The sequence below is a fragment of the Lepidochelys olivacea genome (assembly GCF_965140295.1).
Source record: "Lepidochelys olivacea isolate rLepOli2 genome assembly, chromosome: 4".
NCBI classification, from domain to species: domain Eukaryota; kingdom Metazoa; phylum Chordata; order Testudines; family Cheloniidae; genus Lepidochelys; species Lepidochelys olivacea.
Window position 1 is genome coordinate 129717502 of NC_140414.1, and position 576716 is coordinate 130294217.

Genomic DNA, 576716 nt, shown 5'->3' on the forward strand with positions numbered 1-576716 from the left:
AGCAGAGTCTACACAATAGCATAATTTGCCCATCCCAAAGCGAGCACACATACACCACGGGAGCCCCAAAATGGTGAGTAAGCACAGAGTCAAGTGTGATTGATTCTTTTATGGCTGTACTGTCCTCTGGGTTTCTGTGCCTTGGGGAGAGCCAACAGCTGCAGGGGGCCCCTATACTGAACACTGTCCCCACATATTCCACAGGAGTTTGTCCTGGAAGATATCTCACTCCTGAGGGTGACCTGGGAAGCAAGGGGGCGTCTTCTGCTGCAATGCGGCTTCCGCCCTGGCCCATGTACAGCTTGCCTGTGTGCAGCAGTGGTCCCCCCGCCCCTCATGGCGCAGTGGCGTGGACATGTTAGTCTGACTGGGACAAGGACCACAGTGGCTCTCCCGAGAAACCTGCGCAAGTGCATTGCCCGGGTTCTGGCTGAGACCTTTGAAGAGATCACTGAGACTGATTACTGCGATGTGAGAGAGCACATCAATGCCCTATTCCGCATCTAGGCATGCATGCAGCCCTAACCCTCCTCACCCCAAGAGCCTGCACTGAATAACTTCCTTCCCAAAATAGAAGTCGCTTACTGGGAACCTCCTCTGGTGTTTGTCCTTCCTCAAGCACCGGCCACCGTGACTGGCTACTTTCCTCCTGGCTTGAAAATAACCCTGGCATCCCTGCAGCCAGGAGCATCTTCCTCCTCCTCAGCACCCTGGCTCCCGCTTTGCTCCTCCTCCTGCCTTGTTGCACTGGCCTCTGTGGTGTCCATGGTGGTACTCAGAGTGGAGGTGGGGTCGCCCCCAAGTATCGCGTCCAGCTCTCTGTAGAAACAGCAGGTCGCGGGGCCAGCACCGGAGCAGCTGTTTGCCTTGCAGGCTTTGCGGTAGGCATTCTGCAGCTCCTTCACTTTAACCCTGCACTGCAGAGCATCCCGGTCATGGCCCCTTTCCAGCATGGCCCTTGATATCTGCCCGAAGGTATCGTAGTTCCTGTGGCTGGAACACAGCTGGGACTGGACAGCTTCCTCCCCACAAACACTGATGAGGTCCAGCACTTCACCATTGCTCCATACTGGGGATCGCCTGGCGCGTGGAGGCATGGTCACCTGGAAGGATTCGCTGAGAGCACTCCACGCCTGGCTGAGCAAACAGGAAGGGGATTTTCAAAATTCCCAGAGAATTTAAAGGGCGGGTCTGACGGTTGTTCACCTGAGGGCAGGGCAGTAGAGTTCAAAGTGATGACCAGAGTGTCTAGAACAGGCATTGTGGGATACTTCTGGAGGCCAATCAGAGTGCCTAACAGACACTAACAGACCAGGGCATCCACACTGGCGTCGCGGCACTCCAGCGGGTGCGCATCAAATGTAATTCCACTCAAGAGGTGGAGTACCAGGAGCGCTCTAGCCACGGAATCAGTGCACTCTACATGCCTTGCCAGTGTGGATGCGCTGAGAGTTAGAGCACACTGGGCTGCTTTAATGTGTTTTAATTCACAAGTGTAGCCATTGCCCTTTGCCTCTATGTGCCTCAGTTTCCCCTGTAATCGTTATAATGCCAGTTCCCTAACTCACAAGGGTGTTGTCAGAATAAATATATTACAGATTATGAGTTACTCAGATACTACAGAAATGAAGCTAGATAGGTATGCCAGCAAAACTGCTTCAGCTGAAGTCAGCCATCACATACCCCTGAGGGAGATAAAAAACAACACCTTTGAAGTCAATGGAATTAAATGGTCTAACACCAGCATGAGTGAGGTCAAAACAGCCTAAAAAAGGGATACAGTATTAGCAACACCTTGAAGTTTCACCCAGAAATGCTGCACACCTCAGACTTCAAGGACTGTCATAGTAAGAAGCACACTCCGCTGTCCTCCTGATACATGCGTCAGCACTTCCCAACTGCTTTCAGTACAGCAACTTGTCCCCTCAGTTGTACCTTCAATTTTACACTCTTGTCAAAGTAGTAGGACAGCTCCTGTAGAACATCCTAGGGACCAGGTAAAATAACCATGATCCCTTGGTTTTGTAGCAAGATGTACATAACAAGTACAACTACAACCTACACCATACATTTCTTTCCCATCCCCATTTTCCCTCCTTGGCTGCCATCTTAAATGACCCAGGGATAGCCATAAAGCTGTAGAGTTACTGAAACAGGCAGATAGGGTGTTGCACATGAGAAGGGGGATGGACAGTAAGATGGGGCCTGCTTGGAGAAACATGTAATTAAAATAAAAAGATGGAAAGAAGATCATCCTAATTTTATTCCACCATTCTGTAAGTCTCCAGAGACTAATGCTTTCTCCCTGCTTTAGCAATTGACAAGTAAACCTATTGCATAAAAAGCTGAGTGTATGCATTGCTGACTTGTTCATTAAGACTATGTCTACCATTGCAATTAAACACCTGCAGCTGGTCCATGTCAGCTGACTCAGGCTCACAGGGCTCTGGCACCAGGGCTGTTTAATTACAGTGTAGACATTTGGGCTCAGGCTGGAGCCCGGTTCTCAGGCATCAGTCTCCCTCGCATGATCCCAGAGTCCAGGCTCCAGTCCAAGCCTGAATGTCTACACTACAATTCAACAGCCCTGTAGCCCGAGCCCCACAAGCCCAACAGGTGTTTCATTGCAATATAAACATACCCTAATAGTTTTAGATTTTCAGGCAAAGAAACAATCCCATTTGCATTGTCACCATTCAGTGTATGACATAATTTACTTTACCTTGATGAAATTCTGCCTGCCTTACAAGTGTGAGTGGCATTACAACAGCGAAGGACACTTTACATGATGCATAAGATCATTACTGAGCCTCTTCCTCTTAATAAAAAAGGCTCACTAAAGGATTATGTATTGTACACAGGGTATTACACAGGCACCATTCATTGTTGTTAACAGGAGCTTTGAACCAGCTCATCCAAGCAGCATGCTGAGAAATTACCCCAGATGCTGTGATATTGTGTGTACAAATAAAGCTTCTCCCAATCTGCCTTAAACTGACAGGCCTGCAACTATACAATCAAGGTTGAACACACACAGACACTGTCCACACCCATATGTATATGTTTACTGTAGACCTCATGGAACTATCAAGACAAGCATTTAACAAACCTAAGAAGCCCCATTACCTTAGTAATTTTCTGAATCTCTTTCCTTAATCCTTCCTCCTTTCCCATTGGTTTATTGCTGTCAGTTGAGTCATGACTAAAAGTAGGCCCTGCTCCTGCAGCTAGTTGTGTGTGAAGGGAAACCCTGCTGCACAGAACCCTGATGGTCTGCCTGCATAGAGCTGTTTGCAGGATCTGGGTGTTAGACTGATCTGTGTCGGGGTGGGATTGGATCTTTTTCATTTGTCTGCAAAGCATGTAGCACACCCTGGGGTGCTATATAAATAACTTAATAAAGCAGCTATGCCATTTCTGTGCAGTGATATTTGTAGTTCAAACATTCTGTTGTGGCTAGAAGCAGCTATAGATGTGAGATGCCCTTGGCTCGTCACCTGGTTCTGTTACAAAGGAGATGTACAAAGGGAGTTACAAAGGGAGTGAGCAAGATCAATTTGTTTTAGAAAAAGAGATTAAAAGACTGGTAAGGAAAAGATAAATTAGTGCATTTTTTCATGAGATAATGAATGCAGGTAAAGGTATGGCTGCTGGGAGTAAGTGCTGTAATGAATACCTAGGAGGAAAGTGTTACATGAGCATTCAATGATTAAATTGTTGTTTATAATTTACAAGTGTTTGTCATGCTTAGGTGAATTTTGGTTACATGTAGAGAATGGGGGCTTAAAGGTATTTCACTCCACAAATCACACTCAATATTTTATTTTCTGAATTAGCTTGACAATATATATATACACACACACACAGAGGCCCCAATGGGACCTCACATTGGCCTAGGACTGGGGCTTTAGGGTGCAATTAGGGCCACTAGAAATCTGTAAGAAATGTTACCAAACTTTTAACGTTTTGTGGGTTTTTTTTCCTCTCAGATTCTGCAGATTTTTAAGCAGGTTTATTTACAGCCTGATTCCAAGCCCCTCGGAGTCTCAGGGAATCTTTCCATTGACTTCCATGGGCTTTGGATTGGATCTTCAATACTAACATGTTGTTCCATAAATTGTCAGTTTGGATTTAAAAAAAAAGAAAAAAAAAAAGATACATTTCACTAAATGTCATCTCTCAAAAAAATTCCTCCCCTATTTCTCCAAGGCTTTTCTTCCCCCTGAGATCTTCCAATCATTCTAGCATGAACATCTCTCTACCTTTCCCTTTTAGAGTCCTCTATTACACATATTTAAAATGTTCTTAACATTTTAAAGAGAGAAGATCCATCCCTGTGGAATTTAATTGAGAATGACTAATTCCACTGAGTAAAGCACATTAGGTGGGTGTTACTACTAAAATAATAGGACCTTGGGAATTGTCAGATGAGATCAAACCAGTGGTGCTTCTAGTCCAGTAGTCCTTCCTTGATAGAGCCCAATACCAGATGCTTCTGAGGAAGATGCAAGAGTTACATCTTCACAAGGCAGTTAGGAGATAACCTGCTACCAGAGAAGTTTCCTCCTGGCCCATATAGTTAGAATTTGGTTTAAGCCTTGAAACATAAAAAGCGGTGAGTTAATAGGGACATTTGAGTTGTTGTCATTAGGCTTCAGAGATCACATTCTGAGAGGCTTTTCATTCATTTCAATAGATGTACTCCAAAGCCTTTTATGATTCATGGCAAGCTGAGTGCAAATTTGACTGAAAGATTCCAGGGATTCTGTGGCACTCTGATTTAGTAGACAACCTTCTGTGGCTAATTTATATAATTAAAAATGGTAGGGTTTAGTCATCTGAATATGAAAATGAATATTACATTTTCTGCAGTCGTCTTCGTCATGTTCCTATTACACCTCTGGCGTTTAGGGCAGTGACAAAGTTCCTCCACTCCTGTCTGTTTCTGGCAAGTCTTTCGATGGGTCCCCAGTTGTGCCCCAGATTTTTCAGCTCAGCTTCCATACCTCTTTGCCATATTATAGCTCCTGCTATTTATTTTGACTATTAAAGTACAATTGTTGAGACGACATTTACATTGTTGCCGTTAGCTGAATGGGGCAGCTCACATGTCTGAGCACCACTATTTTAGAACGTAGCTTCAGGATTAGAAGACAGCACTGCAAACATTTACACTCAGCTCTTATTTGTAGAGTTGTCTTTGCTACCAAAAGGGCCACAAAGATTTGGTGTTTTTCCATGTAAGATTCTGAAGCAAGGAGTGGATTCCAGGGCAAATTTCACCATGTTGGATTTGCAGAACACACGAGATATTATGGCACTATGGACAAATGTTAACAACATAGTTGTGAGCTTTCTGTCTGCAGACTCAGCAAGACAGCACTACCTTAGGTCACATTCAGCAAGGTATCTGCAGCCAGAGAGGTTAGAAATAAAAGTAATATTTAATGAAAATGTACATTCTGTGGAAAACAATGAAACCCATTTGAAGAATCTAAATGTACATTAAAGCATGGAATTTACACAGTATATATTTCCAACAGCTGTAGTAATAAGTGGGTGTTTTAGTCATCTGGCTATATGAAGATGCTGTGTTTATTGATTTGACATAGATGGCTCCCAAGAATACTATTCAGTCCAAAGCACATCATAAGTATCTCAATAATGGTACCAGTGTTATTTCTGCAACATGTTGCTTATGGAATAATCACCAGACTATATTATTTTTTGTTATTCATTAGTTCAAGTATTGCAGAGAGCTCAAAACAAACTGTTTTGCAATAAATCTCTTTGGATGCTTATATCTACTCTTGAAATCTTAATATGCCCCTCGCAGACTGAACTCATACTACATACTCATTTGTATTTGTTTATAATTTTTTTAAGGTAATTCAGAGCTCATGAAAAGTATCAGGTGGATAGTGATGAAAGCAATTGAAGTCCAGTGTTTGTCCACAGGAAAGGTACAGCACAGCCAGCCAGAGGCCACACCACAAGGCTACAGTCCTTGCCTAAAGATACCAGCTTAGGGCATGTCTACACTGCAGACGGGAGCATGTTTCCAAGCTGGGTAGACAGACACATGCTATCTCTGCTTGAGCTAGCTCCCTGAAAAGAGCAATGTGGCCATAGTGGCAGCTCAGGCTAGTCACTTGAGTACAAACCTGCTTCACCCTCCTAGCATGTATTTGGGCAACTAGCCTGAGCCACTGCAGCCACACTGCTTGGGCAAAGCCAGCAACCATCCGTCCACCTGCACTGGGAAGCACCCTCCCAGCTGCTGCATAGAGACTTTCTAAGAGTGAAAGGGAAGTTATGTCTCTACACCCATTCAGTTAGTGGTGCTTCTGCTGAGGCTACCAGTTTTTATAGTGAGTTTTGTGATGTGGACACCATGCCACTAGGAACCAGATTTAAACTCCAAACAGCTGTCAGACTGTAATGACTTTTGGCCACGGCCAGCCCAGGCTGGATTTGAACCAATGACTTCCCAATCAATCCCTTCATCCATCCAGTTCTCTCAACAGACTGATATTTTAGTTTGTTGTTGCTGCTGCTGCTGGGCATATAGGCTCCACATTATAGGCTTTGTCACTGCACTGCTCTCCTGGGATGGCAAATTATTTTCTCCTATTGAACTCTACTGTGTACTTCACTTGTGTTTTTATTGTAGAACAATTAAACGTAAGTGTAAGCAATTAGTTGGCATGCAGTTAAAAATACAGGTGTTGTTTTTAGGGAGAATGCCCTTGAGAGTTCTGGGGTAGCGGAAGGAAAGGGAGACAAATCTGTAGACTCCCTGGAAGTCTGTAAGATCAAAGTGCTTTTCCATTGTTATTACTAAATCTCTTCTCCTTCTGGTACAACCCTAACGTGCCTCAGTGTCAAGCTGAGTTATACATACACTCTGGTGAAAGGGCATGTCTCACACACAATGGCTCTCATATTTAGGCTTGGAAGGATTAGATTTTTAATCAGTAAATTTCACCGTACACACAAACAACAACAAAAATATTTCCATCACTAGTAATCAAAATTTACACATAGGCAAAGAAAAAAATGCTGCTTGAGAACATATTAGTATTCCACCTTAATTTATATAAAACGTGGTGCAATGCCTGCATTAGAGGAGATGGTTAAGGATTTTACTTTGTATATTTTGACATGTGACATTGACAGTTTGTGTTTATGGTTTATAAAGCTTTAACTTTTTAAATCTCAATGTCTGCTGTCATTAATTATTGTCTGATCCCCTCTCCCCTCCCCCAAAATTTCCTGCAACCGGAAATTTAAATAGATAAAAACAGAAAAAACGACCAAGAAACAAAAACACACAACCAAGAAAATTTAAAACAAATAAGAATCTAAAAAAATGCTTAACAATAAACATTGATATCTGCCAAAATTAGAACCAAAAAATTGATTTCTGTGAAGCCTAATCCTATCTGACCACATTAATTAATTTTACCTCATGGAGCAATCTCTCTCTGTGTTGTTCTTGTGGTGGTTATGCTGCGAACTCTTCACGCCAGGAAATTAGGTGGTAACCAGTTTGGAAGGGCTAGAGAAATATTGATGAATTAATTCTAATATGTCAGCACATTTGGAGACAAATTATACATATTAAAAAGGGAATGTTTGTTACTTTAGGTGAAACAGAGTTTGGCAAGAAGATTAATAAGGCAGTAGGTGATTTAAAAAACTCTGTTTAGTATTGGGATGCTGTTTGAGAAGTGGTGGGTCTGTTAAAAGGAGAAAGTAGAACTGGCTAAAAACAAGGCACAGCACAAACACCACTATGGGACATGAACATGGGACAATATTCCATTTTCATTTATGTTAATGTCTAACAATGCATTGTTACCAACTGGCTCATTGCATGGGAACCACTGCCCTCTACTGGATGGAATTAAAGCTGACCATTATGTGTCAAATTAATAGTTTGAATGGGAGAGGCATGAATTTTTCGAGCAGGGGGATCAAAGTTCTCCTTCACTGTCTGAGGAGTAGTTCCTAGGCTTCCAAGATATACAACACAGATCAGAATTTTCCAAAGATGTTATCACCCACATTCAGGGACAAATTTTCACCACAGCTCATTAGGTGCATGTTGGGAGTGCTGAATTCTACTTAAAAACTGGCCCCCATTATGGGTATTGAGCACTTGAAAATCTGTCCCATAATGGTGGTAACCCTGAAATTTTTAGATTGCTGCAAATTTGTTACAAGACATATGCTGGTGGGGTAAGAAAGGATTTAAGAGTCAGAGTAAGAAATGTTACTCTCTGGAGTACAGTTGTTTCAGTGAAGATGCAAGAGATAATAGTATCAGTTGCTTCCCTGAATATTTATGTACAGTGTGCATTGGAGCAATGGCTATTGACCACACTGTGATATTACTATTGCCACAGAAATTGCAGTATACCCTAGGCATAGAAGGGACAATATCTCAGTCAACTTCAGGCATGATCTACAAGGAGCAGGACAAGATACAGAAACAGATCAATGAGAGCTATGGGGTAATGATTGCCATTAACATTTTTGTTTTTTCTTACCTCCATTCTCTACTCATCCCTCCTGACCTTGCCCTTAAATCATTCACCCCTGCATATCTCACCTATCTACAGCCCCCCTCCCCCCCACCACCATGGAATCATAGAATCGTAAGACTGGAAGAAGCCTCAAGAGGTCATGTAGTCCAGTCCCCTGCACTGAAGGCAGGACTAAATATTGTCTAGACCATCCCTAACAGGTGTTTGTCTAACCTGTTCTTTAAAATCTCCAATGATGGAGATTCCACAACCAACTTGGGCAATTTGTTACAGTGCTTAACCACTGACAGGACGTTTTCCCTAATGTCCAACCTAAATCTCCCTTGCTGCAATTTAAACCCATTGCTTCTTGTCCTATCCTCAGAGGTTAAGGAGAACAGTTTTTCTCCTCCTCCTTGTAACAACCTTTTACGCTCTTGAAAACTGTTATGTCCCACCTCAATCTTCTCTTCTCCAGACTAAACAAACCCAATTTTTTTCAATCTTCACTCATAAGTCATGTTTACTAGACCTTTAATCATTTTTGTTCCTCTTCTCTGAGCTTTCTCCAGTATGTCCCCATCTTTCCCGAAATGTGGCACCCAGAATTGGACACAATACTCCAGTTGAGGCCTAATCAGCACAGAGTAGAGTGGAAGAGTTTCTTCTCATGTCTTGCTTACAAGACTCCTGCTAATACATCCCAGAATTAAGTTTGCTTTTTTTTTGCAATAATGTTACACTGTTGACTCATATTTAGGTTGTGATCCACTATGACCCCCAGATCCCTTTCTACAGTACTCCTTCCTAGGCAGTCATTTCCCATTTTGTATGTGCCCAACTGATTGTTCCTTCCTAAGTGGAGTATGTTGCCTTCTCTGTCCCCATATCTAGCGACACCATCATTGGACCCAACCGCACGAGCCACACCATCAGAGGCTCGTTCACCTGCACATCTACTAATGCGATATAGGCCATCATGTATCAGCAGTGCCCCTCTGCCATGTACATTTGCCAAACCAGAAAGTCTCTATGTAAAAGGATAAATGGACACAAATCAGACATCAGGAATGGTAACATAAAAAAGCCAGTAGGAGAACACTTCCATCTCCCTGGACATTCGGTAACAGATTTAAAAGTAGCCATCCTTCAACAACAAAAACTTCAAACACAGACTTCAAAGAGAAACTGCTGAGCTACAATTCATTTGCAATCTTAACACCATCAATTTGGGCTTGAATAGGGACTGGGCATGGCTGGCTGGCTGACTGACTACAAAAGCAATTTTCCCCGTCTTGGTATTGACACCTCCTCATCAATTATTGGGAGTGGACCACACCAACTCTGACTGAATTGGCCTTCAACATTGGTTCTCCACTTGTAAGGTAACTCCCTTCTCTTCATGTGCCAATATATATTTATGCCTGTATCTGTAATTTTCACTCCATGCATCTGAAAAAGTGGGTTTTTTACCCACGAAATCTTATGCCCAAATAAATCTGTTAGTCTTTAAGGTGCCACCGGACTCCTCATTATTTTGGTGGATACAGACTAACATGGCTACCCCTCTGATACTTTGCATTTGTCCTTTTTGAATTTCATCCTATTTAATTCAGACCCTTTCTCCTGTTTATCCAGAACATTTTGAATTTTAATTCTAGCCTCCAAAGCACTTTCAACCCCTCCCAGCTTGGTATTGTCAGCAAACTTTATAAATGTATGCTCTGTGCCATCATCTAAACAATTGATGAAGATATTGAACAGAACCGGACTCAGAACTGATCTCTATGGAACCCCACTCACTATGCCCTTTCAGCTTGACTGTGAACCACTGACAATGGTGACAAGCTGCATCAGGCTCTTGTCTGGAACTAGGTTTCCCTCATCCAAAAGTAGCAGAACTCTGTTCTCCTTCCTGGTCAGCCCTTAGCTGGAGTAGGTTTCTCCTTTTAACTCCCCTCTCCACACACGACCTTGGTTGCAGGTGTAGTGGGATGGGGACAACTGGGTCCACAGGCTCTCTTTCATCCCGTTCCTGCCAGTGTGGGACCCACCACTGTTCCTATTCAAGTGAACTATGAAATGAGTTCCCAGGTCAGGATTCTGCCTGACCTTCAGGGATTAGCACAGAATGTAAAACAGGGCAGAATATATCCCTCTGTAACAGGGTAGCTGTGAAGATGAGCACAATGGAAATTAAACAGGAACAACCTTACATTTTATATCTTTTTCACTGATTCGTGCACACACACCTTTTCATCCTGAAGGATCCTAAAGCATTTTAAAAACCTTACATTGTTCAATTCACCAATCACTTTGCAGTCACCACTGGGGTGAGATCCAGCAACTATTGATCAGTGCAGAGCAACACTGTACATCAGTTCAGGACAAGATGAATGCTGTATCCAGCTGAAATTGCAGGAGGAATTTAGGTCAACAATCTAATTACCTGGACAGCTTCAGTTATTTTCTGTACGTAACTTAAACTGACCCTGCCAACTTAAAAATTATATTTCAAAAAGGTTTGTTACATATGTTACTAATATCACTTGAGATTATTAAAGCAGTGATATTTACAAATACAATTTACTTTTCACTATTAGTGCTGTCCTGTTTGTTTACCCTCTTCAGATTTCTCAGTTTACACAATGAAAATAGACTAGTCAGTTTCACATTTCTTTCTTCTCAGGTTTTATTTGCAGGTTTTCCTGCACTAATTCAGTGTTACTAAATAAATAAAATGAAAATCTGTGAGAATAAAAAGTGAATCATGAAAATCTGTTTACTGTTTCATAAAAAGCTTTAAAAAACAAAAAAAACAACCACCCCTACCCCCACAAAAACCTTAATTTTGGTTCAAAAATTCAACTTAACCATGCCCTTAAAATGAAATGACCACACCTGAAAACTGCAAGATCAGCTCTGGCATGCATACCTATATTGCTTTTCTTGGACATATTTACTACGCCTATAATCATCATATATTACATATATTGAGCATATATTACAAAAAGTAAAAAAACAGTTGGCACAAATAAAATGCACTCTGTATCTGTCCCCTCCCACTGAAAAGATAAGTACTTTTGCCAAATAAGGTCCAAATATAAATCTGTAGTACACAAATACACTCAGCACTGTGTCCTAAAAGTCATCAAAAAGTTACACTGATATTAAGCTGAACTTATTTCAACGTATATGTATTATCTGTATAAGGTGATGCTTGTTTTGTTAACATTGTTACTCTCTTGCATGAGTAGGGCCCTTTGTTTTCAGTTTTTATTTAACTTTTCCCTGGGAATTTATCAGTGTTTATTACCACACCAAAACAGGTGAAAAATCAGTGCAAAAAACATTGGATTTTTCTGGGTAAATATCAGGGTTTATTTTGATGGATGGAAAGACAGGGGAAAAAGTATTACGTAGATTAATGCTTTGAATTCCGTTCATCAGTGTGGTTTGCTGCAGAACTAAAACAGAACTCAAAATACAATGCCACCTCTGAGTTTAAGAAAACAATACATCTCTAAATCCCCATATAAAACTTTTCATTTGAATAAACAGTTTACTGTTAAAAGGAGTACTTGTGGCACCTTAGAGACTAACAAATTTATTTGAGCATAAGCTTTCATGAGCTACAGCTCACCTCATCGGATGCATGCAGTGGAAAATACAGTGGGGAGATTTTATATACACAAAGAACATGAAACAATGGGTGTTACCATACACACTGTAATGAGAGTGATCAGGTAAGGTGAGCTATTACCAGCAGGAGAGAAAAAAACCCTTTTGTAGTGATAATCAAGCTGGGCCATTTCCGGCAGTTGACAAGTGTGAGGAACAGGGGGTGGGGGAGAATAAATATAGGGAAATAGTTTTACTTTGTGTAATGATCCATCCACTCCCAGTCTCTATTCAAGCCTAATTGTATCCAATTTGCAAATTAATTCCAATTCAGCAGTCTCTCCTTGGAGTCTGTTTTTGAAGTTGTTTTGTTGAAGAATTGCCACTTTTAAGTCTGTAATCGAGTGACCAGAGAGATTGAAGTGTTCTCTGACTGGTTTTTGAATGTTATAATTCTTGACATCGGATTTGTGTCCATTTATTCTTTTACATAGAGACTGTCCGGTTTGGCCAATGTACATAGCAGAAGGGCACTGCTGGCACATGATGGCATATATCACATTGGTAGATGTGCAGGTGAACGAGCCTCTGATAGTGTGGCTGATGTGATTAGGCCCTATGATGGTGTCCCCTGAATAGATATGTGGACACGGTTGGCAACAGGCTTTGTTGCAAGGATAGGTTCCTGGGTTAGTGTTTTTGTTGTGTGGTTGCTGGTGAATATTTGCTTCAGGTTGGGGGGCTGTCTGTAGGCAAGGACTGGCCTGTCTCCCAAGATTTGTGAGAGTGATGGGTCGTCCTTCAGGATGGGTTGTAGATCCTTGATGATGCGCTGGAGAGGTTTTAGTTGGGGACTAAAGGTGATGGCTAGTGGCATTCTGTTATTTTCTTTGTTGGGCCTGTCCTGGAGTAGGTAACTTCTGGGTACTCTTCTAGCTCTATCAATCTGTTTCTTCACTTCAGCAGGTGGGGTATTGTAGTTGTAAGAATGCTTGATAGAGATCTTGTGGGTGTTTGTCTCTGTCTGAGGGGTTGGAGCAAATGTGGTTGTATCGTAGAGCTTGGCTGTAGACAATGGATTGTGTGGTGTGGTCTGGATGAAAGCTGGAGGCATGTAGGTAGGCATAGTGGTCAGTAGGTTTCCGGATAGGGTGGTGTTTATGTCGCTTATTAGCGCCGTAGTGTCCAGGAAGTGGATCTCTTGTGTGGACTGGTCCAGGCTGAGGTTGATGGTGGGATGGAAATTGTTGAAATCATGGTGGAATTCCTCAAGGGCTTCTTTTCCAGGGGTCCAGATGATGAAGATGTCATCAATGTAGCGCAAGTAGAGTAGGGGCGTTAGGGGACGAGAGCTGAGGAAGTGTTGTTCTAAGTCAGCCATAAAAAAGTTGGCATACTGTGGGGCCACGCAGGTACCCATAGCAGTGCCGCTGATTTGAAGGTATACATTTTGTCCCCAAATGTGAAATAGTTATGGGTAAGGACAAAGTCGAAGTTCAGCCACCAGGTTTGCCGTGACATTATCGGGGATACTGTTCCTGACGACTTGTAGTCCACCTTTGTGTGGAATGTTGGTGTTGAGGACTTCTACATCCATAGTGGCTGGGATGAATCTTGCAGTCCCCTCTGGGAAAGCACAGGAGGTTCATCAGTGGGAAAAGCTTCTGCCCACATAGGCCTCTTATCTCTTCTCCAGAGTTATATGGTGGTAAAAGGCTCTCCCTGGCTCCACCATAATCAGGATTGGGAGAGGAAGAGACTTACAGATGAAGATGCCTCAGGAGTAGTTCTGCTTCTGAGGCAAGTTCTCCCACAGGCAAGCCTCCTGTCCACCAGAACAAGTTGGGCCAAGATGACCACTGTGGAGAATGAAGGTCTCTCAGAGACATGGGTGACTCACCACGCCTCAATCCATCTTGAGCCTCGCCTCTGGCTCCCCACACAGTGGTGCATGGTGGGCTGGTGGAAGTGAGACAAAAGTAGCATTGGGATCCTTGACTTGGCTCTCTGTTGTACCGGACAGGTACAGTATAGGCAGTCCAGTCGCTGTAGGACTATACCTTGTCAGGTATTTTAGGCTCTCCCAGCAGCCAACACAGACCCATTCCCTCCCTGGTACTTCATCCCAATGGACACTTTTGCTCCTTAAGAAGGCCCCTACATGTACCCCTCCACAACCTGGCACGCACAAGGCCTCATTGCTGAACACAGGTATGCTGGTATACAACTATGTTAGGGTTTTGTACTGCCACCCATTACGGCAGGATAAGTGCAAGTGTCATTTTTACGGTGGAAAAGCCTTTTCAAAGAGGAAGGGTCTGCAGCATTTCCTAAAGATGGGCAGACTTCACCTAATCTCTTCTGGAAATCTGTTCCAGAGTAAGTTTCCTTGACTGAGAACATTTTGTCCACCGCTCTTGGAGGATTCATCTTCATTTTTATGATTTGTAATGTCCTACGAGAGATTCACAGAGCAAAATTCAGTCTCTGACGTTGCTGGTGCTTGATCTGTTAGGTGCTTTGAAAATTAGGGGCAAAAAGACAAATTGTTACCAGAAGCTGTCTGGGAGCCACTGGAGGGATTTAAGCATGGGGCTGATATGCTCATGTCCAAAGCCATGGAGAATAGGCAGCTACACCCTATACTACCTGGAATTTGTGAATTGTCTTCACAGCATCAGAGAATAAAAGTAAATTACAGAAAATTGAAGATATATGAAGAGTACATGTTAAATATAGGAACTAAATCCAAACATTAAAATACTAAAGTTCCTCTATTTTGCACTTTAAACACAAATCCTACTATTGATCTGGAATGTACCTCTATATTTCAGATCAGAACCAAGTTAATGGGGAGTAAATCTGAATGAGTACTGCTGAGATACTTTTACTCCACACTGTCCAATACTTTCAAGTTACAGCTATCTGGGTTCTGGTATTAACCCTATGAACATGTTAATTTCTGAGTTCCCCCAAAAGTCAACCCGCGGCCACCGCTCATCCTCTCTTACTAGTAAGATCCAAGATTAAAATAGAATAGATGAGTAAGGCACAATTGTCACATGTTTATGGGTAAGAAGATAATAGTACATGTTGCCCATTGTCCAGAAGACCTCTTACCTGAGCCTATGAATAGTAAAGAGTTGGGTTTTGCATTTTATTTTGGAGATTGAGGTTAAACAGTCCTTGTTTCATCTGAGAGGATGACTTGGTTGGGCTTCCGTGGAGGTTCAATCTTCCCTACTCATGACTATCCCTCGATTGGTTGACAGTTTCACCGCGCTAGTGCACTGAAGATGTTGAGAGAAGGCCGAGTCAGAAAGAGTAGTCGTCTCATATAGATAGGATCCCATTCAAATAAGCATTTTGACAGTCAAGAGACCTTGAACTAGGCTGTGTTCATTACACAGCCAGCATAGAGTAGTGAAGAGGCCTGTGGTAGAAAGTAGCCAAGCTAGGGTGTCCTGAATCAGCTGGATGTTTGTCAAGAAATTAAAATTCATTCCCTGACAGAGAATTGTTGTAGTTAAGCCCTGATGTTAGAAATGGATAGATCACCACAGGAAAAGCTCACACCTGGTCAGATGGAAATGGACATACCTTCCCCCCTAGTAGCTAGATGGGTACTGCAATGGAGGCTAATAAGAACCCTAAGATTGTGGGCCCATTTAACAATATGAGGGCAAATGTCTCAATAATTTCAGCAGTTATGGAGGAGAGAGTTTCTTAGTACTTCTTAGCTTCATCATCTCAGTGTTGCTCTTCCCATTCAAGATAGGAGGCAGCACAGGCTAAGCATCACATAAATGAGATCTAGAGCTGAGTGTTAAACACCTATGGTGGCACTTCCAGTCCAGACCATCACAAGCTCTCCCAGGTCCCTGATTTGTTCGGGGCTGAAGAAAACCAACCACCCCTTAGAAGATGGGCAATTATATAATCAATTGAATTTGAAAGATTAAAAGCAAAGTAATTTTATGGTATACCATTTATTTTAAGAATTAATAAGAGTACAAGTAATCCTCCGGTGTAGTGCATGTGCACATGGGCACCATGCTGATGCACATGCTCTGTCAATTGCTAGAGTATGTACACATGTCTAATTTGCACTGAAAAGTTGCAAAATTGGAGAAAATAGCTTTAACAAGATTTCAGTTTTAAGGTGACCAGAGTAACAAAATCAAATAAAAAAAGATTTGAGAACAACACTTGTGTCTTTGCAGTACCGTGCTCCTTTACGTTGTAAGTTTAGGCAAGAGGATGTGCTTTTGTAGCTAAAAATTCAACCCCCTCACGCATGCCTCGTCCTTCCCTTTCTTATCCTCCTCATTCCCTTCAGCTTGACAGTTCGTATTTAAAAATTTACATTGCAAGGTATACATTTCATTATGTATTGAACAGATAATATCAGCACTGAATTGTTATCAGTACTAGGCAGGCTAAGAGAAATGTTGACCAAAAAGTAAAAATTGAAACCTTTGGGATTTAGGAATATGCAATCAATTTGTTTTTTTCCACCCAAACTGAATTGGAATATAAGATGACTAAAATAAATGGACTACTTCTGATTGGTCAAATTAATAGTTTTATTTCCATCTGTTAAAGAATTGTCTACCAGTAGAGTCCAAAGTAGATCTGACATACAGACATGAATACAATTAAATACAGGAAAATTTGAACTATATACAATGACAAGTGAAAAACATACATTTACATAATCAAAAAAATCTTTATATTATCTATCAGTTCTTGCAAATGTCATGAGCTATACTGAGCCACTGCCTTTACTGGAAATTAAAATATATCTATTTCAAGTTTTTTAAAATTATAATGCAACTTTAACATTTGCCATTTTGATATTGAAAGTTTAAAATTTGTTTTCAAGTACACAAAACGTGGCACTTAATAGGGATCACAAAAGTTAAAAACTTTTGTTGTTGAATATTCTACAGTTTGTGGTATCTAAAGTCCAAGTAGGTTTATATATTGATATGCAAGCTGTAAAGAGATATTTACATGGTGGAAACTGTGCAAAAACACAATTCAAGCTAGGGCTAGTACTCAAAGATCTAGGGACATGCTACTCAACCACGACCCCAGACTTAATCCCTTACATTTATATGCTCTTATTGCCTTCCCTGTACATAGTAGTTTAGGTATGATGGCTCATATCTGAGAACCATTTACCTTAATTTATTTAGAAACTATTCGGAGGTTTTAATAGTCGAGTGTATGTGGTCCTAACTTACTAGACAGCGTCATGGTGGTCTGCTTTTTCTGCATGTGACAGATGCTTCCGAACAATCTGAAGAGAATAAAGCTCTTGCTCAGTTTGTCTTCCAAGACATGGAAGAAAAAAAAATCCCACAGGTTCTTCTATAAACAAGATACAGAAATTAATTGCACTGTCCTGAAAATATTTTAGGAAAGTCTTCCTTCAGCACTAGGTTTAAATAATTCAGTGTAAGTGAAAGCAATTACTGGCGATTATATCCTTTTAATATGTAGAGAGTATTGCCGGTGCATAGGTTACAGTACAGCAGGCTTTTCCATGTAAAAAACTCTGATTATATAAGGATCAGAGGAGCGCAAGTATTACATTTCTCCTGGGTCAGTAACATACAGGCCATATTCTGCACACTGAAGATTCTACAAAACATTGTGTAGTCTTGGCTAGACACCTCTTCAAAGTTTAATTGGCTAACTAGAGCAGGTTCTTTCATTTAAAACAATCCATTCTCCCAATGATGGAGTAATAAGATACTACTACTTATTATCTGTGTTAATTACATACCTCTTGAAATTCTCTTTTCGGAAGTTGGGGGGGGGGGAAGAAGGGGTAAAAAGAAAGTCTGAAAAATGTATTCTAACAGTCTTCAAAGTAGCTGGCAGTTTATTTTTTTTCATGTTTCACAGACTAACCTCCAGTTTTAAAGATGCCTTGGTAGATATTGTTATAATATTATATTGTGGAACGAAACATCGGCCCAAGTGTCAGGTATGTACAGAGATCATAGAAAACTGATGTTAACATCTTGCCTACATATAGAACTATTACAGTTAAATGCATCAACTCACCGAGGCACCATATCTCCTTGTAATTTTGTGCTGAAATAAAAATTCTATTTTATAGCATTCAGCACTGAACAGTATTAAAGCAAGAAATCATCTCACCACAGATTAGGAAACATTTCAATACTGCGATTCAAATCAAGTAATTCTTGGGCAGTTAAGGTACACCAGAAATGAAATATTTTCACATTCATATTATGAAAGTTGTAATTTGGCTATGTACTCTAAACCTCATGGAGCCCATAAATATAGGTCTGCATATTCAAGACTTCTAGTTACAGAACGGTTAGTTGCTGGCTAATGGCATATTAGTTCAATGCATTACCCTGGTATACAATTTAATATTGCATTCAGTTTTTGCCTATCACAAAACTCATTCTAGTTGGACTAACTGCACTTCAGGTAAGACTACATGCTTTAGCAGCAGGGTGCTCTCCAGTAACTTGCTGCCTGCCACCTACATCATGATAAAGATTCAAATGAAAGCATTTATTCATACTTGTAGGCAATGTAACTTCTTTATCTGGGCGGAAGGGGGCAGGTGAGGAGGAGCAAGTAAAAGCATTTAAGAAATAGAAAAAAAATATATATATATATATCCAGAACTCAATTTCAAGCACTTGAAAAGAAGCAAAGGGAAACAGAACATCAGCTGCTTCATTGGTGACACATACCGACCTGTGTTTGCAGACCTTCAAGAACTTTTAACACGAACAAGTGACAAAACAAGAAGCTATTTTGGACAGTATGACTGGACCATATGAAAGCTGTTTAGATATGCACAAGTTAATTCTCAAAAAATCCATTTTACTACAATTGGGTGGGCATACAACCTGTTGCTCCTTTAATCTTCAAGGCATCACAAATGCATGACATTTTCACCAAGATCCAGTTGAGGCTGTCCTGAGAAGAATTCAAAGTGCTTATATATAAATTGGATGGTACTGTTTGTGATTGAGTTTTTTCCTACAAGTTGGGCAAGAGTTAGCATTTCTAAGGGAGTCACGGAGGCACTGACTACAGAAGACATGGCCACATTTGGTTGACACGATAAGTCGTCCACTTTGTACAATCTGAAAGAGAAGAAACTATAAAGCTGAAGTCCATGGGAAAGAAACTCAGCTTTGCACAAGAGCAATATTGATTACATAACACAACCGTGTAAGAGCAAATCTTTGCAATCCATAATATTTCGGTGACTTTAGCGCTGTTTATTCAAGACTTAACATGGAAACATGTATTGTCATCAGCTGGCTCTCAAGAGCAAGCTTCCCTTAACAAATATACTGCCAGATATGATGTTTTTATGACATATGGCTCAACATATCAGATTTCAATACTTGCAAAATTTAGCAATTCAGAGTCTTAGTCACTAGGAGCAGTCAGTGAGGTACTGTTGTTTAGTAGCATGTTTGTCGCAACTTAAGAATGGAAAGGTCTACTAACGCAGGTAGTAAAGGAATATTAGAAATTGAAATACGCTACATCATCATAATTACATTAGTCTTCTATTAAGGAAACTGAATATCCTACAGAAGCTCCTGGAGAAGATGTTATCACCCTTATGCACTGACTTAAAAACTAAGATTTTCTCTAATGTGTACAATAGTTTGACTCTCCAAATACAACTAGCTAACAAGTATAGTGATTCTGTACCTCACATTTTAATTCTTCTTTCAGTGGAACAAAAAATATTGTAGACAAGGTGTAGATTCTTACCTCTGAGTATCCATCCATGCAAATTGGACAACTAACGGTACCTGAAGGCCTAAAAAACCCCCAAAACAATATGTTAGTTCCATTATGCACTGGAAACTTCAGACAATAATATCTGGTTATTTTGTGTCCTAGAGTTTGCCTCAGGCAAGAACCTCTCCTCTTCCTCACACTCAAGAAACTTCGCTTTAGGCCAACTTCTATTATACTGAATCAAAGGCTCACATGGGGTGTGCTCATATTAGGCTCTCAATTTGTTACATTAATGAGATTAGGCACTCCTACACCTCACAGGAGAAGGCCCTTATTTTCATTCATCCTCTTCATGTTTACCATTTCTTCTCCCTCATCCCCACTGTAACTGTCCTAATAACAAAGAAGTAACTTTTGAAAATAGTGGTAACTTACAGCACTGTACAGGATACACATAGCATATAGAAGGGTACGGCAGTCTCCAGAAGATTTTTGGAACAGAGTTCACAATTCTAAGAACTCTAAGTTCCTTGCAGAAGCATATTGTAAAAGGTTAACTGAATTACTCCAAGTTCTTTCACTGTAGAACAGCATGCAAACATTTCAACTCCAAATCCCTCTGCTGGCTGAGGCTCACCACATCATCTCACATACCAAGCAACAAAACCACATAAGCTATTATTAAATAAGAAATAAATAAGCAAAAAGAAGGGGGAGGGAGGGTGCTCATGAACTTCCTGAGTATGAATTGAGTTATCACGGAGAACACAATAAAGCCTGCTTGACATTTTTATTTATTTATTTTTTTAACATCTGTTGAGTTTCCACTGTAGATATTTTCACCAGTGGCTGTACTGCTGAAATTGATGGCAGGTTAGACTTTATCGTGACTAGTGATAACATGTTAGAGTACAGGCACATATTGGAGTGTAACACCACTTAGGGTGGATAAAAATTGATTAAAATTTTTTTAAAAAAATTTAAAACACTGGTGTATTTTTAAAAACAAACCTATTTAAAATAAATTTGAAATTAATACAACCTATGTTAAGGCCTAAACTTCTTAGAATCATTTATATTAAATGCAAAATTAATATTAAGCAGTACATTTCCTGCCAAGTTTTAAAGGAAGTTAACCACTGAACTGGTGGAAGCCACTGGCAAAACATCTGAAATTAGTGTTTGTTGAAGTGCTAAGCTCTTGACAGCACTTAGTCTCGCTGCACTTGCAGAAGAGGTTGTTTTTGTCATTTCAGTTTATTCAACTAGCTCACTTTAGTGACTAGTTCGTTCAAAGTTAAGAAACCAATCAGGGGTGGTAAAAGCAGGAAATCTTGTTTTCTTCTTCCAATCTTTGAATAAAAAGTAGGTGTGAGAGGAGGCGTCTACTAGTTCTAAAAAATCTTCCAGGAAATGGTGACCAGAAACAATCAATCAGTTCACTTCATCAACTACAGACACATACTTCCCCTTTGTTTAATATATCAGTTAAATTTTAAATGCAAAACAAGTCGATAAATATGTTGAATAAGCTTTTTTTTTTATGTAAGGTAATTTAATAAACATTTGAAATGCTGTTTTTGTGCATTCTGAATTGAGTTTAAATTTCCATCCAGAGATGGACACAAATCACAAGTTAAAAAGAAATCACCTAGTAAATAAGACATCATTCACCATTTTCTAACAATAAAAAAATATAAAAATAGAGAATCTGTATAGAAGTAGAGTTAAGCTATAATTACTTAAACAAACATGCATAGAGTATTTCCTCCGAGTAAGCAAAAGGAAACACCAAATTTAGTGTCAAGGCTATATTTCATTTCAAATAATAATTTAATGATTACCAACTAATGAGAAAAACAAGCATAAAGTAAAAGTGCAAAACACAATTACAATAGATTTAAAATGAAATCTTCCTATTTGCTGATATGAATCATGATTAAAATCAGTGATTTATATCAATTCATCCTGACCAGGACAAGTTATGTCACTAGTACCCAGCTTCATAGAAGGTTGATAGCTCTGGGGATGGCAGAACACAGAAGCATTTAGATGTGTGCTCTTCTTGTCCATTATATTTAGCAATTTCAGATCTACACTTAGCCCTCGTCTACACTACGAAAATTTAGGTCGAATTTAGCACAGTTAGATTGATTTAAACATGTACCCGCCCATACGACAAAGCCATTTCTGTCGACTTAAAGGGTTCTTAAAATCGATTTCTGTACTCCTCCCCAACGAGGGGAATTTACGCTGAAATAGACATCGCTGGGTCGAATTTGGGGTAGTGTGGATGCAATTCGACGGTATTGGCCTCCGGGAGCTATCCCAGAGTGCACCATTGTGACCGCTCTGGACAGTGCTTTCAACTCAGATGCACTGGCCAGGTACACAGGAAAAGTCCTGGGAACTTTTGAATTTCATTTCTTGTTTGGTCAGCGTGGCGAGCTCATCAGCAGAGGTGACCATGCAGTCCCAGAATCACGAGAGCTCCAGCATAGACCGAATGGGAGGTACTGGATCTGATCACTGTATGGGGAGAAGAATCCTTGCTATCAGAACTCCATTCCAAAAGATGAAATGCCAAAATATTTGAAAAAAGCCTCCAAGGGCATGATGGACAGAAACTATAGCAGGGACCTGCAGCAATGCCGCATGAAAATTAAGGAGCTCAGGCAAGCCTACCAAAACGGCAAATGGCCACTCCGGGTCAAAGCCCCAAACATGCCGCTTCTATGATGAGCTGCATGCAATTCTAGGGAATGCCCCTACCACTACCCCACCCCTGTCCGTGGACACCTACAGAGGGGGAGTCTCACACAACAGGGATGAAGATTTGGGGGATAAGGAAGATGAGGAGAACGCACAACAGGCAAGCAGAGAAACCGTTCTCCCCGACAGCCAGGAACTGTTTATCACCTTGGAGCCAATACACTCCCATGGTGGGCTCCCGGACCATGAAGCCAGAGAAGGCACCTCTGGTGAGTGTACCTTTGTAAATATAATACGTGGTTTAAAAGCAAGCGTGTTTAATTATTAATTTGCTCTGAAGACTTGGGATGCATTCATGGCCAGTACAGTACAGCTACTGGAAAAGTCTGTTAACGTGTCTGGGGATGGAGTGGGAATCCTCCAGGGACATTATTAAGGGGACATTCAGAGGTGGCCGTTCCTGCTGGGCTGTTTGCCTGTGGCTGAAAAGAAATCATCCCCGCTTTTAGCCACGTGGTTGGGGCGGGGCCTATTCACTCTGAGCTGTTTGCGTTTGGCTGGCGGTAGGAGGAGGGGTGAATGGATCATCCCAGAGAATTGGGGGAACGGGTTAGTTGGGTTTGTGCTGCACGTTAACCCGAAAACTGCAGCCACTCCTTTTAAATGGCCAACCCACCAGGTGCTTGGTATGGGAAAGGAGGGCGCTGCTATTTGAAACCATTCCCACATGTTATGAAGGTTGAAGAAGCCGAAAGACTGTGGCTTACCATGGCTGCCTACAAGCTGAATTCTGTTGCCCGGCCCTGTGTGTATGATCTCTCACACCAAACCGTCAGGCCCTCAATATAAGAGGAAAGATGCGACCTTGTACTGAAAGCACATGTGCTGTGTAATGTTAACAGCTTGGTTCACCGTGAAAGAGTCTACCCTTTGTTCTCTAAAAATGTGTCTCTTTAAATACTACTCTCCCTTTTTTTCCCCTCCTACAGCTGCAAATGTTTCAACGCTCCCCCTATCATCTCCGTCCCAGAGGCTAGCGCAGATCAGAATGTGAAAAAAAAACGCTCTCACAATGAAATGTTCTCTGATCTCATGCAGTCCTCCTGCACTGAAAGAGCTCAGCAGAATGCGTGGAGGCAAACAATGGCAGAGTCCAGGAAAGCAGAAAATGAACACGAGGACAGAAAGGACAAGCAAGATGAGAGGTTGCGGGAGCAAGAGTAGAGATGGCGGCAGCGTGACGACAGGAGGCAGGATGCAATGCTGAGGCTACTGGGGGATCAAACTGATATGCTCCAGCATCTGGTGGAGCTGCAGAAAAGGCATCAGGAGCACAGACCACCGCTACAGCCCATGTAACTGCCTGTCCTCCTTCCCAAGTTCCATAACCTCCTCACCCAGACGCCCAAGAACGTGTGTGTGTGTGTGTCCGGGCACCCAATCACTCCACCCAGAGGGCTGCAACAGAAGGCTGGCATTCAATAAGTTTTGAAGTGCAGTGTGGCTTTGTCCTTTCCTCCTCCTCTCATCCACCACCCCACCCAGCGCTTCCCTCCTCCCCCACCCCTCCCGGGCTACCTTGGCAGTTATCCCCCTATTTGTGTGATGAATTAATAAAGAATGCAGGATTTTGAAACAATGACTTTATTGCCTCTGCAAGCAGTGATCAAAGGGGGGAGGGCGGTTGGATTACAGGGAAGTAGAGTGAACCAAGGGGGCGGGTTTTCATCAAGGAGAAACAAACAGAATTGCAACACCGTAGCCTGGCCAGTCATGAAACTGGTTTTCAAAGCTTCTCTGATGTGCAGTGCGCCTTGCTGTGCCCTTCTAATCACCCTGGTGTCTGGCTGCATATAATCAGCGGCCTGGTGATTTGCCTCAACCTCCCACCCCGCCATAAACGTCTCCCCCTTACTCTCACAGATATTGTGAAAAGCACACAGCAAGCAGCAATAACAATGGGAATATTGGTTTTGCTGAGATCTGAGTCCGTAAACTGCACCAGAGCGCTTTTAAATGTCCAAACGCACATTCTACCGCCATTCTGCACTTGCTCAACCTAGAGTTGAACAGCTCCTGATTACTGTCCAGGCTGCCTGTGTATGGCTTCATGAGCCATGGCCTTAAGGGGTAGGCTGGGTCCCCAAGGATAACTATAGGCATTTCAACATCCCCCAACAGTAATTTTCTGGTCTGGGAAGTAAGTCCCTTCCTGCAGCTGTTCAAACAAATCAGAGTTCCTGAAGATGCGACCATCATGTCCCTTTCCTGGCCATCCCACGTTGATGTCGGTGAAACGTCCCTTGTGATCCACTGTGCTTGTAGCACTATTGAAAAGTACCCCTTGTGGTTTACGTACTGGCTGCCAAGGTGGTCCGGTCCCAAGATAGGAATATGCATTCCGTCTATCACTCCACCACAGTTAGGGAATCTCATTGCACCAAAGCCATCCACTATGACCTGCACATTTCCCAGAGTCACTATCCTTGATAGCAGCAGCTCAGTGATTGCGTTGGCTACTTGGATCACAACAGCCCCCACAGTAGATTTGCCCACTCCAAATTGATTTCCAACTGACCGGTAGCTGTCTGGCATTGCAAGCTTCCACAGGGCTATCGCCACTTGCTTGTGAACTGTGAGGGCTGCTCTCATCTTGGTATTCTTGCGCTTCAGGGCAGGGGAAAGCAAGTCACAAAGTTCCATGAAAGTGCCCTTATGCATGCAAAAGTTTCGCAGCCACTGGGAATCGTCCCAGACCTGCAACACTATATGATCCCACCAGTCTGTGCTTGTTTCCTGGGCCCAGAATCAGCATTCCATGGCATGAGCCTGCCCCATTGTCACCAGGATGTCCAAATTGCCGGGGATCGTACTTTGAGAGATGTCTGTGTCCATGTCCTCATCACTCTCGTCACCACGCTGCCGTCACCTCCTCACCTGCTTTTGCAGGTTCTGCACATACTGCAGGATAATGTATGAGGTGTTTACAATGCTCATAACTGCTGCGGTGATCTGAGCGGGCTCCAGGCCTGCCGTGGTATGGGCGTCTGCAGGAGAGCAGAGTTGCAGTGGAAGCGGTGGCTGACGACAGATGCCACGAGAATAGATATTTATAGAGAACGAAGAGAGGACCTCAGAGGCGGAATCATGAGAGCAGGAGAGCAGAGTTGCAGCGGAAGTAGTGGATGACGACGGTTAGCACCATGCACATTTCCCGAGGAAGAACACATGTACTTCGGAGCCCATGACAGACAACATGGAGAAATTCGCTATTGAGACAATAGCAGCAGAGCAGAGTTGCAGTGGAAGAGGTGGATGACGACGGTTAGCAATCCTACTGCACCGTCTGCTGAAAGCAGTATGGCGTCTGCATGGAAAAAAGGCGCAAAATGATTGCTTTCATGGAGGGAGGGGCGACTGACGACATGTACCCAAAACCACCCGTGACAATGTTTTTGCCCCATCAGGCACTGGCAGCTTAACCCAGAATTCCAATGGGCGGTGGAGACTGCGGGAACTGTGGGACAGCTATCCACAGTGCACCGTTCCATAAGTCGATGCTAGCCACGGTAGTGAGGATGCACTCCACCAACTTAATGCGCTTAGTGTGGACATACGCAATTGACTGTAGAAAGTCGATTTCTAAAAATCGACTTCTATAATATTGACCTTATTTTGTAGTGTAGACATACCCTTAGACACAAGATGGTCAGTTCTCAAGTAAGCCATATTATTGTCTTGCATAGGAGATTTTTAAAAAGTGATCCAAAATAAACTGGGAAAACAACTTAAAATAAAAGATGGACAATTTCTGATTAACACCAACATTCTGTCCTAGGAAAGGATTCCCCACTATGCTACTGACCCCTGTACATTGCTACAGCAGTTCACAGGGCTTTAAAAGTGCCATAACTGTCTTGGGATGGGAGGGAATTGTCCAGGCACAGGCACTACCTACAACAGCCACAGGCTGCCCTATTCAGCCTCCCAGCAAGTCCCAGAAAAGGGGCTATGGCAGGGGCAGAAAGAGGAATGGCCAGGATGGGGTGATGGAGTTCCCAGGGCAAAAGAAGTACGCTGCACCTTTTGTGAGTTCTTCTCATCACAATTCATCTTGCTTTATATATGGAAGTCCTCAGCCACCGAAGTGTATATGGCTATAAACTACTTGAGAGGTAGGTAGAATAGCGGATTTGTACATTAGCATTTAAACTCGACTCAAGACAAAGGTAGTTTCATGGTCTTATTCCATTAAACAATGCTCAAGCTATCTACTATCCCAAATAATGTAAACTCGTGCAGTTGTCTGGTGACCAACTGATTCCAGTAGTTGGGGGAGCCAGATTTGTAGGTCAGAAGTGATATTTTGGCATTTTTATAAGTTTGCCCAATGGTTACTTGCAGCCATTGTAGTTTCCCCCATGATTTAGTGAGCACTGAATTCACATCACACGCAAAGCTACATGCTGATCCTCAAAGTTTGAATCACTTCATTGGCAGTGTTCAGACATATCTAACACTATCATTCTCTTCAGCATTAATTTGAGGGGGCTGCCCAATCAGTTTCCTGCCTAAAAATTGTACCACTTCAGGAGCTCAGACCTGTTATGTCTTGCCTGATCTATTGCCTTCAAACAGAGTTTTTAGACCTCAAGATATTTTATGCCGCTTTTCAGCCCCTGACCTACAGCTTCCACCTGCTGATCTCTGTGCCAGAGAAGAAATGTTAAAAGCAGTAATATGCAGATTTATATAGGTGAGGGGAAAGAAAAATGTGTAATACAGAATTAAAGACTGCACTATCCTACCTGGCAGGTTTAGTGAAGGGTGCTCTCAGAGAAAAAAGTTGAAATGTTTTCCCAAAAAAGTAGTTTTCAAAGTCAGAGCACTAATAAGGGATCCCTAAAAAGAGAGGTCACATGGAGATGGCTAGCTAGCTCACTTATAAAAAAAACAAATATTAAATGCATCTCTATAGGTTTTAAATCTAAAACTATCAGGGGAAGACAAGAGAGGGCTGCTTAATCTTGAAGTCATCAGCACCCTCATTCTCCTCTCATCCCCTTCTTTTGGGAATCAGTGGGCATTAGTTCTTGAAGGGCCCAAAAATTAAAAAGCTCTGCAGGATGAAGGATCCTTTTTGCATTTGTGGACATTGAAAGAAAGATTTATTTTCAAATAATATGGAAAGCCTGTGATACTGTAATTATATTTCTATGATACACTGAAGTTTTTATTATAATCTTGGCATATTCTAATCAAAGAAAGGAGGAAAATGAGAACAGCTAAAGTGTATTTTATTAATTATTGCACATTAGCTTAATTCAGCAATTCAAATTGGGATTCTGATGGTAGACAGATGACTAGATTCAGTCTCAGGGCTGTAATGACATTAAATGATTCTAGTGATAAACTCTATGTGTACCCTTTAAGCACATATTCCTTGTTTTACCCCAAGGTAAATGTATATGAATTATGCTTGTACCTGGGTATTTAAAGAACTAGCTGAAGCAATCTCATGGAGGATGGGTGAGGTCCCAGAAGGTGGGGGAGGGAGGGAAGAAAAAAATATATAAATTCTAAGATAGATACTATAAGAGGACCTGCAGAGTTATAGCCCAGTCAGCCTAACCTCGATATCTGGAAAGATACTGGAACAAATTAAACAATCAATTTATAAACACCCGACGGATAACAGGGTTATAAGAATTAGCCAGCATGGATTTGTCAAGAACAAATCATACCAAACCAACCTATTTTCCTTCTTTGGCAGGTCTAGTGGATATGAGGAAGCAGTTTAAGTGATACATCTTGAGTTTAGTAAGGCTTTTGATACAGTCCCAACATGACATTCTCATAATCAAACTAGAGAAATGTGACCTAGATGAAATTATGGTGGGTGCATAACTGGTTGAAAGACCATACTCAGAGTAGTTATCTATGGTTTGCTTTTAGCAATGTCAGACTAGGTGTGTGTATCTACTGGGGTTCTGGAGGGGTCAGTCCCGAGTTCAGTACTATTCAATATTTTCATTAATGACTTGGATAATGGAGTAGAGAGTATACTTATAACATTGCGGATGATGCCAAGCTGGGAGGGGTTGCAAACGCTTGGGAGAATAGGATTAGCAGGAAAAGTGACCATGACAAATTGGACAATTAGTCTGAAATCAACATAATGAAATTCAATAAAGATAAGTAACAAATACAACAATTAAGAAGGAAAAATCAAATGCACAGCTACAAAATGGAGAATAACTGGCTACACAGTAGTACTACAGAAAAGATCTGGGGGTTATAGTGGATTACAAATTGAATGAGCCAACAATGTGATGCAGTTGAAAAAAGGCTAATATTTTGGGTTGTATTAACAGAACTGTTCTATGTAAGACATGGGAGGCAACTGTCCCACTCTACTTAGCACAGCTGAGGCCTAAAATGGGAGTACTGTATCTAGTTTTGGCTGCCACACTTGACAAAGATGAGCAGAAATTGGAAAGAGTTCAGAGGAGAGCTGTAAAAGGCATAAAAGGTTTAGAAGAAAAATCGTGGTGGGTATTTTTACTTCCCGTAGGACATCAGTGAAAATAGTTACCTACCTCACTGTGGTCCTTGAGCTTTGTATGAAAGAACAATGCTGTAAGTTACAATTTGTGGCTTTTGATTAGCATTTCCTCTTGCCACTTCTCTAAATTGTGTCTTCAGTTGACTTGTAATCCAAAAAAATAAGCCAGGTATCATTGTCTCCATATTTAAATATATTATTCCATTTTTCCCCTATTTCAATAGCAGCTTTAATATTCCCATTCTCTCATAAATGAGAAGATATGAAACTTTAGAATAGGTTAACAGTGTCAAAAAGGAGACTAAGCCACATACAGGATGCCACCACACTACTCTTTTTCAGTATGACAAGTTTTTTGATTTTTTTACATATTACATTTTATGTCCACAGGAAGTTGCATAGGGTACATACCTTGAACTTGCAGTTTCATCCTCCAGTGTTTCTAAATCTCCAGACACCTTGTTTGTTACGTATACATCATTATCTCTTGATTCATCTTCATCATCACTACTTAATACACAGCTGTCAGATTGCCGTTGGCTTCTTAACCCTAGATTTCTCCGTTGACGTTGATTCTCTACAATTTAATTTTGTTAAATTAGGTGTATTTCCAGGATTTATAACATTATTTCTCCAATGCATTAAATATGCACTGTTATAGGACTATTTAAATGGACAAATCTGTATTTAGTTTAACTATTTAAAAACAAGTTTACTTGTGAAACTTAATACTTCCAGCTACCCCAAAAAATACAGAATTGTATACTAAAACAGAATTTAGTCTGCTAATTTGCTCTTATTCCCAGAAGAACAGATATGGATCTTAGGCCTTTTCTACATGGGTAGATTTACCTTCACAATTATGCTATCACTGTAGTTATATTAATGTATTATGCAGCTAAATTTCCCCATATAGACAAGTCCTTAGATTTGGCATCCTGTCACACATCTGAGAAGGAGGCTGCATTAAGCAGTTATTGTAAATAAATTAAAGTCTTCTTGGGGAAGAGGCAGGGGCTAACTTTACAACTAGCACAGCAAAAGTAAGGGATAAGCAATAAGAGAGCTTGGATAGCAGCATGCAGGTGGCTTTTTTAAAAACAGCATAACAAATTAGGAGTGGATGATAACCTTGCGGATTATATAAACTGCCTAAATCCAGGCTATTGGCTCCAATATTAAGTTGCAGCTCTTAAGGATTATCCATATGCACCACAGAGCCTTATTCATGTTACAGGGTTTTTAAGATATATTACAGATTTTGCTGGTAGCACTGTTACCTAATGCTTTCCTTTATAGATCTTATTTTCAGTTGTTTATATTGCCAAACTAATCATTTGGGCTGAATTTTCCCATTCCATGCGTCTGATTCTGGACGAATATTTTAGAAAATTTCAGCAAAACAGTTTGACTATTTCTGAAAACAGGTTAGGGAACACAACCTTGAAGATTAAAAAAAACTGTACACAGCTTCACTGAGAAACTCTATTGCCTTCATGCTTTGGAGTAGAGTATTGACATTTCACTGTGGGAGGGCGTGTGTGTGCGCGCGCGCGCGTTTGGTCACTGGTGTCACCAGTTTGGCTTTTGCCAGCTCAATGAAAAATACACCCAAGTTTGTCCAATTTATAAATTTCTGAAAAAAAGTCTGTTTTCATGACTAAGGCTATGAGTTTGTCACGAATTCCATGACCTCCGTGACTTCTGCAGCGGCAGGTGCAGCTGGCCCAGGGACCACCTGAGCAGCTCAGGCAGCCCCTGGGCCAGCCACACCAGCTGCTACTGGGGCAGTCTCAGGCCACCATGCCCTCCACCCCTAGCAGCAGCAGGAGTTCGGATGTGTGAGGGGGCTCAGGAGTGGGGGTTGGGGCATGGGAAGGGGTGAGGGCTCTGGGCAGCACTTACCTTGGACGGCTCCCCGGAAGTGGCGACATGTCGCTCCCTCAGCTCCTAGCTCCGCACGCTGCCTCCACCCACAGGCACCGCCCCCGTGGTTCCCGGCCAATGGGAGCTGCAGAGCCGACACTTGGGGAAGGGGCAGTGCGCAGAGCTGAGGGAGGGACATGCTGCTGCTTCTGGGGAGCTGTGAGGAGCCACGTAGGGAGTCTGCAAGCCCCATCAATCCCCATAAACTCCAAGCAGGGGGTCCTGCCCACTCCCCAATAAACACCCGCAGCACTCCCTGGGTCCCCCCACCCCGAGCACCCATACAACACCCTAGACCACCCCTCTTCCCCCAATATTTATTCAGGAGTATATAGTACAAGTCATGGACAGGTCACGGGCCATGAATTTTTGTTTACTGCCCATGACCTCTCCATGACTTTTACTAAAGATACCCGTGACTAAAAATAACCTTCTTCATGACCACACAGCTCCAATGTGCTGACTGAACTTCCCATAAGCCATCGGCAGTTATCTCAAATTGCAGAATTCTGTACTGTGGATCTAAAGGGTCCTATCCTGTTAATGATGCAGTTAGGGACCATAATGGTCCCCAAAAAATGGAATTTTCTTGTTTGCCTTTTTTAAAATGTAGAAAATGACATAAAAACACATCAAAAGAATGACAATGTTACAAAGTCAAGTGCTCAATAGTTCGGAAATGCCAGAATAAAGGTATAACCTTAATTCTGTCCCCTTCTGTACTCACATTATGATACAGTCTTTATTATGATTCCATGCTTTTTCCATAGGATGTCTGCCTCAATCAGTGCACAGGAAAGACTGTGCTCACTGAATAAGCAGCTATTCAATATTTATTTTTACATGCATCATAACATCTTATTTATGACACCCCCTTTATATCTTGCCCTACATACAAAATGCTAAGTTTCATCATGGTCTTTTTCCATGACGCTCATCACAGTAGTATTGGTGTATGTCTCAAATGTTAATGAATTTGTCTTCACCAAATCCTGGTGAGATAAGATGGTATTATTGGCCTTATTTACCAGGAACTAAGGCAAACAGAAATTAAAGTCAAGAGCATCCACTAATTTTGGATAAGAACAGCCATACTGGGTCAGACAAAAGGTCCATCTAGCCCAGTACCCTGTCTTCCGACAGTGGCCAATGCCAGGGTCCCCAGAGAGAATGAAAAGAACAGGTATTCAAGTGATCCTTCCCCTGTTGCCCATTCTCAGCTTCTGGCAAACAGAGGCTAGGGAAATTATCCCTGCCAATCCTGGCTAATAGCCATTGATGGATCTATCCTCCAAGAATGTATCTAGTTCTTTTTTGAACCCTGTTACAGTCTTGGCTTTAACAATGTCCTCTGGAAAGGAGTTCCACAGGTTGACTGTGTGTTGTGTGAAAAAAATACTTCCTTTTGTTTGTTTTAAACCTGCTGCCTATTAATTTCATGTGGTAACCCCTAGTTCTTGTGTTAGGAGAAGGAGTAAATAACACTTCCTTATTTACTTTCTCTATACCAGTCATATTTTTATAGATCTCTATCATATCCCCCCTTAGTCGTCTCTTTTCCAAGTAGAAAAGTCCCAGTCTTATTAATCTCTCCTTCATATGACAGCAGTTCCATTCCCCTAATAATTTTTGTTGCTCTTTTCTGAACCTTTTCCAATTTATCTTTTTTGAGATGGGGCGACCACATTGGCACGGAGTATTCAAGATGTGGGCGTACTATGGATTTATATAGAGGCAATATGATACTTTGTCTTATTATCTATCCCTTTCTTAATGATTCCCAACATTCCGTTCAGTTTTTTGAATGCCACTGCACATTGAGTGGATGTTTTCAGAGAACTATCCACAATGACTCCAAGATCTCTTTCTTGAGTGGTAACAGCTAATTTAGACCCCATCATTTTATATGTATAGTTGGGATTATGTTTTCCAATGTGCACTACTTTGCATTTATCAACATTGAATTTCATCTGTCATTTGGTTGCCCAGTCACCCAGTTCTGAGAGATTCTTTTGTAGCTCTTTGCAGTCTGCCCGGGACTTAACTATCTTGAGTAGTTTTGTATCATGTGCAAATTTTGCCACCTCACTGTTTACCCCTTTTTCCAAATCATTTAGGAATATGTTGAAAAGGACTGGGCCCAGTACAAACCCCTGAGGGACACCACTATTTACCTCTCTCCAGTCTGAAAACTGACCATTTATTCCTACCCTTTGTTTCTTATCTTTTAACCAGTTACCAATCCATGAAAGGACCTTCCCTCTTATCCCATGACTGCTTACTTTGCTTCAGAGCCTTGGAAAGGCTTTCTGAAAATCCAACTACACTATATCCACTGGATCCCCCTTGTCCACCTTGTTGACCCCCTCAAAGAATTCTAGTAGATTGGTGAGGCATGATTTCCCTTTACAAAAACCATGTTGACTCTTCGCCAACAAATTATGTTCATCTAACAATACTGTTCTTTACTATAGTTTCAACCAGTTTGCCTGGTACTGAAGTCAGGTTTACCATCCTGTAATTGCCAGGATCACCTCTAGAGCTCTTTTTAAAAATTGGCATCACATTAGCTATTCTCCAGTCATTTGGTACAGAAGCTGATTTAAATGACATGCTACAGACTATAGTTAGGAGTCCTGCAATTTCACATTTGAGTTCCTTCAGAACCCTATGGTGAATACCATCTGGTCCTAGTGACTTATTACTGTTTAATTGATCAATTTGTTCTAAAACTTTCTCTAATGACATCTCAATCTGGGATAGGTCCTCAGATTTGTCACCTAAAAAGAATGGCTCAGGTTTGGGAATCTCCCTCACCTCCTCAACTGTGAAGACCAAAGCAAAGAATTCATTTAGTTTCTCCACAATGGCCCTATCATCCTTGAGTGATCCTTTAGCATGTCGATCGTCAAGTGGCCCCACTGGCTGTTTAGCAGGCTTCCTGTTCTTATGTACTTAAAATTTTTTTTGAGATTACTTTTTGAGTCTTTGGTTAGCTATTCTTCTAACTGTTTTTTGGCCTTCCTAATTATATTTTTACACTTCATTTGCCAAAGTTTACATGCCTTTCTATTTTCCTCACTAGCTCTTAAATTCCACTTTTTAAAAGGATGTCTTTTTGCCTCTCACTGCTTCTCTTACTTTGTTGATTAGCAATGGTGGCTCTTTTTTGGTTCTCTTACTATGTTTTTTAATTTGGGGCATACATTTAAGTGGAGCCTCTATTATGGTGTCTTTAAAAAGTTTCCATGCAGCTTGCAGGGATATTACTTTTGATGCTGTACCTTTTAATTTCTGTTTCACTAATCTCATTGGTAGGATGCCCAACTTGAGACCCAAGGACCTGATTTTTCACACTATTCAGCATTTTATAGCACTGGGTATATTCAGAATAGAGGTTCCACTGACTTCAGTTGCAGCTGAGAGTGTTCAGCACATCCAGGAGTCAGGCCTCAACTATCACAGGTTGGGCACTTAGAAAATGAGCACACTATTAATGGCCACCTTTGTAAAATTTGGTTTAAGTAAATTCCACAGAATCAGATAAAGGTGGAATAGAATCAAATACTCCAGGGCAGCATTCAGTGCCATAGATCACGAGATTATCCTCTCTCCCTGGAGTCTTCTGCCTCATTCACTACATACATTTCAATTTCTGAAAGGCAAGAGGCAAAGGTCCAACAGACAACAGCATAATTTACCACTTAACCTTGATTCATTCCTGTGCATCATCATTCAGTGCACTGAATGAGACAGAGGTTCTGTGGAAAATGTATAATCTGATCAGGTAACTGAAAACTATCATACCTATGAACAAGGGGAGTGAAGAAAGATTGCACGGACAACTGTACTTTTGGCATTTCCTGACTTTGCAAACTTAATGTTCTTTTAAGTTTTGTGTCTGTAATATATGGAGTATTGAAATGAGCATTTCTCTATAAAGACTTTAGTAGAAAGCCGTAGTAGTGTCCCACCACATGTACATATGCCAGGGGACTGTGAAGTCCAATTGGAGGGAGCATTTGAGATTTTGGCCAAGTTATTGCAGACCAACGAATTATTATATCTTCAAGTTTATTCTATTTTCCCAAACTATATCCACTACCATGTGTGGTAAAAGTGTTGAGAATTGTATCAAGGGACAATAACAACATTGGGATTATTTCGTGAGATAAGTGCTGATACAGCACATTAAATCTTCAGGCTTTGTATTAAACTAGTAGTATAAACCCTGGGAGTGTTTCCTTAGCATGAGTACGTTGATTACCAGTAATTAAAAACAATACATTTGATTTGGTTTCACTGACTAGTTTAGTTTGACAATATAAGCAATATATGCCTGAAGACAAACAAGTGAGACAATTTTAAAGGGAGGCTGGTGGAAAGCGTATTCTAGGTAGCAAGGTGTGCACATACCATACAGCATTACAAAATGGTCACAATTCTGTTATCAGTTGGGAATACATGAAACATGACTACTCACCTTCAACAATCTTGTATTAACAAGAGGGAGAGAAGAGAATAAAAAAAACACAATTAGACTTTGTTGTGCACATATATGCATTATAGACAAACATCTCAAAAGACCATAGCTATGTTCATTCTTATTTGTTTGTAGCTGTATAAGCAGAGCCAGGAGGCATGAGGTAGAGCAATAATCATGTGAATTGCTGGAAACATGTCACCAGCTCTGGAAGTCAAGCTAATGGTGTTGGCCATGCACCCTCATGGAAGATAACGTAAAATCTTGTTGTGACTTAACAGTTCATCACCCGTACTACGGTAACAGATGCAAGCCATCAGTACTGTAGTTTGTTTTAAGTTGCAATTCTCAGTCAATATTAGGATTGAAAGCTCAACAAATTTAGAAGCCCTTCAAAAAGGGATTAATTTTCCTCAGACAACTTGTGTGGGATTTTCAGAACTACTTCATTGACCTCACTTTACCACTTACATCAACAGGAGCAGAAATAGGCCAATGCTGAGTACTTTTGAAAATCCCACCCTTGTATCTCGTTCATCCGATAGCATTTTTTTCCTGTGCAGTTTGACTGCATCTACAGTGTACTATAACAAGTTTCTCAGTTTTCCATTAAACCTGAGTGCTGTATCATGAAACATGGTTTCTGTGCAATTGATATTGAATTTTGGGCTTTAAGACTTTTGTTGTAGTAAACTCTTTTTCCATATCTATATAGGTGAGCTTTTGTCTGTCGCATCATACTACAAAAAATATGGTCAATTTAAAAAAAAACAACAAAAAAAAACCCCACATAAAGTTCAGCTCATTAGTCCATATTCTGACACCTCAAAAATGGCATATTTTCAAAAGTGATGAGCACCTAGTCAATGCATGTTCACAAGGCAGGACACTTAGGAAGGTGTCAAACTAAGGACCAATGAGCTGAACTTTAGGAATCCATTTTAAAGTTTTGGTCTACCATCTCTTTTCATTATGTCCCCAATTCTTGTCAGACTGACATTCAATATATCCATTTTGTTTGATGCACATATCTTGAAACAATGATAGTAGAAAATCCATTTCAATAAAATATTATTCAACATCTTAAACCCACAATCTTCCACATTTCTTTACTTCAAGCAGGTTACCAATATGCCCTTTCAGAAAGTCCTGACTATCCTCCACAAGTGCCTGACACAGTAGCGAAGCAAGTTTCCTCAAAGCGTTCGATTTAAAGTAACACTGACAGTACTCCATTATCGTTTAGGAACATGCACTGAGGGCGGTCATCATGTACACTATTCAGAACTGTGTGTTCAAGAACAAGAAATGGGCAGTTTTCAGTTATTTAGAACTTTTATTTTTTAATAAAAAGCCTGATATGTTATCATTTAAACACAGATGAAATTTGTGCTTAAAGAGGGACATTACTGACTCTAGTTTGCATTTTTATATGACATTTCACGAAGATACTTTTCAAGGAGTGCACTGGTATAATCCCTGTAAGATGTTCTAGTGTCCAAGGCTGTGGGAGATGCATTATACAAATAATGGCTGCTGGGTTTACCTACACCATCAATGCATTACCTTTATCAGACCATTTTGATAACATAGTCTGGGATATCTAATTGTGGCTTTAGTTGCCTTCCAAGTTCTAACCTCTAAGAAGCACAGCATTAACCTAATTTGACCAGAGTATTTCGGTAAGTGCACCGACAGTTACTTACCACAACAGAATCATTGTGAGTTAGATCAACTACTACAGGTTCAGAAGATTCACATGTGAGATCTACTACTTCTTCACCAGCTTAAAAATACAATGATAAGAGTCAAGATCATGCATGTAGAGCTGTATAGCACCTGCCACTCCACAACAAGAGTCAGGCATGAACCGACAGAATGCTACCATTTACTAAATGCTGATAGTTTGTGTTCCCTCCCCACCCTTCTCCTTTAAGACAGACATTGAACACTTCTCTCAGGCTCTCGACCCTCATTAAAATGCTTGGAGAGTTAATACTACTTTTGCGTGTCTTGATTTGCAGCAACAGAGAAACTGCAGCGGTTGTTCTCCCCCGCCCCCCACGCCGTGCACACACTTCATTTTCTTAAACTTTTTTTGTGTGATAACTTGTGTGAGGCAAGTATCAATAAAACTGGATGTATTACTTTAATACTGTGAAGAGAGGAACACTGTTTCTACAGAAATTTATTTGGTAATACCCAGGAATTTCCCCATCATCATGCTTTAAATGTTCTGACTTCAGGTATTCCCTTTTATGAAGGCCTGCATGAACCTTCAAATGCACTGTCAAATAAGAGAAGGTGCAATTCTATCACTTTCTAGACACTGCTGCTTACTTTGCCTCAAAAGATCTAACAACGAATCTCTTCCCCCAACATCTCGATTGTCCAGTGGCACTACTGGGTGTTTAGCAGGATTCCTGCTTCTGATGTACTTAAACCTTTTTTTGCTATTACTTTTTGAGTCCTTGGCTAGCTGTTCCTCAAATTCTTTTTTGGCCTTCCTAATTATATTTTTACACTTCATTTGCCAGAGTTTATGCTCCTTTCTATTTTCCTCACTAGATTTTAACTTCCACTTTTTAAAGGATGCCTTTTTGCCTCTCACGGCTTCTCTTACTTTGGTGTTTAGCTGTAGTGGCTCTTTTTTGGTTCTCTTATGCTTTTTTATTTTTGGGTATACATTTAAGTTGAGCCTCTATTATGGTGTCTAAAAAGTTTCCACACAGCTTGCGGAGATTTCACTTCTGGCGCTGTACCTTTTAATTTCTGTTTAACTAACCTCCTCATTTTTATGTAGTTTCCTTTTTTTAAATTAAATGTGACAGTGTTGGGCTGCTGTGGTGTTTTTCCTGCCACAGGGATGTTAAATTATATTATGGTCAATAATACCAAGCGGTCCAGCAGTATTCACCTCTTCGACCAGATCCTGTGCTCTACTTAGGACTAAATCAAGAATTGCCTCTCCTCTTGTGGGTTCCAGGACCAGCTGCTCCAAAAAGCAATCATTTAAGGTGTCAAGAAACTTTCTCTCTGCATCCTGTCCTGTGGTGACATGCACTCAATCAATGCAGGGATAGTTGAAATCCCCCATTATTATTGAGTTTTTTATCTTAATAGCCTCTCTAATCTCCCTGAGCATTTCATAGTCACTATCATGATCCTGGTCAGTTGGCCAGTAATATGTCCCTACTGCTATATTCTTATTATTAGAGCATGGAATTACTATCCATAGAGATTCTATGGTACAGTTTGGTTCATTTAAGATTTGTACTTCATTTGATTCTACACTTTCACATGAAGTGCCACTCCCCCACCAGCACGACTTGTTCTGTCCTTCCGATATATTTTGTACCCCTGGTATTACTGTGTCCCAGTGATTATCCTCATGCCACCAAATTTCTGTGATGCCTATTATATCAATATCCTCATTTAATATGAGGCACTCTAGTTTACCCATCTTATTATTTAGACTTCTAGGATTGGTACATAAGCACTTTAAAAACTTGTCACCTTTTAGCTGTCTGCCATTACATGATGTAATTGAATGGGACTTTTTTTTATTTGACTGTTTCTCATTGACCTACTTGTATTTTATCATTTTCCATCCTTTCCTCCTTACTAGAACATAGAGAATCTCCATTAATAGATCCTCCCCTTAGGGATGTCTCTGTCTGAACCATGTGCTCTTCCGCACATGTTGGTTTTCCGCCAACCCTTAGTTTAAAAACTGCTCTATGACCTTTAGAATTTTAAGTGCCAGCAATCTGGTTCCATTTTGGTTTAGGTGGAGCCCATCTTTCCTGTATAGGCTCCCCCTTTCCCAAAAGTGTCCCCAGTTCCTAATAAGTCTAAACCCCTCCTCCCTACACCATTGTCTCATCTATGCATTGAGAGCCTGCAATTCTGCGTAACTGGCCCTGTGCATGGAACTGGAAGCATCTCAGAGCATGTTACCAAGGAGGCCCTAGACTTCAATCTCTTACCTAGCAGCCTAAATTTGGCCACCAGGACCTCTCTTTGCTATCCTTCCCTATGTCGTGGGTACATTCAGAAGGCTAAGAAAAAGCCTCTACATTTCTAACGCTGTTGTGCTACTTTTTTGAGAAACAAGTTGTCTGAAGGCCTCTATCTTGAAGAGTCCGAGCCTGAATAATAGTAGACCAAATTTCTACCCATCCTCTAAACTGTTTAGGATTAGGAAGTTCGATGGACACCAATATTCTGTACTGGCTATCCTTCAATGAGCATTTCTCCCCCTGCCCCCCTTTAAGAATTGGATTTGGAAGCTTTACTTTGATAAAAGTACATCTGAACAGTGGGAGGCAGGAGCCTGGGGGGGTGGGGAGACAGGGGGGACTGCAGGCAGAAGAGGTGGGGAGGGACCACCCCCAAACCCATAATCTGCCTCTGCATGTGAACTGGGCTCCCAACACTCCAGAAGCAAAAAATTTTTTTTTAAATGGAAAAAATAAGGCTTACCGCTTTCTTCAAGTTCTATTGGCTCTGCTTCTGAAGCCATTTCTGTCGCTGAAGCTACCAGTCTGTTTCGTTTCTGAGTTTGCCTAGAATTGATGGCTCCTCCACGACGTTTTCTTTGAGTCTAAGAGAAAAAAGAATATTTGTTTGTTTTTTAAAAGCTAGTATTAATGCAGACCTGATCTTGATAGAATGTTTTTAATTGCTGCTAACTGCATACATGGTTTTGTACAGATTCATTCCAATATCTGAATTGGAAATGCCAAAGTAAAGGCATCACCACAATGCTTCTTACCAGTTGGGCCAGGCAGGAAAGGTGCTTTCTGTGATCACTGGTGATCAAGAGGGCTATTTCATGATTACATCAACTGTTAGATTCAAACTGACTTCTTCAGTTAGTTTGGACAAAAACAGGACTATTCCCCAACATTAAGGGTGTTTATTTATTTGAGTAATACTAACAATAGCTAGAGATATTAAATTTAATCAGGATAGAATATGGGATTACATTGCATCTTAATTTACTTTTATTACAATCTGTTTTCTTCAGGTTGTTCAGACCACACATTATGTTTTGAAATGGCACAAGTGGCTACAAGTCTAAAAATGATAAAGAACTAGATAATCAGTTATGCATTTACTTCATTAAGAAAATACTTACTGTGCTCATGCTGTTTCTTGAATATAAAATACAGAAAAAAGTAAGAGGCACAAATACCATAAAATAAACTGCAAGGAGGCTACAATTTTCAACGCTTTATATTTCTTTAGGAAGTATATAACTAAAAGTCCAGATTTTTCAGTATCTTAGAATGTTGCTCTTCCAAACCTATAAAGAAAAGGAGAGAGAAGATTACCTACCTGTAATTCTTGCTCTCCTAAGTACAGCCATCTCTACGGATTCCCATTTTTGAGTCAACGCTTCTTGCATGAGACCAGTCAGGAACTCCCATAGTTGAAGATTTGAGCCTCTGAGGCATCCAAAGGTATGTCTCAAAAACTTGCTATGCTCTCCTACTCCCAACACCTACAATCCAATGTCAGTTTATTATTGTATTGGGAAAGTACCTAAAAGCCCAAATGAGGTTTCCTTTGAAACAAGAAGTGGTAATTCTAAGGCCTGGTCTACAGTATGCGGTTATTTCGGAATTAGCTGAGTTACTTTGAAATAAAACTGATTCCGTCCACACGACCAAACCAGTTTTTTCGATTTAAAGGGCTCTTTAATCCGATTTTTGTACTCCACCTCAGCAAGTGGAGTAGCGCTAAAATTGAGATTGCAGTTCCGGGTTACAGGTACTATGGACACAATTCGACGTTATCAGCCTCTGGGAGCTATCCCAGAATGCTCCCTTGTGACCACTCTGGACAACACTCAACTCCAATGCACTAGCTATGTAGACAGTAAAAGCCCCGGGGACTTTTGAATTTCCTCTTTGGTCACCATCAGCACAGTCCACCATCACAGGCAATTGCAGAGTCCACCATCACAAGAGACCATGCAGTCCCGGATTCGCAGATGAGCTCCAGCATGGTCTGAACAGGAGGTACTGGATCTCATCACATGCTGGGGAGACGAATCTGTTATGGCAGAACTACGTTCCAAAAAAAAGAAATGCAAATACGTACGCTAAAGACTCCAGGGCCATGACAGAAAGAGGCTACTCCAGGGACACACAGCAGTGTTGTACAAAAATCAAGACGCTCAGGCAAGCGTACCAAAAAGCCAAGGAGGCGAACGGGTGCTCTGGGTCACAGCCCCATACATGCTGCTTCTACCGTCAGCTGCATGCAATTATGGGGGGTGACGCCACCACTACCCCATCACTGTCCGTGGACACCTGCAAGAGGGAAGTAGCACGGAGCGAGGAGGATGAATTTTTGGAGGACTAAGAGGAGGACGACGGTGCACAGGCAGCAAGTGGGGAATCAGTTTTTCCCTCGAGCCAGGAACTATTCTTAACGCTGGAGCCAATAGCCTCCCCCCACTCCCAAGGCATGCTCCCGGACCATGACCCTGGAGAAGGCACTTCTGGTGAGTGAGAGCTTGATCGGAACCATGCGGTGGGGGGAAACCCAGCTGCACCGGGCTGTTCGCATTTAGGTTAAAGGGCTTGTCCCTGCTCAGAGCCTCATCGGAGCCCCGCAGTAGGTGAGTGTGTGGGGGAGAGGGTGTTGTGTGAAGCGATCATCCTAAAGAGACCACAGGCCCTCCTTTTATATGGCAAACCCACCAGGCATTGCTTGCTATGGGAAAGGGGGACCGGCAGTTTGAAAGCATTGAAATCAATGCAAAAGAAGCAGAATCCTGCATGCCCCTAGGGCTTGCCCGGCCGCATGTGGCAGCTTACTCACACCAAAGTGGCAGGCACTTCAGTAGAAGAGGCAAAATGTGACCTTGTACAGAAAGAACATGTGCTGTGTACAATGAATTGCCTGTTTCATTGAGAAACAGTGTCCCCTTTGCTCTCTAAAAATGTATCTTTTAAAATACTACCCTCCCTTTTTCTCCTCCTGCAGCAGGTGCAAATGTTTCAATTTGGTCCCTATCTACTCCATCCCAGAGGTTGGCCGGCCTAGATTAGAAGGCGGAAAAAAACAACTCGGGACAACGTATTTGCCGAGCTCATGCAGTCCTCCTGCACTGATAGGGCCCAGCTGAATGCGTGCAGGCATACAATTGTGGAGTCATGTAAAGCGTTACATGAATACGAAGAGAGGAGGGATGTGCACAATGAGAGCAGGCAGGATGCTACAGTCAAGCTCATGGGGGAAGCAAACTGACATGCTCCACTATATGGTGGATCTAATGTGGGAAAGGCAGCAAGACCACAGACTGCCGCTGCAGCCCCTATATAACTGCCCTCCCTCCTCTCCAAGTTCCATAGCCTCCTCACCCAGATGCCCAAGAACAGGGTGGGGGGGGTTGGAGGGAGGTGGGCTACGGGGACCCACACAGTCAACCCCAGAGAATTGCACAAGCAGCAGAAAGCTGACATATCCTAATTTTTTATTTGGTTTCTGGACTTATCCTTTCCTCCTCCTCCACCCGCCCAACCCAGTACCTCCCCTCCCCCGTCTTGCTTCTGATTTCTCTCAATGTTTTGTGCAACAAATAATAAAGAACGGTTTTTAAACAATTGTGACTTTATTTCCTTTCATTATATATATATATATATATAAAAATGTATGGTGGGTAACTTTAAGAGAAACAAACAACTGTCACACTGTACCCTGGCCAGTCATGAAACTGGCTTTCAAAGCTTCTCTGAGAGCCCTGCTGCGCTCTTCTAATCACCCTGTTATCTGGCTGTGTGAAACTGGCCACCAGGCGAGTTGCTTCTACCTCCCACCCCACCATAAAGGTTTCCCCCTAACTCTCGCAGATATTGGGGCGCACACAACAAGCAGCAATTACAATTGGAATACTGGTTGTGCTGAGATCTAACCGAGTCAGTAAACTGCACCAGCGCACTTTCAAACATCCAAAAGCGCATTCTAGCACCATTTTGCACTTGCTCAGCCTAGAGTTGAACTGCTCCTTACTACTGTCCAGAGTGCCTGTGTACGGCTTCATGAGCCATGGCATTAAGGGGTAAGCTGGGTCCCAGAGGGTAACTATAGGCATTTCAACATGCCCAACAGTAATTTTCTGGTCTGGGAAGTAAGTCCCTTCCTGCAGCTGTTCAAACAGACCAGAGCTCCTGAAGATGCAAGCTTCATGCACCTTTCCTGGCCATCTCACATTGATGTCGGTGAAATGTCCCTTGTGATCCACCAGTGCTTGCAGCACCACGGAAAAGTACCCCTTGAGGTTTATGTACTGGCCGCCCCGGTGTTCCGGGGCCAAGATAGGGATATGTGTTCCGTCTGTCGCCCCGCCGCAGTTAGGGAACCCCAGCGCATTAAAGCCATCCACAATGGTCTGTACATTTCCCAAAGTCAATACCCTTGATAGCAGCCAGTCAATGATTGCATTGGCTACTTGCAGCACAGCAGCCCCGACAGTCGATTTCCCCACTCCAAACTGATTCCCAACTGACCGGCAGCTGATGGGCACTGCAAACTTCCACAGGGCTATGGCCACTCGCTTCTCATCTGTGAGGGCTGCTCTCATTTTGGTGTCTTTGTGCTTCAGGGCAGGGGACAGCAAGTCCAAGTTCCATGAAAGTGGCCCTACGCATACAAAAGTTTCTCAGCCACTGGGAACCATCCCATACCTGCAACATTGTGTGGTCCCACCAATCTGTGCTTGTTTCCCGGGCCCCAAATCAGCATTGCACAGCATGAACCTGGCCCAATACCACCATGATCTCACAATCGCCACATGCTGTGCTTCTAGGAACATCCGGTCCATGTCCTCATCACTATCGTAATCGCGCTGTCGTCGCTTCCTCACCCGGTTTCGCAGGTACTGCACATACTGCTGGATAATGCGCGAGGTATTTCCAATGGTCAAAACTGCAGTGGAGATCTGAGCTGGCTCCATGGCTATGGCGCCTGCACGGGTAATCCTGGAAAAAGGGCATGAAACATAGGAGAGCAGAGTGGCAGCGGAAGAGGTGCTGTTCAGTTCACGACAGCCAAAAAAAGGCAGGAAATGGTTGTCTTCTGTAGCTTTCACGGAGGAAGGAGCCCAGGACAGACAACGTGGAGAAGCTCCATAGCACAGCAAGAGCGGGAAAGCAGAGTTGGCAGCGGAAGCGTTCAATAAGGAAGAGAAAGTAGATACTAGAGATTACATAGGAAGATGAGAGGAAGTGCTAGGTAGATTCATAGCAGCAGGAGAGCAGCGGTGCACCATCTGCTGAAAGCAGTATGGCATCTGCACGCCAAAAAGGTGCGAAAGGATTGTCTGCTGTAGCTTTCACGAAGGGAGGAGCGACTGACAACACACACCCAGAAACACCCATGAGAATGTTTTTGCCCCATCATGCACTGGGAGCTTAACCCAGAATTCCAATGGGCAGCAGGGACTGCAGGAACTGTGCGATAGCTACCCACAGTGCACCACTCCGACATTCGATGCTAGCATTGGTACTGTGGATGCACTCCGCCAAATTCACGTGCTTTAGTGGGGACACAGAAGACCAAATGTATAAAATTGCTTCCGAAAATTCGAATAGAATAATTTTGAATAATTTTGTACTGTAGACGTACCCTTAGAAGGAGCAAATTATGTGTGCATACAAATTACAGAACCACCAAATTTGAGGGCAGAGTCAGGGTTGGGGACTGTTAATCCAAAACTGACCATCTTCAGCAAGCAAGTATTACAGACAAGTAATTATCTTTTCTCCAGGAGATACCCATCTCCAGATTCAAATATATGGAAACTGAATAGCTACATGTGGGTGTCTCCAAAATAAAACAAATGGAACCCAGAAGTTGCAGCTTACAGAAGGAAAGAGAATGAATAGCCTGGCTTCAAACATGAAAACAGCAGCATTTCTTTTTTAGTGGGAAGGATAAGATATTTCTTCCCATGTTTTAAAACCACCACCCAAGTAGTAAGCAGAATGGCTAAACCTCCTGGTTAAAAAAAAAAAAGGTGGACAGAGATGTTTAATAGACTGCTGGCTAAGACATTTGGGCATCCCTAGAAGGATTCCGTAACAGAACCTATTCCCTTAAAATTATCTGAATTTAGATGTGTGTCTTGATGTCAGAACAAAGCAACGGTTTGTCCATAAAGATAATGACATGGCTGCTCTGCCTGTCTCTGGCATTAAGGGGTTGAATTTAGCTGCCAAGGTTGTTCTGCCCCAAAATGTCATTATAGCTTGGCAGCAGTTCAGCTATTGTTCTTGTAGTAATAAGTGAATCTACTGCATTACCGTCAAATGAAATGAGCTAAACTGACACTAATCTGCACCAGATTAAGCTCAGCGACCTTGATTCTGGTCCTTCAAGGCCCTAGTTGTTTCAGACTGCCTTGAAGGCTACATGATGAGCGTAGAGGAGCTCAGGAGTGCTTTTAGGCATGCTGCAGGACATGATGGTGAATTGCATCTGGACCAGATGGCACATCCTATGTAATTCAACTATATATAATTACAGGGTATCATCCAGCTACAGACTGACTACTTCTTCAGGCCATTAGGTTATCTTTCATCAGACCTGCAAATGACCAAAAAAAGGTGGCAGGGGAGGAGAGAAGGGGAAAAAAAAAAACCCAACAAAAAACACATGCTTGCAGCATCAATGATCCATCAAGAAAGACTCACACAACCTCTCCAGACCAGAATGTTCATTAGACAAGATGCAATTTCAATGCAAAATTCCTAAGAGTAGTTGCGAGGAACCCAGTGTGTCATGGCCATACTTCTATATCTAGTTGAGATGAGTGCATCTTATGTGCTGAAAAAGCATCTTCTACACTGCTTAAAGATAAGGGATAAGCAAAGCAACTGGGATGACATCAGAGAGGTGAACAGCAAAAGCTATCTAGAGTCTTTATTGGCTCCCATAACTATAGTAGCTGAGCTCCAGACCAAAAGCAGAACTAGGGGAAAAAAACAAAACAAAACAAACCAACAAACAAACGAAAAAAACACCCCGATTTCAATTGAGCGGGACTGGGAGCTATCACAGGATGGTTGCCGGGAGTATTGTCCCGAATACAGCAATCCCTGTCTTGGAGTCTGATGATGGAATACTGGTGACCGGTGGCTTCAATCCCCCAATATTCCCAGGATCTCTACTGAGCTCTTGGTGGCGTGAAGGGTTGGTCTAGGCGTTCCTGCCAGGGAGGCTGGTGCACTGGTGGGTCTGTGCCAGACTACCGGTGAGGTATGCCTTGAATCCTGCTGTTAGTGTCCAATGCCCGGGGACCGAAAAGGGTTCTGCTGAACTTGCCTCTCTGGCACTGAGGCGTGACGACTTTGGGCAGCAGGCAGTGGCGGGACATCCCTCATGATGGGGAGCGGTGCCAAGTTGGACCTCTGCTCCAGTGCCGGAGTGAGTGCCGACTCCATGCGAAGTGCTCTAAGGTGGTTGTCATACTCCTTTTTTAGTCCTGGGTTTGAAGGACTTGCAAATATGACACTTGTCGCTTATATACCTTTCGCCCAAGTATCTAAGACAGCTATTATGGGGCTTGCTGACAGGTATGGACTGTCTGCAGCAATCACAGGGTTTAAAGCATGCCCCGTCCCCAGGCTGAGTGCCGTTCGGGACTAACAAAGGCTTTAAGAACTACTATTAAGGGTAACTAATTCAACTACTAACTATATACAGCTAAATTACAGGTTCTGCAAAGTTCACAAGAATGGAGAAGAATTAATGTTAGCCGAAGCAGAGGACGTTCCAGCACTGTGATTGGCAGGAAGAAGGAACTGAGAGTGGGGGAGCTGGTGGCGCCCCTTATATTGCACCATGTGAGTGCCACTCCAGAGGGCACCAGAGCTGATCCCCTATGGATACTGCGAAGGGAAAAATTTCTGGCAGTGGTGCATTGGGTGAGTGCACACACCTAATACGGAATGGACATGAGCAAGCACACAAAAGAAGAAGAATAGGTATTGGAGAGTGGTGTACCTGAGGCACATCTGCAGTTGCCATAGGATCAAATCTGATTACCTTTGGGAATTCCTGCCAGATCTCTCAATGGAAGCAGAGTTGACAATCTGTATCTATAGAGATGGCTATATTTGGACAACTATTGAGAAACTGTCACCATATCACAGTGGGTCAGCACCAACACAAGCCATTCAAGATAGTTGAACTCAAAAGGAAACAAGTTCCAAAACCCTATCGTGCCTATATTTTTAAAGTCCACATTACACTAACTTTTAAACTGACATGCAGAAGATACCAATTCATGCCAGCAGAATTGTAAAGCTTGCATCTGTAAAACTGTAGGCAAGCTTAATTAGGAGACATTTAAAGATTAAGCTAAAACATAATTTAAAGAATCTTCCTTAGTTTCTGTTACACCTGCAAAGTTCAGATTGGAGTCCAGTTGCTCACTTTCTTCTGAAGTCTACTCTTTGCAATTATTTGGACTTCTAAGTGTCTTTCAATTTAGGACTAATTGTTTGAAAGTAACTATTTGAGTAGATACACTGACATTAGCGAAGACTTCCAAATATGCACTCAAAAGCAATTTAAATACAGTTTATTCTGAAACACTCTTCAGGAAAACTAGAAAAAAATATCTACCTATTAACTCATACAATAGCACTCTTAGTAGTAATATAGGTTTCCCTCTGCAAATTTGTGGTTAACAGAATGATAAATAAAAATTCAGTTGCATAAGATTATAGTTTCCTGTTACGTTTAATGATAGCTTCTTCACATTGGGTAAGATCTTTTTCCCTCCCCTCTATACAACCTTGACTCAAACAGCAAAGTACCAGAACCTTACAAACCAAGGATAAAAATGCAGCATTATGATTCATCTTTAGTACTTCACCAGTGCTATGCAAGTTTTCATAACTACAAAGTGGAGAAGCATTGCTACAACAGCCAAAGGTTAATTTTTTGGTAAGCGTCTTATTTGATAAAGTTCTCTGAACACAGATTAACAGTATACAGATTTTCCATTTACAGAAGCAAACCCTACAGTTAAGGTTACATATGGAATCTCATATGACTACAACCCCATTTTTTCTCAGAATGTTGTAAAAAAATTGTTCTTTGGGGGCTATAACTTTTCTTGCTTGGTTTTAACCCCAAAAAGAAGAGCTGGTTTGTGCAGTTTTGCCCCTTGATACTGAATATTAGAAATTCAGGCCTTGTCTGCCCTGGAAGACTAATGGATTACCAGAGAATAATTCATGACACCAGCAAATCCATGAAAATTAAACCTGACTAACTGAAGAGTGGCGGTTTTTAAAATATTATTTAAAAGTCTGTTTTATTTAACAAATATTTTTACACGAACACCTAAAACAAACAGTTGAAAGAAAAACTGAACAGTACGCCTTCAACTAAGGGCCAAGAAAGTAATAGTCCATATGCATAGAGTCCTCCATGTCAAAATTCCAGCAAGACCAGACAACTGCTATTTCTAAGGTTAAATAAGCAGAAAAATACCTTTAAAACCCCACTTTTTGTCTGTTTATATATCAGAAAGAAACAAGTGTACAACCCCAAATTCTCTTTTGTGGGTCATCTTCAGCATCAGAACAAGGTAAAACTGTGGGTATAAACAAGTTCAGACTGGAGATTTTAGGATCTTGGAAATCTTTGCTCCATTCAGCAAATTCTAACTTCTTGTTTAAAAATATCTATCTAAATCTTCTGCAAACAGTCTCTGAATCATGTATAAGATTCTTAGCTGCCCAGTTTATCCAGATATGCAGAAAGACATCTACCTCTAAGCATTAGATGGTTGCATGAACTCACTCTAGTCCTTAAAGCAAACAATCTCAAAAGGATCAAGTTAGTGAAAAGAATAAGCAGTAACATGATTTTATAAAATAATATATGGCACAGGGAAGATTGATTGGGTGCATCTATTGTAGGAAAACCAAGGCCAAGATTTAAAGCAGTGGGTCCCTGAAGTTAAGGTCTTGAGCAAGTAGCCAGATTTTCAATAACTTCAATGGGAGCTGCTAGGTACTCAGCACTTTTTAAAATCAGGCAAGTGACTAAAAATTTTTTTTTTTTTTAAAAGCCTACACTTTTAAGCTGCTGTTATTAAGTTTTGAACATAAGAACGGCCATACTGGGTCACACCAAAGGTCCATCTAGGCTAGTATTCTGTCTTCTGACAGTGGCCAATGCCAGGTGCCCCAGAGGGAATGAACAGAACAGGTAATCATCAAGTGATCCATCCCCTGTTGCCCATTCCCAACTTCTGACTTTTGGCATAAGGGAAAACTGAGAAAACTAAAGTTTAAGAGACTGCATATGTAACCCACAGAGTTAATTGCCAAGAGATGTCATAGCAAAGAACTTAAAAAGCAAGATTAGACATTTATTCTAATATCCAATACTAGATAGGATGAAAATGGATATTAATATTCACGGTGCATGACAGACTATCAGTTTTCCCCATAGGTCTCTTATTGCCAAACTGACCATTATGCTATATTATTTTAGGTCCATAAGGATTTTTTTATCCATAAGTGTTAATTTCATTGTACACACACAAACTGATGGAAAAAAAAAAACTTCTACCAATAGTTGAAACTTATAAATAGGCAAAATAAGAAAAATGCTGCTTGAGAACTTACTGGAGTTTTATTTAAGGCTATTTACTTTGTATATTTCGACATATGTTGACAATTTGTGTTTCAAAGGTTATAAAGTTTTAACTTTGAGTCTCAACATCAACTATTATTTAATATTAGAGAGACAAGGTAGGTGAAGTAACAGATCTCTCTCTTCCTTAGATCCAGGAAAGGTACACAGCATCTCAGCTAAATACAAGGTGGAACAGATTGTTTAGCATTACTAGTTAACACACATTTCAAGGGAACATTTAGAGTGAAGTGGCCTGTTAACACCCCTCCAGTCACAGGGAGGGAAAGGAAGAGGGGGAGCTAGCTGTGGGGAGGGTTGGGTTAGTGAGTTATAGCTTGTTGTAATAAGCCATAAACCCAATGTCTTTATCCACTAGAGAAGTAAGCTGCATCATAGAACAGACCACCCAAATACACAGAGAAAACCTGCTTATTACAGAAATAAAAAGCTCTCCTACCCCTAGTTGTCGCCTAACACCCCACACTAGAACCCAAATAGCTACAACCCATACTTAATGGGGACCCCATCCTGAAAGAAATCTTTCCTGAACCACCTCTTCTGGCCTTCAAACAACTCCTCAGCCTCTCCAAGCTCATCATCAGAAGCAAACTCCTCACAAACCAGGACACACAAACTCCAAGCAGCATCAGATCTTGCCAGAACAACAGATGCAAAACCTGCAGACATATCTCTACTGCTACAATGATCAACACCTCCCACAACACTTTTTCAAGATTCATGGGTCCTACACATGCATATCACATGTGGTGTACCTCATCCAGTGCATTAATTGCCCTGATAACAACTGTGAGCCATGATGATTAGAGAGGTGTTAACAGGCCAGGCCTTATGACTAGACAGGTGTTAATGGGCCACTTCACCTCAGATGGTCCCTTACATATGCGTCAGCTAGTTATGCTAGCTTTCAGAGTAACAGACGTGTTAGTCTGTATTCGCAAAATGAAAAGGAGTACTTGTGGCACCTTAGAGACTAACCAATTTATTTGAGCATAAGCTTTTGTGAGCTACAGCTCACTTCATCAGATGTTATGCTAAACAATCTGTTCCGTCTTTTACTTAGCTGTGACACTGAGTACGTTTTCCTGACTTGAAGAAGAGCTCTGTGTAAGCTTGACTCTCACCAACAGAAGTTGGTCCAATAAAAGTTATTACCTCACCCAGCTTGTGTCTCATATCCTGGGACCAACACAGCTACAACACCACCGCATACAACAATGGAAGTTATTAAATATTGTCTGACCTTTAGTATTTTCTGCACCTGTGAAAATAAATTGATAAAAATAAAAAAATGCTTAAAAAACAAACATGAAAAATAAAATTCTGCCAAGCGTAGTTATTTTCTTAAAAACATAAAAAGACCTTCCCACTGAAGCATCTGCAACTGTCCAGCAGAAGAGATGGACCATTGGTCAACAGACAACTATTACATTCTCAATTGTACTGCCTTCATGAGCACTTTCAATGACAACTTTAAACTCAGTTTCTTCCTTTCACAACAAGGAAGAGAGAGGTAGAGGGGAAGTTAAATGTGAAAAATTATGACCCCAGTCCTGCAAAGACATATGCACCCACTAATAGGGAACTGCTCATAGCGTGGGATTACTTGGTATGTAAGATTTACGCACATGCATAACTTTTGAAGGATTGTTGCCTAGGTTAATAACTAAGAAGAGAACATCTTCAAGTGGAGTTTTACCAGAATTTTATAGTGGTCTGGTTTGTAACTTGTGGGGGCCCTAAGGATTTCATTATTTCTTCTCTGTGGGAACTGCTTTCCTAGATATTTTAATACTGAACAGTTGCTCTCCGTTCTTTTCTACCAGCAATGTTTTCTTGGGTCCACTCAAGAAGCTATTGCATCAGGGCCAGGATTAGGTTAAAGTAAGCAGATAAAAGTAGGCTACAGCTAAAAACACTAGTTTGTAACTGAAGGTAATGCTTTTGATGTATGTTAGGCATCAGTTTTAGGTTGAAATGGTTTGCATTGAAACATAGTTGGAACTGCAGTTAAAGGTCACTTTGGTGGCTACATTGTATTATTGGGTCCATTGAATAATGTGTATGTTTTATTCTGCAGTTGAAGCTACTCTACAGATATACTGATGGGGCTAAATAAATTTTCCTTAGAAAATAAATGAATTTTCCTTAGAAATATTTGGGAAGGCAGGGAGTAGGTTGCATGATGTCTTTGTACTTTCACAGGGGGCAGGGACTACTGCTCACATAATAGGGTACCTTCATGAAGCAACACTTTAGAAAAAGTCATTTGAGATCCCTGTGCCTCCAGTTGGGGAAAATACTCTGAAGGGGAAGCATGAGTGTGTGTACACACCCGGGTCGAGGAGGAAGATTACATGCAGTCTCCAGCAACATACCTGTCAAAAGAATTCAGGACACTAGTCCCCTTTACAAAGCTACAGCACTTCAAATAAAAATGCAGACCTAAAACAAAAAAGAAAAGAAAGACACTGAATTTTAACTTTGTCCCAGGTCAAAGAGTTACAGAAATTAACTGATGCAGAAGATGCGGATATCTGTGGATATAAATTGGTATCCATGGAACCACAGGGCAGCAGTGAAAGGAGCCAAATGTGGAGCGGCTGCTGCTCCAGGAGCCAGTGCCCTGCGCCTGCAGCTCCTTTGGTGCAGCTGTACCACCCGCAGCCCCGCCCCAAGCCCTTCCACGCAGCTATCTGCATCTCCCCTCTGGGGGCATGCGCACCGCATGAACACAAGAGCAAGACCAGGGACAGCTGCTGGTGAACCTGGGGCCCACCTCAGTGGGTGAGGCGGGAGGCAGTACTGCTGTGCTGGAGGAGCTGTCAGCGTGGGGTGCTAGCTCCTGGGAGTGGCGGCCCCCACCTTCTGCTCCTTTCGCCGCTGCAGTTCCCAGAAGTGCCCTGTGGTTCCGCTCATACCGATTAATATTGACTGATATAAATTTGTATCTGTGCAAGGCTCTGAAAATGTGAGCAGTCCACCTCTGCCCATGTTGTATTAAATACTAAAATAACCTTGTACTCCAGTTCTCTAGTTTCACAAGGAGCCCTGGTTAAAAGAACTGGTGGGGCAGGGCGGGGGGAGAGGGGCTAGAATCTTAAAAAAGACATGAAACCTTTTTTATATGTGAACATGCGGAACACTCCTTTTCCAGGTCATCTAACAACCAGACGCATAATAGAATATTGGTCTGGAACCCAAAACAAAAAAGTAGTTTCAAATTAATCAAATTGTTGGTGCATGAAAGGAATGTCTAGTTACATAAAATGCCTGGCTGTTTCTGATACAGCCTTGGTAGTTGTAAGTTCCTAAAATTGGCTTTAAAGAGAACTTGGAGAAGCTGAAGTTTCACTTCTGGTGGTGGGGTTTTTTGGTTTTTTTTTCTTCATTTGGGAGAACTTTCTATAGGGATATGAATGTAACTGAATACTTTTGATTTTGGCCCAGAAATATACTATTAGTCTCAGTAAAAAAGTGGCATGTAGACAACGCTCAGTTTCTAATTTATGAAGCTTAAATGATTCTGAGTTTTTGATAAACCTTGACCTAGAAAGAAAAGCAGCTGTTTAACAGACTACTGAATATCTTTAACCTTTCATTGCATCTCATAGCAAAATCTGTATTAAATTGTAGGATGAGGTAGTACAAGGAAAGCCACACCACATTCCTCCCTCAAATTCAAGAGTTCGCCACACATTGCTACTATTGTTGTCTTACAATCCTTCTGTAGTGACTTTGTTACAGCTGCGTCATGAATACGCTACAATTAAAACACTATTCTGACTGACACAGAGCACAGTTCCTGCTAGCCAAGTGCTATTTCCCTGACAGTAGGCCTTGTTTACACTAGAGAAGGTTTTACAGACTATTTCTTCTATTAACACCACCAGTTCAGTTCCACCAGCATTTACAACACTGGGATGCATACTAACATTTTAGGCACCTTGTCAATCAGCCTTGCTCTGAGTGGTTAGATGACATTGCTTAAAATGCTGATGGCTCATCTATGCTAGGGACTTGTCTACACTAGGAATAAAGGTGTATTAACACAAGCATTGAAACCCAAAGTAGACTAGGCAAATTTTAACATGTTAGCTGGTCAGGTTTCAATGTTCAGTTAAAATGTTCAATCTGTACAGGAAGAAAAGGAGTACTAGTGGCACCTTAGAGACTAACCAATTTATGTACAGGGTTTAGTAAGACAATGTACAAAAACAACATACCTGACAATCAGGAAAACATGAAATGCTAATGCCTCAGCCTTGGAGATTTCACCACCTCCTTTCTTGATCACTTTGACCACCACCACGACCAACCTGCCCATCACTCAGGCCCATAGCCTGACTTGAATCTCTCTCTAGGTCCTCATATCCAAGATATATCTAAATATTGTCAATTCTTTCTCTGTAACATCTCTAAGATATGGCCTTTCCTATCCATCCACACAGCTAAAACTCTCATCCAATCTCATCTCGATACTGCAACGTTCTTCTAACCAGCTTTGAAAAATGCAATCTTCCCCCACTCATACCCATTCAGAATGCTGCTGCAAAGATAATTTTCCTAGCTCATTGCTATAACCATGTCACCCTTATCTCTGAATCCCTCCACTGGCTCCCCCTTCTCTGTTGCATTTCCCAAACCTGAAGATGAGCTCTGTGTTAGCTCGAAAGCTTGTTTCTCTCACCAACAGAAGTTGGTCCAATAAAAGATATTACCTCACCCTCCTTGTCACTCTGATATGATACACAGTCAGTTCAGGAGTTGATCAGGAAGGAGCAATAACCACACCCACTTTCCGTATGGCATGTGAGGGAGCAGAAACAGGACTGAAGGGGTGGGGCAGTGATCCCTACAAGCCCAATTCCCTCCGGGCCATCAGGGAGGGAGAAAACAAGATAAGGTTAATGGGGGCAATGGCCTGACAGACCCCTCTCCCTCTATGACAATGGGATGATCAGCAAGACTTTGGGGGAGGGGAGCAGCATTCAGAGGTCGTTCTTGCCCTGAGAAAGGACACAATGGGAAGAGCAGATCTCAAAGACCTGCCTCCTTCTAAGACGGGCTGGAAAGAAGTGGAGGTAACAGCACGTACATCTGGAGACAGGGATGGGGCGGGGGAGACGCACATCTGGAGACAGGGATGGACGGGGTGCGGCAGGGGTGCGGCAGGGACAGAGGAATTGGAGGCTGGCTAGGGCCCAGGTCCGTCTCCCGGAGGGGGGAAGCTAGTGAGAAGAGAAGGGAAGCCACAGGCCCGTCTCCCGCGGGGGAGGGAGGGGGGAAGCGAGGGAGAAGCGAAGGGAGGCCACAGGCCCGTCTCCCACGGGGGGGAGGGGGGGGGAAGCGAGGGAGAAGCGAAGGGAGGCTACAGGCCAGTCTCCCGCGGAGGGGGGGGGGGGAGAGAAGGGAAGGGAGGCCACAGGCCAGTCTCCTGCGGGGGAGGGGGGGAAGCGAGGGAGAAGCGAAGGGAGGCTACAGGCCAGTCTCCTGCGGGGGGGGGGGGGAAGCGAAGGGAGGCTACAGGCCAGTCTCCCGCGTGGGGGGGGGGGGGGGGGAGAAGGGAAGGGAGGCCACAGGCCAGTCTCCTGCGGGGGAGGGGGGGGAAGCGAAGGGAGGCTACAGGCCAGTCTCCCGCGTGGGGGGGGGGGGGGGAGAAGGGAAGGGAGGCCACAGGCCAGTCTCCTGCGGGGGAGGGGGGGGAAGCGAAGGGAGGCTACAGGCCAGTCTCCCGCGGGGGGGGGGGGGGAAAGGAAGGGAGGCTACAGGCCAGTCTCCCGCGGGGGGCGGGGGGGGAGAAAGCGAGGGAGAAGGGAAGGGAGGCCACAGGCCAGTCTCCCGCGGGGGGGGGGGGGGGGAGAAAGCGAGGGAGAAGGGAAGGGAGGCCACAGGCCAGTCTCCTGCGGGGGGGAGGGGGGGGGGAAGGGAAGGGAGGCCACAGGCCAGTCTCCGTCGAGGGGCCCAGGATATTGGGCGGAGGTCGGACCCTGCTTCCCGTGTGGCAGGGGTGGGTGGGGGCGGGGCAGGCTCCCGTGGGGGCTCTGCGACGCTGGGGGGCCGGGCCCGGCTCTCAGGGGGCTGGGGGAGCTCCGCCCGGGCTCCAAGCCCCCGCGCCCCGCAGGGAGCCGGCTTCCCAGGGTTCGGGCCCCTTGTCACCTGCCGCCCCGGCTCCGCTGTACGTTGCTGGGGGCTCGGCTCAGCGCAGGGCGGGCGGGCGGCCGGGGTCCCAGCAACCCCTGCCCACCATACTCACCCTCCTTAGGGGCCGATCTGGAAACTCCACACAGAGCCGGCGCGGCCCACCCCTGCCACCCAGTCATTGGCGAGATCACGGCCCTTCCGGCTCGCTGATTGGACGACATGAATATCAATTAGCAGGCCGTTTGACTTCGCCCTCACCTTCCGTCCGGCCCCGGTGCACGGTGGGAGTTGTAGTTCTCAGGGCGTGATGCTCAGGCCTCAGTAAAAAGAAAAGGAGGACTTGTGGCACCTTAGAGACTAACCAATTTATTTGAGCATGAGCTTTCATCTGGGGGGGGGGGGTAGGAAAAAACAAGAGGAAACAGGCTACCTTGCATAATGACTTAGCCACTCCCAGTCTCTATTTAAGCCTAAATTAATAGTATCCAATTTGCAAATGAATTCCAATTCAGCAGTTTCTCGCTGAAGGCTGGATTTGAAGTTTTTTTGTTTTAAGATAGCGACCTTCATGTCTGTGATTGCGTGACCAGAGAGATTGAAGTGTTCTCCGACTGGTTTATGAATGTTATAATTCTTGACATCTGATTTGTGTCCATTTATTCTTTTACGTAGAGACTGTCCAGTTTGACCAATGTACATGGCAGAGGGGCATTGCTGGCACATGATGGCATATATCACATTGGTGGATGTGCAGGTGAACAAGCCTCTGATAGTGTGGCTGATGTTATTAGGCCCTGTGATGGTGTCCCCTGAATAGATATGTGGGCACAATTGGCAACGGGCTTTGTTTCAAAGATAAGTTCCTGGGTTAGTGGTTCTGTTGTGTGGTATGTGGTTGTTGGTGAGTATTTGGTTCAGGTTGCGGGGCTGTCTGTAGGCAAGGATTGGCCTGTCTCCCAAGATTTGTGAGTGTTGGGTCATCCTTTAGGATAGGTTGTAGATCGATGATCACTTTAGATAAGCTATTACCAGCAGGACAGTGGGGTGGGAGGAGGTATTGTTTCATATTCTCTGTGTATATATAAAGTCTGCTGCAGTTTCCACGGTATGCATCCGATGAAGTGAGCTGTAGCTCACGAAAGCTCATGCGCAAATAAATTGGTTAGTCTCTAAGGTGCCACAAGTACTCCTTTTCTTTTAACCCATTAGATTTCCTTTGATAGAGAGGAGGAATTGTAATGCTGTATGAGCATTAAGAGCAGCTCCCTGTATTTAACGTCAGATACAATCTGATTCAATTTCAATATTTGCAATGGCAATAATTAAATATCTTGTAACTGGCACAAATTTAAGATAGAAATACATTACATATTCTTACTGCTGCACAGATTTTAATTGAGATTTACTTCCCCTCTGGCATTATGCTGACATAGTCTTATGACTCGAAAGTTCATTTATGGAAACAGCATAGAAATTATCATAGATGTCAAATTAATTCTAGGTGACTAACAGCGTTTTGATTTTTTCTGAAAACTGCTCTCTAAAGAGAATAAGGAATCATACTTTCTCTTATCATCACTTTGAGATGAGGGGAATTTGCTTCTTGAGCAACTTCACTTGAGTGGGACTAATATGTGCGTAAAGTTAGACCCATCCTTAAGTACCATACTGAATTGGGGCCTAAGTTGTTATAATCATCTCAGTTTTACAAGGGAGACAGAGAACCTGACTGCACTTGGAAAGTTCCTGTATTGGACCCTGGGACACAACCTGGTTTCCTCCCTAGCTCCTCCACAACCAGTGTTGAAACTGGTTGACCTGCTGATATGGGCAGGTAACCACATTCTGTACTTATTGTAAGATCATGGATCCCTATTCTAAACTTGGGTTGATCACATCCTGTGAAAAGCTAAATTGAGAAGTAAAAATTCTGTTTGTTTCACATATTTTTACTTTTTATTTCAGAAAATGAACATAGCAAACAACTGGCATAGCATATAACAATGGCAGGGTATACATTCAAAGTCCTCTCTATAACATTCTTACCTGTTAGTTTGTCACCATAAACAAATTGCAAGGTAAATATTTAATCTATTACATGTTTTAATTCTAAATGGAAAAATGTCCCAACACAGATTTAAAATACAAGTTACCAAATTCTGCTTCAGTTATGCCGGTGCCAACCGTAATTTGACTCTGCAGCCTACACATATTAGAAAAAGGTCTAAATTCAACCCTGGCATTAGCAGTCACAATAGGAAGTGCTCCCATCTCCACCAGGTCTGGATTTCTTCCAGAGTCATTTCATTTTACGTATTATCTCAATATACAAGAAGTGGCTCCAATTCTTGCGGCCTGATATGCAGCCATTTTCTGAGCTGTTTCTCTGGACATTAAGCCATTCTGAAGCATCTTGAACTGTTGTTCCCGACTCTCTTCCATCTCTTTCCAGTGGGGCTCTTGTAGAGAGTTCTGCAGAAATGAAAGACAGATTATCATAGACAAACATGAGTGACTAATCAGATTATGGAATGAATATTCACACAACAATCTGGATGGCTGGCAGACAAATATTCCATTTGATACCATGACTGGGGCAAGCACAGCAACTTCATAACGGCCGTGATGAAGAGAAACAAACTTAAGTTGGGTGCCCAATTTGTTTAATCTACAAGGGGTTCTCACAAGAATTTTTTTGGTGGCCCTTGAGTGTGGCCACCAGCTCTTGCTGGTGGCTACGCTGAAACTTTTTCCTAAAATACTTAATTAACTTTAGGAAAAACAAATAAATATGCACATATCCATGCCCAAATCATTGTAATTTATTTATGTAGGGGTTTTTTCAGACTCAGAAATAATGTACAGTTGTCTCTATTCTTTACTGGACCTAAACGGAATAGAAACAAAATAAGCTGCTTTGCACATTCTTCTCTTTTTTGTTGTTGTTTCTTTTGTTTTCTTGGTTCCTTTTTTTTTTTTAACACTTGCTATCTAGTAAGTCTGCTCCTGTGAAAACTGATATTTGTAGGTTTGTTAATATCGCTTTTCACAGCAGACTTACTCAGCCCTGGCAAGCCGGGGAAATATTAAGCTCTGAATGGAGAGGTGGGTAGGGAGGCAGCAGGGGCCAGGAGCAGGGGAGGGTTGGGGAAGGCAGCGGGGACCATGGGCGATTGGGGGAAGGGGGTGCGCTCGGGGCCGGAGCCCAAAGCCCCGCGGCCAAGGTATGGAGCCCAAAGCCCTGCGTCTGGAACCCCAAATACCATGGCTGAAGCCTGCCGCCCAACGTTCAAGAGCTGAAGCCAGAAGCCCGAGCCCCACTGCCCCTTCCCTTGGAAAGGGGGGAACTCACACTGGCTGCTTGCTACTCTGGTTTTTCTGGCTCCTGATGGGGGCAGGGCACAACCCCTAGTGTTGGCCCCAGGGAAGGGGGCGAATGCTTTGCCTCCCCCTCCAGTCACTGCCCAGGAGGCTGTGGCCACAAAAAAAAAAAAAAAAAATCCTGGTGGCCACATTTGAGAAACGCTGACTAGATTGAGCACAGATATAACACTGTACAAAATCTTAGGCCAAGACAAAACCAAACTACATTTGAATTGTTATGCTCCTTTGTCTCTTTCTTATGTTACCTCCCTCTCAGAACTTTATCCTGGTAGTCCTATTTCAACACTCAGATGCATACATCTATCTCCTATATCAAACTTTACAGTGTTCTGATTCAACAGTTAGATTCACAAAGACAGTATTCCAGGAAAGCCCAGCACAGACAGACAAAGTGACGTTATCATCTAATTGCCACCAACAATGCTAGAACAACTTCTCTCTTTTACAACACATTTGTCTTCAATTTTCTAAATTGTAATATACATTCTATTTTGTTATTAATTTAAAAGTGTTAAAAATGTGTGTGGAGCAAATTCTGCCCTCATTCACACGTGCACAAACCCACTGAGTTCAAAGTGCTTACATAGGTGTAAGTGAGGCCAAAATTTGGTCCTGGCACTTCAACACCAAGAGGGGATCTTCTACTTTCAGTGTATTCAGGAACAGAGAGGTAAGGCACCAAAAAGGTGGGCAGTACAAATGGCATTCAGGGTGGACTATGTTGGAGTTATGGCACAGAAAGAGGGCTTACTATCCTGTGGCGGACATACTGGACCACTTTCTGCTCTAAATTAAATGCATACAACACAATTGGACTAAATAGGGGCGGGATGTAAGAATTTGCTTTGTTCTCTGAAATAAAACTTGGCCAGAGCTATGTAGACCCAAGCAGCAATGATGGGGACTAGAGCAAACCTAATATCTTCTGCTAACCTGTGTTTTATTTATACTTTATATTGAATTAAAAAGTAATTTTTACAGCTATGTGCCTTAGGACTTGAGTGGAGGGAAGAGGAAGAGAACTAGCATCTTGTGATATTTAAAGTGTAAAGTTAAACAAAACAAAAGAGTAGAACTTCACAACAGTTATGGAACTCTTATGCTTCAAATGATAGCTGCATTTACAGTCATATTCTACCATTATACTGTCAAGGATCCTATCTATAGGTTTCTATTTCTTTTCTATTTATTTCAAAATGTGTCTTACTCTTTGTAGTGATTTGAATATTTTTATTACACTGCAGTTTTCCTTTGAGGCCTCTAATTATTGCATCTGCACTTCTGTAGGCCTGGATTCAGCAAAGGATTGAAGCATGTGTTTAAGGCCTCTATTCGGGAAAGCACCCCTATTTAGGGCACACTTAAATACTCTCCTGAATAAAGCCCCAAATACTTTTCTTTGCTGAAAAGGGATGGACTTAAGTATGTGCTTAAAGTTAAGCAAATGCTTAAGTGTTTTACAGGATTTGTCCCTTAAATGGAGATTCTGAAGCTGCAGTAAGCAATCCTGTGAAAGGCTTATATCAGCGGTTCTCAAACTGTGGGTCGGGACCCCAAAGTGGGTTGCAACCCCATTTTAATGGGGGTCATCAGGGCTGGCGTTAGACTTGCTTGGGTGTGGAGCCAAAGCCCGAGCCCCACCACCCGGGGTTGTGTAGTAATTTTCGTTGTCAGAAGGGGGTCACAGTGCAATGAAGTTTGAGAACCCCTGGTTTACATTATTGCACACCTCTACCCCAATATAACGCAACCTGATATAACGCGGGTTCACATACAACGTGGTAAAGCGGCCGGGCCGGGGCCGAGGGGTTGGCAGGGCCGGCTCTACTGTTTTTGCCGCCCCAAGCAGGACAACTGAAGACAGAAGCTGCCACTGAATTGCCGCTGCCGCGGAAAGACGAATGCCGCCCTGATGGCAAACGGACCGCCTCCCCTTTCACAGTGCTGCCCCAAGCACCTGCTTGGAATGCTGGTGCCTGGAGCCGGCCCTGGGGGTTGTATAAGGGGCAGAGCGTCTCGGGGGCGGTCAGGGGTTCCCCTCCCTAGGGTCTGGGAGGCAGGAGCTATGGGGGGCACTTTTGGGGGCCCCAGTCCCAGAGTGGCACAGGGGATTAGCGGAGGGCTGGGAGCAGCCTGCTCTGCTTCCCTCGCCCCGGCCCCAGCCATGTCGCTCGGGGGAGGGGGTTTGGGGGAAGGGATCCCCCCGCAGCAGCGGCAGCAGTGGAAGCAGAGCAGCCCAGCCCCAGACCGCTCCACTCCGCCAGCTCCCAGCCACACAGAATCATAGAATATCAGGGTTGGAAGGGACCTCTGGAGGTCATCTAGTCCAACCCCCTGCTCAAAGCAGGACCGATCCCCAACTAAATCATCCCAGCCAGGGCTTTGTCAAGCCTGACCTTAAAAATATCTAAGGAAGGAGATTCTACCACCTCCCTAGGTAACGCATTCCAGTGCTTCACCACCCTCCCAGTGAAAAAGTTTTTCCTAATATCCAACCTAAACCTCCCCCACTGCAACTTGAGACCATTACTCCTTGTTCTGTCATCAACTACCACTGAGAACAGTCTAGAGCCATCCTCTTTGGAACCCCCTTTCAGGTAGTTGAAAGCAGCTATCAAATCCCCCCTCATTCTCCTCTTCCGCAGACTAAACAATCCCAGTTCCCTCAGCCTCTCCTCATAAATCATGTGTTCCAGCCCCCTGATCATTTTTGTTGCCCTCTGCTGGACGTTTTCCAGTTTTTCCACATCCTTCTTGTAGTGTGGGGCCCAAAACTGGACACAGTACTCCAGATGAGGCCTCACCAATGTCGAATAGAGGGGAACGATCACGTCCCTCGATCTGCTGGCAATGCCCCCACATATACATCCCAAAATGCCATTGGCCTTCTTGGCAACAAAGGCACACTGTTGACTCATATCCAGCTTCTTGTCCAATGTAACCCCTAGGTCCTTTTCTGCTGAACTGTTGCCGAGCCATTCGGTCCCTAGTCTGTAGCGGTGCATGGGATTCTTCCATCCTAAGTGCAGGACTCTGCACTTGTCCTTGTTGAACCTCATCAGATTTCTTTTGGCCCAATCCTCCAATTTGTCTAGGGCCTTCTGTATCCTATCCCTACCCTCCAGCGTATCTACCTCTCCTCCCAGTTTAGTGTCCTCTGCAAACTTGCTGAGGGTGCAATGCACACCATCCTCCAGATCATTTATGAAGATATTGAACAAAACCGGCCCGAGGACCGACCCTTGGGGCACTCCACTTGATACCGGCTGCCAATTAGACATGGAGCCATTGATCACTACCTGTTGAGCCCGACAATCTAGCCAACTTTCTATCCACCTTATAGTCCATTCATCCAGCCCAGCGCTCCACTTCCCGCTGCAGGTGAGTGCGGGACCTTTCCCCAACTTCCCCCCGCCCACCAGTGACACGGCTGGGGCTGGGGCAAGGAAAGCGGAGTGGGCTGGGACCACGTTGCTCCGCTTCCTGCTGTCAGTGAGTGTGGAGGGCGTCCTTTCCCCAACCTCCCCGCACTCACCGGCGGTGGGAAGCGGAGCGCTGCGGCTGGGAGGTGGCGGAGTGGAGCGGGCTGGGGCCACGTTGCTCCACTTCCCGCTGCTGCCGGTGAATGCCTGTCAGGGGGTGGAGGCTGTGGATAGGGGTCAGAGCAGTCAGGGGACAGGGAGCAGGGGGGTTGGGTAGGGTGTGGGGGCCGGGGGGTGATTAGGGATGGGGATCTCTGGAGGAGGCAGTCAGGGAACAAGGAACAAGGGGGCCAAAGCAAGTTCAATATAACGCGGTCTCACCTATAATGCGGTGAGATTTTTTGACTCCTGAGGACTGCATTATATTGAGATAGAGGTTTACTATTTATATCTGAAAAATACAGCTTTCCCTTAGGTTGTGAATTCAGCTCTGCCAAGTCTCCTAACAAAATAGGCTATAGTTATTATTTCAACAGATAGGAAGATTAGAGATAAATGGGCCAATCACAAGTTCACGGCAACTGCACCTGTATTTCCCCTTTGTGGTCCCTCAAGGGTACCCCTCTAGGTTCCCGGCTCCCCAGCTATCACCTTTGTTGGGTAGACGCTCACATCTCTATCCTGCCAAACCAAGATTTTTCCAGGCTGCACAGTTCCCTGTCTACACGAAGTGATATTCCCCACAAGCCAGACTGTCTAAATAGGCCAGCATCTACCCTTTGGTTTCTCTCCAGAGGCTATGAACAAGGTAATGGACTGCAGTTATAAGTTAGCACACAGCTCTTTAGAAGCAAGCACATTTATTTTTAAGGGGAAAGCATTACAGAGAAAACATATTCACAACAATAAAAGAACCTATGTGCAAGCTAAAAAGTGGACCTGAAGTTACCCCAACTCCAACCTCGGGGTCTGGTAGGTGTCAGTCCTACAAAACCCACAATTGGTTTCCCCCCATGATTACAAGTTCATAACTGTCTCAGTGTCAAAATCAGAATAACCATGAATAGTTCAGTCTTTCCTTATTCTGCATGGACCTTTGATCTTGGCCTCATGTAACAGGTGATCAACAGACAATGCCCCCTCCTCAGGGTGCAGCTTCAAAAGTCTGAGTTTGTGCATAACTGAAGCTGGGGAATTTGCATTCACCTCCCCCTAGGTATTCCCCAGGAAAACCACTTACCACTATTTGTTCCTAAAGTCCATTCTTGTCTGGCACATGGTTCAAAATAGTCCTTTGTAACCCCAAGTCTCACATCCGTTACATCTCTCCCCTTGAGAAGTTACATACAATTCTGGCCCACAACAAGAAATAAACCATTCATTTAATACAGTGGACCCCAAAGATACTTAACTTAATTCAATAAGGTCTCCCAAGAATATTGCAAGAAATTGCCATATCTGTCACACTTCCATTGAGCTAACTGAAACTTAAAAAAAAAGATCCCATTATGACTATTTATTGTAAGACTTATTTACTTACTTCATATGACTCCCAAGATCTCCCTGGCCCTGCACCATCTTTCTGGGGTGTAATCTTTAAGATTTCAGCTTGTTTTTTACGCTCCATAGTTTTCTCTATAATCTTTTTCTGCAGATCTAAAACACGTTCATCTTTCATAGGTCCTTCAGTTAACCGGGACTTTATTTTCTTCTCTTCCTGCCTGAAAGGTCAAAAATAAAGAAAAAAAAGGGGGGAAAATAGGTGGACAAGATCTACAAAATAAATCCAATCCATATTATTTAGAATCAAAATATATTACTTTGCAAATCATGAGTTAATGCACCAGCCTTTTACCTCTGGTGACCAGTTAGATTCAAATCAGGTTTACATTATATGAGGAAATGAATGTGGTGTTCTCAGCTTGATTCTTGTTGTTCACATAATACCACTAACCAGTATGAAACAATTCAGCATAATCTGAAGTCCCTTCTCAGTGGATGCAAGGACTATAATATAATATGTTGTCAAGGTTCCTCCCCCACTCTGAACTCTAGGGTACAGATGTGGGGACCTGCATGAAAACCTCCTAAGCTTACTTTTACCAGCTTAGGTTAAAACTTCCCCAAGGTACAAATTAATTTTATCCTTTGTCCTTGGAATATCCACTGCCACCACCAAACTCTAACTGGGTTTACTGGGAAACGTAGTTTGGACACGTCTTTCCCCCCAAAATCCTCCCAACCCTTGCACCCCACTTCCTGGGAAAGGTTTGGTAAAAATCCTGACCAATTTGCATAGGTGACCACAGACCCAAACCCTTGGATCTGAGAACAATGAAAAAGCATTCAGTTTTCTTATAAGAAGACTTTTAATAGAAATAGAAGTAAATAGAAGTAAAGGAATCATCTCTGTAAAATCAGGATGGTAGATACCTTACAGGGTAATTAGATTCAAAACATAGAGAATCCCTCTAGGCAAAACCTTAAGTTACAAAAAAGACACACAGACAGAAATAGTCATTCTATTCAGCACAGTTCTTTTCTCAGCCATTTAAAGAAATTATAATCTAACACATACCTACCTAGATTACTTACTAAAAGTTCTAAGACTCCATTCCTGTTCTATCCCCGGCAAAAGCAGCATACGGACAGACACAGACCCTTTGTTTCTCTCCCTCCTCCCAGCTTTTGAAAGTATCTTGTCTCTTCATTGGTCATTTTGGTCAGGTGCCAGCGAGGTTACCTTTAGCTTCTTAACCCTTTACAGGTGAGAGGATTTTTCCTCTGGCCAGGAGGGATTTTAAAGGGGTTTACCCTTCCCTTTATATTTATGACATATGTCTATATTGCAGCTGGGGTGTGTGAATGGCAGCTTGTGTAGACGTACCCATGCTAGCTGTACAGTAGCTAGCTTGCTAAAAATAGAAGTGAGGACACCGTAGTACAGTCTTCAGTACATGGTACATACTCACGTGTACAGCCAGTACTGAAGCCTGAGCCACAGGGTCCTCACTTCTATTTTTAGTGCACTAGCTAGAGTATGGCTGGTGTGGATACATCTACACAAGTTTCCATTCACACCCTCACTGTAATGTAGATGCACCTAGGGCAGTGGTCCACAAACTTTTTATTTCAGCCCCCCCATCCCCTTTCCACGCTCCACCCCTGGCCCGCTGGAGCTGGGGTTGGGAGCATGGCTGTGGCTCTGAAAGGGGGGAACATGGACAGGGGTAAGGGGGCCGAGACTGGGGCCATAGTTTGGGGCAGGGCTGGGAGCAGAGCCTTGTCCTGGGAGTCGGGCCCTGGCATGGGGCTGAGAGCAGAGTCCTGGGCGCAGGGCCAGCAACTGGGGCCGGGGCCAGGAGCAGAGCTGGATGGCGCTCCTTCCCTGCCCCCCATGGGGGCTAGCCAAGGCCCCAACTGCACCCCCTGCAAACATTCCTCTGTGTCCCCCTGGGGAGGGGTGCACCCCACAGTTTGGGGACCTCTGAGATAGGGTGACCAGATAGCAAGTGTGAAAAATCGGGACAGAGGGTGGGGGTAAAAGGCACTTATATAAGACAAATATCAGGATTGTCTTTATAAAATCGGGACATCTGGTCACCCTAGATGTACCCTAATGGTGTAGAAGAGACAATGTAGCACTAAAGTAACAAACAAGAGAGTGGAAGAAATGCTGGGGTACCTACTTTATTTTACACTCTCCTGCTGTTCCCCCCCCCCTCCGCTACCTCTACTCTGCTACCCCCTTGTTGTAAGTTGTATCAGTTTATGCTCACTTAGGGCTTGTCTATATAAACACGTAGTTCACAGTGAGCAGAAGTGTAAATCTATCTTGCCCTAGCTTGCTGCATACTGAAGCTACATCTACACTTACTGGTAGATTGGTATTGCTGTGATCAATGCAGCGGTGTTGATTTAGCGGCTCTAGTGAAGACCCGCTAAATCGATCTCAGAGTGCTTCCGGTCAACTCTGGTACTCCAGCTTCCTGAGAAGCATAAGGGAAGTCATCTCCCATCACCACAGCATGGTACAGGCACCGCGGTAAGTTGACCTAAGCTATGTCAACTTCAGTTACGTTATTCACATAACTGGAGTAGCATACCAGGTCGACTTACCCCAATAGTATAGACAAGGCCTAACTGTCCATCTGAACTGCTGCTGGGAACTAAACGTTTCCTGGTGCACTTTAATCTACTCTTGTTTCAAAACTAAATGTTTATATAGACAAGTCCTTACTTCCTATAACCTCACTTATTAACACCCCTTGTTGGATATCTACGCCAACTTACATTCATGTACCCACTTACTGACATGTAACTTGCACGTGTATTTACATCACCTTTGAATTTGGCTTAGTGACTAGCTTCATATCACAGTATTAAGATCACATTCTGGACAGTTATACCTTTCAGGTAAAATTCAAACCTAAAGTAAGAAGTTGGAACTCTACTGAAGTTAATGGCATCACAACTGCTTATACTAGGTTTGATCTGGACCTTTCTCTCACTTGATAGGGCTAATGGAACTTGTTTGTGATGATCACAGGTACATTTAATTGTTGAGCACTGAGTTTTGTAAAAGGATTTATGTGGTACAGTATTTCTCAAATGGTTTTTCTGAAAATTTGAACAAAATTCCTATTTACCTGTCTAAGGCAGGGTGTGGGTTGGTGCTCTGCTTGGCTAATAGCAATTGTACCTGTTACTCCGAGTGTGGCAGGCCAAATTTCAAAAAAGGGCCACACCTGTGGAGAAGTTTAATACAATATAAAAAATATCCCCCCCATGGTTCTTATTCTTCAGTCTTTTTAGTGTAACCCAGACTCTTTCAAGAGCTAGGGTCATTAAGAACATAAGAATGGCCATACTGGGTCAGACCAAAGGTCCATCCAGCCCAGTATCCTGTCTACCAACAATGGCCAATGCCAGGTGCCCCAAAGGGAGTGAACCTAACAGGTAATGATCAAGTAATCTCTCTCCTACCATCCATCTCCACCCTCTGACAGACAGAGGCTAGGGACACCATTCCTTACCCATCCTGGCTAATAGCCATTAATGGACTTAACCTCCATGAATTTATCCAGTTCTCTTTTAAACCCTGTTATAGGCCTAGCCTTCACAACCTCCTCAGGCAAGAAGTTCCACAGGTTGACTGTGCGCTGTGTGAAAAAGAACTTCCTTTTATTTGTTTTAAACCTGCTGCCCATTAATTTCATTTGGTGGCCCCTAGTTCTTATATTATGGGAACAAGTAAATAACTTTTCCTTATTCACTTTCTCCACACCACTCACGATTTTATATACCTCTATCATATCCCCCTTTAGTCTCCTCTTTTCCAAGCTGAAAAGTCCTAGCCTCTTTAATCTCTCCTCATATGGGACCCATTCCATACCCCTAATCATTTTAGTTGCACTTTTCTGAACCTTTTCTAATGCCAGTAGATCTTTTTTGAGATGAGGGGACCAAAGCTGTACGCAGTATTCAAGATGTGGGTGTACCGTGGATTTATATAAGGGCAATAAGATACTCTCCGTCTTATTCGCTATCCCTTTTTTAATGATTCCTAACATCCAGTTTGCTTTTTTGACTGCTGCTGCACACTGCATGGACGTCTTCAGAGAACTATCCACGATGACTTCAAGATCTTTCTCCTGATTAGCTGAAGCTAAATTAGTCCCCATCATATTGTATGTATAGTTTGGGTTATTTTTTCCAATGTGCATTACTTTACATTTATCCACATTAAATTTCATTTGCCATTTTGTTGCCCAATCACTTAGTTTTGTGAGATCTTTTTGAAGTTCTTCACAGTCTGCTTTGATCTTAATTATCTTGAGCAGTTTAGTATCATCTGCAAAGTTTGCCACCTCACTGTTTACCCCTTTCTCCAGATCATTTATGAATAAGTTGAATAAGATTGGTCCTAGGACTGACCCTTGGGGAACACCACTAGTTACCCCTCTCCATTCTGAAAATTTACCATTTATTCCTACCCTTTGTTCCCTGTCTTTTAAGCAGTTTTCAATCCATGAAAGGATCTTCCCTCTTATCCCATGACAACTTAATTTACATAAGAGCCTTTGGTCAAATTAAGTTGTCAAATAAAGATAAGTTCTCCTTCTCAGGGGTGCTTTTCCCCCAGGCTCTGAGATCACTTCATCACCACAGAAGGTCTATGTCAAAGCCCTTAGAGATTCAGACACTCTCCATCCCTCAGAGAGGCTGTTTTTGGCCATCCTGTTCTCTTCAAGTCTCTTGTTATTCAAAGGGCAGGAAGCACCTTGTAAAGCCAGTCCCTTTTATAGCAGGTATTCCTGGGGATCGGGACTACAGGCTCAGCAGTCCTCAAGAACTGAATGAAAAGGAGCTTTGACCCAACCAAAGCTTTGAAATTCAATCTTGGCCATAAATAAGGGCAGCCATTTAGATGTGCTTCCTACACTTGTAGCGGCCTTCCGGAGACTCTCCCTGAACTGCCATATTTCTTGCTCTAAAAACTATACCTGGTCTTGGGGTAAGGAATGAAGTAATGACCACACCTCTACCACCAAGATGGCCCAGTGCTTGGATGAGATCAGCTTATGAATGAAGAATAGCTTGCTGAAGCGGAACCTGAGCAAAACAGAGGTAACACTGGTGGGCAGAGGAAAGTATTTTTAAGAGCTTGCAGCCATGGTGCATCCTTCTTTGGTTGAAGATTCACATTCATAATTGGTCAATTCAATCTGTAGTCTCTTGGATTCCTTGCTGATGCAGAGCTCTTGCATAGCAACAGCTGTGAGTAAAAAAGGACAGAGTCTTTCTGCCATCTCCAGCTGGCTAGAAGACTCTGTCCCATCTTGGTGGATGAAGACCTGGACTGAGTTATTCATACCTTTGTCACCTCTCAGCTGGACTACAGCAACATGATATAACTGGGCATAAAACCTTCTGCACTTATGAAACACCCAGTAGTTCAGAACACTGCAGTGCATTTCCTCAGCAACACAGGCTACCACGAGCACATCACACATGTCTTCTACTCTTTACACTGGCTTTCCATAGAATGTCTAATCATAGAATCATAGAATATCAGGGTTGGAAGGGACCTCAGTAGGTAATCTAGTCCAACCCTCTGCTCAAAAGCAGGACCCATCCCCAATTAAATCATCCCAGCCAGGGCTTTGTCAAGCCTGACCTTAAAAACTTCTAAGGAAGGAGATTCCACCACCTCCCTAGGCAACGCATTCCAGTGTTTCACCACCCTCATAGTGAAAAAGTTTTTCCTAATATCCAACCTAAACCTCCCCCACTGCAACTTGAAACCATTACTCCTTGTCCTGTCCTCTTCCACCACTAAGAATAGTCTAGAACCATCCTCTCTGGAACCACCTCTCAGGTAGTTGAAAGCAGCTATCAAATCCCACCTCATTCTTCTCTTCCGCAGACTAAACAATCCCAGTTCCCTCAGCCTCTCCTCATAAGTCATGTGTTCCAGACCCCTAATCATTTTTGTTGCCCTTCGCTGGACTCTCTCCAATTTATCTACATCCTTCCTGTAGTGTGGGGCCCAAAACTGGACACAGTACTCCAGATGAGGCCTCACCAATGTCGAATAGAGGGGGACGATCACATCCCTCGATCTGCTCGCTATGCCCCTACTTATACATCCCAAAATGCCATTGGCCTTCTTGGCAACATGGGCACACTGCTGACTCATATCCAGCTTCTCGTCCACTGTCACCCCTAGGTCCTTTTCCGCAGAACTGCTGCCTAGCCATTCAGTCCCTAGTCTGTAGCTGTGCATTGGGTTCTTCCGTCCTAAGTGCAGGACCCTGCACTTATCCTTATTGAACCTCATCAGATTTCTTTTGGCCCAATCCTCCAATTTGTCTAGGTCCCTCTGTATCCTATCCCTGCCCTCCAGCATATCTACCACTCCTCCCAGTTTAGTATCATCCGCAAATTTGCTGAGAGTGCAATCCACACCATCCTCCAGATCATTTATGAAGATATTGAACAAAACTGGCCCCAGGACCGACCCCTGGGGCACTCCACTTGACACCGGCTGCCAACTGGACATGGAGCCATTGATCACTACCCGTTGAGCCCGACAATCTAGCCAACTTTCTACCCACCTTATAGTGCATTCATCCAGCCCATACTTCTTTAACTTGCTGACAAGAATACTGTGGGAGACCGTGTCAAAAGATTTGTTAAAGTCAAGATACAATACATCCACTGCTTTCCCTTCATCCACAGAACCAGTAATCTCATCATAGAAGGCGATTAGATTAGTCAGGCATGACCTTCCCTTGGTGAATCCATGCTGACTGTTCCTGATCACTTTCCTCTCATGTAAGTGCTTCAGGATTGATTCTTTGAGGACCTGCTCCATGATTTTTCCGGGGACTGAAGTGAGGCTGACTGGCCTGTAGTTCCCAGGATCCTCCTTCTTCCCTTTTTTAAAGATTGGCACTACATTAGCCTTTTTCCAGTCATCCGGGACTTCCCCCGTTCGCCACGAGTGTTCAAAGATAATGGCCAATGGCTCTGCAATCACACCCCCCAGTTCCTTTAGCACTCTCGGATGCAACTCGTCAGGCCCCATGGACTTGTGCACGTCCAGCTTTTCTAAATAGTCCCTAACCACCTCTTTCTCCACAGAGGGCTGGCCATCTATTCCCCATGTTGTGATGCCCAGCGCAGCAGTCTGGGAGCTGACCTTGTTCGTGAAGACAGAGGCAAAAAAAGCATTGAGTACATTAGCTTTTTCCACATCCTCTGTCACTAGGTTGCCTCCCTCATTCATTAAGGGGCCCACACTTTCCTTGGCTTTCTTCTTGTTGCCAACATACCTGAAGAAACCCTTCTTGTTACTCTTAACATCTCTCGCTAGCTGCAGCTCCAGGTGCGATTTGGCCCTCCTAATTTCATTCCTACATGCCCGAGCAATATTTTTATACTCTTCCCTGGTCATATGTCCAACCTTCCACTTCTTGTAAGCTTCTTTTTTATGCTTAAGATCCGCTAGGATTTCACCGTTAAGCCAAGCTGGTCGCCTGCCATATTTACTATTCTTTCGACACATCGGGATGGTTTGTCCCTGTAACCTCAACAGGGATTTCTTGAAATATAGCCAGCTCTCCTGGACTCCTTTCCCCTTCATGTTAGTCCCCCAGGGGATGCTACCCATCCGTTCCCTGAGGGAGTTGAAGTCTGCTTTCCTGAAGTCCAGGATCCGTATCCTGCTGCTTACCTTTCTTCCCTGTGTCAGGATCCTGAACTCAACCAACTCATGGTCACTGCCTCCCAGATTCCCATCCACTTTTGCTTCCCCTACTAATTCTTCCCGGTTTGTGAGCAGCAGGTCAAGAAAAGCTCCCCCCTAGTTGGCTCCTCTAGCACTTGCACCAGGAAATTGTCCCCTACGCTTTCCAAAAACTTCCTGGATTGTCTATGCACCACTGTATTGCTCTCCCAGCAGATATCAGGAAAATTAAAGTCACCCATGAGAACCAGGGCATGCGATCTAGTAGCTTCCACGAGCTGCCGGAAGAAAGCCTCATCCACCTCATCCCCCTGGTCCGGTGGTCTATAGCAGACTCCCACCACTACATCACTCCTGTTGCTCACACTTCTAAACTTAATCCAGAGACACTCAGGTTTTTCTGCAGTTTCGTACCGGAGCTCTGAGCAGTCATACTGCTCCCTTACATACAGTGCTACTCCCCCACCTTTTCTGCCCTGCCTGTCCTTCCTGAACAGTTTATAACCATCCATGACAGTACTCCAGTCATGTGAGTTATCCCACCAAGTCTCTGTTATTCCAATCACGTCATAATTCCTTGCATAATTCCTTTATGCAAAATGTTTATTTTATTTCTGTTTCTGTTTCTGTTTATTTTATGCAAAATGTTTATTTATGCATAATGTTTTTCCTGTTTTGCTCAGGAATTGTTGCTCCGAGGGCTTGATGAGTCTCGGCAGTCTCTCCGTCACATCGCAAATCTTAGCCCCGGCAAGCAGCAGACTTCTCGGTTTTCCCGGGCAGGGTGGCAGATAAGATGACTCAGTCCCCCGGAGTAGAGAGTCCCCGACCACCACCACCCACCTCCTTAATCAAGTTCAAGATCTTGGTCCTTATCTTCACAGTGCTCCATGGCCTGGACCCCGGGTATTTAAAAGACCTTGTAAAGCTCCAGATCAAAGACCATGGTCAATGACTCTGCCTCTCTGGCACAATGGAACTCTCTACAATAAGAGTAAAGCTCACATGTTTGGCATGCAGAACTTTCTCCATGGACGGTCCAAGACTGTGGAATGAACTCCCCCAAGAATTAAGAACCATCACAGTCTGCACCACTTTCCATTTCAAGTACAAGGCACATTTCTTAGATCTTGCCTTCTTTAACATGAACACAGAGCAATAGGTATATTTATTAAAAAACCCATAATAATAAAATGAGAAACCCTATGAAAACAAGACACTCCACTGTACATGCCTTTCCCTCTGGAGAGAGGATGAGAGAACAAACAACTCATGGCAGATGTATCGTCATGTTGCTTAATGCACCATTGGAAAGTGCTCAGACATGACGGTGATAAGCATGGTATAAAAACCTAAACAGAATAGAATAATGCTTCTTCTGAAAGACTTAAAGGGCTGATACATCCCTGTTACTATGGGTTAAATGTCTGATATGATTCTAAAACTTATGCTCTAACATTTAACTTACATGAAAATGGGTTATTTCTATTTTCATGGTAATGAGGCACTCTTTCCCAAAATGTGCTGAAAACATGCTAATTAGTTTTTAGTTAAACACTTGATGATCAAACAGTCAGTGGGATTGAGCAACAAACCTTTCATTATATGCAAATCAATGTTCTTGTAAACACAGACACAGGAGAAGCAGCAAAAATCTAGCGTTATGGAGTTCTGGTAGCTACTTCACAGTTAAAGTTAAAAACAGTTGCCCATTACAAGCCCCATATTCAATTCCTCCCCACTATCCCATCATGCCCCAAAAAAGCCAGTCCCTGGAAATGTTTTATGTCACACCTCATGCTAAGGTAGACTATTTCTGGAAGGCTTGGGGAAAAAATCATAAAAGGAGGTTTAAAGTGTGGGAGTTTGTCATGGGGGGTACAGACCTTCTGGGACCCAGAGGAAGAGAGCCCAAATGGTCATGGTTCTCCCAGACCATAGTGTGATGTTGCACTCTATATGTTTTATGGAAATATGATTATGAGTGTAAATATGATGTAACTGGAATATGCTTTATGCAAAAGGTCTCTTGTAAGGTATCATTACAAAGCTTATAATCTAGTGTTCATCCTATTTGTATGTATGTATCATTCTTGTATCTGAAGCTAGAAATATGAAGCATAACTCTGAAGTCCTATTGTAATTATGCAAAGTGTGGGTCATTAATGGTGGTTTGGAAGTTTGATGGCTCCCATTGACTGGGACAATTGCTTGTAAATGGCTCTGTTTACTTGCAAACCTCCCTGGATACCTGGGGGCCAGCCTTGGAAGAATGAAGAATGAGGTCTCACAGGACATGTGACCATGTCACATGATGCTGAAATCCATCTTAAACCTGGCACTTTTCCATTTAGAAGGAGGGGTGGGGATCCATAGAGACAAAGGATTTCCGCCTTGTGCCAAAGCTATAAAAGCGGGTGGAAGAGAATAAAGGAGGGTCCCAGTCATGAGAAAGCCCCTGCTTTTCACCTAAGATGCCTGCTGGAACTAACAAGGACAGTACCAGGAAAGGATTGGGCCCAGACTAGGAAGGAGTCTAGTCTGAAAGAAGCTTATTGGAATATCTCTGAGGATGAGATTTACCTGTATTCAGTTTCTTAATGTATTAGGCTTAGATTTGTGTATTTTGCTTTGTTTTGCTTGGTGACTTACTTTGTTCTGTCTATTATTACTTAAAACCACTTAAATCCTACTTTTTATACTTAATAAAATCACTTGTGTTTATTAATTAACCCAGAATAAGTGATTAATACCTGGGGGAGCAAACAGCTCTGCATATCTCTCTATTAGTGTTATAGAGGGAGGACAATTTATGAGTTTACCCTGTATATGCTTTATAGAGAGTAAAACGGATTTATTTGGGGTTTGTATCCCATTGGGAACTGGGTGCTGGAGATAGGTAACCTACTGAGTGGTTTTCAGTTAAAGCTTGCAGCTTTGGGGGTGTGGTTCAGACCTGGGTCTGTGTTGCAGCAGGCTCAACAAGCTGGCAGGGAAAACAGGCTCAGAGGTAATTTCAGCACATCAGGTGACAGTCCCAAGGCAGTCTCTGTCACTGGACCTGTCACACATAGTTTTTCTAATGAAGTGAGGTGACATCTGCCTGGAATGGGAAAGTGTAGACCGAGATGAATCCTTTCAGGAGCTCAAAATGAGAGTGTAGTGTAAGTGCCCCTGGAGTATATTTAGGGTATGTCTACACTGTACCTGAGAGAGAGCCTTACAGCCCGGGTAGACAGATGTGCTCGTTCTGCTCAAGCTAGCGTACTACAGATATCAGTATGGGTGTTGTGGCGCAGGCAGTGGCATGGACTAGCCACCCAAGCTCAGACCCTGGGGGTTGGGTGAGTTGGTACTCTGGCGGCTAGCTTTTGACACCTCCCATTCCACAATGTCCACACTGCTATTTTTAGCATGTTAGCTCAAGCAGAGCTAGTGTATGTTTGTTCACTCGAGATGTAAGACACACTCCCAGGTGCCTTTTAGACATATCTATACAGGCCATTCTGCTTTTAGGGCTGCTGCTATATGCTCAACATTCCTTAAAGGGGAACTTCAAATGTATGTACTGTTGTTAGTTTATTTTATGATATACACTTTGTTACATAGCAGCCAAAGGAATTGAAGGCTTGAAGGAAGGTGCTTTGCTTTTGTACTGGTTTCTAAAATAGAACATCAGACCTCTAGTCCATAAGAAGTTTGGGGTTTCTCCCCTTTTTTGGTATAAAAAAGGAGCTTTCTGTCCTTTTATGGATAAGATGTTGTGTCTCTGATCTGCTGGAGTCTCTAAATTATTTCCATACCATAGACTTTTTAAGTTTTCCGAACTTTTGGGGGGACCCCATACAAAATACAGGCAGGAAACAGTTAAGAACCCACCCTGCCTGCACACAGCCAAACTACCCCTATCCCAGATCAGCTGTTTGGGGGACAAGATAGGTGAGATAATATCTTTTACTGGACCAACTTCTGTTGGTGGAAGACACAAGCTTTCAAGCTTCACAGAGCTTTTCTTCCTGTCTGGGGAAGGTAACTAGTGTCTGACCTAAACACAAATTGGGACATATTGTTAAGCTTAAATGGTTCACACATGCTGTCGGAGACCACTTAAAACAAGGTGGGCAATTAAGGGTTAGCAAGCCATGGGCTGCGTTACAAATTGTTGTAATGAGTCATAAAACCAGTGTCTCTGTGGAGTCCATGGTTTTTAGTGTCTAGCAGAGTTATGAAGTTTAGCTCCCAGGCTTGTCTCTTGAAGGTGTTGCACAGGTTTCCTTTGAGGATGGGGCCTGTTAGGTCAGATATAGAGTGATCTCTTTGTGAAAAGCGTTCACCCACAGGTGATATGATGTTTTTTTCTTTCATCATTTTTCTATGTGAGTTCATTTGAGAGCATAGTGATAGTCTGGTTTCATGCACATAGTTGCTGTTGGGGCATTTGATGCACTGGATGAGGTACACTATTTATTGTGATCGGCATGTGGAGGACCTATGAATCTTGAAAAGTATGTCATGAGGGGTATGATTGTCACAGCAGTGGAAGTATGTCTGCAGGTTTTGCATCTGTTGTTCTGCCAGGGGCTGGTGGTACTTTGAGGTGGTATGTATTGGTGTGTACTAAAACATGCCAATTTATAGTTAGATGCCTGCATTTGAAAATGTGCTTTTTATTTGTGTTATTAAACAATCAAAAACAAATTTAGTTCATAAAATTCAAGGAAACGTTCATGGTTGAGATTGTTCTATATTACAATCAGAATGGAGTGTCTCTTTGGATTTGCTAGCAATTACAGTCTCAGTGACCTGGTGCAATCTGGGACTCTGTATTCACAGAATCTTTTTCTGTCTTTTGCCATGTTATTCCACTTACTTATTTCAGCAGGGAAAATGAATGTATGAATTGTTAGCAGCAATCACTTTAATCTGTAGCAGGGGTCAACACTGACATTTAAGCACACTACATTGTCATGTTGACTGACACTGTGTGATGATGCAAGACATGTAAATGACCAAATTCTGGCTCCCCGCTAAAATAATTAAAGTAATACACATCTAACTGTAGTGGGAAAATTACTGCCATTCATAACAGCAGTTTGCTCATCTGCAATAAATGCTGTGAAACTGTATGATCAAAAAGAAAAGGAGGACTGGTGGCACCTTAGAGACTAACATATTTAGTCTCTAAGGTACCACCAGTCCTCCTTTTCTTTTTGCGGATACAGACTAACACGGCTGCTACTCTGAAACCTGTATAATCAAAGTTCATTGTTGATGGATTTCCTCCTGCTGTTTGTATGTCTACTGAAGACTTGAACAGTAGGAATTCAGCAGCTAGATCCTACTTACTACAAACACATACTGAAGAATATATATTTATACATCAAAAAACACTTTCCCAGACAATATTTTGAAGAACCAAAACTTTGCCCCTTCTATGACCAATTGTTTAGCTTTTCTTACTGAGTCTTGGCACAGTCTTCAGTAAAGACAAAGCAAGCAGCTTAGCAGCCACCCATACCATAAATCAAGAAATTCCTGCAAAGAAAATTTCCTGGTGGAACAACAAGGTCATTAATGACTGTGTAAAATCCTTTTACATTGTAATATATCTGTGACCTTAGAAGATACACCAGCCTAACCTTGTCAAAACTTGTCTAACATTTTTATGAGCCTTAGCCTTCTTTTTGACTACAAGGAGATTTTGTGACATTCACAAAATATTTTTGGATGTATTAGGCAGAATTCAACTGAATGTATAAAACAGCTGAAACTCCTTTGTTTCCACAAACATGGCTGTGAATTGAAAGGTGATTCCAGGTGATTGTACGCTAATAAGCACATTTTTAGCAGCTGTCTAGCTTTGCTATTGAAATCCCATTTACAGTTTACCTGTACTTGTTCTACCTAAACAAAGAGCTTGTTAAACTGGTAAAAGTTACATACCCAGGCCAGAAGCTTGGTTCAGTTACCATAAAAAAATGTTATGGTGCCCAGGCAGGGTTAAAACCTGCCACCTGAGAATGCCCCTACACAGAGGGCTCCCTACTACGTGGAGCTGGCACAGACAGATGCATGCTGGAGATGAATGCCTGCCTGTGAGGATGGTGTTGCCAAGAGGGCTTCAGCTTTCTTAACCACAGGATGCTGTTCCAGGAAGGAGGACTGCTAAGCAGAGATGGGGTCCACCTATCGAGGAAGGGGAAGAGCATATTTGGATACAGACTGCCTAACCTAGTGAGGAGGGCTTTAAACTAGGTTAGAAGGGGGCAGGTGACCAAAGCCCACAGGTAAGTCAAAAACATGCAGACCTGGGAGAAGGATTGGAATTTGGGGGAGCATGGGCTATTGTAGCAGGGAAAAGGGAGAGAAACGACAGAACTGCGGGGGGAAGGGAAATCAAATCAGTATCTTAGATGTCTGTATACTTGGTGGTGATGGAGGACTTTAACTACTCAGACATCTGTTGGGAAAATAACACAGCAGGGCACAGATTATCCAACAAGTTCTTGGAATGTATTGGAAACAATTTTTTATTTCAGAAGCTGGAGAAAGCTACTGGGGAGAGGCTGGTCTAGATTTGATTTTGACAAATAGGGAGGAACTGGTTGAGAATTTGAAAGTAGAAGGCAGCTTGGGTGAAAGTGATCATGAAATGATAAGAGTTCATGATTCTAAGGAATGGTAGGACGGAGAACAGCAAAATTAAGACAATAGATTTCAAGAAGGCACACTTTAGCAAACTCTGGGAGTTGATAGGTAAGATCCCATGGGCGGCAAATCTAATGGGAAAAACAACTGAAGACAGTTGGCACTTTTTCAAAGAGACATTATTAAGGGCACAAGAGCAAACTATCCCACTGCATAGGAAAGATAGGAAGTATAGCAAGAGAACATCCTGGCTTAAGCAGGAGATCTTTGATGACCTAAAAATCAAAAAAGAGTCCTACAAAAAGTGGAAACTAGGTCAAATGACAAAGGATGAATATAAACAAAACTATGTAGGCACAAAATTAGAAAGGCCAAGGCACAAAATGGGATCAAACTAGCTAGAGACATAAAGGGTAACAAGAAAACACTCTACAAATACATTAGAAGCAAGAGGAAGACCAAGGAGAGGGTAGGCCCTTTACTCAATGAGGGGGGGAAAAACAGTAACACAATATGTGGAAAAGACAGAGATGCTTAATGACTTCTTTGTTTTGGTTTTCACCAAGAAGGTTGGTAGTGATTGGACGTCTAACATAGTGAATGCCAGTTAAAATGAGATAGGATCAGAAGCTAAAATTGGGAAGAAAAAAGTTAAAAATTACTTAGACAAGTTAGATGTCTTCAAGTCACCAGGGCCTGATGAAATGCATCCTAGAATACACAAGGAGCTGCCTGAGGAGATATCTATCTGAGACATTAGCGATTATCTTTGAAAAGTCATGGAAGACAGGAGAGATTCCAGAAGACAGGAAAAAGGCAAATAAGTGCCCATGTATAAAAAGGGAAATAACAACAACCTGGGAAATTACAGACCAGTCAGCTTAACTTCTGCACCTGGAAAGATAATGGAGCAAATAATTAAGCAATGAATTTGCAAACATCTAGAAGATAACAAGGTGATAAGTAACAGCATGGATTTGTCAAGAACAAATCTTGTCAAACCAACCTGATAGCTTCTTTGACAGGGTAACAACAAGCCTTGTGGATAGGGGAGAAACAGAAGACTTGGTATATCTTGACTTTAGTAAAGCTTTCGATACTGTCTCACATGACCTTCTCATAAACAAACTAGGGAAATGCAACCTAAAATGGAGCTACTATAAGGTAGGTGCATAACTGGTTGGAAAACCATTCCCAGAGTGTAGTTATCAGTGGTTCACAGTCATGCTGGAAGGGCATAACAAATGGGGTCCTGCAAGGATCAGTTCTGGGTCCGAATCTGTTCGATATCTTCATCAATGATTTAGATAATGGCATAGAGAGTACACTTATAAAGTTTGCGGACGATACCAAACGGGGAGGGGTTGCAAGTGCTTTGGAGGATAGGATTATAATTCAAAATGATCTGGACAAACTGGAGAAATGGTCTGAAGTAAATAGGTTGAAATTCAATAAGGACAAATGCAAAGTATTCAACTTAGGAAGGAACAATCAGTTGCACCCATACAAAATGGGAAATGACTGCCTAGGAAGGACTACTGTGGAAAGGGATTTGGGGGTCATAGTGGACCATAAGCTAAATACGAATCAACAATGTAATACTGCTGCAAAAAAAGCAAACACCATTCTGAGATGTATTAGCAGGAGTGTTGTAAGCAAGACACGAGAAGTAATTCTTCTGCTCTACTCCACTCTGATTAGGCCTCAGTTGGAGTATTGGGTCCAGTTCTGGGTGCCACATTTCAGGAAAGATGTGGACAAGTTGGAGAAAGTCCAAAGAAGAGCAACAAAAATGATTAAAGGTCTAGAAAACATGACCTACGAAGGAAAAATGAAAAAATTGGGTTTGTTTAGTCTGGAAAAGAGAAGACTGAGGGGGGACATGATAACAGTTTTCAAGTACATAAAAAGTTGTTACAAGGAGGAGGGAGAAAAAATGTTCTTAACCTCTGAGGATAGGACAAGAAGCAATGGTCTTAAATTGTAGCAAGGGAGGTTTAGGTTGGACATTAGGAAAAACTTACTAACTGTCAGGGTGGTTAAGCACTGGAATAAATTGCCAAGGGAGGTTTTGCAATCTCCATCATTGGGAATTTTTAAGAGTAGGTTAGACAAACACCGGACGGGGATGTTCTAGATAATATTTAGTCCTGCCATGAATGCAGGGGACTGTACTAGATTACCTCTCGAGGTCCCCTCCAGTTCTGTGATATCACCAAGCCTTCTCCCATACCCCTGGGATAGAGAATATGGAAAGCGTAGTGGACTATGACTGTTCTCTGCTTATCACTCATATAGAGGCTCTTTAGAAGGAGAGCCATAAGGCTGCTCTAACTTACACCTGGGGCTAGATTGACTCATGCACACCCAAGAGTATGGGGAGCACACAGGTAGCTTAAAGCCACTTTTGTTTTACCTCTCCCTCCTTGCCCTAAATGCAGGAAGGGAATAAATGAGAATCAGGCCTCAGCTGTGCAACCTTGTACATGTGTTTTTCCTCTTCAGGGCTTGTCAGCATGGCAACCTGGTTTTGTGTGATACCACCAAATGCAGTAGAACATTCAGAAGGGTATGGACTGTTGGTGTACTCATTTGCATGCCAATAATTGGAACATTCTTCCACTTCACATATCATTGCTGATTTCTGAACTGTGCCAACAATACCAGTGGTTAAAGGAACATAGAATGTGCACCTAGTTAATTTCTCAAGTGTTTGTAAGCGTTCATATGGTTGCCTTTGTAATGGATGCCATAGTTTCCAGTCTAGTAAAGCTAAAGGCTGATACCCTAATAATTTATCAGGCTTCACTTTCTGTTTTGTTTGATATAATCAATTATATGCTGGCTTGATATGCTATTTTGTGGTGGTGCCTATCTATCTGAAAATTACATTAAAAGTAACCTGCATGTTCAGGACCCAGTTAGACTGAGTGATACAAACGAAGAGCACATTTTTAAGCAAAGTTTAGTCATCACACCTTAGCTGATTTGTACTAGCTTTTAATATAAGGTGACTTGAGACTAAATGTGCTAAGGACATGTAAGTTCATATTGTACACAGCAGTATCTCATGAATATCAGCTATCTTACTCATTCTTCAATCCCCATAATTAATTAATTCTCTAGAAGCAATCCCCTTTGGTGGGATCCGTACAACCTGAGCAATGAATCACACTGACTTGAGATAATGCAGGATTTAGGCTCTGTACAGCAGGATTAACATACAAAGTCAGTAGTTTATTCAGATGAAATGCAAGCTGCAGGAAATGGCCCATCATCTGCAAATAGGTTAGCAGTCATACTATAGTAACAGAAATGCCATCACAGACTTGCACACTATCTGATAACGCTGCTAAGTACATGCCTGGAGAACAATATTCTTGGGACACTTTACCGACACTTGTTGATTGTGTATGTAGATTCTCCAATCATAGCTCCCTGGCAAAGTCATGTCACATCTAATTTCCTACAAAACTATTTAAACTTTAAATATTTTTGAGTGTAAGATAAGGTCTCCTTCAAATTAAAGCATCTTTTAATACTGTTATCATGAGCCTGAATAAAACCACTGCCAGCAAACAAATGTTGTTTCATTGGGGTTCTGTCATCTTTGGCATGATAGTCTGTTCTAAATAACTTTCCAAACATAGCAGCTAAGAAAACTAATTGAACTTGGTCTTACCTATGGTATTAGAACCATTCTGATCTAAAATAACACAAAGATTGCATTTTAAAGGAATCCTTCATCAACCAAAATGCAGAGGCTACTTATCTATCACAGTAAACGCTTCTTGAGTAGACAGCATGGAACAACATTCTTGGTAGTAGATGAGCTCTGGAAAGTAGTAACCCTGGGGATTCCTTGCATGCTCCCTCAGAGCACTGAAAATTCAGAGCCAGTAATTTATAAGGAGCAGTGGCCCCAACTCTATTTCAGTTCCATTATTCTTAATCAGAATACACTCTAGAGATACCAGACAGTTGGGCAGGGCAGACCTATGCTGTCAATTGACTTGAACTACAGTTACTAAATAATAGCCTTTCTTTCTCCTTTGAGTAGTGACAGCATAGAGTCCCACTCTTTGGGGATTAACTTGCAGTAACAAAGCCAATCAGAGCTGGGACTACAGAGAACTAGTTAAATAATGATTGCAGGGCTGCTCTATGGAACTGAGCATGAGAACTGGAAGCTAAATCAATAAAATGAATTGAACTTCAAGTAGCAGCCTTCTGTACCTCAATGATAGAAACTTCTAAGGCCTTGTCTACACTAAAGGGAAAATCGATCTAAGCTATGCAATCTGAGTTACGTGAACAGCGTAACTCAAATTGACATAGCTTAGATCTACTTTCTGCAGGGTCCACACTATGCAACGTCGATGGGAGACGCACTCCTGTCAACTCCCCTTACTCTTCTCGATCAAGTGGAGTATAGGAGTCGACAGGAGAGCCATTGGCGGTCAATTTAGCGGGTCTTCACTAGACCCACTAAATCTACTGCTGATGCATCAATTGCCACACCATGGATCCTCCGGTAAGTGTAGACAAGCCCTAGGATATGCAGAAGCAGCTGCTTTGGGCCTGACTGAATCTATATATACACATACAAAATGATGGGGTTTAAATTAGCTGTTACTACTCAAGAAAGATCTTGGAGTCATTGTGGATAGTTCTCTGAAAACATCCACTCAATGTGCAGCAGCAGGCAAAAAAGTTAAACAGAATGTTGGAAGTCATCAGGAAAGGGATAGATAAAAAGACAGAAATTATCATATTGCCTCTGTATAAATCCATGGTACACCCACATCTTGAATACTACATGCAGATCTGGTCGCCCCATCTCAAAAAAAGATATATTGGAATTGGTAAAGGTACTGAAAAAGGCAACAAAATGATTAGGGGTATGGAATGGCTTCCATATGAGGAGTGATTAATAAGACTGGGACTTTTCAGCTTGGAAAAGAGACGACTAACATGGGATACAATAGAGGTCTGTAAAATCATGACTGGTGTTGAGAAAGTAAATAATGAAGTGTTATTTACTCCTTCTCATAACATAAGAACTAGGGGTCACCAAATGAAATTAATAGGCAGCAGGTTTAAAACAAGTGAAAGGAAGTATTTCTTCACACAACCCACAGTCAACCTGTGAAACTCTTTGCCAGAGGATGTTGTGACAGCCAAGACTATACCAGGGTTCAAAAAAGAACTAGATAAATTAATGGAGGACAGGTCCATCAATGGCTATTAGCCAGGATGGACAGGGATGGTGTCTCTAGCCTCCGTTTGCCAGAAGCTGGGAATAGGTGACAGGGGATGGATCACTTGATGATTACCTGTTCTGTTCATTCCCTCTGAAGCACCTGGCATTGGCCACCGTTGGAAGACAGGTTACTGGGCTACATGGACCTTTGGTCTGACTCAGTATGGCCATACTTATGTTCTTATATCTTAAGACTCTGAGCCACTGACACATGACAAGCTGATACACAAATTAAATATAAGAAGAACTAAAACACCAAACAAAACCCAAAAGGAAAAGATTAAAGTTAATCAGCAATAAAATAATAGCAACTAGCCACAAGGTCAGGATACAATAAAAAGAAGGAACAAGACACCCATGTGTGTTTGTGTGTGCACACATGCACATGTCATGTCTTGCATTGCCTTCCTTTATTTGTAAACCCTTTTAGTTTAGACTTTAAGCTCTCTGGGGCAGGGACCTGCCTTCTGCATGTATGAAGCACCTTCCAGAACTCTGGGCACTATACAATAGTGAATAATAACAAATACAATTTAGACAATCTTTAAGATATTTCTTCTTGATCTATCCCCATGCTATTAGTAACTGAGGTGGATTATGAAAAGATATAGTTCCCTAACATGTCTTTAACTAAGGCCTTGTCCACACTACAGGGGAAATTTGATCTAAGCTATGCAATTTGAGTTACGTGAATAGTGTAACTCAAATCAACATAGCTTAGATCTACTTACCATGGGGTCCACTCTACACAATGTCGACAGGAGATGCTCTTATGTCAATTCCCCCTACTCTTCTCGAACTGGTGGAGTACAGGAGTTGACACGAGAGTAATCTGAGACTCGCTAAATCAACCGCAGATGCATCGATCGCTGCTCATTGATCCCCCGGTAAGCGTAGACAAGCTCCAAGATACACAGTCTAGCCTCTCCACATAGAGAATGAGATTTAAGGAAGGGTATTGTGAAGTTAGTGTATTGGTTAGGTGGAAATGAGAAATCACTTTAGTTGGCTATCTAGGATCATTTTAATGATATGGAATTGTTTCTGATTAACTAGAAAGTGAGTATTATGGAGGTAAAGTTGCTGTTCCAGATACATTTCAGAGTAGCAGCCGTGTTAGTCTGTATTTGCAAAAAGAAAAGGAAAACTAGTGGCACCTTAGAGATTAACCAATTTATTTGAGCATAAGCTTTCGTGAGCTACAGCTCACTTCATCGGATGAATTCAGTGGAAAATACAGTGAGGAGATTTATATACACACAGAACATGAAAAAATGGGTGTTATCATACACACTGTAAGGAGAGTGATCACTTCAGATGAGCTATTACCAGCAGGAGAGCGGGGGGGGGGGGGAACCTTTTGTAGTGATAATCACGATGGGCCATTTCCAGCAGTTAACAGGAACATCCGAGGAGCAGTGGGAGGTGGGGGATGGGGAAATAAACATGGGGAAATAGTTTTACTTTATGTAATGACACATCCACTCCCAGTCTCTATTCAAGCCTAAGTTAATTGTATCCAGTTTGAAAATTAATTCCAATTCAGCAGTCTCTCGTTGGAGTCTATTTTTGAAGTCTTTTTGTTGTAATATTGCGACCTTTAGGTCTGAAATCGAGTGACCAGAGAGACTGAAGTGTTTTCCGACTGGTTTATGAATGTTATAATTCTTGACATCTGATTTGTGTCCATTTATTCTTTTACGTAGAGACTGTCCAGTTTGACCAATGTACATGGCAGAGGGGCATTGCTGGCACATGATGGCATATATCACATTGGTAGATGTACAGGTGAACGAGCCTCTGATAGTGTGGCTGATGTGATTAGGCCCTATGATGGTGTCTCTGAATAGATATGTGGACACAGTTGGCAACGGGCTTTGTTGCAAGGATAGGTTCCTGCGTTAGTGGTTCTGTTGCGTGGTTGCTGGTGAGTATTTGCTTCAGGTTGGGGGGCTGTCTGTAGGCAAGGACTGGCCTGTCTCCCAAGATTTGTGAGAGTGATGGGTCGTCCTTCAGGATAGGTTGTAGATCTTTGATGATGTGTTGGAGGGGTTTTAGTTGGGGGCTGAAGGTGATGGCTAGTGGCGTTCTGTTATTATCTTTGTTGGGCCTGTCCTGTAGTAGGTGACTTCTGGGTACTCTTCTGGCTCTGTCAATTTGTTTCTTCACTTCAGCAGGTGGGTATTGTAGTTGTAAGAATGCTTGATAGAGATCTTGTAGGTGTTTGTCTCTGTCTGAGGGGTTGGAGCAAATGCAGTTGTATCATAGAGCTTGGCTGTAGACGATGGATCGTGTGGTGTGGTCTGGGTGAAAGCTGGAGGCATGTAGGTAGGAATAGCGGTCAGTAGGTTTCCGGTATAGGGTGGTGTTTATGTGACCATCGCTTATTAGCACTGTAGTGTCCAGGAAGTGGATCTCTTGTGTGGACTGGTCCAGGCTGAGGTTGATGTTGGGATGGAAATTGTTGAAATCATGGTGGAATTCCTCAAGAGCTTCTTTTCCATGGGTCCAGAAGATGAAGATGTCATCAATGTAGCGCAAGTAGAGTAGGGGCATTAGGGGACGAGAGCTGAGGAAGTGTTGTTCTAAGTCAGCCATAAAAAAGTTGGCATATTGTGGGGCCATGCGGGTACCCATAGCAGTGCCGCTGATTTGAAGGTACATATTGTCCCCAAATGTGAAATAGTTATGGGTGAGGACAAAGTCACAAAGTTCAGCCACCAGGTGTGCCGTGACATTATCGGGGATACTGTTCCTGACGGCTTGTTCCTTACAGTGTGTATGGTAACACCCCTTTTTTCATGTTCTGTGTGTATATAAATCTCCTCACTGTATTTTCCACTGAATGCATCCGATGAAGTGAGCTGTAGCTCACGAAAGCTTATGCTCAAATAAATGGGTTAGTCTCTAAGGTGCCACTAGTACTCCTTTTCTTGTTCCAGATACATGATTTTGTGTCTGAATATTTGGTACTCAGAATCTAGTCACAACAAAGAGCCTGTACCAATATGCTAAGGATACTTTACATCTTTAAATTCAAATTTAGTAGATTTGTATGATATATATTAGGTAGGGCTGTCAAGTGATTAAAAAAATTGCGATTAATTATGATTAATCGTGTGATTAACTGCACTGTTAATAATAGAAAACCATTTATTTAAATATTTTTGGATGTTTTCTACATTTTCAGATATACTGATTTCAATTACAACACAGAATACAAAGTGTACATTCTCCACACCTCATCCCTCTCAGATTTTGGAAGGCATTTCAATTCTTAAATCTTGGGTAGAGTGCTATATCTTTACTAAGAAATCTCACATTGGTATCTTTGCATTTTGGCAAATCTGCTGTGAAAGTGTTCTTAAAATGAACATGTGCTGGGTCATCATCTGAGACTGCTATAACATGAAATATATGGCAGAATGCAGGTAAAACGGAACAGAAGACATACAATTCTCCCCCAAGGAGTTCAGTCACAAATGTAATTAACGCATTATTTTTTTAACGAGCGTCATCAGCATGGAAGCATGTCCTCTGGAATGGTGACCGAAGCATGAAGGGGCGTATGAATGTTTAGCATAACGGCACATAAATACCTTGCAATGCCGGCTACAAAAGTGCCATGCAAATGCCTGTTCTCACTTTCAGGTGACACTGTAAATAAGAAGCAGGCAGCAGAATCTCCCATAAATGTAAATAAAGTTGTTTGTCCTAGAGATTGGCTGAACAAGAAGTAGGACCGAGTGGGCTTATAGGCGCTGAAGTTTTACATTGTTTTGATTTTGAGTGCGGCTATGTAACAAAAAAAATCTACATTTGTAAATTACACTTTCACGATAAAGAGATTGCACTACAGTACTTATATGAGGTGAATTGAAAAATACTATTTCTTTTATTTATCATTTTTACAGTGCAAATATTTGTAATAAAAAAATATAAAGTGAGCACTGTACACTTTGTATTCTATATTGTAATAGAAATCAATATATTTGAAAATGTAGAAAAACATCCAAAATATTCAATACATTTCAATTGGTATTCTATTGTAATTTAATGAATTGCAATTAATTTTTTTAATCGCAGTTAATTTTTTTGAGTTAATCACGTGACTTAATTGCAAGTAATCAAGAGCCCTAATTTGAACAGCAAGATTGAAATCATGCCCATATTGAAGACAATCGCAGAACTCCTAATAAATGGAGTCAGGATTTCACCCCAAATCTTTCATTCCTGCAAACAACAAGATATTAGCAACAATGTAATATTCTAAACATCTCTATGGTATTTTAAACTAACTTTAATGCAGCTGCTCTTCCAAGTGCTGCTCTGAACAGGGAAATCTGCTCCAGTTTGTCTAGAAGTTGTTGTTCCTTGGCTTGTTTTTCATGTATTATCTGGTCTCTCTTCTCCTCCTCTGCCTTCTTCTGTGCTTCTTTCAGTAAAGCTAGGCGTTCACGCAGTTCCACTATTGACATTTCACCACTAAAGCCATAGCCAGCAGTCTACAGAAATACAAATCAGTGAGTGGAAAAAGACTATATTGATCATGTTTCAGCTCACATTGACGTCACTGGGAGTTTTGACTTCAATTAAGCAGGATTTGGCCTTAACTTATTTTCAAGCTACTTTCTGTGGCATAGAAATAATTTTCAGAGATGTATCTTAGTACATGAGTCTAAGATGTGACAATACAACTTTTCACAGAAGAAATCTCATCTAGGAAACAAACTGAACTAACCACAAATATAAAAGTCCAGTTTTATCTGACCAGAAATGATTCTAGATAACACAAAATCCAGTTTTAATAGGAAGTTTAAAAGTTAACAGCATCATTTTAAATTTGGAAAACTGTGAAATCTGTGAAACCAGAAGGGAATATACATTCAAAAATAAATACTGAGATCATTTGTTTGCTAGTATCTGTTTTTCCACTTGGGTGGAAGAGTAATCTAGCTGCAGATTATGGGCCAGATCCTGTGAAATATTGAGCACCTGCATTTAACAGCTGAGGTTAATAGGAGTTAACTGTTCTGCACCTGGCAAGATCAGACCCTTAATGTCCAAGGCCAACATTTTAAAATCTGAGTGCCTAAAGTTTGGCATTGAATTCTGGATTTAGGAGCCCAAAGAGAAGCAGCCAGAGTTTCAAGGGTGCTGAGAAACCACAACCCTCATTGAAGTAAATTTTCTGTAGTATTTGGCTGGTGAATCTTGCCCATATGCTCAGGGTTTACCTGATCGCCATATTTGGGGTTGGGAAGGAATTTTCCTCCAGGGCAGATTGGAAGAGGCCCTGGAGGTTTTTCGCCTTCCTCTGTAGCATGGGGCACAGGTCACTTGCTGGAGGATTCTCTGCTCCTCGAAGTCTTTAAACCACGATCTGAGGACTTCAATAGCTCAGACATAGGTGAGAGGTTTTTCATAGGAGTGGTGGGTGAAATTCTGTGGCCTGCGTTGTGCAGGAAGTCAGACTAGATGTTCATAATGGTCCCTTCTGACCTAAATATCTATGAATCTATGAAAATGGGAGCTGCAGGTAGTCAGCATCTCAGAAAATCAGGACACTTCTAAACAGAAGTTTAGGGGCTTGACATTTTTAGCCCACTACCAAAGCCATATATAAGCAGTAAAATTATCTGCTGTGAAGGAATAGGACCCCTTCCACATATTTACAGGATCACCCCAGTTATTGTACCTCACAGACCTCTGAAATACAAACATCAAAATTACGTAATCATCACACTGAGCTTCTAAGCAATCTCTCTTCCAAAAGGACATTGCTGGGTCTCAACACCATGTGCATCAGTACCTCCACCCTGTACCAATGCAATGCATGCTGATGGGTGCATATATAGACACAAATACTGGGCTTCTGAGTAGTTTCCTTTCCAAAACTGCATCAGTTTCACACCAAAAAACGACTATTTTTGTCTATCCTGATGCATTTTAATTTTCACATTTCAAGATGCATATCCTTGAACTATCCCCTCATCTACTGTTTGACCCAGTCAGTACATTGTTGCAGAGCTGTAATACATGAAGTGAAAGGGAAATGCATTAGTACAGGATGGAGATTCTGGTGGTGGTGTGTGAAAACTTAGTAGGGAGACTGTGCAATGTCCTTTTTTGGAAGCGGATTTGCTTAGAAGCCCAACGTGGTGACTGAGTTTCAGAAATCTTTGTGGGATGGTCCTGGGAATATATGAAGGGGCTCCTTTTCCTGCACAGTAGATAACACTGCTGTTCATGTTTCAGAGTAGCAGCCGTGTTAGTCTGTATTCGCAAAAAGAAAAGGAGGACTTGTGGCACCTTAGAGACTAACCAATTTATTAGAGCATAAGCTTTCGTGAGCTACAGCTGCTGCTACTCTGAAACCTGTCATTATGCAAGGCACTGCATTTAGCCGTATGGAGTGGAAATCTATCAACTGCTGTTCATGTAACTGGAGTGCCACCAGGTGGATAGCTGGGGACATTAAAGATTATGAAAGTAAGTGAGAATTTCATGGACTCAAATTCTATTTCATCTAGTTTGAAAGTGTATTTTTACAAAAGAGAAATGCAGGCTAAGCAAGTAAAATGTACTAACTGAAATCGGAGTCACATCTTAAGCACTACTAGGAAATTATAATGTAAACCTGAGAGTTCTCATTCCTTTCTTTATCTGGTTGTAATTTGAATGACCAGCTCACTTTTACCAAATTTACATTTAGCAAGGGCTTCCCTTTGGCTTGATTTGGAATGAGTATTTCAAATATGACTTCAAATGTGTTGTGTTCACTTGCTATTTGAATCTCCTCTCAGGAATGAGTTAGATAGGAAACCATATTTAAAGCCAAATACTGCCCTTGGATACAAATGGGAACAATGGGAGCTGTATGTGAGGAGCTGACTGCAAAATTTTGCCCACTGTCAATGGCAATGAAATGAACTAGGCCTATAAATGAGAAAGTACCGGAATTCCCATCCCTTTCGTTTTAATGAACCAGACAATGAGTGCTGCTCCACAGCAGCATGTGATTGAGAGAGCTCTGTAATTCCAAGCCCTGACTACATTAAAGAACTGTGCCATTGCACCACTGCTGCTCAGACTGGTTCAGTCATAAAAGTGCAAGTTGCAATGTGAACAGACAAGAGAGCCTGTTCAGGGTCCACAAAGTGCATTGCGTGCATTCACAGCACTCCCTGTGAGCACTGCAGAGCTTGTGGATTGTTGACTCTTTCCCACATCCCCAGGGAATAGGTATATAACCTCTGAGACATAATGTCTATTTGTAGTTGTTCACATTTTTGGCTTGCTCCATTGTCTGCTTTAAATAGCTTCATCCCATGTGAAGGTCTGTATATGCACTGTCAAGAGCAGGGTCTATGCTCTAGGTGGATACCGCCTTTGGTTGATAGTGCTCCAAGGGAGAAGGAAGTTGACTTTATTCTTTTTTTCTTCAGTTATTCATTTTTTTTTCAGATAAATTGGGTTTCTCTATTGTTTTTTTCTGTTCTTATTTTGTTAGGTTTATACTTTGCTTTGTAGCTGATCCCAGTTTCATTCTCTTGTGTTTCCCTTTAAGGTCCCAAGTGACACTGTCCAGCCAGTCCTCCCTTCTTCTCACTACTAATGCAGTGTCCCCCACAGGGAATTAATAGCTTCTTTGGGAAACAGGGGGTAGGGAAATGGGATGGGGCAGAAGGGACAAAAGTGGATTTTGGAGAAGTATGGCGAGGTAACATGGTGGATTTGTTTGGGGATCTGAGGAGATGGTGAGGGGTAAGTAGGTTGCTAATGACTCAGGTCTGTTTTCTGCTTTTAGATATCAAGAGTTTGGAAGATACTGCCAAAGGAGCATATGGACTGCTGCACCAGCAACGCCCTCTCATGGAAGGAACAGCATCTCTCTGTTGGTTTCTGCTAACTAACCATTAAGGATTTTTTTCTTTTTCTTTTTCAGCTGAATTCCCATGGAAGAAAGGAAAAACTAAAAGAGAGCAGTTCTGATTGTTTACAAGTGTTATTCAACTTTTATTTTGCTTTATCTTTTTGTTTTGTTATGCTGCTCTGGGTATATGGGGAAGGGGCAAGGGAGGAAGACGAGATCCTGGGCAGAGCTGAGACCAGTCAAGTTTTGCATCAGGTGCTTTTGGGCCTGTATGCAGCCAGTAGGTGGCTGGCTTGAGAGGTGGCAGAGCCAATTGCTAATGTTGTCACTGAAGGGTGGGTGGGAGCATTGTGGGATTGTGCTAGGAGGACTAATTGCACCAATGCAATTGCCACGCTTGTGTTTCCTGTCCAGAGACACAGTATAGGAGGCATAGCTTTACTCAGAGTCAGTGTAGTCACTGCAGTGATATGAACACCTCTACATCATTCCAAGCTCTATGTGTGGACATGAGAGCTCCAAGTATTGACAAAACAGTTACTGTGAAGGTAGAGCAATCTAGGGGCTCTACTTGGAAATGTCTTAAGAGACATGTTATAGGATGAAATCCTGGCACTACTGGACTTAATGGCAAAATTCCCATTGACTTCAATGGGGTTTAGGATTTGATCTGTGCTCGTGATGTTTTCTCTTATAAAGTGTTCATTTTATAAACTCTGGGAAAATTCAGGTTCAGATTTAATTTTTCAATCAAAGCTGCATGTCTTGGGCTCATCTCTAATTGCATGTATCCAACATGCAATATTTTTGTATGCAGTATAATTCACGTCTGTGTGAAAGGTAAACATACCTCTAAAACAGTTATTTTTTTCCTTATGAACCTACCTGGGTTAAGTCAACAAACTTGTTCCTAAAGAATGGCAGAGATTCTATAGCTCTTATCTGTTGAATCAATTCATATCTTTTCCTAATCTTCTCTTCTTCTTCTTCCAGAGCTTGACGAAGAAGTTCTCGGCTCTCCTCAGACACTTCCTGAACTGAGAGAAAACAAATAACCCATGTTAGCTGCATGTCGGATGCTGCAATACATCTGGAGATGAATTCTTGTACATGTGTGAATAATGACTAATACTGATCTGAATATACTTCAGGTTGTTACCCTGCCCTGGTAGGAAGGATGATGAGAGAGACTAATAATTACTTTCCATCTCTAATATCTGTGATTCTATGAGACTTACAGACACAGAACTGAAATATAAAGCAGTTTATACTTACAGTTGACACAATTAGTATGTAGTAATTTATTTTCTAGTTTAGACTCGAGACCAAAAAAAATAGGAAAATGCGTAGTTTCATTTACTTAAAGTACAGACTCTGTCTAGCATCAAATATTCATAGCTTTCCAAGCTGTATGTACTCTGGAAAGCTATGGATTCTAGCTCACTGCCAGGCTCACCTATCTAGGAGAAAGACTGGCTTACTCAGTGTAACCCAGGAACCTCTTGGTGCCAACTGGCAGAGGGCACAGGGGCCGCATAGAGTTTTACAGGGATCTCCTGGGTCAGATATACGCAAATTAAGTTGACCAAAGGGTGGCATGTGAAGCCTTTACCAAGAGCCAAATAATCATTGCAAAATGTATGTACAGATAATGTTTAAGAAATTATGTTGTTAAGGTATGTGAGTTAAGGCAGGTCACCAGAAAGTGATAAACATGCTGCTGTCAGGTAGGAGGGAAGAGATGCTTCTCTCTTTCTCTGGCTGGTCATGTGTGTATTGTCACTTTCACAATGGAGGCCTATCTACAATCTGAGCTCAATGGTAATCAAGAGATTGTGAAATTGACAAGAAAGAGGCACACAGGAGACTGTCCTATTTATGAGTAAAGACAAAGATGACTGGGGGTACAGGGGGACACTCTCGGATCTTTTCCACCGAGGAGGCAAGCTGACAGCACGACTTGTCTCATGAAGGGAAGACCGCAGCCAAGACTGGCTGTAATATGCTGGAAGGATTTTGGGTGAGCTTTGACCTATAAGACATGACAGTAACTAGTTAAGTAAGTCTAGGTTCTAAAATGTGTTTTTATTTTATATGAAACCATTTGTCTCCAATATTTATACTTGCTATCACTTGAATCTTTGTTAAACAGACTTTAACTATAAACTTCCCTACGTGCTGAGTGTTAAAGTAGAACAGTAATGTGAGGTGTATCTGGTAAGCTGGGGCATGGTGTTGCTTTGGGAGCAGTGAATCTGTGAATACTGTGGGTGTCCAAAAGACTAGAGGCTGGACACTCCAGGGGGACAATCCAAGGGCTTATGGTTGGAGTGTGTCTATTGCTAACCTACAGAAGGACAGCAGGGCCTGTGTAGGCTGAGAGGGGAATGCTTATGTTGCCCTTGGCCAGTGGAGCTCATCTTCTGCACTCTATATTTCTCAAGGCTAGAGACTGCCTATTCCTTCACTAGGTATTAGTGCAGTCCTATAATGGAGTAAGTACCATGCATATCTTTGGATGGAGGAAGAGACCAGCTTCATGACCACCACTAAGTCATCTGAGCTAAAATATAAACTGGAACGTCCCCTTGGAGAATTGTGGAAAGCCAGCAACATCCACTCTCCACTCCAATCACTGCTCTCCTTTTTCACGCCCAGTGATTTATTTTGGTTTAGAGAAGAAACTCTCTCTTATCTCAGTGGCTGCTTTCTTCTCCTCCTCCTCAGCTTGGAAGAGGTCAATAATGAGTTATGTCTCCTTTAAAATTTTCAGTTGGCCCAACAAGTCTTCTCTTTAGGACATTGGGGATTCAGTATTAGTCACATGAATCTGATCACCATATACTGGTATGGCAATCAGAACAGGCAGTCACATGTACCACTTCTGGCAGGAGTGTAGACTGGTAGCTTCAGAATGCCTGATTCTGCATCTTCCCCTTTAAACACAGGGAATAACTTCTCTGGGCCAGTAGCATAGCTTAGATGCTCATTTCAGCTAGAGTGGGCTCAAAGATTCACTTATTACATTGGTCCACTTGTTTACGGGAACATATATTCTGAATTTTCTCCCCCTCTTCTTTTTCAACAAAATTTAGATGAGTTGCCCACTAAAATAAAGATAAAATGACTTGGAAATTTGCCATCATATCCTAGGGGTTTGGCAACACAAATACCTATTTGTCGTTTGTACTTCTGGAGCTTCATTCGTGCTTGCTTCACATTTTTATGTCCTTCCACTACTTGCTCCACCAACTCTCTCATTTCCTTCGCTTCCTGAAGACGTTTCTCTGCATATTGGTGCATCAATTCTGCTGTCTAAACCCCAAACAAACAACAGGCCAGTAAAGAAAATGATAAAAACAACTCTTCTCTCTTTGCTGCAAGCTGTTAAAAACGGGTAAGAACAACTGGATTAGCAGGATTGCAGCCTCTACAAAAGTAACAAGTGTGTAAGGAGGGAGACAGGAGGGAAACCCCAGTTCGAGGATCCTGGTTCTGCCTTATTGTTCGATAGCAGTTCTGCAGGGTTTGTTGTAACTCTACAGCTGCAGTAACCTCTGTGCCCCCTTTACAGGAAAACCAACATGACAGGATGTTCAGAAGGCCACACAGACAGCCAAGGGGAGGGAAAGTTCATTTGCACCATCTCCATAGATTTGCTCCCAACTGTTTTTCAGAGCACATAAGGAGTTACCTTCTGCCCCGGTCATGACTAACTGACGCCTTGTCTACACAGGGACACTCAGGAAAGCTAAGGTGACTCAGCTGAAGGTGTGGAGTCAATGCACATTTGTTAAAGCGTGTATGGATGCTCTCATTCAGAAGTAAACTGGCCTGAATTTGTTGTAATTTAATCCTCTCCAAAGAGGAGGCCAATTTCCTCCTGAATGGAAGCATCCATACCTGCTTTAACTTATGCGCGTTGCCTTCACACCGTTAGTTGATTCTCCTTAACTTTCCTGAGTGTCCCATGTAGACATGTTTTATTCTCAGGCAACCCTGATACAGGGCTAACTTGAACTATGGTCCCGTAATGAGCCTGCATTATCTTTCTATAATACAGAGAAAGCATGTTTTCAGCTACCGTCTGTATTGGCTTGTGAGATGAATTAGCTCAAAGATTGTGCATTTGGAAGTGTATTTCATGAAACAATTGTTCAGCATAAAATATGCATGCACATCTATAAAGTGGTCTCCTGCGCTTCCCCACCATTGAGGTTCTGTATATCCTAAATAGCACAGAGCAGTGGTTCTCAAACCATCGTCGGGGTCCGCGACGATACTCCAGGGGGTCCGCGAGTCACATCCAGGACCACCGGCCCTGCTGATCAACTCCTCTCCCTCCCTCCAGTGTCTCTTGCATGCTGCAGAACAGCTGTTCAGCAGCGTGCAGGAGGCGCTGGGAGGGAGGGGAAGGAGCGGGGATGGGGTGTGCTCGGGGGAAGGGATGGAAAGAGGTAGGGAAGAGGAGGGGCAGGGGTGGAGCAGAGGTGGGAAGAGGTGAAGCAGGAGTGGGGCCTTGTGGGAAGGGGCGGAGTGGGGGTGGGGCCCAGGGGTTGAACACCCCCAGGGAAAATTAGAAACCTGGCTTGTGGGTCTGCGAAAAAATTTAAATCAAAATGGGGGTCCTCGGGCTGCTAAAGTTAGAACCGCTGGCACAGAACACATCAGGTGAGCCCAGACATCTGACAGACTTTTTGTTGCTTTGATCCTATTCAAACACCATAACATAGTTATTCTTCTACTAATGAGTCCACTGAAAATAACTGCCTTTAATCTCTTGATGTCCGCACTTCTTAGTTACAAAGAATGGGAAATCCAAGACAACAAGGGATTCAGAGGTAAATATTTCTTCTGCTTTTACTCACTTTAATAAGCACATATTAACTATCAAACCAAATACTAGTAAACCTTTTCTTTCCCAACATACTAGAACTTCTGTGGATGTAAACTAAAGCACAAGATTTTTGCACTAGTTGCAGACTCCAGTTAAATACACAGACCTACTTTGAATGAACTTCTGTACATTGTTATAACAAGCTGTTTATTGATATAAAGCTCAAATAAAGTCTGAGTAATTCTGTAATGCTTTACCTCTTCTCTTTTTAGTTCAGCTTTCTTCTTGTTTTCCTGAATTACATTCTGACGTGCTAGAACTGCCTCCTCGTGACTCAGTTTCCCTTGTAGCCTCCTACATTCTATTTCAGCCAGCTGTTGTTCCAAATCTTTTTCACGCATCTGTTTTTGCCATTCCAGGAATTCAGATGGGTCATGGGCACCTCGTAGCAAACTTTCAATTCTGGAAAGGAGAAGAAAACCTTTAACACTAGGTTCCTGTATTTGAACATTTTGGCTATGAGCAAATTCTGCTTTTCAGCTGAAACATTTCTTAAAAAACTTTGAGCAAAACCCATTTACCTGTTTGAGTTACCCCTTCAAACATGGTTGACAGGGCCAGCCTTATGGGTGAGTGACATGGGTGACCACCGTGGGTGCCGTGGTCGGGGGGGGGGGGGCGCCATGGTCAAGAGGGTGCCAGCGTCCGGGCACAGTAAGAGGCAAGTGCCCACCAGCCAGGCTCCACTCCCCACTTTTGGGTGGTTTCGTTGGCCTGTGCGGTGTCCTGGCTTGGCAGAGGAGGCAGGACAGGTCAGGCCGGCTCCCAGCTGGGGGAGGGGCGGAAGTTGCAGGGGTGTTGTTGCAATTTGTGGCTGAGGAGGGTCTGCTCTCGGGGTGAGCTGCAGAATCCCTGGCAGGCCCAGGGAAGTGCCTTGCAGGGCAGGCTGGGCTTGCCCCGGACTGTGCCATGCGCTGGTTTGCACTGGGCTGGGGGCGAGGACAGTGCCAGTGGGAGAACTGCTTCTACCCAGTGTCTCCTGTGCTCACCCCAGGCTGCCAGCTCTTGCCAAGGCTCTAGGCGTCAGCTGAGCACTGACAAATTCATAGCTGGAAACCAGACCAGCTCACATATGTGTTAGTATTTTTCAAGATAGGCATTAGACTTACAAAAATGTGTTAAGTTTCTATGGAATATTTGTATGTTGCTGCATGAATTAATTTCACTTGTAATATCCATATCCCATGCTATACAGTGATATGCAAGTTTTGCTTTATAATTGTAAAAATGCTTGCTCTGAACCTGTGAACCAAGTCAGAAGAAATGGTCCCACGCCCATCAAGAAGGGCTGTCAAAACTAAATGGGCCATTGGGGAACCTCATAATACAAACACTTGGTTAATTTCCCTCTCACACCCATGAAGGTGCTATATGCAAATAAGCTCATCCCATCAGCTTGAATGCTGGAAGGAAGACATAAAGATCACTGACATGAATATTTTTCTTTTTGCTGTTTGGACTCTCACAGGGCTGGAGCTCTGAAACAGAAGCTGAGATCCTCAGGGTCAACCTAAAAGACACACAGTACTGACCGATTACTATAACTCGGTCACCTTTTGGAACCACAGAGTGTAACTTATTTGTGTATGTGTTTGCTTGCTTTAACCTATAAATAACTCATTTCTTAGTTAACAAAGCCTTAGTTAATTTACTGTAGGATGGGCTAAAAGTGTTGTCTTTGGTGTGATAACTTAGGTACAAATTGACTTGGGGTAAGTGACTGGTTTCTTGGGACCGGGAGCAACCTGAATATTTTGTGATCTTTGGCATATAGCAACCAACTATCACAAAGTCCAGCTTGCCTGGGTGGCAAGATAGGCTGGAATGCCCAAAGGGACTGTCTATGACTCAATGGTAACACTGTTACAGTGCTTCATGAGTTCATAGTTTTTACTGGGTTGGTGAAATCTAATTATAGAACATGCCACCTGTTTGAGATCTCTGCTCTACCTTTTTGACAGTGTGCCCAGAAGTTGGCACTCAGGGTCATGAACCACTCCACACAGCGTGACAGAGGGACACCAAAAAAAAGAAAAAAAATAGGAAAAAAAAATCCATGCAGGCATCTCAATGCTGTGCAATTCATGCTTTAGCATAGCATAGAAGTTTCATTCTCTATTTTGATGTAAATTATTCTCAACAATAATAGTGATGGAATGCCAAATGTATGTGGAATATAGGTAACCTTGGCCAAGATTCTCAAAGGTATTTAGTTGCCTAATTCCAGTTGAAATCAGTGGGAATTAGATACCTAAATACCTTTGAGGATGTGGGGTCTTGCAACTCAAATGAGTGACATCTCTCATTTTGAAGGGGTCACTCATTTTAGTCAGATTTGACAGGTCTGAATTTAATCCTTAGCCTCATTATGTTCACTTCTAAAAGCTTTTGTGGAAGGCTGGAGTCTTCTAAAGAGGTTAATAATGTTTTGCACTAAGCCTGCTAACTCAGGTGGAACATTTATAATATTAACCCAAGATGACAATATTCTAGATTTTGTCTCAGTCGAAATTACTAGTTGTAATGTTATTTATTTCTAGTGAAAGAACACAACCTGCACTGTCCATTCACTCTCTCTTCCCTCACCCCCAATGATTAACAGGTGAACTGAAAACCTAGACTAATGACTACTATGTCCTGTATGGTCATGGAAGCCAGTGAGTATTATTACATAAATAGTAACCAGTTTGAGTATAAAACTCTGAGTACAATAGCCCACATTCAGCTCAGATGTAACTCCACTGAAGGTAACAGAGTTACACCAAAAATTATTTGACTTATTTGTGTTCCTTAACAAATACACTATAAGTACTTGAATGGGTACGAACATAATCTGTTTGTATGTATAACTACGTACATGCATGGATGTGTGTGTGTGTAATTACTTACCCAGAATGATGTACTTATGTGTATCTAAAACATGATTATTCATGGCACTTAACAAGTGGGCATTAGCTAGAATGCTCAGTTAGAACAGAGTCACATTGTACTCTACCTACAATAAAACAAAAAAGTCTTCATTGCCATTCTAATGTAGTCTTTAATTTCAGTCCTATCTGCTCATTATTAATCATGCAAATTTTCATATGCCTTTAACAGATTAATTAAACTGCAGTTAAACTAATATAATGAGTCTCCCTTAATGTGCTCTCTATATCAAAGGATGTATAAAAAGGAGCTGGGAAATATTATGTACAGAAAGTACCTGCTGAGTTCTTGTTCCATTTTTCGCTGGTAGTGAGCACCTTCTCTTAAGATCGCTGTTGCATTTAATTTAATAGGTACGTTGTTAATCTATCAGGAAAAGGAATGCATATACTATATTTAGCAATGTGAATCATAAATGGACTACAGAAACAATTCAAAGGGTTAAATAAATCAATCCACGGTAATTCAATCACTTTAGATCACCTTCAAGATGAAGTATAAATTTTGCTCAAAGCATTAATCTCACATTCACAATAGATTTGCATGCTCTTCATAAACCACTCAAGCTGTTTAAGCAGTCAGCCAGGTCCCTGAAGTGGATTATAAATTTGTAATCACTCTTGGGCCATGTCAAATCATATAAGGTGTTCACTTCTTTTAATTTTTTTAAACTCTTATATACTCATGTACATGGAAACATTCCAATAGGAAAAAAAAAGATTCCAGTTGATTTGGACAAAGATATGATTGCCAACTGCTTCCAACAGAAAACATCTTGTGTGTTCACCTCTGGGAGAGTTGAAAGGAAGGAAGATCACACACATATTCCAGTAACACGTAGAACTTTTCATCTGAGGATCTCAAGTGGCTTGCAAACATTAATTTATTAACTTTAACATATTTCTAGGAGGCAGTATCATTATATCCATTTTATAGATGGAGAAACTGAAGTACAGACTTCATCGACCTTCAAAGTCACAGAGAGAGTTACCAGTACAACTGGGACTACTAGATCCAGGGCTGCTTCAGCATCTCTCTTCAGAGTAAGTATTGCCTTAGGAGTGACGGACAGATAATCCCTAAAGCCTGAGAGAGGCAGTGGAGTAGAGCCACTACGCAGCTTCTTTGCCAGCCAAGGATTCCCCTTACACAAGGGGAATCCTTAGAGGGCCAGATCCAGCTTTACAGTGGCACACAATGGGTCCAGTTCTGATCTGACCAGCATACTAGAGAGGCAACACCTTTGAAGTCAATGCAATAGTGTCAGTGTAAAACTGGTGTGAGATCAGAATTGAGCCCACTCCATATAGAAAACAAAAATCATTCATGACACCAGCCAGTTAAATTAAGTCCATTCACAATGTGGATATGGAAGCAAATCATATTAAAATGTATTTTAACTACAAGATAACTGTATTGCTCTGCCAGTCCCTAAAGAGGTGCAGAATCACTCAAGACATCCTATACCAACCTTCTGCACAAGCAACTGAAATACATAAGCAAAACTGAAAAACATGGTTGTTTCATATTTGAGGTTGATTATGTAGGTTCAAATGTCAAATGTTGTAATCAGGAAATTCAATAAATGGAGGTGAACAGTGTTTTCCTACAGCATGGGACACATTTTAATAGCCCACCTGTGAAATGTAGTTACCCATCTATTTCTCAGTGCAAAAAAGGTGGGTGCCAAAGTTTGGGGGAGGAGACAGCAACGAGAGTCCTTTCTTTCCTTATACTGGTCTTGCCATCTCTACAGGTGGGTGAGGTAATATCTTTTATTGGGCCAACTTCTGTTGGTGAGAGAGACAAGCTTTCGAGCTTACACAGAGCTCTTCTTCAGGGGTGGGAAATGTACTCAAGAGCGCAGAATTCAAAGATAGTCTATATTTTTTATATTGTATTGGTTTTAAATTGAAAACATTCACTAAAATATGTGGAAGTTATTATGCTTTTGGAAACTGCTTGTTTATTCCCCCTTCATGTAGTATATGGAGTTCCTGTAGATTAGACAGAAAAGTGGTCAATATCCTGAACTGAACCTGATTATGGGGACAATATTTTACCTAGAAATGTTCCATCTCCAGTTTAATAAATAAAATTATGATTGAATAAAATGCACTCTAAACAGCCAGAATACACAAGGATTAGAAGATTTGTGCAGGTATGTACAAAAAAGTATCCAAATAGATTTTTCTATTGCATATATTATCAGTGAATACCTGATTTCACATTACCCCTTTTCTATCATGTCATTCCTTCCCCCTTATCAAGTAGGAAGAAGGGGCTGCATACTTGAGTAATTCTTGTGGAAAAAATCATATTCAATATTTTCACCTAATGAACACACTATTTTTCACCCCAAACCAATAAATATGTAGAGAACCGGATCTCCTGTGAGCACAAGGCAGACTGAGCCAGAGTAATGAGCCATTTGTACAGTCTCACTGCTTGCAGTGGAAAGAAAGAATAAAGATTTTGTAACAGCAGTGGTTAATCATTTTTGTCTGCATGGCAGTTTCAATGTGCCTGACTGAGACTAGAAAATGTGTTTATTGTACAATCGATGTTCTCACAAGAAGGTAAATGAACTATGGTAAATTGCATACTGACCCTAATCTATTTAAATATTATACAATTTGATTATTTTGAGATGGACTTTGTGACCTGATTTCTAACATATTGTACACACATTCCTCCTAAATCTTCTCAGTTGTCTACTGGGAGGTGAAGGATGAATGGGAGTGGGTGTGGGAAGTAGAATTTATTTTAAGACTCAAACAATATGCTTATCTCAGCTATGAAAGTTTTATAGCAGCTCCCTGAAAGCCACCTAATCAACCTTCAAGGCAAATGCATTTGGGTGAGATAAATACGACTATGCCACTGGAAAAGATACGAACAACTATTAAAAATGTCCCTAATCAATTTAATAAGACACTGGATCCATATTTTTCTTTTATCCAGCTTAACCAATGGGTTTAATTCCCACAGGCCAACACTCTAGCTGATAAGTTTCAATATTTTAGATTGTCTGAGAGGGAAGTGTAACAGACACAGACTTCAACAGAGTCCAAATTACAGCTGGTCCTGTGAGTGTGTTAACCGAGGAAGGAGTAGGGGTCTTAATATTATACAGCACTTTAAAAACAAATTGGACATATCATAACGGACCGCACTTTTAAACAGACTTATTAATGTAATGTCAGTAAGTATAGTGGTGGTATTACTGTTATTGCTGAACACTGTAAGTCATCAGTGTCTGATGTGGTTTACAAATATTTTCCAGAAGCCAGATTTTCAAAGGGGGAAACTGGAATCTAGATGACCTCACAAATAAAATATGTAAGCCTGCTGTAACTGACTATCCATTTGTGATTAGTTAGCAGATTTGCACATGCAGGTGATCTGAGGGAACCATAAGTGCATGAACCTCTGTTGTATGTGCAACGCCACCCGACTGGCCAGCTTCTGAAGTCAGTGGAGTTATTTGAAATTTGTACTGGTGCAACTGGGATCAGAATTTGGCCCCATGTACTGCTAAAACATCAGTATCAAAAATTGTTCAATAAAGGTGAGCAAACATCTATTTCCTTAGACTATGGGACAAATTTCCCATTTACACTAACAGTGAATCTGATCCTGAGACACTCTGTTATTTTGATTCAGCTGTTTTGGTATGATCTTGATGATTATGAAAGATGCCAGATAGAAAATCCTGGGGACTGAAGTCTTTTGTTATCCACAGGACAATCACAGCTCAGGCAGAGGCAATGCAGGCTGCCCAATGCTGTCTTACTATCTCTAAGGGTGTGTCTACACTTCAAGTTGGGGTGGTGATTTTCATTGAGCTAGCAAGCTAAAAATAAGAGTGTAGCCACAGCAGCACAAGGGGCTAGCCACCCCAAGCCTGAGCTCATCTGAGACCCTAGACACATACTCAAGGTGGATAGCACATCCTGCTACTTGCACTACTGAAGTCTCAGCAAAGAGGCAATCAGTGTTGTGGGTTTTATGCTTTAGATACCTGTTTAATGGAAACTACACAACAGACCAAACTCATTTCACACCAAATAGTCATTTCCATTGCTCATTCTTTAGGACCTGGATTTGAACCAGTGACCTAGAGGTGAAAGGCTCTATTGCCCAGCCTCTGCTAATTCCCTGAACTATCCCATTCCCATGGCCATAGGCCTTGGTGTAATACCCTTGATTACAGAGGAGTTGTATCAATTTGCACCAGTTCCAAATCTGGTCATGACTTTCAGTCCACACTTTTCAAACACTTGTAACATCTGTATATTCTAAATGTTACTCACCTTGCCCTGGATCTTTTGAGCTTGGAACTTCGTTTTATTCTTCATAATGCCGGATATATACTGCAAGTCATCCAAAAATTAATTTTCATTTCAGAAATAGATATTCAAATACTCAGGAAAAATCTTATTAAATTGTATCTTGAATATTATTCCCTTTGGAAGAGCAGATGTGATTATTGAGGACTAGATACTGCAATCATAGCATCCTTAAATCTTGTTGTGCATGCCAAACTCATTGAGAGTTCTGCGTAACAAATAATTGCAGAACAGGTCCCCAGAAAAATTATTGCTGATTACTATGAAATGTATTTAGATGGCTAACATAACAAAATAATAAAGTAATATTGTTTGCTACAGAAATATTGAATATGGAATACTACCAAAGGCCACTAATATAGTCAGTTCTTAAGATGTGAGTTTTGTGAAGATAAAGCAGGATATCAAAGGACATTTCATGAGATTATTAAGTGTATGTGGAATTCTGACAATGACAGGGAACTTCATTCTATGCTGCTAGCTACAGATGCTCAAATGAAGGTGTTTGGTGATGGGCATGGTATAAATGATACACAGATATGATACTGCAGTGATCACATTACATGAATGGGCATGATCCTACAGCTGTAAATCAGGAGTCACCTAATCAAACAGAGCTGCTTTCACTATGCTGCTGTGTACCCTTTCAATGTAATGGAAAACTGTTCTGTTGGATGAGAGAACTGCTTGAGTGGCAAGGGAAGTTGCTGGAGCAGTGTTAAAGTAGGCAGGTAAGAGGGGAGGGGCAGCAGCAGGAGTACTGGGGTGAGGAAAAGGGAGCCAGTGGAGAACTTTCACAGTGAATGAAGCACAGTCCAGGATCTGTGCATTATATAAAATAAAAACATCCACATTTCAAATTGCAGGGCTTTAATTCTACCTGGGGAATCTGGTGTCAAGCTAGACAGGCCTTGGTTCTTGTAGTTTAGAAGGTCACCAGAACCCCTTGATGGAATGATAGTATCATACTTCCTAACTCCAAATACAGAGAGATCCTTTGAGTACTTTGATAAAAAGTAATTAATGTGTAAAAAAACACACGATAGTTGTTTTTTAATTTACCAATTTTGTTTAACTTACACCTCTCGGGGCTTTTTTCTCAGGCTTTACGGTTGCACACCTGAACTGGCTAACATTTGCTTCCAGCAGCAGTTCCTAAAATCAAAACAATTATTTTTTTAAGTATGGTAAATTTTAAATTCTCCACTGAGAAATTTAAAAACACCTTTTTTCGATGTAGCAAATTGAGGCAACCATTAAAACACAGAACTCTGAATATTTAAATACCAAGTGAAAATATAAATGATTGGAGCACAAAGCAAATGGTGTACAAGAACTATTCTTATATGGTCAAACATAATTTGCAACAAGCCACAACAAATTCCCAAAAGGGATCATAGACAAATAAACTTCGTGGGTTAGACAGTGATTACAGAAAAGAAAAAACCTCTGAAGGCAGAGGCTTAATCAGGACATGCAGGTGAATGAAGAAAGACACAAGGATGGATTGGAGCAGCAACTTTTATAAACGTAGCATGGGGGAGCGGAGCTGTCTGCCTTATTGTCCCGGTCTCTCCAATACCAGCCTTTTAAGTGGGTCTACTGTGGGGGCTACAGAGCTCCATCCACATAATCCCTAATTCGGGGTAGACTCCCCTTAGCCTACCTGTAGGATTCAGTGACCGCACTCTTCTGAATCCTCTCACACACATACCACTCATGTGGGGAAACAGAGGGTACAAGAATGGGAGAATCTCAGTCTGTGAAGACTTCAGGTCTTCTCGTTTCCAATAGAAATAAGGCCCAACAGTGAAATGTCAGGTCTCCTTTACTTCTGGGAGCCAACCCTTTTGAGCTGCACGTTGCAAAGAACTAAACATTCCTACTGAATTTCTATGCTCTACTCCTATTTGGGTTATCTGTGCCTCCATGATGCTGTGAGGAAGGCAAAACGCTCCCCACCAACCCCCTGCTAATCTGGCCTGAATGGGAACAATTCCTTCTTGATCCCAAAACAGGGTAACTGGTCAGACCCACAGCATCCTAAAAGCACAGTTCCTATACTACAACTACACAGAAGGAGGGTGGGGCAGTCAAAGGGACAAAGGGATCCAAAACACTCAGGCCAAGGTTTAAAAAAAATGTGGGGGGTGGAAGAAGTTAGGCTCCAATCAGCTCCCATCTTCCTTTGGTTGGCCAATGGGCAATGGAGAGCTCCTGGAGGAGAGTGGGCCCAGGGGGGCTGTCATAAATATAAAGGGAAGGGTAACCACCTTTAAATCCCTCCTGGCCAGAGGAAAAAACCCTTTCACCTGTAAAGGGTTAAGAAGCTAAGATAACCTCGCTGGCACCTGACCAAAATGACCAATGAGGAGACAAGATACTTTCAAAAGCTGGAGGGGGGAAAACAAAGGGTTCTTTCTGTCTGAGTGTTGTTTTTGCCCAGACCAGAGCAGGAATGCAGGTTAGAATTCCTGTAAAGGGCTAATTTTACAGAGGTGATTCTTTTACTTTTTCTTCAAGTAAAATTCTTTTAAGAACCTGATTGCTTTTTCATTCTTCTGAAAATTCAAGGGTTTGGGTCTGTGTTCACCTACACAAATTGGTCAGGATATTTATCAAGCCTTCCCCAGGAAAGGGGGTGTAGCGTTTGGGAGGATTTTTTTGTGGGGGAAAGACGTTTCCAAGCAGGCTCTTTCCCTGTTATATATTTGTTAGACGCTTGGTGGTGGCAGCAATAAAGTCCAAGGGCAAAAGGTAAAATAGTTTGTACCTTGGGGAAGTTTTAAGCTGGTAAAAATAAGCTTAGGGGGGTCTTTCATGCAAGTCCCCACATCTGCCCTAGAGTTCAGAGTAGGGATGGTACCTTGACAGGGGCCCACCCCTGCATTCCCTTGCGTGTGCTCCCCCTCCTTTTGGGGCTGTCTTCTTTACTGTAGTCAGGGGCATGCACAAAGGGGGGCAAGCAGGGGCACGGGCTGCCCAACAATCATCTCCACCACTGCCCCCAGCTTCTGCTCTGGCCCCCCGCCCTGGAATTCCATCTCTAAAGCCCATTCTCCCCCTTTCTGCCACGGTGGGAGTCAGGCTGAGCGCGGCTGAAGGGATGTGCCTGGGAAAAGCACTGTAGCTAGCACTCCCGCTGAGCCCTGTCCCTTCCTTGCTGCAGCATCCAGCAAGTGTTTGGAGCCTGCCTGGGGTATGTAGACGGGAGCTCAGGACAATGCGGGTGGGGCAGGCAGCCAGGCTGGGGACACTGGGAGGATGGGTGGGGAGCCCAGGGAATGCAGTGGGGGCCCGGTGGTTTGGGGAGACAGCGGGGCCCAGAGGAACTGGGTGGGTGGGGGGGCAGTGTTTAAAGTGCCCCTCCAAAAGTAGTCACATTGAAATCCCTGCACACGCCCCTGATTCTGGTCCAGTCAAGGCTCCTGCCCATTGAGACAAATGGGTGGCATTTTTAGAAACCCATTGGGAAAGAATGCACCTACTGTACTGCACCATGACCTAGCCCTGGATATGTTTCCCTCACAATCCCTAAGGAGATGGAGCCAAATGTTAAAAAATTTAGCTCCATTTCTGTGTGCATGGGCAAGTGCATTAATCAGCTTTCAATGCATGAAGTCAACACGAATTTTCATCCTTGATGAAAAACTTGTGTTAGGGCCCTTATTCTGCAACCATCTCTCCTGGGTGGATGCCTGAATGGAGCCCCAGTGACTTCGAAGTTCATTGAAGGATTGGAGCCTTAGTTGAAAGCCCCATCACTGCATATAACACACAATTACCAGTGTTTGTTTCCACATTGTAAGCAAGATAACATTCCTTTTCCTGCACTGGTGGAGTGGGGTAGTTGAAGAGAAGCCTTGGTGCCAGGGGCTGCTCCAAGAGGCACAAGTGTCTGAGTAGCTCCAGCTGAACCCATTTAAAGGGGACAGCACATATAATGATGCAGCCCCAGAAGTGAAAGGAGCACTCCGGCTTTTCCACTGGCTCTGAGTGATGATGCTAAGCTGGACATGTAGCATCAGCCCTGAGATAAAATGCACAGGGAGAGGCTCCTAGTGTTTTCACTCTTTTCTAGAGTTGCTCTGATACATCAGTCACATGTGCAATTCTATGACCGTGACATTTCCATATGCATCTTTCTTTTCAGGAGCCACAATTTCAGCTTCATTTAGTGAACAGTCTGAGGAACTGACCTTTGTGAATGCTTTAAATGCCTTTTATGCCATTTCAGAGTGACAAAAATGGCTGCTACAACAACTTCACTTTCTGCTGTGGCTTTCCGTTGTGTTGCTTGCATTCATGCATCTGCTCCCCTGGAGACTGTGGCTGTTAGTTAAGTGATTCTACACTTATCTCAGACTCTTGGTAATCCAGATAATGTGCTTTGTTTCTTTCCCCTTTCAATCTTTCCATATAATGTGTACTAAGCATGTACATTCTGCACAACACAGACATAATGAAAGGATACAAAATAAAGTAATACTGCTGGAAAGTGAAGAACCTAAAAGTAACAGATGCTTATAATGAGATGGGGCAACAAAAGGGCAAAAGGAAAGCTTGACCCTAACAAAATATGTAGGCAGTTCAGCATATTCTACATACAGGAACTGAACCAAATGCAACTTGCACAAGGACATGGAGAGGCTAGTACAGTGATAAATTGTCTGGTATCAGTCAGTGAAAACTAGAACAAGGCATTTGTGGAATGCAGGTGGGAGAGTATAGATAAAAAGATGTAAAAAAACCAGACCTTTTATCAAGCTTCTAAAGCACCTCTATATGGGGATTGCATTGTGGGAGGTCTGATGGGAGAGGGAGCTACCATGTAATTTCCTTCCAAGGAGAGGAAGAGGAAGACAGAAATCTGCCTTAAATCTAATCAGAGCTGACTTATTTAATAGGATTCATTTCAAAATCAGGATCAGTTCAAATAACCAGAGCAGATCAAGTGTCAGGGCCCTTTCCAGGCCTTCCCTCCCACTTCTCTCTTAACACACAGCGCCTTGAATTCTGCTGCTTTCCTAGTCATGATGATCTCCTACTCTCAGAGCCTGGTCTGGGGAGGAGCTCTCAGGTATGTGCAGCACCAAATACTACAGATCAGTCAGGAGCTACTGAGATTTTTCTGTAACTGGATGATGCTATGAAATTATTTCTCAGGTAAGAAACAGAAATTATGTCAAATTTTTAAATGCCTTAATGGTTAATTGCACACATTGACTATCTGTGTGTCCTATGCAAGCAAAGGAGTAGCTTCTCCTGGATCTCTGTAGGGTTCCACAGAGCTGGTTAAGTTCCCCAGTGCCCCCCTCCACATGGCCAGAGGGAACAAGCAGGGCTTGGAGGAATACCCCAGCCATGCACCCTGACTTCTTATCCCTGGAGTCAGGGGAAGCAGTAGATGCAATGGGGTGTCGGAAAGGCCACTAATACCTCATTATAGTAGGGCAGAGCAGAAGCAGTGGGGTGCAAGTTCCTTCATGTCCTCTCCTTGGAGAGTAGTGGAGAAGCAGTGGGGAATGCCCCTCAAACTACTCAACACAGTAGGAGAGAAACTTTCCCCTCAATCCCTCTGTGCAGCAGGAGCCAGGTATGGGGGAGGCAAGAGCCTTCACTGGGCTATCTGCAGTCCGTAAACACCTTCACAGGGTCAGTGCAGATGGAGGGGGGAAACAACATGGCACTGGGCACTGATGTAAGAACAAGTATGTAAATGGATTTCAATGTGGTAGCCGTGTTAGTCTGTAAAACAAACAATAAGGAGTCCTTGTGGCACCTTAGAAATGAACAAATTTATTTGGAGCAATCTTGATTGGCTACATTAGGACAACATCACGTGGCTGCTTCCACAAGCACTACCCTTTGTAACCGTACTGCTATTATTTGTGTTGCAACAAACATTGAGTAGAAGATGGTCTCTGCCCTGAAGAACTTTCAATAAAATAGACAAGACAGACAAAGCGTGGGGGAAAGGGATAGAAGAAGCAGCCTTCATTGCTCCAAGACAGGGGATGGCCCAGCAGCTGCAGAAGCATTTTTGCATTGGATAGAGCCCTAAAGCTCTGAAAACTGTAACTTACATCAAAGAATAAACAGATGCTGGAGAGGGGCAATTAAAAATAAAATCATGCTACACTTACCTCTGCTCTTCTGCGATTTCTATACTTGATTTCCTGCAGGTGCTGTTTTTCCTTTGGAGGTTTGTAGGTGCTCTGAGGAACCTATATTAAAAAGGCAGAAATTTCTGTAATACAGGTATGAAAGACTGAATGTTTCAAACAATAAATCTGTGTGTGTGTGTGGGGGGGGGCATTTATCCCTAATGAAAAACTACAGCCATTATTTAAAAAGTAGTGATTTCTTTTCTATTAGTGCCATAAAATGAATAGTAAAGTTTTAGGGGTGAATGCATAAAAGGGATAGATAGCCACCAACCATCACTATTTGGCTGGGGCTGTCCAGGCCTTGTCAACCCTGTTCCAGGTGCTTTCAGCCAAAGGAGCTGTTAACACAGTTTAAAAAAAAAAGTCCATCTTTGCCAGGCGAAAGCCAAAGGAGAAAGAAATCCTATGCTTGCTCCCCCGTGCCTCCCACAAAGTGAAAAGGGGAAGATCAACCTGAAGTTGCCTTTAAGGAGAATCAGGCCAGCTGTCCTCTCCTACATACTTCTTGCTCCACTATACTTCTAGATAGGGTTTGCCAGTTGTGGGTATAGAATTGCTTGGGGGTGGAGGATTGAGAGGGTCCTCACAGCAGCATTCACAGGTTTAGAGAGGTAGTCAGATCTTGGAATGTGGGACAGTAAAACATCCAGGAAAGGGTTAAGGTCTACCTGTCTGCCACATGACCCAACAAAGGGTCTAAGGAAAGGGCATGTCTGGTATGGGTTGGCCTCTGAGGACTGCTGTGGGAGAGGTGGAAGAGACTGGGTCATGCCCCCTCTCCGCTCTGGCCAGAATAGGTGACCAAATGGATGAAGGCAGAAGGGAGCAGCATGATGTAACCTTCTAATGGATTATGTAATAGGTGTGCTCCTGGAGGCACAATCTCTCCTAAAGCTCCCCTAGTGATTGTGAAATTCTGTACTACCTACAACACAGACCAGTGCCTTAAAGGCACAGTATGGCCCTAAATATTAAGGGACAACTGGACAAATGGTTTGTAAGGTATCAACTTAATTTTATTTAACCACTCAGAATTATACACACAAGTAGTAATGTTTTATACTGGATGGAAATGAGGCAATTTCAGTGCCTTGAGAACATAAACTAGGAGCGGGGGAGCAAGATGGGAAGGGAATACAAACTATACCTAGTGATCAGTAAACTCTTCTCAGCTTTGGCAGTGACCATTCATGTATTTCCTTAAAAATTAAGGTTGTGAGATGGACAAGGATAGGGGTAGTGTTATGTGTATTGTATTAAGAGCTTCTGTTTTGACACAAGATTCTAGAGTTTATGTATTACATCATCAATATATTTCCAGACAGAATCTTGCATGTTAGCCAGGTGGATTTGTTTATTTTGTTATTATTTTTAAGAAAAAATAGACAGTTAAAGGGACAAGGTCAAGGAAATATATAAAGAGTGGGCTAAATATGGCCCTGGTCCTAATATGTACAACTCCAATGGAATTACAAGAACTTTTATCTGGGCTGAATGGGGCCTAATGCATTTCAATGTATACATTTTAATTCTAGACAAACCTAAAAAATGTTGTGTAATAATTTCACCATAAATAGTACTAATATTAAAGGAATGGATTAGATTACACTATAAATCATGGCTGGGATTTTCAAAGAAGCCTTGGGGATTTAGGTATCCAAATACCATTGCATATTAATGGAAGTTGAGCCCCTAGCTCCCTTCTGTGCCTGTGAAAATCCCAACTGAAACCGCTTTCTTTGTGGAAAGCCATATCTGCAATGGCTGGGGGTGTGTAAATGAGGAGGGAGACAAGCAATTATAAACCTTTGGCCATGAGGTCACTTTTTTATTTGCAGCAGTATACAGAGTGAAACAAGAGGCGGCCTATTTCTCTCTGGGCCATCCTTTGATGCACAGCCACCCATCACACACTAGCCAATTCCAAGGGTGTGGGCCCATAATCCAATATAATCCTTGCACCTCACATGATCTTCAATACATGTGAGTTAATGCAAAATTACTCTCAGGGAGACTGTACAATATAAAGGTGACAACAACAGGATTCATTCCTACACTGAGTAAGTGATTAATAAAATGCAATTTTTCAGAACCTGGTATTTGTAGAATTAATGGGATTTCACACTGAAACCACCAATGTGCTACCATGAAATTGCACTATTACCCAAAGATGCAAAATGATTTTTGTAAGCATTCAACATTTGTATTATTAAGAACCTAACGTGCTAATAAAAGGCTATAGATACTGCCCAGAGCTATAGCCCTAAACTCAGTTGCCTACAAAACTAAATGTAAACCATGGAGTCTTTATTCAGTGAATCATAGCAACCTTAGCCCAAATCCTGTTTACTTTAACCAAACACCACTACTGAATGTGTGTCACTCCAGAATTACACCAGTGTGACTGAAATTAGAATATTACCCAATGTGACTGCTTAAGTTAGAAAAGCAAACAGTCAGGCCTTCAAGAGAACCTCTACACTCATTAACATATTAAATGCTAACCATTAACATTAAGGCAGGTTTCAGAGTAACAGCCGTGTTAGTCTGTATTCGCAAAAAGAAAAGGAGTACTTGTGGCACCTTAGAGACTAACCAATTTATTTGAGCATGAGCTTTCGTGAGCTACAGCTCACTTCATCGGATGCATCCGATGAAGTGAGCTGTAGCTCACGAAAGCTCATGCTCAAATAAATTGGTTAGTCTCTAAGGTGCCACAAGTACTCCTTTTCATTAACATTAAGGTACACCACAAACCCACATAACAGGCAATGAAATTCCATCCTCATGGATGATCTGCAAATCTAGAGTTGGTTATGCCTATGTTGCAATTGCTGGGAGCTTTGCCATTTACTTTGATGGGGAGCAGGATCACACCCATATATTTTTTATAAAAAAATTACAGTTTGAGGGTTTATTTCCAATATGCACTTGTAGATCCCCCAAGGCAGAATAATCTACACATTAAATGGGCTGGCAGCAACCTGTTAAGTTACACATTCAAGGGGCAAGGAATAAACTGTTGCTTCATAGAAAAATCCCAATTTTCCCAACAATTCTAGGAGCCACCTTTTTGCTACCCTTTCCTTGCCTTGCTATAGAAGAGTATCTATGACATGCTTAGAAAATACCAATTACATCGATTAAAAACAGTATGAATTATTTTCTACAAATTTAGCCTTCAATTCAGAACACCAAAGTGTTTCCTGTTATTCCATCAGTGTTGGTAGGTTTTCTTCAATTATTTTAGATTCAGATAACTTCAGGGAAGAGACTGTTAACCATATACTATGGTTGAGTACAAAACACATACAACTTAACATTTTCCAAGGAATAAAAACCACTCACAGGTCGATGCTTCTCCTGTAACGGTATTGGCTCAGGTATCGTTATGGCTCGTGGCTTAGGGGTGGTCAAATCAAATTCCTTTGGCTTTGTGACCGTCGAAGTCTTTACAGTGGTAACACGATTCGCTAATTTGTCAGCAAGTTGCTTGATCAGTTGTTCTATTTTTGGCTGCCATCTTTAAAAAAATACTTTTAAATCTTATTTTCACTTTTTCTCTTATACAAATTCATAATAATGCAGTATCTGAAATTGTCCGTGACGCAAATTTGATAAGACTTTGGCTCTGTTTATTCCCTATTAACTGAATTGATCAATTGATTTGATTAATGATTAGTGGCACAGACTGTGGCACTCAAAATGTTACTTCACTTCTTGAACAAAAGTTAGTCTATTTCTAATAAACTGTTTATCTGTGTGAAACAAGTGTAATCCATGCTGACTAAACCAGCACATTGCAAGTTCATTTTATAGCAGTGTCAGACAGCGAGTCAGGGAGGCAGTTATGGTAAACAAAGTAGGTACCGATGAAAGAACAAAGACAGACAATGGTCTAAGTAACATTGTTCATATTATCTGACAGAGCGAGTGTATCGCTAGCACAATCTCATTTAATCAAAAATTGGAAGGACAGGAATAATTTGCTTGAGTAAATAAATCCCTCAAACAAAAAAGTGGAGCTGGCGGGACATCCAACATGGTTTGGGTTTTTTGTTTTGCATTATTTGTGTATATCAGAATTAAAACGTTCACAGCTTAAAGCCAAATTCTCCTCTCAGTTTCACTACTGCAAACCCCACCAAAGACAATGGGGAATACATTAATGTAATTTGAACCTATACTTAAAACAGACATATTAGTATCCTATACATAAACACTCAGGTCTTGAATATTGAAGGTTTGCATTACTTTGGGAGTCTCATGCAATGAAAGAACAACATTGCTTAACTGGGACGTTGCCTTCTTGGTATCACAAATTCTTCAGAAGCCAATACTTTTCTGTGATCTTCACCTCTTTCTCTCTGGTTTTAGAGCCCCTTTGTAATAAGAGCACATAGGCTTCTGACGTGTCTATAGCCACTCACATCAAAACAAAGGGTGGGAGTAACTGAATAACAGATTTTCATATTAGAGAGGGGTAGTGTAATGAGGTTCCACGCCTTATTACGTAGTTCAGCTCTCACTGAGAACGGAAAAGGAGCTTCAGAATCTTAGTTTGTACTATCACTCTGATGTAATGCCAATGGGTAACTTCTGCGAGTCAGGGTTAGATCCACAAAAGGTCTTAGACACCTAAACGCAACATTTAAGCATCACTGAGATCCTCAAACGCCCATTCCACTGATGCCTAATTCTGTAGGTGCCTAAACTTCCACCATTAAAGTCCTTTAGTTGTTAAATTTCTGCCAATGAGCATATGCACAGCCATCTCAGTCTAGGCACTCAGGCATCTATCTCGTGCCAAAGACACAGTAGGATCCTCAAACTACACATTCCCCCACATGGCCTAATCTGGTAGGCATGCTCTGAGCATGCCTAAACCCACACAAAACAGCTCCAAGAGAAGTCTCCCCACCCCAACTTTTAACCCATGGTTAGGGCACTAACCAAGGATGTATTGGAAAAGTACATAGACAGGCAACAAAAATTATTAGGAGTACGGAACAGCTTCCATATGAGGGGAGATTAAAAAGACGGGGACTATTCAGTTTAAAAAAAGAGAAGACTAAGGAGGGGATATGATAGAGGTCTCTAAAATCATGAATGGTGTGCAGAAAATGAATAGGGAAGTGTTATTTACCCCTTCACATAACAGAACTAGGGGTCACCCAATGAAATGAATAAGCAGGTTTAAAACACACACAAGGAAGTACTTCTTCACACAATGCACAGTCAACTTGTGGAACTTGTTGCCAGTGGATGCTGTGAAGGCCACAAGTATAACTGGGTTCAAAAAAGAATTAGGCAAGTTCCTGGAGGATAGGTCCATCAATGGCTATTAGCCAAGATGATCAGGGACATAACCCCATAGGGAAGGGCCTTGCGGGGAAGGGGAGGTGTGGGGGGTGGGGCCACGGTTCAGGTGCCAGTGGCCCTTCCATTTTTAAGAAGCTTCTGCCACCCCTGGAGAGCAGAGCCATCAGTATTCATTGCTGTGTAATATCTACTAGATATTTCTAGTTTATGGGCCTAGTCCTGCACTCCTTATTATGGCCAAGTGCCTGTTGAGAATTTTGCCTCAGCGGAAGATAGGAGCTCAGGATCTACAGTACGAAAAGAGGGATCAACACTTGGAACAGATGATACAGAGACTAATGAAAACAATGCCTCTGAATCTCATAAAACTCAAGTCTTTTACAGCACTCTAACAGTGTATGAAGCACCCTCAAAGAGGATGTAAATTTAATTTATGTCCATTTTAAGGGCCCTTTACACTGAGTGTAAATGACAATCAGGCTCAGTGGTCTTACATCTAATGAAATACTAATCCCAGATTTAAAAATATTTATAAAAATCACTGGAAGCAGCCATTGTGTTTTGAATTACTGTACTGGGGATGGAATGGGCCAAATTCTGCCAGCACACACACACATCTGCAACTCATACTGACTTTACTGGAATTGTGTGTGTATTTCAAGACAGAATTTATACCAGTGTGTTTACTACTTTGCCTCCACCTAAACAGTGTTTTTTTAAATTGTACTGAATATAACAACTGAGTTAGATGATGGTTTATACTCTGTATCAGTGGAACCAGCTGGTATATGCTTAGCCTAACAGAGTTTGGCCCTGTGTCTACATGTTAGAACCGTTGTTGAACTTGGACAGCCCTAGAGTCCTGACCCAGCAAAGCACTTAAACATGTATGCAATCTCAATCATGAGAGTTGTATCACTGAAGTCAGTGGGATTAATCATGTGCTAAAAGTTTTGCTGGATCAAAGCCTAACTTTAGAAGATAGTTGTTTGACTCTGATTTCAATATTATATGTTCCAGTTTCATTTTCTGGGTTGGGGAAACTAGCGTGTAACATCTATGAGAGAACTTTTCTTGGAGCTAAGTAACTCACTTATGGATAAATTAAAGGGTCTGCCCTGCTCCCATTGAGGCCAATAAGAGTTTTGACATTGACTACAATAGGAGCAGGATTGGACCATATGGTTTTATAAACATAGCAAATTGCAAAGAAATATATTTTAAAGCAAACTGAATTTTCAGGAGGACCTTTTTCCATGATGTCACCTTTAAACTTTCAAATATATTGAATATTTAGTACTTACCCTAGCAATGGATCAATCCAGTTCTCTTTTACGTAAAGAGAATCATATATCTGACTCCATTCATCTTTTATCCATGTACTCAAATTCAAGACACTGAAGAAGAATCTAAGAAACTAACAAGAGATTACTTCTTTCAAATTTGATGAACTGAAGAATTGAGTTACATGCAATATTTACATGGAGATTACACAGATTTTCTTAGAAACACTGCTGCAGACTTCGCTTGTGTATTACACTACAATTGTAATTAATACACACCCCAGTATTTGTAGGTGCATTTCAGTTTTGTTGCAACAACCTTATGTCCTGAAGCCATACCTTGTGCGATATCAGTAAGTCCTAAAATCTTTTTATGGACCTGAAAAACACCCCCATGTTCATAGTATGATGATGTTTTGATGCAGTGTGACCTTGTTTTCAAATTATTGCTTGTTAAAACATCACTATACTGGGACACAAGTTTGTGTCTGGAAAAAAACTGGGTACTGTAAAGAAATGATTCTAGTCTAGTAAATCTAGCTATACAATAAAGATGACTAACACAATTAATTTTCTGTTCCCATTGAACTAGAAGATTGAAATTTGGCACACACACACATTGTGGGCCTCCGAATACTGGAAAAAACAAGATCTAACATTTGAACTTCCACTTTTCTATTGGAGTTCACCAAAAGGTCATCAGCCTTTCTATAGAATTTTAACTATTTAAATGGCCTTTTGAACTAGAATCTTGAAATATGGTACTCTCATTCATTATGGGCCACTGATTTCAGGATAAATTCCAAATCTGAACTTTGACCTTTCCATTACAATTCTTAGAAATGAAAGGATTTGCCTGACAGTGAGTGTGGAAAAATCTTGTGAGACCTTCACTTTGCTAACTATAGGCCTGACAGGACCATTTCCAAGGAAGTACCTAAGGATTAGGTTTCATTTTTAACTATTGCACATCTTAGCCTGTACACTACCACATCATCCAAATACCCTAGAGCATATTGGCTGGGAGGCTGAAGAACCTAGTCCATCAAGCTCTGGAAAACCACAGGCACTCCATTCAGCCCAAAAAGGCCTGGTATGAAAATGAAACCCTAGGGCAGAGGTAGGCAACCTATGACATGCAAGCTGATTTTCAGTGGCACTCACACTGCCCGGGTCCTGGCTACCGGTCTGGGGCGCTCTGCGGCGCTCTGCATTTTAATTTAATTTTAAATGAAGCTTCTTAAATATTTTAAAAATCTTATTTACTTTAAATACAACAATAGTTTAGTTATATATTATAGACTTATAGAAAGAGACCTTTTAAAAACATTAAAATGTATTACTGGCATGCAAAAACCTTAAATTAGAGTGAGTAAATGAAGACTTGGCACACCACTTCTGAAAGGTTGCCAACCCCTGCCCTAGGGTATGGATAATGTTGTTTTATTTGTGATTCTCATTTTGGTGGAATACTTTTTGTTAGCTCTACAGCAATGAGATATGTTTCCTCCTAGCCAGTCTAGCAAATCATTCTCCCTTGTGGCAAAATATCTTGTTCATCTCAGTCCTTTTTAGCCTTGGAGACTCAGGATTGGGGCAAGGCAAATCCTTATTGGTGGCACAGGGTCCTGCTACTCCTCTCCTCTGTCACTCCCTTGTGCTTGTTTTCCTTCCCTTCTGGGGAGCAAGTGCAGCCTCCTTACTGGGAAGATTTGGTGTCGTCTCACAAACAGCCTACAGGCAGCTTCCCTACTCCCCTCACTCTCCCCCTCCTACCACTCAGGGGAGGGTTTAAAAAGGTCCCAAGTAGTTGGAGTCAGCTGAACCTAATTGGTTCCCTAGCGACCCCTTTTCCAGCTGAACCTTATTGCCCCATAGTTCTCTCTCCTTAGTGGATAGGGAGGGGCCTTTTAAACCCCTGGGACTAATTACTACCCCCCTTTTGTAGCTGTTTGTCCTGGGTTTACCACACCCTGCATATGGGGAAATGTAGGATCCTCCCCTGTGGAATCAATAGGTCTGATTCGCTACTACTTTGTATCTTATATTGTCATTACATCTGTGCAAACTGGATGTAAAACAGTACCATCTTAGCACAGTAACATTTTTCACCCATTTTGCACAGGTGTAAATGTCACCACATAGGGCAAGCGTGGGGAATCTATGTTCCGTGGGCCAGATTCCGCCCGTTGCTTAATTTCATCCAGCCCTGCCCCACTCCGCCCACCCTGTGCTCCAACCGGGAAGCAGGGTCCGGGGCTCGCCCCACTCAGCCTGGCTCTCCAGCTGTGGAGAGGGGTTGGGAGCTCACCCCACTCCACCTGCCTGGCACTCCAGCCAAGAAGCGGAGTTGAGGGGCTCGCCCTGCTCTGCCCACTGAGAGCTCCAGCCAGGGAGCGGGGGCTTGCCCCACTCTGACCATCTGGTGCTCCGGCTGGGGAGTGGGGTCGGGGGCTCGCCCTGCTCTGCCCGCCGGGTGCTCCAGCTAGGGAGTGGGGTTGGGGGCTCATCCCGCACTGTCTGTCTGGCACTCCAGCCGGGAAGTAGGGTCAGAGCACGGGGGTGTGCCCGCCCGCAAGCCCCCATGCCCTGACCCCGATCCCTGACTGGAGCACCAGGCGGGCGGAGCGGGGCAAGCCCCTGCACCCTGACACTGTTCCCCAGCAGGCGCGCTGGGCAGGGAGTCAGAATGGGTGGGGGTGCAGGGGCTCCCATTTTTTCAGGGCCCCACAATTGGCGGGGGCTCCTGGGCACACCCCCTTGGCATAGGGGCTAATCCGCCGCTTGGTGTAGGATGGGTGAGCAAGCGGGCAGCCCAGCGATGGCAGAGGAATGCTAAAAAAAAATAGGCCTGCTGCTTGGGGAGCCAGGCCTGGCGTGGGGCGGTGGGACGGAAGCCGTTGCTGCTGGAGAGAGGCGTCTCCCCTCAGAGCTGGGTGCGTGCCTGGGTCCATCACCCCTGCAACGCCAGCTGGAGGAGGCAGGGGAGACGCAGCCCCATTCCATCCTCTCCCCCACCCCTGCCCCCTGCCATTGCCCACCCACCAAAAGTCGGGGCCCATCCAAGTGTTCCATCCTGGCTAGCCACTGGGACATCCACCCCGGAGCAGGGGGAGGACAGCTCCTCTCCGTCCAGTTCTGGGGAGGAGCCCCCCCACGCTCCTGGGATTCCTGCACTTGGCTCTGGGCCCCCCAGAAATATACTGACAAACCAGGGGGAATTCAGAGAAGAGCCACACGACAGCAGCAGGGGATGGTAGGGCTGATTTACGGCAAGAACAACATCACAGCATCTGATCCAAAGACCGGGGTAGTCAACGGCATGGGCTTTGGATCAGACCTTTGCTTTTTATTTGTGTGTGGCCTGTGATTGATTTTTTTCTGTGGGTCTATGGCCCCTGATAGAAAAAGGGTTCCCCACCCCTGACATAGGGCACAAGGCAGAAGAGAATCAGGTCCAATGTCACAGTATTCTTCCATAGTGGTGATGTACTGAAGGCCTTATCTACATACTGAGTTGCACCAGTTAATCCAAAGGGGTGTTTTTAAACTGATTTAGTTAAACCAAAGCTGGTGTCAAGGACTGCTGCTCTTTGGCAGACCCTTCTTTCCATATGGACTCTTTTCTTCCTTCCCTTCCTGCGTCCTTGATATTCCTCTCACTCAGCCCACCCTATCAGGCAGCAATCAATTGTGCATTGCGCTACCACCTGCCGCTGTGCCTCTGATTCACTGCTCTTTCTCAGCTCCCTCTGACTGCAGGGCCTAGACCCCCTGGATCTTTGCTTAATCATCATCTGCATGGTGCTTGCAGCTACCATTTCAAGGCAGATGAAACAATAATATATACTGATAAAAGATAATGAATCAGTTCTTATCCAAAGCAGACAAAGTTTATAAGAAAAATAAGTTCAGATCAATTGACTTTTAACAACTCTTGTTCTTGGGTTGGCAGCACCGACTCGTACATAATTTTCTAACTGCTATCTTTAGCAGAAAGAATGAGGAGTACTTGTGGCACCTTGGAGACTAACAAATTTATTTGAGCATAAGCTTTCGTGGGCTAAAGCCCACTTCATTGGATGCATGCCATGGAACATACAATAGGAAGATATATATATACACAGAGAACTACGGTATTTTCCACGGCATGCATCTGATGAAGTGGGTTTTAGCCCACGAAATCTTATGCTCAAATTAATTTGTTAGTCTCTAAGGTGCCACAAGTACTCCTTTTCTTTTTGCTGATACAGACTAACACGGCTACCACTCTGAAACCTATCATTAGCAGGTGGGACAAGATGGGTGAACTAATATATTTTATTGTACCAACTCCTGTTGGTGAGTGAGAGACAAGTTTGCCTCCCTCACCAACAGAAATTAGTCCAGTAAAACATATTACATCACTCCCCGCTCCCCCGGTCTTGCTAATATCCTGGGACCCACATGGCTTCAAGACTACATATATCTTTGACAGGTGGCTATTGTCCCTGGAGGCTTCCTGCTGCTAGTCCAATTACATAGTAGCCATGAAGATTTCACACTCTATTAGGGAAAAATGGGTAATTAAGTAATCAAACACTATGAGTTGTCTAAAATATACACAAAAAGAAAAGGAGTACTTGTGGCACCTTAGAGACTAACCAATTTATTTGAGCATGAGCTTTCGTGCCACAAGTACTCCTTTTCTTTTTGCGAATACAGACTAACACGGCTGTTACTCTAAAATATACAGAGAGTTGTGAAAGGTATAATTAAGATATTTGCTACGATGATGTATATTTTAGTGACCAGTGTGTTCTTGCATGAGTCTTCAAGGACAGACAAAACAGAAAGAATCAGGGGTTTGTGCATAAGCCCTGTAGAGGCTCTTTATGTGCCATGCCAGAGAAGGCTTTGAATGCCACTCTTGGACACACATTCCAGGGTATGCCAACTTCCAGCTCTGACTAGGAGGTTGTTTGAGCCAAAGTCCACAAATCTGGCCTTAATGATCCACATGATAGGGTTGCACAGAGTGCAAGTGTGGGTAGAGTCCAGCCCCATGAACCTACAGTGCATTTTTCATTCCTTAACAATGGGAACTTTTGTGTTTTGTTGACCAATTATTTAATGAGCCATGAGAAAAATTCCATTGCTTTTCAGTCCTCCTTTTTGTCATGTGTAAATAAGTAGCATCCTCATTAGTGATTATTTGTGTCTTTGCTATCTTGTGATGTTATTGGTATCAAATGTGTAAGGGAAGTCACAGAGCTATCATTTTGGTAATGACCTTACTTTGCTTATTCATCTTGAAATACACACTGCCTGGTAAAAAGATAATTTCTTCAGTGTAGGCACTGATAGCCTGTCCTCAAGTGCTCCAAGTTTCACTACTCATAGAATACAATGAGCCAGATTCATCCCTCATGTAATTCCACTGAAACCAATGGAATTACACCAGGGATTAATTTTGCCCACTGTAGTGCTTTAATATATTACTGAAGTAATAAAATAGTATGTGATCATGTAATTAAAGATATTATTGTAATGTACAAAGGCCAGGGGGCAGGTGGTGGTGGGGTGGTGAATTAAAGTTGGTTATGTACTTCACTTTGCAACCATAACAATCTTTAATGTAATTTTTTGTAGAGTATTTCCTAAGTTTTTAAAAAAGCAAACTGAAAAAAATGAAATTCTATCACATGGAATCATACTGACACTGACTTGGGTCATCAGTAGGGTAGGAACCTTTATATCCACAGCACAGACCTCAGCCATGTAAGCTAACAGAGTAACTGATAATGGTAGTAGGTTGTCATGCTCCCTGTGGACCTGCCACGACTGCTTTTTATAATGGGAAGTGTTAGGAAATCTTAACTTCGGCATTATTACATGCATAACCCATAATACAGTAATAATAATTGAAAATACCTAGTGCTTTTCATCCGTAGATCTCAAAGCACATTACAAACAAAGTCATTATTATTAGCAGTTGTCAAGGTTGAAGGGATTCAGAATGTGAGACAGAACAAAACAGATTCCCGAAGGCTAAAAATAAACAAAACACTAAGTCAGTATGTATTTTTGTGCTGATCAGTTATTGCTGCACAGCACTATAGTCAACAAAGTGCTAAAATGACATAAAAATAAAGAGGTGTAAGGCTAATGGCACAGTACATTTCAAAGTTATTTTCTTCATTTTTGTCTCTCTTTTGTCCTTGTCTTTAAGATACAAACCCTTCAGCTTCCTCACATACATATAAGAATAATACAGATTAATAAAAACAGTAAGTCCTGATCCTGCAACCAATAGGCAAGTCATCTTTTCTCATAAGAGGAATCCCACTGAGATTGCAGGATTGGAACCTGTTCCTGTAAAATATTTTTATAGGTATAGGGCCTTAAAGAGCTCTTGTATGTTCTCTTATTACATGCACAGATTCCATGTTTAGATTCCTAATGCACAGATTCCTAATTTTCCATTCAGACTGAAATGTGTCTAGTATTCCTAATTATTTTGCTTTAATCAAAATACCCAGCCATATTCTGGTATGGAGGAAGGGTTTTTCCTCTATTTTATCAGCATTTACAAATACGAATCCCATCTTGCAATTCTTACTCACACAAGTAGAGCTCACTCAAATAGTCCCCTAGACTTCAGAAAGATTACTGATATGAGTAAGGACTACTTGCATAATTAAGAGTCACACAGTTGGGCCCATGATCTGGAGAAACATCTCCTTTTATGTTCATTAGATAAAGTAAATCTGTTTAAGTAATATACATGAAACATTAGTTTGCATCTCAACTAAAACGCAAGATGAACTCAGGACAGGAGGATCTTAGCATGTTGTAATAGGTCAACATCCCCAAAGGGTATCCCAGAATTCTGTCTGCCACCCTCATGCTGTTGCTACGGCTGCAAATCTGCCTTCTGTTGTTTTTGTCCCTGTTGCTGGGGGACCAACTGCTGCTTCTAAATCCTCTGCTGCAGGTGCATTCATCTAATCTAGCATCACTCTAGAGACAAAAAAGCTTCTCTGATGCAAGAGGAAAAAAGTGTACCAGAAGAAACAGTGTGGAAGGTCACTTGGTACTACACCTTCCTTTATGGAATAGGTATATTGTACGCAAGGAAGGAGAAAATAAATGTGTGTGGAGCAAAATAGTGTCAGGGACACTGGCACTCCAGCCACCTAAGGTTAAGAGAATGGAATCATTGAGCGGTGACCAGTATGGATTAGAAATCAGATGTTTTGCAAAGTAAAATATCATTGATAGCCACACGAGCTCCAGAAGTGTCCAAACCACTTGTTTTTCCCCAGAAATCTTTACAAAGAGTCCTGGGGGTTGGGAGAACTTTTTAAAGAAAGTGTCATTTGCCCATCAGATTTTGATAATCTTCCTAGCCACATCTCCTGTATTCTTATCCCTAACAATTAATGAACTACATCATTACTGTTTGAACTGACTTTATGGAAACACTCCATGCCAATGCCTTCAGATGCATAACACAGCCAGACTAGCCTGCTCTCTTCTCTTATACTACATGACAACTATGCTCACTGGAAAGGCAATGCAGTCACAATGAGCAGGATAATAAGTATAAAGACTGTATAGATAAATCCCAGTTATCTGAAATTTGCCTTTCCCCTGAACACAAATGTATTTATGAACTGAAATGCCAATTACCCAAAACCTCAGTGTTTTGGATGTCTCCTCAGACATCTAGACAATTAGAGCTTACCCATGGTACATCCATGTAATATAATTTTTATTGCTTTACATGGAAATAAATCATGAACAAGTAGTATAAACTGAGTATGACTTCGGAAGTGCGGCAGTTTTGTGCTAGCAGAATATTGATTTCCCATCATTTAACCAAAAGACATTCATCCAGTCTTATTTAAATTAACTCAGAAGCTGAAAAGTTCAGAGTGTAAGTGAAGGAAGAACAGTACCCACAGTTTTTAAAATCACAGCAAAGACCTCTCGACTCAAAAAATAATTAATCAAACAATATGAAAACATGGTGTGATGTTAGTTTAAAATTTTTGCTAAAGTGAAATTACTTTCATTACCTTATGCATTTTAGCAATGTCCAGAGATTTGACAATTCTGCTGAATTGCTGAAGACCAAGCTCCTCCAGTTGAAAAGTGGCCAAATAGCAAATAACTATCAAAAGACACATATAAAAACTATTTATATTCATTACACTTTTGGATTTTGACCATGGGGCTATGGCTGAAACCAAATCATGTGACTCACTTTTGGCACTTTCATTATTAATAATTTTGAAATATTTTTTTCCTTTCGTCTGTATAACGGGGCTATATAAGGATTGCCATTAAAAAGACATCCCTGTTTGTCTTATCATAGCCGACTCTCAGATACTATAGTTATTTCCAATTTTGTGCCAGATTCTCAGCTGGTGTAAATCAATATAGCTCCACTGGAATTACACAAGCTGAAGATCTGAAGCTTTTAACTACAGAAAAATACAAAACAAACCACAGTTATCTGAAGGCAGTGGAGTAGCCTTCAGACAATTGAGAGTTTGCATATCTGGAAGATCAACTCCTGCAAAGTTTAGAAGCTCTGTAGGGCTAAAGCTAAACTCCTAAAGGTGTTCTATGCCTTGCAGGAACAGAACTTAAGGCAGTGTAAGCTGCTGGAGAGGAAAGGGACCAAATGCGTCCTGAGTACCACTGGTCAAAGTTTCTGTGACAGAAAGTTTTTCTGTTGGAAATGCTGTTTCTTTGGAACTGAAACTTTTTGTGGGAATATGTTGCTTCAATGAAGTTTTGCTCCTAAAAAGGGGAAGAAAAGCATTTTGATAAGCTCAAAACATTCCATTTTGACTTTTTCCAAATGGGACATTTCATCTTTTCATTTCAATACAATTTTTCATCTTGAAAATTATTTTTTTACTTAAAAAAAATTAAAAGTTGAAATCTAAATGTCACATTTCAATTGATCCAAAGCATTTTTTTTTTCAAAAAAATGTTGTTTCGTGTGCAATTGCAGTTCCCACACAGCTCTAGTCTTGAGCAAATAGGGGCCAATGAAGGAAAAGGCAGAGAAGCGTAGAGTTGTCCCCAGAACTGGCAGAAGCGTCTATGGTGTTTCTCTGATCCTGTGAAGCTAAGGAACCCTTGTAGCACAGTGGTAGCCCTGAGGAACATACCAGGCTTTAGTTGATTTGCCTATAGCGCAGTATTTCAGATACCACAGCATGGTAACTATTAGCAAATCTTGACCAATGTGCAGGAGGCAAGTCAGTGTATGGTAACAGAGTATCAATCTTCTGTTTCAGCATAGCAACACATTTAAGTGGTCTTAGTGGTATACAGATGTATCTTATAAGAGCATTATTAAATTCAAATCTGCTCACATATAGTAACAGCCATGATAAACAACTTTGATAATCTAAGTGTCAATGAAGCTTGGCAAGGACCGTCACAAGCAGCTTAGAAAAATCTAAGCCAATGACCTTTGGACTCTCAACTTGTTCATATGGGAAAATATTCAGGGACACCCCCCGACTTCCACCTGATTAATGGAGGTCTTTAACAGGACCAATCCTGCCAATCCAGGAACAGCAATAGTCAGCTTAATGGTCACATTTATGTGCTTCTGACACTGAAAAACATAAGCTCTTTGTTTATGATGGAGAACTGTGGATAATTAGGTATCATTTAAAATTTTCTTGGATGTACGATGAATCTGAATCATGATAGCTGAGGTTCACATTTAGCTATTAATTTCCTGAACTTGAAGGTTTTCATAAATTTGCTTAAGATTCTGAGGTCCAGGATGGGTCTCAGACTGTATCTCTTTTGGGCACTAGGAAATATTTGGAGTAAAATGCCTGCTCTTGGTGCAATGGAGGAACCGCTTCTATAGCCTCCTTTATGGAAGGGACCTTATTTTCTCCCACAGAAGTTTTTCATGAGAGGGAGAGGGATGTGAGAAAGCCTGGTGTAAAATGTGATTGAGTAACCACCACTGATGATATCTAGTACCCAGCAATATGAAGTGAACTTGCACCAGGCATCATAGAAGGTCAAGAGATGTGGTCCAAATTGCATAGATAGAAGTGTGTGACTCTCAGCCATCTTGCCCACAATGTTGCGTAGCCACCACCAGCAGGACAATATGCAGTCTGTATTGTGGACTTTTCGCAGGAGCAATCCTGGAAAAGGTAGAAGATTGGTATCTTCTCTGGGATTGAGTGCTCTGCTGCTGCTGAACAGAAGGGGATTGCCTGTGGAACTGAAACAACATATAAGGTATTTTCTTTTCTGAAGAGATGAGGACTGGAAAAGCCCTAGAGATTGGGCTTTAACTCTCTTGGTTTTAATTTCTGCAGAATCGTATCCATTTTATCACTAAAATGAGCTGATGCCTCAAAGTGAAGTTCTATCAGTTTTTGGGACTCTGCAGCAAGGCCTGATGACCTACCCCATTAATATCTCCTTAGAGCAATGCCAGTGGGCACAGGTCTGGTAATAGAGTCTGAAGTGTCATAAACTGCCCTCTGGGTATGTCTATCTTCAGTGACCAAACTTTGTTGCTTCCCTTTGTTCATCCAGTAAGGAGTACTGAATAGGGTTAATGGAGTCCCATAACACATAATTATATCTGAACATGAGAGTTGGCAGTTTGCCACTTGGCAACCCAGAAGTGGAAAAGATAACTTTTCTTCCAATGGGATCCGGTCCTCCATCCTTCTCTATGTAAAGGGAGCAGTCACAGATGCTCTGTAACTTTTAGATAATTCCTGAGCTGTCAAGATCAGCATGGAATCGGCCAGTGGATGTTGTAACAATAATTGGCCCTCTGAAGGTATAGGATACATACAATCAGCCCTTTTTGATACTGGTGGCAAGGACACAGAAAAGAGCCAAATGTCTTCTGCTGGCTTGAATAGTCCTTGGAGATTAGGAAAGGTGACTTTGTCTTTTGTATGCAATTCCATGATGTCAAAAAGGGTATCAGATGGTGCAGACCCCTCAGTCTGTAACAAAAGGGTATTAGTAATTCTCCTTGTCAGCTCCTGAAATTGCTTCTGTTCATTATGAAGAGAGACGAAGTCCCAGTTTGATCATCAGGGGACATACCATTGGTATAATACTTGATGGCTGACTGCTCCACTTCCTCTGAAGAAGTCTCCTCACAGTTATCATACCCATAGCACTCTTTTTGGGGAGGCAATGTTGCCAGGGCCAACAGCGCTAGTCTTATCTGCGCTGATTGAAACATGGGTATCCTTGAAGGTGGTGGGGCCTGGGAGAAGGTTCATACCAGGAAAGTTCTCAGTGCCAAAGAAGGTTCCTCTAGTGCTGGGAGAAGATCGGTATTGATGTTTTTGCTGATGCTGAAGTCGGTGCCGTAGTGGTTTTGATAGAATAAAGACTTAAACCCCTGAAAGGTCCAGAAAACTGTGCATTGGGACACTACAAAAACCTTTCATTGACTTAGGAGCCTAAGTCTCATTTTCAAAAGTGACTTAAGCCATAGTGGAGCCTAAGTCAGTTAAGCATTACAGTGCTGAATGGAGCAATGCCTAGTAAATACCTTTAAAAATCTGGGCCTAACTAATAATAAACTAGGCTAACTAGCTCACGGAAAAGAAAGAATTCTGTTTAGCTGTCTGTGTCAGTGGCAAAGGAACTCTGGTGGTCATCCTAGCATGACAGTACTGCTGTCACACCCCTCTCTCAGCAGACACGGCTTTGCTATACAATTCTGCAGTGCGATGATAGAAGTGCTAGATCCCATAAGTGGGACAGCACAGAGGCTGTTGCAGAAAATTTTTAAGTGAAATCTGCACCACCTGGATACTTTATTTTCTTCTAGTGATGGATATGATCATGTATCTGAACTGTACCATCAGTCTAACTTTCAGCCAAATTCTGCAGTACTTACTCAAGCAAAACTCCCATCAGTGGGAGTTTGGACTGAGAAAGGATTCCAGGATTTGGCCTTTAGGTTGTAAGATCACTGGTGAATGACCAAGTCTTTATATTTTGTACAGCACTGACCAAATGATAATGCTTAACATGGAATCTAATCGTAACACCTGAACAACTGAAATAATGTATCTTTCTTATGTTCCATAGTTATACTACGTTATGTAGCTTAAAAGAATACCTACCCACATAGAGATTGCGCTCAGAAAACAGGCAATGCTTCCCATCCCGAACAAAAAATGCATTGACTACTATGTCCAATAAAGGTTTATATTCAATACATCCAGCTAAAGTCTCCAACTCAAATGCTCCATCTGTCACATTAAGGGTCTAGAGGGATACAAAAAATAAGTAATGATGAATGAATTCAGGGAACAAAATATTAAATCAAACAGCACTGACTGAGGTGGAGGAGGCACAATTTTAAAACTATTTTAAAAATGAATACAACTTTAAGAAGTTAATGGCCTTTGTAAAGCAAAATTAAAAGAAAAAAATCTTTGACTTTCAGTTAACCTGCTGACATGCATTTAGCAAAAAACCTCAAATGATGTGTGAAAGTCAACAGTTAATGCAAAGAAAATGTATATGTAAAGTAATGTATTGTCCTTGAGCTATGATCAATGACTAACTCACCCAATAGAATGGGGAACCTCCAATGAGATTTTGCTCTTGCACGGGGAAATTCTCTTTACCTACATAATGCCAAGTAATGTGGTTGTATGTAGGAGAAGTGTCTGTAGTTTGGGGAGGTGAAATGAAGCCCAGAATCAGGGCAGGGGCCAGGGGAAGTACCCCTCTGAGGTTGCTACTTTAACTTATCGGATGGAGAAAGTGGCCACAGGCCATCCATACAATTAATACATTCTGCATGTGCAAGTCTCAGGATCCTTGTTAATGTAGATTCTGTGCATATTACCTTATTGGTCTCCATTGTCACTGTGACGTGATGCTCCATATTCTTTATAGAAATAAGCTTATGATATGAATATGGAATAACTAAGATATATTTTATGCAAGATGACTCATGTAAGATATCATTGGAAAGATTATGATTTACTGAATGTGATTATCCAATTTGTATGCATGTATCATTTCTGTATCTGGAGTTAGGAATATTGACTATGTTACAATTACAACTGTGGTTATACTTGGAGACACCCACCAGATAGTAAGCAATCAGCCTTAATGGTCTATTAGGAAAAAAACAACAAGTCTCTGAAGAAGTGGATCCCCCATCTTCCAAGAGTTCCTTCCTGTGAACATTGTAAATAAACCTGGTCTGATGGTTGCTTTGACACTGCAAGGTCAGGTGATAATGTCACCTAGTAAAAAGTACCACCTTGGACACTGCTGGTTCTTTTCCCGTGGAAACAAAGGCTTCCCGCCTTATGTAAATTCTATTTAAGGCTGGGGAGTAAGGCAAACAGGACTCTTCTCCATTGCCTTCCTGCCCAAGAAGAAAGACAGATGAAAGTACCTGAAGAGACAAAGGAACTGAGCTGAGGGAAAGGCAAGGGCTGAGTCCAGACTAAGACAGAAGTCTAGTCTATAAAGAGAAATAACTGGAACTCTAAGCTACAGAAACTCTGCAACTCGCCTAAAACAACATTTAGGGTCACATATTACATTTTGTAATCTGTTTCTTGAGCGTATTAAGCCTAGTGTGCGTGTTTTGTTTATTTTGCTCAGTAATCTGCCTTGTTCTGTTTGCTATCCTTTATAATCATGTAAATATCTTTTATAGTTAATAAACTTGTTTTTAATTTATTTCAAAACCCAGTTTGTGCAATTCATATCTGGGGGGGCAAAATCTCTCTCCACGTTGAGGGAGAGGGTGAATTTTTATGAGCTTGCGCTGCGCAGATCTTTCTATACAGCGCACAACAATATTATTTTGGGTTTGCTTCACAAAGGCCGTGTGCACTTGAGTGCTAGGAAATTTCCTAGCTGAATCTTCCCATAGAGAGCTACTTGCAGACTCTGTGTGATTCTACAGCTGGTGCGTCCCTACCTGTGTGTGTGTGCTGCCAGAGGCTGGAGAGCCTGATTCAACAAAACAGGGAGAGGGAGCCCAGGCTAGTGGAGCAGGCAGGCTCAGTGAAACCCCAGTACATCAGGTGGCATCCTGGATGGGCAGTCCAACCCATCACAGTCACCTGCTGAAAACCCTTTGTGAAATATACAGAAGGTTCAGAGGCCCCCTTGCAAGGACACTCTACCTGTGACACCCCCTCACAAACCCAGTGCAAGATTTAAGTGGCATGGAAGAATCTGTGGTGGTGAATTGCATAGATGAATCTCATGCTGAACAATCTTTCAAATGCATTTTATTATATTGAAAATATTTCCATTCTAAATCACCTTTAGAATATTGTAATAGGGTCTAATGCCCGGTACAATTTTCTATTAAACAAATTTACAAGGAGGGCAACTGATTTTGGGAAGAGTGGCAGGAAAATAATGCTTCCTTGATTTAGAGATGCTAGCAAGAAGTAAACAAAGCTCAATGCATCTTCTGAAAAGATATAGTCCACATTTTGATTTCTCCTTCTCAGTGGCAATGCTCCTTGTTTATGGTGATAATTTGTCATTTTAAAGTGTCAATATGACTCTATATACAAAATAATGGATGCAAGTCCAATTACTATTAGGACATGGGCTCATACCCAGAGCTGGCACTGCAGAGCATTAGGAGCTATTGGAACTGTGGTTGCAGACTGCCTTTCAATGAGATGTTAAATCCTGCCTGTTTTTCAAAGATCTGTTTGTAGAAATTAAAGATTTTATGGTACTTTTTAAAAAGAGAAAGGGATAATCTTATTGAGAGAGGGCCAATGTGCTCTCTTTCAATAAGCATGTTCTAATATCTAAGGCTCTCTGAGCTATTCTGCAAAATGACTTCTCTGTCAGTTCTTCACTTGTAAGCAAGGCTGGTGCAAGGATATTTTGCGCCCTCGGTGAAATTTCCACCTTGTGCCCCCCCCCCTTGCACATCAGTTCATTGAGGGGCAAATCCCAACAAGCCTTTCTAGCTCTAACTGCACCTGTTACCTCTTGATTATTAAAAAGATATTTCTTCATGATCAGTAATGAATACAATCATACAATACAAGGGCATAGGGGATATTTTATTATTGGGTTATAAATCTTTTTCTCTTATAATATAAATCATACATGCTGCTAAGAAGGAAGGTCTTGTGTGTGAGTCACATGCCTGGGAGTGAGCAGATCCATGTTCTATTCCCAGCTTTTCCTCAGAATTCCTGCAACACACAAATTCTTCTCCCTTGCAAGGCAACTTGGAGGAACATCTAGAAGAGCTAGCTCTTAAATAGACATATCCTTGGGCCAACATGACACCCATATGCCTCATTTTCAATTGAATAGACACATTGCCTCCCAACAACTCCAGAGAGCAGGGATAGGGTGTGTGCATGGCACACCATCTCTAGAGGACATGCTACCATATTTGCAACCAAAGTGGAGAAAGGTGTAAGGGGAACATGACCAAGCCTTGCAGCCCAACACCATTTGAGGGAATTTGTGCACAAAGGGCACCTAGAGTGAATCCCTGAAGCAGGACTACTTGCAACCATATACTGTGTGTCCCAGGGTGCAGGACAATACTAATCTGTCAGTTTATGGTTAAAGAGCACTTCAAATGCCATTGCATCTACTAACTGATGATTAGACAATACAGCACTGAAGTACTTGCATAACTTCAACCTTGTGAGTAGTTCCACTATGTTTAAAGTTACTCACATGCTTCAGTGCGTGTAGCATGGGGGCTGGAGAAATGCTGCTACTCTGGATGGAGTTATGTATTACAATTCCAATGGCACTGTGTTTTAAAAATATTAATATTAAAGATTTATATTGCCAGAGGCATCAACCAAGTTGGGGCCCCATTGTGCTAGGAACTAAATTGATACATAGTAAATGAGAGTCCCCAGGTGTTTACAGTCTAAAGACATGATCTAACAGGTGCATAGGCAAACACTGGGCAGGTTGTCAGTGGTGCATATGGCTGTGGGATGTTTCTTTTAGAATGAAATCCAAATTAATAAATAAAGTCACGTGACATAGCCTATCAAGAATCAACTTTGCCGTTGACAAATCCCACTCAGTTAGTTGCTCATCTAACTTTCAGAAACTTTCATGAAAATCTAGGCTCTTTATCTCTTAGATAAAAAATGTATTTCTCTCTCCCCATCCTCTGGAAACCTAACTACTTGGTGGCTTAGTTGATATGAGTTCATTGTTTTTCATTTGACTTTCAAAATATGCTGTGCAAATATTTGAGTAACAGTACCTCAAAAGGCAGAAAAGGGCAAAAAAATAAAAGGTTGTTTTTCCATATTCAACTTTCAAAATCATTTTCTTTCTTTGTGAATTTTTAACAATATTAAAGTTAGTAAAACAAGACTTTTTTAAAGATGTGATGGTCCAAGTGTAAACAAACGCACTTTGTATAAAAATATTAAAATACTTTATATTTACTCCTCAACCATGTAATTGGTCTTTTTTTATCTGAAATCTGAAGAATATTCCCATCTTGCATGATAAGCTATAATTGAGAGCTTCTTCTGAATTCTGTACCATTGTTCTGGAATTTAACCAAGATTTTCAATGGTGAACACAGAATCTGCTTTTCAAACACAAAAGACCAAAAATGCAATGTGATGAGATATCAAGTTATTGAAGAACCCTAAATATGCATTTATGTGCCAGCCCCCGTGCACCTCCTGGCTAACCTCACTGCGCTCAGGCTCTGTGGCTCTGGGCCATGTGAGCCACCATCACTAGGGCTCGGGGCCCTGAGCCTACTCCGGGAGGAGCAGCGGCGGCTCACACTCCCGGGAGCCGCAGAGCTGAGCACGGCGATTGGGACGCTGGGGGGTGCACGGGGGCTGCCGCCCACAGGCATCTGCTGCAGGAGCCCCCGGGGGGGAGCTGGGCTGTGCCGACGCCCCCCCCCGGTGGCTCCTACAGCGGATGCATGTGGGCGGCGGCCCCCGTGCGCCCCCTGGCTCCCACCTAACCGCGCTCGGGCTCTGTGGCTCCGGACCATGTGAGCTGCCACCACTGGGGCGCGGGGCCCTGAGCCTGCTCCGGGAGGGGCAGCAGCGGCTCACACTCCCAGGAGCCACAAAGCCCGAGCATGGCAAGGGGAGAGCCAGGGGGTGCACGGGGGCCGCTGCCTGCATGCATCTGCTGCAGCCTGCAGCAGCCCTCCCCCGGGCGGGGCACCGGGCCACAGCCTGGACAGGCGGGGCGGGGGGCGCAGCTGCTTCCCGCTAGCTGTGCCACTACCTTTGCAGGGCTGCTGCCCCCTCCCCCACCCGCTCCTACATGGCTGGGGCTCGCCGCCCCCGCAAGCCGACACTCTGGCTCTCCAGTGCCTCTGGAAGGCGGCTTCTCCCTGCTGAGCCAGGAACCGCTTTTTGGCGCCCCCAACCACTTGGTGCCCTTGGAAACCGCCTAGTTTGCCTAGTGGTTGCACCAGCCTTGCTTGTAAGCAGCATTGTCAATGCCTGCCCTGAGGGGTGGGAACAGGGGAATTGCTATGCTGCATTAGACTAGTAGTCCAACTCACCCCGTACCCTGTCCCTGGCAGCGGAGTGAAGGCTGCTATTCTTCTGCAATGACTCCCATCCAGTTCAAGAGTGGTGTTATTGGGATTTGGAAAAGAGCCATGCCAAACACCTCCTGAAACATAATCATGCTCATCACAATACAGAGCCTTGAAAGTGAGGACAAATAAATGGTAGGGCTTTAAAGTATAGTTCTAATCTGAAAAGTCAGTTTATAAAAATGGTGCTGTGAAGTTCCAGGTTTATTTTCTTTCACTGTCTTTCAGATTAAATATATTGAGTGAACACATAAAAAATGTTATTTTCTACCTGCCATCCCTGCAAACTCAGCCTAGGTTTGGAGAGTGAAGCTGGGTACTTTTCTTCTTGTGGATTATCACTCATACTAAGTCCGCAGGCCAATCAGTTATACTCCTGCAGTCTCATTACCCTCACTGAGGTTGCACAAGTGATTAACTGATTAGCTCGGGGGTTGGAATTTAGCAAATAATCTGTCAATAGTGAACAAGTAGAAATAGAATCCTGCTCAGTTCTTCTTAGCATTATTGACTTTGCAGGGCTAATAGGAGTTAAAAAAATAGTAAAAAATTATTTTTGTCAATGAAGTCAGCAAATATGATTCTAAATACACATTGGGAAAAGATCTGTTGGGTAAGAAGGTGCAGAGTAGAACCACACTTGAAATTTGCTGCATGACCATAGGGATCATGTAACTTTAAAAAGTCCTACCGGCATCTAGGGACTGGAGTCAGCATAAGTAGGACCTCAGCTGTACCCTTAACCAAGGCTCTGCCCAAAGAGCAGCTAAAAGAGGAGAGAAGGGCAGAGGACACACTTGGGAAAGAAGGCAATGAGGGGACATACAAAAGTCAGTGGGGAAAAGACTAGAGAAGTGGAAGGAAAATAAAAAAAATGAAAATATATGAGGAAATTAATATTAGTAATGTGGGTTCCATCCTGCAAGGTGCTGAGAACTCCTATGAAGAATTTAGCAACTTCTACTGACACCTTCCAGGACCAAGATCTATGCACGTTTCTTTCAGCTACTGGTCTATTAACTTAATTGTTTAACAGGATTGATAGGAAAAACTCAGAAATCTAACCTCCTACTGAAGATCTGTGAAGCCATTATCCCCAGATTATAATCCATCATTTGAAAGAGTGTATTTGAAGGGAATTCTCCCAAACAGGTGAAATTAACACCCCAAAGTTAAAAAATGAGAAGCCATCAGTAAGGCTCCAATAATAAGCACTCTCCAGTCTCCCCCAATCCTTGTGAACAAAAAATATTGGAATCTTCATTTGTCTAAAATCATGGCATTCAACTTATTAGTGCATGAAACACTCTGAGATGCCCTGAGTACAAAAGGTAGTATATTAAACCAATTTTACTCTATTTAGTTTTGAAGGAGGAAGAGCAGTAGGAAGAATGATGAAACAAGAAGAGATCCACTAACAGCAGAAAACAGAAGTGCCTAAAGTGTGACTTGGAGGCCATATAAAATCTGACACATACAGAACACCAGGGAATGATCACATGCTGTGCTCTGACCAGCAGTTATTCTACAGTGACCAGCAGGGAGGAGTGTACGTGTGCAATCACTTGCCTCCATTTACTGTACTTCTTCTGTTGCCCTGAATTAACAGGGGCAGAGACAGAAGATAGTCCCAGTACAGAAAGAGGAATGATGCTCTTATTGCATCATAACAATAGGCAAAAAAGCAAAGAATCAGTACATGGCTTGAGGCTAAGCAATGTGTTGACAAGAGGAGCAGTTCAGGGTCAGCTGTGCCTCAGAACTTTAATGTCTAAAGGCTATATGGGCCACATACCAAAAATGTCCTCTCTCCTGGACAGAAAATCTACTGAGTTGGTTTTTAATTTAATAGGCTACTTACTACAGGTATGTTTCAGAATAGCAGCCATGTTAGTCTGTATCCGCAAAAAGAAAAGGAGTACTTGGTCTCTAAGGTGCCACAAGTACTCCTTTTCTTTTTACTACAGGTATGTGTTTGATGTCAAGATATAAAGTCCAGGGTCAGAACTGGGTTGCCTGAAATGAGGCAAGGCCGGGTCCAAGGCAGAAGCAGGGCTGGGAACAACCAGGCACAGGAGCTATTGTAGCCTTATTGGGATCCAGGAAGTGCTAAAGGATCCCCCCAGCCTAAGGGGGGGGTCCACAGGACCTGGAAAACCAAATAATTACGGGGGAACAACTAATGAACAACAGGGACAGGAGAGCGGTCAAAGGGTCAAACGAAGGGAACCGGACGGGGACACCGAGCAGAGAACCCCGGACAGCGCCCACTGCTCCTCAAAGGCGTCAAAGGAGTCAGTGGATGCCACCCAGAGGAACTCTGCCCGGAGACATGAACGGACAGAGGATCGGAAATAGGCCGCACAGTCACAGGAGACTCCATCGGCCAACCTCCTCACCCTGGTTTTATAGATGGCCACTTTAGCCAGGGCCAGGAGGAGGTTGACCAGGAGGTCCTGCAGACAGGGAGTGCATAGATAAGGAGGTGAGGGGAAAAGTGCAACCAAAATCTTAACAAAATATTCATGAGGAGAAGCTATTGTAGCCATAGGCAAATGCTTGAAACAGACACTAAACTGCTGCTGAGCTGAAAAGCAGTTCTGAGTACTCTTCCAGCCAATCAGGCAGCCTACTATAGGCCAGCTGCAGGCATTAGGTCACCTGGAGAGTGGCTCTGCTGCAGGTTTTACTTCCAGACCGGCTCTACTTGGGAATCTGATTCCTGACACTCAGCTTTCCCTCTATCTATCTGAGATTGGAGCTCTGATTAGAGCTAGTTGGCTAAGGGTCCTTCTAGATAAGGCAGAGGTTAGAAGTTGTTTGCCTAGGGATATTTCCATAGAAACTGTAATTGATTATATCTATTTTCTCAATTGCAATCACTTTTGTTACCGAAGCTGGCAACTTAGGTCCTACTGGATTTTCAATTGCTTTTGAATATCCAGGCAGCAGAAATAACCAAAAGATTTCCCCTCCCCCGTCTTTGATTGGCAGAGAGGCTAACTATTCCTTTCGGATATGGATTGACCACATACATCCACAGTTTTGCCTCTTCCAGATTGCATGTTTGATGACTATGTGCTTTACTTGAGACTACACTTTAAGACCACTTGGAACCTTCAGCAAGTGCATAATATGGTTTCCTATTTAATTACAAGTGTTTAATTCAAGGAGCTTTTTATCCCCGAGCTCCACAGATTGCACTGGCTTCTAAATTGTTTATGGGTACAAAGTCTCTCCATTATGGCCTTGAATTTTGAAAGTTCAGTATTTGCTAATTCTCAAGTGTTTAATACCTTGCAAGTGACCAGTTCCTAAAGGCATGGAGACAGCCTTTGGGTGTTCTGTGCTGGGAAGAAGATGAAGCAGGTTGACTCTTGCTTGAAATATATACTTACTGGCATTGCCTCCTTCTGTGTAGGAATCCCCCACCTCTCCAAGCCTGTCTTCCTAACGTGCCCCTTCCCATTATTGATTCCTGACTTTTTGCTCTACTAGGAACCAGCAGAGGAGAACTGGGACCAAGCAGGCTGGGGCAGGGAGGAATGAGCACAATACTTTCAACATAGGAGAGTAGAATAAGTAGTGTTACGTAAGATAGACAGGTAGTGGGGTGGAGCTTTGCCAATGAGGGGGGAAGGAGATGGGAAGGGCTAGCAATGTGTCTTTTTCAAGAGATTAATAAAGAGAAAAAGGATGGGAAAGGTGAGGAAAAGAAGGTTTCTGTTTGGGTGAAGAGAGAGAAAGAGAAGGTCCAACTTTTATCCCTGGATGGAAATCCTTATTCTAAGTTTAAACTAACATTCAAGAGGGGAGATAATATTTTATGTACAGATAAAGCTTTTTTTTACCTCCTGAGATTTGAATAGTAGTTTACACTGAACTCAGCTGCTTCTAGTCGGAATACACTCATTTTATATGTGATCTCATTAGTTTATATCACTTCAGGCTTTAATGTTACTCCTCTCTAAGGGCCTAATCAAAAGTCCATTGAAGTCACAGGAAAGGTTTATACTACTGTATTTATTATTAAATCAATATTGATTATGTGCTCTGCACTATACAAGCACCATTGAAGACATGGGTTTTATTCAGGGAGCTCACAATCTACATGTAAAAATCAGTCACAAACGATACACATCAGACATCTATAAATAAGGTTTTGTAACATCTATCACAGGAATCATACATCAAGTGATTTTCATGTTTAAAAATAAATCTGTGATTTTTGACATTTTTGGATTTTGCTCAGAGTGAGTGGGTGGCTCTGACATACACAACTGAACCAGATTAATGGAGAACATTGAGCCCTCTTCCCAAATTAAACCATGTACTGCATGAGATGCCAATAGACAGGCTGAACTTGGTATCAACACTGTGGGAATAAAGGACCAGTGAACTCCCAATGAGAGCAGTGAGCTTTTTAATTATGCTGGATTTACAAAAGTCAAAACTATGGGTCTGATCCTGCAACCCTAATTTAGGCAAGTAATTATATTATGGTAAAAAGAACAGGAGTACTTGTGACACCTTAGAGACTAACAAATTTATTAGAGCATAAGCTTTCGCGGGCTACAGTGCCCTTCCTCTGTCTCCTCAGCAGGAGGTTGACAGGGTTGGTGCTGTGGGAGCCAGAGCTGCGGCTGGTCCTGTCGGCGTACGCTGATGACGTGTTCCTCAGATGGGGGCTCATCGGATGCATAGAATGGAATATATAGTAAGAAGAAACATATAGACTGTGACAGGGTCGGGCCAGATGGCTATAGGAGAATAATTTTTTCTTTGAAGCAAAAGATATTTTTATTTGCATAACACACTTACAAAATAAAAACAGCAGCATATGCAATGTGTAACACAGCAACCAATCACAATTGTTTTCTCATTAGTTTCAGGGGAGGGAACTGTTCAAGCTTGCCTGGGCCCAGAGCGGGGGGCTTCCTCGACTCTCAAGGTCTGCCACCCCCTCGAGTTACCTGGTGCCACGCCCAGTGTCACCAACAATTCTCTCCTCTGAAAGCACCCAACAAGAGGGGCAGGCTGTGGGGTGGACAATCTGGGGGAGGGGCACACGCACCCACGTGTGAAAGGACCCCTCTAAGGTGGTGGTGTCTGCAGCAGCAATGGCTGGGGCTGGGGTTCCTTACTCTCTCCCCCAGTCAACGGGTCAGACAAAGGGACCCGGATGGGGACACCGAGCAGAGAACCCCAGACAGCGCCCACCGCTCCTCAAAAGCATCAAGGGAGTCGGTGGATGCCGCCCAGAGGAACTCCGCCCGGATACATGAACAGACTGAGGATCGGAAAACGGCCCCACAGTCTTAGGAAACTCTATCGGCCAACCTTCTCTCTCTGGTTTTATAGATGGCTGTTTTAGCCAGGGCCAGGAGGAGGTTAACTAGGAGATCCCGCAACTTTGTGAGGCAATGGATGGGGAGTGCATAAATCAAAAGGTGAGGAGAAAAATGCAACCAAAAACGTAATAGGAGATTTGTGAGGAGCTGGAACAGGGGTTGCAGTCTGGCACACTCCAAATATACGTGCACCAGGGTTTCCCTCACACCACAAAAGGGACAAGTATCTGGGATGGGGGTGAACTGCGCCAAGTACGTGCCTGTGCTCACAGCTCCATGAAGGAGCCGCCAACTGATGGCCCCGACGGGCCTCGGAACCAAGGTGGAATATAGGCTGGCACACCAGGGCTGCTCACCCTCCAAAGGTGGCAGAAGGTCTCGCCACTTTGTGTCAGGGCGGGACACTAGGGTGAGGGCGTGAAGGGTGTGGAGCATGAGTGTGTATAGATGTTTCCTTGGCGTGGTTTGGAAGCGTACTGGCTGCAGTTCATGCAGCCAGCTCGCAGTAAAGGGGTGAGGGGGTTGATTGGATCTGCGGGGCAGGGGTCCAATTATAAGGTCCGGCGGGCCTGGGGTAGAGGGTGGGCGGGGTGTGCCCTCGAGTAGGACGCTGTAGAGGTAAGCTCGAGCAGTGGGCAGCAAAGCGGCCTTCGCCTCCTGAAGTATGCACCGGGGGGTACGAGGTCTGGAGAGCCCCATGCGCCAGGTGAGCGTCAGGGGATCCAGCCAGTCTCCCTGGTCGTAGTCCAGGAGGTCTCCGACTCTCGTGACTTCTGCCAGGATCAAGCTCTGGCACACCGAGCGGGACTCCGCCACCTGCACACGGAGCTGGGGGTTGTGTAGACCTGGTCATTAAAAACAGTTTCCAAGTCCGGAGGAGGTCCTGGTAGAAGACTGGCAGCCCGGAGAGGTCTCGCGGAAGACCTCCCGGATGGAGATAAAAGAGCTGCCTTTCATATTGGAGCCCTCGGATGCGGCACAGGATGGAGTGCGCCAGTGCGCTCCACGCCGAACTGCCTGCACCATAGAGGAGCCTCTGTAGGGCCCGGAGGCGGAAGACACAGACCCGAGTGTGTAGACACTTCAGGCCCTGTCCTCCTTCCTTCAGGGGTAGATGAAGAACCCCTACAGGGGCCCAGTGCATTCCTGACCAAAAGAACCCCAGAATCGATGTCTGGAGGTTGGTCAGGAAACCCGGGGCCGGGACCAGGGTGTTGAGTCAGTACCAGAGCATGGACAGGACTAGTTGATTAAGCACCAGTGCTCTCCCTCGGAAGGAGAGACATCGGAGTAGTCCCGTCCATTTCCGGAGCTGCTCTATCACCCCGCCCTCTACATTTTCCCAGTTCTCCGGCGGAGAGGGATGCGTGGCAGAAAGGTAAACGCCGAGGTAGAGCAGCGGACCCGCGCTCCACCGGATGGTCTGAATTGCGGGTGGGAGGGAGCTCACCTGCCGCCAGTCTCCTACCGCCAAGCCAGAGCTCTTGACCCGGGCAGAGGAGGCTGCCGAAGAGATGGCCTGGCAAGCCTCCACCTGTGTCAAGTCGCCGGGGTCCTGGATCACAAGGAGCACGTCAGCCTACGCCGACAGGACCAGCCGCAGCTCCAGCTCCCGCAGCACCAACCCTGTCAGCCTCCTGTGGAGGAGACAGAGGAAGGGCTTGATCACCAGAGCGTACAGCTGGCCCGAGAGGGGCACCCCTTCCGTACTCCTCGCCTGAAGCTGACCGGTTCGGTCAGGGTCCAATTGAGCTTAACCAGACACTCTACGGAAGCGTACAGCACCCGGAGAAAACCCACAAACTGGGGTCCGAAGCCGAACGCCTGCAGAGTGCTCAGGAGGTACCCGTGGTCCACCCTATTGAATGCCTTCTCCTGATCTAGGGACAGGAGGGCGAACGACAGACCGTCTCTACACCCGAGTTCCAAAAGGTCCCGAACCAGAAATAGGTTATCTAAGATACTGCGGTCCGGGACTGTGTAGGTCTGGTCTGGGTGGATCACGTCCGCCAGCACAGACCCTAGCCACAGTGAGATTGCTTTCGCTACGATTTTGTAGTCCATGCTGAGGAGTGAGACGGGACGCCAATTTCGTAAATCGCGGAGGTCCCCCTTCTTCGGCAATAAGGCGAGCACAGCTCGCCTGCACGAAAGAGGGAGGACTCCGCTCTGCAGAGACTCGGCCCAGACGGTGACTAAATCTGGGACGAGGACGTCCCAGAACACGCGGTAGAACTCCACGGTCAGCCCGTCCGTGCCTGGAGACTTATTAGTGGGCATACGATGGAGGGCTTCTGAGAACTCAGCCAGAGTGAGAGGCAACTCTAGCCGGTCTTGGTCATTCACGCTGACCGTAGGGAGCTCCTCCCAAAGCACTCTGCAAGCGCTAGGGTTGGTCAGATCTGGGGAGAAAAGACTTGCGTAGAAGGCTCGGGCCCTCCCGCACATCTCCGCCGGTTCCGTGAGGGGGGGTGCCGTCTTCTGCCAGGAGGCAGGTGACGTGTTTCTTGGCCCCCCTCGTTTTCTCCAGGGCATAGAAGAAGCGGGAGCCGCGATCCATCTCCCGAAGGAGGCGGATGAGATTGCGAACAAAGGCGCCCCAGGCCCAATGGTCCTCAAAGGCCCGGAGCTCCTCCTGCTTCTCCCGGCACGCTCCGCAGAGGAGCGGGTCCTCGGGGCTGGCGGCCAGACGCCTCTCCAGCTCTAAGACCTCCTGTTCCAACTGCTCTATCGCCGCATTTCTCCGTTGGCTGGTGCCCCGGGTGTAGTCGCGGCAGAAAAGCCGGGCGCGCACATTCCCCAGGTCCCACCATCGCCGTGCCGAGGGAAAGGCACGCCGCTGCCCTCGCCAGGCCAGCCAGAATTCCCGGAAGGATGTCACGAAGCCCTCATCCTCCAACTGTTGTTAAAATGTTAAAATGCCAAAAGGCCCGCCCCGGCCTCTCCACACAGAGGGAGGCTGTCATGGTGGCTAGGTGATGGTCAGAAAATGGGGCCAGCCGAATGCTGGAGGAGTGGGCTCGTGAGAGATGGAAGCGTGATAAATAAATGCGGTCCAACCGGGAGTGGCTCGACCGATGGGCTTCCACCCAGACAAAGGTGAACGTGGAAGTGTCATCCGGGTGGTGGCCATGCCAGATGTCCACTAGGGAGTGATGTTCAACTATCTCCCGAAGGGTGTCTGCGGCGGCCGGGCTCTGCTCGGTCCCCGAGCAGTCTCGCTCCTCGAGGGTGGTATTAAAATCCCCTCCTAGGACCAGGCACTCATGAGAATCTAAGGTGCTGAGGAAGGTGGACGCCCGCTGATAGAATTGCAGCTGCTCTGGGCCCTATGTCGGGGCATAGACGTTAACAAGGTTAACCACAAGCCCCTCTATACAGGCCCAGAGATGCAGCAGATGACCCGGCACGGTCTCGGTGACCCCTAGCACCTCGGGCCATAGGTCGGGGGAGAACAGGGTCGCCACTCCAGCCTGCCGAACCGTGGAATGGCTAAAGTAGACCCTGTCCCCCCACTCCAGCTGCCAACTGTCTTCGGCGGTCAGATCCATATGGGTCTCCTGAAGGAAAATCACAGAGTACCCTCCCTCCCGAAGGAAGGAGAGCACCTGGAACCTGCGGAGAGCCATCCTACAACCCCGGGTGTTCAACGTTGCGACGGTGAGAGGTGTCATGGGGAGGGCCAGGGGGATCCTCACTGACAGGGACACTCGCATCCCACAGTGGGCTGCGCAACAGTCCTTGACCCATCCCGTAGGTGACTAATTGGTCACGGAAGACGCGGACCCGCCAGTAGGCCACGGCATCCTGCTTCCCCGTCCCTTTACCTTCCCCCATGAAGGCCCCTGTGGCCCGGAGGATTTGAAAAAAGTCCCCCCATTGCTGGAGAGCAAGCTGTACCTTGTTGCGGGAGCCATGGACATCCTCTAAAAACTTCTGCAGCTCTCCTCGCAGCTCATGGGGGGGTGGGGTTATGGTTTCCCGGTTGTTCCCCGGCGGGGCCCTTGGTGCAGCCCCGTGGCTCACTAAAATGGGCAAACAGGGTGTGGACCCCTGACAGGGTGCCTGATTGGCTGGAGCTTCTAGGTCCGCCTCAAGCCCTAGGGCGATAGGGGGTGGTGGAGGGAAAATAGCAGCCCCTAATGGGTTGGGGCAGGAGAATGCAAAGGCCGCTCCCTGGGGGTCATCAGTTGGAAAAGGGAAGAAGACAGCCCCGGGGGCAGCAATAACATCGCAGGAGGTAGACTGGATGGGGTAGGGGCAGGGGCAGAGGTGAGCTTCTGGGTTTCGGGAGGCAAACAGCTGGATGGTGGCACCTCCCGATTAGGCTCGAGGGTTAAGGGGGTGGGGAGGGAGCTCTCAGTGATACCGGGCGCAGGCTCTATGGTGGATTTAGCGGCCACAGCATCAGGAGTGGATTATCTTCTGTTGGGCCCCCGCCCGGGAAGGAAGTCAATTGCTCCGCACCAATGGGGGGTGCCCCTGGAGACTCGTGTCCCGACCGCGTGGCGCTGGCTGTCACCTGAGCAGGCTCGGTGGTCATCAGTGGGGTGCTTTCAGTGGCCGGGTCGATGAAGGAGTCCAGGGGCTCCTCGGAGGTGGGATCGGGAGCAGCAGTTAAAGGGAGGGAGCATGGGGAAAAGAGGGGTGGAGTGAGGTCGCCCAAATCGAGGTTTGCTGGCAAAAGGTCGTCCTCCCCCTGGGCGACCGGGGTCAGATATAGGGCCTCGATCTCCTCGAACATGGAGGAGAGGACACTTTCCGTCGCCCCGGGGTTCTCCCCACTGGCACCCTCCATGACCGTTGCCTCGGGGTTCACGGGGGCTTCGGGTAGTGTCAGGACAGAAGGGGCTTCCTCGAGGGTCTCAGAGGGGAGGATCTCTCGTGGAGGGGAGACACTACCCTCCAGTGCTACCACGTCTTTCCCGGCTGACACCGGTGGATGTGACGCACTCGTGGGCAAAGTGGAAGGTTCGGTATCGGTGCCCCCCTTCCTGGTCTTCCGGGGGGCCTCCGCCTCGGGTAGATGAGGCGGAGCTTGAGCCTTCCGCTTGCCTCGCTTCCCCTGAACTAGGGCCCAGCCCTCCATGGCATCATCTGGGGCCTGGTGTCAGGGGGTAAAGGCAATGGCTCAGGGACTTGACGGGGGGACAGTGGGGAGGCATAAGGGAAGGAGGATTCTCCCTGGGGCAGGCTCTCTCCTAGGCCTTGTGGTATCTCTGCCACACCCTCCTCCATAGGCCCCGCCAGATTGTCAGCAGTGAGGGCGGGGCTCTCCCACTCATCTGGGCATTGTAGGGGAGGTGCCCCTTGGGCCTGAGCGGGAGAAGTGGTAGTCCAAAGAGGAGGGGCGGCGGGTTTGGGTACCGGGCGGCCAGGGGCTTCGGCAATGACGGGGCCGATGTCCTGCCGGGTCTCGGGGATCCCAGGTGCCCCTCCTTGCCGGGCTAAGGGGCAGTCCCTCCGGACATGCCCTGATGCCCAGCAGAGGTAGCACTGGGCTTCCCCCATGGAGAAATACACCCGGTAATGGGCCCCCTGGTGGGGGACTAGGAAGGATCCCTCGAGTGCCTCTCCATCATGCGCCACCGACGGCAGTAGAAGCTGCACTTGCCAGTGGAAGGAAAAGATGTGATGGAGGGTGGGGTCCTTGCAGCCCAACGGGAGAGGGCTGATGACAAAAACAGGTTTCCCCAGGGTGGAAAGGGCGGGTAACAGGGCAGCATTGGGGAGAAAAGGAGGGACAGAGGTCAGGACCAGGTGGACGCCCAGGTTCTCTAGCGGCTCAAGGGGGACAAACACGCCCGCCACACACCGCCAGGCCCCTCTCCACCGCTTCCTGGGCGGCAGCCTCCTATGCTAAGAAGAAGACGATCTTCCCATACATTTTGGAGGCCGCCACAATGGCCGAGGGCCCCACCACCCTCGCCAACGCCCGCATGTAGGTCTCCACGTGGGGTGAGGCGGGTACCAGGAGGCATCGGAGACCGTGCTTCCTTGTCATGGTGGGGAAAGGGCCCTGGTCGCTGTTGATGGTGGCGGAGGCAGTGGCCGGGAGAGATGACGAGGCAGCAGGCGGGGGGCTGCCGCTGCCCGGACATATGTCCTGGGGGGTGAGGGAGGGACACCCGCAGAGCTGGTGGGGGGGGTAGTGGGGAAGGACGCTGTGGTCAGTGGCGGGGCCACAGCAGTGGGGGTGGCCCCTGCCACGGAGGGCCTAGTGGTTTTAGTGGGGCCCTTCCCCTTCTTCTTGTCCTGGCCTTTCCCGCCAGCTGGGGTGGCTCCCCTAGAATCTGGGGAGGTGGTGGGCATGGCAGCGGCGGAGGTCACCCCGGTGCCCTCCATTGCCGATGCCCCAGCAGGGGCGGAGGCAGGTGGTTAACAGGATTTGGGGTCAGGTAAAAAGGGACAGGCTGTGGGATGGGCAGTTCGGGGGGGGGCACATGAACTACCGTATGCTTGTCCAGAGAGTCCTGTTTGGTTGGCTGGTGCTTCTGGCACACAAGTTGGAATCAGGGCGAGCAGCTAAGTCCAGAGGCAGATGTTAAACAGCCAGCAATGATGATGGAGGGGGTAGTGAGGAAGATTGTAGTGTGGGGGTTGGGAGGACACAGATGGATCGGGGGGCAGCTCCGTGCCACACCCCCTGTGTCCCTACAAACACAGTCAAGACACAGTCAAGGCCTCCCCCCACACGAGAGCACAGTTCAAAAATTACTCAGTCTTGGACCCCCTCCACGGCGATTTGTAAATTCCCTGGATGGTGTTCCTCTGGTAGATGGCTGTTTCTTTCTCTCTATTCCGGGCTTTCTCCATAGCTGCAACATTCCAGGGATGCCAGAGCAGATGATAAAAGTTTCTCTCAGCCGAATACGGGTCCACAAACAAACAGCAAGTGGCTGGGTCTGGGGGCTGGGTCCCTCCACTCCCCACCTCTGGGGAGCGGGTCAGCAGGCCCCCCCTCTCTCGGGGGGGGGTTCAGCTGGAGCGGCAGCAGCATCCGAGGGCAGGCGGGGGGGGAGGGGGGGGGGCTAACAGCCGACCGACAGCCGGCCAGCACTCTAGCAACAGCAGCGAAAGAAAAAAAAAACAACAAAAAGAAAGGAAAGGGGGGAGAGCGTCTGGCCCGGTCGGGGGGAAGCCGAAAGCAGGGGCAAAAAGCAAGGAAAGCCCAGGCCAGAGGGCAGCAACTGGAGAGCAGGCTAAGTATGTCCCTTTTCCCTGGGTAAGAACAATCAGGAACCTTCTGGAGACAATTAAGACAGGCTGATTAGAACACCTGCAGCCAATCAAGAAGCTGCTAGAATCAATTAAGGCAGGCTAATCAGGGCACCTGGGTTTTAAAAAGGAGTTCACTTCAGTTTGTGGTGTGCGTGTGAGAAGCTGGGAGCAAGAGGCACTAGGAGCTGAGAGTAAGAATGTGGATGGTTGGAGGACTGAGGTGTACAAGCATTATCAGACACCAGGAGAAAGGTCCTATGGTGAGGATAAAGAAGGTGTTGGGAGGAGGCCATGGGGAAGTAGCCCAGGGAGTTGTAGTTATCGCCCAGCTGTTCCACGAGGCACTCTAGACAGCTGCATTCCACAGGGCCCTGGGCTGGAACCCGGAGTAGAGTGTGGGCCCCGGTTCCCCCCAAATCCTCCCAACACCTGGTCAGACACAGGAGGAGTCGACCTGGACTGTGGGTTCAGAAAAATGGCCAAGCTGAGGGCTGCCGTGAAGCTCCAAGGAGAGTAAATCCGCCAATAAGCGCAAGACCCACCAAGGTAGAGCAGGAACTTTGTCACAATACATACAGATAAGTTGGAAGTTGCCATACAAACTGTGAAAGGCTAATTAGTTAAGTTGAGCTATTATCAGCAGGAGGAAAAACTTTTGTAGTGATAATCAAGATGGCACATTTAGACAGTTGACAAGAAGGTGTGAGGATACTTAACTTTAGGGAAATAGATTCAATATGTATAATGATCCAGCCACTCCCAGTCTCTATTCAAACCCAAGTTAATGGTATCTAGTTTGCATATTAATTCAAGCTCAGCAGTTTCTCGTTGGAGAAATGGACCGCTTGTGTGGATTGGTCTAGGCTGAGCTTGATGGTGGGATGGAAATTGTTGAAATCATGGTGGAATTCCTCAAGGACTTCTTTTCCATGGGTCCAGATGATGAAGATGTCATCAATGTAGCGCAAGTAGAGTAGGTGTGTTAGGGGACGAGCGCTAAGGAAGCGTTGTTCTAAGTCAGCCTTAGTGGTCCATTTCCTGGACAGTACTGTACTAATAAGCGATGGTCACATAAACACCACCCTATTCCGGAAACCTACTAACCGCTATACTTACCTACATGCCTCCAGCTTCCATCCAGGACACACCACATGATCCATTGTCTACAGCCAAGCTCTAAGATACAACTGCATTTGCTCCAATCCCTCAGACAGAGACAAACACCCACAAGATCTCTATCAAGTCTCTAAGGTGCCACAAGTACTCCTGTTCTTTTTGCGGATACAGACTAACATGGCTGCTACTCTGAAACCTGTTATTATGGTAAAGGTACTCTTCACATGGGTAACTGCATGAGGGTTTGCCAGATTGAGTTCTATATTAAAATGTCATCTGTTACCATAGCAAAAGCTAATGGTTCTAATAGTTTCAACAGGAAAATGAGGACTATTTTGGGTCCACAACAGTACCTGTGCCACTTCACGTTCTTATTATGTTTCCATGACTTTAGCCGTATTCATAATAATCAGAATATGACTTTTCCTAAAAACACTCTGGATAAGACAGAATTATTTTTGGCAGATTGTCTTTGCTAGACTTTATGGAATAAGTGTTTGAATGAAGAGAGGGAGGTTAGTTAGGACACATGGTCAACGTGTGGTATGAAGAAGCCATAAAGAGAAAAGTGAGAAGGATATCAAAGGATTGTTTAAGAAGGCATATTAGGAGGAGTGTTAGCATTGACAGGAGAATAGTACAAAATGTCAGCAGGGATGTGGCCTTCAAGGTGAGTACAAGATATTAAACTGCTTTATACTTATTAACTAAAAGAATCGAGATATATTTTAAAAAATCCAGTGTGAAGTGTTAACTGGGCTATTCAGACTGAATAGCACTTTGATGCCAAACAGGTCACACATATAAACACAAGCCTTTGCTTGCAGTTAACATTTGGTTTTATGAACTTTGATGCCCACAGTCTGATGCCTGGTCTACACTACGGGGTTAGGTCGAATTTAGCCACTTTAGGATGATTTTAAAATGAATGCGTCCACACAACCAACCCCGTTCCGTCGACCTAAAGGGCTCTTAAAATAGACTTCTGTACTCCTCCCCGATGAGGGGAGTAGTGCTAAAATTGACCTTGCTGGGTCGAATTTTGGGGTAGTGAGGACGCAAATCGACGGTATTGGCCTCCAGGAGCTACCCCAGAGTGCTCCATTGTGACTGCTCTGGACAGCACTTTGAACTCCGATGTACTAGCCAGGTACACAGGAAAAGCCCTGGGAACTTTTGAATTTCATTTCCTGTTTGGTCAGCATGGCGAACTCAGCAGCACAGGTGACCATGCAGTCCCCACAGAATTGTAGAGCGTAGAATGTCTCTACGCTCCCCCTATCATCTCCGTCCCTGAGGTTATCGCAGATTAGAAGGCGAAAAAAAAGCACTCGCGATGACATGTTTTCCGAGATCATGCAGTCCTCCCGATAGGGCACAGCCTAATGCGTGGAGGGATGCAGTGGCAGAGGCCAGGAAAGAATTAAGTGAGCGCGAAAAGCGGAGGCAGGACATGATGCTGATGCTAATGGACATGATGAAGCATCTGTTGGGGGAGCAAACGGATATGATGAAACATCTGTTGGAGCTGCAGGAAAGCCAACAAGAGCATAGACCCCCACTGCATCCACTGTATAACCACCTACTCTCCTCCCCATGTTCCATAGCCTCCTCACCCAGATGCCCAAGAACGTGTGGGGGAGGCTCCAGGCACCTAGCCACTCCGCTCCAGAGGATGGCCCAAGCAACAGAAGGCTGTCATTCAAACAGTTTGATTTTTAGTGTGGCTACAATAAGCAATGTGGCCTTGTCCTTCCCTCCTCCCCCACCCCACCCGTACTACCTTGTCCGTTCTCTTTTTTTTAATTAATAAAGAAAGAATGCATGGTTTCAAAACAATAGTTACTTTATTTCAAAGGGGGGAGCATGGTTGGCTTACAGGGAATTAAAATCAACAAAGGGGGTGGGTTTGCATCAAGGAGAAACACACACAAGTGTCACACTGAAGCCTGGCCAGTCATGAAACTGGTTTTCAAAGCCTCTCTGATGCGCAGCGCATCTTGCTGTGCTCTTCTAATCACCCTGGTGTCTGGCTGCTCAAAAATCGGACGCCAGATGATTTGACTCAACCTCCCACCCCGCCATAAACGTCTCCCCCTTACTCTCACAGATATTATGGAGCACACAGCAAGCAGCAATAACAATGGGAATGTTGGTTACGCTGAGGTCTGACCTAGTCAGCAAATAGCGCCAGCGAGCTTTTAAACATTCAAAGGCACATTCTACCACCATTCTGCACTTGCTCAGCCTATAGTTGAACTGCTCCTTAGTACGGTCCAGGCTTCATGAGCCATGGGAGCAAGGGGTAGGCTGGGGTAGGTGCAACCACACAGTGCTGCCAGCTGGGAGACCGGCCTGAGGCAGAAGCCTCCAGGATATTCCAGGCAGGACTGAATCTCCATGAGACAAAACTTAAAGAAGAGAATGACCTGGAGTCTCTGGCTCCCATTTGGTGCTCTAAGAGGAGGATAGCCATGTCTGTCCAGGTGCCCCTGATCGACCTCACCGAGGTCTGCCAGGAGCACCCAGGAGACGTACGATGGCTATCAGTCCTACTGCACCGTCTGCCACGAAGGTAAGGAGCTGCTGCTGTGTAGCAATGCAGTACCGTGTCTGCCAGCAGCACCCAGGAGACATACGGTGATGGTGAGCTGAGTGGGCTCCATGCTTGCTGTGGTATGGCGTTTGCACGGGTAACCCAGGAAAAAAGGCGTGAAATGATTGTCTGTCGTTGCTTTCACAGAAGGAGGGAGAAAGGGAGGCCTGACGACATGTACCCAAAACCACCCGTGACAATGTTTTTGCCCCATCAGGCATTGGGAGCTAAACCCAGAATTCCAATGGGCAGCGGAGACTGTGGGAACTGTGGAATAGCTACCCACAGTGCACTGCTCTGTAAGTCGATGCTAGCCACGGTAGTGAGGACGCACTCCGCCGACTTAATGTGCTTAGTGTGGACATATGCAATCGACTGTATAAAATCGGTTTCTAAAAATTGACTTCTATAAAATCGACCTAATTTCATAGTGTAGACATACCCTATGTCCAAGATCAAAGTTTAAAAACTTAACAGCACGTCTGCTGTCACTACAAACTGTATATTATACTATTTAACCTTTGTTCTCACTGAAAATATTCCAGCCAATTTAATTAAGTTAATTTAAAATATAATAAATCTTTAGGTTGCAACTAATTTAATTATAACAAATCAAAATGTAGATTTCTTCTTAAGAGTTGATTAAGTCTGATAATTCAAAGGGACCTGTGATGGGATATCTATCCCACATAGGTGGTGAAAGGGTTAATGTGGCCTGGAGAGGCTAGTTAATCCACCTGGTTGTACCTGGTGGGTGGGCCAGGCTTAATAAAAGATGAAGCACAGCCGGAAAGGAGATGTGTGGTTTGTATAAAGAGAGGAAGACTAGAGTAAAAGGGAGGATGTAAAGGGACAAACTCTGCCAGTTCCCCTCAGCAGTACAGCGTAGAACCTGGAGAGACCCAGAGCAGCTACCAGGGTGGAGTAACTTCTGGTGGTGAGCCCTGACAAAACGGTAGGACCTGGATCTCCAGAGAAGAAACTCAGGCGGATGTTTAATTGAAGAGGGGCTTCGGGAGTGATTTTACACCCTTAGAGAGGCCCTGATGGAAGAGGGCAGCAGAGGTGAAGGAGACTCCTGCAGTGGGGCTAAGAGAATGCCAATTGACAGGCAGATGGCCTTGAGCGGAAGACAGATGTGGAGGATCCAGAGTAAAGCCTAGACTCCAGGGAGGTAGCTCTTGAGGGAACTCTTCCTCCTTTTCAGAGGAATGGAGAGCTAAAGAAGACACAGGATGGATTAAAGTTTAAGCTTGAGCGAGGGGGCAGAAGTTGCTTTCATTGTGTTTTGGTTTTGAGTTAGGTTAAAAGATTCCAGGCAGAATCCCTGGGGCCATTCTCTGACAGAGGAGTGGAAGGGAAGAGGAGCCCTGGAGGGTGGCAGATGGTGTACAGATGACCAATGTTGTATGGGACACTGTTTGTTTGAGATGTTGGTACCCCACAAGGAGAGAGCCTTTAAAGTGACCTGTTTGGAGGGTCAAACTATGAGAAGAGGTGAACCACTGTGGGACTGCAGCAATTGTCAGTAGGTGGTGTTAGCTAGGAGAGAGCTGCTACACTACACCCTGCCAGGAGGAGGTGCTCTAGCAGTGAGTTCACCCTTCTACAGTACCAATGCATGGAAAAAATCCCTTTTAGAACATGACATACACAGCATGGGGATATTAAGTATTCCACAAAAGAGATCTAGTGTGGTTAAGGATGCTGAATTAATTATAGACTAATTTTGATCACTGATTTCTAATCATGTCAAACAATGTTTATCTGATGCTATCCAAAAATAGAAATCTTTAACCACATTTCATTTAGAATGATCATAACACAAGGAGTAGGAGTTTTCTCTTATTTATAAAAAATTGTGTCCACAAGGCTGGCACATCTTCACTGCACTTGTGTCCCTTTGCATTTGACTCCTCATTCTTTTTTTGCCACTTTACTCTCCTTCATTTTTAACATGTATTTGTCTGCCCGTCTCTTCTTGTTTTCCTTCAATTCACTACACAATCCCTTCTTACCATCTAACTGAAAAATATAGTAGGCAAGAGGTCTCCCCAGGGCTGACCCTATGTTGACCTATATTGATGGACGGGGATACAACCTGGCTTGCTCAAAGTAGCTCCCTGACTCTCTCCCTGAACACCAAACTCAACCTTCTCTTCAGAGCATATTCACAATCATCATCTTTGTGAGTAAGAATCCTGAATTAGAATCTAAAACCTTGGCTTGTCTTTCTGACATTTTGTGGATGCCTAATGGTCAGCTCAATTTCAACATGGCTAAAATAATACTCATAATCTTCCCTGACCAACACCTCCCTGCTATCTACTTTCTTGATCACTGTGGTCACCACCACCCTGCCAGTCACTCAGGCTTGTTATATGGTGTCATCTTTGGCTCTCACCTGCCTTAGCTCCTCACATCCTACGTCTAAATCTTGCTGATTGTTTCTGAAAAACATCTCTAAGTTCACACAGCTAAAACTCTGATCCAGATTCTCATCCTATTGTGTCTTGATTACTGAAACATCCACTTCTCTGGTCTGGATAAAAGTAGGGTTGCCAGCTTTCTAATTGTAGAAAACTGAAAACCCTTGCCCTGCCCCTTCCCAGAGGCCCCACCCCTTCTCTAAGGCCCCACCCCTTGCTCACTTCATCCCCCCTCCCTCCGTTCCTCGGTTTCCCCCACCCTTGCTCACTTGCTCATTTTCACTGGGCTGGGGCAGGAGGCTGGGGTGCGGGAGGGGCTGAGGGCTCCAGCTGGGGGTGTGGGCTCTGGGGTAGGGCCAGGGATGAGGTGTTTGGGGTGCAGGAAGGGGTTCTGGGCTGCGGCTGAGGGATTCAGCGTGTGGGAGGGGGCTCAGGGCTGGCGCAGGGGGTTGGGAGGGGGTGCAGGCTCTGGGAGGGAGTTTGGGTGCGGGAGGGGATTCTGACCTGGGGTTGGGACACAGAAGGGGGTTCGTGGTGTGGGTTCCATATGGTGCTGACCTCAGGCAGCTCCCAGGAAGTGGCCAGCATGTCCTTCCAGCTCCAAGATGGCTAGCAGGCTTTGCGTGCTGCCCCCGTCCACAGGTGTTGCCCTCGCAGCTCCCAGCAGCCAATGGAAGCTGTGAAGCCAGGGCTCGGGGTGGTGCCTGAGGGTGGAGGCAGCACGTGGAGCCCCCCTGATCGCCCCTCCGCCTAGGAGCCAGAGGGACATGCCAGCTGCTTCCTGAGAGCCAAGCATGGAACCTGCCTGCCCTGCTAGTGCTGTGGCCAACTGGACTTGTAGCGGCGTGGACAGCTGTGCTGACCGGAGCCACCAGGGACTGTTTTTGACCAGGCGTTCCGGTCAAAAACTGGATGCCTGGCAACCCTAGATATTGCTGAAAAGATCATTCTTCTAGCCTATCACTTTGACCATTTCATCTTCTTTTTTTTTGTCCCTCTTCACAACGTAGCCTATAAAAGTGAGGTTTTTGTTAAATAGAACTGTAATAGAAATGTGCTCAAATGTAGGTAGAAAATAGGGTTTGGGGGCCTAAATTTAGTCTTGATAATAATGAGGCCTGGTAAATGATGAAGTGACAGCTCAGAGATAAATTGGGACATCACCCCTGGTCATATTGTAAACATTTTTGGTTCTAAATGGTTTTAACAAAATTTTTAGATGAAATGTGAATGTTTTGGAAGGATGCTATCTCTCTATCTTGATAGTTGTAGGAAAGGCATTTATGCAGGGGTTTAATATTAAATAGCCAATGAGGGAGTAGAAGGTATTTTTATAATGTTAGTGGAAATATAAATATGGTAAAAGGCAAGCTTAATGTTAATGAAGGAGTGTTATAATTATACAAAGGGTAGTATGCTAATTTAAAATTAGCACACTCATGCACCATCAGGGTATCATTAGAGAAATGATTATATATCCATTCTTCTCATCCAGGGACTTATCACCCCTGGATATACCATTTCAGCTTGGAATGTGAGTATAAAATGCAGTGTATAGTTATTTTGTAATGCCTGTTTGCTTTAACTAATTTTATTTTAAATAGAATTAAAAACGTTATCACTTGTTTCATTCTCAGTGCTCCACTAAATTAAATGTATCTGTAACTATGCTGGAGGCTCAAACCTAAAGAATTTAATTTGGTTATTGGTATTATTTATTTTTTAAAATAATTAGAAATATTTAAATCAAAGCGTATAGCTGGCTCCCCCTTGCATCAAACTACTTATCCTTACTTTCAAGGCCCTTCAGGACCTACCCCTACCCTACTTATTTCTTATGCACTGTTGATATGTCGACTCCCATGTCCATTTGGTCAATGATTCCAACTTCCATTCTCCATTTGTTACATTTGCTCATAAGCATCTTTGTGCTTTCTCCCATGCTGCCGCTCGTGCTTGGGAGAAGGAGCTCTCTGCAAACATCCACAATGTTACCTCATTATTCTCCTTCACATCTCTCCTTAAAACTCTTATTTGCTGTCATGTGTACAAAAAACTTAATAGTTAGGTTGCTGGTGTGCAGTGACCACTCTGTATCATGGGGATGATTGTCTGTCCCCATTTGTCTGTCTGTATCCATCTACTGTTTCTTGTCTTATATTTAGACTGCAAGCTCTTTGGGGCAGAGTCCATCTTTTTGTTTATTTATACAGACCCCAGCACCATGGGGTCCTACCCATGACTAGGGGTTCTAGGTGACATAGTAATGCAAATAATAAATAACTCCGAAGAGAGTTTTCCAAATGTGACTGCAAGGCTCTGCTGATGCATTATCAAAGCAAACTGTGTAAATGAGACCTATCCCAGAATGTACTGTAGATGGCATCAAATCTAATCAAAAGTACACTGTTAGAGCTACCTTCGTTCTTTGCATCTCAGGGCACCTTGCAAGATAATAAAATTAAATTTTAAATAGCAGCTCACAATTATGACTAACCCAGTCAGATGATATTTGGATTGATAGTGTTTTATAGTTTATAAATATGGAGCCAAATTCTGCTCTTAGACACACCAATATAAATCCAGAATAACTCCACTCCATCTATGACTGAAGAACATTGTAGCCACACAAATATCCATAGATGCTAGGAAATTAATAACACAGTTTAAATAAGGACTTCTGGAGATCAAGCAGAAAAAGAATTTGCTATCAGAAGTGTAAAGTATTGACTTACAAGAAGAATCTATTTATAATGAAAGTCCTTGTACAACACCAATTTTGGATTTAACGGATAATAAAGCAGAAAATATTTTAATTCTGACTTTCAAGAATTTGTGACACTGATAAAATGCAAATGACAGGTGACAAAAGAGAGGAGAGAAGTCATATACGAAGGTGCTAAAGTCTATTTTTTCCCCCAGATAACAACCCATTATGCAAAATAAGAGGAAAGAATAAATCACAATCAAAGCTTTCCTTGAAGAATGAATAATAACTGGCATGGTTTCTACAGTGACTTTTATACAAAAAGGGATCTTGTTTTCAGGGATAAAATGACAGCAAAAATACTCGGGGGAGAAGAGTAAAGAAAAAGGAGGATTTAGACAGTGCAAGTATCAGAGTGACTTGCCATATCCCTAGATTCAGCTGTTCTCCCTGTTCCTCCTTTTTTAAAAAGGATGTGTAAGAAAGTTTTATTCATTTGTCCGTAATGGAGGCAGGTGCTTCTTTTGTCTTTGTACCTCCCACTCTAGAGCGGCAAGTACAATCTAACTGTTCAATAAATGTGAAGAGATGTCAACACCTCTGTATATAACACTTTCCCTCCTTTCCGCCAATCTTCCGCCAAAATTGTGAATGAACAATTTAAACTTCCTTATTCTTTGCTTACGAAGAGAAAAGTCAACATTACTCAAATGAAATTTCCTATCAAAATTATTCTGAGTCAATATATTTCAGGTGTGAAATAAATGCAATAAAAAGTGTTCATTATACAATTTTCATGCCAAAATCTGCTCTATTACACTGGTACAACTCCACTGCAGTGACTTAAAAGGGACTGCCCAAGTGTAAATAAAAGCATTGTGTGGCCCATGATATCTACCGCCAAGAGGTTGTCTTGATGAAATAACCCATCCGAGCATTGTAATGGACATTTCAGCTCCAGACCCTGTAGAACAACTAAGAAAACAGTAGTAGGAAACAAGACCCTTTTTAAAAAAAAGTGTTGATGGTAAACAAAACATTACCATTTAAACAAAACACAAACAGGGTTAACTTTGAACCTTAGCCTGAAGTCCTTGGGCCTGATTTCCACTGCTTAGCACTCTGTAGCTATTTACACCTGTACAAAGAGGGTTTAAAAGACTATCAGGTTAAAATGGTAGCATTTGATACCTGCTTTGTACAGATGGAAATGACTACATAAGGTGCAAGGCTGTGGAGAATCAGCCCCATGTACTGATCCCAGTTGAAGTACTGACCAGTTAAGGACTGTTGTGGTATTGCTCGGGTGACCATACATTTTGGTTCTGGACCATAAATACAACTTTTTGCATTGTTCCAGTTGGTTTAAACTACATTGGCCAGAAGGATGTCTAGCTTCTCTCCAACCTCTCTTCTTTCCTTTTCACTGAAGTCAGACACACCACCCTCCCTATTTCTAAGCTTCCTTTGCTCCCTCTTTGATTCTGTGGCCCTCTTTGATTCTGTGGCACTGCCTGCAGCATATAGACAATCTGAGGCAGAATAAAAGAAAAGCAGGAGGCTGCCTGGCAAGTGCCACACTGAGCCCAACATAGAGGCAGCTTCTGGGCTTGATTTCAGTAGAAGTGAAAAGGGGAAGCAGCACTGGAATGGGAGCCAGGGACCAGCAAAAGGAGGTTGAATGAAAGTAAATAGGATGATGGTAATATGCACCCATCAATTGCACGTCCTCACCACTAACCAATCCCATGTCACTTACTCCTGCCCATCTAACTACAGTATCTGTCTAAGGAGGTTATGGTGCCCGTTACTGGAGTATCTGAGCACCTCTCAACTTCTTGTAAGGTAGGGAAGTGCTATTTATTCCCATTTTTACAGATTGGGAACTGAGGACAGAGGCTAAGGGACTTACCCAAGGTCACACACAATCTGTAGAGGATCATGGACTTGAATCTACATCTCCTGAGTGCTAGTACCCTGGACCTTCATTCCTCTCTCATCCTCTAGTCCCCCATGACAAACACTGTCAGTTATCAACCTCTCTCCCATCCTTGCTCACACAAACAATCCCCCTTTTCATCCACCCTTTCCTATTTCCAGTACCTGCCACCACTGAACCTCCAGGCCACTGTATCTCAACCAAAGCCTCTCACACCAGTTCCCTGGCTCCTGGTGATCACTATAAGAAAGTTGCCCTGGTTTGGGGTTTGAAAATTTGGTCACCCTAGCTATAGGTTAACATTATAAAATATGTAAGAAAATGCAGTGAAATTCAAAATATCACATTAAAGAAAGGACATCTTTATATTTAAAAAAACTCCCATTAAAACTGTGAAATCCACCTAGGATAAACTGGCACTTACTGTACCTGTAAAACTTTAGCTGACTCATCCAAGAGATGCTCTACGCTCTCATTTTCAGGATTAAATTTGTTGAGCTGCTGGACCACTATTTCAATATGTTTTCCAGGGCTAGCCATCTTCACCATGCAAAGTCCTATAAATAAAGTAAATCATTAAATTTGTATGGCTCCTTCAATTGCAGCATAATGTATGTTGATAGGCTTGCAGAGACACGCATACTGCAGTAACGTAAATAGGAACATTCAGGTCAAGCGTTCAAAATCCCAATTGCCCAACCAGAAAGGCTAACAGAAGGAATGAACAGACAATATAAGCATCAATAAAATAAATAAGTGACAAATTATGAGGCCTCTTTTATTCTGACAATGTCTCTTTAATGATCATTAGGATAACATTTTCAACTAATTTCAATAGCAGATTATTGGGTGAAGTATATCTAAAACTTGTATTGGAGAGAAACAGTAACTCTAGCATGCATACTTTATGGGCCAATTTCTGCGCTAATTTAACTCACAGAACTTTCCTATTGAGATGTAACTGAAGACAGAACTTTAGTCTTAAATCCAATCTTAGGGAAAATACTCTCAAGATTGCACACTACCCCCTTACTCTGTTCCCTTTCCCACCTGATCCCTAGACTTAAAAGAAGTCTCTGTCCTGAGAACGTTTGTCTGTATATCACCATGCCTGTTTACATTGCCAGGTAAACATAATAATGTTCAGTGAGTAAAGTAATTATCTTGGTCCAGCCATGCGAACCAAAATTATCACAAATTTAATTTTTTCATAGTGAAAATAAAATGTTAAAAAAACCTCCCAAATCTTGTATTTAACATATATCATACACTTCTGTTAAAAAAGAATGCTTGATCAAGATTCTAAAAGGCTGTTAGAATACTTCCTAATACAAAGTTTCTGTACCTCACCTTCCAGCACTACTGCATTTCACTATAATTTTCATAACATGTTTAAATACTAATCTCAAACTGTTGAAAGGAAAATGAGTTTGTGTGTGATTATGTTTAATATGGGCATATAGCTAACAGATCTGATCAAAACACAACTGCTAACTAGTAAGACAGTTTCTGAGCAGTTTTATTATTATATAAATTTTATAAAGCAATTATATAAAGCTACATCATGTCTTTAAGGGACAGCCTAGAAGTGAGTAGTGCTGCAGAATCATACTGCCACAGAAAAAGCATTAGGAAGAATTCTGCTTCAGGGAAAACGCCTCCCAGAACCATCCAGTGTGCAAGAGGGGAATATTCACTTCTATATCCTTTTATGTGGTATAGTTTGCTCCACCCGGAATGACAAAATTCTTTCAGGCTCTAAAGATTTAGATAAGGGTGCCAGGTGGAATAGGTATCTATGTGGTTATTCAGACTGACCCAAGGCTTCCAATCCAACTACCATTGAAGTCAAAGGGAGTCTTTCCATCTGCTGTAATGGGAATTGGTTGGGGCCCTCCCCCTCTGAAAATCCTGAGCTTCACACATCCCCAGTAAAAATTAAAAAAATTGAAAATAGTTAAATGAAAACCAAGGTATTTTAAGCTCCATAATTAACTGTCAGACCCCCTGATACAGGTACTATGTAAAAGAAAAAATTTCTTAACAGTAGCAGTTTGGTGAGTTTGACTATATTTAAACAGATTGAGGTTTTATTTTAAAAAAAGATCATCAGATTGTTTATTCTTGATGCTGGCTTCAGTCAAATAAAACAGAACCAAATTCACAATAAGGTGGAATGGTATTAAAAATTAGGAGTAAAAACCACAAGCTGGTGCCTTGTTATCCTTCTGTTTGCAAAGTATAATAGGAGATTATATTTTCTAATCCTGAGCTATTAAAAAGTTTTCTGTATCAACAGACATTTTACCCTTCACTACCATATCCAGAATTTCAATTAATAGCCTTAAAAGGTTGCAACCCCATTTACTTCAGTGGAACTACTACACTTTCTTAAATCAGGACCAAATAAGGTTTTTGTGAAATTCAATAAGATTGAGTAGGTGCTGCTCAAAATGACCCAGATGCTTTTTTCATCTATGTGGCAGAGAAGGAAACAAAACCATGGAAATTGCAAAGAATATAGGGTAAAAAGCTCCACAGAAGGGAAATATGGGTACACCAGAGCACCCCACTTACCATATAACTTTCTGCACCCCTAACATTTAATCACACCACTTTATGACCATAATCAACTGGAGTTGGGGTACAACTCCTCTTTGCAGCATGCTTTTGTCTTAAGGCAGCATAACTTTAGATGAAAAAGGCTTTTTTTTAAACATACAAGTGGTATGGATGTACAATAACAGTTATTATAATGGAAGCTTTGTGTGCTGACTGGTTAAAGGACCAGACCCTACATTTGATATTTTCCTACATATCCTACCATGAATATATTTTAATGTGTGTAGTTGCATGCTCTGTAACATGCTTAGTAAAAATACTATGCCCTTGTATAGCATTTTTTTATCTGATGATCTCACAGTGCATTCTCACAGCTATTAATCCTTACACAAGAACCCTCAGGCAAGTCAATTTTATTATCCTCATTTTACAGATAGGTAAACAAAGGGACAGAGTGATTAGGAGTGGTTATCCAGGGTCACCACAATCAGGGATAAAGGTCAGCAGTCCTACTTCTCAATATTCTGCTCTAAAAAAAAGACACACACTGTCAAAATATTGTAGTCTGTTCTTTTTTTTTTCTATTATATTTATAGACATCTAGTCAGCCACTAGAATTCTGGTTAAACTATACAGTGAACTTGATTTTTTTCCCTTCAGTGATGCACATGATCATAAATCTTACCCATTTTTGTCTTATCTCTGTTTTGTCTGTCAAAAGTATACATTTATGGTCATGTATGTAACAGATGCTGTTTGTCTGTGTAAGCCATGTCTACTCGGTGTGGCTAGGCCAACACAATTGATGAACCTGCTACAGCCTTGGTGAAGAGAGTTGAATTAGCTTAGGTGGCAAAGATTAAACTATTAAGATCCAGAGGTCCCAGCTCTGATCCCTGTTGCCAATGACCCATCTAGGGGCATTGGCATTACAACTGGTGGCCTCTATAGTGAACTGAACTGGTAAGCCTCTGAACTGCATAACATGCTTGCCTGGCCAGGGACAGTATGTAAGCTATTATGCCTACTTGGTGTGGCACTTTGTGCCCATCTGGTGGTGGCTAGGCCAACTAGACATCTGAGCTTGGTACAGCCACATCTAAGAGAATAGGCTCTTTTAGATCAGGCAGCAGAGGATCATTTATTAAGCTCCAGATGTCCCAAGTTTGATCCCTACTGCTGACTACCCACCCTGGGGTGTAAGTAATTATAACTTCTTTGCCCGGTGATGCCCATTATAGCAGTGGTTCTCAACCTGAGGTCTGCGGACCTGGTGGGGGGGTCTGCAGATCCTGGGGGGTCTGCAGACTATGTATAAGAGATCCGTGAAAGGTTGTTGTTACCATAAAATAGTGGCTTTTAACCCTTGGGACTCTGCATAGTATTTTTCCAAATGGGTCTACACCTCCATACAAAAAGTTTTAGGGGTCTGCAAATGTAAAAAGGTTGAGAACCACTGCACTATAGAATGCTTACATGCTAAACAACCCCAGACAATAATAATGTTTCATGTATTTTATAGTGTTGTAGCTATGTTGGTCCCAGGATCTGAGAGACAAGATAGGTGAGGTAATATCTTTTACTGTTGGTGGAAGGAAGAAGAGCTCTGTGTAGCTCAAAAGCTTGTGCTGCCCATCAACAGAAGTTGGTCCAATAAAAGATCTCATGTATTTTTAGTACTTTTCATCTTGAAGGATCCCAAAGTGCTTCAGAAACATGCCTGTGGATATCACCCTGTCTGTCAATGTTATGCTTGTGGAGTAATTTAAGTACAATTTACTTGTCCTATTTTAGTAATTGTATATTGACAAATTAGTTTAAGTAACTGCATGTATACAACATCCCTTCTCTACCCTCTGTTTATTTGTTTGTCTCTCAGCTCCCATGATAGGGACCATGTCTGGAAATTGCCCAGTACATGGTGAGTGTGACCAGGCAGAAATAAGGATGAAAAGCAGCGACCTCTAAAATGGTAGGGGAGGCCAACAGCAAGTCTAATAAGTTCCACAACAGTGTGGGAGAGGGAAAATTTTAGCAAAGGATACTGAGGCAATGCTCTGTTCTTCTAACCAAACAAATAAAGTAAATCAGCCTTCAATTTCTGCACAGGGAGGGTGGACACAACTTGCCTTTTAAGGTTTCATCAGTGCTTAATTTGCAATGAAAGAGGTGCCAGGGCTCTAGCAATGTTGTGTGTGGGTTTTTTTTTGCTAACACTCAGAACTGATGCAGAAAACCCAGAGGTGCCGGGGCTCAGTCCTGGCAAGCCCTGGCACAAAATAAGCACTGGGTTTCATCCTGAAGACTCTCACACAGTGAACTAAATAGCAGCGAGCCTCAAACAGGGGAATGGCTGGGGCGAGCCCTAAACCGGGGTCCCTCTCGGGCGGGCGAAGGGCTGTGGCGGGACATTTGTATTTGAAGTTGAAGGCTTTGAATCCCTGGGCCAGTAGTAAGGGTCCTAGCGAGGCCCAGCCCCCCACTCACCGCTATGGGAGCCGCAGCAGAATCAGCACAGTCCATCTGGAGCGGAGACTACTTGGTTCTCCAGGTAGTGCCCTCAGTGTGCAGGCGCGGAGGCCTCTGGGATTTGTAGTCCACTCAGCCGTCCTCATTCGTGTATTCGAATAGTCCAGGGAGGAGTAAAAAACTACAAGACTAAAAGCAAGATGGCGGCAAATGTTTACATACTGTTGCCTAGTAACTGGTGGTCAGCGGGACCCCAGCTGGTGAATTTTTTTAGCCCCAGAAACTGCCTGAAACCTAATTAACCGGGTTGACTATAATAATTATTTACTTAATATTATTAAGTGGAAGCGTTAATTATTGCCCTGCGACAAGACTACAAGTCCCAGCATACAACTCGCCACCCTTATTTTCAGCGGCCCCTTGAGCTATGGCGGCGTGGCATGCTGGGAGTTGTAGCCCTCCCCTTCTGAGCTTGCTTAGGGAGAGGGATCCATGTTAAGCAAATGAGCAGCCGAGTGGGCGGGGTCAGCGGGGAGGGGGCCCCTCGCGGCCGCCTTCCAATTGGTCCAAGAGCAGAGAGCGCTGGTGAGGGGGTCCGCCCGTGCGCAGGCGCACGGATGAGCGCTGCTGCTGGGAGCTGCTGGTGGCGGCGGCGGTGGAATGTTTTGGGGGCTCTCAATGAAGAGAGGCGCCGCCGTTGCTGGCCGGTGCCTGGGCAGGTCAGCCTGAGGGACACTCCTCCACAGCAGGGCAGAGCCTCCCTCGCGGCTCCTAGCCTGACCGGGGCTTGCCAGCCCCTCAGAGCAGCCTGAGGAGGGGACGGAGTTTCGGCAGGTCCCCCCAGCCGCCTGCGGTGCCGGGGGAGAGGGATCCGCAAACCCCCCCCCCCCCCCCCGCCACCAGCAGCCGGGGGCGGGAAGCGGCCTGAGAGGCTGAGGCGGCCGCGGGGGCGATGATGAACAGGTTCAGAAAGTGGCTCTACAAGCCCAAGGTAAGTTGCGAGCCTGCTGCATCTCCGGCGCGCCGGCTCTGGTTTGGGGGTGTCCATTGTGGGTCAGCCCTTCCTGCGCGCCGGAGGGCGAGGGAGCCCCCCGGTGCCTGTGTGCGCGGCGACGGGCGCGGGAAGCGCCGGCCGGCCGAGGTGCCCTGTCGGATCCCGCGTGTGAGCGGAGTCCTTGGAGGGAGCCTGCCGGGCGTACCTGCCGCGCTGTGCCCAGCCCGTGCACCTACGAGCTGCTGTGGGCAGAGGAGGGAGCATGTTATTGTCTAGGTCTTGCCGGGCAGCGTCAGGGAAGGGGTCCGAGGAGGGGGTCTGGCAGAGCCTCACTTTGTGGGGCTCACCTGGACGGTGTGTGGCGCTCGAAAGGGATTTCGGCAGCCCGCCGCCCTCCCAACCTTGCTTGTCTCTCACGGGCATCCCGTGATTCGCTGTATCTTTAACTTGCAGCCGATTAGATCCTTGGCAGTTGACGAACATGCGGTTTTTTTTTTTTTTTTAATTATCAGGTAGACCCAGTTTTAAAAGGGAGGCAGTAGAGATCTATAGAGAAATAGGATTTTGTTTTATTTGTGCTGCTGATAATGATCCACTGTGTTTTCAGAGACAGCAAAAGAGTGCTAGGATTTGCAAGGCACCCGCATTCGAGTGAGCGGTTTCTCTGCGCGTCGGGAAAGCCCTTCAGGCAGCTTATCTGTTCAGGGAGGCGAGATGACAAAGCAGAGCATGTGCTTTATTGTTATTTGGACCTGACAACAAAAGAAGAGGAGGGGGAGGCTTTCGGATGCTGTTCTTGGGGGATAGTTGTCTCATTGGAGGTTCCTTACTGTGTTTGTCTTCCTGTGCTGATGTAGAGCTGCTGCTGGTTTAGCTGTGTGAGACTACTACTCTGCCAGTGTAATCTTCACTTTTCACAGTTACTAGGCAGTCCTTTATTCCCTTTGGACTTTTAGTTTCAATTAAACCCATGTAACAGCTGTTTACTGTGTTGCATACAATTCACTCCCAATTTGGAGAGCGAGTAAAACCTTCACATTTGTCAAATGTTGCTAATTCTATATTTTAATGGAATACTACTAAATATATAGGTTTCAGGGTAACAGCCATGTTAGTCTGTATTCGCAAAAAGAAAAGGAGTACTTGTGGCACCTTAGAGACTAACCAATTTATTTGAGCATAAGCTTTCGTGAGCTTCAGCTCACTTCATTGGATGCATCTGTAGCTCACGAAAGCTTATGCTCAAATAAATTGGTTAGTCTCTAAGGTGCCACAAGTCCTCCTTTTCTTTTTACTAAATATATATAAAGTGAGAACTTCTAAGTAAAGATTTTGTTACATTGTGGTTGGATGTCTTCTTGTTTTGCCTCCCAACATTAATTAATTAAAACGTCATAAAGCAAGATTTGTAAAACAGTTTACACCAGAATTATCAGAAGCTTCTGGGATAGGTAAAGTAATGGTAGGAGAGCAGTATTCTCTTTTGTATGACACTCTTGTCATAAACGAAAGGATGTTAATATTTTTGAACAGCTTACTGATGTCTAGGTGATGAATGGAATGCCCTGATACTGTAGTTGTGTTTATGTTCTCAAGTACCTAATTTAACTCTTGTAAATGTCACTATTTTTCTTTAAGTTTTAATTTTAATATGGTGTAAAGTCTCATTAAATCTTTCAGACATGGTTGCTACTTTCATCCAAATAGTAAGAACCAGTCCTTTTGTCATTTTATTGTATATTGGGATGATGCTATAAATAATAGTTTATTTGTTTGCTGGTTTTGTAGAATTTCATATATAATTTAATCCTGATTAACACTTTTCGAAAAAGGGATTTTTTTTAACCTAGTGAAATTGGAGACAGGTGGAATCTTCTTTCAGTTGTTTACTTTATAAACTTGATAGCACTTTGTATTTAGTCACCTTCATAGTTTCTCCCCTTCATAGACAGCTTGTTTTTTGTGCACACCTTTTATTTAGCAGCGGGGGAGAGAGAAGCCATTTTAAAAAAACAGGAAAACATCTTTGCAAAGCCACAAATTTAGTAGGAGAACTCACTGGTAAATGCAGTAACTGATGCTACTTTAACTTCCTTTTTGAAACTGATTAGATTTTAAAGTGATAGTGTTCCTTCTAATAGAGAATTCTAGATATGGTGAAACTGATTTACTGTTATAAGTAGTATATGTTTGCATACTACTGTTTCACTTCATTTGAGAGCAAAGGAAATTCTCAAACCTGTGGTGGAAGAGTATTGAGCCTCATAAAATCGGTATTGACATTTCAAATAGAACCATTCCCATTATGTTTTTAAAAGAGCAATACCTCCCTTTAATAAAAAAAAAAAGAGAAAAACAAAGTTACTTTCATCAGAAGGGGTATCACTTTTGTTCATACATGGTTTGCTTGCAAGGATGAAAGTAAGTTTTTGTTTCAAACAATTTTGTTCTTTTCACACTAGTGTAATTATATTCAGAATCAGTATTGTTCACTGTAATTGGTAATTGTGAATTCCTCCAGAAACAGCCACTCCTGCAGTAAGTATCTGTTAAAACATTTGTTACTGTAGAATATTTCTTAGAGTAACACAATAGAACTAAATACACACAGACTTAAATAACAAGTTTGAGTTAGAAATTAAGATGGGAATTTAGGATTAGGGATGCCTGGCACTTTGTCCATCACTTCCCGGGTTATGCTAGCTGCTTTCCCCTTCTATCAATTGGTCTAGAGTGTCCCCTTAGTAGGTTGGTCTGTCCCACAGTTCATTTTTATATAATTTAGCATGGTGATCTTTGGGGGGTGGGATAGACAGTGCTGGATTTGCACTCTATACATTTCCATCTGTGTGTCAGAGATATGAGGCATTCTTACACTTCTCAACTCCAGCCTGCTGCCACCAGCTCCCTCTTCAGTCCTAAAGCTCCTAAAATCTTAAACTTGGATCTTTGCAATAGCAATAAATTTTGCTGACACTACTCTTTTTGACAATTCTGTTGTTAGCCTTTTAGAGTTAATTAACTTAAGTGTTCAATTTTCTCCCCCCCCCCGTTGTTGTTTTTTTAGTGGGGTAGTGGTAGAATGCATGGTACTGAGTTTAGACAATCTCTCATCTTTCAAACCTGGGTTCCTAATACTATTCATACATGTTCCATAATGAATATGGCTTAGAATAAATACCAGTAGACATTTGTCCATCTCATAAAACTAATACACAACTTACTTTAAATCAGCACCAATTCTGTAAGAGAAGCCAGGGAATAGGGTAGCACAAGTATTGCACGTCACAAATGAGGTGAATAGATAAAACTATATGGACAAATTAAGTGTAGAACCAGCCTTTACTATACTTACCTCTGTGACGAAGTGGGACTGTTCTTAATGTTTCCTCTGAATAGTGTGGGGTGCCTCAGTTTTCCCTGTGCCGTTCTTAAGAATCTAGGTGGTGGGATAAGGGTGTATGATCCTTGCAGAGCTTTAGAGGGCAGGTATGTGCAGGGGTCTGGACACAGACAATGGCCGACACCCTGTTTCCTGGCAACTGGTAGCCTGGGCCCTTCTTCCCTGCAAGGTGAGAGCTAAAGAGTTGGAGAACAAAGGAATCAGTGACCTCCTGGCCCGGGAAAGGGACAAAGCCCAGAGGAGGAGGGGCTGGAAAGAGTTTCAGTTTGGGGCTGGCTGGGGATGTGAAGTGCAGACGTGGTTGTCCAGCTCACTGCCCCCCAAAATGGACCCAGCTGAGGGGTCCTGTTCTCTGTACCTACAAGCTCTGTTCTAGACCGTGTTCCTGTCATCTAATAAGCCTTCTGTTTTATTGGCTGGCTGAGAGTCATGTCTGACTGCGAAGTTGTGGGGCAGGACCTTCTGGCTTCCCCAGGACCCCGTCTGGGCGCACTTGCTGTGGGAAGCGCATGGAGGGGCAGAGGATGCTCAATGCTCCGAGGTCAGACCCAGGAAGGTGGAAGCCAGGTGAACTGTGTGTCCTGCAGACAGGCTGCTCCCCGAGAGGAGACTTCCCCAGAGTCCTCCCTGGCTTCGTAGGGAGCAGTTCCAGAGCATCGCCCAGGGACTCTGTGACAACCTCTGACTAGTGCTATCATACAGATGTAAACTTTACTCAATTGACTATAAGAACGTTTTTTATAAAAGAGATGCAGAAAAAAGTAAGTACATACAAACTAAATTAAAAATAAATTTCAGTTAGATGGTGAAAATATCTTTGGAAACATCCAACTATTGTGTGCTGTAGATTTAAGGAGTATTTAAGTAGTTTAAACAATTATATTTGAACTGCATACAGTATTTGCCAACTTTCAGATCACTTTGATTTCAACCTTGTGAGAAATTGAGCATATTATATTAAGAGACCCAGGCAACTAAATGTGGTGGTGGTAGATTTTCACCTATTACACTCACCTGAGATAGACTCATCGCTCCCTCACAAAGGGGGACCAAACTTGGAGAATCTGGGTGGCATAAAAGTAGGAAGGGCTGCTTCCTTATTGTTCACCTCCCTCATCTGGACCCTGTAGAAATAGGTCTGTGAGGGGACAAAGCAATGGGTTAGCTGCTCTCATCTATGTGGAGATTCCCTAACTGAGCTGATGCTAAGTGGATTAGAAAGATGCAGCATCTTTGGGGAACTGTCTCTTGGCGGTTTCAAAGAGCAAGTGTTCCCTGGCAGAGTAATGGGGTTGAAGTGTTTAACGTTTCCTTGACACTGTACAAGATAGGGTCTCAGTCAACTATGTAGAACAATCTAAATAGAAAATATAAATTGGATGTAAAGAGGAGGAAGAAAAGCTAGCATCTTTTTTTGGTCAAGTTTTTTTTTTCTGGTTGGTAGTTTAAGTTTCTAGGTTTGAGACAGCATTTTTAGTGATGGGTTAGTACTTGTGGGTATTAGGGAAGAACTCAATTTTCAGCAGGGAACTGATCGAGAAGGTAGGCATCTGACATGTCTCAAAATCCCTATCAGCATAGAGGGCACTGAAAGAGAGGGAAGAAAAGTAGGAGAAAAACATGAAAGGAGGGGTAGTACTGCTGACTTCAGGAATTTAAAATTATGAAATGGGCTCCAAAAATTGTGAGATTTAAAAAAAAAAAGTCTGCATTTTTATTCTGGTTTTGGAGCTTTTACGGTTCATGTTTTAAAGCTTTTTTTTAACAACCATGAATGCTAGAAACTTAAAAACAAAAAAGAAAGCTGAGGTTCTTGCATAATTGACTTTCTTAAAGATCTAGTATCCGTAATCAAGCAGTCAGTATTGTAAGAATTGCAAACTTGGGAAGCATTAGGCAGAATTCATTGCGGTAGTGGAGAGGGGAGGGGCAGTAGGAAGAAAAGGACACAGATATAGGTGAGACAGAAAATGGTTGCTGTTGTTTGTATTACAGTAGTCCCCAGTGGCTGCAACCAAGATTTGGGCCCCCACTGTATAGACACATAGTAAGAGAGAGTCCCATCCCCCAAGACATTACAAGAGGCAAGATAGACAAAGAGTGGGAGGAGAAACAGAGACATAGAAAAATGAAGTGAGTTGCCCAAGGTCACAAGCAAGTCAGTGGCAGAATCCAGAATAAGACCTGGACCCTCAAGCAGTGTCCTAGTCACTAGACCACACTGTCTCCAATCATGCTGGTTATGGAAGGGGAAGCTAAGAGAGCTGTATTTGCTGCAAGTGGGAGGAGAAGGAGTCAAAAAGCATAGTGAAATGGTTTGAGTAGCTAGTGAGGAAGATGATTTTTAGCTGCTGTAGTAAATGGACTGGAGGGGCGTGAGATGGGATACAGTAACCATTGTTTTGAATACCATAAATTGTTTCCTAGTTGCTAGTTTCCTGTAAGTCTTATTTTCTCTTTCTGGGACTCCAGATTTGATATGTCAAGGCAGATTTTGTTTTGAGTGTTTTCCCTTCTTTTGGAAGCAAATGCAGACAGGGATTTCAAGCAATTGTATTCTTGAATTGCTGCATGTTGATAGGACAATAGTTATCCTGTTTGCTCTCTTATGTGTTGCAGGCTTCCAGCCTTTGCTGCTGCCTTTTTAAAAAAGTGATGGCTTCTTCTTTTAGATAAGAGGGTTTCTCACCTGTGACTGAAATGTGTGTATACACGTAATGGAAAAAAATCTTATCAGTTCAGTTGACTTCTTATCTTGTACTGACAGAACATTCCACATGTGTTAGGTCAGAGGCTATTTCACAAGTGGTATCAAGAGGTTAGTGGAAAGTTGGGCCTTTAAAGAGTTTTTTGTAGTTTCAAAACTAGCTTTAAATCAGTGATGATATCGAAAGCATTCAGAAAAAATTAAGTTAAAGGTGAACTGGAAATGAATCACTTATTCTTTTGTATGGCTGTTGTTTTAGACTTGTGAAAGTGAAATACAGGTTTGCTGATGCTAAACCTGCAAATAGGAGCAGATAAGATAATTATAAATATATTAAAGGAGTACTTGTGGCACCTTAGAGACTAACCAATTTATTAGAGCATAAGCTTTCGTGAGCTACAGCTCACTTCATCAGATGCATATCGTGGAAACTGCAGCAGACTTTATATATACACAGAGAATATGAAACAATACCTCCTCCCACCCCACTGTCCTGCTGGTAATAGCTTATCTAAAGTGATCATCAGGTGGGCCATTTCCAGCACAAATCCAGGTTTTCTCACCCTCCACCCCCCCCCCCCCCCACAAATTCACTCTCCTGCTGGTAATAGCTCATCCAAACTGACCACTCTTCAAGTTTAAATCCAAGTTAAACCAGAACATCTGGCAGGGAGGGGGGGTAGGAAAAAACAAGAGGAAACAGGCTACCTTGCATAATGACTTAGCCACTCCCAGTCTCTATTTAAGCCTAAATTAATAGTATCCAATTTGCAAATGAATTCTTATATGAAACAATACCTCCTTCCACCCCACTGTCCTGCTGGTAATAGCTGTCATTATATAAATATATTAATAATCTTGTATTGTTAGATTTAAAATAGGGCATTAAGTTAATTTATTCAGTAGATAAATATTTAGAAATTGGTGTAAGCAAAAAGGACCATATGAGAAATGTGTGTTAGAGATGTACTCAAAGTAACACCCATAAACAAAAAAATGCAGGAGTATAGACTCAGATGGTTTGGTCATGTAAAGGGCAGTCCTGACAACTCTGTGGGTAAGAGTCCAACAGAACAAGATTAAAGGCAAAAAGACGGAGGCTGAAGTGTTGGGATGTCATAAAGGAAGATATGTTAGCATGTAGTGTGTTTGAGGACATTGGATTGACCAGATCATTTTGGAGGGAGACATCTTATAGAGCAAACTCCATTTGATGGGCTTAATGCCAGGAGGAATAAAAACGGAATTTCTAAACATTTCTTCTTCCTGTGAAAACAGAATTTTCTAGCTTGTCACAGGTGGAATTTTTCACGCAAAACCTGTCTGTGCCAAAAATAAAAATAAAAATGCAGATTTGGGTTCAACTGAAACAATTAGTAAATTTGGGTAAATTTTTGGCAAATTTTGATTAAAAAAAAGTTTCTGGAATACAAAATATGTTTCAGTATTTTCCAAAACACAATATTTTGACTTTTTTCTTCTTCAGGAAAATGTTTTATTTTGGTATTTCCCTCAATCTTATTTAAACAAACATTAAAGAGACACTGAAAGTGAAACAAAACATTTAGTTTGAGTCAAACCAAACAGTTTGACTCCATAATGATTTTTCTTGTGCTCTTTCAGTTCAGCTTGTGAACAGAAAAATCAGTTGCATAGCTCTAATGACAAATTATGGCAAGTTCAGAGTTGAAAGCTTGGAATATTCAGCTAGGGTGCAATCTGATTGAAAAAGAGGTAAAAAGTATAATACAAATTTACGTGGACCCTTAAGTAATCTTTCTCTTTTTTTTAATGGTGTCACCTGAACAGTTTGTTTTTTCTAGGCCATAGGATGAGTAAATAAAACCTTTGTAATTAATTTTGGTCATGAAAAATCATGAGAAGAAAGTTTGTGATCATGAAGAAATTTGTTTTATATAACTGTGAAGTTGGCGAAATAAAATAAATAAATGAAACTTTTCAAAGAATATCTTTCACTGAGAATAGTACAACCAATTTACATAATTACTTGTGAAGCAGAAAGCATCCTATTGTAACCTTTCTGCCCATCAGAGTTGGCAGCAACAAGGGCTGGGTTCAGTATCTAGGGGTTCCATTCCAATAACACAATGCAAAACCGGCTTGAGCCCCCACCCAGTGACCTGGGACAAATGTATACCACCCCCGCTGGGTGCTTCTAAGAGGCAATACTTCCCGATTTGCAAGCACAGAGTCTGAGTGTCGCAAAAGCCTTTTAATAACGGAGAGAAACAATGCGGCATTATATTGGGGAAACACCAACAGGATTCATAACACAACCTGTGATCAAAAAACCCACCCTAAGCAAATTGGGGCATGTCCTTTCCCTTTCCTTTCCCAAAAGTCACCCAAAGTCCCAAAAGTCTCTGTCCCTGGTCATAGAATCATAGAATATCAGGGTTGGAAGGGACCTCAGGAGGTCATCTAGTCCAACCCCCTGCTCAAAAGCAGGACCAATCCCCAATTAAATCATCCCAGCCAGGGCTTTGTCAAGCCTGACCTTAAAAACTTCTAAGGAAGGAGATTCTACCGCCTCCCTAGGTAACGCATTCCAGTGTTTCACCACCCTCCTAGTGAAAAAGTTTTTCCTAATATCCAACCTAAACCTCCCCCACTGCAACTTGAGACCATTACTCCTTGTTCTGTCCTCTTCTACCACTGAGAATAGTCTAGAACCATCCTCTCTGGAACCACCTCTCAGGTAGTTGAAAGCAGCTATCAAATCCCCCCTCATTCTTCTCTTCTGCAGACTAAACAATCCCAGCTCCCTCAGCCTCTCCTCATAAGTCATGTGTTCCAGACCCCTAATCATTTTTGTTACCCTTCGCTGGACACTCTCCAATTTATCCACATCCTTCTTGTAGTGTGGGGCCCAAAACTGGACACAGTACTCCAGATGAGGCCTCACCAATGTCGAATAGAGGGGGACGATCACGTCCCTCGATCTGCTGGCTATGCCCCTACTTATACATCCCAAAATGCCATTGGCCTTCTTGGCAACAAGGGCACACTGCTGACTCGTATCCAGCTTCTCGTCCACTGTCACCCCTAGGTCCTTTTCTGCAGAACTGCTGCCGAGCCATTCGGTCCCTAGTCTGTAGCTGTGCATTGGGTTCTTCCGTCCTAAGTGCAGGACCCTGCACTTATCCTTATTGAACCTCATCAGATTTCTTTTGGCCCAATCCTCCAATTTGTCTAGGTCCCTTTGTATCCTATCCCTGTCCTCCCACGTATCTACCGCTCCTCCCAGTTTAGTATCATCCACAAATTTGCTGAGAGTGCAATCCACACCATCCTCCAGATCATTTATGAAGATATTGAACAAAACCGGCCCCAGGACCGACCCCTGGGGCACTCCACTTGAGTCAGTGCAGCGTCAGAGTTCGAAAGTTTATCTGCAGAGTTTTACCTCCCAATGTGGGTGGAGATGGGCGGTTACTGGGCACCTTACATGGTCCAAAGCCGATTGTCCCACCTCTCCATGGGGCTCCGCTCCTTTCCACTCCACCAGTGATCCCACGAACAGCTCTGCTCTGCCAGCTGCCCCCATGAGCTGCTGCAGCCGTCCCACAAACTGCTTCGCTCCACCAGCCGCTCTGCTCTGCCAGCCGTCCCATTAGCCACTCCAGCCATCCCACGAACTGCTCCACAATATATCTTCAGGCCCCTCCATTACTTAACACAACACTCAGTGATTTCAGCTTGTAGTAGGGGAGCCTCAGAGCTAGTACACCATGGACCCAAAGTGAATTCAGCTTAGCAGCCTTTAACTAGACTCCTAATAGAATCAAAATTAGCTCTGATATTCCACAGAGGAGAAAGGAGGAAGTGCAATTAGCATGTAAGGCCCTCACCAGGGGGCCCATACCACCAGGTATGACTTAAATTTTTTTTCCAGTCCCCAGCCTCTCTTAATTCACTAAATTTTGGAACCCATGTCCCTTGCCTAGTGAGTGCTAGTTAGTTAATGGCGAGTCCCTCCATCATAACAAAAGGCCAAGTGTAGTTCCACTGTCCCTGATTCACATAATCAGGATAATAACAGTTTATTCTTCCTGCCCCAATAACAGAGAAACTAGGGATTCCACAGCAGCCAAAGTGACCATTTGGGCAACTATGGGCTCATGCTAGGCGGGGTGGGTGTGCCTATGCAAATGAGATCAGCCCCTGAAGTTCTTTTCCACAACTTGCCACAGCTCACCACCAGATGTCAGGGTGGAGCTCATCCTGACTCTGCTTACACTATGTAAAATTATGGGCTTTAGAATGTTCAGCCATCTGATTTATAATGTGCGCATTAAAAGAAGAAATGAGACTGGACTCAAGCTCGGAACAGAATAGCTGTTTGGTTGAGAAATCCTGAGTAGTTGAATTCATCTTCAGTTTGGACAAAAAACACTTATTCTGTAGCTCTAGCACATCAGAGCTCTAGCATAGATTTGTCAACTGTAGATAGTCAACTGTACTGCAATCATTCAAACCTACCTTGTCTCAAAAACAAACAAAATAATCCAACCAAATAACACGGCTAACGAAATCAAACTAACAAAAGTCCAAGCAGGTATTGCGATTGACTTGTGAGTCAAAGCATCCACTCATAACTAACCAGTGGTCTGGTCTTCCAAAAACATCAGTGAAAGCCATATTTCACCCATTTTTTTTCTAGCCTGTCTCTTTTTCACTTTGTCTGTTTGTTTAAAAACAGGATAAGTGCATGCCCTTCACATCAAAACTAAAAGTAAAATTAACCTTTTCCTTTTTCTAATAAAGTTTAACAAATTTATTTGAGCATAAGCTAGCTCACAAAAGCTTATGCTCACATAAATTTGTTAGTCTCTAAGGTGCCACAAGTACTCCTTTTCTTTTTGTGGATACAGACTAACACGGGTGCTACTCTGAAACCTAATGTTTGACTGTCTGTTTTGCAAAATGACTCAACCACGGTTTCAGAATAAATGCTTGTCTTTGATTTCTTGTTCGTAACCAAGATAATGTGCAAACATGACTGGGAAACAAACCTCCTTGTCTCCAGTTTGATAGTACAGAGTACTCACTGATTTGCTTCTTGTTTTTTTGCAGTTGGGTGTTTTGGGGAAGAATTTTCTGTTGACTTTTAAGGTGCCATATTCTGTTTTTTTCCAAAAAAGTTCACTGTCACAGGTACCAGTACAGAATTCACTATTTGCAAAATCGAGGACTCCTTGTGATACCTTAGAGACTAACAAATTTATTTGGTCATAAACTTTCGTGGGCTATAAGACGGCTACCCCTCTGAAACCTATTATGTATTTGGTATTCAGAGACGGAGAATGAAGTTCCAGAATTAGACTCAAACTGGAAATGCTGCTAATGGAATGTAGCTCTTAATCTTTTATTTTTGTGTGACATCTTTGAATGAATGTAGTGTTTGTGAACAGTGCCTGACTGACATTCCTGGACAATAAAGTCTACTTATCTGCAGATCTGGTACAGCCTGGGTCTATCAATGTGCTTCATCTACATCTGGTCGGAAAATGGAACTTGCCCTTTGGGAAATTCTGACACTGACATTTTGTTTTTGGTCCCAAATTGGGCCTAAAAATCAATCTCAAAATATTTTGTGAAAGGAAATATTTAATTTCAGAAACATCGAAACAGCATATTAAAAAAACCCCTCTTTGGTAATGTCAGCATTATAATACTAAAATGTAAGTATAGCAGAAGAAACAAAGTCAGAATGTAACAATAGAATGCTAACTTCATTTCAATTTTGAATAGTCTCAGAAATGTTTCCATCAAATTTTGTTGAAATTGACACATTACCACAAAAATGTAGATACTGATGAAACAGCATTTTCCTATGTGAAAAATGTACCATTAAATTTTTGACCAGCTTTATCTTAAATTCTATTCTGCCTATGGGATTAGAGGATAACAATGTTTGTGGTCTCTGCTAATCCCTTGAACTATCCTGTCACCTTTCTTCTGGTGTATTCTGAAGCTGTACTGTATATATTTATTTGGTAGAACTCTCGGATGCCTTTTAGATTCTGATTCCATGGGATTTAACAGGTTAGCATTAATTTCCCTCTTGAATAGCGTAAGAGACTCATCAGCAAAAATGTCTGGTCTGGAAGGGTACACTTACTAACTTTTTTTTTGTTTTTGAAGACCAAGGATGGATGTATAGTTTCAACAATCACATTCTGTTTGGTGCCAGAGGAATCTTTTGAATTGTAATTGTAGAGCAGGAATTTTGAAAGCGGGTATCTGCCTCTGCTTATAATAGAGGGAAATAGCCTGTGGAATATAAGTAGATTAGCTTTTAAAAAATTTAACTGACTTAAGTTGTGGAAATTTCAGATACAATTTGTAAGAACAGTGAGTATTTTGTTTTGGCTCTTATGTTCACACTTTGAACAGATAATGAAATGGCTGTGTGTTAACTGATTATACATCCTTGCTGTTAACAGATGCACAGAGAACAAGAGGGTTGGGGTTGGGGAGCAGAGCAGCTGGAGCTGCTGGCTCCTTTCTCTAAGGCTATGGCTACACTGGCACTTTACAGCGCTGCAACTTTCTTGCTCAGGGGTGTGGAAAAACACCCCCCTGAGCACAGCAAGTTACAGCGCTGTAAAACGCCAGTGTAAACAGTGCCCCAGGGCTGGGAGCCATGCTCCTAGCACGCTAAGCTAATCCCCTCGTGGAGGTGGAGTACCAGGAGCGCTGGGAGAGCTCTCTCCTAGCGCTGGCGCATGACCACACTGGCACTTGAAAGTGTTGCTGTGGGAGCGCTCCCATGGCAACACTTTCAAGTTTTGAGTGTAGCCATGCCCTAAAGAAGTGGACAAGTCTGGGAATAGACTGGCCTGGAAGATGCTGGGTTTTTTTGTTTTTTTTTTTTTAGAGGGAGGGAGAAGAAACCGACTCAGATGCCGCTATTTCCCACTCCCATCCTGGAAAGGAAGCAATCTGGTACAAGCATCCCCACAGCTCTTTTTAGGAGGAGGAGGACAGTCAGTAATTGCAATGACCCAGGCGATACTTCTGTCTTCAGTATTGCAGTAGAAGAGACAGGAATGAATCTAATTGGATGGTTGAATATGGTTGAGACACATGGCCGGAAAGGGTTACGCCAAATGACCCCAATTCAACCCTCAAAGACATATGGGGAGATAATTTTTGTGTATTTACATATATATGGGTAGAAGTCAACAATGTAATCAACAGTCCCTGTCTATGCTGTAATCTCTTAATTCAGAGATCAAAAGAACATCCTAGTATTTAAACGAACTGTAAACACAAGATATTGCTGTATTCAACTTTTTGAAATGTATAGCTGATCATCTGTGAATGGTGAAAAACAGGCAATTGCCTTACATTAATTTGTGTAGCTAAGTATCAGTGATGGACCTACTTCAAAGTTGCCCTGATTACCTATTGTAAACCAAGGGACTCCAACCTGTCAAAGAAGGCTTGAAATTGTATAAAAGATCCTTGAGTCCTGATCCTGTCATCTCAGATCTGCTTGAGGTTTCATGCAGGGAAAGCCTAGGCCACAACGACTGAGATCTCAGTTCTGATTTGACTGGTCTGAAATACAAACATTGGACTATAACCTTTGAACTATTTCTGAAAGAACTCTTTGCATCTACAAAGCTCACCATCTCTGTTATAAATCTGAACCTCAGTGAATTGAACTCACGTCTGTATGTATATTGATCTTTTAACCATACTCTTTTTTTCTTAATAAATTTTAGTTTAGTTAATAAGAATTCGCCATAAGCATGTATTTGGTAAAGATCTGGAATATTTATTAACCTGGGAGGTAGTATGTCCAATCCTTTGGGATTGGTAGAATCTTTTCTTTTATTAATTCTACATCATATCTGACTTGAGTAACTAGGTGGAGGCCTGAGGCTGGGTTACATTAAGGGAACTGTGTTTTGGACCTCTGAGTAGCCAGTAAGGTATAACAGAAGCTGTTTAGTGCTGGCTTGGTAAATCTAAGTACTGTACTGGAATATCCACCAGCTTTGGGGATTGTCTGCCCCATTCTTTGCAGTTCACCCTAATTGACTGACCTCAGCTGTCTTCCCCCAGGACCCCGGTCACATGGATGAGTGCATGCTTAGGTGGATCAGAATGAGAGGGGCTCAATTAAAAAAAAATGGGGTGGGGGGGGAGGAGAGAGAGGAAAGGATGTGGAGAGGGGGAGAAATGAGGCGCATGTTTCCTCTAATGCAGAAACATAAATATGGAGTGAAGCTAGGAATGGTATAGAGCACAAGAGACAGAGTAATTATTCTTTACAGGTTATTAAATAGAAAGTTGATTGGCAATGGTATAACTAAATATAGTACACAAGTGTTTAAAAATGCACAGCAATGGCCTCCCGGGAGTGTGTTGGTAAAAGTAGTTCTTTCACCTAGACTAGCCTGCTTAGTCCTAGGGCTAGTAGGTGCTGAGAACACTTCAAGTTCCAGTTTCTAGTAAATCACAGAGAATCTATTGCTTGTGTAGGAAATTAAAGCAGCAGAGCTTGATGCACACAGGATCTTTGAGATAAAAATGATTCTTCATGAATCATTGATAGTGGTTTTGTAGGTCTTCCAAAGAGATAAGATATCTTCTCACATTTAACCCACGGTGGAAGGGGGCTAGAATGAATACAACTGCAGATGAAGTATTGAAATGATTAGCTGAGCAGTATTCCAGGGCCTTTTTAATTGTTGTATTTACTTTATCAATTGATTTGTTATATTTACAATTAGTATTCTGTTTTGTGTGTAGATGCTGCATAACCGAGATTAACAGTGGCAGTAAGAGTTGATTCTAGTGTGCGTGTTCTATATGTAATACACCAGAACAGATAATGCACCAGTAAGGATGTGCAGTTAAAATAAACTGCTGGTAAATTCAAACAGTCTTATATAACTACTCATAATCCTCCATAGTGCCTTTATTCCAAGATCATAGATCATTTTACAAACACTTAATACATTTAGCCTCACAGCAGGTAAGTTTGTGTGTGGTGTGTGTTTTTTTTTTTTTTGAGTGTTACCTTAATTAGAAAGGTAAAACTGAGCAATGGAGGCAGAGAGAGGTTAAATGGCATGCCAAGGTCATAAATGAAGGATTTAGCAGAAATGGTAATGTAATCAATGTACATGTTTCTCATTCCCTGTCGTCTGCCAAAACTGCAACACTGTCTTTCTCCTTTAGCAAAGTTAATTTGGAAATGTTAAACATATATATTTTCTGTTCCCATTTTTGCTGTGAAATTTTAGTTTAATATTTCCTGGTTTTACATTTAGCAAAATAAAAACCCTATGCTATATATGTGTCAAGAAAAACTAATAACAGAAAATAGATGTACAAGCAACAAGTCCAGGTTAAAGTTTTTGCAGGAACCGTAGCTTTTTTGCTTTGCTTACTTGTTTTAATTTTAACTGTGCAACCTTAACATTGTACTAATCTAGCATTTTGTTTTTAATTTCCTCCTTCATGGTAAAAGGAGGAAGAAAGTTGCTTGTGTTTATTAATATTAAATGATTCCAGTTAGTCTGAAGTTTACACCACATTAATCATTTTTAATAATCTCATTAAATCTTACTAGCGCATTTTTAGGGGTGCTTTTACCAATTACCTGTGGTCCACGTGGCTTCCCCATGCCAGAGCAGTTAGTATGTATTTTTTTTTAAAATCCCTAAAATCACCAGACTACAACTATCCATTAAAACAGATCTTAACAACAAAGGCTACTTAACTTCTGTGACAATCTTTGGTACCCTCTTTAGCAGTGCATGTATCTGAACCCATGAAGAGATCTGCTGAGCATCTACAGTTAACAGTACTTACAAGCTGGACCGCCAAGTTTCCATTGATTTTTAGATTTAGCACAGGAATCCTCCTTGGTAGTGAAAATACTAGGTTCTCTTTCCTTCTCTTTTCTGAAGTTTTTCTCCCCTTCCCATCTTCTACTAGTACAGCGGTCCTCAAACTTTAGCAACCCAAGGACCCCCATTTTGCTTTAAATTTTTTAAGGGACCCCCAAACCCCCCTGCTTAGCTCCAGGCCCTGCCCCCATTCCACCCCTTCTCCCAAGGTCCCACCCCTGCCCCACCTCTTCCCACACCCCCACTCACTCCATCCCTGCTTCCCTCCGCTCGCTGTACCCCACCCTCACTCCTTTCACCAGGCTGGGGCAGGGGGTGCGGGATCCGGGAGGGAATTTGGATGCGGGAGGGGGGTGGGGTGTGGGAGAAGGTGTGGGCTCTAGGCTGGGGCAAGGGGTTGGGGTGTGGGAGGGGGTGAGAGGTGCAGGGTCTGGCAAGGCTGTGCTTACCTTGGGCAGTGCCCGAAAGCAACCAACACACCTCTCTAGCCGCAGCTTCTAGGCGGGGGGTGGGGTGGGGGGAAGGGGTCTCTATGCTGCCCCTGCCTTCAGGAACTGTCCCTGTAGCTCCCATTGGCCGAAGTTCCCGGTCAATAGGAGCTGCAGAGTAGTGGCTCAGGGCAGGGGCAGCACACGAAGATCCCCTCCCCCACCCCCTGGGGCTGCAGGGACGTGCCAGCCGCTTCTGGGGGTGGCGCAGAACCAGGGCAGGTTAGGAGCCTGCCTTAGCCCTGCTGTGCCACTGGACTTCTAGTGCCTAAAATCTCCCATATTGGCTTTAGTAGCTTCCGGGAGATAGAGAGAGAGGAGTTGATCAGCAGGGCCCACAGACCCCCTGGAGTACCCTTGGGGATCCCCAGGGGTCCACAGATTCCAGTTTGAGAAATGCTGTAATTGTAGTTACTTTGTCTGCAGATTTGCCTTGAAGTGGAAAATTGTTCTCACTTCTTAAATTTTGAGTCCTGTGTACCTATTCTTGTGGTCCTACACTTCGATCAAAATATACAATTGTGGGTGGATGCAGGGATGTGGGGGGAATGGAAAGAAGTTCTTGACATACTGTCTCTCTAGAACTTCATGTGGGTTCTTTTTAAGCTACATTTTCTAATAATTCTTAACTATTTATGTCCCAGCTTTAGAAGAAATCATTCTGGAACACTCCAATAGTGAAATCATCTGATAGACTAAAACAGGGGTTCTTTATGTGGGGGTCATAAATGGGTGTCTAGGGGTTCAGACCGTATTGCTAAATGGGTGGGGAATTGTAGCTAGATAGGTGGATGGGAATGGGTTTCTGGGAGCAAGGATAGTTCCAGAATGGAAAAGGTTGAGAACCACTGCCTAACATCTCTCTGATTTATAACCCTAGACCTTCTTTTCTACTGCCTTACACAGGTTTAAATGACTACATAAGGGGTAAAGTGATTATTACACGGATGTAAAAAGACCAGGAGGGTGGGTGAGAAGATAATTCTGCTGTGGTGGCATTTTACACTCTTTCCACTAGAGCATGTCAAAAAATAGAAAAAGCTTTCCACTAAAAATTACACTGAGAATCTTTTCCAATTGGCAATGACGTTTTTCAATTATTTTCAACTAGGTCTACTTTGTACACTCATTTTATACCCCTGTAAATGACTGTGCAAGGTGCAGAGCATGAAGAATTGGGCCCTTTGTGCCTCCTTCCTACATGATAGCAAGCACATACCCATTTGCAGAAGGAGCCATTATGTTACCTTGAAATATTACATTTCTTCTTGTAAAAACACTGACCTTTACTTTTCCAATGGAAAAACTATTAAACTATTACTATTAAAACAATAAACAAGAAGAGTTATTTATACAGCGCTATTGATGTAATTGTGAGCAGTGCTTTGTAGCTGGTAAAACATCAGATAAATTCCTGGGCTTTTGGAGTTTACAGCTGAAGGAGAACTTTGTGGATTTTTTTTTATAGGTAGGCCTCCTGGAACAGGTGGGCTTTTACTAGAGACTCTAAGGAGAAGGGAGTTTGTGCCTTGTAAGCAGAATTTTTTCAAGCCTAGGGGATATGAATTCATGAGTGGTTGAAATAGACAAAGGGAGCAGTCAGGAGCAAAAGATGGTTGGAGGGTAGAAAGAAATCTCATTCGTAAATGAGAACATTGTGGCGAACTTTGCAATTGAGTAGCAGCCACATAAACTCTATGTGGAAAAAAGGAAGACAATATGAAGATTAAAGCCCTGATTCTGCAAAGACTTAAACATGTGCTTAACTTTACACACCGCAAATAGTCCCTCTGAAGTTGTGGGTAGTGGAATGAGACATAAACTAACAATGAGGGAGGAAGATGATTTAGCAGTAATGTTTTTATTGGACTGAAAAGGGAAGAATTGAAAAAGGAGTCCACAGCAGGCCACAGATGAAGCTATTTGGAGCAGAGTGGTTGTAGAGTGAAAAGAAGTTGATACTGTTTTATGTATCTTATTTGTAGTTGTGATTATGTGAAAGTCATTCAAGTGAAGCACTAACTATAGCAATTCAGGGGAAAGAACTAGAGCAAATTTGGTCGAGGGATAAGCAGCTTAATTTAAAGAAATAAAACTATTTGCGTTATGAGGGAAAAGGGAGATCCTATTTGTGGTAGAATATTTCTCTTATTTGGTACTGTATGGTATTCAGAAAATGGGCATAGCTGCATATAAACTAAAATTAATTTGCTATTAATATCTGGGAACTTTTTATCATTCATTGACATTCAAGAAAAAATCTGATCTAAAATATTTCACATGTACATTGTTACAGGGAAAAATAGTTCATCTACAGAAACATGCAAGAATAAACCCGCCAACCAGGTTGGAGTTGGGTAACCTGGCTATTTTCATAGGGCTCTTCTACACAGAGACTTAGGCCATGCCTACATTACAGAATTAAGGCAACTTAAGTTATGTCAACAACCATAAACCACTGTAATTACAGTGCTTGTGCATGTTCACACAATGTTCCTTGTGTTGACAGAGTGTGTGCACAGTTGGCGCTCTAGCACTACAGAGCGAGCAGTGCACTGTGGGTAGCTATCCCACTGCAAATCGCCACCTTCTCCCACTATGAGTTCTGGGAATGGATCACAGTGCACCATGAGGTGGAATCACTGCCCCCATGATGCAGCTTTCTCCGTCCCATAATTTCATGGGCTTCCAACTGTTTTGCGCTATTTTTTCAACTGCCCCTATAAACTCCGTGCCTGCTATCTCTGCCTGAAAGCATGGAATCCTGCACTGCATACCTTGTGATAAGTGTTATGTACACAACACAGCTGATCCTGCAGTATTTCATGAGCTGTGAATCTGAACAGGAATCTGTGCTACGTGCCCTGTCCATAGAAAGAAACAATTCAAGATTGATGTTGGCATTCACAGAGCAGCTGCAACTGGTGTGTGTGCCAGTTTTCATGTCATTCATCCTTGATCTTTTTACTGAGGTTCCCAGCAAATATGCCATGTGGAGTGACTGATTGGAGATATACACACCTGACCACTAGAAAGTGGATTGAGAACACCAACTCACATCATATAACTCCTCCAGATTCTAACTATCAAGGCTTCTTGCTCTTAACTCATCATCAAGATTTGTTCTGGAATGTGTTCAGAAGCCTAGGCATTGTATACAGGTCCTTTAATTCAGAACAGGAATGTCTGCCCTTCCAAAACTTTAGGAAATATAGGTAGAGTTTAATTAAAAAAAAAAGTAAATTCAGATAAATCACTCAGTCACATACCAGCTTCCCTTGCATAGTCCAGAGGCAAGTAGTAAAAAACAAACTGTCTCTTTCAAGCCTAAGGTAAGCTATAAATATCAATCTGTGTCTTTTATTTTCCATTTCAAATATTTTTTTAAATACCGAGGTAAGTTATTCTCCAAAAACCTGCTCAGCTATGTTTTAGAAGATTATTTGAGGTGCTGCAACTAGCTGCTTTTCTGGTATTTACCTGAGATGGAAAAATTAGAAATGGTTTTGGTACCTGAGAAAGTTCCATACAACAGTGTGTATGGGTTTTGAAGGAGAAAAGATTTTCATTGTACCTTACGGAAACACCTTACAGCGGGGGTGGGCAAACTTTGGCCTGAGGGCCACATCCGGCAGGGGGTGCAGGCTCTGGGGTGGAGCTGGCGATGAGGGGTTTGGGGTACAAGAGGGTGCTCCGGGCTGGGTTTGGAGAGTTGGAGGGGCATCAGGGCTCGGGCAGAGGGTTGGGGCCTGGGAGGGGGTCAGGGGTGCAGGTTCTGGGCAGCGCTTACCTCAAGCAGCTTCCAGAAGCAGCAGCATATCCCCCTCTCCAGCTCCTATGCAGAGGCGCGGCCAGGCTGCTCTGTGTGCTTCCCTGTCTACAGGCGCCGCCCCTGCAGCTCCCATTGACTACAGTTCCCAGTCACTAGGAGCTGCAGAGGCTGCGCTTGGGGTGGGGGCAGCGTGCGGAGCCCCCGGCTGCCCTACACATAGGAGTCGGAGGGGGGACATGCTGCTGCTTCCGGAAGCTGCACGGAGCCATGGAAGATGCACGCAGAGCAGCCCCCGACCCTGCTCCCCAGCTGGAGCTTGAGGGCTGGATTAAATCAGCTGGCAGGCCAGATGTGGTTCACGGGCCTTAGTTTGCCCACTCCTGCCTTATAGCCACAGCAAGGTGGTACTTTCTTCCTTTTTTTCCATAGTCATGGTCTCTTATTTTCTATTATTACAAACACTATTTCTTCCTGTGATGGGGTGACCTGCCCCTTTAAGGGCAATAATTCGTAGTGGTCAGCCCAACCTGCCACTTTGCAAAGTCCTTTAAGATTTTGAAAGGATATTATATAATATACCCACATGCCTACAGTATTATTGATAGAGAGGAAGCAGTCCTGGGAGTAAGTGGTGTTTAGAGAAGAACTTTGTCACTGTATCTTTAAGGCCTGAGACCAGGAGCCTTGCAGAGAGAGTGGGGCAAAGCTCCTCTCTCACCCAACCAATTGGCAATGAGAAGGGAACCAGTATAAATCCTACCTTCTCCCCCATAACTGGGCAGACACCAGCAGAAGTCTGCCAAACCCTGAGGACTAAGTGGGGCCAGCTGAACAAGAAGCTGATTAAGGCCCTATAGCAGGCTGAAATGCACCCAGCTCCAAGAGGAGGCTGTTGTTTGAGGGACTGACCAATTGAAATACAACCCCAGCTTTAGGAAGAGGGATGGGGATCTTCTGAACAGGCAATAGCTGACTAGGAAACTTCTATGAACCGAGAGTGGGGTGACCTGGGTTATTATTAGTGTCCATTAGCCTTTCTATAAAGACTCAATAAATCAAATCTTAAGAAGGGGTTACATGTTTGGATAATTGATTGGGAAAGAGCAGGGTATGGAGTGCAGTGCATTTGCCCGACCACAACAAAGCATACTGCAGGGCCATATCCCATGATATGTGCCAATTGGATTAAGTCATTAGGTGAACAAATAGTGTACCTGATAAGAGTGGTGTGATTAAGGATAAAGCTACTAGCATATCAAGATAAGGGGTCAGGTTTCTTTGCATTCCTACCCACCACTAGCTTCTACACTCATTTCAGGAAGAGTAATTAATACAAAGTCTCTTAGTACTTAAACATTCTTATGTACTGTGGCTTTTAAAGGGACACCATCACATTTTACCAGGCCAAAATATTGTCATTTGGTTCCTTGAAGAAAATCTTAGTACTAGGTTGTATTTATTTTTTGTTGATCTATAATTGTGTGCAATTTCAAGACCCATTGATTTCCGTCATACTAATAGGGCACACTGCTGTTAAGTATGAGATAGTGGCCATTCATTATTTCGTTGTTAAATTAAGTCACGCATCTCTTTAGTTACATTTACAGATGAAAATATTGTATTAGTTTGGAAAATGCATCTTTAAAAAAAAAACCAACAAATGATGCTTTCCAGACTGAAGTTATATCATGGTTTTTTTTTCCTTACCTCAAGTGTCCTTTTAACTTCTTAGTATAGTATTTGCAGCTCCACTGTTTTGACATTGATAAATAAGTGGAGATAAAATAAGTATACATAGTGTCATTTTGATATAAATAAAATGAAAATCTATTGTTTGAATTTAGCTTGCTTGATCAGTATAAAACCAGTATGGTTTGATTAGTGTAGGCCTGACCTGCATAATTTATGCTTTTTGAAAAAGATGAATCATTCAATACTATAGTCAGTAATACTATGAAGTGGGTTCTAAACCACGAAAGCTTATGCCCAAATAAATTTGTTAGTCTCTAAGGTGCCACAAAGACTCCATTATTTTTTCTAATACAAACTAACACGGCTACCACTCTGAAACCTGTCTTGAAGATAGTGAGTTGTGGTGTTACCAACACCCTCTTCTTCCGGATACCTTACTTTCAGTGGGAGTTGAGCACAGTCAGCTCTTAATAGGATCAGGCCCAAATTAATCTGATGTTAATTGGGGTAGGAAACTCCGTGGGGTTGCTTCTCACTTTATTATGGACTTTGATGTGGCCCCTGTCATTGTAGTATCTGAGCGTCTCACAAACATTAATGAATTTATCCTCATATCGCTGAAGAAGGGGATTATTATTCTGCCCATTTTACAAATGGAGGACTGAAAGTATAGGTGACTTACTCTGTGCCCAAGATGACAAGGAAGTCTAGCAGAAGCGGGAACAGAACCTAGATTTTTGTTTTAATTCTCAATCCAGTCTCTTAAACATCTTTCCTGTCAGCCTCTGGTAGGGTTTCTCTAAACAACTGAAACACCGAGGACTGGATTGTATGGATTTACAAATCCAAAGAAGATTGGAGGGCAATTTACTCTTGCCATATGTTGAGATTCATGTCCAATTATTGTTTACAGATGAGGAAATAAAGGAGATGGGAAATGGTGATAGTTAACTACTTACTACTAGTCATGTTTAGATCCATGCTTCACTTTCCCATGCGTTAAATAAGTTTTGTCAGGAGTGTTCTTTCTTCCTCAGATGGTGCAACAAAGTAAATCCATTTTTTTGAACTGGTATGTGATGCTGGTGGAGGATTGGTCTCATCTCTTCCAAATTGGTGGAAATGGCTACAGTGAGGGGTTTTTTTAAAATATTTTTTCTAAGATAATGGCAGTCAGTGACGTCTGACTGCAAGATAAAGAATGCTTGTTTATTTTTTTAGGATTTTTGTTTAATGTGCTATCAATTTAAATATGTTTGATCTGGAAAAATAAGTAAACTTAGCTGAAAATTTAAAAAAATTTAATTTTATATTAGTGACAGAAGGTGGTTGTGGTACTGCAGTTTATTAAAACCGTGTGAAGACTTTTTTCTCTCGGAGTTATGGAAGGAATTAACAGTCAATGGAGGAGAGAATTCAAGTGATGATGAGGTAAATGCCATACAGAAAAACACAAATTAAAATGGTCTTTTAAAAATGCACCGTAAACTGTTTGTGCAATGATATAGTGTTATCAGTAAATGACTAAACTCAGCCCTTGAACTCATTTTCAGCAAACTCTTATGATATGTGCTTATGCTGATTATCTAACTTTCCAAATAAAGGAGGAAGTGGTAAATACTATTTTTCTGGATGGTATGATACTTACGTATCTATGTTTTAATTACGAGTGTTTTGGAAACAGGTGTTTTGTAATGACTAGTGTGTTTATGAAATAGTGCCCTCTGCTGAACAAAATTAGAATTGGCAGCGGTGTATCATAGGCCCGTGGCGATTTGGTGGAGTTTTACTTCTGAGGGAATTCTATGCCAAAAAATTAAAAATTCTGCACACAATATTTTAAAATTTGTCAATAAATAAAAGTGGCTCCAGCATGGCAGTGTGGAACACAGGCCACTGGGTGCACTGAGGTGGTAAATCACACTGAAGCCCCCACCTCCCTGGTACAGGGACTCAGGAGTCAGGCTACACCTGACCCTGACACAAGGCAAGGACTGGGCCTACCCCTCTGCGCCAGGTGCACCAGGTGTGGGTGGGCAGGCTCAGCTCAGCAGGATCCAAGTGTGGAGGGGCTTAGTATGGGGTGAGAGGTTTGTGTGGGGCAATCTGGGTATGGGTGTCTCAGTGGGAGATCTGTATGCACAGGGGCTTGTTGGAGGGGGTGTTCTGGGTGCAGGGGCAATGGGACTCCACAGGGGAAGGGGTTGTAGTTAATTGATTTCCTCCCACCCCTTTATGCGAAGACTACCATCTTCTCTTTTTCAGTCTTTGAAAAACATTTATTCAGTATACTGAATGTGTTTCAAGTGATTTACAGCATATACAGGGTCTGTCATTCTGTATTGTTAGACACAACCAATCTGGAATTGATAGTTGTTCATTCGGCTCAATAATTGGCATGCAGCAGCCACTCAGAATTTTGGCATCTTCAACAGCCTATTCAGTTAGCCCTAACCTTCCTCAGTTAATTCTCTGCTTCATATGAGATGACTACAACTCCCCATTTTGAATAAGAAAAATGCCACAATTTTCTTAATTTTTGTCAGCAATTAATACAACAGACTCTTCAGTCCAAAAGATGCAAAAACAGAAATGCAGAAAATGTTTGAAGAGCTGTTTGCTCCTTCATCCTATTCTAGCAGGCTCAATCTATCTGATTTGTTCTCTCTACCACTCGCCTGTACTTGAACTAGAGCTGGTCAAACTGAGGCCATTCACATATGCTCTCTCCCCCATGGTGACTAGCATGAAAGCAAGGTAGAGAGAGGCATTACAGGCTACAGAATTTCCAGTACAGAGAGTGGATGGATGGTTCTTTGCATAGCCAGGACTGAGAGTCTCACTCCCCCACCTCCAGTGTGAGGGAGTCATACCTGTGCTTAGCTGGATGTCAGCTTCCTGATACTGCTAGCCTTCTAGCCACTCAAGCACTCTCCTCTGGGCTATGCCAGCCCGTACTTTCCCTTGCAGGTTAAGAATAGATGCTCAATCCCAGAGTCCCTTTGAAGTGTTCCTCTGTGCTATCCATCTCCTGTCGGTGGCTACTCTCAGAAATACCCGGTCTGCTGTCCCTGGAGGAAAATTATACACACCAGCTTGCAATACTCAACTCAGGGCCAGCACTTTGCTTAACATCACAGCACTTAGATATATTTATAATGGAAACAAGAATAAGTTTATTATCAAAAAAATCCAACTGATAGTCAGTAAGGGTATTGGAAACAAAGGTTAGATATAAAACATTTTCTAGAGCCTAAGATTTAGTAACTAAAAAACATCTTTAATATCAAAGAAAGAAAAGAAGAGTTATTGGATGTTTAAGGAATCCTATACATACAAAAGATTGCAAAGTCCTTATCAGGTTTGTAGCAGTGGTGGAATAAACTTCTATTTTGCAGAAATCTCTGGAATCACCCAAACAATAGGGGTCATCAGTCCTTGTTTAGAGCTTCCTTGTTAGTAATCCAGTCAAGAGAAATGAAACAGGGAATGAAGACTTAATGGAGATGTCAGGTGCCTTTTTATATCTTCCTCCATGTGCATGGGAGTTTACTGTCTTAAAGCCTACAGCCCCTGTTTTGTGAAAAGTTGTTGGTCCAAGATGGAGTCCAGGGTCACATGAGCATATCACATGTCCTTACAGGGTTTGCTGACTCCAGGAGGGTGGCCATTGGCCCCTTGCTGTCTGAGGCGTCCTCAGGAAGAGCTGTCTGGGTGCAATGAGTTTCTTTTTTGGCCCATTGTGAGATTGGAGAGTCCTTAATGGACCATCTATACATAACTGCCTAGCCTTGATTCTAAACTTATCTGGAGAGTGTCACCCAGGAGTACAATACAGTTTTAAGATATAAGCACATAGCCATTATTCATAATTTTAGATACAAACATGATACATGCTTGTAAACAAGATAATTATACTTAGTAAATCATTACCTTTCCATTGACCCCTTACATGACCCACTTTGTATAAGATTTATGGAAACTGTAACAGTGGCAACAACAATGATATAAATGGTTACCTTTCTTATACATAAGCACAGTGCCAGACTTGGCAGATTTCATGGAAAAGGGCAGGACCACCCTTAAGCTATTTTGCCTATGAACTTACTGCTCTTTGCAACCAGGACTCTGGGGGCTACTCTAGCTGAAGTACAGTTAATATCATACTTTTTCTTTGGCATGTCTGTTTTCTGTTTCAAATTCATTCCAAGAGTTGTCAAACCTAGAATTAACTGATCTGGGGCTTGGCGCCAGTAAATTGAAGGATCAGCTAATTATACTATTTCAACATTTTTCAATTAATCTTTGTGACTTTTAAAGCCTTTCCTTTATTTAATTTTCATTAGCTGGCTGTGAATTAATATATTAAATGGCACTATTGTCAGACAATGCTATATTTTTCATTGTATGCTTACTGGAATAGGGGAGAAGTGCAAATTCTTGCTAATTTAATTTTAAATCAGGCATGCAATAGCTAAGCAAGTAGTCTCATCTGTTTTTTGGTTGCTTGAAAGCCAGCAAATAAAACTCTGCCATAAAATAAGGGAACACAGTATTATATTTACAAGAACTAAGGCTGGACAATCATCCTGGGATCACAAACAGAAACTACCTTCCATGGGTGGATCTCCCTTTTCCACATGAAAAGCAGGATTAGGGGAATGAGGGAGTGATGCTTCGGTTACTCAGTCTGTTTCCCCCCAGCACTATGAAGATGCTTCTCTGTGATCTTTATGTGTAAGAAGCTCCATGGGGGTTTTGCGCTGTAGGGGGAAGAGGTAGCCCTGCAGACATCGGTGCAGAATTAATGCTGCTTCAGGAATCCCAGAATCATAGAAATGTAGGGCTGCAAGGGGTCTCAAACTCATCAAGTCCAGACCCCAGTGCTGAGGCATTGCCACATAAACTTAGATCATTCCTGACAGGTGTTTGTCCAGCCTGTTTTTAACAACCTCCAATGATAGGCTTCCAAGGGAGGTTGTGGTATCCCTATTCCAGAGCTTCAGTACCCTTATAGTTAGATTAGATAGTAGGAAAAACTTTCTAAGTTTCCCTTTCTGCAGATCAAGCCTGTTACTTTTTGTCCTACCTTCAGTGGACATGGAGAACAATATATCACTGTCCTCTTTATAACAGCCCTTATATTTGAAGACTGTTATCCGGTCCCCACTCAGTCTTCTTTTCTCAAGATTAAACATACCCTGTTTTTTAACCCTTTCTTCTTATGTCAGGTATTCTAAATCTTCTATCATTTTTGTTGCTCTCCTTTAGACTTTCTCCTGGGCTCTACACTTCAAAAAAGACATGCACAAATTGAATTGCCTCTCTAGCTGAGGTCTCACCAGTGCCAAGTAGAATGGGACAATTACCTCCTGTGTCTTGCATGATGCTTCTGTTAATATATCCCAGAATATTATCCTTTTTCACAACTGCATTACATTGTCGATTCATAGTCAACTTGTGATCCACTATAATCCCCAGATCCTTTTCAGCAGCATTACCACCTAGCTAGTTATTCCCCATTTTGTAGTTGTGCATTTGATTTTTTTATATCCTTCCTAATTTCCCTTTTTTCACTTGTCTGTATCGAATTTAGTCTAACTGATTTCAGACCCATTCTCCAATTTGTCAGTGTCATTTTGAATATGTAATACTAGCCTCCAAAGTGCTTGCAGCCCCTCCCAGCTTGCTGTCCTTTGCAAACTTTATAAGCACACTTGTTTACTCCATTACTTAAGTCATTGATGAAAATATTGATGAGTACTGGACCCAAGATCACCTTCTATGGGACCCCGCTAGATATGTCCTCCCAGTTCGAGAGCGAACCATTTACCTAATCTTTGAGTTGTTGTACACCCACTTTCTAGTAATTCTATGTAGCCCACGTTTCCCTAGTTTGCTTATGAGAAAGTTGTGACAGGTTGGATCACAGAAACCCCCTTAGGGCTGCCAACTGATGTGCTGAGACTACTTCTAACCTGTTTTCTCTGCCAGCCTGGGACTTCAGTACCTTGCCTGTCTGAGCCAGACATGCTTGCCGTCTTTAAACACAGACCCAGGTCTGAACAATGTCCCACAAACTGCAGGCTTAACTGAAAATAGCTTAAGAAGTGTTCCTGTCTCCAACACCCAGATGCCCAGTTCCCAATGGAGTCTAAACCCCAAATAAATCCGTTTTACCCTGTATAAAGCATATACATTATAAGGATTAATACATACGCTGAGTTAATTAATAAGTAAAAAGTGATTTTATTAAATACAAAAAGTAGGATTTAAGTGGTTCCAAGTAATAGCAGATAGAACAAAGTCAATTAGCAAGCAAAATAAAATAAAACATGCAAGTCTAAATCTAATACAGTAAGAAGCTGAATACAGATAAAACCTCACCTTCAGAGATGTTCCAATAAGCCTCTTTTACAGACTAGCCTCCTTCTAGTCTGTAAAATCAATCACACACATCCCCGTGGTTACTGTTCTTTGTTCCAGTTTCTTTCAGGTAGCTTCTCCACCCCCAAAGGATATCTCTTGAGCCAGCTGAAGACAAAATGGAGGGGTCTCCCAGGCGCTTAAATAGACTTTTTCTTGTGGGTGGACACCCCTCCCTCACCCTGTGTAGAATCCCAGCTACAAGATGGAGTTTTGGAGTCACATGGGCAAGTCGCATGTCCATGCATGACTCAGAACTTACAGGTAGCAGCCATTGTTCACATGCTATCTTGAACATCCTCAGGTAGACTTCTTATTTGGATTGGAGCCTTCCAAGATCCATTGTCCATTAAGTGTTTCTTGATCGGGCACTTAACTTTCAAATTCCTTTCTAACGAAGCTGCCCAAATGCCTTACTAAGGCTACTTAAAATCAAACAACTACACAGCTAATATTCATAACTTAGAATACAAAAATGATACATGCTTACAGATAGGATGAATATGTTCAGTAGATCATAATCTTTGAAGAGATATGTTGCATGGCATATGTAGCATAAAACATATTCCATTTATGTCATATTTACATTCATAAACATGTTTCCATAAAGCATTATGGGGCGCAACATCACAAATGTCATGTGGGATTGTGTCAAAAGCCTTACCTACACTGCTTCCCCGCTCCATCCCTGTCAAAGAAGGAAATTAGGTTGGTTTGACATGTTTTGTTCTGGACAAATCCATGTTGGGTGTTCCTTTACCCTATTAACCTTTAGATGCTCACAAATTGATTGATTGATTAATAACTTGTTCCAGATATTGAAGTTGGGCTGACTGGTCTATAATTCCCTGGGTCGTCTTTGTTACCCTTTTTAAAGATAGGTACTATGTTTGCTCTTCTCAAGTCGTCTTTGGAGGATAGATCTATCAATGGCTATTAGCGAGGATGGGCAGGGATGCAAAACCATGCTCTGAAGTATCCCTAGCCTCTGTTTGCCAGAAGCTGGGAGTGAGTGACAGAGGATGGATCAATTGATTACACATTCTGTTCATTCCCTCTGAAGCATTTAGCACTGGCTACTGTCAGAAGACAGGATACTGGGTTGGATGGACCATTGGTATGACCCAGTATGGCCTTTCTTACATTCTGGGACCTCACCCGTCCTGCAGAAGTTCTCAGAGATAATTGCTAATGGTTCCAAGATTGCTTTAGCTAGTTCCTTAAGTACATTATGATTTTCATCAAGCCCTGCCAACTTGAATATATTTAACTTACCTAAATATTCTTTAACCTGTTCTTTCCCCATTTTGGCTTGTGTTCCCTCCTTTTTGTTAATTGTGTTGAGTGTCTGGTTACCATTAATCTTTATATTGATGACTAAAGCAAATAAGCATTAACACCTCAGCTTTCTTGATGTCATCACTTATTAGCTCTCCTTCCCCACTAAGTAGAGGACCTACACTTTCCTTCATTTCTCTCTTGCTCCTAATGTATTTATAGAACTTTGTCCTATTGCCTTTTATGTCCCTCTGTGTATGTAACTCATTTTGTGCCTCAGCCTTTCTGATTTTGTTCCTACATGCTTGTGCTATTCTTTTGTACTACTCTTTATCAATTTGCCCATATTTTCACTTTCTGCAGGATTCCTTTTTGATTTTTCAAATCATTGAAGAGCTACTGATGGAGCTATATTGGACTCTTTTATTATTCTTTCTATCTTTCCTTTCCATTGGACTAGTTTGCCATTGTATGTTTAATATATTCTTTTTGAGAAACTGCCAGATCTCCTGAACTTCTTTATCCCTTAGATTTTTTTCTTTCCTTACCTGCTAGTTTTCTGTTTGTTTAAAGTTTGCCTTTTTAAAGTCTGTTTTACTTATTCTGATGCTCTCACTCCTTCCTTTCTGTAAAATCATGAAATCTATTTCATGACCATTTTCACCCAAATTGCCTTCTACCTTCAGATTAGCAACTGATTCCTCCCTGTTAGTCAGAGTCAAGTCTAAAATGACTGTCCCCTTCCTGGTTACTGCCTTTACTTTCTCTAACAGAAAGTTGTCCCTGGTACATTCCAAGAACTTATTGGAAGCCCTGTGTTTTGCTGTATTATTTTGCAATAGATATTTGGGTAGTTATAGCCCTCATTGCTACCAGGTCTTGTGTTTTAGATATTTATTTGTTCTAGAAATGCCTCATCCACCTCCTCTTCCTGATTTGGTGGTGGATGTAGATAATACCAGGAAGTTACCCCTTTCTTTTTCTCCTTTTTTTTTTTTTTTTAATCTTCACCCAAAGGCTTGCAGCTGGTCTGCCTCTCACCTCCTTCTGGACCTCAGAACAAGTGAATATATTCTTGATGTATAATGCCACACCTAATCCCGTTTTTCCTGAGTGCCTTTTTTGAACAAGCTATACCTCTTTATACTAATATTCCAGTCATGAGATTTATACCAACGAATCTTTGTGATGACAGTTAAATCATAATTTAGCTTATGGAATTTACTTCCGGTTCTAACAGAGTGGCAAAGAGTCCTGTGGCACCTTCTAGAATAACAGACGTATTGGAGCTTAAGCTTTCGTGGGTGAATACCCACTTTGTCGGATGCATGTCGAAGTTCTAACAGAGTTACCACTTCTGCTTGTGAGCATCTGCGGGGCAATCCAGACAATGGCTACATGGATCCTTCTGGTACCATGCTGTTTGTGGGAAGAAGGGCAATGGAGGCAGAAGCTTCTCTGTATACAGAGATCTGGATGTGTGATTGTGACCAAATGCACTGCTGTATTTACACTGTACACACTCTGTAATAATCTTTGTGCAAAATATGCCTTGAGGTATCATTTAAAAACTAATAACTCACTGATCATAAATATACTTCTGCAATGTGTGTATTAAAATTTTGAACATAAACACATTTCAGTCATAATTTCAGTTTACCAGGCAAGTTTAGGGGTGGGGATTAAACCTGTTTCCTCAAAGACAAAGGACAAGGTGATGCCTCTAACCAGGTGTTGTCAGAATTGATTGGCAATTTTGTGAAGTGGCCACTGTTTGGCAGTGGAGGGGGGCAGAAACAGGTTGATCTGCATGTTAACAAACAACATGGGACGTCTTCTACCATGAGACTTCATGTCTCCATCGTCATAGTGGGAAGGAATTTTTTTATCTAGGGGTAGCCCTCAGGAAAATGCATTTCAAGGGTCACTGTACTAAAAAGTGAGGGGCAAAACACCCCAGGGATTCTCCTCCCCCACCCGTATCTCTCTCTCACTGAAGACAACACAAAGGAAACAGCCTTTGGACTTTGAGAGGGATTTTGAGCTGAGAATTTGGTCAGCCCTGTTCGGTTGCTAGGAACATGTGGTAAGGATTTTACCTTGAACCAAGTCTAGTTAGTGAAGTTTTAGTTACTAGAAAGCATTTTATCTTATAACCATTTCTGACTTTAATACCTTGTACTTGTACTCACTTAAAATCGCTCTCCTTTCTAAAGTTAAACAAACTTGTTTTGTTTTATCAAAACTAATCCAGTGTTTAAACTGAAGTGTTTGGGTAACTCCAGTTGAGGTGGCAAACTGTTGGATATTGATGCCTCACAGGACAATGGACCTGTACTATTTGAACTTTCCAGGAGGGAGTTGGACAGTGCAGAACACACACACACATTTTGGGGAAAATTCGAGACTGGGAAAATGTTGGGGTCACACTGCAAGTAGTAACCAAGGCTGCTGGAAGCCAGAGTGTGGCTGGTGTGTCCCTGACAGGCTGCTGGGGTCAGAGTTGCTGGACCAGGGCTATGGCTATAAACAGACACTGAGGGTATTACTTACTGTAGCCTGTAAGGCTCCCATATATATATATATCTTTTCTTATAGGTTTCTTATTTTCTAATGGGTTTGATTATTTTAGTATAATAGGTTTATATTAAAGTAGTTTGGCTATAACGCAAGGGACCTACAGGCCACATCCTGTATGTTGAGCGAAGGCATACATATGTCTGGGATCGTTCACCTAAATAGATAGTGATGAGTAAAGGCATAAGGTCCATATATGACTGTGACCTTTAGCTTAGATACATAAAGGATGCATTGAAGCAGGTTGATGTTGGGGTCTTTCCTAATTTCATATCCTCTGTAAACAGGTACACCACAAGGAAAGAAACCAAAATAACCAGGAGGACAAAAATAACAAATGTGAGAATGATCTAATGTCATTAATATGTATGTATGTCATTAATACATACTGCATAAGCTGGTATGTTTGTAAGTTTACCCCAATAATTTGGTGGGTGAGGAAACTAAGTTTGGACATAGGAGGAGGGCTAAAGCACCCATGCACTATAAGAGGGATGACCCACCATGCCAAGGAAGCTTCTAAGTTTCTGGGATTCCGAGGTGTTTCTGAGCTTCAGAACTTGTTTTCTAAGTTTCTAAGCTCCAGGCTTCTTCATTTTTAGTTTTACTAGTCTATTAATCTGTTCTTTAATTTTAAGTCTTTTAGTTAAGTAAAACTCTAAGTTAGCTTCAATAGCTCTAGCTTTTTCTAAGCCAGGGTGGGCAAACATTTTGGCCCAAGGGCCACATCCGGGACTAGAAATTGTATGATGGGCCATGAATGCTCACAAAATTAGGGTTGGGGTGTGGGAAGGGGTGCAGGCATGGGCTCTATGAGCAGTTCAGGGTGGGGGAGGGGGCTCCAGGCTGGGGAGGGGGAGGGCTCTGGAGTGGGGCTGGTGAGGAGTTTGGGGTGTAGGAGGGTGCTCTGGGCTGGGATAGAGGGGTTTGGAGGGCAGGAAGGGGATCAGGGATGGGGCAGAGGGTTGGGGTGCAGGGAGAGGCTCAGGGTTGCAGGCTTTGGGTGGCGCTTACCTCAAGTGGCTCCTGGAAGAAGCAGCCATGTCCCCTCTCTGGCTCCTATGCACAGCCATGGCCAGGCGGCTCTGCGCACTGCCCCATCCGCAGGTGCCGCCCCTGCAGCTCCCATTGGCTGCAATGCAGAGCGGAGCCCCCTGACTACCCCTATGTGTAGGAGCTGGAGCTGGGCCATGCCACTGCTTCTGGGAGCCATGTGGAGCAGACCCTGACCCTGCTACCTGGCTGGAGCGGGGCAAGCCCCAGGCCCCACTCCTCAGCAGGAGCTCAAGGGCCGGATTAAAACAGCTGGTGGGCTGGATCTGGTACACGGGCTGTAGTTTGCCCATCCCTGTTCTAAGCTCTGCATCTCCCACTCAAAAATTGAGGAACCTGGACTTGAACTCTTTTGGCATGCCAGAGGTGAGGCTGGTCCTCTGTCTCTTACCACAGGGTTATCAAGGTAGGGTGTGAGTATATTAATCAAAAGCTTTATAGTATATAATACCATATGTACTTTAGAATAATAGTATTGCATTTGTAACTCCGATTATTTTACCATTTGATTACTATTTGACTATCATTCCATTTATCTAAATAAGTCTTTAAGGCTATATTTGACTCAGTAAAAAGAAAAGGAGTACTTGTGGCACCTTAGACTAACAAATTAAGTACTCCTTTTCTTTTTGTGAATACAGACTAACACTAACCTGTCATTTGACTCGGTGTGAGTGTCCTGTCATATCCCCGAGGGTCCTTTGCAAAACTCTGTGTAGCATGATTCTTGGCAAAAAGCTTCTTATCTTCTGATTCAGATTAATTGGTGAGCTTATAACCCATACTATCCAAATTAATAATATTAACCTCCTAAAATTAGGCAACACTACATGCTGCCGGGCTGATTGTGAGCAACCCAAGTTGGGATCTACAACAGCAAAGCGTTTTGAGGCCCCTGAGCTTGTAGAGCAAGCAGTGACACAACCCATCACTGGTCTGGGCGGTATCCCTGAATGTGACAGTGGTATTGTCCCATCTAGAGTTAGCTGTGAAACTTGGAGCTAACGAGTTAATCGGAAATTTTTGATTTTCTCAGAAGCTGGCTTACCAGGCTGTAGGAGTTGGGGAGCCAGCTAGCCCTGGATTCTGGAAGCCCTGATTTCAAGGCAGTCCACATGGAATGGACTTCCAGGGTCTGCGGGACTATGTTGCAGCAGCGAACCATGGAAGCCATCCCAGGGTTTCCAGGTTCCCAGCTTTGTGGCAAGGAGCCTGGAAACCCCAAGAGCCCTGATCCCAGGACAGTCTGCATGATGGGGCTCTTTCAGAGCCTCAGATCCTGGAAGCCCTGGCTCCCCAGCAGCCTGTCAGGTGAGCTGGCAAGTAACTAGCCATGGTTCCAACCTGTCAGCCCAGGATATCAAAAAGGTTGTCTAAAGTTCTGGAATGAAGACCATGGTTGGCAACTCTTGTCCTCTGGTGCAATGAAACTCTCAAAAAAAGAGTAAAGCTCATCTGTAGAGCGTATGGGGTGATGCCACACTGTGGAATGAAGTCCCCCAGGAAAGGACCATCACAAATCTCACCACCTTCTGTTCCAAGTAGAATGCACGTTTCTTCTACCTTGCTATATATTTATATTTGAGAGGGCAACAGATGCATTTAAAAAAACAACTCTACTAAAACACTTCGCTGCATCTACTTCTCCCTCTGGAGATAGGATGAGAGAAGAAAAAAATGACAAGTGTGTCATCACACTGCTTAATGCACTATTGGATATGCACACAGATATTACAGTGATGAGCATGATGTAAAATAGAACCCGACATGTTTCCATAAAACATTGCAGGTTCAATGAATCAACGTTTTCTGACAAAACTGTGTTTTGTTGGAGCATTCTAGATCAGCTCTACGCCCAGCATGTGCACTGTTGTCCATGAGAAATCTGCATAACCTCAGATTTTTTTTACTTTGAGGGGAACACCTACACGGAAACCAAAGGAGAGCCTTGCAAAGTGTTTCTGCTCCACAATTCCTCCTGTTGGTTTTTCCACAGGGAGAAGTAATCTGCACCGTAGATTTATTTTTCTTTCTCGGTGTCAGTTTAGGCTCCAAATTTAAGCTGCCTTTTAAAATGATTATTTGGTGGGGCATTGTCTACTAAAAATCTATGGTTGCTTAGTGGTGGGGAGAAAACAGCCATAAACAATGTTTGTGCACCCTCTTCATCTTTGCAGTAAGTCAGAAGAAATGTGTACAGCACACTTGATTTACTGAGCGTGCTTATGTTCAAAGAACAAAACTAAGTACCTACAATGCTTTTTGCAGTACCAAAAACACAACAAAATGCAATGGCAAATCTGCAGGAAAAAACTGTAGTAATAAAAAAATACTTTTATACTCTTTTTCATCTAGTGTCCCTAGTAATCCTTTCTGGGATGAAAGTTGACAGCTGTAGTAAGTACATGGCAGTTCAAGTTCAAACGTGAAGAATGCCATATCCCATGGAATCTTTAGGGGGAATTTTTTGGAACTAGAATATTATCCAATTGACCTTTTTACATGATGCAGGTATAATGCTCATACTGTCATGAGAAGTGTCATTGTACTGTCCACAAAAATCACAAGCTGTTAGGTGTTCAATTATATAACATCTGAAAATTGTGCCTTCTGTAGCACACTGCTTCATAACCTGTGCTTGGGTATTTGTTCAGTACAAACTCAGGCTCAAGTGCCACCAGTTGATCCAACAGGGATTTTTTTTGTAACATTTGGGTTTTCCTAGATGCTGTCTCATCTAGTGCAGAGCAGCCAAACCCTTTTTATTTGAGAACACAAGCCAAAGAGGTATGGCTGCAAGTCAGAGTACTACAAGATATTTCAAGAAAGTACAGCTGGTCCTTCTAAATCTTAAAAGACACAGCTGCTCTTTCCTGCAGCTAAATTGCTGTTGTAATATAAAATGTTTAAACTTTTTACTGTGCTATAGTTGCAAACCAGTGGGACTACGGCTAGCCCAGGATCATGCTTTTTCTATTCTTAATTCCTTTAGTTAAGGATAAAGCAATATTTGTTTTCCTTAACACCTGGTTAAGAATGTTGTCACAGGTATAGGTGAATGGTACCTCTGCCACTTCCTAATCTCTTTGAATGCTTCTCTCGGGTCTTGAGGCTTGGGCCATACCTGTTTCTCAGGATGGAATTGTGTGGTTTTCCTACTCCAACAGGATACTAAATTGCAGTCCCTTGTGTATCACTGTGGTCACCTCAGTAGCTACGGTTTAGGCTCAGCACCTACACTTCCATTTCCTCTGGGGCTATAACATTAAGAAGGCTGTTCAGTTCCTAAATACTAAAGCACAGTATGATTTATTTTGAAAAAAAGCATGTCAGATAAAACATACCTTAAAAACAATTAATGAGCCTAAACACAATGCTGGCTTTCCCTTATCATTCCCTACCTCTGGGAATGCCCAGTTCCTTTAGACTTCCTCACAGAGCCTGTCTCTGTGTCAGCCTGTCCCCCTAGACTGCTTCTGACCAGTGCCCCCAACTTTTAAAGGAATCAAAACACTTTTTAATTTACTGCTGGGGGAATTCTGCACAACTGCATATGCATAGAATTTTTTTCTCTGCAGAGTATATATTCTACCAGAGGTGATGCAGTTATGCCTTTTGCCCACCAGAACAGAGAGCAGCCACTTCTGGATGGGGGCAGCCCCAGCTGTGGCTAGGGAGAGAAGAGGCTGCATTACTCACAGTGCCCTGCCCCAGGGCCCGGTCAGGAGGCATGGCATATGGGGGTGGAGGGGATGAACCGTAGGGGGCTACTGGGTGGGGGGATCACAGACTGGGGTTCAGAAGGGCTAGTGGGGAGAAGAGACTGGGGCAGGGGCTGAATGGGAGTGGGAGTGCAGGGACACATGGGGATGGGGGGGAGGAGCAGTGGTTGAGTTGGGGTACAGGGACACATGGGGGAGAAGGGAGTGCCATGCCACATGGGGAAGGCGGTGGCTGAGTGGGAGTGCTGGACCACATGGAGACGGGAAGATGCAGGAACACATGGGGACAGGGGCAGATGTGATTGACTGAATGAGAGAGGCTGGGAGTCAGTCAGATTCTGCATGGGGGAGGCTCCCTAACAATTCATCTCCCCAAAACCCAAACAGTTCCATACTTTTCCCATCCATACCCAACAACCCTCCAAGTTTGCACTGGGGCTCCTTTCCAGCAATTACTTCCCTCTCCCTCAGCTCCTCCACTACCCCTAACTCCCCCAAGCCTTTGCAGTGCTTCTAAGGGCTGTGGGAAATATATTTCTGTACTGTAGTTTAAATGAATTATTACTCAAAGTTCTTTATTAATATGGCTAGCAAGGAATTTATTTGTCCAAAAACATTTCCTGAATCTCTTGTCTGTATTGTTGCAGACATATTTGCTGACAAGTATTTTGAAATAAATTACCAGAATAATTGAAATTGGTGTGATTATATTGTGGTGTTTTTTGATAAAATATGCAGAATTTTCAAATATTATGTACAGAATTCCCCCAGGAGTATAAATTGTAGCTCTCTGATGGGGGCGGGCACCAGTATTGCAAAACAAGGTTTATGGCATGTTGGAGACAAGCTACACGATCTTTGAAGCTAACAGCTGGGCCCCACTGTATGCTCCTAGATCAGGGGTGGGCAAACTTTTTGGCCCAAGGGCCACATTGGGGTTGCGAAACTGTATGGAGGGCCGGCTCCCCAAACAGCCTGGCCCTTGCCCCCTATCCAACCCCCCCTGCTCCTTGTCCCCTTACTGCCTCCTCCTGGGACCCCCTGCTCCCTGTTCCCTGAGTGCTCCACCCCCCTATCCACAGCCCTGTCACCTGACAGCCCCCCCCCCCCGGGACTCCCACGCATTTCCAACCCCCTGCTACCCATCCCCTGACTGCCCCCCCCAAACCTCTGCCCCATCCAACCATTCCCTGTTTCCTGTCCCCTAACTTTCCCCTGGGACCCTCTGCCCCTTATCTAACCCCCCGACTCCCTGCCACCTTACCATGCTGCTCAGAGCAGCAGGAGCTGGCAGCCCCGCTGGAGCCAGCCACGCCACCTGTGCTGCCTGGTAGGAGCAGCGGGCCAGAGCGCTGGGCATGGTGTGGTGGTGGTGCTGCGGGGAAGGGAGCAGCGAGGGAGGGGCCTGGGGTAGTCTCACTAGCCAGGAGCTCAGGGGCTGGGCAGGACGGTCCCACGGGCCGTAGTTTTGCCCACCTCTGTCCTAGATGTTCTCATTGTGTTGCTTCCGTGTATGTTCTTCCCATGGCCCTCACTGAATTTAAGCATTATGTGTCTAATAAATATCCCTCTAGCCCAATATGAGTAATACTCTCTCAATGAGATTATATATCCTTATGTATCTGCTCCTACCACATTAATACGTTGTTACAGGTAACTATTGCTAACTCTTGAAATTTATTTGTGTAACTTTAGCACCCTTTTGGCCAAGATGGAGTCTACTCTGCAGGCAGCTCTGGCCAAGAGAAGGTGCATGTAGGAATGCAGCAGGGACAGTCCCTTTCACCCCAGAGGCACCTGTTCCAACCCCCACAGAGCGAATGAACACAGCCACACCCATCAATGATATAGGAAAGGGAAATATTTATTTACAGAGGGATGAAAAGAGAGAAAACAAGAGGAAATATAGGAGGAGTGGTAAAAGAGGGTTGCATTCAACACAAGGCCCCACAGGCCCAGTGGTACTGTAGTCTGAAAGGGTAGAAACCAAGCAATGTGTCTGCACACAGAGTTCAGGAGTCCTGAGTGAAGTTCAAGTCCAGTGGTGAGTCTTGGATGCTCCTGGTCTTCTCTGTTGGTGATGGCAACTCTCTGAAGATGGAATCTCACTATTTCATGCCTCAGTAAATGGACATTCAATGTGGATGTGTGGGTATGAGATTTAGCAAAGCATAGATCATGAAGTTTTAAAGTAACTTAATACCAGTTTGCTCTAAAGGGGTGGGAAGTGGGGTGGGAGAGCCCTTACAGGGCTGAAAGATCAGATTTTTCTCTTTAAACTCACTTGTAATAATGTATTTGAAGATTTAAAAGTTATTTTAGCATGGTTTTGTTCTGCCTTGTTTGGAGAAGCTCTTCTGTTCCAGTGAAGAGTAGACTTATTTTCTTATGTTGCTGTCGCTCTGTTTTTTCACATGGAATTTAAGAATAAGCAAACACTTATCAAAATGAAACTGAACAAAATAATCTGAACAAAATATAATTAAATAGTGAGATGCTGAAAGGCTCTGGTCTCGCTACTTGTAAATAGAGGATTCTATGAAACTACCATAACTATTTTTATGATCTTGGCAACAGGTTACCCTTTATTAAAAAAAATTAAAAAATGTATTTTTATAATCTTAGAATCATCATTGTAGTCTTCTTTGAAGGGTGAAATTCATCTCTCTACAAAGGGCCACTTAAGTCTTTCATGAAATACGTTAACTTGAAGAAATCTTTCACAAGAAAAAATGTGTAAATAAAAAAAAGAGAGCCCTTTAGACCTATCTCATTGCTGTCATTTATAAGTTTTGCTATTACCCAGCTGAATCCACATGGATGTTGCTTCATTTGTTCCATCGCCTCCTCTTCTTCAAAGCAGCCTGGGTAAACTGAAAAGTTCAAGGGCTCTCACTGAAAACTGGGTGTCTGGGCAACAAAATGGCAAATGAAATTCAGTGTTGATAAATATCAGAGTAATTCACATTGGAAAACATAAACCCAACTATTCATACAAAATGATGGTCTAAATTAGCTGTTACTCAAGAAAGAGATCATGGAGACATGACAGACAGATCTCTGAAAACATCTCAATGTGCATCACCAGTCAAAAAAGCTAACAATGTTAGGAGCCACTAGGAAAGTGATATATAATAAAACAGAAAATATCATCTTGCCACTATATAAATCCCTGGTATGCCCACATCTGGAATACTGCATGCAGTTCTGGTCACGCCATCTCAGAAAAGATGTATTTAAATTAGAAAAAGTGCAGAGAAGGGCAACAAAAATGATGAGGGGTATGGAACAACTTCCATATGACGGGAGATTAAAAAGATGGGGAATGTTCTTCTTGGAAAAGAGATGACTAAAGGGGTCTACAATAGAGGTCTATAAAATCGTGAATGGTATGGAGAAAGTGAATAGGGAAGCGTTTACCCTTTCACATAACATAAGAACTAGGGGTCACCTGATGAAATTAAGAGGAGGCAGGTTAAAAACTAACAAGGAAGTACTTCTTCACACTGCACACTTGTGAAACTCATTGCCAGGGAATGATGTGAAGGCCAAAAATATAACTGGGTTCAAAAAAGATATGTTCATGGAGGATAGGTCCATCAGTGACTATTAGCCAGGATGGCCAGGGACACAACCCTATGCTCTGGGCATCCCTAAATCTCTGACTGTCAGAAGCCGGGACTGGAAGATGGGATGGATCACTCGATAATTGCCCTGTTCTCCTTATTCTCTCTGAAGCATCTGGCTCTGGCCACTGTCAGCAGACCGGATACTGAGATAGCTGGACCATTGGTCTGACCCAATATGGCTGTTTTTATGTTCTTAAAATGCAGGTTTTTCTTCTCTTAAGATTGCCTGTATCTTTTTAGAAGAATTTTCACTCCTAAAACCGAGTCTGGACTAATATAGATATAGATGACCTCTGGTAGGCTGAACTCTTAAACCAAACTTAACTGGATCAGGAAACTCCTTTGCTCCAAAGTAACTAATCTTGCTTACCTCATCAGGATGCTGTTTCTTGTAAGTGGTGTGATCTCCCCTTCTTACAGATGGGTTAACTGAGGCAGAGAGCCTCAGTTATTTGCCCATGGACTTTCTATGGATTTGCACGTCCATTTGTGAAGAAGCATTTGAGTCCCAACTCTCCAGGAAAATGGCTACCTGACCAGTCTAATATTTACACAGAGTTGATTCTTCAGTGCAACATATCTTAATTTTAGGAAGTTTATTCTCCTTAATTAGTCTTATTAACAAATCAAAAAACTCTCCTGAAGCAGTTTACAGGCCAATGATCTTCTCTATCTAACTCATTTTAGCCCTTAAGCTAGCAATCTCCTTATTAATGGATACAATTGCTTTGTGCAAGGGATTAAGTCTGTTAAGTATGCTGTCATTATTTTGATTTATCTTCTTATTCTATAATATGCCAGACCTCTATTATCCCTATCCTAAACTGGAGCCTGGTAATGACAGTGTGTAGCTAACCTGAAGTTACTGCAATCAACGTCTTTCTGTAGCATATGATTTAGTTCTGTGTCTAGTTAGAACTAAATGGCAAAACATAACTTTGAGAAAACAAAAACTACTCCCACCTCCAATCTCTTGGTTGACAAACGGAGGAAAACCTGCTGTTTACAATGTGGCTAATTAAATGCACACTTAACGTGTGTAGCATATTCTTTTACTCCTCAAATTTGCCTTTTTGAGGTGATTCATTCAGTCTTGCTTTTACGTTTGTCAGAATAGTTTGGGTGGGAACACAAATTGCAAGGAGAATAGGGGAGTTAATTTCATTTCTGCAGATGGGTTTTGTTGTGTCTCTATCACATCTGGCTAAATGTTGGCTCATTCTTACACTTGCAAGAGATTTGTGTTTCTATTTGGCCAGTTTCTTCTTCTCATTTGAATTTGTAGCATAAGCTTGGGCTGAGGGTGAGAGAAGATCATCTGCATTTTATGCACTGTTTGTTTTTTGAATCATGTAAAGGAGGCACAAGAGCTTCAGGAAGTTAATAGCTATTTGGATCAGCGCCTGTACAACAGCTATTGCTTGCCTATGTGATATTAAAGTCCACTGCATAAGAATCCAAAGTCTGCTGTCCTATATGTGGGCACAGACGGAAGAACAAATTGGCAAACTGCCACCTAGAATTTGGTTATCTTCTTTATTATGCAGGGTATCTGATATATTTGGATCAGGGTGGAGTCACAAATAAAAAAGAAAGAAAATGCAGTTGGTTGCCTTTCTAAAAAAAATTGGGAACAATTGGCTTCAGTAGCTCGCTTACAGTCTGCACATGAAACATCAAATACAGGGAATCCTCGGATTTACGACACAATTTGTTCCTCAGAATTGCATTGTAAGTCAAAACTGCTTTTCCCATAGGAATCAATGGTATGAAGGGGGGGATTGATTCCTGAAGCAACGCTTGATACACTATTTTCCCCACAATAACCCAGATTTTTGTACTAAATGAATTATAGATGCCTAATGTTGCAACATCAACATATTTACTGTACACTGTATTTTGTAAATAGCCTATTTAATATGGGCTCTGAGTTACTACAGAGAATTCTTTTCCAGGTATCTTGTTCACATGCTCAGGGTCTAACTGATCACCATATTTGGGGTCGGGAAGGTATTTTCCCTTGGGTCAGATTGACAGAGACCCTGGGGTGTGTGTGCCTTCCTCTGCAGGATGGGGCCTGAGTCACTTGCTGGTTTCAGATAGTGTAAGTGGTTAATTCGTTGTAACGTGAAGTCTTTAAACCATGATTTGAGGATTTCAGTAACTTAGCCAGAGGTTAGGGGTCTATTACAGGAGATGGGTGGGTGGGTGAGGTTCTGTGGCCTGCAATGCGAGGAACGAGGTCAGACTAAATGATCACGATGGTTTCTTCTGACTGTAAAGTCTATAACTACTCTTTGACTAGTCTTTCAGTCTGTGCACCCACCTTATAGTAATGCCTTCTAGACCGCATTTCTCTAGTTTGCTTATGAGAATTAAATGGACTATGTCAAAAGTTGTACTAAAATCAAGTTAAATCACTTGTTATATCTATTGTGTCCCCGCATCCGCTGAGCCAGTAACACTGTCAGAGAAGAAAACTAGGTTGGTTTGGAATGATTTGTTCTTTTCAAATCCATGCTGGGTATTCCTTATAACTCCATACTCTAAGGCCTTACAAAATGATTGTTTAATAGTTTGTTCCAGTATCTTTTCAGGTATCAAAATTAGGTGGGCTGGTGTATAATTTCCTAGGTACCTTTAAAATGGGGAACAACATTTTCCCTTCTAAAGACTTCTAGGACCTCACCCATCCTTTTAGAGTTCTCAAAGAAAATTGTTAGTGGTTCCCACATTGCTTCGGATATTCCTTAAGGAGTGTACAATGAATTTAATCAGGCCTTGCCGACTTGAATACCTCTAACTTATCCAAATATTCTTTAACCCGTTCTTTCCCTATTTTGACTTGCATTCCTTTCTCTTTGTTCTTAATATGAATTGTGTTGAGTATCTGGTCACCATTAACCTTTATAGTGAAGACTGAAGCAAAATAGGCATTAATACCTCAGCTTTCCTGTTATCACTTATTAGCTCTCCTTCCCCACTAAGTGGAGGACCTACACTTTCCTTCATTTGTCACTTGTTTCTAATGTATTTAAAGGCCCTCTTCTAATTGCCTTTGTCCCTTGCTAGGTGTAATTCATTTTGTGTTAGACTTTCCGATTTTATTCCTACATGTTTGTGCTTGTTCTTTTATGCCCTTATCCAATTTGTGCATCTTTCCACTTTTTGTAGGATTCCTTTTTGATGTTCAGGTCCTTAAAGAAATCCTGAAGGAGCCATATTTGCCTCTTACTATTCTTCCTATCTTTCTTTCTTTCACATCAGTGCAGTTTGCTGTTGTGTATTAGTATTTTCTCCCTGAGAAATTGCCAGCTCTCCTAAGCACCTTTTCCCCTTAGTTAAGGTCCCATAGGAAGAAAATCTATCAGTTCTCTGAATTTGTTCAAGTCTGCTTTTTTCAAGCCTTTTGTACTTATTCTGCTACTCTCATTCCTTCTTTGCCTTAGAATCACGAAATCTATGACTTCAAGATCACTTTCACCCAAATTGCTATGCACCTTCGGATTTGCTACCAATTCTTCTGAAGTGGTCAGAATCAAGTCTAAAATGACTGTCCTCCTGGTTACTTCCTCCACTTCCTGGAACAAAAAGGTGTCCCTGATACATTCCAAGAACTTATTGGAAATGTGTTTTTCTGTGTTACTTTTTCAATAAATTTCTGGATAATTAAAATCCCCATTACTACCAGGTCTTGTTTTGGATATTTCTGTTTGAGGTAGGAATGCCTCATCCTCCACCTCTTCCTCTTTTGGTTGTCTGTACAGGACACCTACCATGACATCATCCCTATTTTTTTAATCCTTTTATCTTCATCCAGAGGCTTTTTACTGGTTTGCCTCTCACTTTTCTGGACCTCAGAATAAGTGTATATATTCTTGATGTATAATGCAACACCTCCTCTGTTCTTACCTTTGTCCTTTCTGAACAAGCGATACCCGTCTTCACCAATATTCCAGTCATAAGACTTATCCCACCAAGTCTGTTTTCAATTCAATCATAATTTAGCTTGTATACTAATACTTCCAGTTCTTTTTATTTATTCCCTGTACTTCTTGGTTTTGTGTATAGACATCTGAGATGTTGAGCAGATTCCCCCTTTTGTTGATCCTATGACCGTGATGTAATTTTCCATGTCTTCTCCTCCCCCCCATCCCCCCACCAACATCTAACTCTCTGTTAAGGTAACTTTTTTTATATTTACCTGTGGGCTTTGTCTCCCTTCTTTAACATACTTTAAAGCCTGCGTCACTAGGTGGTGAGTTGGTGCGCAAAGATACTTTCCCCTTTCTTGGTTAGGTGGACCCCATCTTTTCCCAGCAGATCTTCCCAGAATAGCATCCCTGGGTCAAGGAAGCCTCTTGTTGACACTATTTGTGCAGCCAGGCATTCATCTCCAGGATGTACATGTCCTTTCTTGGACCTTTACCCTTAACTGGGAGGATGGATGAGGTCACAACCTGTATCCCTATCCCTTCACCCTAGTTTCCAGAGCCCTGTAGACTCTGCTGGTCTGCTCAGGGTTAGACCTGGCGGTATCATTAGTACCCAGGTGGATGAGCAGCATAGAATAGTAATCAGAGGAATGTATACGCCTGGACAGCCTTTCACTGATGTCTTAGATGTAGGTTCCAGGCAAGCAGCATGCCTCGGGGTAATCAGGTCAGCAGATGGATGCCTCCGTTCCCCTCAGAAAGGAGTCCCTGACCATCAGCACTCTACGTCTCCTCCTCTTTGGTGTGATAGCCATGAACCCATCCTTGGGAGTGAGTGGCTTCCTCCACAGCCATTAGGACCTGCTCCTCACCCCTGGCTGCCAGTACAGCATACTGGTTCTTCAGTTTGATAGACAGGGAACCTGGGTGGGAAGTGGAGCACGGTCTACTGCCCAGGGTGGCCAGCAGCCAGTCTCGTTCTTGCTGAGCAGCCAGTTCTCCTTCCTCCTCTATTTCTGCTGTAGTAATAAATAAGTCATCCTACATCATAAATATTTTTGAATAAAAAAAATTTTCTAGGCACCTGATGTGCACAAAGTCACCTAGAGAAAAGTGTAAATGTTTCCCATACCCAAGAACAAAAGTAACAGCTATTGTTCTAAAAGATAATGGTGAAGAGGAGGAAATTGTTTGTGAATAGAAGTAGTTGAAAAATATCGTTGCATCAAAATGTTTTCCATTGAAAAAGGTAGTTTTGTTAGGGGGCTTATTCCTTCACCCACTTCCTTCCCTGGTCCTTCTTGCATGAACAGAGAGCAACAATACCCGAAGTCCAAAGGTGCAAACAATTAGATGTTTATTGGGGTGAACTTCCAGCAAGCATGATTCCAGTTTCCTTCCTTAGTGTCCCCTTCCCAGCTCTGACACCACAGAGGCTTACCTGTGTCCCTGTTCCCATTTCCCACTTTAGCAAAACAGGATTCCAATTTCCCCACCCCCATTCCCATTTCCCACCCCCCCCACACCCACTTCCTGACTGACTGCAGACAATATAGTAAAACTTGAGTTCTGCTTAGCTATACCTTAACCAAACTTTTTACTGAAATTTAACAAACTAATCCTAACACATTGTAACATGATTATGTAACCAATTATATCCCACCACCTTAATTAGTTTACACCCAGCAAAATTAATTATACAGCAGACAGGAACAATCACAAAACCAGACAGAGATTATACAGACAAACAATAGCAAAGTGGGAACTATAATGACAAAACAATACAGAAGTGAGGATTTCACATCCCAGCTATTGATAAGTGAGTTCTTGCCAGACAGTATGCTATCAAACTAAGTTTCCTTTTACATTTTCTAGGCACTTCCCTTTCTCTGGATGCTATAGGCATTCTCAGGACAGGATTGTATTCCTAACAGCCCAATAACACCTTTGTGAAGGTTCCTTCCCCACTCTGAACTCTAGGGTACAGATGTGGGGACCTGCATGAAAACCTCCTAAGCTTACTTTTACCAGCTTAGGTTACAACTTCCCCAAGGTACAAACTATTTTACCTTTTGCCCCTGTACTTTATCGCTGCCATCACCAAATGTCTAACAGGTATATAACTGGGAAAGAGCTGTTTGGAAACGTCTTTCCCCCCCCAAATCCTCCCAACCCTTACACCCCCTCTCCTGGGGAAGGTTTGATAAAAATCCTCACCAATTAGCATAGGTGAACACAGACCCAAACCCTTGGATCTTAAGAACAATGAAAAAGCATTCAGATTCTTAAAAGAAGAATTTTAATAGAAGAAAAAGTAAAAAGAATCACCTCTGTAAAATCAGGATGGTAAAAACCTTACAGGGTAATTAGATTCAAAACATCATGAATCCCTCTAGGAAAAACCTTAAGTTAGAAAAAGACACAAAATCAGGAATCTGCATTCCATTCAGCACAGCTTATTTTCTCAGCCATTTAAAGAAAACAGTATCTAACGCATATCTGGCTTGATTACTTACTAAGTTCTAAGACTCCATTCCTGTGCTGTCCCCGGCAAAAGCATCACACAGACAGAGAAAGCCTTTGTTTCTCCCCCCCTCCAGCTTTTGAAAGTATCTTGTCTCCTCATTGGTCATTTTGGTCAGGTGCCAGCGAAGTTATCCTAGCTTCTTAACCCTTTACAGGTGAAAGGGTTTTTCCTCTGGCCAGGAGGGATTTTAAAGGTGTTTACCCTTCCCTTTATATTGATGACAACCTTCTTTCAATGTGACTAGTTTGGAATGTGAGGATGTGACCAGTTGTTTCCCAGCTTATGGCTGCCTCTGTTGCTTAGCCAAAGGCCTTAGCCTAAGAACAGGGCCTCAGACTGTCACAGTAAGAGAAGGACCTTACACTGGCAGACAGTGATTTTGATTTTTTCTTTTATACCTCTATAACTAGCTAAGTGATAAGAATACACCTAAATTCTTAGAGTATAGGCCTTTACAGACAGGCCTGAATATCTATATCCTAACAAGTTTCATCAAAATATTTTGCAGGAATGTGTCTATTCTGGACAAATTTTCATTAGGAAAATTGCAAAACATCTCACTTAGACTTTATTTAAATGTGTACTTTTATATTTCTAATATATATAATTTTGTATTAGTATTTCAACATTTTCAAAATGAAAGGCTTTTATGTTATCAGAATGAAATGTTTTCATATTATTGAAACAAAATGTTTCAACGTTCCGAATTGAAATTTTTCAGAATTTGCATTGATCAGGAAATTTCAACTTTTTGTCCCAATTCAGGGTGATTTATCTTTAATGTCAAAATTCCCTGTGGGCCAGAAATTCCATTTTTGAATCATCTCTACTGCTTAGGACTGCTGGTTGCTGTATTAATGGCCCATCCGAAGAGGTAGGGGGTGAAAGCAACTTACAAAAGAGGTTTCCACCTACCAGTCCTGTCCCTTCTGCAAGAGTCTCCCTGGGCTGAAGTCAGGGCTGTGAAAAAGAAGCGGTTTTTTGGTTTTTGTTTTTACCACCCCTGACCCCAATCCAACATGTGTGGGAGGACGGGGATTCTCAGGTTGGGAAAAATTCTGTAGTGCATTTGTTCCTATCAAGCTTTCCTGCTTCATGACATAAGCTCTGAAGGAATCTCCACCGTTGTCAATCTTCTTTCTGTTCCCATCCTTTCCCACTCTAATAATTTCTCCTTCTGCTGTCCATTCCTCTGTCCTTTGTTAGGTATTATCAAAGCCTTCCACTATTTCAGTGGCTGTGATTGCAGGAGTAATCTGAATGTTATTAGAGACACTATAAGAATTTTTCTTTTAGCTTTATGAAAATTGCGATATTAATCTTTTGAATCAATTAAATTTCATGTTATGTTTAAAACTAAATATTTTATTAATTGAAGATTTCTTTGCCTCCCCGGAAACAAATTACCCCATGAAAGGCTCTCTGTAAATTTGTGGTTTTGTTCATACTAGTAAAAAAATAAATTAAAATGTTAACATCTTTTCCTTTTTTTCTGAAAATAAAGTTGTGCATTCTTCTATGCTAAAGAGAGTACAATAATTTCAAAAGACAATAATTGCTTACAGTTTAGCCATAAGATAAATTTTTAGCACCGTGCACAGGGATTTGTGTGCATGATTCCCACAACAAACTTGGGAATTGTGCATGTATATCTCAAGGCACCAAATACAAATCTAATGTGAATCTTAGGCTTAATAGAGCTTCCTCTTAATGTGAAGTATACCAAGTTATAAAATAGTTTGAAACGCTTGTAGTGACCAAAAGCTTCAAGATACAATAATAACTTATTACTGGCTGGTATATTTCTCTCTAGCTGCCTCTCTAAAATGAAGAGCTAATAGAGGCACAAAGGTACCATGCAGTGTACAATACATTATTGTTAAGGCTGCGAGTTTGTCACAGAGGTCACAGAAGTCACATATTCCATGACTTTCCATGACTTTCCATGACTTCTGCAGTGACTGGTGCACCTGGTCCAGGGGCAGCTCAGGCAGCCTCTGCGCCAGTCACACCGGCTACTGCTGGTGCAGTCTCGGGCCACTGTGCCCCTCCTCTCTTCCTCCCCCTCCCCTCAGAAGCAGCAGAGTTTGGGTGTGGGAGGGGACAGGGGATTGGGGCACGGGATGGGGTGAGGTGGGCTATGAGTGTCATTTACCGGGGGGGGGCTCCCCAGAAGCGGCGACAGCCCCCTCACTCTGCTCCTAGATAGAGGCGTGGCCAGGCAGCTCTGTGCGCTACCTCAACCTGCAGGCACCGCCCCCGCAGCTCCCATTGGCCAGGAACTATTGGCTGGCAACTGCAAAGCCAGCACTGTGGGCAGAGGCAGCACGCAGAGCTGTCTGGCCATGCCTCTGCCTCAGAGCTGAGCAAGGGGGATGTTGCCACTTTTGGGGAGGCGCAGAGCCAGGCATGAAGTCTGTCTGCTCCTCTAGTTCCACCCCCCCTCACTCCCCCTCCCACCCCCGAGATTTAGTCAGGGGTATATAATAGAAGTCATGGACAGGTCACAGGCTGTGAATTTTTGCCCGTGACCTGTCCATTTTACTAAAAATACCAGTGACTAAAAAGTAGCCTTAATTATTGTACATAGGAAAAATTAATAGATTGTATCTTTAAGACATGGGAGTTTAGGGCCACAAGAAGGCCTTATGGTTCCTATAAGCCTTACTTTATAAGATTAAAGAATACAAATCTATTCATCTTTGTCTCCCAAAAGAAAACAAATATTACTTTTCAGTTTTTCATAAAAGTCAATACTAAACTTAATGTAGGAAAACTTGTAGGAACTGCCGTAATAATTAAAAGTACAGAAGAATATTTAGATGAGAAAAGTCTAGGGCTCAAATATTCTTGTGTGTTAAGTTTCAGTAGAAGGAAGTATCCCAGTAGGACAAAAAAAAATGCATGTGGAATTATTACACCATTTGATTAGTAACATAGTGGATGTAAAGTGGAGTTCCATTTTAGGCATCACCACATTCAGACTAATGTGTAGTGTGGTCTTCGAAATGCAAACAAGTGATTGAGGCACTTAAGTTTTTTTGTTTATTTTTAACCTGTGATCTGAATGTCCTGTGATATTTACTCACTTTTTTACAAATAAGGTACATAGCTTTCCATGGCAGTTGTCTAAGGAATTGTTTTACAAAATCTGATAAGGTTACTGTATCTGGGCAGCAAACAATCCACTGTAACTAAGCCTCCCATGAAGATGCCTGTTTGCCTAGTTTCTATATGCTTTAAGAATACTTGTATTCTTGTCTCCCTCTGTCATTGAATCATCTTGATTAAACACTGAATATTTTCTGCATCAAAGAAGCAAAGAAAATGCCAAAATTATTGAAAAATGTTCTCAAAAACTTCCTCGTTTACTGATCTCCCCATAGTGATATGTTGTACATAAAATCATTGTTCAGTGTCTAGTTCTTGTGAGTTTAACTCTGCTTGCTGTGTAAGGAATTTGGGGAAAAAATGTAAATATAGGTGAGATTCAATGTTAGAATTGTAAGTAGGGCTGTCCATTACTCACAGTTAACTTTTTTAAATTGCGATTAACTTTTTTTAGTTAATCGTGATTAGTTGCACTGTTAAACAATAGAATGCCAACTGAAATTTATTAAATATTTTTGGATGTTTTCTACGTTTTCAAATATATTGATTTCTATTACAACACAGAATACAAAGTCTACAGTGCTCACTTTATATTTTTTTATTACAAATATTTGCACTGTAAAAATGATAAACAAAAGAAATAGTATTTTTCAATTCACCTCATACAGGTAATGTAGTGCAATCTCTTTATCGTGAAAGTATAACTTACAAATGTAGATTTTTTTGTTTGTTGCATAACTGCACTGAAAAACAAAACAGTGTAAAACTTTAGATCCTATAAGTTCACTCGGTCCTACTTCTTGTTCAGCCAATCGCTAAGACAAAGAAGTTTGTTTACATTTACAGGAGATACTGCTGCCCACTTCTTATTTACAATGTCACCTGAAAGAGAGAACAGGCATTCACATACACTTTTGTAGCCAGTGTTGCAAGGTATTTACGTGCCAGATATGCTAAACATTCGTATGCTCCTTCATGTTTCAGCCACCATTCCAGAGGACATTGTTCCATGCTGATGATGCTCATTAAAGAAATACGTTAATTAAATTTGTGACTGAACTTCTTGTGGGAGAATTGTATGTCTTCTGTTCTGTTTTACCTGCATTCTGCCATATATTTCATATTATAGCAGTCTCAGATGGTGACCCAGGACATGTTCATTTTAAGAACACTTTCACAGCAGATTTGACAAAAAGCAAAGAAGGTACCAATGTGAGATTTCTATAAAAAAGCTACAGCACTCAACTCAAGGTTAAAGAATCTGAAGTGCTATCCAAAATCTGAGAGGGCCGAGGTGTGGAGCATGCTTTCAAAAGTCTTAAAAGAGCAACATTCCAATATGGAAACTACAGAACCTGAACCACCAAAAAATAAAATCAACCTTCTGCTGGTGGCATTTGACTCAGATGATAAAGTGAACAAATTGGTCTGCTCTACTTTGGATAGTTATCGAGCACAACCCATCGTCAGCATGGACACATGTCCTCTGGAATGGTGGTTGAAAGCTGAAGAGACATATGAATCTTCAGCGCTTCTGGCATGTAAATATCTTGCAAAGCCGGCTACAACAGTACCATGCGAACGCCTGTTTTCACTTTCAGGTGATATTGTAAACAAGAAGCAGGCAGCAGCATATCCTGCAAATTGTAACCAAACTTGTTTGTCTGAGTGATTGGCTGAAGTAGGAATGAGTGGATGTGTAGGCTTTAAAGTTTAACATTGTTTTATTTTTGAATGCAGTTATTTTTGTACATAATTCTACATTTGTAAGTTAAACTTTCATGATAGAGATTGCACTATAGTATTTGTATTAGGTGAATTGAAAAATACTATTTTACAGTGCAAATATTTTTAATCAAAATAAATATAAAGTGAGCACTGTATACTTTGTGTTCTTAGTTGTAACTGAAATCAATATATTTGAAAATGTAGAAAACATCCAAAATATTTAAATAAATGGTATTCTATTATTGTTTAACAGCATGATTAATATTTTTAATCGCTTGACAGCCCTAACTGTAAGTTATCTTAGTTGAATGATCATCTAACTTGAGAAAGGGGTTGTTGTAACCATGTCAGTCCCAGGATATTAAAGACACAAGGTGGGTAAGGTAATATCTTTTCTTAGACCAACTTCTGTTGGTGAGAGAGAAGCTTTTGAGCTACACCAAACCCTTCTTCAGGTCTGTGTAGCTATTAAGAAATACTACAGAGTTATTAAGGAATACTTTATTTTTTTTACGGTTTGTTTAACTTTTAACTAAAGTATGGTATGTAAATACTTTATTTGGCAAACAGGTCTTTAGATCACATTGAAATTGTCTCTCATTATGTTTTTAAATCTTCCACATTTCTTTACTTATGCGTATTCTTAGAGGTGATTGTGTAACAAATTTGCTAAATCCCCTCCTAAGAGAGAGTCATTGGAAGGGAGAAACCTGGAAATCGGCAGAGCAGAAAGACTTACAATACAGTTGATAGACAACAAACTAGACATGAGTTTTGCAAGGCAGCATCAAAAGTTGTTGCAATTTTGAGCTCTGAACACACAGTTCACATAATGGGACAGTGAAGTACAGGTAATTGCCTTTCTATGCACCTCTGGTGTCAATACACCTGACTTGTACTCAGTTCTGGGAATCTCATTACTAGATAGTGTGATAACAGAGGGAGTTCAGAGAAGGGCAACAAAAAGGATTATAAAGCTGGAAAAAATTACTTATAAAGACAGATGATGAAGAATAGTTTACCTAAATGTAAAATGACCCTTCACCTTATAGACAATAAACTTCTAAAAAGTGTAAAAAACCAGAGGGAGAGAATTCCTTTGAATAGAATAAAGGGGTATAAATAGGAGGATTGCGATGAAATTAGGAAAATTTTAGGCAAATATCAAGCAAAACTTCCTAACCGTGACATCTCAAATTGCTGAATAGTCTCCCAAGGATGATAATAGAAGCTCCATCATTTGGAGTAATTAAAACTAGACTTGATAAAACAGAAAGTGTACAGTGGGGAATGATAGATTAACCTAACAGGTCTTTTCCCTTGCCAGTATTTGATTCTTCTCATTACTGGACAGTTCACCACTGAATACAGTTTAGTAATCTCTTTTGGTATTAAATGTATTTGAAAAGTTTTCATCAGCTTAGTTACATGAAATTTAATATATCTACTGTGAGTTTTAAAGTAGCCAGTTGTACAAAACTAAATACATTGTTTAGAGGTTACCTTAAACATGAAGTGAAATCTGTTGTTGTTAAACATCTTGGAGGCCTTCTTAAGTTTAATACTTTAAATAGAGAGAGAATTGGTGCGTAACTGTAACATTAACTTGCTGGTCTTCTAGATAGTGGTATTAGAATTGCACTACCAAGTCGTAAATTACATCTTTTAGATTTATGTAAGTAAAGGAACCACATCTCACTCAAATTTTTCTGTTATTGCTGAAAGAGCAGTCTGAATTGGTAATGGTGGTATTTATTTATTTTTGTTTTATAGAGAGCTAGAAAAACAATATTGTCCTTAGGCAAACACCTGCAGTTACGATGTGATTGTAACCCTTCTGCCCATCAGAGTTGGCAGCAACAAGGGCCGGGTTCAGTATCTAGGGGTTCCATTCCAATAACACAATGCAAAACCAGCTCGAGCCCCCACGCAGTGACCTGGGACAAATATATACCACTGGGCGCCTCCAAGACGCAACACTTCCCCTCTCGCAAGCATAGAGTCTGAGTGAAGCAAAGCCTTTTAATAACCGAGAAACAATGTAGCATTATGTTGGGGAAACACCACCAACAGGATTCCTAACCCAACCTATGAGTAAAAAATCCACCCCAAGCAAATTGGGGCGTGTCCTTTCCCTTTGGTTCTTGAGTCCAGGAACCCAAAGTCCCAAAAGTCCAACACCCAAAAGTCTCTGTCCCTGGTGAGTGCAGCCCCAGAGTTCAAAAGTTTATCTGCAGAGTTTTACCTCCCGACCTGGGTGGAGATGGGAGGTGGGGTTTAAGGGGCACCTTACGTGGGCCAAAGCCAATTGCCCCACCTCTCCATGGGGCTCTGCTCCGCTCCACCAGCCGTCCCACGAATCGCTCCGCTCTGCCAGCCGCCTCCATGAATTGCTCCAGGCATCCCACAAACTGCTTTGCTCCACCAGCTGCTCTGCTCTGCCAGCCGTCCCATGAGCCGCTCCCGCCGTCCCATGAACTGCTCTGCTCCAAGAGCCGCTCTGCTCTGCCAACCGTCCCACAAACTGCTCCGCAGTATATCTTCAGGCTCCCCCACTACTTAACACAACACTCAGTGATTTCATCTCTTAGCCCTGGTCTACACTAGGACTTTAGGTCGAATTTAGCAGCGTTAAATCGATGTAAACCTGCACCCATCCACACGATGAAGCCCTTTTTTTCGACTTAAAGGGCTCTTAAAATCGATTTTCTTACTCCGTCCCTGACAAGTGGATTAGCGCTTAAGTCAGCCTTGCCGGGTCGAATTTGGGGTACTGTGGACACAATTTGACGGTATTGGCCTCCGGGAGCTATCCCAGAGTGCTCCATTGTGACCGCTCTGGACAGCACTCTCAACTCAGATGCACTGGCCAGGTAGAGAAGAAAAGAACTGCAAACTTTTGAATCTCATTTCCTGTTTGGCCAGCGTGGCAAGCTGCAGGTGACCATGCAGAGCTCATCAGCAGAGGTGACCATGATGGAGTCCCAGAATCTCAAAAGAGCTCCAGCATGGACTGAATGGGAGGTACGGGATCTGATCGCTGTATGGGGAGAGGAATCCATGCTATCAGAACTCCGTTCCAGTTTTCGAAATGCCAAAACCTTTGTCAAAATCTCCCAGGGCATGAAGGACAGAGGCCATAACAGGGACCCGAAGCAGTGCCGCGTGAAACTTAAGGAGCTGAGGCAAGCCTACCAGAAAACCAGAGAGCCGAACGGCCGCTCTGGGTCAGAGCCCCAAACATGCCGCTTCTATGATGAGCTGCATGCCATTTTAGGGGGTTCAGCCATCACTACCCCAGCCGTGTTGTTTGACTCCTTCAATGAAGATGGAGGCAACACGGAAGCAGGTTTTGGGGATGAAGATGATGATGATGATGATGAGGTTGTAGATAGCTCACAGCAAGCAAGCGGAGAAACTGGTTTTCCCAACAGCCAGGAACTGTTTCTCACCCTGGACCTGGAGCCAGTACCCCCCAAACCTACCCAAAGCTGCCTCCTGGACCCAGCAGGCGGAGAAGGGATCTCCGGTGAGTGTACCTTTTAAAATACTATACATGGTTTAAAAGCAAGCATGTGAAAGGATTAATTTGCCCTGGCATTCGCGGCTCTCTTGGATGTACTCCCAAAGCCTTTGCAAAAGGTTTCTGGGGAGGGCAGCCTTATTGCGTCCTCCATGATAGGACACTTTACCACTCCAGGCCAGTAACACGTACTCAGGAATCATTGTACAACAAAGCATTGCAGTGTATGTTTGCTGATGTTCAAACACCATCCGTTCTTTATCTCTCTGTGTTATCCTCAGGAGAGTGAGGTATCATTCATGGTCACCTGGTTGAAATAGGGTGCTTTTCTTCAGGGGAAACTCAGAGGTGCCCGTTCCTGCTGGGCTGTTTGCCTGTGGCTGAACAGAAATGTTCCCCGCTGTTAGCCACAGGGAGGGGGGAGGGTTGAGGGGGTAGCCATGCGGTGCGGGGAGGCAAAATGCGACCTTGTAATGAAAGCACACGTGCTATGTATGTAATGCTAACAGCAAGGTTTACCCTGAAAGAGTGTAGCCACTGTTCTATAAAATGTGTCTTTTTAAATACTGCTGTCCCTTTTTTTTCTCCACCAGCTGCATGTATTTCAATGATCACAGGATCTTCTCCCTTCCAGAGGCTAGTGAAGATTAGAAAGAAAAAAAAAAAAAAAAAGCGCTCATGATGAAATGCTCTCTGAGCTCATGCTGTCCTCCCACACTGACAGAGCACAAACGAATGCATGGAGGCAAATAATGTCAGAGTGCAGGAAAGCACAAAATGACCGGGAGGAGAAGTGGCGGGCTTAAGACAGGGCTGAAGCTCAAAGGCAGCGTGATGAGAGGAGGCAGGATTCAATGCTGACTCTGCTGGAGGATCAAACCAGTATGCTCCAGTGTATAGTTGAGCTGCAGCAAAGGCAGCTGGAGCACAGATTGCCACTACAGCCCCTGTGTAACCAACTGCCCTCCTCCCCAAGTTCCATAGCCTCCACACCCAGACGCCCCAGAACGCGGTGGTGGGGCCTCCGGCCAACCAGCCACTCCGCCACAGAGAATTGCCCAAAAAACAGAAGGCTGGCATTCAATAAATTTTAAAGTTGTAAACTTTTAAAGTGCTGTGTGGCATTTTCCGTCCCTCCTCCACCACTCCTCCTGGGCTACCTTGGTAGTCATCCCCCTATTTGTGTGATGAATGAATAAAGAATGCATGAATGTGAAGCAACAATGACTTTATTGCCTCTGCAAGCAGTGAACGAAGGGAGGAGGGGAGGGTGGTTAGCTTACAGGGGAGTGAACCAAGGGGTGGGGGGTTTCAACAAGGAGAAACGAACAGAACTTTCACACCATAGCCTGGCCAGTCATGAAACTGGTTTTCAAAGCTTCTCTGATGCACACCGTGCCCTCCTGTGCTCTTCTAGCCGCCCTGGTGTCTGGCTGCGTGTAACCAGCAGCCAGGCGATTTGCCTCAACCTCCCACCCCGCCACAAACGTCTCCCACTCTCACAGATATTGTGGAGCGCACAGCAAGCAGTAATAACAGTGGGAATATTGGTTTCGTTGAGGTCGAAGCGAGTCAGTAAACTGCGCCAGCACGCTTTTAAACTCCAAATGCACATTCTACCACCATTCTGCACTTGCTCAGCCTGTAGTTGAACAGCTCCTGACTACTGTCCAGGCTGCCTGTGTACGGCTTCATGAGCCATGGCATTAAGGGGTAGGCTGTGTCCCCAAGGATACATATAGGCATTTCAACATCCCCAACAGTTATTTTCTGGTCTGGGAATAAAGTCCCTTCCTGCAGCTTTTGAAATAGACCAGAGTTCCTGAAGATGCGAGCGTCATGTACCTTTCCCGGCCATCCCACGTTGATGTTGGTGAAACGTCCCTTGTGATCCACCAGAGCTTGCAGCACTATTGAAAAGTCCCCCTTGTGGTTTATGTACTCGCTGGTTTGGTGCTCCGGTGCGAAGATAGGGATATGGGTTCCGTCTATGGCCCCACCACAGTTAGGGAATCCCATTGCAGCAAAGCCATATACTATGACCTGCACATTTTCCAGGGTCACTACCCTTGATATCAGCAGATCTTTGATTGCGTGGACTACTTGAATCATAGCAGCCCCCACAGTAGATTTGCCCACTGCAAATTGATTCCCAACTGACTGGTAGCTGTCTGGCATTGCAAGCTTCCACAGGGCTATCGCCACTCGCTTCTCAACTGTGAGGGTTGCTCTTATCTTGGTATTCATGCGCTTCAGGGCAGGGGAAAGCAAGTCACAAAGTTCCATGAAAGTGCCCTTACGCATGCGAAAGTTTTGCAGCCACTGGGAATCGTCCCAGACCCGCAACACTATGTGGTCCCACCAGTCTGTGCTTGTTTCCTGAGCCCACAGCATGAACCTGCCCCATTAGCACCATGATGCATGCATTGGCAGAGCCCATGCTTTCAGAGAAATCTGTGTCCATGTCCTGATCACTCACGTGACCGCGCTGACGTCGCCTCCTCGCTCGGTATCGCTTTGCCAGGTTCTGGTGCTGCATTTACTGCTGGATAATGCGTGTGGTGTTTAATGTGCTCCTAATTGCCAAAGTGAGCTGAGCGGCCTCCATGCTTGCCTTGGTATGGCGTCCGCACAGAAAAAAGGCGCAGAAAGATTGTCTGCCGTTGCTCTGACGGAGGGAGGGGCGACTGATGACATGGCTTACAGGGAATTAAAATCAACAAAGGGGGTGTCTTTACATCAATGAGTATTTCAGGCAGGACTTCACGGAGGGTTCCAATAAGAAATGATGCACCTAAGTAATTGTTCTTATTGGAACAAGCAGGTTGATCTGGCCTCTGATTGATACATGGCTAGATTTACCTTGCTGCACCTTCTCTGTGAGTGACTGCAGTGTGACCTAGAGGAATGAGTCCCCTAGATGGAGGGGGGGGAAGCAAATGAGTACAAAACAAATCTGGTCTATTTCTTATTTTGATCCACTCCATCTATCTTTTACATCTTTGGCTGGCAGCAGACGGTGCAGAAGGACTGCAAGCCATCCACATCTCATGGCTGCTCGGCAGAAGATGGTGCAGTAGGACTGCTAGCAATCCGTATCGCCTGCCTACTCACCATAAGATGGTTCAATAGGACTGACTGCAGGACTAAAGAGAGTGACCTGGTCAAGTCACTCCAAATTTAGTCCTTGCGCCCATGTCTGCCCAGGCGCTCCTGGCCAATGTGGCCAGGAGCACCTCGGACATGACGATGACGGCTACCAGTTGTACTGTACCGTCTGCTGCCACAAGGCAATGGGTTGATGCTGCTGTGTAGCAATGCAATACCACGTCTGCCAGCACCCAGGAGACATACGGTGATGGTTACATGAGCGGGCTCCATGCTTGCTGTGGTATGGCGTCTGCACAGATAACTCAAGAAAAAAGGCGCAAAACGATTGTCTGCTGCTGCTTTCACGGAGGGAGGGAGGGAACGGGTCCTGACGATATGTACCCAGAACCACCCGCGACAATGTTTTAGCCCCATCAGGCATTGGGATCTCAACCCAGAATTCCAATGGGCAGCGGAGACTGCGGGAACTGTGGGATAGCTACCCACAGTGCAACACTCCCGAAGTCGACGCTTGTCTCGGTACTGTGGAAGCACTCCGCCGAGTTAATGCACTTAAAGCATTTTCTGTGGGGACACACACACTTGAATATATAAAAACGATTTCTAAAAAAGTGACTTCTATACATTTGACCTAATTTCGTAGTGTAGACATACCCTTAGTAAGTTTAGCTCTTTTGTGATTTCAGCTTGTAGTAGGGGAGCCTCAGTGCTGGTGCACCGTTGGCCCAAAGTGAATTCAGCTCAGTAGCCTGTAACTAGATTCCTAATGGAATCAAAATTAGCTCTGATATTCCACAGTGGAGAGAGGAGGAAGTGCAATTAGCATGTAAGGCCCATGCCACCAGGTATTAATACCTGTCCCCAGCCTCTCTCCATTCACTGGGTTTTGGAACCCATGACCTTTGCCGAGTGAGTGCTGCTTAGTTGATGGTGATATTAATACAAAAGTACAGAAGGCCAACTACAGTTCCACTGTCCTTGATTCACATAATCAGGATAACAGTTTATTCCTGCCCCAATAACAGAGAAACTGGGGCTCCTACAGCAGCCAAAGTGACTATCTAGGTGGGGTGGGTGTGCCTATGCAAATGAGATCAGCCCCTGAAGTTCTTTACCATGACCCACCATGACTCGCCACCAGATGTCAGGGTAGAGCTCATCCTGCTTCTGCTTACATGATAATACTGATCCTAATGGTTTGGGGGATGCTGGGTTCACTATACTAGTTAGGATAGTATATGTTGCTATACTAATTTTGCCTCCCCAAAGGATGTATAATGGGTCAAAGTGCGTTTGGAAAGCCTGGAGCTTGGATCCTCTGTGTGAATGCTGCTACTTTATATATTTTACCTTTTACTAGAAGTATGCACAACATGGAACAATGATAGTTTGCATTGTATCCAGTGGCACTGGAACATTTCTAGTAGTGGGGATGCTGAAAGCCAGCCCCCTTACCTCTGTCTGCACTGCCCTCCCCCGCGCTGAGGCTGGGAGCAGGGCTGTGTCTTTGGGCGGGGGGGACCCAGACAGGGAAAAGGGGGCCGAGGCCGCAGCTGGGAGCAGGCATGGGGCCAGGAGTAGAGTCCTGGACAGGGGCTGGCAGCCGGGACCCCACGTGCGGGGCAAAGTGCAGAGCCTCAGCTGTGGAGTCAAGCGTGGGGCCCTGGGAGTGGGGGCAGAGGGCCAGGCCAGGGCATAGGCGTAGGAGGGGTTGGGGAGTGGAGTGCGGGCAGAGGGCTGGGCCAGGGCATAGGCGTGGGAAGCACCCCCGCATAAAACCCAAAGATGCTGCAGCACCTTCCGCACTCCTACTTCCAGCGCTTATGCTTGTATCACCATATGAACATATCTCATACCCGCTAGTACTATAGTGCAGAAATGCACCTTTCTTGAAAAAGTGAATTTAGTGCTCAAACTACCAAACTAAACCACTGGAGAAAGAAGCCTTGTATGTAGCCACAGAACTGCTAGTAGGCTTTGTAACAAGTCTTTGACGTACATATGAACTATATACTGAATGTTCTGCTTCTTGAAGCAAGAAGTTGCTTAAATCTGCATGCCCACTCAAACCTTGCATTCTTAAGTCTGGCAACAGTTATGACAGTTATAAGGTGATTTTGAGATGTTAACACCAAACAAATTTATCTTATAAGCTATTTAATATGAAGAAAAGTTTTTAAAAAACAAGGACATTTAGTCTTGGAAAAAAAAGACTATGGGGGACCTGATAACAGTCTTCAGGTATGTTGAGGGCTCTTATAAAGAGGACTGTGATCAACTGTTCTCCACTGAAGGAAGGAGAAGTAGTAATGGGATTAATCTACAGCAAGGGAGACTTAAGTTATATATCAGGAAAAGCTTACTAACTATAAGGGTATGCTCAAATAAATTTGTTAGTCTCTAAGGTGCCACAAGTACTCCTTTTCTTTTTGCAGATACAAACTAACACAGCTGCTATTTTGAAACCTTTAAGGGGAGTGAAGCTCTGGAATAGGCTTCCAAGGGAGGTTGTGGAATCCCCATTATTGGAGGTTTTTAAAAACTTGATTAGACAATCACCTGTCAGGGATGGTCTCAATTTATTTGGAACTGTCACAGTGTAGGGGGCTGGACTTGATGACTTCTTGAGGTCCCTTCCAGCCTTACATTTCTATGATTGTCCCCTAAAATAGGTAATAATGTTAAGTGAGTTGCCCCAGGTTACAGAGGGAGTTAGCATCAGAGTCAACACTAGAACTCAGGAATGTCTGATTCCTAGCCCTGTGGGCAGACTACACCTGACTCTTAGACTCAGGTTAGTTTTGAAGATGAAGCTGGCTGAATCTGTCTAAACTTAGCTTTCTTTTGGACAGAAATACATCCTTCTTCCATAGAAGAGCCCCTTGATTTACCTTAAAAAGTACACTCTACTTCCAGGAGGAAGCCATGAATGTCTTTTAGACTGAATGCAGTCCCTAGAATTCCTGCAATAAGTGCTTTAACTGTAAGAGGTTGACCCAGTGTTCCACCATTTTGGAAAGCCCTCTCATGCCATGGCCCTCATGGCTTCACTCTTGGTTTCACCTTCTCAGGGCTCCTCAAGAATACACCTTCAGCCCTCTGTTAGGATCATAATACCTGTGTCATAGGACAACTTGTTAGTATGGAAACCACAAAGTAAAGTTCACTACCATAACTCAAAGGGTTCTGGCTCTGGGGCCTTCTGTGACTCCAGATTCTCTATCAGTCTCAGTTGCTCTTCAGTCTGGAGGGCTCTCAGATTTATCTCCAGAGTTGCTAATAGAGTTCAAAAGCCCAAATGAAACAATATAAACAAAGTCTACCTGCCCTAGCCTTAATAAATCTCATGCCCTACCTGTTCCTTTCCCTGTACGGGGCCATGGCCACAAGAGTGATTCCTTCGGTCTTCTTTCACCGCCAGCACTCTCAGAGATTGAAGGAAACAGTCCTCTCTACTGCTCTGCGGGCCGTTCGCTTTCTTCAGCCTCATTTATCTCCTGATTCTCCATCCCTTATGTAGGACAGCAGCCACAGGGGTGCTCCCCTGGTCCATCTCCTTCCAGAGTCTCCATCTCTTGCTACGCAGGCCACCTGATTCCTCGGGAGGGACTGAAGAGCTTTCTGTTCTCTGCACCTCTTTCCTGCAACAGAACAGGGTGCTTTCTTTTAAGCCTCTCCCTGGAAGCTGAGCTTCTGCTCCAAGTATCTTCGTTTGGGCTGGATAGCTCATTTTCCCCCTTCCTGACTCCCAAGCTTCATTATCTCCTGACTCCAGGTACTACGCCATCCTAACCAGGCTTGGGCAGGGTGCATCTGGTTCAGCCACAGGAGAACTGAGACCGTTTTCCTTAAAGGGACTCGGTCATCCTGTGACCAAGTGTGTGATTTATCACAAAAGGAAATGTTGTTGTTCTAATAGACTCTAAAATTTAGGCTTGGAACGCTTCGATTTTTAAATCCGTAAATGTCAGTTTCACTGTACCCACACAAACTGAGAAAAAATATTTCCAGTGGTGGTAATCAAAATGTACAGATAGACAAAGTAAGAAAAATGGCTAACCTAGTGAGGAGGGCTTTAAACTAGGTTCTCCGGGGGAAGGAGACCAAAGCCCTGAGGTAAGCGGGGACGTGGGATACCAGGAGGAAGCACGAGCAGGAGAGCGTGAGAGGGGAGGGCTCCTGCCTCATACTGAGAAAGAGGGACAATCAGCGACTTATCTCAAGTGCCTGTACACAAGTGCAAGAAGCCTGGGAAACAAGCATGGAGAACTGGAAGTCCTGGCACAGTCAAGAAATTATGATGTGATTGGAATAACAGAGACTTGGTGGTGTAACTCACATGACTGAAGTACTGTAATGGATGGATATAAACTGTTCAGCAAGGACAGGCAGGGCAGAAAAGGTGGGGGAGTTTGCACTGTATGTAAGAGAGTTGTATGACTGCTCAGAGTTCCAGTATGAAACTGCAGAAAAACCTGAGAGTCTCTGGATTAAGTTTAGAAGTGTAAGCAACAAGGGTGATGTCGTGGTGGGAGTCTGCTATAGACCACCAGATGAGGTGGACGAGGCTTTCTTACGGCAACTAACGGGAGTTACTAGATCGCAGGCCCTGGTTTTCATGGGAGACTTCAATCACCCTGATGTCTGCTGGGAGAGCAATACAGCAGTGCACAGACGATCCAGGAAGTTTTTGGAAAGCGTAGGGGACAACTTCCTTGTGCAAGTGCTGGAGGAACCAACTAGGGGCAGAGCTGCTCTTGACCTCACAAACAGGGGAAGAATTAGGGGAAGCAAAAGTGGATGGGAACCTGGGAGGCAGTGACTATGAGATGGTCGAGTTCAGGATCCTGACACAAGGAAGAAAGGAGAGCAGCAAAATACGGACCCTGGACTTCAGAAAAGCAAACTTTGACTCCCTCAGGGAACTGATGGGCAGGATCCCCTGGGAGAATAACACGAGGGGGAAAGAAGTCCAGGATAGCTGGCTGTATTTTAAAGAATCCTTATTGAGGTTACAGGGACAAACCATCCTGATGTGAAGAAAGAATTGTAAATATGGCAGGCGACCAACTTGGCTTAACAGTGAAATCCTTGCTGATCTTAAACACAAAAAAGAAGCTTACAAGAAGTGAAAGATTGGACAAATGATCAGGGAAGAGTATAAGAATATTGCTCGGGGATGCAGGAGTGAAATCAGGAAGGCCAAATCACACCTGGAGTTGCAGCTAACAAGAGATGTTAAGAGTAACAAGAAGGGTTTCTTCAGGTATGCTAGCAACAAGAAGAAAGTCAAGGAAAGTGTGGGCCCCTTACTGAATGAGGGAGGCAACCTAGTGACAGAGGATGTGGAAAAAGCTAATGTACTCAATGCTTTTTTTGCCTCTGTCTTCACGAACAAGGTCAGCTCCCTTGGGCAGCATGGGAACATGGACAGCACAGCATGGGGAGGAGGCAACCAGCCCTCTGTGGAGAAAGAATTGGTTCGGGACTATTTAGAAAAGCTGGACGAGCACAAGTCCCTGGGGCCGGATGCACTGCATCCTGGAGTGCTAAAGGAGTTGGCGGATGTGATTGCAGAGCCATTGGCCATTATCTCTGAAAACTCATAGTGATTGGGGGAGGTCCCAGACGACTGGAAAAAGGCTAATGTAGTGCCCATCTTTAAAAAAGGGAATGAGGAGGATCCTGGGAACTACAGGCCAGTCAGCCTCCCCTCAGTCCCTGGAAAAATCATGGAGCAGGTCCTCAAGGAATCAATTCTGAAGCACTTAGGGGAGAGGAAAGTGATCAGGAGCAGTCAGCATGGATTCACCAAGGGAAAGTCATGCCTGACTAATCTAATTTCCTTCTATGACGAGATAACTGGCTCTGTGGATGAGGGAAAGCAGTGGACATGTTATTCCTTGACTGTAGTGAAGCTTTTGACACGGTCTCCCACAGTATTCTTGCCAGGAAGTTAAAGAAGCATGGGCTGGATGAATGGACTATAAGGTGGATAGAAAGCTGACTAGATCATCTGGCTCAACGGGTAGTGATCAATGGCTCCATGTCTAGTTGGGAGCCGATATCAAGCAGAGTGCCCTAAGGGTCGGTCCTGGGGCCAGTTTTGTTCAATATCTTCATTAATGATCTGGAGGATGGTGTGGATTGCACCCTCAGCAAGTTTGCAGATGACACTAAACTGGGAGGAGAGGTAGATATGTTGGAGGGTAGGGATAGGATACAGAGAGACCTAGACAAATTGGAGGATTGGGCCAAAAGAAATCCGATGAGGTTCAAAAAAGACAAGTGCAGAGTCTTTCACTTAGGAGGGAAGAATCCCATGCACTGCTGCAGACTAGGGACCAAGTGGCTAGGCAGCAGTTCTGCAGAAAAGGACCTAGGGGTTACAGTGGACGAGAAACTGGATATGAGTCAGTAGTGTGCCATTGTTGCTAAGAAGGCCAATGGCATTTTGGGCTGTATAAGTCGGGGCATTGCCAGCAGATCGAGGGACGTGATCGTTCCCCTCTCTTCAACATTGGTGAGGCCTCATCTGGAGTACTGTGTCCAGTTTTGGGCCCCACACTACAAGAAGGATGTGGAAAAATTGGAAAATGTCTAGCAGAGGGCAACAAAAATGATTAGGGGACTGGAACACATGATTTATGAGGAGAGGCTGAGGGAACTGGGATTGTTTAGTCTGGGGAAGAGAAGAATGAGGGGGGGATTTGATAGCTGCTTTTAACTACCTGAAAGATGGATCCAAAGAGGATGGATCTAGACTGTTCTCAGTGGTAACAAATGACAGAACGAGGAGTAATGGTCTGAAGTTGCAGTGGTGGAGGTTTAGGTTGGATATTAGGAAAAACTTTTTCACTAGGAGGGTAGTGAAACACTGGAATGCGTTACCTAGGGAGGTGGTGGAAGCTCCTTCCTCTGAAGTTTTTAAGGTCAGGCTTGACAAAGCCCTGGCTGGGATGATTTAATTGGGGATTGGCCCTGCTTTGAGCAGGGGGTTGGACTAGATGACCTCCTGAGTTCCCTTCGAACCCTGTTATTCTATGATTCTATGAAAAATGCAGCTAAAGAACTTAGTCTGATAACCAATATTGACTTTGTATATTGTGAAGTGTGATGTTGACAATTTGTGTTTTAGTGGTTATACAGCTTTAACTTTTGGAAGTTATTACTACTGTCAGACAATTATTTAATGACACCCCCCCACACACACATTTTCTGACAGTCTCCCCACAATTTCCCAAAACTGAAAATTTAAATGAATAAAAATCTAAAACAATACTTAAAATCCTTAATTTTGTGAACCTGAAAATTTAGATTGGTAAGAACAGAAAAAATGCTTAAAAATAAAAATCAATATTATCTGTCAATTTTATATATAAAAGAAATCTGTCAAACCCACTCATATTGTTCCAGCCCTTCTTCAAACAGAAGGCTTCTATATAAGGGAAACTTGATTGCCTGTCTGTGGGTGCAATCATGAAGCTCTGTACGCTGCAGCAGTAGCTGCTATCCTACTGACAAAAGCAAATCTAAAAATTTTTGACATTCACTAAGCAAGAACAAGTGTTTAACACAACTTTGCCTCCATCTTGAATTTGTTTTACCTGATATGGCCCATGGAGATTACTTCATTCAGGACTATGTGCATATGCCATATGACTTGAAAAGTTTAGATTTTTTTTTAATCTTTCCCATTCACACATTTTTTGCCTAACCTTGTGTGTAATCATTTTTATTTATAATGACTTGTTATTCAACATGAGTGTCTGTGTGCTATGGTGTTCCAGATGTAATGTAGTCCCTTGTAAATAACAGAGAATAAGCTGGAACTTGAGTTGTGTGGAAGCTTGTGTTTGTCTGTAGTTCTAGCTGTTTTCTGTAATAAACATCTACCATCTAAGATTGTGTGGAAATGCAGACCAGTATGTTGTGGACTGGAAGAAACCTTAGAAACATTTTCATTGGTAGAACTTGATCTTTTGGTTGGGTGGACTCAAATGTATATTGCTTTAAAAACCTAAATGGAGCTTCACTTTCTTGGAAGAAGGAAAAAATAGATTGAATGATCACTGAAAACTCCTTTCCCTTTATGCTGGAATATACACCGAACAATACAGAATTATCCTGTCACTTGTGACAACAAGCTTTAGGCCCGGTCAAAACTTAAAAATTTTGCTGGCCTAGCTATGTCGGTTAGGAGAGTAAGTGGGTGAGTGTGTCCTCCCTTTCTTCCCTCCCCCTCCGCCAGACAATCACTCTCTTAACCAACATAGCTGTACCAGCAAAAGCCCCAGTGCAGATGCAGTTATACTGGAAAAAAGGGTCCTTTTGCCATTACAGCTAATTTCATTCAGGGAACTGGTATAAATTGCATCACGACTACAAGAGTATATGCAATGCATGAGCAGTTATAACAGTATACCCTTTCTATAGCAGGCAGTGCCTTTTTTTGCATATTGTGTGCTCTTTTCAGAAAGAACGGCAGCATTTCCTTGGTTCATCCAATACTGAATTTACATGATCTGCTGAAATATATTTAGATTAAGAAACAGGGATTGCCTCATCTGTGTGTTCTGTTATAGTACACATAAGGCTTTCAAAAAATTAAACTGATCTTTCCCTACTGCCCTCTTGGTTTTGCACAAAAATCTGACCTTTCTTTCTACTGGGGCTTATCAGAGTACTTCATAGAGCAAGAACTCCAAATCATACTAACCTGCAGGAGACTGAGGATCAAATTAAACATCAACAGTTCTTAACACACTCAAACCTCATGTCTCCGCTGTATTAAAAAAGGAGAATCCTAGTGAAAGACAGCTTTTGAAAACTTCAAAATATGATTTCAGTCTGCTGCCTTTGGTAAACCATTCTTCAAATTCTTAAGGCAGGAACCAAAAATAGATCTCTAAATGCATCCCTGTTACAAAGAGGACAGTGATCAATTGTTCTTCATGTCCACTGATGGTAGGACAAAAAGTAATGGGCTTAGTCTGCAGCAAAGGAGATTTAAGTTAGGTATTAGGAAAATCTTTGTAACTTTAAGGGCAGTGTAGCTCTGCAATAACTTTCCAACAGAAGTTCTGGAATCCCCATAATTGGGATTTTTTTAAGAACAGGTTGGACAAACACCTGTTGGGGTGGTCTAGGTTTAATTGGTCCTGCCTCAGTGCAAGGCCCTGGATTTGATGACTTCTCAAGGTCCCTTCTAGCCCTACATTTTGATGTTTCTATGTCTGTCTAATACATGTCCTCTCAAGGCACAACCTGTAAAATAAAGATGACCAGAATTCTCATATATCTATTGCTCCATATGCAATAATTTTCCTTATGAGTAAACTGAAACAGTTTGGGTCTCATTTTCATTTACGCTAAGGCATTTTTACACTTCTGTGCCACATTCTGGCAGTGTAAAGTTGAGTGTTTAAAAAAAAAACAACCCAAAACAAACCAGAAAACCCTATGAGTGGTTTCACGTTCTCAGTTGGAGCCCTCTGCTCACCAACTCCCCTCTTGTTGCAGTATGGTTACCAAGAAACATTAATCTTTCATTATATTCTAAGAGTGCTTTTTCTTAATCTGGATCTTATTTTCATTCAGTGGTGGAGGGTAATATCTATTACTGTCCATCACCAAGCACTTCCCAGGTAAATTAAGTCTTCACAGTGAGTCCCTTAGTGGTCTTCGAGTCTTCTTCCTGTTTTCTTTCCCTGATAAATGAGATTTTCCTTGGTATGTATAATATTTTGTTTTGTTTCTTCCCTGCTTAAGCTTAGAGATGTAAAAGTTTAATTGGTTAACCGATAAACTTGATGCTTATTGGTTTCTGTTAATGGTTAAACTCCGCACGCGGTTCCAGCTGCAGCCCCGCATGCTGGGGTCCGTCCCAGCTGGCGGGGTCCATCTCGGCTGCTGGCCTCCGTGTCCTGGGTCCCAGCTGATGCCCTGCTGCTGCCTGGCATCCTGGTATGCCTGGGGTCCCTCCAGGCTGTTGGCTCTGTACCCGGGGTCCCTCCGGACTGTTGGCTCTGCACCTTGGGTCCATTCTGGCTGCCGGTCCCGGAAGCCAGGATCCCAGGCACACCGGGATGCCGGGTGGCAGCAGAGCTCCAGGCACAGTGCAGCAGTGGGGATCCCTGGGCACAGGGACAGAAGTGGGGATCTCCGTGCACATGGACAGCAGTGGAGCCCTGCATAAAACGGCACCCCACACACCCTTAGTTCCCTGGGTAAACGTTTGTGTAACCGATAGAATTATAATCAATTACATGGTTACTGTTTTTACATGTTATTTACTTCCCTACTTACTGTCCCCCCTTTTTAATTTGATGATGGTGAGAAAGTTTCGTCAAACAAGAGGGTCTTATAATATAATATGCCCAGAAGATAGTAGATCAATCCAGAGTCTGAACTAGCTAGGAATCCTGTTCCAGAGCTGAATCCTTCTCAAAAAAGAATGATTTATCTCTGAATCTCAAATGCTTCGTTCGCTGGCTTGTAAAGTGGAGTGTTCCAGAGAAGCTAATTATTACTATTTATTTGTATTACTGTAGTGCCTAAGACCTGTAATAATGAACCAGGACTCCATTGTGCTAGGTGCTGTACAAATAGTGAACAAAAAAACTGTCAAATTGTTTTGGTGCATCATGGATGGAAATGCAATGACTAACACTTTGATGGCTTTCAAGATCAGTATCAAGATCTTGTAGGGTAAATTGACGGGGAGTCAGTGGATGGACTGGAGCACAGGGGTGATGTGATTGCTGCAGCCCATTACCCACTGAGGGAGTAACCACTGTATTCTGCATGAGCGGGACTTTGTATGTGTAGCTTCTACCATCAGCCTTGCGTACACTGATCCAGTCTGGATGTGATGAATTAATGGGTCACTTTGGCTAGATGATCACTTTGGGAAGAAAGGATTAATTAGATGGAAAGAAGAGATTTACCACTGATGCCAACTGATTAACTAGGCTTAGGAATGAGTTTAACAAGACCCTGAGGTTTTGAACTGCTTTGTCAATTTCACACATTATGTTGATATTGGAGACTAAATTCAAATTATTCAGTCTGTAAGAGGCAACACAATTTTCAATAATATTTTGGTTAATAATAAAACAAACTCTTGCCATTTTCCTTTTTTTCCCAGGGTTTCTGTAGCTAAAGGGCCACAGTTTACGAACTTCAAACTTCTTGCACAGACAGTCCTAAGCCTCTTTTTAAATGTTAAACTTAAACACAAAAAAATCCTCTTGCTCAATAGAACTCCTAATGATCTCTGCATCTCTGTATCAGGTTCTGCCAACTACTTCTGTTCTCTGAGGCTGCCAGTCTGCACCTCTGACTCACCAGCTGTGTTCAGTACATACAGTTCCACCACCCTGGATCCTGAGGAGCCAGAGAAGAAAGACAGGCAGCACGTGGCAGAGGGGAGTGCAGAAACTGGGTACCTTTTGCTTATGCGGGAATTCGGTGCTACTGTGTCAAAGCATCTGTGCTTGCTGGGTTTGTCTGGTGCAGGTGCCATGCTTTTATTTAGTAAACACGGTGATTCATTAGGGCTTGGGTTTTGTTGACAACATTGATTAATAATTATACTTTGCAGCCACAGATTTCAGAGTTTTACAAAGGATGAGAAATTTCAAAACAGTCAAAAGTGAAATAGATTTGCCCAAGTTCATACAATGGGTCAGTGGCAGAGCTAGGAGTAGAAGCCAGACATTCTGACTTTCAACCCAGTGCCCTATTCACTGGACCATAACTGATGTTATGATTGTACTAAGTGAGATGTGTAACTGTAAACTTTTTGCCTTCTCAAAGCTCTTGAACCAATATAATCCATATGAAATTAAACTGCTTGGTCAAAATCTGCCTCTTGCTTTTCACACTGCTGGGTCTATACTTGGTGCAGCAAACATTCCCTGGCATGCTGGTGTAGTTAAGTTGGCTGACCCAATGTGAGGAGGGAAGAGGACAGAGCCAAGGTTTCATGGGATCTCTCCCATCCATCTGCATGACACGGGGACGTAGCTTTGCGGAACCTGCTTTCCGTCCTGCATTGCTATCTGGGTAAAGGTATCTACCCCAAGAGCATGCCATGCACCCTTCTATGCCCCCATACTGGTGTACTATCGGGGCCACAGTTTAGTGCTAAGTATATTATAATGTGAATTCTGTATCAAACTCTCAGAATAAAATGCTATAGTTAAAATGTGTATATATAATACCTTTCAAAGGCTTTAGTCATTACTTATCACTACTTATTTATATTCTGAATATGTTAATAAACTTGAATTTGCTACTGCATCAAAAGGAAAAAATAGGATTTTTTTTATTAAATGCTAGGAGATAAATCTTTTATGAGAATACCATGGAAGTAGCTACTGAACTACATGCCATGATCACACGTATTTTATGTTTTTTCACCAGCACCATGTCACTATGAATAATTATGGGCACAACAAGAAAGTGGTAAATATTATACATGTATAAATTATTTTATTTCCTCACATAAAAAGCACAATTTTTCGGCCTAAACAAGCTTACTTGTGCATGATATGTAAATGTTAATTTTAGTCATAGATATCCTGTGTGGGTTTGAATGCAGTATCATTTTCATTTTAACATATACTGAATTTGTTACTTATTTTAGCAAGATTACATTGACTTGTTTTGAGTTTTGTTAGTTTTTATTATGTTTGCTGTGATGTTAGCAGCACTAATAATTTGGGTTTAATATGCTGACAACAGTGCTTATACCAATAACTTGTTCAAAAAAGGAATCCATGTAATTATACACCACCTAACCCTAACCTAACCCACCAGTCCATACGACTTTTATATATTATCCTTTTTGCTAAGAATTTTGATTTGTCTGATATGGTAATTAGTTAGACTATTAATGTAGTGGAGCTTTAGAGTAGCTTACTTGAAATACACTTTAAAATAATTATTTTTATGTTCTTTAACATAAGTACTCTCATGGCAAGTACTGTAAAATGGAATTTTGCTGAATGTATACTATAGTTGACTCATAGACTCTAAGGCCAGAAGGTACCATTAAGTGAAAGTGATCATGAAATGGTAGAATTCATGATTCTCCCTCCTACCATTCCTTAGAACAGCACAATAAAGACAATGGATTTCAAGAAGGCAGACTTTAGCAAACTCAGGGAGTTGGTAGGTAAAATCCCATGGGAAGCAAGTCTAAGGTGAAAAACAACTGAAGACAGCTGGCAGCTTTTCAAAGAGACATTATTAAGGGCACTGCGTAGGAAAGATAGGAAATATGGCAAGAGACCACCCTGGCTTAACCAGGAGATCTTCAATGATCTAAAATTAAAAAAAAAAAAAGAGTCCTACAAAAAGTGGAAGCTCAGTCAAATTACAAAGGATGAATATAAACAAATAATACAAGTATGTAGGGACAAAATTAGAAAGGCCAAGGCACAGAACAAGATCAAACTAGCTAGGGATACAAGGGGTAACAAGAAAACATTCTACAAATACATTAGAAGCAAGAGGAAGACCAAGGACAGAGTAGGCCCATTACTCAATGAGGGGGGCAAGACAATAACAGAAAATGTGGAAATGGCAGAGGTGCTTAATGACGTCTTTGTTTCGATTTTCACCAAGAAGGTTGGTGGCGATTGGACGTCTAACATAGTGAATGCCAGTGAAAATGAGGTAGGATCAGAGTCTAAAATAGGGAAAGAAGAAGTCAAAAATTACTTACACACGTTAGATGTCTTCAAATCATCCTAGCATACTCAAGGGAGCTGACTGAGGAGATATCTGAGCTATTAGCAATTATCTTTGAAAAGTCATGGAAGATGGGAGAGATTCCAGAAGACTGGAAAAGGGCAAATATAGTGCCCATCTATAAAAAGGGAAATAAGGACAACCCAGGGAATTACAGACCAGTCAGCTTAACTTCTGTACCCAGAAAGATAATGGAGCAAATAATTAAGAAATCAATTTGCAAACACCTAGAAGATAATGAGGTGAAAAGTAACAGTCAGCATGGATTTGTCAAGAACAAATCTTGTCAAACCAACCTGATAGCTTTCTTTGACAGGGTAACAAGCCTTGTGGACAGGGGGGAATGGTAAATGTGGTATACCTTGACTTTAGTAAAGCTTTTTGATACTGTCTCCTATGATCTTCTCATAAACAAACTAGGAAAATACAACCTAGATGGAGCTACTATCAGGAGGGTGCATAACTGGTTGGAAAATCATTCCCAGAGAGTAATCCTCAGTGGTTCACAGTCACGTTGGAAGGGCATAACAAGTGGGGTCCCGCAGGGATCAGTTCTGGGTCTGGTTCTGTTCAATATCTTCATCAATGATTTAGATAATGGCATAGAGAGTACACTTATAATATTTGCGGACAATACCAAGGTGGGAGGGGTTGCAAGTGCATTGGAGGATAGGATTAAAATTCAAAATGATCTGGACAAACTGGAGAAATGGTGTGAAGTAAATAGAATGACATTCAATAAGGACAAATGCAAAGTATTCCACTTAGGACGGAATAATCAGTTGCACACATACAAAATGGGAAATGACTGCCTAGGAATAAGTACTACGGAAAGGGATCTGGGGGTCATAGTGGATCACAAGCTAAATATGAGTCAACAGTGTAACACTGTTGCAAAAAAAGCAAACATCATTCTGGGATGTATTAGCAGGAGTATTGTAATCAAGACACAAGAAGTAATTCTTCCGCTGTACTCTGCGCTGATTAGGCCTCAACTGGAGTATTGTGTTCAGGTCTGGGCGCCACATTTCAGGAAAGATGTAGACAAATTGGAGAAAATCCAGAGAAGAGCAACGAAAATGATCAAAGGTCTAGAAAACATGACCTATGAGGGAAGATTGAAAAAATTGTGTTTGTTTAGTCTGGAGAAGAGAAGACTGAGAGGGGACATAACAGTTTTCGAGTACATAAAAGGTTGTTTCAAGGAGGAGGGAGAAAAATTGTTTTTCTTAACCTCCTGAGGATAGGACAAGAAGCAATGGGTTTAAATTGCAGCAAGTGCGGTTTAGGTAAGACATTGGGAAAAACTTCCTAACTGTTAGGGTGGCTGAGCACTGGAATAAATTGCCCAGGGAGGTTGTGGAATCTTCATCATTGGGGATTTTTAAGAGCAGGTTGGACAAACACCTGTCAGGGATGGTCTAGACAATATTTAGTCCTGCCTTGAGTGCAGGGGACTGGACTAGATAACCTCTTGAGGTCCATTCCAGTTTTATGATTCTATGATTGTGATCCTCTCGCCCAGTGATTCTCAACCCTCAGCCCATGGACTGCTTGTGGTCCAGCGGGCACACAGCTGCAGACCATGTGACTTCCTCAGGGCCAGACAGGTAGTATATATATATTGTGTGGACGCAGCCCACATAACACACAGAGAGCTACATATGTGGCCCACAGTGGTAAATAGGTTGAGATCTAGTGTGACCTCCTGCGCGTTGCAGGCCACAGAACCTCGCCCACCCACTCCTGTAATAGACCTCTAGTTTCTGGCTGAGTTACTGAAGTCCTCAAATCATGATCTAAAGACTTCAACCTAACCATAAACAGGCCACATTGCACATATTTCACAAGAAAGGACTGGATAGGTATTACTTATTTTTATCAGTTCTTGAGTTAATACCAAAAATCCAAATGATAATGGACTATGGAATGAGATCACCTGCCCCGGTGCCTGTGAATCCCTTGTCTGTGTCATAAGACTCCCCCCACCCCCTTTCTTCTTTAGTATATTGATAGGGATGCAATAGTTTGCAGTTCCCCAAATTCCTTTTAGTTATTTGCCCCAGGACACATGGTACTTAATACCTTCCCTCCCTTCCCCTCTCTCCCCACTCCCCAAAAATGTACCTTCACAGTCGGGCATTTTTATTATGTTTCTAGGGAGTAAGGGCTAGGAGAGAGGTAAGGAAAGCAGTCTTGCCAAGTCACCTGCTTTGATCAAGTGACCTCTTTTCTACCAGAGGCATACTCTAGACCCAGGTGATCTCACCTCTAGCCACTTTTCTCCTAGCCTGACTAAATAACTCTGCTCTTGAAAGATGACTCTGTGACCCAGAGTATCCCAGCTGAATTGTTGTACATTCTGCAGTATGTCAGAATATGGGATAGTCCAAATCCCTTGCAACGTCACATGCTTCAGAATTTGTAGGGGTTGTTGTATTCCAAACCTTAGTGTCTGACTCCTGGGCAAATTCCCATTTGTGTACCTATGATTAGTGCACTGTTTTCTTGACACACTTCTTAAATTCAGAGTGCCATATATTGAGGCAAAGTGTTTTTGAGGGGGTTGGTGTGGGGGGGGGGACACGACTTGTCCTCTAATCCCATTTGCCTCCCCCCATCTGCTTCTCCACTTTCTATTCCTGTAATGTTTCTTCCTCACTGTGTGCAGGGCAGCAGGCTGAGGTGCACCTCTCCCCTCTTCATGGTATGCTCCCCTGCTGCCACCTTGACACCTAATTATCATCCTCCTGGCTGCCCGAATCCCTCATGCTTCTGAGGCTAATAGGTAAGTGGGTTGGGAGGAATGTGGAAAAATAGTGTGGTTGTAATGCAGGGAGATAGGAAAGAATAAGTTTTGAGGGAGAGGCTGTGATAGGAAACAGTGGGGCAGGGGTAAGGAGCAAGGGAGAGGTTCCATGTTCTGTCGGTCATTTTGGAGCTATAGGTCCACATTAGAATGTTGAGAGAGATGCTTTTCACTTTAGGATTTAAACCCACCTTTCCGCTCTGGCTTCAGTTATATTGGAAGGTGAATATGACCGTCTAAACATAGTCCTTGGCAAATATAGTTCTAATACAAAAGTGCCATAACCTGGCATGTTTGGCAATCCCTGCTCAAGATGCAGATCAGAGATCTTCATTGTGTCTAGCTTCAGTCAGTGCTGCTCGTACTTTGCATCCATAAGCACCAAATTCACAATTAACATATAATTTCAGAAAGTTATTTTAGTGGGGTCATTTTTATGTATTTAATGTCCTGTTATATTATCAAAACCCTAGTACTGTTGTCAGAGCTCAGCTATGAAAAATACCATGGTCTGGTCTGTTGTATTATTTTTCAACATGAATGTCCATTTCAAATTGCTTTGAAGAGCTCAGCCATAGTAAAAACTTAGACTGCGATGAATTGTTATCTTTAGACTCTAGGCACGGTCTTGAGTTTACACTATTTGTGTATGTTAAAAACATTTAAGGTCAATATGAACAATAAATTCATGACAAAAACAGAGTAAAATCTCTGAAGAAGGAAAATATTTTGTCAGGAGCACATCTTGTATTCTGTGTAAAGCCCAATAAAGGCCCAGAATTTCATGTGACCTAGTGAAAATATTCTGTATAGGTTTACAAGCAAAAACACATTAATGCAACTCAAAAGCATAATCCGTTAGGTTTTCAAAAGCAGAAAGAATGAACTACAGCAGTTGAGCATAAAATCATCCTTGAAGGAGAATCTGCTACCTTTAGCTTCCCAAAGACAACGTGTTAAACTGAGAAACTTTTTTTGTGCTTTCATTTCAGCATTAGCTGGAAAGATGTTTATAGACCATGACATCAGAATTCAAAAAAAGTATAATGACCTAAAAGAAAAGGAGTACTTGTGGCACCTTAGAGTCTAACCAATTTATTTGAGCATGAGCTCATGAAAGCTCATGCTCAAATAAATTGGTTAGTCTCTAAGGTGCCACAAGTACTCCTTTTCTTTTTGCGAATACAGACTAACACGGCTGTTACTCTGAAACTTATAATGACCTAGCTAAAGTAAACATGGCATTTAAAGAGACTAAAAGAAGAAAATGTCTTTGAACATCTCCTTGCTTCAATGTTTGTAATGTTAGTGTACTTGAGTTTTAAAACTGTCCTCAAGGGAGAATAAAGTTGGAGACCCTTTTAACACCTCATTAGTGTTTAGAATCTCAATCTGTTACATTTTCTTATACATGAACATGCATCTTTTTACACACTTATCTGCGTCTGATGCTGATGGATGCCAATGACAGCTTTCTAAAGAGAAAACTTCAGTGCTTTCCATAAACATAAAAAATAAGTCTCTCTTCTCCCTGATCTTACCGTTCCTTTGTACTTTACTTACTCTGAGGGTATGTTATGCTGCATGATTCTTGTGGTGTGTAGAGTACATACACAGATAGCCCCGCCCTAGCATGGGTATAAATAACAGAATAGACTATGAGGGACAGCTTAGGTGAGTAAAGACATGCCTGAAGGTTGTGGATATGTACCCAAGCACATACCCTACACAGCTATCTACTCACCCAAGCTGTGCCTCCCCATTTATACTTCTGTTGTTAGCAGTGCAGTGAGCTGCTGCCTACTGACTGCTAGAGCCTTTCCCCACCCCAGGAAAAGACTCTGGTAGCTGGGAAAGGCTCTGATAGGGGCTGAGTCTTGGCCTAATGCCTTCCCTTCTGTGTCTCCCCATCACCCCCCCCCCACCAGAAATTTTCTTTGCCGTTGTGGAAGGACCCAGTAGAGGGCAGCTACTGATGCCTTTCCCTGCTGCATCCCCCCTGCCAGAGCCTTTCACTGACATGCTTCAGAGTAACAGCCGTGTTAGTCTGTATTCGCAAAAAGAAAAGGAGTACTTGTGGCACCTTAGAGACTAACCAATTTATTTGAGCATGAGCTTTCGTGAGCTACAGCTCACTTCATGCACTACAGTGTGGATGGCATCTGCTTTTCACTGTGGTGTATAGCTACACATACCCTACACGCTGGCACAAGTGGCCTGCAGTGCACTCTGTCCTCTCTCCTGCCCAACTGTTTGTTACAGAGCTTCCAACCACTGCTACACACCTTCTCACTGGTGGTAATATCAGTCGTCTTAAATCCTACCTGAAAGTGCTCATTTTAGCTAGCTGTCCTTATATCTAGCTGTTGTATACCTACCACCACATTTTTCGCAAATATGAAATAAAATGAAAAACAACATAGAAAATGAAACTCACCCTGTAGTGTCAGCTCCTGTCCTGCGGGGCTAGGTCCAGCTCCCTCCTCCAGGAATTGAGACCTGGACCATGGGTCACAGCGCCACTCAGGTTTGACCCAGCTTCCCCTCTGTCAGGATGATGGGGTGATTGGGCCAAATTTGAGTGAGTGATGTTGTGTTGTGAGGCACGGGGTTCAGTGCCACTCACTCAAATGTAGCGTGGCCACTCGTCTGTCGTTATGCTGGAGGGGCAGCCGAGCCATACCTGAGTGGAGCTGCAATGCCATGCATCAGGTTGCAATGGCCGGTACAGGGAGCCAGGCAAAATGGATATGAGAAAATAATATGCAATTCCCCCAAAATAAAACAAAAAATGTAAAAATCACAGGGGTTTGCCCCATACTTAGTTATATTTTTATGAAAAGTGTGTATTATAGCAAACAATGAAGTGTTTTGATACCTATTTGAAAGATGCTTCAATGAGAGTTGGACAGCTAACTCCCCTTCTGTTCCTCACACGTTCTTGTCAACTGCTGGAAATGGCCCACCTTGATTATCATTATAAAAGTTTTTTTTCTCTCATGCTGGTAATAGCTCACCTTACCTGATCACTCTTGTTACAGTATGTATGGTAACACCCATTGTTTCATGTTCTCTGTGTATATAAAATCCCCCTACTGTATTTTCCACTGCATGCATCCGATGAAGTGAGCTGTAGCTCATGAAAGCTTATGTTCAAATAAATTTGTTAGTCTCTAAGGTGCCACAAGTCCTCCTTTTCTTTTAACTCCCTTTAAGCACTCTCGAAAAATCCTTCATTTAGCCCATAAACTTCAACATCGATTATACTGTACCGATCTCTTTCAGTAGAAAACTGAGCCATTTGAAGCTGTCAGACATTTTCCCCCTGATTTCTAGTGTGGAATTAGAGCATATGATATACAAGCTTCAGTTTTCCATACTACTGTACTTTTAAATTTCACTGTGTATGCTTTCAGAGTGCATGCCTTTGGGGAATGCTTGAACAGATTTCATTATTTGAGATAAAAAAAATACTTGGTATAGTACCTCTGCAAAGGGTAATTGAAAACGACTGGCAACTTGTTTTCTAGCAAATATTGAATGTTAAAGAGGCAGAAGCCTTTTTTCTTCAGTAAAATGTATAATTTTCACTAGTCTGCTTGGAAAGTCACTTTTTGGGATCTAACTGAGCAACCAATACAAACCTGCCCAGAACAACTATCCAGAACTTCACAGCAGCAATGTGTTAGAACTAGGGTGACCAGATAGCAAGTGTGAAAAACCGGGATAGGGGGTGAGGGGTAATAGGTGCCTATGTAAGAGAGAGCCCCAAATATCGGGACTGTTCCTATAAAATCGGGACATCTGGTCACCCTAGTGAGAACTCTCCTCTTCATGCACCAAAACACAAGCAAATAGTGTCTGAGCTAAAGGAGACACCGAGTTGGACAGTGGTGCATACACATGTGCATACAGAAGCTCATTCAAACATAAAGATTGAAAAGTGTTTTGGACCCAGCTAGATAGAACTTGCTATTTGTAAGATCATTATTAGTAGACTAGCAGAGTATTTGTTTTCTGGCTGTTTTAGAAGGGGTGGCTGGTTTAGAAATGGATTCTTTTCCTTCTTTCTAATAAAGCAGATTTCTTGGCCTTTGATATTTTTTCTATTGAACCTGACACTATGATGATGAAGTTGTTTAAGAAATTAGTTTCTCTGTGTGTGTATTTTTTGTTTATATTCTGTTTAATCAAAAGATGCAGAAGTATAACCATAGGTTGAAAATATTAAGGCTTTTTTTCAGAATTTTCATAGTTTCTATAACATTAATATGTCATTGTCAACTTAGTCTTTTACCTTTTTTTAATGCTTTAAAAATCAATAGCCTTGGGTGATGCAAAGTATGGACCTATTTAGTTTCAGAAGATCTATAGATAGTTAGAATTTTCATTTGTGCTTGGAGAGCTTTTCTCCCCACCACCCCCAACTGGCAAAGTTCCAATTTGCTGTTGGAAACTGAGAACCTGTATAGTTAGACTCAAACTTGGATAAATCTCTTTGATCAGGTTTGTTCACCACTTAAAAGGATGTGGATTATGTGAAGAGCTAGATGTTTTAAAAGAGTGACTCATGTTAGGCATCATTAGTAGAGGAAAGAGGCATTTATATAAAATTGGCTCTAGATCTCGGCAGGTAGTGGGGTAGGTGGAACATTAGTATTTATTGGTGAAATGGGGTGTTTGAGGAGGTAGCTGGGGTAAAGCAGGCAGGGAAAGGGGTTGGGATGAGGGAGATCGAAGCATGCATGAACTTGAAGGGACAGAATGAGAGCAAGACCTTACACAGAGGTGAGGGAACAAGGTGTGACGTGAGGCAGATGGGGATAGGGACACTGGGCAGATTTGTGAGGGAGTGGTACAGAAAACATCAGGATGAAAGGATGAGTCAAGGTTAAGGTTGGGGAAGATACTTCCAGAGGAGAATGTGGAAGTAAGAGATTTGTGGGAATGTGTGGGAGAGAGGAGGGAAAAGAGTTGGTAGGAGCAGAAAAGGAAGGATTGTCACAAAGGAGCTGGAGATAATGAATGATGGATGGAAGATGAAGGAGGAGTCATTTGGTAAAACAAGGCAATAAAACAATAGTACAGATACTCCGCCAGCAGACTAACAAGGTAATGAGTTAATGGGGAAAGTCCAACAAACTGAAGCAGAGAACTGGCTTGGTCTGGGAGAGAGATTGCTGCTGGGTATCAGTTAAATGGTGATCACTATGGCAACAAAAGTATAGAAGTTCAACAAGGGTAACCAAAGAGTTGGCCTGTGGCTGTGAATACTGCTTGGCCCCCAAAGTCCCATCTTCCCTACTACTGGTATTTCTGGCTTGTGACTAGCTGGGCAGGGAAATGATGGTTAGCTGGACATAGGAAGTCTGTGCATGTGCGCACACTGGGGAGCAGGGGAGGAAGGAGGAGACAGACTGTTGAATCAAGAAGTACCGTTAGCACTGCTTATTTTGAGTATCTCGGTTACCCCAAAATGTAAAAGCTACATTTTTACAGGGTTGGTTGTCAAGAAGCTCCTCAAACCTCCTCTCAATGGACTTTCCAATTTTTTTTCTTGTGCACTTCTTTGCCATCAATCACTGGAACCTTGTATGCCAATAACTGCCAGTGCCACTGGAGCAATGGTCCATAATAACTTATTTTTTAAATGGCACTGCTAGCAGCATGTCCGGAGTTATGGATGAGGTGATATTTCTGTCATAAATCTTTGTGTGGAGGAATTTAATATCTCAGCTATTTCAAATTGCTTTGGGCTGAAGCTTGAATATATAAAATAACTTATTAGCCATGCAATATATTTCCAAGGTGTTTTTGAATATTTAACTATTTATTTTAGTTGTAGGAAAACAAACATAATTATATCCTGCAAATATTATTTTTAAAGTATAATTTTGATTGTGATCGTTTATAAATGGTACTAATGTGCTCTATTTTTGTCAAAGAAAAGGATGCCTTCATTTTCAGTGTAAGAACAAGTCACTGGGTATGTGTTGTAGTTTTTTCCTGTGAAGTCTTTACAAGGACATTATTTTCTATTTTCTGTTTGAATATGATTGGATACTTCTGTTGTGATTCAAGATGTTTGTCAATGTCCGTGGTACAACGTGTAGTTCCGATGACAATAGACCTGCAAAATAATTTAGTGCAGGTGCATGAAGATCACTGGGGAAAATTAATTGTGTCAATATGTGCTAAATATGTGGAAGGATACAAACGTCTATATTTTTACTATAGTATTTCAAGAATACATTATTTTGTGTCTTGGGGAAAAAGAAGTAACTTCTAACAAAGCAGTATAATCATTTTATAAAGGTTATGTGATATGTTTGGGATTAGGCATTGCATAGAACTGTGCTGCAGCCAGAATTTCCATTTCTGGAAAATTTTGCATTTCCAGATATTTTTATTGTGAATTGGAACAACAAGTAACAATTGTAAATTTTTCTGCTCCTTGGCTGGTTCCCTGGCCAGTAAGCCAGCTGGACAATCAGGTAGGTCAGAGAAAGCTGGGTATTCCAGGGAGCCAGCTAGCTGGGTAGTAGGCCACTGGAAGCTAAAGAGCCCACCAAGTTGGTTTGCCAACTCTGACTGAAGCTATTCCGGGAGATTCCCCCCGTCCTCCCAACACGACATAATGTCATTTTCTTAAAGTATCCTATTAAAATCTCCTGGATTGCTTTCAGTAGTCACCGGGAGATAGATGCCGATTCTGGGAGACTTCAGGCCAAACCTGGAGAGCTGGCAACCCTTCCGCCAAGCAGGATGTCAGGAAACCAGGCAGGCTAGTTTTGACAGAATTGACATGTTCCTGTGAAATGTGTCAGTTCTGTTGATTCAGCATTTACTGAATCAGAAAACAGAAAACAGGAAACAGAAAACTGTTTTGTTGGAAAACTTTCAACCAGCTCTAGCACTGATTCTGTATGTGAAGTAGCAGGGGAAGACAGTTTCACCTTCAGGCACATTTGGTATTGTGCTTCGTGCTGGTTCCCAAATTGTTCTCTGAGACTGCAGATAACACTTTCCAAAAAGCCTTTAAAGTGTGTATTTCTTGTCTCTCAAGTTTTCTTACATGTACCAACATTCCAATTCATGCACATCCCTCTTCCTTCTAGTTTACTGTATCACTCTCCAATTTCCTGTGTATTCTCTTCCTCCTCCCACACTTTCTCTAGTACTGCCCTCCATATTCATTCTGGATTTCTCACTTGCTCCTCTGCACTGTGTTCATTGCCAACACTGTCTGTGAAATTGATTGGAATCCTGCTACCTCAAGTATCAGTATTCAGCTCTTCAGAAGGGTTTTGGTAATTCTTACTCTGCAGCTGGTTTCCATGGTGGAGTGGAGCAGCAAGAAAAAATTATGCTGGAATCAATGCTAAAGATGGTGGGAGAACACATATAATGTGGTAGAAAGATGAGATGGCAAAGACCTGTGGGGAAAAGAGAAATGGAACACAGGATGGGGAGAGAATTCTTCAGTAAGGTATGTATTGTCTCAGGCCACCAATCAGATTTGCTAAGGGTTGAGGATTTTTTGTTTCGTTTTACCTTTGAAGTGAAAGCTAGCTGCAATGAATGCTTTTACTTTTTATTCATGGAATTTACCCAAGTACAAAGATCAGGGAGCCTGTAGTGTTTAATAATGAACTATTTTTCATGGCCAAAATTGAAGAGAAAGGACATGGTCACAATTATGCAGAACCCACTCCAATACTACCCAGGCAAAAACTCAAGAAAATTGAGGGTCCTTGTAGTGTTTTCCAAAGATCACACTCAAGTTGTTTTAGACCTACAGGGAAAGCAAATTAGAGAGTAATTTCCTCCAGTGAGTATGCCCTGCCACCATTAATTTATATCTAAGGACTTAGCTTCAACACCTCAGCTGACCTCACTGCTGCAGCACTATATGTGAAGAGAAGCAGCCTCTAAGACAGGTTTCAGAGTAGCAGCCGTGTTAGTCTGTATTCGCAAAAAGAAAAGGAGTACTTGTGGCACCTTAGAGACTAACCAATTTATTTGAGCATGAGCTTTCGTGAGCTAGAGCTCACTTCATCGGATGCATGCCGTGGAAACTGCAGCAGACTTTATATATACACAGAGAATATGAAAAAATACCTCCTCCCACCCCACTGTCCAGCTGGTAATAGCTTATCTAAAGTGATCATCAGGTGGGCCATTTCCAGCACAAATCCAGGTTTTCTCACCCTCCACCCCCCCACACAAATTCACTCTCCTGCTGGTGATAGCCCATCCAAAGTGACAACTCTTTACACAATGTGCATGATAATAAAGTTGGGCCATTTCCTGCACAAATCCAGGTTCCCTCACCCCCCTCCCAAAAACCACACACACAAACTCACTATCCTGCGAGTGAGTTTGTGTGTGTGGTTTTTGGGAGGGGGGTGAGAGAACCTGGATTTGTGCAGGAAATGGCCCAACTTTATTATCATGCACATTGTGTAAAGAGTTGTCACTTTGGATGGGCTATCACCAGCAGGAGAGTGAATTTGTGTGGGGGGGGTGGAGGGTGAGAGAACCTGGATTTGTGCTGGAAATGGCCCACCTGATGATCACTTTAGATAAGCTATTACCAGCTGGACAGTGGGGTGGGAGGAGGTATTTTTTCATATTCTCTGTGTATATATAAAGTCTGCTGCAGTTTCCACGGCATGCATCCGATGAAGTGAGCTGTAGCTCACGAAAGCTCAGGCTCAAATAAATTGGTTAGCCTCTAAGAGTGAGGGTTCGAGATGCTATTGGACTTCATAAATTAATTTCAATTCCTTGAATTGCACCAGGACACAAATAAGAAGCCAGTGGATTCATTGGAGAACTGGTTAAATGAGATTCCTTTAGGTAACACTGCCAGTGCATGCCTATGCATTTTGGAACAGTTGAAACTTCTGAGTGGTCTCCATCAATTGCATCAACTTGTTTCAGTCCTCTTTGATCTTTAAATGAGAGCCTGACAGAATATTTCCATACCAGGCTTTTTTCAGTGAGTGAAGGTTGTATATGTTGCTTTCTGTTTTCTCTTGATTTTTAGCTTTGAATATTTTGGCAGCATTATAAATCATAAAGCAGGAAAAGGAAAACATGGCCAAAAGAGCATGGCATCTAAATACTGCTGTTTTGGTCTGCTCAAGTAGAGAAAGATGTGGGACTTCTCACTCTTAGAAACAGAATATTTTTTTGAAGTTATAGTTAATTCAAGGGATTTGGTTTAGAGGACCTTTCTTAGGCAACAGTATTAAAAACCGCTTTACTTCGTTCAAAGCCAGCTAGTCTTTTTGTATAGATTGTACTTTTTGTTGAGGGGAATAATTGAGTTCTGTCTAGTCTTGGTAGTGATAATTAAGGCTCTGTGTTTGTCACGGAGGTCATGGAAGTCACTGCCCCCCAGCAGCAGGAGTTTGGGTGTCTGGGGGGCTCAGGGCTGGGGATTGGAGTGCAGGGCAGTGCTTACTGGGGGGACTCCCCAGAAGGGTGACAGGAACTCCCCTCCCTCAGCTCCTAGCTCCATGTGCTGCCTCTGCCTGCAGGCACTGCCCCCGCAGCTCCCATTGGCTGTAGTTCCCAGCCAATGGGAGCTGCAGAACCGGGACTTGGGGTGGAGTGGACGCAGCATGTGGAGCTGGGAGCTGGAGGTTGCTGCTTCCCAGGAACCGGGTAGGGAACCTCCTCCGCCAACTCCCTCACCCCCGAGCGGCTCCCCCTGGGCTGTCTCCCCCCCCAAGCACCCGTAGGGCCCCCAGGGCTGCCCCCCCGAACTGCCCCCACAAGTTTTATTCAGGGGTATATAGTAAAAGTCATGGATTAGTCACGGTCCATGAATTTTTGTGTACTGCCCATGACGTATCCATAACTTTTACTACAAATACCATGACTAAAATGTAGTCTTAGTGATGATGCTTCCCTCCAATTCACTTCCTGAAGCACCTGGTTTTTCTTAATTTCCCAAGTAATAAAACCAGGCCCATCTCTTTAGCTAATACAGTTCTTGTTTCTGTGTTCAATAAGCGTTACAAAGGCTACTAGGTTCCTCTTCCTGATCCTGTTACCCTTCCCTCCCACCCTTTCCCCCATGCCACTACATTCCCTGTTTCTTCCTGTTTCCATTCTCTCCTGCCTCTGCTCTCTTTTCCCATCTTTATTCATATCGTATCAGTTCCATTCAGGTTTCCCAGTCCAAAAAGATTTATAAATACAACCTCTAGGAACCATCAAGACACTAATATAACAAACCAAGGAACCATATGACCGTACACTTGTTGCTTGGTAGTCCCCTTTTCCTACTATCCCTCTCATTGTTTGTTGATTCCACTTGTTGCAACTCCTGTAAACTTCCTTCATATAACTCAAGAACCAGCGGTCACCCAATGAAATTAATAGGCAGCAGGTTTAAAACAAACAAAAGGAAGTACTTCTTTACACAATGCACAGTCAACCTGTGGAATTCATTGGCAGGGAATGTTGTGAAGGCCAAAACAACAACTGTATTAAAAAAAAGTTACACAAGTTGATGGAGGATAGGTCATCAATAGCTATTAACCAAGATGGTCAGGGATGCAACCCCATGCTCTAGGTGTCCCTTAAGCCTCTGACTGCCAGATGCTGGGACTGGACGACAGAGGATGGATCACTTGATGATGGCCCTGTTCTGTTTATTTCCTTTGAAGCATCTGGCATTGGCCACTTTTGGAAGACAGCATACTGGGCTAGAAGGACCATTGGTCTGACCCAGTATGGCCTTTCTTATTTTCTTATGTTCTTGTTATGTTCCTCAGAACAGGTTGTGTATATTTTTGCATGTCAGTGAAGCATCTCACACATTTTTGGATGCTGAAGTGAGCTGTAGCTCACGAAAGCTCATGCTCAAATAAATTGGTTAGTTTCTAAGGTGCCACAAGTACTCCTTTTCTTTTCACTTCTAATTTCTGTGATTCTTTGGTTACAAGTAATCAAATTGTTAATCAGTACAATAATAAATGAGAATACATGCCTATGGACTAGAGAACACATTCCATGTGTTGATTTGTGAGTGTGGTTTTTAATAAGCTTCAAAGAGTGTCTTATCTTACCATCTTATCTTATTCTTTTAAAATTTCTTTGATTTAATGTAAAAAGCACTTCCACCTTTACTGTTTACAGCTTTTCAGGATTTTGTCTCTTTGCTTGCCCAGACCTTCACAGGGTCTTTGGCTTGCTGCCTGTTTTCCAGCAGATTGTCCTACTTGTACAGATGTTGTTGTTTCATCTCCCTCTGAGTATTTTCAAATCGCTCAAGTGAATTCTTCACACAGGGTTTATAAATCTCCATACAGGTTTTTGAAGCCTAATAATTTAAAGTGCACGGTTAGAAATTTAAAATGACACATGGCATATATTTGACAAAATGTCCAAGGCAGATAAAGTTTTGTTGAATGGCAGTTACAAAATGCTGCTGGATAAGCTAAATACAAACAAATACTAATGAACCATGTATTTATGTAAGGGAATAAAACTAGAGCTTATCTAAGAGATAACATCAGAGGAATATATTGTTTTGACATGTGATATTTTCATAATACATACTTTTGAGTGTTCAAATAGCATGTAGGAATGATAAATACACAACTAATTTACAAGGTTTAGATTATATAATGGATCTGAAAATATGTTGCGAAGCTAACACAGTTAATTTAAAACTGAAGTTATTTTGGTGTCATGAGTGTTTACTTGGAGTAAATGAAAATATGAATGAGAAGACTGATTGCCCTGTCAATTGTAAAAAGGTAATTAGAATTTGGAAATGTAAGCTGAAAGACACATTGGTTCAGGAAGTTAATTTGATTTATACTGTTCCACAACAGAGCATATTTAGGGCATATTTAGGACAGTAGCTAAAACTCTACTTGCAGGGTTAAGGTAAATTCCAAATAGATACAGTGTGATGTAAAGATTGATACCTAAGGCTTTGATATGAGATTGTGAATTTAAGATCAAGTATGTCTGTGTTTACTCTTTTCTTGGCCTGAAATTTGGTCTGCTCCTCTAACTGTGTAAAAGTGACATTTTTTTATCCTGTGTACTTACTGTTCCTAGATTACTAAAAATGCATTACCTATGATTTCATGGGACTGCTGAAGCTGTGCTCATCACAACTCTGGAAGTGGGACAAAGGAGGCATTCAGTGTTGTTTGTTGCTACCCAATCATGGGGCTGGCAGGCTTCCCCCTTTTCCCAGGTGCGTCTGACTCTAAGGGACTTTTATGGTTGCTAGAGATCAGGAAGATTACGTAGAAGCTCCTAGCTATACCTCTGCTGGAGCCAGGAATATGTGTGGCATAGGACTCACTACACCAACTCTGTGCTGAGGTCAGTCCTCAGATACCTGCTTAAAGTTGCAAAGCAGACTTAATAGGTCTTAACTTAATGAAGTTGGGCATTGTCTCTCTTAAAGATAGTTGATGAATTATCTGAATAATTTTATTTTATAATTTTAAAAGAACATGGTCAACTCAAATTTGGCTTAAAATTTAGGTTTTGTAAAATAAAGTTTTAAAGAAGCACAAACCAATATACATGTTCCTATGATTTTGTAATATTTCCATGGGAACAGCTTGTTTTATACAAACATTCCCCTTCAGTGTTTGCAACCAAACATCCCAACACTGAAAACAAAACAGATTAAAATGAAAATGACTTCATCTATCTCCCACCCCCACCCAGATGAAAGAAATACAAAAAGGAGCCCCCCTGGATTGTTTTGATTTTCAACTTATTTTATGCTGTCACTACATATTAAGTTGTTTTTGGTTGGCCCAAAGATTTTTGATTTGAAAATGTGTAACTGCATCAGAGAAGTTGTTGTTTGGGCAGGAGGATTTCAGAAGTTTTGGCCTTTCAGAAGTCCTGATAGGTGATTTGTAACTCTTTAAATGACCTGTAGCATTTAGACTTAATACTCCTATTGAGAAGGATGGGACCGTTTTCACCTCTGAGTTATTATTTCAGGCTCAGGGAGACAAAACTTCATTGGTTTACACTCAGTTGACATTTGTCAATTTTTTTTCAGTCCTAAGCGCAAGAAACCAACTTTTAAAAAGAAGAGTTTAGATTCCGAAGCAAAGGTCTGCAAATTCTTTTTCAGTGGGATACATGGGGCTATGGTGTCTTGGAGTCACCTTATGCATCAGGATTGTAACACATTTGTGATCAGGGACTCTTAAGAAAGATTGTTCAAAGAACTTGTATTACAGTCAGTATTGTGATTTAAAGAAATCTGACTTTTTTTACACACACAAACACAGAAAAATTCTGAATTGAATGCATATGGTTTGCAACCAACTTACCAATTGGTGCTCTTAAAAAAATCATTCTGACATTAGAAGTATTGCCCATTCTAGAGGTTCCCTACACTTCATAAGAAATAAACTGAAAACCAGTTCTTAAAACACAAAAACACATTCATTGTAAAAATTATTTTCAAACTTGGTCCTCCTTTGGCTTTTCTGACTGTTTGTTCTGCATCTCTTCCTGACTCTTTGATCTTGAACCCCTCCTCCTCCTCCCTTCTCTCACACTCTGCAGGACTCTCACAGGGCTCCAATTCTGGATTCAAAGCTCCTTCCCCTTTGTATCCCTTGTTTGTGTTGCTGCATCAATGCACAGATAGCTTCAGCTAGTATCTTTATGCTAAGGATTTGCAAATCTATCCACTCTTGACCAGTCTACCTCTGTCCAGTACCTTATCTCAGCCTGTCTCTCTCACATCTCCCTTTGGTGTTCCACCATTAACTGAAACTTAAAATGATCAAAACTAAACTCATTGTTTTTCTTCTGAAACCTTCTCCATTATCCTTTTTCTGTTACTTTTGAAACTAGCACCATCATTCCAGTTACCTTCCCGTCAATCAGTGTTGTAATCTTCAATTCATCCTGATCTCACAAATCCAGACTGTTTCCTAATCTTGCCTCTTTTTCATCATAATTCTAAAATTCACCCTTCTCTTTCTTCACAAATTATAAGTTGTCATCTTGGCTATGATTTCTGTTCCACCACTGATGCCAACTTTGGCCATATGTTTTCTTTCCTCACTTTCTGATGGCCATATGTGGGGGTTGAGAAGGAATTCTCCCTCCCTCACCCCGGGTTAGATCTGCAGCAACCTTGGGCTTTGAGTTTTTTGCCTTTCTTTGAAGCATGAAGTGTGGGCCAGTTGCTGGGATTATCTGGGTATATCTCACTTCAAGAATTAGCTTCCAGTGTAGGGACCTCAGGCACTGGTGCACATTGGTCCCTCCGATTCTTTGCCTATAGCATATAATAGTTTAATTTCCTGGGGGCTGTAATACTTTGGTCTAATTTTGATTGTTGGTTTATGTGCAGATGCTGTGTAGTGTTGGAGGCCTGTGATATGCAGGAGGTCCGATTGGATGAACTGCTTGTCCCCTTCTGGCCTTAAACTGCATGACTCTCTGGCAACCCTCCTCCTTTCAGTCTCTTTCAGACCTCACTAACACCCTCTTCGTCCCCTTCTGATCATACAAAATATAGCTGCTAAGTTTATTGTCCTTTCCCTTTACTCTGATCACATTCCCTCCCTCTTCCCTGTTTGAAATCTCTTCACTAGCTCCTCTTTCATCACATTAAGTTCATGCTTCTTGTCCTGACTTTCAAGTCCCCTCAAAATGCTGCATATACCTACTTATTTACACTTCTTTTTGTTGCATTGCTGCCTCACCCTTCCCGTTCCACCAATGCTGCCTACCTTGACCGCATGTCTCTTTCCTCACTTTCTTTCACACCACCCCTTTATGCTTGTGTGACCCATAAATCCTTCAGTGCCAACTGGCAAGGGGAATACAAGAGTATCCTGATCCTGGTATGTACATTGTTTCATCAAAGAATGTCATGTGAGGTCTTAAATGAGACAGGGTCACCTTGTTATTAATATCATTTATATCATGTATATCATATATACAGATACTATGTAGGAGTTATGTATGTATACTAAAAATATGTTCTTAGAGTTAGTATCAAGGCAGAGTTGACAAAAAGGTTTTCTGTCAAATTAAAGATGTTTATTCACCTGACTTTCTATCAGCATGCAAGTTAAGCATTGTAAGCCAACACAGTGGTTGCACATCTACATACGAAGTCAACGAGGGGATGTGAAATCAACAGGGCAGTAGCACATAGGAAAACAAGTCAAGGGGATTATGCTGACTTGGAGTACAATGAACTTTGGGGATATAAGTAGAAGGGGAAAAGACCTCTTTATCCTGCACGTAGGAAGAAATTTTGCAGTGCGATCACATTGATGAAAATAGGATCACAAAATGGGAAATGCTGCAAAGGACATTAGGGGTAAGAGAAACTTCTTTAGACAGACAGTTAGCCAGTAAAGTTTAGTTTGTAGAAAGTGTGAATTTTTTATATATAGCCCTCTTGGTTTCCATTGGCCTTACTCACTATCTCTTTGAATCTTTGAAAACAAAACATATTGTTGTTTTTCACTGTAAATATATCTACGTACTGAGATATTATGCAGGGTGCTGATCCTGAGCTAAATCATTCAAGTTGATATGTTTACACTCTTGGGTACAACAGACTTAGTATTTCTGTGAGTGTGTTCAGTGGATAAAGGGCTGGATGCTACGGGGAATGTTTCAAAGGGGCTCAGGCACTGGGATACACTATTGTTAATCTGCAAGGCAAAGTAAGGGCTGCTGTAGCCCAGAGGAGATTGTGAGAGTGGCTGACAGGCTGTTGGCGACAGGGAGCTGACGCTCAGTTAAGTGCAAGCATGTCTCCCTCTTGCTGGAGGCTAGGGGATTACAATGTCACAGTCCTGGGCACCCTGAGAACCATCACAGATTGGAATAGCTTCCCCAAACTGATCAGATTGGCTACTCCCTCTGGCACACTGTCTTACATGTTAGCTAATTTCTTTAATACTTAAGATAAGGGATAGTTGGGCCAGGTGTCTTGGGGCAGTTGAAGAAAGTCAGTGTTAATGTAATTTCAAAACATATATACTTATATATTAAACAATTGCACAGTATCTATTTGGTGGGCTCCCTGTCCTCCACTCTGTGTACATTTCTCATTCTTGGGCTACATTGCGAGCTAGGGGTGTGGTTTCCAGCTCACATGCACATTCGTGGTTGCTCTTATTGAGCTACTGTGAGTATAAATAGTGTAGCTGTGGTAACATGGACAGCGGCAGCACAGTATAGCCATGCCGAGTACAAACCTGCCTGAACTCTGTGGGTACATAGCATGGCTAAGCCATGCTTCTGCGCCCTGTGCTACTGTGGCTACACTATTATTTATACTCTGACTAGCTCTCATCAAGCTAGCACAAGTATGTGTATGTAAGCTGGGAATCATGCCCATAGCTCAGTTTAGATGAAGCCTAGAGCAGTGGTTCTCGAAGCCGGTCCGCCACTTGTTCAGGGAAAGCCCCTGACGGGCTGGACCAGTTTGTTTACCTGCTGTGTCAGCAGGTTCGGCTGATCGCGGCTCCCACTGGCCGTGGTTCGCCGCTCCAGGTCAATGCGGGCTGCGGGAAGGGAGGCCAGCAAGTCCGTTGGCCCGCGCTGTTTCCCGCAGTCCCCATTGGCCTGGAGAGGTGAACCACAGCCAGCAGGAGCCGCGATCGGCTGAACCTGCGGAAGTGGCAGGTAAACAAACCGGTCCAGCCCACCAGGGGCTTTCTCTAAACAAGCGGCGGACTGGCTTTGAGAACCACTGGTCTAGAGTATATAAACCATCTAGGGCAGGACCTGTCTCTATAATCTGTTTGGGTACACATAGCCTAATGGGGTCCCAGTTCTGGTATGGGTCCTCTCGATGCCACTGTAATATAAACATTTATTAAAGTTCTGTAGTATTTTAAGAAACTGAGTGTAATGATTATCCTGGAGAAGAAATTCAGCGTTTTTTAAATTAGCTATCTGAAAAGCTTGGCTGGCTGTACTTCAAGGGAAAGCTACATTTCTCATTCCTCTTGGCCACTGTGCTCCAGCACTTTGTAGGCTTCTGGGTTGCTTTAACTTAATCTATACTGAAAGCTATTTCAGAGTTCCTAGTACATCCCAAGTAGAAGTTCAGAACAGTTCATCTGATAGCAGAAGAACACTTATTCATGATGCAGGCTATGTCCCTGGCTATGTCCCTGGTCCATGTTATGTGGACAATTTAAACAAGTGGGAATACAAATACATGCCTTAATTAATAAGGATTTTTAAAAATGTAAATTAAATATACATTTATTCTTTAAAAATAAACCTATTTGAAATTGACAACCTCTGATAAGGCCTAAACTTGATTATACCCTATTCAAATAATTTAAATTAAATAAAAATATTGAGCCATACATATTTCCTGCCAAGTTTTAAAGATCATCAAACAACTGAACTGGTGGCAGTCACTGGCTAAGCAAGCACCTGGAGCCACAGTTTGAAGCTAACCCAGCTTTTGATGGCAGTAGCCTCTTCCACAGGTGCAGAGAAAATATATTCTTCATTTCAGTTTACTCAACTAGTTCAGTTCAATGATGATTTCATTCAGAATTACAAAACTGATTGAGAGTTGAAAAAACAGGAAAGCTTGGTTTTTTTCCCCAATCTATGAATAAAACTACGTATGAGAGGATGAGTCTACTAGCTCGAAAATCTTGATGGACATGGTGACCAGGAACAATCCGTTCACTTCACTAAATTAAGATAATTCTACAGACAGCCCCCCAACCTGAAGCAAATACTCACCAGGAACCACACAACAGAACCACTAACCCAGGAACCTGTCCTTGCAACAAAGCCCATTACCAACTGTGTCCACATATCTATTCAGGGGACACCATCATAGGTCCTAATCACGTCAGCCGCACTGTCATTGGCTCGTTCACCTGCACATCTACCAATGTGATATATGCCATCATGTGCCAGCAATGCCCCTCTACCATGTACATTGGGCAAACTGGACAGTCTCTACGTAAAAGAATAAATGGACACAAATCAGACATCAAGAATTATGATATTCATAAACCAGTCGGAGAACACTTCAATCTCTCTGGTCACTCGATCTCTGACCTAAAAGTCGCAATATTACAACAAAAAGACTTCAAAACCAGACTCCAACAAGAGACTGCTGAATTGGAATTAATTTGCAAACTGGATACTATTAACTCAGGCTTGAATAGAGACTGGGAGTGGATGAGTCATTACACAAAGTAAAACTATTTCCCCATGTTTATTCTCCCCTCCAGACGTTCTTGTCAACTGCTGGAAATGGCCCACCTTGATTATCACTACAAAAGGTTTCTCTCCCCACCCCAATCTCCTGCTGGTAATAGCTCACCTTTCCTGATCACTCTTGTTACAGTGTGTATGGTAACACCCATTTTTTCATGTTCTGTGTGTATATAATCTCCTCACTGTATTTTCCACTGAATGCATCCGATGAAGTGAGCTGTAGCTCACGAAAGCTTATGCTCAAATAAATTTGTTAGTCTCTAAGGTGCCACAAGTACTCCTTTTCTTTTTGCGAATACAGACTAACACGGCTGCTACTCTGAAACCTTTAATAAATCAGTTAATTTTAAATGCAAAACAGGTTTTGATAAAGTTGGATGAACTTTTTCTTATATAACCAGCATATTTAAAGCAATATTATTTAATAAAATATTAAGTTGCTGTTTTTAGTTGAATTTGAATTTCCATCCAAATAATGATGGACACAAATCACTAGTGGAAAAAAAAATATTTGTCTAGTAAATAAGAAAAGCATCATTCATCATTTTCTAACATAACAAAAAAAATGTAAACAATAATTTGTATAAAGGTAGAGTTAAGCTGTATAATTGCTGAAATAAATGTTTATATATAGAAATAGTGCATAGTTAGAAAAAAAAAGGGGGGGGCACCAAATTTATCGTGAAGGCTATATGTAGTTGCAAATATGTTTTAATGATTACCAATTAGTTAGGATCAATCTATTTTAGGAAAATAAAGTACAAATGCAAAACAAGATTAAAATTGATTCACTTATTGTAACAAGTTGAATTGGAATATTTTTGAATGTTCAATTTCATAAGACAAGCATTGGAGTTTCAGTAGCATTTGGAGAGCTTGAATGGAGAGAAGGCATTTTTAAAAAGTACCTTTTTGCTGTGGAGGAGAAGGGATAAGAAATATAGGTGGTTCTATGTCAAATACGAAACAGGATTGAAAACTGACACATTTTCAGAATAGCTTAGTAGGAAAAATATGGTCAAGTTCATGTATTTAGTAGTTTTCTTTGCTCTTCTTCTATTGTGGCTTACTTATTTTAGTGGAAGTTTAACCCATGCCTTCCTGGTGTGGCGCTCTGTCCCCCTCTAGTGGCAGCTAGACCAGCTAGAGATTATTGCGCCTGTTACAGTCTTGGAAGGGAGATGTGTCTTTTAGTTCACACAGTATTGGCTCGTGCATTAAGCATCAGAGGTCCCAGGTTTGATCCTGGACGATGACGATCAGAATCTGTTGGTGTTCCAGAAGGTTAACTTAATATGTTATAAAAAATAAAATCTAAGGAACCATTTTAAACAAAACTAAGACCTTCCAGGTACTGGTTCTTCAATAGTCCATTAATATACTCCTTTCATGGATTGAGGCATTTGGCCACAGAAAGACATCTAAAACAGGCTCTGTCATTTCTTAATGCTGTTGTAATATATTAGATCGAAGGGTTGGATTGTTTTTTAGAGCTGTTCTAAAACTGGCAGAGGTGTCATAAGAACATAAAACACAGTTTTTGTTTAAAATAGTCATAGAATCATAGAATATCAGAGTTGGAAGGGACCTCTGGAGGTCATCTAGTCCAACCCCCTGCCCAGAGCAGGACCAATCCCCAATTAAATCATCCCAGCCAGGGCTTTGTCAAGCCTGACCTTAAAAACTTCTAAGGAAGGGGATTCCACCACCTCCCTAGGTAACGCATTCCAGTGTTTCACCATCCTCTTAGTGAAAAAGTTTTTCCTAAAATATCCAACCTAAATCTCCCCCACTGCAACTTGAGACCATTACTCCTTGTCCTGTCATCTGCTATCACTGAGAATAGTCTAGATCCATCCTCTTTGGATCCACCTTTCAGGTAGTTGAAAGCAGCTATCAAATCCCCCCTCATTCTTCTCTTCCACAGACTAAACAATCCCAGTTCCCTCAGTCTCTCCTCATAAGTCATGTGTTCCAGACCCCTAATCATTTTTGTTGCCCTTCGCTGGACTCTCTCCAGTTTTTCCACATCCTTCTTGTAGTGTGGGGCCCAAAACTGGACACAGTACTCCAGATGAGGCCTCACCAATGTCGAATAGAGGGGAACGATCACGTCCCTCGATCTGCTGGCTATGCCCCTACTTATACACCCCAAAATGCCATTGGCCTTCTTGGCAACAACGGCACACTGTTGACTCATATCCAGCTTCTCATCCAGTGTAATCCCTAGGTCCTTTTCTGCAGAACTGCTGCCTAGCCACTCGGTCCCTAGTCTGTAGCGGTGCATGGGATTCTTCCGTCCTAAGTGCAGGACTCTGCACTTGTCCTTGTTGAACCTCGTCAGATTTCTTTTGGCCCAATCCTCCAATTTGTCTAGGTCCCTGTGTATCCTATCCCTACCCTTCAGCGTATCTACCTCTCCTCCCAGTTTAGTGTCATCTGCAAACTTGCTGAGGGTGCAATCCACACCATCCTCCAGATCATTTATGAAGATATTGAACAAAACCGGCCCCAGGACCGACCCATGGGGCACTCCGCTAGATACCGGCTGCCAACTAGACATGGAGCCATTGATCACTACCCGTTGAGCCCGACAATCTAGCCAAGTTCCTACCCACCTTGTATTGCATCCATCCAGCCCATACTTCTTTAACTTACTGACAAGAATACTGTGGGAGACCGTGTCAAAAGCTTTGCTAAAGTCAAGGAATAACAAGTCCACTGCTTTCCCTTCATCCACAGAATCAGTTATCTCATCATAGTAGGCAATTAGATTGTTCCTTTAGCACTCTTGGACCCATGGACTTGTGCACGTCCAGCTTTCTAAAAAGTTCCGAACCACTTCTTTCTCCACAGAGGGCTGGTTGCCTCCTCCCCATGCTGTGCTGCCCAGTGCAGGAGTCTGGGAGCTGACCTTGTTCTTGAAGACAGAGGCAAAAAAAGCATTGAGTACATTAGCTTTTTCCACATCCTCTGTCACTAGGTTGCCTCCCTCTTTCAGTAAGGGGCCCACATTTTCCTTGACTTTGTTCTTGTTGCCAACATACCTGAAGAAACCCTTCTTGTTACTCTTAACATCTCTCGCAAGCTGCAACTCCAGGTGTGATTTAGCCTTCCTGATTTCACTCCTACATGCCTGAACAATATTTTTATACTCCTCCCTGTCATTTATCCAATCTTCCACTTCTTGTAAGCCTCTTTTTTGTGTTTAAGATCAGCAAGGATTTCACTGTCAAGCCAAGCTGATCGCCTGCCATATTTACTATTCTTTCTACACATCGGGATGGTTTGTCCCTGTAACCACAATAAGGATTCTTTTAAAATACAGCCAGCTCGCATAGAAATTATGGTTTTGTCCTATTATAGTAAAGATAATAACACTAAAGCACATTATTTGCTATTGGTCATCCCTTTTAAAATTTGTTAAAACATTAACACACAAGCTGTTTCATCTCTGAAAATGTGCTATTTTATTCCTATTCAGTATCTCATTGAAGATTCTGGGAAAGAATGGATGGTTAGCATCAATTCAATCTGTTTTTTTTTTCCCACCTGAACTTGACCTCCTGTTGTACTTATATTCTAAAGAATAAACTGAATAATGTAGATCTAGCCAAGGTACTTATTATCACAGATCTTAGCAAGTGCCCTTTACTGACCTTCCACTAGGACTACTGTGAGGGGAATCCAAGCTTCTGTGCTTTGGATCCCTGGGATATTTCAAGGCCCTGGAGCCTGAATGGAGTCCAGCCTCTACCCCAATCTTAGGGTCTCTAGGCACACTTTCAGGGCACAGGCCTTCTATCTGGAACCCCCCGAGTGTAGGAACCCACTGTCCAGCTCCCTAGGCCTTCTTGGCATAGTGTTGACCCCTCAGACTCCCTGGTATTTAAACACCCTCATCTCCAAGAACTCCACCCCACAGGTGTGAAGTGTCTGGTTTACAGTTTCATTCTCTCAGGGGCACGCAGCAGTTGTGAAGCAGTCAACACACACACACACACATTGTCTAGTCTAATGTCTGTATGCTCTTTACTTAACAGATAAAACACAGAAGAGTACAGATTGTACACAAAAATAAAACATCCTAAACGTAATGCCCCTCACTAGTTCACCATTCCCTTGGGAGTCCTTGGGGGATCATCTGTGTTCTTTCAGGCAGCAAGCAGGGACGGAGAGTTCTCTACCCCCTTGCCTACGCTGCCCCTGCAGCAGCAGCCTCCCCGAATTTGATTCTTGGAGTCTTGCATAGTAGTACAGAGCACTACCAGTAGCTCAACAAGTATGTGTTCTGTCTGTTAATGACCTCGACTGGGTAAATAATGTAAAATGCACTAAAACTCTGTGTGGAAATTATTTGGGAAAGATATTGACATATAAAACCACAAATTCTGTAACTCACTGGGAACATTATAAATGGAGGGGATCAAGTCCTGAATCCTGATAGGTTTCTTGAGTGCATGTATGTTTCACAGATTGAATGGCATCGTCAACTCTTATGATTTGGCTCAAGGAAAGTAACCCTGTCAAAATGTACTAAGAACTCTGTACCAACATCATGATAAATCATTGGCAGGTCTACTTGGAGTAACACTCCAGGCAAAGGCATATTACATCTAAGACTTTGCCTTTACATCAGGCAAAGGCATATTACATCTAAGACTGAATAAGGGTTGTATGAGATGTTCTTATTCAAGTGCTTGCTCATGTCGATTCCATTCTAGGTCTGTGCGCACCCACGTGCATGGTCTTTGGAGGTTTTAGCCTTAGCAATATCCATAGGGCCAGCTGTGGCACCCCCTTGAGTGCCACGCTTATGTGGTGGTATTTCAGGCACCTCCGGCCCTGCGCCCTCTCAGTTCCTTCTTACTGACCGTGGTGGTTAGTCGGAGCTCCTTTCCTTGCATCACAAGGGCTAGCGGTTTAATCTCTTCTGACTTTGAGCCTTAGGGCCTTGTAAATAATTTGTTTATAGTAGTTAGTGTTAAGTAGTTAAGTGTAGTTAGAAGTTAGAGTCTCTCTGGGTTTTAAGCCCTGCGTGGACTGTAACAGGCCTATGCCTGTAAGTGACCCCCATAACAGCTGCCTCAAGTGCTTGGGGAAAATCACATGTGAAGGACAAGTGCCAAATTTTTAAAAAATTTTGACCCAGGACTCAGAGTGGGATATTCATTTGTGGGATATTTATTCATTCATTCTTCTCATAGAGGCTGCCCTTCGTCTGGCTTCCGAACCATCCTGCCAAGACTCACCTAGTACCTTGACCTCAGTGTGCAGCGCACCTTCTGGCACCGGGCTCCACTCAGCACCATTCCCCATCGCTGGTGCCCCAAAAGAAAATGAAGCACAGCTCCCCTGGACAAGTAAGGCCATGGGACATCAGGCAAAGGACTCAGTTGAGGCCGCCCAGCCACTCTAGAGCCACATGTATGTACCTTCCCAGTCGGGGACCATAGCCCCTTAAAGGATCCACCACCAACTCCTGGGAGTGGTAGGGGACCCAAACGCCTGATGGCATCGATTCCTTCCCAAGCTCCCCTGGTGCTGAGAGAGCAGAGGCCTCCGCACATGCAGCCATCACTGCGTGTACCACAGGAAATGGCAAAGGCTCCCTGTGAGGGCAAGCCAGCTGCTAAGACCCCCTCAGGGGGCAGTGGAGTGCCACCGATCCCCCAAGACAAGGCAGCGCTTTCCTCCTCTACACCTCAGATCTCCGGAGTCCCAGCCCAGATCCTCTGGGGTTCGCCCTCGATCACCGGCATTGTAATTGCGGGTTGAAGGACTCTCAGGCCACCCTTTGCTTGCTGGGCATGCATACACCGCAGTCTGCATGGAAGCAGTTCCGGCCGCCCCCACCACCAAGACCTTGGCAGCCTCATCAGGGGTCTGCAAGGAGATGTGTTTTAGTCGTCACCTTCCTTCCTCCCGCACGTTCCAGCCCAGTGAAGCATCCTGGGCGCAAGAAGTTCTCATTTTGAAGGTGCACTCAAGAGTGATGCCCCAGTCACTTTCCCTGATCCACCTTGTCCTTTCCTCGACCATCTTCATCCCTACCGTTTGGCCTGTTGCAAGTCACTTCAAACCGCTGGGTGCTGGACATAGTATCTTGGGGTTATATCCTGTAATATTTGGCTGCCCCTACTTCCCCCTCCCCTCTTCCCTGTCTCCCTTCAGAGACCTTTCTCACAAGCAACTCCTCGTTCAAGAGGTTGAGAACCTCCTGCACCTGGGGGCAGTAGAGGAGGTCCCTCGGGACATGAAGGGAAAAGGGTTCTACTCCTGCTATTTCCTAATTCCGAAGGCAAAAGAGGGCCTCAGACCCATTCTGGACCTGTGTCGCCTTAACAAGTGTCTCAATAAGCTGAAGTTTCTCATGGTCTCCCTGCCCTCCATCATCCCCTCCTGGGATCCAGGAGACTTATACGCCGCCCGCAACTTAAAGGATGCTTATTTCCATTTTCCCAGGCCACAGACGCTTCCTCTGTTTCATAGTGGGCGGGTGCCATTTTCAATTCATGGGGCTGCCCTTTGGCCTTTCATCAGCCCCAAATGTGTTCACAAAATATATGGCTCCAGTGGCTGCTTTCCTGAGATGCCGAGGTGTCCAGGTCTTCCTATATCTCAATGACTGGCTCATCAAAGGCAGGTCAAGCACAGAAGAGCCTTGATATGGTGCATTCCACCTGCCGCGACCTGAGCCTGTTAATAACTGAGAAAAAATCTACCTTCACGCCTGTCCAGCAAACAGAGTTCATTGGGGCAGTTCTCGACTCCATGCGAGCCAGAGCCTTTCTTCCGGAAGCACATTTTCAAGCCAGGCCTGACCTGATCTCCCATGTAAAGAACCACCTTCTCACAATGACTCACACCTGCCTCCGACTTTTGGGCCACATGACCATGTGTACATACATGGTCAGCCATGCTTGGCTTCATCTCCGGCCCCTGCAAGTGTGGCTGGTGTTCGTCTACATTCCCAACAAGCACGATCTGGACCGGGTAGCCAGGGTGCTGGACCACATCAGGTCGTCCGTGGATTGGTGATTGGACCCCAGGTTAGTGTTGGAGAGAGTCCCTTTCGCAACCCCATCCCTGTCGCTGGCCCTGGTCTCCAATGCTTTGGACCTGGGCTGGGGAGCCCACCTGGGAGAGCTGAGCACCTAGGACCGCTGATTATGGGGCGATCTCACCCTCCATATCAATGTCAGGGAGCTCAGAGCGGTTCGCCTGGCCTGCCAGGCTTTCTTGCCCCACCTGAAGGGCAAGGTTGGGGCAGGTGCTGACAGACAACATTGACACGATGTATTATATCAACAGGCAAGGCGATGCCAGGTCTTTGGCCCTTTGTCAAGAAGCTCTCTGCCTTTGGGACTTCTGTGTGTGGCATGCCATTCACCTGATAGCCGCGCACCTGCCTAGAACCAGGAACATCACCTCAGCAGGACTTTCTCCTCTCGCCACGAGTGGTCGCTCTATCTGTAGGTGGTCAGCATAATTTTCCAGAGGTGGGGAAGAAAATGCCAGGTGTTCTGTTCGATCTGGGGAATAGACAGGGGCTCACTGTCAGATGCCTTTCTCATTTCATGGTTGGGGGTGCTGAAGTATGGATTCCTGCCAGTGCTGTTGATTCCAGGGTCCTTGTGAAGATCAAGCAAGGCAGGGCTAGAGTTATCCTAATAGCCCCTGCTTGGCCTCGTCAGCATTGGTTTGGCTGATTGCCAAGCCTTTCGGTAACCACCACACTGCAGCTGTCCCTCTGGCCAAATTTGATGTCACACAACCACAGCAGCCATTTGCATCCGAACCTGGCAGTGCTGCACTTGACGGCTTGGCTACTGCATGGCTAAGCGCGGACAAAAGGGCATGCTTGGCCTGTGTCCAGCAGGTCTTGCTGGGTAGCAGGAAACCCTCCACCAGAGCGACTTACCTGGCCAAGTGGAAAAGATTCACATGCTGGGCCTCGGAATGGTGTATTTGGGCCGAGCAGGTCCCGCTGCAGGAGATCATGGATTATCTGCTGCACCTCAAACTCCAAGGTTTGTCCCTGTCATCTATCAAGGTCCACCTGACCGCTATCTCTGCTTTCCGTGCTCTGTTCCAAGGCAGGTCAATCTTCGCTCACGACATGATGGCATGGTTTTTGAAAGATCTGGAGCGTCTCTACCTGCACGGCCAGGATCTCGTCCCATCCTGGGACCTGAATTTCATACAGTCGAGGCTCATGGGGTCTCCCTTTCAGCCTCTAGCTTCCTGATCTCTCCTGCTTCTCTCCTGGAAGGTCTCATTCCTAGTTGCGATAACGTCAGCATGCAGGGTGTCTGAGATCAGGGCGCTTATTTAAGAGCCACCCTATACAGTCTTCTACGAGGATAAGGTCCAGCTGTAACCACACCGAGTGTTTGTGCCCATGGTCATTTCCCAGTTTCATACTGGCCAGGACATGGTTGCCTGTTGTCTTTCCAAAGCTTTATGCATCAGATGAGGAGCGCAGGTTACGCACTGTGTACATCAGGAGGGCGCTGGCCTTCTATATAGAGAGAACAAAGACATTCTGTAAGTCAACACGTTGTTCGTTGTGGTGGCAGACAGAATGAAAGGTTGCCCACTGTCTGCTTAGAGGATTTCATCCTGGATCACGGCCTGCATCCTCTACTGCTTTGAGCTGGTGAAAGTGCCTCCGCCAGCGATCGTGATGGCACACTTGACTAGGGCACAAGTGTTGTCAGTGCCCTTCCTGGCACAGGTATCAATCCAGAAGCTCTTTAGGACTGCTACCTGGTCATCTGTCTACATGTTCACGTCTGATTATGCGCTTACCCAGCAAGCTTGAGATGACTCTGGCTTTGGCAGAGCAGTGCTGCAAGCCTCAAGACCGTGAACCCTGATTCTGCCTCCATTGATACTGCTTGTGAGTCACCTAGATTGGCATCAACATGAGCAAGCACTCGAAGAAAAATGGTTACCCATCTTTTTTTTGTAATTGTTGTTCTTTGAGATGTGTTGCTCATGTCCATTCCATTACCTGCTCTCCTGCCCCTCTGTTGATCTTGTCAGCAAGAAGGAACTGAGGGGGCGTAGGGCCGGTGGCACCTGATATACCCGACTCATCAGCGCAGCAATCAAGGGGGCACCACAGCTGGCCCTACGGATACCACTAATGAAAAAATCTCTGATGGGCGCACATAACTTAGAATGGAATGGACATGAGCACCACATCTTGAAGAACAGTTACAAAAAAGGTGGGTAACCATTTTTTCCTCGAAACCCCATCCCTACTCACTCCGTTCCCAATTCCACAAAAGAACAAAACCCTTTCAGTGCCATTTCTCTGTCACATGATATGGCATATAACAAAACTGTGCAATTTCTGTATTTAGAGTAGTAACAGACATGAAAACCCTTACACTAAACACATGATGGTTTACCATTTGTAAAAGTTCTCTTCTTTTATAAGCATTGCATTGGTTTCTTTTTAGCATACTGTTTAAAAAGAATTATAAAACTGAAACAGTATATTAAATTATTGGAATTTTTTTATGAGCCTATCCCAAAGGTTTACCAGTTTTTAATAATAACAACTAAGGATGTGTATTTCAATCTCTGCCTCATATTTTTAAGCACACAAATTAAAGTTGAAATTCCTGTTTATTTTTCAACTCATTCTCGATTTGTCATATTTTCCAGGTACATTGATTAATGTGTTCTCCATGAAATTATTCCCTTTACATGATAATGCTTTCAGGTTTAAACTTAGTGTCACAACTATTGTTGACAAAACAGTGAGATGTATTAATGTAACAATTCAATTTCCCTCAAATACAATCCAGGAAGAATAATGAAAAGCACAAGCTGAGCAATCTTATGATATATATGATGTTAGCAAGATCATTTTTCTTGCTGCCCTTGATAAAAATTAGCCTGTCAAAGATACTAGCTACCCACGTATTAGCAGATGGGTTGCCTTGACTCTAGATGTCACAAAATTTTGTTATGGTAATGGCTCAGAGAAGAAACAGTACAGAATCGGTTGTCAGTAGCTAAACAGAGTTTGAGAGGAAAATGTCCCCTGATAAAGTTTGGTTTTATGAATGTCTCAGCTGACTTTATAACAACTGATTAAAAGATAAGTCAGTTTTGAGTAATTTAGTTCTCTGAAAAGAAATAAAAGATGTAGAAATCTGTTTTAAAAAAACAAAGTTAAAAAATAGTTCACTGTTGCACATTACCCTCAACCCATTCAGATGTAAGTGTAGACTCCCTCCCCAGGCCCTACGCTACCAGCACTCCCAGCTATCTTCGAGACACCACTGACTTCCTGAGGAAACTACAATCCATAGGTGATCTTCCTGAAAACACCATCCTAGCCACTATGGATTTAGAAGCCCTCTACACCAACATTCCACACAAAGATGGACTTCAAGCCATCAGGAACATTATCCCCGATAATGTCATGGCAAACCTGGTGGCTGAACATTGTGACTTTGTCCTCACCCATAACTATTTCACATTTGGGGACAATGTATACCTTCAAATCAGCGGCACTGCTATGGGTACCCGCATGGCCCCACAGTATGCCAACATTTTTATGGCTGACTTAGAACAACGCTTCCTCAACTCTCATCCCCTAATGCCCCTACTCTACTTGCGCTACATTGATGACATCTTCATCATCTGGACCCATGGAGAAGAAGCCCCTGAGGAATTCCACCATGATTTCAACAATTTCCATCCCAACATCAACCTCAGCCTGGACCAGTCCACACAAGAGATCCACTTCCTGGATACTACAGTGCTAATAAGCGATGGTTACATAAACACCACCCTATACCGGAAACCTACTGACTGCTATGCCTACCTACATGCATCCACTTTCAGCCAGACCACACCACACGATCCATTGTCTACAGCCAAGCTCTACGATACAACCGCATTTGCTCCAACCCCTCAGACAGAGACAAACACCTACAAGATCTCTATCAAGCATTCTTACAACTACAATACCCTCCTGCTGAACTGAAGAAACAGATTGACAGAGCCAGAAGAGTACCCAGAAGTCACCTACTACAGGACAGGCCCAACAAAGAAAATAACAGAACGCCACTCGCCATCACCTTCAGCCCCCACCTAAAACCTCTCCAACGCATCATCAAGGATCTACAACCTATCCTGAAGGACGACCCATCACTCACAGATCTTGGGAGACAGGCCAGTCCTTGTTTACAGACAGCCCCCAACCTGAAGCAAATACTCACCAGCAACCACACACCACACAACAGAACCACTAACCTATCCTTGCAACAAAGCCCGTTGCCAACTGTGCCCACATATCTATTCAGGGGACACCATCATAGGGCCTAATCACATCAGCCACACTATCAGAGGCTCATTCACCTGCACATCTACCAATGTGATATATGCCATCATGTGCCAGCAATGCCCCTCTGCCATGTACATTGGTCAAACTGGACGGTCTCTACGTAAAAGAATAAATGGACACAAATCAGATGTCAAGAATTATAACATTCAAAAACCAGTCGGAGAACACTTCAATCTCTCTGGTCACTCGATCTCTGACCTAAAAGTCGTAATATTACAACAAAAAGACTTCAAAACCAGACTCAAACGAGAGACTGCTGAATTGGAATTAATTTGCAAACTGGATACAATTAACTTAGGCTTGAATAAAGACTGGGAGTGGATGGTCATTACACAAAGTAAACTATTTCCCCATGTTTATTCTCCCCTCCAGACGTTCTTGTCAACTGCTGGAAATGGCCCACCTTGATTATCACTACAAAAGGTTTCTCTCCCCACCCCAATCTCCTGCTGGTAATAGCTCACCTTTCCTGATCACTCTTGTTACAGTGTGTATGGTAACACCCATTGTTTCATGTTCTCGGTGTATATAAATCTCCCCACTGTATTTTCCACTGCATGCATCCGATGAAGTGAGCTGTAGCTCACGAAAGCTTATGCTCAAATAAATTTATTAGTCTCTAAGGTGCCACAAGTACTCCTTTTCTTTCTGAGGTTACAGACTAACACGGCTGCTTCTCTGAAACAGATCAGTTTGGCTAATTCGTAGGGGTAATACATATTGCATGTTTAATAGGTTTGGAGTAAAATTGTACTATCAAAACCATTTTAACAGAAATCCCAAGAGTTAAATACAGTTGAGCTGGTCTTGTATAATTATTGTATAACTGCTGTTGTGGTTTGCCTTACATTGTGTAAAGTAATTATGTGGTCAAGTTTTAAATCCTGATCTATCCAAATCTTGCAGTAAATTTTTTTTTAACAGCATTGTGATCTCAGTATTGCAGAATGCTTTGTGTGTTTCCTTTAAAAAACATTTACTTGTGGACATATGTGCAGTAAGAAGATTTCTCACGTATATGGAATCCTGAATTTTGAGTTTAGAATCTCGTTGTGTTTCTCTGAATTTCTGCTCTAATGAAAAAGAGCATGTGGTGCATATTCTTAATAATCAAATAACACTCAGTCTTAGATCTCCTTATTGAAGAAGTCCTGTAATAAGACGGTAACTGAATCCAAATGTAATTGAATCCAAATGAAAAGATGTTTTGAAAATACTCTGTGTTAACTCCTATTAATTTGAATGACAGCATGGGGAATTCTGTTTAAAGAGAGTTTTCAAATAAAATTACTTGATGTCATAAACTATTGAGATCCTTGTATGAAGAGTTTCAATTGTATTTATAGTTTAATAGTTAAACATTCACATCAGATTTATAATTTTCAATGAGAATTTACATTTTAAAATATTGGAAAGATCATTTTTAATTGAAGAGAATTCATTAAAGAAACTCATTCTCAGAGTTAGATTAAAATTTAGAGTTGTGTTTAACTGTTTCAGGAGACTTGGGTTCAATTCCCTGCTCCTCCAGAGGCTTCCTGTTGGCTTTGTGCTAATTACTTAGCATCTCTGTGCCTCAGGTTCCCCATCTGTAAAATGGGGATAATAGTATTTCCTTACCTCACAGGATTGTTTTGAGGATAATTACATTAAAGATGGTAAGATGCTTAGGTAATATGTAATTGGTGCTATATAAATACATAAGATCGATACTATGGGGAAATAGTGACCAAAATTACTATAAAACTGCAGTATCCTCAAGTAATGTACTATGAATTTTACAACAGAAATATTTATAGTTATGAATGTTTTCTAAAAAAGTGCTATCCAAAGTAACTACAAGGAGCATCAAAATTTCTTTAGTATTTGGTAGCACTGTATAATCTCTGTTGTATACTGCTCCTAGCTTTTGTCAAGAAAATTGATGGATGAGGTAAGGATGTTGTCACCAGAAATCTCACGTTACTTCAATATCACAGGAAATGAGGATGCAACAGAGGTGATGATATGACCTAAATCCTTACCCTTTTGGGGTCTGACCTAATCTCTGGCCCCAGCTGGAAGGCCCGCCTTACAAAGGGGGCAAAGCGAATAGGATTTGCTGTGTGACCCAGATCCCCTAAACCTATAAGCATCCGTAAACCTAACTCATTATCCTCCATTTAAAAGCCCTCCTCAAAACTCTCCTTTTCCATGATGCCTACAACAAAGTTTTAAAACTTAACAGTCAGGCTGCTGGTGTTCTGAGACTACTGCCTATCATGCTGACCAGATTGTCTCTGTGTTTTCTTGCACTCCTCCATCTGTTGTGTCTTGTCTTATACTGAGACTGTGAGTTCTTTGGAGCAGGGTCAACATTTTTTTCTGTATTTATACAGTGCCTAGCACCATAGGGTCCTGGTCCATGAGTAGGGCTCCTAGGACCTACAATAATACTACTAATATAAACAGGTACACTATAAAGCTTTGTCCCCTTTAAAAAAAAAAGTTAGTACCTGTATAAACAGTAACTGCCAATGGTGCACTTGCACTGGTGGTAGCCATGCTGTAAGTGTTACTGTCAACAGGGCACAGGCATTACTATGTGATAAAATCCCTCTCTGAGCAGCTTTCTGTTACACCATTGTAAAGACCTATGTCTACCCGAGCAGTTTACTGCTGCTGCACCATTGATGGCTGTGTCTAGTGCTAATATTTTGTGTAGATGCATCCAGGGTTTCATTCTGTTCTGTTCTGTTCTGTCACAAGAAGCCTTAAAATGGAGTTGGACTTCTGCAGGTGAGATATGCGACAATAAACAAGTTTTGCCCCATTGTCCATCAGCATTCTTGGCATAGATTCTAATCGTTGCCATGACATTCAGATTAAAAAGCTATTACAACACAACATCAACTAACACATGTTAAATGGATTAAAAACTGGGTGATGTAACATAAATAATCCAGTAGGCATCTTTCTAGTAGGGTCTGTGGTGTGAAAAAGGTTAACTTGTACTGTTATTGAGCACCAAATAATTTGATCCCTAAAATTATTCAGTCTAGAGAAACAATATAACATATATAGATATACATATATAGAGAATATGGTGTGCTATCTCTTGTTAATTGTTTCTATTTTTGCCAACTCAAGGATGTGACTTCTACTATTTAATCAAAGAGGTTCTTTTACATACTTTAGGGGACACCATGATTAAACCTAAGCAAAATCATCATAATTATTAACCAGAGCTATTTTATTCTTAAAGTAAAAAAAAAATACACATTAGATATAACACAGAACAGAACACAAATGATAAACTAGTTACTTTTGTTACAATTGATTCTGTATGTCTGTCTCTTTAGAGCATTTTTAACAGAGATTATACCCTTGAGGGTGAACTGCCTCTGGGGTGCTTTATCCTTGGTAAGTTAAAACCAAGGTATTATTTCCCAAAATTTTGGTGAGTCCAGTCATCAGGGCCGGCTCCAGCTTTTTTGCTGCCCCAAGTGGCGAAAAAAAAAGAAAAAAGAAAAACCCCATTGAGCTGCCGCCGAAGAGGTAGAGAGGGAATGAAGAACTCGCTGCCGAATTGCTGCTGAAGACGTGGATGTGCCGCCCCAGTAACGCACAGAGTGCTGCCTCTTTCTATTGGCCGCCCCAGGCACCTGCTTCCTTCGCTGGTGCCTGGAGCCAGCCCTGCAAGTCGTAGTATATCATTAGAAAATGAAGACTTTGTAAATAGACTCAAGAATTTGATTATCAGGGATAATAATTTATAGATGGGCAAGGTAAGCAATCTTCACTCAATCCTATGAAATCAAAGAAAATATTTAAATCAGTTACTTAGAAGAAGCCATTTAAGGAATTGTCTTAAAATAGGCTAATTAGTAAATATTAAGAATCTTAAATCCCATTATTTCTCTGTTTAACAATATTTAGCCCCTGTCTCCTCTCCAGGAATATGTGGACCAGCCATTTGCTGTTTAACTGGAGAAATGTTTAACATCTTAAATTATAACAGCCTATCCCAATAAAATCATTACAAAATTATTACAAGAGTTTTAAAATCTTTGTCGTTGTTAACCCCTCCGCCAATGTTTGTCATCTGCAAACTTTACCAGCAATGAATTTTTCTTCCAGATCATTGATACATATACTGAGTATCATTAGGGAAAGAACAGATCCCTTTGGGACCTGTGATGAAGAAATCTCAACGCCAATGCAAAAATGATTTTGCATGAACATTTAAACCAGCTTCTGTACCAAATAACTGGAGAAAAGATCTAATGTGACACCAATTTTTAAAAAGGACTTCAGAGGTGACCCCGGCAATTACAGGCCGGTAAGCCTGACTTCAGTACTGGGCAAACAGGTCTATAGTAAAGAACAAAATTGTCAGACACGTAGATGAACGTAATTTGTTGGGGAATAGCCTACATGGTTTTTGTAAAGGGAAATCATGCCTTACCAATCTACTAGAATTCTTTGAGGGTAAACAAGCATGTGGACAAGGGGGATCCAGTGGATATAGTGTACTTAGATTTTCAGAAAGCCTTTGACAAGTTCCTTCACCAAAGGCTATTAAGCAAAGTAAGCAGTCATAGGATAAGAGGGAAGGTCCTCTCATGGATTGGTAACTGGTTAAAAGATAGGAAACAAAGGGTAGGAATAAATTATCAGTTTTCAGGATGGAGAGAGGTAAATAGTGGTGTCCCCCAGGGGTTTGTACTGCGTCAGTCCTATTCAACATATTCCTAAATGATCTGGAAAAAGGGGTAAACAGTGAGGTGACAAAATTTGCAGATACAAAACTACTCAAGATAGTTAAGTCCCAGGCAGACTGCTAAGAGCTACCAAAGGATTTCTCAGAACTGGGTGACTGGGCAAAAAAATGACAGATGAAATTCAATGTTGATAAATGCAAAGTAAAGTACATTGGAAAACATAATCCCAACTATACATATAAAATGATGGGGTCTAAATTAGCTGTTACCACTTAAGAAAGAGATCTTGGAGTCATTGTGGATAGTTCTCTGAAAACATCCTCTCAATGTGCAGCGGCAGTCAAAAAGTAAACAGAATGTTGGGAATCATTAAGAAAGGGATAGATAAATAAAACAGAAAATATCATATTGCCTCAATATAAATCCATGGTACACCCACATCTTGAATACTGCATGCAGATGTGGTCGTCCCATCTCAAAAAAGATGGTTTGACATTATCATAGTTTGTTACTGTTGCCAAGAGACTGAGGAAATTAACCGTCTCTATATAAAAATAAATCATAAAGAAAAGGAATGACTAAGTTTGAGAAACAATATGATGGCTTAAGGCTAAATAAAGTATGCTGTTTAGAAGCTTGAATTGATTTTTTTTCCTTTGTAAAGTAAAAAGTTTTTTTTTCTTGTGTGCTATACACTGTGGCAGATGCATAGATTCCAAGGACAGAAGGGACGATTGTGATGATTGAATCTGACTTCCTGTATAATACAGACCATAGAACTTCCCCAAAATAATTCCTACACCATATCTTTTAGAAAAAACATCCAATCTTTATTTAAATATTGCCAATGATGGAGAAATTACCACAACCCTTGATAAATTGTTCCAGTGGGTAATTACTTCTGTTAACAATTTACACTTTATTTTCAGTCTGAATTTGTCTAACTTCAACTTCCAGTCATTGGATCATTTTATACCTGTCTCTATGTCAAATCTATATCTAGATCAAAGAGCTAAATATTTGTTTCCAGGTATTTATAGCCTGTTTATAAAGTCACCCCTTCGCCTTCTTTTTGTTAAACTAAATAGATTGAGCTCCTTGAGTCTACTGCTAACAGAGATGTTTTCTAATCCTTTAATCATTCTTGTGGCTCTTTTCTGAATCCTCTCCAATTTATCAACATCCTTCTTGAACTGTGGACACCAGAACTGGACACAGTATTGCCGCAATAGTTGCATCAGTGCCAAATACAGAGATAAAATAACCTCTCTACTCCTACTCGAGATTCTCCTGTTTATGCATCCAAGGATTGCATTATCCCTTTTTGCCACAGCATTGCGCTAGGAGCTCATATTCAATGATTGTCCACTGTGTCCACCCAAATATATTTCAAACTCACTGCTTCCGAGGATAGAGTCCCCTATCATGTAAGTGTGGCCTATAGTCTTTGTTCCTAGATTTATACATTTACTGTTAGCTGAATTAAAATGCATGTTGTTTGCATACGCTCAGCTTACCAAGAGATCCAGATTGTTCTGTATCAGTAACCTGTCCTTTTCATTATTTACTACTAACCCTAATTTTTGTGTCATCTGCAAACTTTATTGGTAATATTATGTTTTCTTCCAGGGCATTGATTAAAAACATTAAATACCCACTAAAAACACACCAGCTCAGTGATGATTCTTCATTTATGATTACATTTTGAGACCTATCAGTTAGGCTGTTTCTAATCCATTTAGTGCAGTGGTTCTGAAACTTTTCTGCATCACACCGCCTTTTTAATTTTTGAGAAACCCTCATGGCCCCCATCTCTCCTTTACCATCATCCAACACCCCCTGATCCTTGTCCCTGACCGTCCCCTCACGGGCCCCCTGCCCCCCTGGAACCCCACCCCCTATCCAACCCTCCCTGCTCCCTGTCTCCTGACTGCCTCAACCCCTATCCACACCCCTACCCCCTGACAGGCCCCCCGGGACTCCCATGCCTATCCAATTCCCCCTATCTCCTGACCACCCTCCCAGAACCTCCGCCCCATCCAACTGCTCCTTGTCCCCTGACTGCCCCCCTGGGACCTCCTGCCCCTTATCCAAACTCCCCGCTTCCTGCCCTCTTACCAGTCCACTCAGAGCGGCAGGACTGGCTTATTGGAAAGCCTGGGAGGTGGGCGGGCACAAGCCGCACTGCCTGCGCGGCGGCGTGGCTGCGGGAGAGGGTGGAGAGGAGAGGAGGGGGAGGGGCCAGGGGCTAGCCTCCCCTGCCAGGAGCTCAAGGGCCGGGTAGCCTCACGCCCTCCCTTGGAATTTCTTCACGCCCCCCCAGGGGGGCGTGCCCCCCAGTTTGGGAACCAATGATTTAATGTGTGCCATGTTAATTCTATAACATTCTAGTTTTTAAATCAAAATCACATGCAGTACCAAGTCATATGCTGGTATAGAAGTCCAAGTATATTACCTAGATGTGAAGCGTCTATGTAATAATCTAAGAATACTGAACTATATTAATTTTATATGTGTAGTATGTGACATGGTCAGTGAGGAAGTTATTATATAGTTATTTTGATTTATTAGTCTTTTCTGTATGAATGTATTGATCCAGCTTAATAGCGAGCTATTTGAAGAATAAGCAGGAACACAATACAATGACTGAGGAAAAACACCCCAGCACACACTTGAAAGACAATGAGGAAAACTATTAGTTTCAAGGATCATATATCCTGCTTCCAACTAAGGTGCAAGCCTTGTTTTGCCAGGACTGGGAGCCAAGAGATCCAAAGGATACTAAACACTTAAAAAGTCCCTCTGAACAGGAAATGGGAGTGGGGGGAGAGTGTCAGTTGCCAAGGGCTGTCCATGGCTTGTCTGGTCACTAGTGGCAATCATGGTTGATCCACAAAGCCTGGTCTGAGAGTGGGAGAATCACATGATTCTACCCTGGAAAAGGGAAAAACCTGAGGGGGGGGGGTGCACTCAGAGACCAGGAGGAATGATAGGTGCAGTTAGCCTGGTAACTGTTACCCTACAAAAGGCATGTAGGTCTGATCCAGGTTTTTTTCTTGTCTTTATTTCAGGATCTTATATGATGTCACCAGTAATACATCTGAAGAGCCTGGTGACTTATTAAGCAATTTGTATTTTATCTGTTGAATGGTTAAGCAACAGTAGAGCCCAATAAATTCTATATCTATATAGTACACAAGCTATATTATTTTTGTAAGTTCTAGAGGACAACATTATTTCAGGAAAACGAGTGGGTAATTTTATGATGTCTAAGATATGTAGTAACAGGTAATACATATTTTGAGAGAGGTTACATTTTGGTGTAATTGACAAAAATCAAACTGGGACAGGAACAAGGTAGTGGTAGGCTTTTAAACTTGTCCACAAAATAAGCTTTGCCCACTTGAAACACCAAAATGAGAGGCTGCTCTCAGTAGCAATATCATAGCTGGCCATTGAAATAAGTGGAGTAGTTCATGCCTTTCAGAGCTTCATTTCAAGATCTCTACAGACTCGGGCAGACATTGCTGAATCACTTTGCATTCAGTTTACATTTCAAGGTCTTCTTCTGAAACATATGGGTAAAGACTTCTTAAAAATAAACTAAAGCTAAGATTCTGGAGAACAAGATAGCTTGTGAGAGGAACAGTACCAGACTACTGCATAGCAGCCCAATTCAAACCCTATACTTGACTATGATCCTTTTAAAAGTAGTATTATACTTACTAGAGTTAGGCAAGTAGATAAACACACTTTCATAGTCATCCAGTCTAGAAGTTGTTAAATAGCTAAGTTGGTCTGGCAAAAGTATGGGGTGATGATATCAGAAGGCCAAAAACTGAGTTTCTAAATAAATTCTCTAACTTTTCTTGAAGTCCCTCCTGTTTTATACAAATTGAGATGGACATATTGATTGTCAAACAGGCTGCTTTCAGAGGCTCTGGGTGGCTGAGGGAGAGGCCCCAGTGATTATATTGAAAAAGGCTTGCAGAGAGAATAAATACTTTATGGCTGAATAATATTAAAACAATTTTTTGTACTTCTGTTTATTGTGGTCACATTTTTTCTCACTTAAAAGCCATTTTATAAAGTTGCACTACAGAGCATGGTCTCTATAGGCTTCAATAATATATTTTTTTAAAAAAATCATGTATATACAATGGGCACCTTGTGGCTTTGGTCACACTATTTTGATTATATCAGTCTCAGTCCCTGGTAGCTAGCACCTGATTACACTTCCGCCCTCCATCAGCATGACAGTGTTCATTGTGTAAATGCAGCATTCGTTTTATGAACGTCAATGGTGAAAGAAATTTTTAAGTGATATTCATGAAACCAAGAAAAATATGTATTAGACACTGCAACCATGAATCTTACTGTAAATATTCTACAGAAAGGACCCAAATAGCAATGTGCTATTGATGGCTGGACGTTGTCTGCTCTTTGTGTAATGAATATAAATACTTCACAATAGAAGAGAATGTCCCCCTCTTTTTTTCCATTTCCTATTTCAAAACTATGTTTCTCTGTTTTCACGTTACTGGAGCCCAGTAATGTGGAAAAGTGCTATTTGAGACAAGTATACCCTTAGTGTTAGCACCATATGCTATCATCCTAGAGACCTTGGTTCGTCTTTAGACTCTAATGTTGCAGCCTGGTGATATAGTTCTAGGTGTATTAATCAGGGTGGAAGACCTATTATATACTCAGTAGGTACCCAAACCATACTCACTGTTTTAGGAAGGCAAAGTCATTCAGGTACACGTATTTTGGCTGTTGTCAGTGTAAAGGAGATTCAAAGCTGGGCCTCTCACACTAGTAAATGAGGAGTAACATGACAAAAGTCAGTGATGGTGTAAAACTGGTGTAAGTGAGATCAGGATCTGGTCCTGAGTGTCTAGAGCTTCTTACTCTCCTCCCTTTCCCCTCCCCCCCAAATAAACAAAAAGCTGCTGTACCAAAGTATTCCTTTTCTACCATTTACTTGAATGGATAAGAATACAACCAACAAGACAAGATCACATTTCTCATTAGAAACTTACACTTCATAATCCTTTTTTTTAAAAACAGAAAAGTAGGATTTCTTCAAATTTTGTGTACTGTTATGACCTTCTTACAAACTAATTTGAACTGTGCTTTACAGTAAACAGATCAAATTAATACAATGCTTTTTGAAGCAGATTCATAGTTTTAAAGATTTTAACAGCTATTTTCCATGTGGCATCCTGATGGCTGGAATTCCAATGATTTTCCCATCTGGAATAAAACATTTATAGAGCTGAATTTTGTGACCGTCTATTTTTACCCTTTGACATTTTTAATTTGCCTTTGGGTGTAATTTTGTCACAGAAGAATGATCACTACAGTATAAATCTTAGGAAGTAACACCTTATCTTCAAAGGAATGTCTTGGTGTTAAGTTCCTTAAACCAGGAAAACAAATGTCTTATTCTGAAATGAACTACAAAGAAGTTCTGCTCACACAATTAACTCGTTTTGGTTTGGAAGGGAAAAAAGAACTTAAAAGTGATTTTTCTTGGTGTCAAGTACTGTAGATGCTTTGTAGAGAAATTTTTGGTGACATATATAATAAATGTGTAACTAAATTACATGATTCTCTCATACACCTGAGAGAAATAAGGAAATGAACTTTAACTTAGAAGTTGGAAAAGTGTTTAATGAATGTGACTTGAGCAGTAGTTTTTGGTGTTTTTTGTTTTTTTCACTGCTGAAGTATGAGGATAAAGTCTGGCTTAACTTATGAATAAATTAAATTTATCTGGCTAGTCCATAGTGAAAATGTGTCAACATTATAAAACTTTCATGCAGTTGGCTTACTACTTAGGAAATGTCCAGTCTAGTACTGAAATGTTAGGGTATCTTTGAACTAGTTCCAAAACTTCTTTGTTGGTGTGTTTTGTGCCTATTTAATTTCAATATGCCAGCTATCGTTGTGATATTTACACAATCCACTTTATAATTTTGGTACACACAAAATGTATTACGCCTCTGTCTCTTCTATCCAGACAGCATAGATTATATTATGTTAGGATTATTCAATATATAAAAGAACATTGCTAGGGTTGCAAAGTCAAGCACTCAGAAATTAGGAACTGCCAGAATTAAGATTTCTTGTGCAACTTCAATTTTGCCCCCTTCTGTGTATGAGTGACGAAACAGTCTTTAATTATGTAACCATGATATTTACCCCCTTCCGCCCCCAGGAGCCCTACCTTATTCAGTATCCAGAGTGAATGGTGCTTACTAAATGTGAGTGGAAGGGACCTCAATAGGTCATCTAGTCCAGTCCCCTGCACTGAGGCAAGACTAAGTATTATTTATACCCTCTCTGACAGGTGTTTGTCTAACTAGTTCTTAAAAACCTCCAGTGCTGGTGTCATAAATATAAAGGGAAGGGTAACCACCTTTCTGTATACAGTGCTATAAAATCCCTCCTGGCCAGAGACAAAATCCTTTCACCTGTAAAGGGTTAAGAAGCTAAGGTAACCTCGCTGGCACCTGACCCAAAATGACCAATGAGGGGACAAGCGGGGGAAAAGGCTTTTGTCTGTCTGTGTAATAATACCTTTGCTGGGAATAGATCAAAGATATAAGCCCTCCAACTCCTGTAACGTTAGTAAGTAATCTAGCTAGAAAATGCGTTAGGTTTTCTTTGTTTTGGCTTGTAAATTCGCTGTGCTGGAGGAAATGTGTATTCCTGTTTTTGTGTCTTTTTGTAACTTAAGCTTTTGCCTAGAGGGATTCTCTGTGTTTTGAATCTGACTGTCTGTAAGATTATCTTCCATTCTGATCTTACAGAGTTGTTCTCTTATCTTTTTTTTTGTTCTTCTAATAAAGTTCTGATTTTTAAGAATCTGATTGGGTTTTTTGAGTCTTAAAAATCCAAGGCTGGTTTGTGCTCATCTTGTTTGTTCTCAAGCCTCTCCAGGAAAGGGAGTGTAAGGGCTTGGGGGGATATTTTGGGGAAATAGAACTCCAAGTGATCCTTTCCCTGTTCTTTGTCTAAATCACTTGGTGGTGGCAGCATACTGTTCAAGGACAAGGCAAAGTTTGTGCCTTGGGAAAGTTTTTAACGTAAGCTGGTAAAAATTAGCTTAGGGGGTCTTTCATGTGGGTCCCCACATCTGTACCCCAGAGTTCAGAGTGGGGAGGGAACCCTGGCATCTGGTGATTCCACAACCCCCCTTGGTAATTTGTTCCAGTGCTTAACTACCCTTACAGTTAGGAAGGTTTTCCTAATGTCTAACCTAAATCTCCCTGGCTGCAATTTCAGACTCTTACTTCTTATTCTGTACTCAGCGGATAAGGAGAACAATTTGTCACCCTGTCCTTTATAACAACCTTTTACGTATTTGAAGGCTGTTATTATGCCCTCCCCCCTTCAGTCTTTTCTTCTCCTTACTAAACAAACCCAGTTTTTCCCAGTTTTCCCTCGTAGGTCTTGTTTTCTAGATCTTTAGTAATTTTTGTTGCTCTCCTCTGGACTTTCTCCCAGTTTGTCTTGGCTATATTTCCCTAGAAGGGAAGGTCATGTAAGACAATATCAACAATCTTTCTGAAGTTGAGATATATCATATCTACTGCTTCCCCCCATTCACAAGGCTTGTTATCCTGTCCAAGAAGGATATTAGGTTTGTTTAACGTGACTTGTTCTTGACAAATCCATGTTGATTGTTAGTTATCACATTATCTTCTAGGTGCTAACAAATTGATTGATTATTTGCTCCATTAGCTTTCCAGCAACCTAAATTATGCTGACTGGCCTATAATTCCTTAGCTTTTGCTTATTCCCCTCTTTATAGAAGGGTTCTATATTTGCCCTTTTTCTAGTCCTCTGTGATCTCTCCCATTCTCCGCAAGTTCTCAGAGATAATGGCTAGTGGCTCAGATCTCTTCAGCTAGTTCCTTAAGTATTCTAAGATGTATTTCATCAGGCCCTGCCAACTTGACAACATTTAACTTGTCTAAGTAATTCTTATCTTATTGTGTGACCCTAAGCCTTATTTACTGCATGCTAATCAAACCCTGCTACAAAGACAGAATTATTAATTTTCTCATGAACTTTTCCATGGTGCTCACCGCTACAGAATCTGAGTGTAAGATGAGGCTGTATTATTATCCACATTTTACAGAAGGAGGGCTGAGGCACAGGGAGTTAGGTATAAATTTATAAAGTGGGGTGGATTAGTGTTCTCTAATTTGGCTTATTATTATTATGCATCATTAAAAGACATGATCAGATGGCTTGTTGGAGCCAGACTAAGGAGGAGTTTAGTCTGTGAAAGAAGCTTATTAGAACATCTCTGAGGGTGAGATTTACCTGTATTAGGCTTAGACTTCTGTGGTTTTGTTTTATTTTGATTGGTAATTTACTTTGTTCTGTCTATTATTACTTGGAACCACTTAAATCCTACTTTTTATATTTACTAAAATCACTTTTTGCTTATTAATTAACCCAGAGCAAGTATTAATACCTGGGGGAGCAAATAGCTGTCCATATCTGTCTATCAGTGTTATAGAGAGTGGACAATTTATGAGTTTACCCTGTATAAGCTTTATACAGAGTAAAACGGAATTATTTGGGGTTTGGACCCCATTGGGAACTGGGTATCTGGGCACTGGAGACAGGAGCACTTCTTAAGCTGTTTTCAGTTAAGCCTGCAGCTTTTGGGGGACGTGGTTCAGACCTGGGTCTGTATTTGTAGGAGGCTAGCGTGTCTGGCTCAACAAGACAGGGTACTGAAATCCCAAGCTGCCAGGGGATTTCACAGCCACAGCCAGCTTCCTATAGCTCCCCTGACGTGCTTGCTTAATGTTCCACTAAAGGATCTACATTTCAAACAGAATGACAAATCTAATTTTTTTACTGTTAGTAGCTGGACATTGCACATTACTGGAAAAATTTGACTCCTTCTATGGAATTGTGGTGAAGTAAAATATGGACTATCATTTAAATGAAAAAGCTTTCACGCCAAGTATGTACACAAGAGAATTGCCAAAAAGAGGATTGGTATTTAGAATTTGGTCATCCCTTTTACCGTAGTCAGAGGAGGAGGGCTCCCCAGACAGCAAGCCAGAATCTTTAGCTAGGTTCTCTGAATATTAACCTGATCCTGAAGTAATGTACAATGTTGATGTTCTATTGTGATCTTGCCTTAATAAACAGTTTTTTAAAAAGTATCCACTGATTTTGGGTACTCAATTTGAGACACTTGTGGCCTGATTTTTCCAGAGTATGTAGCATTATATAGCACATTATATGTTCAAAGCACAGCTCCCATTGGCTTCAGTTGCAGCTGTGAATGCTCAGGATGTCGGCAAATCAGACTGCAGGATCTCAAGTCAGGCACCTAGAAAATGAGCTATGCACAGTTAGTGACCACCTGGTAAAAAGTTTGGTTTAAGTGACTTTTTCAGCATAGGAGCCCTTCAGAGCGGTCTCCATGTCATGCCCCCCAACACTCTCAGGCCCTTTCCCAGCCATTCCCAATTCCCCCTTCTTGTCATAGTCCCAGTCCCTTACCCAGTTAGTTCTAATTCTGTCCCCATGAGTCTCATCCAATCTGTTTATCTCCTCTTCAGCTTCCAGTCACGCCACCTGCCAACTTTTTCTGTCCCCACTGATTCCCAGTGGTAGTCTCCCTTCCTAATGCCTTCTACTCCCTGTCCCCCTCCTCTTTATCCCAGTTTCTTTGCCCAGTGAATCCCAGTTCTCCACCCATACCCTGGCTCCTCCTCAGATCAGTCTTGCCTCCCCTCCTTTCTTCTGCTCCACTGACTGCCCTCCCAGCACTGCCTTCTTATCCAATCTGTTTCCCCTCCCCAGTTTCCCTTGCTCTATTGGTTCCCAGCCTCAGTCTCCCACACTGGTTCCTAATCTGATCTCAGTCTCTTCCCCATCCCTACCCCATCTTCCTTTTCCTCCCCAGGAAACCTTACCCAGCCAGTCCCAGTCTCTGAGGAGATCAGACTACATGATCTTATGGGCCCTTCTGGCCTCAAAATCTGACTCCTCAAACCCCCCCAACCTCAGTTTGCCTCCCCACACCCAGCCTCTTTGCCCAACCTTTTTCTTTGATTGGCCTTCGTAATTTTTTACCCCCTCACAACTTTTTGTTAGAGACATCTGAATAGGCCTCGTGCTGAAATGGGTGAAGTCTGATGTCATAAATATAAAGGGAAGGGTAAACCCCTTTGAAATCCCTCCTGGCCAGGGGAAAGCTCCTCTCACCTGTAAAGGGTTAAGAAGCTAAAGGTAACCTCGCTGGCACCTGACCAAAATGACCAATGAGGAGACAAGATACTTTCAAAAGCTGGGAGGAGGGAGAGAAACAAAGGGTTTGTGTGTCTGTCTGTAGTCGTCTTGGCCGGGGACAGAACAGGAATGGAGTCTTAGAACTTTTAGTAAGTAATCTAGCTAGGTATGTGTTAGATTATGATTTCTTTAAATGGCTGAGAAAAGAATTGTGCTGAATAGAATAACTATTTCTGTCTGTGTATCTTTTTTGTAACTTAAGGTTTTGCCTAGAGGGGTTCTCTATGTTTTTGAATCTAATTACCCTGTAAGATATATACCATCCTGATTTTACAGGGGGGATTTCTTTATTTCTATTTACTTCTATTTTTTATTAAAAGTCTTCTTGTAAAACACTGAATGCTTTTTCATTGTTCTCAGATCCAAGGGTTTGGGTTTGTGGTCACCTATGCAAATTGGTGAGGCTTTTTATCCAACATTTCCCAGGAAAGGGGGGGTGCAAGTGTTGGGAGGATTGTTCATTGTTCTTAAGATCCAAGGGTCTGGGTCTGTAGTCACCTAGGCAAATTGGTGAGGCTTTTTACCAAACCTTGTCCAGGAAGTGGGGTGCAAGGTTTTGGGAAGTATTTTGGGGGGAAGGACGCGTCCAAACAGCTCTTCCCCAGTAACCAGTATTAGTTTGGTGGTGGTAGCGGCCTGTCCAAGGGGTAATATTTTGTACCTTGGGGAAGTTTTGACCTAAGCTGGTAAAGATAAGCTTAGGAGGTTTTTCATGCAGGTCCCCACATCTGCACCCTAGAGTTCAGAGTGGGGGAGGAACCTTGACATGGTGGCACAGTGGTGGGATTAACCTGAAATCATTTTGAGATCCAGTTGAGATTTTTTGAACTAGAAATACAGATTTTAAAAAGGAATTTTTAGGAAGTCCAGAAGGCAGCTTTGAAACTGAAAGCAGCTTGGTTTCTCTCTGCTTTGTGGCCAAGCAGAGACAAAAGGGGATTATCTTGTGAATTGCAGGTTTTCTTGCCTGGAGGCAGGGTACTTAACTCCTGCAGGGAAATTCACAGTCTTCCAACCCAGAGGTTTTTTTTTTTTCTTTTCTTCCTAAAAGTAAATAGGGGGTGTGTGCTCTACCCATTTGCCTGGAGACAAAAGTGGCAGGGTTTTTTTTTAGGATTTTGATTTTTTTTTTTGTTTTACAAGGAGCACAGGTTTGAAAAGAAATTTTTTTTTTTTCTTTGGGCTGGGTAAGCAGTTTTCCAAGTAGTTGGAGGTTTTTTGCTTTAATTTGGGCCCAGAGCAGAGACAAGGGAATTGTCTTTTTCTGTAGGCTGACAATCACTATCAGAGAATAGGTATTCTATTCCAGCACGGCAAAATTTTACAGCCAAGTTTTGTTTGTTTATTTCTAAACCTCGGGTGTAAAGTTAGTTAAAAACAGAGAGGTTAGAATGGCCAAATCCTCAGCTCGACTACAGCTGGAATTAGCCAAATTTCAGGCTGAGGAAAAACAAAGGGAACATGAAAGACAGATAGAACTCATGCGGCTGAAGGAGGAGGAGAAGGAAAAAGAGAGGAAGCATGTGGAGGAGATGGAGAGGATAAAGGCCCAGCAGAATATACCAACAAACCCTAGCAATCCTTCTCCAGGTACCACTTTCCATCCCAGAAGGTTCCCCACCTACAAGGCAGGTGATGATACTGAGGCCTTCTTAGAAAACTTCGAAAGGGCCTGCCTTGGGTACAACATCTCTACTGACCAATACATGGTAGAGCTGAGGCCGCAGCTCAGTGGACCCTTAGCTGAGGTGGCAGCTGAAATGCCTAAAGAACACATGAACAAGTATGAACTGTTTAAATCCAAGGCGAGAGTCAGAATGGGGATAACACCCGAGCAGTCTCGTCGGAGGTTCAGAGCCCTAAGGTGGAAACCAGACATGTCATTTACCCGACATGCCTACCACATTGTAAAACATTGGGATGCCTGGATATCAGGAGCAAGTGTTGAATCTCCAGTAAATTTGCCCTTCCTAATGCAAATGGAACAATTCTTAGAGGGTGTTCCTGAGGAAATAGAAAGATACATCCTAGATGGGAAACCCAAAACTGTAATTGAGGCAGGAGAGATTGGAGCCAGATGGGTGGAGGTGGCAGAGAAGAAGAAAACTGGTCGCAGTTGGAGCGGAGACCAGAAGGGACCACCCCAGACCACACCCTATTACCGGGAGCCGCCCAAAGCCCCACCTACCTCCCAAAGAACCCTCCAGACCCCTTATCGTCCCACCACCCCGTTCTCCAGCAACCCTCCTCGCCCCAGTGACCCGTCCGCTGGACGATGTTTTAAGTGTAACGAGCTGGGGCATGTAAAGGCCAACTGCCCCAAGAACCCCAACAGATTACAGTTCATTGCACCGGAATCACACCAGAGGTCCACAGGCCCAGATACCTCCCAGATACCCTTGGAGCGGAGGGAAACTGTGAGTGTGGGTGGGAAGAAGGTCACCGCGTGGAGGGACACCGGAGCACAAGTGTCAGCTATCCATGCTTCCTTAGTGGACCCCAATTTAATCAACCCAGAGATCCAAGTGACGATTCAACCCTTCAAGTCCAACTCTTTCAATTTGCCTACAGCCAAGTTGCCTGTCCAGTACAAGGGCTGGTCAGGAATGTGGACTTTTGCAGTCTATGATGATTATCCCATCCCCATGCTGTTGGGGGAAGACTTGGCCAATCATGTGAAGCAGGCCAAGAGGGTGGGAATGGTCACCCGCAACCAGGCTAAACAAGCCGTGAGGCCTAGCTCTGTTCCGGAAACTTCTATCAGGACCCAGTCAGAGGTGATGGACCTGGACCCCAGGCCAATGTCTGCAACAGCAGTAGTGGATCCAGTCCCAGAGACCCAGACGGAACCAGTCCCAGAACCGGAACCAGCCGAACAACCAACACCAGACCCCGTGTCAGCACTGAATCCAGTACTTGCAACCTCAACACCAGAGGGCCCCACCGAACCTGAACTGGCAGCAGCCGATAACCCTACACAAGAGGCTCAGCCGGAGCCTGAATCCCAACATAGTGCACCAGCGGAGAGCGGTTCACAGTCAACAGAAACAGCTCCATCCCCTATATCGCTTCCAGAGGGACCAAGCCTAGGTCCACAATCCCATGAGGAACTGATGTCTCCAGCATCAAGGGAACAGTTCCAGACCGAACAGGAAGCAGATGAAAGCCTCCAGAGAGCTTGGACGGCGGCACGGAGCAACCCACCGCCTCTCAGCTCTTCTAATAGATCCAGGTTTGTTGTAGAAAGAGGACTTTTATACAAGGAAACTCTTTCTGGGGGACACCAGGAAGACTGGCATCCTCAGAGACAGTTGGTAGTTCCAACTAAATACCGGGCCAAGCTCTTGAGCTTAGCCCATGATCACCCTAGTGGCCATGCTGGGGTGAACAGGACCAAAGACCGTTTGGGGGGGTCATTCCACTGGGAGGGAATGGGCAAGGATGTTTCTACCTATGTCCAGTCTTGTGAGGTGTGCCAAAGAGTGGGAAAACCCCAAGACCAGGTCAAAGCTCCTCTCCAGCCACTCCCCATCATTGAAGTTCCATTTCAGCGAGTAGCTGTGGATATTCTGGGTCCTTTTCCGAAAAAGACACCCAGAGGAAGGCAGTACATACTGACTTTCATGGATTTTGCCACCCGATGGCCGGAAGCAGTAGCTCTAAGCAACACCAGGGCTAAAAGTGTGTGCCAGGCACTAGCAGACATTTTTGCCAGGGTAGGTTGGCCCTCCGACATCCTCACAGATGCAGGGACTAATTTCCTGGCAGGAACTATGAAAAACCTTTGGGAAGCTCATGGGGTAAATCACTTGGTTGCCACTCCTTACCATCATCAAACAAATGGCATGGTGGAGAAGTTTAATGGAACTTTGGGGGCCATGATACGTAAATTCGTAAATGAGCACTCCAATGATTGGGACCTAGTATTGCAGCAGTTGCTCTTTGCCTACAGAGCTGTACCACATCCCAGTTTAGGGTTTTCCCCATTTGAACTTGTATATGGCCGTGAGGTTAAGGGGCCATTGCAGTTGGTGAAGCAGCAATGGGAGGGATTTACACCTTCTCCAGGAACTAACATTCTGGACTTTGTAACCAACCTACAAAACACCCTCCGAACCTCTTTAGCCCTTGCTAGAGAAAACTTACAGGATGCTCAAAAAGAGCAAAAAGCCTGGTATGATAAACATGCCAGAGAGCGTTCCTTCGAAGTAGGAGACCAGGTCATGGTCTTAAAGGCGCTCCAGGCCCATAAAATGGAAGCATCGTGGGAAGGGCCATTCGTGGTCCAGGAGCGCCTGGGAGCTGTTAATTATCTCATAGCATTCCCCACCTCCAACCGAAAGCCTAAGGTGTATCATATTAATTCTCTAAAGCCCTTTTATTCCAGAGAATTAAAGGTTTGTCAGTTTACAGCCCAGGGAGGAGACGACGCTGAGTGGCCTGAAGGTGTCTACTACGAAGGGAAATGTGCTGGTGGTGTGGAAGAGGTGAACCTCTCCATGACCCTTGGGCGTATGCAGCGACAGCAGATCCAGGAGCTGTGCACTAGCTACGCGCCAACGTTCTCAGCCACCCCAGGACTGACTGAACGGGCATACCACTCCATTGACACAGGTAATGCTCACCCAATTAGGGTCCAACCTTACCGGGTGTCTCCTCAAGCTAAAACTGCTATAGAACGGGAGATCCAGGATATGCTACAGATGGGTGTAATCCGCCCCTCTGAAAGTGCATGGGCATCTCCAGTGGTTCTAGTTCCCAAACCAGATGGGGAAATACGTTTTTGCGTGGACTACCGTAAGCTAAATGCTGTAACTCGCCCAGACAACTATCCAATGCCACGCACTGATGAACTATTAGAGAAACTGGGACGGGCCCAGTTCATCTCTACCTTGGACTTAACCAAGGGGTACTGGCAGGTACCGCTAGATGAATCTGCCAAGGAAAGGTCAGCCTTCATCACACATCTCGGGCTGTATGAATTTAATGTACTCCCTTTCGGGCTGCGAAATGCACCCGCCACTTTCCAAAGACTTGTAGATGGTCTCCTAGCGGGATTAGGAGAATATGCAGTCGCCTACCTTGACGATGTGGCCATATTTTCGGATTCCTGGGCAGACCACCTGGAACATCTACAAAAAGTCCTTGAGCGCATAAGGGAGGCAGGACTAACTGTTAAGGCTAAGAAGTGTCAAATAGGCCTAAACAGAGTGACTTACCTTGGACACCAGGTGGGTCAAGGAACTATCAGCCCCCTACAGGCCAAAGTGGATGCTATCCAAAAGTGGCCTGTCCCAAAGTCAAAGAAACAGGTTCAATCCTTCTTAGGCTTGGCCGGTTATTACAGACGATTTGTACCGCACTACAGCCAAATCGCTGCCCCACTGACAGACCTAACCAAAAAGAAACAGCCAAATGCTGTTCAGTGGACCGGAAAGTGTCAGAAGGCCTTTAACAAGCTTAAAGCGACACTCATGTCTGACCCTGTACTAAGGGCCCCAGACTTTGACAAACCGTTCCTAGTAACCACAGATGCATCCGAGCGTGGTGTGGGAGCAGTTTTAATGCAGAAAGGACCTGATCAAGAATTCCACCCTGTAGTGTTTCTCAGCAAAAAACTGTCTGAGAGGGAAAGCAACTGGTCAGTCACTGAAAAAGAATGTTATGCCATTGTCTACGCTCTGGAAAAGCTACGCCCATATGTTTGGGGACGGCGTTTCCACCTGCAAACCGACCATGCTGCCCTAAAGTGGCTTCACACCGTCAAAGAAACTAACAGAAAACTTCTTCGGTGGAGTTTAGCTCTCCAAGATTTTGATTTCGACATCCAACACATCTCAGGAGCTTCTAATAAAGTAGCTGATGCACTCTCCCGTGAAAGTTTCCCAGAATCAACTGGTTAAAATCGTCCTTGAGATGTGGAAAATATTGTTAGTCTTTATGTACTTGGTAGTATATTTAGAGATGCATGTGTCTTATTAACTCTGTTTTCCTAGAGCTCCAGGAAGAAATCCCAGCCAGTGTTTCACCCTAGCTGAGATTTGGGGGGCGTGTCATAAATATAAAGGGAAGGGTAAACCCCTTTGAAATCCCTCCTGGCCAGGGGAAAGCTCCTCTCACCTGTAAAGGGTTAAGAAGCTAAAGGTAACCTCGCTGGCACCTGACCAAAATGACCAATGAGGAGACAAGATACTTTCAAAAGCTGGGAGGAGGGAGAGAAACAAAGGGTTTGTGTGTCTGTCTGTAGTCGTCTTGGCCGGGGACAGAACAGGAATGGAGTCTTAGAACTTTTAGTAAGTAATCTAGCTAGGTATGTGTTAGATTATGATTTCTTTAAATGGCTGAGAAAAGAATTGTGCTGAATAGAATAACTATTTCTGTCTGTGTATCTTTTTTGTAACTTAAGGTTTTGCCTAGAGGGGTTCTCTATGTTTTTGAATCTAATTACCCTGTAAGATATATACCATCCTGATTTTACAGGGGGGATTTCTTTATTTCTATTTACTTCTATTTTTTATTAAAAGTCTTCTTGTAAAACACTGAATGCTTTTTCATTGTTCTCAGATCCAAGGGTTTGGGTTTGTGGTCACCTATGCAAATTGGTGAGGCTTTTTATCCAACATTTCCCAGGAAAGGGGGGGTGCAAGTGTTGGGAGGATTGTTCATTGTTCTTAAGATCCAAGGGTCTGGGTCTGTAGTCACCTAGGCAAATTGGTGAGGCTTTTTACCAAACCTTGTCCAGGAAGTGGGGTGCAAGGTTTTGGGAAGTATTTTGGGGGGAAGGACGCGTCCAAACAGCTCTTCCCCAGTAACCAGTATTAGTTTGGTGGTGGTAGCGGCCTGTCCAAGGGGTAATATTTTGTACCTTGGGGAAGTTTTGACCTAAGCTGGTAAAGATAAGCTTAGGAGGTTTTTCATGCAGGTCCCCACATCTGCACCCTAGAGTTCAGAGTGGGGGAGGAACCTTGACATCTGAAATTGGCAATCTGGTATGGAAATGGGGCTTCAATGAGGAGAGGTGCATTTATTCTGGAGGAAATTGGGTTTTGTCTTCCAAATTTTTTAGAATTTGAAAATCACAATGACCATACATAATACAGTTTTTGACGAGACTCATTAAATATGTCATGAAGTAAAAATGTGCCCCTCACGCATTCATCTGTAGTTAAGCGTTCATTAATTCTCTTATCCCTGCTAAGTGTGGAGTTTTGAACTGTTAGGAACAAGCGCTGTTCCTGTAGACGTAAGGGATGGTTACGGTTCTGAGTGGTGTTTCAGCTATGGACAATCTATTGCTATATTACTTGTTCCCATAAATGGAGGTGAGGGGATTGTTTAGAGCAATGGACAGGTCTATTACTGTTAAGTTTGTGATATGTCTTAAACTATATTTTGAATTTTGTAATTGCTTTTTTCTCATTACAGAATGTTTTAATGTACGTTGGGATAATTTTCTGGTATTTGTGGATTCTGGTGACTTCTGTGACTTTTTGGTTTGGTAATATTTCACTAACAGATCCAATTTGTTTGGTTGAAGTACTAATATAATTTTTTATTTTCCATTATTTTTCAAAAGGAAAATAAATGGGAAATGCCATTCAAAGAACCGTGTTAAGAGACTGTTAAGTCCTGTAAAAGTTAAGAACTTGTATTCAAAATAAAATGTTGAATTATATGATCATATCGCCACTCAAATGTGACTAAATAATGTATAACAACACCAGATACACATATCTAGTATCTTGCAGTACTGTGTACTAATGTGTATGTCAGACACAGACTCCATAGTAGCCATTTATGTGTAAAGTAAAACGTAGGACATCCTTGAACGTTATGATATACTCTCAGTATGTCAGTTGTGCTCCCTCAGTACACCTTACTATACAAAGATTTTGCTGTGTAATACAGTTAAATATTTAGCATCCTAAAATACATTCATACTTGTTTCTCTTTTTACAGAAAGTAAGTTGTCCAGTAGATATATACTGTTATTGTTCAGCTATACTGAAACAAAGACATGAGATACTTAATATGGTTTTAATCAGGCTGCAACTTTATTAGTAGATGTCTAGGACTACCTGGCAGATAAATGTATAGTGCAGGTAACTTCAGGATCATTCAATATCTACCTGAGGGCTTCTGGCAGCCACCCTTTTCTCCATACAGTTCCCTGAGCCAACCCATTGCTAGGACTTTACAGCCACCACCTTAAATGAGGGTTAAGGTAGGCTATAAGGAAAGAGGGTTGTCTCCCTGCTGTGCCAATCAAAGGAACCTCAAACTCCACTCCCCTTTGTTTCCCCCCTCATTCCTCTCTTTTAACAAACACCTTCTTTTTAAGTCCTTTATCATGCCATTTGTCTGGTCACTGTATTTACTCCCTATGGGAGCACCTGCACTGGACATCTGTCCCACAGTTACATAATGAGATGTGACAGCAAAGCCTAACTCCCTTCTCTACTCACCATAACAAAGCCTCCCACAAGCCTGCTGTGGTGAAGGTGGAAAACCCCCCCCCACTCCACCTAGGCCAATCTGGTGCTGAAAGGAAAACTTCCTTCCCAGCCCCCCTAGAAAGGAGGAGCTAGCGCGATGGCCACTGCAGGTCCTGACCAAACCTGGTATTTTGCTACCTCAAGGGAAGGGAGGGTGGGTGCTGCTGTGCCTCATCTGGGGAAAAGGGGCTTCATTCGCTGGGCTTGGTCCTTTTCAACTCCCCAGCCCTTCTGGTCCCTGGGGATGAGTCAGCATTGCCACACTGACCCACTCCCCCTTTTGCAGCAGCTTCTGAGTCTCTCTCCCACCCCCCACCTGTAAAGCGCTATTCCCCTTCCCCTGGTAAGCTGGACATTTCCGCCCACCCTCCGCTTAAGGTGCAGTGCAGTCAACTTTCTACTTAGAAGTTCTGAACTCAAAATCTTAAACTGATTTTCTTAAATTTCATCAATGTTTTAAATAAAATACATCTAATAGTCAGAGGAAGTAATATTGTTGCATTTATTGAAACATTTTGAGAGCAGGCCAACATAAAATGTACGAAACAGCTATGTTCAACATAATAGTAAAACAAGGGATGATTTTAAAAAATCCAGTTACTATAAATGTAAGTGATTCTCAGAGAAACAAAATGGGAGACATAACGATGATAGTTCAGAGGTATGTCTATCTCTGAATTAAATAAAAAATACCCTTTTAAATGGGTTCAGATAAAAGTATTCAAATGCATACTTGACAGAGAAGACAACTCTACATTTAAGGGTGTGTATATGTTATACTTTTTGAGAAATGGAGCAGTATGTGATTATGTAATTAGACTATATTATTATGCATACTATTTACACATGGGGCAAACAAATATTCTGTTTGTTTACCTAAACTTATCCTATTTCCTGACTTTTATAACCAGTTTAAGTTAATTTCTGTTAACCATTTTTTTTGCAAGGAATATATTATTCACCTGTGATTAAACACATGAGGCAAGCGAAAACCCAAAAAAAGTTACGTTTTAACAGTGGAAAAGAAATTGTTAATTTTGTTAAATTAGCATTTAAAGCATTGAAAAATCTGGAGTATGGATATTAGTTGAGACAAATACTAAAATGCTGACCTTTCTCTTACCATCATTAAGAGGGCATGTTTTATGAAAATGCAACACTGCAAGTTGCTGCCAGCAGTTTGACTGAAATCTAATTGTGTCATGCTTCCAACAAAAGCATTGCTGTACAGCCACATGACTGCGGCATCCATAAATAATCACATAATCTCTCTGCTGGAGGGCCTGCATTATACTCACAGCAGAGGTCTGTATTCAGGGTTTAACTGCTCTTTTATTCAACAGAAGACAGTAGAAACTAAATGCACCTTAGGTTAACCATGCATTTTATCAGCCAGACAAAGTAGTGAAAAGTGAATTGCAGTACTTCTGCATTTAATTGAAATTCAGTAGAAATTGTACACACATGTAATAATTCAAATGAAAACAAACAAACTAGATGTTGCTTTTTAGATAGGACCTCTTAAAATTAAGCATACGCCAATTATCAATCATGAAGAAATGTAACTGAAACATGGCACAGATCATTATTCCTGTCATTTTTTAAAGAATTCCTGAAACTAGCACTAATCTCCACACTCAACCAGTGGCCAACGGCAGCAAACAGGAAGATGTTCAGGAAGGTATAGGTAGGCCAGTCAGGAAAAGGACTGTAATCCAGGCCACATAAAGGACTATAGATGTTTGTTTGTGAGGGGTTTTTCTGTTTTCCTGCACTTGCAATGCATTAGCTACTAGCTGGAGAAAGGAGGAGGATTTTATAGTGTCATTTGGCAGGTAGTCTGCCATGTGCTACATATGTGTTCTTCTGTTTCTCCAAATAGAACATTATGGAATTCATATGTGGGTTGATATACCTTCTTTTTTTCTTCAGGGCTTTTAAATGATGCACTTAATATATTGTTAGTAGGGCTGACCAAAATGTGGAATATGAGAAATTTTGGCATTTTGAAATGTATTGCAAACCAGAAATCTCCCTAAAAATTAGTTTAGGAAGCACTGAGACATGGAGTTCCTGGACTAGCATAGCACACATGAAACTGACAAAAATAAATGTCAATTTCAGATAGCAACTGCCAGTTTCCAGGGTCTGTGGCTCCTGGGCCCCTGGCTGGGGACCTCAGGGCTTTCAGACTCCCAGGCCAGCTGGCTATTTCAGCTGCCTAACTCCTAAGTGGCCAACACGGGGAGCCAGCTGGTCTGGGAATCTGGAACTCCTGAGGTTTCTGGCCAGGGATATAATCTACATTGCAGGGCTGCCCCCAAACCTTGGAGCCTGGAAGTCCATCCCAGGACCTCCAGGCTCCTAGGTTTGTGGCCAGAAACCCTGAGGACACCCAGAATTTTCAGGATCCCTTCTGTGGAGCTTGGAACCATGGTTCTCAGACCTTCCAGGCTCCCTTCCTGCAGAGCCAGGAGTCAGGGCTTCTGGGCTCCCCGCTGTGGAGCCAGAAGTCTGGAAGTCCCAAAAGCCTCATCTCAAGCCAGATGTTCCAGTGCTTCCTGGCTGCACAGCAGTAACCCAAGAAACCATCGGAGCCCGTGTGACAGGGCTGCCCTGGAGCCACGGACCCTGGAAGGCTCGGAGACAGGGTTCCTGTGCAGCCGTGCCTGTGATTTGATGAAAGGTCATTGAACCCAACCTGCTTTCATGAGAAATTTTGGATTCAATGAACTGGCATTTTCAAACTAGTTCTTATTTGTTTGTCCTCCACTTTCCTTCCTTGTCATAGATAGTCTTTGCTGATAAAGAGATTCAGAGTTCTTTCTGAATAGATGTGTGTGCTTTGAGTGGTACAGCATTTGCAGGATATGGATCTACTGTTTTCAATAGGTGGTGAAAGGATATATTTAGGTCTTGCATGTTGGAAAGTCAATAGAGAGTGGAGGCTGTGACCACAGCACATGGCTTTACGGGGACTGGGGAGCAGAACCAGGGAGGTGTTGGGTGGTAGGAGTCAGGCTGATTGCATGAGGGAAGCATGTCACAGCCCCACTCTTATACCATAGAACGTCAACAAGGTACTGATTTAGATTAGTAGGTTATGTCTGGATGGTATTATGTAGATGATGATGATGATGTTGTTTGTTGTTAAGTATCAGTAATTGTTTTCAACATCTGTCATGCCATTGACAAATTAACAGAAGTGTCTGTAAACCATCTCATTGTCTGGATTGTTGAGCCACTGTTAATAGATTAATACGGATCTTTTATCCATCACATTGAACACTGTGTGGGGTATGTAGTAATTGGTCTTTAAACTGAAGGTACTGGGCCAAATTTTGCTCCGTTACTCCTGAGTCTCATTGAAAATCAGGATATACATCCTTGAATGGGTGACTCAAGTGAGAGCGTACTCTGTTCATCATTTCATGCTCCCATCATTTGAAATCCATTGAAAGCTTAGATTTTACAGAAGTTGATGGTGTTTTCCTGTGACAGCTTCTTACTGAATGTGGGCATGTTGATTTTTAAATCCTGCTTTAAGCCTTCATTTTTTAGACTAGCTGGCTAATTTACCTAGCTGTCTTATAAATGTTTCTGCAGCACTTGCTGACTTCACTGTGAACTTTTAGTAAAAGTGAGTAATGGATATAACCCCATATAGAATATGTACCTGCTGTGAGATGTTCTTTTTACTCAATTCAAACACTATCATGCTAACCACGCATTAACTATAACAAGTGTTTATTAGAGGTAAAAATTTGGAAACAATGGATACAGGTGATGAGCACATCCCATTTGAGAGATCAAATGTAGTTATCTGGTCAAAACTCAGGACTGAGAGTAAAGATATTGAAATTATATTCCCATCATAACCACAGAATTCTTGTGTGACCTGAAGACAGTCACTTTATTCTGTTCCACTTCTGTAAAATTTGGTAAATGTTTCTCTATCTCACAGGGTGGGGGTGTTTTCACAGTCAGGCTTGAATGCTCATTCTGTGTGTCTCTCAAACATTCCCACACTTTCGCCAACACTGCCCTTTTTTGCAAAGAATAACCTTGCTACACTGATCCCTAATGGTGCCATCCTTCAGATCCTTCCTAAAGATCTATCTATTCTGTGATGCCTACAGAGAACCTATCAACCAATGAGAATTAGGTGGAACTGCACTTGGGGATAGCATTTGGAACCCTCAAATTGTGCAATGCTAACATACATACTATTGTTCTCACTCCTTTTGTTTGTTATACTCATATCAACTTAGATTGTAATCTTTTCAGTTCAGGGGGTCAGTGTTTGTACAATGCCTAGCATAAAGGAATCCTGATGATGATCACTGCCTTTTTGGGTCTTAATGCAATACAACTATTACCATTACTTATTTTTTTGTAAAATATTTGGAGAGCCTTAGACAGAAGAGGCTACAGAAATACAGAGTATTGTTTTAGGTTTGTGCAGTACCCAAATTTTCATATGAACAATTAGAAATACATTTGGGCAACATAATCTGAATAAAGCCAAAAAGCAGTTATAGATATCAGAAAACTTTAGATTGGGCACAGAGACGAGAATATAAATATTTAGATTAGTTTTTATTTGAATATTTCTCTGTATCCTATGAAGTAGCCTTTGCATGTCATTTATTTTTGTTTTTTCCTTAAAAGACAGTGACCTATTAAAATCCACAGGATGCTATGGCTGCTAATCCTTCAAAGTTATCCAAGGAATTAATATGTTGATTTTTTTCCTCCCTCTTATTTTAAGTCTGGCTCCAAAATGACTGTTTAATGTTTAACCTCAGCATTAGCTAAATAATAAAACTGCACTTTCTCAAGTGCTATGAGACTTAAAAGATTGCTAATTTTATGCACTAAGATGCTTGTTCCCCAGGCTATAGGAAGACTGAGATCATAGTAGAGGGAATTCAGTAAGTAGGAGGAGATGAGGAGTGTTGGGAGGCTAGCAACTAGTCTTGATCCAGAGCACTCCCTACTAATTTAGAGTAATACTATTTTGAAGCTTATGTAATAACTTTCACCCAAGAATCTCAGATTGTTTTACAAACATTTACTAACAAATTAATTTTTACAACACCGCTTTGTATTCCTGAATATTGGTTCTATTTTACACATGAGAAATGCAGAGCTTCTGGCCCTGACCCTACCATCGTTCACGTGCTTAACATTTTGCACCTGGGTCACCGTGGACAACTTGTGTTAAAGTGAAGCATATGGTTGCAGAATCAGGGCCTAATGGCTCAGATCCTCAAAGATATTTCGGTGCCTAATTCCCATTGATTTCAGTGAGAGTTAGGAGCTTAAATACCTTTGAGTATCTGGGCCTAAAAACGAGTCCAAAACAAGACACATGGGAAGTCAGTGGCAGAGTTAGGAACAGTACCTAGAAAGTGAGTTACAGTTCTGGGTTCTAACCGTCAGCTACATGCCGCTCAGTAGTTTTGCCAGGCTTGGAGCTAAAGCTATTGAGTTTACTTACCACTCACTAGAGACAAGAGGGAGGATAGAAATAAATGGGGTGGGGGAAGTAAGTTATATATTTGACCATATTTGTTATTGGCTCATTCTGTTGATTTTTTAAAAATTTGTTTAGTTTTTATTTTAAGTATCATTTCTGTCTTGTATGTCTCAATTTTTGACTGAAAGAATGGATTTTTTTTAAAAAAATTAAGAACTGAAATACTTATTCAACTGAATAGAATTGATTAAATTTTTACCTGTGAGAAAGCAAACATCACACAACATTTTACTGAGAAAACCATCCTGAGTCACAAATCTGAACTGCAACAGTTGAGAAGGATGCAACTTCTGTTTTTTGCTTGGGGGCCTTCTAGTTTCTCTTTCTTCTTTCTTTTCCCCTGTCTTATTTAATCAACATAGTTTTCAACATAATGCTCTTTCTTATCATGGTGCCTCAGTAAAATGTCATCAGACCAGTAATGCTCAAGGTTACAATGTGAATCATAGCAATAGCCTAAAAATATACCTGGAATTATTGTCTGTTCCCCTAATGCTTCCAAACAGAGTACCTTAGTCTGAATTTTAAAATAAATAACAAGATATAGATAATTTGATACAGAAACAGCTTGATACAGATATGTAATTAATTATCCACAGCCAAGCATTGTGGTGCAAACTGTAAATTAAAAATAAATGCAGTAGTAATTAGAAGGACTGCTTTGTATCTGGGAGTTCCATCTAAAGAGAGATCATATACAGTAAGGCTAAAAACAGTTTGATATAGTAATTGAGACCGAATTTGGGATAAAGGGGCAAAGAACAGGCACAGGATGTGAAATTTTCCTTAATTATGGGACTTCTGTTTTTTCTAATTCATGCTGATTCACAAAGATTTTTGGTGCCAAAGTCTCACCCACTGTACCATTTCTCTTTTCTCCAGTTTACACTCAGTCTTTAAGCATCACACATCTTCCTTATTCAGCAGTTCCACTTCTGCAAAGATTTTCTGAAGGTAACATTACTGGGGAAATCCAAGGAAGGGGAAGCATTATCATGTTGCTCACTTTCATCATGAATCTTCTTCCCCATGTGACATGAATGTTCCCTCAAGTTCAAATTAGTCAGAAAAGGATTTGGGAGTATAGTAGCTTGAATAAGGCCAAGCTCATGTACCAAGGAGCAGCTTGCCTTCAACCAGCACCTGATAGGAGAAATATGACATACAGGAATTCATGCAAAAGACTCTTCTCCTATTGGTGTCCAAAACTGGTAGACTTCTGTTGGTCAGCATTCAATGAGACTGGTAGCATGTTGCAAGGGTGCAGTTTACCTACCTGTCATTGGATTTGGCTGGTGCTACAGTCTCTTTCCCACCCCCCACCCCATTAGCTTCATGGTTTAGTCCTCTGCATGAACCAAAAACTTCCCTTTCTGGGGTAACCAAAAACAGTCCAAAAAAAGAGAGAAACTCTTTGGTCTGCAGATCCATCATCAGGATCTGGACAAAACTTCTTCTGTTTTCTCAGGCGCTTTTGTGGGTCTCTTTGCCCAGCTTCTTTTCAAGTTTCCTCCCAGATCTCTTTTGCAAGCTTGCTTGAGCCCTTACTACTTAGAAAGATCAATACTTCTGCCCTTCCCTTTTCTCCCTACTTCTGCCTTTGCAGAGAGACTCAAATCAAGTTCGGCCCTCTTCCTAGTCCCCCATAATGGGAAAAGCAGGCATCTTTAGACCCAGCAGGCTTTGTTAGCATCCTTCAGTTCCCATTGTTCCTGGTCTAGATGTGCCAGATTCTCTGTTTTTGACAAAGACCATGCCACAGAAGTGAACTGAACTCTGAAACCTCTTCAAAGCCCAGTTCAATCTGTGATGCACATTAGAAAGGAAAGAAGACTGATTATAATCTAGAAAATTGCAGCTGTGAGAGTCCATTCCCCATCCCTTATTTTCTTTATTAGGTGTCTGACCAAGCAGTCATGTTCTTTCTTCCTACACCTTGAACCAGGTACTGAATACCACCAAGAAATCATCAGTTACATCAACAACATAGAAAATTAGTGGTATTAAGTTCCTGGTACGAAAGAGGGGGGACTAGCTCCATCGTGCTTGGTGTTTCTTCAAATAGGCCTTGACTAGACCCTATCTGACAGCACCTTTTATAGGATTACAGTTCAGCTCATAGGGTGTGTCTACAGTGGAATAAAAGACCTGTGGCACAGCTGCGGCTGGCCTGGGTTAACTGATTCTGGCTCGCAGAGTTTGGGATGTGGGGCTAAAAATTGCTATGTAAACATTTGGGCTCAGGCTGGAGCCCCCGGTTCTGGGACCCTCCACCCTTGTGGGGCCCCAGAGCTTGGGCTCAAGCCTGAGCCTGAACTTCTACACAGAAATTTTACAGCCCTGTAACCTAATCCCCATGAACCTGAGTCAGCTGACCTGGGCTAGCCACAGGTGCTTAATTGCTGTGTAGACATACCCTTAGTGCTCTAGGGGCTGGAGGAAAGGCAGCCTTAGTAGACACTATTGTTTACTTTCAATTCATTTATTAAGGCAGCTATTTCATATAGAAGATTTGTCTCCACCATGTTTTCTTAATTTAATTCCAAGGTGATTTGAGCAAAGTTCCTTTGGAGCCCTGAATTTCAATTTCTATTGAAAAGATTTTTTTTTTTTTAGGTTTTTCTGTTGCGTCCATTATGCTATGCAGGTCAGTTCAAGATTATCTGTTTTCTCTTTTTCCTTTCAGGCTTTAGAACACAAGCTGTGTTTCTGTGCTGTTCCCCAACTAATGATAGCTATACTTCGGGCCTGATTTTCAGAGGTAATGAGCAGGGATCCTAGAAATCCATTTGTTATGGAAAAATGCAGAATTTTCATTTTTACAGAGAATCTTTAATTTTTACGTTTTATGAAAAAATAACATATATTAACTATGAACTAAATTTTACTGAAGGTAAATAAGCATCACATATTCAATGTGTGAAACCTTCCCCTCTTGTGGTTGAGTTTTGAATGTGCTTAAATTTACAAATTTATCTGATTTAACTGGGACTGGGGCCAGATCAGATAATCAAATATTTGGATAATCAGGAGAATTGGCAAAGAGCTTTCTATCCCTTATTTTAAGATGTGGGAGGGCAGGAGCTCCAGCTGTTAGCCCCAGGTGGTGGAGCTGACAGCCGAAGCCCCTGCTGCTGTCAGCCCCGAGCGGCTGGTGGTTCAGTTAATACGGAGAGTCTGATAATGGAGGCTCGGATAAAGAAGGTTCTACTGTATATCAATAAAACATTATGTTCAACTGATGCCTATATAGTGGCTAGGGAAACAGAAGTTTAGCATTTCATATTTGTTTCCCATGTAGGTGCTTACAGACTGTGATCAAGTCACCTCTTAATCTTCTCTTTGTGTAAGATAGCTAGATTTTGCTCCTTGAGTCTACTACTATAAGGAATGTTTTCCAATCCATTAACAATATAAATATCTTATCATATAGTGATTGTCTGCTCACATACTCTTCACAGTTGCAATTTATACCACATACACATCATGGGCACATGAACTTTAGTCATCAGTGGGGAAAGAATTCAGGATATTTTTTGGTTCAGAAATTCAGATTCCTCCTACATGAGCTAAACTATTTGGTTAAAGACTTACATCCACACATTATATATTTAGAGTGCTAATTAGAAGCTATCACTCTAGATTGCTGGCAGTCCTAATCTAATGAAGCAAAAATTCACTTGGAAACTCAAATTCTGAACCATCAACCTAGAACTTGCCTGATTTACAAGTTGACTAAAGGGGGATTATGATTTGATAGTATGACGTTGGTTTTTGTTACATTTCCAAATTGACATGCTGGGAAGGATCTTGAATGGTAAAGAAAGAAATAATGTGTTGTAGGTGCGTTACCCTGAAAACAGAATTAGGGTACCCCCAGAATATAACTGGTTTATTTCCCCCTCCTGGGCTTACCAAGGGATTCCCTCAAAACAAGTGAATTTTTAAATATCCCCTAACAGTATTTCCCTGTGTGGATAGAATTTAAATATCCCCATAAAGGTTTTCCCTTACAACAGCCCACCTGTTCACCAATCTGTTCTCTTAAGGTATGGGTCTCCAGGATAGTCAAGGAAATACTTGAAGGACACAAAAAGAAAAGGAGTACTTGTGGCACCTTAGAGACTAACCAATTTATTTGAACATAAGCTTTCGTGAGCTACAGCTCACTTCATTGGATGCATACTGTGGAAAATACAGAAGATGTTCTTATACATACAAACCATGAAAAAATGGGTGTTTACCACTACAAAAGGTTTTCTCTCCCCCCATCCCACTCTCCTGCTGGTAATAGCTTATCTAAAGTGATCACTCTCCTTACAATGTGTATGATAATCAAGGTGGGCCATTTCCAGCACAATTCCAGGGTTTAACAAGAACGTCTGAGGAACGGGGGGGGGGGAGGAAAAAACAAGGGGAAATAGTTTACCTTGCATAATGACTTAGCCACTCCCAGTCTCTATTCAAGCCTAAGTTAATAATATCCAATTTGCAAATGAATTCCAATTCAGCAGTTTCTCCCTGGAGTCTGGTTTTGAAGTTTTTCTGTTGTAATATTGCAACTTTCATGTCTGTAATCGTGTGACCAGAGAGATTGAAGTGTTCTCCGACTGGTTTGTGAAAGTTATAATTCTTGACATCTGATTTGTGTCCATTTATTCTTTTACGTAGAGACTGTCCAGTTTGACCAATGTACATGGCAGAGGGGCATCGCTGGCACATGATGGCATATATCACATTGGTAGATGTGCAGGTGAATGAGCCTCTGATAGTGTGGCTGATGTTATTAGGCCCTGTGGTGGTGTCCCTTGAATAGATATGTGGGCACAGTTGGCAACAGGCTTTGTTGCAAGGATAGGTTCCTGGGTTAGTGGTTCTGTTGTGTGGTATGTGGTTGCTGGTGAGTTGGTTGGGGGGGCTGTCTGTAGGCAAGGATTGGCCTGTCTCCCAAGATTTGTGAGAGTGTTTGGTCATCCTTCAGGATAGGTTGTAGATCCTTAATAATGCGTTGGAGGGGTTTTAGTTGGGGGCTGAAGGTGACGGCTAGTGGCGTTCTGTTATTTTCTTTGTTAGGCCTGTCCTGTAGTAGGTGACTTCTGGGAACTCTTCTGGCTCTATCAATCTGTTTCTTCACTTCCGCAGGTGGGTATTGTAGTTGTAAGAATGCTTGATAGAGATCTTGTAGGTGTTTGTCTCTGTCTGAGGGGTTGGAGCAAATGTGGTTGTATTGCAGAGCTTGGCTGTAGACAATGGATCTTGTGGTGTGGTCAGGGTGAAAGCTGGAGGCATGTAGGTAGGAATAGTGGTCAGTAGGTTTCCGATATAGGGCGGTGTTTATGTGACCATTGTTTATTAGCACTGTAGTGTCCAAGAAGTGGATCTCTTGTGTGGACTGGACCAGGCTGAGGTTGATGGTGGGGTGGGATGGTTGAAATCATGGTGGAATTCCTCAAGGGCTTCTTTTCCATGGGTCCAGATGATGATGATGTCATCAATATAGCGCAAGTAGAGTAGGGGTGTTAGGGGATGAGAGCTGAGGAAGCATTGTTCTAAGTCAGCCATAAAAATGTTGGCATACTGTGGGGCCATGTGGGTACCCATAGCAGTGCTGCTGATTTGAAGGTATACATTGTCCCCAAATGTAAAATAGTTATGGGTAAGGACAAAGTCACAAAGTTCAGCCACCAGGTTAGCCGTGACATTATCGGGGATAGTGTTCTTGAAGGCTTGTAGTCCATCTTTGTGTGGAATGTTGGTGTAGAGGGCTTCTACATCCACAGTGGCCAGGATGGTGTTATCAGGAAGATCACCGATGGATTGTAGTTTCCTCAGGAAGTCAGTGGTGTCTCGAAGATAGCTGGGAGTGCTGGCAGCGTAGGGCCTGAGGAGGGAGTCTACAAAGCCAGACAATCCTGCTGTCAGGGTGCCAATGCCCGAGATGATGGGGCGCCCAGGATTTCCAGGTTTATGGATTTGGGTAGCAGATAGAATATCCCAGGTCGAGGTTCCAGGGGTGTGTCTGTGCGGATTTGGTCTTGTGCTTTCTCAGGGAGTTTCTTAACCAAATGCTGTAGTTGCTTTTGGTAACTCTCAGTGGGATTAGAGGGTAATGGCTTGTAGAAGGGGCCACAGCAATGGTTCCCTCAACCCACCCAGCAATATTGTTAACCTATCCAACTATACTCTTAGCCCAGCAGAAGCAGCTGTCCTATCTCGGGGCCTCTCCTTCTGCCCCTCCACCCCCACGAACATAATACAGTTCTGTGGTGACCTAGAATCCTATTTTCGACGTCTCCGACTCAGGGAATATTTCCAACACACCTCTGAACAACATACTAATCCACAGAGACCTCCCTACCAACACTACAAAAAGAAGGATTCTAGGTGGACTCCTACTGAAGGTCGAGACAGCAGACTGGACTTCTACATAGAGTGCTTCCGCCGACGTGCATGGGCTGAAATTGTGGAAAAGCAGCTTCACTTGCCCCACAACCTCAGCCGTGCAGAACACAATGCCATCCACAGCCTCAGAAACAACTCTGACATCATAATCAAAAAGGCTGACAAAGGAGGTGCTGTTGTCATCATGAATAGGTCGGAATATGAACAAGAGGCTGCTCGGCAGCTCTCCAACACCACTTTCTACAAGCCATTACCCTCTGTTCCATCAGTGATCTTCCTGATAACACCATGCTGGCCACTATGGATGTAGAAGCCCTCTACACCAACATTCCACACAAAGATGGACTTTAAACCAGTTGGAGAACACTTCAATCTCTCTGGTCATGCGATTACAGACATGAAAGTTGCTATACTACAACAGAAAAACTTCAAAACCAGACTCCAGCAAGAGACTGTTGAATTGGAATTAACTTAGGCTTGAATAGAGACTGGGAGTGGCTAAGTCATTATGCAAGGTAGCCTATTTCCCCTTGTTTTTTCCTACCCCACCCCCCCATTGCTCAGACGTTCTTGGTAAACCCTGGATTTGTGCTGGAAATGGCTCACCTTGATTATCCTACACACTGTAAGGAGAGTGATCACTTTAGATAAGCTATTACCAACAGGAGAGTGGGTTTGTGGGGTGGGGGTGGGGAGAAAACCTGGATTTGTGCTGGAAATGGCCCACCTTGATTATCATACACATTGTAAGGAGAGTGATCACTTTAGATAAGCTGTTACCAGCAGGAGAGTGGGGTGGGGGGAGAGAAAACCTTTTGTAGTGGTAAACACCCATTTTTTCATGGTTTGTATGTATAAGAACATCTTCTGTATTTTCCACAGTATGCATCTGATGAAGTGAGCTGTAGCTCACGAAAGCTTATGCTCAAATACATTGGTTAGTCTCTAAGGTGCCACAAGTACTCCTTTTCTTTTTGCGAAGAACAACGCTGTTACTCTGAAACCTGTCATTATTGAAGGACACAGACATTCTGGTAAATGATTGGTTGGCACAAGCAGTATTCTTTTCCAAAACAAGATGCCTTTTTGTTAGTAGAAACCATAATCCCTAATACAGTAGTAATCTAAAAACACAAATCCCTTCAGCAAGTTAAAGAGCATCCCAACTGCAATAACATACAGCTGAGAGGATTCTAAGTGGTTGCATCCTGTCACAGATGGCCAGTCTGTTACAGATTGCTGACAGTCTTTAAATTGAAAAGGAGGACTTGTGGCACCTTAGAGACTAACCAATTTATTTGAGCATAAGCTGTCGTGAGCTACAGCTCACTTCATCGGATGTGAGCTGTAGCTCACAAAAGCTTATGCTCAAATAAATTGGCTAGTCTCTAAGGTGCCACAAGTCCTCCTTTTCTTTTTGCGAATACAGACTAACACGGCTGCTACTCTGAAACCAGTCCTTAAATTGTACTTTAAGTTTTTCATATACAAATTACAATTAGCGCACACTCATGCATCTTCATTAATACACACACACATACTAATACTACTCTATACTCTACAATAATGTAATTAAAACTGACAGGCTCACTCTGTCCTGTTGGGTTTACTGTGTTATCTGCTGTAGCTGCTGCTGCCACCATCCGCTCCAGTCAGCTATCAGGCTCAGCTCTGCTCGGCACCACTTCTCCATCCAAGGTCTGGTCCCTTCATCCTTCAGCAGCTCTCTACTAGCACTCTGTTTTCTGCCCACTGGCACACTGACCTTTATACTGTCCTTTCAGAACTTTCTAGATTAATTACCTCATCAGATCTTTATTGCACGTGCTGTACATGCTCAATACCAAACATTCTTGAACTCATGTCAACAATACCTCCCATTTTTGAATGCATGCCAGCATCACCTCATCTCTTGAACATGTGCCAACATTCCATGCATGCTCACTGCTGTTGTTTACTTCTGACCTCTCCCCTACTTTCGAACTGTACATGCCGAGAAATCTGTTTACCAGGCGATGCAATCTTCAGCCTACTCTTGTTCATGTGACCTGCAGCTTCCAATAATGGTGTGAACCTACTTGTTCAGTCAGGAATGCAAAATGGAGACTGGGGAATTTCTCCGGTATCCGGTAGAGATGACACGAGAAATGTTTGTGTATATTGGTGGCTCGGTGTGATGTAGAGATTAAACTGCTGTAGAAATCAATCCCACACTCAAATTACAGGTTTAAATCATAGACATGTATATACATATCACATTTTGAAATGTGCATGTGGTTTAACATTTCAATAGTAACTAGTGATTTTTGGTGCCTGAGCATTTTTGGGTTCCCAATTTGAGATATGTAAAAGGAAACTGATTTTCACAAGGGCCACCCTCCCACTACAGGGTAGGGTTATGTACATTTTCAGAGCCTAGCACAATTGATTCTATTGTGACCAGTACCACTATATGATACTGTGATATAAATATGAAATAATAATATCAATTAAAGGTTTTATTATGGTCTTGTGGAGTTCATATACCATAGAAAAAGAGAAGAAAGAAGTTCCTTATTACATTTATTTTGGGTAATGTTCAATTTGGTCATGTTCACAGTGTGTTAGGTGCTCTCCAAACAGAAATGAAGGCATATTCTTTGCCTTAAGGAGCTCAGAAGCTAAAGACAGGGTAAAAGGGAAAACAGTACACCATAAAATATAGTGGTTAAGGTGGTGATTGACCATTTATTGGTAATAAAAGGTTATGTTATCAGTGTCTGCTTTTTATATTCTCTTTATACCAGCTATTGCCAGTGACTATTCAAACTTGCCATTGGTCAGCTAGTTTCCTGTATGAGTCATGGCAGAAGTGGAGTCTTGTAAAATAATTGCCTTATGCATGCAAGGCAGGTACGACATTCAAAGAGTTAAATGAAAGTTACATTTCAACTTTATAACCCCAAAATCTCTTCCTGTTTATCAATTCAGAATCACTAGCCAATTCAAATATGTTGCTCTGATGCTTTATGTGAACTTTTCTGATGGAAACCAACTAAAAATTTCTTAGTGTGTGTGAATAAATCTGAAAATATGTAATAAAATCTGTCGTCAGAACTGACTGTTCATCCATATGTTATGGAATGATGAAGAACATTGGGGGACTTCTATTCCTTACAAATACAAGCATCTTTATTGTGCTTTGGAATTCTGGATAGGGAACATAATTAGCACTCATTCTGTGCAACAGATTACATTAAACTGATGGTATGCAAAATAGCACACATTTACTTCAGCCTTTCATGATGTCATGTTGTACTGTTAAAAGTAAAAACCTAGATGCTGTTTGTTTTTTATTGTTTTACAAAACTCATTTAAAACCATTAGACTTGCCTGAAATAAAATGTAAAACACTGTCACTCTAGATAATAATGTGCTATTATCTCTTTAAACAAAGTTCTGATTTTCAATGTACTCCAGTGGCACAGGTTGGCAGCAGCATTATAATTAGAATGACAAGGTTATATTAATGTCTTAGCTGCAATTGCCATTTGTAACCTGTTAGAACCCTGGGAATTCATTCTCTCCGTACCCTTGGATACGAAAGGTGGTAGGGTTTTCTACAAGCCGGTTGCCAGGCACATTATTTCTTTGGAAACATCTAGTAGCCTGTCTTTTCAATGGTATTGACCTCAATTGTCTTTATTTAAATTTAAACTTTTTTATGTTTAAAATACAGTTCTGAAGAACAGTATTTGGTGCTCATCTACATACTAGTTCTCAGTACTTTAGGGCACTGGGAGTTTTTTCAAAGGCACAAATGTTTAATAGATGGCCTGGCCAAGTCCCAGTGACTTTTACTGACTGCCTTTTGTGCCTTTGAAAGTCTCCCCCATCATAAATGTGATCTTGAGAAGTGCAATCCTGCTGTAATCCACAAATCCATCTCAGTACACTAGCTGTGGTCACAGACTATAATACAATTTTTTAAAAAAATATCTTCAGCATTATCAGTGTTCCCGTTGAGTTTCAACTGATAAGTCCATCTAGCATCTACATTTCTTTTGACTGGCAGTTGAAAACAAAGGTTGCACAACTGATGTAGAACTTGGTAAATGCAAACAGAAATAATTTGACACTAATTCTAAGGGACAAAGTAAAGTCTGTCAATCATGGTCACCCAGTAATGGCACATTGACTTTCTATGTACTGGGCAAGAGTAAATGTTATATGCTTTGTGAAAAATGTGGGAGGCGGGTGTATTATTTTTATGAATATTATGTGTACCTGTTTTGTTCGATTTGTTATGATGGGGTCTGTCATCCGCTGACAAGGAGTTACTTGCAAATCCCCAGGAAAGGAGTACAGTGGTTTCAGGTTGTAGATGGTTGGCTAATACTTATGAGACAATGAGTGGACTCTTCTGTTTGATAGTGTACCTCCACCTCCAGTGCATTCATCAGGTGAGTTTGGCAAGGGGAAAAGAGTCCCATCTTGCAGACACAGAGAACAAAGTGGTTGAAGTTCAGGGAAGACCGGAGACTTGGAGGCAGTGTCTGCAGGGAAGAAGACTGAATCCAGTTCTCAGAATGAGGGGTACCTGAGATAAATTGGGGCTGCCTGCCTAAGCTTTGAGGAAAATACTAAACTTTAGGTATGATGAAATGCATGTAGACTTTTCTGTTGTTTTAACCCTTTTCTCTAAGCACTATTTTCCTGCGGATAAATGAATAATCCTTTCTTTTTTTTTTTTAAGTTCTGAGTCACAGCATTTACCCACTAGTCACAGCTCCCAAAAGACAGTCTCTTGCAGGTGTCAAACCCAGGTGGACCTGCTGAGAAAACATGGCTGGTAAACTGGTGGTGTAGCCTAAGGACCCAGTCTGTGAGTGGGAGAATCATGAGGGACCACGAGTAGTGGCACAGAGCCTGTGGCTTGAAAGGGTACACAAGAAGGGGGTGGAGTGGGGAAAAAGGTGCAGTCACCCCCATAACTGTGACCTCCTTTTATTAAAAAAAATCTGAACAAAGATGAAGGCATTGGATGTTGAGGCTTCTTAAAATTACAAACAGCATTGGGAGAGTAATACTAACTTCTGCACCTTCAGATTTCACCAACCTGGAACTAATGGATAACATTCTTCTCTAAGACTGACAGACAGCAATGATAAATAGAAGCACAGGTTTTTTTTTATGCCTGCCTTCTCTCTCCTGCTCAGTTCCCAATATTTACCCTAGAGGAGATGCATGTGGCAATGACCTGAGAAAATTTTGAGACTATTTTAAAAACATTTTAACAGACAGTAAAATGGAAGATATTTTCAGTGTATAGAAGGAATAAAAACATTACAGGAGGGGAAGATAATGTTCTTTCTGATTAGCAGTAATGTAACGTACCACTGTTCAGTCTGATGAACAGAGGGGCCGACTCACTTCTCCTTTTCCTATGTCTTATCTTCCCTAACTTTCCACAGGGTAATGGTTCCTGTCAGCTCTGCTAGGAGGCTTGGTTTGCAATCTGCCATCTGAAACTTTTGTGGTGATGGAGCATGATCCTAGATTCATAATTGCAACAGTTCTCACTTTAAGCCCATAGGATGTTTCCCTCTGGACTTCTTGGGCACTTAAAAATGGAATAACTATAGTGCTCAGTCCTCAGAGTGGTTTTGTATGAAATCTTAGAGAGTAGCAGTCTGATACTAGTGATCTTGTGACATTAGTGAACTGATTAACCTCCTTGTCTCTTTCTGCGCAGCTGAATATAACTTTATGAGGGGGTGGAACTATATATGTACTATTCAGCTGAGCATATGGAGACATGGAGGCTAGTCAGGAAAGATTCTTCATGCTGTTTTAACCTGTTTATGCTGAGATACAGATTTTCTTTGTCTCCCTTCTTTTTTCTCTTGCTGAGGACTCTGCTTACAGCTTATAAGCAAATTGAGGTAACCACACATCACTTTGTTGTTAGACCTGCTTGACCAGTTGTGCCTAATTAGTACTACATGAGTTTGAACAGGTATCTTTAACTACATGAGTTTGAACATATCCCCTTAACGTTAGACGGGGGATTTCATAGCTTTACACACAATGTTGCTGCATACACTTCACCATGATATTATTGACCAGTCAGTTATTAGTTTGCAAAGGATACTCACAAAGCATATTCTGTACAAAGATTGTTACAGTAGCGTGCAGGTTGTGAATACAGGGGTGCATTCGATCACAAGAAGTTCCACCAAAGAGCCAGATCTAAGAGAATAAAAAATCTTCCAATCTTTTCTTCCAGTAGATGTGGCTTGTGGGAGATCTTTCACCTTTTTGGTCTGCTTGTTTCTTTCTCTATTGGTATGTTACTCCAGAGCCTCTTATCTAACCTTGATATATTAAGTGGGACAACTCAAAAGAATCTGGACACGTTCATGAAACTGGCCAACAAAAGAAAATCACTGCTCTGATGGATGAAGATGTCTTCTCTGTCAATACGATTCTTTCTGTAGGAACTAGCCTGGGTACATTACATGTTAAAATGGGTTTCCTTCCCAGAGAGTAATCATCAGTGGTTCACAGTGAAGCTGGAAGGGCATATCAAGTGGGGTCCCAGAGGGATCAGTTCTAGGTCTAGTTCTGTTCAACATCTTCATCAATGATTTAGATAATGGCATAGAGAGTACACTTACAAAGTTTGCGGATGATACCAAGCTGGGATGGGTGGCAAGTGCTTTGGCTGTTAGGCTTAGCATTCAAAATGATCTGGAGGAACTGGAGAAATGGTCTGAAGTAAACAGGATGAAATTCAATAAGGACAAATGCAAAGTACTCCACATAGGAAGGAACAATCAGTTGCACACATAGAAAATGGGAATTGACTGCTGAGGAAGGAGTACTGTGGCAAGGGATCTGGGAGTCATAGTGGATCACAAGCGAAAATGAGTCAACAGTGTAACACTTGCAAAAAAAGTGAACATCACTCTGGGATGTATTAACAGAAGTGTTTTGTAAGCAAGACACAAGAAGGAATTAATCTGCTCTACTCTGCACTGATTAGGCCTCAACTGGAGTATTGTGTCCAGTTCTGGGTGCCACATTTCATGAAAGATGTGGACATATTGGAGAAAGTCCAGAGGAGAGCAACAAAAATGATCAAAGGTCTAGAAAACATGACCTCTGAGGAAAGACTGAAAAAACTGGGTTTGTTTAGTCTGGAGAAGAGAAGACTGTGAGGAGACATGATACAATTTTCAAATACATAAAAGGTTGTTACAAGGAGGAGGGAGAAAAATTGTTCTCATCAACCTCTGAGGATACGACAAGAAGCAGTGGGCTTAAATTGCAGCAGGAGAGGTTTAGGTTGGGTATTAGGAAAAACTAACTAACTGTCAGGGTAGTTAAGCACTCGCATAAATTGCCTTGGGAGCTTGTGGAATCTCTGTCATTGTCTAATCTGCTCTTAAAAATCTCCAAACACCTGTCAGAGATGGTCTAGATCAGGGGTTGGCAACCTGCGGCACGTGAGGCGATTTTTACTGGCACGCTGCTGCCAACTGGGGTCCTGGCCGCTGGCCCCACTCAGCCCGCTGCCTGCCTAGGTGAGCAGAACCCCAGGCCACCAGTGGGCTGAGCACGGTGGCTGGGACCCCGGCTGGCAGGAGCTGGCAGAACTCCAGACCGGCAGTGGGTGAGCCGCTGCTGGTCTGGGGTCTGGGGTTCTGTCTGCCACCCCGCTCAGCCCGCCGACAGTCTGGAGTTCCGGCCACCTGCCCATTGCCAGCCGGGCTGCCGGCCCCGCTCAGCCCACTGCCGGCCACCCAGGCTGGCAGCGGACTGAGCGGGGCTGGCAGCTGGGACCCGGGCTGGCAGCTGGGACCCTGGCTGGCAGGAGTCAGCGGCTGGAATCCCAGACCAGCAGCAGGCTGAGCCGCTCAGCCCGTCACCAGTCTGGAGTTCTGTCTGCTGGCCCCACTCAGCCTGCTGATGGTCTGGGGTTCTGGCCGCCAGCCTCTTGCCAGCTAGGGTCTCGGCCGCCAGCCCCGCTCAGCCTGCTGCCGACCTGGGATACCAGCCACTGTCCCCGCTCACCTCGCTGCTGGTCTGGGGTTCCAGCCTCCCGGGCCCCTGCCAGCCAGGTGAATGGAACCCCTGGCTGGAAGCAGGCTGAGCGGGGCCACTGGCTGGGACCCCAGCTGGCAGGAGCTGGCGGACGGAACCCCTCTCAGCCCGCCGCCAGTATGGGGTTCTGTCCGCTGGCCCCGCTCAGCCCGCTGACGGTCTGGGGTTCTGGCCGCCAGCCTCTTGCCAGCTAGGGTCTCGGCCACTGGCCCGGCTCCGCCCACTGCCGGCCTGGGATACCACCCGCTGGCCGCGCTCACCTCGCTGCTGGTCTGGGGTTCCAGCCGCCCGGCCCCCTGCCAGCCAGGGTCCTGGCCGCCGGCCCTGCTCAGCCCACTGCCAGTCTGGGGTTCCATCGGGGGGCCCCCTGTAAATGTAAAATTTATTACTGGCACGCAAAATCTTAAACCTTAAATTAATGAAGACTTGGCATGCCACTTCTCAAAGGTTGCCGACTCCTGGTCTAGATAATACTTAGTCTTGCCTTGAGTGCAGGGGACAGGACTAGAAGACCTCTCATAGTCCATTCCAGTTCTATAGTTATATATATAGTCCTTCATACAGTACTTGAAAGTTAAAGCCTCACCTGACATTTTCAGAAGGATAGCGTTTCTCACTGCAGTGCTTCAGCCAGTCAGGCAATCATCTATATGTTTGTGTATTCCACTATCAGATATGTGGAATGTACTATGCTGAAGAATAAAAACTTATATGTGCTTTCCCCAAAATTTCCTTTCTTCATGTATTATGGTCCACAGATCTACCAGACCTTGGATAATATAAAGGTTTTACTGTTTGATAGAACAGCTCTCATGCTCTGCAGTAAGCATATTCATAATTAGTCATTTTGCTTATAGTAGAATTTTGTTAAAAGAACTGTTCTCATCATAGCTGTTGAAGTTACCTCAGCTAGTTGAAGCTAATGATTGACAGATCTGATCCCCAAAAGCAGCAAATGGGCTGAAGACCTATTGTAGAATCTGACTTTTACTACTTGCTATGCTCCCTTGACACAGCGAGATGCCAGCTCTGGCTTGATTGCGTGCAAAACCTTGATTTTTACACTTCAAGTTGTCAAGCCTGGACATTACTACGACGTCTTGGGGCCGCTAATCCACAGAGTACCGGCCAAAAATCCAGCCAAACTCAGTAGCCTCCAAACTGGTGGAGAACATAAAAGGACCACTTGATAAACACACAAGAAGAGAAGTGTATCAACAACTCTGCCAAACACTTGCATCAATCCCCCGAGGAGCACCTTCCACTGTCAGCATTAAGGAAGTAAAAGAAGTCCTTAAGCCTTTCTGGGAACATTCATTTAGTCTCATGCAATCAGGCTATGATCAGAAGGAGGCTTGGAAAGCAGTTTGGGCTAAACAAGACTTTAAAAATAAGCACCTTATGCCAGATCCCATGTAGAAGGTTCCTGGATTTGACCTTCCACGGTCATCTTGGTCAACTTGAACCGAATTCGAACTAACCATGGTAGATGCGGATATCTAATACACATATGGAAAATCAAGGACTTCCCGGTGTGCGAGTGTGGTTCCCCATGACAGACCATCGAATATATCACTACCTACTGTCCAATTTATAAATATGAAGGAGGCATTACTGCAATAAATTCTGCTACTCCTGGTGTAGCCATTTGGCTCGATCAACTTCAGGTGAAATTGTAGTTGCTGCTCTGCACCAGCCATACGAAAGAAGAAGAGACTACTTGAGAGGGAAAAAGAAAACTTTGGGTAAGCAAGTATAAATTATCCTAAACTTTGTGTATTATGAAAAGGTCATAAAAGATGATAAAAGTACCCAAGATGACCATTTCAGAAGGGTTCCAAAATCCTATACAGAAGACGAGCAGAGAACTGCTTTTTATAGTCAGAGGCGCCTCATCTGAGTTTAAACCTCACTAGAAACTTTTATTTTTGGAGAATACAAGAAAATCTACAGAAATACCCTTATGAAATCTGAAATTTCTGCAGATACTGATTTGTTGTCCAAGGAAATTGGTCATTAAAGGGACATAAGGTGATTAGGAAAGATGGCGTAAGGAACTGAGGATCTATTTTTAATCTTAATTGCTGTTACATAAAAGTAGACATGAAATATACAGATGTATTTGTCTGAAATGAGATATTCATGAACAGTAAAACTTGCACTCAAAGTGAGGCTAAGCTAAGGCTGCTTTCAATATCACTGAGTTGTTCATGTATATGTGGATTCCAGCAGGAGGAAACAGGGATGCTTTATGGGAGCTGTGACCCAAAGCACCCGGGTATTGACACCCTATACGCTAGTGTGATAATCTTTGTTCAAAATATGCCTTATGAGGTATCATTTAAAACCTAATACCTCAGTGGTCAAAAATATTATGGTGAAATGTATGTAACAACATTATATGTAAAGTTATGAATTCCCCCTGTATGATGTTACTAGACCATGTTCAACACCAGACAGCCTTGCCTAGTTAAAGGTGTTAAATAGGTCTGTCTTAAACAAAGGAATGTAGGTTTCAGAGTAACAGCTGTGTTAGTCTGTATTCGCAAAAAGAAAAGGAGTACTTGTGGCACCTTAGAGACTAACCAATTTATTTGAGCATAAGCTTTCATGAGCTACAGCTCAATAAAATAATAAATAAAAATAAAATAAAAGCTTATGCTCAAATAAATTGGTTAGTCTCTAAGGTGCCACAAGTACTCCTTTTCTTTTTAAAGGAATGTAGGTTTACCTCAATTTATAGATAAGCAGTAAACAGGACTGCAAAAGGGGCACAGATTGCAGGAAACAGAACCATTTGCATTTCAGCAAATATCAGCGGGGATTGGGGGGAAACCCAGCATGGCGCTTCTTCACCTCCAGACTCAATGTTGCCGTCCTCACGGCTTGAATAAACTTTATTTTGAAGGGGAACCTTCAGAAGAATCCATTTCAAAGGTTTACTTAACTATAAAAGAAAGGGGCAGAAAACCAAGTTCTCTCTTTCACCAAAGAGATAAAGGAACCAGCATTTTGGGCTTCTGGAAGAGCCCTTGAATGGAGCAGTAGTGTAGCCAGGGAGGGAGTGGGGGGAGTGGCTGTTCCCCCTCTGAGCACAAGTGGTGCCTTTTTAATTTATGGGCAACTTTTTAAATTTTTACTCACCTGGCGGCACTCCGGGTCTTTGGTGGCGGGGACCTTCACTCACTCCGGGTCCTCGGCGGTATTTCGGCGGCACTGACGGCCCCTGCCGCCGAGGACCCGGAGTGCCACCCAGTGGGTACAAGCTGGTGGCAGCTTTTTTTATGTCCGCTGCCTCTGTTTGCTCTACCTAGCTATGCCACGGGAATGGAGGGATGGGGTAAGATGTCCTGCTGGAAGACTGTGGGCAAAAACAACCATCTTGAACAAAGTCTGTATCTTGCTAGGTTAAGTTTTTAGTCACTAGAAGTATTTTTCACTTTTATTTGTTTGTAACCATTTCAATCTCTATCTCTTTTACTTGATCTCACAGAGAATCCTCTTTTCTTTTGTTATAAACTTGTTTTACTTTAATTCAAACACAGCACTGCTAGATTAAATTAAAAGTGTGTTAGTTAACTCAAGTTAAAGTGGTAAGCTGTACATTTGGTGTCTTTACAGGAGCAAACGGACCATATTATTTCTCCAAGTGGCCCAGGAGAGGGCTGGACACTTAAGGGCCCGCAGTTTAGGGAAATTGAGGACTGGAAGAGTGTTGGGGTCACTTTGTTGGTTGTAGCCAAGGTTGGTGAAAGCCAGTGTAGGGCTATGGGACTGTAGACAGGCTGCTGGGGTCAGAGTTGCTGTTTCCAGGGCTGGCTGCATAGCTAACACACCCAGAGACAGGGTGTGACCTGCATGCTTGTGGCTGATTGTGAGCATCCCAGGCAGAGAACTACAGTAGCAAAGCATTGTGATGCATTCAGGGTTACACAGTAAGAGGTCACACAACTCCTTCCTGGTTTGGATTGCACCCCGAAGTGTGACAGTAGCTTGTTTCTTTTCTCTTGGAACCAAGAGGATAATTATGGCAATTACTTTTCTGTCTAAAAGGTGTTGAATGGGTTCTTCTGAGTTGTACTCTTATCACCTCTCCTGTTCAATATGGGGCCATTGGAAGGGTTAGTGAGGAGGCACAAACTGAAATATTGTCAATTTGTTGATGAAACTTATCCCTCTACCTCCATTTCATTTAACCCAGATGGTGCAATTTGAGTATCTTTCTCAGTAGATGGTAGTGAATGAAGCATAAATGAGAGCTTGCTGTCTGAGGCTCCTTCCAGAGAAAAATTAGATGGAATTGTTATAGTAGGTTGGGGAAAGCAATTAGGAGATGTGGCAAAGAGGGTTGTGTCGCAGTTTGTAATTTGAGGCCCTGGTTAGACTCCAAGTTGCTATTAAACAGTCAGTATGTGACAACTCCTCCTCTCAGATGCAAACCTTATCTAAGAGAAGGACATTGGTGCCATCATCCATGCCTTGTCACTTCAAGATTAGACTATTACAATGCACTCTGCTTGGGCAACACCTTCTATCAACCTGCAGAGGAAAGGTGGCACAGAAGGCAGTAAGCCTGCTTATTTAAATGTGGTATTTTACTGCAAGCAGGTGCATAAGAAACTGTTGGCTGCATAGGTTTATAGCTGAAGTGTAAGATGATGATTCTGACTTGTAAAGCTCTAAATGGTTGGAGACCTGCCTACCTGAGTGACCATCCCTCTTCCCACATGATACTTCCACAGTTGAGATCAGTGGGGCAGTTCTAGGGCTGGAGCTCTGTTGGTGAGTAAGAGATGGAGCCACTGGCAGGCATTATCCTTTAGGACCCCTCAGTTTTAGACTTCTCTGCCCCATTCCCTTGTCTGAAATAAGTCTGAGTCTGTTGCCCTTTGGGATGATCCAAAGCTCATCTGCTATAGGCAAATATTAGTGAAGGGCTCAGTTTTAGGGGTCTGGATATGGATGTGGATTTTTTTTAAATGGGGAGATTGTAGTTTTACATGAACTGATGAAGGGTTGGGGGAGAACTTCATTTTTTATGGAAAGGAAGCTTTTGTGCAGATCAAGGTTATTGTTGTCTTTGTCTTGCTGAGGAGCCAGCCTGTGATAGATGTCTATGTAGAAATCAAAATGAATTACTAAGTATAATCAGTTAATACAAAAATGCAGACTTTGCTTCAGCAGGAATACTATTCAAGCATTACCTCACAATCTTCCACTTTCCTTCATGTGTCCAATATAGTATTGATTTTTTTTTTGCTGTTATCCATTCTTTAAGAGAAAATGTCTAATCAGTTTGGACCATGTTCCTGCCATAGGAGGGCTTTCATTAATTCAATTATCTATATTAGCAATATATTTTCATGCTCATAACTGGGAATTAGCAGACTAGCCCTTAGTTCCCTTGAGCATCCTGGGCGCTTGAAGTTCTACAGGAAATATTAGCAAATAGAAGTTTCAAGGGTGCAGTTCAAAGGAATCTGTATGTTTTAATATATAAATATTATGCAAAAGATATATATTGACGATTATTGCAACTGAGGTTGTGGATCAATAGAGAATAACTGGCTACCAGCTATGTACGTAATGGCTTTCCTGGAAGTTGTTTTCTCAAGTTTAGGGGAAGGAAACGTGCTTCATCAACTAAATAGTTCCTTATTTGTGCTAGATGCTGGATTTAACTTGCTAGTCAAGGGAATGACTCAGAAGGATCAATGAGGGTAATATTGTCTTAAGAGACAGGGAATACAGGATCTTAAGTACCTGGTGGGATGCTGTACTGTGTAGTCTCTGTTTCTTTTTCTTGCTAGGACTGCAGAACTGCCTAAGAAATTATACTCCTTGTAATTCATGTATCTATTAAACTTTCTGTTTAAATATTTGTTTTACACCTTTTGTATCTTTTTATTATAGAAACCTGTTTTTAAAAAGAGCTAATGATTTAACAGCAAAAGAGTTATGTGGTTTAAATAATAGTTTTTAAAGCTGCACATTAATGAGGAGAATTCACCTAACTTAAATTGTATGTGTCTATCTCAGAAGCTGAGCTGGTGCAGAGAGGCCAAAAATAGTTGTACAAACCCATTTGTTTCCCAAGGGAATCCCAGTATATGACTGGGAGTTCAAGGACAGGACTTGAGAGTATCATCTGGAGTGGCAAAGGAATGCCTTACTGAGCAAAAATAAACAATTTAGATGGGTCACGGAGGAAGGGACACGAATGAGAGTCCTGTGATATTGTGTCATCCAGTACATTGGTTGCCCTGCAGCTAAAGCAAAAAAATGAGGGGAAACAAACAAGGGCTCATACAAAATTCTTATTGAATGTCCCAAAGACTCTGATACTAGCTAAAATTATGGAAACCTCTATCAAACTTTGACTTTTGGAGAAATTCATTGAAATCACAATGTCAAGCATATGCTACAAGGTTGGGCAGTGTCTCTGTCAAAGGCACTGTGTGGGGTCCATTTCAACATTATTGGAATTGAGCAAAAATGTGTTTAGACACAAAATCACTATGAAATTTTTTTGTAGTAATGATTGGACTAGTGATGTGATGCCAAGAGTTATGTATGTGGTTTAATTAGCCTGCAACTTTATTCACTTAAAATATCTGGAAGTACCTGGCAACCAATAGTACAGTGCATTGTCACCATTTCCTTAAGACTTTTCACGTAATCCCCAGCCTTATCACAGCATCTGCCACCCTCCTCTCATAAGAGTGCTGGGGACTAGAAAAGGCGGGGGTTTGGCTCCCCACTGCAAAAGATGTAGGAGTCCTGAACCCCCTTTCTCAGCTCCATTAAGGGATGCTTTCCCTTACATCCTTTTCTAAGTGGTACTTGTCAGTGGTGTCTCTCTCTTGAAATCTCTGCATGCAAAATCTCCCTCTTGCTGATGACTAATTAGTAAGGCTGCGAGTTTGTGACAGAGGTCATGGAAACCATGGATTCCGTGACTTTTTGGGACCTTTGTGACTTCTGCAGTGGCCAGTGTAGCTGGCTCGGTGGTCACCTGAGCAGCACTGCCCCCCGCAGCCAATGGGAGCTGCGGAGCTGGCGCTTGGGGTAGAGGCAGTGCACAGAGCCTTCTGGCCACACCTCTGCCTAAGAGCTGAGGGAGGAACATGTCTCTGCTTCTGGGGAGCTGCAAGAAGCTAGGTAAGGAGCCTGCCAGCCCCGCCATCCACCCCCAGCAGGGGTCCCGGGCCCCTGCTCCCTGAGCACCCCCCACCAAGATTTAGTCAGAGGTAAATAGTACAAGTCATGGACAGGTCACAGGCAATGATTTTTTTGTTTACTGCCCGTGACCTGTCCATGACTTTTTCTAAAAATATCCATGACTAAAATGTAGCCTTATTAATAAGTCTTCAAAACTTTCTGCACTAGATTTCACTTTGTCTCACCAAATTGATTCTTCTTCTTTGAGTGCTTGCTCATGTCGATTCCATTCTAGGTGTATGCGCGCCCATATGCTCGGTCATCGGAGATTTTTGCCTTTGCGGTATCCGGAGGATTGGCAGTGGTGCCCCTTTGAGTGCCGCGCTCATGCGCCGGTATATCAGGCACCGCCAACCCTACATCCTCTCAGTTCCTTCTTACCTACCATGGTGGTTAGTCAGAGTGCCTTTCCTTGTATAGCAAGGGCTAGCAGTTTTCGTCTTACTTCGAGACTTAGGTCCTTGTAAATAGTTTGTTTATAGTAGTTAATGTTGTTAAGCGTAGTTAGCAGTTAAAATCCCAGCGGGGACTTTGCCCCAGGTGGGGCGTGCCCCGATATCTCAGATTTAAGCCCTGCACAGACTGCACCAGGCCTATACCTGTGAGTGGCCCCCATAGCAGCTACCTCAAATGCTTGGGGGAAGTACACATGAGAGATAAGTGCCGTATTTGTAAAAACTTTCAGCCCAGCATGCAGAAGGAGCAGGATATTCGGTTGCAGGCTGTCCTCATCCAGCTTCCATGCTGTCCCACCAGGATTCGCCGAGTACCTTGGCCTTGGTGTGCAGTGTGCCCCCGACACCAGGCTCCACCCGGCACTGAAGGACATAAATCCACACCGTGTAGAGGTCAGGCACAGGAGTTTATTACATATAGTGCTGACAGAGTGTCACCTAGCTTATTAGGCTCAGAGACATTGTTAATCAGTTGATTATAATGGAATATATGGATTTTCCATGGGTGGGGAAAGTGACAGGGTAGGCAGTCCCACACCCCCGGATAGGTTTGGCTACTGTGCTGTCATGTCTTGCAGCTAATGGTCAAAGGTTACATAATGTCTCTGCCCATGGTCTCAAGTTAACAAATCAACATTTAATTAGTACTTCAATTAATGTATTAGTATAAAATATATATGTTGAATTCTGATTTGGGGTCCATAGGAATGAAGTAGCTCCTTTGATTGTCCAACAGATACATATCTAGGGGTAAAAGCAAAGAAACAGTGTAAGTATGCGGCAATAAAGATTGTCTTTCAAGTTGCTTATTTGTGTTTTAAGGCAGGCATTGGTCCCTGGGAAAGGGAGGTGGGAGGAGGCCATATCTTACACTGACATGCTTGAACCTTTCATAAACTCAAGGTTGGATGTTTGGGAAGAACATCTCCCTCCAGAAGAAACTAACACAACAGAGACAGGGCTTCTTTGTTCTAATTGCAACTTTGAATAAGACAATTATTGCCCCCAACATCTGGCGTTCCGCTGACCAGGCATATCTTAGCAAAAGCAAGGTTATCTTTGGTTATTCTGCTTTCTCTTAGCTAATCAATATTTGCTAGGACTCTGATCTCTTGACTAAACTCTGGACTTTGGGCCTGTACACAAATCCATATACCAGGTTATTACATCAGCAATGGATTCTAATCCGTCAGCACTATTCTTCGTCCCCCAAAAAAGAAAGCTAGGAAGCACAGCTCCCTGGCACCAGGCAAGAAGGGCCATGGGTCATCGGGGAAGGGACCTACTTCGGGCTGCCCAGCCACTCTGGAGCCACGCATTCATGCCTCCCTGGTCAGGGCCCTTAGCACCTTGAAAAGTCCACCACCGACTCCCAGGATCGGCATGGGACCTAAGCTCCTGACGGCACCAACACCTTCATAAGCTCCCGCAGCGCTCAGAAAGCAAAGGCCTCTGCCCATGCCATCGAGGCATCACATGCCTCAAGGACCAGCAAAGGCTCCCCACAAGGGCAAGCCAGCTGCTAAGACCCCTCTAGGGCCAGTGGATCACCGCTGATCCCCTGAGACGCAGCAGTGCTCTCCACCACTGCGCCGCAGATTGCCGGAATCACAGCCTGGATCCTCAGAGGCTTGCTTCGGTCACCAGCATCGCAATTGTGGTCCCCGCCATCTCGACACGGATCGCCTAGAGGGAGACACCGGTCTCCGCAATACCGACACCGTTCACCCTCCCGCTGATTGTCCTCTCGGTTCAGGTCCGGGTCACCTGCCTTGTGGGAGCGCTCCCCGTCGTGTCTTCGGACCCCCCCAGCACCAGCTCCAGTCCCCCCAATACCAGTACTGATCTCCTCACTCTGGGCACCGGTTTCCAACGGCAATGGTCAGCAAACAGTCTCAGGCGTCGACAGCCCCACTGTGGTCACCGGAAGGGGATTCCTCCAGCACAGAAGCACAGTTCAGCCTCTTGCCTAGACTTCACTGGTGTGAATGGGCACCTGAGGCCACGTCGACATCGACGGCACCACCTTGGCAGCACGGCCAATTGGCTAGCGCAGTGGCCTTATTGAAATGCATGGGGAGTGTCGGTCACGGTGATGTCCCTTTCACACAGCTTATTGGCCATTGCCTCGGAGCAACAGCTGGTGGCACCGACAGCTCTGGGCTCAGTGCATGATGCACACTCTGAAGTCGAGGCAGAGGAGACTGCACCCACCCCTAAGCCTCCTTCCCCCGACACTGCAGTCATCATCTTCATCCCCAGAGAAGGCGATTGCGGGACCCTCGAGGGCCAGCCCGCTGGACGATTTTAAAGAACACCAGGCCGTGCTTCATTGGGTGGCTGAGAATTTTGGCCTGCAGGTGGAGGAAATGGCTGAGCTGGTGGACACTTTGTTTAATGTTCTGTCAGCCTCTACCCTGGCCCGTGTTGCAATACTAGTGCATGACGGTGTCATCAAGATTGCCAAGGCCCTCTGGCAAACTCCCTCATCCATCCCTCCCAACTCGAAAAGGGACGAAAAAAATACTTTGTCCCTGCCAAAGGGTTTGAATACCTTTTCACCCACCTTCCCCTGGGCTCGCTGGTGGTCTCTGCAGCCAATGAAAAGGGTAAGCAAGGTCATACCAGCTCATCCCCCCAAAAATAAAGAGGCCAAAATATAGGATCTGTTCGGGAGAAAAAATTATTTGACTGCCAGGCTGCAATTTTGGGTGGCAAACAATCAGGCCATCCTAGGAAGATACAATTTTAACATATGGGACTCCCACCCATAAGTTCAAGGAGTCCCTCCCACAGGATTTGGCCCAGGAATTCAGCACCCTAGTGGAGGAGGGCACCATGGCGGCTTGGTGCTCCCTCCAAATCTTCATGGAATGTATGGTGCCAGTGGCCCCTACTTGAGACATTAAGGGGTCCAGGTCTTCCCATATCTCGACGACTGGCTTATCAAGGGCAGGTTCCAGGAACAAGTACAGAGGAGCCTCCATCTGTTGTGGTCCACCTGCCGCAACCTGGGCCTGTAGATAAATGAGCAAAAATCCATTTTAAGGCCAGTTCAACTAATAGAATTCATCGGGGCAGTTCTCAACTCCACGCGAGCCAGAGCCTGCCTTCAGGAGGCTTGTTTTCAGGCCATGTCAGACCTGATCTCTCATGTGAAGAACCACCTGCTCACCATGGCTTACACCTGCCTGCGGTTGTTGGGCCACATGGCCACCTGTACATATGTGATCAGTCATGCGCGGCTCCACCTCCAGCCTCTGCAAGCAAGGTTGGCGTTGGTTTACACTGCCAGCAGACACGACCTAAATCGGGTAGTTAGAGTTCTGGATCACATCCTGTCATCCCTGGAGTGATGGTTGAACCCTGGGTCAGTATTGAAGTGTGTTCCCTTCGTGATCCCGTCCCCGTCGCTGACCCTGGTCTCAGATGCTTCGGACCTGGGCTGAGGAGCCCATCTGGGCAAGCTCAGCACTCAAGGCCGCTGGCTGGGGAACGATTTGGCCCTTCACATCAATGTCAGGGAGATAAAGGCAGTTTGTCTGGCCTGCCAGGTGTTCTTGCTCCACCTGAGCAGCAAGGTGGTGCAGGTCCTCACGGACAATGCCATCGCAATGTATTACATCAACAGGCAGGCCGGAGCCAGGTTGTCAGCCCTTTGCCAAGAAGCTCTCAGCCTTTGGGAGTTTTGTATGTAGCATGCCATTCATCTGGTAGCCACGCACCTGCCTAGGACCAGGAATGTGCTAGAAGATCGCCTCAGCAGTACCTTCTCGTCTCGCCATGAGGGGTCACTCCATCTGGAGGTGGCCGGTATGATTTTTCTGAAAGTGGAAAACTCCCCAGATAGACTTGTCAAGGCGCACTCGACTAGAGCGCAGGTGTCATCAGCGGCCTTCTTGGTTCACGTGCCGATTCAAGCGATTTGTAGAGCTGCTACCTGGTCATCTGTCCACACGTTTACTTGCCATTATGCGCTTACCCAGGCCCGGGATGATGCAGTGCTGCAAGCTGCAAGGCCGTGAACTCCAAGCCCACTTCCATTGGTACTGCTTGTGAGTCACCTAGAATGGAATTGACATGAAAAAGCACTCGAAGAAGAAAAAACGGTTACCTACCTTTCATAACTCTTGTTCTTTGATATGTGCTGTTCATGTCCATTCCATTACTTGCTCTCATGCCCCTCTGTCACGATTGCCGGCAAGAAGGAACTGAGAGGGCGTAGGCTCAACAGTGCCTGATATACTAATGCATGAGCACGGCACTCAAGGGGGCACCACTGCTGACCCTACGGATACCACGAAGGCAAAAATCTCCAACCGCGCACATCGGCGCTCGCACACCTAGAATGGAATGGACATGAGCAACACATCTTGAAGAACAACAGTTACGAAAGGTAGGTAACCCTTTTTGCCATTTTATCCAATAACCATACATCTTCCACAACAAGTACCTGCACTGGACATCTTCCACAAGGAGGCATCAGCAATTATGCTTTTGGGCCACATGGCCACCACAAGCCTGCTGTGCTTCCACGTATTCACTGATTCTTTCCTTAATATCAGAAAAAAGTATATCCACCCCCTATTTGGATAGGTGTATCCCATCCTCCCTGGGGTGCCAAGTAAGATATGTCCAGATCTGAAATGACCAAACCCCCTTGGTTATGTATGTGTTTAGCCACCTACCTATTTACATACCTCCTCACCTTATCCACCTGTGGAAGTTCCACTGTTCCCTGCACTGCAGTGTTTCAGATTAAATATTCATTGCCCATGGGAAAAATCCTGGATCTTCCCTCAGATCTGCCTTAGCTCTGTTTATCATGTTGAGCCCCTTACACCTTCCCAAATAGTTTTCACTGAGGTGAACAATAATCACATCTGGTGCCTGCTTCTGAGTTGCCAAAGAGCGTATAAGGGGCATCAGCTGGTCCCATAGCATACCCTTGTTTCTATGCCAGCTCACCACCTAGATCCAGCTGTGAACCTCCAGACGACTTGGTGCCTATGTGCCTAGTGTACAAAACTATTGCTCACAGAGCCACACCACTGCTTGCTTGGACCGTGGACATGATTTTGAAATTTGAAACAGAGAATCAGAGCTAATTTTCCCATCTGGGGTCTCGTGTATGTCTTGTATGTATTTGAGTGCCATTATCCAATTGCATGAATCACACTGGCCCCTAGCCTTATTTGGGCAGTACTGTTGCAGCTCCAATCTGGAGTGAGTGGGAACCAAATTCATGCACCTATAGCCCTAACTTTATAAGCCCCTTTTTAAAAACTGTAACAGACTGGTATGTTGTGAAGGCCCTTCCAGCCCCCTGACCAGCTGGTTTCATCACTATATAATTCCTCATTCCATCACCAATAGCATTATGGACTCACCTCGCCCCTCCTGTTTGGGTCAAGATGACCAATTGCTCCTCCTACTGTAAATCCCTCCACTCCAAAGCCTTTCCCAACATATCCCTCACCAATCCAGGCACTAGTTCACTGACTCTAAAAACTTAAAAAAATGCTTCCAGGAATGCAGCCTTGAACAAGTCCACTTCCTGTCTGCTTCTGCACATTTGATTGAGAACTTGCCCCAAATCCCTAAGCGTCTGAGCAGTAATGGGGATCCTCTCTAGGGATGGTGTGTTGATACCTCGTCACTAAAAACCTCTGAACTAACTAAAGTATCCACTACAAGGATCTGGGATATCCCCCAATCCTACTGGTAAATGTAAAGCCTCATAGGTGGCTGGAGGCGGTAAATGATGCAAACCCACAGGTTGCCAGCAATACCATGTACCGAAGTATCTGGTCATCTGGAAATGGCCATTTCATAGGCAGGCCCTCCCTCCCCTGAAATTGCACAAAATCTTTAAAAATCCTGTCATAAGCCCTAAATATTTGCAGTGCTAATGATCTCTGTACAGCTCTTAAGAGCCATCCTCCCCCAGAATGCTACCAGCCTCTGTTTTGGGTTCCATGTTGGGTCCTGAAATCTGTCCACCTGGAAGTGTGAGACAGTGCATTGGCTCTGCCATTATCGACCCCAGGCACATGTTTTGCAAACAAACATATGGTTAAAGTTTAAACACTGAAGTGCAAATGCCCTTACTCACCTCATAATTCTGCGTGACGTGGAGGACATGCACCATTGTCATGTTGTCATTCCAAAACATGCACTTTTGTTTGTAAAATCCATTCTCCAAACAGTCACTGCCACTACAACGGGAAATAATTTCAGGACTGTTGTATCCTTTACTATCCCTTTTTTATCTGGTCAGAGGGCCATTTCTGCACATACCACATGCCTTGGTAAAAAATCCCCAAACCTATTCCATCTCATGCATCTCAGTGAATCTTTAAATCTGCCTCAATTATCCATTCCTCCCTCCAAAAAACATTGAACATTCTGTTCAAATTATTTAGAAGCTGTCACATGCTCCCAAATCCTTATTCATCTCTTCATTAATTTTTATCCAATGATTGGGCTTTAATATTCCTATGGTGGCATCTGACAGCTCTTGGTAATAGATTTCTCCAGGACTGCATAGGGTATAAATACCACCCTCACTCTCTTCTGGTCAACTAGAATGGTAGTGATCTCCCCCCACTCCTAAATTGGGTCAGCCATTTCCTGCTCCTTCCTGCTCCATACAGGTAAAATTTCCCCCTTTTTCCAGCTGTGGTGCCAGTTGTGGGGGAAGCCCTCTCCTTGCACAACTGGAGTGCTTTCCCGAGCAGCTTTTGCATGCTGTACAACTGTCTACTAGTTCCTTCTCTGTGAGACAGGAAGCCTTATGATCCTGTTTCCTGCTGTTAACAGTCTTGCTCTCATTCTTGGGCCCTGGGATTGGAGTTTCTCTCTGTTCTTCCAGATTATCTCTTTGAGAATTCCAGGTTTTAAAGCCAGAGCCTGTAATAGGTATGTTGGGCTGCACATATACCCAGAGGATCAGTGCCCTGTTATAGGACAGGAATGGGGTAAGGAAAGACATCATGGTTGTTCAGTAGACATTGGGGACAGATAGGGGAATGAGCAGAGGAATCTTTTAACTTCTGGCTTTGGAGCTCTTTCATGTGATAATAAAGTATACTTCCATCAGATTATATATTATTGCTCTTTTATTTTGACTTTTTTGTAGGTATTGAATAAATCTATAGTTCATTAGTTTATTTTAGTTTCCATTGCAGCATCTATAGATACATTTATTTAAATCAGTGTCCCTGGCCGAGTGCATATCGTTCCAATTTGCATATAGTTGATTGTTTTGTTTGTTTAAAATATTTTGTCTGTTTGAAAACTTCTATCAGGTATAAAGTCATTGGGGAAAATCCTGGAGCCACTGAAGTCAACACTGTTGACTCCAACAGAGCCTGGCTTTCACCCGTTATCTCATGTTTTGTGTTGGTCATGGTTAGCAGAATAGGTTTGCAGGCTTTATTTTATTGACTTATATAGATCATTAATGGTCAACCCAGGGGAAAGATGGTGCAGTATATCCAGTAATGTTTCTAGTGTCTGTGGTTGGCTACCCAACTTCTCTGTCCCTCACAGTTCTTGATTTTACGTAGCTATATTTCCGACTACAAATGGTAGACCGAAGATCAGGAATACAAGCAATACTACCACAGCGTGCACTTTATGGTGCACTTCTAATGAAAATAGGCTTAAACCCAGGTCATGTTACTAAGAGCCGTTAGGATGACTTTATCGACTATCACAAAACCAGTGGACCTGACCTCTGCAGAGTCATAGTTTGGAGTATGAATGTAATCATCACTTTTCAGATTTGCTGAGATCCACAGCACCAGAAAGCCAGCAAAACCGCATTCTTTATTGTAAGCACCATTGTGTGCAAAACTGAAACTCTTCTCAAACTTTCCCTCTTTCTTAAATACAGAAAGGAAGAAGATTAGAACATTGGCAAAGTTGCTTTTGCTTCCTAGATTTTAAAATGTCACATAAGTTAAAAGAAAAATATATTACTATTTGTCTATGTCACTTGTGTTATAAGAAATCTTTATTGTTGCTTGGTTTATAATAGAATTATAAATAGAAAAGACCTTTTAGGTATTTTGGCCTATTCACCTACCACTGCAGGATTGTTGCCTATGGATGTATTGGATTTGGTGTTTGAATTTTGTAATGTTGTTTTAAGGAACTTGCCAAGTATATGTATAAGGCAGAGGTAGCACATATTCATATGAGTTTAAAAAAATAGAGAAGTATGAAGAATGGGCCCAGTTGAACAAGTTACTTGTTCACTTCTGGGGGAAAACCCAACAACTTTGAAGCCTTCGAACTATTCAGTGTACAAGACAAGCTTCCCTAAGAATTTGTAACTGGCATAACAAGCTTCCAACAGATAAACTTGTAGCACTGTAAGGATCTTACTTTTCATATGGGCAATTGGATAAATTGTTTTTGTTGAAAAGTGTTTGGCTTTAGGCATAGAGCTGCTTTTGTCACAGATCAGGCATGTCATACATATCTTCATTTTCATAACCAGGTGTTAGTTAGATTTCATACCAGTTTTCATTTAAAATTCATTTGAGTAGCTAGTGCATAATGTCTATTACAGCTATGTAGTTTATAAAAATGCTATATTGTAGCTACCTTTTAAATCTGAACTGCATAGATTAATGTTTTTAAAACACTTAGAGCTCGGTTCTGCCTTTGGCAGTGCACATTGTCATATGTATACAAAAGCTGATTTTCCAAAATATTAGGCCATTTGTTCTGAATACTGGTAGGCAGGATAAAGTCCTTAAACTATAGCCTTTTCAAATTTTGATCTGCATTATTGTGCCTTCTTTTGTGAATTTCCCCTTCTGACTCCTGTATGGTATAGTAATTTTTTGTATTCATGGAACTTTGCTAGCAGCCACTATACCCATTTTAAGGAATGGGAAGTTTGAGGTTGCTTATCATCATTTGGACACGTGAAAAGGCCTCTTGTCCCATAACCCAAGATTGTGACACCAGCAGAAGAAGATACCAATTACAGTATTTAGATTGTCAAGCAGCTGGAGCATTATACAGTACTTGAAGCCGTTCTACCACTTCTTCCACAGGAATTAGCAAAGGAAGACACTCTTGGGGTGTGTCTACAAGTCCTTTTCTTTTAAAAAATTCATCTTGGCTTCAAGTGGTATGTCTCCACTAGTGGAAGCAGTAGTAGGAATGCTAGTGTAGATAGATTTACAGGTAACAGCTGGCATTTTAAACACCATATCCAATCTTGCTCAGAAAAGGTCTATGTGATATGACACTTAAAACACCCAGAGCAACGCACACTTTGTCTATGCTAGTGTCCCCACCATTACAAACATTGATGGAGCAGAAGCAATGGTAGCAACAGGTGGCAGGGTCGAGGTAAAAAATTCATAGTGTAGTTGTTTGTCAAAGTACCACTTAAAATACATGTTTTACAGTGCATGGAGGCTTGCACCATTCCCTCTGGTGGTCAATAAACAGAAATTCAGATCTACCATCAGCTGAATCCATAAAACAATACCTTTGGAACACATTGTAGAGAAAACATTTAATTGGTTTATGTAGACTGCTGGATTTCTTAAATGTATAGCAAAGGGATAAATGCTCGGAACATGAGGAAAATACAAATGAACAACTGGTGTCTTGAGCCTTTAATACTGGCTCAATGGATCATTTCTGGTCAGATTTTAGGATTATCTTCTGTTCTGCAACCTTCAGCAAAACAGAAATGATTAATATTGTCCTCAGGATGACTGACAGGCAGCACATCCATATAATTCTATCAACACCCAGGATTCAGACCCCACTATGGATTCCTTGTTCTGGTCTTTTCTGTGGTTCATTCATGATATTTCCATTTTCCTTAGCTTTTATTCCAATTGAGAAGACAAAGAAAGAAAACAATTTAAAAATGACATTTTCTGCAGAAAAATCTGAGCATTGTTGATGTAACTATCTCTTGCCAAGGCAGAACAGAGACTTTGAGGAAAGGTTATCAAGGGAAGTATATCCTGGTTGGTACTGAAATTATTTACTTTTCACTGGAGGCTGCTGCCAGTCACTTTGATAACACATTCATGTCCATACTGGGTAAATGAAGATGTAGAAATCAAATTAAGACAAATTAAGTACTTTATGCGTTATGGAGAACGGTGGATATGAGACTTCTAAAACTGAGGCGGCCGTGACACCCTGGATATAACAAATTTAACTGCTAATTTTTGTGCAGACTCCACATAAAAATTTGGAAATATTTAAGAGATTGTTAGATTATGAATATGATTTGCAATGCCCTTGGATTATGCTTTTCTTTCTATTTTGAGTTTCTTCAAAGTGAAACACACTGTGTGAGGTCCATCTAAATAGCTGCAATAAAATATCTCCAGTGCCTTACTTAGCTAATTAGGCTTTTTATTTGTGGCTTGATTCTCATAAATAAATATTTTTAGTTATAAAGAAGATTACATTCTCCTGCAGTTGTAGTGCGGGAGGAAGAATGCATATGAACTTTCTGTTCCACAGCGAAGTAAAAATAAATGTTTACCTAGAATAGTTTTCTTAAGTTTTATATTCAGGATAATTTCATAATTTAGCTGATACTATATGCTTTCACTCATTATTATTACACACCTAAAAACTTAATCACCGCGAAGAACCTGCCTTTGTAATTCAGTGATCAAATATCTCATTATTTAATAGATGTAAAGGCTTCTTGCAGTTTTGCTTTTTAGTCCCTTGCTTTACAAAGAGGAAAATCTTCAACAGGGAGAGTCACTATTTCTGGATGTGCCATTTTCAAAGAAGTCTTAAATCTGAATTTCAGAAATTCTGAGTGGATAAGCAGTAATTCTAATATCTGGTAAATTGTCACTGTGATTTTTAATTCCCAGCTTCAGTGCTGTAGCTATTCGCTTCTGTCTTATGCTTAGAGGGACCATGCCATGAAAGCCAAAGCAGGTGACTAAATATTATCCTTTTGAAGAAACACCTCAATATTTTACAAATAAAGGTCAATTGTTTACAAGATGTGACAATAGGATCTTTTCATCTTATAGCATGTAACATCTGATCTTACTGGTCTATAACATGACTCCTAATGAGTTTCAACCATACAACTTTTAAAATTAATGATTCTTTATCTCACAGTTCCCCTTGAAAGAAAGCCACAAAGAAAAAGATCTTAAAATATAACCCAACTCAAATCAAAACTCAAAACTGTAACTCAGATCAAAACTGTATTGTAAGTTAAATCAAACTAATCAAATCTGAGTCAATGATCACTGACTGAATCTATTTGGTAAACACTTACTGTAGCCATGAGAAGAAGAGAGGCTCAGAAATTATTTCTCAGTCTTCCACTGAACTGGTCAATGGCAACCAGTCTTTACTCCCGAGCAACTAGCTTAGTGAGAATAAAAGATGAAGATGATGTTTAATAAAAAATACAATGGATGGTCTTTTACAGAGTGAAAAGTAAAAGCAGCCAGGAGCATGCAAATTAAATGTTTGATCTATTACAAAGCAGACATGCATCAGAAGAGCTATAATATAGTTAATTTAAAAACTGTAACAGCTAAAAGGCAAAATAATGTAGTATATTTTCCAGGTAATGGCTTCCAATTTACTGCATATTTTGGATGCATATTTTGGTGAAATGTGTGGCATAGCAAAATATTTGTTTAAGTGTATGTAACCAACTAGAGTGAGTTTGTTTGTGTTAGTGACCTTTAATGTGTCCAACCTGTGCAGTGAACAGGGATCCTGCAAAATAATGGTATGTGATCATGTTAATAAATACTCTATCCTAAATATAAAATCACTCCTGATAAAATTTGCTGATGACACAAGGATTGGAAGAATGGTAAATACACCTCTACCCTGATGTAACGCGACCTGATATAACATGAATTCAGATATAACGTGGTAAAGCAGCGCTCTGAGGGGTGGGGCTGCATGCTCCGGCGGATCAGCATGTCTGGCTCCGACACGCTGCTCTGAGGTGCATGTTAAGGGTGCCGGGCCGTGGCTGACAGGTTGGATAAGGGGCAGAGGGTCTTGGAGGGCGGTCGGGGGACAAGAAGTGGGACGAGTTGGATGGGTCGGGTTCTGAGGGGCTAGTCAAGGGGCGGGAAGTGACTATTAATAATGGAAATGCTCGAGGTCAAAGCAAGTTCGATATAACGTGGTTTCACCTGTAATGTGGTAAGATTTTTTGGCTCCCGAGGACCGCGTTACATCTGGGTAGAGGTGTAATAATGAGGGAAGGGCAGTCAGAGCAATCTGGATTGCTTGGTAAACTAGGCCCGTTAAAGTAAAATATATGTTAATGAGCCAAATGCAAAGTTACGCACCCAGGAGCAAAGAATACAGACCATACCTACCGTTAGGGGACCTGTTTTGGGAAATAATCTAGGGGTCATAATGGACAAACACCTGAACATGAGCTTCCCAGTGTGATGCTATAGCAAAAAGGGCTATCCTTGGATGTATAAACAGGAGAGTACTAAGTAGAAGTAGGGTGGTAGATGCATTGGTGAAACTGGCAGTGGAGTATTGCATCTAGTTCTGATGTCAACATTTTAAAAAAGGATGTTAAAAACTGAAGTGAGTGCAGAAAAGAGACACAAAATGATTTGAGGGCTGGAAACGTGTCTTACAGTGAGAGACTTAAAGAGCTCAATCTGTTTAGTTTATCAGAAAAGATTTAAGTGGTGACTTGATTACAGTGTATAAGTACCTTCGAGAGGAGAAAATACTGTGTACTAATGGACTCTTCAATCTGGCAGAGATAACAAGAGCCAATGACTGGAAGTTGAAGTCAGACAAATTCAAAGTTTTATTCTTTAGCTAGGGTCCAACACATGGAGCTCAAAGTGCTTGGTTTCTTTGACTCCTCAGGTGAAGGATAACTCTGGGGTTCCTGCCCCCTCTTTTTATAGTAAAGTAAACCTTTGAAATGTATTATTTGAAAAGTAAGCTCAGACACAGTTTCTTTCTCCTGCTGGGGTATAGACACTAGGCTGTCGTCTCCCCCACTTGTTAGTTGATATCTTTGTTTATCTTATATGTACATATACCTTCATCGTCTGCTGATGATCAGGCTGGTCAGACAAGCAAATACACATTCCTTTATCTATGGCAAACAATGCATGAGACCAGTCTACCCCAAACATTTTAGAACGTAATTCTAGCACATATTTGTACACACCCTGAACATATGCCATGCAGTGATTTTCAGGACCAGCTGTTTACCAGTTTGTATATAGCTCTCATGTCACCTTTTAGATACTTATTGCCCCAAGTCACTATTGTCATAATCTGTATGTCAGGCCTGACAAGAGTTGCTGACATAGAATAGTATACCACCTCTCCTCGACATTGATGCACTAGGTTTAGCCACTGGCTACTCCACAGACATATGTTTACAGTCCCCCTGAACCATAGACTAAGGGGCATCTCTCTTCCTGCTTAACATCTATACAGCCCCAGCAGTTGTTTCATGCCCTTCTGGGTCACCCCAGCCAGTAAAGGGTTCTGCCACCCACAAAGGTGTGAAACCAGATCTCTTACCACAATGAGTCTGCCCTGTTCCCAGTGGAGTCCTGGCCCACAGCTGTTCACCTAGCTGTACCAGGGACTGACTGCTCCCAGCATCTTCAAGCTGTGCCTCAGTTGAGTCACTCAAGTAACACCTGGGACTGTTCCCTTGTACAGTGGATCTGAGAGAGAGATTCCCAAGAGGGGATTCATTTTGAGGAGGTGACTGTTTGTTTGGACTCCCAATTATGCTCCTTTTTCCCAGGGGTAAACAGGGCTTCTGCTCCCCCCTTTACAGTTTGTGCTTACCAAATGCTTTAGCTTCACACAGGCATCAGCTGCCTTTTGGAAAGAATCCAGAAGTTTATCCCAAATACATTGTCCGATCTCTTCAGAATATATGCGCAGGAACTGTTCCTATGTAAAAAGGTCAAATAATTGGTCATAATTCTCTTCCCCCTTCCCCTTGAACCATTTTCTCATCTACTCACACAATGTATACACACATTCCCTATGACTCATCTTGTCATTAATTCTGAGATCTCTAAATTTCACTCTATACACTTCAGGAGTAATTCGAAAAGGTTTGCAATACAACTCATATTTCAAAGCCTGTTCAATTGGCATTTCATTAAATATATGTAATGCTTTACTCAAGAGCTTAGTAATCAAAGTTGGAACTTTCTTGTCCTCTGGAACTTTATGTACTTCACAAAGCCTTTCGGAAGTGGTAAGGAATTAGTCTGTTTCTCTGTACACAGGACAGCTTATCCGAGCTTGGTGTTCCTTGGGGAGAGAAAGTACCTGTGGGCTGTGGAACCTATCCATCCCTTTTCCCCATTCTCAGATTATATAGCTACCCCACCTCCCCCCTCCCCGCTAAGGTTTCCTTTTCTTTCAGCTCCATGGCTTATTGGTGGGCAGCTGCTTCTGCTTCCAGGACCCACTTGTGTGCTGCTTCTTGCCCATTTGGTTCACGTCCCATTTTTGGTATTCACATGCTCTTGTTGTTTGGCTTCCCATTTCTCATCGTCCTTGCTCAGCCGCTCATTTTAGGCTTTTTGCTCCTTTTCTAAACAAGCCAGCTCTAACTTAGCTGTTGTTTCGCTGTCTCTCATTTTAAATGTCCTCTGTTCTGTTTCCACACCTGAAATAAATAAACAGAAAATAATAAAACTGTAACCTTTCTGTGATTGTTCCCAGCCTTTTCACTTGCGTGGAAATTACTTAAAACTATTTTACCAGGACTTGAATTGTAAACCTCAGTCAGATAGCAAGCTGTGTGTCAATCCTGTTCAACTATGCCAATGGGAAGCTTTGGGGTTCACCGAGGCCGGTAAGGGGTTCAGTCACTACCTGCTTTTTAACTGTGGGCACCTAGGATGTTATACTGCTGTTGCTCAGAGCCCTGACACCAACAGGCAGCATACAAACATGCTGGTCACACCCTGGCTTCCACTGCCCAATTACTCTTTGCTGGGGACCGCAACAACAGTTCCAGCCCTAAGTTCTTCCCCAAAAAAGTCTTTCTCTGCAGTGCTTTGATTGAAGTGGAGGGTTTGTCAGTCCCAGTTAAGTTAATAATCTGCTATGTACTGACTTTCTCTGTAAAGAGGCAGAAAACTTGATCAGGTTTTGTGGGTGCTACAGTAAGAAGGGCAGAGCATTGCAGAGAGGCATTTTTGGAGAGAAGTTAGGCCTGGGAGGGTTTTGGTGTCATCCTGCAAGGCGTAACCAGGCATGTGGAAGCCAGGGTGAGGCTATTGTGCTGAGCATTCCGTTGCTGTCAGTGAACCAAGGCTCTGAACCAAGGCTGCACAACACAACCCTTCCTGGTCTGGGCTGAACCCCAGAGGGTCACAGCACCTGCATAAGGGAGCAGAGCAAAGGTTACACACACGACCTTAAAACTTGCGCTTCCTGATGTGAATGCCTTTTGCCTCTGCCCTTTCCAAGATCTGATTGAATGAGTCATCCATATGAACCTTCCAAGATTATTCTATAGGTAGAGTAAAAAATTCCTTTTCTTTGTGAAAGTGTTCAAACTTTCGGAAAACAAACAAATCAAACACATTGGGCAGGGATTAGACATGATGGAGAATTTTAGAAAGAAAGATGAAAATTTGGCAAACAATTTTAAAAAGTCCTCTGGATTATTCCAGTTGTAGAATACTTGCCCTTATCCACTCAACACAGATTTTTTTAAGGATAGTCTGGTTTGATTTTGGATAGCACGTTGCTATATCATGATAATGTAACTGTTGTATTTGAAAGAAATTTGATCTTGCCTCATTTATTTGAATATCCCAAACATTTCAAAATTACACATTTTGCTTCCTTTGGAATGGTTCTTTAAAAAGACATGGTCAGATTTTTAATTTTTGGCTTTTGGCCTCCTTTGGCCTGCATAATATTTTGTTAAAAGTTTGAAATAAGATTGCTTTTCATACCTTTTGTCCTTTTTCCTCTCTGGCAACCAAGTATCCAGCACACACCCTACACATAAGCACATGCTTGGACCCCCACATGTGCAGATGTTTGCAAACTGTTCAGTATTTGAGAAGGATGAATACCTAAGCTTCATGTTAAGGGAGTGCACTTTTGACTTGAACAGTGCTCCTTGTGCAGGGATTTCTCCATGTTTATGAGCTGACAGGATCAGAGCCTTAGTAACTTCTTTCAGATAGTATGGGGGATTGACTTATCACTTTTCTTCTTTCTGAGCTATGTAAGTATAATTTTCTTCTCAGCTTCAGAATTGCAGTTTTATAAATAAATAATACATATTTAAGATTAAAAGACTATGCCTCTCTCAACCTGATACTCTTCACACTCCTCTGTACAGGGCCATCCACATTGTTAGTGCTATACAAGTGACAAGGATGATGATTTAAGTGTCATAAGGTTATGAATTCTAAACATCTTTTTTTTAAATCGAAAGTAACATCTTAAAGTTGGGGCTTAAGAAATGTGTCACTCATGTCACTCACTTGTCTTGTTAATCTTCTTGGTATGTATCAAGTTGTTCTAAATCTGCTTTGATTCAAAATGTAGTCCAAAAGAACAAACTCCATTTTAACACTGTCCAAAATCAACATTTTACCAAAAATCATTTAACAGCGGGTTTCACATTATATATTACCTCTTTGGCATGCAAGTGCTTCTAAACCAGATTCCTCATTTGGCATCAGAAGGGTTGATTTAAACATTTGCAATACTATTTCACACCAATCCAGGAAAAACTAATAAGTAATTTCAGACTGGATCATTTGAACCATATTTTGCATAGATTGAAAAAGAAAATTAGCACTGAGACTTTGATACTATCTTTCTCTTTACTGCTGCTAATCAAGTGTAAATTGAATTCAGAAAGTTGTGGTTATTCACTTCACATGACCCCTGCTGGGAGATTTAGTTTCATGCAGCTTCATCTTGCTATAGACCACATATGATTGACATAATTAATCAAAGATTATGCCACTAATCGGCAACAGAACACAACACAGCAGAGAACTCAATTAAAGCTTCTTATCCTCCAATTTGAAAGATCAGTCATGTGAGAGCTCAAAAGTCAGCTTCATATTTTTGCTTAAGACCATAATTATTTAACTTCTATATTTGCTTCTGCAGGGTAGTTTAGCTAAATTCATTTAAAAATCATGCCTTCCTTGCTGTAAAGGGATTTAACACTTTGATTTCTGCAACTAATTATTTTCAAAGAAATATCAAAATCTGTTTAAAACTAATATTCAACAGGCTGAAATAATTTAGAAAGCAGTAAGCTATAGGACTCAGCCGTGTCTCACTAAAACTTTGCCTCTGGGACTTAACTACCAGTCCTTATAGGACTGAAAAAGGAACACTGTGGTGACCTTAGAAACTAAGGGTCAAATTCACCACTCGCTCAGAAAGCAAAAGCAATCAGGCTTTGTGCTGGGAAAGGTGTGGCATTTCAGCTGCTTTTCTACCCTTGGTTTGGGGGCAGCTGCCCATCCATCGAGTTTTGGGACCACATAATCTGCCCTTCAATACCTGGCATTTTTTAGTAAAACTTCCAGCAAGAGGGTAAGCAATATTTCTTACAGAATGCACCCAGAATTGTACCTGATACCTTTCAAAATATACCAGAAAGACAGGTCCCTGGCCTGAGGAGCTAACAGTCTGAGTAGATGTGATATGGCAGAGAGAAGTAGTGGGTAGAGGACAAGAGGAAAGTGTAACAAAAATAAGGATAGGTTTCAGAGTAGCAGCCGTGTTAGTCTGTATTCGCAAAAAGAAAAGGAGGACTTGTGGCACCTTAGAGACTAACCAATTTATTAGAGCATAAGCTTTCGTGAGCTACAGCTCACTTCCTCAGATGCATATCGTGGAAACTGCAGCAGGCTTTATATATACACAGAGACTATGAAACAATACCTATTCCCACCCCACTGTCCTGCTGGTAATAGCTTATCTAAAGTGATTTCCAGCACAAATCCAGGTTTTCTCACCCTCCACCCCCCCACACAAATTCACTCTCCTGCTGGTGATAGCCCATCCAAAGTGACAACTCTTTACACAATGTGCATGACAATCAAGCTGGGCTATTTCCTGCATAAATCCAGGTTCTCACATCCCCCCCACCCCCATACACACACAAACTCACTCTCCTGCTGGTAATAGCTCATCCAAACTGACCACTCTTCAAGTTAAAATCCAAGTTAAACCAGAACATCTAGTAAAATAAGGATGAATAAAAAAATAAGGATGAATTTGCTTTGGAGGTTCTGCTTGTCCTTTTCTGAAGGAGAGAGAAGGGAACAGTAACAAAGAGATTGTGGGGATGGAAGAGAGGAACAGGGAGATAGATGGAAGATGAAGAAATGGAAAGGGCAGTAGAGTGAGAATGTGAAGGAGAAAATAACGGAGAAGAACTTATTGTGGAGGTTGGCAGCAGGAGTGGTTTGGTAGCTGGAGAGAAGTGGAAGAAAGTTTTTAGATCAGGCAGCCAGATGGCAATGGTAGAGCATCCAGAACTTTAGAGGCAAAAGTCTGATGGTTTGAGGAGCCTGGTGTGGGTTACAGGTCTGTAGGTGGTGGTGGTGGAATGTGAGTCCCAAGGCGCTGGAGTTCTGTTGTTGAGATCCGGGCTGCAGTTTGGAAACTTATTGAGCAAATACAGAGATTTTTAGCAAAACAAGTCGTAGCAGGCAGCAGCTCAGTTAGACATATTTTCCCCTCTGACCATACTCATGGTGCTTTAACTTTAAATTCTATATCTCTTAATTATTTCCCTAAGCTTCATTCTCCTCCCTAATACAAGCATAGGGGAAAACTACTGTAAAAGTCTGTGAATGTTTAACAGCTAATACTTGGTTACTGTACTTCAGATCTTCAGTAGTAGGTGACAACAAAGGGACTGAAAGGAGGAGAATAAATCCAGAGATGCTCTAAATTGGTAAAGTTTATAGGTATTTTATAGGTTTCAGAGTAGCAGCTGTGTTAGTCTGTATTCGCAAAAAGAAAAGGAGTACTTGTGGCACCTTAGAGACTAACAAATTTATTTGAGCATAAGCTTTCGTGAGCTACAGCTCACTTCATCGGATGCATTCAGGTATTTTTCTGTTTATTTCACGATAAGTGTGTGACTTTCTGCTGACAAGGGGAAAAATATTTTCTCCAAACATTTAAAGTACAATATGTTCTTGTTCAGCTCCCTTACAAAAGGCTGCATTGACTTGTTTCAAGCTTCACATTGTTTGAGATCTTACTTTAAAGGCTTTTCAGCTCATAATGATATAAGAGACAGCTTGAAACTCATTAAGCTTATGCACAATGAGTTGTTTAAGGACAAGAGTCAGTGTGCCAGTTACCAGGTTAGCTTTTTGTTATTGCCCCTTTAGATTAGTGATTGAGAAGCATTAAGACAAATATTGACTAAAGTGATTTTAGCATAGTTTACAGAGCTAAAGTCACTACATCTTAACTTGGTAGGCCATCGATGCAATAAACAGTTCCAGTGGTGTTACTTGTTTGTCTTATGAAATATAGTGACTGTATGTTGATCTTTGCTAAAGGGTATTTATGTTATGAAATTCTTTCTTGTGGGTTATATAGCTGTAAACATTTTTGTATGTTGTGCTGTGAGGGCTTCAGGGTTTTGGTTTTTTTACAGAATGTGTATTTTGCTAATATTAAAATTGGTAAATTAATAAGGTCCTTTTAAAAGGATAATAATAAAATGCTCATAGGGGTGTGTGCATGTGTGACCTCAGTGCAGTTATAGCTTAGGAAATGTGGGCTGTAGACTCATGGAAACATTGGAGAGGGGAAAGTCAGAAGAGTCAGTTGTATAATTCTTTATTAGAAGATTAGGATTTCTTCACTAACTTCTGTCCTTTTTGTCTTGGAAAATGATTTTTGCTTGTTTTGACTACAGCTGAAGTGTGTCATATTTTGATTTGGTTAACAAATAAAACTTATGATTTTATTTGGTTAACAAATAAAACTCAGCTGTTTACTATGCCAGAGTAACTATGCATCAGTATCGCTGAGCATGCCAGTACTACTCTGGAGATAGTGCTTGTTGTAATAAGTCTCTTTGTCCTGCAATAATAGTGACTTTAGTTTTTTTTAAATTATTGGAGGGTCAAAATTTAAAAACTACCCATAATTATGTATCTAACAAGAACCCCTCCTCTCTGTCAGACTCTGACAGCTTTTGGCGGGGTTCTGGTCTAAAACAGTTCATACACTAGTTTCCCTTTAAATGTAAATAATTAACCAAAGGGTCTTTTCTGTAAAGACAAATAAGGGGTAGATAAGTGTAATATTGTGTGTTTCTCTTTATTGCAGAGGACTGACCCGCAGCTCCTTGCTCAGTTCTACTACGCAGATGAAGAACTAAATCAAGTAGCAGCTGAATTGGACTGTTTGGATGGAAGAAAAGACCCACAAAGATGCACATTGCTAGTCAACCAATTCCGCTCTTGTCAGGTAACCAGAATGGCATGTTCTCCGCTATGTTTTATCTTGTTTGTTTTGTTTACACAGATTTATTGCCTAATTTTTGGAATTATAACTAGATCCTTAAGAAACATGGCTTTGATCAATGGAATTCCTGCTTAAACTAAAGGTGTTTCACATTTGCTCTCAAAGAATTGTGCATAAACAAAATCTACAAACAACTGCTCTTGAATTAAAGATTTGTAAATATGTATACAATAAAGTTTAGATATTTTTTCCCATATGAAATATTGTATACCATGGTCAGAGTTTACCAGTGGTTACCAAAATCTGGAATCTGATATGTTGCAGGATTTCAGACACTACCATACATTAACTTCTTTTGTAAATGTTGAAGTTTTTAATGGTATTCACTGTTTCAAATTACCTAACTTCAAATTACATGGCAGGAGTAGCTTCCCATCAGTCACTTATGTAGATGGAGAAAAACAATTGGCTTTTCAATTAGATGTTAAGTTTTGGAGAGAATATGTTCTGTTTAGTGCAAAGAGCCTTGAAGATAAGAAGGGATAACTAAGGTTTCCTTACTTCTACTGCATAAGACAAGGCATTTCAGCTGTAAGTTGTATTAAGAACCAGAGTCTTTCTATGGGTTTACTAACATATCTGCTTTGTATATAACATCTGTTATTATTTAAAAAGTGAATCAGGATATTACTTACTGAAACTGTGGTCTTTTTTGTAAGTGAGATCCTGTGGCAAAAGGCTGAGAAACAGCAAAGATCAGTTAGATCATTGTAGTAGGGTCCCGGTGGGGTGGGTGGCCTAGTTGTTAGCATCCACTGAGCTGGGGGAGGATAATGTAGGGGAGCCCAGGCCTGCCCACTCCAATGAGCTCTGACCCAGGGCCCTAGCAGAGTCAGCAGCATTAAACCCTGGGGGGTTGTGGATCCTCTGTTACACCCTCACTGGGTCACTTCCTGCCATTACTCTCTCCACTTCTGGTCTCAGATAAGAGAGAAAAAAAAATTAAAAGGAAACCAAATCATCAGTCCCAGACTAACTCAGTCCCAGAGTTCTCCCTTTCTAAGCATACACTTTTTGGCAAAAAGAAAAAGAGTACTTGTGGCACCTTAGAGACTAACCAATTTATTTGAACATAAGCTTTCGTGAGCTACAGCTCACTTCATCGGATGCATAAAAGTGGAAAATGCAGTGAGGATATTTTTATACACACAGACCATGAAAAAATGGGTGTTTATCACTTCAAAAGGTTTTCTCTCCCCCCACCCTACTCTCCTGCTGGCAATAGCTTAGCTAAAGTGGTATGGGGGTGGGGGGATGTGAGAACCTGGATTTATGCAGGAAATAGCCCAGCTTGATTGTCATGCACATTGTGTAAAGAGTTGTCACTTTGGATGGGCTATCACCAGCAGGAGAGTGAATTTGTGTGGGGGGGTGGAGGGTGAGAAAACCTGGATTTGTGCTGGAAATCACTTTAGATAAGCTATTACCAGCAGGACAGTGGGGTGGGAATAGGTATTGTTTCATATTCTCTGTGTATATATAAAGCCTGCTGCAGTTTCCACGATATGCATCTGAGGAAGTGAGCAGTAGCTCACGAAAGCTTATGCTCTAATAAATTGGTTAGTCTCTAAGGTGCCACAAGTCCTCCTTTTCTCCATACAATGCGTATGATAATCAAGGTGGGCCATTTCCAGCACAAATCCAGGTTTTCTCTCCCCCCACCCCACTCTCCTGCTGGTAATAGCTTATCTAAAGTGATCACTCTCCTTACAAAAAGAAAAGGAGTACTTGTGGCACCTTAGAGACTAACCAATTTATTAGAGCATAAGCTTTCGTGAGCTACAGCTCACTTCATCAGATGAATGATCAGACATCTGATGAAGTGAGCTGTAGCTCACGAAAGCTTATGCTCTAATAAATTGGTTAGTCTCTAAGGTGCCACAAGTACTCCTTTTCTTTTTGCGAATACAGACTAACACGGCTGTTACTCTGAAACCTGTCACTCTCCTTACAATGTGTATGATAATCAAGGTGGGCCATTTCCAGCATAAATCCAGGGTTTAACAAGAACGTCTGAGAAGGGTGGGGGGGAGTGTAAGGAAAAAACATGGAGAAATAGGTTACCTTGCATATTGACTTAGCCACTCCTAGTCTCTATTCAAGCCTAAATTAATTGTATCCAATTTGCAAATGAATTCCAATTCAGCAGTTTCTCCCTGGAGTCTGGTTTTGAAGTTTTTCTGTTGTAGTATCGCAACTTTCATGTCTGTAATCGCGTGGCAAGTTCAGGTGAGGTAAACAAAAGTCTTCAGTGGAATGTGAGAACAAATAGAATGGATAGGAATAAAACTTCATTTACACCTTTGCCAATTTAAAAAGAAGAGGAATGCTAAAGAGAATGTATTGACTAGCTTTTTTTCTGGAATTGCTTACTGTTCCTTAGATCAATAAGACCACTAAGACTTGCAAAAAAAGAGTTGCTAACTTGGTGAAAAATACCATCCATTAATCAGGTGAAAATGACATTGAAGAGCAGTATACCATTAGCATACCAAGCACCCATATTAAGTGAGCTGAATCTAGGGACACAGGGAAAGAGTAATGTACTATGTGCTCTCCTTTCTGACATCTCTTAAAAGAAGGCTTGCAAAAGTTTTTGAGAGAATGTTTCCATAGAAGTAGCTCATGTTCAAATTACCATAATTACCTCAGGAGGGATTTCACCAAAGTTTTATATTCATTACCTCAGTTTGCTTTTGCAGTTTCTCAACGTTTGCTACTTTGCTATCACCAGTCAACAGTGGTGGATTGTGGAGTATGGCTGCAGGCAAACAGCAAGTCTAGTATAAGGCAATATTGCAGAGGGGCTGTAGTCTTCACTACTCTTATTTTTAAAAGAAACCTTTAAATGTGCACAACATTGAAAAAGCAGGACAACTAACTTTAAGGCAGGCCCAGTTCCTGAAGAGTGGAAGTAGTCACCAAATCAGTGCATTATCACAGTAGAGCAGTAACTAAAAAGAGCAATTCTTAGGACCTGATCACACACACAAAAGTTGCCATCCTTACTAATTAGATGCATGTAGTCAAGGATGCCACATTTTGTCTTAACTTATCTTTACAGTTGTTGCATTTAACAGAAGTGGCAGTCACCTAGTCATATAGGAAATGTCATACTGGGGTAGAACCCTGGTCAGTTCCGTTGACTGTGTCCTCTAACGACATCCCATGCTGTGACACTAATACTTTCCTGGTGACTTTTATGCTTAGGTTCAGTTGTCAAACAAAATTGTTGCTACCAGAGCAGAAAGACTTGAAAATGCTTACACTTTCTATCTATGGTTTGATGCAAGATGCCAGAATCTTTGCAGAAATTGCCACTTTAATGATGTGTTGCAGGAAAGATCACACGCTAGTTCAATGGTATATGAAATAATTATATTTATTAATTAGACCTATTTTAAACATATTTTTATAGCCCCCAGAGTGTTCTAGGTGTTTTACAAAAACCAGTCTCTTCTTGAAGAGCTTTCTGTCTAAAAAGACAAAGTTGCAAGAGAAAGAGTTATGCTTCTTTTTACGGTTTATAAGAAATTAGATCATAAGAGCAGAAATAAGAACCGTTGCTTGAGGAATTGTGGAAAGAGGTTTTTTGTTTTGAGCAGGTATTTAGGAATAAGGATGGGAAGACTTTCCAGCATCTGAGAAGACATGAAGGTGCTTGTGAAAGAAAGGAGAACCAAGGTCCAATTTTTGTATCAAAAATATTTTACTGCAAATATATACGTATGAAAATATCTCAGTGTAAACTTAGCATTTATAGCAAGGAAGTGTGTGATTTTTATTAATGATACTGAAAATTTTAAAAACATACTATTTTAATTTCCTCAGGAGTTAGTTTTCAACAGGACCTTGGAAACAGCAGAGCATGATTTATCAGATTCCCAGGCTTTGTATGATGCACTTTTCTGTTAATGTCTAGTACCCAAGTTTCCATCATTTCTGCTTTCCTTAGCCCACTGCGAGGTTATCCCCACAATCTCATTTAGGAAAGTTGACTGAGACATGATTTCAGCATGAGCTTAATTTGCTTTTTTTCTTATACTGGAAGAGGTTTCTAGTACTGGTATCCTTTGTCTTTTTAGCTAGCTTAGGAATTAATTAATTAGATTGATCTCTCCTCCTACCTCTTGGGTTGTTTGTCTTTAACAAATTAGACTGGCAGTACCTGCTTAATTAGCAAGTGTCATGCTTAAACTTCATACCTTCTTTTCTTAAATAGAAAAGAAAATATAATTTCGGACTGATGGCAGATTCATAATAGACTAACAGATTTTACTAACCTTTATTCTTTTGAGGAAAAGACTGTATTTTATTTTAGAAGATCCTTCAGAAATTTAAACTTAATTTAGATCTTTGTCTAGACTTCTCAGATTTGGATCTAAGGTTTTAAAAAGAGATCCTAGTTAATGGAAGTGTGGTGATAGTAGTTTATATGGCTACAACAGCTTTAGTGTGCATAATGCTTTATAGACAAACAATGCAGGTCCTGTCCTGAAGAACTAACATTTTAGATTAGACTTATTAGACATGTATTTTATATTACTAATATCTTCCATCTTCCCCACCCAAAAGGAGGATTTCTAGTTTTTTGAGGCATACTGATGGAATGAAGGAGTTACAATGACACAGCTCATGATGTTAGCTTTTCATGTGGATCAATAGAAAATTTCAGTCTCCAGGGCTGTCAACATAGTTTTTTAAAAAATGACTAACGTTACAAACAAGATATTAATTTTTTTTAAAGCTCTATTTTACTCAAAAGCTATTTGAGTAATGATCAAATGATGTTTTTAAAGTAAAATTAAGTTTTTAAAACTTCTAAAGCTGCTATATCTTGGATACCAAACATGGCAAGTTGCTTAGATACCATGGTGCTGAGATAAAGAGCAAGTTTTTAAAGCTTCAATTTTCATTTACTTATTAATGCAGTATAACAATTTGCTTCAATTATAGTGACTTACTGTAAAAATGGCATTCTTGTTTTTGCTTTGGTATTTGCATGTCAGTGGTATTACATTGTTATAGCACACACACCTGTTAATATTATATCTTGCATTTGCTGTTTATAATCTATATCTAACAAAGCCAGAACTCATCTTTGTGCTACTCTATCTCTATTTTATACTTCACGATAAGCCCTAAACTGTTTTATGTCAATATATGACGACTCCCAATCACATATACACTTCCTTAAATTATGAGGTACACAGGCCAAGATGGTGGTAGTAGTAGTAGCTCATATGTAGCACTTTTCATCAGTAGAGCTCAGAACACTTTACAAAGGAGGTTGATATCATTATCCCCATTTTACAGATGGGGAAACTGAGGCACAGAGAGGTGAACTGACTTGTCCAAAGTCACCAGCAGGCCTGTCGCAGAACCAGAACTTTGAACTCAAGTCATCTGAGTTCCAGTCTAGTGGTAATACATTAATTTTTCAAACTAGATCAATGGTGGCAATGCCTGTTAAGTATATTCTGTTAGCTAAACAAGATACATTTAACTGAAACTTGCAAATTTTGAGTACAAAATCTTAATACATATAACATTTAGCCCACTTTACACATTTTTTCCTGCAATATAAATTACTCCATGAGGTATTTCTTGAGTAGATGTCAAATTTTATAAATTTTTATCCCACTCAGAAACTTCCAGACATGATAGAACCTATTTTGGGCTGAAGTTTCATATTTTACAGCACTGTGACCTTGCCTATGGTACACACATTTTTGACTAATCATCTGCATTAATGATCTCCCCCTGCATGAACTGGCTTTGGCCCCAATTAGTTTAAGTTCTGTACTTGAGTTAATAAGATGATTTAAAAATTATAATTCCTGAGCCACTTTATTGGAATTGATGTGTTAGCAAAGAAGTTCAGTGATGATACTTGACCAGGCCAAGTTTAAAAGCAACTTTTTTCTTGTTAATGGAGATGCCTTTTCAGTCCTCTAATACTGTGTAGAAATGCTTTATATTAAAAGAGGTTTCTAAATGGTAGCACTTGCTTCTTGTTTTAATATGATGAGAATAATTGCTCTGCATGATATAGCGCGTTCTCAGAACAATGTATGAGTCAGTTCCAAGCATGGTTTAATGAAAATTATTCCCAGCACTGCAGGTCACAAGTTTCTCAGCAATGTGGTAATTTGACCCACTAAAGCAGGGGTGGGCAAACTATGGCCCATGGGCTGCATCCAGCCCGCTAGCCGTTTTAATCCGGTCCTAGAGTTCTCACTGGGGAGCGAGCTCTGGGGCTTGCCCCAGTCCGGCGCTCCAGCTGGGGAACAGGGTCGGGGGCTATTCCACGCAGCCCCTGAAAGCAGCAGCATGTCCCCCCTCCAGCTCCTAAATGTAGGGGAAGCCAGGGGGCTCCACTCCGCATGCTGCCCCTGCCCCAAGTGCCACCCCTGCAGCTCCCATTGGCTGGGAATCCCTGCCAATGGGAGCTGCAGGGGGAGCGCCTGCAGACAGGTCAGCACGCAGCAGAGCTGCCTGGCCGTGCCTCCACATAGAAACAGGAGGAGGGACATGCCGCTGCTTCCAGACGGTACTTGAGGTAAGCGCCGTCCTGAGTCTGCACCCCTGAGCCATCCCCCGGTGCCCCCATCCCCTGCTTCAGACCTTATCCCCCTCCTGCCCTCTGTCCCAGCCCAGAGCCCCCTCCCCCACCCTGAACTCCTCATTTTTGGCCCCGCCCTGGAGCCCGTACCCCCAGCCAGAGCCCTCACTCCCTCCCGCACCCCAATCCCAATTTTGTGAGCATTCATGGCCCTCCATACAATTTCCATACCCAGATGTGGCTCTTGGGCCAAAATGTTTTCCAGCCCCTGCACAAAAGTAAATTAGAAAGGGATCTGTTCTCATCAAGGTGTAACTTCACTGTCCTTTATTACACAATTGTAGTCAGTCCTTGTATGGCATATTGGGGACCCATATAAAGTCCAGCATGACACTGGACACTATGAAATGATGTGATGTGATTTTAGTAAGGGGTATCTTATTATCTACCAACAATAAACACTGTGCAATATAAGACAAAAAATGAGACCACTGATGCCTTAAAGAGCTTACAGAGTAAAACACAGAAACATTTACTGTCAATGGATTTTGTCTCCTAAGGGCCTAAATCCTTTAGAAAATGAGATTCAGGCTTCTAAAACAGTTAGGCATTGCAATACTGAGTGCAGCAACACTGAAATATCTTTAAAAATCTGGGCTTTAGCTACCAGAGTTGTGATTTTGAGAAAAATACCAAATATTATGAGTTGAGTACCCTGTGAATCTCTGCAGGGCCCATTGGGGGGTGAGAAGGAGAATATGCACCTGCATCCTGCCCACCTTCTGTCTGCCTGCCGAAGACACTCTCCTAGAACATAAGAACAGCCATACTGGGTCAGACCAAAGATCCACCTAGCCCAGTATCCTGTATTCCAACAGTGGCCAATGCCAGGTGCCTCAGATGGAATGAACAGAACAGGTAATCATCAAGTGATCCATTCCCTGTAGCCCGCGCCACTTCCCGCAGACCCCATTGGCCTGGAACGGCGAACTGCAGCCAGTGAGAGCTGTGATCAGCCAAACCTGCAGACACTGCAGGTAAACAAACCGTCCCGGCTTGCCAGAGGATTTCCCTGACAGGCCACGTGCCAAAGGTTGCCAATCCCTGATCTATGATGTCTCTGAGAAGCAGTTTGAGTCAGAACTGTTTTGGTAGCAAAAATCTGTTATTGTCACACAGTATCTATCAGACACACAGTAAGAGTGTTTAAAATAACTATTCCACTTTGCTTCAACCAATCAGATCTCTCTTCACATTCCTTTAACCTCGTTTTCCTTTAATCACTAAGAGCAGCTGTCAAGGTTCCTCCCCCACTCTGAACTCTAGGGTACAGATGTGGGGACCTGCATGAAAAACCTCCTAAGCTTATCTTTACCAGCTTAGGTCAAAACTTCCCCAAGGTACAAAATATTCCACCCGTTGTCCTTGGATTGGCCGCTACCACCACCAAACTAACACTGGTTACTGGGGAAGAGCTGTTTGGACGCGTCTTTCCCCCCAAAATACTTCCCAAAACCTTGCACCCCACTTCCTGGACAAGGTTTGGTAAAAAGCCTCACCAATTTGCCTAGGTGACTACAGACCCAGACCCTTGGATCTTAAGAACAATGAAACAATCCTCCCAACACTTGCACCCCCCCCTTTCCTGGGAAATGTTGGATAAAAAGCCTCACCAATTTGCATAGGTGACCACAGACCCAAACCCTTGGATCTGAGAACAATGAAAAAGCATTCAGTTTTCTTACAAGAAGACTTTTAATAAAAAAATAGAAGTAAATAGAAATAAAGAAATCCCCCCTGTAAAATCAGGATGGTAGATATCTTACAGGGTAATTAGATTCAAAAACATAGAGAACCCCTCTAGGCAAAACCTTAAGTTACAAAAAAGATACACAGACAGAAATAGTTATTCTATTCAGCACAATTCTTTTCTCAGCCATTTAAAGAAATCATAATCTAACACATACCTAGCTAGATTACTTACTAAAAGTTCTAAGACTCCATTCCTGGTCTATCCCTGGCAGAAACCAGCATATAGACAGACACACAGACCCTTTGTTTCTCTCCCTCCTCCCAGCTTTTGAAAGTATCTTGTCTCCTCATTGGTCATTTTGGTCAGGTGCCAGCGAGGTTACCTTTAGCTTCTTAACCCTTTACAGGTGAGAGGAGCTTTCCCCTGGCCAGGAGGGATTTCAAAGGGGTTTACCCTTCCCTTTATATTTATGACAGCAGCAGTATTTAAGTGAGCTGAGTCTCATGTCAATAAAGGCCATTATAGTAAGGGAGTACTGCTGTGTGCCATGTATATGGATGGAATTAATCTACAAGTTTAACGGGTTTATTGCATAGAGTAGTGTGCGAAGAAGGGATGTGATTGGGCAATGGAAATTAAGTAATATGATTTGGAAGATAGGAATATAAATAAAATATGACAGGGGCTCTGTAGTTAGTCTTGTGGATGATGTGGCCATGGAATTTTCTGTGGACTCCAGCTTTACCCCAGAGTTGTACTCCAGAATCTAAACTTTTATTTAAAAATAAAAAATGTTTGTAGCCTTTATGGCTGAAGTTTAACCATTACTCTTTTGAAGCATGTATTTTCGTATTTAATTCATGTAAGACCTCATTTTTTTTAAAATGAAGATGCTAGAGAATTTCCAGAATACCCCAGAGTCCAGGAACATCACCACAGAATTCAAGTCCAGCTCGCTGCAGAGTATGTGTCCATTGTCTGTAATGGAAAATGGAAAGTATCTTCATATAATATTACAATATGACACTGCCATTCTTTAAGTTACTGTAGTATAGAATGGAATATTGCTTCTGTGTGCTGTGATAAAAGTAATGCACAAGGTGAAATTTGACTTGGCAAGATATTGGATAATGAAAAAGGAAACTCTTCTTTCTACATACAATACAATTAATTTTTCTTTTTTAGCAGTTAAGAGGAGGACTTGAGTGCAACAAATTATGCATCTTTTGGAAAAGTTGGGTCAGCATTGTAGAAAGGACTTTGACATTGGGTGGTAGAGTGCCATAATTGTGATCATATTGTGAATTTGAATCTAACTGGGGAAAACTCATTGTCCAAATTTGGGGATCACATTAAAAAGTGTAACAAGCCTGACCCCAGAACTTCCCATGGTCAGCGTCAACTCTGCCTAACTTTACCCTGGGGGAAGTGGGGAGTAACAGGACATAATACTGAGTTCCTTTCTTTTCTAGCATGTAAATATGAAGATCCAACTTTCTGTACCCAATTTTATGTTTAGGAAGGAGGTTGTGTCAAAGTTCATTGTATTACAATCATGGAAAATTGTTGAAGTAAAATTGCCGAACTGAGGAGAGTGTCTAAGAGTAATACAAAAGAGTGATGGGCCTAACCAGGTAGTAGACTGTGGAAGTGGTTATCACGCTTTTCATTTTGAACACATAATGCACTCTTTTATGTTTGAGAAATAAATATCTTTATGAAGTGAATTGCACAGAATTTTCCCAGTTTGGGAAAAATAACTCTGCTTTGTATGTCATTCTTTGTTCAATACAAAAGTACTTCATTGTGACACTGTAAGAAACTGGAACAATATAAATCAGTAACAGTTAAGAATATCATAGTACATTATAAATGTACAGTGCAGCCTAAAAGCCTTCCAGGTGGCTTGATTTCTTTCATTGTGTTACCTCTGCTCAGTCTTCCAGTAGAAAGGCCAGAGGCAGGACAGGCATCCGTTGGAGACCCAGGCATATTTTGCACCAAAGAGCGGGCTGCTTAAAAAAAGCATTAAAGCATTTTTAAGACAATTTAAAGCTGCAGGAAACTTCAGCCTACAGTGCAAAGTATTAGTTTATGAGACAATGGTATTATCAAAGGGCAAGACCTCATGTACTCCAAAGCAAGTGAGACCTAAATTCTTTGGCAGTTTCCGGATATCATAGCAGGTGGAAAGTTCTGCAGCAGCTCTTTAACTGAAAAAAAATCAAGTTTTTTCTTTAAATATGAAACTGTAAAATACTCTGTACAAAAGCAGTTGTTACTTGATATTAAGTTTAGTTTATTTTGCACTATTGGCATGCTTTCAGTTTTGTACTGACTATGCTTAACTGCATCCTAGAACGGGGAAGCTAGTGACTTTGGCAGCAGAGCTATAGGCACCTAAGGGTACAGGAGAGACTGTGGAATAACTGAGTACATCAATTGTGTATTTCTGCTAAATTGATTGGCAGTGAAACAGTTATTTACATCTTTAGGTGTCAGAGTTCACTCTCTGAGATGAATGGTGCAGTTAACACCTCTGTGTTGCTAACTCTCTCAAGGTTATTGCAAGTCTCATGATGTTTGGTATTTTTCATAAGGCTTCAGTTTCTTGTTTTTTTTTTAATAACATGAGAATCTCATCTTTTTTTAATGTAAGTTTCTAGTCTTCATGATTGCGGAGGAAATCTTGCAAACCAACTGTATCTTAGTGGCTCAAAAACTGGAATAAAAGAATCCAAAATTCATTATTTTTTAAATCTCGTGATTTTGGGGGGCGGGGTATCTATTTATGACTTCTGAAAGCTTGAGGTTGGCAGTATTGGAGGATTTGGGGGTTGCTGGTTTTTTTGTTTGTCTTGTTTTTGTTTTGCTGCGGGCAAACTCAGGAAGATGATACTTCATTGGTTTGTTTTCACATTTTCAAAGATCTTCAGAGCCATGAGGGTTAGAAATATTTTGTTTGTAAATAAAAGCTCAGGATCTGGAACACAATTCTGCAGCAAGAGGTGGGCAAGGGGGTGGATTCTGCAGCCACAGGACTTTCTATACTGTTTGCTCTTTATATTAACCAAGAGATGCAGATGGAAAAATCTACCAATTATGAAAAGTGCATCTCTCCTCTTTAAAAAAAAAAAAAAAAAAAAAAAAAAAGGCTCTGTAAAAATAACACCAAAAGAGCCATGTTCATTTTCTCCTACTGAATCAAGTTTACTCCTTTTGCAAATAAATAAAGATGATTTTTCCAACTGATAGTCCTGCAAATTCACCTTGGCATCTGAAATTCATTCTCAATTCTGTTCGACTCATACATTATTACTGGTAATAAAAATCATGCTAGTCTCATTTAAACTTGTGCAACCCCTTCATCCTCAGATTCTGCCCTTAGTTACACCTCTGCATTCCCTACTGTTTTCGGAGGGGACTGTACAAGTATAACTGGGAACAGAATTTGACCCTGCAGCTTGAATTTTAAGAATTCTGTTGATAGAATTCAGCTCATATTCTCAAACTGTGAGGTTTTTTCTACAGTGCAAACATAAGTATAAAGCAATAAACTTCAATTTTCATCAAGAAAGTAAACATGATTGAGTGGCTGTGGAGAACAGATCTGCTAAAAAAGACACGGCTATTTTTACGCAGATACTCTTTCAAGAAGAAACAGACTTTAAGTAGTCATTACTAAATTCATTGATAGAAATGATTCCAGCCAGAAACTTCAGATCTGGATCCCAATGTGCTTAGGTGTTGAAATCTGGGATTTTGGTTTGAGTCTAAGGCTAGCTATTAGATATTACTTTATTGTGTGCTGATGAGAGAAGCAGTGATGTCGGCCTTTCTTTGAATTACTCAATTTTGGAGCAATGAAACTTTAATTTGCCTCAGTCCATTAACCCTGTAATACAGAGAAATTTAGCTTTTCCAGCATTCTCCATTGATGCAATGCATGTTCATGCTAATAGCAGAGAGCCCTCAATTTATCTATGCCCTGAATTAGCATTCCCAGTTTTTCTAATTGTATTTATGAAATACATGTAGTGATTTCAGAAAAACATGTTTATGTAAACGTGAGATGGTTTTGTTTGCAGAGTCCTCTGACAATTTTGAAAGCTGTACAAATTGTCCGGTCTTTGACTCAAACAAGCTCCTGGGCTGTCCTTAGGAATGTAATAACCGTGCTTCTTCAATTAGTGTCCCTATGGGTACTCCACTTCAGGTGTGCATGTGCCACTAGACCCTTTGAGAGGAGATTTTCCATTAGCGGTGTCCATTCAACCCATGCATGTTCTGTATAACCTCATGGGGTTGTACTGAGCAGTATGGGCAAACTGCCCTCAGTTCCTTCTCTACTGCCCCAGCCTGAGACAGAGCTGTAGCATGTCTGCCTTGTGTGTGCCTCAGCATGTTCTGCAGTTGTTGTTTTTTAGTTAGTTTAGTGTTTCTAGTTAGTGTTTTTGTTGTTAGTGTAGAATTAGTTAGATAGTTATGAGAGGTTTGGCTTTTTTCCTCCTCCCCACCCCAGTCTTTTTCTAGAGAGTTTATTTGGCTAGGCTGGGCATGCCTGGCTCACCAGGATTCAGACGCTGCCTCTCCTGTCCAGAAGCTATCCCGTTCAGTGACGGTCACTCTTAGTGAATCTGTTGGATTCTGTGCTGCTGATGGTGCCATCTTCAGAGAGCTGAGGCCTTGATCACTTGTAATTATTAAAGAACCAATGGCCAGTTTTTGTAGTAGCAGTGATTTTAATCTCAGTACTCCTTGCCAAATTTTACGATGTGTAATGACATTATTCCTCAAATTTCTTCTACAATATGAAATGGCTATGGTATTCTTCACTTTCTGTTCTAAACTGTGGTGATGTGGTTATGCACTATTCAACATCTGCATTCCAAACCAGAAATGGCTGCATTTCAGTGGTGGCAGGAATAATTATACATATCCCTTACAAGGAAGTTGAGGTTTAATATTGGTAAATGCTATGAGAACTTAAATAATTGTGCCATACAGATGCTAAATATTATAATCTTTGGGTTTTGCACAGCTTCTGATACTGACAAAGAACAAAACATATTAGCTATTGCAAAAGAGACGCATTAAAAACTTATTTCAGATTAAAATGTTATATTGTATCAAGGAGACAGAATGCTAAACTTCAGTATACGGTGAACATCACCTCCAGCTGTGATCAGACCTCATTAATTAAGCCGGGGTATGTAACTGGAGGGACACCGGCAGGGACAAGCCTACGATGGTTCCAATAAAAGCAGTAGTACTCTTTCCTCAGAATCAGCATTGAACCAGTGCTGCGGGTGAGTGGTGGAAGTACCAGGCTGAGAGATGGCCTTTCTCTCAGCCTGGTACTTTCTCTTTCAGGCACCCAGTACCATCTGTGGGGACGTATAATTGAAAATGACTATTTGTGTCAGTGTTATTACCACTGTTCTACAACTGCAACAAAAATTATACAAAGTGTATTATGTAAAGTGTCAATGGAAGAGTTATATTCTATCTAGTATGATTACTCTGGTTCAATCCATGTGTCATCTTTGTATCTAAAGTTATTAATACTGGCTATGCATTTGTATTTCAAACATGTGCTGTGTTCCTGGAGCAGTTTAGCCCTGATGTAAATCTATCTGTTGATGGCCCATTAAGGACACTCCATTCTCACAATGGACCATTGAAGAATCTCATCCCAGCCAGCAGGTCTTCCTGAGGATGCCTCAGATAGCAAGGAGCCAAATGCCACCCCCTGTGATTCAGCAAAGCATGAAGGGGCATGTGGTATGCTCATGTGACCCTGAGCCAAATGGCCCATCTTGGGCCAATAACTTTCCTTACACAGGGGCTGTGGGGTTTGTTTGGGACAGTAAACTTCCATGCACATGGCAAAGGATATAAGACATCTGAGACATCTCCATTTTGTCTCTTTCCTGTTCTAATTCTCAGGATTGTGGATTTACAACTAAAAGGAATATCTTCAACTATGGGCTTAGGACCTTCCAATCTTTTGGAAGTTACCAGAGTGACTTTTGCAAGCCAGCGCTCTATGCCATCACTGCTACAAACCTGATATAAGGACTTTGAAATCACTTCTGTGTATATAATTCCTTAACCATTCAATAATGCTCTTTTTTAATTAATAAATCTTTAGTTAGTTTATTAAGGATTGGCTGACAGTGTGATATTTGGGTATGATCCGAGATACATATTGACCTAGAGGTATGTGTCTGATCCTTTGGGATTAGTAGAACCTCACATATGGTGAAATGGGTTTTCAGTAACTCCTGACGTTATTAGACCTGTTTGTCTGGATGGGAGTCAACAGATGGAATGCCTAAAGGGAACTGTGTTTGACTTCTGGTTAACCAATGTGGTACTCCAGAGGCACTTTTGTTAGTGACTTGGTGAATCTAATTATAGACTAAACACCAGTTTCGGGGATGGTCTGTCCTATTTCTTGCAGTCTGCCCTGAATGTGGCACTCTGTGTGGTCCATCCCAGGCACCCAGTCACACCATCTGTGAAGGACACGGAGGGCTAGGACATTCACTTCTCTAGAATGGCACCGACTGCATCAGACTTACCATTGATGCCTTCTCACCACAATGGGTACTGGCAAAACTGAAGCGCCAAATGCCTTCAGTCCTGGCACCTGCGCAGTCCAGAACAACAGTACCTCAACTCAGTACTGCAGGAATTCTGCTACTCCAGGGACTTGTCAGTTTTAGACAGACCAGAGTCCCCACTGCAAATGACTCTCTGGTACAGAGACCTTGGTTTCTGGATTACCATTGCTTCCTGATATCACAAGATTTTCTGCCTTATTCTACTGCTCCCTCCCCCATGTTTGGAGAACATTCAGGAGGATGAAGGAGTTTCTTCTTTACCAGTGCAGGCTTCCCCTCCACATCAGTACAGAAATCCATATCTTGACAAGGATCCCCGTCCAGGACAGGGATGATGGGATCAGTCTTGGGGAACACCCCTTTTCCCGTTTGGGCCTCCCAATGGCCATACTAGGATGCTGGGTGGTATATTGTCAGCAGTTTGCCAGATTCATAGATGTTAAGGTCAGAGGGGACCATCATGATCTTCTCGTCTGACTTCCTGCACATTGCAGGCCACAGAACCTCACCCACCCACTCCTGCCAAAGACTGGCTTGGTGTTCTTATCTGCTTCATCTGTGTGTTTAACTTGCATACAAGTTTCTGACTGTCCCTCCTCTCCTCTCTCAGGATGCAGGTTGCATGCTTCATCCACTCTAGGGGTCCTTCACCTCTGAGCATGGCTCCTAGATGGTTCATGGGATTAGAATCCACCTGTTAACAGGAGTACAACAGGTATAACTAAACAGTAGAAGGGAATCAACTTGAATTACTTACGTTCAGAAATGGAGATGATTCAACCACTGTGTCACCAGTACCTGAATCGTCTTTGCTGTCAGCCATCTTGGATTACCTGTTGGACTTGAAATCAGGGTTATCAATTGGCTCTTTTAGACTCATAAACTTGAAGGTCAGAAAGGACAATTGTGATCATTTAGTCTGACCTCCTGCACATTGCAGGCCACAGAACTTCACCCACTCCTGAAATAGACTCGGGTTCATCTGGCTGCAATAGCTGCATTTCATCTCCCACTAGAAGGGTTTTCCATATTTGCTCACCCTATGTCCTTAGATGTATTTAGGATTTAGGAAACATCTACCCCCAGGTTAGGGATCCTACTCCTACTTGGGATCTCAGCCTCGTAGTTAGATACCTCCATGGGCCCTCTCTTTGAACCTTTGGCAACCTGCTTCTTGTTTCACTTATCTACGAAGACTGCTTTTCTAGTAGCTATCACATCGGCCCACAGGGTTGGGGAGATGAGGGCCTTGATGGCAGACCCACCATTTATGGTATTTTTCAAGGCAAAATCACTTTATGGCCACATCCTATACTCGTATCTAAAGTGCTGTCAGATTTGTATTGTAAGCAGACCATTTGTCTAGCAGTATTTTTCTGTAAATCACATAAATCTCAGCCCAAGACCTCCTTTCATACTTCAGTTGTAAGACAGGCATTGGACTTTTATCTAGATAGGACCGAGCAATTTTGGAAGTCATCTAGCTTGTTTGTCCCCATTGCAGAAAGATCTAAGGATCCATAATCTCTACAGAGAGAGACTTTTGAGGTGTATCAATGCTTGTTACAATGTAGCTGGTACTCTACCTCCCAAAGATTAATAGCACACTCTACCAGATCACAGGGAACTTCCCCAGCTTTACTCAAGAACATTCCAGTGTCTGAGACATGCAGAGTTGCTTCATGGGCCTCAGTGCATACTTTTTCTAAACACTATGCCTTGGTCAATTTGTCACATCTGATACAGCACTTGGTTCTGCTGTGTTGTATACAGTCTTGGACTCAATTCCAAAGCTCCCTCCTGCCAGTGGAGACACTGCTCGGGAGTCATCTGAAATGGAACGTCCATAGGGACACTACTAGAAGACGAGGTTACTCACCTGGTGCAGTAACTGTGGTACTTTGAGATGTGTGTCCCTATGGGTGCCCCACTACCTACCCTTCTTCCACTTTGCTTTAGACTGTTTTTGTTGGATGTTTGGATAGAGAAGTAAATGAGGGCAGTTTGCCTACACTGTTCTATAGCCCCTCGGTGTGTGGCACGCGGTTGTATAGCGCACATGTATGGGCCAAAAGGACACTGCTAATGGAAAATCTCCAGTCAAGGGCTCAAGAGGCACATATGTACTGGAAGTGGAGCACCCATAGGGGCACATCTCAAAAACCACAGTTATTGCACAAGGTGAATAACTTTTTCTTATATTCTGGGTAATGTGCATCACATTATTGCCTGGATTTGTGGAGCATGAACAAATGAGATAAAGGCAGACCAGTTTAAAAAAGAAATCCACTACAACAGTCATCTCTGAGAAGGGGCTTGTATGCCTTAGGTTGCTTTCAGCCAAACATTCTGCTCTTCCTTATGTATTAAAGAACCTGTCCAAAGGTGTCACCTTCTGTCTTTCAAGTTTATATGGCAACATGCACAAAATCAGAGCACTTTGATTAAAATATTAACATTTACACTGAATTTAATCTGTATTTAATTCATGCTTAATGGACAAAGTTAAAAAAAGTCATCACTGAGCATCCTTTTGAGATACATGTGCATGTGAAGAGCTATGAAAACACAAATAGTACCATAATATTGTCAGAATGGATTGGCAGTGAATTATGGGGGAAATGCTGGATGTACTCATTACTTAACATTTTTGATAAAGGTGCTCTGGGAGCAAGTATTGTAGTCATTGAGAACATCAAGGCAATTTAAAGCAGCTGTGATATTTCCATGTTTGATTGCATCTGTCCACTGAAGATCATTTTCACACAGAATTATGCCCAGAGACATCTCTTAACACAAGACAAATTAGCCTAACACTATAAGAAGGTCCCAGCTGGTGTCTGAAACATAACTATTGGTTAAAAGTCGACTAGATTATATTCTATATTTCATTTCATTAGACTGTATAAAGGTTAGACATTGTGAATTTTGAACCAAGAGTATTTTTAGCTAATGTAAATGGTTTAAAGAAAAGGAGTACTTGTGTCACCTTAGAGACTAACCAATTTATTTGAGCATGAGCTTTCGTGAGCTACAGCTCACTTCATCAGATGCATACTGTGGAAACTGCAGAAGACATTATATACACACAGAGACCATGAAACAATACCTCCTCCCACCCCACTGTCCTGCTGGTAATAGCTTATCTAAAGTGATCATCAAGTTGGGCCATTTCCAGCACAAATCCAGGGTGAGAAAACCTGGATTTGTGCTGGAAATGGCCCAACTTGATGATCACTTTAGATAAGCTATTACCAGCAGGACAGTGGGGTGGGAGGAGGTATTGTTTCATGGTCTCTGTGTGTATATAATGTCTTCTGCAGTTTCCACAGTATGCATCTGATGAAGTGAGCTGTAGCTCACGAAAGCTCATGCTCAAATAAATTGGTTAGTCTCTAAGGTGACACAAGTACTCCTTTTCTTTTTGCGATTACAGACTAACATGGCTGTTACTCTGAAACCTGTAAATGGTTTATTCTTCCTAGGCTGTTTACTTTGTAACCCTTTAGAAATTATACTAGTTATGTCAGCAGAGGTCAGTGAAGGAGATAGTAGGGCCTATAAGAGATGGCAGGAGTAATTACTGAGAAATGGCTTAAAATAATTTAAATTCTTTGCCTTCGTGATCCTCGATGCTGGGAACTGATGGGTGTAACAGACCTATAGATACACATTTTCCAGGGAACGAGAAGAAATAGTGATGAAAAGCAAAATTCCTTCAGCCCATTCAATCACATTAGAAAATGTGAAGGTTGGTTATAACTGTGGCAGGATCCATTCCAGTATTCCGAATTCTGCTATCCTTCAGCATATACACTTGAAAACTAATGGCAAACAATAGATGGAACTGATGGGCTGAAGGGATGCTCTCATAAAACCTATATGTAAGAAGTTAGTTGATGAAACTGTGACAGGGAGAGTTGGAAATATATTTAGGAAACACTGGAAAATTTACTGAAATGGACATGGGAGGAACATAGTAAGCCTTTTAAAAATAAAATGGTCTGCTAAATAAATACAGGGAGAATGCATAAAAAGAGGAGGAAGCACTGAGGATTGTTCTAATCCAGAAAAGAATAAGGAAATCAGACTGAAGAGAAAAACATAACTATTTTGAAAGGCTAAAATATGATGCCAAGACTAGCGCAAGGACAAGCCTTGAATTATGTAATATTTTCTTTTTGGGAATATTTGTAGTTGAGGATGGAGTATCCATTTGTGCTGTGGGGACCTACCTTTGACAGTAGACAGGAGGACATTTCCTTAATGAGCAATATATTTTAATATTTTATGTTAAAGTAGATTATAAATACTGTTCTATTGCAGTTACTCCTAGTGATGATTGCTTATATAACTATCACACAGGAAAACCCCAAAAATGTGTGACTCTAATGTAAACGAACACTGCTTGTGAATTGTTGCTTTAATATTTTTTTAATTACATATAAAACGAATAGTAAAGGGGTATAAAATTCCTTTTAAAAATAAAATACACAAACATTTTCATGTGAAATGTTGTAGCAGATTGAAGCACTATGGATTTCAGCAGCCAAATGAAAACCAGCAACTGAAATCTAAATGTGAAAATTCTCATACTGTATAGTCTGACTGCAGGCTTACCATTAGCTAGGTCCCTTTATCATGGACTGAATGACTAAAGTTAGGTTAGGTTGTAGAATTTAATTTAAATTGTTTACCCCATTTTCCACAACCATATCTGTTCCCATGAAAATAAGAGCTAGAAACAAGTATTGTCAGAGCTTTTGTCAGCCAGTCAGTGTCAATTAAATTGCTATTGTTAAAACTGTTTCAGAAGTTTCATATAATCCATGAAAAAAATCAAATCATGGGGCTGGAGATTGGATTGACATTTTAAACAAAACTGGTTTATTATGCATACATAACTTACCAACTTTATATGGAGTTCTCTATATTTCTGAGATATGATTAACGTGACACTTATTAGTCTGCAGTGAATAATATGAAACTAATTAATATGAAAGATTCCTTTTACTTATCATCTAAGAGCAGAGCCTTTAGCACAACTGGACATTATGTCCCTCTGAATCAAAAAGAATTAATCAGCCATTCTATTCATTGGAACATCCTTTTTGATCCTACAAAGGAACTAGATGTGCTATCCCTTAAAGTCTGAGAAACAAAATGAAAACTGGGGGAGAGATTGCGGGAAAGCTAGTATGAACATAGACGCTTCCCCGTGTTCACCAGGTTTTCAATTTGTTTCTGCTTGTTGCTTCAAGTAGGTCATTTAGAGAAACTGTTCATTGACTAAGGCTGTGGGTGGACTGGATTGAAAATGCTGTGCAGTACAAATCAAGGAATTAATATCTAGGAAAGAAAAGCCTTAAGGAGGAATTTTGGCTCAAATCCCAGTTGTGTTGAGTACATAGGGTGCTTATGCTCTGCAACTGAGTGAAGGGGAAAGTAAAGGAGGTTCTTCTTTGGGTGCTTGTTCATGTCAATTCCAATCTGGTGTGCGCATGCCACGTGCACGACAGATGGAAGATTTTTCCCTTAGCAGTATCCGTAGTGTCAGCCTCGGCGCCCCCTACAGTCGCACCTTTATGATGCCCAATATAGGGCCCTGCCGACCTAACCCCCACTCAGTTCCTCCTTACCACCTTGTTACGGCTAGCTGGAACTCCCTACTGCTCTTGCCTCGGCAAGTGCGTGCTTCACAGTATCTCTATCCTTGTGCACATAGTTAGCATAGTAGTTATAGTTAGTGTAGTTTTTATTATAGGTTTCCTTTTGGGGGTCTTCCCTCTGATGTTTTCCCCCGGCACCGGGATATGCCTCGGTCCCCGGGTTTTAAACCGTGTCGGACTGTGGCAGGTTTGTGCCAAGGAGTGACCCGCACTCGTGCCTTTAGTGTCTGGGTGAGGGGCACCTCGGAGACCGCTGTAAGATCTTTAAGGGTTTTCACCCCAGGACCCTTAAGGACAGAGAGTAGCTCATGTGAATGCTGCTTATGGAAGTGGCTCTTCAGCTCCAATCCAAGCACACCATGCCTGACCTGGTCTCAAGTGCCGCATACGCAGTGTGCAGCACATCAGTGCTGAGGAAGGACTCAGTTAGAGACCCTTGGCACCACCGAAGCTCCACCCATGGGCAGGCATCAGTAAGGCACTCCTCGCCCCGCCAGAAGAAGAAGACAGCCAACAGAGGGTGCTCCCTAGCTAATTCTAAGGACCACATAACGAGCAAACCCCCATCGGGTGCTCAGTCGGCTGGGATCCCGTCGACTCCTGCCCCAGGAGGGGTACAGTCGAGTCTGGACCTGTGCCGCTCACCAGGCCGCCACTACGAGGACATACAACTCCCCTCTACGGCGGATGTGTTCGAGGTGGCAGCAGACCTATTGGCACTCCCAGTGCTGCCCTCACCTCCTAGGATGGACAGATCGCCGGCACCAATCCCAAGCCCAGTACATTCTGTGGGCAAGCCGGTGATGTCCACTGTGATGCCATCCTCATTACATCAACCACTGATACCGGGAGTTGCTGCGGGGGAGCCACTCCCATACCCAAGTTGGCACCCATCCTCGGCACCAAGAGGCTCCACTCCTCCTTGGTCATCAAAATCCAAGACCTTGGAGGCGGAGTCCTCTTGCTATAGCAGGAGCAGAAAATCCCGCTGCCGCCACAGTCATCATCCCTACCTGGCGCCCTGGCATGGCCAGTGGCAGGGGCCCCACTGCCCCTTCTGGACATCCTGGGTCTATCATCAAAGCCAGGGTTACAGATCAGCATTGGTGGCCTCAGTCTCAGGCACTCTGACAACAGCGCTGGCTGCCGCACTCTCCTCGGGACTGATCACGACGTCAAATGTGGTGTCGATCCCAGCATCGGCTGCGGCCCCGATACCAGCACCGGCACCAATCCCAACACCAATCCCGTTGCTCCTTGCCCCGCGGGACCTCAGGGGGGCCAAGGGCAGTGATCAGACCCCCAGTACTGTCCACCTTCTCATCCTCTTCATTGTCGGATGAGGTGGTGGCGGGTACCTCAACCGCTCCAGCCTTAGAGGACACTAGGGTCCTTCAGCAGCTGCTGAGACAGGTGGCCGAGAACCAAATATCAAATAACAAAATGGAGGAGCTGGTGGAGGAAGCCGACCCAGTGGTCGATATTCTGTCCCCTTCTGGGCCATCCCGTATCACGCTGCCACTGATCAAAATGATCAGTGATGCCACCAAGACACTGTGGCAGACCCCATCCTCGCTGCCACCTATCTACCACGAAGAGAAATGAACGGAGGTACTTTGTTCCCTCACAGGGGGTATGAACATTTGTACACCCACCCCCAGCCAGACTCCATGGTAGTGGATGTGGCTAACCAGTGTGAGCGACAGGGCTACCAGGGGTCCTCATCCAAGAACCATTACACCAAGAAATGGGACCTTTAGGGGAGAAAAGTACATTCGACTGGGTATACAGGGGGTTGCAGCTCCGTATTGCTAACCATCAGGCAGTGGTTAGCAGATATAATTATAACACCTGTGGGGCTATGCAAAATTTCATTGAACTTCTGCCTCCTACTCTCATGCGGACTTTTCTACACTAGTAGAGGAAGGCAGATTGATCTCCCATGTGTCCCTGCAGGTGGCCTTGGATGCAGCCTCCTGTACGATGACTACTGGGGTGGCCATGAGAAGGAGTTCCTGGCTGCAGGTCTCGGACCTATCATTTGAGGTGCAGCAGATGATTCAGGATCTCCCCTTTGAGGGTCAATTGCTGTTTTCAGAGAAGACTGACTCGCGTTTGCACAGCCTCAAGGACTCTTCGGCTACCCTGAAGTCCTTGGACCTTTTCAGGCTTGACAAAGCCCTGGCTGGGGTGATTTAATTGGGGATTGGTCCTGCTTTTGAGCAGGGGGTTGGACTAGATGACCTCCTGAGGTCCCTTCCAACCCTGATATTCTATGATTCTATGACCTTCATACACCTGCGATGCAAAGGAGGCACTGCAGGCCTCCCCCACCCCCAAGGAATTATCAGCCTCAGGGCAGACAGGAAGGGTCGCGTAGGAGGAACAGGAACTCAAGGAAGAGACCTCATCCTTCCTCCAGCCAGTGGTCTGGCTAGTCGAAATCTTCCTCAGGCCAGAGGCAGGTCTTTTGAATCATAGAATATCAGGGTTGGAAGGGACCTCAAGAGGTCATCTAGTCCAACCCCCTGCTCAAAGCAGGATCAATCCCCAATTTTTTCCCCAGATCCCTAAATGGCCCCCTCAAGGATTGAACTCACAACCCTGCATTTCTTTTGAAGGTGCACTCAGGGGCAACACACCAGCTCAGAGACTGGATCCTCCCTGCCTTACCTTTTTGTCACGTCTATCCCCTTTCTACCCCGCATGGACCCCTATTACATCAGACCATTGGGATATTCACTCCAATTCTGTTCCCTCCCGCCTCTGGACCCCGCTTCTTCATAGCTCTTCAAGGACCCCTCTCACGAGCAACTCCTTATCTAGGAGGTGCAATTGCACCTCTCATTAGGAGCAGTGGAAGAGGTTCCTCAGGATTGCAGAGGCTTTTATTCTCTGTATTTCCTAATACCAAAAGCCAAAGGTGGGCTAAGACCTATTCTAGACCTATGCAAACACAAGAAGTTCATAAAGAAACTCAAATTCCACACGGTCTTGTTGGCCTCCATCTCTTTCTTGGATCCAGGGGACTGGTATGCCACCCTCAACTTGAAGGACACGTACTTTCACATAGCAATAACTCCATCCCACAGAAAATACCTCAGGTTTGTGGTGAGTAACAGCCACTATCAGTTCACAGTCCTCCCATTTGGTCTATCAGCGGCGCCCTGAGTATTCACCAAACGCTTGGCAGTCGTGACCATGTTCCTGAGCAGGCGCCAGGTACAGGTGTTCCCGTACCTAGACGACTGGCTGATCAAGGGCCGCTCCGGGGCTCTAGTAGAGGTGCAAGTCGAATTCATCATGGCAATGTTCGACACACTGGGCCTTCTCCTGAATGTGGGGAAAGTCCACTCTGTCCCCTGTTCAGCAGATAGTATTTATAGGGGTGGTTCTGGACTTGACCCAGGCCAGGGCATACCTGCCAGAGTCGAGGTTCTGGGCCATGGGCGACATCATTCGGCGTCTCAGGCAGTTTCTCACCACCACAGCACAAAATTGCCTAAGGCTCCTGGGACACATGGCCATGTGTACCAGACTTCGGCCGCTCGAATCCTGGCTAGCCTCTGTATATCAGCCAGTTCGGGACAGTTTGGACAGGGTGGTGACTCTGCCTCCCCATGTCCTCGATTCCCTTCTTTGGTAGCGCGACCCACAGGTGGTGTGTGCTGAGGTTCCCTTCACCAGCCCCCAGACAACTCTGTCGTTGGTAATCGATGCATCAGACTTGGGCTGGGGAGCACACCTGGGAGACCTCAGGATGCAAGACCCCTGATCACAGGCAGAGCTGGCTCTCCACATCAATGTCAGAGAGCTCAGAGCAGTGTGCCTGGCATGCCAGATGTTCCGAGCCCACCTAATAGGCAGATGTGTTTCAGTTATGACAGAGAACATCACAGCAATGTTCTATATCAACAAACAGGGGAGGGCATGCTCCTCTCCTCGTACCAAGAAGACCTCATGCTGATACAACTGCAGGCTTCATACCTCCTGGGGTGCAGAAAGAGTTGGCAGACTACCTCTACAGGTCGTTCCAAGGCCATGAATGGTCCCTACATCTGGATGTCGTGAACTCCATCTTCCAATGGTGGGGCTTTCCCCCAGTAGACCTCTTTGCCACGCGACTCAACAGGAAGTGTCAGCAGGTCTGCCAGGGGTCAGCAAGTGACCTCTTATACTCACCAAAATAGACCCTTTCACCTGCTGGAATCAAGTGAAGTGCACTGTACCCTAGCTCTCCAACATGGCCTCTACACAAGTGTCCATGCTAAAAAATTTGAGGTGCATGGTAATTTTTCAAAAAAAAAATCAAATGACTGAATGACACCCTCTGCCCCCCCCGCCCATGTCCATCACTAAGTACGGTAATTTTGTCAAGTGATCGTCGCACAACGTGGTGGTGCCAACCCCTGTGTTCTACTCCTTCTGGCGCCATAGTCCAGGCTCCATAGTGGACACATTCCTATTACTGTGGGAAAATCATCTCCTATACACGTTCCCACCCATCTCTCTCGTTCACAAGGTGCTCCTCATGGTACAGAGGGAAGAAGCTTCAGTGATATTGATAGCTCCAGCCTGGCCCCGCCAACACTGATACACATCCCTCCTCAAGTTGTCTGTGGAAGCCACGGTCACCTTGCTGCTCGTCCCAGACTTAATAAGTCAGGATCACAGTTGCCTCCAGGACCCAAACCTCAAGTTGTTGCATCTAACGACATGGAAGCTCCATAGCTGAACCTGATGGAGCTTATCTGCTCAGATGAGGTTAGACATGTCATTCTTGGCAGTAGAAAACCATCCACTAGGGCTACCTGCCTGGCCAAGTGGAAGAGATTTTCAATCTGGATGGTGCTGCATCATTCTTCCCTGACGCTTGCTGCTATACTGCTTATATTGGACTACCTCCTCCATCTCAAACAGCAGGGCCAATCCATGTCATCAATAAGGGTTCACCTGGCTGCCATTTGAGTGTTCCATCCAGGTGCAGAGGGACGGTTGGTCTTCGCCAATGCTATGGTCAATCGCTTTCTCAAAGGTCTCGACAAGCTATATCCACACGTCAGGCAGCCTATCCCACCTTGGGACCTTGGTTCTTTCCAAACTGATGTGCCCTTTGAACCACTGGAGACGTGCTCCCCGCTCTATCTCTCGTACAAGGTGGCGTTTCTGGTTGTGATAACCTCAGCCAGGAGGTTGTCTGAGCTCAAGGCTCTAACATCAGAACCCCCCTACACTATGTTCCGTAAGGATAAGTTTCAGCTCTGGCCTCACCTGGCTTTCCTCCTGAAGGTTATCTCCCAATTTCACATCAACCAGGCCATTTTCCTCCCTGTGTTCTATCCTAAGATGCACTCGAGCGGCAGGGAGCAGAGGCTTCACTCATTGGATGTCTGCAGAGCGCTAGGCTTTTGTATCGCGAGAACAAAGCCGTTCTGAAAATCCATCCAGCTATTTGTGGCAGTGGCGGACTGAATGAAAGGTCTTACTGTCTCTTCTCAGCGGATTTCGTCATGGATCACGTACTGCATATGTGAGTGTTATAACCTGGCAGGGGTGGTTGCCCCTCTGATTGCTGCACACTCCGTCAGGGCGCAGGCCCCCTCAACGGTGTTCCTGGCACAGATTTGGACCCAGGAAATTTGCAGAGCAGTGATGTGATCTTCCATACACACTTTCACCATGCACTATGCAATTACCCAGCAGACCAGAGACGATGCAGCCTTTGGTAGAGCAGTGCTCCAATCAGTGGACAACTCCAACCCCACCTCCTGAACTGGGGTTTTGGAGTCACCTGATTGGAATTGACATAAACACCACCTGAAGAAGAAAAAATGGTTACTCACCTTCTCATAACTGTTCTTCTTCGAGATGTGTTGTTCATGTCCATTCCAAAATCCTCCCTCCTCCCCCTCTGTTGGAGTAGTGGCAAGAAGGAACTGAGTGGGGGTCGGATTGGCAGGGCCCTATATTGGGCACCATGAAGGCTTGACTCCGGGGGTACCCAGGCTGACCCTACGGATACTGCTAAGGGAAAATTTTTCCGGCTGTCATGCACATGGCACACGCACACCTGATTGAAATGGACATGAACAACACATCTTGAAGAGCAACAGTTATGAGAAGGGGAGTAACCATTTTCTCGAAGTCACCGTTGCAATCCCTCTGGTCCTGGGGGGGTCTCCAGGACAAAATTGTTTAGACACAAGGCTGCTCTTATACCCACCAGAATAGACTCTTTCACCTGCTGGAATCAAGTGAAGTGCACTGTGCCCCAGCTCCCCGACAAGGCCTCTACACTAAGGCTGAAGGGAGCGTGTGGTGTGAAGCTGGCTTTTCTAGCTCACCCCCGTTCCAGAATTCTTTTACCCCTGGAGAATCTTCAGTGCTCTTTTAGAGCAGCTTAAGATCACTGCCCCACTCTGGCAGCACAGAGACCTTAAGGGGGCCAAGAACAAGGCCCATTATGTGCATTTTATAAGACACATCAATGGTGTAATTCAAAGACAGTGTTGCTTATCCAGTGCTTAATTTGTAATGAAAGAGGTGCCAGGGCTCAAGCAATTAGGTGCCGGGGCTCAATTTTTTTACATTCAAAACTGATGCAGCAAGCCCAGAGGTACCGAGGCTATGAACTGCAAAGTCTAGAGGTGCCACGGCTCAGCCCTGACACAAATTAAGCACTGTGCTTATCCCGGCTATGGCCATGACACTATTTGTAGAATGAATAGTGATGAAACAAGGGTACTTACTCTAATACTGGTGAACTTTGTTTATGCAAGACAAATGCACTATACCTGATGTTTATAATAAAAAGACTCAGATAGGCATGCCCTGTTTCCAGGAAACAAAACGTATTTGTCTTCTTAATGTATCTGTCATATAATAATAGGTTTCAAGAGTTCCATCTATATATATTAAGTGATAGAGCTATCACTTAGTAACAAAATAAGGCTTGGGACAGGCGGTTTCTAATGAAAACCCAGTTTTTCTATGAAATCCATATATAACCCTAGGGAGAGAATGAAGGGACCCATTTCAGTAAAGATACTCCTATTTTACCAGGAGACGTTAATGTTGGTTAATGTCTTTCTCCATCTAAGTGAGTGAATATAAATCTTTGCTATCGTACAAGGACACCGTCAACCAGCTGAGGTCCAAAAATGTACTTGTCCATAAAGAAAGGATAATCCCATACAGCATTGCTACAGAATGTCTCTTAAAGAAAAAGAAATATTCTCCCAAAAGACATTAATGCAAGAGTTGCATCCTAGGAGAGAGCTACCATTTCCCTTTGATTTTTTTTTTTTTGGTAATTCAGTAAAACCTAAAATTACTATAGGAGGTTGGGGAAAAGTGAAATTAATATTCCATGACTAGGTCTTAATTTATCTATCTCTTAGAGAAAGATGAGAATAGGATGATTATCTATATTATATGACTCAAACGCAATGCACATGAAAGTTGGAACTATGATTAAATCTAATATAATGAAGCAGGAATTAGAGTCTAGATGGTAGTACATGTTCCTCCAACTACAGCAAGATCTGGCTCATCTTGCTCAGGCAACCAGTTCAATAGAATTGATGCTCTAAGATCAATAAACATTTTATTTGAAAACGACATTTGCCAACCCCCACTTTTAAGTGACATCTTTGTCTTGGCACACCCAACTCGGGCAATTGATTAAATGTATTAATTATACAAATCTCAAAGAGATTTGAATATACACACTGTTAGAGATTATTACTTCTGTTATCAAAAAGCAGTCATTTCCATCATCTGTAGCATCCATAATAACAAGCCCACAGTACTACACACCAGTTTAGGAACAGTAATCCTCTACATTTCAACTAAACACAGATCGGCTGCAGCAATCAGTGTTATGAAATCTCATTTAAATCAGTGGGTGTGGCAACTATCCTTCATTCACGATAAATGTAAGTAGTAGTTAAACTACATTTTGGGATAAGGTAGCTGAAACAATAGGAGCCACTACCCAAAATAAAGGCCACATGCAAGCCAAGTCATAAACTGAACTATGTGGGCAATGGGGTTTTGTGGGAAATTGTTTGTTAGAAATATGTATGTCTGAGAGAAGAAGCAGCAGCCAGAGAACAGGCAGAGAGAAACAGCTACAAAGCCAGGAGCAAGAGAAGGATTAGAAATCTGATCATGATAGAAAGTGAAGAGGGGAGGGACAGTGCTGGCTGGAAAAAAGCCTAGAAACTGGAGCAAAGGAAATGCCTTGTGTTTGATTCCAATGGTGTTCTAGGAAACCCAACTTTATATATGTTCTATGTAAATAAACAGGATTTCATTAAAGAAATACCTGGCTCAATCATCAATTTCTCCTCCTACTGGAAAAAGCCCACAAGACTGGCTAACTGCCCAGGCCAAAAGGGATAATGGAATTAACATTTACTATGAATTTAGGTCTTATGTATTTGCTTTGTGTTTTGGTAGTACCCAAAGTATTCAAGGCACTTTCCAGACAGAAGTAAGACACAATCCCGGCTTCGAGGGAGTTTTCAGTCTAACGTAAGCAATTCAGACAGACAATGAGACAGAAATTAGTAGTATGTGATCAAATATTGGGTAGGAGGACTGTTACTCAGGTGGCTTTCTTTTAGGTACCACAGCAGAAGTGGATCTTTAGGTGGCACTTAAATGCTGGACAGAGTTAGAGAACCTTGTGGATGGCCTTAAGAAGGGCATAGTCCATCTAAGGGATGATGTGAGGAAAGCACAGTTTAATGCAAGAAAATGACAAATGGACAGATCGAGCCTGCATTGTTGGTGTAACCTTACGTTCTAGAGTAGAAGTTAGTTGAACTTAACCATCTTCTAACCTTCAGAAGGCAAGTGCAACACTGCATCTCACCAAATTTATGGTTCACCCAAGCCATGTAAATAGTGACTGTTATCTCCGTGCTCCATGCTGTTACACTTTTGAGTATTTGCCAAGACTTATATTCTATATATTATATTATTTTTTGCCAATATTTTACATTGCAAACTAACTTGCTGTCCATTATAGGCCTTGGACTACTTGCCTTTCTCTCCCATCCAAAAAGTTCATTTGTCACCTTCATGATGCATTTGACCCCAGCTCATGGAGGGAATGAGAAACCTGAGGTAGTTTCCAAGAGTGTCTGGAAACTGCTGGCGATTGCACTGGGAGAAAGTCACTAGATGATCTTAAATGGAAACAGTCTCATCCTAGCATGCAAATAAATAAAAAGATAACAAATAAAACCCTGAAGCTCCACTGTAGAGACATGGATCAAGTGAAAGATTTACTACTTTAATTCCAAATAATTGATTTTTGTTGCTTAAATGAGAGTGAAACCACAATACCACCATGTGTCTGCACCCATTCATTCATTGCTTACAAAGCAGAATATTGTAATTAACTAAATTGAATGTTTCTTGAAGCTCTATTAAAGAAAAGACTAATTTGCTTACAATGCATTGGATAGTCTGTCTAAATCAGTTGGCCTTCTTCCAGTTTCAGGGTGGCTGAGATTTGAGATCATTGTGAAGCAAGTGTTCCAAATTTCCTAATTTGGTTATTCTGATTTCTGCATCATAAGATTACACGAAATCAGCTAGAAAAATGCTTCATACATAGTGTATTTGTGATAGGCTTCCAGTGACTCATGCTTATTTAATATAACTATAAAAACAGCACTAAACCAAAGTGTTGGGTGAATAATTTCTAATGGGGGAAGCTACATAAAGGTCAGGAAATTTCATACCAGGGTAAATAATATGTCATAATAATAATATATTTACCACATACAATTCTTCCTTCAGGAGAGAGACACATGACATGATAAAATCAGCATCCGATACCCTGTACCAACAAGACTGGAAGGGTGATGCACAAGTGTTTCAGAGGATGCTGCTTTTTCACAGAATGACTGTGATGGGAGTCCAAGCTTGCCAGTGGCATTGCTTAGTGGTTAGATCGTTGGACCCTCAATTTCCCCCTCTCGGTCTGTGGTGCTTCCTGTTGGCAACTTTCCCAGTATTGGGACAGCCCACCTTTTCATGGGTTGCAATTCGGCCCTCCAGCCATGTCACCAATTTAGCTCAGCCTCCCTTTCAGGATAGCAGTGTCCAATGAACTGTAGCAGGCCCCATGTCCTTATCGCCTAGCCCCTGTCAGGGGCTTATACTTGCCACAAGGCTTTCAGCATCTCTGCAGTCTTTTCATTCCTGGGAGAGGTAGAAATGAGGTTTCTGTTCCTATATGGCAAGAGTCTTTAGTAGGGAGCCCAGGCCCTCTCCCACACCCCTGGGCTCTGACCTAGGGCACTATGAGAAGCAAGCAATGGCAGGCATCCGGGTGTGCCTCAAGACTGTCTCCCTGGGCCGCTTCCTGCCATTCACCCCCCTCCACAGTGTCCAAGTCCAACTTAAGATAGCAAAGTAATGATCTCAAGTTGCAGTGGGGGAGGTTTAGATTGGATATTAGGAAAAACTTTTTCACTAAGAGGGTGGTGAAACACTGGAATGCGTTACCTAGGGAGGTGGTAGAATCTACTTCCTTAGAGGTTTTTAAGGTCAGGCTTGACAAAGCCCTGGCTGGGATGATTTAACTGGGAATTGGTCCTGCTTCGAGCAGGGGGTTGGACTAGATGACCTTCTGGGGTCCCTTCCAACCCTGATATTCTATGATTCTATGAAAGTAAAAAAAAAAAAAAAAAAAGGGGGGGGGGGGGAAGGGTAACCGAACCTTCAGCCTGGCTCGGTTAAGCTGGTAGTCCCTTCCTCCCGAACAGAGGTCCAGAAGTGCTCCTTAACCCCTTCAGTTCTAGTGTGGGGTTTATACACCCCATCACAGGTTCACTAATCACTTATACCAAATACAGGTGCTATAATATATAATAGCACCTAGTAAAAGGAAAGTGTAAAGAGCTTGCCTACTTCTGGTGCAGTCCAGAATCTGAAACTTTCTATTAATGCATGAATGTGTTTCCTGTGTCAGAGCAGGTTGAAATTCGCTGTGTTAATTTTGTTGATTTATCTTCAATGAGAAACTATATGTTAGTTTTAATTGTCTAAATTACTGATGCAGCACAAATAACAAAACACCTGATCTTATGTCAATTCAGGTGGTGAGGCCAGTAGATTTGTACTATGACAGAAGCTAGGGGTATGCAAAGAGGGAGAAGCGTTTCAATAATTATCTCATGTTCTTTTAGGGTAGCAACTTCTAGAGATACTATATGCAGAAATGTCTGACAGTGGAAAAAAATGTAAATTCAACCTGTGTTTGTTGTTTGCAGCCTAAGATGATCATTTTCTAAAAATGTTTATATTAGTTATTTGAATCATTTTATACCTTTAAAAATAATGGCATTTGAGCTACGATAAATGTATTGAATGTATTCAGTCTTCAGATGCTTGTAATAATTAACTGTTGAAATTAGGTTTCTATAAAATCAAGATAAAATCTAACACTTTGGTAAATGCAATGTAAATGGGAAGACAAGCAAAACCCAGTTGCTCAGGCAGTGGTGGGCCCAGTATCTCACTCTCACGTCACATAAAACTTCCTTTGACATCAATGGGAATTTTGCTAAAGAAAAGACTGCCAAATAGGAACAGAATTAGGGTGTCAATTAATCACAGTTAACTCACACTATTAACTCAAAACAATTAATTGTGATTAAAAAGATTAATCAGATTTTTAATCTCACTGTTAAACAATAGAATACCAATTGAAATGTATTAAATATTTTGGATGTTTTTCTACATTTTCAAATATATTGATTTCAATTACAACACAGAATGCAAGGTGTACATTGCTCACTTTATATTATTATTTTTTATTACAAATATTTGCATTATAAAAATGATATATAAAAGAAATAGTATTTTTAATTCACCTCATATAAGTACTGTAGTGCAATCTCTTTATCGTGAAGTGCAACTTAGATTTTTTTGTTATATAACTGCACTCAAAAACAAAACAATTTAAAACTTTAGAGCCTACAGGTCCACTCAGTCCTACTTCTCATTCAGCCAATTGCTAAGACAAACAAGTTTGTTTACATTTATGGGAGATAATGCTGCCCACTTCTTATTTAAAATGTCAGAAAGTGACAACAGGTGTTTGCATGGGACTTTTGTAGCCAGCACTGCAAGGTATTTAAGTGTCAGGTATACTAAACATTCGTATTCCCCTTCATGCTTCAGCCACCATTCCAGAGGACGTGCTTCCATGCTGATGTCGCTCGTTTAAAAAAAATGTTAATTAAATTTGTGACTGAACTCCTTGGGGAAGAATTGTATGTCTCTGGCTCCATTTTACTCCATTGTATCATTCTGCCATATATTTCATGTTATAGTAGTCTCGGATGATGACTCAGCACATGTTCATTTTAAGAACACGTTCACTGCAGATTTGACAAAACTCAAAGAAGGTACCAATGTGTGGAGCATGTTTTCAGAAGTCTTAAAAGAGTAACACTCCAATGCGGAAACTACAGAAACCAAACCACCAATAAAGAAAATCAACCTTCTGCTGGTGGCATCTGACTCAGATGATGAAAATGAACATTGTCGGTCCGCTCTGCTTTGGATCATTATCAAGCAGAACCCATCACCAGCATGGACGCATGTCCTCTGGAATGGTGGTTGAAGCATGAAGGAACATACGAATCTTTAGCATATCTGGCATGTAAATATCTTGCGACGCTGGCTACAATAATGCCATGAAAACATCTGTTCTTACTTTCAAGTAAGATTGTGAACAACAAATGAGCAGCATTATCTTCTGCAAATGTAAACAAGCTTGTTTGTCTGAGCAATTGGCTGAACAAGAAATAGGACTGAGTGGACTTGTAGGCTCTAAAGTTTTATATTGTTTTATTTTTGAATGCAGTTGTTTTTGTACATAATTCTACATTTGTAATTTCAACTTTCATGATAAAGAGATTGTATTAGGCAATAGAAAAATGCATTGTCTTGGTTTTTTACAGTGCAAATATTTGTAATAAAAAATAAATATGAAGTGGGCACTGTACACTTTGTATTCTGTGTTATAACTGAAATCAATATATTTGAAAATGTAGAAAACATCCAAAAATATTTAAATAAATGGTATTCTATTAACAGTGCGATTAATCACAATTAATTTTTTTAATTGCTTGACAGCCCTAAACAGAATCTTTCTTTAACTTGCTGTAAAATAAAATTCTATTGGAAAACTTGGACATGCTTTAAAATGGTGAATTAAAATAGGGAATCGTTTACTATGGATGCCCTTTGAATAGGTTTCATTGTGCTGTATATTATCATTGTATAGTGAAAGAAAGCGAATGGAAAATTATGACATTAGTACACATTCAAGTTAGTGAGAAAATAAATTTAAAGTAGAATATCATTGCGTGTCCTAAATTAGCATAGTATTGTACAAACTTTTGTTACCAAGTTTGAAATTTTGTAATTCATTTCTGAGTCCCCTGCTATAATAATTCTCTGTATTGCCTGCAGCTTTTACAGAATTAAATTGTTAAGATTACATTTTCCCACCCTCTCTTTCCAGTGTTAAAAGATCTTCAGAGGCTTATATTAATTCTTTGATACCAGAAGTCAGGAAGTTTTAACCTGATGTGCTAACTCAAATTACACTGGTGATAATATGAGAGCTTCAGGCAATTCACCTGATCCCAAAGTACAATACTGCATTGATTTTAAGTCTCTAGCTTGCTTCGTGACTTTGTACCTTTTAACTTTTTGTATTCCTGGGTGCATAATGAGCTCAGACATTCTGCTCTCTGTAATTTTGGGTGAGGACAACGTTTAGGCATTTCTCTCCTTATTATGGCCACTTGCAAAATATTTTGCTGCACCAATTAGATCCCCTGAGTCAACAGTGGTTTGTGAAGCATAGTTCAAAAGCAAGTTTTCTGAGTTAGTTTTTGATTATTTGGAGTATTTGATTTACTGGCCCACTCTCCTATAACAGGCAACTGAATATTACTCTATCACATATGTGTTTCAAATTTAGTGATGCACATCTTTGTTAGCATGCAGCAAGACATCCTTGCTTCATTTACAATGCCCTCATATGTTTTTAATCATTGTGGGATATTTGAAATTAAAAATAACTGCAGTGTCTCAGGCCTGGTCTCCACTACAGGGTTAGGTTGAATTTAGCTGCGTTAGGTTGATTTAAAAATGACTGCATCCACACAACCAACCCCATTCCGTCGACTAAAAGGGCTCTTAAAATCGACTTCTGTACTCCTCCCTGACAAGGGGAGTAGCGCTAAAATCGACCTTTCTGGGTAGAATTTGGGGTAGTGCGGATGCAAATTGATGGTATTAGCCTCCAGGAGCTACCCTAGAGTGCTCCATTGTGACCACTCTAGACAGCACTTTGAACTCTGATGCACTAGCCAGATACACAGGAAAAGCCCCGGGAACTTTTGAATTTCATTTCCTGTTTGGTCAGCATGGCGAATTCAGCAGCACAGGTGACCATGCAGTCCCCCCAGAATCATAGAGCATAGAATGTTTCTACACTCCTGCTATCATCTCTGTCCCTGAGGCTATCGCAGATTAGAAGGTGGAAAACACGCACTTGCGGTGACTTGTTTTCCGAGCTCATGCAGTCCTCGGCACTGCTTAATGCATGGAGGCATTCAGTGGCAGAGGCCAGGAAAGAATTAAGTGAGCTCGAAGAGCGGAGGCAGTACGCGATGCTGAGGCTAATGGGGGAGCAAACAGACATGATGAAGCGTCTGTTAGAGCTTCAGGAAAGCCAACAAGAGCACAAATCCCCGCTGCATCCACTGTGTAACCACCTACCCTCCTCCCCGTGTTCCATAGCCTCCTCACCCAGATGCCCAGAAACACAGGAGGAAGCTCCAGGCACTGAGCCACTCCACTCCAGAGGATGGCCCAAGCAACCGAAGGCTGTCATTCAAACAGTTTGCTTATTGTAGCCACACTAAAAATCAATGTGGCCTTGTCCTTCCCTCCTCCCCCACCCCACCCGTGCTACCTTGTCCATTCTCTTTTTTTATTTTTTAATTAATAAAGAAAGAATGCATGGTTTCAAAACAATAGTTACCTTATTTTGAACCGTGGAGGGTGATTGGCTTACAGGGAATTAAAATCAACAAAGGGAGTGGGTTTTGTATGAAGGAGAAACCCACACAACTGTCACACTGAAGCCTGGCCAGTCATGAAACTGGTTTTCAAAGCCTCTCTGATGCGCAGCGCGCCTTGCTGCGCTCTTCTAATTGCCCTGGTGTCTGGCTGCTCAAAATCAGATGCCAGGCAATTTGCCTTAACCACCTACCCTGCCATAAACGTCTCCCCCTTACTCTCACAGATATTATGGAGCACACAGCAAGCAGCAATAACAGTGGGAATGTTGGTTGCGCTGAGATCTAACCTTGTCAGCAAACAGCGCCAGCGAGCTTTTAAACATCCAAAGGCACATTCTACCACCATTCTGCACTTGCTCAGCCTATAGTTGAACTGATACAGCCATGGGTAGGAGAATGGACATAAGGAGGAAGGGCAGTGTGGATACCAGTCTAATAGGTCATACTGGCGGTAGAATGTCTGTGCCTAATCGAGTAAAGAATGTGAACGAGGACAAACAGCAAAATTAAGATGTTTGTACTCCAATTTGAGGAAACTAGGTAACAAAATGGAGGAACTAGAGGTACTGGTGCAGGAAGTGAAACCAGATATTATAGGGATAACAGAAACATGGTGGAATAGAAGTCATGACTGGACTACAGGTATTGAAGGGTATGTGCTGTTTAGGAAAGACAAAAATAAAGGTAAAGGTGGTGGAGTAGCATTATACATCAATGATGAGGTAGAATGTAAAGAAATAAGAAGCGATGGAATGGATAAGACAGAGTCGGTCTGGGCAAAAATCACATTGGGGAAGAAAACTACTAGAGCCTCGCCTGGGATAGTGCTTGGGGTGTGCTATAGACCGCCGGGATCTAATTTGGATATGGATAGAGCCCTCTTTCATGTTTTAATGAAATAAATACTAATGGAAACTGCATGATCATGGGAGACTTTAACTTCCTAGATATAGTCTGGAGGACAAGTGCTAGTAATAATAATAGGGCTCAGATTTTCCTAGATGCGATAGCTGATGGATTCCTTCATCAAGTAGTTGCTGAACCGACTAGAGGGGATGCCATTTTAGATTTGGTTTTGGTGAGTAGTGAGGACCTCATAGAAAAAATGGTTGTAGGGGACAATCTTGGTTCAAGTGATCATGAGCTAATTCAATACAAACTGAATGGAAGGATAAACAAAAATAAATCTGCGACTTGGATTTTTGATTTCAAAAGGGCTGACTTTCAAAAATTAAGGAAATTAGTTAGGGAAGTGGATTGGACTGAAGAATTTATGGATCTAAAGGCAGAGGAGGCCTGGGATTACTTCAAATCAAAGCTGCAGAAGCTATCAGAAGCCTGCATCCCAAGAAAGGGAAAAAAATTCATAGGCAGGAGTTGTAGACCAAGCTGGATGAGCAAGCATCTCAGAGAGCTGATTAAGAAAAAGCAGAAAGCATACAGGGAGTGGAAGATGGGAGGGATCAGCAAGGAAAGCTACCTTATTGAGGTCAGAACATGCAGGGATAAAGTGAGAAAGGCTAAAAGTCAAGTAGGTTGGACTTTGCAAAGGGAATTAAAACCAATAGTAAAAGGTTCTATAGCCATATTGTCATAAATATAAAGGGAAGGGTAAACCCCTTTGAAATCCCTCCTGGCCAGGGGAAAGCTCCTCTCACCTGTAAAGGGTTAAGAAGCTAAAGGTAACCTCGCTGGCACCTGACCAAAATGACCAATGAGGAGACAAGATACTTTCAAAAGCTGGGAGGAGGGAGAGAAACAAAGGGTCTGTGTGTCTGTCTATATTCTGCCTTGGCCGGGGATAGACCAGGAATGGAGTCTTAGAACTTTTAGTAAGTAATCTAGCTAGGTACGTGTTAGATTATGATTTCTTTAAATGGCTGAGAAAAGAACTGTGCTGAATAGAATAACTATTTCTGTCTGTGTATCTTTTTTGTAACTTAAGGTTTTGCCTAGAGGGGTTCTCTATGTTTTGAATCTAATTACCCTGTAAGGTATCTACCATCCTGATTTTACAGAGGTGATTCCTTTACTTCTATTTACTTCTATTTTTATTAAAAGTCTTCTTGTAAGAAAACTGAATGCTTTTTCATTGTTCTCAGATCCAAGGGTTTGTGTCTGTGGTCACCTATGCAAATTGGTGAGGCTTTTTATCCAACATTTCCCAGGAAAGGGGGGGTGCAAGTGTTGGGAGGACTGTTCATTGTTCTTAAGATCCAAGGGTCTGGGTCTGTAGTCACCTAGGCAAATTGGTGAGGCTTTTTACCAAACCTTGTCCAGGAAGTGGGGTGCAAGGTTTTGGGAAGTATTTTGAGGGGAAAGACACGTCCAAACAGCTCTTCCCCAGTAACCAGTATTAGTTTGGTGGTGGTAGCGGCCAATCCAAGGACAAAGGGTGGAATATTTTGTACCTTGGGGAAGTTTTGACCTAAGCTGGTAAAGATAAGCTTAGGAGGTTTTTCATGCAGGTCCCCACATCTGTACCCTAGAGTTCAGAGTGGGGGAGGAACCTTGACACATATAAATAAGAAGAAAACAAAGAAAGAAGAAGTGGGACTGCTAAACACTGAGGATGGAGTGGAGGTTAAGGATAATCTAGGCATGGCCCAATATCTAAACAAATACTTTGCCTCAGGATTTAATGAGGATCTTAGGGATAATGGTAGCATGACAAAGGGGAATGAGGATACGGAGGTAGATATTACCATATCCAAGGTAGAAGCAAAACTCGAACAGCTTAATGGGACTAAATCGGGGGGCCCAGATAATCCTCATCCAAGAATATTAAAGGAATTGGCACATAAAATTGCAAGCCCATTAGCAAGAATTTTTAATGAATCTGTAAACTCAGGGATGTACCATATGACTGGAGAATTGCTAACATAGTTCCTATTTTTAAGAAAGGAAAAAAAAGTGATCAGGATAACTACAGGCCTGTTAGTTTGACATCTGTAGTATGCAAGGCCTTGGGAAAAAAATTGAAGGAGAAAGTGGTTAAGGACATCGAAGTCAATGGTAAATGGGACAAAATACAACATGGTTTTACAAAAGGTAGATCTCTTTCTTTGAGAAAGTAACAGATTTTTTAGACAAAGGAAACACAGTGGATCTAATTTACCTAGATTTCAGTAAGGCATTTGATACGGTGCCACATGGGGAATTATTAGTTAAATTGGAAAAGATGGGGATCAATATGAAAATTGAAACGTGGATAAGGAACTGGTTAAAGGGGAGGTTACAGCTGGTCATACTGAAAGGTGAACTGTCAGGCTGGAGAGAAGTCACCAGTGGAATTCCTCAGGGATCGGTTTTGGGACCGATCTTATTTAATCTTTTTATTACTGACCTCTGCACAAAAAGTGGGAGTGTGCTAATAAAGTTTGCAGATGACACGAAGCTGGGAGCTATTGCCAATTCAGAGAAGGACCGGGATATCATACAGGAAGATCTGGATGACCTTGTAAACTGGAGTAATAGTAATAGGATGAAATTTAATAGTGAGAAGTGTAAGGTCATGCATTTAGGGATTAATAACAAGAATTGTATTTATAAGCTGGGGATGCGTCAATTGGAAGTAACGGAGGAGGAGAAGGACCTTGGAGTATTGGTTGACTACAGGATGACTATGAGCCGCCAATGTGATGTGGCCGTGAAAAAAGCTAATGCGGTCTTGGGGTGCATCAGACGAGGTATTTCCAGTAGAGAGAAGGAGGTGTTAGTACTGTTATACAAGGCACTGGTGAGACCTCACCTGGAATATTATGTGCAGTTCTGGTCTCCCATGTTAAGAAGGATGAATTCAAACTGGAACAGGTACAGAGAAGGGCTACTAGGATGATCCGAGGAATGGAAAACCTGTGTTATGAAAGGAGACTCAATGAGCTTGGCTTGTTTAGCCTAACCAAAAGAAGGCTGAGGGGAGATATGATTGCTCTCTATAAATATATCAGAGGGATAAATACCGGAGAGGGAGAGGAATTATTTAGCTTAGTAACCAATGTGGACTCAAGAACAAATGGATATAAACTGGCCATCAGGAAGTTTAGACTTGAAATTAGATGAAGGTTTCTAACCATCAGAAGAGTGAAGTTCTGGAACAGCCTTCAAAGGGAAGCAGTGGGGGCCAAAGACCTATCTGGCTTCAAGATTAATCTCGATACGTTCATGGAGGAGATGATATGATGGGAAAACACGATTTTGGCAATTAATTGATCTTTAACTATTCATGATAAATAGGTCCGATGGCCTGTGATGGGATGTTAGATGGGGTGGGGGATCTGAGTTACTATAGAGAATTCTTTCCTGGGTGTCTGGCTGGTGAATCTTGCCCACATGATCAGGGTTTAGCTGATTGCCATATTTGGGGTCGGGAAGGAATTTTCCCCCAGGGTAGATTGGCAGAGGCCCTTGGGGTTTTTTGCCTTCCTCTGCAGCGTGGGGCATGGGTCACTTGCTGGAGGATTCTCTGCACCTTGAAGTCTTTAAACCATGATTTTAGGACTTCAGTAGCTCAGACATAAGTTAGGTGTTTGTTACAGGAGTTGGTTGGTGAGATTCCGTGGCCTGCATTGTGCAGAAGGTCAGATTAGGTGATCATAATGGTCCCTTCTGACATTAATATCTATGAGTCTACTGTCCAGGCTTCATGAGCCATAGGAGGAAGAGGTAGGTTGGGGTAGGTGCAACCGCATGGTGCTGCTGGCTGGGAGAGCAGCCTGAGGCAGAAACCTCCAGCACACATGATATTCCAAGGAGGACTGAATCTCCATGAGACAAAACTTAAGAGAATGATCTGGAGTCTTTGGCTCCCATTTGGTGCTCTAAGAGGAGGATAGCCATGTCTGTCCAGGTGCCCGTGATCGACCTCAGCGAGGTCTCTCAGGAGCACCCAGGAGACGTACGACGGCTATCAGTCCTACTGCACTGTCTGCCACGAAGGCAAGGAGCTGCTGCTGTGAGCAATGCAGTATCGTGTCTGCCAGCAGCACCCAGGAGACATACGGTGATGGTGAGCTGAGTGGGCTCCATGCTTGCTGTGGTATGGCATCTGCACGGGTAACCCAGGAAAAAGGGCACAAAACGATTGTCTGCTGTTGCTTTCACAGGGGGCGGGGAGGCCTGACGACGAGTACCCAAAACCACCCGAGACAATGTTTTTGTCCCATCAGGCATTGGGAGTTTAACCCAGAATTCCAGTGGGCAGCGGGAACTGTGGGATAGATACTCACAGTGCACCGCTCTGTAAGCCGATGTTAGCCACGGTAGTGAGGATGCACTCTGCCGACTTAATGCGCTTAGTGTGGACATACGCAATAGACTGTATAAAATCGGTTTCTAAAAATCAACTTCTATAAAATTGACCTAATTTTGCAGTGTGGACATACCCTCAGATACCAGTGAATAGTAAGTTTTGGTGAATGTTTACTCTTTAAATGGAGACTGCTGTATCTGTTGGTTATTTGTTGAGGCGACAGTGCTCTGTGGTAACAATGATTATAGCAGCCTGCATTAGAATTGTAGGAAATGTGACTCTGCATTTGAGTCAGGGAGATGTTGTTCATCCCCAAGGGAGGGTAAAGAGGAGAGTTTTCTTTAAACTTCTTGTTTGCTTTTTCATTTATAAAAAAACACAACGAAAAGCAAAAGAAAAAAAATTGTAAACTTAAAAGCATTCTGCCTTCTAAACATACTTCTCTAAGTGACATATTCTGTTTATTTGTTTGAAAAACATTTTAGGTATAAAGAAACAGACTACATTAGAGAAGATACAAGACACAAACAAAACATCTTTAATAAGGGCACTCTTGGCCTTTTTCAGATTCCAAATCTACCTTTCTTACATTGAAACAGTTCCATACAACACTCCCAAAGGATTTGTAAACTGTTTTCAGATAAATGAATACAGAATATGGGCCAGATTATTTACTGAATATCAGAAAGCTGGTTATGGCTCCCCTATTCTCTTGCCTCAGCCCAGATCAGAGCAGCCTCTAGGCTTCTCTACCATGCACTGGCTGCCTATGGTTTTCAAGGGGACTGCAAGGGAGGGAGGAATAGCAGTCAGGCACTCCAGCTCTGTGCCTTATGGACACTTGGGAGTGGAAACCACCTGCTTTAGACTGCCAGAGCAATCCCCTCTCATTCCCTTCCAAGAAAGTCCAGTTCTTATATTCTGATTACCTTTAGGGTACTCTGAGAAGCATATTTTAGGAAAATTGCAGCATATATTGTTAGGGGTGATGGTCAAAGTTAAAGGTGAGGAATCTGATTTATTTGTGCTTCCTGCTTATTTAGTGGAATTTATATATTATGGGGTTGCTGTTTCTTTTTTGATTTAGAAATACAATAAGAATTTTTCACGGGTGCCTAGAGCATTCAGATAGGTGTCTCTTGTGGTTTTTTAAATCTACAGTGTAAATAAATGAATACATCTAGAATCTAGTCAGTTTTTTTAAGAAATATACGTTTCCCTTAGTTCCCCTGCCAATTTTTGTGGCTTTACAATCAGATTTTTCTCTTTTAATTTGTTTTCTCTCTTGTGTTGATTTGCAAAAGACCCCACATAAACAAAAGGAAGCTCACTTTACAAACTGACTTGTTACATGGGGGAGCAGCGCAACTGATTATGCACAAAGTGCTGCTAAATATGTGCAGTAAGCAACCTCAAAAAATAGTGAACGTGTTCTCTTTCCCCCTCCAATCTATTTTATTCATGCTAACATGTAAAATGTCAAGTATGTGATTTTTAGGTGATGTCCCCTTAGTTCTATAAATATTGGAGAAAATATCATGGGACTTCTTTGGTTTCAGTTACTTTCTTTAAAATATATCATATGACTGCATGTGTACTATCCATCCGTTTTTGTTCCAGGATAATGTTTTAAACATCGTAAATCAAATCATGGATGAATGCATTCCACATGAACGGGCCAACCGGGACTTCTGTGTTAAATTTCCAGAAGAAATACGCCATGACAACCTTGCAGGGCAGCTTTGGTTTGGAGCAGAGGTAGGTCACTGTTGTTTCTATTATTTTGTTTTAAAGGAAGATTGGCTTATTGCATGCTGCTTGTAAAGTATGTTTGAGGGCCTGTATTTGAAATGTGTGGGAATAATTTCTCACAAAAAAGCATATAAACTTGTAGATCGGTATTCAAACATTTACTTTGAAAATTAATCTAATTAGTTATTAATGTATAGTCTAAAAGTATTGTTTTGTTGTGGTTTGATATCGGTTGTGCTTGTGAAATACTAGTTTATTTTAATAACCGTGTTAACATAAATTTGTCTTCATTTAAATAATGTGTAGGTACCCTTAATGTATTAGTATTTGATACATATTTTATATATATTGGGTCAATTTATATTGGGAGTTGTATTTGCTATGAATAACTATCCCATGTAGAGTGTGGAAATTCTACAGATGTCCACAGGTTTTCATGTCAAACTTGGCTCATGAAAAAGGATTCTACTCTATCTCATTCCTAGAATTAAAAGTATTCTTTTAGGGCTTTCTATTCTATCTCCTTCATTTGTATTAATGGCACTAATGATTGAATTATTAGATATATATACAAAATAAAAAGAGCAACTACCCAAGATTCTAAGCACCCTTGCCATGAATTCTGAACAAAAATTAGATTGCTCACAGAACACTAAACTCCTTTCTCTGATTCATCTGACTTCTCTCAAAGGCCCACCTCTATAGAAGCCTGTGTACATAGGTGTCTTGCCGTATGCTTTGATGTTTAATAGGCTTAGGCTATTCTGGACTGCAGGAAAGTCTCAGGGTCCAGAGCTGAGTCAATAGCTATATATCAATGTACATGTCCATTAATGATGTCAGGGGATATGGAGCATGTGTAGACAAACTAACCACTCCTGAAGGCCCCCTCATGGTAATACACAACTTTGCAACACTTCTGCCTCCTCTTTGGGGCGTTTGCAAAACCAACTACAGTTTCTTGACATTATCCTGATGAATTCCACAATCCCACTGTAAATTACCACTGTAATTAGAGCCAGAAACTATTGCTGGGTTTTTTTGCATCTGGGGTGGAAAATGCTTGAAAAAGCACTGAGATCGACAAAAACATTTGGGGAGAAAAGGAATTGAACCACATTCTAAATGTTTTTCTTTGCAGGTGTTACATAACTGATTGGTATTTTTGGCCTGCCTGAATCAGGCTTTCACTGGCTGTGCTGAACAGAGTTGCTGGTTTCAGAAAGTGTTCTATACAATGATAAAGTTCTGATGATTCACTTAATTGTAAACAGAACTAGGATCCATGATCTTCCTTAAATGTACATAGTACAGGAGACTGAATTTATTTGTATAAACCACTGTGAGATTAGCATGTACGTTGTATTCTTGTCAGCATCCTCATTTTGAATCTTATTCAAACTAAGAATTATAGCCATCAACATCTCAGACTTGACTTTACTGTAATTATTGCTTTGGACTACCTAGAGAACAAGAACAAGAGATCTTGGGAGTGCCCTTGTATCACAAATCAGTACATCAAACTGCTGAGCAAGGTCTAGGATTATAGGTCCTCCTACAGAGCTGGAAAAATGCCTTCCATCTGCTGCTATTTGGCAGTCAAGAAAGAGACCCAAGAACAGGGATTGAAAAAAGAGAGAAAAATAAAAGCCTCAAGAACAAAATACCCTTTGTTTTTCTTAATTTTCAAAATATATTTCTATTAAATGCAGCAAGTATGATTTACTTCAACATACATAGACTTCCAAATCAAGGGACCTGTCCAGCCATGGAGATTATTAAATATCTTCTGTTATATTATATAGTAAGGCTTTTGCAGTTAAAAAAGTGAACAGAATGTTGGGAATCTTTAAGAAAGGGATAGATAATAAGGCAGAAAATATCATATTGCCTCTGTATAAATCCATTGTACGCCCACATCTTGAAGACTGTGTGCAAATGTGGTTGCCCCATCTCAAAAAAGGTATTTTGGAATTGGAAATGGTTCAGAAAAGGGCAACAAAAATAACTAGGGGTATGGAATGGCTGCTCTATGAGGAGAGATTAATAAGACTGAGACTTTTCAGCTTGGAAAAGAGACGACTAATGTGGAGATATGATAGAGGTCTATAAAATCATGACTGGTATGGAGAAAGTAAATAAGGAGGTGTTATTTCTTCACACAATGCACAGTCAACCTGTGGAGCTTCTTGTGAGAGGATGTTGTGAAGGCTAAGACTATAACAGGGTTCAAAAAAGAACTAGATAAGTTCATGGAGGATAGGTCCATCAATGGCTATTAGCCAGGATGGACAGGGATAGTGTCACTAGCCTCTGTTTGCCAGAAGCTGGGAATGGGCGACAGGGGATGGATCACTTGGTGATTACCTGTTTTATTCATTTCCTCTGGGGCACCTGGCATTGGCCACTGTCAGAAGACAGGATACTGGACTAGATGGACCTTTGCTCTGACCCAGTATGGCCGTTCTTATGTTCTTAAGGCTTCTTAAAAGATACGAAGTATGCCTATAAAATATCCATGAGCTTGTGGGCATGCACTGACCAGTGTATGAAATAAAGGTCCCAACAGTAGCAGAAATTCAGTTCCTTTCTCCAGAGATAGACTTATTTTTCAAAACCAAACAGTCCAATACAAATCAAAACCAGAACATTAGCTCTTGTTGCCTGGTCCCTTCTGAAATCTTTTCCTCTTAAGGCTTCTGCCCCTTCCCACACGGAAAATCCCCTTCTAGGCTCTTCCCCTTGATCCTGGGTCTTCTGCAGGAGCCTTCCTGCTACCTTTAGTTCTCCCAAACTGAGCTGGCCTTTTATCTGAGGACCACAAGACCTGCAGGGACCTGGCCTCAAACCCATCACTTGGGAGTCACAGGTGGGGCTAAGCCCACTTCCCTTATAGGGCTATCCTGCGCTATAACATTTTCTTGGATAAAGTACAACCTTTTAATCCATTTTTTAAAATGTTATTTCCACAGTGCTTGTCTGCTGGTTCCATTATTATGAATCGTGAAATTGAGAGCATGGCTATGAGACCATTGGCCAAGGATCTGACCCGCAGCCTGGAGGAAGTTAGGAACATTATTCGCGACCAGGCCTTAAGGGATTTGAATCTTTACACAGAAAAAATGAAAGAGTCGCTTAAACATTTTGATGTCCTTTTTGCTGAATTTGAGTTAAGGTAACAGATTCAAAAATATATGTATCCTGAACATTGTCAATTATAGCTACACTTTCTTGCAGAAGAATCCTTCTTTTTCTCCTTTGTCAGATTTTGAATTTCTTTAGCAGTTTATACCTATTTATAACATTGTCACATCCTTTCCCCTTCTATTCAGATTTTAAAAAAATCAATAGCCACTTAGCAATCAGAATTTGCAATCTTCAAGTACAGTGTAATCTCTACATTAGCATACTGGTATGATATTTGGGAGAGATTTTCAAAGGCACAAATGGAAGCTGTAAATCTTCCCCATTAATATTGTTGTCAGGAGAAAGATAAATAAAAGGGCACATGATAAACGTGTATACAATAATGAATAGTCTAGAGAGTGCAGAGCAGTAGCTTCTGTTCTCCCTGTCTCATAACTCAAGAGAAAGGAGATATTTGATTAAATTTAAAGGTGGCAAATTCAAGACAGAGAAAAGGAAATACTTTTTACACAAGGCACAACTGAACTGTGGAATTCATTGTCAAAAACAAAGCAAGAATAAAGAAGAGATTGAAGATTTACATCCAAAACAAGAATATCCAGTATAATAGTGAATGTTGACATAAATTTAGGAAGAGATATTAAACCTCATGTTTCAGAGTTAAAGTCAATCTCTAGCTTTGTCAGAGACAGGATACTGGACTAGATGGACCATGGGTCTGATCCAGTGTGCAGTTCCTATGTCCGGTAGAGGACCAGTGACTTACACACAAATATTGCATGCAAGTACTGCTTATCTGCACATAAAAATGTATTTTTCAGTAATTGTACGTAATTTCACACATACACTAGACTTTATTGTGCCAACGTTAGAGCCCCTTAAATTCCACAGTCTACTGATCAGCTATGCTTTATTAATGTAATTTCATTTGGAATAGCATTAGATAAAATTCTTAATTTTATTCAATTACTGTGCTTTTAGAAAATGTAGAGTAAACTATTCTTCAATCTAGAGAAAGCAAAAAAAAATTGGATGAAGATTTGATTGTTGAATATTTGTAATAGTACTTATGAAGTTACTGCAGCAGTCTGCTTCAGTAATAAATATAGCAATTGAAATTCTTTTCATTTCCACTGAATTTGTAAAGTTCTTTTAATGCAAATTTTCAAAATGTATTGAAAACCATCATAGTTCATTATTAAGATAATTTGACCTGCATTTCTTTTCCATTACATTATATCTGATTGTGAAGGGGTTAAGAAAAGTAATTAAAATATACTACTTTTTAAAATCTTTGAAGGGATTGAAAAGTAATTAAAATATACCTCTTTTTAAAATCTTTGTAGTTATGTATCAGCCATGGTACCTGTAAAGTCTCCAAAAGAGTATTATGTACAGCAAGAGGTAATCGTGCTTTTTTGTGAAACAGTAGAGAGGTAAGTGCTTTTCAGAAATATTAATTACACTTTTCTTTGCTGTAATTACCTATGATCTGGCATATTATGCAAATTTCATACCTGTAATCTTTAGGAAGCAACATTTCATTTTCCTGAAGTGAAAAATCAAAAAACATTAGCTATTTGCAGAAATGTTTTAAAATATATTACTGTATTATAGCTGGTGTGCATGGTTATATTTATAGTTAAGGCTGATTTCAGAGTAACAGCCGTGTTAGTCTGTATTCGCAAAAAGAAAAGGAGTACTTGTGGCACCTTAGAGACTAACCAATTTATTTGAGCATAAGCTTTCCTGAGCTACAGCTCACTTCATCGGATGCATACTGTGGAAAGTGTAGAAGATCTTTGTGTGTATATAAAAAGATCTTCTACACTTTCCACAGTATGCATCCGATGAAGTGAGCTGTAGCTCACGAAAACTTATGCTCAAATAAATTGGTTAGTCTCTAAGGTGCCACAAGTACTCCTTTTCTAGTTAAGGCTGACTAAGCATTTCCGTTCTAGAGGCCATTTTACCTTTTAACTTTTGGGTTTACTTTTCTGGATCAGAGGTATTTAGGGTTTTTTGTTTGTTTTTTGTTTGATTCTGGGGTTTGGTGTAGCGTGGTAGGAAAAGGAGATTTGCGCAAAAAATGTTTAGGGTATTTTTTTGTTTTGTTTTGAGAATGAGGGCACATACTTCTCCTATTAGAAAAAGGTTTCAGAGTAACAGCCGTGTTAGTCTGTATTCGCAAAAAGAAAAGGAGTACTTGTGGCACCTTAGAGACTAACCAATTTATTTGAGCATAAGTGAGCTGTAGCTCATGAAAGCTTATGCTCAAATAAATTGGTTAGTCTCTAAGGTGCCACAAGTACTCCTTTTCTTATTAGAAAAAAATCTTGCGCCTTGTATTTGGACATCTCTAAAGACTCAGTGGTTTGGAGTACAAAGTTGAAATTTGTGAAAAGATAGTCCGGGGGAGGAGAGTGTCCATGAAAACTGGTTTTGTTTTTCGTTGCATTGGGAAGTCTTAAATTGTACTTTTTTTTAAAATGACAATGGATTCAGCCTCCCAGTATTCTAAAACCAAGAGGTATGCTCTGTGCATGTGTATACATGGGGTTATGGATTATACCAAAGCAGTTTGTGAATCCTGTGTCATTCAATAGCAATGATCTTACCTCCCTCAGTATGGTATTTTAATATGCATGCAAACACTGTTTCACTTTTGGCATTCTTTTGCTGTGTAGTCAGATTGTCTGGTCAAAGAAAAATGGAGACAATGGCTGCTTGGTGGAAACATGGGCTTGGGAGAAGGAAAGGATGAGAGACATGGGAATTCTGAGCAGGGACTTACTCAGAGGTCTGTTTGGATGTGGCTATGTTACACCTCTGGGGTGGTCTTCCACATCTTTCTTTGGTGGTGGTGGGGGCAGGTCTCAAGGCACCAGGTGTATCCTATGTCCCCTAGTCCACAAGGGGACAGCATCTCCTCAGGTATGGCTCATCACCAGCAACTCCTCAGGAATGGCTTGTCCATCCTTCTACAGCTAAGGATCAACAGAGAGACTGAGATGGACTCTCTCCAACACTGCCTTTGACAGTAAATCATGACATCACATCTGTCACCAGGGGAAGTTCACTAAATATATACAGGGCTTCTTCCTACTCTTTGCAAATTTTGCATCTTGGAGTTGGGAGTGGAGATCATTGAGCCATTTGGTTTCCGTTAGGTGGAGTGGGATTGATAATAGTTAAAAGAGACAGAGTTAATGTAGAGTGAGCTTTAAATATGAATTTTCTTCCTCAGTTCACCTGGCTTATATCACAACATTAATTTTTTCCATAGTTTTTCCTATTTAATTATTGAAATTTATTTATGAACAGCTAATAAGCTGAGAACATTCTGAAAAATGATTTACAAGTATTTTGTTATTTACCTAGAGCTTTAAAGCTTGGATACCTCACTCAGGATATGATTGATGACTATGAACCAGCATTAATGTTTACCATCCCAAGATTAGCCATTGTATGGTAAGTATTTATATTTTATTGAAAGTTTTTTGGTAAAGTCACATAGCAAAGTGTTCATTGTTTCACACCTGCTTGCAGCTGATTTTTATGAGCACATTCTTTCAAAGAAAGAACCAGAAAAGGCAGTAAGATCACAAAGGAATTAACAAGGAGTGGCATTAATAAAGCAACAAGTGCCAAATGGAGAAAAGTCAGAGCAGCTAATTATGCAGACTAGGAACTGAGAGCAGCTGGTCAGTCATCCCCCCAGAAGGAAATGCAGAAGTGAAGGGGTTTAGAACATCACATCATCCAAACCAGACTCGGTACTGTACACTCATCTTTTATAAATAAATTCTTTAGATGCAAACGTTTTACCTCGCTGCATAAGTAAGAGCCTTATCATATGGATCCATGAAAAACTGATTTTCAGTAGTAACCATTTAGTTTCCTTCATGATACATACTAGAACCAAAGGGACCTGCTATGGAATCTACTAGCATAGTACAGTGTAACAAAAAGTGAATGACGTACAGACCTCTTTCTAGAACATCTTTACTGTATACAACTGGCTGGAATCAGAAAAATGGCATGTTACCTCTTGGCCCTTAATTTTTCTGCTCAGACTGCTGGGTGGAGCAAGCTTTTCACTTAAATCAGTTTACAACAATAGCACATATGAAATGAACAAGATGAATGCTCCCTAATGGATATTGTTTATTTAATAAGACAGCAATTTCTCTGGAGTAAAGGAAGCAAGGCTACAAGTACTGCATTTTCATAAATGTTATGGTTTTTTAAAGTTTGCATCAGGGTATTAAAATAACTTAGAAAATAAGAAACCTCATACCTGCAAGTGTAAATTTCTCCTTGGGAAATCACTCTGGTTCATTGCTCCTGTTAAGCAGAGTACTGTGCCTATAAATGTCACAACTAACTAAATAAATAAATTCATCTGAGCATCAAAAGTCAGCAAGACTATGAGAAAGTGACTGCTCATCATGTTAAACACCATTTAGAGTCTGCAGTAGCAGGCGGAAAACTCATACAAAAAAATAAAATATATCTAGTCTGGCAGGAAAACCAAAGACACTCTGAGAAATGGCCTTTGCCAATCCCAGATTAAAAATCAATATGGCTGCTCCCAGAACAGACAATGAGATGAAAACATGCATCACCTCCAGCTGATATTCCTGGAAAAATTGTATCATCCAGATACAAAGTTTCCTTGAATACTGGTAGGCCTAATGTCTGGACTGTAGAGAAATAAATCTTAAAATCTAGGAAGATACGTCTAGAAGGTGCCATGCTTGTTAGCATATGGTATTTCTTTAGTGAATAAAAATCTCCTCCTTTCTAGCAACTGTTGCTAGATAGGGTGAGATACAGCTGAATATCTGGACTGGCAGAGAGACAAAATCTGTGGGGATCAATTCACCCAGCAATGCAGCATTGTGTAGGGTAGGTGATGTAGCATGAAATGCAGCTACTATACAATAAATTCTTACGCTGAATGCCTGTAAACTTAGGGCTTGTCTACACAGCCTGGCAAATCATGCCAGAGGGGTGTGATTTGTAAAGCAGATTAATGAGCTGCACGGGAAATTTTGGTTAAAATATTAGGAAAAAATTAGCTACAAGAACAGCTGAGCAACAAGTTACCTGTAAAGGTTGTGGAATTACCATCATTTGAGATTTGAAGCATAGATTAGCTAGTGCTCTGTCAATGCTGGTTTGGGAATAATTAGGTCAATTTATAATATAATATAGGAGTGTGGGGGGGAAGCAATGGACTAAATCAGAGGTTCTCAAACTTCATTACACTGCGACCCCCTTCTGACAATAAAAATTACTACATGACCCCAGGACGGGGTTCCAAAGCCTGAGCCCGCCCGAGCCCCACGACCCAGGGGTGGGTGTGGGAAGCTGAAGCCAAGGGCTTCAGCCCCAGGCAGGGGACCTATAACCTGAGTTCCAACATGCAGGTCTGAAACCCTCAGGCTTCGGTCTTGGGTGGTGGGGCTCGGGCTTCGGCTTCTGCCTTGGGGCCCAGAAAGTCTAAGCCAGCCCTGGCGACCCCATTAAAATGAGGTCGCAACCCACAGTTTGAGAGCCGCTGGACTAAATCATTATTAAAGATCCCTTAAAATTCTACTAGTCATAACATTGAGAGAGATGAAGAACTGGAGAGATTGGTTCCACCATACTGAATATTATGTTATCACTTGATCCATTTAAAAATATTCAGCATTCTCCAGTTCTCTGCAGTCCAGTTTCTCTCACAATTCTGATTACATACTACTGGACAAGGTTACATGTAATGCTTTTTTCCCTGCCATTCCAAGGAGGGTAGGAGTGGGTGTGTCTGTCTTTATATATTTATATTTGTTGTTGGTTGTCAGTGCAGTAAAACCCTCAAAAGTTTGTCCTCCCATCAATGCACTAGGATTTAAAGGTGTAATTTCCTCACTTAAAGCACCCATGGCACTTTCTCTAGCCTGCTGTAAACTTCATCCTAAAATTTTAATACAAGTGGTTCCTCTAAATCCCCTCAAAAGTTCCCATTTTCCCCTGCCACAAGGAGGGGAAGCATGTGAAGTCCCATATCACCTGGTGCCAGAGAAGTGCCTATTGACTATAACTTGGATAATGACTCTTCTTCAGACTCGTCGATAATGAACCACTTTTCCAGACATTCTACTACATGGTGTTAATGTTTTAGAGGATGAACAATAATTGCTGCCATTCAGTTTGTAAAGACATATGGGACTATCCTTATGCTGAATGGCAGGAACTCGCATGGCAACTCTAATGTTTATCTTTTTATTTATAAATGTCTGTCCATTTTAAGTTCTCTAGGAACACGTACAGTAGTAATAAACTAACCGAAAAATAACATACTGACCAATGCCAATCAACGCAAACTGCATCTAATGCTGGATGACTCAGAGGAATGTTTTTAAATTATTTAATAAGAGATCGCAATATTCTGTTAATCCTAATAATCGACAGTTAAAAAACCTAATGAGGAACTTGTTGAGGAAAAAACCCATTTGAGGGGAGCAGACTAAATGAATTCAGCTTATTCCACCTCAGTCTACTAGAATTAAAGGCTATGAAAATTGAAATGTGTATCTCATTCCAGTATTTAAGGGCATGTGAGTCATAATAAAGTGAGACAGTCCAAAGGCCTCATATTAGTAGAAATTTGGGCCAAATATCTCATCTTTGCTTCACAATATTTTCTCTCTTAAATTGTAAAAACTTTTACAAAACTTCCTGAAAGTATTTTCAAGCAGAAGTGTCTGTGTGTGTGAAGGCAGAAAGTGTAGATATTGCAAAAATGTGCCTGATAACTTGATCCTGTAAGGTGCAGAGCACACTGGCCTTGATCCAGCAAATCACTGAAGCATGTAAGCAGTCCCACTGGACAGGGCCAGAGTACTCAACTCTTTGCAGGACTGAGCTCTGAGGGTGCATCTACACTGCAGGATTCTTTCGGTGGCACATGGTATTCTTTCGGTGGCACGTGGATGGCATGGTGGAGCCATTCTCCACTGAAAAGGCCCCAGTGCAGAAGCCTTTCTCCGTTGCAGGAAACTACTCTGGTACCAGGGAAATGCTCCAGCAGTAGAGGACAGTGGGGAAAGGCTGGCAGCTTCCTGCTGCTGGAGCTCTCCTCTGCCACAGGGAAAGGAAGACTCCAGTGGTGGGGAAAGGCTCTGGCAGGGGTGAAGCAGCAGGAAAAGTCTGAGCTTTTCCCCTGCTACCTACCCCCTGTCAGAGCCTTTCCTTGTCGCAGGGCAAGGCTATGGTGGCAGTGGGGAACAACTGAAGCCTTTCCCCACTACCAGTGACTTTCGGTGACATGTGTAGCCACACAACACAATATGCTTTTTGCACCGAAAGTGGTGTGTAGTGTAGAAGTAGCCTGAGAGTGGCTCTGTCCAAAAAAAAAGTATTTCACCGGAAATGAGTTTCATAAAAATGTATGAGCAAAACAACATAAAATGGCTCACCCTTTCCCAAGTGGCAAAAATTCATATTTAATTGCTTTCAGAATGAAACATTTCCATGAAGTTTTCTCTTGTTTATTATATCACCAACGAGTTGTATGAAATCTAAGATCTCCCTCTCATCTAACTTCTATAGTTTTTCACTCCCTGAAGAAATTCAGACAGAACCGTATCTGAAAGGTGCTAATTGTGTAACATAATTACTGGCCCAATGAACATGGTTTTGCAGCAGTTAAAAATTTAGCCTGAGCAGACTCTGGTTTCTTTCCAGAGAAAAGGTAATGCTTATTTTTCTAGACAAGACTTTAGTACCTGAGTCAGCAGCAATTAGTTCATTGATAGCAGTCTGTCTACTGAAATAAAGAAACTAAAGAATTAAAATTGTGTCTACAGTAACTGGAGAATTGAGGTCTTCAGCCAGAAAGGATTTGTGAAAGGTGACTTTCAAATAGAATGAAAAAAATCTGTCATGTTCAGAGTTGTGTTGATTGCCCCCAATAAACAAGCTTGGCTTTTGGCATATTGACACTAAAAAACTCAGATGGCTAGCTCCATTGCTGATGAAAGGTTACAGAATGGACCTTGCTGGTAACAGGACAGTAAAAAAAGATTCTCACTAATACATGAAGGCCCAAACTAAAGTTGCAGAGTGACAGACAGATCCTTTTTTTTAAAAAAAAAAAAAAAAAAGAAAAACTCTTGGGCATTTTCAAAATAAATTACTTCATTGTTTTGTACCATCTTTAGTTGTAAACACAAGAAACATAGCAACATTTTCCCAGAAAGCAAAGAAATAGCACTCAAGTGATGCCCCCATATATTGATTTTGTGCTGCAGTGGGATTTCATAGTATTTGTGATTATATCAGCCTATGATACATGCTGGAGTGTTTCAGAAGATCTTCAGCTGGCCATTCACGGCAGAGCTGGATGGAAATGAACAAAAAAGGGGGCAAAAAGTGAGTTTGTTATTATTATTGTGCTGAATGCCTCTATTAGTCTGTCTGTCAGAGATTCAGACCCCTTTGGAATTAATCAACAACATCCTGAAGCTTAGGTGTCTTTTAAGAAGGCTGCCTTCAAAGTAATGAATATTTGCAAACTAAGAATATCAAACTGCAAAAAACAAAACAAAACAAAAACTCTGTGGCAGCAAGTCTCAGAGCTCAGGTCAACTGAGTTGGCCTCACACTATGGGGCTTACAGTTGTGTACATGTTCCCGGTCGGGGCTCTGAGACCCTCCCCCAATCCTACAAACCCTTATGCATGTAAGTAGTTTCATTGAAATCAATGAGACTACTCATGCTTAACGTGAAGCATAAGCAGGATCAGGACTAAAGCTTCCTTTCTTTGGAGGACACCTTCCTACAAGCAGTTAGTTAAATTAGTAGCCTGGTAGTATGGAAACGTTACATCCTGTAAAGCTTCGTGTTTCTTTCCTAGCACAGATGTTTTTTCTACCATTCTGTATTTTAATTTGACTGAGAGAGGCTGATATAATCACAAATACTAAGAAGCACTGGCACTCAGAGGGGTCAAACCACCTGTCTAGAACCTATTTAGAATAGAAAGAAGAAGAAAGTTAGAATGTATCTTGGGACAATAGAGTCCAAAATATTCTGATAATTCACTTACTAATTTCTTCTAAACACTCATTTTTAGTTTTTCCAAGTCAGTTAAATAAATGAAGTAAACAATGGATTCGTTCTGCAGTATGGTTTGATTGCTTTTCCCCCACATATAAAGGAACCAAATTCCTTGTAGTCTGTTAAATGTCTGTAACTTCTTACAAATAAAAGAAAAATAAGGTATCTTAGAGAGAACATATAATTACATAAAATTTGCATAATTATGCAACCAGCAGCTTGAATATAATTTCAAATATTTGTTTATTGATGGTTTTCTGATTCTAAACTCTGTCCAAGTGTCATAAAAAAGATTTATTTTGTTTGTGTGTCTTAAATACAGTGGGCTTGTAGTTTATTCTGAAGGACCATTGAACTTGGACCGCAAGCCAGAAGATATGTCTGAGCTTTTCAGACCCTTCCACACTTTGCTAAGGAAAATAAGGCAAGTAATAAAAGATTTCTGTTTCTTGAAATTACATCTTTCATAGGGTGAATATGAGAGGACTGAAAATTACGCATAAAAAGGAAAATGTTTCAAAAACTATTTCTATGTTTACTCTGTTACCATAGGTTTCAGAGTAACAGCCGTGTTAGTCTGTATTCGCAAAAAGAAAAGGAGTACTTGTGGCACCTTAGAGACTAACCAATTTATTTGAGCATAAGCTTTTGTGAGCTACAGCTCACTTCATCGGATGCATACCGTGGAAACTGCAGTAGTCTGCTGCAGTTTCCACGGTATGCATCCGATGAAGTGAGCTGTAGCTCACGAAAGCTTATGCTCAAATAAATTGGTTAGTCTCTAAGGTGCCACAAGTACTCCTTTTCTTTCTGTTACCATAATTTACCTTTTTTTCCCCCTGTGTATCTTTTTGTACCCAGCAGTCAGTTGAGCTGATTTTCTTTACTCTGGTCTGTTCTCAATTTCTTCCAGTTCTTTTTTACCCTTTTTTTTTTCCCTTGAATCATTTTATTATGTTTGTTTTTCTTTATTTTCAATAGATATGATAGGTGGTGGATGGCTGCAATATTGAAGCTAGACATTTTATAGTTTTCGTTAACTGTTGTGTTTCTGCTTTAATTACATTTATTTTATATTTTTTGTTTAACTCAGTATGATATGATGCAATACACAGGTAGTGATTTATTAGATTATTTCCATCTGTAATTTCTATTAGGTTAGTGGTTATCAGACTTTTCCATATTGTGGACCACTTCTTTAAATAATAGATCATTTCCTGCACACCTCCTTTCCCAACGGCCAAATCCCAATAACTCTCTTGGAAACTACAGTGTTTGGTTTAATTAAAAGTAATAACAGGACTACATCAGGAAGAAGGAATAGAGCTAACCTCACTTTAATGAGATGGTTGGTTACCTCCCTCCCTTTTTGTCTAAACACTTTTTCTGGGTGTAGGAGCTTAGGGTCAGATTTTTAAAGGTATTTTTGGCATCTAATGGGATTTTCAAAAGCACCTTGGTGCCTGAAACTCCTTGTTTTCAATAGGTGTTAGGCAATTAGATGCTTTTGAAAATCCCATTAAATACCCTTAAAAATCTGGCACTTAGGGGCTAAATTTTCAAGTGACTGTTCATTTTGGGTGCCTCAGTTTTGGTGCCCAATTTGAGACCTTTTTAAAGGGGCCTGATGTTCAGAGTTGCTGAGCCTCCACCTCAAAAAAACAGGACCCTTTAAAGTGTCTCAGCTGAAATACTGAGGCTCGTAATCACTAGAAACTTCTTAAAATGTAAGCCTATGTTTTAATAGTACTGAATGTCCTCACACTGCACACGGGTTCCACTGCTCTAAATTTTTCTAGATCATTTTGCAGTATGGTTCTATCCCCCCGTGTGTTTGCCATTCATTGAATTTTATGTTTAGCCAAAATTTGATCACAACTGAGGTTACAGTACATCACAAACACAGAGAAATGAAGCTAACAAAGGGACTGTGCAGAGTGCAGAAAGATGTTTGTTTTTGTGTTTACTTTATCAAAAAAGCTTCTAGAAACCCTAAAAGAATCCAGGATTAGGCTACAACTAGCAGAAAGCAGCCCTACTTAACAGTGAGCAGATGCTTCCCTGTTTTTGTGGAAGCGCTCCACCTCGTTCACGGACCACAGTTTGAGAATCTCTCTAATAGGTCATTTATTCCTTTATCCTGCATATGCAGTATTGTTCAATACAGAATGGGCCAGATTGTAAACCAGTGTGAAGTGGCTAAGCTTCATTGACTTCACCTGAGCTATACTGATTTGCACAAGCTAAGAATCTAGACATGTATTTTTAGTGTTTTGTCTAGTCTAGTTTTAAATGTCCTAAGCGATGGAGCTTGCACCATTTCCCTTAAATGTGTTCCGTAGCCTGGCTCTATTTAATGTGAGACAGACTAGGTAATATCTCAGATTTGCGTGTCATCCTTGCGCCGGGGGCATGCTAATCTTCTCTGTATGTTCCAATTTCCCTCCTCCAATTTTCCTCCTCCTGTTTGTTTACATCTTTGAAAACCTTTAATTTTGTTATTGCTCTTCCCTTAACAAACTAGATGTTTCTTTAACATGCACTATTATGAAAAGAAGAAAAATATGTTGGACTAGGTTTTTCTGTAGCCAGAAGCAGTATGTGATTGTAAATTGCAATACTGACACTAAAATCAATCAGGTTATTATATGCTATCTTGAACTGTATGGACATTGTTTCGTGGATCCACTGCATGCATCCGATGAAGTGGGGTTTAGTCCACGAAAGCTTATGCCCAAATAAATTTTTTAGTCTCTAAGGTGCCACAAGTACTACTCGTTCTTTTTGTATGGACATTGATATGTATAAATAAAATTACAATTTTGATCTTTTCTTAATCTGTGAGACTTAATTACCATAAGTACTCATACACTTTTCTCTCTGTTTACAGTTAATGATACTTTATTAGTTTGTGAGATTTAGATGGAGGAAATTTTCAAATACACAAATTGATTTCTAACTCCCATGGAAAGTCAATGGGAGTTAAGCACAAAATCTCCCCTGAAATCTCTGTCTAGAAGACATATACCATAGATATGCAAGTTCATGTACAATATTGATCTTTTAGGTAGTTATCCTGTATCTCACTGCTGAAATGAATACATATTACTGTTACTACTTTGTAGTGATATTGATTTAAGAAAGCTGGGCATGAAGAAACAAATTATTGAGATGCAGAATTAATAAGGTACTCTTTACCTAGATACTCTTTACCTAGAATAAAATCCTGAAAATACATTCTTTTGTATTTAGTACTTACTGAATTTTGAAGTCCAATTAAAGTTGCATTAAAACAAAAAGTTCTATTTACTTCCAGTACACAACCACAACAAAAAATCCTAATCTAAATTGCTCACATCCCCTTAAATTAATATGGAGATAATGTTTAAAATCTAATTTACTTGTCAGTGTTTGTACATTTTGTCTACTATTCACATTTTACAATATAGACAATAAAATCAGTTAAATCAGTTTTTGTTTTTGCTTAGTCCATTTCATTTTCAACTTTTCAAATCTTAATTGTTGGGTTGCAGTCATATCAGGGTAATGAATATTTGTTCAATAACAACTATTTCTAATGCAATCTTTTTTAAAAATGGAAAACCTTTAGCTCAATCTTTAGTTTTGAAAATGTCCGTTCTAACAAAATCCGAGTTTTGTGTCAAATTGGAGACTACAATATACTGCTTCTTAGGAAAGGGTCCAGATTTAAATTATCTGGAGCCAGTTTGCAAAATATTTTCAGTGATGCAATATTTATTAGTGGACACACAGAAAATCAAAGCAAATCATACATAAACTATGTGAAATTACAGTATGTATAAACTTTGATGTGGTTAGCAGTCTAGCTAGTTAAGTCCAATCAGGCAATTATTGCCCCTTCAACAACGTCCCTTATGAACTCTATCATCACCACTGTTCATTAAAAACAACAATAGAGCCATCTCCACTGGGTTTGCAGGGTCCTCAGCACTTAGGCAGTAGGAAGGGAAGGTGCTCCATCTCCTTTCCCCTCCCCTCTGAGTAACTGCCTTGGGGTTCTTTCATGGGCTTTCTTTGCCTTGTGACTGGTGGATTTAAACTCACTGGGTTGCAATTACTGGACAGTGAGGTGGTTCGGGGAGACAGATAAAGGAGATCAAGGGGGGAAGTCGGATGGGGCACTTGCATTTCCTTCCAGCAGTCAGACGTTAACTCACCCTCCAGTTACACTTTGGCTTTGTCACCAGTGAATGAGGGCAATAGAATGGGCTTTGGTGTGTTCTACTTTTAGAATGCTCACATGCTGTATTGCAATACAATGCTTGTTGTAAGACTATAAAAACCAACATATTATTGCAGCACATTATTGACTCCTATCAAATTTCAGTATAAAGTTCAATATTCTTTACCTGTTAGCCAATTAGATTTTCATTCTTAATATAAAACAAAACACAAGACTTATTGAAATGCTTACTGTATGATTATAACACATCTGTCATGTTGAAGTTCATTAAAGGAAATAACAGACACTGGGTTTACACTGCTCCATTAGCTATTATAAAATTACAGTATAGCTATTGGATTAGTAAAGTGTCTATTGGCTAGATAAATCCATTATATTCTTCTCCTTGATGTCCTACTGCTGGATTGCCTGATTTTCAAAGGTGCAAAGGCATCTTTGGAATCAGTGGGAACTGTAGATATTGAGCACCTCTGAAAATTAGTCTAGGAGTAATTATCCTACTCTGTGTACTATTAGCAAAAAGAATTGTTTTTTCAAGTTCTGGTGCTGTAGGCCAGGAAACAAAATGTTTTAAATTTTTAATTGAGACACATATAAGATGCATATATTATAATTATATTAATATTAACTTGGATAATTATATTAATATTAACTTGGATACATACAGTTATTCCTCACAAAAGTAGAGAGATAATACACACACTGTCATTACTGAGTAATTTCAGCCAGATCTAAAATTCTGCAGATACGTTTATCTCTAATCTTTTATCAAAGCTTTATGTCCACCTAGGGCTTGATCCTGAGCCCATTGAAATCAACAGCAAGGCTCCCATTGACTTCAGTGGTTCAGGATCAAGCCCCTAATAATCAAATCGGTACATCATAAATACTATAACACCTCTGAATCCGTTTCATACCATTTACTGTGAATGAAAATGTAATACATTATATTCCCATCTCAGAATGTTTGGGTGATTTTGGATTTCTGCCATATGCAGCCTAGTTGTGCAGGGTGGAGGGGGTAACGGTGCATATCAGATCTGTTTCTGGAGGGTGGGGTTTAGGGCTAGATCAGTTAATTGCAATTTGCACTCATACCCACATCTTACTCCTATGGGAACAGCTACATACAGGGAGGATTGACCCTCAGAGGAAAAAAGCAATCAAAATTACCATTGTTTCTATTCTTGAAGGGAAGGGAACTTTAAATTCTGGACAGGTCTCCATAGACGCCAACCTCATGGAGGCTGCGTGGAAGATGTGTGAAATCAATTAATCTCCTAGCTGCCTTGTCCTCATCCTCTCTTCAGCTACTCTGCCCTTTTTGTGGGCTGGGCAGCCAGCCAGCTCCAGACCACTGATGGAGCAAGTTCTTCAGCCTGGGTTCTGCCAGCTGTGCAAAATGCTCTGTTGTTTTTGCAATAGGTAGAGTAACTACAGCTCATAACAACCACAGTACACTTTAAGAATCTTGCTTATTTTTTGCTTATCTGCAGTATACAGTAGAAGACAAATATTCTTTATTTTTCCAAATATAATTTGCCCTCATGTAATAATGTGTCAATTAGAATGAAGGCAGATTAGAACCCCCAAAGTGACTTTTATAGCCAATCTTTTTTCAAGTCCACCATAAAAAGGAAATATAATGAAACTGTCAGAGTTGGATTTCAAGTGCTCTACTTACTCATTTCTTGTGAATGATAAAAACAAGGCGAGAGAGAAAGATCCAATGTTATTTTTTTCATAGTAACATAGGACTTGGCATACTGGATCAGACCTGAGGCCCATCTACTCCTGTATACTGCCAGACACTGGCCAGTACCAGAAGCATCAGAAGAAGGCATAAGAACCGTGCAGCAGGCAGATGTAGGATAATCAGCCCCCTGAAGTAGGTCTCATCCTGATCTCTAATGGTTAGCAATTTAACTTAATCCCTGAATCATGAGGTTTAATACCCCCTCCAGAAGTTGTTGTTTATAATTATAAACAACTCTGGACATTCTTGATATATATGCAATTCCTTTTTTTAATCTTGTTAAGTTATTGGCTTCAGTGATTTCATATGGCAATGGATCCCGAAGCCTAATTATGTATTGTGTGAAAAAGTATTTCCATTATTCAGTTGCCTGTATCTTATAAGAAAAAGAAGCTTCATTTAGTATCTGAAAAGTATCTCTGAAATCCTGGTAATTTTTCATAGACAGAGCAAAGGAAAAACAGAACTAGCTGAATGGTTCCCTTTCACAGTGAAAGCAATTTCAGTTTATAATAAAACTTCTGTTGATATGTTTAGAATTGGTGACATGGAACAATTTGTTTAACAGGTTTACGACATACATTGTTTCCATTCTAATTATTGAAGTAATGGCAACAGAAGATTACCCAATTTAATCTGACAGGTTTTGTATAACAACTCTTTCATCTTCTTAGTGAGGATAATTACTGCTCTATATTGCAAAGAATTTTCCTAAGAAACAATGTCCAGCGATGGTTAGTTAACTGCATATTTTAAATTTAATGCATAAAATACACCACCTTTTAGGTAAAAAGAAAAGGAGTACTTGTGGCACCTTAGAGACTAACCAATTTATTTGAGCATAAGCTTTTGTGAGCTACAGCTCACTTCATCCGGCTGTAGCTCACGAAAGCTTATGCTCAAATAAATTGGTTAGTCTCTAAGGTGCCACAAGTACTCCTTTTCTTTTTGCGAATACAGACTAACACGGCTGTTACTCTGAAACCCACCTTTTAGGTGTAACTCCATTAGGATCCTCTCGATTTGCATGCAAAAAGTTTATAATTTATATTTAGACACAGTATTATTCAGGTGCATAGATATATGTTGGTGTGTTTGTTCATATGTATGTATATGTGTATATGTAGAATTTAAAAATTAGATATGATTTGTATTATAGTAGCACTTAGAGGCCAGGGCCCCATTGTGCTAGGTATTATCCAGATATCTAACAAAGAGGCCATGCCTGCCCCAAAACTTTAAAATCTAAGTGTAAGGCTATAATCAACAGGTGGATAAAACAAACAAATGGGGGAACACAAAGAATCAATGAAATTATACATAGAAAACAGTGAGTCTCATCATGTAAAGTGCTTTAATTGATATAATTTTGGAACTAAAGTGGTCATACTTTATAAGTCAATATTTGTCGGACTGTGGTATCTCAGATAGTGCAGTCTGGGCCTAATTCAAACTGACTGAATTCAATGGGTGTCTTTCGGTTGACTTCATTTGATTTGGATCATACCCTGTTTCTTTATACCTGGAATAAGAAAGAACTCAGATTCTGTAATGTGACCACTGTTGGTAAATGCAGAGTTCTTTATAGCAACAATGTAGATATGCATGTGATTTTAGAGTAGCTTTGACAATGTCAGATAAGCTTCCAGTGGGACATAGTTGAGATACTCAGCTGTTGTAAGTAACTCCATTGAAGTCAATAGAGCTGCATCAGTTTACATCAGTAGAGAATTTGACTTGGTAAGAGCAAAATATGATCATGAAAACAAAGTAGATTCTTAGTCTGTGGAAAAATGTGGATAGTTGTTAAGTAGAGAGAGCTCTGAACAAATACTCCTACAAATACCTGCGTCCGACTCCACTCCCATGGCTCCCAGTTCTGAGCAATATCGCTCCACCTCATATCAGACGAGAAATTGCCACTGGCAAGTTACTGGAGAAAATACACACCTCAAGCCTGCTGCTGTACAATGATCTTTTTAAACCACTAGCTGCACGTTTGCCGTCACGTCACCCATTATGGTCTCATCCGCCATGCCAGGATGTTAGGGCGGAAACACTCTGGTGAGAGGAATGGATATCTGTTATAATCCCTAACCAGTCCCTCGTCGCCGACCCCACAATTTGCCCACGTGGTTTTGACCTGCCCCATCGCCAATGGTCCCTGTTGAACAGGTTTTGGATCAGGCAAGGTCTCTGTGAAGCCAACCAGTATCGCTGGGGCTTTCATGACAGCCCTTTGTGCGGCTGTCTTGCAACACAGACAATGATGCACATTGTCGATGAATGCCAGCGGTGGCCTCGAACTGCATCACGGCACTGAAGATGCTATCACTTGGCTAGACGACTATGCACATATTAAATAAATATATCTTTGGAATACTCTGTGAGCACACTGTCACAGATCCTAGTGAGAGCCCCTTCTTGGCCACCCACTAGGATTGCTGTGAGGGGAATCCACGCCTCTGCTCTGGATCACTGGTGTGTTTGAAGCTCCTAGAGTCCAGTCATGGCACCAACCTGAGGGTCCCCAGGCACACTCTCAGTGCACAGACCTTCTATCTGGCACCCTCCCTCCCTGAGTGTAGAAATCTCCTGTCCAGCTGCCTAGCCCCTCTGAGCACAGTGCTGAACTTTCATACTCTCCAGTACTTAAAGACTGCACTATCCCAGAACTCCTCCTCAAAGATGTGAAGCTTTGGTTTACAGTTTAACTCTCTCAAGGGCCTGCAGGAGTTGTGACGCAGTCTACACACACACTTTGTACAGTCTAATGTCTTTGTGCTCCTTATATTTAATCATGTAAAGCATAGGGGAGTATAGATCATACAAAACAATAAAACATCCTGAACACAATAACCCTCACTAACTCCCCTTCTCTTGGGAGTCCTTGGGGTACCATGTGTTCAGATAGGGAGACAGGATCCCCTGTTCTCTTGCCTAGCCTGCCCCACAGCAGTCTTCCTCCTCTTACTCTGGTGCAAAATGGCTCTACCCATCTCCTCAGCTCTCCCTATGAGTCCATTCATGGACTCCTGCTGGGGTCATCTGCTTTTGTTCTGCCTTTGGGTATTTTTCCATTACTCCCAAATCCCTCTCCCTTCAGACATGAGGAAGAAGTCTCCCAAGTAGAGCATACCCATTGTTCTGAGTTGTCTTAATTTGAGTAGTGCAGATCACTCACCACTATCTTTGGCCTGGTGGAAAGATCATAAAACTCTAGGTCTGGAAGGGACCTCTAGAGGTCTTCTAATCCAGTCTCCTGCCCTCAAGGTAGGACTGGACTAAGTACAGTATTATCTAGATCATCCCGAACAGGTGTTTGTCTAACCTGTTCTTAAAAATCTCCACTGACAGAGATTCCACAACCTCCCTAGGCAATTTATTCCAGTCCTTAACCACCCTCACAAGAAGTTTTTCCTAATGTAAAACATAAACTCCCTTTGCTGCAATTTAAGCCCATTGCTTCTTGTCTTATCCTCAGAGGTTAAGGAGAGATTTTTTTCTCCCTCCTCCTTGTTGCAACCTTTTATGTACTTGAAAACTGCTATCTTGTCCCCTCTCAGTCTTCTCTTCTCCAGACTAAACAGTTTTTTCAGTCTTCCCTCATAGGTCATGTTTTCTAGACCTTTAATCATTTTTGTAGCTCTTCTCTGGATTTTGTCCAGTTTGTCCACATCTTTCTTGAAATGTGGCACCTAGAACTGGATACATTACTCCAGTTGAGGCCTAATAAGAACGTAGTAGAGTGGAAGATTTACTTCTCGTGTCTTGCTTACAACACGCTTGCTAATACATCCCAGAATGATATTTGCTTTTTTTCCAGCAGTGTTACACTGTTCACTCATATTTAGTTTGTGATCCACAATGACCCCCAGATTCCTTTCCACAGTACTCTTTCCTACGCAGTCATTTCCCTGTCTGTATGTGTGTAACTGATTGTTCCTTCGTAAATGGAGTACTTTGCATTTGTCCTTATTGAATTTCATCCTGTTTACTCAGACCATTTCTCCAGTTTGTCCAGATCATTTTGAATTTTAATCCTGTCCTCCAAAGCACTTGCAACCCCTCCCAGCTTGGTATTGTCCGTAAACTTTATAAGTGTACTCTCTATGCCATTATCTAAATCATTGATGAAGATATTGAACAGATCCAGACCCAGAATTTATCCCTGTGGGATCCCACTCAATATGCCTTTGCAGCTTAACTGTGAACCACTGATGATTACTCTCTGGGAATGGTTTTCCAGCCAGTTATATAGCCACCTTATAGTAGCTCCATCTAGACTGTATTTCCCTAGTTTTTTTTATGAGAAGGTCATGTGAGACCGTATCAAAAGCCTTACTAAAGTCAAGATATACTACATTTACCACTTCCCCTCTATCCACAAAGCTTGTTGCCCTGTCAAATAAATCAATTAGGTTGGTTTGACATGATTTGTTCTTGACAAATCCAGGTTATTACTTATCACTTTATTATTTTCTAGGTATCTGCAATTGATTGCTTAATTATTTGCTCTATTATCTTTCTGGGTACTGAAGTTAAGCTGACTGGTCTGTAATTCCCCAGGTTGCCCTTATTTCCCTTTTTATAGATTGGAACTATATTTGCCCTTTTCCAATCCTCTGGAATCTCACCAGTCTCCCACGATTTTTCGAAGATAATCACTAAATGGCTCACATATCAACTCAGTCAGCTCCCTGAGTATTCTAGGATGTATTTCATCAGGCCCTGGTGACTTGAAAACATCTAACTTGTCTAAGTACAGTAGAACCTCAGAGTTATGAACACCTTGGGAACGGAGGTTGTTCATAACTCTGAAATGTTTGTAACTCTGAACAAAACATTGTGGTTGTTCTTTCAAAGGTTTACAACTGAACGTTGACTTAATACAGCTTTGAAAATTTACTATGCTGCTTTCCCTTTATTTTTTTAGAAGTTTACATTTAATACAGTACTGTACTATGTTTGCCTTTTTTTGGGGGGGGGTCTCTGCTGCTGCTTGATTGTGTATTTCCGATTCCAAATGAGGTGTGTGGTTCACTGGTCAGTTCGTAACTCTGGTGTTCGTAACTCTGAGGTTCTACTATAATTTTTAACTTGTTTCCCTATTTTAGCCTCTGATCCTACGTCATTTTCACTGGCATTTATTAAATCAGATGTCGACAACCCTGCTAATTCATGGTGGATCCACACACACACACATTGGCTTTCCATGATGCAGTAATTTCATCATACAATTTCATAAAATTATCACAATTCAGACATGGTACAGACAGAACCCCCAATTCGTCACTGACACTAATGCCATATGCATCGATCTTCATATAATATTTAGCTATCAGATGGACTTGTAAACTTACAGATTTTTTAAATTTTATAATACAGCGTGATAACAAGATTGACTTCCGACTATGGAGGATAATTAGCCCTAGAGAGATTGCATGGTACCTTTTCTAACAAATTTACAACTGAAGAAATTGCCAAACAAACATTAAAGTTCAAGATTCATGTGGAATGATTTATGCAGAAGAATAATAAGCATTATGGAATGAAAACAAATCTGCCAGAGAAAATGGGGAAGTGGGTGTAAGGTGGAGGACACAATCCACATAGTGTGATTATGGCTATAAAAGTGAATGCAAAAATGGCACCTGGTGACTGCACGTGGCTGTATCCAAGTGTTTATTCTGAGTCATAGCTGCTTAGGTTTACTGATTTTAAAAAAATCAGTATTTTATTACTGTTAACGCTGTACAGTCAGCAGAGCTGCAGAAGAGCATGTGCTGTCTTTTATTCCGCCTCAGTTATTATCATCTAAAGCTGCCAGCTACAGTTTGATTCTACAGTTTTTGTTGTGTGATATCTGGTGATGTATGAGTCAGATATAACATGACTTATTTTCAGATAATATGCTGATGTTGCAATGGTGGCAGTCCTAAAAATCTTGTTTGACCTTTAACATAGTAAATTTGACATGGAAGTCATTGAGTAAAAATAAATATGGATCCAAGAGATGTCTATTTTTTGCCTTCAGTGACTTTTTTTTTACTATAATCACTCTTTTTATGGAGTTTTGATAACCCCAGGTTTCCTATGACCCAGGGCACCCTACTGTATGCTCCCTTGTTATAAGGACTAGGTTTGCAAAGCAGTCCCTCCCTTCAAAGGCCATTGTAGAAATTCCAGTTCACCACAGCTTCTATACAGACTGAATTACAGAACTTGAAATATATTGTTTACAATTAACTCTCATACTGATCACCTGGCAGAGCTCTCTGTCCTTTTCAAGCCCCATTTCAGTTTCTTTTTCATAAGCCACAGAGTCAGATGTTCTCCCAGTGTGGTATCTGTGACGGTTGGATCACAGAAACCCCCTTGGGAACTGCCACCTGATGTGCTGAAACTACCTCTGAACCTGTTTTCCCTGCCAGCTTGGGACGTCAGTGCCCTGCCTGGTTGTGCCAGACACGCTAGCCTGGTACAAACACAGACCCAGGTCTGAACCATGTCCCACCAAAGCTGCAGGCTTAACTGAAAACAGCTTAAGAAGTGTTCCTGTCTCCAGCACTCAGATACCCAACTCCCAATGGGGTCCAAACCCCAAATAAATCTGTTTTACCCTGTATAAAGCATACACAAGGTAAACTCATAAATTGTTTGCCCTTTATAACACTGATGGAGAGGTATGCACAGCTATTTGCCCCCTCCAGGTATTAATACATACTCTGGGTTAATTAATAAGTAAAAAGTGACTTTATTAAATACAAAAAGTAGGATTTAAGTGGTTCCAAGTAATAACAGACAGAACAAAGTGAATTACCAAGCAAAATAAAATAAAACACACAAGTCTAATCCTAAGACAGTAAGAAAGTGATTACAGATGAAATTTCACCCTCAGAGATGTTCCAGTAAGTTTCTTTTATAGACTCGCCTCCTTCTAGTCTGGGTCTAGCAATCATTCACACCCATGTAGTTACTGTCCTTTGTTCCAGTTTCTTTCAGGTATCCTTTGGGGGTGGAGAGGCTACCTCTTGAGCCAGCTGAAGACAAAATGGAGGGGTCTCTCAGGACTTTATATAGTTTCTCTCTTGTGGGTGGAAACCCCTCCCTCCCCCTGTGTAGAATCCCAGCTACAAGATGGAGTCTTGGAGTTACATGGGCAAGTCACATGTCCATGCATGACTTAGTTATCTACAGGGACATTCCCAGGAAAGCTCAGATGTGGATTGGTGTCTATCAAGGTCCATTGTTTGCCAAGTACTTCCATTTACTTGAATAACCCCTTCACACTATGTTGACCAAATCTGCCTTAGGTGCTTTCTGCAGCAAACACTTTAAATACAAGCATAGAGTCAACGCTCATAATTTCAGATATAGAAATGATACATGCATACAAATAGGATGAATACATGCAGTAGAACATAACCTTTGCAAAGATATGTTACCTGGCATATCTAGAATAAAACATATTCCAGTTATGTCATATTTACATTCATAAGCATATTTCTAGAAAGCATTATGAGGTGCAATGTCACAGTATCACTGCCACCTTCTTACAAGCCTGGATCTTTATCATGCCTGATGGACCAGTCTGTGGAATATGGAGAGACCTTTCTTGGCAATTTCACCCAGCCCAGACAAAATCACCTCCAGCTGGTCTCCACACACTCACCTTTCCACGATCCTCCTCCCACTGCTGCTCCAAGCAACCCAAAGGCCCTCCCGAAGTTTCAAGCCACTTTCTCATTTCCACCCATATATTTTACATCCCACATACCTCATACCTAAAATAAGATAAATGCAACATACACCATTGTCTACATGGATATAGTACACATAATCATAATAGCACTTTGCACTTACATAGTACCTACCATCCAATGATTTCTAAGCCTATTAGGAGTGGCTCACTCCCTTTCCTGTGCTCTAGCCACAGGACTGTGCTGCCCCTAAAAATCACATGCACACATTTATGCCACCAGGAAATCTTTTGGTTTTTTTCAAGGTTAATGCAGTTGGCATTTTTGAGTTAAAGTATCAGTCCCAAAGATGACTTTTTTTTTACATGGTGTTTCCATTTCAGAATCAGGATATTATTAGTAAGAATGTAAATCGGGTTTTAAGATGTGAAGTCGAGAGCTGTTATCTTGTTATTAACGTACAAAATTGTCAAGGTAATGTTAAGTCTTTGAGCATCCAGTAAGTTTATGATCTCCACAATACTTTCAGGGCATAATACAAAGTCCAGTGAAGTCAATGGAAAGATTCTCATTTACTTCAGTGGACTTTGAATCAAGTCTCAAACACCGCCTGATGAGGGATCAGTTAGATCGCACTAGCCTTGTTTCCTTAAAAGTCTACTATCCTGTACTCCAAAATAGGGAATTTGACCCCTGAAAGTAATTATCACTTAGTAGTAGAAAGGAGGAAAAAATAGAGGGTCTGCTGAGTAATATATTGAAAAGGAATTGCCGTATTGACAGATTATCAGTTTGTCATTGCTGTCCTGCCAAGTATCAGACAAGGGTAGTGTATTATTCCATTCCAGTTATGCCTCAGGATTCTTCAAATGACACAGCTTCGTGTTTACAAAATAAGTGTGGCTCTTATACTTGTTAACTTTTCTTCATTTATCATTTGGATATGGAAAATGTTAAATGTAAGTAAAACATGATTTCTAAGTGGATATGGAAGTAACTCTGCAATGGCGTCATAATATTGGTGTCCCAGATCTGAAGAAGAGCTCTGTGTAAGATTGAAAGCCCGTCTCTTTCACCAGCAGAAGCTGGTTCAATAGAAGATATTTCTAAGCAAAAGATATTACCTTACCCCACCTTGTCTTCCTTAGTTTAGTCATTTTTGCAACTGCTCTTTTTTCAGCTCAGTTCATCAGAATGTTGTATATTTTTTCTAAGTAAGCTTTTCCTTTAATGTGGATTAATAGTATGCTCAGTAACCGTATTACTTGCAGAACTGAAAAGAGTAATGTCAGTAAATATTTTTCACCTCATGAACTCTTAAATATTATTTCAGCTGATTAAACAACGTCAAGGAATAAATGAAAGTATCACAATGCAAAGAAACACTAAGAGGCGGTGGAAAGAAAAGATGGGAAATCTCCAATCTTGTGTCTTCTGTCAATTTCTCAACTATTAACTATTTATGTATTAGTAATGGGAATCAGAAGGAAAATGCTCATAGTAACCTACCTAGAAATATATTATTGTATAAAGTCTAAGAACAGATTAGGTTTTCTTCAAAATAGGTTTTATAATTTAGACTATATTCTCAATTACAGTCTGAGATTTCCAATAAGTCAGCACTGCAAAGGGGACATTGATTAATGTTTTTAATACATTCTTTGTATCTGCCCGTGTAATAGCTTGGGAAATTTTAACTATACTCTTGAGTGCAGTAACCTTCACTGACTAGTTCTCAGGAAGGTGTCTGTGTCCTAACCAAATTACAGTATGCGGGGTTTTAATTCAAGCTAGTAATATATTTAAAATGTGAAACATTATTTTTGCACCCCAGATGACTAAATGTTTGTTTTTTTGCAGCAAGAAAAGAGAGAATATTTTATTCTGTGTTTCCCAGCATAGTCCCAGGTTCAAGTGTAGGAGAACACACATACTCTGAATTAGAATTTACAATGCACTTAGAATTCTCCAGCTCCAAGTGCTAGCTAATACTTTTCTGTGTCTATTTCTAAATTCTTCATGTGGATTTCTTTTCAGACAGAGAAAGCTTCTAGTAAGATCTGTAATGCAGTCTCCCTTTATGAGTACAAACTGCAACATAACGTCTGCATTTTTTGCTTTGTAGGGATCTGCTTCAGACCTTAACTGATGATGAGCTGCATACACTGGAACGTAACCTCTGCATATCCCAGGATGTGGATTTTCCTGTCAGAACAGATCCTGAAGTGCCCACTGTCAGTACAACTGCCTTAGCTGCACCTTTGCCTGCTGAGGAGCTTTCAGCAAAAGCTGAAAACACAGAGGCTGAGCTAGCCTGCTCTATGCAGTATGATGAACAGGAATTGGAACAGCTGAATAGGATGGTCCATAGGGTTGGAGATGAGATGTCTTCCCTGCTTTCCCCACCAAGTGTATGCCAGTCTCCAGCACACAGGCCTGGCATAAGAAATGGCTCCAGCACAGAGACCTCACCTAACAGGCAACATTTTGACAACTTAACAGACGAAGAGGAAAGAGTGTTTTTTATGGATGATCTGGATGGAGCAGGAGAAGCTCTTGCTGGGTTGGATTCAGACAATGACACATTTGCATGGGTGAATAACCCTTGCCACAATTCAAAGCAGAGTGTGCAGTACAGGGACCCTCTAGTGTATGACAATGGTCATCAAACAGAAGAGACTTTACTTTTAAAAGAAGCAGAAAGCGATTTAAGCAATAATAACAATATTGAAGATAGCAAACAGATGACTTGCATCTCAATTCAAAATTCGTGCAGTTGTTTAGAAGGTCCTGATTCACAGTTATACCTCAATGGCTGGGATACATATGTTGATGCAGAGACAGCAGAAATGATAGCCCATAGGACAGGTGGAATGAAGATATCTGCTACTGTAATATTTAATCCCAAATCTCCCTCGACTTCGGAATCCCTAGTGACAACACCAGAAGTAGCTATCAGTTGTGTTCCTGGGTCTTCTGATTCTTTAGTTGATGAAGAGGAGAGTGAATCCCATAAGCTCAGTATAGCTGCCACAAATTGTCTAATTAATTCCTGTGTGTGTTGTGGCAGCTGTGAAGACAGTAGGGAGGATAATATTGATGGTTTAAAGACCAGACATTCCGCAGGAAAAGTTATAAATGCTTCTTATAGTTTAGTAAAATCTAAAGAAAAGGACCATATAGACAAACTTGATCGTGCAGTCTCTGCAGAGGAGGCATTAAAAACTGAAACGTCTCCTGCTTTGCTAGCAGAAAGAGATTCTGGCAGAGAAGAACAGAAACTGTCTAACTCCTCTAAGTGCCTGGCACATTCCTCAGGTTCACAGTTGGGAGCAGAAAATGGATCACAAGTAGAGGTGGAAATCTCAAATCAGCAAAAGAAATGGGAGAAAAGAAGGCAGCCAAGTCAAAAGCAATCAGAGAACAATGAAGAAAGTAGTAATGAAAGAATAGCAAAGGATGACATTAAATCAAGATCCAGTGCAAGGTAAGACCGTCTTGCAATGATTTTATTGTCTCAGGACTTGCATACAAAATAGCTAATAGTAACATAGCGATTTATACTATGCTTTCCTTAGCAATGGGGGCGCACATAATGTTAGCTGATTTTTAAAATAATAAAATGTTAAAGGCCAAGGAATTGTTGACTATAAAGGAAAACATTTTTTTACTACTTTTAAAAATACTTTTTACTGTACGATCAGATTTATTTTTTGTGCAAACTATGGCATTTTCAGCAACCATTTAAAACTCTTTTTAATCTCGGGTCTTTATGTTGTCCCCTGAGCTATGAAATAAATTCATTAAATAACATCTGACCTGTTTAGCTTAACAAAGAATTGCCCTTTAAGAATGCAATCTATTTTAATTTTATTTAAAGTTTAACATAATTCTGTTTTGTGATATGTTTGAAATTACATTTAACATACTATATTATTGTACACAGTGTACGATCCTTTCTACATGGTTACAGAGCATTAGCACTACTATGGCAAAACTGGTAGTCATAACTTGAACTATGAGTAGAAATACAGATTTTGATATTCTAGTCTCATCTTTTGATATTTAACTTACTGCTAGAGCTGGTCAAAAAATAAAAAGTACTTTCTCAAAACATTCACATTTGTTTTCATTTCAAAGTGAACAAACCAGAACCGTTTTTATTTTTTTAATATTTTTTGTTCTTTCAAAATGTTATTGAGAAGATTATCAAAACCTTTAGAAATGGCTATTTACAATTTTTGTTTGCTGAAAACCAGGTATTCTGGTAAATTACATTTGTTTTCCCAAACACTCAGCTTTCGATAAAAAAAATAACTGTTTTCAATTCGTTTTTTTAATTTCAAAAATCATTAATATTTTTTGTGGAAAATGGAAAAAATGTTAAATGTCACTTCTTCCTCCAGCCCCCCCCCCCCCCCGAAAAGATATTTTGTTTCTGTGGAGGAGGGAGGTGAGGGGAGACCCTTTTTCAGAAAAAAATAGTTTCTTTTGAAACGTTCTAACCAAATTATTTTTTAATAATTACGGCATTTAACATCCATAGCTCTTTTCCATCTTCAGAACATTTAAGGACACTAGCTAATTAATCCCCAAGGTGAGCAAACGTTGTTATCTTCATTTTGCAAATGGTAGTGGGAAACCAAAGTGGAGCAGTTAAATGATTGAGTTAAGGCTACTTAGTGAATACATATCGCTGAGATTGGAACTCGGCATCTTCCAGTTCCCAATCCAGTTCTCAGACCAATAAAGAACACTGTTCATTCCATCAATGACAATTTTATGTATAAAACTTGTATAAGGAAATGAGAATTTCCTGTGCATTTTTTATTATAGGGGGGACCTTGAAGACTCTCAACACTTGTGCAGGCTTGCAGACACCAGTCTGGAACTGTTGAGTTAGTTGTTGTTCACATAATGTAAGTGGAAGGCAGAAGTGCTACTTTCAATTGTACCAAGAATTCCGAGTCTTGTCTTGTCACTGATTTCTAAAGTTCTCACTGTGACTCACTCAGAAAAGGTTGCAGGAGTACATTTCTGTGCTATTGTGTCTGGAAAGAGATATTTGCCAGAGTAAATCAAAACACAGTTCAGTGGTGCAGAATGAGGTTCAAAGTGCAGAATGAGCTACTAGTTATTGGGAATTTTTCCTAGCATGAGGTTTTATTCTAACTTGCACTATAGTAGAAGCTCTTTAAGAAAAGGAAGCTGAATCTTCCCAACCTGAAGGACATGAATAATTGTATTAGCTATATGTATCTTTACTAATGTGCCCTCCTATACAGTCTAGGATTAGCACCAGTGTTTTCATGAAGCTGATGGCAGCAGTACTGTCCCATGTTACAGCATTGCAGTCATGCAGAACATTGGTGAATGCATAGTGCGAAGAAGTGCAAACATAAGTTCAACAGACACTAGAAGTTAACTCCATCATATCATTTTAGGGGAGTAAAATGTCCAGCAGGCATCCTGTCTTTTTTTTATTCTGAGTTCTGGCTTCAGATGCCCCTTTGTTCTAACATAACTATAACTATTACAATTTTCGGGGTGGGGGAGAGGGATTATTATGGTTCTCCAGTTTTAATGACCCTTTCTATTTCTGAGTGCTCTGGAAGCTTCATCTAATGAAGATTTACACAGACTGTAAACTCTTTGGGACAGGGACTGTCTTTTTGTTGTGTACAGTGCCTAGGATAACACGGTGGTGCCCCAACCACTGATTGGGACCTCTAGGCACTACCTCATAGTACAAAAGTTATGGAAATAAAAGTATTAAATAAGAATGACACCAATAGAAATACCAATATTAAACATAATAACACTAATAGTGAGAACAGAAAACAATGGAACTGAGGGTCCTCTGTGCCAATATAATATAATAGGTGCTGTCACCTGCTATTCATGCAATGTGAGCAACTAACCCAACAATTCCAGACAGGTATCTCTAATGCACATACACATAATTAACTGGTAAATATTCTTATTGTTCTAATTGCTAGCCCTGTTTCTGTGGCCTCTACTGTCAGAGCCATACTTGGAAAAATTTAATCCCTACATACATCCTTATTTTGTTGTTTTCTGACACTTGTAAATCACTGTTCTACATTTTAAAACTTTTACTGTATATTTCATGTACTTCAAACTAGCAGTAAGTGCTGCTGTACCTACGTACTAATAATCCCTTTTATAAACAAATCACATTCCTTGCTTGTAATATCCTTTCCAGATACAGTTTAATATTATCCATTTTATTATTTTGAAATATGTATGATTTTAGGCTTGTAAATATTTTCTTGGATTTTATGACCACTTTTAGAACCATGCAACAGAAATATTCAGTGAATTTCATTGTAGGAAGTGACTCATAGCCTGAATCCTTTTTACAAACTGACTAATTTTATCCTTTTGGATAGTCAAATGAAGGAATACAATCCTTGGCAATATAATGTTGCTTAAAAATATTTGATATATCACCTTTAATTCTAGTATCTAGACAGTACTACTGCACACTGCTGAAATACATGTTACAAAGCCACAAATGAAGAATTTGACTACTTTTTGGGTGAGATGTGCATAAAAGATATTAAGTGGCATCTGGATGGACATTTCTGCAAAAAAAACCAACAAAATACTGTATCTGCAAGGAGCTTTGATTGAAGTCATATGCTAATAGAGAAGGAATGAGAAAAAAACACAATATTCTACACAGGTCTACGCTTTGTGCAGGCATATGGAGAAGAAGAGCAACAACTGTCAAAGATCCATGACAAACCAGAGAGTACACAAAGCAAATGCTATCCAGGACTAGCTTACTAACGTTAATTGATTAAATTTAGCTATCTCAGCCTTCTGATTATAAGACCATAAGACAGTGTACTTATTCATTACATACAATTGTTATTGATAGCAAACTAACAAAAGTATGTGCATATATGAAGATGGAATAGTAGGAGTAGACATAGTTTAGGAATACCGAAACCATATGAGATTCTCATTCATTTAGATTACCACATAAATAGTCCAACTAGGTTCAATAAGATATTACCTCACCCACCTTGTATCTCTAATATCCTGGGACCCAACACGGCTACAACACTGCATACATAAATACTCACAGATATATAAATATCTGTCATTGCGTTTGGTTCTTGGCTATGTACGTCATTTGTCATGACAGTTGAAATACAAGAAGGAACATCATCAGTCTCCTCTTACTCATTGTTCCCTGGATGACTAATCACTGATATTTAATGGTTCTTTTAAAAGAGGAATGTCATCTTGGAGCTCTCTATCACTGCTTCCTACTATGTGCTTGTGAATGTTACCTTAACAGTGAGTGAAGTGTTTGAGACACTGGATTATTTTCAGAATGATAGACTTTTTAGCTACAACAGTAAGCAGTATAATAAGCATGGGAGAACCACAGCAAATGTTAATTCATCAGATTGATAAGTATATTTACTTTTCAGTCATTGAAAATCAACAACTAAAGGAAAAGAGAAGTTTCTATGCCCTGGCTCAATCAAGCAGCTATCAGATGTGCACATGAATGAATGATAGCATGAGCATCTTCATGTAGTGAGGTCTATGGTAATAATAAAGAATATCACGTCATTTATAGATATGCTTTCTCTGATCCAACCAGGATTATTGTATTTAGCGTGTCCAGGTAACACAGGATCTTACCACTCACATTTATTTGCAAATACCCAGCCAAGCCAGCTACTCTGAACTTCTTGATGCAGCAGTGTTGATTGGTAAGTCATCATTCAATCAAATTTAATATACCATTAAAATTCTTCTATTGTACATAATAATCAGATTTATCTTTTTGACATGTCTTTACTTTGTTTTTTGTAGGTGACAGCAGATAGTCCTTACCTTCCAGTCTGACATATATTTCTCTCTTTTTCCCTGTTTCCCTGTAAGTATGTTGAAGAAATTAAACATGCACAATATTAAATTAGTCACAGGCAGCAGCATTAGTATTATGCAGATATAACTGAAGTATTTGTAAAGATCTGGTGAACCAGTGATTTGTTGCAAAGACAGCATATATGAAGTACAAGCTGTTCTGTCACACAAAGTAGAAACCCGTGAAGGAAGAAAACTGTTAAAGAATAGCAGATCAACAATAAGTCAAAAGACTATAATAGAATTATGCAACAAAGAAGTGTTTTAGGGAAAGAAAGGCATGAGATTCACTGAAGAAGGAATGTTTAGGTCTGTATTTCATGTTTTTCTAACTGTGAATAAATTAGACAGAATAAGTAAAATGCTGAGTCTAACTATCACAATACTCTCCCCTTTATGAAGAGCTATACATGATGGAAAACATTCTTTAGTTCTGGAGTTTGAAGAATCATTGTAAAGATGGATTATTCTTCTACTTGTCAAATAAGGCTTTGGTAATTTGTTCCATGTGGCTATGCATTGCTAGCATTTTTGCATTTTAGGTTTCATATGCCTGGTTTCACTGTGCCATTATGTTATCTCTTTATTGACTTTGCAACACCTAAATTAGAATTCTTAAGTGGTTTCTCTCTGTTTCCATCCAGGTCTATTCTGTCTAACTTAAAATACAGAATTTTCACCAGACTCCCTTTATTTTATTAATTTATTGCAAGTATTTAGAGCGTGCGCGCTAATAAGATTTCTCATGTATAGCTGTTTTTCATAGTATACATAAGAACTGAGCTATGCTTAGTAGTGAGGAAAACGTTGTTAATATTTCCTTTCATTTTCTATGAGCTGTAATAGTGTATCTTTCATTAGCTGTTGTAGTTAGATGTTCAAATTTGGTTAGCAGAAGTTTAATGAGCAGAGTGATTTTTCCCAAGTAGAACGGATGATGCATTCTGGGCAAATTGCCTGTGCAAAGCATATTTCTGAGCTGTCCCTAATTACTGACTGCAACCCTACATTAAGATTCTTAATTTAACCTTCTCGAGCCTGGCACTCAAGTTGTTCCACTTCTTGTTGCTGTAATTTCTTAGCCTTACAACTGTGCAGTTATGAATTTTTAAAGCTCCGTTTCCCAATATATTGTTCAGAACTCTTCATAAAAAGATAAACAGCTGTTTCACCTACAATGCCAGCTTTCTATTTTGGTATTTTTCTTCTTACATGTAATACGTTACAACATTTAGTCATATGTAAACTGTGAAGTAAATGGAGGTTTTCAGTAAAACAGCCTTAGTCTTGTATTTAATTGTTGGCTCTTAACAAAAATGTGAATATGCTATAGTCATTCGTACCTGTATAAATGAATAGAAATCAAGGATTTTGATAAATTTGGTTTTAAAATGTAACTTCTACTGGCTGTTGGATTTAAGGAAATTGTTCCTTGTGTTCACGTGATAGCAAGATGCCTTTCCCATGAATTAAATGCAGATGGGTGTTGATAAACTGTGTATTTAAATGAAAACTTGTCTCTATAGCCAGTTTGTATTCTAATCTTTAACCCAGCCATCTAAGAATCAGGAAACTGTCTCCTGTCAATACAGTTATTAGGGAAAGAGTGGTTGATCGGAAAAATAACAGCAACTGTCCACATGGGTGAGCTTTTCTTTAGTGATTCCCTAGCCTTCTGTTGAACACCCCATTGAAATTTCTCAGTTCCTCTTACAATCATTTGTTTGTATTATAGAATCCTGCATCTATATGGTAGGTAAAGTTCAGACTTCGGGCTTGTCTCCACTTACCAGCAGATCGACGCGCAGTGATCGATCCATCAGGGGTCAATTTAGCAGGTCTCGTGAAGACCCGCTAAATCGACCGCTGATCGCTCTGCCGTTGACTCCAGTACTCTACCGGAATGAGGCATAAGGTAAGTCCACGGGAGACCCAGCACAGTGGAGACACCGGAATAAATTGACCTAAGGTATGTTGACTCCAGCTACGTTATTCACGTAGCTGGAGTTGCGTAACTTTGGTTGACTTAGCCCCGTAGTGTAGACCTGCCCTTTGCATAAGTAAGTACAACCAAGACTGAATTTGGAAGTGAGTCTTTTCTGCAAGATGTTTCACAGCACTAGGTTCAAATTAGATATTACAATGTTTGACTTCACATGTGGAACATCATGATTCTGCACAGTAACTAAGAATGTAACTTCAGTTATCATCCAGCCTTGGGATGAAATGAAAATGTCAATGTATTGTACCAGCAAGCCTTTATCAGCAAAAGCAATACTAAATCTACTAAATCTCAATTTTCACTATAATAAAAAAATCCAGTAAAGAAAACTAAGCTTTAAAAGCTGTTCATCTGATTAAGTTTAATATAGTTGACGCAAGAGATTTAAGAGAGTTAGCTTGTTGGTAATGTACACTTAAAATATAAAAGTAGCTGAAATTTCATAGATAATCTATGAATGAAATTAATAATATCTTATGAAATAAGGAATTATTAAACCTAAGATACTGGATACACATCCCAGGGAATGGAGTGAAAACTGGCCAAAAACTGTTAAAACTAATGAAAACAAGCATCAAACACACATTTATTTTGTTGCAGAAAATAGCCAGACTCTCCAAAATTGTTCACAGGTTCAAAACTGCAATACTGGTTAACATGTCTACTTGTATCACATCATAGGAAAGCACTAGTAAGGGTGACATCACCATTGTCCGACCTTGATAGCATGTTAATTGTGGTGTATTTAAAGTAAGAAAGAAATACAATAACTTTTCAATATGCCAGGAAACTGGTTATTTAATATTACTTTGGGTAATATTTCCTGATTGTACACACTTTCTCGATAAAGGCAATTCACAGAACTTTGACATTTCCTTGTGAAATCAGCATGCTATCCAAACAGTCTAGTATATAGTTATAGTTTACTGCAATTTGGTATTGAACACGGAATGAAATGCTTGTGAGACGTGATGATAGGTGGTCTTGGTGGGGTTAAAATGTTTTACTGATACAACAATAAACAGTTAATTGTGATTTAGGGTTGGTGTAAAGTGTCCCTGACCTGCTCCTAGTGCAACCAGCTGCCATATAAACCTTTTAAGTGCACACAATAAGAAAACAGCTAGAGCATTTAAAGGTGTAAATCTTCATTTGGACAGAGGAATATATTTCCTCTTTTTGCATTTGTACAGAGACTTTTAAAAGATGAGTTCTGTGCTTAACCATTTTTCAGATAATATTAAAAGCCCTTGTTGGGGAAAAAGCATCAGTATTGGTTGCTAGCTTTTGGGTCTGATTCTGTATAACAAACCAAAGAAAAAAAGTAAAAATAAGAGAGAGTGCCAAAATAGCAGAAAACAAATGCAATTGCTATTAATTTATTACTTTCTCACTGATAATTTCTGTTCACTTGCTGGAAAATCACAGAAACAGCACATAGTAAAAAGCAATACTTATTAGCCAGAATTAAGTATTCGGGTTTTTGGTTTTTTAAGATTGCCTTTTTGGTCAGAGACATGTTGCCAAAAGACAGGTATGTCCTGGCTGACTAAATTGGATTCTTTCTTTAAAAAAAGAACGTTCTAATAAAAGAGGTAGGAGGAACAGGATAGGATAGAAAATTAATACACTATGGAAGGAATAAAATAAATTTTAGGGGTACATCTCAGGAGTGGTTGAGGACACAGCTATGGAAGGTGTGGTATCATTAGGCTCCTTCTCCTTGTTTAGTCTGGTCAGAACAATTTTCAAGATGTGGAAAACAGAATCCTGATGGTGTGATGATAAATCTATCAATCTAAGATACCTGTATGGGCCTGATCACCATAATATCTGAGTGCTTCACAATATTTTCATGTGTTCATCCTTGTGCCTCCCCTGTCATGTAGGGAAGTACTTTTATCCCCATTTTGCAGATGGGGAACTGAAGCACAAAGTATTGTCCTGGGTGGTCATACAGGAAGTCTGCTAGAGCAGGGAATTGAACTCTGGTCTCACAAGTCCTAGGCTAGCATCCTAACCACTGGATGAGCCTTTATCTCATGTCCAAGGAGGCTACCAACATGTGAGTTATAATAGCTAATGTTCCCTGTAGGTATAGGCTCACTGCCTTGCATTTTTATTATCTCCATGCATAAGCTAATTCTCAAGTGCTCCCCAGAAATGTAATGCCCAAGAAGACGTGGAAATTGTGTTCCATCAAAACAAATATCTCCTGGTCCCATATATACATACTTCCTTCCATCTTAACTTTGTGTTGCTAAAACAATTCTCTAACCTTATTAGAAACTTTGAAAAACTCTCATTGGTTCTTTCATTTTAAATGCACTGGTCATTTTGGCTCTGATCCATAATTTCATAAACAATTTTATCTAACGTGTTCATAGGTTGGAACGAAGTTTTATCCACCTTTCACCCACTATTTTGGGTTTAGCAAGGAGTCCCACAAACCTAGCAAGGCCCAAATTGATGTGGCATGTCTTTTCGTTACCAAGAAGGAGATACAGTAAAAAAAAAAAAAAAAAAAAAGCACAATTCATAAAAGGAGTGGATGGGTGGTGGGAAGGATTAGTGTTTTGTATTTCCAGTACTGATTATGCTAACACCTATTGTGAAATATGCCTGTCCATGCATGACTCATCTGCTTATAACTGTGCTAATGAACACATGCAGCTAGCGAGCACTGGTTGACTACAGGAACCATGAGGCAGGAAATGCAGGTCAGTTGACCTCAGGATCTCACAGGATCCCTGGAACTCCTGAGTAGGTCTCTAAGGGTGTGCTAATGAGAACAGAAGAGAACAGTATAACGGGGGACCTTGATTTCATGCACATTAAGTAGGTTTAATCAAACATAAGGTTACAGTGTTAATATAACAGAAATTGCAGTGAGTAAATGAAGTGCCCAAAAAAGTGGATAAAGATGTTTTCTCTATCAGTTAGATTAGTTATTGTAACATCAGGAAATTGTTTGTAAACCCCGATAATTATTGCAGTTCCATTGCACTGGGCCTTATATAAACACAGAGTGTCTTGTCCTGAAGAGCTTACAATCTAAATAATCAACCAGAACGAAATATTGCTATTTCTGGTAGACATTTTCACTTTATATTGGCACAGAGAAACGAGACACTTTTAAAAATGTGTATACATTATTTTTTCTAATAGTTAAACCTGCCTTTGATATATCACACTATCTTTAACTTTAATGGAATCTTTCATACAATGTATATCCTCAAACACACTACAGAAATAAAAAATGAGATAACCGACCATATGTGAGTTTAAGTATGGAAAACAGTGGAGGGAAGGCATTGTCTAATGTTTATAGTCATAAAGAGAGTAACAAAAATTAGCATATAAAGAAGGGAGACAGGCATAGACAAGAGGTTAGTGGATCAGGTTGGAACTGAGATGGAGTATTAGTAAGGCAGAAAGACACACAAGGGCTGTTCCAGATGGCAAGAGCTGGAAAGGGAAAGATATTCCTGCATTGACTAGTTTCTGAGGAGGAGGGTGTAAGATGAGGAGAGTAGTGAAAGACGATACAAAGTAGGCTGAAGCAAATCCATGGAGATCATTTTTTAAAAAGGAGCAGGGATCAAATCCTCAGCTGGTATAAATCGGTATCACTCCATTTACATCAATGGATCTATGCCAGATTGTACCAGGTGAGGCTCTGTCCCAAAGAGTCATAGATGATTCAAAGATTCACAGATGGTATAACCAGAAAGAACCACTTTGATCAGCTAGTCTGGCTGGATGGTAATTCTCAGCTTCTGAATGAGAAACAAATGGAGATGTTTGTGGCTGGCAGTGATCAGGCCGTGCTTCTTGATGTTTATGAGAAGACCATGAGGCTGTAGCTTTCTGCACATACAGGAGTCCTGAAAAGCTAGGATTTGGGGAAGTCATAGGAGAGGGAGTTGCTTTAATTAACATGTGAGAAGGTGGCAGCATGGATGAGAATTTCAGCAGATGTGGAACGAAAGTTAAGATGAATATGTCAACTTACAGCTTCAAGTCCAGCAGAGAGTCATTACAGGTGTCAAAAGGTATGTAAATGAGCTGAAGAGCTGTTATGCCTGTCTTTAGAATGTTATGATCAGGCCATTCATGAAACAATTCCACATAGAAGTGCAGATGGAGAAACACATTTAACAGGTAAGTGTAATGCTGTTTTTATTTGTTGTTTTCCTCAGGGTTAATCCTGCATGAACATCCATTCCTTTCACCATCTGAGGGAATGGAAAAGATAAAGGAGGAAATACCAGTCCCTTCAACAAAGAAAGAAAAGGACGAGGGATGGGAAAACGAGGTTAAAGAGACAGGGCGGGATACGCAAGGGGACACTGTTAAAAATTTAATTTAAGTATTTTATGTATTTTTGTTAATGTGAAAAGATTTGTTTAATCTGTTACTGAATGCTTTATGGTTTGTATGACTTCCCAATATTTATTTATTTATTTCATTCTCGGTGCTCTGTGTGGTTTTTGAACTACTGGGGTGATTTTGTGTTTATATGACTGTATGTAAAGAAATACCTTACCAGTATATTGGTTATTATGTGAAATGTGAACTGTATTGTATGTAGGACTGAGACCACAAGTCTTCTTTTTGGGGGACCACGTGTAGAGAGCTTTTCAGATGTTGATTCTTCATCTGTTGTATAACTATAGAAAATGAAGTTGTTTGAAGGGTTCATGTGTAAATCAGGTAAAAAAATAAATGCTTTCCCATAATCGTGTGGGATGATGTGTTTTATGTATCTTGTCTATCACCCCAAAACTTGGGGTGCCCCTAGAATCACCGACGTATCACCCCCCTTAATCTGTGTTCCTCAGATATGGGTCTCCGGGATAACTGAGGAGAAACTTGGAGGACATGGATACGGACTTCTAATAAATGACTGACACAGACAGTATTTCAAAAAATAAAAATAAAAAAAATCCTTGTATTAATGTAACTAATAATCCCTAATACAATATAATCTAAAAACTTAACTAAAATACAAATCTGTTATTGCAAGTTAGAGTATTCAGAACGCAACTGCATACAGTTCAAATTATTCTAAATGGTTGAGCTCTGTTACAGATATCTGGTCTGCAACGGATCACTGACAGCAGTTCTTAAATTGTACTTTGGTTTACAGAGGTAAATTACAATTAACACACACTCAGACATTTTCACACACACACACACACACACACACACACACTCTAATACTATGATTTAAAAACTTGGAGGCTTCCTTTGTCTTGTCGGCTTTCTTTTGCTGCTGCTGTAGCTGCCTCTCTTGATCAGCTCTCTTGCCAGTTCGTCCACTCTCCACCTCTCACCTGTATAACTTCTCTCCTCACTTTCGTAACTCCTTGTTCACTCCTCTCTTAACCATTTTAGCCGTCTGCCTTTTATACTGTTCTGTCAGCTATCAGATCTTTACTGCACACGCTCACTGTCTTATCAGGTCTTTTCTGCTCATGCTCCCTGCCAAACATTATCAGCTTGAATGCATGCCTACATTACCTTATTCTGGGGTGCACATTCCAAACACTCACTGCTGTTGTTTACCCCAGACCTATGACTTGCTAACCTTATCATGTGACCTGCAGCTTTCAGTTGTGTGTGACCTGCAGCTTCTAATGGTGGAGTGACTTTTGCTTATTCCAAATAAAAGCTAGGGACACAAAATGGAGTCAGAGGAATTTCTCTGGTATGAAGATGGCCTGACATAAATCTACATTACATGTTGACAGGTTAGTCAACCAAGAGTTTGCACCTATTTAGCCATATAGCAGATAATTTTTAAGTCTGAGACAGATACAGTACCCAAAAGTCTCAGAAATTTTTTATTTGTATAGATATGGAGGAATAATAGCAAGACTAACTCTGTCTAACCTATAAAGTCTATTGTTGAATTTAAGTAGCTTAAATTCTAAAGCACATTGCAGAAGCATATGCATTAATTAGAATTACTAGCAGGCATACATTTAAATGATGGAAGAGACCCCAAGGGGCAAATTTTAGCAGGCACAGGTCTTTGGCACCTGACAAAAAAACCTTTGACAAGCGATGGGAGTGTGGAGTGGAATTCAGACACTTTTTTTTTCTGATTCCTCTTCAACCAGTGGTTTTCAACCTGAGGTCTGCAGACCATGTCTGCGGGTAAGTCTACACTACCACGCTACATCGGTGCACTGGTGAAGACACACTATGCCAATGGGAGAGCGCACTCCCGTTGGCATAATTACTCCACCTCCACGAGAGGCAGAAGTTATGTCGGTGGAGAGCATCTCCCACCAACACGGTGCAGTGTGGACACCACTTTAAGTCAATGTAACTTATGTGATTCAGGGCAGTGTCGTTTTCATATTCCTAAGCAACGTTCTAAGGTTCAGGTTCTGTAGTTTCCACATCTGAGTGTTGCTCTTTTAAGACTTCTGAAAGCATGCTCCACACCTCATCCTTCTAAGACTTTGGAAGGCACTTCAGATTTTTAAAACCTTGGGTCAAGGGTTGTCGCTATCTTTAGAAATCTCACATTTGTACCTTCTTTGCGTTTTGTCAAATCTGCAGTGAAAGTGTTCTTAAAATGAACATGGGCTGGGTCACCATCCAAGATTGCTATAACATGAAATATGTGGCAGAATGTGGGTAAAACAGAACAGGAGACATACAATTCTCCCCCAAGAAATTCAGTCACAAATTTAATTAACAAATTTTTTTTAACAAGCATCATCGGCATGAAAGCATGTCCTCTGGAATGGTGGCCGAAGTATGAAGGGGCATAGTAACGTTTAGCATATCTGTCACATAAATACCTTTCAATGCTGGCTACAAAAGTGCCATGCAAATGCCTGTTCTCACTTTCAGGTGACATTGTAAATAAGAAGTGGGGCAGCACTGAACAAGAAGTAGGCCTGAATGGGCTTGTAGGCTCTGAAGTTTTACATTGTTTTGTTTTTGAGTGGTTATGTAACAAAAAAAAATATCTACCTTTGTAAGTTACACTTTCATGATAAAGAGATTGCACTACAGTACTTGAGTGAGGTGAATTGAAAAATACTATTTATTTTGTTTATTATTTTTACAGTGGAAATATTTGTAATCAAAATAGTAATATTAAGTGAGCACTGTACACTTCATATTCTGTGTTGTAATAGAAATCAATATATTTGAAAATGTAGAAAAACATCCAAAATATTTAACACATTTCAACTGGTATTCTATTGTTTAACAGTGCGATTAATCACGATTAATTTTTTGAGTTAATCACGTGAGTTAACTGCGATTAATCTACAGCCCTAATAAATAATCTGGAATGTTTTTTAAAAATCACCTGGCTCTTTAGCCAGTTTTAAAATGTTTGCAGTCTGACTCCTGATGTTTACAATGTGTGGACTACTAAATTTAGCAAAACTGGTTACAATATTTCTGTATTGCTGGAAACTGAGAAATAACCACTGGGTTTCTTCATGCAGGATTTAACAGAAAAGTAAATAAGGAAAGCAGGACTTGTTCCCTTCTTGAAGAAACTATTACCAGCTGGAGGAAATTTCAGATGAGGGGCAAAAGTGAAATAGAAAAATTATAAAAGAAGAAACTGCTAATCGTTTTCTGTATTCTATAATAGTGTTACTCCTACTGAAGATATTTGAGTTTGAGCAGTAGCTTTCATCTTGACAAGGCAGTTTCTCCTGTGTGATCATACTGTGGACTCATAATCTTGTATTTATTACATCATTTTGCTGCCATAGAACTGATTATGATGCCATATATTAGCAGTATGACCATATTTCAGAATTAAGAAGGTGAAGATGAGTATGAGAGCGAATCTTTGTTTAAATGCAAATGTCTCTTCACAGTGAGCAGAACTGGCAAGGGAAATTACTTAAAACAAATGAAAATTAAATGGATTTTTGTTGAAGTCTGATAAATTATTTTCCCAGTGTGACACTCCTTCTTTCAACTAAAACATAATATACTCTGGGATTTATTTTTAAATTGGCAATCAGAAATGAGGAACATGAAGGGGTATATTTTGAAAGCAATGTGTGGGAGGCATGCAAACAAATCTTATTGTTTCTTAATTAGATTAGAGCATGTACCTTTGAAAAATTCCCCTTAAGTGTTCTTCTGGACACTTGCCTGCAAAACTAGCTGTGTTTTAAATATGACCGGAGTAGAGAATCTAGTTTACACCTGTCTTGAATGCATACCCCATACATACATGCCAGTCAAAATGCATGAGAATTTCACAAATTGTCAGGTAGAGGAATAAAACAATTAATTCAAATTAACCAATTACGTTTCTTCAAACTAAATATATTTCTAAGACAGACTTTGGATGTCTAAAGATTTTCATTGTCAGAACTCATTCGCTCAAAGGGCTTTAAAGATTTTTTTTGTAATGCCTAGAACCAATACTACTGTGGTAAATTTGCTCAGGAGTACATTTTTCTTTATCTACTGTAAATTAATTTCCTTCAGTGTGTGGAACTTCCAATAGCAGAGTGGCAAATTGTCACTGAGATATAAACACTGTTATTTGCAAATTAGTAAGGTGCAGCAGGAGTACTGCCTGAAACTATTTTTAATTCTAATTTTGAAATTGGCTACATTTCAAGTCGACAGTGTCCCTTTAAAGATCATATAATATTTACAAGCTGTTTCATTGTTGGGTGTAGTCCATTGTTTTAAATAGTTCATGTTTTGCTCGGTAGCCAGTAGATTTATAAAGTAGCAGTGGTTTGTCATGTGGCCATTCTTTCAAGCTCTGCATAGGAATGTCAATCAGGCTTTAGATAAAATTTTGAGCCACATGGCAATTTTGGGGGCCATGCAGTCCTGTGCTGACTTACTGAATAATGGACTTGTTAAATCATATAGTATAGCAGCAGGACAGGAAGCAAGAAGCAACTCTCCATTTACCACATTGACTTTCCCTTCCCATTCTTTTCCTTCCTTCCTTCCAGCAGTTTGGAAACTGTTAGCTGAAACTTGTCTTGGCATTTTAAAAGTTCTTTGGGCTTATTTCTGTGGTTATATTGGTATGAAACATACAATGATTTTCAGGATGCCTGGTCATGGTGTATCTTCATTCTAAAATGTAGGCCAATATTTACAACATGTAGACACATTTGCACTCACACTTTAAAATAACTAGGGTCTTTTGTTCTTTCCCCAGTGTTCTTAACTGCATACTATAAATTAAATTGATGATTTTCACAGAGAGCATGCCCATTAATCCTACCAGTTGATCTGCGCTTTTTGTACTAATCTAAAATACGTTCAAATATATACCTGGGCTCCCAGAGAGTAAATGAGTGTTACTGTCGGTTTACTTTTCTTTTTTTGGTATGATCATTTGTGACCCATTGCTCTATTCTCATTTTTGTTCTTTTCAGCCGTTCATTTTGTTTCCATATGCTTTTTTCAGTTCTCAGGATGGCTTACGTGATTCCCCCCTCAACTCCATCTCCAGCAGTGACTATGACAGTGTTTCTGTCACTACATGTAGTCTCTCCAGCATATACACTCTGAGGTAATAATAATCTCACTTCACAGTCACATTTGACTAATTGTATTGAGTGATGGTTGACGAAAATTTTTCATTGAATTAACACTAAAGTGACAGCAGCACTTCAGATAATTCTTCCTTTCAGAACACAGGCACGTTTATTTGTGAAGCTCGTTTTGTATGCTAATAAAGTCATTGTGAGAGTCTTACTGTTTGCGGAGCATCGTCATGAGGTACACAACAATGAATTGTGCAACATTTGGGATCATCATCTGATCTCATTTTTCATTATGTTCAAAGAGGTACTTTTTAGGTACATTCCTAAAGAGGTACTTAAGATAACTAGCTTTTAAAATACATTTTAGACTGAGAGTTTTATACACCTGATACAAAAGGACTTCATCGCAGAAAGAGACTATTACTGAAAAACAGTGAGTGACTATACATTACTAGGTCTTGGCTTTCCAGATGGCATGCTTCTGCCATCTGTTTTCTGCTTCCCTGGGATCTAATAGTAAAATCAGAGGAATGTCACAACTAAGAACAGGTTTCAGAGTAACAGCTGTGTTAGTCTGTATTCGCAAAAAGAAAAGGAGTACTTGTGGCACCTTAGAGACTAACCAATTTATTTGAGCATCTGTAGCTCACGAAAGCTTATGCTCAAATAAATTGGTTAGTCTCTAAGGTGCCACAAGTACTCCTTTTCTTTTTACAACTAAGAACAGTTTATTTAGTTTTTCTATTATTTTGTGGCCCAAAAATACAGGTAGTAAACAAAAATTCATGGCCCATGACCTGTCCATGACTTGTATTATATACCCCTGACTAAATCTTGCGGGGGTATGGCCCAGGGAGTGCCGTGGGTGCTCAAGCAAGGGGCAGCTCAGGGGTGTGTGGCCCTGGGGGGCGCGATGGGTCCTCAATGGAGGGGGGGCAATCCGGGACCCCTGCTGGTGCTGGGGGGTGCAGGTGGCAGTGCGCAGCCCAAGACCATCGCTGGTGTTGGGGAGGAGGGGACGGGGGCTGTCCCTCCCTCAGCTTATAGCTCCATGTGCTGCCCCTGCTCCAAGCCCCAGCTCCACAGCTCCCATGGGCCAGGAACTGTGAGCTGCGGGGGCGATGCCTGTGGGCGGAGGCAGCGCTCAGAACTAGGAGCTGAGGAGGGAGGGACATGTTGCCACTTCTGGGGAGTCCCCCCAAGGTAAGTGCCACCCAGAGCCCTCACCCCTTCCCACGCTGCAATCCCCGGACCTGATCCCCCTCCCACATCCAAAGTTCTGCAGCTGCTGCGGGGGGGGGGGGAGGAGGGGGAAATAGCCCATGAATACCCCAGCAGCAGCCAGTGAGGCTGGCCCAGGAGCTGCTCGAGCTGCTCAGAGGCCACCGGGCCAGCCACACAGGCCACTGCAGAAGTTACAGGGGTCCTAGAAAGTCAGAGAATTCATTACTTCCATGACCTCTGTGACAAACTCAAGCCTTACTTATGAGGGAATACATTTTAGGGCAACAAAAGGTTATTAAAACAGAAATAAAGGTTCTTTTGCTTTTTTAGTATTGTCATAGAAATGACATTGCCTTTTTAACAGGACATTCGGAGAGATACTGAGATTTTAGTCATTTCTGGTGTTTCTAGATCTGTGATAATTCTCTGCTTTTCTTCTTTTGTTCTTCTTCTTGCCTCTTTATTTTTCAACTGTTTATATGTATTCAGTGCTCCTTGACCTTGGTGTAGGATCAAGAATTCAAGAGTTTGAGAAGTTTAGGGAAGCAGGAATGGGGGGAAAGATGGTCTTTCTCTAAAAATGTCAAAGGAAGTACCATATCAAAATAATAATTTTTTTTGAGTGCCTCCATTGTAAGATTGCAGTTAAAATGATTTCTGTACTTCCAAATGCCAAATAATGGCATTCTAGGGAGGCATCTAGTTTTCCTGATGGGTTATGCAATTCCTGCTCTTCCCACCTTTTCTGTTTGCATGTTGCACTAATTTTTATCAGCAATCATAAAAAAAGTTGTTGGAAAGTCTGTTTTCCTCCCATCTTATTGAATTTTTTATCTTTGACTCTGGCTGTAAGTTGATCCCGCACATGTCTGTCTGAAATGTCAATTGCACAAAACTTTCTTGAGGTTTTTTAATCTTTGATTTTTTTTCTAGGTAAACCCATTACTCCTAAATTATTCTAAGCATCCCATCCTTCCTTTGCCTTCATTTGCATCTTTTAGGGCTTGTATACATGGGGCTACTCCAGAAAATTAATCCAAGTTAACTAAAAGGTGTGAATTAAAAGTAAATTAATTGAACTGCATTAAATCCCTGAGTGGACTCTCTCATTCAGAATTAAAGTGGCCTTAATTCAGTTTAGTTTAATTCAAAGTGCATAGTACAAGGGTCAGACATACCAGTCCAGTAAATTTTCCAGAATATCTAGAAATGTTGCTCAAGGAATTTGGGTTTATATTAAAGTGAATTAAACTAAACTGAATTGAGGCCACTTTAATTCTGAACGAGAGCATCTATACAGGGGTTTAATGCAGTTTAACTAATCCACTGTAAATGTACACCTTTAGTTAATACAGATGAACTTTTCTGAGTGTCCCCAAATAGACAAGACCTTAGTTTTTTTGGTGAGGGGAATTAAATGTAAAGTGGTCTTATTGTATCTGTCCTTTCTGTTTCTTTGATTAATGTGTTTATCTTTGCATGGTAAAACCATTCTTTGTGTCTTTCCATTTTTGAAGTATTTCCACTTACCAATTTACTTTGAATAAAGAAAATTTTATTTGCCAAATGTGGTTGGCCTCTGCTAAGCACGCTGTGTAACACTGGAATAAGTCCACTCCAGGCGCAGTGATTGCTAAATGGGCAATACAGGATATCTCAAGTGTTCACCAGAGATTACAGGAGCCTTGAGGACAAGTAAGTCTTTATCAGCTAGAGCAGCATATCTCCTGCACCATATTCACCTGTCCTTGTAAATTAGTATTTTGTGTGCCACTGTACTAATGTTTCTTGTAGTTAAGATAACTTGTGTCTACACCTTTTTCACTTCTTCGTGTTCTGTGTTGTTTCTTCTGAAAATTAAGTCAGATTTATAAGGCTTGCATTGTTGTGTGAATATCCATGCTATGTCACTGTGAGAATCATTGCTAAATCCCTGGATGCCATTGTAAAAATTAAGAATTTTCCAACTCTCTATCTGATCAAAGTTACTAGGAGTCAAAGCTTCATAGTGAAACCCCCCATTCAGCAAAGCACTAAAGAACGTGCTTAACTTTAACCCTGTCACTATCCTGATTTAAAGCATTGAGAATACTTGTGTGCCTTAAATTAAACCAGGTGCTTAAGTGCTTTCCTGGATTGCAGCCCTAGTTTACTAGATCCTTTTAAATACATACACAGTATTTGTCTTTCCAGCACCTGAGAACTTTCCTTTTTGTCATAAGCTTTTCAATCTCTCTAAAAGTGTTCCTCTTACCACCTTAACCATCATAAAAGGAGCTCCGTCTTGTCCTGGTATCTTACAGTTTTTTCATCAATATCTTTCTCCAGAATTTTATAATGTTTTAATGTAACTCAAGCTCCTTGGGCATCATTCTTATATATTATGAAAAACGTGCTGGACAGGTAACTGTGTCCCTCCTAAGCAATCATACGAGTCATTTACTAACGCTTTTTGCAGTGTTTTCCATCATTAAACTCTCTCTGCTGTCTTGTAAAGGTCCCCAGCAGCTCCTTATGTACTTGAAAAATCTCCTTTCTTAACTTCTGCAATGTTTGTTTCATTCTCTCAACTAGCTTTTTACAGTCTTACCTTTTCTCTGTTACATTATTGCACTCTTCCTGAGTTGTACCCCTCATGCGTCTTTGTTATTTTTTGGCACTTTTATTGATTCTTTTTTCCTTCTTTACTCTTAAATGTGTGGTCTAAATGTTTACCTTTTTGCTGTTTTCTCTAATAACCTGCAATAAGAATGTAAATAGGAATCAAAATGCATTATTTACTTTTGTGGAAGGGAATGAATATCACCTGTTGGCATAGAAACAAAAGGGTTTTTTTCTCTCCTGCTGATTACTTTCGTTATAGTGTGTATGGTAACACCCATTGTTTCATGTTCTCTGTGTATATAATATCTCCCCCCTGTATTTTCCACTGCATGCATCCGATGAAGTGAGCTGTAGCTCACGAAAGCTTATGCTCAGATAAATTTGTTAGTCTCTAAGGTCCACAAGTCCTCCTTTTCTTTTTGCAGATACAGACTAATATGGCTGCTACTCTGAAACCTGTCATTTTGTCCAGTGTAATCCCAAACCATGTTAAATTTACTTGCTTGCTTTAGGATGTTGTTACAAATTTTCAGTTTTAAGCACATTAATGGGAGAGTTTGCTAACATTCATAATGCTTATGAGCAAACCTGTGTCCAGTTTTGAGCTTTGTGAGTTTTGCATTGAAATAATTCAAATAGCTCCAGAGCGTGATACTGCTATGCACACTATCTTACTGCACAAGTAGTCCTGTTGACTTCAGTGGGACTCTTTGTGGTGTAAGGTACTATTCATTGTGAGTAAGGGTATTGTACTCTGGCCCAAATTGAGTTGATTTGATGCCAACACAGGACAAATTTGGTAGGTTGAACTATTTGTTTTTTGGCTTTTGACTTTGAACTCTATGCAGAAATCAAAGTTCAGAGGTTGAGAACTAATGTGGATTGAAATTTAAAAAATATATTTACATGAACCCCTGAGAAACCAAGTCACACAAAACAATTAATCACTTGTTTCCCTTTTCTTATTTAAGTTAGTGCTATTTTTTCATGTATGCCCTTTTGCAGTATAGTTTCATATTTTATTTGGCAACATTTCATTAATGAATTTCCCTTAGGGTTGTCAAACTCTTTAGAGTGAGAGATGCATCTCTGAGAGCAGAGAAGATTGGGTTAACCCTAAATATCTCTTTAACATTATTTATCTGTCAGCCGAGCAGAGGAAGAGGGAAGCATTTACTACTTGAACATCAATTTCTTCATGCTGCTGCGATAATCCTTTGAAGGTTATAGTAGGCTAACTGACACTGATATTACAAAGAAGTAAGAAAAACTTTCTAGCTACCAGTTGTCATGGAATTGAAACAATTAAACAATTTAATTCAGAATGATACATGGACCCTGCAGTGTTTCTCATGTTGCAGTGGAGGAGAAATTATGCACATACAACTCCCCACCACCATCATCCCTGCACCTGAAGATGAGTCTGTGATCTAAAATGCCCTCTACTTAATCTTTTAGGGCTAGATTCACCAAGAGGAGAATATTCCACTTCCTTATATAAGCCTGGATCCATGCATTCAGGGAAGAATAACCTGATGTTGCCACTACCTGCTTTCCTTCAGGATTTTTGCTGGGGGTTGGGGGACAGGGGGATGGGAGAAGGTGAACTTTAAATTCTAGTTGAGAGTCAGTGGAATCCTATTGAAGAAAGCTGCTTAGGAGATGCATTGAATCATCACATGCCCTGCTGTCCTGTCTTGTCTTTTTCCCAGCCAGTGCTCCACACACCTTTTTGGCACTATCAGAACAATACCATACTGGCTGTTTCCAAACATTGTATAATGATGTCAACAGCTAAATCTTTTATGTGCAATCACATCTTAACTTTAATAGTAACAGAGGAATTTACCACTAACACAATATACTTATGGATAAGGATAAGGTCAAATGTATTTATTGAATAATGTGCCCTTACGGACATATATGTAAGTCAAATATTTCAAAGTAACTGGTGATGTTACATACCTCCATTTCTGGGTGGCCAGCTTAAACTCAACAAAGAGCCCAATTTTCAGATGGTTGGGTGCTCAGCACTTTCTGGAAATTGGCCCTCTGCAAATTTTTTCCAAGTTAAGCACCCAAAATTGAGGCAGTCAAAATCACTTGTCATTTTTATCAATAGAAAATAAACATATTACACTTTCTCTGGGGTTTCAGAGTGATCTGTGTATCATGCAACTTCCCAGCACGAGGCAAATGTTTGATCTTAGTTACACCAGTGTAAGTCTGGAACAACACCTTTGACTTCAGTGGAATTGACATCAGTAGACAGAGAACAGAATTTATCCACTATGTATGCAAACACAAAGATTCAGTGAAAGAATTTGTTTCCTTTTCCTTTCTTTTTCTATAAGTGTACACACATTGAAGAACTTTTTTATATTGTTAAAGAAATAAAGTGTAATGCCTGAATCTAATCAATTTAGATTTCAGGTATATGTTCTTTACTCAGCTATGAAAGTCAGTCGCTTTTAAAATTAAATGTTGTCTGCAGAAGTCCCTTCTTTCTCAGCTCTCACCATCCCTTCAAGTTATTGGGCTAGATCCTCACAAGCACTTTACAACATGTGTTTAAATTGTTTAATTGAAGATAAATTAATGGGACTACTCATGTGCTTAAAGTTAAGCATGAGCTTAAATGCTTTACAGGATTGGCGCTATAGTAAAAATGAAGCAGATGGGTGTAGAACACATTGTGGGAAAAGGGGGAGGGAATGCAAGAGTGTCGACAACGGAAGCACAAGGTTGCTTTATTTAGCTAAGTAAAGACTTCATCAATTTAAAAAAAATGTAAGTGAAGAAGATATATTAATGAATTAGTAACAGTCCACTTGCCTGGCTAAGGTGTGTGCTACAGTCCACTTCTTAATTTTTGAATTACAATTTCCTTTTCCCTTGTCTCCACTTCTGTAATGACTGCTCACACAGACTGAAAAGAGCTAAAGCCCCCTGTCAGTGATGATCTGATTCAGCTACTCATATGAGAAAAGGGAAAATTGTGGACTAATAGGAAATAATAATTTTGGGGCCTTTTAATAATAAAATTGGTGCCTTCTCCAGCAGACTAACACTGTTTTTATCAGAGAAACATGTCTCTCCATTTAATATCTGTGTTTTGGATTATTTTTCCCAAAAACCCCAGACAGCTCTTTTGAATATAATAATAATTCAGAGGGGAAGTTCTGGTTTAATTACTTGACTACTCCAATCTCACTAGATCTAACTGTGTGAGTTGATGTCTTAAGCATGGCAAGTAACTCAAATCCTCCATGTAGCAGCACTGCACCATCAACTTCTTTGGAAAATATTAATGCCATATTTTGAGTGCAAGGTGAATCTTATTTCCTTTAGAATGATCCAAAACCCACATAAGTCAATGGGATGCTGGATTTCAGACCTTTAATGGGCATTGCAGTTACTCAAACAGCAAATACTAATGTCTAAACCAGACACCGAAGTCTTTATAGTTAGAGAGGGGGGAAATGCTAATTAGGGCAAGATCTCCTGTTCTTGTTACTAAATAATTAATGTAAAATGATGAAACCAGCCAAATACCCAGGAAAGGTAAAATTGTATATTTTCAACCAGGGCTTTGGAGCGGAGCCTAGAGCTGGAGCGCGGAGCAGCTCCAGAGCAGTGGAGCTGCAGGTTTTTGCCTGGAGCTGGAGTGGAGCCAGAGCACAGCTCCAAAGCCCTGTTTTCAACAGTTTGCGTAAATCCTGGACTGTCAGTGTGGATGCATGTGCTGAACAAACATGTATTTGAGGGAATGTGGGACAAGGAGTCACAAGGCCATCTTTGGTCAGTAGAGGAAGAGGTGAGATGATGTTTGTCTGGTTCATGAAAGGAAGGTGAATTGGTGGAGGCTTTGTGATTGGCAAGGTGGCTCATATGAAGTGAGTGGATGGCTATTGTGGTAATATGTAAATTGTGGGATGATATAGTGGGAGAGGTGGCTTCTACTGGAAATGCAGGAGGCTATAATGTGTGGAGATTAAAGATGTTTCGGGCAAATCCATGTGTGATTAGGAACATGGGGATGGATCAGTTACTTGATTAAGCTCAACTGTGAATTTCCTCACTTTCAGATGTTTAATTTTTTAATTACATTGTTCCAATCAGAGGGGGTGTGCGTGTGTTTGTTTAAGGTATACGTATTGGCAGTACAACCTTAACTCTATCTTAATTTAGGCTTTTGTTTGGGAATACCACATTTTGGTCACTGGGTAACTGTAGATTATTTTTTCCCCTTTCCTTGCTCTCATTTCTGAAAAGACAGTTCAGAATTTATAAAGGCTGCTGCTAACTACTCTGCATATAAAGCTTTAGATTCTAGGGTCAGGAAAGTAAAGATCTCAACCAGTGTAGCTGAGGGAGGAGGAAGGGATTTGTGTGTAAAGAGAAAATCAGAATATGCAACAGTTGTTTTTTTCGTCCTAAATTGTTAACATTCCTGCTGGAAGGTGTTCGATTCTAGATTGTCTGTGCATGTTTTAAGCTCTGTGAGTCTGGGTATTTGATATGGAACTCTTATTCACAACCTGCTATTTTAATAGTTATATCTAATAATACATAATAGTAAAATACAGTAGTTCCCAAACTTTTTACTAAGGTGACCGATCAACTGCATTTTGTCTTGTGTGGAAACCCACCTTGCATGTATGCACCCTCCCCCAGCAGCACGGCAACCCTAATCCTGACCCCGTACAGAGGGGAGTTCTCAGGGTGTGAGTGAGGGTTGGGTCTGGAGAGTGAGCTCACCCCACAGCAGTGACTCCAGTCAACCCTGATAGGCAAAACCTGCATGGCACTGTGACCCCGTGCCACAGGCTGTAACACCCAGAGCAGGAAGCCAGTCCCATGAGCAGGATGAGTGCAAGGTGGGCTCACTTTCTAAATCCCTTCATCCCCCTGCAAGGGCCAGGAGAAGGATGTGTTTGCTTAGGGCCCTGTGACCCATCTAGAACCTTTTCTCAACCCACTGTTTGGGAAGAACTGGTATAATACACTGTATTATATAATGGTTTACCTTACTACTTTATTACCATATCTTCTGACCACTTCCTGTGGAGTGGTGCATACAAAAGAGATCAGAGTTGATCAGCTCTGCCAGCTTTTGCTTATGATCTTAGACCACAAGACATTTTTGACCGTAACAGCTCTTTCTGGTTTTTCACCAGCAGGAATCTCTTGATGTGTTTCATGACTCCCCTGGTTTTTCACCAGCAGGAATCTCTTGATGTGTTTCATGACTCCCCTGGTTTTTCACCAGCAGGAATCTCTTGATGTGTTTCATGACTCCCCTGGTTTTTAATGCCAGTTTTCACAAACTTGTAGTGGAGCCCCAGCAGACACAAATAAAACATCCAAAGGTCTCTGCATTTTCTAATCTACCATATGTCACCTAGAAAATTCCACAGTCTGTTTGCAGGCAGGTTAAATTTTTCGAATGTCTAATGTGTCTTCAGTGTCCTGAGTGAGTGAGATAGAATCGTTGCCAAAGAAGATACTGAGATGTGTTATATGAACTTATAACTATTTAACAAACTTATAACATGAGGGTAAAGCTTCAGCTTGTAGGATTTTTGTTTTTATTTTTTAATGTTAGATTTCATATTGAAGAGATACAGGGCTTAAAATGTCCAATATGGGAGAAATAGAATAATTATCCCTAAATACATTTTTTTACTTTTCTATCTAAACTAAATAAAATAGTCAAAACAAATATACAAGAATCTTAAACAAGGGCAAAGGTTTTGTTATTCTTTGAGGGTATGCATCTGTTCATTACACCAGAGTTGTGTGCATCCTGGTGCCAGAGAGTTTTCCCTAGAAGTACCTGTAGCGGTGGCCCAGCCCACTCCTTGTGCTTTGAAGTGAGGGTAGAACTTCCCCGCCTTCAGTTCCTTCTCACTGCCTGTGGTTGGAGCATTTGTATTTCCTATGTTCAATAAACTTATCTACTGATTTATACCTAGTGGTACTCTTTTTCACCAGTTTTATTTTATTTCTTTATTTTTTATTTTATTTCAAATTGTAATTCTTAGTCATTTTTTTCCAGTCACGAGGGCCCCACCTTTGATTTTTCAGTTCACCCTTTAATAATTTAGTTACCTAGAACATAAGAATGGCTATACTGGGTCAGACTGATGGTCCATATAGCCCAGGATCCTCTCTTCCAACAGTGGCCAGTGCCAGATGCTTCAGAGGGAATGAAAAGAACAGGGCAATTATTGAGTGATCCATCCCCTGTCAACCAGTCCCAGCTTCTGGCAGTGAATTTGACTTTGTCTATCATTTTTAAGATATAAAAACATTGTTGAATGCCAATTGGCATTTCCTTGCTATTAATAGCACATAAATTATTAGATTCAAGAAAATGAACTTTATAGTGCAAATTGCTTTTTTTCCAAAAACTTAAAATAGAATGTTGTTTGGGGATTTTAAGATTATACATAATTAACTAAATTGCTACAATAATTGCAACCTTTGCAGAGTTCTTGGCAACGGGAAGACGTCATGTAAAATCACTAATTAAGTTTAAAAAAGAGAGAATTTCTTCCCACTCTTAGAACTGCATGAAAAATGGAGAAATGGCTTCTTTTTTTAATTAAAAATTTAGGGCACTTTTAAATACATTAATCAGCTTTTTGTGGTGCTGACTCCTATGACTGGATACATTAGGACTTGGCTCTGGGAAATTTTACAACTGACTTCAGCAGATTGTTGTTTTTTATTTATTTAATTTTTTTTGTGTTAGGAGAACTGATTTTTGGGAATAGGGGAATGTGAAAACTTTATGCTAATGAATTTCTGTAGCTCCTATAGTCCCTCAAGTGGGAAAAAGTATTCTACATTTCTGCATCTCAGTCTCTATTTCTGTCTGTCTCACACAGTTATAACTGGATAGCTTCTTTTGGAGTCAACTATTATATTACTATTTATTATGCTGGCCAATGTAGCTCCATGTGTTAATATGAAATGCAATCTTCTCCTTAAGAGTGCATTGTCTCCTTAGTGCTCTCAGATCCTTCCAGTATGAGAGTGAGGGTTCAAAATCAAAACCGAAACCCATACATTCACACCCCAACAGACCTCCTGGGCTGATGCTCTCAACATATTACTATACACTATTACCGTCCCCCCCACAAAGATGCTTTTAATAATTTTATTTTTAAAATCTTCAAGTTAAGGATTGTTTTTTGCAGTTTAGATCTATTCCATTCTGCAGTATCTTTTCCCAAGGTGACTGTATATTTCTGAGAGCCTTGGGTGCATATTTGACCGAGTGAGAAATTGTTGAAAGATAGTGTTGTCACAATGGAAACAGAAAACTCTTGAAAGTAAATTCAGATGGTTTAGGTTTTACATTCCCAGCTATTTTTTTTCCAAATATCCAATATCTTTATTTTGCCATTTTTTTCATATTTTCATTTAAATTTCAGAAAAATTTGAACAAAATACTAAATATGGTACCTAGCAAGTCTCTATTGACATAAAAACTGGTAGAAACCAACACTGATATCTTCTAATTTTTTAGAAAGTTATTTCTTCACCCATTTGCTTTCTGTAAGTCAGAGATTGTCATTTAATATTTGTACAATGCCTCACACATTGGCGCCCTGACCTAGTTGAGGCCATTAGGTGCTAATGCTATATAAACATTATATGAGAATAATAACTTACAGAAGAGGCTTTATATAAAAAGACAATGGGTGGGATTTCCAGAAAGCACCTAAATGAATTTCAATGGGACTTGTAATCCTATATTACGTAGGCACTTTTGAAAATCCCATTCAAAGTCAAAAATATAATGGATCCTTATGACAAAAAAAATTAACTTAGGTATAAAAAGAAAATTATTATAAGAGACAAACTTAGATCTCTAAGGTGGGAGAAAAGAATGCATGATATAATATATAATTTGAGAAATGGTATGTAGGAGTATAATTAGGACTGTGTCATAATGCATATGCATGAGGGAGCCAAATATATACAGCCTTAAATTCAGAATTTCCTTTTTCAAACTAATTTCAGTTTTTAACCATGGAACTTTAGGGATTGTTAACATAGGGCCAGAGCCTCAGCTAATGTAAACTGGCATAACTCCATGGAAGTCAAAGGAGCTACACTGATTTACACTAAATCTAGTGGGTACACCTTCCTTATATGATTTCATAATAGCTTTGCATATAATAGCATGATAGCAAAACAATCTGACCCGAAGTCTTTTTCTGTGGAATATAGATCAGAACTAAAGAACTGACTGATATCACTTTCCAATTTCCAGCATGACGTACAGCAGTGTTAATATTATTCCTTGAAGCTGAAGATGTATGTAATCATGGAAAACATTTTTTCAAATTTTTCTACAGTGTGCTTTATCTCATTTCAACATCTCTGAAATGTTACTTCATTTGTGTGTGAATTATGACAGAATAACTTAACTGCAAAATGTATCATCTCTTGGTTTTGCAGTGAGACAAATTTCTGCTTCAAAATAAGCTAAACTCCACATCAAAATAGTACCTTTTTAAGGAACACATTTTTGAAAACTAAAGTAATTTTGAATTTTCAACAAAAGTGGAAATTTTCACATTTCAGATTTTGCTGTGAAATGTCACGTTTCTTCTTAGGACCAATACTCATACAGCTTCATAGCGTTTCCCAGAACAACCAATAGAAGTATCCAGATTACATGTAATTTAAGATTATTCATATGGTAAGAATAATCACTACTTTTTCTTAGCATATGCACAGCATGCCTCAGGTGGCACATAACCAGGATTCATCCCTGACTTTGGTCTGCCGGTTGGACCATTAGCTTGCCTGGCCCCTGCCAGTTACTAACGGGGAATGAGACGTGAACGCCAATCCATGCCCCCCAGAATAATCACTCAGTTCTATATAATATTTTTCTGGATGATATTTGTATTGTTGCTGTGGAGCCTCCAAGGCCTTAGCCATTTTGATTTTATGTCTAAGAGCAACCTGTCTTGATGGAATTGAAGCCCATTTGATTTAGATTTATTAAACTAACACTGACAATGTGCTGAAATCTCTACATGAAATGTAGGGTCATAATTAAAGACATTGCCTGAAACAAGAATATCAGAGGGGAACTTTCTTACTTTTCAGAACTGAGGAAGTTATTGAATTGTACATAGTAGGATATCAACTGCCCCCTGCTGTGAATAATCAACTGCTTCTCTTAATCTCCTTTTAAGAGAACTAATTGTTCTTGTGTAATATAAATGTAAAGCTTATATAACTCTCTGCTGAAACCGAGCATCACACTGGGAGTTTGTGTTTAGCTGGTTATCCACCACCATCCCCAAATCTTTTTCAAAGTCATTGCTTCCCAGGATAGAATGCCCATCCTGTAAATATGACCTACATTCTTTGTTCCCAGATGGGTATGTGTTAAAATACATATTGTTTGGTTGTACCCAAGCAATCCAGATCACTCTGTATCAGTGATTTGTCCTCTTCATTTACCACCCCACCAATTTTTATGTCATCTACAAACTTTGTCAGTGATGATTTCATGCTTTCTTCCAGGTCATTGATAAAATGTTAAATAGCATAGGGACAAAAACTGATTTCTGTAGGACTCCATTGGAAACGCACTTGCTCAATGATTCTCCATTTATAATTACTTTTGGAGACCTATCAGTTAACCAGCTTGTAATCCATTTAATGGGTGCCATATGCATTTTATATTGTTCTAGTTTTTTTAATCAAAATAGATTCAGGGTTTGTGTGATACACATTTAACAAGAGGAACTCCTTGTCCTTTCTGGTTTTCTCTCAATATTTATTAGATTATTTTCTTTTGAAAATTTATTAACGGAGGAACTAGGTTTCCCCTCAACTGAGACTCTGAATAAATGAAGAAATACCTCTCTAATTACTTCAGAACATAATATTTATTTGCTATCAGTGCAAATAACAGCCTCTTCTTACAAGTGCCTGCACTGAACCATCCCATATCAAGGCCAATCTGATAACATTTTTTAAAAATGCTTTCTACACATCTGCTATGAATTGGTAAAGATCATTTTTAATCAGAGTTATGTGTTATCATGCTATTATTTGCAAAGCTATTATGAAATCATATAAGGAAGGTGTTCCCACTAGATCAAGTTGCAGTGGGGGAGGTTTAGGTTGGATATTAGGAAAAACTTTTTCACTAGGAGGGTGGTGAAACACTGGAATGCGTTACCTAGGGAGGTGGTAGAATCTCCTTCCTTAGAAGTTTTTAAGGTCAGGCTTGACAAAGCCCTGGCTGGGATGATTTAATTGGGGATTGGTCCTGCTTTGAGCAGGGGATTGGACTAGAAGACCTCCTGAGGTCCCTTCCCATCCTGATATTCTATGATTCTATGATTTCTAAAACCTACCTGATCAGGTATTGAAATTATGGTGAAGACATAGCTGTCCAATATTTTAAACCTCTGCAGTATTCAAGTGAATTTACTATAAGATCATTTAAAACCTACAAAGTCTCGGATACGTGTTTTGACATAGCCACCCCTGTTTGGGGTACCACTGCTATACAAAAAGTTATATCTCTAATTGCCAATTGATCATTTTCTTTTTCCCTACACTACATCTTTGATTTTCAAAGCATCTCTGTATACTATTCCCTATACCATTATTAAAGTAAAATGTTTTAAAATACGATATGACCGGTCAGTCCTTTATTTCAATAAATTATTTTATTTTCATCAATCTTTCTTTATATTTAGGGTGCTGCTGCATTAATATGGTTTGATCATCATGATAAAGGCAAACTGTGCCAATCTAACCCAGAAATTATTATTAACACCATATTTGATATTATTCTGGAAAGTCCATTCTTCTTTGAACAGTGGCACAAGCAATCCTGAATGCTAAATACTTCATCTTCCTGTAAATAATTATATATAATTTATATCTGTCTATCATAATTATATAAAACCTTTCATCCCAGAATTCCCAAGCATTTTTGTAGTAAGAAATCTCCACCCACCACAGAAGTTCAGCCAGCTACGTAGTAGAGCGTGTCAGATGTTAACAGCACACTACAGAACTGTTAGTAATTTGGAATAGGAAGTGAATAAAATTGTATCCATTTGAAATAGTAGGAGGAATTTATGTAGGTAAAACATGATTATCCAGATAAGAATCTGACCAGGACATTGAGATGAACACCTCTTACTCTTGGAAAACTGAAATGACTGAATATATTATGTTCTGAAAGGCCCCTCACAGAGCTCTGTGCCCACTTAACCGCATGCTCTGGAGTCTGCAACACTCCCTCAGTAGTGATTCAGAGGGAAAAGAGTCATCTGTTGCATTGCCAGACCCACTTTCTGCTGCACCTAGGTTTTCCGTAAAGGTTCCCATACAGGCCCAACACAGGTTAGCTTGAGAGATCCAATGAGATCACAATGTTTATTCTCACCATTAGCCATATATATATAGGGAAAAATATACCTACTTCATATGTAGGTATAGATAGGGAAAAAAATCTTTCCATTTGCCATGTTGGTTAGGACCAGATAGGAAACTCCCCAATCCCCCAAGTTCACATTGGTGAGAAATTACACAATTTGTCCTCTTGGAGTCAATAGGACTAATTGTCTAACTACTCCCCACTGCAAGTAAGGGGTTCAATATCTGGCCCTTTGCAATTTGTGTTTGCAAGCAGTTTATTCCCTCTCAAAGCACTTACTCATCTTGCTTGAACCTATGCTAAATCATTGCCTTTAGTCAGTGATATCTGAAACCTTTCCATGTCAACAGATATCACAAATATTACGATTTCACCCCTGAGAATCATGGATAAGTTGGTTGAGAGAGAGAAATTTGGTTATCTTCACTAATCCTAGGCAAAAAACAAATGTTAAACAGGATGGTTAAGGTTAAACTTGCAAGAAACCCAAATATTTGAAAGTATGGAAAATCACAGTTAAACTATTTAAGATACCTTAATTCTGCATTCTGAGTGATCCCAACCACCCAACTTTTCATCCGTGTTCCTTTTATAATGAACCAGTAAGGTATGTCATTTTCAGATCAAAGACTTCTAGTAAGACTTTCAGAATTCCACAGCCTAATATCTACGGTATTACATTTTTGAGCACTCACTCTGCTTGTATAGCTCATAAGGGGAATATCAAAACTGTGCCCCACAAATTATTGGTTTAAAATCATCTCAATAAATACATTAGCTCTTTATCTGACATTTGAATAACTGGTTTGGGGCCATACAGTATTGGGGACTGATGCTGCAAGATGCTGAACATATCAGTCAGTACCTTATTGGATTGGCCTCTAATGTGAAGAAGGAAATGATTGCCTTCAGCATGCTATTTTTAATAAGTTGTAAAGTGAACTTACTTTTTCAATGCCATGTGTATAATGGGAAAAAAGGCTGGAGTTAGCAAAACTACTGCGTGATTATGAGTAAAGCATTCTAGATTTTCCTAGTCACTGATGAGAAGACTCTCTTTTATATATATGAGGAAATTAGTTTGAGTTTCTAACTTTCTCGGAGGACTAGAGTAGAGGAATGCATGTTTCCTTTGCCTCGACTACATGAATTCAATTTTAATTGCAGCTCACATCCAACCACTGTTGGATATTCTAACTCTGGCAAACACCTTTTAAAATAGCTTGTTTGATTAACTTCAGTTTTGGTGGAGAAAATATCCTGTTTCCACTGGGAAGCCTCCCTGAGGATTGGTTTACATTTTGAACTCTGTCTCTATAAGAAGAAAAGACTAGGGAGTAACTTTTTTTAAAAAATGAAGATTTAAGTCTCTTAAGGTCATTTGGTGGCCTATTATAAGCTCATTGGCGCTGATGAGCCATTCTGAGATAACAATTTAACATCTCAATAACTTCTAAAATTAGGGTGTAATGGACTAATCTGGTCTGTGTGCTAGACCTTTACTAAAGAAACTACAATTGATTGCTTTCCCTTTCCCCCCCCTGCAAAGTGGCAGTTAAAACTAGAATGATTTTTGGATTCTGGTTAACCTCTCTGTTTTAGGATCTCAATTCAAGAACCCCTATTCCAAATAACTTGAAAATTGATAGAAAAATTCTAACTTGGCCCCAGATCTAACCTTCCCATTTTGAGGCTAATATTCTTTTATGGATTTTAGGGGGTGGTGGTAACTGGAACTGGGCTTACACTGGAAACGGAACTGAATTATGGAATGGTTACTGCCACTTCATAGTAACAAAGGAGAGTCCAATAAAATACTGGCAAATGGCTTTCTGGTTAAATGTTATTTCATAAATATGCCATAGAATGAAAATTGGCCCTCATAGTAATTAAATAGGCTTGGAACAGAAGGGTCAGCTAGAATATACAACTATTTGTTTTGTTTTATGGTAAGAGCAGTGTTTGAGCAGGAAATCCTTTAAGAGGCCAGTAGTTCTCTGAAAGACAAAGTGATGATTTAAGTTACCTTTCTTCCTTACATTTTGTCCCCTACAGCAGTTTAATGACCAGCTCCTGTTCATCCGATGACATTGATCAGGAGGAAATCCAGCTTGCCTTGCAGGCAGCTAAAATTGCTAGCAGAGAAAAGATCAGATCCCGATTTCATGGCAGCAATGACCTTATTCACCGACTCTTTGTCTGCATCTCAGGTCTGAGAGCTCCCTTTGTTTGTTACGAATGTCAATTTTATTCATCTTTCTCTCTTTGTGTCTCTGTTATGAAATTAGGGTGTGCACGAAAATATAGGATGTAGCACTGACTAGATACGATGTGGCTGCAGGATTGTAATTTAGGGCCTTACCCTGCAAACAGCTCTTGCAGGGGCAGGTGTCTGCCTGTACAGAGCAGCTTGCAGGACTGGTGTTTGGGGACTTGTGAAACCTGCAGTTAAGGAGGAGTTTGGTTATGTAGGTGCTTCATCCTCATAGAGTTTCCTCTTCCCAGTGCTGTCCCAAGACTCCAATGGAAGAAATTCCTGAGGGGAATGAAGACGTTTGGTAGTAGTAGTCCTTGTATCATAACTTATGTCTTGTAACTTATCATAACTTTTTCTAGCTCTGTAACAATGTAATTCATATTTAAAAAATCTCAGAATGTTCTTATAACAAAAGCACACTACAGATATTGCATATCAGATTACAAGTACTTTAGGGATAAAAAAGTCTTGACTGTTGTTGTAGTTTAATCTAATTTCTTTTAAAAATAAAATTTTCAGTTATGATCTTAATTTTATTACCAGTATGAACTATAAGTGTTCCCTAGTCTTTTTAAACATAAAATCATTAATAACAGCATTGTACATATTTAGAGGATCATTTTTTTTGGTGATGTTCAAATAATAATGGCTTTACCCATTTCCACCACCGGCTAGGTGTGGCTGACCAGCTGCAGACAAACTATGCCAGTGATTTGCGTAGCATCTTAAAGACCTTATTTGAAGTGATGGCAACCAAACCCGAAACAGAGGACAAGGAAAAGCAGAAGAAAGGTGAACATAATGAAGTATATTTTCTCTATTGCACTTTTCAGTTGTGCATAGGTCTTTAAAATATTTGGTAGGAGATTTGTCTTTTGTTCCTGTGAAATAACTCTCAGCTCTTCTACAGTCATTTAACCCTTGGTAAAATGAGATCATAGAAATGGTATGTAAATGTATATGTCAGTGGAAAATATACTTACATGTTAGTATGCCTTGCACCAAAAGTCAAAAGACAGAGTGTCCAGGGTGCTTCTGCCCATTTGCTTACTGATACGAGGCAAGAAATAGTATTTCTTTTCTGTGGATGTGAATGGTAGCTCCTGTAGACATTCTCATGCTAGCTGTACTCTAGATAGCTCACCAAAAATAGCAGAGAGGATGCAGAGCTGCAGGCTTCAGCGTGGGCTGCGCAAGCCTGTCTGACCACCCCTGGGTATGTACTTGCCTTGTACAGCTGGTGCTGACTCCCACACCATGACATCCTCACTTCTATATTTAGAGAGCTAGCATGGATAGGTTTACATGAGCTACAAATCACACACCCTGCTGCAATGTAGATGTAACCTAAGTGTGGCTGGGACCTCCCAATAATTTGCTGCGGTATTGGTAAAAGACTACGAAAAAGATATGCTATCACAATCTAATATGTGATGTTAAGTTCATTTTGTTTCATGTTTTTCAGTTAATCAGGGTTTAAGGAATGCCACACTGGAAGATTGTGCTTTATGCCAGGAAACCATATCTTCTTCAGAACTTGCAGCAAAGGCCAGAGATGGAGACTTTGAAGGTATTTTAACATTTCTGAGAATTCAAATAAGGGCACGCTGTTGGGGGGTAAAGTGGGAAACTGAGTCACGAGTTCACCCAATTTAGGCTTTATCAATTTTCACCTTTATATACTATTTCAGACAGAAATATTGTCACTTATAGTGTCTGAACATACATTTATGCAAGACAAATGATAACAGAAAAGAGGAAATTAATAAAGGGCCCAAGTTACCACATTCCAGAGCACCAGGAAGGCCTTACGTCTTCCATGATGGTTGTCACCTCCTTTGATCTCTTGGAATGATCCTTCAGTCTGGTCCTTCCATTCCTGGTCCGGTGTTTCTCTGATTTGGGTCTTGTTGACTTGGGATCTTTTATACATTACCACATTACAGATTATTTAACCTTTCTGCAGTCAGCTTGGTAATCACAATCGGCTTCTGCAATCACATTAACCCTTTGGGTTTTAGGTAACTCAGAGCTTACCTAAAATTACATATGTGCAAACTTCGATTACCCATCTTCCGCATTTATTTATTTTTTTGTTTGTGCAATTTCTATGTCACGTCGTTTTGTGCCCCTGGGTTTTCCCAGTAAAAGACTTATTGTTGTTCCAGGTTTGTGTGTTTTTACCTTAAAACTTTCTGCACAACGTATTATCTTTGTTCTGTGAGCAATCACGTCATTTTAAGCAGATCAGTGATTCTTTGTAAAAGAAGAATCGACAAAACCATACTTTTGCCACCAAGGCCTTGGCCTAAGTGTTACCTCTTCTATACTCATTCACTACCCATAATTACAGATTTTTAAAGTGTAGCTATCAAAGCTTTTAATCTTATCATTAGCAATCCTTTGTTTTTATATTTCAATATTATAATTCAATATGTGGATATCATCCTATTCTACCCCTTACTCTATTCAAGGGTAGTTATGGAAAACACAATGATCCTTTTCTGTCAACATTTCTTATCTTCTTTAAATATGGGTTTTCAAAGGCCTTTTTCACTCAAAGTCATTTTGCTTATGCATCATTATAAAAAACCCATTTCATTAGAATTTTTCTTGTGAATGCATTTTGAGGACTGTCTCAACTTTAGGATCTTACTTTTAATGGTACCCCAACAACACTGACTTAGGTACAAAAGTTGCTGATTAGGACTAAAAGAAAGCTGATTAAAAGTGTGGCTGTTCTCTGAAAAGTGACTAAAAATGGCATCATGGGATTCCGTGGGGTCATGACTCCAGATGGAACATGTTCAGGTTTACCATGTATACCCTTTTTTTTTTTTATAACTGACAGCCCTGCAAAACTTCACCTGAGATCTGAAAATCCTGTATGTACAGTATGTATATCTGTGTCAGTATAGAGATATACTGTATATAGTGAATACATAATTATATGGTGTGTAAGCTTATATGGCATGTGTGTCATTTTACTGCATTACTAAGTAAGAGGGAAAAACCACAAATGATTTATATAGGTCATTCCAAATGAATACCATGCCTCAGCATTATGCATTTTTATAAAATCAACATAATTTTTCAGAAGTGTTCTACAAATGTCTGAGAATTTTTAAAAAAATGTTATTGATACTCTTTTTGTATCGCTCAATATATAAAGCCAGTATAAGGCTTAGCATCAGAAATCAAGCTGTACCACCTAAGAGAAAAAGAAATTATAAATAATATATCTTAGATCATTTTTAGAGGTTTCTAAAATAACTTGTATTTTGAAGTCTGATCTTTTAGGGCTAAATGCAAGTGCTGCATCCCACTGGGAGTCTGGCAATCATCTTACTCTCAGTGATATTCAACTGATAGGAAATTCTCAGTTTTCAAAAGTGTCATCTAGTGATTTTTGACCTCCAACTTCAAACGTCTTGAAAGGTCAACGCTCTTAGAAAACAAAGCCCTTTTAAGATCTCTCAAGTTGAACTAAAACTGAAGCTTCCACTTCTGAAAATGTAGGCCCCTCTTTCTATGCTGTTAGAAATGGGACCTAATCACAAAATTCACATCAGGATTCAAGCATCCAAGAAGCTCCTATCTCCAATTTTGGTTTAGGTGTATAGATACAGGTATGGAACCAACCACATAGTTTGAGTCTGTATCTGAACTTCCTTAAAATTCAGTGGTGGCTGAATTTGATTGGTTCTGAGGTGTACATGCTTAGCTTTACATGGAACACTACATATAGAAGAACACATTGTTTAAATATTTTGTTCTAATCATCTACCAAAAATACTGACAGGCAGCATGGTTTAGTGATTAGAGAATAGGAACGGAATGTTTGAGACCTTTAGTGATTTGCTATGTGACCTTGGGCAAATCACCTCATAGACTCATAGACATTAAGATCAGAAGGGACCATTATAATCATCTAGTCTGAACCTCCTGCACAATGCAGGCCACAGAATCTCACCCACCCACCCACTCCTGCAATAACCCTCTCACCTATGTCTGAGCTATTGAAGTCCTCAAATCATGGTTTAAAGACTTCAAGGAGCATAGAATCCTCCAGCAAGTGACCCATGCCCCATGCTACAGATGAAGACAAATAACCCCCATGGCCTCTTCCAGCCTCCTCTGGAGGAAAATTCCTTCCCGACCCCAAATATGGCGATCAGACCTAATCTTTCTATTGCATTTTCAGCATCTGTTAAAAGAAGTTACTAATGATTAGCCACTCCTTCATGACAGCATTGTGAGAATTAATTAGTTAATGTTTGTAAAACATGCTTGTGAAAACACAGCACCCATAGGCTGACTCTGTGGGTGCTCCAGGGCTGGGGCACCCACGGGAAAAAATGGTGGGTGCTGAGCACCCACCGGCAGTCAGTTCCACTGGTAAGCCAGCTACTTCCTCTCCCCCCCCCCCCGAACCTCCCCCCACTGCAGATCATCTGTTCTGCAGTGTGCAGGAGGCACTGCGGGGGAGAGAGAGGAACGGAGCGGGGGCAGGAAGAGGTGGGGTGGGGACTTGGGAGAAGGGGTGGAGTGGGGGCAGAGTGGGGGCGGGAAGAGGCGAGGTGGAGGTTTGGGGGAAGGGGTGGAGTGGGGGTTGGGTCTGGAGCACAGCCAGGGGGTCAAGCACCACCCAGTATGTTAGAAAGTCGGCACCGCTACAGCACCATATACAGTATAATATGTAATGGCTAAATGTATATAAGCCTTCCAATATCACTTTGATGGGTTCTATAGAAAACCCTAAGACAGTCAGACGACCATTAATCATTGTCTCTCTAGCTTCCACTGAAGCCACTTTAATAGTCTTTCAGAGCATGAGACCCCAACTTCAGACTTCTCTGCTCCAGGACAGGTCTCTAAAGCATATTTGGTTAGCTGTGTATTGAAATGCTCAGTACTTACCTGTATACAGGCTGTGCATACCATTGCTTTCTATTCAAAGTCTTCTGAATTCAGGAAACCCGAGATCAGATAGATAGGTAATTTAGATCTCAGCTTGAATGCAGAGGAGAGATTACTCCTTGGGGAATTCTGCGCTACTGTGTGTGTGCATAATTAATGAACCACGCATACTTTTAATTTTTTGTGCAGAAAAAAGCTTCTGCTGAAATATTGCTGCAGTTCTGCCTTTTGCCCACCAGAGAGTGCTGTGGTGCTAGAACACAGCAGCAGCTCCCAGCTAGCTAAGGAAGAGAAAGTGCCTGCCTTCTTTGCAGTGCCTGTTGGGCCAGGTCAGGCAACAGGGCCTATGGGGAGACAGACAGCATGCGGCTGCTGGGGGGGTCAGACAGGGGGTCATAAGGACTAGTGGGAGAGGACAGACTGGGGCAGGAGCTGAATGGGAATGGAGGCACAGGGCTGCATGGTGATGGTGGAGGTGGTGCAGAGCTACATAGGGACAGGGGTGGCTGAGTGGGGATACAGAGACACATGAGGATTGGGAGGGGGTACAGGGACACATAGGGACAAGGGTAGCTGAGTGGGGGCACAGAGACACATTGGGTCAGGGTAGGGGTAGGGGGTACAGGGACACATGGGGACAGGGGGAGGGGGTACAGAGACACATAGGGACAGGGGAATGGCTGGGTGGGGGCACAGAGACACATGGGGATGGGGGAGGGGATGCAGGGCCACGAGGGGATGGGGGGAGTGGGTGTCTCAGTGGGAGTCGAGGGACACATGTGGACAGGGGGTGCAAGGACATATGGGGACGGGGCAGATGTGCCTGACTGAATGGGAGAGACTAGGGGTCAGCCAAGGTCTGCATGGGGGAAGCTCCCTAACAATCCCTCCACCTCTCCCCCCCACACAAAAAAACAACCTGTTCCTTACTTTTCCTACTCATACCCAATAACCCTCCAAGTTCACAACTGGGCTCCTTCCCAGCAATTTACTTCCCTCCCCATCAGCTCCTCCATTACCCCTGACTCCCCCAAGTCTTTGCACTGCTTCTGAGGTGTGCAGTGATCAATTGTTCTCCATGTCCAACAGGGGTAGTACAAGAAGAAATGGTCTTAACCTGTAGCAAGGGAAATTTAGGTTAGATATTAGGAAAATCTTTCTAACTAAAAGGGTGGCTAAATTCTGGAATAGACTTCCAAGAGAGGTTGTGGAATCCCCATAATGGGAGGTTTTTAAGAATAGGTTGGACAAACATTTGTCGGGGTGGTTTAGGTTTACCTGGTCCTCCCTCAGTGTAAGGGGCTGGACAAGATGACCTCTGGAGATCTCTTCCAGCTCTATATTTCTATGATAGTATGAATTCTGTCTGGAGTAAGACAGGAGCACAGACTGGGAATTAAGGGCAGCATTCTGGCTAGTTAGTCAGATATGTGTGTATGGCATGGGGGCCCTCTACATCAGATGCTGTTGGTCCCAATGAAACTCTTGCAGGGCAGTTCATTCCTGACCTGTAAAATCCTCTGCTACTTCTAGAGATAGACGCTTTCCTCCTCGTTAAAAATTGTTGATTCTGAGAATTTTATGGTGATTATTTTTAATCACTCACAAAAAGGCACATTCCTTGCTCCAAAAGAACATAAAATCTATCCTGTGATATGGATGATAGAAATATGCTAGAGACCAGAATGATATCACTAATGTCTTTCTCATTTGTGCTTTAATCAGGATTTGAGCAACTAGCATTTTAGGAGTCTGATCCAGCTTCCAGTGGAGTTAATGTAAAAATAACACTGATGTGTCATAGGGCCAGATCCTTTGCTAGTGTAAATCAGTGCAGCTCCATTGACTTCGTTGATTGCATCTGCCTCAGTCACTCTGTCTGAGTGGCTACAGTTTTCCCCAGTTCATCTAAAGCAATGGGACTGTATCACAAAATAGGAAGTGAAGGGAAGTATATCTTTTGCCACTGCTGGAAAAGGTGGAAATTAAAATATACGGACAAGATGAGAGGGAAAGCCATAGAGTCTCATTTAACTAAATTTGGGCTTGTTGGGGTCTAAAATTCATCCTTTCTAGTCAAGAATGAAGAAAAAAATGGTTTAAGCAAAGAAAAGAAACTTCATTTTTCTCACCATTTTAGATGGACTTGTCAGTGTCACGGGTTCTAAGTGATGGGGGCCATATAAGTAGATGGCTATTGGTAAAGTAGAGCTCTCGGCAAGTGTAACCCACACACCTCCTGAGTGTGGTGTTCTGTCCCATCTAATAGCACCAAGACCACGTAGAGAGAGAGATTAATGACTCTCTTACCTAAGGGCTATGTGGCTGTTAGCTCATGCAGTAGAGGCTCATGCATGTAGTTCCAGAGGTCCCAGGTTTGATCCCGCCCGCCAGTGACTGGGGTGTTTCAGTGTTACACAAGCCTATCAAGAGTTAGATAAAGAAAGGTAGTTCCTGAAGTCAAAGCACGACACATTCTGATAATCAGTAATTTTTGGGAGGGACCGGCTCCTCGTTTGTTCACATACTGGACTTTCCACAGTGTTATCTTTGGTAATGAGACTGCTTATGCCAAGGCAGTCATTCTAGCCTCTCATTCTCTGGCCTCCAGAATGACCCATACAAAACAACCAGACTGAAAAAAATAGGTCCTGCCAGCAACTGGGACATTTAAGTGGCACCACTGAAGTTTATGGGAAGAGCAGTGCCAGCATTAGTTCAGGGTGTAAAGACTGAAGGATTTTTTGACTGTTTGGGAGTGGAGGCATACGGGCAAGTAATGAACTACTGGTAAAAAGTTTCAGGACTTTCAAATACTCCCTAGGTTTAGAAAGTTTTAGCTCAACCTGCATTTGGAGTTAAAGCTGCCTGGCTTCTGCACAAGAACTGTACACACAACCCCCTTCCCCAAGCAATTCAGGCCAGAATCCCTACAGACACAGCAGGTTATGCAAGTCAGTGAAGTGCTCCAAGTTGTCATTGTTGACATGAATTATGCAGATTTTCCCCTCATATATGCCAGATTATGTCAAACGGATAAATGTTTCTGCTGTCATCCAACAGATGGCACCACAAACTGCATTGTAGCATAGACTCTCAGTGATCAGGAACAGTCAGCATGGATTCACCAAGGGAAGGTCATGCCTGACCAATCTAATTGCCTTCTATGATGAGATTACTGGTTCTGTGGATGAAGGGAAAGCAGTGGATGTATTGTTTCTTGACTTTAGCAAAGTTTTTGACACGGTCTCCCACAGTATTCTTGTCAGCAAGTTAAAGAAGTATGGGCTGGATGAATGCACTATAAGGTGGGTAGAAAGTTGGCTAGATTGTTGGGCTCAATGGGTAGTGATCAATGGCTCCATGTCTAGTTGGCAGCCGGTGTCAAGTGGAGTGCCCCAGGGGTCGGTCCTGGGGCCGGTTTTGTTCAATATCTTCATAAATGATCTGGAGGATGGTGTGGATTGCACTCTCAGCAAATTTGCGGATGATACTTGTCAAGGTTCCTCCCCCACTCTGAACTCTAGGATACAGATGTGGGGACCTGCATGAAAAACCTCCTAAGCTTATCTTTACCAGCTTAGGTCAAAACTTCCCCAAGGTACAAAATATTCCACCCGTTGTCCTTGGATTGGCCGCTACCACCACCAAACTAATACTGGTTACTGGGGAAGAGCTGTTTGGAAACGTCTTTCCCCCCAAAATACTTCCCAAAACCTTGCACCCCACTTCCTGGACAAGGTTGGGTAAAAAGCCTCACCAATTTGCCTAGGTGACTACAGACCCAGACCCTTGGATCTTAAGAACAATGAACAGTCCTCCCAACACTTGCACCCCCCATTTCCTGGGAAATGTTGGATAAAAAGCCTCACCAATTTGCATAGGTGACCACAGACCCAAACCCTTGGATCTGAGAACAATGAAAAAGCATTCAGTTTCTTACAAGAAAACTTTTAATAAAAATAGAAGTAAATAGAAATAAAGAAATCCCCCCTGTAAAATCAGGATGGTAGATATCTTACAGGGTAATTAGATTCAAAAACATAGAGAACCCCTCTAGGCAAAACCTTAAGTTACAAAAAAGATACACAGACAGAAATAGTTATTCTATTCAGCACAATTCTTTTCTCAGCCATTTAAAGAAATCATAATCTAACACATACCTAGCTAGATTACTTACTAAAAGTTCTAAGACTCCATTCCTGGTCTATCCCCGGCAGAAACCAGCATATAGATAGACACACAGACCCTTTGTTTCTCTCCCTCCTCCCAGCTTTTGAAAGTATCTTGTCTCCTCATTGGTCATTTTGGTCAGGTGCCAGCGAGGTTACCTTTAGCTTCTTAACCCTTTACAGGTGAGAGGAGCTTTCCCCTGGCCAGGAGGGATTTCAAAGGGGTTTACCCTTCCCTTTATATTTATGACAATACTAAACTGGGAGGAGTGGTAGATACACTGGAGGGCAGGGATAGGATACAGAGGGACCTAGACAAATTGGAGGATTGGGCCAAAAGAAATCTGATGAGGTTCAATAAGGATAAGTGCAGGGTCCTGCACTTAGGACAGAAGAACCCAATGCCCAGCTACAGACTAGGGACCGAATGGCTAGGCAGCAGTTCTGCGGAAAAGGACCTAGGGGTGACAGTGGACGAGAAGCTGGATATGAGTCAGCAGTGTGCCCTTGTTGCCAAGAAGGCCAATGGCATTTTGGGATGTATAAGTAGGGGCATAGCGAGCAGATCGAGGGACGTGATCATCCCCCTCTATTTGACATTGGTGAGGCCTCATCTGAAGTACTGTGTCCAGTTTTGGGCCCCACACTACAAGAAGGATGTGGATAAATTGGAGAGCGTCCAGCGAAGGGCAACAAAAATGATTAGGGGTCTGGAACACATGACTTATGAGGAGAGGCTGAGGGAACTGGGATTGTTTAGTCTGCAGAAGAGAAGAATGAGGGGGGATTTGATAGCTGCTTTCAACTACCTGAGAGGTGGTTCCAGAGAGGATGGTTTTAGACTATTCTCAGTGGTAGAAGAGGACAGGACAAGGAGTAATGATCTCAAGTTGCAGTGGGGGAGGTTTAGGTTGGATATTAGGAAAAACTTTTTCACTAGGAGGGTGGTGAAACACTGGAATGCGTTACCTAGGGAGGTGGTAGAATCTCCTTCCTTAGAAGTTTTTAAGGTCAGGCTTGACAAAGCCCTGGCTGGGATGATTTAGTTGGGGATCTGTCCTGCTTTGAGCAGGGGGTTGGACTAGATGACCTCCTGAGGTCCATTCCAACCCTGATATTCTATGATTCTATGATTCTATGTCTGCCTCCTCCCAATGAATTCATCCTGAAGGCCATTGTTGGGATTGCACCAGTCAACGATACTCTTTTGTGTGTAGCATTTCTACACTTCCAATCACTTCTTTTTTTTTTAAATTAATGTTTCCACATAAAGTGAACAAATTTACAGAAAATGAACATATCTCTAACCCTGGCTCCTGCTCTCATCAAAGAGCATAAATACCTTTCACACTAAAAGAGTTCACTAGACTACCTAACAGGGAAGAAATGTCCAAATATTTCTAATTAATTCCCATATACAATCACAGACCGTATTCCCTTGCAAATGGTGCCCAAATATACAAGATTACTTTCAATCAGTAAAGATGAATAAATAGATCTAAAATTCCATTAGTGGCTCTTGTCCCAGCTCAGATGGAGATAATGAACCGTTCTCAGTTTTATCAGATTTCTCATTCTGACTCTGTTTAAAATCCACCAGCTGGTCTGGATCATAAAACAAATATGAATTTTTATTATGAATCCCCTGACATTGGTAAGGATAGATGAGTTGGAAACCTAGTGACTTTGTGAAGGTGAAATGCAATAAACTCTGGATTATTTGGTATCCCACTACAAAAATCTTTGCAAACGCACAGCTAAGATTGAGATATATTTGTCTTACAAAAAAAGTATCCTCACACATTAGGAAAATGTTATACAGCATTAAGAAAAATTATACATGAGATTAAAATTAGTAAAAATCTCAGTTTCAGTTTTAGCATGAACCTTAACTCTGCATAGACAGTCACTATGCTCTTGTATGAACTTGCACAGAAAATGATAGAAGACAAAAACACCATATCATCCGTGAGTGAACACTTTTCATAAAGCACTCAATCCATATATGACCTCTCAGTTCTTGTCCTCAAACTAAACCTGCAAATCACCTTCAAAAGACAGGGAACTTAAATTCATTACTCTGCAAGACACTAAAAAATGTGGACTCAACAGAGACACTGGTTTTATGACTCATTACAACAATTTGTAACACACCTCACTGCCTGCTAACGCTTAATTGCCCACTTCATTTTACAGCATGTGTGAGCCCCTTAACAGTCTGTCCCAATTTGTATTTAGCTCAGACACTGGTTACCTTCCCCAGACCTGAAGAACAGCTCAGTGAAGCCTGAAAGCTTGTATCTTCCACCATCAGAAGCTGGTCCAATAAACAATATTACCTCACATACCTTGCCTTACTCTTCAATAGACTTTTTATAACAAGCTCTTTTAGTACTTGTCTGCACTAGGAATTTTTTAATCTGTAATTCCCAATAAATGCAGGTCTCCTGGCAGCATCACTGGAAGCGGTAGTGTAAATACTTGAGACTGGCTTGGGTATTTTTAATACTGTGATGTCTAACCTTAGGCAACTTATTGAGTTTTTTCTGCACTACAGTTTCCACTGGTGCTACCACCGATGGAGCCTTCCCCATTGGGAATTATGATCTGAACAATTCTCACGTAGACAAGGTCATGGAGTTTTGGGCAGACAAAGAGAAAGTCAGATTCATCTCTGTCGTAACAATAAGCATGAGATTTCAAATCAAAAGACTTTCTGGAGGAAAGATGGATGTGTCACACAGCTATTTGTGCTCTATAAAGATAGATTTGTCATAGCCCTTCAGACACAACTTCTATTCCAGACATAACATGTTTGCTGTGAATTTCCAGGGTAATCATGTGAAAACATCTGTTTGTACCATGTAACAGTACACTAATTTTTCTCTTCTGATCCCACTCCCATTCCTATAACACCACTGTGCTCACCATCACCTAGTCATAACTCCAGGCATAGTGTAGGTGTCATGAATGCCAGTGTAAATAGCTATTTGTGGCATGTGTTTGCATCTGTTTGTGACACATAACATAATTTCTCCTCTCTCCCCACATTTGCCTAGTCATAACTCCATGCTGCTCTCTAACATGCAGAGTTAACTATATCCAGTATCCCTCAGCCCAGGTCTTAAACCCTAATTCCCATAGCCACGGGAAACCACACACTAGAGCATTTGCGGAATATAGTATCTAGTAATCGTTAAATCAGAATTAGTTGTCAGCCTGATGTGAACAACCAATTTTCCTGTTGTTCTCTAAATGCCTATAGCTGCTCTGGTCTTTATAATGATGACCAACAGCATTTTGTAAATGAAATCATTTAAATTGTTGCAAAACTCTTCCTTAGTCAGCAGCTCTACCTGAGCCATGAGACAGTGCTCCACACATTACCTGCTAAGACTCCCAGTTTCCCTGGGAGAATCCTGATTTCAGGTACCTTCTCCTGGCTTCCAGAGTGGCTGCTTGAATGTCTGGTTTTCAGGGAGTAAGCTGAACTGCCTAGCATATAGGACCTGAAATTGTCCTTCTGGCAAGATCAAGAACTTCCTCCACGAAGCTGCTGCTCAGCAATACAGAGAGCCCAACGGCAGGAGGAGCAGCACACTACCATCCACAGCAGGAGGAAGACAGGAAACCCTCTGCAGCAGGCGGGGAAGGGAGCTACATTCTAGATCCCAGCACCAAGATATACTCCTTGGAGGGTGGGGAGAAGAGAGGAGTAGTAACCCCTCGCCTCTCCAGAACTAAGGGGAAAAGTTTCTACTGCTTCTGGGGAGCCAGAGAAAGGGCGAGACTGGACAGGGGAAACTTGAGGGGAAAAAGGGGGAAGCCAGACAAAGGAATCTTAAGAGATGATTAAGAAAGAGAGGGAGAGAGATGGTGAACCCAAGGGGGTATTGTTGGATCTGGTCCTGTGGTTTGCTGTTGTTTGCCTCTGGCACTGGGTGCCGGCAACAGGTTTATGCAAATGAGGAAACATGTAATCATCAAATATTCAAATTAGTGCAGCTTCTCTGGGGAGAGGAAGAGAGAATAAACAACACATGACTGATGTTTAGTCACGTTGCTTAATGCACTACGGCACAGGTTTTCAACCTTTTTTCATTTGCAGGCCCCTACAAAGTTTCAAATGGAGGTGTGGACCCCTTTGGAAATCTTAGACATAGTCTGCGGACCCCAAGAGTCTGCACACCACAGGTTGAAAACCACTGTTCTATGGTAACAAAAACCTTTCATGGATCCCTTAGACATAGTCTGCGGATCCCAGCGCTCCCCAGCTTGAAAACCACTGCACTACAGAAAGTTGCTCAGATACTACAGTGTTGAGCGCTGCATAAAAGCCAACATAGAGTAGAATAGTGTATTTCATTATTTGTATAAAATATCCAAATTTCCAGACCCACAGCTTTTAATAGGTCTGGTTTCATGTTATGTAACAATAACTTGGTCTGACTTAAGTCCAGGGAACCTGCAAGGAGAATCACATCTAATCCAGTTGGAATCTTCATCCTTTGTATTCTATTTTACAGGTCTGATCTGTATTGTCTGTATGTTATTTAGATTGTAGGTTCTTTGGGGCTTTTTCTGGTTGTATAGAAACTGCAGTTGTATAGAGTTATATAGAGTCCTGCAGTTGCTCTGAAGCACTGCTGCCGTGTGGCACCACAATAACCACAACTTTCCCACGGTTTCTAAATCCCAATGTATTGATTGATTTTGTTTTTGCTCTACAAAAAGATTAGAACTTTACTGTGCCCCAGAAATGCATTGAGAGAAAGTTCCTTAGACAGAGAGAAATCAGAATTTCAGTATCAATTGTATTCCAGATTTTGAAGTACTGGGCAAGAGAAAGTTGGTTTCAGTCCAAACATGTGCTACCAAAATAATAGTCTGTACTGACTGAACTCTTTGAGGGTGTGTCTACACTGTAAGTGAAGGTGTGATTGTAGCTAGCTAACACAGGTAACAATAGCAGTGTAGTCGTGGTGGCACAGTCTTCAGAATAGGCTAGTGTCAAGGTTCCTTCCCCACTCTGAACGCTAGGGTACAGATGTGGGGACCTGCATGAAAAACCTCCTAAGCTTATCTTTACCAGCTTAGGTCAAAACTTCCCCAAGGTACAAAATATTCCACCCGTTGTCCTTGGATTGGCCGCTACCACCACCAGACAAATACTGGTTACTGGGGAAGAGCTGTTTGGAAACGTCTTTCCCCCCAAAATACTTCCCAAAACCTTGCACCCCACTTCCTGGACAAGGTTGGGTAAAAAGCCTCACCAATTTGCCTAGGTGACTACAGACCCAGACCCTTGGATCTTAAGAACAATGAACAATCCTCCCAACACTTGCACTCCCCTTTCCTGGGAAATGTTGGATAAAAAGCCTCACCAATTTGCATAGGTGACCACAGACCCAAACCCTTGGATCTGAGAACAATGAAAAAGCATTCAGTTTTCTTACAAGAAGACTTTTAATAGAAATAGAAGTAAATAGAAGTAAAGAAATCACCTCTGTAAAATCAGGATGGTAGATATCTTACAGGGTAATTAGATTCAAAACACAGAGAATCCCTCTAGGCAAAATCTTAAGTTACAAAAAAGATACACAGACAGAAATAGTTATTCTATTCAGCACAATTCTTTTCTCAGCCATTTAAAGAAATCATAATCTGACACATACCTAGCTAGATTACTTACTAAAAGTTCTAAGACTCCATTCCTGGTCTATCCCGGGCAAAGACAGCATAAAGACAGACCCACAGACCCTTTGTTTCTCTCTCTCCTCCCAGCTTTTGAAAGTATCTTGTCTCCTCATTGGTCATTTTGGTCAGGTGCCAGCGAGGTTACCTTTAGCTTCTTAACCCTTTACAGGTGAGAGGAATTTTCTCTGGCCAGGAGGGATTTTAAAGGGGTTTACCCTTCCCTTTATATTTATGACAGCTAGCAACCAGACTACAAGACCTCCAGGGACTCTGGATACATATGCAGATTGCTAGCCTATGCTGAAGCCCATACCATCACATCTACATTACTGTTGTTATCTACACTAGCAAGATTAAGGCTAGCATGAGTATGCCTACTCATGCTACAATCACACCTTCACTTACAGTGTAAACATATCCTTTCTGAGAACAGGAAGGAATAGCTGGGTATAATTGCCTTGGGTGGCTTTTTAGGCATCAAAGATAAGAATAAGAGGGATTATATAAAAATGGCACAAGAGAAGTTGTGTGTTATGGACAAAAGGGCCGATTTTATGGTAGGAATTGAAGGGAGGGGAAAAGGTGATGGTACTTTCCAAACTGGGCAAGCATTGCTGATGTCCCCAGGGTTCTCTAGTTGTCATGCCTGCAGCATAAGTATTTACCATGTTCAGTAATTACTGCTTCCATGAGGAGAGTGAGAGCAAGATGATCAGACTTTTCTGCACTTGTGAGGGTAATGCATTCTGACATTTGCAGTGCCATAAGTTTCATTTGCCACTGTAGAAACAGAACTTTTAAGGTTATCTTGGTAGAAGATAACCAGGGTTATATGTGGGTTGCTCTCTCTCTCTCTCTCTCTCTTCTCAATTGTGCTTGGTGAAATCTGACGCACACAGGTCCAGCAGAGAGTTTCCGTAGGAGCTCTGGGTTAATGGTTGTCTCTGAATATCCAAACCAGCAAACAAGGTTCAGTGTGGACTACCTTCTCTGGACAGTTCAGCCACAATGTGTGTCTTGCCATGTGCTTAGTACTTAGTGCTAAAGAGATAGTCTTGTCATTGTACTGGGAAGAAATCCACTAGACTAGAGCTAGCATGGTTGGAGCCCTAACAATCTCCCAATTTTCCTACTCTCCCAGTTTCCTGCATCACATCCCACTCTTCCCAGCTGAGTGGACTCAGCCTTTCTGGAACAGGTCGGCATTATTCGTTGGCCAGAGCAGTCACTGCTGTGATATGAGGTCCTTCTTACCTCCAGGGACTGGATGTTTTGTTTCAGCAACATTCTCACAAGTGAGAGACCAGGACAGGAAACTGAACCCAAGCTCCTGTTTGTCAGAACACAACATGAGCATAAATCCCTTTGACAAGCTAGGTTTCAGAGTAGCAGCCGTGTTAGTCTATATTCGCAAAAAGAAAAGGAGTACTTGTGGCACCTTAGAGACTAACCAATTTATTTGAGCATAAGCTTTCGTGAGCTACAGCTCACTTCATTGGATGCATAAAGTGGAAAATACAGTGAGGAGATTTATATACACACAGACCATGAAAAAATACACATTGTAAGGAGAGTGATCACTTCAGAGGAGCTATTACCAGCAGGAGAGTGGGGTGTGGGGAGAGAAAACCTTTTGAAGTGATAATCAAGGTGGGCCATTTCCAGCACATTTCCAGGAGTTAATAAGAATGTCTGAGGAACAGTGGGTGGGTATTGGAGTTGTAAGAATGCTTGATAGAGATCTTGTAGGTGTTTGTTTCTGTCTGAGGGGTTGGAGCAAATGCGGTTGTATCGTAGAGCTTCTTACAACTACAATACCCACCTGCTGAAATGAAAAAACAGATTGACAGAGCCAGAAGAGTACCCAGAAGTCACCTACTACAAGACAGGCCCAACAAAGAGAATAACAGAACGCCACTAGCCGTCACCTTCAGCCCCCAACTAAAACCTCTCCAACGCATTATCAAGGATCTACAACCTATCCTGAAGGACGACCCATCACTCTCACAAATCTTGGGAGACAGGCCAGTCCTTGCCTACAGACAGCCCCCCAACCTGAAGCAAATACTCACCAGCAACCACACACCACACAACAGAACACTAACCCAGGAACCTATCCTTGCAACAAAGCCCATTGCCAACTGTGTCCACATATCTATTCAGGGGACACTATCATTGGGCTTAATCACATCAGCCACACGATCAGAGGCTCGTTCACCTGCACATCTACCAATGTGATATATGCCATCATGTGCCAGCAATGCCCCTCTGCCATGTACATTGGTCAGACTGGACAGTCTCTACGTAAAAGAATAAATGGACGCAAATCAGATGTCAAGAATTATAACATTCATAAACCAGTTGGAGAACACTTCAGTCTCTCTGGTCACTCCATTTCTGATCTCAAAGTGACTATCCTTCAACAAAAAAACTTTGAAAACAGACTCCAACAAGAGACTGCTGAATTGGAATTAATTTGCAAATTGGATACAATTAACTTAGGCTTGAATAGAGACTGGGAGTGGTTGAGTCATTATACTAAGTAAAACTATTTCCCCTTGTTTATTCCTACCTCCCGCCCCCACTGTTCCCCAGACGTTCTTATTAACTCCTGGAAATGTGCTGGAAATGGCCCACCTTGATTATCACTTCAAAAGGTTTTCTCTCCCCCCACCCCACTCTCCTGCTGGTAATAGCTCCTCTGAAGTGATCACTCTCCTTACAATGTGTATTTTTTCATGGTCTGTGTGTATATAAATCTCCTCACTGTATTTTCCACTTTATGCATCCAATGAAGTGAGCTGTAGCTCACCAAAGCTTATGCTCAAATAAATTGGTTAGTCTCTAAGGTGCCACAAGTACTCCTTTTCTTTTTGACAAGCTAGAGGCAGGCTGCCCTTAAATAAACTGGCATTTGTCCTCAAACTTTGAGTCTTCATTATGTAGCCTTTCTATGCATACAAGGGCCAATCTGCTCACTTTTTCCTACAGATGGACCCAAAGCAGAACACAACATCCAAATCCTCCAAAGTCAGGGGGAGTCTGGAGCCAGGTCCAAACTGAGTAACTCAGGGAGATGTTATCCTTGTTTTATCACCATAAAAAGCTGTGTAGCAGATTTGCTGCATATCGAAATGAATTGGACATCACATGCCTTTTTGTTCCAGTGTCTCCAACTCCTGTCACTTTGTCACAAGACATGTAGTATTTGATGTTTTTTCTTAAACATCCAGATCCTGGATTCATGTAAGGTTCCTATCTTTCATTCACTGTCTGTTTTCCCTCATGCTGTGTTAACAAGTTTGATTCTTTTTTTTTTTAACTCATTCTCCTTTATCTCCAAAATCACTCTTCTTATTCATTTTCAATATTTTTTCTTTCTTCTGCTTTTTTCTTAACACTTTATTTAATATTCTCTCCCTCTTATTTTAGCACCCTCCCCCCCGATGCTTATTATTTCTTTTCCCCCTCCTTGATGTTCCTGCTGTGGCCTTCTCTGCCTGTCATCTATTCTCCGGCAGATTTTCTTTGGCCCCTGTGCACAATAGAGCAATGGGCCAGTTGGCGCTGAGAGCAAGGTGTTCTCTCTATTCTGTTTGCAGATCTCTAAAGCACTGGTAGACAGTGCCTCAGAGATTAAATATATTGTACGTTTCAATTTCCTGCTGCATGCAGAGCGAATGGAGCAGTGCAGCTCAGGAGAAGGACCATAAAATAAAAGCCTGTTGGTGCTGGTGCATTGTTACCACCCTGCTTTCAGCAGTGTCTTCAGAGTAATGCTTGGAATTTAATTTACAAAGCTTGCTGTACTTCCTATCATATTATATTTTTATCCTCTCATGAGACCTCTCTTAAACAATCTTTCAAAAATCTCTTCTAGAGAGCTCAATGTTTAGTACATACAGTAACTCCCAAAAGCCAGCTCCCAAGGCTGTGTGAGACGGGGGCTGAAGATCCTTGGAGAGGGATCCTGGTTGTAAATTGTATTGTCCTTGGTGCCTGCCTGGTTTAAAATATGGCTAAATCTTTAAAGGCTCAATGCAAAGTGTTGAGCACTTTGTCTGCAATTCAGCACAGCACTTAAGCACATGCTTACCTTTAAGAAAGTGCCTACTTGTCTCAAAGTTAAGCCTGTGCTTTTGCACCCCATAGGAAGATTTTTCAGCCACAAATTCTTCTGCAGGAATGAACACAGGATTGGAAACCATGAGTCTCAACTTTTAATCTGGTCCACCGCTGTGGTCCTGAGCAAATAATTTATTTCTTGTTGATTTTTAACATCCACAAACTGACTGATTTACCAACCTTTACAGGGAAAGTGTGACTGAGGATTAATTAGTTATGTTTGCACAGCATTTGAACATGTTCTATATGTGCTAAGTGTTATTTCAGGGATATGTTGAAGTGCAGCTGATATTGGATTGGTGCATGTAGGGTGGGAAGTAAAAGCCAGAATCGATACGCCACAGGGCTAAATTCACAGCTGCACTTGAACTGTTTTAGCATTTGCTGGGTCACTGGTTAGGAAAGGGAGTACCCTTTAGGTTAGCTCACAATATACTGTACTGTGATAAGAAGAACGATGAGTAAGCCAACGATAAGATGCATGAAGTCACTTTTGGGGAACAGAGAATTACTATATTTAATTTTGAAAAGTAATATATAGAGAGTATATCAAGTAATAATATATATACACTCCTTCTATATCTTGAGTACCAATGAGGCATATAATTTTCCAAGTAATATTGTCATTATACATGTCAAGGAGGGAACAAAGGTAAATACCACCTAATTTGCAGTGAAGTTAATCTGGCACAATTTTACACAAGTAAAATTCTTGTGTAGCCATTAACTCTGGGTTATAAGCAGGGGTGAAAGTAAGTCGACTGACTTACCGGTACGCTGGGGCCAGCTCTGGCCCCCGGAAGGGGCGGAGCTGAGGGGGTCAGAGCCAGCCCCAGCCCACCCTGTAAGGTAAGTGCCCCTCTTTTTCCTCCTCCCCTTCCCCACCCCCGCCAGTAGCAGCAGCAGCCCAGGGCTCCTGGGGCTATTTAAAGGGCCCGGGGCTCCACTGCTTCTACTGCCCTGGTCCTTTAATTAGCTGCCAGAGCCCTGGAGAAACAGCGCAGCTCCAGCGGCTATTTAAAGGACCTGGGCGGCAGAGGCAGCTGGAGCCCCGGCCCTTTAAATAGCTCCTGGAGCCCCCGCACCGGCTTACTTTCACCTCTGGTTATAAGATATTGGTATGCTTATGAAATCAGGGTATATTCATTCCACTACTTCTTTATTGGAGGTATTTATTCCATTTATTCTCTTTTAGGAACTTGCTTTTTGGCAATTTAGTTACTTTTTTTCTTTCCCGAGTTCTTTAGGCCTACTACTTAAATGATTCTACCTTTACAATTTCATTTTGTTTTTAGAGTATTCCCCCTAAAAGCATGTCCTTTGTCCAATCAATCCTTCACATTTTGAATAATTAAAAATGAAACATTCCTTTCTCTACTAGTTTAGTTCCCAAAATATACCTAGTTGTGCATTTCAAAGTATGGGAACTCAGAAAAATAGAAAGCTTTTTGAATTTTGAAGTTGTGCTCATAGTTTTTTCTAATTTCGTTAACCTGCTTGTTAAAATATTTTATTGATTGAATTGTGCGTATGGTTTATTTTTAATTTAACATGCATTGCTTTAATTTGGTAAATTTTACATGAAATTAAAATAATATTTCACAGAAGACTATGTTGGGATTTGACCTTTTCATTCATTTAATTAAGTCTCCCACCATTGTTCTTCCTTGCTGACCCTACCTCCAACTCACTTGCCATTTGACCTGTGTATTAAATGTATCATATGTTTATCTCTGGTTGATACTATGTTCCCTGAGGAAGGGACCTTGTCTCTTTTCTGCTGATAAAGCAACAGACATATGCCCTGCACACTCTAATAACCGACAGATCTAGACTTGGGAATTTGTGTAAATATTTCCAGGAGTTTACCTTTCATTATGTCCAGAGATTCTTTCCTGGGCAGCACTTAACTTGCCCTTGATTAGATTTTTATTAACTTAATTAAGCAATGGTCTACATCACGTTGACACCCATAATTCCAGGCTCTCCAGGGTGATGTCAGCTTGCCACTAGCAGAAGCAGGTGAGCAGAAGTGAGCCTCATGTGTTTTGCTTTTCAAGGGGCAGCTCACTTCACTGCTTTGCTTTTGTGGAAGATTACAGAAGTTATTGAAAGAAAAACAAGGGCAATATTGTTAAGGAATACTTTAAAATTCTTTCTCTGTTAACATTGGCTGTACCCTTAATGTTGCTCTCTGATTGAATTGAGGTGTTTGAGTTAGGGATCAAAGGTGTTACCTTAGGATAGGCTCTGGGTATAATAGGCCAGGGGAAGCTAAGCCTCCCATGGCGCAGCTGCCGCCATCGGATACCAAGTTGCAGGTTTTGGTGGTTTGCACGGGGGAAGTTTTTGCTTATTAATATGTGCCATGCAGGTTCTGGGGTTGCTGAGGAGGCATTGTTTGCTACTCAGCTTCCCAGGTTCATCAGTAATCTCCCTGGACTCCAGAGAGATTACTGATGAACCTGGGAAGCTGAGTAGCAAATACCACCACCTTAGCTACCCTGGAACCTGCATGGCTCATATAAAAATCTCTTTCCCTGGGTGGCTTGGGGTCTCGGGAGGAGAGGTGTGATGTGGCTGGGAGATTGCCCGGGACTCCTCCCACAGTTGAGGGGGGCTCGGCGTTCCAGCTAGCTCGAGGTTTCTCCGGCAGTGTGGGGCGGGGGTGGGGGGGAACCTCATGGGAGGGAGCAGGGCCGTGGGCAGAAGGGGTGGGGCCTAGCTTCCCCAAAGGGGGGTCCACCTGCCTCCCATGATCTTTAGAAAGGTAAAGGCTCTATTTAAACTCAATGTTTGGATTGACTGGTGCTTCTGATACTGTGGTCTTTGTACAGGCAAACTTCCACTCAGAGCAATGAGAGTGTTTCTGAGGGCTTAAGCAAGGAAAGAAGGATCAGGCCCTTAGTTGATTATCTGGAGAGATGTGGGGGTGAGGAGGGGGTTAACCAAATTGAGGAAAAAGTGGGTTGCCTTGTCTGTAGTGAAGTCTTGACAGGCTAGTGAATACAAAGCTGTACTCTAGGCTTCTTCTCACGGTTACATTGCCGAAAAATACTTATGGTTCCATCTCTGTATTTAACATTCCTGCCTGTTAAGGGGCTTATTCCTTCACCCACTTACTTCCCTGGTCCTTCTCACATGAACAGAGAGCAACAATACCCGAAGTCCAAAGGTGCAAACAATTCAATGTTTATTGGGGTGAACTTCCAGCAAGCATGATTCCAGTTTCCTTCCTTAGTATCCTCCTTCCCAGCTCTGACACCACAGAGCCTTACACCTGTGTCCCTGTTCCCATTCCTACCCTTAGCCAAACATTATTCCAATTTCCTTACCCCCATTCCCTGGTCCCCTTTCCCCCTTTAGTAAAACATGATTCCAATTTCCGCACCCCCATTCCCTGTTCCCATCTCCCCCACCCACACACCCATCCCCTCCCACCCACGCCCACTCACTTCCTCATTGACTACAGATTATATAGTAAAACTTGAGTTCTGCTTAGCTATACCTTAACCCATCATTTTCCTGAAATTTAACTAACCAATCCTAACATATTGTAACATGATTATGTAACCAATTATATCCCACCACCTTAATTAGTTTACACCCAGCAAAATTAATTATACAGCAGACAGGAACAATCACAGAACCAGACAGAGATTATACAGACAAACGATAGCAAAGTGGGAACTATAATGACAAGACAATACAGAAGTGAGGATTTCACATCCCAGTTATTGATAAGTGAGTTCTTGCCAGACAGGATGCTATCAAACTAAGTTTCCTTTTACATTTTCTAGGCACTTCCCTTTCTCTGGAGGTGATAGGAATACAATCCTGTTCTGATAGTGCCTAACAGCCCAACAGCACCTTATTTCAATGTGACTAGTTTGGAATGTGAGGATGTGACCGTTCGCTTCCTAGCTTATGGCTGCCTCTGCTGCTTAGCCGAAGGCCTTAGCCTAAGACAAGGGCCTCAAACTGTCACAGTAAGAGAAGGCCCTTACACCAGCAGACAGTGATTTTGATTCTTTCTTTTATACCTCTAGAACTAGCCAAGTGATAAGAATACACCTAAATTCTTAAAGTACAGGCCTTTGCAGACAGGCCTGAAAATCTATATCCTAACACTGCCTTTTATACTTTTTCTATCATTTTCAGTTTCACAGGATACTCTTTATTTCCTGAGTTAAACAGCTACGTAGTGGTTCCATATTCTGTTAATTGACTACCCTGCTGTACCCCAGAGGTGGCTGTATTTTAGTGGTGGGAAAAGTGACCCCTCTATTAGCCTTTTCTCAGCCTAAATCATAGAATCATAGAATATCAGGGTTAGAAGGGACCTCAGGAGGTCATCTAGTCCAACCCCCCGCTCAAAGCAGGACCAATCCCCAATTAAATCAAACATCAAATGGATGTTTGTAGAGCACTTTGAGATACTAGTCAGAAAGCTGCTATTGTTATATACATTTAATATCTTATTCCTCCTGTTCCCTGGAGGCCCCCAAGTATCACGTGGTTATTTTTGTTCTAGTGTGATATATGCTCCGTGTTGTTGTGTTTTTGATAGATCCTCCTGAATGGGTACCAGATGAAGTCTGTAGCTACTGCACTGCATGCAAAGCGCCTTTCACAGTAATTCGCAGGAAACATCATTGCAGGAGCTGTGGCAAGGTAATGACTCAGTAAAAACAACTGATATGCTGTCTGCTGAAAAGAAGAGCAAATTCATGCAAACCCCAGAAATTCACAGTGCAGAGGCAACCATGCCCTCTGCATCATAAAACCCTTGAGCCCAAGATTTTTTTAAGGGACTTGTGATTTTGGGTGCCTATATTTGTGGGAGCCCAATTTGACACATTAAAAGGGCATGATTTTGTGAAAGTCAGGAGCAATCATCCTCTCAAAATCAGGCCCTTTTAAGGTGTCTCAGGTTGGGCACTCAGACTCAATACTAGGTTTTTTTAAAATATTGCCTCGAAGCTTTAACAATTTCCAGCAGCCTGCAGTGTGGGAATGGCAAATGTTCCAGCTTTGGGCACTCTGTGTCCTTGCTTTTGCATGTGTTTACGTTGCATACAGCATTGTGTACAAAGTGTATGAGCTGCTCAGCAAGTGTGAGTGGGAAGGTTAAGCGTTAGTCACACTGAGGTCCTGCGCACTGAACAGTAGTGAGTCTCCAATCCCTTCTGCACTTTCTCTTTCTTGTAAGTGCACAGGAGAAAAAGAGATGAGATAGAGAATGGGTGTTTCCAAGGAAACATGCGGTTAGTCCTTTCTTACAATGTTACACTTAAGTTGCAATTTAAATAATGCTTCAAGAGTCCAATCCACCATAGTCTCACTTATGCAAGGAGTCCCATTGACTTTAATAGCACTGTTCACGTGAGTAAGGAGTACACACATAAGAGACGCTATGCAGGGTCAAGGTACAGTTTATTGTGGTCCCTGCCCGATGAAGGCTTTTAGCTAAAATACACTACAAGGTGTTTGTCGTAGAGTTGCCATCTCAGACTGCTTCTTCATGGCACGGAGTGGCCTTGAGAACGCCCCACCCTCAGTTTCCCCTTCTCAGGATTCCTCAAGAATACATGTAGGCTAATAACAGCCGTGTCACAGGACAGTTTATTAATATGGACATCTAAAATCCCAAAATGGACTTCAAAGGTCCTGGCACAAGCACCTTCTGTGATGCTTGGCTCTTGATCAGTCTCAATCATTCTTCAGACTGGAAGACTCTCAGGTGTACCCCTGGCGCCCTCTACTTGAGTTCAAAAGCAGGAATAATGCAAACCTTGTCCACCCACCTGGGCTTCATAAAAGACTCACATCCCTCCTGCGTCTTTTCTGGCTCCCTGCCCCATTACGGGATAGTGGCCTCAGGAGTGCACCCCTGGGCCTTCCTCTTGCTCCAAAGTCTGCTTCTCACACTACCCAGGCCTCCTGGCTTCCATCCCGTCTCTCTTCCTGGAGAGCGCCTACAGAGCTTTCTGCTCTCCACTGCTTTTTGCTCAGGCAATGAGACCTCCGTGTCTGCTCTCTCTGTCCCCTTCCTGGCTGACTCTCAGTTCAGGCCTGACTCACCCAGAGTCCCTCCCCCAGGAAGACCCAGGTGCCTTCTCTTAAGCCCAACTCGGAGGTCAGCTGACTAGTCACAGTGCACTGGCCTCATCCCTCTTAAAGGGCCTATGACAGTGTTGCTTCCTAGTTCCAACACCTCACATAAAAGGGTCATGCACACAATTTTCTGTTCCTTCCTTTTTAAGAAAACAGATTTAGTCATGTCAAATAAAAAAAAAACAGTAAGTGGAATCAATCTCTCTTGTATTTTTCAGATCTTCTGCTCTCGCTGTTCCTCCCACTCTGCTCCATTACCTCGCTATGGTCAGATGAAGCCTGTCCGTGTCTGCACTCACTGTTACATGTTCCATGTCACTCCTTTCTACAGTGACAAAGCTGGTATCTGACATAATAAACTAGTGATGTACCTATTGGAGTCTTATATGGACTGATATTACATTTGATCTAAGCCAAGAATTAACTTGAAAGAAGGACCTTGTGTGGGCATGTAGGCTTTGTCATCCATTACTATAAATTTTGTACAGGCAGTTTTTATTGTATTTTATTAAGCTGCTAAAGGGAAGCATGACGCGTCTGTAGCTGTTAGGCTACAGTACAGTCTTCCATAAATTTCTAATGTTAATGTTACAATGCCATATGCAGAATAAAGCACACTGCGTGGAAAGAAATAGGGCTCAGAGAATTGAACAAATGTTGCTGCTTATTTTACAAATTAAGAACAGAGTAGGTGGTTGATTCTAACTTACTCATCACAGCAAATCATTTCCAAACCTACGACACTTCTGCATTCACTCCTGTTCTGGGATGCTTCTGAATGTGAAGATCAGCTCTTTCCCGCCGATTGCTATTTAGCTTTTCCATTGCTGGATATAAGCTACCTGAGCTAACATTAATTGAGGCAAAATATTTCAAACTTACATTCAGTATTCATGTAGGCAAAATTCTCTTTGAACCAAATAGGAAGAACTGAAGTTTCCAGAGCAGAATATTTCTGTTGCCTTTCATTTATTCATCACAGCAACAATTCAGTGTCTTCTAAAAATTAATTCTTACATATTTTAATTTAATTCTATATAATTTGTGATGTTTGAAGTTGTTTACATGCAGCATAGTTCAGACCAATTCCTGGTAATAAAAATATAACATGTGAGAAAGACTTTGGTTTGCAATATCAATAATGAAATACTAACTAAAAAACAGCTCCAGAGGAGATATTCAACAAATTAATGAATTGCTGTTAGAAAAAACCACATATTTTTGGAAAAGTTAAGCACTATAAATGTCACATGTTACAGAACTTATCCCAAGCTGTGTTTTTTAAATTTTTAAAATGATTTTCTAAAGGCGAACATTAAACAATACTGTATATTTTTATTCAAAAGGTCTGAAATATTGGCCTAGCATCTGAAGTTTCTTATCGTCCATAGTTGGCTGAATAATTTTTATAAAATATTTCATACTCTTACTTTTAGATCACCCTGCTACCACCCCAGAAGACATTTACATTTATTTTAAGCACCACAGATAGATTTTGGTTCTCCTTGGATTGGAAAAAAATTCACATAGATTCATGCAATGATCTTGCACAAAGAGCTGTGTGAGTACTGGATTTTCAAAGGTGTTTGGACATGCTTTGAGTTAGCCACATTAAAAGAACAATGCAGCATGCTGTGGTTAGAGAGGAAATTATAGCAAGAGCTTTTTGTGGTATCCCATTTGGTGACTTGCAGTATCACACAGTGTTTCAAGCTAACGGAGAGAAGATAAAAAAGTTGTTTGCACCTTTTTGCTCAAGAAGGGTCCTCATTTAAAATGACAAAGAAAATCTAGTCAGTATTTGTTTGTGTGTATGTGTGTACATTCCCTTTGCTTTGTGATTTTTTTATCCAATGCAAATGAGCCATATAAGGGTATACAGCTTGTTGAAATTGCTGCCATATAAATCAGATTAAACAGCTTCACTAGTTTATGTGAAATGCACAAGCCTTATGAAGCTAGCTGTGGGTAAATTCAGCTGTGGTATGTTCTCACTTTATTTATATATATGTTTTTTGCAAAGTCTCTTTCACATAATCCTCAAATTGGAGTGTCATCATTCACCAGAGTTTAGCTGGCTCAGGGTGGATAGCTTAGATGTGAGGTGGGTCGTATGGTACAAGCAGTGATACTTATTCAGGCTTAAATCTCAGGCTTCACATTGCAATGATTATTGCAGTTTTATTTTTTGAGAAACAACAAATCTAATGCTTCTTTTATAGGATGAAAAAAATAAAATGCAACCAACTTCAATTGTGAAATAAATATGCACAAAAGTTGCTTCTGTGAAAAAAATCTCATTTAATGGGCTGAATATTATTTATTCAAGCTTGTTTTTATTTTGTAAATGCTGTAATTCAGAATCATTTCCATAAATATGATATTTAAGGATCTCAGACACTATAGTTTCTTATGTAAATACAAACTCCTATTTCTCTTACTGAAAAGCACAATGACTATATCAATACTAAAATGCATTTGCCTCAAGGAAGACTTTCGTCTTGTAATCTCTTCAAATAATTAAAACGTCAAGACTTTCTACTTCCATGTGCTGGATTGCTGTTTCATTTATTGGTCTGTTTACACACAGTGACAGTTGACATCCTGTCAAAGAAATCGGTCTCAATCCATTCACACTGTACCTAGTTTATAGGTTACACAGGAGAAACAAAAGGTTTAAACTTTTAGGAAGCAATTTTTCCCTTTGCAGAGGGAAAGTGAAAGGCCTTTTTAACATTCAGGGCTTAAATGATGCATAGGCCCTTGTGCTGGTGTTCTACACAGGGATGAATTTCATCCTTTGAGAATGTGTTGTACGTTATGTCCTTATGTGCAATGACTGCTTTGCAAATTGGATATACTGGGTCAGACTGTGTCAGATTTAAAGAAGAATCCATTCTATGAATGACTAAAATCTACAGTAAGAATAATCTTCCCTGGATTTACCGGAAGTGTTCTTTATACATATGCCTGACACAGCGAACAGCACAACATGTCAGTTGTGAAAGTTGTGGGAGTGTAATACATCCTGTGAAACAGGTTTCAAATAATCTGAAAAACTATCTTTGGATGGCCCTTTTACTCGATAAAAGCATGTTGTGGCCATGTAACCACAGCTTCTTAGTACTATAATAGTAGTAAAAGTTGAACGGAGATGCTAACAGTAACAACTAATTTTTGTATCTGTGGGTAACATCATAGTTTCAGTGGGGTTAGTGTACAGAATATTTAGGGCCAAATAATGTTCCTAATGACTTTAGTGGAAGTTACGTAAAACTGAAGGCAGAATTTGGTCCTAAAAGAGCATGTCCGTGGCATCCACAATGGTTCACAATCTGTCTAGAACAGGAAACGGGGCAGTCTTGGGTTTTTTCCCACAACCATGATTCTATTCCTTATTTGCCAGCTCCTTTCAAAGGGGTCACGGGAGAGACTGGAAGTGAACAAAAGCAGCATTACCTTTGATGGCCGTAATTCACATGGTCAGGGATCTCCTAACAAGCGGAGTATATACGTAACAAGGCTGGTTTCTGAGGAAGCCAAAGAAAAATTATAAAATAATCATCTCTCCATGTTTATATTAATGAGTCTTTGCTTCCTGATCACTCTCATACAGTTGGTAAAGTGTGGTGGGGTATCAAGGGCTCCCTCTTGTCATGAAAGAAATAGGAATAAAAACTATACTTTGACTTCAGAGAGAGCCTATTAGCCAAGAACCTCAAAACACTTTAAAAACATTAAACAGGCCTCACTACAGACCCATGAAGAGGGAGAGATCAAATGGATGGGCAAGGAAGATGACTGTGTCTGCATGTTGTCTAAACAGACAGGGGTAGAGAGAGAGAGAAGAACATTGAAGGAGGATATAACAATGGCCTGAGTGGGAGATTTTGGTGGGGGGAAGAGTCAAATACAATTCCACCGCAATCTTCCCCTTGAGCTGGAGGAAAACAGCCGCACTCTCAGTATCTTGTCCCCAGCTGAACTCGCTGTCAGATTAAACAAACTGTAAGATGCTGTGTCTGCATCCTCGGTTACCTTGGCAATCCTTTGATATCATCTCTTTACCACGTGCCAGGGCTGCAGCTCTCCATTCCATTGCAGGCAATCAGAGAGACTTTTATGCTTTCTGCTTCATTAAAATTATTGCTTAAACATCTTTATTTGTAATTATGACGGGTTATGCTCCAGGGTCAGATATGTATTTGTAGATAGGAATGAATGCTGTACCTTGCTGGTAATGTTTTGCTGAAATATATTTTGTATGATGAGGAATTTCCTCCCTGGGGAATCCTTTGAGCACTGAATCGTCCAGTCTCTTCCATTTTCACTGATTTATTTTCCCTTCCCACCATACACTTCTCTCAGTTTCTTCTGCATAGAAACTGGGCAGAGTAGGATGCAACCTCCACTGGAGCTCATTAATACTACAGTTCATACAACCAGAGGCAATGTTACAAAGTGCTTCAAGGAGCTTCCTTTCCTATTGCTTCTGTATAGTGCACCTGCCAAACTCAGAGGTGCTGGATGATTCTGAATTTTCCCATGCATGTTAGTGCATGATGCAAATTCTAGACCATCTGGTTGGCCTGTTAGCATTGTCACCACTTAAAAAAAACCATATACCAACAATTGCCACACCAAGGTGTCTAAAATGCAGCACTATTTCCTTATTCCTAGAATAAGAGAGAAGGCAAGGCTGGTATCTCAGATCCCGTGTGTTAACTGTTACTAAATATTTTATCACTGAGAACACTCTATTTTACATTAACTAGTATTAACACTGTGATAGGAGTTTCTCTTGTCTTTTAAAAAGGATACAAAAGATAAGAGGTTTGTTGTTTGGCTGTTTTTAACCACAGGTCTGTTCTCATTAGGGTTAAAATGTGAAGATAATATTACCCTTAATCATCAGTATTATTGGAATCTGCACCCAGTTGCTTCTGTACAGGAAGCAGCCTATTCTCCGATAAGTAGGCCTGAACAATTTCAGCCATTCATTTCACCACTTGTTTTTATGAACCATAAGAGATCTGGGTCCAAAGCACAAGCTTCCCCACTGACTTCAGAACCTAAGTGAGTAAAAATAACTGACATTCTGTCAAAGAGGACATTGAATTTGTCACCTCCAGTCACGGATCTGCCTCCACAATGGCAGCCAACCCATTGTGGATCTGATCAGGTTGATTGCAAAACAGATGGAGAAGTCCTCTCAGTATGAAAGGTCTGACCGTTTCCAAGTGGAGGTCACCAGGACTCATCTGTCACTTTAAACAATTCTGCAAGCGATGGCAATGATTGTTCATATATCCCCCTGGATACGAGAGACACAGTCTTAGTAGACAGACTCTGCCCTTTACAGCTTACGCTGTCAAGGCCTATGCCTGAAAGCTGTTGAGTTGCTGCCATTTAATGGAAGTGGAAGACATTCGATATGCTGCAGGAGAAGGTTCTCAGCACGTTACAGGATTGGAGTTAGAGAAGGAATAGTGAGAAATGTCTGACAAAAATGGGGAATATGGACTGATGAGCTGCACTATAACATGGAAAGAGGCCATGCACATTTTGGCAACTCATTATTAGGCCTGGATGTACTGACACAATGTTTTGAGGGCCTAAAGTCAGGCAAGAGGGTGTGAGTGATGTTCACTATTGCATGGCCAGATGCAGCATAGCTGGGCATAAAAAGTTCTAGTGTGTCTGAGAAAGGCAGACAAGACCAGGCTTCTTGTTCTACTTTCTTTTAATCACCCCAATCACAGAAAGTGAAGTCCACACAACAGTAACACTGCTGACAAGCATTCATAGAGGATTTTAACACTTGGGTGTAGGTTAAACCTAACTGTTATTCCAGAAAGCTATTTGTCTAGTCTCATAATAATACGTGGTTCCTTACAGGACAATAAAAGACATGGTCATTTCCCCCAACGGGGCTTATACTTTGTTTAAAGAAACATAATACAAATAAGTGTTCTTGGGAAAGGCTAGAGAAGGATGGGAGACATGAACAGGCAGTGGAAAAGAAGTACTGTCCTGAGGGCTATGATTATTAGAGTGTGGGTAAAGTTTTCAAAAGCACCTAAGTCCCATTTTCAGAAGAGATTTAGGAGTTGAAATTCAGTTGGATTAAAGCACTTTTAGGAACCCAAATCCTTTTGACTTTCAATGAGACTTAGATTCCTGAGTCTCTTTTGAAAAGGAACTTGAGTCTCGTAAATCACTTGTGTGCATTGGAAAATTTTACATTTTACATTTGGAGGAGGGACCATGGGCCAGCCACATACTCAGCCAGTTATCTTAAAGCAGCCCCACTGAAGTCAATAGCTTCCAATGAAGTTTTTTCAAGTCAAATGAGCTGTTCTGATTCACACCACCTGAGGATATACCCCATTATGTCTTTTCTTGTATTGTCATCTGAAGCAACCTATTGGGCACTCAAATAATCAGTTTGCCTGTAGAGGGCATATAGTGCATGAGGGTTGTTCAGGAGGGCTGGCCAGAAAAAAGGAATGACGTTTTTAAAAAAAATTCAAGATTTTGACATTTGTTTTTCTTCCTTGTCGGAGCAAAACCAAGACCTTCTAAATGTTGTCATGAAAAAAATGGAGAGAGCACCCCATTCCTGAACAACCAACAGGTGAGTGTCCTAACCACTGGGCTATTCAGGTGGGGGTTGGTTTGTGTGTGCCTCTCTGTTTGTCTTCCGCTCTTCCCCCACCTCCCTGAAATTCCATCCTGGCCCTGAGACTGATAACATTCCCACTAAAAGTTTCCATGTAGATGAATCGGCATTTTCCGACCACCACCCACCCCCTTCCCCAAAATTGTTACAAAATTCTATTGTTAAGCAAGTTTCTTATTACTTATGCTGGAAGAGCCTTTCTGAAATACATAAATAATTTAAATCACTTTCTTTGGCTCATCTGTGAAAATCTAATGGGTAGTAGTGAGGATATGCAAAGTTTTTTTCACTTGTACAAGTTCATAAATACATTTAAAAGAAATCAGCTTTGGGATTTCCCAAGTCTCACAACTTTGTTAGATGAAGGAGGAAAAAACAGAGAAACTAAACAGTTCAAATGTCCACACTGTCAATCACTGAAATGTTTGATTTCATCTTGGGATTTTTGGTTCTTGTAGCTGCTGCAAAGAATAACATTAATGTCTGATCTTCTCAGGAAGTGCTCTTTTTATCAGGAAACAGAAGTGAAAAGTGTCAGTTGAGGTTTATAAACCATGTCTTTTTAGGAGTAAAAGCGTTATATAATTTTAAATATTAGTACACAGTGTTACTGGAGAAAGCCTGCTGCATTCACCATTCAAACCATTCAAACAAGGGAATTTAAGTAATTTTTTCCAAGTATTTGATACTACACGGCCAGTGTTCTGAACTATTTCACAGCTCCTTACTCCAGGGGTATCTGAAGTCACGTTCTCCAAACAAAGCTGCCATCTAGTCTTAAAGCCAGGTCCTGCATCAGTGTTACTAAAAGATTCTGCATCAGTGTTACTAAAAGACGGCTTCATGCTCATAATAGTTCACTGTGTTCTCAAAAGCCACCATCTTTTCTCAAACTTTGATCAGCTTTGAGCTTCAGCTCTTAAAAAAAAATATAGGAAACACAACAGACTCAGACATGTCTAAATGCGGATATGCCCTCTCATTTCTTCGTCTGACCAGCACTGAAACAACTTATCTATTATTTGGGCTGAAGGGAAGGACATTGCAAATAGTGCCTGTCTGAAAACTTTAGGTTATAAAAGTTTTAGCTCTTAGATCCCTGTTTATATTCAGAGACTATACTTCCATGAAGTGTTTGTCTTGCACTGGAATGCTAGCTTGAGGAAATACAAAGGAAGGAAACAGGCTTCAGAGTGCTGCTCCCTTCAGAGAGAGATCCTACCCTACGTCTGAAGAAAAAAGGAAGCAGGGAGGATATAGAGTGTGGACTGAGCAGTCAAGCCTGGGGAGAAGGCTTGAGCTGAGCATTTTCCATCTTATTATTGTCTATGTTAATAAAGTCAAATCCCAGGAAAGGGTTGCATTTGGATCATTTGTTCTACGTGGACTGTGTTTTAGAGCAGATTAGGAAAGTCACCTGCTCAGATAGACCAAGGTATGTTGATCATATACTTCTTCTCAGCAATATTAACAAAAACACAAGTCCTAAGGAGTTTTTTTTCTTCCTTTGCCTTTCTGCTCAGTTTTGTTGCAACAAGAAATAGAAACATTGAAAACTTTCTATTTTAAAAAATCTTGATTGATATTAGAGAGACAGGGTGAGTGCATTAATATCTTCTATTGGACCAACTTCCATTGGTGAGCGAGACAAGCTTTCAAGCTTACATAGAGCTCTTCCTCAGGTCAGTTTTAATTACTATTGTCATAAATAACTGAAATATCCACAATATGATTATTCATATTAATATACCACAAATACAGAATATTAAATGTTTGAAATAACTGGAAAAATCATTAACCCTAAATCAATTCTGCACACACTTGCTCCTACTGTAAATATCTCAGAGAGCAGGGTATCTGAGTGACAGTACAGAGTAATAAAACGCTGGTTGTCTGGCAGTTGAGAGACAAGGTGGGTGAGGTAATGTCTTTTATTGGACCAACTTCTGTTGGTGAGAGAGACAAACTTTGGTGCTTACACAGAGCTCTTCTTCAGGTCAGCAGATGTTGGTCCAATAAAAGATATTACCTTATTCACCTTGACTCTTTAATATCCTGGGACCAACACAGCTACCACACCACTGCATCGATGGAAGATTATCTGGCATGTCATTCCTGGAAGTTTTCAAGTGCCCTCTCTAGGCATGGCTGATGCCAAAATGTGTTATATACCACTGGAAACCAGTACTTGCCAAATCATGTCCTCATAGCTACCCTGTGTACTGAGGGATTCAGCACCTGATGGTTCCTTACTCTGTGACCTCATTTACTTTCCTTGTAGTTTCATGTGAAATGTCTATAAAATTGTTCAGGCTCCTGACATAAGTTCACGATACAGCCTCATGGAGAAAAAAGTGATGAACTGGTATATCGCTAAAGTAAAAGTTCTCAAGAATATGACTTTCTTGCCAAAAATATAGTATTATATTTTAAGGATATTTTTTAAAGAGCATATGGTGTTCCCAGGAGCTAAGCATTGTTTTGTTTTATTGCCAGGTTCTATTTGCTTTTTTGGGGTTTTGTATTCGCTAGAATAGTGCACTGAGGGATAAAGATGAAAAGAAAACTGCCTCGCTAGAGTTTTATACTGCATTCCTCCTTATGTTGTCTTAGTGTCTTTTGTAAGCACCCATTTTGATCAGACTTGCACTGTAAAAGTTTGTTAGAATAGATTGTTTTGTATTTTCCCTTGCATTTGTAGTTTTAATAGATAGCGTAAAAACAGCTAATTTCTGCTGGGGAGTAAGCAGGCACATAGAGAAACAAAGGGATGCTAGAAGAACACTCACAAGACATAGTGTGGGTGGGAAAACATCCTCCCCACCCTTATGTGCACCTAAGAGTGTGAGAAATGATACACACATTTGCCACAGTGGGCTATACACATGGACCCAAGGGCTTCAGGAAAAAAATGTGGCTGACTCAAGTATATATATATATATATATATATATATATATATATATATATATAATATTGCTTTAAAAGGGTCAGTTTTACAAAGCTGAAAACAGTTAAGAGCCAAATCAGCTGGGAGATAGCATTTAAACAGAAAAATGTGAATGATAAGTGGGAAGTGTTTAAGAAAATTTTAATAGATGCCTGAAAAGCCACACTCAAGAAAGAAGGCTATACTGGTTAAAAATCAGCCTGGCTTACAGGGGAAGTATAATAATCATTAAAAAACAATATATAACAAATGGAAAAAACCAGGAAGTAGATAGTTATAGGTTATAAATTAGAAGCTAGGAAATGTAGAACACTGATAAGGGAAGCAAAAGGACACAAGGAAACATGTATGGCCAGCTGAGCTAAGGAAAATAAGGGGTTTTTAACATATATTAGGAACAATAGGAATTGTAATAATGGTATTGTTTTATTACTAGATAGAAATGGTAGAACTCTCAATAATAATGCGGAAAAGGCAGAAGTGTTCAATAAATATCTCTGTTCTATATTTCGGAGAAAGCCAAATAAGTTTATATCTGTAATAGGGTAGACTAACTTGCACATGCCCTCTTGCGGCCACAGGGTGGCCCCACAGGCAGCCTGCCTCAGTATCTCCCTTCAAGGGGCTCCTTAAATAACTTGCAGACCTTTTTGTCCATTCATACCCCTTCTCAGATTCAGATTTATTTAAATCAACAAACATTCAAAATAAAGTTCTTAGATCTATCTGTTTACTTCTTTTTCTGGTCACTCCCAGGTCTTTCCTGCTTCTGCCTCATCCCCAAGTCCCAGGTTTCTCTACTGGAGTCTACTCACTCACAGCAGTTCTGTATTCCACTCTGGTCTCCCTGAACATCCCTCTTCTCCACCCACCTCCCATGCTTCCTACTGTCCTTTATAAGAGAATCAGATGATCCCTGTTCTGACCCTTAGTAACTGGGTTTGGCTGGCTCCAGGCCTCTAGCCCCCAACCCTGTCACCATATGATGAAATATTTTCCATTCCAAAAGTAACTAAGGAGAATGTAATACAGTAGCTACTAAAATGTTAGATATTTTTAAAATCAGCAGGTGCAGAGAACGTGCATACAAGACTTTTAAAAGAGCTGTCCAAGGAGCTCTCTGACTGATTATTATTGATTTTCACCAAGTCTTAGAACACGGACAAAGTCACAGAGGACTGGAAGAAAGCTGTCATGAATTCAGAGTCTGGGCTATGCCTTGGCCTCTAAACAGTCCCCAGGGAGTAAGCCCTTTAGTATGCTGGACCCCAAGGATCCACACTGTTATACAAGGGCAGGCCTGTGGTTCCAGCAACTCTGCTTTTCTCCATGGCTTTGTGTAGCAAGTACAACTGAAGTCATACTCTTGAGAGAGACTTTACCTTCTTAGGGAGCAGTGCATTTCAGTAAGTATTTGCAGTGACACTAGGCAGCCTTTTCAGAGCAAGATAACATTTATATCACCTGCAATACAGCATCTGGAAGTGCTTAAGTTAGAATGTGAGAGATAGTCTAGCGTTCAGATTGGTGGAAGCCCAAGATCCATCTTCTGCTCAGATTCCAGTTCTCTCTCTTTGTACCTCTCCTCAAAGTCTTGCAGCCAACTCTGACTCATTCATAGATTTTTAAGGCCAGAGGAGACCATTATGATCATCTACTCTCACTTCCTGCAAAATACAGCCCATATATTTCACCCAGTGATTCATTCATCAAGCATTACAGTTTAAAAGTGCTATGCACACAGTACTACAGGAACTAATTGCCCTCAATATAGGTAAGTTATCTCCATGCTATAGCTGAGGAAATGAAGAGAGAGGTGAAATGACTTGCCCAAGGTCACACAATTGTTGACATACATAGGCTTGAAACTCAGGAATTGCTAGCTCCCAGCACCTAGCCCTGTATCTTAGGTCACAAGGCATTTCTGACATCTGAAAAGATTACATTCTTAGTGGACTGAGAGTCTTGGAGCTGCCATAGTCCCCAGACTACCATATTTTTATCTGCTCTGGGCCACCCTTTGAAGGTTAGCCTGGTGTCTATTCTAGTCATCCCTGTTTGTCACCCAGTCAGACTATTTTCCTTCCAGGTCAGGGAGAATATTGCTCTAGGCCAGTGGTTCCCAAACTTGTTTGGCCGCTTGTGCAGGGAAAGCCCCTGGCGGGCCGGGCCGGTTTGTTTACCTGCCGCATCCGCAGGTTCGGCCAATTGTGGCTCCCAGTAGCCACGGTTCGCTGCTCCAGGGCAATGGGGGCTGCTGGAAGCGGCGGCCAGTATGTCCCACGGCCCGCGCCGCTTCCTGCAGCCCCCATTGGCCTGGAGCAGCGAACCGCGGCCACTGGGAGCCGCGACCAGCCGAACCTGCGGGCGCAGCAGGTAAACAAACCGGTCCAGCCTGGCAGGGGCTTTCCCTGAACAAGCGGCGGAACAAGTTTGGGAACCACTGCTCTAAGCCATGCTGCCTTCAGCCTCCTACGTGTGCTAAAGACCTATCTAGAAGGAGGGAGGGGTTGCAATACTCAATACTTGACGGACCTACTCCAAAGGTGAGCCTATAAGAAAAGACTGAGTTACTCAAATGTTTAAAAGAAATGGGAAGTGTATTCCACTGAACCTAGAGGAGACAGTAGCTGCTGTGGTGCGTAACTCGCAAATCGCAATGTCTGTTATTTAGCTTGATTTAAGAACTACCCATGCTAAATATGTTCTCCTGTTATAGCCAGGCCTTATCATAAAAACGGCATGCCCTTCCAATTGCTTTGTTACAACTTTCAAATCCAGCTGGACAGCATAGACATAGGCCTCAATTTACCAGTGTCCACTAATTTGAGCGTCTCAATTTCAGGCTCTGCAGCGTCAGACAGCAGGATCCCAGTTTTCAGAGGTGCTGGGCAATCAGATGATTTCCATGGGAGCTGTGAATGCTCAGTAGGTCAGAAAATTAGATGTCCGGCAAGCATGAGAGTCAGAAATTGAGACACCCAAAAATTAATCGGCAATGTTGAAAATGTAGGCCCTAGTGTCTGGGCCAAGGGGGCAGGAGGATCGCCAGTGGTGCCATTTCAGAGGATATCTGGATATTTGCTGCTTCCTAGTAATTACAGCCCAGAATAAAATATGTCTGCTTCTCTGCATACGTACAGTGGGGTGAATGAGAAGGATTTGCCTGGATCATGAATTGCATGTGTTAGTTCCATTATCATATAAGATACAGCAGGGAGTGGTTCATTTGTTTTGTTTACTCAGTAACTAGCTGATTAATTACAGTCAGTAAGAGGTGCCTCATTTTCTTCCTGCTCGTAGTATATATATTTCTCCCACAGCTTGTGTATTGTTGTTGTAACAGTCGAGTTTTGGGCAGGCTGTATTCCACAGAGCTTTCTCATCTCTCGGTCCTCCTCACTTTCTTTAGTTTTCTGTGCTTTTTCTGATCTGTGTGTTTTCCCCTTATTTCAACAACTTTTCCACTAGAACAACGGGGCTGTTTTAAAGCTCCTTAGTGTGGCATGGTTTTTAACTCCAGAGCTATTCAGCTCAGTAGCTCTGGGGCTCCCAGAATGCCTGACCTATCTACACTTGGATGACTCTGTGCCTGCCATTCTGGGCTATTTTTTAATAGTATAATATAAGGTGCCTCCATGGGTGTTGGATGTTTCATACTGTGATCAGTGGCCTCATGGTTGAAGACTCACGGACTTTTCACTCCCTGCTGCTCCAATGGCTGATGTGGTCTTTCAACTACCAATTTTCTCTAGCGCTTAAAGGCTTTTTCCAAGATGATTACACCATGGCCTCCTCCAGTTACTATGGTCTGATTGGTTGAGTCCTGTGGTGGTTTGAGACACTCCACCTGGCACATGTCTGCCACAGTCTGGCTGCAACTAGCTGCAGGAAATTAGCAAGGCAGCCAGAAGTGGGGAGAGAATAAATACAGCATCCCTTACACTGGGGCTCAAGGTTTCTGGGCTTCTGAAAAAAGAAAAGGAATACTTGTGGCACCTTAGAGACTAACCAATTTATTTGAGCATAAGCTTTCGTGAGCTACAGCTCACTTCATCGGATGCATACTGTGGAAACTGCAGAAGACATTATATACACAGAGACCATGAAACAATACCCCCTCCCACCCCACTCTCCTGCTGGTAATAGCTTATCTAAAGTGATCACTCTCCTTACAATGTGTATGATGATCAAATTGGGCCATTTCCAGCACAAATCCAGGTTTTCTCACCCTCCGTCTCCCCCACAAACTCACTCTCCTGCTGGTAATAGCCCATCCAAAGCGACCACTCTCTTTACAATGTGTATGATAATCAAGGTGGGCCATTCCCAGCACAAATCCAGGTTTTCTCACCACCACCACCCCCTTTTTTCCAAAAACCATACACACAAACTCACTCTCCTGCTGGAAATAGCTTATCCAAAGTGACCATTCTCCCTACAATGTGCATGATAATCAAGGTGGGCCATTTCCAGCACAAATCCAGGTTTTCTCACCCCCCACCCCCATACACACACAAACTCACTCTCCTGCTGGTAATAGTTCATCCAAAGTGACCACTCTCCCTACAATGTGCATGATAATCAAGGTGGGCCATTTCCAGCATAAATCCAGGTTTTCTCATCCCCCACCCCCATACACACACAAACTCACTCTCCTGCTGGTAATAGCTCATCCAAACTGACCACTCTCCTTACAATGTGTATGATAATCAAGGTGGGCCATTTCCAGCATAAATCCAAGTTTAACCAGAACGTCTCGGGGGGGGGGGGGGGAGGGTAGGAAAAAACAAGGGGAAATAGGCTACCTTGCATAATGACTTAGCCACTCCCAGTCTCTATTTAAGCCTAAATTAATAGTATCCAATTTGCAAATGAATTCCAATTCAGCAGTTTCTCGCTGGAGTCTGGATTTGAAGTTTTTTTGTTTTAAGATAGCGACTTTCATGTCTGTGATTGCGTGACCAGAGAGATTGAAGTGTTCTCCGACTGGTTTATGAATGTTATAATTCTTGACATCTGATTTGTGTCCATTTATTCTTTTACGTAGAGACTGTCCAGTTTGACCAATGTACATGGCAGAGGGGCATTGCTGGCACATGATGGCAAATATCACATTGGTGGATGTGCAGGTGAACGAGCCTCTAATAGTGTGGCTGATGTTATTAGGCCCTGTGATGGTGTCCCCTGAATAGATATGTGGGCACAGTTGGCAACGGGCTTTGTTGCAAGGATAGGTTCCTGGGCTAGTGGTTCTGTTGTGTGGTGTGTGGTTGTTGGTGAGTATTTGCTTCAGGTTGGGGGGCAGTCTGTAGGCAAGGACTGGCCTGTCTCCCAAGATTTGTGAGAGTGATGTGTCACTTCTGAAGACACAGGTGAGACTGCAGCCCCCAAAGCTTCTCAGATGTTCAGCCCTTGGTGTCCATGGTGTTAACTGGAAGGGGACGAATACACTCACACCACAAAAATACTCCTGCGCTGAGGCACAAAACCGCCCTACTTGGCAATACTGTAATTGTTCAAAACATCAGCCCCTGATGATCCTGGTGATTTTGCTGATGAGGGGTGACCAATCCTTTCAGAGGGTGTAGGAGTGGTGAATTGTAGGGGTGGGTGTCATGCTAGGTTGAGCTTTTCTGCACTGGCCGCTGAAAGCCAAGGCTGTATGTTGTAAGGAGGATAAGTAGAGGGGCAGCAGAGAGGAAAAGCTCAGATCTTTCAATTTCTGGCTGACAGGTGAGCTACTGCTCTCCACCCCAGGTTGGCTGCACATTAGTGATGCTGTGTGTACTGTATATAAAGGCCTGATCAGCAAACACCTGCTGCCAGCAGAGCGCTTACCACTGCAAGTAACCCCGGTAACACTATTTTCAGCAGTAAGTACTAGTGCTCCAATCCTGCAAGCTGATCCATGGGCTGGGGGCTCTGCTCCTGCATAGAGCTCTGTTGGCTTTACTGGGGCTCCACTTGGGACTAAGGGTACGTCTACACTGGAATGAAAGACCCACGGCTGACTGTGTCAGCTGACTCGGGTTCGCAGGCCTGGACTGTGGGGCTAAAAATTGCTGTGTAGATGTTTGGGCTTGAGGTGGAGCCCAGGATCAGGGTCCGTCCTCCCTCGGTTGTGGGGGGCTTCGAGCTCATGCTCCACCTCAAACCCAAACACGTACGCAGCAATTTCACAGCCCTGCAGCCCCAGCCCCACAAGCCCGAGTCAGCAGCCTGGGGCCAGCCATGGGTGTTTAACTGCCATGTAAACAAATCCTAAGTGGCCACCCGCATGGGTCAGCCTGTAGACTCAGGGTGTCTGTTCAGTAGTAAGGGTTTGCAGGAGTAGTCAGACTGCTGCTTTGTCCTACCACCTTTAATGGGTTCTGTACGGGATGATCTGTCCACAAGGGCAGAACGGGTTTCTAAAGCACTTGGATTCCTTCAGGTTTTTAGACTGTTTGAGATTGCTAAATGACTGCAGATATTCTACAATAGACATAAGGCTGTGCTACTATTAACTGGATAGAGTCCATTAGACATAAGAGCCTCTCTGCACTGGACTTTCCTTATATACTTGCCCGACTTATGTTCTCAGTATCTCCTCACACCATAATATTGGACCTTTTGGATATTTCAAAGCCGTGCTACCATTGTCCCAGTGCAACAATCCAAATGAAGAAAAATGTCATCGTTGAAACTGTGCTAAATGTATTCCCCAGCTCTCTTTTTCCCTGAATCGTGACATCCCTGCTGTGCTAGACAGGATGGCCTCACGCTGTCACTTTGCGGCCTGAAGGCAGCTCGCTTCTCAACTTATGCACCAGTCCCTTGCTCCTTACCCCATTCCTGACACCCTCCTGACCCTGATAATTGGCACCCTGCCTTTCCAGGGTACAGGCAAGTGTGGTTCCATGTGTAATGCTAGGGGCTGTGTGGGTAGGAGAAGATGTTTTCCCAGCCTGAGAGGACTTTGCAAGGGAGTTTGTTTGGGAAATATCACTCTGCACAGTCCCCTACTTCAGCTACTACAGTTGGTTGTATACAGTATACAGGTTATATACAATGCTGCTCTTCCTGTGTACCGCTCCACTGGGGCAGACAATGAGTGAGTTACCCAGAACAAAGCAAAGAGATTCAGATGTTCTCACTGCAATCCCTGGCTGCACTCTGAGGCTCTTCCTGCTGCTCTCCCAACTCACAGCAGCAGCCCCTGGGGTGTCCGCCCCAGCCTCGGCTCTCCCAGCTGGATGAGCTCTTTGCTTGATATTTAGCTATTCTATGCTAAGATGGCTCAGGCCATGTTTCAGGGCTAGGTGCAAAGCCCCCATAACAGCAGATAAGTGTGGAGCCTTAATATGGCTGCCTGGTTACTCTTAAATTTGTGCTAGAAGCCTTGGGATTGCGGTACATGGCATGAGAACTCCACCATCTCTGAGGCTGCCAGCCCATAGTATATTCCCCACTCTGCTTGGCTTCCAGGCAGTCTTGTGTTATTGCTCAGACAAGAGTTTTGATAACATTTTAAATGCTGAGTGAATCACGTGGGGACTCAATGAAGCAACACAGAGCTTCTATTAGAGAGACTACTTGCATGGTTGGGGTCAGGGTTGGAGTAGCAGCTATGATTTCATATTCTGAATTCACTAGGAGAAAATACAGCCGAAACATTTATTATATCAGCGCTTGCCAACCGCCCTTCAAGACCTGCCTGTTCCAGGGCATGTCGCCTTGCTGTATATGGTTTGTGAAGCCTGCATATTGAAATGGCTGGTGGTTTCCTATAAATAGCATTTGTGGGTTGTAAAAAGCTATCACCAAAGGTGCTTTCAGTTCCAGTTGAAAGAGCTACAAGTCTGGTCTGACACCTTGTGGCAAGATCAAGGGACTGCCCGAGCTCCTAGGACAGACAATTGGACTCACATTTGAAAGACTTTGAGAACGTTGCATTTTTACAATGTTATGTTTGTTTCTGCTTTTAATGTGCTTGGTATGGAACATACGGTGAGTCAAAAACAGGAGGCAACACACTGTTCAGGAGCTGCTTGAGAGCGAGTAGCATCAAAGCCCATTGAAACCAAGCTAGCACTGGCATGATGAATGCCTTGAAAGTGATGTAGGCATGTTAGCACACTGCAGAATCCAATAATCCCTTAACATGGGATCCTTTTCAGGTGTGAATCAAAATATAACTGAAATAAACCTACCTTAGTTGTCTGATCAGTAAAGATATTTACGCAATTAATCGTGCTGTTAATAATAGAAAACCATTTATTTAAATATTTTTGGATGTTTTCTACATTTTCAAATATTTTGATTTCAATTACAACACAGAATACGAAGTTAACAGGACTCACTTTATATTTATTTTTATTACAAATATTTACATTGTAAAAAACAAAAGAAATTGTATTTTTCAATTCACCTAATATAAGTGCTGTAGGGCAATCTCTTTATCATGAAAGTTGAACTTACAAATGTCGAATTATGTACAAAAATAACTGCATTCAAAAATAAAAAAGGTAAAACTTTAGAGCCTACAAGTCCACTCAGTCCTACTTCATGTACAGCCAATAGCTCAGACAAACGAGTTTGTTTGTGTTTGCAGGAGATAAGTCTGTATGGCACTGTTATAGCTGGTGTCGCAAGATATTTATGTGCCAGATGTGCTAAAGATTCATATGTCCCTTTGTGCTTCAACCACCATTCCAGAGGACATGCATCCATGCTGATGACGGGTTCTGCTCGATAACGACCCAAAGCAGTGCGGACCGACGCATGTTCATTTTCATCATCTGAGTCAGATGCCACCAGCAGAAGGTTGATTTTCCTTTTTGTGGTTTGGGTTCTGTAGTTTCTGCATCCAGTGTGTTGCGCTGTTTGTGATCTTCAGATGGACATCATGTTAATTGAATAAAATGATTTCCTGAAGGCTGCTTTATTTTGTCTGCATGGCCTCAGTGGGATGTCCATGCCACTCAGGAATGATGGAGGCTGAGCTATGTCAGAGAACTCATACACTGTGTTGTCTTTCCTTGGCAAAACTAATACAGTTAGTTATCCTTTGAAGTGGTCTATTCATGTGGAGGAAGCTGATACTGCTGGAACTGGGTTTTCTGGAACGAAACTGCATCTAAGAAGACTCCTAGAGCTTCCATTATCTTGACCACCAGTGGCCCCCTTCCAGCAGCTTGATTATCCAGTTAGTCCTTCTGGAACACTGGCTCCTCTTATAGTAACCAACAGGGAACTGATGGCAAACAGCCCCCTCCTGGATTTCCCACCCAACTGTAAGCATGCTTTTTGGTTGTCTATCTCACTGTATCAATCAATTCCTGGCTGTTGCAGTGGCATTGGTGCACCTCGTTCCCTCCTGCTCTTTGCCTGTGGCACACGCAAGTTATTCTCCTGAATACTGTAATACTTTGGTCTGTTTCTGATTGGTGTTTGATGGCCTATGATATGCAAAGGGGTGGAGATGGGGTGTAAGGCTGGAAGATCTGATGGTCCCTTTTGTCTTTAAACTCTACAACACTCTTAAGTTGATGCTGCACTGCTCTGAAAATAAGTTCAGTGTGCCTTACTTTTAGGACACATGTATAACCCTCTAACATATAAAGGGTCATCGTCAGACCCATACGTACTTTGCACTCACCTAAACAGCTCCTCCGAAAACATGCAGGCCAACCTACTTCATATGTGTACGTGCACGTATGTAGGCTGGGGAACAAATCTTTGGTCCCAATGCTCCCAGAATGGGTGGCAGTGCTGCATCACATCCAATAACTACAAAAGGATATAAAGGAAGGATTCAGCTAGTGTACAATGTAATTTCACCTCTGAAGAGTCCAGTTCAAATTCTAGTTCAGGTCACAGGAGTTTAGTGATTAAAATACATTGCAAGGGAGCAGGATAACAGTGTGGCTTTGACAGGTTTCAGAGTAGCAGCCGTGTTAGTCTGTATTCGCAAAAAGAAAAGGAGGACTTGTGGCACCTTAGAGACTAACCAATTTATTAGAGCATAAGCTTTCGTGAGCTACAGCTCACTTCCTCAGATGCATATCGTGGAAACTGCAGCAGGCTTTATATATACACAGAGAATATGAAACAATACCTATTCCCACCCCACTGTCCTGCTGGTAATAGCTTATCTAAAGTGATTTCCAGCACAAATCCAGGTTTTCTCACCCTCCACCCCCCCACACAAATTCACTCTCCTGCTGGTGATAGCCCATCCAAAGTGACAACTCTTTACACAATGTGCATGACAATCAAGCTGGGCTATTTCCTGCATAAATCCAGGTTCTCACATCCCCCCACCCCCATACACACAGAAACTCACTCTCCTGCTGGTAATAGCTCATCCAAACTGACCACTCTTCAAGTTAAAATCCAAGTTAAACCAGAACATCTGGGGGGGGGGGGGTAGGAAAAAACAAGAGGAAACAGGCTACCTTGCATAATGACTTAGCCACTCCAAGTCTCTATTTAAGCCTAAATTAATAGTATCCAATTTGCAAATGAATTCCAATTCAGCAGTTTCTCGCTGGAGTCTGGATTTGAAGTTTTTTTGTTTTAAGATAGCGACCTTCATGTCTGTGATCGCGTGACCAGAGAGATTGAAGTGTTCTCCGACTGGTTTATGAATGTTACAATTCTTGACATCTGATTTGTGTCCATTTATTCTTTTACGTAGAGACTGTCCAGTTTGACCAATGTACATGGCAGAGGGGCATTGCTGGCACATGATGGCATATATCACATTGGTGGATGTGCAGGTGAACGAGCCTCTGATAGTGTGGCTGATGTTATTAGGCCCTGTGATGGTGTCCCCTGAATAGATATGTGGGCACAGTTGGCAACGGGCTTTGTTGCAAGGATAAGTTCCTGGGTTAGTGGTTCTGTTGTGTGGTATGTGGTTGTTGGTGAGTATTTGCTTCAGGTTGCGGGGCTGTCTGTAGGCAAGGACTGGCCTGTCTCCCAAGATTTGTGAGAGTGTTGGGTCATCCTTTAGGATAGGTTGTAGATCCTTAATAATGCGTTGGAGGGGTTTTAGTTGGGGGCTGAAGGTGACGGCTAGTGGCGTTCTGTTATTTTCTTTGTTAGGCCTGTCCTGTAGTAGGTAACTTCTGGGAACTCTTCTGGCTCTATCAATCTGTTTCTTTACTTCTGCAGGTGGGTATTGTAGTTGTAAGAAAGCTTGACAGAGATCTTGTAGGTGTTTGTCTCTGTCTGAGGGGTTGGAGCAAATGCGGTTGTATCGCAGAGCTTGGCTGTAGACGATGGATCGTGTGGTGTGGTCAGGGTGAAAGCTGGAGGCATGCAGGTAGGAATAGCGGTCAGTAGGTTTCCGGTATAGGGTGGTGTTTATGTGACCATTGTTTATTAGCACTGTAGTGTCCAGGAAGTGGATCTCTTGTGTGGACTGGACCAGGCTGAGGTTGGTGGTGGGATGGAAATTGTTGAAATCATGGTGGAATTCCTCAAGGGCTTCTTTTCCATGGGTCCAGATGATGAAGATGTCATCAATATAGCGCAAGTAGAGTAGGGGCTTTAGGGGACGAGAGCTGAGGAAGCGTTGTTCTAAATCAGCCATAAAAATGTTGGCATACTGTGGGGCCATGCGGGTACCCATAGCAGTGCCGCTGATCTGAAGGTATACATTGTCCCCAAATGTGAAGTAGTTATGGGTAAGGACAAAGTCACAAAGTTCAGCCACCAGGTTAGCCGTGACATTATCGGGGATAGTGTTCTTGACGGCTTGTAGTCCATCTTTGTGTGGAATGTTGGTGTAGAGGGCTTCTACATCCATAGTGGCCAGGATGGTGTTATCAGGAAGATCACCGATGGATTGTAGTTTCCTCAGGAAGTCAGTGGTGTCTCGAAGGTAGCTGGGAGTGCTGGTAGCGTAGGGCCTGAGGAGGGAGTCTAAGTTCTCTTTACCAGTTAAGGTATTACTAAGAGAGACGTATGCCAATGTCATACAAAATGTTTAGGATTAAGAGGACAAGCATCTACTTGTACCATAAATATGAGAGGATCAGAGATGGGATGGCAAGGCTATAGTAGTGTGGGACTTAGGGTCACAGTTGAAGTAATTTGAGGAATTCACATTGTGTCCAGATTCTTAAAGGTATTTAGGTGCCTAACTCCAATTGATTTCAACAGAAGCTAAGTCCCTAAATATCTATGAGGACTTGGGGCATTGTGTCTAGTTAAGATGAATACTGTCCGTACCACACTTATACCATCACCAAACAGCCATATGACTTCTTAAAAATAGTTCACAGGGAGGTAGCACTAATCAAGAGCAGTCCTGGTCATTCTGCTAACATAATGAAACTGTAAACTCCAGAATTAAGCTCTGCATGTTGGAAATGGCTGGGTTTTATGATTTTTGTCAAGATGGCCAGGTGGGTCATCTGAATCCAATCTAGATCTTTAATGGCTGATTTATAAAATGAAGCTGAGAGGGCCTGCGACTGACCATGCTGTTTCGAGCCCTTTTAACTTGAAGAACCAAGAGAAATTGCACAAACAATGGCTGTGTTCAGTGCACTACAGGCAGCATATACAGTCTGACTGCTACACTTTACGCTCCCTATATTGTGGATAATCCTGTGGGGAGGGAGGTGGGTATGGAAAGCTCTACCTTACCTGAGGCGTTGTGTTTTTTGTGGGCTTCTGCGTTTACACGAGATCCTTGTGTATCTTGTTTTGGTAGGGTTCTTTTTTGCAGGAAGTATGTGGTTTAAAGGCCAAATGCTCTGTATCCAGGTGAGCTGTGACATAGGGAAGTAGAGAATTTCATTTCATTTCAAGTTCACTGCCTGATGATTTCTCAGCATTGCTGGCAGTGCTGGAGTCTGAAACTTTTGGTGTGAATTTAAAATTAAAATGTGCTCCTCCTTTACTTTGCCAGGTTATGCAGCGCTTCCTGAATTAATGCCCTTGGGTGGAGCTTTTCAAAGTGACTAATGATGTGGAATGCCTCTGTTTCTGTATGTCCAGCTTCAGATGCCTTAAAAGGGGCCCACTCTTCAGATAGTGCTGAGCACTCACCCTCTGAAAAATCAGACACCTTTAAGGTGTCTCAAGTGGGGAACCAAAAAAACAACCCTGAGGTTTGATAATAAAAATCAGAGTTAAGCCCCCAATTTGTGAACACTCATGAATATGCTTAACTTTAAGCACTTGACTAGTTCTGTTGACTTCACTGGGACTACTCGTGATAAAAGTTAAGCATGTGCACAAGCGTTGGCGTGATCATGGCCTGGATTACTAACTAAGCTTTCAAAGTCCTACGCCATTAGGACCAGTCCAAGATAAAACCTGGGATGGGTTTGGGGTTTTTTTATATAGGACACTTTCTGCAGTTGGTCCAAAGCCTTGGTTGGGAATCTGAATGTGCTCTCCCCTCACATATCACAACCCACACCCCAACACACATGCACCATCCATTCCTTGTAGAGCAACCCCCTTCCACTATGACTAAAGAGAGGTTCTGCTGCACCATCTTCCTTATTTCCTGCTCCCTTCAACATACTTTACTCCCCATGTCCTGACCAATCTTTGTTTAATTACGTGCCTCCCTGGCTCCAAGCCTCCTTTGCAACATCATTCTGAGGAAAGGAGGGGGTAGCCAGTTGCACAGAGAAGACTGTGGTGGATCCTTCACCAGAGCTTGACATAGTAGGATTTTCCTTCAGTCCCAGTTTTTCTTCATTCATAGGTGGAAGCTGAAAAAACTTAGGTCTCCACATTAGGCTACATGAAGCAGTGACATTAAATTAAATAAAATAAATGTTAATCACAATGTCCCTTACTTCAACTGACACCCTCCTTTTAAGGGCTTTTTCTGGTACAGCTTACAGCATGATTGCACCAATTTAGACTGAGAGGTAATACATAATTAAGTTAAAGTTACTTATACTGTAACTTAAAATAACACAATATGATGAGAGGGCAGGAGGAAGATGCAAATTATATCTACCTAGCTTCTTTACATCCACTTAAACTTGCCTCTGACATTGGCCTTATAAACATTCTGTATCACAGGAGAGTTGCCCCATTAAACATTTTTCATCCATGTTGCCTCTCCCACCTTGTATCTCTAATGGCCATGACTTAGCAGGTCAGACCTAACACTAGAATCCCACCAAAGGTCATGAATTTGCTCCTGGAGGACCCACAGCTCCTTAGTCCTCAAACATGCAACCTTCTGTCTATGGAGAAAGAAATGAAGCCTACAACAAGGTCCTGAGAAGGGGAATCCCACTCTCTCTTTACTCCATCCTAGAGATTCAACATGGGCTCATGCCAAGCCACTGAAGGAAGTTTTAACAGGAGATTTCCCTGTGCAGGGACTGCAGCAAAGAATTGGATATGGGCACTAACATAGTATTGTGATGATTTCGGCATAACAGTGTGATGGCAAACACCATGATGGATATGAACATGCTGTCCTGATCAAATCAAAGTGTTATGCTATAGCATTCATGGTACATACTGTGACCTGGGGTAGCCCTCACTAGAAATGTCAAGGTCAGAATAGGCTGCAAAAAGGAGAGCAGATACTCCCAAGACTAGTGGGTAACACTGAAGTTAAACTCCCCAACCAGCCACAAACTGTGCTTCTGATCCCCACACTGGTTATCAAGAAGAAGAAAAAAGAAATCACACAGCCCCCTTATTACATTCCAGTTCTCTGGCTCCCAATCAGCACCTAGGTCCAGTACAATGAGAAGTTATTTTAAAAACTGCTCACTATACAAAATGTTCTTCTGAACCCCAAAGGGCCAGCCACATTGCTAGGTCAATATTAGGTTCGATCTTACCCAAAATACCACTCTGCCAGCTAATTCTTTAGTGTCTAAAACTAGTGGTTTATTATAAAGAAAAAAAGAACAAGAAGAGAGCTGTTAAATGGTAAAGCAGTCACATACATACAAAGACTTCAGAGTCCATATATCAAGTTCTTATCAGTATTGGTGAGTTCGCTGGCTTGAAAGTCCCTCTGGAACACATCCACAGCTTGGATAGGTCATTCAGTCCTTTGTTCAGAGCTTCAGTTTGTAGAAAAGTTACTCCAGAGGAAAGAAGCAGGATTGAAGACAAAATGGAGATGATGCAGCTGCCTTTTATATTCTTTTCCCATGCAGCTTGTATTTCCTTTGTTCCAAACACAAGTTGCCCAGCACATGGCATGGAAAAACCTTAGAGTTCTGTCCATAGACATGCCCCACATGCCTTGCTGAGTCACAAGGTGTCTTCATTGGTTCCTTTCAATGGATTCATTGTACAGTTAATGGCCCTTGGTGGGCCATCAAGCAGGCCTACTGCTGATACCAGTCTTTCTGGGGGTGTCACCTAGAAACACAGCACAAGTTTGGAAATACAGACATACCATACAGATCTATAACTCATAATACAGAGATGATACATATAAACAAGATCATACTTGGGAAATTATAACATTTTTACAGATACCTCATATGGCATATCTGGTCAGATTCCTTGCAATTTTATAATATTGGTATCAACAATATCATAAAGTGTCTCCCATATTCCATACAGCATCACAGATACGTAGCTTGTGCCCATGGTACATGCCTTGTCAAGTTCAGTCAGCCTGCCTTGTGGTTCCCGTAAGAATAAAATTCTAGTTTCTGGTGAGGTAAGATCAGATTTTGCAGCTGGCATGCTCAAATTTTCTTTGATTTAAAGCCTTTCCCTAAGGGTTTTGCCACATATAAATGAAATGATAATTACAATATTTTAATCCAATTATCTCCCTTCAAGATCTAGCAGGTGCAAACTGGAGATGGATCAAACTTATTCTCACTATGAATTATGCCTGGAGCCACCTTGAAGCAGCCATCTAGCCTGGCATGTACATGCTGCACAACTTGTGTTACTGGGGAAGTGAAGCACGTTCCTAAATTATGAATAGCACATGAATTATTGCTGAAATGCATAACCCAGGCTTCAGCCATCAAACACTTCAATCTACAAGAGAGCAGCAGGGGAAAAGCCCTGCCTGCAGCCTGGGCAAGCCAGGGAGGGTTCTCATTTGCATAGGTTTATATCATGTGCTGGGTCAGTATGCAAAAGCATGGCACTGGTGAAGACACATGTCACACACAGTTAATCTAACATACTGTCCCTGGATCTTGAAGGAAACTTACCTTGCAAACTTCCAGCTGCTTAACATGGAAATAGCATGGGGATTTTGCTTGTCCCCATTTTAAAGTTCTTCTTTGAGTGCTTGCTCATGTTGACTCCATTCTAGGTGTGCACACCCATGTGCACAGTCGTTGGAGATTTTTGCCTCTAGTTTATTATAAAGAAAAAAAGAACGAGAAGAGAGCACTGTCTGGAGTGCCACACTCATGCATTGGTATTTTAGGCGCCGCCAGCCCTACACCCTCTCAGTTCATTCTTACCGCCCATAACGTTTGGTCAGATCACTTTTTCCCCCTTGCGTAGCAAGTGGTTAATGGTTCTCTCCTTTCTTCAAAGTCTTAGTGTCTTGTAAATTGTTTGTTGACAGTAGTTAGTTATTAAGTAGTTGTTAAGAGGTGTAGCTAGTAAGTTAAAGTCCTGGCGGGGACTTTGCCCCAGGCGGGACATGCCCCGGTCTCTGGGTTGTAAGCCTTGTTCTGTCTGTAACAGGCCCTCACAGCAGCTGCCTAAAGTGCTTGGGGGAATGACATGTGAAGGACAAGTGTTGCATCTGTAAGAACTTTCGTCCGAGAACACACAAGTCTTGTGACATCCATTTGAGGGCCCTCCTCATAGAGGCTGCTCTATGCCTGGTGTCAGAGCCCTCCCAGCCAGACTCTACGCCCAGCACTTCGGCCTTGGTGTGTAGCATATCCCTAGCACCAGGCTGTGCCTGGCACTGCTGCCCTCCACCAGTGCCCAAGAAGTGATTGAAAAAGCATGACTCCCCAGCACTGAGCAAGAAGAGTCAAGGGGTATCAGGTAAAGGATCCAGTTCAGGCCACCCATCCACCCTGGAACTACATGGGGGTACCTCCCCAATCAGACCCCTTAACCCCCTGAGGGATCCACCACCAGGGATGGGAGCAATAGGTGATCCAGACTCATGACAGGGCCATCGTCTTCTCAGGTCCTCCTAGTGTCTAGGGAGCAGAGAACCCTCCCACTGCGATGGCACCATGCACAGCACTGGATCCAGTGAAAGCTCCCTATGAGGGCAAGCCAGCTATGAAAACTCCCCAGATGGCAAGCAAACGCCGCGATTCTCCAGAGCTGAGGCAGCGCTCCCCATCTCCATGTCCCAGGTCTCTGTCTCTACAGCCTAGGTTGCCGGTTTGATGTTCTAGGTTGCCGGCACCGTGCTTGCAATCTCCACCTACTCGACGAGGATCGCCCAGAGGGAGACACTGGTTACTGTTTGTCCAGCGCTGGTCATCCTCCCTCCAGCTGTCTCCATGGCATAAATCCTTGTTGCCTAGACCATTGGTCCAATCTCCGGCATGGTACCAGTCTCCCCACTCCCTGCACTGCTCTTCCTACTCAAGGCATTGTTCACCCATGGCGATGGTTAGCCGTCAAACCCAGGCATTCCCTGCCCCAGGACTGGTCCCAAGAATTTGGGGCCCTAGTTGATGAAGGTACAACAGCGGCTAGATGCTCCCTCCAAATGGCCTGGGACATGGCCAATTTGGCTGCCAGGGTGGTAGCATCAGCAGTGGTTATGAGGCGCAGTTCCTGGCTTCGAACCGCAGACCTGTCCCAGGAGAGGCAGTCCTCCATCCAGGACCTCCTGTTTGATGGGAATGGACTCTTTGCAGAGCAGATGGATGCGAGGCTGCATGGGCTGAAGGACACTTGAGCCACCCTATCATAAATATAAAAGGAAGGGTAACCACCTTTCTCTATACAGAACTATAAAATCCCTCCTGGCCAGAGGCAAAATCCTTTCACCTATAAAGGGTTAAGAAGCTAAGATAACCTCACTGGCACCTGACCAAAATGACCAATGAGGAGACAAGATACTTTTAAAGCTGGAGGGGGGGGGAACAAAGAGTCTGTCTGCCTGTGTGATGCTTTTGCCGGGAACAGATCAGGAATGCTCTTCAGAACTCCTGTAAAAAGTTAGTAAGCAATCTAGCTAGAAATGTGTTAGATTTTCTTTTGTTTAATGGCTAGTAAAATAGCTGTGCTGAATGGAATGTAATTCCATTCCTGTTTTTGTGTCTTTTTGTAACTTAAGGTTTTGCCTAGAGGGATTCTCTATGGGTATGTCTACACTACGGAATAAGGTCGAATTTATAGAAGTTGTTTTTTTAGAAATCGGTTTTATATATTCGAGTGTGAGTGTCCTCACAGAAAATGCTCTAAGTGCATTAAGTGCATTAACTCGGCGGAGCGCTTCCACAGTACCGAGGCTAGAGTCGACTTCCGGAGCATTGCACTGTGGGTAGCTATCCCACAGTTCCCGCAGTCTCCGCTGCCCATTGGAATTCTGGGTTGAGATCCCAATGCCTGATGGGGCTAAAACATTGTCACGGGTGGTTCTGGGTACATATCGTCAGGCCCCCGTTCCCTCCCTCCCTCCGTGAAAGCAAGGGCAGACAATCGTTTCGCACCTTTTTTCCTGAGTTACCTGTGCAGACGCCATACCATGGCAAGCATGGAGCCCGTTCAGGTAACCGTCACCCTATGACTCCTGGGTGCTGGCAGACGCGGTACAGCATTGCTACACAGTAGCAGCAACCCCTTGCCTTGTGGCAGCAGACGGTACAGTACGACTGGTAGCCGTCATCGTCATGTCCGAGGTGCTCCTGGCCACGTCGGCTGGGAGCGCCTGGACAGACATGGGCGCAGGGACTAAATTTGGAGTGACTTGACCAGGTCATTCTCTTTAGTCCTGCAGTCAGTCCTTGTCATAAATATAAAGGGAAGGGTAAACCCCTTTGAAATCCCTCCTGGCCAGGGGAAAGCTCCTCTCACCTGTAAAGGGTTAAGAAGCTAAAGGTAACCTCGCTGGCACCTGACCAAAATGACCAATGAGGAGACAAGATACTTTCAAAAGCTGAGAGGAGGGAGAGAAACAAAGGGTCTGTGTCTGTCTGTAGTCGTCTTGGCCGGGGACAGAACAGGAATGGAGTCTTAGAACTTTTAGTAAGTAATCTAGCTAGGTATGTGTTAGATTATGATTTCTTTAAATGGCTGAGAAAAGAATTTTGCTGAATAGAATAACTATTTCTGTCTGTGTATCTTTTTTGTAACTTAAGGTTTTGCCTAGAGGGGTTCTCTATGTTTTTAAATCTAATTACCCTGTAAGATATCTACCATCCTGATTTTACAGGGGGGATTTCTTTATTTCTATTTACTTCTATTTTTTATTAAAAGTCTTCTTGTAAAACACTGAATGCTTTTTCATTGTTTTCAGATCCAAGGGTTTGGGTCTGTGGTCACCTATGCAAATTGGTGAGGCTTTTTACCAAACCTTGTCCAGGAAGTGGGGTGCAAGGTTTTGGGAAGTATTTTGGGGGGAAGGACGCGTCCAAACAGCTCTTCCCCAGTAACCAGTATTAGTTTGGTGGTGGTAGCGGCCAGTCCAAGGATAACGGGGGTAATATTTTGTACCTTGGGGAAGTTTTGACCTAAGCTGGTAAAGATAAGCTTAGGAGGTTTTTCATGCAGGTCCCCACATCTGTACCCTAGAGTTCAGAGTGGGGGAGGAACCTTGACAGTCCTATTGAACCGTCTTATGGTGAGCAGGCAGGCGATATGGATTGCTAGCAGTCGTACTGTACCATCTTCTGCCGAGCAGCCATGAGATGTGGATGGCATGCAGTCCTTCTGCACCGTCTGCTGCCAGCCAAAGATGTAAAAGATAGATGGAGTGGATCAAAACAAGAAATAGACCAGATTTGTTCTGTATTCATTTGCTTCTCCCCCTCCCCCGTCTAGGGGACTCATTCTTCTAGGTCACACTGCAGTCACTCACAGAGAAGGTGCAGCGAGGTAAATCTAGCCATGTATCAATCAGAGGCCAGGCTAACCTTCTTGTTCCAATAAGAACGATAACTTAGGTGCACCATTTCCTATTGGAACCCTCCGTGAAGTCCTGCCTGAAATACTCCTTGATGTAAAGACACCCCCTTTGTTGACTTTAGCTCTCTGAAGCCAACCCTGTAAGCCGTGTCGTCAGTCGCCCCTCCCTCCGTCAGAGCAACGGCAGACAACTGTTCCGCGCCTTTTTTCTGTGCGGACGCCATACCAAGGCAAGCATGGAGGCTGCTCAGCTCACTTTGGCAATTAGGAGCACATTAAACACCACACGCATTATCCAGCAGTATATGCAGCACCGGAGCCTGGAAAAGCGATACCGGGCGAGGAGGCGACGTCAGCGCAGTCATGTGAGTGATCAGGACATGGACACAGATTTCTCTGAAAGCATGGGCCCTGCCAATGTATGCATCATGGTGCTAATGGGGCAGGTTCATGCTGTGGAACGCCGATTCTGGGCTCGGGAAACAAGCACAGACTGGTGGGACCGCATAGTGTTGCAGGTCTGGGACGATTCCCAGTGGCTGCGAAACTTTTGCATGCGTAAGGGCACTTTCATGGAACTTTGTGACTTGCTTTCCCCTGCCCTGAAGCGCATGAATACCAAGATGAGAGCAGCCCTCACAGTTGAGAAGCGAGTGGCGATAGCCCTGTGGAAGCTTGCAACGCCAGACAGCTACCGGTCAGTTGGGAATCAATTTGCAGTGGGCAAATCTACTGTGGGGGCTGCTGTGATTCAAGTAGCCCACGCAAACAAAGATCTGCTGATATCAAGGGTAGTGACCCTGGGAAATGTGCAGGTCATAGTGGATGGCTTTGCTGCAATGGGATTCCCTAACTGTGGTGGGGCCATAGACGGAACCCATATCCCTATCTTGGCACCGGAGCATCAAGCCGCCGAGTACATAAACCGCAAGGGGTACTTTTCGATAGTGCTGCAAGCTCTGGTGGATCACAAGGGACGTTTCACCAACATCAACGTGGGATGGCCGGGAAAGGTACATGACGCTCGCATCTTCAGGAACTCTGGTCTCTTTCAAAAGCTGCAGGAAGGGACTTTATTCCCAGACCAGAAAATAACTGTTGGGGATGTTGAAATGCCTATATGTATCCTTGGGGACCCAGCCTACCCCTTAATGCCATGGCTCATGAAGCCGTACACAGGCAGCCTGGACAGTAGTCAGGAGCTGTTCAACTACAGGCTGAGCAAGTGCAGAATGGTGGTAGAATGTGCATTTGGACATTTAAAGGCGCGCTGGCGCAGTTTACTGACTCGCTTAGACCTCAGCGAAACCAATATTCCCACTGTTATTACTGCTTGCTGTGTGCTCCACAATATCTGTGAGAGTTAGGGGGAGACGTTTATGGCGGGGTGGGAGGTTGAGGCAAATCGCCTGGCTGCTGGTTATGCGCAGCCAGACACCAGGGCGGTTAGAAGAGCACAGGAGGGCGCGGTACGCATCAGAGAAGCTTTGAAAACCAGTTTCATGACTGGCCAGGCTACGGTGTGAAAGTTCTGTTTGTTTCTCCTTGATGAAACCCCCCGCCCCTTGGTTCACTCTACTTCCCTGTAAGCTAACCACCCGCCCCTCCTCCCATCAATCACTGCTTGCAGAGGCAATAAAGTCATTGTTGCTTCACATTCATGCATTCTTTATTCATTCATCACACAAATAGGGGGATGACTACCAAGGTAGCCCAGGAGGGGTGGTGGAGGAGGGAAGGAAAATGCCACACAGCACTTTAAAAGTTTACAATTTTAAAATTTATTGAATGACAGCCTTCTTTTTTTGGGGCAATCCTCTGTGGTGGGGTGGCTGGTTGGCCGGAGGCCCCCCCACCGCGTTCTTGGGCGTCTGGGTGTGGAGGCTATGGAACTTGGGGAGGAGGGCGGTTGGTTACTCAGGGGCTGCAGTAGCAGTCTGTGCTCCAGCTGCCTTTGCTGCAGCTCAACCATACACTGGAGCATACTGGTTTGGTCCGCCAGCAGCCTCAGCATTGAATCCTGCCCCCTCTCATCACGCTGCCGCCACATTTGAGCTTCAGCCCTCTCTTCAGCTTGCCACTTATTCTCTTCAGCCCGCCATTTACTCTCTTCAGCCCGCCACCTCTCCTCCCGGTCATTTTGTGCTTTCCTGCACTCTGACATTATTTGCCTCCACGCATTCGTCTGTGCTCTGTCAGTGTGGGAGGACAGCATGAGCTCGGAGAACATTTCATCGCGAGTGCGTTTTTTTTTTCTTTCTAAGCTTCACTAGCCTCTGGGAAGGAGAAGATCCTGTGATCATTGAAACACATGCAGCTGGTGGAGAAAAAAAAAGGGACAGCGGTATTTAAAAAGACACATTTTATAAAATAGTGGCTACACTCTTTCAGGGTAATCCTTGCTGTTAACATTACATACATAGCACATGTGCTTTCGTTACAAGGTCGCATTTTGCCTCCCCCCACCGCGTGGCTACCCCCTCAACCCTCCTCCCTCCCTGTGGCTAACAGCGGGGAACATTTCTGTTTAGCCACAGGCAAACAGCCCAGCAGGAATGGGCTCCTCTGAGTGTCCCCTGAAGAAAAGCACTCTATTTCAACCAGGTGGCCATGAATGATATCACTCTCCTGAGGATAACACAGAGAGATAAAGAACGGATGTTGTTTGAATGCCAGCAAACATACACTGCAATGCTTTGTTCTACAATGATTCCCGAGTATGTGTTACTGGCCTGGAGTGGTAAAGTGTCCTACCATTAAGGACACAATAAGGCTGCCCTCCCCAGAAACCTTTTGCAAAGGCTTTAGGAGTACATCCAGGAGAACCGCGAATGCCAGGGCAAAGTAATCCTTTCACATGCTTGCTTTTAAACCATGTATAGTATTTTAAAAGGTACACTCACCAGAGGTCCCTTCTCCGCCTGCTGGTCCAGGAGGCAGCCTTGGGTGGGTTCGGGGGGTACTGGCTCCAGGTCCAGGGTGAGAAACAGTTCCTGGCTGTCGGGAAAACCGGTTTCTCCGCTTGCTTGCTGTGAGCTATCTACAACCTCCTCCTCATCATCATCTTCTTCGTCCCCAAAACCTGCTTCCGTATTGCCTCCATCTCCATTGAAGGAGTCAAACAACACGGCTGGGGTAGTGGTGCTGAACCCCCTAAAATGGCATGCAGCTCATCCTAGAAGCGGCATGTTTGGGGCTCTGACCCGGAGCGGCCGTTCGCCTCTCTGGTTTTCTGGTAGGCTTGCCTCAGCTCCTTCAGTTTCATGTGGCACTGCTTCGGGTCCCTGTTATGGCCTCTGTCCTTCATGCCCTGGGAGATTTTGACAAAGGTTTTGGCATTTCGAAAACTGGAACGGAGTTCTGATAGCATGGATTCCTCTCCCCAAACAGCGATCAGATCCCGTACCTCCCGTTCGGTCCATGCTGGAGCTCTTTTGTGATTCTGGGACTCCATCATGGTCACCTGTGCTGATGAGCTCTGCATGGTCACCTGCAGCTTGCCACGCTGGCCAAACAGGAAATGAGATTTAAAAGTTCGTGGTTCTTTTCCTGTCTACCTGGCCAGTGCATCTGAGTTGAGAGTGCTGTCCAGAGCGGTCACAATGGAGCACTCTGGGATAGCTCCCGGAGGCCAATACCATCGAATTGTGTCCACAGTACCCCAAATTCGAGCCGGCAACGTCGATTTAAGCGCTAATCCACTTGTCAGGGGTGGAGTAAGGAAATCGATTTTAAGAGCCCTTTAAGTCAAAATAAAGGGCTTCATTGTGTGGACGGGTGCAGGTTTACATCGATTTAACACTGCTAAATTCGACCTAAAGTCCTAGTGTAGTCCAGGGCTATGTTTTGAATCTGATTACCCTGTAAGGTATTTACCATCCTGATTTTACAGAGGTTTTTCTTTTACTTTTTCTTTAATTAAAATTCTCTTTTAAGAACCTGATTGTTTTTTCATTGTTCTTAAGATCCAAGAGTTTGGGTCTGTGTTCACCAATGCAAATTGGTGAGGATTTTTATCAAGCCTTCCCCAGGAAAGGGGGTGTAGGGCTTGGGGGGATATTTTGGGGGGAAGACAGCTCCAAGTGGGCTCTTTCCCTGTTCTTTAACATGCTTGGTGGTGGCAGCAGCACAGGGTTCAAGGACAAGGCAAAGTTTGTACCTTGAGGAAGTTTTTAACCTAAGCTGGTAAGAATAAGCTTAGGGGGTCTTTCATGCAGGTCCCCACCTCTGTACCCTAGAATTCAGAGTGGGGAAGGAACCTTGACACACCCTCTGCTCACTGGGTCTGTATACACCACAAAGTCGGCAAGGAAGCAGTTCCAGCCACTCCCACCACCAAGGCGTTGGCGGCCTCGGCAGGGCTCTGCAAAAAGGGACAGAGACAAGAGTTTTAGTTGTCTCTGCCTTTCTACCTCCCACTCACCTGCTCGGCCTGGCCAGGCCAAACATCACGGGGGTCCAGAGGTGCTCATTTTGAGGATGCACTCGAGAGCGACACCTCAGTCAGCTTCATGGATCCACCCCCCCTCACACTCTCCTTCCCTGTCCCTCTTCAGGGACCGTTCTCACAAGCAATACCTCGTTCAGGAGATTGAGAACCTCCTGCAGCTGGGAGCAGTGGAGGAGGTCCCTCGAGAAATATGGGGGAAAGGTTTCTACTCCCATTATTTCCTAATCCCGAAAGCAAAAGTGGGCCTAAGACCCATTCTGGACCTGCAGCACCTCAACAAATTTTGCAAGAAGTTGATGTTTCACATGGTCTCCTTGGCCTCCATCATTCCCTTCCTGGATCCGGGAGACCATCCGGGAGATAGTTCATCCATTTTATGGTGGGCCAGTGCCATTTTCAATTCACGGCACTGCCCTTCGGACTCCTGACGGCCCCATGGGTGTTCACAAAATATATGGTGCCAGTGGCCGCTTACCTGAGGCATTGGGGCGTCCAGGTCTACCCATATCTCAACAATTGGCTCATCATGTGCACATCTCAGGATCAGGGAAGTCCTAATCACTTCACTACTTAGACTTTTGCGCATCCTTACCCAGTCTAATAGCTATAGACACACCTCTTTAATCAATACTGATATAAAAATTCTTTCAAAAATATTGTCTTAGACTTGAAAAAGTAATGAGTGATGTAGTTCACCCCAAACAAATTGGATTTGTTTAAAAACAAGCATGGTTCAGATAACACACAGTTGATTAATGTTACGGCAGTGCACCAATATTCTAGAAATTTCCATGCAATCATTTCACTGGATGCAGACAAAGCCTTTGACAGAGTGAACACACAATGTCTCTTTCTGACCCTTGATAAATCCTTTGTTTCATGGCTAAGGCTGTTATATGCCAATCTCAACTCTTGCATTCTAACAAATAGCACAGTATTCCCCCCACCCTTTAATCTGTTTTGAGGAACTACACAGTGATGCTACCTCTTCCTCCTCCTGTTCAGTTTAGCAACAGAACCACTTGCAGTACTAATTAGGGAACACCAAGATATTCAAGGGATCAAATCAGGATCTCAGGAGACAAAAAAGCCTTCCATATGCAGACAATATCTTCCTCTTTATTAAAAATTCAGATCAATCTACTCCAAATACCCTACAAACATTAGATAACTTTGGCAAATTCTCTGACTACAAGATAAATTGGGATAAGTCCAAAGCAATGAAGATCTTATTGGATCTAGAGGGAAGTGACTCTCCTATAGGGACATTTAGATTGCAACAGACAAAGCTCAGCTATCTTGGCATCCTGTTCCCTAAGGAAATTAGAGACATAGTCAAGGTTAAACTAGCCACATTAATCATGCCATTAGCAAACAATTTCTGCCTTTGGGGACCAGTAAACAATCACAGTGAATGCCCTTCCCAGGATCCTTTTTATTTTAAATTCCCTCCCTAACCATGTTCCTTCCTTTTATTTTACCAAGAGCCATATGAAATGACAGAAAAGACAGAACTGAGCTCTCACCCTAGTAGCAATGGAGCTCATTTCACAGATCCCATGAGAGGAAATATCCTGCAAAAGGGATACAATTTCCATACATCAACCTGAAACATATCACAGGAATAAAATGCCCTCTTTTCAAGTGACTGCAGCTCCTGAGAGACAGTTAAACCTCCAGGGCACTGAAGGGTTAAGCACCAACAACAAAAGTCATCTGAATGAAAAGATCTGTACTGTACGTTCACCCATTTTTATACTAAATGATAACGTGTTGAATGCCAGGAAGCCCTTTTCAGGCAGTACGTTTCCTGGCTTGGCCCAGTTTTGAACAAAGAGAATAATTATATAAGAAACTATTTAGTTTGTTAGTAGCATTTTGAAGTCCCCTTGGAGGTTCCTGGGCAGATAAGTGTGTTGAATAAAAGCTCCCCCACATCCCTGCAGCATTTTGATGCTGCAGAGAAGACACAATCCTAGACTTGCAGTGGGGCTGAGTGAATACATTGCCAAAATAAAGTTTCCTTCACTACTCATCTGAGTTTTAAGGCAATTCATATGGCCCATATTCACACATCTTTTTATGTTTCTTTACCATAATGCTTAGTATGACCAAGTTTTATGAATAATGATGTTAAGGGGAAAAAAGTTTTAATCTCTCACTCTTCAGTACCCATGGAAAGGGAATTTAAAATTCACTCTTCTGAAGCATGAGTACCAGAAACCTGATGGCAAGAGATCCAGTCAAGGAACAGAAACCCACTGCTAATAATTGACATGGGTTGAATTGTTCCTAGCAAGCCACTAAGTAAAAAAAATTCACAAAATATGTCACTGAATATTTCCAAACAACCAATAAACTGGAGAAAAAATGGGTTGTTTTTTTTTTTGTTTATCACAGCCCAAACAAAAAGAGGCTGTAGACACACATCCTTACCTCTAGGGCACCCCTCTATGCTCATACACAGCATTGCAGGTGCCTTTGCCTCCCACTCACCCTCTGGTCACCATTTGCTCATTCTCAAGGATAAGTCCCAGCCAGTCCATTCTCTGGGCTCCCTTCCTGGGAGTTCTGTGACTCAGCCCTCCGGCCAAGTTGCATGCAGTTCAGTCCCCTTCCGGAGCCAACTCCAAGTCCAAAAATCAAATATTCTGAAGTAATAGTCCTTCTGCCCCTGTTGGGCTCTACCATAATCCTCTTTCTTCTCCAGCAGGATTCCCCTACCGCCTCCCTTCCCAAGGGATTTCAGCTGCTTTCCTTAGGGGATCTCCCTGCTGCAAAGCTTCTCCTAGAACTCCTAGGCCTTCTGCCCCTCCTAGGCTTCTCTGTTATACTCTTCCTCTCTTAGGCCCTAGCTCTGGGGTCCTCCTCTGCTCCTGGTGGCTGTTCCTGTCTGTCTACACACTGAAAACTCCTCTTTTACCTCCCACCAGGATCTCCTAACCTCTGTTCCATTCTCAGCTCTATTTAAGGCCTAGCTCCACCACCTCTGCCAGCCAGGAGGTAATTAATTCATCACCTCCAGGTATGGAGCATGACTAACTGGGGTCACTTTCTAATGAAGCCCCATTACGCCTAGCTGGGGTCACTAATTAGTTCTTAGTTTGCCAGATCCTGAGAGAGACTGAGGGATAGCTGCTAAGTCAGGGGCAAGACTGAGCCCGGTTTGCCTGAACAGGCCAGACAGCCCATTACAGAAGCAAAATTCTCCAAATAATGGTTTTCTGCAAACTAGAACACAGCAAACCATCTCAGTTGCTCACTAGGTGAGTAACTGTGATGCTGTGAACACAGGGCTATGACTTCACTGCAGGATGAAGGAGGAGCAGTCAGAATGGAGAGAGAAAGCACTTGTTTAACTACAGAATGATTAGCACAAATGGATGGAACACTTTGAAAAATGCTAGATACATCCATTCTATAAATAGGACACATTTTAGAGTGTTGCACAGTACAGCTGACCATCAAAAAATAAATGCGTATTAAAGGAAGCAATTAAATGGAGTATTTTCGTGAACAAGGGTATCTACTGAATGGCGTTGTGTTCTGTTTCTATTCTACTTTCCACTGTTGAGATAACAGAGGAAGGCTGGGACAAGGTGGATGAGCTAATGTCTTTTATTGGACCAACTTCTGTTGGTGAGAGAGACAAGATTTTACACTTACACAGAGCTCTTCTTCAGGGCTGGGAAATGAATTTAGGCCAGGTCTACACTACAAAATTAAGTCAACCTAATTTATGTTGGCATATAGCCACTGCAATAATTACATTGCTTGTGTGTATCTACACTTTGCTTCTTGTGTCAGTGGTGCCTGTCCTCATCAGGAGCACTTGTATTGATTGTACTGTCAGTGTGGGGCATTGTGGAATGGCTCCTGAAAGCCGGTGACAGTCGATGTAAGCAACACAGTGTCAACACTGACCCTGCCTCAACCTAACTACATCGACCTTGGCTACGCACAACTCGTGGAGGTGGAGTTATTAAGTCAGCATAGCAGGGCAGTTACATTGACAGGAGCAAAATTTAAGTGTAGACACTTCCGTAGTTAGGTCGACGTAAACTGCCTTGTGTCGATCTAACTCTGTAGTGTAGACCAGACCTTAGAGTGTCACAGCTAAATACAAGGTGGAACAGATTGTTTAGCATAAGCAGTTTAACACATATTTTTTTCAAGGGGCCATTCAAGGTGCAGTGGCCCTTTAACACCCCTCCAGTCATAGGGGGGACTGGTAGGGGGGACAAGACAGCTGGGGAGGTTGTTAGTGGGTTATAGAGGAGGGCTGCTCACTGACACCTTGCTCAGGATTGAGATCAGTCTAATCTATTATCTGGTTTGACCTTGTTAATGAATGACAGCAGTTTTAATAAAATTTCACTGGTTTAATACATGGGGCCAATTCTGCCCAGACTTACAGCTTGTGTGACACCTCATTGACTTCAGGGGTGCAAAAGGTGCAAGTTTGGGGGACAGGTTTCAGAGTGGTAGCCATGTTAGTCTGTATCAGCAAAAACAACGAGGAGTCCTTGTGGCACCTTAGAGACTAACAAATTTATTTGGGCATAAGCTTTCGTGTGCTAGAACCCACTTAATCAGATGAAGTGGGTTCTAGCCCACAAAAGCTTATGCCCAAATAAATTTGTTAGTCGCTAAGTCTGGGGGAGAATTTTGGCTTAGGAGGTCTTGGATTCTGAGATAATTGCAGCCACATAGATTTAATTGAAGGTGTTAATAGAGTAAATCACCACGGTCCATATGTTCAAAGCACAGCCGTATGACTTTCCTTAGGTTCCACAAGCCACTAATACAAAAAGTGTGAATGAAAACATTTAGTCTTTATATCAGCTGGCAGTTCTGGGTTTCTAGGTTTGTGGTTTAGGATCTGTTTATCATGAATAATCATCTGTAGAGCTGAAGCTGAACCAAAGCAACCCAAACTTTAGGGGTAATTTCAGAATCCAAACTTGGATCCAGTTCCAAATGTTGGAAATGGTCCCTCCCATTATAATGGACCAAACTGAAATGCTAGACCCCAAGTCCCATGATTTTTGAGGTGTTCAGGTTACCAGCGTTGAATTTTGAAGCTTGAACTCACACCAGTGATGTAGTGCAAAGACCAAAAGTAAAATTTGGTCTATTTCATTAACTAAAGTACATAGTGTGGTGCATGAAAGATGCATTTGAAAATTATAGCAGGAAAATACTTCTACCAGTTCATTAAAATGCAGTTCCATTAGATTCTATTAGGTTTTGGAAAGAAAAATCATGCTTCAAAGAGCATAAAACAGAATAGCCGGTCCTGCTCCCTATAAACATTTTAATGGAGTTGGTTCACCACAGTGGTGCCAAAAGACAAACTCTCTCTTAATAACCTTAAATAGAAAAATGAAACTGTATCATGCAGACTACAGCAAAATACTTGCCTTGTGTAAGGAGGCTGTTGGCCCCTTACTGAAATTTAGTGCGCTTTTTTGTTGGCCCTCTTCCAATACCAGGAGAAAGGGGAAGGGCCGAAAAGAAATCAGGATCCTGGGACTGACAGGGACCCTGTGATAAATGTGGGGAGGGGGTCCAGTGTAGCTCCCTTTGATGGACACCCAGCCAGCCAGTTAGCTATAAAATCCTTCTTGGTAGCTGTTCTCTACTTGCTTTACCTGTAAAGAGTTAAAAAGTCTGACTACATGCATAGGTAAAAGGAAGTGAGTGAGCACCTGGCTAAAAGCGCTGATGGGAAGGCTAGACCTTTTTAAAAATTGAAACAAGACTCCCCTTTTGTCTATCTGTGGTGGTTCTCCCGGAGAGCAGGGACAGGGCTGGAACTATGCTGTAAAAGCTGGTGCCAGGTATGAAAAATCATTAAATCATACCTAGAAACTACTCCTTTGAAACCCCACATATGTAAGTAGATCAGGAAATGTCTAGGAAGGCATGATTAGGTTTCTCTCTCTTATTTCTTTATGGCTTGTGGACTTCTCTGTGCTAACCCCCAAATGCTTTTGTTTTGCTTGTAACCACTAAGCTGGACCTCAAGAAAACCATTCTTGATGCTTAATTATTATATTTTCTCTTTTTAAATCTAGCAATAGCCTACATTCCAGATGTATTTTCTTTCTTTTTGTTTTTAATAAAATTTACCTTTTTTAAGAACAGGATTAGAATTTTTGTGTCCTAAGAGGTTTGTGCATATGTTGTTTAATTAGCTGGTGGCAACAGCTGATTTCCTTTGTTTTCTTTCTCAGCTCTTCCCCAGTGGGGCAGGGGGTGGTGGTGAAAGGGCTTGAGGGTACCCCACAGGGAGGAATTCCCAAGTGCGCCTTCCTGGGTTTAAAGGGGTTGGGGTTTTTTTGCACTTGGGTGGTGGCAGCATCTACCCATCCAAGGTCAGAGAGAAGCCGTAAACTTGGGAGTTTAATACAAGCCTGGAGTGGCCAGTATTAATTTTTCGAATCCTTGTGGGACCCCATCTTCTGCACTGGAACTGCCAGAGTGGGGAATCAGCCTTGACAGACCCAGAGAAATCAGAAGAGCTCTAATCCCAGGGGCAACAGGGAGAGGTCACACGCCAAATCAGCCAGATTGACGCAGTGGGAAGGTCAGTGAGGGAATGGAGAGCACAAGGCCCATGCTTTGTGGGCAGAGTAACTTAAGGCATGAGACGGAGAGAGCAGCAGCCCCGTGCAGAGCCAGGGAGCGCACAACAGCATGAGCCGCCTGAGCAGAGTCAGAGCAGCAGCTGGAACTGAAGCAGCATTGCAGGAATACTGGTGGGGTGAGTCTCCTACTCTCATAGCAGGGTCGTGTGCACTGGTCAAGGGAGAGACGGGGCCCCTTTCCCAGAAGCAGCTAGAGAGGGCATTAAGTGCCAGATCCAGAGGGGGACGTGGCCTGACAGGAGAGCCAGACCCAAAGGTGGAGAATGGGTTCTGTCGCATGGAGTCCAAACCCATCCTGGGACAGTGCCGCACCTGCAGCTACAGCAGCACGTCCTGCTCCTGGAAGCAGACACTAGCCGAGTAAAGTTGTGGTAACTGTAAAGTTTGTTTCCCTTTAGAGACTGCTGTATTGACCCTTACCAAGCCGTTTCCTCACAGTGCTTAATCCCCAAAGAAACGGTTCTGGTGTAAATAAATTGTATATATTGTCACAGGCGCTGACTTCTTCTCTATCCATGGGGTGCTCAGCCCTGCCCTGCCCCAGGCCCGTCCCCACTCCACCCCTTCCTCCAAGGCCCTACCCCTGCCCTGCCTCTTCCTGTCTTCTGCCCGGCCTCTTCCCATCCCCTCCCCCAAGTGCACCCCATCCCCACTCCTCCCCCTCCCTCCCAGCACCTCCTGCACACTGCGGAACTGATTGCGGTGGGTGGGAAGTGCTGGGAGGGAGGGGGAGGAGTTGATTGGTGGGGCCACTGGCAGGTAGGAGCTGTTGGGGGAAGAGGGGGAGCTTGGCTGCTGGTGGGTGCTAAGAACCTGCTAATTTTTTTAAGTGATGATCGATTAAAAGGGCAACAAGTGAGTTAGGAGTGCCCTAGAGTAGGGGTACCCTTGTCCCTACCCAGAGTTGCCCACAGAGAAACTTGGGTAAACACCCAGGAACCCTCGGCTCATCTATCAACATAGGGCTAGACTTTAGTATCCTTACTCATGTTGGCTTGTATCTCAATCCATCAATAATCACAATGAAGTCAAGGGAGCTACTTGTGGAGAAAGGTGTTGCCCAGGAAAGATGACTGAGTTATCAGAACCTGGCCTTTGTTACACTATATGGGAACATGAAGTGTCCACTTACTCACAGTAAATCACAGAGCTCTGGTGGCAGGATTTCTGTACTCACTGTACTCACTCATCCTTATCTTTTCCCCACATCAATTACTCATGAAAGGAAAATAAATGTTCAGTGTCACAGTTATGTGGCACTATCTCTGCTAGGGGCAGCTGCGCAGAGTATTCTCTTAACGACTCTCAGTGACCCTGTTATGAATTATGGAGGAGAAGGCTGGTCTTGTGGATTAAACCACAGGACTGAGAAGCAAGAGAGTGGAATCTTCTTCTCCCTTCTGCCACAGACTTCCTCTGTGACCTTGGAAAAGTCATATCACCTATCCGGCTACATCAGGAAATTGAATTATTGCTAGAAATAGTTTGATAATGGGTTCCCTTGAATTGACAGTGAAAATCATTTAAGTGCTAATATAGACCAGACAATAAAATGGATTAAGACTTTTTTCCACCCAGTGCTTGCAAGGTGGCCAAGGACTTGGACTTTGGGAACGGGGTGCACTTAAGGTAGATTCACAAGGGGGACTTAGGCACCTAATTGCTACTATAAGTATCTATTTTAGGAGGCACTGGTATTCACAGTTGCTGCCTAACCCTGTAGACATCTAAATTTCCTAGTTACCTAAGTTACCAGCAGCAAAGCCCCCTAGGGACCTACATTTCTGCTGTTTGGCATGCACAAAGCTACCTACCTACCTGACACTGTCGAGTTGGTTGGTGTCTAAAAGCAGGGGGGTCCTCAAACTAGGTGTTCCCCTGCCTGTCTCCCCAGCAGGGCCTGATCCAGCAGGGTGTTAGCATGGCACTCACCTACAGGGTGGGAGACTTTGGTTCAAGTCCCTGCTCTGAATCAGGCAGGGTGGAGTTTCCCACATCCTGGGTGAGTGCTCGAACCATTGGGATTCTGGGATGAGGCACCACAACCATATTTCCTGAAAAAGGGCCACACCTCTCTCTTTGGCATTTCTTATCAGCTAGCTCAGGTGGCTCCCCATGTGGTGGGCAGGCTTCTGTGAATCATTTTAAGGCGCCTAACTCTCCTCATGCATTGTACAGGGAGACTGGGCGCCTAACTCAAGGCTGTAACTTGGCTTCAGGGTGCCTAAAAGATAGGGGTTGCAATTCAGAGTGGCCACTCCTAAATCTCTCTTGTGAATCCAGCTCTTAGCACCTTACAGGATCGGACCTTTAAAAATTATAAACCATCTGCAACCCAGTAGTAATACTGAAATGTTGGACCTTCCCATTGCATGCAGCAACATTTCCTTTCCAAATAGAGTCAGGATCTCTCAGTGTTTGAGGGATCCAAGTAGCTGACTGTTCCTTAGTGATTTATGGCATTCCATTAACTCTTAAAATGTTTTGCTTTTCTTCCAGAAATGAGATTATGCAGGCTGAGTATCCAGAACTGGAGAGCACCCTTTAAGACACTGAAGAGGAAATGCAAACAATGGAGGAATTAATGTCTGAAATCTGGTTAGTGTTAACACGGTAATCTCTTTTGTTCATAGCTTTGTGATTAATTGTGCATTATGGTGGAGATGAAACTCATCGATTTATTACTAAACCAAAACAGAGATTATGAGCCTTCCTGTAGAAAGGGTTAACTACTGCGGCAGATTCATCCAGCTCAATAGAGTGATGAGTTCATGAAAGTATCAAGTGGGAAATGTAGCCAATTGTTACCACATTGAATGCTGTAAACAGTGTCTCAAAAGCACGATTCCTTTGATGTTCGAGAACTTTGTGTTCAACCCTTTGGAGTTGGAAATGGCTCTAAACCACAGATGAGAAAATAGTGCCTCCAATCCAGGGTTAGTTTTGACTGACACCGAGACCAGGTGGCTGGGGATGGGAAATGACGGAATGACAGCCCCGGGCACATGACCGAAACAAAGGACATAATGTGCTGTCTGAGAAGCTTTTTAAAAAAGAGCAGTTTGAGAGAGGCAAAGGGGAAGGCGCTGCAGTTGAGACTCCAAACACAGAGCTGCTTTGCAGGAGTGCTATAGTTGCTGTGCTACGTCTTTGAGATATAGGCTGGGTGCTGCATTTCCCATTTAATATTTAATTTAATATGCAGCAAGGAATCCGTGCAAGTCCAAAATTGGCTGACCTGTTAGTAGCTGTGACGCATCCATAGTAAAGGATTGGCCGCAAGTCAAACTCACTGGGTAAACCAGAGTTCAGCAACTACGCTTTCTGCCCTCTGTGCCTTCCCTCAGAAAAACCCAAAAAACTTAAGGCATTTGTAATAAACACTTATCTATCGCTAATGACACCTTGTATTTTAAAATGTCTTGGGGGATGGCTTGGATATCTACATCTAAGGCAGAGGTCCCCAAAGGGAACGTTCAGGGAGGCATGGCTGGGGCCCAGGCCACCTCCCATGGGGCCCACCCCCCCCCCCCCGCTATAGCCCCAACTTTGGCCCTCTTACTCCTGTCTGTGTCACCCCCATCACGCTCCAAAGCCATGGCCCCACTCCTGGCCCCAGCTTCAGGTGGGGGCGCGGACAGGGCTAAAGCGGGGTGAGAGGTAAAAAGTTTGGGGACCACTGTTCTAAGGCCATCTATCCCTAATAACATGTTAATGGTTCCATACTGCTAACTGAGGCAACATGTTATAAAGCCAGACCGCAGTTCACCGCCAAAGGCTGTATAGTTGAGTAGATGGACCAACCTCATATTTTGCTGTTGCAGTTTCTAGAGTATTGTCTGAAAGGTTTAGGTAGAATCTACATAAAATAAGAACATAAGAATGGCTGTACTGAGTCAGACCAAAGGTCCATCCAGCCCAGTATCCTGTCCACCAACAGTGGCCAGTGCCAGGTGCCCCAGAGAGAATGAACCTAACAGGTAATGATCTAGTGATCTCTCTTCTGCCATCCATCTCCACTCTCTGACAAACAGAGGCTAGGGACACCATTCCTTACCTATCCTGGCTAATAGCCATTAATGGACGTAACCTCCATGAATTTATCCAGTTCTCTTTTAAATCCTGTAATAGTCCTATCCTTCACAACCTCCTCAGGCAAGGAGTTCCACAAGTTGACTGTGCACTGTGTGAAGAACTTCCTTTTATTTGTTTTAAACCTGCTGCCCATTAATTTCATTTGGTGGCCCCTAGTTCTTATATTATAGGAACAAGTAAATAACTCTTCCTTTTTCACTTTCTCCACATCACTCATGATTTTATATTCCTCTATCATATCCCCCCTTAGTCTCCTCTTTTCTAAGCTGAAAAATACCTCTTTAATTTCTCCTCATATGGGACTTGTTCCAAACCCCTAATCATTTTAGTTGCCCTTCTCTGAACCTTTTCTAATGCCAGTCTATCTTTTTTTAGATGAGGAGACCACATATGTATGCAGTATTCAAAATGTGGGTGTACCATGGATTTATGTAAGGGCAATTCTCTGTCTTATTCTCTATCCTCTTTTTAATGATTCCTAACATCCCGTTTGCTTTTTTGACTGCAGCTGCACACTGCCTGGACGTCTTCAGAGAACTATCCACGATGACTCTAAGATCTTTCTCCTGATTAGTTGTAGCTAAAAATTAGCTCCCATCATATTGTATGTATAGTTGGGGTTATTTTTTCCAATGTGCATTACTTTACATTTATCCACATTAAATTTCATTTGCCATTTTTGTTGCTCAATCATTTAGTTTTGTGAGATCTTTTTGAAGTTCTTCACAGTCTGCTTTGGTCTTAACTATCTTGAGCAGTTTAGTATCATCTACAAACTTCGCCACCTTACTGTTTACCCCTTTCTCCAGATCATTTATGAATAAGTTGAATAGGACTGGTCCTTGGACTGACCCTTGGGGAACACCACTAGTTACCCCTCTCCATTCTGAAAATTTACCATTTATTCCTACCCTTTGTTCCCTGTTTTTTAACAGTTCTCAATCCATGAAAGGATCTTCCCTCTTATCCCATAACAACTTAATTTACATTAGAGCCTTTGGTGAGGGAACTTGTCAAAGGCTTTCTGGAAATCTAAGTACACTATGTCCACTGGATCCCCCTTGTCCACATGTTTGCTAACCCCTTCAAAGAACTCTAATATATTAGTAAGACATGATTTCCCTTTACAGAAACCATGTTGACTTTTGCCCAACAATTTATGTTCTTCTATGTGTCTGACAATTTTATTCTTTACTACTGTTTCAACTAATTTGTCCGGTACTGATGTTAGACTTACTGGTCTGTAATTTCCGGGATCTCCTCTAGAGCCCTTTAAAATATTGGCGTTACATTAGCTATCTTCCAGTCATAGGGTACAGAAGCTGATTTAAAGGACAGGATACAAACCATAGTTAATAGTTCTGCAATTTTACATTTGAGTTCTTTCAGGACTCTTGGGTGAATGCCATCTGGTCCTAGTGACTTGTTTCTGTTAAGTTTATCAATTAATTCCAAAACCTCCTCTAGTGACACCTCAATCTGTGACAATTCCTCAGATTTGTCACCTACAAAAGCCAGCTCAGGTTTGGGAATCTCCCTAGCATCCTCAGCCGTGACGACTGAAGCAAAGAGTTCATTTAGTCTCTCTGCAATGATTTTATCGTCTTTAAGTGCTCCTTTTGTTTCTCGATCCTCCAAGGGCCCCACTGGTTGTTTAGCAGGCTTCTTGCTTCTGATGTACTTAAAAAACATTTTATTATTACCTTTTCAGTTTTTGGCTAGCTGTTCTTCCAACTCCTTTTTGGCTTTTCTTATTACGTTTTTACACTTAATTTGGCAGTGTTTATGCTCCTTTCAATTTGACTTCCACTTTTTAAAAGGTGCCTTTTTATCTCTCACTGCTTCTTTTACATAGTTGTGAAGCCATGGTGGCTCTTTTTTAGTTCTTTTACTGTGTTTTTTAATTTGGGGTATACATTTAAATTGGGCCTCTCTTATGGTGTCTTTGAAAAGTGTCCATGCAGCTTGCAGGGATTTCACTCTAGTCACTGTACCTTTTAATTTCTGTTTAACTAACCCCTCATTTTTACATAGTTCCCCTTTCTGAAATTAAATGCTACAGTGTTGGGCTGTGGAGGTGTTCTTCCCACCACAGGAATGTTAAATGTTATTATATTATGGTCACTATTTCCAAGCTGTCCTGTAATAGTTACCTCTTGGACCAGCTCTTGACTCTCCCGTTGTGGGTTCCCGTACCAGCTGCTCCAAGAAGCAGCCATTTAAAGTATCGAGAAATTTTGTCTCCGCATTTCGTCCTGAGGTGACATGTTCCCAGTCAATATGGAGATAATTGAAATCCCCCACTATTATTGAGTTCTTAATTTTAATAGCCTGTCTAATCTCCCTTAGCATTTCATCGTCACTATCACTGTCCTGGTCAGGTGGTCGATAATAGACCCCTATTGTTATATTCTTATTAGAGCATGAAATGACTATCCACAGGGATTCTGTGGAACATGTGGATTCACTTAAGATTTTTACTTCATTTGATTCTACATTTTCTTTCACATATAGTGTCACTCCTTCCCCTCCCTTCCCCCCCTCTCCCACGACCTGTTCTGTCCTTCCGATATATTTTGTACCCCAGAATGATTGCGTCCCATTGATTGTCCTCACTCCACCAGGTTTCTGTGATGCCTATTATATCAATATCCTCCTTTAACACGAGACACTCTAGTTCACCCATCTTATTATTTAGACTTCTAGCATTTGTGTACAAGCCCTTTAAAAACTTGTCTACTGAGCTAGAAAATCTACTGAACTATAACCTCACTTTTCAAATACCAGGTATATATAACAGACAATACAGACTTCAAATGGAGCAGTAGAACCTGACAGGAATACAATAGTAAATGTTAAACAAACAATGAAAATTGTTTTGTACATCAAATGTAACATGTATAATTGCATAACATAGTTTTCTCTTTAACTCTGACTTTCCTGATTTGCATGTGGTTTTTTAATCCAATCTTTATGATTATTTGGACATACCATAGTATTTTGACATGTACAGTAAGGTCTCTTGGCTGTGATTAGATTTAAATTTGCACTGTACCCCCCTTTGCATGATGTAAATTAACAAAGAAAAATCTAACGGCAAGCTTATTAGTGTACAATAAGTGACAAGTAATTTAATTACTTCCCAGTTGCTAGTGACAAATCAAATTGTTCCTTCTATTAAAATCATTTACACATGTAGGGTTTACAAGTCAGCATGTAATACACATGACAAATTAGTTCATTCTGTACATAAACACTAAAGACTGCTCTAAAATTGGATTAGTTACAGGTTCAAAACCATTTCAGTTCAGCTAATAGGGATTGGCCTAGCTTCCAGATTTTTCTTGGAAGTCAGGATCAACAAGCCTTTTATTTGTATGTGCAGTACATTACTGATCAGGTACAGATGGGGAGTCTTTTTTGGATAGGCTATGCCACATTTACTATAATCTTACTATGTACCATTCACCTGATATTACCATATATTCTGCTGTTGCACGCTAGGGATACCGAGTGAAATGCACTCAGGTGATCTCTGCTTATCCTGTAGTGAATCGATTTGTAATCCTATGTACTGTTCAGTAAAATCATCAATAATAAAATAAATCAGTCACACTAACTGGAAATTATTTTATGGTTTTCTAGCTGAAAGAGGCACAGTCTGATCTGTAATTACATTTTTAACAACTGATCCAAACTGTTTTCCATCCAGAACCCCATTACTAAAAATATGTCTGGTAAATACAGGGGGGGAAATGGAGACAATTATTTTTGTTCTATTTAATTTCTTGTTGTAGAATAAATCAAATAAAATCAGAAATTTAAAGTTATCTTAAGTTTGCGTAAAGAAATATGTATCGTAAAGAAAGGCCCTAGCTAGTAATTAACACTTAGGTATTTTCCGTTACTGCTTTTAATTTACCACAGGATACATAGTGTCCTTTTTACCAAATATCTGTCTATACTTGGGTTACTTCCTTCTCTATCCAAAACTCCCACAGCAGAGGCAAATCAAATATATATCACATTGAAGCTTAGTTCCTACAATAGTAAGTCCAACAGTTATACTTTTTAATATTATATTTTTACGTTACAGAGTTAAAACTCAAGAGATGCTAAGCCTAATGTCTACACATTGCTCCAAAATCAAATGCTATGAAAATTTTAGGAAGTTAACAAATTCTGCTATTATATTTAGTAAATTCTTCTTTTAAAAATAAACCACAAACATTTGTTTCCTAGATTTACTTGCAGTAAATTATTCAGCCACTAGATGTTTCTATTTGTATGTTTGGAGTACCAGACAAAGTGTGGAGCCAGGTAAAAATGGAAGACAAAGCTGGGACTCAAGTCATGTGGAAGCCTATCTATTTGATTGTAATAGTCTTTAATACCTGTTTATGAGAGATTGTGATTCCATATTAAATGACACTCATTTAGCATGGCTTAGAAAATTTTGGCTTCTACTCAGTATGCCACTTGGAAAGGTTAAGCCTTTCAAATAACCATCAAAATTACATATAAAATAGTGTACGGTCGTTATATGCTAGATTAGAAAGTTATAGGATGACAAGAAAGAGAATGACCTTTATAATAGTTTAAAAGGTGCACATTTATCACCACGCAGAATTTAGATTGCACAAAGGAAGAACTGACATTCACTTAGGGACAACTCTTACCTTCAGCTCTCTGGCTGTGGAGATCTTGCCTGCAGCTGATCTGGTGTAGTTCTGTTGTGCAGGAAGCAGGATTCAGGATGCAGCTACAAAGCCCACGTACCTGGGGGCACCTTTCATGTCCTTGCACAGTGGGTTTTAGGGCAGGTCAGAAGGGGAATGGAGCAAAGCTGGTGCACCTGGACCCACAGTTTATTGCCCTCCAAATGGAGGGCAGAAATGCAGCAGGGGCATCCTCAGCTCCAGACAACAGTATCTGTTGTGGAGCACTTCTTCTGCTGCTCTGTAGCACTCTTCCCCTCAGATACCCTTGTAGAAACTCTTTGCAATAAGCCCAGCTGTTTAACAGTGGGAGGGGGAAGGATTTGGATCTTAATAAACTTGTCTTGACTGATACTCCTTAGTGTAAGAGAGAATGAACAGAGTGGGGAAGAAGGAGTCTTAAATCTGTCCTGAGCCCCTTCCAACAGATCACTGAAGACTATGATGTGTGGTGACAATACCCAACACAGGCCACAGCCCAAACTGGAACCTTCCCAGTGTCAAAGTTTGACTCAGACTCACAATTTATCAGACCACTCTGTTTTATTAGCAAAGTTGCTCTGCTAATACATTTAGAAGTGAACCCCCTGAGTGGGGCTTGTGTCTTTTAATTTATACAGTTTTTGGAGAACAAGTTACAGAGAAGTTACGGACAAAAGAAGAAAAAGATTTTAGTCACCACCCTTCGAGATCCCTGAGACCAGTCACGTATCTTCAGTTACCTGCCACCCTTAACAATCTCCTTTAACAGCTTCCAGTTAACTTAACTAATTGCCCTTCACACCTTCCATTCTGATGCCTGCTTCTTAGACGTGCTGGCTCTATCTTAATTGCTTCTCCATTCAAAAGTTAACTGTCCCTATGTGTGCTCCCTCAGATACTTTGTAACATGTTTTGGCATGCCCTCTCATATACAATGTATCCAGCATGTCCCCTTATACAATGTTATACTTCCACACCAGTATGTCACTGGTAGCCAAATGCACTGAGAATTGCAAAAAAACCAATCTTCCTCAAAATGGGGAGGTGTCAGACTGCTGTTACAGGGCCTCAGGATTTCAAAGGCAGGGCATGAATTCAAAGGGTGATATTCTCTTTTAACAGCTGTCTGTCATAATGCAAGGATCACTCCCCCATGCTTGCATACTGCACAGGAGATGCCTCTACCTCACAGCAGCTGATGTGAGAATTAGTAAGAGATATTGGCAAGAAACTGGACAGGAATTTGGAAGCTGTAACAGCTTTGGCTGCATGAGCATTTTGGGAGAGCAAGGAGCTAATCTGGATGACCCAACAGATCAGAATCAGGCAGACTCTCTTAATGAAAGCAAAGCAATTGCTTACCTATGGATTACTATAGACTCAAAGAGGGGGTGAAAGGGAACAAATGTAGGGCCAGATTCTCAGTTGGTGTAGAGCAGCATATCTCCACAGAAGTCAAGGCAAAAAATGGCTGCCAAAGCCATAGCTAAAAGCCGCAGAATAGTTTATTGTGGTGAAAGACGCTTCCAGGATAACAGCAAGGAAATGGCAACAAACATCAGAATTTTGCCAAAGTATTATTGTGTAATGGGTGGAGTTCTGTGACAAACTCATTCTGAATCCAGCCAGGATGACAGAATCCATCGCACACCTGAGTAAGATGATGAGACAAACTCTATATGTACTTCTATGGCCCCCATTCCCACAGTATCTGAGCACCTCACAGTCTTTTAACACGTTTATTCTCACAACAACCTTGTGAGTCAGAGTATTTTTAACCCCCTTTTACAGATGGAGAACTGAGGTACAGAAGGACTAAATGATTCACCCAAGGTCACACAGGAAATCTAGGGTAGAGCAGGAAACCGAATGCATGTCTCCTGAGTCATAGGCTAGCACCCTAACCACGGGTCAGCCTTCTCCATGCTCTGTTAAAGCAGCAGCACTGAGCAAGTCTGTCTTCAGTTCTGTTGTACAGAGAGCAGATTTTGGCTCATTCTCTTCTGCTTGGATTTAACACCTGTCACACACCGTAAAAGACCTGATCCTGCCCCAGTCAAGAGCAAGAAAAGAAATGTAGAGGCCTCAGGTTTACATCCTACAAAGTTGAGGTTTAGGGTCAGTGGAAAGCAGTCTTTTTCTTTTATTTGGATTCAGGAAATGATCATCATATAAGCTAGAAGTGATGTCTCCTTGGCAAGCTTGTGTACGAACCTGGAATTAAACTCTGAAGGGCACATTGTCTGAATTAACTCTGGGGTAACTCTGATACAACACTAGCACTTAGGTATTTTCCGTTACTGCTCTTAATTTACCACAGGGTACACTGTGTCCTTTTTACCAAATATCTGTCTATACTTGGATTACTTCCTGCTCTGTCAAAAACACCCACAGCAGAGGAGAATCATAAATTCATAGTGAATTGAAACCTAGCTCCTACAATCAGGAATACATTTATTTATGTATTTTTTTTTCTAATATACCTCGGCAAAATGAAATTTTTAAACATGCTGAATTTCTAAAAATGAAAAATAATTTTTAAAAAAGTAGATGGAAGACACTGTACAAATAAGTCATGCAAGTAAACCACAAGGCAAAGGAATTGAATTAGGGAATTCTAATCTAATTTGCCACAGTTTTCAAAAGTGACTAATGATCTTTGGTACTTCAATTTTTGGGTTGCTGACTTGAGACCCCTTTAAAGGGGCTTGCTGTTCAGGGAATAGGTGCTTAGCACTTTCTGAAAAGCAGTCCCTTAAAGATGTCCCAAGCTGAGCACCCAAAAGAGGTCATAGGGCAGTACTTTCTGAATGAAGATATTTAATCCAACAAAAGTCATACACCAGCATCTAAATGGCATGATTTCCTCAAACGGATGATTGGCTGACTTTTTCACACTAATCAGTGCATGTTCTGTTAAACTCAGCAAGTGCCAGCAACATGAACTAATTCAATTTACAAAAGAACCAGCCTAAGCAAATCTTCAAACACGTCAGGATTATTCCACCCTAATGCAAATGATTTTGGGTAAATTAACAATATTCATTAGAGCATCACAATTTACTCTCTTATTTTGCAGAGATTTTTTTCCACTGGCATGACAAGGAGCTCTTGCTAAACATGGTATTTAATTTGCCAGCTATGATATTTACAGCTTGGTGGGGGTTTTTTGTTTGTGCTGGAAAAAGCACTTGAAGTAAAGTATTCATGCTGCCCTTGAGGATGCTAGAGCTTCCAGGAAGAGATAATTAGGGCCTTGTCTACATGAGTCAGCTGTACCAGTATAAGTGTAGTTTTTTGAGCAGAAGCTGCATTGCAGCCACACATAAACTGAAAAAAGGCAATGTATCTGGTAATTAAGCTGCTTTGGAAGTGACTTTCCTCTATTTTGATAGGAGTTAAATCTGTAAAATGTGGGTGCACACCCATGCCTGCATAACTATACTGCTACAGTTATTCCTCTCACTGTTATCCCATAGTGCATTGGTTCACACCAAGACTAGCCTGTCTAGGAACCCATGTGTACTCCACTGCTCTGGGGTCATCTGGACTGGATGTCCTATCTCACAGACTATGCAAAGATGGGAAAGCCAGACAAGTAGGAAAGAGGACTTACTTTAATTAGATTGTACAAGGTAGGGTTGGACAGACCCTAGTTGGACCATCTAGTGCAACCTCCTGTATTAAGTGCAGGACTGTTCCCTTATTGAGTTACCTTTTATCTATTCTTCAGTACCTCTGTCTAGTGATGCCTCAGCAGCTTCCCTGGGCGAGCTAATAAAAGTTCCCTTTGTCGTCTCATGTTACACACCCTTAATCTCTTTGTCATCTTTCACTATGCCTGATACATAATGAAGTGTCCTGGGAAATCAAATACCTGGTATAGGGATGGGGCAATCCCATACGATGGGCATGCAGAGGCTAAGGACTTTGATGCTTTGAAGTACAATCTCACCCTTTCCCCTGCATCTTCTAATGTCCTGATAAAGGATTTAACACTTGTTTGTTTTTTTCATTAATAACTTGAATAATGGAGTGGAGAGTATGCTTATAAAATTTACATATGACTTCAAGCTGGGAGGAGCTACTAGCTCTTTGGAGGACAGGATGAGAATTCAAAACAACCTTGACAAGTTGAGAGAATTGGTCTGAAATCAACAAGATGTAATTCAATAAAGACTGTTGCAAAGAACTACACTTAAGGATGGAAAAAATCAGATAACTACAATAGGTGACTAGATAGTATTGCTGAAAATGATCCAGGGGTTACAGTGGATTACAAATTAATGTAATGCAGTTGTGAAAAAGTTTAATATCATTCTGAGGTGTATTAACAAGCGTGTCATATGTAAGACAAGGGTGGGAATTATCCTGCTGTACTCTGCATTGGTGAGGCCTCAGCTGGAGTACTGTGTCTGGGCACCTCACTGTGAGATGGATGTGGATAAACTGGAGAGATTCCAGAGGACAGCAAGAAAAAATTATTAAAGGTTTAGAAAATTTGATCTCTGAGGAAAGGGTAAAAAAATCTGGGCCTGTTTTGTCTTGAGAAAAAGAAGACTGAGATATCTTCAAATATATTAAGGGCTGTAATAAAGAAGACGACAATCAATTGTTTTCCATGTCCCGTGTAGGCTACATTTGAATGAATATATATGAGAGACTTCATAAGTGAAAGATTCACCTTCAGCAAAAACCTTAACTCTGCCCTGTAGCAACACCATGAGGGGGTAAAAAGTAACATGCTTTTAAAAATCAATAAACTCTAATTGGTCGACAAACACTGAAAAGCCTTAATCTTCATCTGTCTTTTGTATGTTATTTCCCCTAAATTACAGATATTTACTCTCAGCCTTAACTTCATCTTAATACCTTTTATTTTGTTTTGAAATAGCCTTGGGATTTTTAAATTAAAAATCTCATACATAAACAGTAAACAGGCTCAGAGAGAATGTTACCATGGGATATTTCTAATGATTTGAAGAGCTGAAGTATCACTCTAAAACCATTTTTTTAAATTTAACTTTCATAACCAGATTCACCAATATGCTCTGGCTGCTTCCCCCACCTTCCCCAAACAGCATAAAGCAGCCAACGCATAGGAACCAGTTAAACTGGGTTTACAGTTACTTTATTTTCTCAGATCAGTTCAGAACACACCACAGCTTTCCCCTCTACTTCCTGCTCTTCAAATTCCTCCTGCAACCCCTACATTCCCCTGTGCTTTCGCTTCCCAAGTACCCCTGCCTTCTCCATCTCCCTACATTCCCTTGCATGGGCACACATGCACACTAGTTTCCCCCCTCCCTCCTGAGCTGCCAGATGAGTAGTCCTGGGTCAATAGGAAGCTTTTGAAAAGATATTTAAGGTTAACGGTTATCTTTCATAACTGAAAGTTTGTCACAAAACTTTGCCCCCTTTCAAAATGGCCCCATTGTTCTCAGTGGGATTGAAACCACAGCTTCCTTCTGGGAAGTCTATGCTCTGAGGAAGCGGAGACACTGAGTCCCACTGGGAACAGTGAGAGAAAGGAAGACTGTTCTCAAAATGGCCACCAACTGAGGGCAGCTGTGACTTCAGTCCCTTTCAGAGCAAAGGGAAATGGCAGCCATGTTGGAAGAGGGCAGTTCTTTGCGGAATTTGCTATAGCAGATCATTGTAACTTTCAACCTCTAGTACTGAAGCATAAAGTTTGTTATAGAATCATAGAATTGTAGGACTGGAAGGGACCTCAAGAGGTCATCTAGTCCAGTCTCCTGCACTCATGGCAGGATGACCTATTATCCAGGCCATCGCTGACAGGTATTTGTGTAACCTGTTCTTTAAAATCTCCACTGATGGAGATTCCACAACCTCCCTAGGCAATTTATTCCAATGCTTAACCACCCTGACAGGAAGTTTTCCCTAATGTCCAATTTAAACTGCCCTTGCTGCAATTTAAGCCCATTGCTTCTTGTCCTATCCTCAAAGGTTAAGGAGAACAATTTTTCTCCCTCCTCCTTGTAACAATCTTTTATGCTCTTGAAAACTGTTATCATGTTCTTCCTGAGTCTTCTCTTCTCTGCACTACACAAACCCAATTTTTTCAATCTTTCCTCATCCTAATGTAATCCACACACCTCCTGGGTGTGGTGCTGTGTCCCCCGCTACTGGCACCAAGACCACTTAGAGATTAAAGAGTCTTCTACAATCTTAGCTAAAAGTCACGTGGCTTTTAGCTCATGCAGTAGAGGCTCATGCATTTAGTTCCAGAAGTCCTAGGTTCGATCCTGCCTGCCGACGACCGGGCTCTGTCAGTGTTACACTAAGTCATATTTTGTAGACCTGTAATAATTTTTGTAGCTCTTCTCTGGACTTTCTCCAATTTGTCCACATCTTTCCTGAAATGTGGCACATAGAATTGGACACAATATGCCAGTTGAAGCCTGGAATCAGTGCAGAGTAGAGAGGAAGAATTACTTCTCGTGTCTTGCTCATAACACTCCTGCTAATACATACCAGAATGATGTTTGCTTTTATTACAACAGTGTTACACAGTTGACTCATATTTAGTTTGTGATCTACTATGATCCCCAGATCCCTTTCTGCAGTACTCCTTCCTAGGTAGTGTCAAAGTTTGACTCAGACTCACAATTTATCAGACCACTCTGTTTTATTAGCAAAGCTCCTCTGCTAATACATTTAGAAGTGAGCCCCCCGAGTGGGGCTTGTGTCTTTTAATTTATACAGTTTTTTGGAGAACAAGTTACAGAGAAGTTACAGACAAAAGAAGAAAAAGATTTTAACCACCCTTCGAGATCCCTGAGACCAGTCACCTATCTTCAATTACCTGCCACCCTTAACAATCTCCTTTAACAGCTTCCAGTTAACTTAACTAATTGCCCTTCACACCTTCCATTCTGATGCCTGCTTCTTAGACTTGCTGGCTCTATCTTAATTGCTTCTCCATTCAAAAGCTAACTGTCCCTACCTGTGCTCCCTCAGATACTTTGTAACATGTTTTGGCATGCCCTCTCATATACAATGTATCCAGCATGTCCCCTTATGCAACGTTATACTTCCACAATAGTCATTTCCCATTCTGTATGTGTGCAACTGATTGTTCCTTCCCAAGTTGAGTACTTTGCATTTGTCCTATTGCATTTCATCCTGTTTACTTCAGACCATTTTTCCAGTTTGTCCAGATCGGTCTGAATTTCAATCCTATCTTCCAAAGCACTTGCAACGCCTCTCAGCTTGATATCATCCGCAAACTTTATAAGTGTACTCTCTATGCCATCATCTAAATAATTGATGAAGATATTGAACAGAACTGGAGCCAGAACTGAGTCCTGTGGGACCCCCACTTGATATGCCCTTCCAACTTGAAGGGAATTCTTTCCTGGATATCTGGCTGGTGAATCTTGCCCACATGCTCAGGGTTCAGCTGATCGCCATATTGGGGTCGGGAAGGAATTTTCCTCCAGGGAAGATTGGAATAGACCCTGGGGGTTTTTCGCCTTCCTCTGCAGCATGGGGCACGGGTCACTTGCTGGAGGATTCTCTGCACCTTGAAGTTTTTAAACCATGATTTGAGGACTTCAATAGCTCAGACACAGGTGAGAGATTTATTGCAGGAGTGGGTGGGTGGGTGAGATTCTGTGGCCTGCATTGTGCAGGAGGTCAGACTAGATGATCATAATGGTCCCTTCTGACCTTAATATCTATGAGTCTATGAAGAACGATATGGAAAAATAATAATTAATTCTTCCTTCCAATAGGATGAGGCCTATGCACAAGACTTCAGTGATTTAAAACTATGTCGGAAGTTTAACGATTCTGTTATTCTGTTAGTGAGAATATTAGGGTCACAAAAAAGTCACACTGAATGCCAAACTTTTTAAAAGGACTCCTTTTAAATCTATTTTAATTCCTAAATTAGTTAACAGATTTACTTGTAAGTTTTCAGAAACTTCATTCTGTACTCAGAGAGGAAGTGCTGCACTATTGGGAAGGATACACTCAACTTTTCTTAAATAACAAAGAGATTGAATCCTTATTGTAAGTGCAAAAATCAACTCAACTTTAACTATGGACTTGCTACTGATGCCTCCATAATACATACGCACACACTCCAAAATCCCAGGTTATACTGATTTTTATAACAACTCAAACTTTAATCCAATTAATTCTTTGTAGACAGGATTCCCTCACTATTTGTGTGTGTGTGTGTATATATATACACATAGGTGTATGCGTATATAATATATGTGTACATGCTGTACACACACCTCTTTTTCTAAAGCAAATCAAAGCATAGTTTGTTCGCTGTATATCGTTACATAGCAAATGCTTTATTAGTTGATACTTTTATGCTTCTTTTGAGCTCAGCAATCAAATACATCTGTTCATTAACTGCACAGAAAATTGTGCTTTTATGAGGAAGGTGTTTTGTAATTGGCTGGGGGGGGTCTGTGTTGTTTGGATTGGTTCAAAAATAGCTTTCTTTTTTAATAGTTCTTGATTGGCTGATGATCTTAAGATTTAATTGCTGTTTAACTTCAGATCTATTTTTAATGTGTGTATAGTAGTAATTATGAAGAAAACACTCCATTCAGAACTTAAATAAATATCTGTCTTTTAATTTAAACTTTAAATCTTCATCTATATATAGCAAGTTCTTTAACATGCAAAGAGTTTACTGGGTATTTTTTTAAGAAATGTAACCCCTGAAACAACATCAATGGCCCTATGGGCAGCAGAGCAGGTGTTCTGCAAAGGAGAAAAACACATTCTGTACAAATTACTCTCAACAGATTTTTTTAAAAATTTCCATAGGCCCCAAGTCTGTGGGTTAAAACTAACTGGTTTAAATTCACAATGTTTGTACTTCTTTTACAGTTCAGGCCTATTGGAACTTAGGAAATGATTGGGGGATTGCCGAAAACATGTAAAATGCTCTGGCTATCTACTGAAGAACTGAGATATCTCTCCAAATAGCTTGAACAAAGTTTCTGACTTAAGACTAAAATAGTCAAGTCGAAACTATGGGCCTGATTCCCATTTCACAAGAGTTTGACACCAATGTAAAGCCCCAATTCATTGAAGCACATGAATAACTTTAAGCAGCTGAGTAGTCCCAATAAATTAACTTATGGTACCTTCTTATGCCTGTGCTACACTAGCCTGATGGATGCCAAGGATGGTGCAGAAGAGACTGGAGAGGCTCCTCAGAGCTACTCCAAGGGGCATGGAGTTCATGCATATAATCTCCAATCCCCCCACTAAGTAACTGTCCAGGAATCCTAGTTCCCACTCAGCATCCACAGAAGATAAAGCAGTTATACTTACTTCAGTGGGAGTTCTCCAGGTGCAGTGGCTGTAGCATCAGACCCCTCAGAAGCAATGTGATTCTGTGTAAACAGAAAGACTGATCACCTCAGTCCTACAAAAATACCTGCCCAAAGGGCATGGGGGGAGGAAAATTCCATACAGGTCCCCTCATGGAGCATCTGTCCCAAAAGATTCTGAAGGGAACTAGAATTTGTCTCCCTATCTTCTCCACCCCTCTCCCATGGAATGAGACATCATTCCACCCTCAACCCAGCAGATTCAAGGGATCTGCAGGAGGATCAGTACCATCTGTGTGAAGGCCTGTGCCTCTGCATTGTCTCTGGAGCCTCTAATATGCCCCTCTCTCACTTCCTTCTATCGTGTGCTGCCCTTCTCTGGTGCTGTTAGGGAATGATGCCTACCTCTGCAGGATCCCAAGTAGGGTGACCAGCTGTCTCGATTTTATAGGGACAGTCCCAATATTTGGGGCTTTTTCTTATATAGGCACCTATTACCCCCACCTCCAACCCAATTTTTCACACTTGCTATCTGGTCACCCTAATCCCAAGAAAGAGGGGAGATAGCCCTGTGGAGGTGGCTGACATGGTACACACGTGTGGCAGTGGAGATCCACGTGCAGATCTCCCGTGCACACATTTCCCTGACACATTCTGGGTTGTAGTTATCAAGCCCAGACTCCAGCAAGCAGATCATTGGATGCTGAGGATTCAGCCATTAGATAACCAGGATGTACCCAGAAGTTCTGTTGCCAAAAATATTTCAGAAATCAAACATTGCACAATGTGACGTTATTCTGTGATTTAACAACAAAACTGGTAGGAGCAGTAAAGAATAAATGCTAGTTAACCAAGACTCAGAAACGTCTTGTTACCAACGCTGACGTAAACATGGACCGAACTGCTCTCCTGAGAACCAGCTCTTGGTGTACATGACTGAGCATTAGAAAATATAATCTACCTCTAGGAAATGACTGCTGTGTCATGTTGAAAATCTTACCTTATATTCACCTTAGAGTCTTGGTCTTTTTAGTCAGTTGATTCTGGATTGCGGATATCTTATGACGTGCATGTGTGTGCGTGTGCGTCCCCGTTAGCAATAAGCCCCAAACCAATACCTCAGTCCTGCCATCATGGAATTTTAGGGAAGTTCAGAACCATATATGAATCTTACAGCCTGGGCCATTTCTGGTAGAAATACCAAAACTGGTAGTGTAGGTAGAAATTTGAGTTAATAAAACTCTACTATTAAACAATACCACACCTGTCCCATGCTCTGAGCGCCCCTGACAAACTTTAAAAAATGCAGGTCATAAAATCAACAGACTCCAGTAATTACCTGCAGGTAACAATATTTATCTATATAAATAGACTTGTAATAAGCCCTACTAACAAAATCGCCACCAAAGTTTCTTTTCACTGGCACTGCACTTTTCAGTATCTCAGGTGCCAGAAATTTTACATTTTGCCTTCAAGTATTTCACTGGGAACCCAAAACCGAGTGCTACAGATTGCATCACAATCAGCTTCCTTGGAGTTCTAAGAAGAGTTTTCCCAGTCTCTTCCCTCATGACTCTATTGAGATTTAGTCAGAGGCATTTTGTGCCTTTATTCTTGAAGTTGGTAGAGGCTATTTGTGGGTGATGCTGAATCTTTCCTTTGTATATTTCACGCTTCAGACTGCCTGTGCATGCTCACCTGACCTTTCCCTGTGTGTTAGATACAATGACCATGACCTTTCAATGTACAATATCATTTGACATTAACATGAATTCAGCAGTTATAATCTGAAGAGTTTGAAACATAACATGTAACAACTCTATGGTACCAAATGAATCCCCTTTCACCTGACGTCTGTAATATGTAGTGACATTTATCTCAGCTCTCTAGCTCTCTTGTGGTTTGGCTGAGTCTTTTTAAAAATCTTTTAAGATTATCTGTATCTTCATCTGCAAATTATTTTCGCTGTAAAATAACAGGGTGCCTCTGGAAACAGCTGCATTCTGAAGTCAATCTTATAAACCATCACCTCCTACATCCCAACTGGAACTCCGCTGTGTTTCTCAGTGATTAAATAACACCAAGAACTAAAACACAAAGTCTTTACTTCTTGCTGAGTAGCGCTAGGAACTCAAAGCTCTCTTTCCTCAAGTTCAAACTTGGGCTAAGAAAACTGTTAAATAAACTTTGCTAAATATTGATGTAAGCAGTGTCAGGATGAGCTCCACCCTGACATCTGGTGGTGAGGTGTGGCAAGTTGTGGAAAAGAACTTCAGGGGCCGATCTCATTTGCATAGGCACACCCACCACGCCTAGAATGAGACCATAGCTGCCCAAATGGTCACTTTGGCTGCTGTGGGATCCCCAGTGTCTCTGTTATTGGGGCAGGAAGAATAAATTGTTATTACCCTGATTATGGGAACTGTGCTTGGAACTGTACTTGGCCTTTTGTTACGATGGAGGGATTCACCATCATCTAAGTAGCACTCGCTAGGCAAGGGTCATGGGTTCCAAAACTGTGTGAATGAAGAGAGGCTGGGGACAAGTATTAATACTTGGTGGCATGGGCCCCTTGGTGAGGGCCTTACATGCTGATTGCACTTCCTCCTCTCTCCACTGTGGAATATCAGAGCTAATTTTGATTTCATTAGAAGTCTAGTTATAGGCTGCTGAGCTCACTTTGGGCTGACAGTGCACTAGCACTGGGGCTCCCCTACTACAAGCTGAATTCACCTAAGAGCTGAAATCACTGAGTGTTGTGTTAAGCAGTGGGGGAGCCTGAAGATATATTGTGGAGCAGTTTGCGGGACGGCTGGTGAAGCAGTTCGACACGGAGCAGTGTGTGGATGGCAGGAGCTGCTTGTGGGCCGTGGAGCTGAGTGAAGGAGTTCGTGGGGTGGCTGGCGGAGCGGAGCGCAGCTGAGCGAAGGAGTTCGTGGGGTGGCTGGCGGAGCGGAGCGCAGCTGAGCGAAGGAGTTCGTGGGGCGGCTGGCGGAGCGGAGTGCAGCTGCGCGAAGGAGTTTTGTGGGGCGGCTGGCGGAGCGGAGCGGAGCGCCGCTATGGAGCTATGGGGCGGTCAGCTTCAGATCACGTAAGGTGCCTCTTACCCCCGTCCCATTTCCACCCAGGTTGGGAGGTAAAGCTCCGCCGATAAACTTTCGAACTCTGGGGCTGCCCTGACCAGGGACAGAGACTTTTGGGGCATTGGACTTTTGGGGTTGCTGGACTCAAGAACCAAAGGGAAAAGGGCATGCCCCAATTTGCCTGGGGTGGGGTTGCTTTTGCTCATGGGTTGTGTTATGAATCCGGTTGGTGGTGTTTCCCCAACATAATGCCACATTGTTTCTCTCTGTTATTAAAAGACTTTTGCTACACTCAGACTATGTGCTTGCGAGAGGGGAAGTATTGCCTCTTGGAGGCGCCCAGCGGGGGTGGTATATATTTGTCCCAGGTCACTGGGTGGGGGCTCGAGCCGGTTTGCATTGTGTTATTGGAATGGAACCCCTAGATATTGAACCCGGCCCTTGTTGCTGCCAACTCTGACGGGCAGAAGGGTTACATTAATTTGGCATGGAAAACTTTGAATGACTTATTGCCTTAGTTCAAGGATTCCCTTATGTGCACATCTTAAGGGTGCAACTGAATTATTCCTGAAGGAAAAATCCAACATCTCTCCCCACTATCCTGGTTCTGGCCACCCTTTTAGTCCCTATTTTTATTTACTAATTTATGTTTAACTTTTATAATTTAATTTTTTAAAAGTTAAATGTTGTGTATATGTGTGTGTGTGTGTGTGTATAAAAATTGGCTTTTAAAAAAATTCCTATATATATAAATAGGTATTTTAAAAAATTTTATGGGGGTTGCTGTCTTGTAAACAGTTTATTACAAGAACCAAAACAAATGTTTTAAACTTGCTTGATTTAGCTTTGTTAGTCAAGTTTCTGACATTTTTTAATGGTTTTACGTTTTCGAAGGGTCTTTTTTGTAAATTGTAAGTTATGAGTAGATTGATATATTTAAGTGTGTTACATTTTTAAACTGCAACTTTTATTTTTATATTTAAGCTTTGAAAACTTTATTTTATAGACAAGATAATATTTTTGGCTTGGGCTTTGATATGGCTGTATTTTACCAATGGTTTGTTGGTTTTATTTATTATTTTAATAAGTTTATTATTACATTTAACTTTTTTCATAAGGGGTTTTACTTGCTGTTTTATTTTTAAATTTAGTTTTGTTTATTTATTTATTTGTGCTTAGGTTACGTTTTTTATTAACAGACATTATGTTGTCTCTGACTTTTTAGGAATCTTTTCTATTTAGTCTGTTTCCTCCTCTACAACTCTGATTTGCTATGTAGAAAGTTTGTGGTTTTTTAGTGATTTTAATTACATTTTTATAGTTAATTTAAATTAGATTGTTTTTGTACTTGTAGCAGCTGGCACAATGGATTACTTACAGACACATTATTGAGAAGGGCTAGTTTCCTTCAGAATGGTTGTCAAGGCTTCTCGGCAGGGGGACATAGTGGTGGTAATTGTCACTACCTGACCTTCCCTTTGCATAATTTGTTCCATTACTAAGGCTTTTACCAGGCATGACTGCACTAAGTTGCATTGCCATAACAGGGCTGTATTATTAAACCAAGCATTTTTTAACATTTTTAATGTTTTTAACACTGTTACTTTTACTACTTCTGACTATTTAGCTTTTTCAAGCTCTGCAGTGTTAATTTGTGCAAAAGCTCATTTTAATGGCACATACTTAAAAAAAAAAAAGATTTACTTCAGTTTTATTGTTTAATAAGACACCCCCCAAGACTTCACTAGTGAGTAAATTCTGTAACTTTGTTATTTTATTTTTTCAGAGTAACACATTTCTCAGTGGACTTTTTCTCAGCAGCTCTAAGCTTATCTTTTGTTTTTTGCACTTATTTTTTAACATAATACATTTTGACTGAAAAGCTGTACGCACTAAACACAAGCCTTGAAGGATGCCTGCTTTTCACTTTGGATTTATGCAAATAGGTAACAGACGTGTTTATGTTGACTTTTTAGGAATCTTTTTCATTTAGCCTGTTTCCTCCTCTACAACTCTGATTTGTTTTTTATGCTTTTTGCATTCATTCCTCCAGGTGGCACATTTCATCTGTAAGCTTTTAGCCACCAGAAATAATCTTTGTAAAGCTGCTACTTTGATTTGGGCTTTTTTTGCATTAGGCTAAAAGAAACTAGATACTATTGTTTCCAGGGCTGCCAGTGGGTCCAATTTTTTGAAAATTCCAGTGGCATTCAACAGAACTTTGCTGTGCTCTGCCAACAATTTATTTATTTATTTATTTATGGCATTTAACGGACCTCTGCAGTCCTCTGCCAAGTAGTCTTTTTGTTTTTTTTAATGTAATACCACTCTCAGGAGTTCCTTTTTCATGCCATCCCAGTTTCCCTCTAATACTTCTCTGGAGAGTCCACAGAGTCTGCCCTCAGGTGTAACTCACTTCTCCAGGATGCTACTAACTTCCTCGTATTTAGACCCTTAATCCCTTCCAATGCCATTTCCCTTAATGTCAGGTTACAACCCTCACACTAAGGGGTGTATACATTACCTGCTCCAGAGGAGAGGATCCAAGTCACAGCACCACTACATTGGGGTTCCACTGAGACCTCTTCCACTCGGTTCCCAAAGAACTCAGTTCAACTCCAGTCTTGTCACTTAGGCTCCTTTATTTGGCATACAGCAAAGCTATGCTGAGTTAATCAGACTCAAGCACAAGGGGTGTGTATCAGGTGTACCACACATCCAAAATTACGCAGCAAACCTCTTCCTTTATATACATTGACACATTACATGGCATTCATTGCATTACATTACATATACTTTGCGCTACATGTTTTGGGACTGGCTTGGTTACTTTGTAGGAGCCAGTACAGCACACACTGTCAATGCACGACTTACTCTTTTTCTCATCTTGTGTTCCAGGCTTATCTTATCCATTATTATCTTGTCCATTGTCAATGGTTCCATCAGTGTTTCCCCTTATCTTAGCTAGAACAGGCATTCTGTTTCCATTTACCTCCCTAATCCTGTCTGCCAAGAAATGATGCCTTGTACCCATGTCCAGTTGTTCGTGTCAAGCCAGGCCTACCTTTGTGGCCATCACTAACTCACTGCAAATTAAGTTAGTCTGTTGGCTTATTGTCTTTCTGCTGAGGGCTCTAAAGCATTCTTCTTAAGCACCTTTAGTATAAAAAAATAAAGCTATTTACATTGTTCACAAATTCATTGGGAGCAAGTAGGTTTGTGCGCATGAGATTTCACCTGCCTACCCACCACAATTATAAGGGTCTGTGAGACAATACCAATAGCAGCACTGTTCATTCGCAACTAGTGGTAGGTTGGCTGGCTTTCATCAGCTTTGTGTTAAGAAAGCAACAGTTGTACTGATCCCCCCCCAGTGACATCACCCCAAAAGTCCTTCATGGAAAACATCTAAGATGCTGACCCAAGCACTTCTCCCCCTTTCTTCCTTTGTTTTGTTCCCCTGCCCTGACTAGTCCTCCCCAATTCCATGGTGTCTGGTTGAATTATTTGTACAATCCTCAAGGCAGGGAACTTGCATAATCTATGCCTATAAGGGGTCATGCACACTTATGGCTCTCTATAAACATACTTAATTATCCTTAAAGGGATATGGCAGCATCTTCTCTTAGGTGAATTTCTTTGTTTTCCCTCATTCCAGTTTCCTCTGATACGTCTCTCCCTTGTGTACATGCATCCAGGCCTGTTTAACAGGAGACACAATTTGAATGCCCTAACTGGGGGTAGGGGATGGGGAGAAGGAGCAAACACTGTAACCAGCTCTTGCAGGTGGCACCAACTTCAGGAGCCTTCTCAGGCTGGGCCAACTGCAGGAATAGACAGTTACAGGGCTGTACTTATACCCACCCTACCCTTTCTATAAAACATCTGGTACCAGCGTCCTTCATTTCAGTCTGGTTTGCTGGCTTCCAAATGACAGCCAGTTCGTTCACTTACTGCCAGCAACTGCCATTGGCTGTAGCCCAAGAGATGACTATATCCCTGTACGCTACCGGACATGGCATTCTGATACTCGGAGTTCAGTGATGAAGGCAGTATAAATCCCTCGAGAGTTGAAGTAGAGCAGAGCTGAAGTTGGATGGCTCCCAAATGCTAAATAAAATGGTGCTTCCTCTGTGGGGGCATGTTCTTGGCTGTTATGAGCCAGTACTAGTTTGGGACGACAGCATTTGTATTCTCTCTCCTGTTCATTCTGCACAGTGTGCAACACGTCATGCAGTTCCGCATCTGCAGCCCCAGGACTTAGACCTTTAAACAGGGAAGTTTTGCTAATTTATAAAAATATAGTTAATTGCTTGGACTAAGATAGCAAGGGACAAATGCCATTTTTACATGGGAACCATGTACTAGCTATATTCAGGGCTGTGCAAGCTGAGAACAACTATGTAAACAGAACAGATACATTATCCCCTAAATTATGAATGTGCTCAGAAGTGGAGTTACAGCCAACCTTTGCATTGGACGTGAACAGCTGCATGCACCATAGCCTCCAACTTTCCACAGAAACTTGGATCCGGCCATAGATTATCTTTGTTTTGTAAATTTTTTAATTATGCTATGATATTGTGCTGTATGTGAGGATACTAGCAAGCCAAAAACCCCTGGAAGCCAAGTTTTAAAGGAGGTTTCTCGAGATGGTATTGTAAGAGAAGCATAACTGCTTTTGAATTAAGACGTACAGCTTGCAATACATTCAAGACTTTCCATGCAATTGCATGCACTGTTTTAAATAAACAAACTCCCACTGAGCTTGCTGCTCCAGTGGGATTTGTCTGAGCTTCCCAGGCATGTGTAAATTGTAAAGCAGATACATGATCCTGTGGAGAGGAGTGGCAGTGGGTTTTTTCCCCCAGAAACTGTCCATTTGTGCACGTATACTGTCGCTAAAAAAATAAAATGTGGAGTCGTACAAACTCTCACAAGTCTGGGGTTTATGGTGCAAAGTGCAGCACACTTCAGACAAACAGGAACTGATCTCGCGCTGTTGTGTCTGAATATGTTATCTTCTAAGTGCCAGGACTTTGTCACTTTGGCCAATTGGATTTTATTCCGGTTGAGGAAAACTGCTAGTGGGATGTGGTTTCTGTGAGTGACTCATCTGCTTCTTCAGTTGCTCTCTTGCTAGTCTTGATCAGGTGCAAAAGTGACAAAAAGGTCCAGCAGGCAGCCATGGAAAAACTGGTTGGATCAATTAGAAATATTTTTAACATGGTAGGTATTCTGGGTTGTGTATAGAGTCTATCTCTCTTAGCAACCCTGTGGCAGCAGGAACATGTAGCATGCGTGGGATAGTCTTGACTTCTCTTGTGTGGCACAACGATAAATCTGAATGTTCATCATCAAGGCTGTAAGCACTCTGCAGTAGGGACTGTCTTTGTCATTTATGTGTACAGCCCCTAATGCAATGGGGCCTTGATTCATGAATGGGGTTCTTTGGCATGACTGTAATAAAAAAAATTAATAATAATAATGAATAAATAAACTTCCTCCTCAGCTGGTTAACCAGTAATATGATGAAGCCAGGAGGAAACAGTTTCTTTTCTTTGACACTTAACTGCAGCCTGATCAGAGGCATGGCTGCCTTCCTAATTTCAGTTTAAAGCATTTATCCAAAGTGCTACCAGAATTATCACCAGCCCAAATGCTTTGCCCTTTCCAACCTCTGCCCCATTCCTCTGCTTCTCTCACAGCTGTCTGCTCTTACGTGCTGCTTGAATGCATGAAAGAACCCCCTCCATCTCACCTCTTTGTGTGATTTATTTTGTATGAAGATCTTAGCACTTGTGACACATGCTAGATTGATGGGATCAGAAACCACCATCCTCTGTGTTGCCACAGATTGGGTATTGCTGTTATGTAATTATTTGCGTAGTGTCCAAAAACACACTAGGTTTTTCTTTTTACAAAATACAAACAGATTTTTAAAAAGACCTGATCCTTGCTTCAAAGACTTGGCAATCTCAATATTAGATATGGCACGGTGAGTGAAAGCAGCAAACAACAGGGAGGGAAATGGGAAAGCAAGGACTAGGGTTACAAGAATACGGCCATGTGATTATTTTAGGTTACTGATGTATTTATCTTAGTGGTTTGGGGGATATGGGATTTTTTTTTCTGCAATGCAATCTTCTCCCTGAACTGCCCCATCACTGCACCACAGCCTTGTTGTACAGGGTAAGAGTATAGGCCTAGTCCATCCTATGCTCCTCAGTTGAGGCTGCCAAGCCATTTAGTTTGGACTCTGATAGTGAAGCCTATATGCTTCTGGTGGATGTTGGTCAAGTCACGAGTTCTATGGCTTTTGTGTTATTTTTATAAAGAGAAATAGCTCTGACTCATGCCATGTTGCATAATAGCAAATGGCCAAGCAGGTGGGTGGTGAACGTGAAGCTGAATAATTGTACCTATTTTATTGGGAGTCTTAAACCAATGGAATATATTTGCACAAGATCAGCAAGCTGTATCAGCCCATGACTTCTAACAATAAAGAAATCCTCCTATGCCAGCGCTTCGCTATTCTTCTCCTCGAGTTAGAACTGTTGGCTCTTCCATCCCTGATAAGTGTGTTATTTTTAGAATACCTTTAGTATCAGTTCAATAGCTCAGTCCTCTGATCCTGCAGGCTTTGCTTTTGTGTCTGACTCCCTATGCAAATTTCATCCTTTCCCATCTGTTGATGAGTACTGTATTGTCACTGAAACATCTGAGTTATGAATTTATATATAGTGAAACCTGTCTCTGATGACCAACAGAAATACATTTGCAAAGGAGGTAGTCTTCTAATAAAGAGAGATGAAAGCTATTAGGCTAAATAATTTTGACTTTTCATGGGGCACAGTGGGTAAGGTATGGGAGTCAGCTAGTCTGGATTCTAGTCCTGGCTCTGACACTAAGCTGATGTGATCCATTTAGAGCAGATGACACGAAACTGGGAGGAGAGGTAGATACACTGGAGGGTAGGGATAGGATACAGAGGAACCTAGACAAATTGGAGGATTGGGCCAAAAGAAATCTGATGAGGTTCAACAAGAACAAGGGCAGAGTCCTGCACTTAGGACGGAAGAATCCAATGCACCGCTACAGACTAGGGACCGAATGGCTCGGCAGCAGTTCTGCAGAAAAGGACCTAAGGGTGACAGTGGACGAGAAGCTGGATATGAGTCAGCAGTGTGCCCTTGTTGCCAAGAAGGCCAATGGCATTTTGGGATGTATAAGTAGGGGCATTGCCAGCAGATCGAGGGACGTGATCGTTCCCCTCTATTCGACACTGGTGAGGCCTCATCTGGAGTACTGTGTCCAGTTTTGGGCCCCACACTACAAGAAGGATGTGGAAAAATTGGAAAGAGTCCAGCGGAGGACAACAAAAATGATTAGGGGACTGGAACACATGACTTATGAGGAGAGGCTGAGGGAACTGGGGATGTTTAGTCTACAGAAGAGAAGAATGAGGGGGGATTTGATAGCTGCTTTCAACTACCTGAAAGGGGGTTCCAAAGAGGATGGCTCTAGACTACTCTCAGTGGTAGCAGATGACAGAACAAGGAGTACTGGTCTCAAGTTGCAGTGGGGGAGATTTAGGTTGGATATTAGGAAAAACTTTTTCACTAGGAGGGTGGTGAAACACTGGAATGCGTTACCTAGGGAGGTGGTGGAGTCTCCTTCCTTAGAAGTTTTTACGGTCAGGCTTGACAAAGCCCTGGCTGGGGTGATTTAATTAGGGATCGGTCCTGCTTTGAGCAGGGGGTTGGACTAGATGACCTTCAGGGGTCCCTTCCAACCCTGATATTCTATAAGTGTAAGTGATTCTGTAAGTGACCTTGTGACACTTCACTTTTCTGTGCCTGTTTTTCCTCTCACTCCTGGTCAGTTTAGACAATAAGCTTTTTGGCAAAAACAACTATTTCTTACTGTGTGTTTGCCTGACACAGTGGGGCCCTGATCGTGGTAGACTCCTCTAGGTTCTACTGGAATACAAATAACAATATTTGGGGATACTTTGGGTGGTTTCTTCAGACAAAGGGTGCCTAATAGTGTATTTTTGTACTGGGTTCACAAGGTCTTCAAACACATGGTTATAGTGTATGCCATTTGCTTATTACTTCCCCTGCCATCTCTCTGGGCTAAATTCTTAGGCTCTTAGTTTATATGTAGTGAAAACTCCCACTGAGAGTTTGACTGAGTAAGAGCACCAGGATTTGGCCCCCTTGAGAGCTCCAAACAAATTAAGTGACATTGGTTCCCCTACTGGTCTTATTTAAAAATCCTTCACTTCAGCCTCTATCCGCTGGTACCAAGTGAGGTGAGATGTCACTGATTAGATTAAAGCAAAACCCTTTAGCAATGCATACAGCAAGCCTAACTAATCATGTAATCTTATTATTGCAGCTGTCCTTCTCCTTATTTCCCCTCTGTAGTAAGTCCACAGAAGAATATCAGGATGATCCTGCCCATCACACAAGCCAGAGTGGAGGGGCGAGAGCCCTGGCTGAGATGGGGCTGGCTAGATGTAAGATGAGGGACCCCCTAATCCTAAGGTCGCCTTTCCTCTTTATCCAGAGTGACTCTTCTCCCCTGCCACAGGCACCTGTGAGGTCACTGTCTCACCTCTGCATCCTGAGTGGCCAAATGGTGATTTTAGTGGCAATCAGGTGTGATGAGGCGTCTACCCTGCACAGGTGAACAAAGAGTTAACAGGAGTCCATGAGCTCAGTTAGCCCACCTTGCTGCACCAGGAGAGTGTTTCAGCCTTGATTTGTTATTAGGCCCAGCTGGGGGAGAAGCTGGGCCTTCTTCAAAGGAGAAGGAAATGAAAGCTATAGGAAAGGTGCAAAAGGAGGCCCTGCAACAGAGAAACCACAAAGAAAGGAGGTAGGGAATTCCCTCTCTGAGAAGGGCCTGGGGCGGGCAGACTGAAGAAGGTCAGAGGGATGGAATTAATCCCTGTGGTAGGCCCTGGAAAGAGGCAAGGTGCAGAGAGGAAGCCCTGAGGGAATTAGGATTATAAAGCTCCAGATTCTTCCTGACCCCTTCCTTTCCCAGAAGGCTTTGCCAAAAGGAGAGTGTCAGCTAGACCAGAAAGTCCAGTTGAAAGGGGACCCGTGCAGTGTCCTGTCAGCACTGCTGACCGAAGACCAAAAGTCCGGTTACTGCAGTAACCGCGATTGGCCTCTGCCACTCGAAGGGCAGGAAGAGTGGCTGCTGTTGGAGGAGGAGGGATCTTGATAGTGCACAGCACTTGAGCAGCAGGGTTGGCAGCCAGGCTTGCCACCTGTGATGGCCTATTCCAACTTCTCAGCCTCCTGGGGCCCTGGCTCTCTCCAGCCCCTTGCTCCAGGAACAGACACACTCCCCCCACTGCCCCACTGTGTCCCAATTGGGCAGGCAGGCTCCACACCAGCTCCTCCCACCCTGACTCTGGCAGACGGCAGGTGAGTCCAGAGGGATGGGGAAGTAAGCGACGGGGGAGGGGGCCTGTAGTGTTCGGTTTTGAACAAATGGAAAGTTGGCAACTCTATTACTGTAGAACAAGCTTGTGTTGTACCATGTCTGAGTCCAAGGGTGCAACTTGTGGGGGAAATGAGAAGGGAGACAGGGGACCTGGACACCCTCCTTGTGTCCTGACTAGAGCAGGGTGACATAATGGTGCAGTCCCTTCCCTATAATGACAGAGGGACAGTCGAGTCAAATTTGAGTGCTGCTGTGACCCCCTTTACCAGGTTACAATGCCACTCTTTCAAATTTGGCCCAGCAGCCTCTCCCTCATGAAAGAGGGGTGGTCGGACCAAATTTGAGTGGGGGTATGACCTTGTGCTTGGTCCCGTCACCTTTCTGGTTCTTCCTGCACCCCTGGGTACCAGGCATCATAGCCCCTGGAGAGTGATGGAGCAAGGGTCAACAGGAACTTCCAGCCCCAACGGTTGGAGGACTGGACCTGTGCTTCCTGGGGAAGTGGAGATGCAGAAGGAGGATGGGATCTGGAGCTCCCAAACCAGCCTAGTCCATGGTGTTCTTCAGTTTGACCACCTCTCTGGGTATGAGCTCACGGTTGGAAGCAGGGTGGGGTGTGGGGAGACCAAGGATCTGGCCGCAGGGGGCAGAGCTCAGAGCTGGGTGCAGGGCAATGTGGGAAGAAGAGTGTGGGGCTGGGTTGGGGCAGCAGGAGGGTCATGAGCATGGAGCAGGAGGAGAACGTGGGGCTGGGGGCAGAGAGAGTGTGAGAGCTCAGGACTGGGCATGGGGCATTCGTGGGGGAGGACATGGGGCTGGGTCGGGGGGAGCCAGCTATGGGGGGAAGTGTGGGGGACAGTTCGGGGGAGAGATTTTGGATTGGGTGCAGGGAAGCAGAGGAAGAGCTCTGGGCCCCTCCTTAGAAAAATTCTGCTTGCGCCTCTTCCTGAACGCACCCTTCATGAGAGAAGACAGAGCTTCTCAAGAGCCACTTCCTGGTCTCTTCCTCTCCTGGCTCACCCCAGTCTGTTAGCACTGAGGGAAAGGGGAACTCTGACTCTGTTTTCTCTCTCCCATCCAGTCTTGGGGCCAGGACTAGTGATGAGGAGAACAAATCTAACTTGTTAATAAGCATTGGCTTATCCTCCCATGACCCTTCCCGTATTCCCCATCAATAGTTTTTCTTAGAATCATGGAATATCAGGGTTGGAAGGGACCTCAGGAGGTCATCTAGTCCAGCCCCCTGCTCAAAGCAGGACCAATCCCCAACTAAATCATCCCAGCCAAGGCTTTGTCAAGCTTGACCTTAAAAGCTTCTAAGGAAGGAGATTCTACCACCTCCCTAGGTAACGCATTCCAGTGCTTCACTACCCTCCCAGTGAAAAAGTTTTTCCTAATATCCAACCTAAACCTCCCCCACTGCAACTTGAGACCAGTACTCCTTGTTCTGTCATCCGCTACCACTGAGAACAATCTAGATCCATCCTCTTTGGAACCCCCTTTCAGGTAGTTGAAAGCAGCTATCAAATCCCCCCTCATTCTTCTCTTCTGCAGACTAAATAATCCCAGTTCCCTCAGCCTCTCCTCATAAATCATGTGCTCCAGCCCCCTGATCATTTTTGTTGCCCTCCGCTGGACTCTTTCCAATTTTTCCACATCCTTCTTGTAGTGTGGGGCCCAAAACTGGACACAGTACTCCAGATGAGGCCTCACCAATGTTGAATAGAGGGGAATGATCACGTCCCTCGATCTGCTGGCAGTGCTCCTACTTATACAGCCCAAAATGCCGTTAGCCTTCTTGGCAGCAAGGGCACACTGTTGACTCATATCCAGCTTCTCATCCAGTGTAACCCCCTAGGTCCTTTTCTGCAGAACTGCTGCCTAGCCACTCGGTCCCTAGTCTGTAGCGGTGCATGGGATTCTTCCGTCCTAAGTGCAGGACTCTGCACTTGTCCTTGTTGAACCTCATCAGATTTCTTTTGGTCCAATCCCCTGATTTGTCTAGGTCTCTCTGTATCCTATCCCTACCCTCCAGCGTATCTACCTCTTCCCCAGTTTGGTGTCATCTGCAAACTTGCTGAGGGTGCAATCCACACCATCCTCCAGATCATTAATGAAGATATTGAACAAAACTTATCATACCCTCATCCCTGTTCCTTGCTCTGGCTTCTTGTATCATGTCTGTAATTAAACTGCAGACTATAAAGCTACCGGGGTGGAGTACATGGCTCCTGCTTGTCTTGTAAAACTCTTAGTACTCGGAAGTGGGTCTATAAATGTGTTTGGCCTTTTTTTTGGTAGTCTCCAGCGATCCAGTTGGGGATCAGGTCCCGTTGTGCTAGACATCCTAGAAATACATAGGAAAATGTGCTTCTTTTCCTGAAAAGCTTACAGCCTAATGTAAGACAAGAATGAACAAGAGGGAGTAAAAATTAGAAGGAATGAGGAGGCAGGATGAAGGTAATAGTGGTTAAATAGACCTGATCTATGCATCCTTTGATACTTCCAACTAGAGCCAGTCAATGTTAGAGGGCAGAGGGAGAGCGTGGGGGCCTTGGGCTGGGAGCGGGGTGGGGAGGAATCACATGGAGGGTCACATGGGGAGGTCACATGCCCCCCCTTGAGTCCCTCCCATGAGTACAGTAACTGCAAGAAATGGTTTCTACTTGCACCAGTGGCTTCACTCCACACCTGTCTCCCTTGCCCTCTTCCCTTTTCTTTCCATTTAGTTCTTTCCCTCCTAAATATGAACCCATTAAAAAAAATTGTGGAACTAACACGATATTTGCCACCATCACATTGTTTGCTCTGCTTGTGTGTTCTACCCTTTCGGCCATCCTGTGTCTGTCTGATCTATTTAGACAACGTTATCTCATTGTTTCCTTGTACTCTCCCCATCTGCCTGTGTCCATCTGTTGTCTCTTGTCTGATCCTTAGATAAGATCTTTGCAGCTGGGACTGCCTAGCATAATAGGGTCCTGAGCCATGATGACAGGGGCTCTTAGGTGCTACAAAAATGTAAATAAATAATAAGCACCTGTCTCTTTTTAAAATGGGACTTAGGCTGTTTTGAAAATTTTACCTTTCATCAAAAAGATGGTGGGGGAGAAGTTGGCGGATTGCCAAAAATGGGTTTATCTCAAAAGCAACAAATTTCACAGACTGACTTTTTGTAATGTTCACAACTTCTTTTTTATAGAAACAGCTGTGGAAAGTTTCCATTTCCTGAAACATGCTCTTTGGTATCTCTGAGGTGCATTGTCTCCGATTACCCACCACTTGTGGATTTTAACTGGGAACACAGGTGCATGTGAATAACCCACTTCTCACCAAAACTTTGGGGAAGAAAAAAGTGCAAGAGTCACCTTCCCTCTTTCAACAAAATCTGAGGCAAGTTCTACACTAAAAACTTTCGCTGGTATAGTAAAGTTGGTTAGGTGTGAGATTATATTGGTGACATTTCTGTCCTTGCAAAAGTCCTAGTGTAGACACAGTTATACCAGCATAAGAGTACTTTTTTCCAGTGTAGCTTATTTCAATTGCTGAACAGGTATGAACTATACTGGCAAAAGCATTTTTTTGCTGCTATGAGCTGCATCTACACAAGGAAGGTTTTGTCAGTATAGCAACACCAACAAAACTTCTACGTGAAGACTAGGCCTGAGCTCTGCTTGCATGTTCATAGGCAAATGATTTTTTTTTAAAATAGTAATTATAAGAATAATGGAGACTCAGTTCTTCAGGGTCAATAAAACTCAATGGGAAGTTTCTATCAGTAAAACATTCAGTGCCCAAACCAGATACTGCAGCCACATAAACAACTCAATCTTGTATTGTTGGCTCACCACAAATTCTTATTTATGTCCTGAAAGGAATAATGCAGGAATGTGTCCTCTTTTTCAGATGGTTTTGAATTTTCAGGTGTTAAGTTAAACACTAGAGGGAGTCTTGATAGGCCCATGAATATATGTCTAATGAAATGACAAAAGGAAAAAAACCTCATTCAACATTTCAAACACAGGTTCCAAATGAAGGGCATTCCCCAGACCCTCAGTCTTCACAGGTGTGGCCAGATTTTCAAGAGTTCAACTCCCATTTAGGCACCTAAATAATGGCCAGACTTTCAAGAGTTCTAATTTCTGCACCCAGTGAGCTGAGCTCTTTTGAAAAGCTGCCCTCTTTGCTGAGTACAACTGAAAAAATGGTCCCAGTTGCAATTGCTGATTATTATTATTATTTTTTAAATATCTGGCTCTGTTTCATGGAGATCATACTCAATACCTGGACTGGCATGTAGAGGGCATTGTCCTCTGAGCCCAGCAACACACTGTTGGGGCAGTTGGGTTACACCCATTCTGGAGAGGCTTGTGCCAGCAAATAGTTCTAACCTTGCAACCTTTGGTTGGTTGGTTTGTTCTAAGGGGATCTTTTTGTCCATCCACAAATGCTTATGCAGTCCCTCCAAGTGCTAACACCTGAATGTGCTCGTGAAAGAACTTACTGAGACTTGGGCATGCAAGTGGATTGTGTGTATGTCAACTTAATCCATGCACAGCGAGGTGAGAAAATATCCCTGTCCTTGGAACCCGTAGTCATTTGTGAGACCTCATAGCTTCTGAGTTCTGTAAATTGTTCAAAAGGGCATTATTGTCTGTTTCTTTGAATGATGCACTCCCCCAGGCTCTCTAACACAGTTACAGGGTGTGCAGCTTATGTGTTTAGAAGCTTTGTTACAACCGTTCTGGGTTGTCTCTTTTACAGATAGGTGGGTGACCCTTCAATTCACCCAAATTTGCATGGTATTTTTAATTAATGTTTCAAACTGAATAATGATTTCAAAATAAGATAAACGGTATGCGTAATTAGAAACATAATCTCTTTGGAAGGGAGATCGAAGTCTATTATGGATTGAAGTATCAAGCCAATTTGCATGCTGAAATACCACTGTTTCATTGGTCATGTGCTGTGCATGTTTCTTAATATTTTATACTGAAGGTATCAGCTTCCGTGTCAGTACTTTATTTATTTAATGAAATGGTTGGGAATACGATTCCAGTCCTGGTTAACTATCACTGAACTTAGAGGTCTGTGTGAACTGAGTTGGTGCACGTAGATCTTTTGCTGGGGGGGGTGCGTGTGCAGGGCTGGCTCTAGGTTTTTTGCCGCCCCAAGCTCAGGTGGGGCTGGGGCTCGCAGGCGGCGCTGGAAGTGGAGGGAGTGATGTCACCTTCTCCCAGCGCCTGCGGGGGCTTTCCCCCTTCCCCCGCCCGGCCGCACAGAGAAGCCCTGAGATAAGGGGTGGCACGAGGCAGCGCAGCAGCCAGTGCGCAGAGGGGGCGGCTCAGCCCCGGCTCCCCGGCAGGACTCGCCCTCTTCTCCCCAGCTAGCGGCTGGGCCCTGGCAGCTCAGCATCCCGGGGCTGGGGCTTCCCCTTCCCGCTGCAGCCGGGGGCGCGGCGCCCTGGCCCCGTCTAAGTGGCGCAGCTCCGAGAGCGTAACTGCCCCGAAAGAAAAGGATGGGGGGGAAGGCCGCCCCTGGAAATGTGCCACCCCAAGCACGTGCTTGCTTTGCTGGTGCCAAGAGCCGGTTGTGTGTGTGTGAGAGAGAGAGGGGTGCCAGGCTCTCAGCTCTGGATAATGAAATCTTCTTATCCACAATACAGATATAACAGGAAGAAACAATGGCAGTTTCCCCATGCTGGTCCATGCTCTAGCACAGACCTGGAGGGACTACCGAGGTCTGACAATTAGTTCTGTTCCCATGCCACTGGTGGCAATCAGACACTTTGAGCAAGGCTTTCCTGGCCCTGCACAGATGCACAAAGTGGGGAGAGGGCACCAGGAGCTACTTGAATACCCATTGCAGGGACTGGGGACAACGAGGTCCTTGCATGCCATGAGCCCAAGGATTTTGCACGGTTAGAACTATTGCTGGCACAAGCCTCTCCAGAATGCGTCTGACCCGACCGCCCCCCTCCCCACACATCCTGACACCACCCAACAGTGTGTTGTTGGGCTCAGAGGACAGTGCCCGGGCTCAGAGGACAGTGCCCTCTTCAGAAATGACACAATGGCCACAATGCCTCCTGGAGCTTCTGCTGCGGTAGTGCACCTGGGTAACACACTCCAATGCAGGGCAACGACTTCAAGGTCCAATAAAACCTTTCCTGGTATTTTTAAACATAGTTAACTTCTGTTTGTAAATATCACTAGATCAGATAAAGGAGTTTGCCAGAATCCATGATTTGCACCGTCTACACCGGGGGCCTTGTTATAATAACAGATGGACTGCAGTGGGTTTGGGGGATTAATGGGTGCCTATGAAATTTCTTTTTCTTTATTTAAAACGAACTGCCAGGGGAAAAAATGTTTGTGCTTCCCATCTTTATTTGATTTGTTATGGTTCACGAACAGGTGGGGATTTTCTGTTTCCCCATTTTACCCTGCTACTCTTAAAGTGTAGATGGCACTGGGGTTCTTTCTTCTTCATTAGAAGAACCAGATTTTAACTGGAGGGTGCCTTAGCTGGTGGATTTCTAGACAGCCAGTGGGATTGTGGTATTGCAAGAAACTGAAACTACAGCATTTGAAAGGAGAGAGGATTATTTGCATGTTCTATGTTGTTTACTTTTATGCATCCGATGAAGTGAGCTGTAGCTCACGAAAGCTCATGCTCAGATAAATTGGTCAGTCTCTAAGGTGCCACAAGTACTCCTTTACTTTTATTAATGGCTACTTAACTCAAATGTCTCTCCCCCCCTTGGGAGAGAAACTTTTTTTGGCCTGTCCATGCTAGGAAAAGCGATCATGTCTTAAAATGTGTGAGCTAACATATATTAATGCATCTTAAACACTAGCGTAGGTAGGGCTTAACACCTTTCAAAAACAGCAGAGCTGCTCCTGATCAGCCTATGTCAGGGGCCAGCTTGCAGCAGAGGCAGTCTCCTGGCTACCCAGTGATAGAAGCTGAGTCAGAGATAAGGTGCATGCCCGGGGGAAATGGGAACAACTGTTGCATCAAGCACAGATTTAAAAATCCATCCTTAGCCACCACCGTCTCTTGATCTCCAGGAGCAACCAGCAATGTAGGATTACTCCTAGATACTCACTCTTAGGGCAGCACTACACACTGAAAAGTTACATCAGCATAGCTGCATCCCTAAGGGGTGTGACCAATTGACCCAATCCTTGGTGTAGACAGCTCTAGGTCAATGAAAGAATTCTTCCACCAACCCAGTTGCCACCTCTCAGGAAGGTGGATTAACTACAGTGATTGGCGAACCACTTCTGTCACTGTAGTAAGTGTTTACACTTAAAATGCTGCAGCTGCCATGCAGCAGTTGTGCTGCTCTAGCATTGTAAGTGTAGACATAGCCTACAGAGGTTCAGGCCAACTTGCACTGAGTGCTGGTTCCTTAGGTGCAGGCTGGATTATTGCATGCTAAAAGGTTTCTGCAGGGTGTCCTTATCTCTAGGAAGTACTGCCCTCCAAAACTAGTTTTCTCTGGCATTCTCTTTAGGCTTTACTATCCAAGAGAGGAAAGGGTCCATTTCATATGCAGGGGGCTTGGAATTTTCTGAATGCCTTGAGCACCTTTTATATTTGGAATCCTCTAAATCCAACTAGGCCTCTCTGCTTCTGCTTTTATATTGATTTTGTTTGGGCTGGTGGTGGGATTTGAATCGGTAGCATTAAAACATATCTCTACTGGTTTAGCTAAAGGAGTAGCTCCATTAGCTAATAGCAGTAGTACGCTCATATCAATAATGTGAACCAACTAATAGAGAAGGGAAAAGCCCCCCCACTTTCCAAGTGTGGGTTACACTTCCAGATGGGTGGAAAGACTTCCCCAGATTAGCTTGGTCTCTTCTGCAAGAGAAGACAAAAGCTCTTTTCAGTGACTGACATTAATTTGCGCTGGAGTGTTTTGAAGCAGTGACTGTAGATTCCTTTTCAGAAGGACTGATGGGTTGGTAGTATAATAAATGACAACAAGCAGGAGAGGAGACTGGCAGGATAAAAACATTTTTACATAGCTGAGTCTCATGAGTCATTATCCTGGCACTGAAGTCAGTGTTGAGGTCTCATTATTTTAGCGATTTCTCTCTCTCTTGCAGCCCACTGGGGCCACATTTCATTTAATGTTGAGTAAAAAGTCAAATAATGAGGCCTTCTGTTTTTGCGAATCTGTAACACAAACATCGATTTTTGCAAAGATGACTGTGCTCTTGCACACCACAGGTTTTGTTAGCACCTGAAGCTGTCTCTGGTTACAGCAGGTCACGTGATGAGATGTAACGAAACATAATCCCAAATCAAGTAAAATGAGGAAAGGGTTATTTTTTCTGTTACATGAGGAAGCTGGCAGAGTGCTCATGTGTTCTGAATATCCGACGACAACCCACTGACACTGTGAGGTGACAGATCCATGTTTAAAGAATGTCTTTATTCCAGCCCAGCTGAAAAAATAGTTTTTGGTGTACAGCCCAAGTTTAATAACTATCTTTTATTTCTGTGTCCTCATTAACTAAAACAAGTCACACTCTACAGTCAATGTATTATTAAAATGTCATTATTAATTATTGGAGGAGTAAGGAATGTAGAGGGTGACCCTCAGATATGAAGGACTTTATCCATTCCAGAGAGATTCCATATCTTTACAATGGGAGAATTCTGTTAAAGCAGGAAGCATCTTCAAACCAGTGGATTTTTTTAAAGCTGCCCAGTCTTGCTGGACATGTATGATGCATGCTACATCATGTATGTATGCATTTGATATATGATACATGGAGGAGGTGGGTAAGACAGTAGCCTGAAATTTGAGATCTGGTTTCAATTCTCTAGGCCACCATCTACCTCCTGTGTGACCTGGGGCATGGGCCTCAGTTCCCCATCTGTAAAATGGGAATAAAAGTACTTCTCTACTCCCAGGGGGATTGGAGGCATCTGGATACTATGGTTATGGTAGCTATATAAACACTTAAGATAGACAAACCAATTCTTGAGCACCCATTTGATAAAATGGTGTCTCTGAGGTGAGTCTAAGTCATTTGATAGGCTGGAGTTCCATTTTTAATCATGGCCCATGAGCTGGGGTATAAATGTAGGATTCCCTGCCAGCCTTAATCCAGTGCCAATCACTCACTCATGTGAATGGGAAAAATCTGTGACACTTCCCAGGGATACCCAGGGCTGTGAGGCACCTCGCTACCACCTGCCCTTAGCAAGAGGAAGTCTTGTCTGGGCCTGCCAGGGTCAGCTTCCCAACTCCACTGGCCATGGACCACACAAACTCTCCCCTCTAGGCCTGTGTAGGCCCTACTCTCCTGTTACAGGTTAGCGATAAGCACACTACAACCCCCGAGGCCTCTGACTGTTTCCCTGGAGTGCCCGGACAAAGTATTGAAAACAAAGCGTTACATATTAAAATATTAAAAATTATAACACACATTCTAGAATCTAGACTTATTTAACTAGATACCTTACTGTCATATAGAGCAGAGCTCACCCAAAAGCCTTCCAGTGTCTTTACAGCCAGAGTTGGCTGTGATCTTCCATCATTAGACAAGTCATGCTGTCAGCTTGCCTCTTAGGTGAAAAGATGAAAGAGGGGGTATCCCTGCATCCCCAGTTATATCCCCACAATCCATTGTCCTTACTCATAAATAAGGTGTCCCCTGCTGGTGGGTTTTTTTCCTGTATATTTCTTTCTTGGTGATTTCACAATCTCATGATTAGCATTTGACTCCGTCTTCAATAGGCATACAATACACAATACCCACAGGACCAGACAGAGAGAGATAAGCATCTATTACCTCTGATATGATGACCTATCTTAACTCCCAGACTTTAAGTGCATAATTTTCCATATAGATCAGTAGTTTTTTCTACTGGGAGGCCACAGAGTATGTATAAGGGGTCTGCCAAAGGTGGTCGTTACCATACAACAGTGATTTTCAACCTATGGTCCATGGACCCCTAGGGGTTTCAGACGATGTCTAAGATTTACAAAGGGTCCACACTTCCATTTTTAGGGGTCTGCAAATGAAAAATGTTGAAAACCACTGGTATAGAGACATAACTCTTGAAATATTATCTGTACATACATTTTGCAATGATTGATGACCAGTGGGCTACTAGCTTTTGGTAGAGACCTCAAATGCCATCCTATGGTGAACTAATATGTATATACCTGATTCAAGGGATCCCTATGCACCCCTTGTGCCCTCTGCCAGTTAGCATCAAGAGGTGCCTGGGTCCAAACCTCCCATTAAGATCAAGAGTAGAATATTGCCATTAGGTAGTGATTAAATTACAGGTTGTTGTCATTATTTAAGTGCCTTATTGTCATGTTCAGTATCACTCAGTGGTGGAATTTGCTCACCCTTAGGACCAGCACTAGATTAAGGCAAACTTCAGCACCACGATTGTCTAAATGTGAGTAAAACTGACATGGTGAAATCACACACACAGGCCACACTACAAGAACCGACACTGGGCTGTTACTCGTGCCTAAAGATCAATCAGCACTTGAATTAACAAGCTAGTTTAACTACTGTTAATCAAAGAACTAAATAGCTTTGAAGCTGCTTTCCCATGTTTGCAAATCGGGAAGCAGATTCGTTCGGTCCCACTCTGTGTTCTCAGTGTCAAGATGGCAGCTTCCTATTTGACAATTCATTTTTATTGTATTTAATACACTTAATGATTTAATTTCTTTTGCAATTAGGTGTAGTGAACAGAATGCAATTTATATTCCAAATATTCTCCTTTAACATGCTCAGGTGATGATGATTAGAGATGTAAAGATACTGCAAATGAGTATTCATGAGCATTTGTTCAAGTAAAAACCACGGCTCCACTTTGATACAAATAAGAGATGATGATTGCTGTTTTGTCAATATTTTGGTCAACAAAAGTTTGTTCCCAAGAAGGCTTTTCAAAAAGGGAAAGTGCAGCACATATGTGTGAAACTATGTAATCACACAGGAAAACCCATGCAAATGTATTTGTGCCTGAAATATCAGGTGACCATTTGTGAATGGTCTGAGAGCAATCCAGTCAGGAAGTGGAAATAATATCAGGTGATTTAGCTGACAACCACTCAAGATCAACAGTATATTACAAATGGAAATAACATGACCAAAAGTCAAGGCAAGTAGTTCACAACCAGGCATAGACTGAAATATGTTCTTGAGAAACAATTAATTGCATGATTTCAAAAATTGAAAAAAAAATGAATAAAAACCAAAGTCTGTGGGTAATTCACAACCCTGAACTTGGGCTGAATTCAGTTCTGGTGGACAGGCTGACAGCCTGAATTCCTGAATGGGAAGAGGAGTCGGAGTGTAATCAGATTGCAGTGGGTCTCAGTTTGAGATAATCTTCTTTGGTTGGTTCAAAATGATTCTTATTCCACTGTCTGTGGAATGGCCCAGGGCTGGAACTCCGCTGAAAGAAATGAAAAGCTCTCATAAAATTATGTCATGTGCCGAGTGTGCCAGGCCATCATGCAATAATAGCTAAAACATTTTGTAACTAAAACAAGTAGCTAGTTATGGTGCCTGAATGTGATCAAAGCCCTTTTGTCTGCCCTGACACTTGGCACATGTGAAAGATTTCTGCTTACATGGAAAATACTGTTGTGGTTTTTCTCTTGGTTTTAAGTGGCAAGAAACATACATCTCAGATTATCCCCAAAGTGAAAGAAAACAGTAACGGGGAACTGAGAACCAAAATGTACACGATGTAAAACATCTACAGTTTCTGGGAGACAAAACCCCTGATTGCCCGTAGGAATGACTTCTGAGTAGACGTAGAGCTGCAGTGGTGGAATGGGGTCATTTTTCGGATGAGATGGAATAAAGCTTCTGGAGTCATTCCCAAACGTGTATCGCTGCCTTCTTAAAATAAGAACTGCTTTTGCTTAACAAATATTTAAAAGTCAGAATTGTGACAGCCCAAGAGTCCCTCATTAAGGGTCTTTTTATTACATGGACTGGAAGAGGCTTGTGATGTTTTTATAGATAAAAGTTCCTTCTCCCATGTATAATTTATACAATCTCTTCTCTGTCCTCACCTTACATCTTGGTTATAAAACCAAAGGGTGGAGCAATGAAACATATTGCCCTTTCTGCTCCCTCCCTTCCCAAAAAATTGTCTATACATCTCCGAAGAAAATTTCATTTCCTTGGGCAGGATTCTGAGAGGCTAAAGCAAAAGGAATTAAAAATACCGGTGATCAGTTTGGCTGCAAAATGCTTTGAACTGTGAAGGAAGTGACTTGGAGTTGGATAATATTGGGTATAGACAGATTTTCCTTCCCATAATTATGGCATTCTGAAGCCTTTTTTGCATTCCAGCCTTTTGAAATGTGCTTCACCTACAATTGCACTTTGTAGCTAGTGCAACTGTGCAACAGGTTAGTTTTTAGTAGAAAACAGAACCACAGCACGCATTTTCCTGGATGGGTTTCCTGAACCTCAGTATTCTCCCACCTTCTGAACCATTATTTCCTTTTATATCCTTTGCCATTAAAGCCTTCACTGTGGATGTAGGAAGTGCTTCCACTCAATTAAAAATCAGATTTCCCAAGAAAAAAAATGAAGCACCATAAGCAGAAAAGTTTCCAACAGCACAAAAACATAAAGAAAAGGTTGATTAGAAAGGTACATGAAAATGAGTTGAAGTACAAGGAACAAGATGGAGAAAGAGTGAGGGTCTGGCAGAGGAGACTATTGGAAGGAATCTCAGCACTGAGTCTTTAGGTCCTGGAAGAGGCAAAACTGAAAAATGGTCAATCCTGAGTAAGGTCATTTAAAGCTGATGCAATTGTTTGCATGAAAGTTCACATTAAAATGTAGCAATTGTATATGCGGCCAAAGTATCTGCTTGCATATTCCTGATGGGTTGGGCCACAAGGCTGAATCCATTTTAAATGTAAAATGCAGTGGAACAGTGATTGAAATAGCATTGGGATATCGCCAAGCCACCAACTGATGTGACAGTTGCAAGGATTAGCCTCCTAGGTAGCAAGAAAGGTATTGATGATTATCTGTTTTTACACAAGAATGCAACACAGCTGATATAGAGGATCAGACCATAGTTCTACCTCATTTGGTATCTGGCCTCTAGCAATTGCCAGTATCTTGTACTTCAGGAGAAGGCAAAAACAAAAAACAAAAAAAACTGTAATATACTAGGCCAATTTGTGAAATGCAATAAGGAGATGGGGAAAATCCTTCTTGATTGCTAGTTCGTTACCTTGTCTAATGAGATGACAGTACACATCTTTTGAATAAGAACATAAGAATGGCCATACTGGGTCAGACCAAAGGTCCATCTGGCCCAGTGTCCTGTCTTCCAACAGTGGCCCATGCCAGGTGCCCCAGAGGGAGTGACAGAACAGGCAATCAAGTGATCTCCTTTACTACATGTACTTTATCTTGCCTCACCTAAATCTGAGCACAGAGTTTTGCAAGCTGCACTTATGTATCCAGCCTTTTCTGTCCGTGAAGCTTCGTTTCTCCAGCCACCTAGTTAACCAACGTCCTCCTTGTCTGTACCCTACAAAATCAGAGTGTTGAGGGTGGCTCACAAGGTATTATCTTGATAAATATAGGGAATATTTTTTGTTTTGATCGGAACTATACATAGTATGCCCAGACACTACAGTGATGCGCACCAATATAAATGTCTGTAATAAATAAAAATAGTTGCAAATGTTAAACAGCTTCGGAGGCCTATTACAGCCCTCCCCCCCTTTTTATATCAACCTACAGAATAGATGCAAAAGGAATCAGAAATCCTGTCACCCTTGCCCTCTTATGCCAACATTTCTAAGGCATTTCTCCAACTTCTGGTAAATAATCTTTCACCCTGACAATTGGGAATACGTTTCATGTGGTCAGAGAGAACCAGAGAGGCAGGCCAGAAATTGAGCCTGTTAAGCTAAACACAACAAATCAGCAATTATCTCCATATAAATATAGTTTATGCTTTTCCACTTGAAAGAAAATCCCTTATCAGCTCTGTCTCAGATGAAAACACCCAGGGGACACTGCAAGCACAGGATTAGCCCTTGCCAAATGCCCTTGCTGAGAGGGACCAAGAGCCTTATTGGCCACTGATTTCATATGTGTGTTGCCCTTTGAAGGAGAATTTTTAACACATTGTGAAAAATAAGTTGCCGGAAAGCACTTTTCAAGGAGAAAGTAGAGCATGACTGACTTAAGAGAGAATATGGTCTGTTTCTAGGGCAGAGACTGGGGTCATGGTGCAAATATGGGGAAGTGGTTGTGAGGTCATTCATAAATGGAACAGTCTTTTTGGGCTAAATGTTTTTCTTTTCCTGTTTGATAGCTCCAGATCCTGCTTTTGCTGAAGTCAATGGAAATTTGGCCACTGACTTTAAAAGGAGCAGTATTGGGCCTTTAAAACCATCAAATACAAATAAGGCTTTTCCTCCCCATCTGAACCCTCAAATCAAATTAGTGGCTGCAGCTTCCTTTTTTCCTTCCCCCCATTCTTCATTTCCTTGTTTTTCTTTTCAAAATGTATTAGGCCAAATTCATTCCCAGTGTAACACAATTCAAGTCGATGCAGGCACGTCAGGGATGGATCTGGTCTGTTTTATTAAAAGAAATTGAAAATTCACAGTATAGCAATGCACAGTTATAGACAAATAGAAAACATGGTTATATGTAGAATTATACAGTAGAAAGAAGCATCAGTTTAAACACTGTATTTCAAAATATAGTGAATCCATCTATCACCATAAATGGAAGCCCCATAAATATACACAGTATTACTAAATGCACTCCAACAAATCAAATTCCCCGCTTTCCTTTTAAATCACCCCTAATAATAATGGGTTCTCTATGAGCCCTCCTACAGAGAGATGCCCTGCAGAATGCTTTGAAAGACCAAAAGGTAGACAGTTTTACCGCAGGAGCACATTAATTACTATGGAAACAATGATGTAATTGATCTAGAGAGAGCTTAGTGACAACCACAAGTGAAAGATAAAGGTGTTGCATAGCGTGTATTGAAATTTATGCCATAGTTTGAAGGCAGCATGATCTGGTGGACTGGACATGAGTCTGAAAGGCAGGTACTCCTCTGTGCTGCTCCTGCCCCTAGGCCACCAGGCCAGACTGTGCTTACCTTACCCAAAGTGCTTTGAGAGCTATGGATGAAAAGCTTTATAAAGAGCTAAGAATTGCTCCTCATACAAGGGGTCCCCTTAACTTACTTGCATGAGAGACCAGAAGGTGCACTCCCAGGCTTGGCCAACCACTAGAATCATAGAATCATAGAATATCAGGGTTGGAAGGGACCTCAGGAGGTCATCTAGTCCAACCCCCTGCTCAAAGCAGGACCAATCCCGAACTAAATCATCCCAGCCAGAGCTCAGACAAGCCTGACCTTAAAAACCTCTAAGGAAGGAGATTCTACCACCTCCCTAGGTAACACATTCCAGTGTTTCACCACCCTCCTAGTGAAAAAGTTTTTCCTAATATCCAACCTAAACCTCCCCCACTGCAACTTGAGACCATTACTCCTTGTCCTGTCCTGTCCTCTTCTACCACTGAGAATAGTCTAGAACCATCCTCTTTGGAACCACCTCTCAGGTAGTTGAAAGCAGCTATCAAATCCCCCCTCATTCTTCTCTTCTGCAGACTAAACAATCCCAGTTCACTCAGCCTCTCCTCATAAGTCTCGTGTTTCAGACGTCTAATCATTTTTGTTGCCCTTCGCTGGACTCTCTCCAATTTATGCACATCCTCCTTGTAGTGCAGGGCCCAAAACTGGACACAGTACTCCAGATGAGGCCTCACCAATGTTGAATAGAGGGGAACGATCACGTCCCTCGATCTGCTGGCTATGCCCCTACTTATACATCCCAAAATGCCATTGGCCTTCTTGGCAACAAGGGCACACTGTTGACTCATATCCAGCTTCTCGTCCACTGTCACCCCTAGGTCTTTTTCCGCAGAACTGCTGCCTAGCCATTCGGTCCCTAGTCTGTAGCGGTGCATGGGATTCTTCCGTCCTAAGTGCAGGACCCTGCACTTATCCTTGTTGAACCTCATCAGATTTCTTTTGGCCCAATCCTCCAATTTGTCTAGGTCCCTCTGTATCCTATCCCTCCCCTCCAGCGTATCTACCACTCCTCCTAGTTTAGTATCATCACTAAGCCTTTCTGAGATGGATTCACACATGCACATGGTTTATACTGAGGCCTGGGCCCCATGCACCCAAAACTCCCCACTGGGTGAAGAGCTGGAATAGCAATAAGACAGCTCCAGTGTCTCATCCAGTGTGGAAAGCACAAAAAAGCAGGTGGTGACCTAGTGCTGTGCTGAACCATCGTGTCCCCCTTGACCATCTATGATGGTTGGGCTTCTCATGAGTGTTCAGCAGGATGTTGCTTGCCCTTCCCCACAGTGAATTGCACCCAGAATGCCAAGGGCCTTATCAGCATAGCGAGCTGCCTGTTGCACATCCCTGTACCATTCAGGGTACCTGGCTCTGTCTAAGTGAGAACAATACTTGCACCAGTCATTTCAAAATCTATTGCGTAAAGCCATGACTACTTATCACTGATCATTCAGATTCATTTCCAATAGTCTGATGATATAGAAGAAACGTATTCTTAGACTTGCTTTTGGATGAGATGAAACACATTTTTCCTTGACCCCTTGGGGTCATTTAAAGACCATTAATATTTTTTTCACAGATGCAGGAATATTAGCCATGGTGGCCTGGCAAATTTCCAGCTCAATTAATAATATTAGCTTTCCTATATTGCCCTTGCGGTTTCCATTGCATAAAGTGCAGAGCTGTAAGGTGCCACATTTTACCCCAGAGGTGGCTGCATTTCAGTGTTGGGAGACATGATCTTCTGAATAGTTTGCATACCAATTAAAATGTATAGTGTGTTGAGGTACTTGGGAGGAAGGGTTCTATTTAAATATAAGCTGTTATATTCTTATTATTCTTATTATTATTATAGATTTTTAGTCCCAAATATATCTAGAAACATGAAAAATGCAATCAGTACAGGGCCCAGCCTGAAAAGGAACTGATTTCACATGGCATCTTTATGAAGTGTTTCTTTGGCATCCAATTCATAGATGGAAAAAGTGGAGCCAAAAGTATTTTTCAAAAGGGGGATTCTTTAGCCTTTTCAGATTTCATTCAGTTGTTCCAATGAAATAAATACATCCGCCTTACACAATTGAAAGAGGTATTTACTGCCTGTGGTTTAACAACTGTACTAAGTCAAAGGAACCAGTCAACTAGAGCCTTATAGTTCTTTTCTGAAGTGAAGATGGGAGAAAAGAATGAGACTACAATGTGGTATTTATAATAAAGATGAAATGAGTGGAACTCAATGGCGCCAGCAGCCCTAGAGCTCCTGCTGTTTGGGCTAATGCATTTTGCATTAGCGAGTCTGGGTATCTGGCATCCAGTAAGGTACTGAAATGCTTTTGCAAAATAGTGACATTCTTAGAGCAGCAACGTTCCTTCCAAACACCAGCAATACACTGTCAATTGGTAAAATTCACACATGCGGCGCCTAAAGCTGGGTGAATAGCGAAGGGAGTAGAGGCACAAAAGTTTCAGCCATTTTCCACTCGCCATGTTCAGACCTCCTTTGTGTTTGTTTTTTGCCAGATTCACTCCTGTGCCCCTGGGAACAGCTGCCCCAGAAGGGAGATTTACTCTGGGGTCAGTGACTGTCAGTGCTGCGGCCGCTGCCATTCCCTGGATGTCTCATTAGGAAAGGGCAGCTATACAATGTGGTTGGGATGGTATGAGATCAGTGCCTCTTCCAACTGGTCTAGCTTTGCCCCACCTTTCCTGGTTGGTCTTACTCACTTTGTGGGCAGAACCACTGCTTTGTCCCCTTATGTGGAGTTGCTACCAGAGGCAGCCCAAGGTCTGGGTTCTGCTAGTGGATCACAATGAGTGAACTTAGCCCCGTATGTCTGCATTGTAACCATACCTGGCTTCTTTCTTATTGTGGAGAGTTCTCTGAAAGGAGCCACTCCATGTGCACTGGCAGTCAAAAAAGTAAACAGAATGTTGGGAATCATTAAGAAAAGGATTCTATATCTGCCTCTCTATCAATCCATGGGACAAGCACATCTTGAATACTGCATGCAGATGTGGTTGCCCCATTTCAAAATAGATATATTGGAATTGAAAAAGGTTCAGAAAGGGACAATGAAAATTATTAGGGGCATGGAACGACTTCCGCATGAGGAGAGTAAGACTGGGACTTTTCAGCTTGGAAAAGAGACAACTGGGGGTGTGGGCGGATATGATTGAGGTCTATAAAATCATGACTGGTGTGGAGAAAGTAAATAAGAAGCGTTATTTACTCCTTCTCATAACACACGAACTAGGGATCACCAATGAAATTAATAGAAAGTTTAAAACAAACGGAAGTATTTTTTCACACAACGCACAGTCAACCTGTGGAACTCTTTGCTAGAGGATGTTGTGAAGGCCAAGACTATAACAGGGTTAAAAAAAGAACTAGATAAATTCATGGAGGATAGATTTCAGAGTAGCAGCCGTGTTAGTCTGTATCCGCAAAAAGAACAGGAATACTTGTGGCACCTTATAGACTGACAAATTTATTTGAGCATAAGCTTTTGTGGGCTACAGCCCACTTCGTCGGATGCATAGAATGAACATATAGTAAGAAAATATATATATATACTGGGACAGGGTCGGGCCGGATGGCTACAGGAGAGTAATAGAATGCAGATATATTAGCCCCAGGTTAAGTAGGTCCCTTTTCCCTGGGTAAGGTAACAGGGAAGGTTCCAGAACAATCAGGAACCTTCTGGAGACAATTAAGACAGACAGGCTGATTAGAACACCTGCAGCCAATCAAGAAGCTGCTAGAATCAATTAAGGCAGGCTAATCAGGGCACCCGGGTTTAAAAAGAAGCTCACTTCAGTTTGTGGTGCACGTGTAAGGAGCTGGGAGCAAGAGGCACTAGGAGCTGAGAGTGAGAACGCGGACTGTTGGAGGACTGAGGAGTACAAGCATTATCAGACACCAGGAGGAAGGTCCTATGGTGAGGCTAAAGAAGGTGTTGGGAGGAGGCCATGGGGAAGTAGCCCAGGAAGTTGTAGCTGTCGCACAGCTGTTCCAGGAGGCACTCTAGACAGCTGCATTCCACAGGGCCCTGGGCTGAAACCCAGAGTAGAGGGGGGGTCTGGGGCTCTCCCCCAAACCTCCCAACTCCTGCTCAGACACAGGAGGAATTGACCTGGACTATGGGTTCATGAAAACGGCCAAACTAAGGGCTGCTGTAAAGCTCCAAGGTGAGCAAATCCACCAATAAGTGCAAGACCCACCAAGGTAGAGGAGGAACTTTGTCACAATACATACAGAGAACATGAAAAGGTGGAAGTAGCCATACCAACTGTAAGAGGCTAGGTCCATCAGTGGCTATTAGCCAGGATGGGCAGGGATGGTGTCCCTAGCTTCTGTTTGACAGAAGCTGGGAATGGGCGAGAAGGGATGGATCTCTTGATGATTACTTGTTCTGTTCATTCCTTCTGGGGCACCTGGCACTGGCCACTGTTGGCAGACAGGATACTGGGCTAGATGGACCTTTGGTCTGACCCAATATGGCCGTTCTTTTTTTCTTTTTTTTTTGTTATTAAAAGAACCCCAATCTCTCTATCTTTTACTATTCCAGCATTCGAGTAGCTAGTGTGCTAGTTGCCTTGGAAGCGACCTGAAATTCTCAAAGGAAGAAATGTACTTGCCAACAAACAGAAGTCACCAGAGGGATTTATTTATCACTCTTTCCCCCATCAGGAGGCTGAGATGTGTGTCTTTATTTCTTCATGAAAGCAACTGTGAGGTTCCATCCTCCTGCAACTGTGGAGAGCAGATCCATTACAAAGGTGACAAAAAAAGATTAGCAGAACAAAATCTTCAGTGGGCGAAGGCCCCTGGGTTTAGCTATCACCAGAAATGGTATAACAAATGTTTCCATGTCTTTTACCTGCCATGTGGATAGAAAAGGGAAAATCAATGCCACAGCTTTTCTTTTCACTTTTGACAGCTACTAAGAAAAACTCATGGTTCTAAGACAGAAGTGAGCTCAGAAACTGACTAACTCTTCATTTCAATGATTCTCAAATTGGTGGCACCTGGAAGTATCTTTCTTTGTTGAGTGTTTCTTTCGTGTACATTCCAGGCATGATCAAACTTTCTGATGGCACCAAAATTGGAAGGTAGCAAACACAGCATAATGCAACCAAACCACAAGTCACCTAAAAAAAAATAGAGGCCTGCTTGTGCAGTTTGACTTTGGTTTAACTCCATAGTCTTCAATAGATTTATTCTTAATTCATTCCAATGAAAGTGAGAAGAGATGCTGCATGAAAAATTTCTACCCCTCTGGAAGTCCCCTTATCACTGCACAGAACTGATTAGAAATAGAGACACATCATTCTGAAGAGGTAAATCATGAAGGTACTGAAAAAGTTGCTAAAAAGTGTGGGAGCAAGGCAATAAGGAGTGATGTAGAGACCGAGAAAGGAGCAAATCCTGTGGTTGGCCTGGTGGTAAGGCCAGCCCTAGCACTGAGAAAAAAGCCAGCTCCAGTTCTAGAAGAGCAATGTGGTTCAGTGGCCTGATGAGGCGCGGTGAGCCCTTGAGTTCCACTCCCATTCTCACACTTACTTTTGTGTTCTTGGACAAGTTACTTATGGTCAGATTTTCAGAAGCGGCCAGCATCCAGCAGCGTCCATTGATCTCAATAGGAGCTGTTGGGTGCTTAACTCTTTTAAAAGTCTGGCCCTTAATGTGTCTCAGTTTGCCCTTCTGTAAACTGGGGACAATTTACCTGGCTCAGGAGGTATAGAGAGGATTAATTATTTAACATTTCCACACTATTTGGAAGCTGCTAAGTATTATTTTGTGTAGGTCACGAAAGTGCAAGCCATGCTTTCATTTCCTTTAATTTCTGTGAGTCCACCACTAGCTTTAGGAGGTGGGCCACCAGGAGTTCTATGTGGCTTATTGCTAGTCAGAAGAGAGTTCCTATGGCTTGCCAAATAGGCGTGCACTGTGATTTTTCTCCATTCAGTCACCTGTGTGTCAGGTCTCCATGGATCCTAGAAGCAGGATGGAAGTCAGAGCTTTCCAACAGGCTTTCTGGAGTATTTAACAGAACAGGCTTTCCCAGCTTGCAGGAGACTGTACAGCTGGACTCATGCTGCAGGTTCAAAGTTTATTTCCCACCACAGAGATGTAGTTAGCTTTTAAGGAAAACAGCTCAAAGTTTTACAGCTTGTTTTTTAAACAGACAAAATGAATACATGGGGGTTGCAGATGGTGTAATTCCAGGCAGAATTTTTGGCTTTGTGTGCAGACAGGCCAAGTACTTGAAACATGGAATAGAATTGGAGGGGAATGCTAAATAAAGCAGTCGTGTCTCTGAGCCTAGCCCTGCCTGTGCTCTGCCTGTGGAGCTCTCAGTGACGTCTGTGGGAGGGCCAGAGTGTGGGCTGTTTGCAGGAGCAGGCCCTCCATTTAGAATTCTCTTACATTGCAAGCAGATTTTCAGAATGCTCTCCTAGGATGTGCTCTGTCTAGCAATATCATTGTTATTGTCACCTCTCATTTTCTTTTTTCTTTGTGCATCTGTTGACATTCATTGACACTGGATGGAAAGATGGCATGCTGAGCCAATGGGGGAGTACAAATTGTGACAGATAACTTTGATTTATAGCCACTCAATTCCATCGTACAGGAAAGTGAAAACACTGTGCCACAACACAACCACGTGCTTGCTTTCCTTGTTGTTTTACAGAACTGGAGCACCTCAGGGACTGGTATAGCTCTGTCCACCCCAGTGCACAGAAAATTCTACCAGTCCTTTATTTAGAATGATTTTGACAACGTACATAAAAGGTTTGTATACACCCAGAGGACATCAACAGCAAAATTATCTGCGACACAAGCTGAGGCAGATTGTTGAGAGGGCAGGGCAAAGGATTGGGATTCAAGAAATCAGAGTGCTGGCCCTGACTATGCCACTGACTTCCTTTTTGATCGTGGCCAGATCCTTTCCCCTCTTGGTGCCTGGATTGCCCCAGGTTATAAGAAGGGTACTAATGCTAGCCTGCCCACCCACCTTTGCACAATACTTGGCAATCTCTGGATGAAATGTGGTGGTATTATTCACTGCCCTTTCATTCTGCAGAAAGGTGATTTATTTCTTCAGTAAAAAACCCAACCCTGAATCCCATTGGCCCATCAGTCACTAGGTGATACAAGTGCTAAAGCAGGGCAGTTATAAACCCTTATTTTCAAAGTGGTGCAGCGTACGCTTTCTCCCCAGGACAGCACACAGTACTTCTCCCGCCCCTCACCCTAGGCCAGCTGCCAGTGCTGAGGGGCTGAAGCAGTGCTCCACAACCGCACCCCCTAGGGAGTGGAGGAGAGGCAGTAGAACAGAACCCTGCGCTTAGTGCTCAGAAGGCTCAGCTGCTGAGAGCCTGGCAATGGAGTCACCTGCTGCCCAAGCTCAGGCACAGAAGGGGAATCTGAACGATGTGGCTCCCCTGTGGGAATTCGGGAGCCGCCTGGAAAAACATTCAGAATCTAGGAATGCATGAAAAATTGTGTCTGTGGAGAGTTCTGCTTGGCTCACTCAGTTCCTGCACATGGTAGGGAGGTTCCTGTGCACTTGGGGTGATATTTGTCTCCATTAGAGAGGGCCCACTCAAGGCCTATGCACCATTTAAGTCCCAGTAAAGCCCACAAAATGGAGCTGAAGAGGATCTTAAGTGGTGCCTGGGTCTTCCGCACATGGGGTGAGTCTCACCATTTTTAATGAATGTGTGCACAAGGGAGTCCTGCTCTGAGACCACTTAGACTCACCTAAGGTGCATTGTGATAATGTTCAGCCAAACAATCTAGCTGATGTCATTTATGGATGCTATGTCTCATTTTTTTTGGAAACTAGCTGATCTTCCAAGTCCTGACCCATGCAGCTTGTGTAGCAGGAACTCTGCCTTTTTGTGTGTATGGACTGCAGCATGAGGTCATTAAATACTGTCTCGTGCTGCACAAACACCAGGGGGTAGAAAGAAGATTGCACAGACAACCTTAATTTTGTTGTTTGCTTACTTTTGAGTGTAAACTGTGTAACATCAGTGGCCATTGTGAAATCTGTTTTCATTGCACAATGCTTAGTTCACAGTCACAAATATGATGCATTCAGGATATTTCACGTAAAAACAGGAAAACACTTCAATTTTAGGGTATGAGAATGGCATGAGACCTAGTAAAGCTAATTTCCCATTAACTTTACTTCAGATTTCCTTTTTTTTAAAATTTATTTACAGACAAAAGCTCAAATCAGATGCAGCCTCTAGATTTCAGTAATTGTTTACCCAATTTTACTGCAGGGCTAAGTCTAAACAGGGCTCGAGGGAGGCTGACAATTGAGAGAGCCAGTGCTAAGCTCAAAGGACAGCCTAGTGCTCTCCTTTGCTTTCATTACAACTGTTTCTTCCTTCCATTGCCTGGAAACATATCAAATGATACCTTAAACAGACCAGTGCTCCTTGGTTCACTGCCCCTTCTTCCTATGCCCCTGAATATTCATTACACTTTGTGTGAAATAATTTGAATAATTGAAATGGATCCAAATGAAAGTTGCAAATTAAATGATATTCCAAGTGCCATGTAATAACTGGAGCAGAAAGACTACAATTTCTGTTAAACAGGCGTATGTGTGGTGTTGTGCTATGCATCATATGGATTCATTGAGCATCTATAATCAGGCTGAGTGTCAGTGCTGAAAGTTTTAATGATACAGAATCTTAACCAGAGAATTGCGAGTGCTTATAGATCTGCCATCAGAAAGCTGTTATGGGCATGATTCCTTTATTATTATTGCTACTGTTGTTTTATTAAATGGCACTGATTATCCTGCAAGGGAGATCAATGGAAAACCTGTTGGGAATTAGCCAAATCACAGGTTAAAGAGGACGCTCTACCTGTATAATTTTAAAAAGCAGACTCAGAGAACAGACATCATTGAAGAGAATGCTCAAACATAGACCAAACCTTGCAGTAGTATCCCCTGGCTTTGAACACCTCCACTGTTGAATGTTCACCTTAAGACACCCTGTGCCTGATTTTCAGAAGTGCCAAACACCCTCCTCTCCCATTGACTTTTGCCTGGAGTTGTGAGTGTCAGCACTTAAGGAAGATCAAGATGCTTATGCAGCTGCCTGCATGTAAATTTATGTAACTAATTGTAGACATTCAGGTGGGATTTCCCAAAGGACATAAGTGTCTTGGGAGCACAAGTTCCATTGAGTTAAGTGCTTTTGAAAATCCCATCCTCAAGTTTGAAATTTTTGGCCTGAGACGCTGAGAAGTTCAGACTGGGATTTTGATAGGACGTAGGTGTCCTTAGGCTCCTTTGAAAATTCCCGTCTAAGAGTCTAACTATGTAGGATCAGGGCCTAAATGATTTGTCCAAAGTCACAGAGCAGGTCAGGAACAGAACCTTGATTCCTATTAATGGGTGGCAGGTATAATAGGCCAGGGGAGGCTAAGCCTCCCCAAACCCAGGATGTGGCCCTGCCCATGCTTCACTCCAAGGCCCCGCCCTTACTCCACCTCTCCCCCAAAGCCAGCGGGGGCTCAGTTCCGGGCTGCCTGGGGCCAGCTGGTGGCCCAGGGCAGCTCAGGCTGGCCTGGGTGGCTTGGCCCGCAGTGAGGGTCTCAGGACTACTCTGGCTCTGGCAGGCAAGGGGAGGGCGCGATGAGTCCTTGGACAGGGTAGGGGGCTAGCCTCCCTGAACAGGGTCTTCACCCACCCCCATGCTCCTATTCCCCAGCTCCAAACATGGGGCTTCATTGTCAATGTGGGTTTACAGAACAAAACACCACTGCAATTGACATAATATTGGTGCTTTCAATACCCACCTACCAGCATAGCCTACTTATTCAGGATAAAGTGGAGGTGTTTATATGGTAAACTCTTATTAGCAAACTGGAAAAAAAATGGTTCTCAAACTGTCATTATTGGAAAACAGGAAGGGAAACTGCATGCCACTCGACATCCAAAGTTTGGAGCAAAGCCCTTATCTAGTCTTAGAATCTAGCCTTAGAAAGCCTCTTTACAACAAGGATCATGTTTTCCTCCATGCTTAGTCTAGCACCAAGTAAACTGATAGTGCTCAATAAATAATCCTCAGACTCTGCTAGGCAGGAAGCAGTCCCTGACATATTCTCACTGCAGCTACTTTTAAAATGCCAGTGCAACTTGTTGCTTGTTTGTTTTGCCAGTGAGAGAGAACTGGCAGCACTGAGCCATGTACACGGACTGAGAAGAAGCTTCCAATTATTTCTCTACCCATCCCAGGCATCATCTGGAAAGGTGTGGCCCCCAACAACCTACAACGTTGGAAATCTCTTCCTGTCAGCATCCACCAGTGTCCAGCTGAGGTGTCCTTCTGGGAAAGACCTTTTGGTTCCCTGTGGATTGACTGGTTTTTGCAGGCGGGCTGCTGAGGGTTTAGCTCAGCTGCCCCCCCCCCGTGGGATATTCTTTCCCCGGAGAATTATGTTAGCTGCAGCACTGTAAATTATGATTTTAGTTACTTCATGTTAAGATGCCTGAAGGCCTCCAGGCACGGTCACCTAAAACCGGAAATGTATTATTTTATTGTCCCAATGGGCAAGTATATCCTCGCTGTCTTAATACATACCATTCTCATTTCATCTCTTAAAATGGCCTTTATAACGGTCTCCACCTATGCTGCTAATAGCATAGAATATCTTTGTATATTTTAAGACTTTTTTATATTTTCTTTATTAATACAATACAGAGTTACATTTTTAAGCAATTTCCACCCCTTGGGAATTTCCTCTGAACTGAGGAAACATAAACTGACTGCTGGCATTCACTGATTTCCATACCCTACAACTTAAGTGCTCTTGGATGAAAGATGTGATTAATATTAAGACATCAAATACATATATAATGTTTCAGAATAGATAAAACCATACTGAGGAACGTGTAGTGTACTGGTCATCAAAGGTGCAAGATTGGAAATTCTAGAGAATTAAGTCCTGTTTATTGGCAGAACAGATGTTGCACAGAGAGTGGATCCAAAACTGCAATTCTTACTTCTTTGAGTAATCCTAATTCACACAGGAGTCAGTTTTGCCACCTTCACTCACACTGCGTGGTGCTTTGCTGTGCGAGCAGTTGCACTGACATGAGCAGAACTACTTCTGTAATAACTTATCATTCAGAATGACTAAGGATGACAGAATCTGGCCCACAGGAAGTGCCCCTGGAGACAATGGAACAATCACCTGAGTAAGTCTTACTGACTGGAGTCATGAGTAGGATCACGCCTCATGGCAAAGCAAGCTTCCTTACACCATCCTCACCACAGAGCCTCTGCCCTGACCTGGTGGCTCCACCACTAAGAGTGAGAGGGGGCAGCCAAAGCTCCATTTAGTTATTGGCCTCTCAAATGAAGTGGTTGGTTTGGAGCACTGCTGAATTTGTAATGAAAGAGGCGCCAGGGCTCAAGTAATTAGATGCTGGGGCTCAACAAATGTTTTTTACATTCATAACTCACGCAGCAAGCCCAGAGGTGCCAGGGGTATGAACTGCCAAGCCTAGAAGTGCTGGGATCAGCCCTGGCACAAATTAAGCACTGGTTTAGAGCTGCAGACGTCTGACCAGTAGCTAGGAACTGGACTGAAATCACTAAACTCACTTCACAGTGATGGCTACAGAATCTCTTCCCTACTACCCCAAGCTGCTTCCTCTCCTGTAGCTTGATGCCCATAGTGGCAAGGGGAAGTGAGGGAATAGAGGGGAAATGCTAGTGCACACATCCCCAGAATGACACCCATTGGAGTTAGCCATACCATAGGACAGTGGCATTTTCACATCTTTCTGTCAGACTCTACCCCAGAACTGGAGACAATGCTCATTCTGTCCTTTAAGGGACCACTAATTATTCAAACCCTGATCTAGTAAAGCACTGCAGCATACGAGTAGTCGCACTGAGCAGTTCCATTCACTGCCCAAGTTGAGAGCATTGAAAATAAGTAAACAGTCTATCTGGAATTCTAAAATGCTTTTGTTATTACTAATCTATGGCCTGATCCAAAGTCCATTAGACTCAATGGAAAGCCGCCTTCAACAGGCTTTGGCTCAAGCCTCTAAAGCATTAATAATACAAGTTTTGAAAATATGGGGTCTGATTCACCACTCCAGTTTCATGCCAGTGTAACACCAATAAGTCCAGATTCCCAGCCCACTGCTCTAATCGCTAACTAGCCCACAACATCATCCATGAAAATAGCACAGTAATATTTAGGAAATGTGACCTACCTTTGTTAATTCAGGATTACAAAGTGTAAGGCAGATTCATTCAGGTTGTACGTAGAACAGATCTCAGAATCACTCTACAATCAGTAAGGTTTGATCTCACTCTCCATGCAGTAGCCTACTACCAAAATAGCAGGGCTGCTGTCAGAACTGCAATGTATTTTCCACACAACTCAAGGGATGGCCGCACAACACCTTCTTGTGTTACATCATATCTCGTTAAAGTCTCTCATTTCCAGAACCTTTTTGTTAGGAGAGAAATATTTAAAAAAATAAACAGTTGATGGTATATATACTATTTGGGGGGGGGTCAGAGTCGGGAGGGGGCGGGACGACAAAGAGAAATAGGACACTTTAAATTTGAAGTGTGCACTGTTCAAATTTCTGCTAAAGAGAATACAATATACAGGCTACAAGTAAAAATAGGAAAATTCTGAAGAAGCCCAATGAATTACTGGTGTATTGGAGTGTCACTCTCAAAGAATAAACTCTGGAAGGTTAGCACTCCCCTTGCCCCCACGGACACACATACTAAAAATCTTTCATATTAGTCTAACATTGCAATTTATTTCTAGCTCTTACAATAATCCAGAACAAGCATGATGACTTCAGTCTATATGACATTTTGCATTAACTAAGATGACCTGTAATGGTTCCAGTTTTGCTATGTATGTGCCAGATGAGCGGAATGCAATGCTTCAATGTAACATCATCCAGTATGTTGGTTACTGATCATCCAAGTAGCAATAGTAGATTTTTTAAAAAATATACAACTGTAGCAAAGAAGTGTGGCTTCCCTCAGAGATGGACAGCGAGGCGGGGCCAGATGCTCCCTGGTGGGCAGACCCAGGAGGGCCTTGGCCACCATCCTGAGAGCAGAAGGGCAGGACAGGAACAGGAAGTATAAGAGGAGGGCCCTGTAGTTTAGTTGATCTGTCACCGAGGGAGACAGATGTTTCCAACCCCTGCTGACCCAAAGCCTGCAGAAAACTTCTGCTGTCCCAAGGACTTACTTGAGCTACCAGAACTGCTAGATACACCCAACACTGAGGAGCTGCTGGCGGTGTACTCCGGGAAGATGGAAGGAGACCCCAGGATTCAGGTACACCCCAAGGGGATGGAAGGAAGTAGCCCGGGGGCAGCCGCCTACTGTCCGGATACGTTGCTGGCAGACTCTAGGTCAGCGTGTTGTGGCTGGATCCCTGCTGACCCAGTGGCGGAACACTCCGCTACTGTTAGGGCCATGGGCTGGGACCTGGTGGAGTCAGGTGGGCCCGGGTCCCCTTGCCACCTCACCCCAGGCCAGGAGGCCTGTGTTGGTCTACTGTCCACTGAGCTAGGATGCTAGGCTGTTTGGTGCTCACCCTGTCTGAGTCCTAGACTGTTTGGTGCTCTACCCTGCCTGAGGGCTGGTGCCTTAGACTGCTCAGTGCCCAGCCCTGCCTGAGGGCCTGGGCCCCTGAACTATTTACTGCTCCACCCTGCCTGAGGGTTGGAGCCCTAAAGCTGCTAACTTCCCCTTTTCTAGATTGCTGTTCCAGGGGCGTGGCCTCCCTTGGAGATTGACAGCGAGGGAAGGCCACACACACCTACACGCTCACAACAACATGCTTAGTATTTATATAGCACTCTCCTGCTATAGCTCTCAAATCAATGGATCAGCATTGATATTCCATTTTACGGATTGGGAAACAAAAATACACAGAGGTTATGTGATTTGGCCATGTTCCACACCAAACCATTGGAAGATCTGGGAACAGAACTCATGCCTTCTGACTCCTCAGTCTGTCCTCTGGATGGATATTTGAAATTACAATTTGGTTCAATGAGCCAAGTGTCATCTCTGGTGTAACACCTCAGTAGAGTTGCATCAGTGAGGGAGTGAGAGCACCTAGGTTCTAATGCTGGTTCTGGCGGGGACATGCTATGTAACTTTGGACACGTCATTTAACCTCAGTTTCTCCATCTTTAAAAGAGGGTCAATAACATTAACCTAGAGTACCTTTAGGTTTGCTCATTGGCTCAAAATGTAACAGCTCTCTTTCCTGTACAGCAACACGGGACCACTGAGGGTACATTCACATTGGGATAAAAGACCAGCAGCATGGCTGTGGCTGGCCCCAATCATCTGACTCGGGCTCACGGGGCTGAGGCTACTGGGCTAAAAATTGCAGTGGAGACATTTAGACTTGAGCTGGAGTTTGGTCTCTGAGGATCTCAGAGCCCATGCTCAGGCCTGAGCCCAAACACTGCAATTTTTAGCCCCGCAGCCAGAGCTCCACCAAGCCCAAGTCAGCTGACCCAGGCTCTGCGACTCGGTGCTGTGGGGTTTTTATCACAGTGTAGACATACCCTGAGAGAACATCATGCCAGTGCTCTACTCCCAGCACTGGATCCCATGGAAAAAAAATCAAAGCCAGGGTTTGGTCCTAGCATACAAAGCTTTCCACAGCTCTGGCCCACTTAACCCAATGAAACTCCCAGCTTCTGTTTCAAGTGGATCTGTTAGCTAAATGGGTGAGACTTGTGAGTGTGGTTGATATAGGTTTCTTGGCAGCTTGCCCAAGGCTGTGGAACTCACTTCCAGAACACATCAGAATGACCACGAATCTTGCTGTCTTCACTATAAAATGCACAGCTCGTGTATTTGACTTAACTTTCCCACAATAAAGAAAAAAAGCCGATGGAGAAGGAGAGAAATCTAGGTTAACACACATGTAGGGCATGGTGATAACGGAAAGGGCAAAAACCTAAAGGCATAATGTAAATAATGTTTTCAATGGGCTAAAGAAGTTCAAAGTTTAAGTAATGCCTGCTAACGACACAGGTAGGAATAGAACTCATATTAGGAGTTCCTGGCTCCCAGCCCTGAGCACAAGCCACTCGCCACATATTTCTTTCATTTTGTATGAACAATTTTTCAGTCTTCCACAAATTCCACAAAAAATTTAAATTCTGGTGGGGCTAAATCACATGCAATGAATGAACTGAATGATTTGAATGAATTTTTCTTACACAAAAAAATTGCCATTAGTCCCCACCTATAACTGACTGGAGGCCACAAACTCCCAATCTGTGGAAATGTGAAAAGAAGGAATAGAAAGACAAGGTGGGTCAGGTTGTATCTTTTATTGGACCAACTTCTGTTGCTGAAAGAGACAAGCTTTCAAGCTACACAGAGCTCATCTTCAGGTCTGGGAAAGGTATTCAGATTGTCACAGCTAAACACAAGGTGGAACAGATTATTTAGCATAAGTAGTTAGCAGTAGTTAGTAGTTAAAGGGACCATTCAAGGTGAAGTAGCTAGTTAATACCCCTCCACTCACAGAACAAAAAAGGGCGCAGAGGGTTAATGGGCTTTAGATTGTTGTAATAAGCCATATATTTTTATTAAGTCCATGATTTTTAGTGTCTAGCAAAGTTATGAATGTAAGCTTCCAGGCTCATGTTTTAACGGTGTTGTGCCGGTTTCTTTGAGACAAGGACTGATGGGTCAGATATAAAGTGATCGCTTTGTGAAAAGTGTTCACCCACAGGTGATGTGGTGTGTTTGTCTTTTACCATTTTTCTGCGTGAGTTCATTTGAGAGCGTGGTGATTGTCTGGTTTCACCCATACAGTTGTTATTGGGGGATTTAGTGCACTGGATGAGGTACACATGTTGTGATAGGTATGTGTAGTACCCATGCTTCTTGAAAGGTGTGTTGTGTGAGGTGTTGATCATCGTAGCAGTGGAGATATGTCTGCAAGTTTTGCATCTGTTGTTATGGCATGGTCTAGTGCCATTTTGAGTTGATATGGCATGGTCTGTGGGGAGCTTGCTTCTGACGATGAGCTTGGTGAGGGCGGGTGGCTGTTTGAAAGTCAGAAGAGAGGGTTTGGGAAAGATTTATTTCAGGATGTGGTTCCCATTGGGAATGGGCTGTAATTGTTTAATGATCCTCCCCCCCCCTTATGGGTTCCATTGTGGGGTGATAGGTGATAACTCAGGTTGTGTGGTATTTGGGTGGCCCGTTCCATGATGTGATCTATTTCTCTGGTCCCATATCCTTGTTTGGTGAAAGTAGTTTTAAGTGTATTAAGATATGTATTCCAGACTTTCTCCTCAGAGCATATTCTCTGGTACCTGAGTGCCTGGCTATAGGTAGCAGATATCTTTGTGAGTTTGAGGTGGTTACTGGATCCGTGAAAGTAAGTATGGCGATCGGTGGATTTCTTGTATTTAGCTGTCTTTAGCGTTCCATTGTTAAACCTGATTGTGGTATCTAGGATGTTGATGCTGGTGTGGGAGTGTTCCAATCTAGAGAGAGTTTGATGGATGGTTGTTGAAGTTGTGGTAGTAATCTATGAGGGAGTTTAGGTCATCTGTCCACAGGAAGAAAATATCATTGATGAATTTCAGGTACATCATTGGTTTTGTGGTGCATTTTTCCAGAAATTCTTCATCGGGTTGGCGTACCGAGGAGCCGTTTTAGTACGCATGGCTGTTTCCATGGTTTGGATAAAGTATTTGTTGTTGAATGTTATGTTGTTATGGTTGAGGATGAAATGGAGCTTGTCGATGTGTGTTGAGTGGCCATGTGAGAGTTATCCATTGTCTTTTAGATAGTTGAGGCAGGCAGCAATGCTGTCATTGTGAGGGATATGGGTGTATAGGGACATGACAGCCATGGTGGCAAGGATGGTGTTCTGAGAGAGATAGTTAATGTTGTGGAGTTTCTGGAGGCAATCGGTGGTGTCCTGGAGGAAGCTGGCCTTCTGTATGGAGAGTGGTTTGAGGATGGTTTCTATGAGTCCTAATATTCCTCCAGTAAGAGTGTCAAGGCCAGATAGATTTGGGTCTGCCTGTGTTCCCTTATCTGTGTATCTTGGGAAGCATGTAGAAGGTCCCTGGGGGTGGGTTCATGGGGGATGAGGTTGTAGAGTTTCTCTTGAAGTTGTTTGGGGAAGGATTTGATGATACCCTTACGTTCCTGGATGAATTGTGGTGTGGGGTTTTCTTTGAGTTCTTTATTGTGGGTGGTGTCAGAGAGAGTTGTCAATTGGCCTTATTAATGTAGTCATCATGGTTGAGGACTATGGTGGCACACCCTTTCTCTGCTGGTTTAATCACTATCTAGTGCTTGGATTTCAGGGACTGTATAGGTGTCCTCTAGGTGGTGGTGAGATTGTGGTGGATATGATGTATAAGGATTTCATAGTAATTTTTTTCCCTAAATCAAACAATGTAATGATTAAGTATGTGGTTTTATCCCCACTGGGGTCTTCTGTCGAATGATTCTTTTTTCTTATAGCTGTTGGTGGGGATATGGTAACTTTGAGTAGCGTTGCCATTGTGAAAACTTTCCCACTCCACCTCAAAGAATTCTAAGACAAATAAGTGAATTGTGCATTTTATACTGAAAACAGCAAGATTCGTGGTCATTCTGACATGGACTGGGAGTGACTTCCACAGCCTGGGGCCAGCTGCCAAGAAACCTATGTCAACCACAAATCTCAGCCATTTAGCTAGCCGTTCCACTAGACATAATCTCTCTACTAAAATGTGGACAACTTAAGGGACAGGTTTAATTGGTGTGCTAGTTCTCCCATCTATAGTAGAGTAATACTGACCTAACTCACAGGAGTCTTGTGCAGCTTAGGACCGATTCTGAGTCCCTCTGTTGGTTAAGCAGTGTCTTACTTGCTGACATGAAGGTAACGTGACGTGGGTAAAGGCAAATCTGACCTTTAACAAAAATTGGTCAAGCACTCTGAAATGCTTGAGGGAGAGCACTATTAGAGTGCATAGCACTGTAACTATTGTTATTTAATTTTTCAGGTTATAAGAGTATTCCATTGCATGTTTACTGGGCCAAATTCACTGCTGGCATAAGCAAGCAGGCACAGTTCTATTGACTTCAATGGAGTTGCATCTGTCATAAATATTTACACTGGTCATAAAAATTCCACATTGGAGGGGGTAAGACTTGTAAGAGTACACTTACATTCTGCAGCCACACAGCTATGCCTGTAAATGTATTACAGATCTTTTTTTTGTTTTTTTTGTTTTTGAGGAACAAAACTTGCTTATATATTAAATGTGGCTGTTGTCAGAAAAATTACTGTGTAAAAATGACATTGCAAGGTTCCACCTCTATTTTTTGCTCTCGCTGCGAGTTTACAAGCCAAAAGATGGTTGTCCAGATGGTCAGTGCTGAAAACTCCCTGTAAGATCTGTAAGTCAAGCTGTGTTCTCTTTGCCTCTTATTTCCTCACCATCAGTAATAAATATTCTGCAGTCTGATGTTTGTTGTTGATGTACGAGACATAATAGAATCAAGCTTGCTCTTCCATACCTATACTAACTTTTCAGTGCTGACAGTAATACAAAAATATTTTTCCAGTAAATGC

General features: G+C 42.3%; 3 protein-coding genes and 1 long non-coding RNA gene across 14 annotated transcripts; 1 reads left to right on the forward strand and 3 right to left on the reverse strand.

Moving 5' to 3' along the window:
- Positions 1 to 17629: 17629 nt before the first annotated feature.
- Positions 17630 to 56537, reverse strand: RNF4 (ring finger protein 4). Of its 3 annotated transcripts, XM_084626977.1 has the most exons (11): positions 56453 to 56515; positions 55015 to 55148; positions 52672 to 52738; positions 51537 to 51554; positions 40743 to 40910; positions 40085 to 40205; positions 37306 to 37385; positions 35600 to 35609; positions 29602 to 29767; positions 19944 to 19992; positions 17630 to 19297 (listed from the first exon to the last, which is right to left on the reverse strand). In XM_084626977.1, exons 5-11 carry the CDS (start codon positions 40800 to 40802, stop codon positions 19148 to 19150), a joined length of 636 nt encoding a protein of 211 aa, XP_084483103.1. In that variant the 5' UTR covers positions 40803 to 40910; positions 51537 to 51554; positions 52672 to 52738; positions 55015 to 55148; positions 56453 to 56515; the 3' UTR covers positions 17630 to 19147. The 3 variants fall into 3 exon arrangements, with proteins under 3 accessions (XP_084483103.1, XP_084483102.1, XP_084483104.1); XM_084626976.1 differs by lacking the exon at positions 55015 to 55148 and having other exon boundaries at positions 56453 to 56537; XM_084626978.1 differs by lacking the exons at positions 51537 to 51554; positions 52672 to 52738; positions 55015 to 55148; positions 56453 to 56515 and adding an exon at positions 51454 to 51476.
- Positions 56538 to 58407: 1870 nt separating this feature from the next.
- On the reverse strand, positions 58408 to 163371 carry CFAP99 (cilia and flagella associated protein 99). 2 transcript variants are annotated; one of them, XM_084626974.1, is made up of 16 exons: positions 163237 to 163371; positions 158617 to 158744; positions 129379 to 129523; positions 125299 to 125393; positions 117257 to 117369; positions 113979 to 114153; positions 110607 to 110687; positions 105541 to 105615; positions 104425 to 104484; positions 100386 to 100474; positions 97378 to 97582; positions 95457 to 95598; positions 93169 to 93320; positions 88707 to 88912; positions 64784 to 64964; positions 58408 to 58909 (listed from the first exon to the last, which is right to left on the reverse strand). In XM_084626974.1, exons 2-16 carry the CDS (start codon positions 158734 to 158736, stop codon positions 58754 to 58756), a joined length of 1995 nt encoding a protein of 664 aa, XP_084483100.1. In that variant the 5' UTR covers positions 158737 to 158744; positions 163237 to 163371; the 3' UTR covers positions 58408 to 58753. The 2 variants fall into 2 exon arrangements, with proteins under 2 accessions (XP_084483100.1, XP_084483101.1); XM_084626975.1 differs by lacking the exons at positions 125299 to 125393; positions 129379 to 129523 and having other exon boundaries at positions 58409 to 58909.
- Positions 163372 to 163832: 461 nt separating this feature from the next.
- ZFYVE28 (zinc finger FYVE-type containing 28) lies at positions 163833 to 472738 on the forward strand. Of its 7 annotated transcripts, none has more exons than XM_084625715.1 (15): positions 164174 to 164209; positions 300745 to 300819; positions 340592 to 340732; positions 383408 to 383545; positions 386512 to 386714; positions 388033 to 388122; positions 390068 to 390157; positions 396121 to 396222; positions 411608 to 412969; positions 428838 to 428942; positions 446240 to 446394; positions 447117 to 447233; positions 447907 to 448011; positions 469926 to 470029; positions 471691 to 472485. In XM_084625715.1, exons 4-15 carry the CDS (start codon positions 383438 to 383440, stop codon positions 471820 to 471822), a joined length of 2673 nt encoding a protein of 890 aa, XP_084481841.1. In that variant the 5' UTR covers positions 164174 to 164209; positions 300745 to 300819; positions 340592 to 340732; positions 383408 to 383437; the 3' UTR covers positions 471823 to 472485. The 7 variants fall into 7 exon arrangements, with proteins under 7 accessions (XP_084481839.1, XP_084481840.1, XP_084481845.1 ...); XM_084625717.1 differs by lacking the exons at positions 164174 to 164209; positions 300745 to 300819 and adding exons at positions 346106 to 346213; positions 348086 to 348272 and having other exon boundaries at positions 340646 to 340732; XM_084625713.1 differs by lacking the exon at positions 300745 to 300819 and having other exon boundaries at positions 163833 to 164209.
- Positions 272296 to 306185, reverse strand: LOC311519310. 2 transcript variants are annotated; one of them, XR_014711251.1, is made up of 3 exons: positions 306052 to 306185; positions 278419 to 278501; positions 272296 to 272771 (listed from the first exon to the last, which is right to left on the reverse strand). It is a non-coding gene; the product is annotated as an uncharacterized lncRNA (long non-coding RNA). The 2 variants fall into 2 exon arrangements; XR_014711252.1 differs by having other exon boundaries at positions 306044 to 306185.
- Positions 472739 to 576716: the final 103978 nt, after the last annotated feature.

What these genes read in the sequence shown, in the direction of transcription:
- RNF4 (XM_084626976.1), bottom strand. Translation starts at nt 40,802, where the DNA reads ATGGTATTTGTGCCTCTTACTTTTTTCTGTATTTTATATTCAAGAAAC. An exon ending in AATAGAACTTGAAGAAAGCG is followed by an intron (nt 37,386 to 40,084) that starts GTAAGCCTTATT and finishes TGTATTTTTAAG; the next exon opens with CTGGTGAAGAAGTAGTAGAT. An exon ending in GCATGGATGGATACTCAGAG is followed by an intron (nt 19,298 to 19,943) that starts GTAAGAATCTAC and finishes CTTCTCTTTCAG; the next exon opens with ATTGTACAAAGTGGACGACT.
- ZFYVE28 (XM_084625713.1), top strand. Translation starts at nt 164,171, where the DNA reads ATGATGAACAGGTTCAGAAAGTGGCTCTACAAGCCCAAG. An exon ending in AGTGGCTCTACAAGCCCAAG is followed by an intron (nt 164,210 to 340,591) that starts GTAAGTTGCGAG and finishes TCTTTATTGCAG; the next exon opens with AGGACTGACCCGCAGCTCCT. An exon ending in CCAAGATTAGCCATTGTATG is followed by an intron (nt 390,158 to 396,120) that starts GTAAGTATTTAT and finishes TCTTAAATACAG; the next exon opens with TGGGCTTGTAGTTTATTCTG.
- CFAP99 (XM_084626974.1), bottom strand. Translation starts at nt 158,736, where the DNA reads ATGGTGAAGATGGCTAGCCCTGGAAAACATATTGAAATAGTGGTCCAG. An exon ending in TACAGGAGAAGCATCGACCT is followed by an intron (nt 110,688 to 113,978) that starts GTGAGTGGTTTT and finishes TTTTTAATATAG; the next exon opens with GTTCCTCAGAGCACCTACAA. An exon ending in GATCTTGGGAGTCATATGAA is followed by an intron (nt 58,910 to 64,783) that starts GTAAGTAAATAA and finishes TCATTTCTGCAG; the next exon opens with AACTCTCTACAAGAGCCCCA.